Source organism: Neofelis nebulosa, chromosome 11 (assembly GCF_028018385.1).
Source record: "Neofelis nebulosa isolate mNeoNeb1 chromosome 11, mNeoNeb1.pri, whole genome shotgun sequence".
NCBI classification, from domain to species: domain Eukaryota; kingdom Metazoa; phylum Chordata; class Mammalia; order Carnivora; family Felidae; genus Neofelis; species Neofelis nebulosa.
This window is the reverse complement of record NC_080792.1, coordinates 25,299,135-25,875,850: the sequence shown is the minus strand read 5'-3', so window position 1 is coordinate 25,875,850 and position 576,716 is coordinate 25,299,135. Positions and strand designations below refer to the sequence as shown.

The following is a 576,716-nucleotide window of genomic DNA, read 5'->3' as shown; positions in this document are numbered from 1 at the left end:
TCCGACTCCAGCTCAGGCCATGATCTCACAGTCTGTGGGTTCGAGCCCCGCGTCAGGCTCTGTGCTGACAGCTCAGAGCCTGGAACCCGCTTCGGATTCTGTGTCTCCCTCTCTCTCTGCGCCTCCCCCGCTTATGCTCTGTCTCTCTCTGTCTCTCGAAAATGAATACACATTAAAAAAAATAATAATAATAAAATAAAACAAGAGGATATCCTGGGAATGCTACCTGAGGATTCAAATCACTGTGTTCAGTTGAGCCTGGGCTCTGCTCTGGAACTCTCTCTCTCTCTCCTTGGCTGAGTGAAGAAGCCCAGGAGGGCACTGGTCTCGGCTGGGTCTAAGCTGGCAGCAACCTAGGCTGGACCGCTGTGGGTAGCTTGCTCCTGTGGAGACGGGAAGGGCTGCGAGCGGCTTGTAGGAGGTGAGGAGCAGGCCAGGGGGCACTTTGATGAGTAGTGGGGAGACTCAGAGGGCACCCCAGCCATCCTCAGAAAGCACGCTGGAGCTCGGTTCATGTCAACTATAGCGGGCATTAACTGTGCACCTACTATAAGCCCAGAGCTGGGTTCGTGCTCTGAAAGATTCGAATCAGCACGAGAGCGGGTGCCTGACCTCAAGGAGCCCCAGTCACGCTGCAGGTACGAGACCAGTCTTCATAAAGACAAAGAAGGCACGACAGACTGGGTGAGCACCTGCGTGCGTGGGGCAGGCCACCGATTCATCTGGACGGGCAAAGTGCCCAATCTCAGCCCGGTGACACACAAAAAGTGACATTTACACGCAGTCGGCTTCCCGGAGCAGTGTTTCAGGTCTTCTTCTCCAATGGGGCTCTGCGGAGGCCGCCGTCCCGCATCAGGAGCGGAATGCGTGTGCAAGGGCTCTCTGCACTGCTGAGAACTAACGTGAGATCAGTCTCTACGAATTAACCGGTATTTTCTTTCGGGTTCAGTGCAGCCCCAAGAGAGACGTCCCATTTCTACCTCCAGGGCCTGCATATCCAAGGCGCAGACAGACTCCATCTCATACTTTTCCACCAAAGTGCCCACGCTGGCCTGGGACCACACTGAGAGCAGCACCAGGAGCAAAGCATCTTGGTTTTGTTTTTGTTTTTGTCTTTTTTCCCAACAATTCATGTCACGTTTGCAAACTACTACGTCACAGACAGGGGCTTGTCTTAGGATCAAAACAATTCTAGTCTTTTTTCCCCCCGAAGATCCTACTAAAATGGCAGCGCCAGAAAGGTGCCCCGGGGTTTATGTACCAGCTTAGCCTGGCCCAGGGCACATGTGTCCATGGGACCACCTCAGGGCTGGGGCTGAGATCCTGTGGCTCTTAAATCTTCATCACATAGACTCTCTAGAAAGAGGCTCCCAGCTCTCCTAGTCTCTGCGGCTCCGACGGGCACCAAACGGTGAGTCCACCCCGGCCCGCCCCCAGCTCTCACCCAGCCTTCATCCCGGGTCTCCCACCTCCCCACCCCCACTAGCCAGTAAATCGTCCCTGATTTAATCAAAGTGCTTGCACTGGTCCGAACCCACCAGGGGCCGCCTCCAGCGGCCACTTTGTGTTCGGTAGATTAATTGCAGCGGGGGGAGGGGAGGGAATCCATTTTTAGAAAATCATTACTTTCAGAAAGAGAGGGGGGCACTTCTGGTTGGAGAAAACTGCTGAGCTGGCAGCTCAGGCCTGCTGCTGAAGCACCAGGAAACCCGGGGCTGTGCAGGCTGCTCGTGGCTCAGCGGGCACCGCTGGGGGGCCCACGCCCCTTCCCCAAGGCCAGGGCACCCCAGCCCTCCTGGCTGCCTCCTGCCGGCATTCACCTCCTGCTCTCACCTGGGCTCAGCGGTTTGCTGGCCGTTCTGAGCAGGAAGGGGTCACCCCAGTATTGACCATCCCCCACTGCCGATGGCCTTAGTTGTGCGGCCAGCCAGCTTGCACTACAGCACACAGAGGTCACCGTCAGCCCCTGCCGGCAGCTCCACAGCCAAAAGAAGGTTGGGGACCCCTAACCGCCGCTGCCTTGAATCGAGCATCTAGCAGATGAAGCGATATGAAATTGCCATCTTCGTAGGTCACAACGGTCAGATATTAGCAGTCCCGCGTGGTTCAGCCTAATTACCATACGGCCAGCTCTTCAGATGTATTTTCTCACTAATCCCCCTCTTGGCCCCATGAGGCAGGTATAATGTCCATTTTGTTTCAGAAATTGAGGTTCAGAGAGGTTAAGTGACTTGCCCAAGTAAGTACTCAAACCCCGGTCGATGTGACTCCAAAACCCAGGACCGTGAGTCACATCCTCTTTTATGTCAGATCCCCGTCCCACCTGCCCCCCGCACTCACTCATTCATGAGCTGTGCTTCGAGCCGTTGCCCCGGCCAACAAGCACACTGGACAGAAAGCAGGCTGAGTGTGGGACCTCGCTGGCCCGCCAGGAGGTCTGTTCGTGCTGGCGTCGGGTGCCCCACCAGCCTCCCTCACCCACTGGAGCGCTGGCTCCCATGGCCTAACTAAGGCCCGCCTGCCTCGCTGCTGCGGCGCGGGGCCACGGGGGGCACGACACTGGCGAGGCCTTGGTGCCTACAACCGGGCACAGACGTCAGGTGTCGCTTCTGTTGTTTGGCCGTTGGATCAGCTTGGTCCTTTCAAACCAGAACTTGTTTTAGGGGGAAAAAACGTGCCCAACACGGTCACCCCCTGATACAGGCGTGCCCCTAGAGATTAGACAGCAGAGAGATGATGAAATTTGACACCGCCACTTACCAGCTGGGGGACTTGGGCAACTCTTTGAACCTCGGTTTCTTCATCTGTAGAATGGGGCTAATAATGGCATCTATTTTTAGGGTGGTTTGTAAGGATTATATGGGATAATCCCAGTGTGCTTGGAATGCTTGGAACACTGCCTAGCGCACAGGTCACAAGCAACTCTGCCTGTTTTTATTCCCAGGCCAAACTAAGCCTGCAATTCTGCCTCCCTCTTCCTAGTTCAGGGGACAAGCCCTGTCTGAGCACTGTGCTAGGAAATGTTAGGATAGCAGATCCTAAGTGGGGCCGCAGCTGATGCTTCGGAGCACCAAGAGTTTATGATTCAGTAGGGGAGACAGAATCCTACACCACCGATGTCTCTTCAGGGCAGATATTTTTAAAGGGGGAAAGAGGCTTCCTGGAGGAGGTGTGGCCTGAGTTACAGCCTGAAGGATAAGAAGAGAGCCAATCGAAGAGGATGGAAAGCACTTGCTTGGAAGCCCAGAAGCAAGGTGTGTTTGAGGAACTACAAATGCCTGGGGCCAAGGGTCTGGGGTGAGGAGGTTAAAAGGTGAGCGCTGCCGAGAGGCGCTACAAGGCCCCGAAAGGAATCATACTAAGTGGAGTCCGAGAAGGGAAAGTAGGAGAGAGGTTTGCATTTTATAATTACAGATTGAATGAGGCAGGGAGGACAGGATTTGGTTGTTTTATTGCATGATGGCAGACAGGGCTAGGGAGATGAGAAAACCCAGGTTCCTGGTGGGGGCTGAGATATCTACAGGTGAGAGGGATAAGGCCACCAGAGTGATGTCGCTTCCCAGGGAGGGGGCAGTACGCTGTAAGACACCCCAAAATTTGAGGGGTGAACTGAGACAAAAGAGAGTAGAACCAGGCAGGGACACCTTCACTTCCCTCCACTAATCCAAACCCCAGCTGGTCTGGGAGCCCCGCCTCTGGGAGCCCGGGGCTGGGCTCTCCTGTGGGTTGGCGTGTGGTCCTCCAGTGGCACTTGGAAGGCCTGTGGGTGATGACCACTCTGGCCAGGGGAGGCAGGTGGGCTACCAGGAAAACCTGGCTTCCCCTATGCACCCCTCTTTCTCTGCCTGCCCACAGAAGGCCAGGCTGCCGGGGTCCACACGCCCCCACCCCAATTCCAGCCTCCTGGGGCTGAAAGTCAAGTCCAGGTAACACAGGAGGGCACACAGGTGCTGCTGCCACAGCAGCTCCTGCCTCCCGCAGCCGAGGTCCTGCCCAAACAGCGGGGCCAGGCCACAGTGTGGTGGCCCACCTTCTGATTGTGAGTTTCGGGGCTGTCACCATACAGGATTCTATCAAATAAACATCTCAGCTGGGACCAAGGACTAAGCCCAGATCCTCCTGATCTAAGCACTTCCTCCCTAAGCGACCTTGGGCAAGTCTCTTAACCTCTCAAAGCCTGCATTTTTGCAGAAGGTCCCAGTGAGGATTAATTCCCTTGAATGCTTAGCATCATGCCCGGCACCTGGTTACGGCACCTGGTTACGCATCCAATAAATGACAGCTATTACTATTATTAAAGTGCTTCCTGCGGGTTGATGCAAGTTAGAGCAAACCAAAATGGCTTTGCCGGCTCCCTAATGTAACACCTCCCAATCCCACCCCTCCTCCACACTACCACCCCAGGAGTTAATTAAAGCCCTCCTTGGGTGTTTTCCAGACACGGGATTTTATCCTCATTCTGGGCTGCAGAACTAGAATGGGGGCAGGTTTCACTTCAGCTGATAAAAAGCAAAACGCTGCTTTGAGAGGTAGTGAGCTCCCCGTCAGCTCACGTGAATAAGCTGACCCAGAGGACCATTTGGCACTAACGCTCCAGCATAAATGAACATGTATTAGCATTTCTCAAGAGGCCTTGGAGTCCAAACCGTGGTTTAGATCAAACAGCAGAAATCCACCCACCTTTGCAACTTGGGGCTCCCCGAGAGTGACAAATTCAGGATGCCTGGCCAGCTACACCCTAAAGTCACTGCATACCAACAGGAAGAGGGGTCCTTGTAACATGCTGGAAGAGCAGGTGTCCTGCAGGTCCCTTTGGTGCCTCACCTCCCCGTCCCCAATCGAGCACTGGGCCGAAGAGACCCCATGTCCTGATTCCAAAGGATGCCCCTCCCTACTCCCCTCCCAGCAGAAGAAAAAGGAGCTAGAGGACATGGAATCAAGTATACATTTTAAAAATTGTTTAATGGAACATAAACTCCTTTAGAAAAACATTCAGCCAGGTGATAACACCCATAGAAAAAAACACCAATCTCGTGTTTATCTTTTTTTAATTTGGCATTTGTTATTTGCATTTATATTAAAGCAAAGTGCATCTTTTCTTTATTTTTCTTGTTTATACACATTGCACAATACATAAATAATGATGCTTATAAAACGTCTTTATATTTACAAGTAATAATATATTTATATATAACATAAAATACATTTTTTCTTTAATAAATCTCAGGGTTTTTTTTTTTCCAGGAGTCCTTTCTCTCTCAAAGCACTACAATGCTAAATTTCCAATGAGAATGCTTCTCTTGTTCATTTAAACCTTTGTAGTTAGAAAAATAGCTTATGTTAAAGTCTAAACATGCTCATTGAGCTAAGAGCAGTGTCAACGTATCATACGAGTGTATGAGTTTGTAGAAGAAATGAAAGAGTTAGGTGACAGCCCAGGGTGGTACCTTGGGTTATGATGGACCGAATCCTTCTTGGTGGGAAGGGGGGCTGCTGAGAAGTCTCCCTCCCAGGGCGGCTCCCCTCGCTGGTCTAACAGCAGAGCTCAACACCCAGGCGGCAGAGGGGAGGAAAGTGCTGAGCTGGTTTTCGGAGTTGGAGGTGGGGATGGGGGGGTGCGCACCTGATATGACCAGGGCAGGGCAGAGGCTGAGGGGTTTGGGAGGATGCTGGGTGGGCAATACTGTGCCAGGGTGGCCCCCGGCAGCCCTCGGGAAGCCCATCTCAAGAGATATCCAGGAGCAGATGGCCAAAAAAGAAAGAGGTGACAAGGACAGCAGGGTGGCTGGAGGGGAGTTAGGACAAGCAGGAAACAACTGGTTTCTGGTTCAGCCTCTTTGCAGGGTTGCTTCTAAGAAGCCTGCAGACAGGCCGGTGTCCTAGGAGGGGAGAGGTGGGGCAGGGAGGCTTCCCCGGGGGCGGGGAGGAGGGGCAGAGCCTGGCTTCTGGCAGCTGTCCAAACCCCAGCTGCCAGCTTGCCCAGGTACGGCCTCTGCCCCACTGAGCATATGTCCAAAGGGCAGGCGACACACAGCTTGGGGGCGCAGGCCTCTCAGCAGTCACCGTAAGACACGCGCGCGCACGGACGCACACTCACTCACACATGCGCCCTGACGAGGGAAAACGAGGACCCCAAAGTCAGGGCCTGCTCCCCATTCTTCCACTGTGTTTTGCTGGGTGCTCACTGTTGCTTCCCCTTTTCATCCTGGGGTGTGCTCGGCCAGCCATACCCCGCCCTCCCCCCAAAACCCCAACAACTCTTTTCATAAGCTATTTCTCAAAGAACAAAACAAAACAGAACAGAAACAAGGACCAGAACGGTGGGGGGCGGGGGGCGGGGGCCGGGGACACACGACGACGAAAGAGTCTGCGTGAAAAGCAAGCACTCGGGAGGGAAGTATTAGCAGCAAAGTAGTTTGGACTGGGCCCGCTCGGCTCCCGCTCCGTCCTCTCCCCACGCGGCTACCGGCTGTTGAAAATGACCTCCAGCCAGCACGGGCAGCTGCTGATGAACTGGCGGGTGTAGCACTGGCCCCAGCCCTTCACAAAGCTAATCTGCACAGTGAAGCCAGTCCACGGCTGCTGCATGAATTCATGGTCGTTGGGCCGCTGCAGGCTGTACGCTTTCTCGTAGTCAAAAGCCTTGATGGAGAAACCGGGGAACACTTTGTGCACCAACAGCGTCCTGGAGTCCGGGTTGTCCAGTGTGGCTGACTTGATGAAGATGGGGTAACTGCTGCGGTTGTACACCCACACGCCATCCACTTCCCGCGTGAGCTGGATGCCACAGCCGATTTTGCTCCGCACTTTCTGCACCAGCTGACTCTTGTTGTCCGAATTGAGCTGTCCGAGGCAAAAGCCATTCCCCTGAGGTAGATCATAGAAGATGTCCAGGGAGGGCTCCTGGACACAGTAGAGCCTCCCCACTCTCGTCTTCTCCTCCCAGTATGCCACCACGCACCAGTGTGACCGATCCCCAGGCTCCAGAAGAAGTTGGGAATCTACAAAACAAAATGGCAAACGCGGTTGGTGGTGATGGGGATTGGCGTTTTCCTCCTCAAGGATCGAGGCACACACACGCAGTTCGTTACCACCCTCGAGCTCTCCTAAGATAGAGGCGGTGCTGGTGCTTGGATAGGCTGCCGGCTCTGCAGTCCTACTGTGGCTCAGAAATCTTGACCCAGTGATGCAAGAACCCACCTTTAAACACGGGGCTCTCTGGGGCACCTCCTTCCTCCACTCCCCCAACCCAGGACGCCATCACGTTGACCCGTGGGGCCAATGGAAGCCCCATCCCTGCCGAGCCCAGAAGCTAGGGAACCCTTAGGAACTTCACTGGTCCTGTTTTAGGGCAAGAAAAGGGCTTCCAGATGGCCTAGAGTTGTTCTTTCAACTGGATGGACCCCAGAAGGCTAGCTGCTCTAGCCCCTGGTCATCCTCAGGAGAAAAACCAGGACCCAGAAAGCTTGCTGGCTTGGGCCCCACGGACCACACAGCCACACCTAGAACCCAGGTCTGCAGACTGCAGTCACGTGCTATGCGGTGTCTGTGTCGCCCAGCGCTTAGGTCAGTGCCTCAAGTCATAAAGGAGCACCGTCTGGTAAAAAAGGAAAGTGGAGTTGCTTTGGGGCCGAAACACCTTCCTAACAGAAAACCATCTCTCAGTGTGTGTGTCAGCAGCAGCTCTGTACACAAAGGGTGAATTTGGTCAAAATGTCAAATCACAACACACCGACTGGTGTTAACCAAGACTACCTTGATGAAGCTGCCTTCAGCCCAGACAGAAGATTATGTGTCTGAAATGGGTTGACCTTCCTTGAAGTGCCCTTCTCTGCCTGTACCCCCTCTCTCCCCTCCCTCCCTAGAAGCATGCAGACACCTTGCCCTAGCCCCCTTTCCCCACTACCCTTGCCCCCTCCCCCAGAGGCCCCACCCCAACTTTCCTAGACTTGGTTCTTCCTACAGGCAGCCGGGGGGGGGGGGGGGGGGGGGGGGGCAGGGATCCTGGGAAGGTGACTTTCCTGAACAGACGCTAGGAGGTCTTTAAAGGGGGGATCACAGGGAGGGAAAGGGGGCCCCAGCGGCTGGCATTCCAACTCCTCCTTAAGCTGGAGCCAGCGGGGCAGGCCTCAGACTGGGAACCATAAATCTCCCCAGCCGGGCCGGGCTGCAGGAACGCTGTGGTTTGTGGGGCAGGGCGGAGACCGGAAGTCTTGTATTTGTTAACAAAAATGGGGAAAGGCAGGCAGCAGAGACCTCCTCCTGCCTTCCCCTGTAGCCCTTACTGCTCACTCACTGGGGTTTGGGGCCTGAAGGCGGGGGGTTGGCTGCGAGACGATTTTTGGTTTGTTTGGGCCTTTTTGATTTTGGAACAACGGAGGGCCAGTGCTGATAGAGTCTATAGCATGGCAGCTAGGGGTGGAGGAGGGCTCAGGGACCCATGTCCTGCTGCCCCAGCAGGCTGGATATATAACTAACCCCAAGACAGCTCAACACATAACTGCTTCCAACCTTTACAGGCATGTTAGGACCTGGGAACCAGTCGGTTCCATTATTTTATTTATTTATTTTTTTTAAAGCAGCAGTCTTGCATGGAGGTGTTCTGTGAATCAGTCCGTGCAAATGCGCACCGTGACCCACGGAGGCAGCCACGAACACACATCCTGAGTGGCTGTCTCCTCCGGACACCCCCACCGACCTTCCCAAATGCCTACTCAGACAGCCACACAAAATGGGGAAGCTGAGGGCTCACTCCTCTCCCTCAACCCCCACCCCCCTGAAAATCAGCCCCAGAAAACTGGCCTGCCCCCCAAAACGCATGCACCTATAAAGCACAAGTGCATGTGAGAGACATTGGGTGTCCATGAGTGTGAACACACGTGCGAGTGTTATGTGTGCATGCGCGTGCTTGCGTGCACACACGCTGGAACATATGGAAAAACAAGAGAGGGACAAGGGCTCCAAGCAGAGGTGACTCATCAGGCATTAACTTGTTTCTGCAAAGTATCCATCAACTGCTAATAAATTCGTGAGTGCTGGCAATCTTTGAACTTTCTTGTTGAGGGAGTTCAGCTCTAAAGGCTACACCAAAGACCCATAATATCCATGTAAATAAGAATACTCTGGCGTGCAAGTTTGCTGGGAAGGAGAAAACCCTCTTCTGGAAGGCACTGTTTTGGGGAGGAGGGAGTTTTGAAATGTAGGAAGCTCTCGCTTATTATTATATCCCAACTCAGGACGACAAATGTGGTCTGGGAAGAAGACTGGGGGAGTCACTGGGAGGGAGGTGCAGGAGACCCTCCGGGAGCCTCCCGATACTTTGTTTCATGGATCTTGCCCCCCCCCCCGAAACCTGGCACCGGCTAGCAGGGAAAAGAGGGGCAGGGGGAGGAGGTGCAGGGTGGGGTGGGGTGGGGGCCTGGGATCAAGTTGCCTATGCCAGGCCCACCAGTAAAGGGTGGGGGGCCCTGCCTGCCCAGCAGCCTCCGGAGGCGGGGGAAGCCGGGCTGGACTGGGCTGGACTGGCCCAGAGCCCTGGGGGTGGGGGGTGGGGGGAGGAGAGGGGGAGGGGGGTAGTGTTCTGGCGGGTTTCTCTTTCATCTGTACAGCCCGCCAGTCCACCCAGCAATTTGCCGCCAGACATCCCTGGAAAAAGCCTTTTTCTGTTGAGGTTAATGGCCCAACCCAGATAAACAGAGGGGAATGGGTGTCCCTGTGTGTGAACAAGGCCCTTGAAAGCCCACTAGGACCCTCGCCGGCTCCTCCCCTGCCCTGACCCTCCAGCCCGCCCCGCTGTCACCCCCCAGCCTCCCAGCACCCTGATGCCCCTTTTCTCCTCACTGCTCTTGGGCTATCTCTGGGCACAAAAACACGCTCTCCAGCGAAACCGTCACCCCCGCGAAGGCCCCTTGTAACACATCATACTACTGGGGGCCCATGACAACAGCCCGTGTTGCCAACTCAGAGACCTGCCCCCAAGATCTGCACCATGTGGGCCCATTTCTGGGAAACATTCAGCATCCTCTTCAGAGAAGCACATTCCCCTGAATTGGGCCCACAGCCCACAAGAGTCTCCCCACAAAGGTCTGTGCAGATGCTTCGCCCCCAGAGGGGCTTCCCAGGCCTCACGGCGAGGGGCTTCCCAGGCCTCACGGCGAGGGGCTGGGAGGCTCTCACATAGAGGAGTCCCCCTCATTCCCAAGGACTAAGGAAGAGTCTCAGAAGCCCAACTTGGCTTCTCCTCACGGTCGCTGATACTTAACCTCCAAAGGCAAGACTCGCAGGCCCTTGTTAACTTCCCTCAGCTTTACAACCCTTTTCCGGTATTTTCAGCAACTTCTCTCCCTCCTCAGAAAACTATACAGGGGCTTGTTTTAAAACTGTATTTGTGCATTTTTAAAGCATCCAAAAAGAAAAGCTGTGTTGTAAAAAGCCAACTAATCAGATGCCTGCTCACAATTTTTTCTTTTTATTACAGTTTAGGGAATTTTTGGAGCAACCCCAGAAAAATGCTGAATCCGCCTAAAATTCCTTTAAGGTTGTTTTTCCCCCCCTCCCCTTCCTCATTTCCCTTAAAGCATAAAATCTACCCTTGAAAGGGAAGGGGGTGGGTGGGTGTTGAGAAGGGAAAGGATTTTGCTTGTGTTTGCACTTGCATTAGGGAAGACCACTTAACAAGGAGCTCCCTGCCTCTTACAAAGAGTTATTTAATTACCCTGGTCATGAATGAACAGACCTGACCCTTCTAGAAGACTGGAGGCTCATGAATGACTCTCACGCCCAAGGTTCTCAATGGCACAGGGTGACCAGAGCTCAGGATTTTAAATTAAAAAAAAAAAAAAAAATTATGTTTATTTTTGAGAGCATGGGCGGGGGAGGGGCAGAAAGAGAGGGAGACACAGAATCTGAAGCAGGCTCCAGGCTCTGAGCCATCTGCACAGAGCCCGATGAGGGGCTCGAACACACGAGCTGTGAGATCATGACCTGAGCTGAAGTTGGATCCTTAACCAACTAAGCCCCGCAGGTGCCCCAAGGGCCCGACTCTTGATTTCAGTTCAGGTCACGATCTCATGGTTGATGAGTTTGAGCCCCGCATTGGGCTCTGCACTGATAGTTCGGAAACTGCTTGGGATTTTCTCTCTCCCTCTCTCTCTCTCTCTCTCTCTCTCTCTCTCTCTGCCACTCCCCTGCTCACGCTCTTTCTCTCAAAATAAAAACATAAAACTTATAAAAATAGAAAATTTTTTTAAGAAGATCTCTCTAGGGGCGCCTGGGTGGCTCAGTCGGTTGAGCGTCTGGCTTCAGCTCAGGTCATGACCTCACGGTTCATGGGTTCGAGCCCCGCGTGGGGCTCTGTGCTGACAGCTCAGAGCCCGGAGCCTGCTTCGGATTCTGGGTCTCCCTCGCTCTCTGCCCCTCCCCCGCTCATGCTTTGTCTCTTTCAAAAGTAAGTAAACATTTAAAAAAAATGTTTTTCAAGGACATCTCTCTGCCAAAATCCAACCGTGGGCAAAGGCCTGTGTGCCCCCTCCCCAGTGGTCCCGCAGGGCCAGAAGGCTGAAGATGGAGAAGCCAGGGGAGACAGGGCAGAAGTGGGTGCCTGACACAAGTGGGTGAGGGCAAGCAAAGGGCACAAAGGGAGACAGAGAAGTTAAACCTGGCGATCCTGGAACGCAAACACTGCCACGCCTCGCCTGCTGTAGGTCCAGGGTCCTCCCTCCTCGGGACTCAGGCGCCACCAAGGGTTGCCTCATCCTGTCCTTCCCCCACCTCAGACATCTCAAAGGTTAACAGCACCCGTCAGCCCTGCTCCCCACCCCGGTCAGGAAACTGGCTGTTCCGAGAGCAAACCAGCCCACTTCAGGGACAAGGGCTGAGATAATGAGGACGCAGGGCCAATCCGCCCCATCTGTCCTCAACCCAAACACTCTCAATTCACAAGGAACCTTGCTGGTCTCTTGTCTGAGAGGCAAATGACCAGAAACCAAAGCAGACGCTTGCTGAGGTGTCTGGGCTCACCGTTGAGTTCCAGAGTGAGCTCTGATCGGCCATATGTACAACCTCATCCAGATCCTGACAGATTCTGCCAGGGCACCCTCAGATTCCTAAGAGAGCAGGGACAACCCCGGGGTTTGGAACAAGTTACCCAAAGGGAGTGAAACAAACTCGAAACATTTCAGGTTCACCCTCAGTTACCCAGAAAACGCTCAGACTCAACCCATCACCACTAACCCCAAGCTCCTCCACCAAAGAGATCTGGACTCTGGCTGGTAGACGGCAAGACTGAGAAAAGGCTGGGTTGTTTTCAGCACTCTGCAACAAGCTATCTCCACTGAGGTGGCTGGACTGGGTACCATGGTGGGCAGCGGGTACCACGGGGTCTCCTTCAAAGGCCAGGGTGCTTGCTCAGGTCCCTGTGCCCAGCCAGCTCCTGCCCCCCCCCCCCAAGGAAACTCCAGTGTTGTGCAGTATCCTCCCACCCCCCAGTTATGGAGTCAGACACCCTGCTGAGACCTACTTCCCATGGGACCTTGGCGGTGACTTAAGCTCTTCCCCTAAAACAGCTCCCAGTGCCAGCCTCATAGGGCTGTTGTGACAATCTGATACAAAGTGGCCAGCGGCCAGGACCTAGCTCGCGGCTTCACATGCTGGTCTCATCTCTCAGACCTCTCGTCTTGGGTTCTCCAACCGCTTAGAAAATGCTACCCACCCACTCCCCACCCCTCCCCAGGGGACAGAACAGTTCTGGGCCATGCCGGCCCCTAATAATGTACAGGCCCTGTTGGAAGGGGCTGGTGACAACCTCGTGAGGTCGCATCCTATTACTGTCTTTATGTTAAAGAAGGGGGAAATGAGACACAGGTCACTTGCCAAACAGGCAAGTGGGCAGCCACCCCAGACCTCTAAGGCCACCGGAGCTCTCCAAATGCTAGAGGGGAAAAAGACGTGTCCTTCCAAAACATTCTGGAAACGTGATTCCTACTTTAGGGCTGAGTGTGGGGTCCAGCTGCCTCGTACCAAGCAGGGAATGAACCGGTTTCTTTGCCAGCATGCTGCTCTTCGATCCTGGCCAAATGGCTTGCCCTCGAAGAGTCTCAGTCTGACCCACCCATCCACAACTCATATGAAGGAGGCTGGGGCACAGCAGGCCACCTTGGGGCTCTGACAGTCCCCTGGCTACACTCTGAATCACAGAAATGCCCCATCCCTATGAACGCTCCTTCCATTTATTTTTATTATGTTCAGGAGAATAAGAAAATCACTTTGGGGAGCAGGGCACATTTTTGCATTCAATTTGCAACGATAAAAACAAAATCAAAAGGAAAAGGAAATATGAGGCAGACTTTGCTGTGTCCACCTGTAAACCAATTTTTCTCTAAGAACTTCAAGTTACAAACTTGTGTCCCTTCTGTCTTGTCTTTCGTGGCCCTCGGGAAAAGGTGGATCCCCAGGGGAGGAGGGTCTGCCCAGGCTTGGTGCCCTTAAGTTCCTCACCCATCATCACCCTCCTCCTCCTTCAAGGGCTCTCGAGCTTACAAATTTGGCAGATCCTGCTGGTCTGGAAGACTGATTCGTGACTCTGCCTTACAGACTAATGATGATGAGTAATCAGTTACTAAAGCTACAACGTACTCCCCCCCCCCCCGCTCCCCCAACTGGCCCCAGCCCCGTCTCCCAAGGCCCCTCAAACGTTCAAGTCTAAAGCCCCCATCCTGGGGGTCCCTCCTAAGAAGTTATTTGGCCAGCGGAGAATATAATTGAGGGTAGTGCCGGGCAGGGGAGGGAAGCCACACAAATCAAAAGCTCTCGTCTGTCTCGCCAGCCGGGCTGACACGGCTTCCTGTGCTCCAGTCTTCAGCCATGCAAATTATAGCGTGTACCCGGCTGCCTGCCTTCTGAGGAGGCCAGCTCTGCCCGGCTCGGAGAGGACTCAGAGGAAGGGTGGGGACTCCCAGCCTGGCCAACTCCATTCATAATATTTACAGTAAATGGGCCTCTCTGGCTGTTGTTGGTATGCACCCAGCCTCATCATTTCTCGAGTTTGAATTTCAAGACTCTTCCCCTCCCTCATGTACCACAAAGCTCCCACCATTACCCCCCTAAATAACTAAGCCACTCTTTTCAGAAAGGGGGTTCACACACCTGCACACATACAGCGCCCCCCCACCCCGACCCGCATGGCATTATCTGTTCACCTGCCTGTCCACGGGGTATGACCCCGGTCAGTCCCAGGAAGACACAAGATGTCCAAGTCAAATCTCTAAGCTGACCCACCCGCCTCCCTCCTGGAGAGAGCCCAGAGCTAGCCCTCCCCCCAGGCCCCCCCAACAAATTCCACACGTGGATTCCCAAGTGGGAATGCGTACATGAATCCAACAAAAGGATCTTCTCTTAAACCACCAAAAAGTCCCGCATTTTCTTCTTTGTGTTGACCCCTTCTAAGTACATAGGATACACGCTAAAGCCCAGTGAGGATCTTGATAAAAATGGATGCATATGTCAACTGTTTTAAAGGACACACCCCCAGAGGTACAGAACAGTTCTGGCCTGCCTTTGCTGTGGGCCTCATTTTAATAAAGCCCCATGCACACTGACCTCCGGGGCCCCAAAAGGCAGTACAGTGTTACAGGACCCAGTCGCAGGCCCTGCCCTGCCCCTCCCATCCCCCCACACAGCTCCAGCTTTTCTAGGGGGTAGAAAAACCATCGAAGACGTGGAAAAACACAGGGAGGAACAAAAGTCCTTTTCATCCCTCCCCTCCCCCAGCTCCCCTTGTTCCATAACAATTATGAAAACTGTTGGATGGGATGGCATTTTGAACATTTACTGCATTCCGGCCAATAAATTCCAACGCGGGATCTGATGGAAAAGGCTCCCTTCTCCGGCCAGCTCCTGGCTCCCCCCACCCAGCTCGCGAGAGCCGTCATTCCTTCTTTCTTTACAACCCAACACCAGGGCCTGGCCAGGCCAGGCCCGCACTGTGCTCACAGGGAAAAACAACAGTAGGCAGACTGGAAAAGTTAATCATTACTTCTGTCTGCCTCTGTAATCTAATCTCTCTGGCTTTGACACACTCACTGTTCAGCCATCCCAGCCCTTTCACCCCCAAAGCACCAGGGCCTCCAGGCCCTCCCCGTGAAAGACGGATGAAGCCTCCCCCAGCCTGGACTTGCCATGGCAAGGCCCCCTGGAGTCCACCATAAATCGCTATGGCTGCTCTGTGCTGTCTGCCCCATATTTCAGAGGACTCCGGGCCAGACACTCTTTTTGGGTTCCAACGTGGCTTGTATTACTTTGCAGAGAGCCAGGCTGCCCCCCCACTCCCACGCAAGGACACTCAGCACCCCCACTGCCACCCCTACCCTTCTCTCACTCCCCCTGCACCAGGGCTCACCCAGAAACCCACCCAGCTGCATCCAGGAGTGATGGCTGGTCTGACTTTGCCCACCCTACGCGATCGATCCACACAGAGACACAAGTCACGATGGCCCTGCCCTATGACGGTGCCTCAAAAACTAAACATGGAGTCACCACATGACCCAGAAACTCCATTTCTGGGTATATGTCCAGAAAAGTTTTGAAGAGATTATGCACACACCCATGGTCATAGCAGCATTATTCACAACAGCCAAAGAGTGGGAGCAACCCAAGTGTGTCCAATGAAGGATGAATGAATAAAGACAGACAGACAGACACACACACACACACACACACACACACACACACACTAAAAAAGAAAGGCAATTCTGACACAGGTTACAACCCGGATGAACCTTGAAGACATACTGAAGCATACTGAAGACAGTATGCTGAGTGAAATAAGCCAGAGGCAAAAGGTCAAATATGGTACGATTCCACTCATATGTGGTACCCAAAGGAGTCAAATTCACACAGACTGAAAGCAAAATGGCGGCTGCCAGGGGAGAGACGGACTGGGCGGGGGCGGGGGGTGGGGGGTTGGGTTTAGTGGAGACAGTCTCAGTCTGGGCAAGTGAAAAGGTTCTGGAGATGGACGGTGGGTGCACGGGGATGTGACAGACTTAACACCACCGAGCTGTGCACTCAGAAATGGTCAGGATGGATGGAGCTCCTGGGTGGCTCAGTCGGTGAAGTGTCTTCAGACTCTTGATCTCAGCTCAGGTCATGATCTCAGTTTCATGAGCTCGGGGCCCTCTGTTGGGCTCTGCCATGGCACAGCCTGCTTGGGATTCTCTCTCTCTCTCTTTCTCTCTCTCTCTCTCTCCCCCCCTCCCCTGCTCACGCTCTCTCAAAATAAACTTAAAAAAAAATGGTCAGGATAGTAAATGTTGGGTATATTTTGCCCAAAAAGAAGGGAAGGGGAAGGAGAAAGGGAAGGGGAAGAGAAGAAGGCCCTACCTCTTCTAATGCTTTCTCGTGCTCCCCCATTAACCTGCCTGCCTTAAGTACAGGGGATTCACTGGTGGGCTTCCGCCCATCACAAGGATAAAGGCCCCCTGGAAATGTATGCAAATGCTGATATGCAGACGCATGTTTATGGGGAAAGAAAGATTCCTCAACTTTCACTCATTCTCCGGAGGTTTGCAAGCCAAGAAATGTGAAGAACTATAATCTTTTTATTCAGTAGGCAAGAGGCCATTAGCTACCCACCACCTCAGCAACAGGGGGTCTCATTCCCACAAACCCTCAAATCCAAGAACCAGAGACCACACAGATCACGGGAGGTCTTGCAAGATTCTGGCATGGGGACTTGGAGAGACCAGGTCCAATCTCTTACTTTGCAGATGAGGGGGGGGAAAAAAAAAAAAAAAACAACGGAGGCCCCAGGACAGGCGTGGCCCTGGAGGCTGAAATCCCCACCTTCAATCACGGAAGCAGGCCAGCCTCTAGGGACAGGCACCTGGAGGGGGCTCTCCCTCCCACTGTCATTCTCCAGGTGCCCTCCCAGGACTCAGAGACCGAAGTTGGGGGTGGGGGTTGCTTCTGAATCTTTGCATGCCCCTCACCCCAGGCCTCTCCCCCCAGGAAACCCCTCTCGGCGGGGTTTGAACTGTGACCCCACTAAGCTGGAGATGGGCCTATTTCTAAGAGCTGTACAACGCACCCAGCTTCTCCCTCTGGGTTACTCATTAATGAGGGGGAGGGGCTGTGCTGGCTAAGAGGCTGCCCTGGGGCGGGCGAGGTCCCCAAGCACTTTCTGGGCTGAGCAGCTCTTCAAGACCCTTTGGTGGCCTCAGAAGTTCATTCAGCCTACTGGGCAAAGCGACTTTCCCAGCTTCTTGTTAGGTGCCTGGAAGCAGTGGAAGCCAGGATAGGGTGATGGGGACAACTATTTAACCTCCGAGTGGCAAATGCAGAAAGGTGAGTCCACAGAGAGCACAGCCTGGCATCTTACTGTTTCTGTTCCTGTTGAGCGACCAGCCCCAAGTTAAAAGTAAAAAGGCGACTCTCAAATGAACAAACCCGAGGGCCGCGAACAGTCCCTGGCCAGTTAACTGAGCTGTCTTCGGACAGAAACTCCCAATGTTGACAAGATGAAACTGGGGTTGAGATCAGTTCTTCCCTTTCTGCCCTGATCAAACCCCAAGCCAAACCAGCTCTGATTTGTTTCTGGCCAGTGGGGTTCCACAGCACAGTAGTAGATAAACTAGATAAATTAAATGAGGGACCTCCACGAACAGAGCCATCGGGTCAGCCTGGGGGAAACAGGCGGGGACAGGATGAGCGCGGAAATGAAAACACTTTGGTCACTGCATATTCGACCACCCTGTACAAAACCACCGCCAGGGGCCTCCTACATGGGGCCGGCATCTCAGAAATGGGCTTGACCATCAGACTGAAAATTCAAAAGCAAGAGTTGCATCCGCAAAAGCCCACAAGAGTTCTAAAGGGAAAGTCAAGCTCCAGGGCTTTGAAGATAGCCCACCTGCCCTGTGGCTGTCAAGACATTAAATACTATCTCTCCAGACATCTGTGTCTGGTTCCCCCCGCCCCCCTCCCGGGGCTAAGCCAGTGCAAGGCTGGTCACCTCTGCTCCACACAGCACTCCCAGGTACTATACCAGGGTCTGGATTATAACTGTACCTCCTAAGGTTACTGCTTGTTATCTTACAATCGGGGGGGGGGGGGGGGGGGGGAGAGTGATGGAGCCCGAGGAGACAGACCTCTGTTTATCCACAAGCTTTGTTTTATCTCAACTCTCAACAGACCACACAACCAAAGCAGAGGCAAAAGCCGATGACAGAAAAGCTCTTGCCAACCCCGGCGTGCTCAGACAATCACCCCAGGGGCCCTGCACCTCTACCGCGTCTCACAACACCTACGGCCCGGCTCCGAGCCCAAGCTCCTTCTGTCCTGTAGAAACTGCCTGAGAAGCCGCCCTCTGTCTGTACTCCAGACAGAGCCAAATCCCGTGCAAAAGCCTCCACCTCGCTGACCCCAAAAGCCCTCCAGACAAACCACTGCATGCTGCTCTTCGTTTTGACTCTGGCAGCCCCAAAACTGCAGAGGCTGGCACATAGTAGATGCTCAATAAATAATCACTATATGAATGAGCCAGAGACAGGCTGGCTTCTCCCGGAACAGGTGGCCCACCCAGCCTGACACCTGCCAGAGGGAGGTACGAGGGAACCGGGCTGGGAGGGGAGCATGCCTTCCAGGCAGGGGTCAGCCAGAAAGGCCCAGGCCGTGTCCCAGTTCCCAGGGGAGACGGGCAGAGAGAAGCCCCTGTCCTCACCTACTTCCCAGCCAGCTGCGGCAGATCCGGAGGTGTTTCCAAGCCAGGCGCCGGCCCGGCAACCTCTGTGGGCACACCACCTGCCCACAGCATTCTGCCTTGGCGTCCTGCTCTGTTTGGACAAGTTACCCTCACCGAGTGTTCAACAATGCTCTTACACACCCCAGGGCTCTTGTTGTGTTATGAAAACAAAACAACGCACGCTAAGGAAAAAAAGCTGGGGTGGGGGACCGGAGTGAGTGGGGAGCAAGCAAGCCACACACAAATCTCTTTCTGACCTCCAGCCTAAAGAGGGCCCCTTAGCAGCATGGGTCAGGGCACTAGCCCCTGTCACCAGAACGATGAATGACATCGTCCAAGAGGGGACTCAGAAACCCAGACATGAGTAAATGGAAACCACTTTTACACCCAGGACAATATACCACCTACTTCTCCACACCACATGAGGCTGTGGCAAGCCCTCTTTCTGGGGGAAGCTTCTGGATGACTGGGTGCAGTCCCCCCAGGGCAGAGCAGAGCTGTACAGGAGAGCTCTGAAGCCTGTTTCCCTCCACTCCTCACTAGCACCCAGGAAACAGATAGTCTCAGAAGGTAAGGAATTCCTGGGGGCTGCTGGGGTGGACACAGGACTGGCCTCGAGGCAGCCCTGACTTCTAATCTGCCCCAGGCCAGGCACCCACGTTAGGGGAAGGCACCGCTGGGGTGGAACACTGCGGGCGCGAACGAATTCTTACCCACCCCCTACCAAAAAGAGGTTTTTTTTCTTTTGCAAGTTAAAACCGAGCTAATGACCCTGGGTGGGGCTCAGTGTCGAGGACCTCGAGCAGCCAAACCAAAATTCGCTTCCAGCCAAGAGCTGCTTGGCCTCACCATTTGGGGAAGGAAGCAGAAAAAAATCATGAAAGATTCTTTAGTGAACCAGGAAATAAGGCTGCAGTTAACATTTCAACTGAAGGTGACCCTTCTGGTAAAATATTTTTTTAAATAATAAAAGTAACATAAAGTTCTCAAACAGCCTCTTTCTTAAACAAAATGGCCTAAAAGTTCTCGTGGGAGTGGAAAGGAAGAAGGGGGGAGAAACCACCCCCCACCGCAAGAAAAAAAAGGAAAAAAAAAAAAAGGCTGGCCTCATCTTAGCCGCTACCTTTCATGAACGACTTTTTTCTGGAGTTCTTCTTATAGAAGGAAAGATGCAATTTCCTGTCTTATTCCCAGTATTTCCTGTTCGCTTACAAGGTGAAAGTTATCACTCTGTTTTAAATGATGGTCCTCAACTCCACAGAAAGTTCCTTTTTCCTTCTGGGGTCCCCATTCCCAACACAGAATCTCCCCACCTCAGGGTATAAACACACACTACCACATCCTACACCTTTAAACGATTGGCTCAATTAAAACGGTTCGATCTCTTGGTGGCAGACGGGATCTCCGATGGTACCTTCCCCGCCCCAGATCCCCAAGGACACCCCACGGGGAGCCGGGGAAGGGGCTGGGAGCAGCCCGGCGTGTTTGCGTAGAGCTGCCGCTGACAGAGTGTTGCTTTCTTGGTGTGTTAGCCACTAAATTGAGAACTGTGCCTCAGCAGTTAATAATATCTTCCCGCTGAAAATAGCCCAGAGAGGAAGCCTCTCTGTGACAGTAGGCACACAGCCAGCCTCTGGGCTGGCCCCTCAGTACTGAGCGAGGAAGATGGTAGGTAGGACCGGTGGTGACCCTCCCGGCGGCCGCAGCGCACGGGATCCTTTCACGAGCCTCCTGCAAAGGGAGGGCTCCGGGGAAGTCACCTGCCCACCTCTGCAGCCCTATAACCTCAGTGGGGAGGTCACATGGACCAGGGGCCTTGGGAGCAGAGCCGGGGAAAGGGTCTGGATCGCGGGGGAGGGGCAAGGGGTCAGGAGGCCCGGGACTTTGAGGGACAGCCCCTGTGTCACCCTCGGTCTCCAATCCCTGGGCTGGCGAGGGTGCAGGGAACCGGGCTGGGCAGACCAGGGGGAAATGGCATCTGGGGCAGAGCGGGCAAAAGTGCACTCACTTCCCCTGCAGAAAGGTCAGGCTCGGAAAGAACCACAGGGAACTTTCCTGCCTCTCATTTCTGCAACCCGCATGGAAAAGGGAAGGTCAAAAAAAAAAAAAAAAAAAAAATCAACACAGAGATGCGCCCGCTTCTCCCTGCTTCTTCAGGTAATAAGAGTCAGAGAGACAGGCTCCCAGCCCATCAAAGGGCCCCCACGCCCACCCCCACCCCAGGAGACCTCAGAAGTCCTTTGGCAACACGACTGTCTGTCAACGGTGGATCCCAGGCACCAAACACAAGTCTCTCCACTTTTAGTCTCTGGAATCACCGTTCTTGATTATCTAAAATATATTTAAAAGCCACCACAGGTCACTACTTTTAAAAACCGTGGTAAAATACACATAACATAAAATTTACCATTAGTGACACTGAGTGCCTTCACGGAGCTGTGTGTAACCATCACCACTATCTAGTTCCAGAACACTGTTATCACCCCAAAAGGAAACTCTGTCCCACGGGTCGCTTTTACAAGGTCATTAACAACAGCAAAGTCAACTGGAGGAAGGTGCAAAGTCAACGCACCTTGTCAAGTCCTTACAATGCAGCAAAAATCTTACTTGAGAAGAGGCTCATTGAGCCAGACGCTCACATTCTTCACTACGGGAGCAGACAGGGAATCACAGAAAACCTGCCGGGCCACCAAGAGAAGCCGCCAGAGATCCCCCACGGGGACACCGTCCCCTCCTTCCCCTTCCATGAGGGGTTCCTCGACTTGTCGGCACACTGCCATCACCCGGGGAGCTTCACAACATACCGATCCTGGGTCCCCACCCGCGGGGACTGTGATTCAGAAGATCCCAGGGTCTCCTGATGTTGGAGGCACATCCATCTGGCACTCCCACCCTGGGCCTGGTTTTCTCTCGCCAGGGTTGCTCGCACCTGCTTTGAAGTTGCCACTGCAGCGAAGGCAATCACAGCACTGGTGGGACCAATATTTTGGTGTAGTAACAGCAACAATAAAGATGCAGAGGAAGTCAAACTTGAGCATGACTTTGGCATGTCTTCCTTGTTCACTGCCCTACTGGCTCGGAGCTTGCCAGAGAGGTCCTATAGGTCTAGAAGGCCACCAGGCTACAGCCCGGCTAAGGGAAGGTCCAAGGCGAACGGTGAGATTTAATGTGCTGGACTTTACCCAGAAGCGACTCCGGACAGAACCTGGCCCTTACCCGGCCCCCTGCCCCTTTGCTGGGAGGCCCTGTTCTGCCTCAGTGACAGGATGCATGAGGCGGAAGCCCGTCCAGTCTGGCCAGGAGAGCAGCCCAGATTTGCTCCAGAGACTTTAAATGCTGTCTCCCTGCATTTAACCCCTGCCTGACTACCTCATTCTTTCCAGGACAAAGGGGGTTTCATCAGTGAGCCCTGATCCAGGGCCGGGAGCATGACCTCGAGCATTGCAAAGACCTGAGCTGCTGTCCAGGACCGGTCCTTCACTGGGGAGTAGGTGTGCAGCAGGTGAGCCGACAGAGGCCCGAGTCGTTACACTGGCATTTAGGGAGATATGGGCTGAGTCCCTAGAGATCCAGACTGTCTGGATCTGGGGTGTAAGGGAGTGGGCAGGTAAGGAAGCTCACTCACAGTCACATGTGCTGGTCCATCTGACTCCCCCCAACATTAGAGACCTCAGCAAAAACCACAAGCTGCTCGTTCCCAGGCAGAGGAAGGAGACACAAAAACACGGCAACAGCCACCCGGGTCCCAAATTCCCAGTGTCCCATCGCCACTCCAAGCCAGACAATAAGGACTTGTTCACAGGTATCTGATGAACAAGATGAAGCAAACTTTCCTAAGCTCCTTGCTTTGAGCCTGAACTTACTACTTGGACGGAGCCGGAACCACATTTTCTGATCAGACAGATATTTTTGAAGACTCTTGTCTCTCTGAGGCAATCCAAGACGCCTGCAGGGACCAAAGAGAAGGAAGAGACAAGTTCCAGGAGTGGCCACTGACCTCCCGTCACCCAGAAGTGGCAACCAGAAGCTAAACAAAGGAGAGCCTGCAAAGGAGTTGGCCTCCCTTAGGCTGGTGGGACGGCGTCTCTCCAATAAGCATGACTCTACGCAGCCAAGAGCTGGGCCTCCCTCAACTCCCCCCAACAAGCCCCGCAAGACACGTCAGTACCTATGTCACCACTGCCTCCCAGCTCCTTCCTTGAAATCCACGGTGGCGTCTCTCTTGAAGTTTAAAGAAGTACAAAGTGTTGGCCTCCAATCCGTGTCCCAACCCAAGGAAGCACTGATGGCGGAGGCCCAGCCAGCTCCAGACATTAATATACACAGGAGGAGGCTGAAGGATGGGTCTACAGCTGAACAACCCAGAATTTGCAGGCGAGACGGTGCTCCTCCATCCTGCCCAAACCAGGACAGCAGACGAGCTAAACGAGAGCCCCACCGGGGACTCCAGATGGAGGCTGCAAAGATGGCGACTTCTAGCACATGCTTTTGATCACCAGGGAGACAGTGAAAGCTCCGGGAGCAAATCCTTCCCGCTCCCACCACCACTGAGCCGAACGAAGAAGCTTCCCCTCAACAGCAGCCCTCTCCAAAGGTGGGTCTTCCTGGGCCAGGACACGGACACTCCAGCAGCAAGGGCTTATTCTGGAGATGCACGCCTTTGAAAAGGCACTGTCCGCCCAGAGCTTAACTAAGCGCTGCCAGATCCCAGTTCAGACCCAATGCACCAACACTCCACTCCGCCCCCGACCCCCAGAGTGCATACCCTGCCGTCCGCCTACCCCTTGGCCCATCCCACAGCCTGCCTGCGGGCACCTGCCTGCTCGTGTGTTCTGTGCACGGGATCGGCTATCTGTACGTCTGCAGCACACGCGTGTGCACACACGCACACACAAAACCATGCACCAAGCAATCCATCTGTCTCAGAGAGCCGGCTGTCAGAAATGAAAGTACAATCTCCTGGAACCGAGTCACAGCCTTCTAAAAATGTGCCGTTTTTCCCAGACTGAGGAAACTTGCAGGGGTGGGGTATGTTTCCCTGCAAGTCCCGGAGGCCTGGGCCTGTCGCCTCCCCGGCCAGACCCAAGCTGCAAGGCTGGAACTTCAAGTGCAGCCAGCGGGCCTGCTCCCAGGGCTCCCACCCGCCCACTCCCCTTCCTCGCACGAGAGGGAAGGGCCAGCCTTGGAGTCACCCCGGCAGTTCAGGAGGGGAATGCCTTTGAGCACACCCCCACCCCCACCTCCGAGGCACCACATTTTCACATTTGGCTGTTTTTTCTTTCCCTTCTTCCCTTGCCAAGAGAATCAAGCCCTGGCTCCCGCTCCCGACCTTCCTCCCACCCTAAACTGAGCCCCATTCATTAAGCCCGCTCTCAGCCAGGGCAGGACAGGAAGGAAAACAGCACACAGGGCCTGTGAAAGAGACACTCAGAGAGGTTATTTCAAGGGGGAGGAGGGGGCAAATCCTTGTGGGCGCGTTCACCGCTCCCCACCTTGATGCCCAGTGCCCCCCACTTCCTGAAGCAGGCTCCCACCTTCCAGCCTCTGCTAACCCCTTCCCCCACGCAGCCCTGTCCCACTCGGCTAGGTCTCCGCAGCCCCCACCAGCCTCACCCTCCAAGGTGGACACACCCAAGCCAACCCCCCCATGGAAAGATCAACTTGGGAAGGACGAGGTCTGGGCTCTCTCCATCTGCAAAACCCTCATCCTGGACCCGGGCCATTAAACCATCTTTTCGGGGGCACTCTCGCCACAAAGGGTGTAGTCCTGGGTTTCTCTGTGCCCATCGCCTCCCCTGACACCCCCCAAACCACTGGGCGCCAACCCAAAACTCAAGTTCCTTCAATTTCCCCCCACAGCACATTATTAATAAGCTGTTCCAACTCCGAACGGAAAGAAGAAAGAGCTCAAACTTTGAAGCCTTGGGAATTAGTAAATTAAGAGCTAAAATTCAAAACAAATGCTCTTTCATGTGGAGGCCCCCTGGTCTTTTTCTTTTTTGCAGTTTTGTTAAACCATTCGATCCCTTCAGAGACAACCACTCCTCCTCCCAAGCAGCGCCTCAGTAATCTAAATGGTTGCAATTACCTTGGGGAGGTGGGGAGAGCAGTTAATAATTGTTTTACTCACCTCCCCCCCCCCCCCCGGTCCCGGTTTCTTTCTAGGACTGGAATGGCTTTGGGAACAGAAAGCCCACCTAACTCAGATAGGGCTGAACGGGGCCGAGGAAGGAGATGCTCGGCTTGGTGTCGTCATTTCCTCCAGCAGACAAGACAGACAAGATGTTATCAATAAGACAACCCTTCCGAAAAGCCCCCTTTCAAAAGCTACCACTTCCCTTGCTTATTTCATGTGGTTCAAAAGGGCTGGGGCTCCTCCCTGCACATTCAGGATTTAAAAAATAAACCCATCGAACAACATCCTGAGTGTGTTATTTTGCCCAGACCCTCTCCTCTTCTTGGCCTTCTTTCTTTCAGGAACTTTCTCAGCCTTAGAAAGCAGAAAAGACGCAGTTCACCCGTTCCAGCATGTTCTCCCTCCTCCACCGCCGCGGTCCCCCCGCCCCTCGCCGGGTCCCTCTTCTTCCTGCCCACTTCTCATTAGGAGCTTTGTGTAAACAATACCCTCCGAGGCAGATAAGTCAAGAGTATATATTGCCCTGAAATAAAAACAAACAAGGGTCTTCCTAAAGGCGTCCTCAGCAAGCTCCGTTCCTGGACAGGAGAGCCTGGGAGGGGCTGGCCAGGATGAGCGTGACCATGGCCTAGAGGCAGCATCCAGCCAATTAGAGGTCACCTCACAAAAGAGGGCACACCACAGCAGCCCCCCCAGACGGTTCCATCTCAGCCGCCATGCTCCTCTGCCAACGTCCCAAAGGCAAGCAACAAATGCACGGAACCCTGGAATTTCTCCCCTACCCCTACCCACCCCCCTCCACCGGGTGACTCTCCCTCTTGTTTTAGCTGGCTCTTGGAAAATCCAGAAACGGCACACCGGGTGGGAAAATCAGGTAGAAATAGGATGTCTTTTGAAAAAGAGGAAAATGCTTCCTACTTACGTTGCTAATGAGCTCCTACAAGTTTATGACTCTCTTCTCATGCCCCTCAGGGGCAGTGATGCTCAGGCTACCTCCCTCATTCCCATAACCCTCCAGCACTGGCATTCCAGACCTTCCCTCCCGGGTAGCACTGCCAAGTCTCTACTGTCCTCAGTGTCTCCATCCTGTGGCTCCCGTCTCCGGATACGCGCTACAGAATCCTGCACTAAAGCTAGACTGGGAATTAAAACCTGCACAGAAGCATCAAGGACATCTGCGTTGAACTCCCACCCTACGCCTGGGATCTGCCTTCAACGGGTTCCCAAAAGGTGGATCGATGCCCTTTTAAGGCACTCCATGCACTAAGGGCAAGTGCAAGAAAGAGCTTAAGCTTAAACCCATGAATTAATGCCAAAGTCACCGAGCGGAAGCCCCCAGAGCCAGTAGCTGTTTTAACAATAACCATGAAACACAGCATCATGCCAGTCCCCGGCTGGCCCCCACTTCCTCAACAGAGCAGGCCCAGGGTCCTGATGCGTAAGGGACTGCAGAATGGCGAGCTCAAGGGCCAGAGTCGCTACGGATGCATCCAGTTCAAGCACATAAAAGTGAGAATTAATTCCAGACCAGCTGGGGTGGCAGAAGGCCACCCCGATTCCTCTGGTCTCCAGTCATTTCAAGAGGTCTTGAAACTGCCAGGGAAATAAGAGAAAATGTCTCACCTGAAAGCCCCCCAGGGGCCAGATAATTCGTTCCCCCTGTTTCAGCGGAGGAAGGCACAGCATCTGGACAGTCTGCTGTGGATGTGAAAAGGAGAGGGAGAAATAAATACACAAACAAATAAATAAAAACACCAAGATTAATTTTTAAGCACATTCTAAACAGCATTAAAGAGAAACCACACATTCCAAACAGCTGACTCCCCACCGCGATGCTGATTATTAATGGTCTGCTCAGGCTTCGCTGCCCATCAGAAGACAGACCACAGCACCTTGTCACCGGTCTGGGCTCTGGGCAGCCAGTTAATCATTAGTCAAGTCAGGCTCGGTCACAGACTGGCTGGAATTTCTCTTTTATTGCAAGTCCCCCATTGAGGAAACCAGGTAGCTCCCAAGGTCAAAGGAAGCCTGGGCTCTGCTCTCAACCCCCAAGGTGAAGCCTTCCTGTAGATCCAGGGGCCTCTCTGCCACTCCCTAGTGTCTCCCTCATTTGTTAGACTTCCCAGTTCTTCAGGACTTTCTCAAGACTGCCCTTGGGCTGAAGGGACTTTTTTCTCTTTTAACTAATGTATCAGAAGTATAATGAGGCATACAAATCTCAAGGACAACCCCATGGCGGGCGCCTGGGTGACTCGGCCGGTTAAGCGTCCGGCACTAGATCTGGGCTCAGGTCGTGATCTCGAGATTGATGGGATCAATCCCGGTGTCGGGCTCTGCCCTGGCAGCACAGAGCCTGCTTGGGATTCTCTCTCTCTGTTTCTGTCTGTCTGTCTGTCTGTCTCTCCCCCTCTCTGCCCCTTCCCTGCTGGTGCTCTGTCTCCCTCTCAAAATAAATAAACATGAAAAAAAATTTTGAATTACAATAAAATAAAAAGAACCCAATGAATCTTACTCATGTGCACATCTGTATAAAGCCACCAGCACATCAGGACCGAGAACAAGGCTCCCAGCTGAAGGGGAAACGTTCTACCTCCTTCTAGGCCTGGTCCAAACTCCTCTCTGGAAACCTTCCCGGGCAGCCCCAGACCTGCAAGGCTCCCTTGCCCTTGGTTCCTATAAAATTTTTCTGGCATCCAGCACTTGGAATTCCCTTCTGCCGACTTTGCTCATCTTTTACCTTCAGATCCTGTAAGCCCTAACCAGCCTATAAGCTTCTCTTCAATGTCTCTGTCACCCTCAGGTGCTTAGCATGGTGACCTAAACGCTAACGAGGCTAATGACAATTCTAGCTGAGAAACAGACTCCACAACCTCCCTCCGAGCAATTAAACCAAAACCTAATGCCCACGAAACACAACTAATTAGCCCCATGAAACAAAAGTACACAAGACCCTGAAAGCTCATCATGCATCACTGCCAAGGCCAAACTGAGGGCCATAGTGAGAGGCCGGCTCGGGAAAGGGGCTTCACCGCTCCACCGCAAGCACACTGGGTTGGATGGTTCAATTCCCGTCCCCCAACCACCTCAGGTCACCAGCAGGATGAACCTGGGGTGTGTTCTACCAGTTTCCCATTGGAACCACTTGGCCACGCTGGCAAACAGGAAGCCAATGGAAAGAGAAGCCCGGAGGCAAGTAAGCCCATTTGGAGTCCTTTATTTAGTAGCCCAGCAGCAGCCTTCATTCCCCAATAAAAGGGGGGGAGGGACTGAGCATGGCCTACCCAGGGCCCCCAAACCACGTCTGGATTTCTGCTGCCTACCCCTCCAACTCTGAGATTCTCTCTCTAATCCCAGAACCTTCCGTCTCCCGCATTCTCTCTCAGGCTGGAAGAACAACTTTTCAAGAATTCTCAACAGGGGCGTGGGGGGGGGGGGGGGGAGAGCAGAGGGGAGGGGTGGGGGCCACAGGCAGAGCAAGAGAGAAAAGACTGTGTGCGTAATCTCATTTTATCAGGATAAAGTGTAATTCCTAACAGGAATATACAGTTTTACAGGAGACACTTAATCAAATGGAAAACAATAGGGGAGCAGAAAATGGAAGCTGCTTGTTAAATGGTGTATACCCTGCACTTTTTAAACTACTTGGATGGCCTTCACCATGTTCGAGAGATAGGTTTTACCTACCCACAAGCGGAAGACACTCCCACATTAAACAGGAGGACGTATCCACAGCCACTGCCCCCTGCCTTCCTCCGGCTTTGGCTGGCTGAATCCCAGGGGCAAAGTGGGTTTCAAAGGAAGAGCCTGGCATCTCAGGGCAGAGCTGGGACCACATTCAAGGTGTCAGCCTGTCTCAGATCAAAGGTAAGCCAGCTCCGGCAACCACAAGCGTTTTTATGAAATGGTGCTCTGCCCTTCTGCAGAGCCTTTGATCTCAAGAGGGATTTACAAACATTAATTAGGCCTCCCCGCCACCTCTGTGAAGTATTAAAGTATACCTGTTGGACCCGCACCTTGGTAAACTGAGGCGTCACTGACTAGCCCAGGGGGCCACCCAGTGAGCTGGGCTGTGAGCAAGAGTTGAGCGCTCATCCAGCCCATCCCACAGCTCTCCCTCCCCAGGGGCCCAAGTCCTCACTCTTCCCTGCAGGTAGTTAGGCCCAGGCGGCCTCAGCATCCAGACTGGCCTCCTCAAGCTACTTCAGGGCTCGTAAAGGTCCAAGAGGCCACACCCCCAGCCCTCACCCAGAGACAGGGGTCCAAAGCCAGTGTCTCAGCCTCTGCCTGTGTCCCAGCTCTCCAGGGCCCAGGATGCACACACTCTAGGCTCTAGGCCATTCCTGGCTCTTATCCACCGTTAAACATTACCAAGCACCCAGTAAGTGCTGGGTTCTCTGGGAGAAAGACAGTCCTTGAAGACGCAAGCCTGGGGACCAGCCAAGGAATGAGCTGTACAAGGGGCACAAGGTGAAGGGGCTGGGGATTCTATTCCTCTCACCAAGAAAATGGTTCCAGAAGAGCTCAGGTATTCTCGTCAGCATAGTTCTGAGCTTCCCAAGAGTCACCGGGGCCCAAGGAGCCCCAGCCCCGCTCCCCCAACCACACGGTCAATGTCCCAGCTCTGCCCCAATCCACAGCTCCCATGAACCCTGGTTAGAGCACAATCCACTGCATGGGAATCATCCACATTTTCAGGCAGGCACATCATCAGGCCTGTAGAATGAATGAACGAACCAATAAATGAGCAAATGAATGAATCATCTAACTCTTAACTCTTTGATGAACTAGATTTACAGAGGCCCAGAAAAATTAAGAGACGTTGAGTTAAGAGGTAAGAGCAGGCCTAGATTCCAGACTTCTCAACTACCCTTTGGAGGCTTGATCTACCAAATGGGTGCTGGTCACCTGGGACCCGGGCCTAAGCAAATACAGTGTCCCCAGCAACATCCTCAACTCCAGCCATTCTGGGAAGTCTTGCACACCATCAGATGCAGAGGACACAGGGAGCAGGGCCCACATAGCAACCCCTCAGCATCCCCCCCGCCCTCCACAACTTAAGTTCTACTTTCGAACAGCACGTTCCTATCCCTTGCGGGAGAGGAAGGAACCTTCTTGACTTCAGATAGTCACAAGTCACAGCCACCTTGCCCTTTGGTTCAGGCATGTCTAACCCTTCCCGGAAGATCCTACTGGTTTGGGACCACCTAGCACCCAGGTCCCTTCCCCAGTTCCCTTCCCACCACCTCTTCCAAGCTGGAGACTTCACAGAAGGGATTCCCTTCGTTGTGTAACCAGTTAAGATTTTAACAGCTGTCCATTATAAAACCTGGCTCCTGGTTCTCACCTAGTCACCCCAGACCAGAACTTCAACCTGGGGCTCACACACTCAAGAAAGCAAGCAGCTGATCTGAATTTCCCAGCCCAGTACTCTCCTCCCATGTACAAGGTGAAGACGAAAAGCGGGGGCAGCATCCCATCTGTGTGTGTGACCTCAACGGCCCTGGCCCTGGCCACAGCAGCCGGCAAAACCGGCCCCAGACCTGTCCCTAGCCCCACGGTTCCCAGACTTGGCTGCCCTCCAGCAAGTCGGGACAGTTCCTTCCACAGGGGCATGGCCTGTACCACCTCACGTCCTTCCACGACAGGGCCTTTTTTCATTCCCTTTCTTGTTTTGTTTTAAACAAAACGTTTTGGGTGAGTAACCAGCTGTTTGAGTTTCCGATTGGCAGGTTAATCACTTCCTATTGGCTGATCTGGAAAACTTTTTCTCCCCCTTGGAAATGGCACATTCCTGTCTTTGTGGCTTCTCTGTTTACACACATTTTGCTACCTAATGTCAACACTTGCTAATGAATAAATATATCACTCCACTCACTGCAAATGAGGTCCTGGCCTGGCAGAAGGACCGCCTGAATCCTGCGAACAGATTTATCCTGATATCTCTGCAGGAAACCCGGGAGAATTGTGGCCCTTCTGTTCTACAGTTTTAGGAGGTTTCTGGGAGCATTTATTCACCCCTAGCAATCTTTACTCCTGGGGCCAAGGTGACTGGTCTTTCTCTCTTGCAAGGAATCCCTCCAGATTGGAAGGCTACAGAAGGAGAAACAAAAATGGGGCAGGCGGGGATGGCCCCTTACAGAGCAAACCTCATGAAAGAATTCTGGGTCCTGATGCCAAAAGCCCAGTCAAGTTACATTCTTTGAGAAAACAGAGCTTGGGAATTTCAGTTAACATTTGTTACAAATACAGAGAGCCGGTTATCTCCTCATTAATGACCATTTATCTGGTGTTTTGTAAATCGAAAGCAAAATATCACATGCTTTGCAGGCCACTTATTAGACAGGCACCGGGCAGGCAGCAACGCCTCCCGACTTCAGGGAGCGGCGGAGTCCCGGGGGGGCTGGCTGCAGAACATGGGCTTTGGTTACACCGTTCATTAAAGTATTTAATTTATGACAACGCCCCAGCAAAACTTTTAATTAGTGGGGGGAAAGGCCCAACAGCCAAAACTCATGAGGCGGAAGGACTTGTGAATTCCAAGACAGAAATGGGGCCCAACCCTTCACTTCTCCTTCTCCCAGAACCTTGGCAAAAGAAAGATGTCACAAGGGTTGCATTTTTCAGGCATCAGTATACAGGCCTGAAGACCGAAGTTAACAATCCGTACTCCTCAGCTAGGGCATCTCCCGCTGCTTTAAGAAGGCGCTCTGGGACAGTGGGGCCCATCCCTGGAGGCACTCCTAAAGCCCCGTTCTGCTGACCCCTGTGCCCCGTGGCACTGTTACCTCCACAGGATGAGCCCCTGCACTGCCAGCTAGAAGCTGAATACAGACAACCGCAACAGGGCTGGTGCCAGTCTCAAAAGGGCTTTTGCTCTGGCCCTGGGCCATCTAGGGACAAAGCAACAGGCAGGCAGAGTTATGCTAAAAACCTGCATGGTCCCGAGCTCGAATTCTGAGAAAACGCGGGCCAGAGCTGACTAGCAGGTGTCAGAAGCACAAAACACCCAGCAGGACGTGTTGCCTTTACTTCTCAGATTTTCTAAGCTCTTACTTCAAACCAAGACCTGCTCTGCACCTTTGAAACGGTCTTCCCTCTGTCATCAAATTATCCACTCTTCTCACTGATTCTTCTGGCACTCACAAAACTCTCCGGATTCTCCCATCAACCTGTCCTATTTGGCTCTCAAGACACTTCTTCGTGGATCAAATTCCACATGTTAAAGCTGAGCCAATTTGGTTACAGAGTGAAAATACACAAAAAAGGAACAAAAACATCTTTGCAAAAAAGAAAATCATAGTAGATAGATAGATCTACACACACACACACACCCTCTCCAGCCACAACAAAAACAGAAAAATCCACCAAATTTCCAACAGAGGAAACCCAGAACCACCTCGGGGCAAGCCCAGCGCCTCCCCAGAGCCGCTGCCTAGACATAAAAATCCGCGTTCTAGAGGCTCCATTTCTAACTTGAGATAGGAAGGGTATTTTTAAAATCATCTACTCACCAGTTGGTTTGAGAAAATCCATCGGGTATCTGGAGTAAGGAGGAGGGGGAGACTCTGGAATTAAAAAAGTAAGAGAAAATAAAGGCCGAGCCATGAGAAAGAGAGATAGAAACTTATGATAACAGAGACATTCTTTTAGCCCAACTGTTTGTCTTAGCTGTGGGGGTTGGAGGCAGGGCCGCGAGGCGGTGATTGCCTTGATATTTAGCTGTCAGATAAACAAAAGAGGCCGCCTGGCGCCAGCCTCGGCGCTCAGCTCCTCCACGTCTGCAGCCGCCGCCGCCGCCGCCGCGCTCCGCCGGCCCGGCTGGAAACCACCGGCTCGGGCCGCGCACTTCACAGTTCACGGGGCGGGGAGCGACAAAGCCCCCTCCCCGCCCCCGCCCCCCAGGGGTGCAATTCACCCCGCCCGCCCCCCTCCCGCCGCACCGCTGCACGCCCGCGCAGAAACTCGGGGATCCCCATTCCCAGCCCACCCGGGAGACGCGCCCCAAGTGCGCTGGTGAACTTGGGAGGATCTGTGGGCGCCCGAGGTACATCCCCCGCTGTGCACAGAGACGTGGAGAAACGGGAAGCAACAGAGAAGGCTGGGAGGAAAAAGAGAGGGAGGCTGGGGTCTCAGAGGCGAAGCCCAGGCCCTGGCGCAATAAAAGGGCAGCAAAGGCACAGAGGCGCTGGGGGCAGACCATCCTATAGTCCACTGTGTGCTTTACTGAAAGAAAGGAAAAAGTTGGGGACACCCAACTTCTGATCGCTTGCTCTTTTCCATCCTGGCTGGCTGGCTTGAGAGCGGGTATCCAGTCCTGCCTCCCATCCTAACCTTCTTTGCCCCAAGACCCCAGAGCTGCGGGGCCGGGGAGTATCCCGACCTGACTGTCCTTATTTACTAAAGGAGCAGAGACTTTCCAGCCTCTACAACTCGCTGCTCCCAACCTTCCTCGGCGGGCCTGGCCCGAATCCAACTCGGCCACACACCTCAGTGCTTTTCCGGGTGCAGGGGAGGCGTGACCCCCACTTCTCTCTGCACCGCCTAGCTGCTGTGGAAATGAAGGCCTTTAAATTTTGAGCCGCGTGTCTGTGGAGTGCGTGCACAAGCTGTGCCCACAGCCCACCTCGGGGCAGCAGAGGAGAAAAAACTGGAAGGGAACCCCCAGGGAATGCCCTTGCAGATTCCCCTTGTCCTTTCTCTACTTTTGTCCCTAAAGGCTCTTCCCAGGAGGGGATGTACACACACCCCGCCCCCCTCCGGAGAGGTGGCGGCTGCACACACATACACACACAGCCCGGGAGAGTGGGGGTTCTTCTACCACTTGCGCGCCAGGGGGAGGAGGCAAGAGGGTGGGCGCAGAATAACCTCTTACCTAGTTCGCAGAGTCGGCTAAGGTGATGGGGGTTGCAGCACACCAGCTCGGGGTTGATCTTCCCGTAAGATTCACAGCAACACAGCCTCTTGACTTCCGAGGAATGCCTGAGATCCGGCCACCTGAACACTTTGCACAGCAGGAGGGGGAGCGAGTAGGACGAGGGCGGCTGCGCGGGCTGCGAGCCGGCGGGCGCCCCCAGGCCCAGCCTGCAGTCCAGGCGACCGGGCAGCAGGAGGCACGCGGTGCGCGTACCGCCGCGGGACTCCACGGCCTGGAGCAGCAGCTCCAACTGCCGTTCCTTCAGTTTCTTGAGCACCGAGTGCGTGAGCGCCTTCAGATCCGCCTCGGCGCCCCCGGCCGCGCCGGCGCCCGTGGCTGGGGGGTGGGGATGGTGGTGACCTTTGGCACCTCTGACCGCCTTGCCCAGGCAGCAGCCAGCCCTGCCCGCGCCGCCGCCACCGGCCCCATGCGCCCGGCCGTCCGTCGCCCCTTCTCCCCGCAGCTCGCCTCCTCCTCCGCCTCCCCCCGCGCCCTCCTCCTCGTCCTCGCCGCCGGGCGCACGGCTCCTCCAGAGACGCCGGACGAGCGCAGATCGTTTGGTCCTGAACATGCGGGGCGAGGAGGCGAGGAGAAAAGTCGTTTGCCGGCTAAGGAGCGAACATGACCTCCGCACACCATGAAGAAGTCGGGCGCCGAGTTGGGGCAGCAGGCGCAGGCGACAGCAGCAGCAGCAGGGGCCCGGGCAGGAGCGGCGGCGGCCCGAGGGGCGCTCCGTGGCATGCGCCAGTCTCCCGGAGGCCGGGGCGCGCGCGGGGGCCCGGGGGCGCCCGCCGGGGCTCGGGGGCCTGCGCTCTGGCTGCCCCACCCCGCGCGGCCCGCGCCGAGCGCGGCTCTCGGGCCCCGGCGCACCCCGGAGGAACGCTGCCGCCGCTTCCCTGGGGGCGGCGAAGCCTGCCCCGGTCGGCGCCTCCCAAAAAAGAGGCCCCCCCGCAGCGGCTCCCGAGTGTCGGGCTCGCCAGCCTCGGCTTCCTACATGGAAGATCCGCGGGGGCAAAAAACGAAAAGGCTTTCGGCTGGGCTGCTGGAGGGAGGAAAAAGCCTCTCTCCCCCTTGCTAAGCAACTTAATTTGGGGGTGGGGAGAAACAGGCAATTAAAAAAAAAAAAAAAGCAGGCACGCGATTTATTTTTTTCCTCTATATCCTTAGTAACCGGATCTCCTCGAATTCCGTGCACACGAAGACTCGGAGGAGGGGGCCGAGTGGACTTCACCCCACATGAGATGTCTGGCGAAATGAGAAGGCTCTCAAAAAATCTAAGAACCAAATATGCAAAGCCCAAAATGAAAAACACCACCTCCTCGCACCCCCGAAGGTCTGGGGGCGTCCGGCTGGAGCTGGGGTTTAAAAAAAGAAAATGTTTACAAAGTAGAACAAGACATTTGAGGGGTGGAAAAAAAAACGTATCCACGAGTTACATCCCCTTTTTTCCTTGCAGAGCCCCGCTGGTCTTCCTTTCCTTTTCTTCTGCCAAGGGAAAAAAAAAAAAATCGTATTTTTTTTAATCCACAGAAAGCTCTGGCTAGGCTGCTTCAATCCTCGGCATCTGCGTGTTTGGGGGGAGTCTGGTCTTTCCTCCTGCGCTCCCGGGGGCCCCGGTCCTCGGCGGGGACTTCCTCGGGGCTGGCGGGGGCGCAGGGGCAGAAGATGCTGCGGCGGCGGCTGCGCCCGGTGGGGCTGACAGCGCGGGGGAGGGCGGCGCGGCGGCGGCGGCGGCGGCGGCGGGCCCCTGGCGGGTCGCGCGCTCTCGCCCTCCTGGGCGCAAGCTGCTCACTAATGCGGGGGCCGCCGGCGCCCCCTCCCCTGGCCGCGGCTGGCCGCCTGGACCCCCCGTAGGAGCTGCTCGCCCCGACCCGGCTGCGGCGGCAAGGAGGCCCGGGTGTCCTCACGCCGCCTCCTCCACCGAGACTCTTCCTCGTCGCGCCCGGGAGCCTCCTTGTCCCCCGTCCGCCCTCTCCTGGCGCTCGGGTCCTTCTGCCGCCGCCGGGGGCTCGCCGCGCCGCACTCAGGGTCTCCGGGGCCGGACGCTCGGCAGCTCGGCGCCGGCGGGCTGGCTCTGTCTCGGGCAGCTCTCTCCCGCGCGGCGAGCGGACCGAGCACGGCGCCCGGCTGGCTCGGCTGGCGCGGCTCGGGGACAGGCTGCTCCGTGCGCCGAGCGAGTGAGCGAGTGTGCCCGCGGCTCGCCGCCTCCCGCAAGGCCTCCCGCCCCCGCCCCCTTCCCTCCCCCTTCCTCCCCCTTCGCTCCCCCGCCCCCAGCCGCCGCCGCCACCGCCTCCTCCCCGCCCCCCGCTCCCCCCCCTCGGGCCCTCTGCTCTGCTGGTTCCACTGCGCAGTGGCGCGCCCGGCTCCGGCCTCGTCACGTGGCCGTCTAGACACCCTGTCGCTTTAAAAAAAAAAAAAAAAGCGATTGTGTTTCGCAAACAACAGATCGGGTTTCTAAAAGCTATTTCTCCCCCCCACACACACCCCCGCCACCGCCACCCCCTCCCCGGTCTGCAGAAGGGGTACCACTCGGGGCGTGGGGGTGCGGGTAAAGGTGGGGAGCTGAGGAGCTCCCAGAATCGACGGAGACCTGGCCGGATCAGAGGAGAAATGGGAAAACCCAAAAGCACCGAGCGGGCTTCGCCGGAGGGTTTTCAAGCGGAACGAACCGGTCGGCGGCCCGATTTAGACGCAGCCGGGGGAGCTTCGCAGCGGCTGTCCCGCGCGCGCTCGTCCTAGCGCTTCATTCATTCGTTTTGTTTTAAAGGCCCTGGCGGCGGATCCCCTGGCCGCGCTGGAGGGAAGGGGGAGGAGAGCGCTGTCTCCGTTTTAAAAGACATTTACACCGGACTGGACCGCGGCCCTGGGAAGTGTGCGCTGGAGGGAACAGCCGGGCCGCCGAGGGCGGGGAGGCGGCGCGAATGTGACCTCAGCGGCGGCCGCGCGCTCCCTCCCGCCCTCTCCCGCTCCGGGCTCGGGTTTCTAGGACTGCCTGGAGATGTGTGTCTTGTGCACAGCTCTGGAATGCATTTGGCCGGCTGACGAGCTGTGAGGGGCAGCATCCAGGCGGGAGAAGGGGCGGGGGCGAGGTGGGGGGTGGCTCTCCGGCCCCGCCGCCGGCAGGTTTCCTCCGGAGCCCGGAAGACCTCCGGCACCCCGCCTCCCGGCGCGGGAAGGTTACCTTTCCGAGCAGACCTGCCTAGGGCATGCATATGCATGCACGGCCTGTTTCTGCGCCCTTCTCGGCTCCGTAGCGTTCAAGGTGCTCAGGGTCATAGAGTTTAGCCCCTGACCCCAGGTTCGGGAGAAGCAGAGACCCAGCTAGCAGATTACGGCAAGGAAATGGGGTAAGGCCTTGGCAGGGCACACGACCAAAATGCGTTTATTTCGTGAAAACTAATGGTACCGAGAAAAGAAATGATTTAAATATATACGCATCACTATTGACGAGGCCACTAGTTGGCATGGTGATCTAACCTCACAGATCATTCAGTGAAATAAAAAAGATTTTTTTAAGGGATTAACAATTGTGATATCAGGACAACAGTGAACCTCATTGGGGATGGGATGAACGAGGAATCTTCAGGAAAGGTGCGATGTACTATTTTCATTATCCCAGTTAAATTATACCTTCTTAGAAGGAAATGGGACAGATTAATTTTAGCTTTACAGTTCAGCCCCCTCCCCTCCAGCAATTTAAGAGGCGCCTGACAGGCAGTAGATGCTTAATAAACATTGAGGAACTAACATAGGATGCAAAGGGGCCATTTGGACTGCTCCCCCCAGATCTAACAAAAGCACCTTTGGAGATAAAAATGTGAGAGAAAATCAGCAATGTTGCTTACACCATCAGCTCCAGGCAAGAGACCCCTGAAGCTTGTTGACTTGTAAGACACAGGGGTGCCGAGCAGTGTAGAAATGTATGTAGGACAGGGCAGAAGCTGGCATTCTAAACGTTTACTTTGTAAGGCCACATAGCTGCAATTGTGTAAGGTCATAATTTTATTGTAAATAAAAATGTTGCCTAATGAAAAGGGCATTGAGACCGCGCGTGCGTGTGTGTGCGTGTGTGTGTGTGTGTGTGTGTGTGTGTGAAACTTTGTAAAGAAGCACCTTGCAAACTTGCAAACAGCAGCAAGAAAGCCCCAGGAAGAAATGGATGAGTGGCTCTGGGTGATCCCATCATCATAGGCAGGAAAGACAAAAGAGACAGAAATAAGATTTCTGGGAAATACACAACATACTCCCCTTAGAAAGGCTTATTAAGAATCCCAGGCTAGACGTCAGAAAACCTGATTCCAGGCTGGGGCTCTGCCCTCACTGGTTAACTAACTTGCACCAGTGGTTATCCTCACGTTTGGCCTCGGCCGTATACTTGGCAGGGATTAAAAAGCTTTCTGGGCAAGTTTCCTACCCTCACAGGGTCCCATTCCCTCTCTCTGCTCTGGGCCTCCCTACACGATCTTTGCTTTTCAAGAGAGGCTAGGCTAGGCTGCAAAGTGACAAGGACATAAATAAGGGAAAGCAAATGTCATAATTCTAATTAAGCATCTTGGCTAAATGGAGAAGCTGAAGACTCTTTTAGAAATCTGGCCAATGGTGCTAATAGTCTGTGATGAGAGGCCAGAGCACACACAGGGCAGGTAGATTTAGTGGGTGTTTCAGGAGCTGAATCTGACATCACAGCTTGTCTGAGTACAGCATGCATATACTTGCAGAGATATGTTCCCATAGAGTGTAATTGTGGGTGTTTTAATTCAGGCGTCACCTCTCTCTTACCCTCTGTCCACAGCTTTCCTCCATTTTACTACCCGACGTAGATGATGGCTGGGATGCTGGGCAAGTAGCAGCAGTGATTGGTGCTGCCTTATGGCTCCCTGACATCCCCTGAATCAGTTAACATCCCAAGCCTTCCTGAGAGCCAGCCCCGCCCCACTGCATTCTTGTCCCTTTCCTTTCCAAGAAAGAAGCCAGCCCAGGGAGGAACTCCTGGCTGGCTGGTGTGCCTAGAAAGGGAGTTCCTTTCATCTCCACAGGCACAAGCGAGACTGACAAGCACCCCGTTTCAAGCTATTCTGATCCTTAAAAAAAAAAAAAAAGAAAGAAAGAAAAAGTTTAGAGTTCACCAAACTATTGTGAATGAGTTTGATTCTAATCATTTGCTGGCAGGGAATATGGAATAAAATATCTCATTTGCAGTGGTTTATTTCCTGTTGTGGCTTCTATTTTCATCTTTTAGTCACTTTGGTGATAGTAATCAAACCCTAATCATGGTGCAGCCACCAGTCACAGAGACCAAAATAACTTGCAGCAGCGTTATGACAAACAAAGATGGACTCAGCTAAAGACCCGGCTACTTAATCACTGGCCACTGGCACCGGGAGGACGGCGGGGGCTGCCACTCGACCGACCGTGGGCGAAGCATCTAGTTGAGGGAGGAAGCCGGAGGGAGGTTGCTCCCCAGCAGGCAGGGCCCCAGAGTACATGAGGAAGGGGAGCTATACTAGCCTGGAGGAAGCAGAGGACAAGCAGGTGAACTCCCCACAACTGTCAGGGGACAGAAAAAGGGAGCAAAAGAGTATCTGCAAAGGCCACACCTACCAGCGACCCTCAGCAAAAGCCAAAAACACAAACAAACAAACAAACAAAACCCTCCTGCCTGAGGAAGCCAGGCTTCTTCCTTGCAGTACTTTCCTCATTTCCAATGGTTCTGGGAAGAGAGGGGCAGAGAGGCCCCGAGCACATGTGGGTGTGTGTATGCAGGCAGGGCTGAGGACAGGGGTGAGGCAGGGCTGAGGATTTGCTCTTGCAGAAGCCAAAAGAAGAAACCATTGAAGGGGCCAAAAAAGTGCTGGAAAATATCGACATTTCTTGCACAACCGTCCCCTGAAAAATGTGTGAGTGAGCTCTAAACCATCCTGGGCTGGCAGCATTACAAATGGAAGCAATGGTTCATGAACGGAAGATGGCCTGAGTGAGGCCGATGTGGCCATCAGCACTTCTTGGCTTATCTTAGAAGAACAGGAAAGTAAGTGAATGAAAATGCATCTAATTCACAATCGAATAAAGATGCTCATCAAATATTCTTGTAGTACAGACATGCTGTCAGCTGATCCGTAACATTTGCCAGGTGGCTGTGCAGGGAGGGCCCTCAACTCAGGACAGGGTGCTGGGGGAAGGGGCAGGATGAAAAGAACATTGTTCTGGAGGAACGAGAGGAACATCCAGAAAAAGTCAAGATCGAGGACAACAGAGACATTCAACTATACAATCACATACAGATATGGTTCCCTCCAGGGACACCCACTGGATGGCCGACGACCAGAGCAGGGTGGGAAACTTAACTTTTTGTGCCTTTACAAATTTTGCACCATGTGAACGTGTTACTTATTCAACAATAGACAGATTTCAAGATTTGAAAGCGACAAAAAACTCTGCCTGCTTTTCTCGTTTCCTGAAATTTGCTGTTCTGATGTCCTTGTAGAAAAGGATGAGTTGGCAAGGTCCCACGTGGAAGGGAGGCCGTAGACAGCTTCTCTCTCTGTGGGGCAGTTACTACAGGAAGGCCGATGACAACAGAGGCCAATGTGTCATCCCAGACGGCAAGGGTGGAGGCTGCCTCGTCATGACCCTGGCGGGAGTCAGTGAGGAAACACGCCAGTCCTAATCAAAAGTCATTCTAGATATCAGTCAGGTGCAAGTCCTAACATGGGCCGGCCGGCCTCATAAATACTCATGTCGCGACGACCAGAGACACAGGAAGGAGCCTGCCCGATCTGAGAAAATGAGAGCCTCGCATTTTGGAACAGAAATGTGTTCACATGATTCTCGATCCATTCAGCCAGCATCGATTCAAGATGTGGTGCCAACCACCGGGGGAGATGGCTCAGGGATGTGAAGCCAATACTAAGTAGTGTCTGCCCTCAAGAGGCGCATCATCTAGAAGGGAGTTAAAATAGGAAAACAGTCAGGGCGCCTGGGTGGCTCAGTCGGTTAGGCGTCTGACTTCTGCTGAGGTCGTGATCTCCTGGTTAGTGAGTTCGAGCCCCGCATTGGGCTCTGAGCTGGCAGCCCAGAGCCTGGAGCCTGCTTCGGACTCTGTGTCTCCCTCTCTCTCTGCCCCTCCCCGGCTCGTGCTGTTTCTCTCTCCTTCAAAAATAAAAATAAAATATGAAAATAATAAATCCTTGCAAAATGTGACCAAAGCCACCCTAGCAGGAAGAATGGAGGCGCATGTTTTCTTGAGAACGAAAATTCAAGCAGCTTATTCTATCTGGGAGGGGTCTTGAAAGGTTTCTCAAAACAAAGATTTCACACTAGTTGGCTGAGTTGACTAACCAGGCAGAGAGGTGTTCAAGGTACCAATGGTCACACGCAGAAGAAAAACACGAAAAAAACAAATCGTTGTTTTCTGTCAGCTTGGAGGTAACTCTTCAAAACCCCCACCATGCTTGTCATTTTAAGTATCTGACTTTATCCCCAAACACTCCTGAGCCTCAGGAAGTCCACGATGGACGTGAAGCTTCCGCAGTAGGTTGTCGGGGTATCGTCTCCCTCAGCATAAAGTTTTCTTCGTAGAGAGGATTTGCGGGACGGACACTAGTCGGTCTATAGTTACAGAAAAAGTTTCTCCTCAAATAACTGGGGGAATTTCCATGATCTCCCCTTCTCGAATCAACAGCCGGGCCTCACTTGTGTCAGACTGGTTCACGTCAGGAAATGATGCCAGTTTCAACACAAGTGCAAGGGAAGTGCCTTCAACAGTGGAGTAGGCCTGTGACAGTTCAGTAACAGGAGTGCTTAGACAGTCCTCTCAAATACCAACAAAAATTATTATTCCCCACCGCAGTACAGACAGACAATTTGGGGGATTGCCACAGGCACTACAAAATAAGTACATAAATAGAAAAGGAAAAAAAAATATTTTAAAGACAGCAAGGCAAGGAAATCGATGTTGAAACTAACCAACAGGACACACCCTCAGGAACCCTGACCTTTCTCGCCACCGTCCATGCCTGGGGGGCGGGCAGGGGGCCTCCATTCTGAACCTCAAGCAGACTCCATTGTGACCTCAAGCTTTCTAGCTGGGTTCTTTCCAGCTTGTCTCTAGGCTCAGGCAGCACACCCTGAGAGCAGAGCCTCCCCTGAAGGGAGCCGAAACTACATCCCCCCCAAGCAATGAGGACCGCCCTGAGCCAGCACGACCCCGCCCATGATTGACTCCTCGAGGCCCAGACCATGATGGACTTGACCTTCATTGCCCCCTCTCCCCGACCTTTGCCGTACATTTGCCGGATATAAACCTGGAAGTATTGTAAGCACTTGGGAGCCCGTCTTTAAGAAGCTAGTCCGCTATCTTCAGGTGTTGGCTTCACGGAAATAAATTCTTTTCTTCTACCACCACTCCTTTCTATGCCTTTGGATTTTGACAGTGGGCAGTGATGGAACGTGATCTGTTTAGGACTCCCCCACCCCCACCCAGCCAGGTGCTCTCGCATTTCTGTGCCCCCTGGCTACAAAGCCACACCCAAGGGGCACCTGGGTGGCTCAGTCGGTTAAGCGTCTGACTTTGGTTCAGGTCCTGATCTCACGGTCTGAGAGTTTGAGCCCCACATTGGGCTCTGTGCTGACAGCTCAGAGCCTGGACCCTGCTTTGGATTCTGTGTCTCCTTCTCTCTCTGCCCCTCCCCCACTTGTGCTCTGTCTCTCGCTCTCAAAAATAAAATAAATGTAAAAAACAAAAACCAAGAACAAAACAAAGCCACACTCAAAATAGATTCCCCCTCCTACCAAAAAAAAAGAAAAAGAAGAAAAAGAAGAAGAATCCGAATCGGATTACCAAATTAACCTTAGCTGTTTTCTGATTCCCTCCCCACCCCCCCTGCCATTTTTATCTTTCCCATTCCAGAAGTCATTAGGAGATGAATTCGGTGCTCAGTTCTGCCTAGTATGTGCTGGGTAGGATCCAAGTAACGAGACATCTGGTAATGGTGAATCAGTACCGGCAGCATGCAGAAGGGGTGAATGATGTCTGTAGCAGAGCTTTAGAGTCATGGTGACCACACACACTGGTCCTGGCACGTTCTGGGACCCACCAAAGGAGCCAGGCCTCATGAGTGATGGCAAAGGCATTTCTCCTGGTGAGGACCTAAGGAAACAGAAGGGACCCTCAGCCCAGGTTTACAATGAAATCTACTTTCCTGCCATTACTAGCTTCGCGGTCTTGGAAAAGCCTGTTTCCACAGTCTGTCTGCTTTCCTCCTGCGACAAACACCGACTTAACATCTTGTGTGTGCCAGACCTGCTGGGAGGTTGCAAGCACAAAGCCCTCACCCCGGGGTTGCGGGACGAGGCGTGGACACACACCCCCAGCACAAGCGCTATGTAAACGAAGTGGCATACAGATGCTAATTGTCATGATTATCATGGATTCGGAGGTCGGGGCCGCCCTGTAAGCTCATTTTGTTTAACCTTCCAAGTAGGAAATGAAGTTTTCCAGGAGAGAAGTGTCCTAGGGATGGGGTGTTGAAGAAGGGAGCCAATTCCCTCGTGTCTGGGACGTTGTGTGGGTTTCCCTAGGACCAGTCGGGACGCTGTCAAAGAAGTAAGGCCAACATCAGAGTTTAAAAGCAAGCCACCAAACAAGCCTGGGAAATCGTTTGCCTAGAACGACACAGGGAGAACACAATAAAAAGTGTTTCTTGTTCTTTTCTGGCATGACTACGAGTCAGAAATATTTTCCTGTGTCCTGGGAATAACTTTGTTGGTGATTGTGACAGGCGAGGAGGAAGTAACAAGAGGTCCGCCTTCACGGGGACAGAGACACCCAGCGGGCAGAATGCCGCCCTGCTGAGTTCAGTCCCGATCCCCCACGAGAAACCCCGTAAACATTTGTTTTGAAGGCTTTCAAGGTCGGGGAAATACGCTGTTACTCTGCAGTGCTCAAGTCTGGCCTTTCAATAAGAAACGGTAAGAAAAGTGCAGTGACATGAGGTTGGAGCCGGCAGCGACTTTCAGGGTCCCATTCCCCGACCTGTCATACACGGGAACTCGTCTTCCCGAATCAAGTTTGCAACGTGGGGTGCGTTTTCTCAGGTGCTTCGTTATTCGACATTTTTAGTTCTCTTTTTATACCTTTTTGACCTTTGAACAGATAACATATGCATAAAGGTACACAATTCAAAGGGTACAAAAGGGCACAAAGAAAAGCAAGGCTTCCTTCTGCCCCGGCCCCGGCCACACAGGCCTCCCTCCCCTCAAGAAGCAGCCCTCATTACAGCCAAAGGTGCCGAAACTGAGTCAAATTACAGGGCTCACTTGTGCTTTGAACAGGTGGGTGGCCCCACGTGGCCACCAGCATATCTGACGTCTCCCCTTGGGTGCCTCAAAGAGGAGCTCAAGGTTTTGTTCCAGACAAGGCATCTTCTTCCAGAACCTGCTTCTCCGCCGGAGCTCTGCCCTCAGAGAGCCCACCCACCGGCCTCCACCGGGTGGTGGGCGTTGTCCTTTCTTCCCCCTTTCACATCCAAACCAGCCTTCAACGTCTTGTCAATTTTACCTTCAAAGGCACCTCTCAACCCAGCCGCTTTTCCCCAGGCCCTCCCACCGCGCCCCGCCCCAACGGAAGCCATCGTCACACTCAGGTGACTGACGACAGAGCTTTCCTCATTTCTGCTCTTCCCTCGCTCTGATGCACTGCTGACGTGTCTCGATGCTGGCCTGACTACACCATCACTCAGCAGTCATCCTACGACCCTTGGAACAAAGACAAATTCTTTTCCTTGGCCTCCAAGCCCTGAGCGACCTGGTGCCCCTCCTTCCCCTGGCCGTCACCTCAGAGTCTTCTTTCCGCCCCCGGGGCCTCTGCACCTGCTGTCGCTCAGCCTGAAATGCTTTCCTCTGCTCTCCCACGCCTCTTCCAGGCTCCCAGTCTTTGAGATCAGGTCACCCAGCCACTTCTTTATGCGCCTTCAGAGCCCCAGGCGTCTCTCTTTTGTAGCATTTACAGCACCTGCCATTCTAATCCCTCCTTTAGTGCTGGTCCTCTACCCCCCAGTGGTAAGCTCCGTGAGGGCAGGGACTCTGCACAACAGTACCTCTAGAGTAAGCCATCCGAACTCAACCCGTGCCGGCTGAATAAATGACCAATAACAGAGGAATCCATCATTTTATCTGAGATGCTGTCCTTCCTGGATCAGGGATTAATGTGCCCTATCCTTTAGGAAACGGCTGGTCATAGACGGTGTTCATTTACGGATTTATTTAGCAACATCAAATGCTGGCAATCGAGTCAAAAGAGTCCCTCAGTTCAAAGCCTTAAAGTTGATGAATTGTTGCCCGAGCCCAAGGAAGGAATCTCAGACCTGGAGCGACCCTGGAGGACTCTTAAATACTTGACTGAGGGATAAGGTGGCCCCAAGGTTGAGAGGTAATGAAAACTCTCGATGACTTCGGAGTCAGTGCCCTCTGCTCCATGCCTCCCTTTTCTGTCTGGGGGCTTCACGTGCATTGTCATGTGGACCCCCAGGAAGATGGACAGCAAACTCTCCAAGATCCCCCAGCTGGTTAGAAGCACCTTCAGGTCCAGAACGCAACCCATCCCCCAGGTTCTCTACTCCCATGTTTCCCATATATCTAAAAGACAACACAGCAGATGTACAGGTAAAAAGAAACAGGAAAAAAGAAACCAGCCTGTCCGTCCCCGGCTGGCAGACCCTAGCTGTTTTGCACAGAGTAGGTGCTCTGTGAGTGAATGAAAGAATGTGATTGCTACCCTGGCCTCCCTTCCGGGGACTCTCATGGCACTCCTGATCTGTATCTCATCGTTCACAGGATTACATTTCACAGTCCCCAGAGCCCTATTGCCCTGGCTGCACCGTGGGCCAGGGGAGCAGGGACGGCTCCCCAGTTCTGTACCCCAACCGTGCGCTGAGTACTGCTCCGGGCACACAGTCTGTCCTCAGGGAGTTGACATTCCTTGGGGAGACAAGTAAATGAATACATAGAAAACGTAATCTCACACAGAAGAGCTCTGGAAAACATGAAGCCGACCAAGGGACCAGGGCTATTTCGGAGCCGAGCGTGGCCGTTTCAGACCTGTGTTTGGGTGGGAGTAAAGATCAGGTAAGGTGCTTCCAGAACAGGGCGATGGGCTGGGCCCAGACCCTGAGACAGGTAAGCCAACATGTTACAGGAACAGTTTGAAAGGCCCGTGTGGCTGGGGGCGGGGGTGACAGCATGGGAAGAGTGACTGGGTTTGCAGAAAAGAGAGATCTGGAGAGGCTAGTTCATGCAGAGCCACCCAGGCATTTATGCTTCTTAAGCGGAATGTTCTGGCAAACCCAAGATAATGGAGACAATTACCATTCGAGGGGAAGCGCAAAGCACCCCAGCATTGGAACCAGAAGTGCTGTGTTCAAGCATCAAGCCTGTCACCGTTGGCTGTGTCACCTGAGACCTCAGTTTCTCCATGGAGAAAATGGGGATAATAATACCCACATGGATTTGTCTTGAGATCAAATGAGTCAACCAATGTCCAAGAACACCGTAGAGATAGGGCTACAGAATCACGATGCAAGAAGAAACTCCAGGGGCGCCTGGGTGGCGCAGTCGGTTAAGCGGCCGGCTTCAGCCAGGTCACGATCTCGCGTCTGTGAGTTCGAGCCCCGCGTCGGGCTCTGTGCTGACAGCTCGGAGCCTGTTTCCAATTCTGTGTCTCCCTCTCTCTCTGCCCCTCCCCCGTTCATGCTCTGTGCCTCTCTGTCCCAAAAATAAATAAAAAACATTGAAAAAAAAATTTAAAAAAAAAAAAAAAGAAGAAACTCCAATCAGGCATTGCTGAGCCCGTCACTGAATAGTGTTGAACACTAACGCACTAATACTGATTGACCAGCAAACGCTCCGTTTGTGGAATCACTGCTAGATCGTTTGCGTAGTAAATTTGTTATTATTTCATGGCTATATATGCAAATATACAGCTCAGGTCCCTTCCTCTTTCTCTCCTTGAACTAACAAGAGCAATTAAGTACAATTCCATGGTGATGATGGTGAAGAAACTGACACCAAAATGATCTGGCATTGACGTTTGTTTCAAATTGCATAAACGCACTAATCTTACTTTGTAAGAAACGAACAAAAGAAAAACTGCCAAAAGAGGCCTAGGAACACAGATACAGGCTCACTTGTAAAGGCCCCAGGGTCCTAAACCGTTGCCTGGGTTCTGGCCTTTCAGGGGAGCCCCAGGTTCCTTGCACATGCTCTGGCATCTATTAGATCCTGATGCAAAGAGAGGATGGTCTCAGGCAGTGGGTGGGGTTTGAGATAACCATCTCCTCTTCTGGCCTCCTCAGGCTGGGGTTGGGGGGTCCCGCCTCCTGGCACATCAGTCTGCTGGACAGCAGCCCTCCTGACCAGTGGCTGTGCAAGTGTTCCTTGCCCAGGCCCTCTGCCTCATCCCTCTGCTCTGCTCCCAGCGTGACTTTGTTCTCTCCTGTGATCCTGGGCTCCAGGGAACACCAGCTCTGTCTTCTGGGAGCCACTGTGGAGCCGGACCAGGGGAGAGACTCCAACAATTGCCTGTGTGCCCAGAACTGCTTACCCATGTAGACTTCTGCTGGTTCTCTGTCCAGCCAGAGACACTTAACAGGCACCTACTGTACGAGTACTAAATCCTTCAGGATGCCAGAGGAGGGTGGGTACACGCATTCCATTTCCCACCCACCTCCCTCCACTCCGCAACAAACCACACTCACCCTTAACCCCAGCCAGCTATCTCCCAGTGTCCTCCACTGGCTTGAGAAATACAGAAGTACGCGAGCTCAGCTGGAAAATCCAGGCCCCAGAAGACACTCGACAAATGTGTGTTCTCTTCCTCCTTCTCTCCAGGTGATGGATAGGGCCCCCCCACCCGGGGGGCTATTTTCACCTTCCAAGAGAATACACTCCAATACTCCAGAACTTCGCTGTTTCCTCTGCCTCCACACGGCCTTGCAGCCCAACACTCAATCTCTCATGGAATATTCTTGACACTTTAAAGGATCTGGCCAGCCGTGAGCCAGTGTGGCTGCATTCTTTAATTAATATTTATTGAGTGTCCCTATTAGGTGCCTGGCAAGCACAGTGTGTAGCTAAAATATCTATTTCCTTTCCTCTCCAAGAAAGTACATTCCTGGACAACCCAGGGACGTTGGCATGCCAAGTAAAGGAGCAGCACTCCGGCAATAGCAAAAGTGAGTTGGGAGTCAGTGAAGGGACAAAAGCAGTACACAGGGGTCAGGAGATAGGAGCTTGAGTCTTCAGGTCCTGAAACACCAACTATACGACACTCAGGAAGTAGTGTCCCTTCTTGGAATCTGTGTCTACACGCGCGTGATTGATAGTATCACCCTGTCTGCCTCCTAGGGATCTTACAGAAACTAGGTGATATCATGTAAGCCATGCTTCTTGAAAACTTTAACACGCTACACGAATTCCCCATGTTTTCTCGCAAATAAAATCTTTGGTGCCTTTCTTGGTAGACACAAAAATGGAATCAGGCTTAAAAGAATGGAACCTGGGGAGGTCAAAATCTGACAAATGCCGGTTTGGGCATCAGTTTAGATTCCGAGGCTCTGATCCAAACTATGGAAGAGCTCCTTTATTCTTTGACAAATACTAAATGTGTTTATCTTCAGCTATACGTATGTATACGTATATGCATATGTGTATATGTATATGTATACACCCCCCCCCCCACACACACACACACACATTTGGAGGGAGTCCTTTTGGAAGTCCCTTTGCAGAAGCCAGGTGCTACATATCTGTGAACGCAGAAAATTCTATGTAGATACGATACGAATAAATTAGGCCACAAGTTACTATCATACAGAGTTAGGTGTGCAAACTTTAGAATTTTTATTTCATGCAATCCTGGCAGACATATAAATTGGTTGATCTTTCTGGACAGCGGTAGATAATTTGAATCCAGAGCCTTAAACATGCTCCTGTCAACAAACAAAAGGCTCTGTACACACAATGGAGGGAGGAAATTTTCTGACACAGGCTACACCATGGATGAATCTTGAACACATTATTACTCTGTGAAATAAGCCAGTCACAAAAGTACAAATACTCTGTGACTTCATTTATCTGAGGTATTAGAGTAGCCAAGTTCATAAACAGAAAGTAGAACCAAAGTGTCAGGGGCCCGGGAGAGAAGAGTATAAGAGTTCGAGTTTAATGGGTACAGAGTTTCAGTTTTGCAAGCTGAGAAAAGTTCTGGAGGTCGAGCGTGGTGATGGTTGCACAACAGTGTGAATGTGCCTAATGCCACTGAACCATAATACACTTAAAAATGGCCAAGATGGTAAATTTTATGTTATGTATATTTTACCGCAATTTAGAAAAATATTCCTAATTTATGACTCAGTAATCCATCTAGGAATGTATCCAAAGGACATAATCAGAAAAGACAGCAAAGATGTTTGTACAAGACTGTTGACTTAAGTCTTTTGTTTCTTTTTTTAAACTGGAAACAACCTAAGAGGAAAATAATGGTAGAATGAGTAAAGAGATTACAGAATATCTGTTAGGAAACACCATGTAGCCATTTAAAAGCCTGCTTTTGAAAGAGATAGAATGACATGGCAAAAGACTCATAAGAAAGAAGATTCAAAACCATCTATCCAGGGCGATCTCAATTTTGGAATATGTTTACGGGTATAATTGGAAGGAAAGAGGGTCGTAAGGAAATAAACCGGTGGTTATCTCTGGGTGGTAGGGTTTATAGATGCGTTTTTATGTTTGTCTTTATTTATTTTATTTACTTTTAACTGTATTTATTTTTGCTAGAGAGAGGGAGAGTGCGAGCCAGGGAGGGCAGAGAGAGAAGGGGACACAGAATCCGAAGCAGGCTCCAGGCTCTGAGCTGTCACCACAGAGCCCAATGAGGGGCTCGAACCCGTGAACCATGAGATCATGACCTGAGCCAAAGTCAGATGCTTAACCGACGGAGCCACCCAGGTGCCCCTTTATATTCGTCCTTATATGTTTCCTAATACTCTATGATGAGTATGCATTAATTACTTTTTATGGGGAAAATGATAAATGAATATGATAAAAGACTTTAGAGCCTGCAGGAGTGTCTCTGGATCCCTGCTGGATCTGGGAATGGTCAGGAGGTGGTTTGCACAGGCATAACGTATGATTCCAACAAGTTCTCCTGCAGATGCATCAGACCTGCAATGTACATGGTCTGCCTGCAAAGTACCAGGGCACAATGCGGATATTTGAGATAAACGTTTGTGATTAGGTAACTGTGGCCCCACATGCTTTATACTGCCTTGGGGCATCTGCAGGCGTTTTGTTGAAAACTTTGGGATACTTATATCAGCAGTTGCCTGAAGATTATTTGCCAGAAGTAGGAAAGAAACATAAGGTCGGATGTGTATTTCATGCTTAAAGAGGATGTGATTGACAAGTATGATCCATATGAGTTTAGCTAAAATGTCTAAAACACAGTCTTCCTTACATGGTAAACAGAGGTATTGGAAATTGACCAACTGAAACTACAAAATATATTTGAAGAAAAGCTCCCATTTTCGATGGCAACCCAAAAGATAAAATACTCAGGGAAAGCCTTCCAAATATATGCACACTCTATCTGAAGAAAATTTTCAAACACGAAAGTAGACTCGAATAAATGAAAAGACATACTGTGTTCTTGGATAGGCAGACTCAGTGTTACAAAGTTGTGAATCCTTCTCAAATTAATGTATAATTTAACTTGATCCTAATAGAAATGCCAGTAGGATTTAAGCAAGGGATATGCAGGGGAACTGACAAGGTGGATAGACTAAGCCTCACGTTTAAATAAAAGCAAATGCCAGGTAAAAATTGAAAAAGCAGAGTGAGAGACAAGGCCAAGGCCAACCAAGTATTAAAAAACACTATAAAGCTTTAGTAATTAAAGGAGTGTGTTACTTACACCTGCATTGAGAGATCACGGAACAGAATTGAGAGGCCAGAAATTTGTTTATAAATATATGGTTTTTGTCAATTATTTCTCGATAAAATTTTTGAAAAACATATTATACAGGTTTTTTTTTCAACCAACTCACTTATGGTTTTGATACTTTTCTATGTTATATGTTTATTTTCTATTTTGTTCATTTTCACTGTTCTTTAAGTCATTTTCTTTCTTTCTTCTTTGCACTTAACATGCTCCTTTTCCCTCACTAATTGAAATAGACACTGTGATCACTGAGTTTTAGCTTTGTTCTTTTATAATATATGCATAAGACTATGCGTGTCTTGCGGTATGATTTTAGCTACAGTCCACAAGTTTTGACAGATTATGTTTTCTTTTTTTTTTTTTTTTTTTTCTCAACGTTTTTTATTTATTTTGGGGACAGAGAGAGACAGAGCATGAACGGGGGAGGGGCAGAGAGAGAGGGAGACACAGAATCGGAAACAGGCTCCAGGCTCTGAGCCATCAGCCCAGAGCCCGACGCGGGGCTCGAACTCACGGACCGTGAGATCGTGACCTGGCTGAAGTCGGACGCTTAACCGACTGCGCCACCCAGGCGCCCCCAGATTATGTTTTCATCATAACGTCGTTAAAAATATTTTCTACTTTCCCAAAAAAATTGTTTTCCTCCTTTCCCTTTGACCCACGGGTTATTTTATTTAATTAAAAAAATAATTTTTTTATGTTTATTAATTTTTCTTATTAGTAATCTCTACACCCAACATGGAGCTGGAGCTCACAACTCAGACAGACATCAAGAGTTGCACATTCATAGGGGCGCCTGGGTGGCTCAGTCGATTAAGCGTCTTACTTTGGCTCAAGTCATGGTCTCATGGTTCGTGAGTTCAAGCCCCACGTCGGCTCTGTGCCGACAGCTCAGAGCTTGGAGCCTGATTCTGCGTCTCCCTCTCTGCTCCTCCCCCCACTCACACTCTGTCTTTCTCTCTCTCTCTCTCTCTTTCAAAAATAAACATTAAAAACATTTGTTTTAATTAAATATATGTTAAGCATTTAGGAAACTACCTGACACATCATAAGTGCCTCTGTGAGTGTTAGCTGTAGGGTAACAATCATCTATTTCAGTTTTGGGGTTTTTTTTTTAGTTTTTTTTTTTTTTTAAGTTTATTTCTTTATTTATTTTGAGAAAGAGAGAGCAAGCAGGGGAGGCTCCTTGCTGCCAGCGCAGAGACCAACGCGGGCCTTGAACCCACAAACCGCGAGATCATGACCCGAGCCTAAACCAAGAGTCTGTCGCATAACTGACTGAACCATCCAGGCGCCCCTATTTTGTTGTTATTTAAATTGAACTGTATTTGAAGAAGACCACCTCTTATGCTAAGAGGTAGATGACTTCATTTGTAGTTAAAGATGAAACTTTAGATCCTGAAATAAGAAATGCTGGAAATTTTTTTCCTTGGGCATCATGGACTAAGAATTGGGCAGAGCTTCAGAAATAATCAATAAGAGAGGTCATCCAGCCTGTTTGGGGACTTTCAGGGACTGTGAATTCCCTGCTTTCAAGGAAGACTGTGCTCTTGGTGGACTCTCTAGTTAAAAGGCCGCTCCCGAAGTGACGTTTGCCTGCTTATAACTTCCATCCATTCATCCACCTCTGTCTTCAGCAGCCACCTAGCAGACAACCTACGTCCGCCTGCCGGCTCTCGAACACTTCTGCGACGTCCTCCTTCACCTCCTCTCCTTATGAACCAAACATGCCCTGTCCGGGCAGGCAATTGCCCCAGGACAAGATTTCCAGATCCTTCACCATCATGATCACCCTGCTCTGGGGATCCTCGGTTGGTTAGTACCCCTGCTGGGTATGGTCCCTGGGTCACAGTAGTTTGGGGCTAGAATATCCTAGGTATGAATGTTGAATGAATGAATGAGCAGAGTAGTCCAGTTAGCAACATAATATACCAGAAGTATCATCTCCCTTGTATTACCACAGCCTCAGATTATATTAACATTTTCACGAGAAGCTTCCGGATCATTGGCTTGGGGACGTAGGCGTGCCTCCCCAGCCTCTCTCTCCCTGGGGACAGAAGGCTGTAGGACCCACTGACAGATGCCCACCCCTCTGGGAGACTGCCAAAGAAGGCAGCACAGCAACAAAGAAATGCGAAAACAGAAGAGGAGCAGTCTGATCGCGCAAAGAAAGAAGCTCGCCAGTGACCAACTCAAAAAGCCTGTCTCTCCTGAGAGCCATTCATTGGAGCTACTCAACAAATATTTCTGGTTCCATTCACAGGCAAAGATTGAAGCCCGCTTCCTTGCCCCCTTGAGGTGGGTGTGGCCACATATCTTGAGAGTAAAATGCAAGTGGAAGAACGGGGCCCCATCACCGTGTTCCCATTTTCCCACCATTTTCCCACGGAGGTGACACCCCTCTCAGACGGAACCATGAAGAGCTCCCCTCCCCCAACCAACCCGCGACGGACACGGAATACAGGTGAAGAACCTTTGTTGCTTTTCCACCGGGGAAGAATAAAACCCAAGGGGGCGTCTACTTCCACCTGCCAAACTAGCCTGATCCCAGGCATTTTGCAGCACAGAAAATGAAACCCCATGTACACAAAGCCACGGAACCCAGCCGGAGAAGGTCTGGAGCCTCCCTTTCCCAGCTGTGAGCCTGGGAAAGTCACTTACCTACCCAGGCCTCCGTTTGCCTTTCTCTCTCTCTCTCTCTCTCTTTTTAAAATAAAGTTTATTTATTTTGAGGGGAGTGGGAATCACAAGCAGGGGAGGGGCAGAGAGAGAGGGAAAGAGAATCCCAAGCAGGCTCCAGGCTGACAGCACAGAGCCTGACATTGGGTGGGCTCGATCTCATGAACTGTGAGATCAGGACCTGAGCTGAAATCAAGAGTCATTCACTTAACCAACTGAGCCACCCAGGCGCCCCAGGGCTCAGTTTTCTTGCCAAGAAGAGGATTTATCTTGATGATCTTTAACTACATTTCTTAAGTCCATCAGATCATGCAAAAAGTCTTTTTTTTTAAAACGTTTTGTTTTTAAGTAAATTCTACACCCCACGTAGGGTTTGAACTCACAACCCTGAGATCAAGAGCCGCTGCTCTACCAACTGAGCCAGTCGGGAACCTCCAAAACACAGTCTTAATGCAGGATGTTCTCATTGAGGGAAACTGACTGAAGGGTCTACAGGATCTCTCCATAGTGTTTTGCACAGCTGCAGGTGAAATCTACAGTGCTCTGAAAAACAATAGTCAAAAAACATCATAACCCGACCTTGGGGCACCTGGCTGGCTCAGTCAGTGGAGCATGTGACTCTTGATCTTGGGGTGATAAATTCAAGCCCTATGCTGGGGTAACTTAGATAAATAGGGATACCTGGCTGGCTCAGTCCATTAAGCGTTTGATGCTTGGTTTTGGCTCAGGTCGTGATCTCGAAGTTTGTTTGAGCCTCGCATCACGCTCCGTGCTGACAGCGAGAAGCCTGCTTGGGATTCTCTCTCTGCCCCTCCCCTGCTCACTTGCTCTCTCTCTCAAAATAAATAACAAACTTAAAGATAAATAAATAAATAAATAAATAAATAAAAATACTTAAAGAAAATAAAAGACAACCCAACCTAAAAGCTGAATTCAGTTCTCAAAGGTCTCATTTGTGAGTTTGATGGTATAATTTGTTAAGAGAGAAACCCCTCGAGAAGCCTCCATGGGATGTCCTGGGTACAGGGCAATTTGGCCATGTGCCCTGTTCCTCCCCTCTGAGCATGACTCTACTCCACCCATCTCCAGACCTCCGGAGAAATCTCCAGAGACCTATTCAACTCCCAACAATGGCAAACCAAGAATTCCCATTCTCCTGCTTAACTTAGCCACAAAGGTTACATATTTAAAAAATACAAAGATGTGATGCCATGATAGGTGTTCTTTCACAATGCAAAGACTTTCAGACAGTTGCATCTTTGAATGCTGGAATGACAAGTAAATTCTGGTGGTTATGCTTTCCACTTTTCTATATTTTCTAGATTTTACTCAATAAAAGAAATTATGAAAGCAAAAAACATTGAAGGAAACAATAAAACTCAAGGTCACAGTGGCAGCCTGGTTAGCCAGACTGTTGGAGGACATTATTGACATAAGAACCTTTAGGAAGTATTAGCCTGGTATCCTGGGTAAGTTGCTTTATCCCCGTGGGGCTCAGCATCCCCTTCGCTGGACCACAGGTCAGTCCTCTGATGGTCCTTGGAGGTCAGAGTTTGAGACAGAGCTACAGGAAGACTCTGTCATTCCAGCAGCCTTTACAGTCACCAATATCACCCCCCACCTTCGATTTTCCAGGCATAAAACCTCAGGGATCTAAGCACACAGTAGAATCTGAAGAATCTGACAGACCAGGACTAGCCAGACTAATGACAGAGTGACATTTTTGGTGATCTACAGACACAGTATAGCGGTTGAAGATCCTCTTTAACAGTGAGTAAACTGAGGCACAGATGAAGAAAAGTTTGGTGTAAGGTCACCCCGGGTTGGTGCTGGTACTGCCCTTCCCTGTGGTTCCCTCCTCAAAGATGTGTCTGTACCCAGATCTGTCAGTTGATTAAAGAGTTCTTAACTGTTCCATAGAGCTGTCCAGTGGAAAACCCTGGTTATGCAGGGATGGGCTCAACTATTGGGCCACTCTAGATTTTGCCTCCTGGGGGGAAGAGAGAGGCATAGTGGTCTTTCCAAGATCTAAAGTTTAATGTTTGAAATAAATTGATCATGTATATTTTATTGGTGGATAACTTACACACAGAAAAGCGCACGGATCAAAAGCATACATCTTGGTGAATTTTCACAAACCGAATGTATCCATATAATCAGGTCCCAGGTCAAAACCCAGAACATCAGTAGTGCCTCAAAGCTCCCTCATTCATTTCCTCCCAGCCACCCCCCAACACTGATAACCACTTTTCTGACTCCTCACACCTGATATTACTTCTGCCTGCTTTTGAACTTTATATAAATGGGATCACCACATTTTTTAATTTAAGATTTTATTTTTAAGTAATCTCTACATCCAATGTGGAGCTTGAACTCACAACCCTGAGATCAAGAGTTGCTCACTCTTCTGATGAGGCCAGCCAGACACCCCACCACGTTAGTTTTAAATGTTCTTTCTTTTTAAAAATTTTTTATTTGAGAGAGAGAGAGCGCTCATGAGCAGGGAACAGAGACAGAGGAAGAGAGAGAATCTTAAGCAGGCTCAATGCTCAGCACAGAGCCCAGGGTGGGGCTTGATCCCACGACCCTGGGATCATGATCTCAGCCGAAATTAAGAATCGGACACTCAACCGACTGAGCCACTCAGGCACCGCTAAATGGTCTTTCTTTTTAAGCAGTTAAAAATTTAAGTTTACATGTAGAGGAATTTCAAGATGGCAATGTTTTTGGTTTGGGCATCAGGCAGCAAGCTGCTTTAAAATCACCCTGTATAGACCATGAAACAATTTAAAAACCAACTTATTTTACTCTGCCTGATCAACTCACCAACTGAGTCGCAGCAGTCTCTCTTACGGTCCCTGGGCTCCATTGTTAGTGGGTCCCCTTCTCTTTAGGGGACCTAATCCTGTAATATTAAAAGCCAAGCCAGATCAGTTTGTTTGTTTCAGCCTTTTCTTTAGAACAGTTTTAGATTTACCAAAATGTTGCAGAGAGAGTGAAGATAGTTCCCATATACCCTGTGCTCAATACTAATTTTTCTCTATTGTTAACATCTGTTACTATGGTGCCGTTTGTCACAACCCAGAAACTGCATCGGTATACTATTAACTCCATACCTCATTCTTTTTTTCTTTTTAACAGAAAATTTTAAAAAAAACTGTTTTTTTAATGTTTATTTATTTTTGAGAGAGAGAGAGAGAGAGAGAGAGAGAGAGAGAGAGCATGAGCGGGGGGAGGGGCAGAGAGCGAGGGAGACACAGAATCCAAAACAGGCTCCAGGCTCTGAGCTGTCAGCACAGAGCCTGACGCTGGGCTCGAACTCACAAACCATGTGATCATGACCTGAGCCCAAGTGGAACCCTAACCGACTGAGCCACCCAGGTGCCCCTTAACAGAAATTTGTTTAGTGTTTATTTATTTATTTTGAAAGACAGAGAGAGAGAGAGAGAGAGAAACAGAGAGTAAGAGAGAATCCCAGGCAGGCTCTGCACTGTCAGCACATAGTCCAATGTGGGGCTTGAACTCTCAAACTGTGAGATCATGACCTGAGTCAAAACTAAGAGTTGGATGCTTAATTGGTTGAGTCACCCAGGCACCCCTCCATACTTCATTCTGATTTCTACCAGTTTTCCCTAACATCCTTTTCTCTTCCAGGATCCCAGCTTTGATTTGCTCCTTGTGTCTCCTTGGGCTCCTCTGGGCTGTGATAGCTTCTCAAGATTTTCCTTGTTTTTAATGATCTTGACAGTTTTGAGAAGTACTGGCCAGGTCTTTTAGAGGATGTTCCTCAGTTGGGTCTGTCTGATGTTTTCCTCATGGTGAGGCTAGGGTTTGGAGAAGAGGTACAGTGCTGTTCTCATCAGGTCACATCAGGGATGCGTGCTAGTAACATGACTTACCACTAATGATGTTGATCACCCAGCTGAGCTAGCGCTCGCCAGGCTTCTCGGCTGCAAAGTTGTTCTCTCCTGCCACCCTTTCTATACTGTACCCTTTGGAAGCAGGTCCTTAAGTGCAGACCACACTCAATGAGAGGAGGGATTGAGCTCCACTTCCTTGGGAGAATATCTACATAGATTATTTGGCATTTCCCATATGGGAGATTTGACTCTTCTCTCCCATTTATTTATTGACGCATCAGTCATTTCTTCACATCAGTCTGAATTCCTTCATGGGTATTTATTTTATGCTTTCGATCAAAATCCAATATGACATTACGTATTAAGTTTTTTGCTCAAATTGATCCAGCCTTGGCTATCAGGAGCTGTTCCAGGTTGGTTCCTTTAATATACCCCCCCATCCGTTTGATCTTTCAGCCCTGCCTTACTTTCTAGCCCTACAAGATGCTCTCCGCTCATCTTGAGTATGTCCTGTCTCAGCCCTAGAATCAGCCATTTGTTCAAAGGGCGGATTGGCAGGGTTTCACCCATCTTTTCCTCTCAGGATGCAAGCAGTCCCCATGGTGGGAAATAGCCTGGCCTTATTACCCGGTGCAAACCAGCCACTTGTAAACAACTTTAAATGTAGTTTGGTGTTTCGTGGGGGCTCCCCCCGATTTTGATTTGTTCCTGTGGTTTGAGTAGCTATGTGTCTCCCTGCATGCCTACTGTCCCTTCTCCCAAATGGTTTTCAGTTTGCTTGAAGCCACTTTCCTCATTCACTGTACTTGGACTGTGATGGAGACCCGCCCCAAGTGAGTCAGGCTGCGGAGCTGGGAGAATAAATTAGAGAGGTCCTCCTCTGGCAAGGCTTCTGATCTGCCAGCCTGGAAAACTGCTGTATAAAGATAGATAAGTAGTCAGCTAGCTACACACACACACACACACACACCCCAAAAGGGAGAAGGCACCAGAAGGAGGGCAACAGAGGCACTTGCTGTGAGAGCTAGTGTTCAAAGGGGAAAAACAGGGAGGCACTTGGGCAATCCAGAACTACAGGTCTGAGCTGGCCTGGGGTTTTAGCACAGGAGGAGTGAGTTCTTCAGAACATGACCAATTAAAACCTTTTAAAGTAATTGTTCCCCTGCCTTCTTTCAAAGTTGGGCACTAATCACCTTCCCTTCATTCTTCCCACCATTCTACCATTTTAACATTTGAAATTAAACCCTTTGCTTCTCTCCCACCTCTGGCCCGTCACAGAAATGCTCTCCATGTTTGCGGCTGGGGGAGCCATGGGAGGGGACCCTGACACTTGTTTTACTTAACCCCAGAATCCCCGTGGGCTCTGTCCCACTCCACCTGCAGAGCAGAGGGGAGGAGGCCAGGGGCCGGACAAGTCAGCAACCAGGTAAAGCTTCATGGCTGCTTCACCCAGGTGTCCACATCACTCAGCCTCTCCCAGCATTGGTGGTAGGGTGGACAGGGCCTCCCCCGGGGTCAGGGCCATAAACCTGTTATGGCTCCCTGAAATGTGACACATCAAGTTGACATCACCTGTCCACCTTTATTCTCTCCCTCTATCAAAAGTCCCTCCTGTCAGGCGCGTAGCACCCCTCCCTACATGTCCTTTTGCAGGATTGTACAAAGGTCTGAAGGTTCTGAAGTGATATCGAAAATAAAGTGGATGTTTCCCCATGGTGATAGGATAACATATAATTAATGGAACTGCACAGATCAGCGAAGGTTACCTTGACCTTGACTGAGCATAAATATAATTGGAGTCAGGCAGAGAGGACACCGTTTAGATGGGCAAACCGCTTTCATTCACCTCTTTTCTTTTTAATCTCATTTCCACGTTGCCTCTCTTGTAGTATGAGAACATTTCCAGGAAGGAAAACCCAGTCTCTGAATGGTTCAGCCAGCTCCCTGGTCTCTCCTTTCTGGGTGGGGGGGCGTCCCCTTTCCTCACACGGGCCGGGAGGGGCGGCGACTGCCTCAGTGGCTCAGCCAGTTGGTGGCAGGGCTGTGACGGGAACCTAGGCCTCCAGACGCCTCTCGCGTCTAGGCTCTTCCCATAATGGAAGGCTTCGCTCCATTAAAAGTTATTTTAGGGATTCCACAAGCCCACCACCATCCCCCCCAAGGTGGAAAATTTATGTAAACGAATCAAAATAAAGCAACAGTTTCTTAAGAAGTATGTTTGGAGTCTCACTCCGGACTCAGGCGAGAGGATGAGGACTTAAAGGTTCCAGTGTTCTTGTCTATACAGCGAGACTATTTTTAAAAATTTCAGGACGCATTCAAGTCCACATCAAGTCCAGCAGTGCACACCCCCCATTCCACCCCTCAGGTTAGGCGGGGCGCTGGTTCCGCCTGGCCCCTCTCCGACGCGTCCCCTCCGGGTGACCCCGGCCCCACCACCCACCCCCGCTGCCCGCAACCCCACGACACAGGGTGCTAGGCGGGGCCGCGGCCTAGGCCCGGGTCCCCTCCGTAACTGGATCCTTCTCCCTCTCCCCCGCCCAATCCCACTCGGCGGCGAGGGGGCCAGGCATCGGGGTAGGGGCAGAGGGACCCGGCCCTGGGGTCCCGCCGCTGCCGGGGGTGGCCAGGGGCCGGGCTAGGAGGCCAGAGGGAGAGGGGAAGCGGGGGGGGGGGGGGCGGGTAAGGGAGGGAAAGCATTACTCCGCTCGGGGTGCAGAAAAGGCGAAGGGGTGGGGGTGGGGAGGCTCGCGGAGGACTGAGGGGCGGGGGACCCGGGTGCTCGCTGCTCCTCCGAAAGCCGCCGGGAACGGCCCGGCTCCGCCCGCTTCCGGGCCGCGGGGGTCCGAGGCCGGAGGCGTTGGTGCCCGGTCGCCCGCGGTGAAGGGCGGTGCGCGCGCCCGGGCCGGCTCAGGGGGCGCCCGGGGGGGGGGGGGGGTGGCGGGAGCGCGCGCGGCGGCGCCGGGCGGAGACCGGGCCCGGCCGTGCGCCGTCTGCCCGGCGCCGCGCTACCAGTGCCCGCGCCGCCTCCCGGGGCGCCGCGCGGGTGGCGCAGGTAGAAGCTCGGGCGGGGGCGGGGGCCACCCCAGGGCTCAGGTTCCAGCCGCTGGCCTGGCCCGAAGCTGCGCGCCGCCAGCGGGCGGGCCGAGGAGGCGGAGCTGCGGCGCGGGCCCGGCCCCGGCCGACCCCGCCCCCGGCCCTCCGCCGGCGCAGCGGGAGCCGGTGGGGGCGCCCCCGCCGGGCGCCGAGGCGTGGTGGCCGAGCGGGGCGCGGGGACCCGGGCGGGGCGCGGGCCGCACAGCCGCGGTGGCGGCGGCCGACCTGTAAACCTTAATGACAGCGATCTCGCCCGTCTGCGCCGCTGACTCACGCGGTGACCCAGCCTCCAGTCACCCGGCGGCCTCCCTCCCGCCCTCTGGCCTCAGTTTCCCCGGCCGCCGAACAATGAGGCCACTGTGTCGTTATTCATTCCTCTGAGCCCATTCACTCCGGGAGCACCGCCGCCTCCCCGGGGAAGGGACCGAGGCGTCGAGCTTTTAATTATCCCTGATGGGGGCGGGGGCGGGGAAGGCCGGCTGGTCTGCATCGTGAACGCGGGGACTATTCCCGAGCCGGCTTAGATTCTTTATTTTAAACCGTCTTTCCCAGTTCATCCTATTTAAGTTTTACCCCCTTCCTCTCCACTCTGGTGGGGCTGCTTAAAAAGCAATGAAATGACTCACCACCTGAGCTGGTGGTTTTTGCCTTTCGCAAATATTGCATGGTTAATCAATTTAGTCGCTTACAAACTTGAGCGCCTACTACGGGCCAGGCCCTGTGTGGTTAGCACTGAAGATCCGGCGGCGGAGCAAGAGAGCGGTCAGTTCCTGGGCCCAGGCTGTCACAAGAGCCACACTACCTGTTAAGTCCTTGTGGAGAATCTAATGACTGATACAAGCAACAGCGGGTGAATCTAAGCCAGACACAAAAGAATACGTACGGTAGGACTCCCTTGTGAAAACCCTGGAAAAGGCAAATCTATAATCCACAGAAAGCCCATCATTGGTTGCCTGGGAGAAGGGCCAGGGGAGGTGACGGGCATGAGACAAGGAACTCTGGGAGGACGGAAATGTCCCATGTCTTGATTGAAGTGGCTATGTGGGTGTATACAGTTGTCAAAAGTCACCATCCTCTGAGAGGGATGCATTTTATTGTACATACGTCGTACCCCAATAAATTGAGGACGCTAGTCTCAGAAGTGTGGAAGCTTTGTTAAGGTCATATGGCTAATCAGCGTTTGCATCACCCTTAGCATTTAAGAATGCTTTGAGAGAAATAACTGAAAATATTATACCTGTGTCGCTTTGGGGAGGGAAAGGGATTGAGGAAGGAATAATCAGGGCTCCAAAAAGAAGCCTTCACTTGTGTTATTTACCGAAATCCCGAAATCCTACAAGCCCTGAATATTACTGTTAGAATTATCATCCCCACTTAACAGTGAAGGAAACGAACTCAGATAAAATGACTTGTCAGCCTCACTACACGCTATTGGAAGAGACTGTCTGCAGTTCTCAGTGGGGGACGCTGAGGTTCGGGGTTTGGAGTCACCAGCAAGGGCTTGGAGGCAGAGGGGACCCTGTTAGAGTCCTCTGCCTAGAGGTGTGAGCTGGGGCCAGTTAGCCTCCCCCAGTGTCTGTGAAGTGCGGCTTGCACCTCCCAGGTCTGGTGGGATGCCGGCGAGGGCCCAGTCGGATGCCTGTTAGCTGCTACCATTGTGACCTTTCCCTCTCAGGGCCACAGCGTCCTCATCTGTAATATGGGGGCGGGGCGCCGAAGTCCCCTCCACATCCTGACACCTGGAACACTTGGAGGGTGGAGGGTGGGAGGGAACAAGGGTGAAGTGGTTTCCAGGGACTGGGGGCAAGGACAGTGCCTGGGAGGAAGGCGTCCCAGGAGCCCTGCGCCCTTCACAGCACCTCCTCCGAATGGGAAGGGTGTGGGGTGTTCCCCAATCTGTGCTCTGCAGCACGGGGGGTTCCTCCTGAACTTTTGGGGGGGGGTAGGCCGCAGCTCCTGTGGGAACCTTCGTGCGGGGGCTCGTTCCTGCGTGTGGACCCTCAGCCATTCCCTGCCGCACCACCGGCTGGACCCCATACCGTCCTTGAATCAGGGTGTCTGCTGTCCCCCCTCAGTGTCCAGCCCCCCATGCCTTCTCCCCCGAGGTGGCGCATCAGAGCTGTGAGGACAGGTGCGTCCCCCCCCTGCCACCGCCACACATTCTCAGGCAGCACCCGGAGCTCCTGCAGCCTCTCCTTGCTCACGGAGCACCTGCTCCCCTCACCTTCCCGGCCTGCTGACCATCCTTGGCCAGGGGCCTCATGACATTGAGTTCCCAAAGGGGAGCCCCATATCCCTGGGGCAGCTTCAGCAGGGAAAGCCGAGCAAGCCGTCTGTCCCCTCCAGACCCGATTCTGGTTTTAGCACAGCTCTTCTGGGGGGCGTCTTCTCCCCAGCAAGGGTCAGGTAGGGACCCCTGCTCACGTCAGGCATCGAGAGCCACGGATGGTCTCCCGGACGGACCCCACGAGCCCAGCTGTGTCTCAAGGTGAGGGTCAGAAACCTGGAAGCGCAGCTTCCCTGTCCCTGTGGCCCAGTCTTAGCATCACTGGGAGAGGTGAAGACACAAGTCCTGCAGAGTCCTCTCTGAGAGTGCAGTTTCCACGATGTTCCCATCCTAGCAGCTGACTGGGCAAGCGGGGGGTGGGGACGGGGAGTGCGACTCATGGGAGGAAGCCCGCTGCCCAGGTGGCTGGGTCTGATTGACCGGGACCGCAGAGCATTCTGGAATGGCAGCCGAGTCTTCCCTCGGTGGTCCTGTGCAGCCCCTGCCCTGACGAGTCAGGCCTCTGCAAGGGCAGCCCCTCCTGCGGTCACGGCCAGAGGCCCTCCTGGGTGTCTGGCTGAGCCACGGGCTTCTGTGACCGGGCACCCCCAGCCGCCTGGGGCCGTTTGCCTTCCCAGATTCCTCTTTCCAGTCTGCCCACACCTTTCCCCTCCCCAGCTAAGCAGTCCCCTGAGGGAGGGGGGCCTCACCTGAGCAGAAGGCCAGCGTGTGGCCTCCCCAACTGGGGACCATCAGCTCGTTCGTGGCATGTGGCGGGCCTCCCATCAGCCCCGTTCCCAGGTGGCAGGGCGAGAACCCTGTCACCTCCTCGGGAAGACACCCCGTTTCTAGTTCTGGGACTCGGGACCCTCATGCCTCTGCTTCCCAGCCCTCGTTGCTCAGAGGCCAAGCGGCCCGGGGACTCGGAAACTGCAGCACAAAACACACAAGTCACGTACACACACCTGCCCCCCGCGTGCACCTCGCACATGCAGACACACGCCCCCACGCCCCAGAAAATCTCACGCGCGGTGCGCAGGTTGTGTCCTACCCGCGGGCCCAGCTGAGGGGGTGTGTGGCAGCTCACGAGTCCCGGCCAGGACCCGTGACCCTCGGGGGGGAAGGGCATCTTCTCCTTCACACAAAGACCCCGGCTCTGCTCGCCGTGGCTCTGGCCACAACACAGGAGAGTCCCCCACCCCCGGGCTCCTCTGGACTGTTAGACCTCAGGATCCCAAGGCCAGCCCCAGCCCTCCGCACTGGACGTCCCCGTCCCACGTGGGGTCCCCTTACCCCTCTCCTGCTCTGGTAGCTTAGCCCTTCCGTCCCCAAGCCCTTCTGTCACTTACTGCCTGGACCTCACTGTTAACAGCTCACCCACTTGTCCCCCCACATGCCTGCTTGGACCTGCTTGGGCCAGGCCCTGGGCTGAGTGCTTGAGATAGATGCACAGGGGATGAGGTCAAGCTCATGGTCAGTGCGCACCGGCCATCTACACGCCAGTGGTCACACGTAGTGAATGAAGCCATGGAAGGAGCATCCCTCGAAGCTGCTGGAGCCCAGATCGGGGACCTGTAGCCCCCTTGGGGGTGCAGTCAGGAAAAACTTCCTGGAAGAGGCAGCACTGCAGGAAGGTGCACACCTCCACCTCCAACTGCGGTAAGTCACTGCGTGTTAGCTCTGTCTTCTGTCATCATACAGGGAGGCCTTGGTGTCGGCCAGAGACCAGTCCCGAGTCTCTGGCCTTGGGAAAGGGAATCTGACTCAGCCTCAGTGTCCTTGGCTCTGAAATGAGAATGTCAGTTTTGTCCTTGTGAAAGAATGATCGAGGTGACGTGGAGAGGTGGGCGCTGGGACCAGACAGGCTGCTTTGGAATCCCAGCCTCATCACTATGAGCTATTCAACCTTGGGAAAGTGAACTCATCCCTGATTCTGTGTCCTCATCCGATGCCAGGCTGGGGCACAGATGTGTTTGCTGTGCTCCCTTGAGACTCACGGCCAGCCTGGGCCCTTGTTTGTGGAGTGGGACCGCGGTGACAAGGAAGTGCCTTCGGTCACCAGGTGGGTGGCCGCAGAGGCTGGCTCTGAACCTGTCTCCTCCAAGCTGGCACTGTGACTGGGAACGTGGCAGTGCCACTCGTGGTAATCTGATTGCTTTCCTAACCCCTCTCTTCCCTGAACACGGGCTCACCTTGGCCTTGGCATTATTATGCCATCTCCTCATTCATTTCCGTCTTCTCAGAATGAACATCTAAATACCAAACAGTCTGACCGTTCCGCAAACAGTTAGACTTACCCTATGATCCAGCAATTCTACTCCTAGGTACATATCCTAGTTACGTATGTAACATGGGAGTCATAACAGGGATGATTTAGTAGGGAAGCTCCTGGCAGCACAAAAGTCACAGAGTAGAAACAAGCCAAATGTCCATCAACGGACAAATGGATAAGCAAAAAGTGGCGTATCCGTACAGTGGAATATTATTTGGCCACAAAAAGGAATGAAGTGTTGGTACCTGCTAGAACACGACGGCCCCGGAAAACGTTATATTAAGTGAAGAAGCCAGATGCAGAGAGCCACATATTGTCTGATTTCAGTTACTTGGAATGTCCAGAATAAGGAAATCCGCAGCAATAGAAAGTAGGGTTGGTGTGTGAGTAGGAGTCTTGGTGGTGGCGGGTGGAGAGGAGAGTGTTAGCTAAGGGGTATGGAATTTCTTCTCGAGGTGAGGAAGATGCTCCGAAATTGACGGTGGGGCTGTCTGCACATGCCTGCGAGTACTCTCTAAACCATTCAGTTGTATACTTTGAATGAATGAATTGCGTGACAGTAAATTAGATTCAATAAAGCTATTAGGCAAACAGATATGTCCATACATACAAGGCCTTTCCTTCTGCTCAGGGAATGTTTTGTACTGATGGAGATCCACACGGTGCGTGCGGATAGTCTTGGGTACAGGGGCCCCGCCTTGGGTCCTCTTGTGGCCTCCAAATACCTCCCCAAGCCCATGAGTACCCTTCAGCCAAACTACCCCCTTCCCTTCTTTCTATGGCTCTGTGTACCTCCCAGCTTCTCTCATCCTCCAGTTTGCCTTTCTCCTCATCCCCTGCCTAGGAATCCCCTCCTCATTCACTGTTCAGTGAATGGATTGTGCCCAATCCACACATCACCCCTCCAAGGCCAGGCTCACCGGGAACTTGGTGGTCTCTGTCATCGTTCCTGGGTGTGTTACTCCTGGGGAGTAAGGTTGTTTAGTTGTCTCCTTCCCCAGATGAGCAGAAGAATGTCCTTGAAACTGTCCCATCCCCATTCCTGGAGCAAACTAGGTGCTAAGTAAATGCTCCATTGAGTTCCTTTGAACAACAGGGACTTGAACTGAACCAACGATCAAAACCTTCCACCTGAAGTGCTCAACCCTGAATTCAGATTTTAATTTTACTAACAATTCATTTTTTTTTTAACTCAAAAAGTACCCAGTGGACCAGTTTGAGTTGAAATCAAATCTATGCCTTTTCTAAGTGCATTCGGGTTGAACGGGAAGACAATTAGAACATAATGTTTTCCAAGCTGAAAATTTCCCAGCGTGAAGGAAGGCCTGCGGGTCCTTTGATTTGGGTGTCTCCCTTCGTTGCCCCCTCTTGCAGGTTGAAACCCCAGCTAGCCCTGAGGGTCCCTAGAACCTCAAGGTTGTCACCTCTCCTGGAAGCTTGGTGACATTGAAGTTAAGGATGATTATCCCTGTTTTACAGATGGGGGCCAGAATGGGAGAGGGGAAGGCCTCTGTGAAGGCCACGAAAGCAGGACTGGAGGCTAGATCTTTCCCTGTAGCCATTCGTCTTCATGGTAGGAAAAACATCTGGCCAACGAATTCCCTTAAGATGTCACTGTAAAAAGGCTCACGGTATTAGTTCTCTCTGGGGGATTCGCAGACAGTTCTTGGGGAGTAGCTGTTTGTTAAAATGAGCTCACTACTTATGGGCCTGGTTTTTTTCAAACACGTCTTCCGAATGATAAACTCTTGGTAGAAAAGAACCCACTCTTGGCTTCGGATTCTTTGTGGCAAGCCTCAGATGCAGGACCCAGGATGCAGGAGATTCTGATTCAGCAGATCTAATAATGGGTAGGGAGGGGAGTTCTGCATACTCAACGAGTGTCCTCCGTGGTTCTGCTGCTCCCATGGTTTGAGAACAGCCACCAGGCAGGACCCAGCCCTTGGTTGCACATGCGTCAAGATTTGCTCATGAAAGCAGGGAAAAGCAGAGAAAAAGAGAGGGACTGACAACTCACCAGACTATTTTACATGACGATCCTTTTCTGAGGGGTACACAGTAGGTGCTTAATAATTGTCACATACACAGTGAATGAATGCCTGTCCAGGCCAATGGGGCAGTAAGCAGCTCTTCCGTGCGACCTGAGAGGACCCTGTGGAACCCCTCAAGGGTCACTGTGCTGTCCAGAAATGGCAGCCACTAGCCACTTGTGGCTATTTAAACTAGAGGCTACCTTCCTCAGGTGTGTGAGCTACCTTTGGAGCACTCAGGAGCTCCAGAGTCTGAGTGCTGATGGGTCACAATCCGGGGTGGCTCACTGATGCAGGTGCCAGGGCCCGGTTCTCTTCTTGCCTCTAGCTGTGCTTCGGGGGAACCGAAGAGCTTGCTGGAACCAGAACTTCCTGCAGTGAAACCTCTACTCCCTGCTCAGCTGGAGAAGAAACTCCAGATGCTCTCTGATACATGAGTATTTATTCCATTAAGAGATAGAGCCCTGTTCATTGTTCAGTTTTGAGTAGGAATCTTTCTTAAATCCGTCACACACTCCCCGGAGAAGAATTGAATGCTTTCTTGGTGACTTGTGGTCCCCGATGTGACGCTTGTGTTTTCCTTGGGCCATGACCTCAGAGCGCTCTGAAGGTGAGCCCCTCATCACGTTCCAAACTGACCAGTCAGCCGAGTTTGGATCCACTCTCCCCCTCCCCTTTTAACAGTACTTTCCCCTCCTTTCTCCATTCCTTCAACCTTGGATTGAGGTATCAGCTCATGCAGACAGCTAATTGTATATAAAGTATGAGTTCGAGGGTTTGTTTTTTTTTTAGTGTTTATTTATTTTTGAGAGAGAGAGAGAGAGAGAGACAGAGCATGAGCAGGAGAGGGGCAGAGAGGGACAGAGACACAGAATCGGAAGCAGGCTCCAGGCTCTGAGCTGTCAGCACAGAGTCCGACGCGGGGCTCGAACCCACGGACTGTGAGATCATGACCTGAGCCAACATCAAGAATCAGAAGCTTAACCGAATGAGCCACCCAGGCGCCCCAGTTCAAAGGTTTCGACTAACCGTCTCACCAACAAATAAAGAGCTTGTCTTTCAAAGCATGGGTTTTTGCCATCTTTTCTGGCTGCTAAGAAGTCTTTTCTGTTTCAATCCTGCTCCTGTGGGAATATTTTAGAGCTTGGATTTTTGACTAGTTGACATGCCGCGACTCGTAAGTACAATTATTGTACCAAAAGATTAAGTCGCTCCTGCCCCCGAAGCTTGTTTTAAGCTACCCGTGACTACTCGGTGTTTGACGGTGGGGACAAGACCCAAGACAGTCTTGAAGACTCTAGTCATCCTTTTCTTCTTTTTCCTTCCAAAACACTGGACTTGGAGCTTGTTTATGCAAAGGAGCCACCACATCCTGACATTGAGGCCACGGGGAGAGCTTCGGGGAGCAGTTGGCTCTGCCAGAAGAGGGAACCGAGGGAACAGCTAACCCACACCCCCTGGGGTCAGGTCAGGGTACTCCCATCCATCAGTTCCTGAGTTTCGTCAGTGGTGCATTCTCGGAATCAGCCCTCTCAAGAGTATTTGCATTTTCAAATAAGAACTCGGGGGGAGAACAGTGTTTAACTTACTAGAGTCGCTCTCCGCGGGCGGAATGTCATGTCCGGGGAATGTATTTATAGGCCGAGTCTGTGGCCCCCGGCAGCCCCACCAGGCCCTCAGAAGTGGCAGTGGCCGAAAGCAGAGGACACGGCTCTCCGGGCTCAGGCTGCCCCAGAGCCCAGGCCCAGAGCCCTCCAGCCTTCTGTTTTGTCATTGCCTTGGAAGACCAGAGCAGCCCCGTTGTTTTCTTCCTAGACGTGGCGTGGAGGGAGTGAGGGGGAAGAGCGTAGGTTCACTCCCCACCACCAGACCCACCCTCTGGAGCCTACCAGGCACCCCTCGGAGGGAGGATCTCGACAATGAGTAGGAAAGAGGTCACATTCTTGCAGCCTATCGCTGGGATTAGTTAGGACTTTTCATACCCCAAGATGGCTGTCCAAATGTTTTGACCTGTAACCTCGTAAAAAGTTGGGGAGTTTTGGTCTCCAGGCCCCTGGGGCGTTTAGCGGTGCTCTCCTGCCATCATTCTGTTTCTATTGGACCACCCGCCCATCTACTGTAGCTGGGGCACAGGGGTGCAAGGGACCTGGCTCCGGGGGTCCCAAACAGACCAGGTCTGGCCACTGGCCAACTGACCAAATCCAAAGGCAGAGGGATGAGTGGAGGTGAAACAAGAAAGGAATATATTTCCGTGAGGCCCCCGCCCGGAAGATAGCAGACTAACATCTCAAAGACTGTCCCCCGAGTCCCGAAAGCACCTTCCTTTTCCTTTCCTGCCTGTTCCTGGAAAAGCCCCCTGCCGCACAGCATCAAATTCTGTACTTTCCCTGTTGATAAAAGTCTGTTCCATTTTGACCGGGGAGGCCCAGTTCGGCTCTTCACCGTCTGCGGCCCTGAATGTTTTTCTATCTTGAGTTTCCCAGTCGCCACGGAGCTGGGCCCGGTCAGCCGCGAAGCAGAGCCCCCAGGGCAGGAGGCACCCAGAGAGCCCACAACAGGGGCGTTCTGAGAGAACCAGGCTTTCCTTCCGCAGACACGAGAATTTGTTTAAGGAGATGGGAGGTGAAAGTGTGATGGCTCAGGGAGGGCCCTAACCCCAAATGCGATTTTACACAAACAAGACAGTCCAACGGCTTCTGGCTCGGACTGAAAATAAACTGGCTTTTCTGCTGTTCTTTTTTTCCTTCTTTCGACCAAATTGTGCTCTCTTCTGTTTTCCCCCCTCCACACCGGAAACTCTACTTATGATTTTTAAATGGTCCTAACTGGGGAGAGGAAGTTGAGTGGCTGCGGAGAAAATTCCACACTCGGTCCATATCCCACTGGGCCGAGAGTCAATACAACAGCCCTCCGGGCTCCAGGCGGCAGGACACCGGACAAGCCACGAAGTATTTATTTTCTGTGGCTTTGCTCAGGCTTCTGCAGACAGAGTTTTTATTGAATCTGGCCCCAAAACTGCTGGGATTAGGCCTTGCTTGGCTACTCAGAGAGAAGTAAGTGTTCTCCAGAAAAAAAAAAAAAAAAGTTGCCCTCTCCTGCCCTCTCCTGCCCTTCCCTTCTTCCCCCCTTTTCCACTCTCCCCACGTGGTTTCTTTGTTTAAAAGTTTTCCAAAATGTGCTTGTACTGAGGAAGAGAGTCATGTTTTTCTGAAAAGCCCAGCGTGGCTCCTCTGGACCTGTGGTTGGCATTGGTTAAAGCGGTTCCTGCCCTCTCTGAGCCGAGCTCCAGGAGAAGGGTCTCCAGGAAGGCCTGGCCTCACTGAGGCCTATGCCATTGAGGCCCACCAGGGGGGCAGCGGGGTCACGCCTAGGCCTTTCCCGATAGCTCAGAGCTTGGAGCCGACCCCAGGCCCCAGCAAGCCTCAGTTACAGCAAACGTAGCCTCGCGGAGGTGACAGCTAAGGGGACACGCTGAAGGCCCCGTGGGCAGCAGACTCTCCTGTGGTCACAGGCCTGGCAGGGCCAAGATCAGAATCAGGCAGAACTGAGCTCCCCAGCCAGGGGTCTGGGAGTTCCTGTTGGGCCCTGGGAAGTAGGCTGCTGAGTGCTTTTTGAGGCTCACGAGCTGGCACCGAAAACATGCTCTGCGGCTGTGCCCTGAAGGCTCTGGTCCGGTGTCCCGAGGAGGCCTCTGGTGGCCAGCCGGGGCCACCCGGGGGCTATGAGAGGGTGCGTTCCATCTAGGAACTGCTGTCACCCTGCTGGGAGGATGCCGGCTCCCGAAGGAGCCACTGAGGTGCCAGGGCAAGAGGCACCCTAGCTCCTGGCTGTGCCCCTGGCCATTTGCTCGGCTTTCACAAACTTGGCTGCAGTGTGATTTTTCTGAAGGCCACATCAAGCAACCAGGGGGGCTCATTTCTGTGACTCACTCATTCATTTATGTACTCGAGGAACAACTGCAAATACATAAAACAGCTCTAAGAAGATGGTGTTTGGGGGCCTCAGAGGGGAGTGGCCTGGCCGCTGCTCCCCTGGGGGACGGGAGACACCGGGGGGGGGGTGGGGAGGGGAAGAATTAGACCGCCACCCAAAGGCATGCCTCTGCCTCTGTGAGAAGACAGCCTGTGGGGCGCAGAGACCCTCACAGGGGGCTGGGATGGGGTCTGGCTGGCCGGCTGGCCTGGACTTAGCTTTGGGTTGGCAGGGAGAGGGGCAGACCTCTGGAGGAAGAAGCAGGGTGGGATGAACACTGCATCTGCCGAACTAAGAGACACTCCTGGCACGTTGGGGGGACCAACGAATGGAGCCCTCTTGGGCACAGGCTGTGGCATTAAGCCACGGGAACTGTTACGTGGACCAAGCCCAGCCATGCTGGGTCTGGCAGTTTGTTCATCTGGTTCCTCGTTCCAAACTTGAGGGCTATCTGTGTCGCGGGAGGTGGAGGGGGCTTATCACTGGAGTCTGTTGTGTGGCTATTAATATTGAGCACTCTCCTGCTCCAGGGTGGGGGGAGATCGCGGCCAGCCAGCCGGGTCCCTGGAGCCCCTTCCTCCCTCCCTGCCAAATTCCTCAGAGCCCAGCGGATAAGATAAGCGGTTTGTACTTCCCAAAGGCAGAGCCGGTCCTTGGGGGCTTGGAGCTGGAAAACCCCAGGAAGGGGCCAGGCCAGGGCACGGGAGGAGCCCCCCTTTGGAAGTGACTTGAGTTGGGAATCCTAGGGGGCCATTCTGCAGAGCCTTCTGCTGCTCTCCCCACTTCCAGGCCTCTACTACTCTCTAGAGTCACAACCCTAAAGACAATTCCACAAGAGGGTAAGTGCTGGGTGCTCACATAGCAATGGGCAGGAAGGAGAAAGGGGCAGGGAAGCCAAGGCCGGGCACAGCCCCAGAGGCCCCGCTTGCTCTGGGTCCTTGTTCCTTTCCTGGCTCCCTCCAGCACCGTCTCAACAGCTGCCCTTGCTCAGGACTGGCCTCCTCCCTGCCCATCCATCCCCGTGGCTGGTGCCCCTAGTTCCCCCTTCTACACCTTCTGCCCGCCAGCTGCTCACCCAGACCCTACCTGCCTTTCTCCAAGGCTAGTCAGAGCAGAAACACTGCTAAATTTGCAAAGGTTCTCCCCCACCCCACCTCCAACCCCTGTGAGCTCATTCAAGCACCCCTGGGTGCCACATTTGGGCCTGCCTCAAGGCATTTGGTTGTTTTTGTGTGTGGAAGAGGGGTCTCCACCATTCAGCCGCTGGCTCCTGGGACCATTCAGCTTCTGGCTTCTGGGACACACACACACACACACACACAGTCCCTCCCTTAAGTGAGCTTCTAAGAGGGGGGCAAGCACAGAACTGATGCTGGGTATTTACCTGACAGTGAAATGATCCATGGGGTGCATTTAAAATTCCCTGTTGGCAGCCATCAGGAGCCCTGGACTCTAGAACTGATTCTACTGCCTTGTGCTGTGGGATCTCGGGAAAGTCACCTAACCTCTCTGTAATGTTCTCATTTCCTCCTCTGGGAGAAGATTAGATTAGCCGATCTCTGCAGAACCTGCTAGGAATGAGGCCAGGAAGAGGTCACAAGTCACAGTGGGGTCAAGTTGTTCCCAAGTTCCTCTTGGGAGGGGTGCTAGGGCCACCCTGCCCTAAGGCTAGACAGGATCCTGGTCCTGCCTGCAGTTTCCTGATTCCCAGCAGATGAATGTCTTCCCTGACTTCCTAAATCTCTCCTCCAGGAGGGAGGGCCAGCGCGTCAACTGAGACCATCCTCACTTTCCCCTGAGTCCTCACCTGCCCAGCCTGTTGGCCTCCTACTTGGTGCAGAGCCCGGCTCTGAACTCAGTGACCCCAGTGGGCTGGCCCGTAACTATGCTCTGATTTCATCCAAGGGCAAGTGTAGGCTAAGGAGCCTTCAGATGTCCTCTACCTTCCTGATGCTGGAGAGAGGTTTGATTGGTGGGCCAGCCAGCCCTCACAGAAGCCCAAACAGGGTGGTTTTCTAGAAGCTCAAGCGTTGCCTAGAGGCCTCCCCACTGGCAAGGGGAGGGAGAGGCCTGAGTGGATTTTGCCTGTCATGTGTCTGTCGGCTGCTGTTCGCCCGCCTGGCACTGGCCGGCCAGCGCCCTGCACCCTCCACTATGCAGACAACCACCTCCCTGGCAGAAGGCAGCGTGGGTGGTGGTGAGTTACAGCTACAGGCCTGGCCGGCCTGGGGTGTCCGCGTCCCCACTGCCCAGCCTCTCTGTGGTCTCCAGTCACACCTTGTCGTTATGCAGTTCCCACTTCTCGGGTGTGCCATCAGGGAATTCTCGGTGATGAGGATGCCATGGACCGTCTTCTCCTCTGGCTCCGGCCTTGGCTTCGAGAACGCCCCCTGCACCGATTGTCCTCTGGAGGGAGGCCTCAGTCTCCCCTGCCTCTTGCCCCCCGTACAGGGTCCCCTGGGGCCTGTCGTCAGCCCTGTCCTCACTTCAGCTCTCCCAGGAGTGACTCATTCTAAACCAAGTGCTCAAATGCTCCGTGTGCTCCGATTCATCTCCAACCCGGACCTCTCTTCAAAGTTGCAGACCCCCGCATCCAGCCGCTTCCCGGATCTCCCCTTGATGTCCTACAGACACGTCCAACCTGTCTCAAAACCTGGTTCCATCCGGCGAACTGTCTTCACCTCGTCCTGGGACTCTCTTAACTGAATTTCCCGCTTCCCTTCTGGTTCGCCCTTCAAACCTTCCCCCACATGGCAACCACTGGGAAGTTTGAAACATGGGGGCCGAGACAGGCCACTTCTCTCCCTGACACCTCCCCAGGGCTCGTCACTGCTTGTAGGACAAGGTCCTCTCTAAGGAGCTTGGACCTTCCTTCATCCCAGGCCCTGTCTGCCCTCCTTTCCTCCTCCCAACCCTCTGCTCCCATGCATCCACCCACATTCCAGCTAGTCTGCCTCCTTGGAGTTCTCCAAAGTACTGTTGTTGACGCCCCTGAGACATCACACCTGTTCCGGAATGCCCTTTCTCCCTGTGTCCGGCACACTCCTCTTCATTCCTCAAAACCCCGCTCAAGTGCCACTTCCCCTCAGCAGCCGTCCAGGACCTCCCGGTCCGTGGGCAGGAATGCCTCAGGCTGTGAGGTGGTGTTTTACGTTGTGAAGCACATCTAATACTCTGGCTTTCAAGGTGGCACTCTTCCTGTTGCCATGATCCATGGAGAATTTGGAGCCCCGCGAGGGAACCACAGAGCGTTCAGAGAGGACAGAGATCGTCACACGGCTTCGTACGGGGTGGGGTGGGGGGGCTTATTAGTTTTTCGCAGGATTGCAGCTGGCAGAGCCCGCGGCGTGAGCCTTGCCTACGTGTGTCAGGTGACAACTTTGTAAGGAGACTTCTCGAGTAAGAAGCTGAGGCCCACCCCGAGGGAGCTCTCTGGGGATGATGTCCGTGTTCTGTATCCTGCTGGCGTTTGCCTTACCCAGTGTATTCACTTGTTGAAATCCAACAAATACACACTTCAGACTTCTGCATCTCATTGTATGTATACTTTATATCAAAAGAAAAAACACTGTAAATAAATATGGAATTCTGGGGCATGGCATGCTCACTGAAGCGTTTAGGGGGGCGATGAACCGAAGTCTGCGATTTATTTTGAAATGTGTCCTGAAAGTGTGCCGGATGAAGAGAGAGAGGTTGATGGACAGATGAGCAAGCAAGCGTTCACAGTAGAGCCCAGGTAGTGGATGAGCACGTATTCTCCGTAAAATTCTTTTAACGTTGCTGTAGGTTGGAAGTTCTAAAACAGGTTTTACTTATTTATTATTATTTAAAAAAATTGTTTTAAATGCTTATTTATTTTGAGGGAGAGAAAGACCGTGTGCGAGCAGGGGAGGGGCAGAGAGAGAGGGAGATACAGAATCCGAAGCAGCCTCCAAGCTGTCAGCACAGAGTCCGATGCGGGGCTCGAACTCACAAACTGCGAGATCATGACCTGAGTCAGACGCTCAACCGACGGAACCACCCAGACGCCCTCTAAAACAAGTTTTAAAATAAGATGTTGGGCATTGGGGCGCCTGGGTAGCTCCGTCGATGAAGTGGCCGGCTTCAGCTCAAGTCACGATCTTGTGGTCCGTGAGTTCCAGCCCTGTGTCGGGCTCTGTGCTGACAGCTCAGAGCCTGGAACCTGCTTCTGACTTTGTGTCTCCCTCTGCCCCTCCCCCGCTTGTTCTCTCTCTCTCTCTCTCTCTCTCTCTGTCTCTCTCAAAAATGAATAGACATTTAAAAAATCTTAAAAAAAAAAAAAATGCTGGACAGAAAAAGCAGAGGTCCAGGGCCACAGATGGTGTGGGGCTGGAGGAGCACTTCTTCCCGCTCCTGAAAGATGCAGCCCAGGCTTCCGGCGGGAATCGCTGCAGCTCCTGTCTGAGGGGCCAGAGACTATCGGATGTATAGTTTTTATTTACATGGACTACATAAACCGGATATGCTTTATCACCGAGTAGGTGCCCTGCCACTTCCAACAAATCCCTCCCTCGTCCTCACAAACTCCCAGGGAGGAGAGCTGGGAGGACTCTCCTGCCATTGCAATCAAGACCAGGTAAGCATTGCCTCCATGCTCCCCCAGTCCCAGCGGAAGGCTCTGTTGTAGTGACTCCTTTCTGCTCAGGGTTGACCGGTAACCCAGCAGGATTCTCAGTGTCCTCCAGGGCCCCTTGCAGGTGCACCCCCTGGGGCAGGGGCCACCGCTCGTTTTCCTTCGCGTCCCCCAGCACTTGGTCCGGTGCCCGGCATGTGGTGGGAGCTTGGAACTGTTTGCCGGGTGAGGGAATGTTCTGGGCTATTTCTTGTCACCGTCAGTTTCTGGCCGGCCTGGGTGCTCTGACGGTGCTTGGAGCTGAAGGTGACACCAGCCCCCAACAGTTGCCAGTAGAGACAGCTTAAAATCGCTTCGCTAGTGAGTATGGGGTGTGGTTGGACCTCAGGATCCCTGAGTCCTGTGTCAGGAGGGAGCGACCTAGTCTGGGGCTCTGAGGGCTCCAGATTTTCCCTGCCTCTCTGGTATTATTCCCGCTTCCAACGGGCTCATCTGCCCTGGCCGCTCAGCTCTAGTCTTGCCCGCCTACCTCCACCTGACCTTTTTCAGCCTCTGGGCCTTTGCTCACCAGGTGACCCCAGCCTGGAATACCTTCTCCCCCTCCCCCGCCTATCTGAACCAGCACCAGCCTCCACTGCCCTCTGGCTCCCAGGCCAGGTCAGCGACTTTCCTTTGACTAGTGCATCACCACTGGCCTCTTCTGCCCGCCTAGCACCAAACGGTATTAATTAATTACCAAGCACTTCTGGTGACTTCTTTCTGTGTGTCCTGCTGATCTCCCAAGCTCTACCTGTTATCCACACCCCTATCCCTCCCCAGGGCTTGGCATAGTGACCAAGAGGGACAGGCACCCCGGGGAGCTGGTTGACAGAGAGAGCCAACCTTTGGGGCCAGGGTTTTGGTCCCAGGTCCAGAACAGGAGCCATTTTTATGAATGAAGCATCTGAAATTGAAACCCGCCAACGCGAAGACAGAAGCAAGGTCGAAGCGTGGCTTACTGGCCCTCCAGCTGGAGAGGTACGGACAGTTGAAGCCCCGTCTCCCGGTTCCCACTTCTCCAGAGCCTCATCTTCACCTCCCCCCTTGACCTAGAAGGGGTCTCACACTTGCCGGTTCCCCCATCTCCTCCTGTGCTGCCTTCTGTAAAGTGATCTTTCTATATTTACCTAAACTTCTATTTAAAGAGGAATTCTTCATAATTACTCAGCCGTGGAGAGCTGACACTGTTTGGTTCTGTTTATTTAGTTTCTCCTAGTGATTGGCAAAATGTCCTTGGTGGCTTTAAAGAGCAGATATAGACGAATGACCTGTCGGTCATAAAATAAAGTATGATGTTCTTTTCTGTCCTCGTGGGATATGGCATGTGAAGGGGACGCGCCCCGCCGTCCCATCCCGTAAAAATGCTGAATCCAGTCATTTCCGGGGTTGGATTCATAAAACAGCTTTATGATTTTTGAAAGGCACGTATTAGCTGGATGTGAATATGTATCCCGCAAGGTGCGTGTTCGGTATGCATGCTATAAAACATTTCTCGTGCACACACACGGTCATTCACACCCACGCACAGCCTCACAAAGAGCAGAGGGCAGACGTGCCCACGAAGGGATGAAGGGGGGATTAATACAGCTATTTCTTTCTCCCCCCCCCAAAAAAATTAATTGATATTTGGCTTTTAGTCTAGTAGGGAGACTAAAATAGTAAGTTATTTATGTAGAAATATTCCCAAGGCACTTCCCTCTCTTCTCCCGACCCGCTTCTCTCCCCTTCCACCCCCACCCTCCACACAGTGACCTTACAGAACGTTCGGGGAAAGTCCTGCTCCGACAAACCCTCAGAGATGGCGGTGGTCTGGGGCGGGGGGGGGGCTTTGCGGGGGAGGGTATTGTCCTGGGTGCTCTCCAGTTATTCCTGATGAGCCTGGAAGCATCTGGGCAGCAGATACGATGGTGACACCTCCCCAAACGTGACCTGTCTCACCTCACCCGCCGCAGCTGCCCCGCTCTGCTTTTCACGAGTCCTGCTCACCGCTCAGTGCCACCACACCACAGACACCCCCCCTGCCCGACACCGCCGCGTCAGCCCTGCCTTCGTGGGGAACTTCCTGCCACCACCCCCCTTACCCATCCCTTCTTGACGTTTCCACCAGCCAGTCCTTGAGTTGACCCCTCTGTACTGGGGCAGCCCTGGGAGGCCCCACTGCCTTTTCAGCGCCTGCTTTTCAGACAGCTTTGTGTGGCTGCTATGTGCTGTCTTTGAGTCAGTGTCCCCACATCACCCGGTACACAGGGTGGGGACCAGCATGGCGTAGGTGGGGCCGCACGTACGTGTTGCCTTAACACGGCACAGCGCGGGAGCCCGGCGATGTCTGCTGTTGACCGAGGGCCCTTTCTGGAAACCCCCTTTCTGTGGGCACGCACGGAGACCGGCCAGAAAGAGAGCACAAGGCAGGCAGAGACACAGGCCCAGAGCTGGACTGTGGGCCAGACGAGGAGTAAATGACACGTTCACCATGGCTCTTCTGTTTCCAAAACTTGTTGACGAGGCACCCCCGAGTCCTGAGCTAGTTTCCAGTTTGTGATGATCCACTTGTCCCTTCCTGTTCTTTCACGGGTCTTGCTTCCCCTAAAACCGAGGACCGTTTCGGTAAAAGAGATCGGGTGAATCGTGCCGGCACGAGAAGGGAGGGCCTCCTCACGTCTCCTCTATCCTGGGAGCTCCCCTCAAGTGTCCGTGAACAAAGCAGAGGGATCGCTGCTTTCACGGGCTTGCAGTCTAGCAAATGTGGGGTGCCTCAGCATCACCTTGGGAGGCGGCTGAGTTACAGAAGGTTGGGCCCCAGCTCCAGAGTTTCAGATTTAGTAGGTGTCTCGGGTGGGACCTGAGAATTTGCTTGTCTAGAAAGTTCCCATGTGATGCTGATGCTGTTGGTCTAGGGACCACACTCTGAAAACCACGGGGTGTAGCACATCTCCCAAGGAAAAGGACTCAGAGCGGTGGTTTTTAAGGAGAGAAGAGTGGCGGTCTCGAGAAACAAAGCGGGTGCCTGAGAAGCCAGCAGCACGTGGCCTACAGACTCCCAGCATGCCAGAGCCTTGAGATCTCATCGGAAAAGCCATTGGACTCACCACCTGGAGGATGTGTGAACCGGCATGAGGGAGGGGGTAGGCGGTGAGCAAGGGTGGGCAGGCCGGGGCCAAGGGTTCTGGAAACCACTGAGGTTGGGCGAGGGTTGAAGAGAAGGCTCTGAGCCTTCCTCTGCCTCCCCAGTTTGTCTTGGCTGCAGCCCTCCTCCCAGGCACCACCCTGCCCCCCAGGCCCCCAGACACGGCCGTGGCCCAGCCCAGGCCAGCGAGACCTGGGAGCCCTCGCTGCCCACGACACCTACGGTTTTAGAATCTGGAGAGCAGATGCTTCTCCTTGCTAAGCAACTCATGAAACAAACAGTTTGCTTCAGGGCTTTCTTTTTTGAAGCTGACTTTGTTGTTGGGGTGGGGAGATGTGTGTACGGATAAGCTTCTCCAAGTGATGACATCACAAGAATAATAAAATCGCCACTTTGCACCCGGTGTCTTTCACCTCTGAGGCACGTTCTGCAAATAATCACAGATCCATTCGCCTTATTACCAGTTCCAGGGCCCTGGGGTGCAAGCAGGGAAAGGTTGCCCCCTGACGTACAGCGGGGGCTTTGTGGCCGCTCTCTGAGGGGCTTGGGGCGAGCTGCCTTACCTCTCAGAGCCTCAGTTTGCCCATCTTAAAAGTGGGCTGAGCCAGGTGGTTTGTAAGGTCCTTACCTGTTCCCATTACATACCCAGAATTGATTTTTAACTGGGAAGCCATTTTATCGATGGAACGTTCGCTGCAGTGATGTTTATTGTAAATGAATTTGACCTGGGTACGCGGAAGTAAACTTTGTTGTTGTCGTTCTTACGGTATGGTCACAGGTTGCTCCAGATTCTGGGGGGCCCTGAAGCTTATGCAGTTTGTGAGGGCGTCTCCTTAAGAAAAGTAATGCAGAACCACCAGTCAAAATTAGGTGCGGGGCCCTGGCAGGGGCTCAGCCTAGGAGGTGCCCTGAGGCCCAAGCGTCTTAGCTCCACGGACTATCTTCTCTGTGTGCCGTTAAAGGCTCACTGTGAATTCTGGCCAACCGTCGGGGTCTGGAATATTGGAGACCCTTGGCACTTTGCAAACCTGAGCGTCTCCCGCGCCCATCCTGTCCTGGCCCATGTTTTGGCCTTGACATTGCGGTTGCCAGGCAACTGTCTATCCTATAGGAATTCACACTCGTTCTTCCAGGCAGACACACATTTAATTTCAGACCCAGAGCGCTCAGTGACACGGGATGTCACCAGCCTGCGCCCTCACAGAAATAACCTGGAGCACCGAGTCAAAAGTAGCTGGGGGAACTGATACCCACATTTGATCTTATTGCCCTAAAATAGCTTGGTCCTGTTTGTGGGGCCTCTGTGTGAGAGGGGACGTGGGAGCCTGGCTGTGCTGTGGCTCCCTCCCTCCCCCTGGGCACTCGCCTCTCTGTGCCCATTGCCAGAGACACTTGCAGTGACTCATGGCTCTGAACATGATGTAACACCCTTGGCTCCTACGCAGGATGGTGGGGAACGTGTGACAGCCTTGGAATCCTAGGCAGGACCCTTGGTGCCTGCCTGCCAGTTCTTGACCAAGGTCAGGTGCAGCTAAGAGCTGGCCTCTTGAGCCTCGTGGGGACTGGGTAGGAGCTCCCACTGCGGACAGGATCAGGCCTTGGTGCCACGGGAATACACGTCTGTCCATTCTCGACAGCAGCGGTCCTCAACCTCGGCCCCACGCCGGAATCACCCGGGGAGCTTTAAACGATCTGACGTAATGCTGAAATTCCAGTGCGCAGCCTAGGTTGAGAGCCAGTGGCTCTTGACTGGCATCACCTCTCTGACCAGCTGCTGGGCCCTTCCCCTCGGGCAAGTGTGTCTGGGGCCTGGGCGCCCCCGGGTTCTGCCATCCCGGAGCCCTCGTCTGCCAGGGGTAGACCTGCCCGTCCCGTCTGAAGCCCACATTCCTTAGGCTCCCGGGCTGTCAGCCAGGCACGGGGGCTCAGCTGCCGGCATACCGTGTGCCTGTCTGGGGCCAGGCTCCCCTGTGTGGGTGCACCCGGCCCTCTAGGGTGCTAGGCCCGGACTGGGGTGGCAGGAGGCGGGGCCTTCTCGGGGTGCTGGCTGCTGGGTTTGGAGAACAGAATCACGGCGGTGGGCGCATGGGAACAGCGAAGCGCTGAGCTCACCAACGAGGAAGCAGAGGCTGCCCGCTAAAAGAAAACTGTAGAATCTGTTCATCGGTCGGTTTATGCGTTGATTTTTCCGTGTGGTACACAGCCCATAAAACGTACCCTCTCAGCCATGTGTAAGTGAATGGTGCGGTCGCGTCACCTCTATTCGCGTTGCTGTGTCTCAGGTCCCCGGAACGTTTTCGTCTTGCAGGACCGAGGCTCTCTGCCTCTGGGACAGCATCTGCCCCTTCTCCCTGCCCTGTGACCACCCTTCCAACTTCTGTTTCCATGAGGTTGACTGGCTATTTCATGGAAGCGGAATCATACACTACCTGTCGTTGGGGGACAAGCTCGTTTCGCTCAGCCAAATGTCCCCAAGGTTTATCCATGTTGTTGGCATACGTGACATGGTTTCCTTCTTTTTAAAGGCTGAATAATATTCCCTATTGTCTTCATTCATTCATCTGTCAGTGGACATTTGCGTTATTTCTGCCTCTTGCCTATTGTGAATAAGGCTGGAATGACCGCGCATGTGCACGTAACTCAAGACCCTGCGTTCAGCTTTTTTGGACGTATGACCAGACGTGGGGGTGCTGGATCAGATGATAGTTCTATTTTTAGTTTTTGGAGGCATTTCCGTGCTGTTTTTCCACAGTGGCTGCACCATTTCACATTCCCACTAAAATGGTACAAGGGTTCCCATTTCTCCGCATCCTCACCAACACTTTTCTTTCTTTCTTTCTTTCTTTCTTTCTTTCTTTCTTTCTTTCTTTCTTTCTTTCTTTCTTTTTCTTTCTTTCTATTGTGGCCATCCTGACAGGTGTGAGGTGATACTTCAATGCGGTTTTGACTTACATTTCTGTAATGATTGAGCATCTTTTCATATGCTTGTTGGACATTCATATATCTTCTTCAGACAGATGTCTAGTAAGGTCCTTCTCTCATGTTTAAAAATCGGGTTACTTGGTTTTCTGTTGTTGAGTTGGAGGCGTTCTTTATATATTCAGGATATTAACCCTTTATCTGATATGTGATTTGCAAATATTTTTTTCATTTTATTGATTGTTCCTTCTCACTGTACTGACTGTTCCCTTTAATGTACAGAACATTGACCAATTTTTTGTTTTCTTTTTAAGATTTTTTTCTTTTAACGTTTATTTATTTGACAGACAGCGTAAGCGGGGGAGGGGCAGAGAGAGAGGGAGGCATAGAATCCGAGGCAGGCTTCAGGCTCCCAGCTGTCAGCACAGAGCCCCATGCAGGGCTCGGACTCACGAACCATGAGATCATGCTCTGAGCCAAAGTTGGCTGCGTAACAGGCTGAGCCACCCAGACACTCCAAGATTTTTTTTTAAGTAAGCTCTACACCCAGTGTGGGGTTGGAACTCACATCCCCGAGATCGAGAGTTGCACGCTCTACCAATTGAGCTAGACAGGCACCCCGACTGGTCAGTTTTGAAGTATAATATTGAGCTGGCCAAATAATTTAAGAGCATAAAATAATCGATTACATTTCCTGAAATACAGTTCAGATGTCAAAACTGAGGTAAAAATCAAATCAACGTCACACCTACCTATTCATTCTAGCAACAAGTACACAAGAAATTGGTACTTAATTTGTACGCCCTGCCATCCAGAGAAGCATGCCCCTGGCTGAGGGTCTGTCCCTTACGGAGGAAGGATCTAGATCTTGGGTCCTGGGAGGAGGAAAGTGCTTGTTACAGCTAACCACCCGGCATCTGCCACCACATGGGTAGCGGCAGAGGGCCCAGGGCCCTGGGGGAGCCTGGCCCACCGCTCAAAGTTGAAGTGGAGTGATGGCTAATTTTACTTGTGGACCTGGCTAAAGGGTGCCCAGAGAGCTGGTAAAACATTATTTCTGGGCATATCTGTAAGGATGTTTCTGGAAGAGCCTGGCATTTGAATCTGGAGACAGAGTAAAAAAGAGGCCCTCCCCGATGTGAGTGGGCACCATCCAATCCACTGAGAGCCTGAAGAGAACAAAAAGGTGTGGGGAAGGGTGATGTTGTCTTTGCTTGAGCTGAGACGTCCAGCTTCGGCCCTTGGCCATGGCGTGCCTGCCTCCCAGGACTTTGGACTCGGAACCCTGATTCCTGGGCCTTTGGACTCATACCATCAGCCCTGTTTCTCTAGAGAGCACTAATACAGGGGAGGGGAGAACGTTCACGGCAGCCCCTCTGCCCTCAGGGCACACGGGCTCCCCTAGGGGCACTGGGCGAACATAGACACCTCACTCTCTCTGCCCCTCCTCAGGCCTCTGCCCCGGAACCTTCTTTGCCTCACCTGTGCCAGGCCCCCGAGTCCTCAGCCTGCCGGAAGTCACACTGGGAGACTTAAACCTGCCTGAGATCCTCCCCGGCTCTCCTGGTCCCCTCTCCCCTTTGCCTCACATCTCCCTGAGCCCGTGCAGGCCCAGTCAACTGGGCCAGCTTCGATCATAACGATGGCAGGGACCGCCCATGTCCCCAGTGGATATGGGAAGGTGTGAGCACCAGGCAGACAGTGTGAGACCCCGGCAAGTCACGTAGCCCCTCTGGGCCTGCTTCTTCTTCTGTAGAATGGGAGTGAGTTCTCTGCCCTGCCAGGTGCCAAAGGCAGCCACGGGGCCCTGTGCCAGGTGCTGCCGGTGACAGAGAACCAAGCCCTGGGCCAGCACTCAGCTCACAAATGGTCCTGTGGTCGTCACATTCGAGGCTCCGATGAGCCAAGCCCCAGGCATGTTCCTAAGGTGCCTCTCCCAGCGATGTCCAGGAGAGGTGCTCTGGGAAGGGGGCCTGGAATCCTAGGCCTAGTGCTTTCTTGATCATTAGCTTGATCAACTTCTTTCCTTTCTCTCTCCCTCCTCCTTCCCTCCCCCTTCCTTCCTTCCTTCCTTCCTTCCTTCCTTCCTTCCTTCCTTCCTCTCTCTCTCTTTCTTATAAGCTCCACACCCAATGTGGGGCTTGAACTCACTACCTGAGATCAAGAGTCAGATGCTCCACCGACTGAGCCAGCCCTCTGTCCCACTGATCACCTTTCTTCATCAACTCCCTTGGGCCTCAGTTTTCTTCATCTACAAAGTGGGAGCAATGACGTTCATTTCATCTCACTCACCACTTAGATGTGAACAGTTCTCTGGTCTACTTTTTTTAACGTTTTTTAATTTTTTTAATTTTTGAGAGGGAGAATGAGTGGGGGAGGGGCAGAGAGAGAGAGAGGGAGACAGAGGGTCCAAAGCAGGCTCCAGGCTCTGAGCTGTCAGCACAGAGCCCGATTCAGGACTCGAACTGATGAACTGTGAGATCATGACCTGAGCTGAAGTAAGACGCTCAACTGACTGAGCCACCCGAGCATCCCCCTTTGGTCTATTAGAAAATTACTCACATACTGCATGATAAATGCTGGCCATAAAAACTTCCACCGTCGTGTGCCCTCTTGTCCCCTTTCCTGGGCCGGCAGCAAGCACCCCTTCCTTGTGTCTGCGGGCACCGTCGCACCCACATCCTGTTCGTGCGTATCTGTTTTGTTGCTGTTTCTTTAGTCTGTTCTGTGACTTTCCTTCCTAGCATGATACGGTATCTTGGAGGGCTTTCTGGGGCCGTTCACAGCGGTCTCCTTGTGCTTCCCAATGACAAAGTGTCAGTCCAGAGCTTGCAAGGACCACAACTTATTCTGCCAGTCTTTGTTTGAAAAGGACCCTAGAAAGGCAAAGCTCAGGCAACAAGGGATCCTGGGATGGGTGAAGGGAAGGGAAGGTGGAGGTGGGGGCAGGAGGGAGGTATTTGGTCCTTTCCGTGCAATTCTGGTTCATGTAAGGGCTCTTGTCACAAATAATTAGATCTCCTGTCCCGCCTAGGTCCAGTAGCAAAGGGGCAGGGCGGGGGTGGTGGGGCTTGTGGAGCAGGGGTACCTGTGGTCGAGGCCCTTCGTAGTCTCCAGAGCCCCCAGATCCAGGGTCCAGCCTGGAGTTCTTCTCCCTTGCACCCACAGGTTTTGACTCCTGTGACAAGCCCAATGGCAAGATGCCCTTTGGCCAGACCCAGGACACGGGCTGTCAGGCGGTGCGGGAAAGAACAGGCTCAGGGCAGAGCTTTCTCAAGACCTAGGCCCCAGGGTGGAGATGAACTTGGCTGTTTCTCCCCAAGGGCTTGAAATGTGTGTGTTTTACTGGAACTGGAGCCTGCCCCAGTTGGGACCCGAGGCCTGACTCCCACCCTGGCTTCTGGAGCAGCTGCTCCCTGGCAGGGTGGGTGGCCTGGAGGTGGGCCTGAGAGAAAGGCAGGGAAGGAGAAGGGAGGGGGGGGTCAGTCAGGCAGTGTGGGGAGAGGTCAGGGGAAGAACCCACATGCCCCCACCCAGTGCACTTCTGGCTCCATACGCCCTGCAGCCAGCATGTATGAAGCACGGGAAACAAGTTTATCATAGGGGGTTAGTCAATAAGTTCCATTAGTGACATGTGAGTGACAGGGCTCTGGGCTATAGAACGGAGCTAACTAATTTCCTCTTCCTCCAACGTGCCTTTGTGAAGAACGAGAATGGAGAGTTTCTGCAGAAGCACCTTGCAGTGGCTAAGAGCTTTCTATGCCGTGGGGCGCCCCCAAATCTGCCTCAAGGGAGGAAGAGGGCTGTCGTTTCTCCGTGGCCCTGCCAGGCACCAGCTATGCAGCCGAGCCCAGGGCTGGTGCTCAACACGTGCCCGAATGAACGCGTGCCTGGGTCAGTTATGAGCCTGAAAGGAGAGTATTAAGCAAAGCAACCTCCGTGTTACTGGGCCTCATGGTCTGCTCCCGGCCCTCACCTTGCTCGATCTATTAGCAGCATTCAAGGAGGGTCAGCCCCCTCCCCTTGACTCGCCAGTCACAGCACTCTGGCTCCTTGCCCCCCCATCTCCTCTTCCTCCTCCTCCCCTTCCTCCTGCCCAGCTGCCCTTATCTCTTCTCTGCCCATTTTGGTCAGATGACCAGACCTCTTCCTGGGCTCTACCCTCTGGCTACAGGAGGGAGATCCTGGTGGCCTCGTCAATCTCTGCTGTCCGTAGAGGACTCCCATGTCATCGTCCAGCCCTGCCTTCTCCCCTGCACTCCAGGCTCCCACATACACCAGCTTCTTTGACCTCTTCAAGGACGTCCAGTAACCTTATCAAACTCAGCAGGACAAACCTCAACTCCTGAACTCCCCCGCCAGACTGCCCCCCTGTGAGCGTTCCCTATCTTGGTCAATGGCAACTTTAGATGACAGCTAAAACCCTTGCTGTCATCCTTGACCTCATTTCCCTCATGTCTAATCGGCCAGGAAATCCCACTGACTCTGCCTTCGGAGTATTAGCCAGAATCCTACCACTTCTCACCGCGGTAATCACATCTGAAAGTTTCCATTACCCACTTGTGTCCCTGTGCCCGTCCTTGTCCCCCTGCAGTCTAAGCTCTCAGAGTAGCCAGACGGTCGTTTTCAAGTGCAAGCCATATCATGCCTGGGCCCCAAACCCGAAACCCTCCAATGGCTCCTCATCGCACCGGGAGGAAAACCCAAAGACTTGACAGTCAGTCACCTGTTATGGTGATTGTCAAAGGAGTGTCATCGGACCAGCTGTATCCACACCTGGGGACCTATTAGAAATGCACATTCTCAGGCTCTGTCCCAGACCCACTGAGCCCCAGACTTTGGCGGCAGAGGAGCAACAGTCTATTCATAAACCCCTCCTGGTGATTTGGATGCACACTCAAGTTTGAGACCTCCTGGTCTACTGCTGACCTGCTCCACCTGGCCCCACTGCCTACCCTGCCTACCCGACCTCATTGCCTCTCTGCCCCCATCAATGATTCCATTCCGGCCAAACAGGCCTCCTTGTTGACCCCCAAACACTGCAGACACCCCCTTGCCCCAGGGCCTTTGTCCTGGCTGTCTCGACTGCTCACTCTCTCACCCCCATCAAGTCTTGGCTCAATGTCATTTTCTCAGCCGGGTCCTCCCTTCCCACCTTATTTAAAACGTCCACTCTGGGGGCGCCTGGGTGGCTCAGTCGGTTAAGCGTCCGACTTCAGCTCAGGTCATGATCTCGCGGTCTGTGGATTCGAGCCCCGCGTCGGGCTCTGTGCTGACAGCTCAGAGCCTGGAGCCTGTTTCGGATTCTGTGTCTCCCTCTCTCTCTGACCCTCCCCCATTCATGCTCCATCTCTCTCTGTCTCAGAAATAAATAAACGTTAAAAAAAAATTAAAAAGAAAAAGTCCACTCTGTTTTTCATTATGGCTCTGATGACCTCCTTGTGCTTCATACAGTTTACTTACTTATGGATACATTCATTCAACAAAGACATGCCGGGCCCAGCACATTTATGGCATTCAGGGTCATCAGAACACAAAAGGCAAGCCTCTGCCTGAGTGAAGTTGGCATTCTAGTGGGAGAAGTTAGCCAACAGCAAGAAGCTTCATGAACGAACGAATGAATGAATGAATGAGTGAATGAATGAATGTCCCCATAACCCCGAAAAGCAAGAAACTCTCATTTATTGAGGATATACTGTGTTCTGACCTTTTTTTCAGACATTGGTTCTAATTCTCTCAAACTCCCTGTAGGCGTGCGACACAATCTCCATTTTATGGAGAACTCAGAGTGGTTAAGCATTTTGCAAAAAGTCGCCCAGCTAGAGGGGTTGGATCTTGGTGTCTTTCTGATTTTGAAGCTCTGTTATTTCCCTGATACTAAGGAAGCTTCTCCCAACTGCCCTTGACCCATCCTCCCCAAAGGCCACGGCAGCCCCCAGGCTCAGGATGCTGCGGCATGGGTATGGAAAAGGTGGCACAGGTCCCCCCACCATGGGATCTGTGCGTAAGAGCACCAAGAAGGGAGAGCCCGCCCCCCACCCCCACCCCCACCCCCACCCCGAGTCAGCCCATGGCACAGGAGGGGGCTGGGGAGTGCAGCGGGCTGGAGTGGCAGTCTGTGGCCTTCCAGCTTTCTCTAGATTCTCATGCACCCCTACAGAGAATGTGCCCCTTCACCCAGTCTCTAAGCAACCGCCTTCTGCAGCCGGCGGGAAACGATCCATTAATGATACGTTAGGAAACCCTTACGGAAAATAATTACACCCTCCCCTGAGCGCGACGTGTCAAAACACACTTGGAGGATCCTTGGTTCAGGCAGAGCCCGAAGGCCAGCCCGTCCTCAGCCCTCTCCTTCCCACTCGCTCTTCTCAGCCTGGCATTTCTTCTGCTCACAGACCCACTCTCTCTTCTTCCCGAACTTGGCAAAGGGGAGGGGGCACCAACAAATCCACATCCCATCTCTCTCTCTCCCTCTCCCTCTTAAGTTTATTTATGTTTCTGTTTAAGGAATCTCTATGCCCAACACGGGGCTCAAACTCACGAACCTGAGATCAAGAGTCGCGTGCTCTACCGACTGAGCCAGCCAGGCGTCCCCGGGCCGTATGACACCCCATCTCTTGTATAAACCGCACCACTTAGCTGTCACAGGGCTCAGAGGATGGGCATCACGTTTCCAGAAGGGTTGAAATCAGGGCTGCCTTGGGAAACCCAGGACATTGGTAGCTGTGGGACCCGATATGCAATTCCTGTAGTGGGGTTTGCTTAGGGGTCAGGCAGGATGACCTCGAGCCAGTCATTTGACCTCTCTGTGCCTCAGTTTCATCATACGTAAAACGGCCGAAACAACTCTGCAGGGTTTCGGTCGTTACCTGCCCTTTGACCAATGGGCCTTACTCTGTGGGACGGAAGCCGGGCACACTGTGGGGGTTCGCGGAGGTGCTTGGCTTCTTCATTGGACAAATGTGGCTTCACAGGGAACAGCAACATACAGAGCGCAGCTTGGTAGCAAAAGAAATCTGGAAGAGAAGACAGATCTGGATGGGCCGGGGTGATTCGGGAGAGCCGGCTTACAGGATGAGGCGGATTTGCAAAGTCAGAGGGCCAGGTGCAGAGACAGCCAGCGCGCGTCCCGCTGGGGGCTGAAACAGCCACATCCAAGCACATCTTCTCTTCTGGAGCATCTCCCCCACCAGAGCTCAGGATCCCTGGGACGGCAGTCTGTCTGGTTGTCCGTCCTCTCACTGCCTGCCCAACGGCAGACGCTCCGTAGGTAGCTGTTGAGCGAAGAAAGAAGGTGCCAGGCAAGACCCACCACTCAGGATCCCAGACCCCAGGCAGGAGCGCTGACTTTGGACGCAGGAGGAAGTGGGAAGGATTTTGGTTATGATGGGTATGCGTATGCAAACTGCTTCCCTTGGGGCACCTGGGTGGCTCGGTCGGTTAAGCGTCTGACTTGCGCTCAGGTCATGATCTCACACGGTTCGTGGGTTCAAGCCCCGCACCGGGCTCTGCGCTGACAGCTCGCTCAGAGCCTGGGGCCCGATTCTGCGTCTCCTTCTCTCTCCGCCTCTCCCCTGCGCACACTCTGTCTCACTCTTTCAAAAATAAATAAATGTTTATAAATAAATAAAGATTTTTTTTTTTTTAAACTGCTTTTCTTTACAATCCCTCCAGGGGAGAAGTCTGGAAGGATTCACTCTGAAATGTTAAGAGGGGTCATCGCTAAAGAGTTGGAGGAAGAGTGAGGGTCTTTTAGCTTTTACTTTACTTTATACCCTTCCCACTGTTTGAGTTTTATTTATCTTATTTTTTAAAATTTTATTCATTTTTATTTCGTTTTAATGTTTTTAAATTCCTTGATGTGGCACAAACATGCTATGTTCTTTGTTTAATGTTTATTTATTTTTGAGAGAAAGACAAATTGTGAGCAGGGGAGAGGCAGAGAGAGAGGGAGACACAGAATCCGAAGTGGGCTCCAGGCTCTGAGCTGTCGGCACAGAGCCCGACGCGGGGCTCAAAATAACAAGTATGTATGTGATTTTTTTTTTTTTTCTTGAAGGCAACAAATTTTAAGAAAATTGGGAACTGCTGGAGCAGGGGAGCAAGGAGGGGAATTGGTCTCTTGTGGGGAGGCTCCTTGGGGGAGGTCAGCGTTGGTTGCTGTGCAGGGAGAGTTAGGTGCCCCTCGCGCTCCTGCAGTAGAGGTGGGGGCTGCGGGTCCTGGTGGCCAGTGGGTTTTGGCAAGAAGCTCAGGCTGGGCAGGAAAGGAGGGCTGGAGAGAGTCAGGGCTGAAGAGCCAGGACCCCACTCAGGGTCCCGACGGGAGGCAGGGGCCCTGAGGACTCTGCGTTTCAGAACGATGCGGCCTGGCAGGCGGCTGCTTCCCCAGGAAGACCACTCCCCAGGGAAAGGACTGTGTCACTCCCCCGCACAAGGGGCCAGAAGTGGCTCCGCGGGGACAGCAAGATCGAGGCACTGCCTCATTGCTGCCAGCTATCCTCCACCTTCGCTCGGCTTCCCGCCCTTCCTCCCAGACACCAACAAAATTACCCACAGTTGACCGCTTGGCTGGCTCTCTCATGATCGTGTCTTTTTCTTTTTAGTTTTTCTCTGTGAATGTTTAGAATATCAAAGAACACCTTTTTGCTGAAAAATATTAAAGCAACACAAAAGTATCTAAATACGAAGTGAATATGCACCCCATCTCCAGCTGCCTCTTTTTTCAATTCCATTTCCCAGAAGCTAATACTTTGTCTCTCTCTCTCTGCCTCCCTCCCTTTCTCTCACGGTGTTTTATCTTTTATTATTGTTCAGCTTTGCTTTGTCCCATCTCCACAAATTCGGACTCCCCTTACATATATTTCGCTATGACTTGCTTTTTTCACCCTGAGCACAAAATCGTGGAAATTCCTTGAAGCGAGCGGAATGCCTGAGATTCACCGTGTGAAATACCACGATTAACTGGAGCCCCCTGGTATGGACGGGCGCTCAGGTTGTCGCTACTTTTTTGCTAATCCGGATAAAGCTGCACAGACCTCTCCCCAAAGCACCCTTGTGGGCTTGTGAGAGTGCTAGTGTGCGCCCTGCTCCCGGACTCGCTCGCCGGGTTGAAAGTCGGGTGCGTGGCGGCACTGCATAGCTGTTGCAAAATTAACACTGCACGAGGTGGCCTCGATTTCCTTTCAAAGCGACGGCGCGTGCTGTTTTCTACACCCCTCCCAGCACAGTATGTCGGCAATCTTCTTCCTCCCAAACGAATAGAGGAAAACTACTATCTCATTGGTGTGGATTTGTATTTCCATTTTCATGGGTTTACGGACCATTTTATTTCGGGGGGTGGGGGATTTCTTCTCCCCATCGTTTGCTTCTATTTCTATTGGGTTCTCTTTCTTCCTCGTTTACAGATTCAGGATACAAATCCTTTATGTTTCACTTACGACGCAAATATATACTTTCTCCTGCCGTGTCATTTGTCTTTGAACTTTGTTTATGACCTCTTTTTTCCCTCTCTTTCATTTTCTAAGTATCCAAAGTGTTCCTTTCTGTCCCCAGGCCTCTGGCTGCCCCTGGGCACAGCCCCTCCTGCCTTCAGAAGCCTTCCCCAAGATTGCAGATGGACCCTGGACTCCATGGCCCGTCACTGCCCCGGGAAAGCAGGGGCCTTGGGACAGGATTGCCCTGCACCCTCCAATGGAGATCCTTCTGGGAAAAGAGAGAGCAGGGCAGCGCTGACTCCGAGGCACTCAGAGAGGAGAGATTTGTTAAAGGACTTTTCTGGAAGGGATAGGGCTCTGGCTCCAGTGGACAGACCAACCGACCACAGCACAAGTCCAGTGGAGACACCTGGGTGATGTCCTGGGCCTCTGGAGGGCGTCTCCGGAAAATGGGTCAGCAGCGTTGGTCTCTGGATCACAGCCTCCCCACCTTGAGGCCAGACCCTCAGTGGTAGTGACCACAGCCCTTTCTTTGCTAAATGTTTGGGTTCTTTTCCGGATAAACCTATTATACATAAACCATTAGCGTACCCATACCCCGTGTACAAAAATTGCAACCCTCACAGAAGTGAACCGCTTGGGAAGTCCCTGCCGGCTGTTTGGAGCCCACCCCAGGCCTCGAGTCTGTCCAGAGCTACTCAGAGTTTCTAGAACTTCCTGAGGCTCTTTCCCCAGCAATTCCAAACGAGCATCGTCCACGTGATCTCGATTTTCAGATGTTATGGCGTGCCATGATGTATATCACTTCCTAACAACCTGAAAGTCTCATGCTTAGGGGCGCCTGGGTGGCTTGGTCGGTTAAGCGTCCGACTTCGGCTCAGGTCATGATCTCACGGTCCGTGGGTTCGAGCCCCGCGTCGGGCTCTGTGCTGACAGCTCAGAGCCTGGAGCCTGTTTCGGATTCTGTGTCTCCCTCTCTCTCTGCCCCTCCCCTGTTCATGCTCTGTCTCTCTCTGTCTCAAAAATAAATAAACGTTAAAAAATTAAAAAAATAAATAAATTAAAGTCTCATGCTTATCTCCGGTCAGGATCCCTTTCCCTGGTTCTATCGTTGTGGGTTTTTCCACCCCCCTCTATTTTTTCAAGTTTATTTAATTATTTTGAGGTGGGGGGAGAGAGAGAGAGAGGGAGAGAGAGAGAGAGGGAGAGAGAGAGAGAGGGAGAGAGAGTGAACGAGCAAGGGAGGGGCAGAGAGAGAGGGAGAGAGAGAGAATCCCAAGCAGGTTCTAGGCTGTCAGTGCGGAGACCAACTCGGGGGTCCATCCCATAACCGAGACTGAGTCGGAGGCTCATCTGACTGAGCCGCGCAGGCGACCCCCCAAAAGCCTTTCTTATCATGAAATAGGCGTAGAGACAAGTGTGTTTAAGACAAACGTACAGCTGAATGAAGGGTTATAAAGGAACCACCCACAACCACCACACGGACTCTGGGAATGTTTCCGGCACCCAGAAGCTGCCCCCCATCCCAAGGTCCCTCCTAATCTCAGCCTCTTTCTGGTACCCCGCCCCCCCCCCCCAAGATGGCTGCCATCCTGACTTCACAGTGATGGCTTCCTTGGTTTTGTTGGCATCTGGGCCACCGCGGTTTGGTTTTGCCTGTTTGCACCTCTCTTTTATTCCCTGGGTCAAGGAATTGATCGGGCAAGGTCAATTGCCCTGTGTTTCCAAAAATGGTCTCCCGGGCCCTGGCTCAGACCCCCTGTCCACACCCTCCTCTTCCCCTCCCAAGTTGCTCTGCCCACACTTCACCCCGCGGGCAGAGCTCCCTGGCTTCTGGGCTCATGGTTCACCTCACGGTGGGAATTCTTTCTGTGCTCCTCCCCGGTGTCTTTCCTATAAAGTGAGCTGTCGGAAGGACTGAGGTGTTGGTGCCCGGCAAGGGTTTGGCCCAGTTTCTGGCACTTAGTTAAGCAGGACACAAATGCTGGCTTTTATTCTCAGAACTTCCCACCTCCCCGACTTGGCTGCTCCTATTCCCAGCTCTTGGTGTGCTTTTTCATTCCTTCCCGGTCACGGTCTGGTGCAAAGGCCTCAGCGTTTGGGACACCCTCTGTCCAGTGACTTGTTGCTCACACATCCGTTTCTCGCACTGGACTCCTACGTTCCGAACGGCAAATCACATCCCTGTCACACGTTGGGCAACTACCCCACGCAAGCTCTTTCCACGTGTGGTCTGTCATTGTCGCATTAACCAGAAGTAGATTATGGCTCTGTTTTATAGATGAGCAATTTGAGGCTCACGGAGTTGAGGGATTTTGCCCAAGGTCACGGAGTTGGGAGTCAAATCGGGGAGGGAGGCTCCACCCAGCAGTACCTCTAGCCCATGCAGCAGCATTGACCAAGGATCCCGACGGCTTTGGAAGTGAATCCTAGCTCTGCCGGGAGGCCGGGCCCTGGGCCACATCCCTGAGTGCACATCACTCTGTGTCCCAAGCCTTCCCTAGGCCTGGGCCTCTCCCAGGGGCATAAAGAGAGGAGAGAGGACATATGCAGGAAGCTAACCTTGGCTGAGCACCTTGTGTGCTGGACCATGGGGAGGGTGCTTTGCAAACCTTTGTTTTATTTGTTTTTCACAACCTTGTGAGATAGGCGGGATTAACCTCTATCTTGTGTGAAAGAGGCTCAGAGAGGTTAAGTAACATGTCTAAGGTTACACAGCACTGGGATTCATTCCAGACCTATCTGGCTTAAGTCTGGGCTTTCTTTCTACAACTAACTTTTTGCCTTAAAGTGGGCAGTCTTCTGGGGTCAGCTGTGGATGGTCCTGAGGGAATGACTAAGGTAAGACCCCTACTAGAAGGTCCCATCCCTGATTCACAGAAATAGACATTTCAGAGACTTAAGATACAGGGATTACACTGATTCTGTAGGTCAATTTGGGGATGACTGTCATCTTAACAATATTAAGCTTTTCTTTCTTTTTTTTTTTTAATTTTTTTTTTTAACGTTTATTTATTTTTGAGACAGAGAGAGACAGAGCATGAGCAGGGGAGGAGCAGAGAGAGAGGGAGACACAGAATGTGAAGCAGGCTCCAGGCTCTGAGCTGTCAGCACAGAGCCCGACGCGGGGCTCGAACTCACGGACCGTGAGATCATGACCTGAGCCGAAGTCAGATGCTTAACCGACCGAGCCACCCAGGCGCCCCAAGCTTTTCTTTTTTTAAAAATTTTTTATTTTTAAGTAATCTCTACACTTAATGTGGGGCTCAAACTTATAACCCTGAGATTAAGAGTCACTCGCTCTACTGACTGAGCCAGCCAGGCACCCCAAGCCTTTCAATCCATGAGTATGAGATGTCTTTTCTTTTCTTTTTTTATTTTAGAGAGATTGAGAAAGCTTGAGTGGGGGAGAGGGCAGAGGGAGAGAGAGAAAAAATCCAAAGCCGACTCCATGCTGAGCACAGAGCCTGATGCAGGGCTTGATCCCACAACCCTGGGATCACGACCTACACCGAAACCAAGAGTTGGACGCTCAACCAACTGAGCCACCCAAATGCCCCTGGGATGTCTCTGCGTTTATTCCCATCTTTTAAAATTTCTTTCAACAATATTTTGTAGTTTTCAGAGTGTAAGACCCAACATTTGTTCTCTTAAATTTACTTCTGAGTCTTTTATTCTTTTTGATGCTATTGTAGACGGAATCGTTTTCTTAATTTCATTTTGGATTGCTCGTTGCCAGTATACAGAAACAAAGTGGATTTGGGGGTATTGATTTTGTATCCTGCAAATGTGCTGAATTGTTTACCAGTTCGAATAGCTTTTTAGTGGATTCTTCAGGATTTCCTTTCTCTTTTTTTTAAATATAAGCATTTTTAAAAATATTTATTTTTGAGAGAGAGAGAGAGGGAGAGAGCACATGCATGAGTGGGGGAGGGGCACACAGAGAGGGAGACAAAGAGAATCCCAAGCAGGCTCTGCACTGACAGTGCAATGTGGGACTTGAACCCACAAACCATGAGATCACGACCTGAGCTGAAGCCGGACACTCAACTGGCTGAGCCACCCAGGCGCCCCAGGATTTTCTATGTACGAGATCCTGTCTTCTGCAGACAGAGGCAGTTGTATGCCTTCCTTCCATGCCTCTTCTTGCCTGGTCACCCTGGCTGGAGCCTCCAGCACAAGAAAGGAAGTCGTGGCGGCCGAGATCCCTGTCTTGTTCCTGATCTTAGTGGGAGAGGCTTCAATCTTTCACCAGAAAGCAATCTGTCCATCGTGGGTTTTTCATAGGAATCTTCTATCAGGTTGAGGAAGTTCCCCTCTATTTTCTTGTTCGTTGAGTGTTTTTATCGTAAGAGGTTTTAAGATACAGTATAAGAATGTTCAAGAAACGGCAAGAGAACCACCTCCTGCTTGGGTTTGTTGGCCAAAACTCAGTGCTCCTTGCCTCATCCTTTGCCTCCTTCCCCCTCCCCCCCCCTTGAGGGGAGCACTCTGGGTCCTCAGATCCCCATTCAGCTCTCAGGATGGGAGGCCCCACCTACCCAAACAGAAAACATCCCGGCTCTGAGGCTCTGGGCCAGGACAGGGCCCTCCTCCTCCTTCCCTGTGATTGGACACAAGCTGAAACCCCGTTCTCCCGCTTCCCTGGTCCCCAGCAGAGGCCCCATTCTTCTGGGGCGACTCATGCTCCCCGCCCACTCAGCTGTCACGCCTGGGCTCCCGGGCCCTAATGAAGATAATGAGACCAAAGAGGTATTTATGGCGCGTCTTCCTGGAGGAACCTCACAGCTTCCCAGTCATGACCTCAGTGCTCACGGGAACGGCCTCGGGTGCACCAGGCGGGTATGGACTCGCAGGAGGAGGAAACTGAGGCCCAGGAGGGAGAGGGTTCGCCTGGAGATGCTGGCCTGAGGGCCAGTGGGTTTCTGGAACCAGAAGCCTCCCTCCTCTCCCTTCACCAAACCCACAGAAATCAGGGCAGTGAGAACACAAAGGCCCCGTTCGGCCTATCCACTCCTGGTACGAATCCGGGTGCATCTGGTCTCCACCTTTCCCCGCCCACACGTCGGTCCCCATCTTCAGACACATCCAGGGCGGCCCCTCGGGGTGAAGCCACTGCTGTGCATCATGGAGGAAACTAAGGCCAAGGCTTTGCCCTCATCCTCAGGGAGCCCAGAGAGGGGACAGGGTGGGTGGGTTGTGCACTGGGCTAGTGGGAGCCACTGAGCTGAAGCCCTGAGGGGCGTTGATCTGGGGCTTTGAAGGAGGGGCAGGCATTCCCCCTTCATGTCCAGGGTCACCATCCACCCAGCTCTGGGTGGCTTTGCAGTCGGGAGCTGGTAGCCCCGGGGAAGCCCCCCGTCTCCCCGGCCTCTCTCTGGGCCTCTGAGCCCCAGGCAGACCCCGCCCCTCACACCCTGCACAGATCAGCAGCTCAGGTCCCGGGGTACCTGCTGGCTGGGCTGGCTCTCGGGCAGTGAGGCCTCTCCCTCCTTGGGACCCTGACCTGGCCCATCCTCGCTCCCCCACTGAGCTTAGCCAGCTGCCTCTTCGGGCTGGCTGGTGCTGCCTGGACCCCGGAGGAATGACTTCGATCTGCTGAGTCCCCGCTGTGCTCTACATGCGTTATCACAATTACCCCCGCTCCCCCACAGAAGCCTTCTGAGGTGGATGCCGTGTCACAGACGGGAGAGTGAGATCTAGGGAGGGCACGTCCTTGCCCAAGGTCACAGACTTGGAAATGACAGAGCAGGAAACTGCCCCCTCAGTACGTGCTTGCTGCGTCCCAGGACTCCGCCAGCTCCCTCCCTCGCCCCTGCGCGTCCTGGCCCAGCTGAGGGGAAGCTGGTATGGCCGCTTCTGTGGCCCCATCATCCGATTCTTCTCCTTACTCTTCAGGTCATAGGGATGGGGCACAGCTCTGGCCATGGTAAGTGGGGGCTAAGTGGGAAGGAAACCCTACCTGCCAAGGAGCTGGTGCTCTGGGTGCGAATTGGAGAAGCCGGCCCCTGGGGTGGGGTCCTTGCGAAGGGACCACTGCAGGGCACACGGTACCACACCGGGCATCAGGCACCGGCCTGCAGGGGAGCAGACGCCCAGGGCACAGCAGGGGAAGCGAGCCGGGAGTCCCGGGCAGAGGCTGGAGGCGTCTGCTGCTTAGCCATCGTGGGCCCTGACAGGCTGGGTGACCTTGGACAAACCCTTCCCTCTCAGGGCCACATCTACAAAGTATGAACTTCCCTTGAGTTCACCCGGCCAGGGTTCCCCCGACTCAGCCTCCTGGGGACGTCCCCGGGCCCTACGACATGAGCCTACATCTTGGCTGCAGGTGTGTGTGTGTGTGTGTGTGTGCGTGTGAACACGTGTGATGTGTATGAGAGAGAGAGAGAGTGTGTATGTGGGTGTGTAGCTTGGGAGTGAGCTTGGGAGTAAAGACAGCTGTCCCCAGGAGTCCCCAAACCAACCACTGTGCCCTTCCTGTAATTGCTAAGGGTGACAGAGTTGGTCCCCAGGCAGCACGAGGGCGGGACCAACATGCTGTGCCCGCCATATGAGGAGGCACGTCAGACAGGAGGCTGGCAGGGCTCCCGAAGTCGCTCTCTGGCTCTAAATCTTCACCCCCAGCCCCTCGAGCATCTTCCCCACCCCCCACCCCCCCCACCAGACCAGCCATCAGGGTTGGGGCCTCACAGAGGATCCCCGGAAAGCCACCCCTCGCACCCTGTGCCTCCTTTGCCCTCATCCACAGCCATAGGTTGTCCCAGCTCCAAACACAGCGTCTCTGGGGGTTTGGCTTGAAGTCTGACAACGCGCAGGCCCCCAGGATGACACCTCACCCATCCCACCTTAGGTCCTGGGTAGCTCTGCTTCCGAATCCTCTGAATACCTGAGGGCCTCGCTGGTTTGGGGTCATCCTTCCTGCCTCTGGGGAGATGGCTTCGGAAGCCCTGACCCTGGCCTGTCCCTACTCCACACCTTCCAGTAGTTTTTCCACATGTGCGTGGATGCTCCTTCCCCACTCACAGGTCTGAAAACAGTCCCTCCATCGTCTCTGCTCACCCCCAACAGCCCGCCGCCCTCACTGTCGGCTGCTCCTGTCCTGGTCCAGCCACGTGGGGCCGAGTCCCACCATTTCTGAAAGAAGGGGCACGGCTCTGGGGTTGGGGGCGGCGCTGGATCAAGCCCCTGCGGCCCCCCGGTGACCCTCTCGAAGCCTTGGCTTGCCCATCTGGAAACTGGAGCCAGCCGGTCTGTGTCAGCACTGGGGGAAGATACAGGACTCCTACAGAGACGGTGAGCGGAGCTCTGCCCATCCCTGCTCTCCCGTTCTTGGTGGAGCCCTGGTGGCTGCCAGTGCCCAGCTGTACCTGCCTTCACGAGGGCCCCCGCAACCCTGGGGACAGGCCACACGCCCTCACCTGCGCCCAAACACGCCTCTGCTCAGATCCCTCAAGGGTGGATTTATCCCCTGTACCAGTCTAGGGCCACCATCAGTCAGACCCTGACTTCCTTCCACCCCACCCCAGAGTTTCCCCAAGACACCCCCACGCCCCCGGGGTGGGGGGAAGACAGCCCTTGACCTTCCCCGTCTCTGTCCTGACGCACAGAGTCCCCCTCTGGCTACTTCCTCCCCAGCCCCTCCCGGGGCGTCCCTCCAGGCTCCTGGCTTCTCTTTCGAGTGGAAGGGACAGAAAGATGAAAGGGACGTGAAGCCCAGCAGGAGACACGGTATCTACAGGGCCCCTCCCACCTGCTCCAGGCTCCCGGGTCAAGGCGAGTAAGCTCCCGGAAACATGAGCTCAGCTGCCCCAGCACAGGGAGGGGCGGGGACTGTGGTGGACACGACCCATGACCTCACCTCTTCTGGCTCCAGGCAGCAGCCCTGCCCACCTCCGGAGAATTCCATGACTCAGGTAAGAGGGGTGGGGCCTTGCCAAAGTCTCAGAGCCAAGGTCACGCGCCCTGCCACCCTACTATCCCTGTTGTGTCTACAGGAGGTACGTAACAGGACCAGAGGGCACTGCTTTCCCCACCTGGCCAGGGGAGCAGCCTCCCCGGCTTAGTCAGGGAGACCAAGTGGGGAAGCCATGAGGGGCCCAGAGGGGAATTTGGGTGGTTTGGGAGACCAGGGAGTTGAAAGCCACAAGCTCCTACCTGACTCATCCTGCAGGCTGGGGAGTCTAGGGAGCAGCCGGGAAGGCAGAGGGTGGGGAGCAGGGCCTGGGCCTCTAGGGCTTTCCCTAGCGGGGAGACTCCGGGCAGGGCAGGCAAGGAAGTTTGCATGGGTCGTGCACTGCTTAACTCCAGAGGGCGCCCCCCACATAGACTTTGACGTGATGGTAGGCAAGTGCGAGGTGATGGCTCCATCCTCTCTCTTTTTCACACACACACACACACACACACACGCGCGCGCGCACGCGCACGCGCACGCTGCATTCACATGGCATCTGGAAAGTGACTTCACATCAGTGTCCTTACGTGCACTCTGCCCTGTTTAAAGATGGCAGCAGCATGGTAAAGGTGCGATTGTGGCATGGGCTCCACTGGAGGAATAGGTTTAGAATGGAAGAACTGAATCGCCCTTCTTCTGAAACTGCTTTCCTTGCCCTGCTCCATGATCCCAGAGTCAACATTACCATCACCCCCATGACTGGGACCGACCGGGGCCAGGCCTGGGGCCACGGCCCTCCTTTGGCCCAGAAGCTGCTCTCTCTTCCCAGGACTTGTCTCTTGCTTTTGTGCTGGCAGGGCCCTTCCTCACAGGGTCCCCCGCCCAGACTCTGAGGCACAGCCAGAATGTGACCTTGCGTGTGGTGACTTCCCTGGGCCTTGAAAGGTCTCACGCCAGCCATTCCCCTCGACCTCACCTGAGACTACAGTCTCGCTCTTTCCCCAGCTCCTTCCCCTAAAATGTAAACACAGAGCCCCTGTTCCCTGTTACTCTCCCCACCCCTCACCTGCATTAGCTCTGACTCTGAGTGTGTGGACAGCGGCTGCGAGCCATTCTGCAGCAGAGGGTGGAAACGTCCTCGAGCACGTCCCTGGGGTCTGGTGCTGCCCCCACAGAGCACCCCATTGGATGGGCAGACAGTCCGCAGTCACCAAATTAACGAGGAACATACACAAGGGATAGAACGAGGGTGTTAAGGAAATGAATAAGGCAGATGAGGAACCAACAGGAGGGTCCGGTTGGGCGAACCTCTTCGGGCAGGGACTGTGGACCCCTTAGAGGCGGAGGGCCAGGGGGGAGGTGGCCGTCCGAGGACCAGGGGGAGAGACCAGACCCGGCAGGGGACCTGATGTGGGGAGCGACGTTGGCAGCCCGGGGAGGTAGCAAGGAGGCCATTGTGGCTGCTGCTGTGTCTGAGGGTCGTTCCGGGGAAAGAGGGGGTCCAGCTTCTCAGGCCAGAGCTGGAGGATGGTAGGGCTCTGTCCCAGGTGGGAGCGTGTCCATGTGAGCGTTGGTGCAAGGGTGTGGGCGCGTGTGGGCGGGAGCGGGGGCATTGCCTGGGATGCCCAGCAGAGGAGGGAAGCAAGGAGTTGGAGTTAAAAATGGAAGGGATGAGGGGCGCCTGGGTGGCACGGTCGGTTAAGCGTCCGACTCCGGCTCAGGTCACGATCTCACGGTCCGTGAGTTCGAGCCCCGCGTCGGGCTCTGGGCTGATGGCTCGGAGCCTGGAGCCTGCTTCCGATGCTGTGTCTCCCTCTCTCTCTGCCCCTCCCCCATTCATGCTCTGTCTCTCCCTGTCTCAAAAATAAATAAACATTTAAAAAAAAAAAATGGAAGGGTTGAAGTGGGACCACGCCGGGAGCAAACTCACAGAGGGCGTCTGGTGTTCCAGGCTGGGTTCTGTCTCTCCAAAATCCGTATGTGAAGGCCCTAACCCCCAGCGCCCCAGACTGTGACTACGCTGACCCTTGAACAACGCAGGGGTTAAGAGCACTGACCCCCATGCAGTCGCAGATCTGCCTGTAACTTTGGACTCCGTCAAGACTTAACTACTTTATAGCCTACTGTTGACTAGAAGCTTTGCTGATAACATAAACTAATACATAGTTTGTATGTGATATATATCTTTATTGTATTCAAATGTTTATTTTGAGAGAGTGAGAGAGAGCATGGGCTCATGAGGAGGGGAGGGTCAGAGACGGAGGGAGAGAGAGAATCCCAAGCAGATTCCATGCTGTCAGGGCAGAGCCCGACGCAGGACTAAACCCACGTACTGTGAGATCATGACTAAGCAGAAGTCAAGAGTCGGATGCTGAACCCACTGAGCCACCCAGATGCCCTTATATATGTATTATATAGTGTATTCTCACAATGGAATAAGCTGGAGGAAAGAAAATGTTAAGGAAATCACGAGGAAGAGGAAATACATTTATAGTAGCACACTGCAAAAATCAGTGTATAAACCTGGGAGGCTCAAACCTGTGCTGTTCCAGGGTCCACTGTATTTGGAGATAGGGTCTTTGAAGAGGTAACTGGGGTAAAATGAGGGTGGGCCCCAAGCCAATATGACTGGTATCCTTGTAAGAAGAGCTTAGGACATAAACATGAGCACACGGGGAAGACCGTGTGAGGACAGGGCAAGAAAGCGGCCGTTTGCAAGCCAAGGAGAGAGGCCTCAGGAGAAGCCAGACCTGTGAACACCTTGATCTTGCACTTCCAGCCTCCAGAACCGTGAGAAACCTAAACGTCTGTGGTTTAAGCCCCCCTTGTCTGTGATATTTATTACGGAAGCCCGAGCAGACCAATGATACGTCTGGGTTCAACGCTGAGACAGGAGAAGGGGCACACGGAAGTGTTGGGGGCTGCATGGCAGTGATTTCCCATCAGGCTGTGCTCCCCTCCCCCACCCTAGGTGGGGAGACCTCTGGGGGCTGCGGTGCCCTTTCTTAGCTTGCTCCGAAGCACTGCCCCCCGCCCCCCAGTTCATAAAGGCTCAGCTCTTCTGCAACACACTGTGAACCTGGAAGTGAACGGGGTGGCCCTTTAGGAAACTCCCCCCACCCCACCCATCTCCCAGGACACTGTGGCGGCAATAGCCGCCAAAGGGGCCCAGACATGCGTGCTCACGAACACATACACGCACACATACACGCCAATATGTCACCTATTAAAATTCCAGTTTTACAAACTTGTTTAAAAATTGCCCAAAGGACATGGAAAGTAGCCCTGCTTTGAAGATGTGTGCGTTTTGGAATGGCCGCCTCAGCTGACATCTGGTCTCCTGGTCTCTGGACGAGGGGGGAGGCTGAGTCTGGGCTTCCCGCTCTCTGGCGGGGGGTTGGGCTGGTCTAAAGACGTTTGCACCCACCTGGCCGCCCCTTGCTCTGCCAGCACCTGTTCCGGCTGGGGGCTTGCACCGGCATGCGGCTGGGGGGTGCGCATGGTCCTTGGTCCAGGCCTGGGAGGGCCTAGCGGGGGGACAGGGCTGGGGGCAGCCAGGGGCTGGGTGGAAATGTCCCCGCGTGGGACTCTCCTTCCAGGCTGTCCTCCACCCCCGGGTGCTCAGGAGCACTGCTGGTTGGCTGGCTTTGGCAAAGAAACACCTTTCCCAGCGGAGAGCAGCCCCCCAGGCTTCTCCCTCGCCAGCAACCCCCTCCCCGGCGGCCCCCTCCCGAGGCCAGTTCTCCCCACTCTCTGTGGGGCAGCAGAGGTTGCAGACGATGTTCCTGCCACCCTGCTCCCCAGGGGCTTGTCATCCCATCCCAATCCAGACCGGGGACTGAGGCCGGGGAGATCTGGAGACGGGCCCATGCTGCAGGGATGCGCACTAGGTAGCCAGGCGGGCCTCTGTGAGGCCGGATTCTCTCTAGAACAGCCAGGGGACGGCACTGATCTCTGCCTCAGAAACAGCGGCCCTCGTGGGAGCTGTGTGTGTGGGTGTCAGCCTCTGCCTGTGGAACCCGCGTGCCCCAGTCCCTGCCGGGCACCCTTGGTCCCAGGTACAATGAATCCCTTCTGCTGCCCCGTGTTCACTGGGGCCGTACGGATGCTAGCGTGGCCCCAACAGCGACTCTGGGGGCACCAGGGGAGACCCGTGTCATCTAACCAGCTGGGGCCGGGCTGCCTGGCCCAAACTACTTCTGAGCCTGGCCTCGAAGGGGGACAGGACCTGGCAGGGACACAAGGAGGGGAAGGGTAGTCCGGGCAGAGAGTGGGGGCAGAGACAAGGAGATGGGTAAGGGACGGCCCTGGGGACTGAAGCTTCGGCCATCCGAGGGGCATCCCCCTGTGAGGCCCTGGCCCCCCATGGAAACAAAGCCAAATGTAGCCCAGGGCTCCTGTGGGACCAGCAGCCCTAGATCCCCCCATGGCCTGGGGTGGGCGCAGTGTCGAGGCCAGCAGGATGAAGCTAGGAGCCCGTGAGGCTCTGGGGGCCTGGAGACCCTCCCAGGCTCCGGGCTCCTTTATGTTATTTATTCCCTAGAAGGTTCTTGAGTTCCCCAGCCAGGCCCGGCGGGCCCCCTCGGGAGCCGGGCTGGGCTGGGCTGGGGAGGGGGTGCCGCGGCAAGGACAGATGTTTCCAGTTTGAGGGCTGGGGTTGTCATACATTGTTTGTTCCCCACCAAGTCCTGTTTCCTATTAAGCGGACTCTGGGAGATGGGGAAGCCGCCATTCGTTCACGCAGCCTGCGTGTGGGAACCCCGATGAGGATGGGGCTGTGGATGCCGTGGGCGCATCCAGCCGGCACACCTCCTGTTCTTCCACAGGCCCTTGTCCTGGGCATGGTCCCTGGGCCCTTGAGCAGCCTCATCCGTCTGTAGGGTCTGAGAGCTGGGACTCAGGAGCCCTGGCTCTGGCCTTCCCCACCGCCCTGTTCATGGCTTACAGTGTCTGTTACTTGTCTATCCTGCCTCCCACTTCCTACTTCCTAAAGGAGGCTGATTTTTATTCACTCTCTCCACACAGCTGGTCCAACCTGGCTCCAGAGCCTGATTAGTTTTCTCTGATGGTGGATCCCTCTCCTTGCCAACGATGGTTTAGGAATGGGTATGGGAAGCAGGCCTGGGCATGGAAATGTTAGGGGACTTCTGGGAGAGGAGCTCCACCAGCAAGCTGTGCCCTAGAGGAGATCATGCCTTGATGCAACATCAGGAACTGGGCAGCTCCTTTGTGACTATGAGGGGAGCCAGCCACAGGGTGCCAGAGCTGCAGATAGGCAGAGTTGGTGTCCTTAAGATGGGTTGGGTTGCTGCATTAGCTTTCTCTGGGACTTCCTGTCATGTTGAACTAATACTAGCTATTATTTATTAGTGCTTATTTATTAGCACTAATAAATAATAACAATAATATAAACAACAAATAAAATCATTTGTTATATGATCTGGTATCCAGAAACCTTGCTAATTCTATGAGTTCATTGGTGGATTCTTTTAGATTATCTACATACTTAATCATGTCTTCTGCAAATAATAACAGTTTATTTTCTTCCCACCCAATCCAATCATATATATATACATATATATATATATATATGTATATATATATGTATATATATGTATGTGTGTATATATATATATATATATATATATATATATATATATACATATATAATGTTTATTCATTTTTGAGAGACAGAGTACAAGCAGGAGAGGGGCAGAGAGAGAGGGAGACACAGAATCCACAGCAGGTTTCCTGCTCTGAGCTGTTAGCACAGAGCTTGATGCGGGGCTCAAATCATGAGCCATGAGATCACGACCTGAGCCAAAGTCGGACGCTTAACCAACTGAGCCACCCAGGCACCCCCACCCCCCGCCCCCTTTTTAAAAACATCGTCGCACTGGGTTGAGGCCTTAGGTACTGTTTTTCTCCAACATACAATGAAGCTGAAAGAATTTTACAGTGGACACCCACACACTATCGCGATTCTACCATTCTAGATTTTACCAAGATTACCATACTTATTCTTCCATCCATCCCTCCATCCTTTTTCTTCATCCTTTTTCTGTTTTGTTGGTGGTGGTGTGTGTGTGTGAGTGATGCATTTCAAAGTGGTTTCAGGAATCAGTACTCCCCCTAAATACTATGCCCTGCCTATTGTCGCCCAGTATCATTTTGAATAGAAGATATGTTCAGGGACCTCTCCCAATCTTAGGAGGAAAGTTTTTGAGATTTTAAGTAGGATGTGTTCACTCTACGTTTTTTGTGGATATCTTTATCAGGCTGACATTTCCTTATCTTTCTAGTTTATTAACATTTATATCACCCAATGATTGTTGAATTTCATAAAAAGTGTTGTCCACATCTGTTATCATTGACTTCTCCCCCTTCATTCTATTAATGTGAATGGCTCTGATTTTTTAATGATAATCCAATTTAATCATGATGTATTTTTACACATTGCTTTTTATCCCTTGCTGGTTTCTGTTTGCTAACATTTTGTTTAGACCTTTTGCATCTACAATGATGAGAGAAACTGGCACGCAATTTTCATTTTCTATACTGTTCTTGTCAAATTTTTGATATATAAGGATATACTGGTCTCTTAAGATGAATTTGGAAAATTTTCTATCACCTAGAAGAGTCTGTGTAAGATTGGCATTATTTTTCTCTAGAAAATTCACAGGCAATCCTGTCTGGGCCTATAGATTGCTTTGTGAGATTTTTTTTTTTTAATTTTTTTTTTAACGTTTATTTATTTTTGAGACAGAGAGAGACAGAGCATGAACAGGGGAGGAGCAGAGAGAGAGGGAGACACAGAATCGGAAGCAGGCTCCAGGCTCCGAGCTGTCAGCACAGAGCCTGACGCGGGGCTCGAACTCACGGACCGTGAGATCGTGACCTGAGCCGATGTCGGACGCTTAACCGACCGAGCCACCCAGGTGCCCCTGCCTTGTGAGATTTTTAAATTATGGATTCAAATGTAGGATGATTCCAATTTTCAAGATTTTCTGATGTCGGTTTTGAAAAACCACCTTTAAAAAAATTGTCCATTTTTCCCAAAGTTTAAAAATGTCTTAATTATATAATTAAAATGTATAATTGACATTATGAAAACAGCACGAGTAAAGTGGACAGTTTGATTAGTTTTACATATGTGTATACTCCTGAAACATCACTACAATCAAGACTGTACCATCTATGGGGTGCCTAGATGGCTCGGTTGGTGGCGCATGAGACTCCTGATCTCGGGGTTGTGGGTTCAAGCCCCACATTAGGTATAGAGATTACTTTTAAAAAAAGATTGTTCAATTTAAATTTAAAAATTATTAGTATTCATAACATCCTCTTAAATATTTTTAACATCTGTATGATTTGAAGTAATTTGCCCATCTTCACTCTGATACTGACTATTCCTCTGGCCCCCCTCCCTCCCTCCCACTCTTTCTCCTTCCTTCTTGACCAGTCTCGTTACACAGTTACCAAACTCTTAGTCCTTTTAGAAAGCCAATTTTTAATTTTCTTGATTCCCTTTATTTCCTTATTGCATATTTGTGTTCTATATTTTGGCTTTTGTTTTGGGGTTTCACTTTTTTTTTTTTTTAATTTTGAGGTCATTGTTTTTCAGCCTTATTTTCTAACATATGCATTTAAAGATATAAATTTATAAGCACAGTTCTAATTGCAACTCAAGTTTGTTAATAGGCTTTTTAAGTATTAAAAAAAATTTTTTTTTAACATTTATTTATTTATGAGAGACAGAGAGCACAAGCAGGGTAGGGGCAGAGAGAGAGGGAGACACAGAATTGAAGCAGGCTCCAGGCTCCGAGCTGTCAACACGAGCCACGAGATCATGACCTGAGCCAAAGTTGGATGCTTAACCAACTGAGCCACCCTGGTGCCCCAATTTTTTAAAGTATTTTTAATGTATATTTGACAGAGAGAGTGAGCAGGGGAGGGGTAGAGAGAGGACAGAGGATCCAAAGTGGGCTCTGTGCTGACAGCAGAGAGCCCATTGTGGGGCTTGAACTCACGAACCATGAGATCATGACTGTGCCGAAATTGACCCCTTAACTGACTGAACCATCCGGGTGTCCCTGTCCATAGGTTTTGATATACAATAATTTTATTACTCAGTTCAAAATATTTTAGGTGCACCTGGGTGGCTCAGTCAGTTAAGCTTCCAATTCTGGATTTTGGCTCAGGTCATGATCTCACGGTTTGTGAGACTGAGCCCTGAGTTGGGCTCTGTGCTGACAGCATGGAGCTTGCTTGGGATTCTCTCTCTCCCTCTCTCTCTGCTGAATTGTTACCTCTTTCTGATAATTGAATTGACTCTTTTTATTTCTAATAATGCTTTTTTTTTTTTTTTTTGCCTTAAAGTTTACTTCAATATTAATATATCTACGCCAGTTTCCTATGGCTACTGTTTGCTGGGTATATGTTTCTCCATTCTTTTCTTTCAAAATTTCACAATTTATGTTTTAAAAAGTGTCTCTTGTAAAACAGCATATGATTTTTATTGTTTAAATTTATTTTTAAAGTAAACTCCATGTCATACATGGGGTTTGAATTCAAGGTCCTGAGATCAAGAGTTGCATGCTTTACTAACCGAGCCAGCCAGGCAACCCTATGATTGTTATTTTTAAAGCTAGCCTGACAATCTTTGTCAACAATGGAGCATTGGCCCATTTACATTTAATGTAATAATGGATTTATCACATATATCTTGCAACTTGCTTTCTATGTGTTCCACTGTTTTTCTTCTTATCCCTTTTGTATCTCTTCAACCTGCCACTAAATTGGTTATTCCATCTTCTCCAATTAGTTTCAAAGTCACACACTCTTTTACTAATACTTTTTATGACATGCATTCTTGATTTATCAAAGTGTAATATTAAGTGGGATTTTTCTTAACCCTCTTCTTGGATGATGCAGGGGGCTTAGAACACTTAAACTGTATGTAAGCCCTCTCCATTTATATACCTTTGCTTTCATGCATTTTAATTTGAAATATATTTGGAACTCCACAACACCATTACTGTTTTACATCATCGGTACTTACGTTGACCTGTACTTTTCTCATTTTCAGTGCTCTTCAATCCTTCCTGAAACTGTCCCTATAATTGGTATCATTTTCTTTTCTGCCCTTAAAACACTCTTAATTTTCCTTTAGGATATGTGTGCTGATGAATTCTTCCAGTTGTTTGTCTAAAAGTGTCGTTTCTTCTTCTTCATTCTTGTAGGATATTTTGCCAACTAGAAGCGTCTAGGTTGGCAGTCATTCTCTCTTGGCACCTTAAAGGCATGATTTCACTGTCTTCTGCTGTTTCTGCTGAGAGGTAATCCCACCACTACCACTACTGGTGGCTTTAACATTTCTTTTTCTCTGGTTTTCGGCAGTTTTACTATGATGTGTCCAGGTGTGGATTGTCTGTTTTAGTTATTTATGCCCCAGGACTGAGATGATTTAGAAGCTGGGTCACAGTACCCTTGAAGGACGGTCTACTGATAGGAATGGAGGACTAGGTAATCTAAACCAACCCTCCAGCTAAGAACTTGGAAATCTGGCCACAAATTTAAAATTTTGCTTGAAGGTATGTGAGAGCCAACAGGATGGTGAGGTATTACCTGGTCAGTCATATGGGACTGTTTTTCCTCTGGGGTGGGGGTGGGGTGTCTTTGCTAATTCCAGAGGCTGTTGTCTGAGTAGCTGGCACTTTCAATACCCTTGTAGGGGCACCTGGATGGCTCAGTCAGTTAAGCATTCGACTCCTGATCATGGCTCAGGTCATAATCTCACGGTACATGGGTTCAGTCCCGCGTCGGGCTCTGCACTGATAGCGTGGAGTCTGCTTGGGATTCTTTCTTTCTCCCTCTCTCTCTGCTTGTGTTGGCCTCTGTGCTGACAGCTTGGAGCCTGGAGCCTGTTCTGGATTCTCTCCCTCTCTCTCTAACCCTCCCCTGCTTGAGCTGTCTCTCAAATACAAACAAACATTTAAAAAAATTTAAAAATACACACAAAAAAAATAGCCTTGTAAAGTCAGGAGAGTCATGACCTGACCAAGGGGAGGGGGTGGGGCAGGTCCTGATGAATCTCCCTTGCTTTGTCCCCATACAGGGGATATCCCCCCAATGGACACACCCTAGTGCAATTAAATTGTATGCTGTATTAAAGTTCTTAAAAGATAAAAAATGTATTATTTGCTATGAATTGGGTGCTATAATCCATTCCTCAGCTTTTCATATTCATATGAGGCTTGGAGCTTCATCAGAGACTAGAAACCCTGATCTCCTTAACTCCTGAAGGCAATGTAGGGCACTGGAATAGCCCTGAATTTAACATCAGAAAGCCCAAGGATCAGTCCCTAGTATCAGCTGGCAACTACTGAAATTGCAGGCAGGGTGCCTGGGAGGGAATTAAGAGACCCAAAGGGTTGACCTTACAAACCCAAGCCTATAAAGTGTGAGAAAGTAGCACAATTCTACTTTATGACTCTGGAAAGGAGCACAGAGTGACTCAGTTACACAGAGAGATTTAATGCCTAAGGCAAAACCCTGGCTCACCAGAACCTAAGGGCCAGTATGTTGCCTAAAGAGATTCAGAAATTCAGTGGAAGTATCCCCCACTCCACTGAACTTCTCTCTCTTTACCTCAGCAAGCTTCAGGAAGTTGCTGAGTGTTCGGACTGATGCTGGTCCTATGTTCTTTCCTCTCTCCACCTTCCTCCTCCCCAGCTCCTGTGATTTCCTTCCAGAGCAGTGTCCTTCCTGTGCTTCACCTCGGGGACCTTCTCAGTCTTTCCTTTCTTGGTCTTTGTCCTTGAGATCTTTCACACCCCTGCTCCTGTCTGCAGGTGAATGATGGCCGCCCTGTGGGGCCAACACTACAAGGCTGTTGTTCACAGATCTTCCAGCACCAGGCTGGATGGGTGACTATGGGAATCAGAGGCACCATTTTGAAGCTTTTTTGCACATGGCCTTCAGCTCTTGAGAGGGAAGGTGATATTGAGAGGGTCCCGTGCTTTCCAGAAGAAGCATCGTGGCAGAACTCTTGGTTTATGACACAGTGTAGTTAACAGTTCCGTATCTTGGGTAAAATCAGAGGCTAACTCTCATCCAAACACGCGACGGTCCTCTGCTGCCTCATTCTACACAGTTTTACTTAGTGGAAAACAGATTTCTGAGCAAATTAATGCAAGCGTTAACTCAAGGTTATCAGTTAAATTTATTGTCGTAGTAAATCTTTGACAAAAATCGGGAAGAGACTCCTGGTGGGTTTCCAGAGCTGAGGCAGGGCTGCACTGGTAGCTGGGAGCATGTGCTCATGTACGGCGTGAGGCCGTAGCCAGGGCTGGGTTTTGAGACCAGTGAGCACTCCCACTGTTTGGTTAATTAAGGGGCGGTGGGGGAGAGGAACCTGCTGAGAATGGGGCTTTGGAGGCACCTCGGTGAGCCAGGCGGCCCTCAGGAGGGGGCACTGCCGGATCCCCTCAATCAAGGGCTCCCTGACTGACTTTTGGGGGACGCTATTTCCTCCTGCCACAAGAACGGATGGTCCTGCAGTCTGGTGACAACCCCACGGCACTGCCCAGCCCTCGGCCTCCAAGGACAGGTCCACGGTCCCACCAGAGGTTCACTTGCTCCCCGGGACCCTTTTAAAATTCTGTGTTTTGGTTTAAAGGAAAAGGAGGCAAATCAACATGCTTTGGAAACAAATTCCAGCTGGGTCTCACTTCCCTGTGGGCGGGGGGGGGGTGGGAAATGTTGCTACCTAAAACGATAATTGTTCAGAATGTGAGGGTTGATCCTTCCACCTTCAAACCACCTCTCCCACTGGGCTGGACTGAGCAGGAGCTGTTAACGTGCCTCATCTGCTGGGCTGAGGCCCTGTCCGCGGGATGGTAAGTGAGATCCTCGAGGGTCTCCTGCCGTTTGTGGAGACAGTTAAGAGGCCTGAACGGAGCAAGGCCTGAGGAGACAACGGGCAAACTGCACCTGCCTCCTGGGTCTAGCCACGAGTGACGGCCCTTCGTCGGTCAGTCAGCCTCAGGGAGCTTCGGCTCCAGCATCGTCCTGACGACAAGGAAACGGCCTGGTGGGCCGCAAAGCCCCTGAAGGGAGGGAGCAGCCCAAGCTTCTCACGGGTGGAAGCCACACAGGTGTGCACTGATGTGCTGGTGTGTTTCTGACCTTTCCAGAGCTTCGTGTGACTGGAGATGGCTCCTCTCAGACCCTCTCACATCGTGACGGACCAAAATGACTCTGGTCTCCAGCCCGGGGAACAGAGGGACAGGAGAGGATCTCGTTCCTCATACGGACTAGGCAACAGCAGATTGAAACTGGGTGCTTGGTCTCATCTGGGACCGTGTGCTTTCTATGGAGAAAAGCAAATTCTTTTCGTGTCTCTGAGAATGGAAATGAGGCTCCTCATTCCAGAACTGAAATTTCCGCCTCACGGAACTGCCACGCTCTGTGAGAGGGTGGTCGTGGGCTCAGACCGGGCCTCACAAGGACCATCCCACTCCGCCCTCAGTGCCTGCGGCTAGAAGCTTCTTCCTCCAACTCAGGGTCCAAAAGGGTTTAAGCAAAGTCAGAAATGAAGAGAAAAACATGTTTTTCATCTCATGTAGAGTACTGTATTAATCAAATTGGTCTCCTTTTCTCCTATTAGTCTGGTTGAAGAAAAAAGATTGCTTTCAAAATGAAACTTTTCTTTTCCCAATGATTAATACGGAGTAGATTAACTTAATTTGTGCTAGACTCCAATTTAATTCAGCTACAGCTCAGAGGCCAAATCCACAGAAAAGCTAATCTGAACTTCATGAGAAGGAGCCATTTCTTTCTTTGAGAAAGATGCAGGGGATCTGATCTAAAGGCTTCTATCCAACTGCCCGGCCATAGTGTTTATTAAATCATGGGCCTTCTGAAAGGCAACCCCTCACACATGTGACTTCATGTCCTCATTAATTCCTGTCTTGTCATCTTTTCAGGTATTTCTTAATGTTGAAAGAAGCACGCACGCGTGCGCACCCACACACGCAAACACACACACCCAAAACAAAAATCTTGAACATGCGAAAAAAAAAAACAACAACCCGAAACAGAAAGCCCACAGTATATACTGGTGAAGTGTTATATGCCTAAGGCATCAGGTTCCTGGAAAAGCTCTAGATTTTTGGTTTAGAAATAAAATTGCGTGTGGAATAGCAGGTTTTTGCATTTATTATTGTCGGGTACCCCCCTCCCCATTTTTCTGCACTACAATCTAAGCTGAGTGATCTATTGCCAACTGGGCACCAATTCTCCAAATCCAAGTGTGAAAGGGAAACATGCTCGGGTGATCCTCTTTGACGGAAGATACACCGGGCAATCTGTCTACTTCCGTTCCCCAGAGAGAAAATAGTTAGAAGGGCTGCTTGGCTGGAGGGAGGCGAGGGTGGGACGTGGTGTCCTGCCCTCAGTCGGAGTCCATTGTGAAGAGCTGGATGTCCTGTGGGTTCCAATAGAGGCCTACCGCTGAGTTGTAGACCAGAGACCAGACGTAGGGGATAAAAAACTCCTCGGGCTGCTCCTCTTCCACATACTTGAATTTCAGTTCTGGAAATTTCTGCAACAAAAACGAGACGATTTTATAATGTTCCAGTTCCGTGCAAAAGCAGCGGCAGTGTCTCAGTGGTACTGTGCCTCCCTAACTGGTCACGGGCCCCGAGAGCTCTAGGGGCTTTACGGGCCAGTTTCCAGATGACTCCTGAGAAGACGCGAATTACCCACAGGAAAGACACGTCACCCTGTCAGTACCTGTCCGCTAACGTCAGTCTGCCGAGCGGAGCAGGGACCCGAACAGGGGGAGAGGCGGGAGGACAAAAGTCAGACTGGGCTGACAGAGGGCTCAAGGAGAGACCAGCTGCCGCACAGGCTGAGGGCTGGCTCTTCTTGAGAGACTTTGCTTTCAGGGCTGAGTCGCCTTGTCAGCTTTCAGTCAGCTTTCAGGGCTGAGCGCTCTCCCTCGTGACTCCTGAGCCCTGACCTGTGGGGGCAGGCACATGTCCACAGTGGCAGGCCGGGCCGGTTCCGGGGCGGCAGCTGCTCTGAACAGCTTGGCCTTGGCCTTCTCCTGGGGCCCATGGTGAGGGCTGCGGCCTCATGGAGGGAGGCTGGGGGATTCCTCACTGAGGCTCCGGAATCGCCCAGGTCTGACTCTGTGCACGTAGCCAGGGGACCCGGCTGGTAAGCAAGCACTCGGCCTGTATCGCCTCACCAGGATTTGGCCTTTAGGTTCTCTAATTCTACGCGTGCCAGGGCAGAGGGAGTGGTTCTCATTCCAGCAGCCTGAGGGGCTGCTGGTCTCGAGGCCCCCGGGTGTCCTGGAAGCCTCTGATGGGTCTGAGAAGGGGGCTTGGCGAGAAGGCCTCTGTGCAGGGGTGCCTCCGATCACCGTGTGGAGAATGGAGGGCACCTGGCAGAGGCGGAGATAGGCCTGGCCCAGGGCGGGGGCGGGGGGAGAGAGGCAAAGAGGCCTAAACTAAGATGGAGGAGGGGGGGCGGGCAGGATAACCACCCAGGCACCCACCCATCCACCTACCGAGTTGTAGGGATTTGAAAGCAGCATTTGCAATAACTGAGACTCAACACCTAAGTGCCGGATCCTCGGCCTTCCAGCAAGATGAGAGAAGGGCAGAGTAAGCAGGAAATGCTTCTGGCAAGGTCAGTTCTGAGTTAAGTCTTGAAAACGTGTATGGGAATTCCTGAAAGGGGGTCACCCTGGTCACGGATGTTACTTCAACACACCACACAGAGCCCAGTCCCATCTGTTACAGCTTTAATGAAAACCAACTCTACTCCACGGCTCCAAAGGCGTTATGTAAATACAGAATATACACAAATGGGATTTGTCAGCGGCCCGAACTCTAGCACCAGCATACCTACCCCTACAGCCTCCCTCACGCTCGACGTACCCCATACTTGAGAGGCCTTTGCAGAACTACTGTGGTTTAATGAGAACCCCAGCCTTTTCAGACCGGGAGTGTTGCGAATCAGTTCTTCGTTACCGTCAGTGGAGGCTGAAAGTCTCGGAGTGTGCCGACGGCAATGCTGGTGACTGTGACGCCGTAGGCGACAGTTCCTCCTCCCACCCTGGCTCCCCCGGGCAGTCTGGCTGACGAAGTCTGGTCAGCTAAGGGAAGTGGATGAATGCCAGCACTTCCTGAGGTGACTGGCATTCAGCGGGGCCCCCTGGTGTGCCATCCCCTTGCTGTCTGCTCCCGAAGTCCCCCTGAGCCTCTCCCACTCTGGGCCCGCATTCTCTGGGTGCACCAAAACCGCTCAGCAGCTGGGGGGCCTGGGCCCTTGGCACCCTTGCTGAAGTTCCTCACACGCTCTGTGCTGCTTCCGGCCTGGCCCAGGGTTCTCAGGTCGGAGGGAACAGAGTCCTCGGAGGTGGCAATAAGTCTCTGTCACGGAAGCAGGTGTCTTATAGGCTGCAACACAGTGCTGTTCTTTCTCGTGAAAAACCTGCATTTGTGCGACCGAGCGCATGCTGTGGTCGCCACGAGGCCTTGATGGAGCCGACCCAGACAACCCCACTAATGGAAGCCCAAGTGGGGCCTGGAGGCTAAGCCGGTTCTGAGTCACCCAGCCCGTGGGGCGGTATAGGTCTGACTGGGTGGGAAAGTCTGTGTGAAAACGGACACAGAGTTGAGGCCACCCTAGTGCTTTGTCCCGGAATTCAACTCTCCGAGGCTCCGCAGAACCCCTCAGCGGTAGTTCCGTGCTCTTTCACTGCATGGAACAGAACCCGGCACACTACTGGTCCTTCGAAAATTACCAAACCACAGTGATGTCCTAATCAAGAAAGAATGAGGGGTTGTGTTTGAAGAGGAAATTTACCCCCTAACAATAAGGATGAAAATCCTAGTTCTCAGAATGGCCTCAAACTTGAGAAAACCTCTCCCACTGACCCGGAGAGAAGCGAGGGGCCAGGGAGGGGCGGGTACAGGGTGGTGGTCTGGAAAGCTCAGAGCCCCCACATTCCCTCTTCCCGCTGGAAATAACAACATCCTACGTTTCTAAGTAGTAATGTCACCAATACGATGCACTTGTTGTTGTTAGAAACAGAAGTGACTAAAAGATGTGAAACCTTTTCTCCATCCGGGGACATACTGGGGTTTTTCCTATGAAGGCGTCAGGAAGGGATGTGAGGCCATTTGCGTGAGGCTGCTCTCTGCATCTCTGAGGGTAAAATGGGAAAGAAAACCAGAAAACCAAATGCTTTTCTAAGAACTCCTTCCAGCTTAATTAAAGACACTTAGGCAAGAGTCGCTGAGTGGCTGGCACTAGGTTCACCTGCCCTCATGATTTTGGGGGATTCTGATGACTCTTCAGTTAGAAACAGTGATGAGTCCAAGCCTGTCCTTCGATCATGCGGCGGCCCCGCGACTATCCTTCCCACCACCTGATCAAACAGAGCTGAAAATGCCTGGTTTTCACTGTGGCTCAAGTTTATGTCGAAACAACAACCCATCTCGTTCTGGAGTAGATGGGAGTACACAGAGTCTCAACAAGGGAGGATACCCAGAGTGGCAAGAACATCTAAAATATAGTACATAATAACATACGGAAGACAGTATATAAAATGGTGTCAAGTTTATCTGTCAATACCAGGCATGTATTTTATTACGAAGTTTTTCTTCAAGCTGACCGATGGTTATTTCTATAGAAGTTCTCCGTAAAAGCATCATCAGTTCTGAGGCTACGGCTAACATAACTGATCACCTATTGTAGGGCGGGCCCATTCTAACACTTCACGTTGAGCCACTCATTAAATCTTGGAAGTACCCAGAAAAAGCACCTGAAAGGCGCTGATTCTTTCATTCAGCAAATATGTACCGAGAGCCTACTGCGTCATGAGCACAGTACTAAAAGTCTAGCTGAGCAAGACGTGCATAATCCTGGCAACTCAGAGCTCAAAGTCCAGCCGCAGTAGCTGGGTGGCCTGGGACAAATCTCACATCCTCACCCAGACTCTTACAACATAAAAGTTTACCGTGAGATTTTGATTTCGACCATCTTGTCTCCTTCACAGGGCTGGGACAAATCTGATGAGCTGGTGGCGGTCTTGGGGACGGGCTAAATATCTAACGGTCCCGGGCTGTTCTGTGGGTTGACAATAGAGGGCTTTAAAGGCTAAGCCTCCCAAATGCTTAACACAAAGACAAGCACGAGGCTGTGGCCGAGCTGCTCTTGTGGCTTCAGAGCTTGTGGCTCAGCGGGTGGAGGTTCAGGCACAGCCCCTGCCTGTGCTGGCTCGTGAAGGCCACGGACCGGACGCCTAAGTCATCGTCGCCCGAGGGTGTGCTACTGGACACAGGAGAGGTGAAGAGCAAGCACAGACAGAACAGCATGAACGCACTTCTATTACCGGCAGACCCTGAACACCGTGGGCAGCACCCACGCTCGCCCCCGAACGGACACTACAGGCTCCTCTCTCCTCGAAGGGACACGTGGGCCGTGAGGTGCTATTTTGGGGGTTCTTTGCTCAGAACTTTTCCCCGGCACTTTTTTAAAAAGGTTCAGAACGGAGGATAAATCATAATAGCAGGAAAAAAAAAAAAAAAAAAAGAGCATGTTCCCTAAAACTGGCTACACACATTTGAAAGCACGAGGTAAAGAGCTACCTTTTTTTTTTTTTTTTTTTTTTTTTTTTGCAACGAGTTGTTTTTAAGGCCGTGTACTGGGAACATTTTAAAGGGGTGAAATAATAGACAGAAATTATAACAGAGTTTTGGAAACACTATTCAGTCAACCTGATTGAATGTGAATGCAGCCTCTGTATAACAAGCCGTGCGCAAGCTGCATTTAATTTGATCCCCTCTCAAATTTACCTGTCTCGCTACAGAGAGCCAACATGGTTGGAGATTTAAATAGACATTCTCAAAAATATGTGCTCCTCTAGTGTGTCTTAGAAGTCTTGAGAGCTAAGGAAAAGAAAGACAAAAGGTTTTTATTTAGCACTAATGACACCGGGGACACATTTTGTCAGGATTCAGTCCAAGAAATGTCATAGTCTGAATGTCAGATCAACAACCTAGAAAAAAATCATTCTTTACGTTCCTTTTCAAGCTTGTGGAGAACAATAATGCCATCCTGTGATGGCTGAGGGAAGTCCAACTTCCTCACTCGAGTGTCTTCATTCTGACTGGGCTTCTTGGGCCCTGCCAGGCCTTCCCAGCTCTGACGTCTGTCCACATGCTCTCTAACCGCATCTCCTCTTGGACTTCTCAGGCCCCCCCCCCCCCCCCCCCCCCCCCGCCAGGCTCTAGCCAGAGGCTGCCGGGTGGATGTGCCTGAGGACTGCTAAAACTCTGGGAAAGCACAGGAGGCATTCTGGGGACACGGGGGCTTTGACTTGATAGTTATGGCAAGAACCTTCTGGAACAGGCTAGCAGAGGGCAGGGTGCTGTTCACCTTGGGCCTAGGCTCTTGCCCCGTTCTTTCTGAGACAGTTGTCCTGTGATTCAGCTCAATAAGGAGAGAAAACCCATCTCTCAAAAAGCTTGGAGCTTGGTCTCAATCCAAAGCTACTTACAACAATCCGGTTGTTTTGATTTTTGGAGCCAGAGGTAATGCTAGACTCTCAAGTTTGGCTGGAATGTTTTTATCAGCTCCAGTGAATCAACCCACCACAGTGGGACATCCGGACGCCCAGCCCAGAGACAAAGCAAAGGTCTGATTTGGTGATTGAGACTTGCGTATAACAAGCAGACCGAAAGCTTTAAAGACCAAAAGCCTTTTTGCTGTCAGTCATGTGATTTGGTGAAAACCCACAGGAAGTTCAGTGAGCAGACACAGGGCTCAAATACAATAATTTTTATTACCACGAAAGTTCAATGGAGTTTTCCCCCTTCCCCCTACAGATTATATAGATAGCACCAGAAACTCTAGCAAGCACCTGGCACGGCTCCAGAAATTTAGTACAGCTTAAACTCAAATAGCTACACAGCACGTTAAAGAGAGTTCTTGGAAAGCCCACATTTAGCCTCTGAAGAGACGAGTGAAAGGTGGTGGTCAGTCGCAAGGCACCCATCACTGCTGGCGGGGGGGGGGGGTGGGGGTTAGGAGGGAGGAGGTGGGTTCCCGTTAGCGCCACACGTAAGTGTCTGCGGCGGGCAGGTTCTGTGCACGTGGAAAGCAAACTGGTTTCAAGATCCTGTTGCAAGACAGCAAGGTAAAAGCATTCACAGACAACGTTTTTGTCTGGGGGTGCGTTTGGGAAGGGTTATCCAGCTTCCCTCCCCTTCTTACCCTCATATGCTATGGCTGTGCAACATTGCCACCTTCAGCGACGGGGCCTTAAGTTAAATGCTGGTTAAGCACCAGCTGCACACAATGTGCTGTGCTTGAGGTTGTCGAGGAAGGAAAGAGAAATAATGGATGTTCCGCTAACAGAGGGTATAATTCGAGAGGGATAAGAACAGAGGGCAGCACGGAATATGGAAGGACAGTGCCCCAGGAGGGTTCCCTTCTTGGTCCGTCTGGCTAACACTGGGGTCGGAAGATGTTAGATGGGCTCAGAAAGCAAACTCCAGGAGAAATAAGGAACAGACACTTGAAGCATCTGTATTCAGCTAAATTACCATCTGCACAAGCCTGGACTGCAGTCTCTTATGTGGGTAGTAGAATGAGTTACAAACGTTATCAACCAGTATTGTTACTTAACTGACAAAAAGACGGGCCCTGGTCTATGAATGACAGCAACACTGAACGTGGAGTTCTAGCTTGTGTGAATTGCAAAATCGATGAAAAACTGAATTCAAAACATAGAAAATTATAAAGGGCTACTTCTTAAAAGTTAGAAATTATGAAATACAAAGCTGAAATTAAGAAGTCCATGATGAGGGTGGTTCAGAAGACAGTCACAATACATTGCATAGGTGGGAGCAGTCTGGCTGGCCAGGAGGGGAGACTCTCTGGGAAGTTAAGTTACGACCTAGGAAGAGGGCTATGGGTGAGTAGGCACCTGTCCTGGCAGCTTGGGCAGGGTGACCAGCCACCCCTCGCTCAGGACAATGTCTTGTCTTGTTACCTGTGCAAGTGACACAGCTTCTGTGACCAATGAGTGGTCAAAAAACTTTAGGAAACATAGATGGAGAGTAGAAAGTTGAACCCAACCTGGTGATGAGCTCCCCATAAACTTACCATCACGTCATCGGCCAGAATCTGAAACTCGCTTGAGTGCGAAGCCTGAGCAAATATCCCTGGTTAGACTCTTCTCTTACAGACCCAGGTTAAGGGGATCACAGAAAGAAAGGTATCTTTAGTTTTGAATTTCTCCCTCTCTGAGGGCTAGTGCAGTGGCACAAAGGAGAAGGATGGATGGACAGGCTCTCCTGTTGTTGCAAAAGTTGGACAAAGGCCCCGACAGATGGGTTCTAACCTGCAGGGACAGGGCTGGGGACAGGGAACCGGCACTGCACGTGGAGAGACCCTCATGAGCCAAGAGCACACCCCTGGGCCTGGCAAGCAGCGTGGGGCCAGCGCACGGGCCCTGAGGCCAGCCGCCATGGTGTTGGGAAGACGGGGGGTGGAGACAGGGAGGCTGGCCTTGAGGGCCGGGATGACGAGTCCATTCATTTGGTGAGAGAACAGGTTGGGGACTGATATTTGTAATTTAACGGTCATTAGCTTTGAGGCAGCGGTCTGGATTGCTAAATGTATAAACTAGTCAAGAAGACTGACCTGCATTATTGAGTCAGTGCACCTGTTTCTAAGGCAGATCAATTCCAGTTCAGGAGGCTGGGAGGAGGAGGACGTTTTGATTCCAGGGTGGGCGACAGAGGGCCAAAGGGGAGCACTTACTGGCACAACTCCTTTTGTTGGAAGCAGGCTTTTGGGCGAGTGGGTGGTGGCAGGAATTATCCCCCTGCAGGGGCTCCTCAGTTTGGATAGGGCCCGGCTAGCTGGCCAGGAGAGTGAGATCCCAGAAAATAAATGTACTACCATTAGATGCAATTTTAAGTAGAATACGAGCTCCAGGAGGGCAGAGATTCTTATTTGTCCACTGCTGTGTCCCCCAGTGCTGAGAATACTGCCAGGGCTCTAAGAGCTGTTTGCTGAATAAATGAAGGAAGGAATAAATGAACAGATGTGTACAAACTGCTGTTTGCGGAAAAACCCAGAGTTCTCGGTTGGGGAGCGGGGGCGGGGGAGAGTTTGGAAGATTGAGTATGGCACACTAGGTGAGTTAGTGGAATAAGTGTCTCAATTTATTGGGAGCCACGTGAGCCAGATTAAGCCCGTGTCACTTTGAGAAGCCAATGAGCTGACTCACTGGGGTCTGGGGGGCAATACTTCAAAGCTAACAGATTCATTTACTTCTCAGATTGCCACACTCCTTGCCTGCCACCATTCTGCCGCGTCCGATTCTTGCCGGTAGAAAAATCCAGCTCGTGGATAATGGATACTGTTGACATACACGATTAATGCCCTATTTTATATTTCAGAATCTATCTAATTATGGAAAATGGGGAACTCTTTGTATATCAGTTATAGTCATGGGCTAGACTGGTGCATAATATGTAAATGGAGACAAATTCTATTTTTAATCAGTCCTTTACTGTTTACTCTTGTCCAGATTATGGTATGGCCAGATGCCCTCAAATTAACACTTAAGCCCTAAGTGCTATATCAGTGATAACCTTTCTTTACACTGTTTTCTTTTTTTGAGATTAATATGTGAACTAGGGGAGTGAGAGATACAGATCTGGAGAAAGATTCTGAATCATGTTTAGACAAATTCTGGCAAAACAAGAATCCTCGTAGAGTCTGAAAGGTCCACGCTGGGAGTTACGTGTGGATGACATGTGGAATACATGGGACAAAGGCAGGCAGGAGGCTTCCCAGGCACACTTCAGCCCAGATTGGTGTGCCACTGGTGAGGGGGAGTGCGGGCGATCATGTCAGGTGAGAACACAGACTTTGCTACAATATGTCAAAGAGCTATCTGGAAAGACAATTCCACTTGAGACACCTTGGAAGAGTTATCTCTAATTTCTTAAGAGTTAATTTCTTTGAACATTCTTAGGATTGAAGTTATAAGCAAATGTGCTAGTTTTCCAAGGCTGTAAGGGACATCACCCATTCTTAGAAAAGTCATGCCTTTGGGGTGCTTGGGTGGCTCAGTCGGTTAAGCGTCTGACTTTGGCTCAAGTCATGATCTCCTGGTTCGTGAGTTTGAGTCACGCATCGGGCTGTCTGCTCTTAGCACAGAGCCCGTTTTGGATCCTCTGTTCCACTCTCTCACTGCCCCTCCCCTGCTCACATTCTCCCTCATGCTCTCTCTCTCTCAAAAATAAATAAAACATTTAAAAAAGTCACGCCTTCATTATTCTTTAGCAAGAAGTTAAAACTAGCCTCTGATAATCTACATTCCCATGCACCCATTATAGGTAGGAGGATTTTCCCCCTCTGCTTATGGAAAGAACAATCTATTCCAAGTGTTATGTGAGAAGCCTGTGGTTGCTAAACCAATGATGTTTTCCTCAATCCGGTCGGAGAAAACCCTACTTAAAAGCCATGGTTCTAATGGCAAGCATTTTAGAACCTAAAATTCAGTTTCAGTCCTTCTTATGGCCGTACTGCCCAGTGACCCAAGCGTGATCCTTGGGTGGGTGAGCCACACCTGTGACTTCCTGTCAATGGTCTTGGCCCCACGGTTATTCCAACATGTGCTGTGAGTGAATGAAAAACACAAAATGAGATTTGTTTACTTCTGCACAGTCATTAGGACTAACAAAGGGTATCAGGAAATCTAGAGAAAGGAAACAGAAGCAGAGAGCTGTAAATGATTCCTAATACTACTATGTGCCAAAAAGCAGAATTTGGTATGAAGTTGAGTCTCAGATTTCATTCAAGGACCATTATGTCTGTGAAGTTCCAAAATCAGGTAAATGTGAGGTAAAGCTATCTAGAAGATGGGGGGGGGTCCCCTAGCTTAAAAAGAAAACAGGTCTAGGTCAGTTAGAAAAATCCATATTACATTCCTGAGCCTTAATGCTAAGAACTCATGGAATCGTGGAATGTCACCACCAGAAGGGACTGAACACCCCCCTCCCACATACTCTTACCCTTTTATAATATTTTTAAATGTTTATTTACTTTTGAGAGAGAGAGAGAGAGAGAGAGAGAGAGAGAGACAGAGTGTGAGCAGGAGCAGGGGAGGGGCAGAGAGAGAGGGAGAGACACAGAACTCAAGTAGGCTCCAGGCTCCACGCTGTCAGCACAGAGCCCGATGAGGGCTCGAACTCACGAACCGTGAGATCATGACTGGAACCGAAGTCGGATGCTTAACCAAGGAGCGACCCAGGCACCCTTCTCCTACCCTTTTAAAAAGAAGGTACAAATAAAACAACAGAAATCCTTAATAGTCATAAGGTACACCACGTCAACTGGAATTCACATTAAGTGGCTACTGGATTGATCTAATAAACCTAATATACTAATAACATTACTTCAGCCCCAAATGCCTTCAAACTCAGGCTTCTCTTTGGGAAAGGAGCTGATACTTCCCCAAAATTAAAAAAAAAAAAAAAGCTACTGATAAATTAGTTGTGTTTTTATCTCCTTGAAGTCAGTAAACATACTATTAAGTGAGCCAAAAACCTGATTTGGTGTTATGTATCACACTGTAAGATATCACCTTAGTGTGTCCTTCCCATTTGTCAAATGGCTATCAGTTGTGACTGTTCAATTGGTTGAACACCTCAAGACAGGAGATAAGCAATGAATGCTTCAGAAAGAACTAATCAAGGGGCGCCTGGGTGGCTCCGTCTGTTAAGCGTCTGACTTTGGCTCAGGTCATGGTTTCAAGGTCCATGAGTTCGAGCCCCGCATCGGGCTCTGTGCCGACAGCTCGGAGCCTGGAGCCTGCTTCGGATTCTGTCTCCCTCTCTCTCTGCCCCTCCCCCGCTCATGCTCTCTGTCTCTCTCTCTCTCTCTCAAAAATCAACAAACATTAAAAAAAAAAATCTTACTAAAAAAAAAGAACTAATCAAAGCCGTTCATTAACTTTTCTCTAGGGAAACCTGAACGGGAAGAAGCGAAGACAGAGCGAAGTGGGAAGTCGGGCAGGTCGGGGAGGAAGGGGGAATAAGAAGAACCCTAGCTAGAGCTGTGATTGAGAACTGGGACCAAGAAGAGAAAAATAAAGGCGGAACCTACCCTACCCTATACTCAACTGTACAGCTGAGAGAACTGAATGGTGGAACAGCTCTCCTTCCAATCTGGACCATCACAGATGCATATAATTTAGAATTTATACCTGTTACGTTATCATCACAGGAGAACTAACCCAAAGGCCTGTACAAAATATCCAGGGAATATAGGATACATCTTATTTTATAGTTCAAAAACGTGGTTAAGGGTCAAGCTTTCAAGAGTTTGAATTTTGAAAATTTCAGGTGTAAAGATTTCAAACGATACACCAGCACGTGAAAGAACCAAAGCCCGTATTTCCGTCACGTGCTGCGTTGTACGAAGGACGCCGTGGCTCCGGGAGCCACCACACTTCTTCCTCCCCTCGTCCTCACTGCATCCTCATCAACTAAGCAGCCTCTTCCGTGGGAAACCCTGTGAGGCATGGTGAGTATAAAGCAGAGTTCCTGTTCTGGAGGGCCCGGTAACCTAGTAAGGGGACGAAGTATAAACGCGCAAACCGAGCACTGAAACAGCACTTCATTGCTAAATACCAAGAAGAATGATACGGAAAGTGAGCTACTGAAGAGTTTCCAGCAGGGAGAGGTCAGTTAAGCCTGTCACGTGTGGGACAGTCTTCATGGAGGCGGTGAGACCCCGGCTGCAAGAACACGTGGAGAAGAGGCGAGGAGGCCGCCGGAGGCAGGGACGAGCAGGGCAGGAATGAAGAGTGGGTTCAGGGGCTGGGGGGGGGGGGCAAAGAAGCATGGGGGTAGGTGGTGGGGGGCGGGGCGCTAACGGTGGACAGGGTCGGAGTCTGAATTGTATGTTATTTTTCCTGGATTCTTCAGGCACTGGGGAGGGCTGGTGACGGAGGTAAGAGACACAGTGAAGTTCATTAAGATGACTAGTAGGGGCGGCAGTGATGATGGTGGTGTGTACGTGTGTGTAACATTCTCCCAACGAACTACAGGGACCCAGCCCGTGTCCCCCGCCAAAAGTCCCGGTCGGGAAATGAGAGCCACAGAGCAGCAGCACCAGTCCCACCTGGGTAGGCACTTGTTCAAATGCAAATTCTTGGGCGCCAAATATCACTTGATTCGGGGAGGCTGAAGGGAAAGAGTGACCGGAGCTACGAGAATTTCAGTTTGGGAGGAGGAGCAGTATGTGGGAGTACAGGGTCTCAGGACCTGGGGGGACTGAGACCACAGACTGCTAAGGCGCCCCTGAGTGCTGGAGTTGGAAAGATATAGACACAGTCCACACAGCTCCTTCATTCAGAACACGGGGAAACTGAGGCCTTACAACAACAGTGATCCTCAGGGCTAAAATGTGGCAGAGATCTAACAAGAAATCAGTATTTGGGGGCACTGGCTAGGCTGGGCCCCAGACACAGAGGCTTGGAACCAATGGCATGGAGCCTGAGAACAAAGGTAAGGCGACTGGCAATAAAAAATATGGGAGAGGCTGGTGGAAAATGGTGCTTCAAGACAATCCAGTGGGTCTAAATTTCGCTAGGAGCTGCCTAGCTTCACTAGCATGCAATCATTTCACAAATATTTAACTGCTTTTATGCTATTGCTGTTTATCTGCAAAGATGACCATGTTAATGGGGCACAGATTCGGAATACTAAGTGTCTGGAGCTCTGGCCAATCCACACTCTTCTTGGTTTGATGTTCCAAACAGATTGTGTGTGCAGGATCCTGCTCACAGCTAGCCTCTTAACAGCTCAGGGCCAAGATGCACAGCCCCCCCCCCCCCCCCAAAGTGTGCATAATTTTAATTCCCCTCCTTGGACAAAGGTGTCCCTGCAGTGAGAATGGGAAGGCAAAGGGTATGATGAGCTGAAGAACAGAAAGGCTGAATGAAGAAAGGGTTCCTTCCAGGGTTCCAAGAAATACTTGCGAGGGCACACGCGAAATGAACAAACCGGCCATGGGCGGCAGACGACTCTGGTTAACAGTGGCCCCGGTGCCAGGCCAGGGGTCGTGCCGGTGCTGGCCCTGCTACAGGCAAGTACGCAGCCACCCCTCACCCCGGTCCCCAATCCCCAGACCGGCCAGGGCGTGAGTGATGGGGAGGGAGGAACAAGGCCAAAGCAGACTTTAGCATTTTTTAAGTCATTCTGGTCACGTTCCCACTTCCTCCGCCATCACCCTGTTCCTGCTTTCCTGAAACAGGCAGGCCGTTTACGACAATTCAGAGACTTGAGAGCCACAGAACATCTCGGAGTCCTTCTTTATCTCAGCACCACGACTAACCAGAACAACTGGACAGAGAGCATTTTTATTGTCAATATTACGGCAGGAAAGAAAAAATACTCCAGGCTCTCAGCTTTCCAAAGCCAGCATAGAGACAGGGTGATAAGAGGCAGGTGATTTGATCACAGATCGAATATGACTTGTGGATCTCGGACCGCATGGCACCGAGAAGATACTCACGGAAAGCTAATGAAGGGGAAGATAGCAATACTTGTAAGCGGAAACAAAGATCAAATCTTCCATTTATGAAAGTCTGTTCTTTGCCATTCATGAATCCCGCGTGTACCCTTTCCTGTACAAAAAGGCACAGGTTTTGTTTCATTCCTTAGTGTGTCAGAGGATTAAAAATCAGCCTACCCCATCTAAATTGGAGTCCTGTACTGGTCCCGGGGCAGGTCAGAAACTCAACTGCACTGACAGAAGTTCACGTGATTTCAATTTTCTCCCCATCATTTTTTAATGAAGGGAACACTTTACAACTTCATCCACGGGCAACAGCACCACAGGCGGGTCAGAGGTACGTTCCGAGGTGGCAAAGCAGTGGTACTGAGTGCCAAGGCCAGGACGGCCCAGAAGGGTGAGTGGACACGTGGTGAAGGGGCCTGCTCCTGGAGCCCCAGGTCTCACGGACACCGTTCACGTACGGGGTCAGGCAGGGCCACAAACCTGGGCCACGGCAGTCAGGAAGAGCAAGGCAAGGAGTGTGGGAGTCATCCTTGTTTCTATTTGCTCCGTGTGCTGCAAATATGGGCAGAGAAGGTGTCCCTGCAAACATCAAGAAAGGGAGCCGGGCCGGGAGCCACTGCTGGGGCCGAGGCTGGGCCAGGCCAGCGCTTTGCCTCCTGTCCCTTCTGATTTCCTAGCTGACACGGACTGCAAGCTGTAAGAGGCAGGCAGTTGGTACTTAATGCTGCTCTGGCAATGGTCACACTTACCGATTACTTGAAATGGAAATAAGCCCTGTGATAAGGAAGCATAAACTTTTAAGCTTAATAGCGTATCTCTGCCATCGAAGCTCTGACTGGTATAATGGAGGGGAACTTCGGGATGTCTGAATTTTAGACCTGGCTCTGGCACTAATAAATAATAAACTCCGGCAAATCACGTCACCTCTCTGACACTTAGCACCCCATCTGTGGAGCGTTACTGCTGATGATGCTGGAGACAGGGCTGTGGTGCTTAAGTGACTCACGTGGGGCCGGGGGCCAGGCCAGGCCAGAACCTCGCTCTGCCTTATTCGAGTCGTGCCACAGAGGGGCTCCTGCCCTGTGACAAAGGTCATGGGCACAGGAAAACTGGGAAATAGAGGGACTCCTCCCTTCTCCATTGTGGTCCCCAAAGTTACTCATTTTTTTTTTAAACCGATGCCCCAGAAGGAAGTAAAACTTCTGTAGGTGAAGCATTTGAAGATCTAAAGTCATTTCCAAAACATGACAGTGGCTTAACAGGAAGGAGTCTTGTGTTTTACAACATAGGCTCTTAATTATTCCACATTTACGTATTCAAATAAAGAAAGATACATTGCTTATCTGTCCATTTATTTCCAGGGACTAACCATGTATAACTCAATTTGTTACATATTGCAAGCATGAAAATAAGGCTGGAATTTATCGGGAAAATATTCAAAAACCGTTTTAAAGGCTCTTTCTAAGAGCAATAGTCAACATATTATATTTTAAACAAATAATAAAATGCTCTTTTATACTTGGAGCATATTTAGAAGAGAGAATACAGACATGTTTTATTTTTTTGTAAATCAAAATTTGGGATAAATAGGAAAACAAGGTGAAAACCATAAACTTCCCCAGAGAAATACTATGAGCTCAGCAATGACCTTCTGAATTCTGGAGTTTTTAAAATGTTAGAGCGTTATTGGGGCGACTGGCTCAGTCAGTTAAGTGTCCAACTCTTGGTTTCAGCTCAGGTCATGATCTCATGGTTCGTGAGGTCAAGGCCTGCACTGGGCTCTGAGCTGATGGTGTGGAGCCTGCCTGGGATTCTCTCTCTCCCCCTCTCTCTCTACCCCTCCCCTGCTCACACTGTCTCTGTCTCTCTCAGAATAAATAAAAAAATAGAGCTTTGCTTTTAAAAAAAATAAAATTTACTTATTTATTTTGAGAGAGCACGTGTGTGCAAGCGGGCATGAGCAGGGGAGGGACATAAAGAGAGAAAGAGAGAGAATCCTTAGCAGGCTTCACTGTCAATGCAGAACCCTACATGGGGTTTGATCCCAAGAACGATGAAATGATCTGAGCCAAAACCAAGAGTCAGACACTTAAGTGACTGGGCCACCCAGGTGCCCGTAGAGCTTTGCTTTTAAAAGCAGCAGATTAAGGGAAAACGCTGGGCTTATTACAAGAGTAACTGACATTGCTAATAGTCTTTCCAAGGTTTCCCCATCCTAGTGAACATACAAACACCTCTGATGAAGGAAGATGGGTTGAGATAAAACTTCTGATTAAAACCCCTCTTGCAAGGTGACCTATTCATCCATGCATCCTCCCTTACTTTGTTTTAATACTTAAATTAAAAAAAAATGAATGCTTAATTTTGAGAGACAGAGAGAGAGAGAGAGAGAGAGAACGAGCGAGGGAGGGTCAGAGAGAGAGGGGGAGAACACAGAATCCAAAGCGGGCTCCAGTCTCTGAGATGTCAGCACAGAGCCCCACATGGGGCCCAAACCCATGAACGGTGAGAACAGACCTGAGCTGAAGTCACACGCTTAACCAAATGAGCCACCAAGGAGCCCTAATACTTACATTTGAATTATAGCCACTGATGCTTCAACAATTATGGTATTTTAACACAATGGTGGATACAAAATAATGGTCTTCTTTGCCCTCTGGCTGATGAGTTTTGCATCATTTGTTGTGACTATCCCAGGACCCCTGGCTGACTCTTGGCTGCTTTCCTGGCTGTTCCGGTGGTCAGGGCCGTGGCAACGCTGTGGGAGGCACAGGTGGCTGCCACACGGTGCTGCAGTGTGAAGGCGGCAGGCGGGGAGCCCAAGTTGGAGGCTTACTCAGGACCACCGAAGGCTCACCACTCCCCTCATGTTTTATCGGGGACAAGAGCCCATGACACAAAAGCAGAGACAACAGTGTGCCCATCAATCAGCTACAAGTTACCGACTCAAGGTCACTCCTGTTTCATTGACCTCAAACATCCCCCCTCTGAATTATTTCAGTACTGAGCCCAGACACAGAATTTCATCCCTTAAATATTGACCTACATGTTGGGAAACAGGTAAGATTTTTTTGCTCTTCTTTTAAGATACATGATAGGAGAACAGACTAAGTTATAGAGTGATACTTTGTATCATAAACGTATCTTTTCAAAACATGAAATATGGCCCCTGCCCTTAAAGTAATCTTAATTACTTAGAGAGCTAAGATAAATGCAAATGGAAAAAAGAATCAGTAAAAAGCAATTCTTCAATGTAACCTGTTGTCAGAAGACACAACGGACTAATTGCCGGCTCTGATTCAGACCGAGCCTGCGATGTACACAAACAGATCCACATGACCTCCTAGCTTCCTGCCTCCTCTCTTTCACACAAACCATCAAAGCGAACTCCCGAGGTTCCATCTGGAGTCAGGGGTGGGGTGGGGAAGCAGGCCCTAGAAACAGAGGGGCTAGAAGATGAGGGCAGGGATCCAGGTGACAGGCCCCGGAGTGGGAACCGAGCGGTGGTGGCCATGCCACCAGAGTGGGAGGGAGGGGACAGCTTGTCACAGAGGCCTCTCCCCAGAAAGGGAAATCAGGGCTCGCGAGTGACAGGTCCAGAAATAAGCCCAAGGGTCTCCTCTGTTGATGGTTCTATGTTTTGAGTCCAATGACTTTTGTTACTTATTTCACTGGAAACAAAGGAGCAGACAAAACTCGGTCTGCATCCTCTGTCTGGCTCCATACTAATGAGTCTTTATCTTGTGATATGGTTTCTTTGAGCCTATCTGCCTCTGGGAAAGGGCCTCAGCAGTGGACCTCACCATGATTTTGTGTTTAGCTCAGCAGCAGCTGCTACACAAGGCCCCGTCCTGACAGCCTCGTGGCCCAGGTTAAATGAACTGTCTGGAAGGGCCATCAAAACTCTGCCTCTGCTTTAAAAGTTAGAAAAGGTGGGGGGGGGGAGGGGGTGCGCGCCTGGGTGGCTCAGTCAATTAAGCATCCGACTTCGGCTCAGGTCATGATCTTGTGATCCATGAGTTCGAGCCCCGCGTCAGGCTCTGTGCTGACAGCTCAGAGCCTGGAGCCTGTTTCAGATTCTGTGTCTCCCTCTCTGACCCTCCCCCATTCACGCTCTGTCTCTCTCTGTCTCAAAAATAAACATTAAAAAAAATAATAATAATAAAATAAAAGTTAGAAAAGGGGGAAAGACAGCCTGGGAGAAGGTCCCAATGCCTATTTCTGAAGAGAAATGTTCTGCTCAATTTTGTCCATGTCCCTCTTGATCAGAGAGCAGTGACAATGGCGAGGAACAAGGGCAGACTGGTCGTCCTCAACGGACTTTTCCACTGGAGTCCAGGAAGTGCACCCTTCTCCAGCTTAAGTTCAGGACCTGTTGACGAATGCCCTGGTCAGTCCCCAGGCCTTGACTCTGGGATCTCCAAGGCCTGCAAAGACACAGAGACGGATGGATAGTCCTCCTAAGCCAGGAAGCTGCTTCCCACATGTTTGTGGAAAAACAGCAGGACCTTAAGGATTCCAGGAAGAAAAGTTAAAACGGACTGGACTCCAGGTGCCTCACGGGGCCCTTCCCGTCTCTCATGCACGGAGCATGCCCGAATGGTCCTGCTGTTTGCCAAGTGGCTTCCCTACGACTCAACTCCTGAATTAGCCGGAGAGGAAACAGGAGCCTTTGGGACACATCAGGGTAAGGGTTCCCGCTTAGAAAACCTGACTCCTTTTCAGAAATGTGCTTGTAAACTTCATTCCCAGGATTCTTCCCCATTTTCTTCCCGGTTTCACTTCTGGAAATCAGGGATGGGGACGGAGTGGGTAATGGGACGGAGATCATAACGGTATCGGAAAGCCACTTAGGTAACCTGACTTCATGTAAGCGTAGACGGCAACAGTATTCCCAAGCGGGAGCTTTCTGCATCTGGAATAGTCTGTCATCACCCTTTTTTTTTTTTTTATTCATTTCTCAACTTCCTCTTCTCCAGTGTGGCAAAGACTTGATTTAACTAGAACCCGACTAACTGGAACTTTCACTAGAGCACACTTTATTTTTAGAACAAGGGGACAAATAAGAGACCAAACACATATTCAGTAAGTGAAGAAAAATACAACAGACTTCCAAGGAACCCTCCCACGGAGATTCGTGTGCGCTCTGCGTGGTTTTCCACACCTGGCAAGGGCCTGGACTAGGAGAACTCACAGGAGAAGGCTAATGGAAACCCAGCAGAATTGTGAATCATTCGTAAGAGATAAAAAAAGCATCATGTTATCATGTTCCTCATCTATGCCTAAAGAATTTCTCTCTTACCATAAGAAACCCGAGGAGCAAGTTATATTGAAATTGTAGTTTGTCAGCAAATGCCTATACAGCCAGAGCTAAAGAAATATGTAAGTGAAAGACACTGTATCCTAGAGCTAGGGGGTTGAATGCGGTTTAGGGCGGTCCTGACCCGGAGGCGCTTCCTGGCTAGGGGACAGCGCTGGCTGCAGGACACGCTGGTCATTCAAAGTGTGAAGTGCTCTCAGGGCCGGGCTGACAAAGCGGGAGGGAAGGTGGTGCTGAAGCGGTGACAATTTCCAAATCCTGAGAGAAGGGGGCAGTTTGGGTAGGGAGGGAACACCTGAAACACCGGGGAAAGATGTGAACGGAGTCACGCGTGCACAAACAATGGTGACTTCATCTTTTAGAAGGGAGACAGTAAAGGTGCGCCTGAGTGGCTCAGTCGGTTGAGCATCTGCCTCTTGGTTTTGGCTCAGGTCACGATCCCAGGGTTTGGGGGTAGAGCCCTGTGTCGGGCTCTGCACTGAGCATGGAGCCTGGTTAAGATTCTCTCTCTCTCTCTCTCTCTCTCTCTCTCTCTCTCTCTGCCCCTCTCCCCTGCTTGCTCACTGTCTAAAATAAATAACATGAAAAAAAAAAATAGAAGAGAGAGTAAAACTAGTCACTCCCCAAAGGACTAGATGTTTTAATGTTTTACTTCTTACAAACTGGCAGTTTATAATTTACAAGCCTATGGAGAACTCTATCAAAAAACCGTATACAGCACAAAAATGTCTATCAGAACAAACGTAATGCCTAGAAAAGCAGCATTTTGAGGTAGACTCTGGCTTGGAAATACAAATTCTCTGATGTCAAAATAAGGGGCTTCATAAACTTATTCACTGGTCAGTAAAAATTAACTTCTAAGATTTCAGTTGTTTTAAACTACTCTTTTTTAAATTTCAGTCTCCCAAAAGTCACTTGTCACTTATAAAGAAAATGCTTTTGAAAATAAACATGCAAACATTTATATTAAATACATCATTCTTAAAATAGATGAACTTCTGTGAAGCTCTCCAGAGCAAACTCTATTTCACACTCTCTAAAGAAACTGTTAAGGGTAAGAAATTTTACAGTCACTTCCTGAAGGCCATTCTGAATTTTCAGCTATGATCTATTTGATTAAATCCTACTTGAAAATTAAAAATAACGCAAAACTCCACCAGACTGATACAAGGGAATTTTTGGCCTTTGTACCTGTGCACAGAGAAGCTAACGTGAATTTGAGATCTCCAGCAAGAGTGTATTAAGTTCTATTAATAAATCTTCTGGGATACTGTGTTCCAAATATACAGTTTTCCTTTTTAGACTTCTAAATCTATAATTGAAATAAATCTAGTTTTAATTTTTCCCATGTTCAAAGTTGTAGTTTCTTTACTTTCAAAGGCTGCTTTGCAATTCAATTCCTTGGTTATTATACATCTAGTATTAATCTGTAGTCATAACTAAGTATTGACTCTTAACAGCACAGATGCCCAATCCCTATGGGTTGCTAAGCTATAAACACCTTATTTTCTCAAAATTTTTACTTACTTGTAGAATTTAAATTAGCTACATTCTTATTTCTGAAGGTACTGAACTATTTAAGGTGTGCTTAAAACTACTCGTTTAGCAAATCCATCGCCAGAGCTGAGAGAATAACTCAAGAGTATAAACTCTCTGAAAGCACTCACTCAAATCTCAAAGCCCTGGCTCAGGTTCTTTGCACGGCATTGTCGCTAAAATATCTCAGAGGTGGCTTGAGCCTTTATTTGAGAGAAAGCAGGGCTATAACCCATTTTCCCCTTCCCATTTGCATTAAAACCATCACCTCTGTTAACCCCGAAGTCCACACATTCATCAGCATAACCCCCTCTACCTCATACTGCCTCGATCGTCTTTCTTTCCCTTCTTTATAAGAGTCATAAAAAACATACCACTTACCATCCTGTCCAATTTTAAATGTACAACGCAGCAGTGTTTCAGATATTCACATTGTCGCGAAAGAGCTGAAGAACTCCTTCCGTGTTGCCAAACTGGAACTCGGTACCATTTAAAGTCTTCCCTTTTCCCCCTTCCCCTCACCCTTGGCAACTACCATTCTCTATTTCTTCGAATCTGACTACTTCAGGTATCTCGCATAAATGAAATCATTTTGGGCACTGGCTTCTTTCACTGTGCATGAGGACCTCAAAGTTCATCTATGTTGTAACATGTGACAGGATTTCCTTCCTTTTTAAGGCTGAATAATATTCCACGGCATGTATGTACCACATTCTGTCCATCCATCCATCCATCCATCCATCCATCCATCCATCCATCCATCCACCTTTTGGTTTCCATGAATAGTGCTGCCAGGCACGAGGGTGCAAAGATCTCTTTAAGACCCCGGATCCCAGTTCTTTTGGATATATCCACACAGGTGGGACTGCTAGATCGTGGATAGGGCAGTTCTATTTTTAATTTTTTGAGGAGCCTCTAAACTGTTTTCCATAGTGGTCGGACCATTTTACAATCCTACCAACAGCGCACGAGGGTTCCCATTTCTTCACATTCTCACCAACACTTTCTAAAAAATAGTCGCAATGACAAGGGGTGTGTTTTAATTAAAAGTAAAAAAAAAATTCTATTACGTACCTCATATTAAATAAAATCTACTACTATTAACTGGGGAAAAATTTTATAACAGGGATTTAAAAATTATCATTAGTTCCACAATGCAAATAATGACTATTAAACAGTTTTGATAATACATTCCTCTAGTATATTTTGATAATATATTCCTTTTGGGGGGGCATAGATCACATTTTAAAGGGGAAAAAATGGGTAAAATAATTTGATTTTCATGTGCAGATAGAAACAGAGATGAATCTTACATACTAATAAAAACATTTTTACCTTCATTGAAATCTCCTTAACATTTCCATCACTAATTACATATACTTCATTCATTGTTTAAATAAAGGGGTCTTCACGGACTCCCTCACTTTTTTAGACTTTTCTTTTGTGAAGGACAACACACATACAGAAAAGTTCACAAAGACAAATATACGACAACGAAATCAGTGTAAGGCGAGCATTGCCATTACCACCACGGGGTCTACAAGAACACTTTGTATCCCCAGATACCACTGTTCTGACTTTTACAGTAAAAGTAAAACCTTGCTCTTTCTTACAATTTTTACCAACTACATTTGAATTTAACACTACAGTTGAGTTTTACCTTTCCTTGGATTTCATATTAATGGAATTACACAATCTTAAATTTTTTTTTTTTTAACGTTTATTTATTTTTGAGACAGAGAGAGACAAAGCATGAACGGGGGAGGGTCAGAGAAAGGGAGACACAGAATCTGAAACAGGCTCCAGGCTCTGAGCTGTCAGCACAGAGCCCGACGCAGGGCTCGAACTCACGGACCGCGAGATCATGACTTGAGCCGAAGTCGGCCGCTTAACCGACTGAGCCACCCAGGCGCCCCGGAATTACACAATCTTATACTGCACCTGGATTCTTCCCTTTAGCATTGTACCTGTGGGTTTCATTCATATTGGGGGTTCACTTATCTGCATGGTTACACAGGACTCTATTGCCTGAATATACCACAATTTATTAATCAATTCTGCTGCTGGACTGGGTTCTGTCCAGGGTTTCATTGTCATGAACAATGATCCTATGGACATCCCTGTATGTACTTCCTGGTACACCAGGCCATGCGCTCGTGTTACGTGTGCACGGAAGAGTGGAACACACTGTGCGCATGTTCAACTTTAGCAGACAGGCCAAACTTTTCTACTGTTTGAACAACTTGGATTTTTTTTTTTTTTAAAAGGACCTCCAACAAACACACCACCCCTGGTCTGTTGCTTTTCTTATCCCTGATCCTGCCCTTCTGTCAAGCCGTCACTGGAAACTGTTAAAGCCTACTTGGTGGCCATCACACTCGCATGTTGGCCAATGTGGCCTCCTGTACTTTGGTCAGCCTCGCACCTTCCCATCACAACGAAGAAATGAACGTGCAGTGCGTACCTACTGTGTGTAGGGTTGCAGGCTGAGGGCCAGGGATATAAAAAGGAAGACGGCAGGACCTTGACATCACGTGTTAAAACTGAGCTGGGGAAGGGGGCACACAGGAAAGAAGGGGAGTCTCACCAGAGGCAGGATGCACCAAGCAGCTAGTAACTGGGGTAGATCATGAATGCTGCGGAAGTAGAGAAGACGAAGGGGTAAGGCTGATATGTGAGTATCTTGGGAAGGAGAGCTGATCTTGGCTGAGCCTCGAGGGAAACACAGGGCCAAGAAGAGCAAAGGCCACGGCTGGGAGCGTGCATGCTATGTTTAGAGAACAGGGAAGGATGAATGTTATCCTGGAACAATGATCTGTGTCCCCTATAGCTGCACAGGGGCAGCATCTGTCTCCTGAATGGCCAGTTGAAGAGGAAACTTGCAGCCAAATAAGATACGCAAAACAATAAAAAAAAAAAAAATAGTCTGCCAGTTAAAAAACATTATGCTTAGTCACAAGTGTGCGTTCAAATACTACCTCAAAATACAGTTCTAAAAATACATATGGTACTAGGAAGGACACTGAGAATGTGACCCTTCCAAGGCATAGAAAAATCTGTAATATTACTGACACAGGAGTCCAGAAGTGGCCCTCACATTCTGTTGGTCATAAAGGCGCAGGACAGGGAAAGAGTATTTGAATGAACACAAATACACCATCAATAGTCAGCAAAAACGGGGCGCCTGGGTGGCGCAGTCGGTTAAGCGTCCGACTTCAGCCAGGTCACGATCTCGCGGTCCGTGAGTTCGAGCCCCGCGTCAGGCTCTGGGCTGATGGCTCGGAGCCTGGAGCCTGTTTCCGATTCTGTGTCTCCCTCTCTCTCTGCCCCTCCCCCGTTCATGCTCTGTCTCTCTCTGTCCCAAAAATAAAAAATGTTGAAAAAAAAAAAATTTTAAATAGTCAGCAAAAACTCATGACATCATCCATACGAACAATAGCAAAGGGCCAATTACTAGTAATAGTAATAGTAACTTTTTGGGGGCTTCACTGCTGGGTGGGTTAGCCTAATACTAGGGGTTACAGCACCCCCTGAATGCAGACGTGCAAAGTGGTACAAATGGAGTCAGGAAACCTGGATCTGGGCCTCCATGTACCCGTCAGCTTTGTGACCAGGGGTGAGGGGTTGATTCTGTCCATTTTCTCTGTTCATAAAATGAAAGGTTGAAACGGGGTTTTCTAAAATCTCTCTTATCTCTCTATTCTAGCGACTGATGCTGAGACAAGGGATTTTTTCTTTTTTTTTTTTTTTTTTGGCTCACTTCCTTACAAACGAGAGAGCTCACGCCTGGCTCCTCTCTATCTTTCTTTAAACAACAAAATTTCCCACAAACCCGGAGACCGAAATGCTTGATGCTATGGGGCACCTGGGTGGTTCCGTTGGTTGGGTGTCCAACTCAGGCTCAGGTCGCCATCTCGTAAGTTCGTGAGTTTGAGCCCCACGTTGGGTTTTGTGCTGTCAGCACAGAGCCCGCTGCAGATTCTCTGTCTCCCTCTCTCTCTCCCCCTTCCCCCCTCACGCGTACTCTTTTTCTCTCTCAAAAATAAACAAACATTAAAAAAATTAAAAAAAAAAAAAAACGAGTGGAAATTACAACAAGGAAGCGGCTTCTCCTATCTCCTCTCCAGGAGTAACTGCAGTCCAAACCATCTCTTCTATTTGACTGGAAAGTGGTACGTACACTTGTGCAGTGAGTCAGGTCAACTCTCATGATGAGTGTGAACACCTCTGCATGGAATTGACAGATCTTTTCGTAAATACATAAAGCGTCTTTTGAAAACCCTGGAGTCACGGAAAAATCTGTAATACCAAGTTTTACTTGTTCTGTATACTGAGAACAGCAGGTATACTGAGGAAACACAAGCAAGACAAAAGTAGTAGTAAAATAAGTTGGTTATGGAAAGACCAGAGCTTCAGGACCAGATAGCCTGGCTCAGCCTGACTCTGACACAGAACTTTCTAGATGGAGTGATGCGTGAATTAAAGGAGATAACTTAGTTCTGCCAGAGCTACTGATGTGGCCACAAACAACAGTGCATAAATTGTATATTATTATAAACCAAATCGTATTTTAAAGTTACTATTTAAAAAGAATCTTGCTATGATTCCTTCCAAACTGAAATATCAAACCGACCGAATGAACTAGAATTACTCTGGAAGCGATCTGTTTTGAGAGTTCAGACTAGTGACTTGAGCCTTGGGATTAGGTCATTCACTCACTGTTTGGAAAGACAAGGCCTTATGTCTCTAAAGGACAGAGATGGGATCAGCTCAGTGTCCTATGATGGCCCTGACTTTTCTTCAGGGTCACACCCTCCGCAGATGTGCCGCCTCTCCTGATACCTTTTCATGAACAGTGCATAAAATTTCTTATAAGACACAAAAAGTAAGATTCACACATGTTGTTTTGTGTTCCTTCCTTCGTTGCACCGGAATAAGTGGTACAAACAGACTTGCCTGTGGCGGTCCTAGCAAGCTGTGGCCTTGGATCTGTTACAAACCTGGGAACCAGAGAGCTGAGCCTGTAAAGAGCAAGGGGCTCCCAGCTGTCTCCTAGTGATAAAGAGCATGGCAAGGACTTGAAGGCACCTCTTCTGGGTGTTTAAATCTTCAGCCCCAGTTCCTGGTTTTGTTCTAGAGAAGTGAGGTTGATGGTTAAGTGGGAAAAGAACACTGGCTAAATGATTACTGAGCGCTTACTAGGAACTGTGCATTTATTGTCTCTTCAATTTCCCCAGCTACTTCAGGAAGTAGGCAAAGTTCTAAGATAGACCCATCCTACAGGTGAGGAACTGATGTACAGTGAGGGTTAAGTGACCTGCCCGAGACAGCACAGGTCGCGGAAACAGGATTTGCTCTGAAGGCCTGGAGTATCCTACCTGTCTCTCCATTTATGTGTTCCAGGGCATTGGTTTTGGGCTCTGTATTCGGTCCATAGCCATTTATCATTTCTACACTCAGGGAAATCAAAGTATCCCCCAATCCTGCAGGGCTGGAGCCTTCCTTTGCCATTGGCATCCCCTAATTTACTTACGATTCCTCATTTACAAAGGAACAGAACAGAGGAAGTTGTTTCTTTGAATGCTGCTTTAGAAACTGTGCCCTCCTATACAGGAAGCCTCTTTAAGGGCCACCCTCTAGCGGGGTGCAGTGCAGGCAGGAACTGCTCAATCAATACTAGGTGAACAAACAAATGAGAGGCAAGAAAATCCTCATTGCAAACAGTAGCTTTGTAAAAAGAGGAAAGCTAGCCACTGGGTGCTGGAGATATTTATTCAAGGACTCAGAGGTCCAAGGACTGTAGGAGCCATAAATAAATATAATGATCAAGAGCCCACACGGCTCCTTGTATCCCACTGTATCCTGGTATGAAAAACCCTCAATGTTGGATTTGGTGGTTATCTTCAATAGGGACTGTTAACAAGGAGAGGCTATGTGAGGGAACGGAGACAACATGTGCAAAGAACTAAAATACTCACTGATTTTTCATTTTCAGATCCTATAGCTTAGGGCTGGGACACAGGTGGCCGGAGATGAAGGCAAATCTTTTATGGTGCCTACCTGGCATTATTTCTTATCTTTGTATCAATAGGAAAAATGCTGAATACCCACATTAAAAAAAAAAAAAACAAACCAGAAACATTTTACTTATTTATTTTGAGAGACAGAGAGAGCACGCCAGTGGGGAGGATGCAGAGAGAGAGAGAGAGAGAGAGAGAGAGAGAGAGAGAGAGAACCCCAAGCAAGCTCCATGCTCTTGGTGTGGAGCCTGATGCGGGGCTTGATCTCACAAACCATGAGATCATGACCTGAGCCAAAATCAAGAGTCGGACACAACCGACTGAGCCGCCTAGGCGCCCTGAATGCACAAATTTGATAAGACTGATACTTAATGGCAGGAATCATTAGAAACAAAGAAAGAACTAGACACTCCATTTGAATGTTCTCTTAGGTGAAATTCCTCTAATGCACGTTTTTAAAGATAGACTGCTTTCGTTCCCTCAAATACAGTCTTTTGTTATAAACATGCCAAAACTGAATGGAGATCACTCTTGACTAAATGTAATCACCCACTTCAGACTATGTAATATTCTGGGATACAACGGAAACCATGGACACAACGCTCTAAATGCAACTCAAATTCACAAAAGCTTATCTCTAAGTGATGAACAGAGAAAATGAGTCATTCGTTTACCCTTTATGAAACCAGGGTCTCTCTCTGGGGTTCAGATTATGAGCACAGCCACCAGCCATCAGAGGCCACGGGGCGGCTTTGTGACTTTCAATATATTTTTAGCAAATAGGAGCTACGCCAGTCAAGGGGAAAGGTGCTCACAGATAGTAAGGTTTTACTAACTTGGGAGCTAAAAGTTAAGATGAAGAGTATCTCCAAAGAGCGGGGAAGAGTCTGAGGAATTTACTCCTAAATACTACCCAGTGTATATGTGTTAAACATCGCATATTTAATGACAGAGAGAGAAAGGATAATAATGGTAAGACTACAAAGGGTCTCATTTATAGCATCTTGTCATAGGAACTATTGAAAATTAAATAAGGCTGTTTCTAGCTGCTACTGCTCTCAATTAGCCAGCAGCCACTTCCCTAGCCATAATAACTGCCACATGCACTTTGTGTGTTACCTCTGGCCTGCTAATTCCAAACACAGGAGGTCGCAGCCATAGACTGCGCTCCCCAGACTGGCCCACAACCGAACGCCCTGCTGGTCAGATTCCGTTGCACAAAATGGAATGATTCAGTACGTCAGAATATTTCAGATAATTTAGCCTAGTTCCGCTCCTTCAACATACGAACTAGATTATATACTTTGTGATAATTTAACCTTCACTTGCCCAAACATTTTCTGTGCCATAGAACTACATGCTTCTCTTTATTTTTGTTCCTTACAGTTTCACAAAATTTAAACAGTGGTCTCTGCTCTAAGTTACCAGGTTGTGCTGCCAATAAGGTGACTCACGTCATGTGTAAGGGCCTTCATTTTTGAAAATGGAAAAAATCAGTCCTGTGAAACTGACACTTTGGTTTGGTTTGAAAGGCGAGGATAACGTGCAAAATATAACGATCCCATCCCCAAAGGTCATCTTTTTATGTCTATGGAAGTAGCTACCCACCCCCGCCCCTCGACGGTCCGGGGGCTATACCTCCACAGACGTACGTGCCCCCCACCCCCACCCCGCCACTCCAGCAGCCCCTCCCTTGGGGGGCTCCTCGGACCCTTGTACTGATAGGAGGCCCCAGGGCCCGAGCCACTAACAAAGAGTTAAAGCTCCTCCTGAACTCTGGAAGAAATCGGATTTCGTCAGTGAGGTTTGGCAATGTGAGAAGCCCAGTAACCAATTTCATTTCCTGATAAATGAATGGTCCACAGGGGAAAGTCGGCCAGTGAGTTTCGGAACTGTTGAGAGCTCAGCCTTTACTGAAAGACTCCTTGAAGGAGCCAGCCTGTCTATTGCTTATCACTGCTGAGCCAGCCGGCCCCATGCAAACAGGGCAGCTGCCAGACTCCACTCCCAGCTGACTGGAGCGTGAGGCGGAGGCCGGCACAAACGTGTGGTATCCCTTTAAGAAATGATATTGCTATCGTATGCACCCCCCTCCCATTATCCTGGCCCTTTTAACCTGTGGGTCTGGAAACACATGCCTATTAAAATTATTTTAGAGCAGCGGGTTTAATGGTCTTCATCACTTAAACGTAACCCCTCCTCTCCCCCCCGCCCCCCGCAGCCCACCCGATACAAACTCTAAAATATCCTCGGTATCCAGCTTAGATTCAGATTTGGGGGAATGTAATGTCTAAAAACAGATAAATGCTCAGATAAAGAAGAGCCACGTGTAGAAAGCCGATCTGAGGGCAGTTCTGAAAGACAGAAAGTACTTCAAAGTACTGAAACAAGTTTACCTGAAATGTAAGCAGCCCAATTAATCACAAGACCCTTTACCTTTTAAGCTTGAAATGAAATAAATACCTGTATGGCCAAGTAAACCCAAAGGCCATTCTCATAAATACAACCCTATATGCTGTATTTATACTTACAAATTTTTAAGATCTTGAACATTTCTTCACATTAATTCGGAATTGGGGTCAAAGCATATACTTTCAAATATGTATGCCGGATTCAAGTGAATTTTTGTGAAAGGTTAGCTTGACATTTAAAAAAGCTAATTTGGCCTTGCTTAGAAAACACACAAAATTACCCTATATAAAATAGTCAAATGAACACTTGAAGGCAGGGGAAGGGAAAAAATCCTAAAAAAAAATGGCTCCGGGCCCTTAATTATAAAAAATAAAGCAAACAAAATCTGAAACTAGGGAGCTTTCAAGAGGCTTGCAGGCCTGGACCGGCGGCAGGGAAACCTGGAGCTGATTAGCCCCACCCTTGCAAAGGCATTCTCGTGCCAGTGGTGATGGTGACGAGGGCACATGCTGGGGCTTTACAGCGAGGGGGAGCACGGATTCCACCCACCAAGAACAACGCAGAGAATGAGGAAAAAGGGAAAGCCAGTGGGCCCTTTAGCTTCTTCTCTAACCATTCAATACATCAGTTGTTGTTGTTTTTTTTTCTCTTTTTCCATGGTTTTGGGACCACAAGATACATTCTTCCTTTGACTTCAATTTTAGATTCTTGGTGACACTGAGCTGGGCCGTCTCCAGGCCCAGGCTATGGAGAGAAGTCTGTGCATTCGTTTGGAGAGAACCAGTACTAAGTTGGCTTGAGCTAGGTCACATAATTTGATAACAGAAAGGGGAGAATGAAGGGCACGGGAGTTTCCTAGGCTATTTAAAAACTGTCTAAGTTGTGACCCTCATTGGTCACGTGAACTGAAAAAGAAGGCCACTTTAACACCGGGGCTCTTTTGGTCTCTATGGCTTCTAAACCAAGAGCAAAAAATAAATTTCTAAGTACTGGGTTTCTGAACCACTTCAAATTTTAATTATCTATGCATATAATAACTGTACATGGTACTTCCAAGTTCAGAAAATAAGCAAAACTGATAAAACTCAAAGGTTTAATTCAAAAATAGGGCTCATTACCTGTGGTAGGAGCGTTAGGTCTGGTTCTTAACATGAACAGAGCTATTTAAAGGTTAATCGCCAGTGCTTTGCAGAACGGAGCTACGAATGACTACTGTATTTAATAAGCCAAAAGCACATCTGAGGCCTTTAATTAATCTGAAGAACTGTTTCTTGTAAGGATTCTGCAAAGCACATGGGTTTCTTATACAGTGCGTTCCAAAAGAATGAAAATGTTTTTCTGTTGTTTTCTTCTGAATGCGGCTGCTTTGAGCCGCCCTCAGGTTTAGAAGCTGGATGGGGTGGGAGCGGGGGAGGGGGGAAGGCTTCCAGAGAGGGGGTGTACCGACAGACGGCCGTGTGACCAGACTCCCGGGGTTCTGAGAGGAGAAGCTGCTGCCAAGCAGGGCAGATGGGACAGGATTTCCCTCAGATGCTCCCCAACTAAAACTCTGAGAGGTCAAGAACCTCGCTTCAACTTTTGCCTCCTTGCTGGTGAAGGACGGCCAGCATGATTTTTACAAGCCAGACAATGAGTGAGGACCCAAGATCCCAGGGTCTGGCCAGTTAGGAATCTGAGGTTCTCATGAGGAGGAGGGGCCGGGGCAACCCCCTCTTTCAGCGTGCTTTTCCTTCCTTCAGGTTCTTTTCAGTCCACGTGAGTCTGGACTTTCCCCTCTGAGAGCTGAGTGTGTCGGGGGCAGACCCAGCCTGAACGTGGGGTTCTCTCCCACTCCCACTATTCCTTAGGCCTCTCCTCAGACTTTCATCCAAGGATCCGAGTCACTCAGCAATGTTAGTCTAGCCAAAGCGAACAAATATGATCATCATAGAGCTGAGGACTTGTAGGCACAGAGAGGTTCAGTAAAGGAGAAACAGGGAGTTGACGACAGGGTCACAAAGAAAATACACATTTCTGGATCCTTACTTGGGAAACTGGCAAAAGGTCTGATGAGCTGTAAACTATAGATGCGCAATTTCATCCACGTTTTGACGACGGGGGCAGTGGGTAATGGCTGTAAAATGTCAGGATTTTTCCAACACTGAGAATTCAAAACATTTACTACTCTGAGTCCTGGAAAGAAGGAATGGTAGTTTAAGTTTTGAGGTGGGGAAGCAGAGGGATCAAAAGAATGTTTACTCTGTTTTATAGGAAAAAAAAAAAGTTTTATGAAGTGCTCTTTCCAGTGGAAGACATAATTATTATTTTCTGCTGGGAAACATTCTGGCTAGTTTACAGTAAGGACCTGATATAACATGGGAAGAGTTTAAACCCCACACGTTTAAGAGCTTGCTAACACATATTTTCCTATGTTGAGGCTGTGGTGATGTTTATCCTTCCTTTCGATAGAGCAGTGTTGGAAAAGCGTTAGCACCAGCACCCTGTGACTGCAGAAGCAGGGCCACGTTCAAATGAATTATAAGCAGGCAGGCAAACAAATAACCCCAACCCACACTTAATCTTACTACTCAAAGTGAGTAAATGTTTTCTCTTTGGGGAGTGATCGTCCTGTGTGTGTGTGTGTGTGTGTGTGTGTCTACAGTTGGATGGGTGAATACACAAACACATACACACAAGTGCGTATGTATAAACACAAATATGAATATAGCTGTAATCGTGTAAAAAGTGTTATGATGTTTCTGAGTCTGGAAGACATTAAGAAAAGCTGCCACGCCTTTCTCGTTCTAGATGACACCATAAATTATTTCCTACTTTTGGTTTACTCTCCACACTATAGAGAAGTAAACTACTGTCATGTGTTCTGGTAAAACATTACATTGTAATTGTTCAAGTAATTTACCACTCCAATGTGATAATGAGCCCTGTGTTGTCTACGCTCTGGGACTATGGGCCACACAGAATGATTTTTGCGGGGCCCGTTGACTTTTTCTATGAAGACTTATCATATAAGAATGTAGGAACAACATAAAGGGTAGAATGTTCGCATCCTGAAGAAACCTGGAAAGGAGTGAGTTGTATATTCCACTCTGAGACAATCTCTGGAGGTAGTGAACAAACGTGGTTTCAGTTACTCCCAGGAATCTCCCGGGGAGTGGCACGGCCAGGCTATGGATGCCACAGAACACACCCCTGCTGCCAGTCCCGGTAACTTTTTGGCAGATAAGACGCTTAGATGGAAAATCTTTCTCTCGTTCCACCTAGAGGAGCTCAGTATTGGAGGGCAGGTGTTAAAGAGCTTTTATTCTGGCACAAGGGCGAGCCCTGGGCTGTGTGAGAAGGAACACGGGGAAAGAATGCTCGAGTCCCCTGTAGGACCATAGCCCAGAAAGCTCCTTTTTCTAAGATCTGAACTCTTGAAATGATCGAACCATTAATTAGCTCTTCTCTCCAGTGGTGAAACACACGGTGCCTTGCACGACAAGGGAGTGTCACAAAAGTACTTTTTCTCTTTTTCCTTTTGGCAATGTTTTCCTGGTCTCCAGTTAAAAAAATTTTTCTTTAAAGATTTTATTTTTGGTGCCTGGGTGGCTCAGTCCGTTAAGTACCCGACTCTTGGTTTTGGCTCGGGTCATGATCTCAGTTTGTAAGTTCGAGCCCTACGTTGGGGCTTGTTGCTGGCACAGAGTCTGCTTGGGATCCCTTCTCTCTCTTTCTCTCTGTCTGCCCCTCTCTTGCTGTCTCTTTCTTTCTCAAAATAAATAAATAATCTAAAAACAAGATTTTATTTTAAAATAATCTCTACATCCAACGTGAGGCTCGAATTTACAATCTGGGGATCAAGAGCTGGGTGCTCCACTGACAAGCCAGCCAGGTGCCCCCTTCAGTTACATTTTTGAGTTGAACTCTGGCATCTGTTAGGTGAAAATGACCAAACTGATTGCTTCCTTCTTGTTTGTTTGTTGAGATTATCATACAATAACATTGAGTAATTTCAGTGTTCAATTCGCCAAGTTTTGCTGTTTGGATGCACTCAACGCATCGCCACAATGAAGATACTGCCTGGTTCCATCACACTAAGAAGCCCCTCCTGCCCCTTTGCACTTACCCTGCTCCCCTTGGCCCAAGGCAGCCACTGATCTGCTTTTGGTCACAATTTTGTCTTTTTAAGCATTTTGTTAATTTCTTTAATTCTAATTGTTTGTTTTTAGTTTATTTATTTATTTTGAGAGACAGAGCGTGAGTAGGGGAGAGGCAGAGACGGAGAGACAGAATCCCAAACAGGCTCCAAACATCACTGCAGAGCCTGACATGGAGCTTGAACCCATGAAATCATGGGATCCTGACCTGAGCCAAAACCAAGAGTTGGACACTTAACCAGCTGAGCCACCCAGGCACCCTGGCATTTTATTAATTTCTAATCATCACATTTAACTTTGATGATTCTAGTCTTCTTACAATTATTGAGGCTTGCTCTGGGGCTCAGAATATGGTCAATCTTGGTCTAAATGTGCCATGTGCATTCAAAAAGAACCTGGATTCTGCCACTGTTAGGTGAAATGTTCCATGAATATCAATCAAGTCAAAGTGACTGATAGTATTTTCCAGATCTCCCGTGTCTTTGTTGATTCTGTTTTGTCTGGTTGTTCTACCAACTACTGAGATTGGGATGTTAAAATCCCTATGACAGTGGAAATGTCTCATGTTCCCTTTAATTCTGCCAATTTTCTGCTTCATGATTTTGATGCTCTGTTTTTGGTCCCTATACATTTACACTTGCTTATATCCTCCTACTGAATTGTCCTTTGGACCATTATGACATATTCCTCCCTTTTGTCCTAGGTTTTCATGTGAAATCTGTATTCTCTCATATTAACATAGGCACTTAAACCTTATGCTTACTGTTTGCATGGTACCTCTTTGTCATTTCGTCATTTGCTTTCAGCCTCTCTGTTACCTTTAAATCTTTTTTTTCAATGTTTATTCATTTTGAGAGAGAGAGAGAGAGAGAGAGAGAGAGAGAGAGAGAGTGAACACGGGAGGAGGGGCAGAGAGGGAGATACAGAATCTGAAGCAGGCTCCCAGCTCTGAGCTGTCAGCACAGAGCCTGACGCAGGGCTTCAACTTGTGAACCATGAGATCATGACCTGAGAGGAAGTTGGACGCTTAACCAACTGAGCCACCCAGGCTCCCCATCCCCAGCCTATCTGTATCTTTAAATTTAAAGCACTTCCTTTGCAGACTGTATATATTTAGGTCTTATTTTCTCCATTCTGGCAATCCCTGCCTTTTAATGAGTGTTTAGCGAATGAGTATTTTATATAATTTTTGATGTGACTGGGTGTGGGGTCTGCCACCTTCTTTTCCGTTTTCTATTTGTTCCTTTGTTCTTCCTTTCCTGCCTGATGGGGGAGGGGAGAAACATTTGAATATTTTTTACATTTCTGTTTTCCTGCTGGCTTTCTGGCTATTCATTTTTGTATTTTTTTTTATAGTGGCTGCCCTCGAGATTACAATAAACATGTCTACCTTTTCACAGTCAACTTACAGACAACAATTTACTACTTCATGTAAAATACAGAACACACAGGAGGGCCATTCCATCCTCTCCTAACCTTTATGCTATCACTGGCATTTACCCAGATATATTGCCCCTTCCGGTAAATACTCATTCTTTCCCCCAAATCTGAGTTTCCGTCTGGGATCATTTCTATTCAGCCTAAAGAACTTCCTTAGCACTTTTTATAATGCAAGTGTGCCGGCAGCGAGTTCTGTTGGTTTTCTTTTACTTGATGATGTCTTTATTTCATTTCCATTCCTAAATGATCTTGTCACTGGATATAGCATTCTGAGCTGACAATTGTTTTTTCTTTCATACTTTGGAAATCTTGTTCTGTTCTTTTTTTTTTTTTTTTTTTTTAACGTTTTATTTTTGAGACAGAGAGACACAGAGCATGAACAGGGGAAGGTCAGCGAGAGGGAGACACAGAATCTGAAACAGGCTCCAGGCTCTGAGCTGTCAGCACAGAGCCCGACGTGGGGCTCGAACTCACGGACCGTGAGATCATGACCTGAGCCGAAGTCGGCCGCCCAACCGACTGAGCCACCCAGGCACCCCTTGTTCTGTTCTCTTTAAGATGATATGGTTTCTAACAGGAACTGATACATTAACTGGACTGTTGTGCTCCTGCACGTACTATGACATTTTTCTCTTGTTCTTTATCACTGTCTTTCGGTACTTCTGACAATAGTATGCCTTGATGTGGCATTCTGTGTTTATTCTGCTTGGTGCTAGCATCTGGCATTTGCACATTTCTGTCTTTTCCCCCCTTGGTTCTTTTTTTTTGTTTTTTTAAATGTTTATTTAGTTTTGGGACAGAGAGAGACTGAGCATGAGCAAGGGAGGGGCAGAGGGAGAGGGAGACACAGAATCCGAAGCAGCCTCCAGGCTTCGAGCTGTCAGCACCGGGCCCAACGCGGGGCTTGAACGCACAAACCGTGGGATCATGAGCCGAAGTCGGATGCTCAACTGACTGAGCCGCCCAGGTGCCCCTGCCCCTTGATTCTTTTTTATTGTTTCTATTTCTCAGCTGAGACTTTTCATTTTTCTGCTGAGATTTTCATGCATTGAAAGCATGTTTTATGCAATAAAAACACTGAGGAGAGTTATAGTAACTGCTTTAAAATCCTTATCTGCTAGTTCCGACATCTGGTTCATCTTGGGGTTGAATTCGATTGATTTTCTTTTGTTTAGAGAATGTGTTCCATTTTCTTGGTTCCTTGGATGTTGGGGTATTTTGGATTGCATCCTGAATAATATTAAGTTGTGCAGATTCTTGTCTGGCCTTGAGCTGTGAACCTTGGATTTGGTGTCGCACTCTGGTCTCTTGTTCAGATCTTTTGCCTTTGGCTGAGCTGCTTAAAGTCTGGTCCTTAGACGTGTAGTTCACACGTATTTCAGAGGTGTGGGGAGACACATTTTAGGATCCCCTTTTCTCCTGGGATTCCTTCACGATTTTCAGACTTCATAGATTCTCTGCCTCTCTTTTCTGGTTCTCTAGGCCAGAAAGGTTACAACTCTCCCCTCACGCCCCGCCCTGTTTCTGCTAGGTGTGTGCCCGCCACTGCAGTTAGCCCCAGGCTAAAAGCCTCAGGGGGACAAGGAGGTCAGTTTGTTATCCCCCAACCTCCAAGTGAAAGTACTCTCCGCCAGGGTCTTCTGATCTGTGCACTCATCTCTTTCTTCAGGGTGGCAAATCTGGTCTTCCCTCAGACTTCTGGTCTTTGGCTGAAGTGCTGGGAGCCTCTTTCCCACATACGGTTCAGGGATCACTCACCGATGGGGACAGACACACTTTGGGAATTGCCCCTCAGGCTCCTTCCCTTCTGGGGTTCCTCTAGTCTCCTCAGCACTCAGGCTTTCCCAGCTTCACTTCTGTGGTTCCTCAGGCCAGGAAAACCAAGTATTTCCATGTGAACCTCTCACCACCGGGGAGTAAACTACGTGGGCAGTGCTTATTAGCCCCAGGCTATAAAAGCCAAGGACACAAAACTTCTCTACCTTCCAATCTCCCTCCTCTAAATAAGCAAGGACTCCTGTTGGAATCTGTTTGCTTCTATTCACTCTCTAGTGCCTAAAATACAGCTGTATGTTGTGTTATTTGTCCAGGCTTTCTAGCTATTTCTGTAGGGGGTGTCATGTGGGGTCTTAGTCTATGACACCTAGAAGCAGGTGTTCTCAAGCTGATTTTCAACCGAGCTATCTTAATTCATTCAGCCACATTTGATGAGTGGCTGTTCTGTGCAAGGCAGTGTATTATGCTAGATGCCATCGGGAGACATAACCATAGACAGCATGGCAAAGGACTAAGAATGAAAAGAGAGATGAAAATATATATACATATTTGTATACGAGATAGCATAGGAACTTTTTTTGGTAGCTTAAAATTGGAAATCATCTGCATGTCTACCAGCGGTAGAATGGATAAACCATGGACTATTTACACAATGCAATATTAAGACATCAGTGGAAAGGAACAAACTTCATGTAGCAACAAAAACGTCTCTCATTAACAATGCTGAGCGAAAGAAGGAAGGTGCAAAGAAAAATAAACTGCGTGATTCCGTCTGCGAAAAGTTCAGAAACGGAAAACCAGGTCGTTTGGGCATATACACATGGATGGTAAAATTATGAGGAAGAATCAGTCACCTCCAAAGTCAGGACAGCGTTTATTTCTAGGCATTTCTGGGCTGTTGGCAATGCTCCATGTCTCGATCTGAACAGTGAATGCATGGATAGTCACTTTATAATTATTCTTTTATAGCACACATCTATAGCTTATGTAGTCATCTATATAAGGATGCTGTTCACAGTTTAAAAAGAAGGGGGGCGGCTTTATTAGGAAATGGAACCTTGACTACATTTGCACATGAGGCATGACCACGAACCAGTTATTATTCTTATGACTCAAAATTCTTCTGAAAATGGGTATAAAACATGTTCCTTCCAATCTCACTAAGACTAGTGAGCAATAATATAATTTGATAGCAAACAAAGGTTTAACTTAATACCAAAGAAAAGCCAACTTTAAGTGTTTTTTTAAAAACTGTGTCCCAATTTTAATTCTTTTTTTTTTTTTTTTTTTACGTTTATTTATTTTTGAGACAGAGAGAGACAGAGCATGAACGGGGGAGGGTCAGAGAGAGGGAGACACAGAATCCGAAACAGGCTCCAGGCTCTGAGCTGTCAGCACAGAGCCCGACGCGGGGCTCGAACTCACGGACCGCGAGATCATGACCTGAGCCGAAGTCGGCCGCTTAACCGACTGAGCCAACCAGGCGCCCCTGTGTCCCAATTTTAAACATCACAAGGTCATTTCTGTTTGAAAGAGCACGGGAAAAATCTTTTTGATGAGCACAGGTCCTTTCTGGACACAAATAACCAGCCGATATTTTATCATTTTTTTAAAATGTTGGAGTCTCTGTATATCTGATTCTTTTAAGAGGGGCATACTGGTAGTGATCTTCGTAGTCTAGTAATCGGCACTATATTGGTCAGAGATTAGGAACCCCCTGAAATATCTGTCCAAGTTCGTAAATTTAGCTGTGCTTGCTATGAAGACCTTTTAAGTTTTCAAAATGGACTCAGTTGCTTGCAATTATCATGCAGTGCCTGAGGTACTTCCTGCTGCCCTCAGAGCTCTCAGGCGAGAATCCTGTAAGGAACCTGGATGTGGGGAATTGCCAGGAAAACAAATTGTTTCATCAGTTCCTTAGTTATCCCCAGTCGCTGATCGGCATTGACAGTATTCACGTTCTTCACAGAACCAGGCTTTCGTGGCCTTGAGCCCTCTAAAGCTAACGGATGCGGCACAAATAAACTTTAGCGAGTATGGCCAGATGCTTACCAGCGTCCTCAGTGTGATCACTTATGGACCAATCACTGCTCTTTCCAGCGTGCCCCAGAAATGAAAGCCACCGCGAAGAAAGTAGTTTTGGTCCTCCAAACAAACCAATTTTGCTACACGTAAGGGATTACAGTTAGTGGACTTTGCTTTCTTTAAAAAGTCTTTTCTCACCTTGAAATTTTCAGAAACTTTTGGGATGTGTATGCTCAAGTAAGAACATCTCTTTAAGAAATCACCAGAACCAAACACAATGATTTAGTGTTCTTATTCTTTCACTTAACAACATTCTATTTTTTCTCTGGCTTGAGAGTACTAATAAGGAGAACCCACAGAACAAATTACTATAATTCGTTAGTCATCCTTTTTTTCAGAAACAATTCATTCTTTCACTTATTATCCAATAAAAAGAAATAATTTTGTAACGATCAGGGAGCTTTTCTTTTTGGTCATAAATTACATTACAAAACACTTTGTAAGGATTAGAGCGAATGACTTGAACAGTAGCTCTAAAGGCAATGGAACAATCTCAGTAATTATGGTCAACCTAACGGAAAAGTCAAGACTGGGACAGATGAACAATAATAACTGGGTCAATTTTTTTAACCACCAGAGTCGAATCTCTCCTTAAGACATGTTAGTCTGTGAATCACACATTTCTGCCTCTACCAAAGAAAGTAATTCTATCAAAACCAATAGCAGAGATTTAAAGATAAAACCATACACATTCACGTTTCCTTTTCAGTGGAAGAGTATCAGCATTTTCCACCGCTGCCCTTGCATGGCAAACGTGTGTGTCCCTTCCTTGGTCACTAGAAATCGTGGTTTAGAGAAGTGGGCAAAAATTCTCTGCCTACAGAAAAATCAGATTTTTATCACTTTTCAATTATGTGTTCTAGTTTTCATGACTATATGTGAGATGTAATGAAAACAAAGACTAAAGTTTTATACTCTGGGATCACAGAGTAAAAACTAGGTTTGATTTCTTTCTCGTTCATCACAAGGAAGGGAAAAAAATCCTATCAACTGCTTACAAATCTACCATATGTTTAATGAAACAAAAATAATGTAAGACATTAAATATCATGAGTTAGACTATGGATCAAGAATGGCTATTCTAAAAGTTAGTATGACATGAAGTTTTTGCATGTTTAGTGCAATTCCAATACTATGTATGAGAAACCACTCCACGTACGTTTGAGTACTCTATAAAGTAGCAATAAGTCTAATTTCAAACATTTTAAGGTCATTCTACAACCCTGAGTAAGATACTGTTGAAGCCAAGAACTTAACTAGGTGTATTATGCATGCTTTAGGTTAAACAAACTGATCTAATAGGCAAACAGGGTTGTGAATTAGGAGACAAAAATTTAAGGTTTAAAACAAAGAAGAACGGAAATTCATGGCTCAAAGAGAAGATGAACTGAAATGAATGTGGACAAAGCATTAGATTCTCTTTAGCCTGTTTCCTCACTTGCAAAATGTAAATTACCTTCGTATTTCTTACAGTTGTCAGGAAGACTAAATAAAAACGCCTATACAAAAATACCTCGCTGAGGACCTGGCACAGAGCAAGTGTTCAATAAACGGAACCAGATAATAAACAACAAAGGAAAAAGAGCCAAAAGAGGGATATTTATGTCAGACCGAGGAACAGATATGCAACATTTTAAAAGACACGGACTTTAATTTTTGGCGACTGTTTGTCTAGTTTGTAAAGTAACTGTGGTATCTTCTATCGGGGTTACATGTAAGACAAATCTTCTATTTTACGGTTTATCATGGAAGAGTTCTCAGTGTTTTGTTTTTTTTTTTTAATTTTTTTTTCAACGTTTTTTATTTATTTTTGGGACAGAGAGAGACAGAGCATGAACGGGGGAGGGGCAGAGAGAGAGGGAGAGACAGAATCGGAAGCAGGCTCCAGGCTCCGAGCCGTCAGCCCAGAGCCCGACGCGGGGCTTGAACTCACGGACCGAGAGATCGTGACCTGGCTGAAGTCGGACGCTTAACCAACTGCGCCACCCAGGCGCCCCAAGAGTTCTCAGTGTTTTATAGGAGAGGAAGATAAAACTGCTCTGATCCCACCAAGGCTACCTGGTAACCCTCACCATCATGGCCTTAGTCTTCGTGCAGGATGGGATTTGGAGGAAACCAGGCCATATGATGGTGGTTCTTCAATCTAGTAAATCATCTGGACCACTCAGGGAACCATTTAAAGTGACAGGTTCCCAAATTCATCACCAAACCACGGAGTCAGAATTTGAGGTGAGACCCAGAAATCTGCATTTGGAAACAGTGCTCTATGTGACTGTGTGCACTCCTGGAATCCTCAAGTTGATGGCAGGAGAGACAGATGTATTATGGAGCTGTAATCATTAAGATAGTATGGTAACTGGCACAAAAACAGACACACGGAACAATGCAACGGCAGATTTGTTCTTACATAACACCTATACAGACAGGCTTCTAACAGCCACAGTTAGAAGTTCTTGCCCTGAAAAACTGCTCTGAGGGATTCTACTGAGGGGATGGCTCTCCTTGGCTAAGACTTTCCATTTGCAGACTGGTGACTTGAAAAGCTAGAACAACATCCTGCACGTGTGTGTGTTGGGGGAGTGTGTGCGTGCATGTGCACTTGAGACCGTGTATTTCCTAAGACAGTCCTCACGCGGGGATTGAAGGGTCCTAAGAATCAGCTGCCAGCATTATCCAGAGGTCTCCTGAACCACTAATGATCTTGTGTTTATTGTTCCATGAGAGACAAAAGTAACTTATGAGTAAGACTTGATGCTTGTCTTTACTGGGCAGGAAACTCAAGGAGCTTAGAACAGGAGGGAGAGCCACTCTGACTTTTAAACTTCTGCAGAGATCATTCTGGGTTTAGGGAAACTTCGGTAGGAATGTAGCCAGTGTTCCTTTTTTTAGGATGGAAGTCCAGCCCAGACCTGTACCTTTTACACTTAGTGCTTCCTAGAATCCACCCAAAAGTGAAAAGGGATTGATAATATTCCAAAAGAAGAGAGAACAAAGTCCAAAAAAAAAAACAAAAAAATTAAGTCAAAAAGTCAAACGTGGCCGCTGGAACAATTAAAGTAGTTACAAGCTAGTAGCAGACTGAATCTCAGGAAAAGGCTAACTGTTGGCCGGTGGGACGGTGCTGGGCACAGGAGCTCAAATTTCCCTGTCCGAACGCGAGTGACTTATTCTCGGTGTTTGTCAGAACCTGAGAACGTGCATGCTCTGCACATCCTGAGGAAGAGAAAAATCAGGCAGAAAGAAGCAGACACTGGCTCCGTATTTTTCACATGAGCCCAGTAGCTCCATCACGCTCTTCCCTTTCCAAGAAAGATTCAGAAATAGAATGAGGTCGCTTATCTGAATAGTTTCCTCTGCTTGAACGATAATGAAATCAGTGCAAGCCAAGAGGCAAGAAGAGATACTATTAAAAATTTAGGGAGGTCAATCTGCACAGGCAGTATCCTGTTGAGGGGTGCACTCAAGTGGAGGTCAGATCAGGGTTTTGTAGCTCTCAGAATACACAGTGTGGAATAATATTATAGGCTTAAAAAATGGAACTATTCCAACAAGGTGACCAGGACTTCTGCTTTGACCTTTGCTCTGCGATGGTGTTTTGGCACGAAAGTGGACCCTGCAAGAAGTCTACGGAGAGCTGTTCTCCAAAGCAGCATCTTAATCGGAAGCAGAATCTCAGATCACCATCCCGTGGTCAACAGACCTCCTTTTCTGCCTGCCTCCCTTCCATTCGGCAAATATGGAAGTGCCCTGATGTGCCAATAGAGTTTCAGACTCTTCAAATTAACAAAACGTGAAGGTCCCTGACCTTCTGGAGCTTCCATTACCTGGGAGAAGAATAATAAATAGGCACACCGTATGTTACATGATAAATAATGTGAAGGAAGAAAAAAATACAGAATTGGGGGACAGGGAGTGTGAACATTGAAACCAGAGGTCAGGGCAGGCCTCAGGGAGTCAGGCATCAGGTGCTTGGGCGAGCGAATACACCAAGGGGGTATGCAGACATCGGGGACAGCAGTTGAAGCAGGCAAGAGAAACCAGTACAAAGGCCCTAAGAGTGGAGAGCTGCTGGTGTGCTGGGGGGAATTAGCCATTGCTGTGCTTTTCAAACTTGAACTAACATCAGACACCACCTTTGGGGCTTGTTAAAACGCAGACAGCTGGGTCCCAGCCCCGGAGCTTCGACTTCAGGAGTTCTGGGGGCCCGAGAATGTGCATTTCTAACAAGTTCCTATGGGATGCGGATGCTGCTGGCACAAGGGCTATGCCTCGAACATTCTAGGGGCACCTGGGTGGTTCAGTCGGTTAAGCACTGAACTCGACTTCGGCTCAGGTCATGATCTTGTGGGAAGTAACGAGAATTCACAGAACTGGTGGCACTTTTGAGTTAGAGAGGATGTCGGCTGGTCACATTTCCACGGGAAGAAATCCACAAGGACACAGGGGAGCGTGGCTGCGGACCCGCTGACGAGAGTTTCTATGGGACCTGGAGGCAGGCCACCAACAGCAGGTGGGTACGCCAGGGTGGCACTCAGGAATCAGCTCTGGGGACACAGAGCTGACAGACACTTGGGGTGGGGATGGGGAGAGACTCCCGGTAGGAGAGAGGGGGAAGTTTTCAAGCAAGTCAGGATTAAGAAGCTATGAAAAAATTCTTGAAATTTCAGTTAACTAGATTTCTCTTTACATGACTAACAACAGAGTATTCTAAAAAGTGAATATAAAATAAAGGCTTTAAAAATAATTTAGTGTGCAACTGGCTAACCGCCTTTAATTCCTATGCTTTATCAAGTGAATGAGAGGAGACGTCTAGTTAATTGTCAGTGACTTGTATTATTCCGTAGCTTCCTCTTTATCCTAAAAGGGACGCTATCTTCTGGTTAATTCCCCCTGAAAATCAGGGCCTAATTTTCAAACGCTAGATATGGTATCTTAGTTTTCAAATTACAGATAATTCACGGGATCAAAGAAAAGAGGGAACCTGGGGGACTTTATGCAGTTGAATATGAGGTGGTGTGGTAGTGGTAGGAGAATCCGCACAGGCCTGGATGCGTTCTGACCCATTGTCATGACGCTCGGATCGCTCTTGGGAGTCCGAACGGTCCCTGTTGCAGACGCAGACAGTGCGAACTTTGAGCTGTGGCTTCGAACTCAGCTCCTGGAGGACACACTAACTTTATTTATTTCCTTCCAACCCCTAAAGGAGAAATAAGCAACTTAGAATTTCAGAGCCTGTTCTTTAGGTCTCTGTTTATGCAGGAGAGTCTGAAAAAACTAATTACCTGGTATTGCCTTTCCCAGACTTCACGGAATACCAGTAAGAAGAGGATGTTTAGAATGACATTAATACTATTTACTCTGAACAGCCAAGTTGTTTAACTATATAGACAGATTTATCCAAAGAGTATATGTTCCCACACAGGATATTACACAAATATTTTAGAAGGCTATGTCAAATAACATTTGATTGAAAAATATTTTATTTGGTTGAAAGTCAATTACTATGCCATGGGCTTCCAGATCTTAATGTTTACTTGCCCAAAATTGGAAGAATAACTCCTCTACAAATTTGGCTTCAGTCCTATAATGCAAGGAAAACTTCAAAACCTTTTGGCTCATCTTCAGCTGACACTAGCTGATTATTTCTCAGGAGCAAGGAGCCTTGTGTTGCTCTTAACAACCCAAAGGGTCGTTGGAAAGAACTCCGAATTTTCTTGATGTTTAATTTATATTTTAGGAAAAGAACAAATCAATAACTGCACACTATCCCACACTTTCAGAAAGACCTTATTACAACAGCATTTCCAATTTAAAACAACCTCTTTTACATCAATCTTGCACACAAAGCTATTATTACGGGCCCGACAATTATTTTATCAGTATATAGTAGTAAACCAGCCAAAAGGCAATAATGTGCTGTCATGTGGTATAATACAAATATTATTCAACACACAGCTTGAATTTTCAATCAACTCTAGATACAGCAGTGTTCTATGAATTAAACTCTAGAGGTTTTAAGTGATTCGTTTTATTATAAACACTCAATCCAAAAAGATGATTAAAATAATTGAGATAAGGCTTGATTATAAAGATAAACAGCCTTTTTTTCTGGTAACATCTGTGGTAATAATGTGCTATCATTTAAACCAACTGAGGATGACTCACCATCTGTGAATAAATATAACTTTAGTTTCTTTTCTAGTACCGGGGATGGCTTGCTTTCTTGTCTTTTTTTTTTTTTTTTTTTAAACTAAATCATCCCTCCTCCCTCATCTGTCCCTCTTGCAACCACAGAGTGAGATGGAAATCTGGTGTCAGGAGTATAGTTTCTTGCTATGTTTTGGAAAAAAATGAACCGGAATCTAAGGGATTTATCCACGATCTTGGTCTCCATAGGATCTTGCTCTAAGCAAGAGTTAAATGGCTTGGGACCTCCTACAGATTAATTAATCTCTCTTTAACCATAATCCTGAAAAACAAAGAGTCATATTTTCAGTTATATGTTACTGCCTCAAATATAGAGAACACTTTCTTTCTGAACACAGTATAATGAATGCACAACATATTAACATTCAAACATACAGCCTGTATACTGCAATTCATTTTGCTTTAAGTTCAGTACTAGAGTGAACGAATTAGTTTTCAGTATCTGCTACGGTCCATGGAGGGGCTCTTGGGCCAGGGGCATTCACCAAAGGAATTAAAAAATAAAATCTGGGATTGGAATGGGTAGGAAAAAAATGGACTAAAGACACAATTGCTGAGCAATAATCTGAAAGAAAGGAGCTAAGGTTTATCGCAAGGGAGGGATATAAAAGAAGAAAAATATCTGGTATGATAGCAGAGTGAGGAAGTACTGGCTGTCCACAGAACAGAAAGGAGATGGGGAAAGGTGGAACGAGTAGAAGGGTACATAAAGTTCTAAGAAGAAGGTTGCCTAGTGCTGAGGTCTTGTTTCCTGAATACCATTTATTTTTTTGAATTTTAAATTTTTTTTAACATTTGTTTATTATTGAGAGACAGAGAGACACAGAGCATGAGCACGGGATGGGGAGAGAGGCGGGGAGACACAGAATCTGAAGTAGGCTCCAGGCTCTGAGCTGTCAGCACAGAGCCCGACGCAGGGCTCGAACTCACAAACTGTGAGATCATGACCTGAGCCAAAGTCGGTCGGTTAGCCAACTGAGCCACCCAGGTGCCCCTCCTGAATACCATTTATTTAAAAAAAAAAAAAAAAAAAAGAAAGGAACCAGAGCTCATTGGAGAAGTGGTTGATTCCAGGACTGGTGTAGGAAAAACATGAGATGAGTCTTGGGTATCTTGCACCCCAGAAAAGTAAAGGTGTGCTCAAAACAAGATAGGGGCATGTCAGAGGATGCAGGAACCAACCCGGAGGAGCTCCCACTGGCCAAAGCTAGAACAATTTGAGCAACAAAATAAGTGATAGTACTGAATTATACTCTATAACAAAATACAAAATGATCATTAGGTAAACACCACAGTAATAACTGTGCAGGTAAGATCCACTGACGGACGATAAATTCAGTGGGCAAAAGTTGTGAGGAGAAACAGGATATTAGCAAAGTCTCACTCCTAAGAGAGTCATCAGTTATAAAGGGAAAAACAGTGACTTTTTCCAGGAGAAATCTGGTAGACACCACATTAACCAAATGATCAAGGAGAACCATCATCAGTAGTGAGACATGGTAACATCAGGTACCTCCTGATTCTATGCACTGAGAAGGACACAACATCACTTCTATGCGTAGGTTGGTAGAATATGTGTTAATTTCAATGTAATCATGAGAAAAACCCAAACTGAGGGACATTCTGCAAAACAACTGAGCAGCACTATCCATACTGTCAAGGTCATGAAAGGTAAGGGAAAACTGAGGAACGCTTACAGACTGGAGGAGAGTAAGGAAACATGACAGCAAAATGCAAAGTGGGATCTGAATAGGACTGGGGAGCAGCATAAAGACACTAGGAGGAAAAAAACAGTAATATTCACATAAGCTCTGTAGTTCAGGTAATAGTATTATACTCATGTTAATTTTGTGGGTTTTTTTTAATTAAAATTTTTTTAAAAATGTTATTATTTTTTTTTTTTTAATTTTTTTTTTCAACGTTTTTTATTTATTTTTGGGACAGAGAGAGACATAGCATGAACGGGGGAGGGGCAGAGAGAGAGGGAGACACAGAATCCGAAACAGGCTCCAGGCTCCGAGCCATCAGCCCAGAGCCCGACGCGGGGCTCGAACTCACGGACCGAGAGATCGTGACCTGGCTGAAGTCGGACGCTTAACCGACTGCGCCACCCAGGCGCCCCTAAAAATGTTATTTTTGAGAGAGAGAGAGAGAGAGAGAGAGAGACAGAGGACGAGTGGGGGAGGGGCAGAGAGAGAGGGAGATGCAGAATCTGAAGAGGCTCCAGGCTCTGAGCTGTCAGCACAGAGCCCAATTCAGGGCTTCAACCCACGGAACATGGGATCACGACCCGAGCCAAAGTCAGACACTTAACCGACTGAACCATCTAGCGCTCCAATTTTCTGGTTTTGATATCGTACTTGAGTTATATGTGTTGTTAACATTAGGGGAACCTGGATGAAGGGCTTATATGAACTATACCTACTGTTTTTTGCAACTTTTCTGGTAAGTCTAAAATTATTTTAAAAGAAAATGTAAAACAAAAAACAGCAAAGCAGCTCTGATTCAACAATATTCTGCCCATGCCATCCAAAACTGCTTTCTTCCCAATGCTGTGTATTCTCCTCCTCCTCTATATTTTCCCTCCCATTTACTGCTACCTAGAATAGCAAACATTTTACTTATTTATCTGGTTGTCCATTTCCCCCACCAAAAAATAAACTCTATGAGGGCAGCCATTTTTATCTGTTTTGTCCAAGGCTGTATCTACCTACAGTCTAGTACGGTGCCTGACACATACACGGAGAAAGAGTTAAATGAATTAAAATTGTGAAGAGGAAGGTAGAATAAAAATACGAAAAGCAGGTCTGGAGATAAAAAAATGTTACTCCTGAACCTTTGAATTCCAACGAGTCCCTGTTTCCTCTTTAGAGCATGTAAAGTGGGAATTTCACTCATCTTCTCATCAGATTTATTGGGTAGCTACTATGTATAAGGCACTGAAGCACGCATCAAGGGGACACAGATGAGCAAGACACGACTCCTCAAGGAAGTTGGAGTCGAGTGGGAAAGAGAAAACATTTGAACAACTACGTACAGGGTGGAAGAGACCAGGAGTCTCAGCAAATGCTGCGGGCATTTAGAGGACGGAAGCATATGTAGGAGGAGAAGTAAAAGGAAAGGTTTCACAACAGTTCACAAACTCAGCAAGGCCTTAAAATGCTTAGGAGGGATAAGCAAAAAGCAAAGGGGTGAGGGGCCGGTGCACTGGGAAGAGAGAACTGCGTAAGCAAATCTGAACGTGCAGGAAGGAAGACGCAGGAGGCACAGAGATCATTCTGGTTGGCTGGATCACTGCTCAGGGAAAGGGGAGTATGGAGAACAGCGGCTGGGGGCTAGATGTGCGCGGTGTCGGGTTCCTGTCCCAGGACTCCAGACTTTATCTGGCAGCAGCAGGGTGCTCACCTCTAAGTCATTTTCAAGAGGAGGAGGATGTTACTAGGGCACCGCTCTACAGAAACTCTTCACGGAATTTTGGAAGATAGAAGTCCAGACCGTTAACTGCAAATCTTTGGGATCATCCTTTGTAACTTAAAAACATTTTTTTTTAAGTTTATTTATTTATTTATTTATTTATTTATTTAGAGAGAGCAAGCAAGAGTGTGAGTGGGGGAGGGGCAGAGGAGGAGAGGGAGGGAGGGAGGGAGGGAGGGAGGGAGAGAGAGAGAGAGAGAGAGAGAGAGAGAGAGAGAGAGAGAGAGAGAGAATCCCAAGCAGGCTCCACAATGTCAGTGCAGAGCCCAACGCGGGGCTCCAACTCCTGAACCGTGAGATCGGGACCTGAGCCCAAATCAAGAGTTGGACGCTTAACCGACTGAGCCACCCAGGCGCACCTGTAACTTTCAGCCATTTTTCTTATGTTATGGATTGAGTGCCCCTGCCATCCGGTACTCCCCTTATGCTTACCATCCAGACTTAGTTGTGAGTACTTCGCGATTTCCTGGAGCCACGTCTGGACCGCTGAACAACTTAAGTTGTCAGCAAACATTTTCTTACGTTGAACTAACACCTGTCTTGGTTCAGTTTCTACCCGCTGTCCTAGGGCCGACAGTGAACTGCTCAGCTCCTCTTCTACAGAATAATCCCGAAAGCATACGCACGCGTGTGTGCCCTTTTCCTCAAGTCTTCTCTCCTCCAGGTTACACATCCTCTATTCCTCACCTTACGTGGTTTACAGGTTCCCTACTGTAACTTCACCTGTGTCTGCACCCCACCTGGGTCACTAATGTGATACTCGGACACATTGCTCCCATACCCCACAGTGCTCTTGGGAGCCCCTATTTCATGGTTGTTAAGTATCACTACATCCTCAGTCCCTGCATGGAATCTTGCCTCCTTACTCCCCCCTCCTTTTTAAAAAATGTTTATTTATTTTGGGGAGAGAAATAAATGTTTGTTTATTTTGGGGAGAGAGACTCAGCGCTAGTGGGAGAGGGGTAGAAAGAGAGGGAGACACAGAATCTGAAGCAGGCTCCAGGCTCGGAGCTGTCGGCACAGAGCCCGATGTGGGGTTTGAACTCGTGAACCACAAGATCGTGACCTGAGCTGAAGTCGGACGGTTACCCGACTGAGCCATCCAGGTGCCCTCCTTACTTCTTCTTTACCTGAAACTCAGCTCTCTCCCCTTGGGACTCCGATTCCCCTGGAGCCTTTGGAAGTTAGAGGCTGCTCCTTCTTTCACATTCCAGACTTCAGGGTCTGGAGGTGGGGCTGGTCCCCTCTTTGTTTCCATTGCTGTCTCCTGGCTATTATTCCTCTACCCTTAAGCAGAAGGGTCTGCCCATAGGAGGCCGGCACCAGCTTCGTGTCGTCTGTGCACTGCCACCTACTGCCATCGACTGACCGCGGCCTCTGGCTCACAGTCCTTCTCTCCACCCACGGCTCATCGTCCTGAGGGACTAGGAAGCTTATGCGAATGACCAGCCCATCCCTGGCTTCCAGTTCACTAACTGGCTCAACCGCACTCACTTCCATTCGCAGGCACAGCACTTCAGTCCCTCACTCGTGGCCAGAGCCAGACCACGCTGTCACCAAGACGTGCTCCCCTTCTGCCGTCTTCATTTAGCCCCATTTCCACTACTTCTACGCACCCCGTCTTTGATCTCATTCAAATCCCCCTCCAGATACCTCTGTGACCCTTTCCCTCCAGCCTCCTGACGGCTCCGCTTCTCTATTGACTTAGCCGAGACACCAAGGTCCACCATGCCCTGTGGGCAGCCACTCCCATCTTCGTGGGTTTTCGTACCGGTTCACGTGGTGTAGTGCGGGTAAACTGGAAACAGCACGTGCGCACGCACACACACACGCACACACACACATACATGCACGCGCGCACCCTCGAAAAACAACAAACCTCCAAAGTCTTACTTTATGTAAGAATGGAAACGAGATGAGTTCCTTACATTTAAAGAACTGTCAGGAAGAGAGTCAAGTCAAAGCTGGAGGGACCGGTGACCTGGAATCAGTTTCTATGTTATTGCCACATGGTGGTGCCATTTTAGCTGATAAACAGAAACCTCGCTGCTGTTTACTTTCGGTGGAACTTGTGCAAGTGGTTATGATGACTAATGCGCTATTATTTTACAAACTCTGTTGTTATAACTGAAAATGTTTTCATATCCTACAACAACCTCTCTCGAGCATTCAGAAGCAGTGGTTCTGTGATAGTGTTAAAAACACAGCCCCCCAAACAGTAACTCTGGAACAGAAGTTGGTTGTGATAAAACACTATGATGAAGGCGGCCAAGCATCTACTATGATGCCCTGTGTTGTTAATTTAGGAACGAGCGCTCTAGAAAAATTAGAGGTAATGAGGCAAACCCTGAAAAGAAGCATTAAAGCTAAAATGTGTTACAATGCTGTACGTTCACAAAATACTCCCTTTATATCCTTTTTTTTTTTTTTTAAGGAGAAAATTAGTCTTAGGGTATGAGTTTCACATCATGAGATCACTTTGGAAACACGCCGAACACGCAAACGTTAAGTGCCTTCGTAAGATACCCTATTTCCCCTACCTCTTCCAAGAGACGCTTCTCTTTCCAGAGCTATGTGCAGGCAAACAGTGAATGGCGTGGGGATTCTGAGCGTGGACTTTGGAGCCACACTGCGTGAGTATGAACCTCCCAGTTCCACAGTGTTCTGGCTGCATGGTTTTGGGTAAGTCGTGTAACCTCTCTGTGCCTCAGTTTCTCCATCTGAAAAGTTCGGGCGAAACACTACCCACCTCCAAGGGTTCTGAGGATCGAAGCAGTTAACGGCACAAGACACTCAAAACGTCACAGGGCACTGAGTGAACACTACGTGTGGCCCAGTGCTGAGTCACCACCACCAGCAGTGCCTTCCCTTCAACCCTCGACACTTGTAAGACTGAATCATTTCACTGGGTTAAAAAAGTAAGGGGCTTCTTTATTCACAGTGCATGGCATGGTATGAAGGTGTTAGTCCTTCTTTGGCGGTTTTCTTTTAAAAACCTGTTGGAATCCCTCTACGTACGAGTATGGAGTAGAGAAGGCAGTAAAGAGCCTTTTCCAGCCAAGCGCTGGCAAGTGGTAGGACTCTGAGTAGGGCCTTCCCAGACACTAATGTTTACACCGAGTGATACAAAAGTGCCCGTGTCCTTCGGCAGTCTTACCTTCAGCCTGTCTTTGGGCAGTGCGACGGCCCCCTGCTTGATGATTTCCAGGACCCGTTCCACGGAGAGCTCAGCTCCCGCTTGCAGCAACCTTGAGCTGAAGAAGGTGATCACCTGGAAGGTAAAGTGTTATTTCTTAAACAAGGAGATGCACAAGCTGCCTTCCTCACGTGGTAGGTCCATTTCCTAAAGGCGACCCAGCCTTACGCCTCTACTTCTCCTGCACACGGTCCTCTCTGAAAGCGTTTGATGGCTGAGTCAGAGCCAGTGTCTGAATATTCCGGGCTGATGACCCATGCTGTGGCTTAAGCAAGCCTCCGGAGTTCTGCTCTTTCAGTGTGCAGCCTCACCTTGCATTTATTTATATTTCATTTAGAGGGTGGCACCCATCAGAAGGTGGGGAGAGAGAGCTAAAGCTTAAAATCTGTCAATTTTGAGGCTTAATGACCGGGAACTCTCAAAAAAAAAAAAAAAAAAAAAAAAAAAAAAAAAAAAAAAAAAAGGCCCGATGAGAAAGCAATCCGAAGCTAACAGCTAAAATGACGTATGGGGGATCATTTATTAACGGAATGTAATCACCATACTCTAATCCCTGATCAACGAGGCTAATCAACAGCAAGCTAGAACTGTTTTTGTTTCGTGTGACAGCACAGTTGGAACTATGCAGCAAGATGCTAATAACAGAGGTGCTCTGAAAATAACACTGTCCTTTAATATTGGTCACTAAAGGGGCTCAGTTAAGTGTCCAACTTGGGCTCAGGTCGGGATGTCCACTCTGTGAGTTCAAGCCCCGTGTCTGGCTCTGTGCTGACAGCTCAGAGCCTGGAGCCTGCTTCGGATTCTGTGTTTCCTTCTCTCTCTCTCTCTCTCTGACCCTCCCCAACTCGTGCTCTGTCTGTCTCTCAATAATAAATAAATGTTAAAAAAAACAAAACACACCTTAATATTGGTCACTAAAAACTAAAAGAATGCCAGTATTATTTTAGGAAATCATTTTAAGATCAAGATGTTAATAAATTAAGAAGATTATAGGTCATTTTTTTATTCAAGAGAATAGCCTAAGTATTTACAGTCAGACACGTAAAAATATAAAAATTTGCTAGAAAATTGAGTATCTCCATTTATAGGCTATTTTATATGTGAAAGAGAAAAGCTAGTTTAAATTTTTTTTTTTTTCAACGTTTTTTATTTATTTTTGGGACAGAGAGAGACAGAGCATGAACGGGGGAGGGGCAGAGAGAGAGGGAGACACAGAATCGGAAACAGGCTCCAGGCTCCGAGCCATCAGCCCAGAGCCTGACGCGGGGCTCGAACTCACGGACCGCGAGATCATGACCTGGCTGAAGTCGGAAGCTTAACCGACTGCGCCACCCAGGCGCCCCAAGAGAAAAGCTAGTTTAAAACGTTACCTAACTACAGACACAAAACACCTTTTTATACTCATTAAAATATGATCCTTAGAATGAATCTGGATGATTAACTGTCCTGGATCTCACGCGTCACAGAGGCTTCACATTATCAACAGCAAATACGGTATCGGTCACAGTAAGAGCACTGCTTATCACAGTAAATACAAACCCGTAATGCAAACACCCTGCTTGGCAATTTTTGTGCAACCGTCTCTTGCGAGATGAGAAGGGTTCGTTAGTGTTTTCACCCCGTGATTTAGCATCTGCTCCAGGTTGAGGGGGACCTCGGCTCTGCCATTTCCTTTGTGTCACGTGTACTTCTACTGGACCGCCTTTGATTTATGGCTCCTTTGCAGGACTCTTCCCAATACTCCATCTTAGAGGCTTTACTCAGTTAAACTCAGATTTATAACCATGAATACCATACATCACCAGGAACTATAGGTGAATGAAAGGTGAGAGTGCCCACCATGCCCTCCAAGCCGAGACCGCCCCTCTCCTCCCCGGGAGACCCGGAGTCTTGCAGCCGACACGGAGAGCCTGGCGGGCGGTCCGTGCAATGCTATGAGTTGGGAAAACTCAATCTCTTTTTTTTAGATGAAAAGAAAGCTCTGATACAGTCCTCCCACGCTGCTATGGACGGTGGGTACCCGTCCACTTTGGAGACTGCCGACGGGGAGACCAAAACGTACAGAATCAAAGCAAAGCAGACTGTGCGGTGCTCAAATACACATACCACAGCCCACAAGGGAGAGCATGGACGTGCCACATGGTCACAGAGGGAAGGAACGCAACGGTGATCCACTCTTGTTCACCCTGTACCATGTGCGGACTTGCCTCCGGGCCTCAAGGGACGGCCGTTCTCAACCAGGAGAGCTGCGGGGTAGGAAGGAGACTCAGTTTCTAACTAAATTCCCTTTTTCAAACTGGCTCCCATTCGTCTGTTTTAAGCTGATATTCTCTTGTCGCATTCAAACTCACGCTACTTAAAAAATGATAAACCTACCACTTCCAGAAGGGAAGTATAAGTTATGTATCAAAAATGAAGGGAACGGACATCTACTGCATGTTTACTATGGACCATGTGCTCTACTGTTAATTAATTCTCACAACAATCCAGGGAGCTGATAAAGCTCTGTCCTACGGATGACTCAACAGGATTAGAGAGAGAGAGGCTTGTCCCAAGTTAGCCGGTCAGTGTCCGGAGGGAGACCAGTACTTGGATGTTCTTTACTTTATCATGTTGTCTCCAGCAGTTCTTACTAACAAAAGCCTTACTTTTCTTAATGGAAAATATTTGGGGTGAAAGGTGTAATTTGTTTCGTCCCCAGTTTCATTTGGAGTCAGGCTGCCACAGCAGCCAAGAACGTGAAACAATTTACTCAAAGGTATAGACTTGGGGGCGCCCGGTGGCTCAGTGGGTTGAGTATCTGAGTCTTGATTTTGGCTCAGGTCATGATCTTACGGTTCGGGGGTTCAAGCCCCGCATTAGGCTCTGTGCTTACAGCGCAGATCCTGCTTGGGATTCTCTCTCTCTCTCTCTCTCTCTCTCTCATTCAAAACAAATAAACTTAAAAAAAAAAAAAAGAGATACGCTTGTATTTCCTACCACTGCATTAGAATTTTGCAGACAACAGTAAATTTAGTGATGATGATTTTAACAGTTAGGTGGCTTTTATCAACTTTCAGAGCAACCATTAAAACTGTTAAAAAATGATCAACTATTTCCCCTCTGATAATGTCTGCAGAAGATAAAATATTTAAGGTGAAAATGGGAATGAATGATATGTCAGTGCAACTCAAAGGCAACTTTTCAAAGGGAGGGATTTTTCCCTGGGCGTGTACAGTTTTCCTCCGCCCACCACGTTTGGCTACAATTCCTGAAATCTAAGTACAGCATGTTACCTTCAATTATGTTATTAGTTGTGAACAGTAATTATCCAAGGTCACGTTCTGATTAATCGGCTGCACCCTTTGAGTAACGTCACAATCACATTTAACCACTTATTATGAAACCAGTGAGTGATCACTAGAACACAGATTTATAGAAATGAGAAGCTCTGGTGGGGTAGATGGGGGTAAAAAAGAAGTAAGTATGTATTAGTGAGGCATTCTTGCTTGCTAAATGGCCATTCTTCCAAGAGGTAAAAGTAGAGAGCTAAGCCTTTTTTTTCTTTTTCTTAAGACAATAATAAACACATTTTGAAAAGTAAAATACATGTATTTCCCCACTGATTCTCAGTTTTTCCTCAAGTTTTTGTGCTTTAATCAATACATGTGTTAACAGCCTATTCAGCGGGAGAGATCTCCAGAGGATTTACAAAGAAAATAGATGATATTTTCAAGAAAGACGCGATGTAACTGGAGGACATGATGAAGACTGAACATGTGTCATTACATAGATTAGACCTCGTGGTAATGTGGGCTGTGAAGTGCTCAGAGTCAGAAGATGTAGTTTGGGTCCTGCCTCGGATACTTACCAGCTACCGGACTTGTAAGATACTCAGCTTCCTCTCTGTGCAGCATCACGCAGTAGCTGAGAGCACCTACCAGGTGTCAGATGCTTGGGCTTAATTCTTAGCTCTGCTTGTAAATGTAGACAGGTTATTTAACTTCTCTATGCCTCAGTTTCCTGATCTATAAATGAGGAAAAACACAGTGCTTGCCTCATGGGGGTGTTGTTAAAATGAAATAGGTTAATACCTTCAAAGTGCAAAGAGCAACGCCTGGCACATGGTAAGTGCTCATGAAGTGTCAGTTTCCGTCATTATTATTAAGTGTATCTGAGTATCTCCATTTATAAAGTGACAACGGTGCCCTACCTACCATGTAGGAAACAACTGCAAGACATGTGAAACTTACGGATCAACCAAACCAGACAGGAGTAGCGAGCGCAATCTACTGAAAATTCCAGGAAAGCCTGCTGTTTAAAGTCCAACGTGATCATCTTAATACGTTACTGAGGGTCAATTTAAAACTCTTCTATTTTTACTTGATGAATTTATGCATGACCTTTCTCTTTCAAAGAAATTTACATTTTATTATTTTCAGAAAATGTAAACAGTACAACGCTGAGAAAGTTTTACTGCGTCTTTTTTAAATCATGAAAAAATGCTGAATTTTGACAAATTTTTTTTTTTTTTTGCATGTATTGAGATGACTGGTTTCTCTTCCTTAGTCTGCTAATGTGAATTACATTGGCCTTGAACTCCTGGGTTACATGATAATTGAGCATGCTGCATTATTCTTTTGATACATTGCTAGATTCAATTTGCTAATATTTTGAGGATTTTTATGTCTGTGTCTATGAGTGATACTGACTTGTACTTTTCTTTTCTTGTAAGATCTTTGTCTAGTAGTGGCATTAGGGTAATAATGTCCTTAATAAAATGAGTTGGGAAGTATCCTCTCCTTGTATTATCTGGAGGAGTTTGTACTGAGATAGTAATAGTTCTTTCTTAAAAGTTTGGCAGAATTAATTCAAGGTGAAGCCTTCTAGGCCTGGAGTTTTCTTTGTTGGTAAATTTTTAAGTATTAATTCAGTATCTATTAAAGATACAGAACTATTCAGATGATCTATGTCTTCATGAGTGAGCTTTGAAAGTTTGGGCCTTTCAAGGAATTTGTCCATTTCATCTAAGTCATCAAATTTACTGGCAGAGATTTCTTATGGTATCACCAATTTTCTTTTCTTTCTTTTTCAACTGTACTGATTTTTTTGTTCTCATCTTTATTATTTCCTTTTTCTCGTTTTGGGTTTAATGTACTCTTTTTAACTTCTTAATGTGTAATCTTATAATTTATTCAAGACCTTTCTTCTTTTCTAATAGAAGTATTTAATACCATAAATTTCCCTTTAGCTGTATCCCACAAATTCTGATATTACATTTTCATTTTTGCTAACTCTAAAATAGGTTCTTTTATGGATCCAAAAATCCTCAACAAGATACTAGCCAACCGGATCCAACAATACATTAAAAGAATCATTCGCCACGACCAAGTGGGATTTATACCTGGGATACAGGGCTGTTCAATACCCACAAAACAATTAACATGACTCATCACATCAATAAAAGAAAGGACAAGAACCACATGATCCTCTCAACAGGAGAGAAAGCATTTGACAAAACATAGCACCCTTTCTTGATAAAAACTCTCAAGCAAGTAGGGATAAAACGATCATACCTCAAGATCATAAAAGCCATATAAGAAAGACCCAACGCTAACATCATCCTCAATGGGGAAAAACTGAAAGCTTTCCCCCTAAGGTCAGGAACGCAACAGGGATGTCCACTCTCGCCACTGTTATTCAACACAATGTTGGAAGTCCTAGCCTCAGCAATCAAACAACGCAAAGGAATAAAACGCATCCAAATAGGCCAGGAGGAAGTCAAACTTTCACTCTTCCCAGATGACACGATACTTTATATGGAAAACCCAAAAGATTCCACCAAAAAACTGCTAGAACTAATCCACGAATTCAGCAAAGTCGCAGGATACAAAATCAATGCACAGAAATTCGTTACATTTCTATACATCAGTAATGAAGCAGCAGAAAGAGAAATCAAGGAATTGATCCCACTGATAACTGTACCAAAAACCATAAAATACTTAAGAATAAACCTAACCAAAGAGATGAAAAATCTCTACATTGAAAACTATAGAAAGCTTATGAAAGAAATTGAAGACACAAAAAAATGGAAAAAGATTCCATGCTCCTGGATAGGAAGAACAAATATTGTTAAAATGTCGATACTACCCAAAGCACTCTACATATTCAATGCAATCCCTATCAAAATAACACCAGCATTCTTCACAGAGCTAGAACAAACAATCCTAAAATTTGTATGGAACCAGAAAAGTCCCCGAATAGCCAAAGTAATCTTGAAAAAGAAAACTGAAGCTGGAGGTATCACAATCCTGGACTTCAAGAAATATCAAAAAGCTGTAATCATCAAGATAGTATGGTCCTGGCACAAGAACAGACATTCATATCAATAGAACAGACTAGAGAACTCAGAAATGGACCCACAAACGTATGGCCAACTAATCTTTGACAAAGCAGGAAAGAATATCCAATGGAATAAAGACAGTCTCTTCAGCAAATGGTGCTGGGAAAACTGGACAGCGACATGCAGAAAAATGAACCTGGACCACTTTCTTACACCATACACAAAAATGAACTCAAAATGGATGAAAGACCTAAGACAGGAAGCCATCAAAATCCTCGAGGAGAAAGCAGGCAAAAACCTCTTTGACCTTGGCCACAGCAACTTCTTACTCAACATGTCTCCGGAGACAAGGGAAACAAAAGCAAAAATGAACTACTGGGACCTCCTCAAAATAAAAAGCTCTGCACAGCAATCAGCAAAACTAAAGGGCAACCGACGGAATGGGAGAAGATATTTGCAAATGACATATCAGGTAAAGGGTTAGTATCCAAAATCTATAAAGAACTTACCAAACTCAACACCCCAAAACCAAATAATCCAGTGAAGAAATGGGCAAAAGACATGAATAGACACTTCTCCAAAGAAGACATCCAGATGGCCAGTCGACACATGAAAAAACGCTCAACATCACTCATCAAGGAAATACAAATCAAAACAATGAGATACCACCTCACACCCGTCAGAATGGCTAACATGAACAACTCAGGCAACGACAGATGTTGGCGAGGATGCGGAGAAAGAGGAACCCTTTTGCACTGCTGGTGGGAATGCAAACTGGTGCAGCCACTCTGGAAAATAGTCTGGAGTTTCCTCAAAAAATTAAAAATAGAACTACCCTACGACCCAGCAATTGCACAACTAGGCATTTATCCAAGGGATACAGGTGTGCTGTTTCGGAGGGGCACATGCACCCCAATGTTTATAGCAGTGCTATTGACAATAGCCAAAGTATGGAAAGAGGCCAAATGTCCACTGACGGATGAATGGATAAAGAAAATATGGTATATATATAAACTGGAATGTTACTCGACAATCAAAAAGAATAAAATCTTGCCATCTGCAACTATGTGGATGGAACTGGAGGGTATTATGCTAAGCAAAATTAGTCAGAGAAAGACAAATTTCATATGACTTCACTCATGTGAGGACTTTAAGACACAGAACAGATGAACACAAGGGAAGGGAAGCAAAAATAATATAAAAACAGGGAGCTTAGCATAATATAATTATGCTAAGCAAAATTAGTCAGAGAAAGACAAATTTCATATGACTTCACTCATATGAGGACTTTAAGACACAGAACAGATGAACACAAGGGAAGGGAAGCAAAAATAATATAAAAACAGGGAGGGGGACAAAAACATAAGAGACTCTTAAATATGGAGAACAAACAGAGGGTTGCTGGAGGGGTTGTGGGAGGGGGGATGGGCTAAATGGGGAAGGGGCACTAAGGAATCTACTCCTGAAATCATTGTTGCACTAGATGCTAACTAACTTGCATGTAAATTAAACAATAAATTAATTAAAAAAAAATAGGTTCTTTTTACTTTTGACCTCCTCTTTGTGATGCATAAGTGCACTGTTACTTTCTGAATATGTGGGGGTATTTTCCAGATGTCTTTCTTACTGATTTCTGGTTTAATTTCCTTGTGGTCAAAGAACATATTCTATATGATTTCAAGTCTTTAAAGTTTGTTGAGGTTTGTTTTATTTCCGGTCTGTGCTCTATCTCAGTGACTGTTCCAGATGCACTGATGACGGGTGGGATGTTCTATAATTGTCAGTGAAATCAAGTTGGTAGTATTGCTTGGGTCTTCCGTATCATTACTCATTTTCTATTTACTGTATTAGCTATTGAGACAGAAATGTTGAATTCTCTAATTATAATTATGGATGTGCTTATTTTTTCTTGCAAGTCTATCAGTTTTTGCTTCGTGTATTTTGAAAGCCCTGTTGTTAGGTGCGTCCACATCTGGGATTGTTATGTCTCCTTGGTAAATTGACCTCTTTATTGTTACATGGTGTCCTCTTTATCTCTGGTAATGTTCTTTTTTCCGAAGTCCACTTTGCTGATAACACAGTCACTCCAGCTTTCTTTTAATTAGTGCTTGCATGATCAAACTTCTTTCAGTCTTTTACTTTTAACCTGTCTAGCTCTTTCTACTTACAGTGAGTTTCTTATCGACGGCACAGAGTTAGAGTCTACCTTTTATCCAGTCTGAAAACTCTCTTTTAATTGAGGCACTAAATGCGGTTATTGACAGGGCTGGATTTAAATTTATCGCATTGCCTGTTTTCTCACTGTGCCACTATTATTATCATTGCGACTTTTTAAAAGTTTATTTTGAGAGAGAGTGTGTATGCACGAGTGAGCGCACATGCAGGGGAGGGGCAGAGAGGGACAGGGAGACAGCAAATCCCAAGCAGGATCCTTGCCGTCAGCGCGGAGCCGGATGCAGGGCTCAATTTAGTGAACTGTGAGAATCGTGACCTGAGCAGAAATCGAGTGGGACGATTAACTGACGGAGCCACCCAGGCACCCCTTTCTACTATTATTTGTTTTGCTTTAAACTTGCCTTTGGATTAAATATAATCTTATGATTTTATTTCATCTCCATCTTTGGCTGACCAGTTCTCTCTTCCTCAATTTTTGTGGTTGGCCTAGAGTTTATAATAGACATCTTGCACTTATCAGTCTACCTTTGAAATACCCTTTCCCACGTGAAGACCTGAAGAATTTGGCCCCACCTGCAAGTTACCATTTTGCGGATCTTGGAAGGATATGGAGATTTCTGGGTCAGTGATGAAGGACAGTTATTAGTCAAGCAACAGCAGCAACCAGAGCACTGGCCTTTTTTCACGGGTTCTGCAAGCCCCAGTTTGCACAAAGGTGGTTTGAAGAAGCTGGATGACCCCCCCTCCCCACCCCCATGCAGGAGCTTATATTATAGGAAGAGAACCGTGAGCTCAGGGAGCCCAAATCTTTTATAATGGTCAGTAAGCAGGCCTACCTTTTGCTCCTGAGGGAGACACAGACATACCCTGATCCCACCCCTATGTTCTCTTTGCCTGGGACACTCTAACCCCAGATATCTGCCTGGCTTACTCTCTACCTCCTTCAAGTCCTAGCTCAGATGCACCTACTCAGAGACAGGCCTTGTCTGACTGTGCTCTTTTGGTTTGCAATTTCCCACCCTTATTCCAACCAGCACTCATTCTTCCTCCCCCCTTTTTTTTTCCCCTTAAGCAATTGGTAGATATTGATGTCATTTACTGAGATCAGGAAAACTGCAGAAGAAAGAGTTGATTCATTCTGTTTCATTTTTTGTAGAAAACAAAAGAATTCTGATTTAACCTTGTTCAAAATTTGTGGGATTGTTTTTTTTTTTTTAATTTTTTTTAAACGTTTATTTATTTTTGAGACAGAGAGAGACAGAGCATGAACGGGGGAGGGGCAGAGAGAGAGGGAGACACAGAATCTGAAACAGGCTCCAGGCTCTGAGCTGTCAGCACAGAGCCCGACGCGGGGCTCGAACTCACAGACCACGATCATGACCTGAGCCGAAGTCGGACGCTCAACCGACTGAGCCACCCAGGTGCCCCTACGTGGGACTGTTAGGTAGACAACAGAATGCACTAGTCTGGAGCTCAGCGAGGATGGTCAGGTTTGGAAATACACAGGATCTAACATGAATTTTACACTGTCCAGAGATAAAAATAGTTCTTGCCTTTACCACACTATATGACTTGACTGTTCATTGCCTCTGCTCCTTACTTACATGCAGCCATGAAATTTCTTTCACGTCTTCTCTCATTTGGTGCGGTCATTTGATCGCCCTGCTACTTAATTCAGCCAGATCATATCACTTTATGGGTTAGATGGGAAGGATATGTGGCAGTGGCTAATAGAAATTTGGCCACTTGAAACACATGTCGATGTCCTTCCATGGAAGTTGAAAGTGCTCCAAGGTTAGTCTCTCCTGTCTTAGATATTCAACATTGCTGACTGTCTCAATGAAAAATATCAACTCTGAACTGCCTGTCAGCTAAAAATGACAGCAATTCATAGTCTACCAACACTTTTCAAGGTTAACTCCACGAAAAAAGATAGAGCAACGGCTTGCTTGAGCCAAATTTCAGGGGCATTTAGGGCAGCGGAGGGGAAGGCAAAGTGCTGAGAGAGACAAAAAGTAGGGATGTTATTTTTATCTCTATCGTGGGATTCTTTCCAAAATATGTAAAAGAGTTTAAAATGCTTTTTGAATGATCTTCCATTGTGCCCTGCACTATTTTGGACGGCAGCATTCAACAAAAAGTTGTTGGAAAACCTGCTCGTTTGAAATCTTACGTCAGGTTTATTCAAGTGAATGCTGCAAGCATAGAGAGTCTCTGGTAAGAACACCTGGATTCGAGGCCTGGCTGAGTGACCTACCGGCTAAGTGACCTTGGGCCGACCATTTTGCCCCTCAAGCTCAGGAGAGCGAGCGCTGGGTGGATGTCCAGTTAACACGCTGCTTCATTTCCACGTGGTCACGCACCGTGTGAAAGCACAGCAAGGTCCCTTCTGTTTCCTCACCTTCACTCTGGTTCTTACATCTTTCCAAGGAAACGAAGTTTCCTGCATGGTTCTCTCTGCATGGTTCTCGTGTGTCTCTTCAAAAACCAATATGGCCCTTCTGAGATATTTTTTTAAGGATGTCATCTGCCTGGTTACTGAGAAGGATCCTCAGTTCTAACACTGGTGGAATAAAGACCGATCGGACATCATTAGACGTGATCCTGAGAGAGAAAGGAAATGGTGAAATCTCTGTGGATAGGAGTAGATGTTTTTAGGCAGTGTACGAGGAACTGTGGGAGCATTTAGTCAAGGGGTTCGGTAGGTGGGCATGGTGATTTCACACATGGACATGGGCTTTGTCATCAAACTGCCTGGTCTGAGTCCTGCCTCTATGACTTTAAGAATATGTGACTGTGAGCAAGGTAAAATCTCTCTAAGCTGGTTTTATCTATAAATTGAAGGTTAAAATGAAATATACTTCATGTACACCCTTTTCCCAGAAAGCTACTACGTAGTATACACTCTTGCCAACGTGACGCGGTCAGCCGAGAAAGAGGAAGACACAGGAGCCAAAGTCAGCCGAAGGAGACAGGGGAAGGAAATTCCCAGGAAGATGTTGCAACCGGACAGGAGAACCAGAGCACCGTGTAACTGGGGCAGAAAGCAGGTCTCCAAGAAGAGAATGGAAACAAAAACTTGATCTGATCTGCTTGACCATTTTGCGAGGAGTTTTAGAGTTATGGCTGAAAGTCTGTCGCTGTGTCCATGACTGGATGCGTGTAACACATCATCAAGAAAGGCCTAGAATCCAGAACACATCAAGTATCTGCACAAAGATAAACAACAGAAAACCTGGCAAAGGATTTGAATGGAAACTCATAAAAGCGGAAACCCGTAAGAGGTGGGGGAAGAAATGCTCATCCTCGGTGGTCATCAAGAAATTGCAAATTAAAACTATAATGAGGTGCTATCACAAAACTGACAAAACTAAGCGCATGTGAAGTAACAGAACCTCTCATACACCACTGGTCAGAGAGTCAACAGTAGCCCCCCACGGAAAGCACTCTGGCATAATACACGTTACCTACTAAGCAATTCCACTTCTGGGCATACGTCTCAGAAAAGGGTATGTGCCTGTGCTTACTTATGACCAAACTCACATACTTTAACCGTGTAAGAATTTAACTATCGAGGAGCACCTGGGTGGCTCAGTTCGTTGAGCGTCTGACTTCAGCTCAGGTCATGATCTCATGGTTCATGAGTTCAAGCCCTGCATTGGGCTCACTGCTATGAGCGCAGAGCCCGCTTGGATCCTCTGTTCTCTCTCTCTCTCTGCCCCTCCCTTGCTCATGTTCACTCACTCTCTCTCTCTCAAAAATAAACAAACAACAACAAAAAGAATTTAATTATTGAATGTTTTTCTGAATGTAAGTAATATAAGGACAAGGATGTTGGCTCTTCAGTTTACTCTGGTGCTTGGTATTGTGAATCAGATTAATTACTCAAGAAACGGTGGTGGAATCACAAAAACACTAATTAGAAAAGAAATATGCACCCCTGTGTTCACTGCAGCATTATTAACAACAAATTATGGAAACAACTCAAGTGTCCATCACAGATGAATGGATAAAGAAGATGTGGAGTATATATACATAATGAAATATTATTCAGCCACAAAAAAGAGTGAAATCTTGCCATTTGCAACGGCATGGATGGATTCAGAGGGTATCATGCTAATGAAATAAGTCACAAAAAGACAAAAACTGTATCGTTTCACTCATATGTGGAATATAAGAAACAAAGCAAATGAAGAAAGGAAAAAAGAGACAAACCAAAAAACAGACTCTTATCTAGAGAAAACAGATGATCGCCAGGGTGGCGGTAGGTGGGGGCATGGGTGAACTGTGTGAAGGGATTAAGAGTACACTTACCATGATGAACACTGAGTAATGTACCGAATTGTTGAATCACTACATTGTATACCTCAAAATAACAGAACACTGTATTTTAGTTATACTGATATTATAAAATAAAAAAATCAAAAAAAGAAATATCCTATTCACAGTTTCCTCAGAAGTGTTTGTTCTCATACAATATCTTTAGCATTTGATAAGATGATCCTGTTATATATGGATGATATTTTTCCCTCTCATTTGCTCTACTACAATAAATAAATTACCAATAGGAAAGGCTGGTTGCTTTCCAGGGTCGAATGCTACCTGCTCATGGTATTTGGTTTGCTTGATAAACTACTGAACATATTTTCTGGCTACTTTCTTTAAGCTTTTCCCTAGTATGTTAAGTTAATTAGTAGGAGATTAATCTGTGAGAAAAAAAGGAAATAGTTGTGGAACCAAACTGAACTGGAAAACACTAATACAGCAATAGAAATTACAGCAAAAACATTTTTAGAAAGGACAGAAAGGTTATAAACCTGGGAAGAGTGTTCAGCCATACTTACCAGAGAAATTCACATAAAAATGATAATGAAATACCACTTCTGATATAAAAAGACAAATATTAAAATAATTATACTACTCAAAGCTGCAAGAAGAGTGTAGTGAGACAAATCCTCTCGTAGATCACTCGTGGAAATAAGATGATTTACAGGTGTTGCTGGATTTACAGGTGTTTCTGCCCAGTGTTTCTGGAGAGTAGTATGGCAGCGTGTGTTGAGTTTTAAAAATAGTGATATCCTCCAAAAATAAAAACTAGTACAATTCCAGTTCTAAGACCATACCAAAAATATAACTGAATACAGGGGAAATACGATTTATTTATAAACTGTTCATTAATTATGAAATAATATAAAATATGTGAAACACCCAAAATGAGCACAAATGGAATAATGGTTAAATATTCTTTTGGGACATCCGTTATCTTATACATCACACAGATACTAAAACGTGAGATTTTCAAAGAATTGATGATACCACAGAAAAATGTTGATGATCTAAATGCTAAGTAAATACGGCAGAATATATTCTGTATAAAGTATGATCTCGATTCTATTAAATAGTGTGTGTGTAATGCACACAGAATACAATAATTGTTATGGCAGAACAGACTACAAATCTAGTTTATGTTCAAAGAAGGGATTCTAACTTATGTAGTTTTTTTTTTTATCAAAGTTTGTTCAACTTTTTTAACACTCAAAAAAGAATCGTGGGATCTCCATTTACACTTACCAGATCGATATTTTGCATTATATCCTGAAATGAAGGATGAGTTCGAAACTGTTCAAAGAGATCTCGCTTGTAAAGCAGTGCGTACACCAAGTTTGGATTGTGGTGAAGAGAATTTGTCAGGCAGGAATTGATGATCTCTAACATCATTCGAATCACTTCTTCAATGACATTTAGGTCTTGTGCCTGACAAAGAAAGAAAACACACACAGTGTTCTTCTCGTTAACACAGAATTAATCAGACCAAGAGTAACTGCTTTAAAATTATAACGACATTGAAAAGATAATGCAAAAGAGATCATTTGTCAAGAATCTTTAGATTATTTTTCTGATTATTTTTGTCAAGAATCTTTAGAATCAGGTTGATCACTTACTACAGTATTTGAGTAAAAATCTTTTGAACTCAGATAGTCACAATTAGAAACTGAAATAATAAATCATAGACTCACCAATCTAGGAGGAAATGTGGTGCTTACTGAGGCCCTTACTTACTAACCTCTTGTTGGTATTCCCATATGGCATCACCCTAAATCATTAGACTTCCACAGTTTAAGGTGGTGGTTGGGTCTTACCAATTCCAAGAAAAGTGCCTCATTCAGAACATGACCTCACTTCTCTACACTGTCATGTCGATCTTTCTGTTTACAGATAAATAGCCTACTGTTTTGTCTCTTTTTCCCCAGTCAATAGTCTTTGGGAATCTAAACATGAAATAGTTACAAGACAGCAAAAACAATCAACAAATCTCTTGGAAGAAAGGACAACGGAAAGAGCAAAAATATAGGTAAATACAACACTTTCCTTTCCCTCTTGAGTTTCCTAAATTATGTCTGAAAGTTACAGCAAAAAATTATAACATTGTCTGATGTGGTTCTTGATGTTTATAAGCGAATATCTAAGACAATTATACTATAAACCAGGGAGGGCAAAGGGATGTAAAGACAGAAAAGGTTTCTACTTCTCTCTTGAACTGTTAAATGTCAACAATACTAGATTGTGACAAGTTATGTATGTATACTGTTTAGAGCAAATCTACACAGAGATCCACACAAAAACAGTATATACATACATCAAAATGGAATTCTAAAAAAGTGTTCAAGTATCTACAGGAAGGCAGAAAAATAAGACAGGCATACGAAAAATAGGGAACAAACAGAAAACAGAAAGTAAAATGGCAGACTTAAGCTCTAAAATATCTATCAGTAATGACATTAATTGCAAATTGTGTAAATAATTAAAACTCAAAGTTTTACAGAGTGGATAAGAACACAAGACTCAACTATATGCCAGCCCCAAGAAATCTCAAATAGAACTCACTTCAAAATATAGTTAGGTCAAAAGCAAAAGGATGAGAAAAAGATATAGCATGCAAATATTAATTGAAAGAAATGATCTGATCTATTAGTGGTCAGATAAAGTATACCTCAAAGACGGTATGGCCTGCAAAGTAAAAAATATTCACTATCTGGTCCAGCAGACAAAAAGGTATGCTTATTTGCACACAACTTATCTCCACTTGTACAATGTATACAAAGTATAATGTCCAGCATTCAATCGAAATGTGCAAGACAAAGAAACAAAAACCAAGTAAAAACAACTCACATCCAAGAATCAAAGTAACCAGCATTATCAGACTGACAGAAAGATATTAAGAATATCTAACAAGAAATTTTAAAGAACTATAATTTACAAAATCTATCATGATTGATAGGGAATTTTAGTAGAGCTGAAAACTGTAAGAAAGTGACAAATGTAAATGCTAGAATTTTAAAAAATATAGGGGTCCCTGGGTGGCTCAGTTGGTTAAGTGTCCAACATAACTCATCAGGTTATGATCTCACAGTTCATGAGTTCAAGCCCCACATTGGCTGTCAGCGCAGGGCCCACTTCAGATCCTCTGTCCCCTTCTCTCCCCACCCTGCTCGCTCTCTCTCTCTCTCTCTCTCTCTCTCTCTCTCTATATATATATATATATATATATATATATTTACTGCTAATATATATAATATATATAATATATATTCCTATATATATATTTACTGCTAATATATATATAATATTATATATATTCTATATAATATATTCCTATATATATAGGATATATATATATTATAGATATATATAAAATATATAATATATATATAATATATATTATATATATATATATATATATCAGCAGTAAAGAACACCTAGGTGGGTTCCATAGCGGACTTCACAGAGTCTTGAAGAGATAATGGCTAAGCATTAAAATAATGAAAGAATCAAACAATGATCTTCTAAGAAGCTCAGAGAATATCCCCCCACAAATGCACCCAAAACAAAACAAAACAAAACAAAACACACATCCAGATACACCATATTCAACTTTGAAAGCCAAAGACAAAAACACATTAAGTACAAGACACAAGGATAGGAATTATACGAGGGGGCTTGGAGAAACGACACAAGCTGATCTAAACGGAGGGGCATGGATACAGTGCTGAAGAAGAGTCAAAGAAGAATTCTATAGCTAGCAAAAATATCTTTCAAATGTGAAGGTGAAATAGGGATTTCTTTCACACTAAAATAAGCTGAGATAATGTAGGAGGCACCTGTACTGTGAGAAATGTACAACAATTTCTTCGGGCATTAGAATGAGTATAAAACCAGACTGGATGGTAGACCTACACAAGGAAATAAGGACAGTTTTATTTTTTAATCATTCTAGAAGAAAACTGGTCTCAAAAGTAAAATAGGAACAATGTATTATCAGTTTATTGCATATGTAAAATACATCACAACATTCTCTTACTAATGGCCATCCAATCAATTCCTGTCTCCTCGTTTCTACCAGCAATGATACAGTAAGTGTATTGGTAGATCTGCCCTTATGTCTGTCTTCTGTCTGTCCTTGGAGCTTATATCTGTCCTTCCACCTCTCTGGGACAGGTTCCAGGAAAGGGACTGCTGAAAATATTGGATTTGTATTGTGAATAGATGTTGCCAGATTGTTGCTTAAAGAGCATCGCTTAAAGAGCAATGACAACACATGTACACTGTCATGTAGGAAGGCTTATGCCTGAGTTTCTCATCCACATATATAATCATCTCATTTAATAGTCACTGTCTGAAAGATTCATCACTTCTGGACAGTTATGTCAAAATTTCCCCAAATAAGAAAGGGTTTATCTATTCCTCCAAGCGATTCACATATTCAGAGTGACTCTAGGTCCATGATTGTCATCTTTAAAAAACCAACAACACATTTTTATCACTATCTACTGTTTCTCTCAATCCATATTGTTTATTTTATGTGTTTTACTGATATTAACGTTGTTGTACTATCTTCTTTCTTTTTTTTTTTAACATTTGCCAGGTTTATCTTTAACTTTCAAGCCTTTAATTTTCAAACTGTCTGTGTTACTAGAAACATATATACTTAAAAGCAACTATATAGCTAGGTTTCAGAGTTTGTAAATCTAATCTGTGGGGCGCCTGGGTGGCTCAGTCTGTTGAGCATCTGACTTAGGCTCAGGTCATGATCTCGCGGCTCACGGATTCAAGCCCCGCGTCGGGCTCTGTGCTGACAGCTCGGAACCTGGAGCCTGCTTTGGATTCTGTGTCTCCCTCCCTCTCTGTCCCTCTCCTGCTCACACACTCTCTCTCTCTCTCAAAAATAAATAAACATTAAAAAAAAATCTGATAGTTTCTGAATTTTCAGTGAGTTTAATTCACTTACATTTGTTGTCATTGCTGGCACCTTTGCATTTATTCCTTCCATCGTGTTTTGTGACTTTTAAATCAGTTAGCTATTGCCGTGTGACAAACTACTCCACAGCTTAGCAGTGAAGAATAGCAATAATCATTTGGTTTGCTAATGATCTGGGCTGGCCTTGATGGGGACAGCAGGTCTCTGCTCCATGTGGCTTCCCATGGGGATGCCTGACTGCAGGTTAGAGGCTCTCCTGGTATGACAGCTCACACGGCTGGCAGATTGGTGTGGCTTGTGAGAAAAAGGGTGGGAGGTGTAGCTGGGGAGTGGGGGCAGGGTCTTTGGTTCTCTGCACATGGTCTCTTCTGGGTGGCAAGAACTTCCTCACAGAATGATGGTTCCAAGAGATCTAATTATCTATTCTCAAACTTTTATTTAATTCTAATTCCCACAGAAAACGATCCTGACAATGGTAATTTACAAGTTATTTGCTACTATGACTGGATTCTGGTGCAGGTACCTACTATGCATGGCAATAAGCAAATGGAATCCTTCCTGCTTCATTTTTAAAAGGCATTGTTGGGCAATAATCACTACTTGTACAAAGATGAAAAATAAGAGTAAGAGTTTCTTTACAATTTCAGAATTGTCCAAATCTCAATATTTAAACAGACCTAAATGTTATCTAATCACATCACCATTCGGGTGTCAGAATTTCAAATGGTATTTAGAGAAGATTGCTATTTGATTTTTTTTTTTCCATGACAATGAAATGAAATAGCACTTGTAAAGCCCTTAACATAGTGTGTAACACACAGTAAGGACCGCACCATGTGACTGTTTTTTTAAAAAAAAATAATAACGTATTTGAAAGATGAAAAATCATGGTAATTTCAGCCATTATATAAAAAGAAAAAGATAAATGCCTTTCCAAAGTTGATACATTAATTCAATTACTGTAACTATAAAGAATTAGAAATCACATTTCTTAGTCTTAAATATAAGCCCTGAATTCCACTTCTATTAATTTATAAAACTGGTCCATTACAGGGCACGTATAGAAAAACTGACGTTTATGGAATTATGTAAGGTTTTTATAAAAAGATGTGTCTTAAAAAACCAATCATGTTTCCCGTGTATTGTGTCAAAATCAGCTCTCTCAGGGAAAACCTGATGGCTCACTGGGAGAACAGCAAAGTATGTGGAGAATATCATGTCTTTTTCATTCATGGGACTTTGTTTTTAGCACATACAGTTTCCATTCTAGAAACGGATCCCAGATCAGACTTTCTTCTCCAAAAAACCCCCCCAGAGTCCCCCCAAAAACAAAAAACCAAGAACACATACTTATTTAGTTGTGCAAAGTCTCAAATGTAAAAAAGGGACCCCGAAAAATGGTCCCATGTTCAGATGTTTCTGACGGTTTCTGTACATGTTGGTAATGAACACTGAACAGGTTCTGTGCGAAGCTGTGATTTCACATCTAACAAACAGGCTGGCAGTTGTGGGAGGATCTGACCCTGTCAACAGTCCTCAGGGTTGCCTCATTGTATAAACTTCCTTTTCCTTTTAAGAGGGAATTTATACAGTTAAATAGTTTCAAATCATTTATTTTTAGTTTCCTTAAGAGAAGCATATGTATCTTGTTTGTATTAGTTTTGGGGGGATTCCAAGAGAGTTGTCTAAATTTCCTGCATTTTCAGCAGAAAATAAAACCTTCAACAAAATTAATGGGACTTTGCCAAAGTGGGGATGAAGGGGGAGGAAATGCACAGGCAACGCTCTTTTTAAAGTTAATGTGCAAATGGCCTTCAAAGCCAATCATTTGGTGATAGACTCTTGTTATCTTTATGTTGTTAATTTACTGGCACACACACTAAAATGCTTTGTGACCATGTAAGTTCTAGCCAGAACTGGACTCGCCCCCAAATATCAAGCTTCTGATAGCAAGAACTAGCTTTATATTACATGGAAAACCGCAGCTGAAGAATAAATCCTGTGACCAGAGGAGACAATGTGTAACCTTAATAACGCGGGAGTAGGGGAGTGGTGGGGGGAGGCAGAGGAAAGGCACCACCGGCCTCGTGTGGGAATGTAAAACGATGTGGTCTTTTTCTTCATTCTTTGGACAGGGTTTGAACGTGGCCCACAAGCCTAAACTAGAAGCCTGGGAAGTCTGTTATTTAAAACATGCTTACTGGTGGCAGGAAGGCAAGATAATGGTGGCTGCTAGGGGACATTGGCTAACTTTACATGTTTTTCCATACCTGGAAAAGAGCCAGAGAACTCGCACAAAAAAGGAATGTTCTGATGGAAATCCAACTAAGTTGCAGCCCCCCACAATCCCATTACCTTAGCAGGCTCCTCACACGGGACGTAAAGTGGGGTGTGGGGCAGGCAGTGCTGTTCTGATTTCCTCAGGCCCTTGTACGGGCAGACAGCAAGCGGACATCCAAGCCTGGAGTTTTTTTGTTCTGTTTTTAAAAATGTATCGTTTTGCCTTAAGAATTAGTGTTCATGGGGTGCCTGGGTGGCTCAGTCGGTTGAGCATCTGACTTCGGCTCAGGTCATGATCTCACGGTTCGGGAGTTCCAGCCCCGCGTCAGGCTCTGTGCTGACAGCTCGGGGCCTGGAGCCTGCTTCGGATTCTGTGTCTCCCTCTCTCTCTGCTCCTCCCCTGCTCACACTCTCTCTCTCAAAAATAAATAAAGATTAAAAAAAAATTTTTTTTTTAAAGAATTAGTGTTCATTTCCACTCTTCTTCAAACTGTATTGGTGTTTTATCATAAAAAGAAAGATTCTGGGGCGCCTGGGTGGCTCAGCTGGTTGAGCGTCAGGCTCTTGATTTCAGCTTGGGTCACAATCCCAGGGTCGTGGGATCAGGATCAAGATCAAGCCCCACGTGGGGCTCGGCGCCGAGCCTGGAGCCTGCTTGGGATTCTCTCTCCCTCTGTCCCTCCTCCCTCCCTCTCTAAAACAAAAACAAAACAAAACAAAACAAAACAAAACAAAAGAATTTAAAAAGGAATATTCTTTGACATCCTATAAAGTAAAATCTGAGTAAAATAACTCCCTAGTAAGATGTATCTTTTCTTTATAACGGCTTTGATGTTCCACTGTGTGGCTCCCTCATCCCAATCAGAAAGAGAAGAGCCCCGTTCTAGTCTTAGCTCTGCCTACAACGAGCTGTATGACCTTTGTTAAGTCACTTCACCCAGGTTGTAGTTTTTCATCTGCAAAAACAAGTGCTTATAAGATTAAAAAAAAAAAAATCCCTTGCTGGGGCGCCTGGGTGGCTCAGTTGGTTAAGTGTCCGACTTCGGCTCATGGGTCATCTCGCAGTTCATGAGTGTGAGACCCACGTCAGACTCTGTGCTGACAGCTCAGAGTCTGGAGCCTGCTTTGGATTCTGTGTCTCCCTCTCTCTCTCTGTCCCTCCCCCACTCGTGTTCATTCGCGCTCTGTCTCTGTCTCTCTCAAAAATAAATAAACATTAAAAAATTTTCTTAAAAATCCCTTGCTACTTGGGAGTCTCAGCTTCCACAGAGAATGCAGAAAACACTGATTTTTAGAAAACAAATTTTATTAGAGTAACCAAACACATAATTAATGTAGAAAAATCTTTAGGATGACCTCAAACTTCAGTAAAATTCAGAATTTACGTCAGATTACCCCAGCACCTTGAATAGAGCCACTGTTAGTTTAGAAGGGAAAACCACTCAACAACCTTTGAGAGTAAAAATGTGTAAGTCTGAGTTTGAAAATAATCATTCTCTAAACCCTGTGGCTTTTATCATGCATTAAATGTCAAGGTTTATTATCTTTGATATTGTTAATGCACAAAAGGGAAATCATTCCTTTATTTTTTACTTAAAAAATTTTTTTTTAACTTTCTTTATTCCTGAGATAGAAAGAGAGAGAGAGAGAGAGAGAGAGAGAGAGAGAGAGCGCGCGCGCATGGGAGGAGGACTAGAGAGAGGCAGACACAGAATCCAAAGCAGGCTCCAGGTTCTGAGCTGTCAGCACAGAGCCCGACGTGTGGCTTGAACTCGCGACCTGAGCCGAAGTTGGACGCTTAACCAATTGAGCCACCCAGGTGGCCCTAGGGGAATCACTTCTAAACGTGGGTGCCCTTTTTTCATTCTTTCTCCCTAAGAAGAGTCAGTGGTGCTAAGAATCACATATAGGAGAGTTACAGCCCAGTTAAAAAAAAAATAAAAAATGGAAAAAGGAAGACCAGAAGTAGCTGCCACTCAGTGGAGAGAGGCTCTAGACTGGGTTCTAGCCCCAGTTTTGCCATAGACGGGACAAGTTACCATCCGGGCCTCGGCTCCTTCAAATGTGAAATAAGTGGGCACTCTGGGGCGAGGCAGGGAAGCACGATAAGGGACCCACATTGGCTTGTGCTTAGGATGTGTGAAGATCACCTCTCTCACTCTACCAGTGAGAAAAAGCCAGATAATTTAGTAAATCCTAAGTCTTCTTGAGGCCATCAGAGAGTAATTTTGGAAACCCATCAAGCGACATGAACTCCCCAGAGGGACAAGCCCCTCTAAAGAGAGAAGGAGCACACACACTCTCTTGTTTTTGGCAAGCACAGGGGGAAGACATGGTCTCCACAGAAGCTGGTAGAAAGAAATCAGACACTATTTCAATACATTCTTAAAGGCTAAGTGTGGTCTAATGTGTCAGTCTGGAAAGCTGGAGCCCCAGATACAGTGGAGTCTGCACTCACTTGAAAGCTCTTTTCTCCCAGCCGTCACCAGGTGCTCAGGAGAAAGGCTGGGTGTGGAGAAGGAGACGGAAAAGAACCCTCTATCTGACCCTGCTTTCCACACCCTCCTCTCATGCTAAGCAGAAGCTTGAAGCTACTGGGGCAGCAAACTCTACTGGCCCAGAACACACGGAAATTTCCACTGTTTCTGGGGAGAAGTAGAAATATAACCCATCTGCCTCTGAATGAGAAGCAGGAAACTCATCTCCAGGACCTAGGCAGGGATCTGTTTCTGCTGGTGGGTGAACCAAACAAACACCCTCTAACACTGGGGATTAGGGTAGGAAACCATGTGGGGTGCAGAATCCTATACCTGGATCTCATGCTACCACTGGAATGGGGCAGGGAACTGTCGCTTAAGGCCAACCGCAGACACAGAGCTGACAAGATGAGGAGGGACAGAGGCGTCGAGAAAGCCCCACCTCTAAGACCCAGGCACGCACACAGGCTCCCCAAGAAAGAGTCTGGGCCAGGACAACAGAAACAGCCCTTCTCTGACTCGGCCGCAGGGACTGCTGAGAGCAACACGGAACAGAACCCAGGCCCGCCCTTCAGGCACAGGCAACAGCTACTGGGGAATGCCAGGCTGGCAAGCACTGAAGACGAAAGCTAAACCCAGCTCCAGTCCCAACCAGAATGAGTCAACTCTCACATCAGCAGAGGTGTGTCCGTTTTTAGGTACGCTTTTTACTCCAGACTCCACTCTCCTATACACAGTGTCTGGCACTGAATAGAAAACTAAGGCACATAAATCATATGGCTCGTGAGTCACATAGAGTATATGACGCGGTAGGTGCTGGGGACAGAGTAGTGAAACGCACATGCCCGCACCTTCCCACAGGTAATCATTTAGAGGAGACACCCGCTGGGAGGTACAGGGTGCCATGGGAACACTTGAGGGTCTTGGGGAGAAAGGGGAGAGGCGGTACAACAGTGTAGTTAGGACATAAGCTCTGGAGATACGCCTGGATGTGAACCCCAGCTTTAGCATTTACTAGCTATGTGTCCTATGAACCTCACTCAGCCTTCTCATCTCAAAAATTAGAACATTATCTATTTCATAGGATATGATTAAATACTATATTTTAAAACATTTGCTGTCTTGCCTGGTGCTCATTACATGGTAGGTCCCATGACTACTTATTACGAGCAGGCAGAGACCTGTCTAAGTTGGCGGGGAGGTCAAAGGCAGAAAAGTGCATGCACAGAAAGCCTGACGGCGACACGGACCATGCTACGGGGAGGAAATCCAGTTTGGCTAGAACGTCAAACGTGAGAGAGGGTGACAAGAGGTGGAACCAGATCAAACGGGTCTCCCTGGCCAAGTCAGACGACTTCAGGACTTCCCCTAGTGTAAAGAGGAACTCTGGGGGCCCTCCTACTTCTGAAACACCCCAAAAGAAGAAAACCCCACTTCTGGCTACAAAGCGGCCCTGGAGACGGGTAGGCGAGACAATTCTGGAGAGGTCCGGAGAGCGCATTTTGAAAAGCTACAGAGGCAGACATTCGGGTGTTATGGCTTGCTACCCACAGTGCAAAGGGCATGAAAAACGGGAAAGAGGGCAGAAACTGAAACTCAAGGATGAACTTTGGAACTACCATCCAAAACTCTGAAAAAGAACACCGAGCTGACATTTTCTACCGAACAATATGCGGTGCAATGCTATACTAGGTAGTATGTTAGATAGGACACCATACACGGAAAGATAAGACAGTGGACGCGAAAGAACCCAGAAACACATCCAAGTACATGCGGGAATTCAGTAAATTATACAGACTGGATTTTATACCAGAGGAGACAAATAATCAAATCAATGCTACTGGGCTGAGTAATAATTAAATATAAAAAAATGTAAAGGCTAGATCTCTAATTAATTCCTTCAACAAAAAGAATTCTAGAAGATTAAAAAGTCAAACATAAAGTTTAAAGGTTTAGAAAAAAAATACAGGTAAATATTTTTATAATCTTGACCCAGGGATGGGGTAAGAGAGGCTGGGAGGCTTTTTGACATTTTAGAAAAGAATCCAGAGTCTCTGAGGGAAAAAACACATAGTTTTGGATACATGAAAAATGTAAATCTTTTGAAATGAGAAAAGGAGCCTTAAAAATGGAGAAAAGACTAATAGCAACTAAGAAAAATATTAGCAACATATTCATAAAGAGCAAAAACACATGAAGAAATTTTACAGATCAGTAAGAAAAACAAATAGCCAATGGCAAAATGCTAATCAGTAATGGATGCAACCAAAGTTGTTCTTAACAGAAAAATGCACGGCCTCCCAGTCACTCAGAAGTGAACAAGTAAAATTGAGAAAGTAAACAAAGTATGTCCAAAGAAAGCAGGATAGAAGAAATGACCAAAAAAAAAAAAAAAAAAAAAAAAACCCAAAAAACCAAAAAACCTAAAGAAATAAATTAGAAAATGCAGTAAAACCACAAGAGAGAGGTAAATAAATACATTGGTTTACCTTAAAAGCAAACGAAAAGCAGACAACATGTTAATGAGGAACAAAAGGAAAACATATAAAACATTAGGGAAAGGAAAAGGAACAGAACTATGGATTTGGAAAACATTCCAATGAAGATTCTCTGTATCATTCTCTAAAAAAATTGACAATCTGTGGTAAAAATGGAAAACACGAATGATATACTCTATTAGTGAGGCCGCAGGAAAACAGTAACTCTCAAAAGAGATCAGTGGGAATGCAAAGTGGTACAGTCTCAGTGGAGGAACATTTGGCAACATATAAAAAAATTACACGTGCACATGCGCCCTGACTCAGGAATCCCACCTTTAGGAGGTGAATACGAAGGCATGTTTGCCCGATTATGAAACAGCGTACGCACGAGGTTAGTCATTATGGCATTCGTAAATAACGAAAGAAAACAAAGTGTCCATCCATCAGCTATGGTATCTCCACATAGCCTAATACTACGCAGTTGGGACAAGCAAAGATGTGTCTACACTAACATGGAGTGACCTCTGGGCTATACCGTGAATACAGCGAGTTGTACAACAAACGCACCGTGTGTTATCTTTTGGGTAAGAAAGGACCTGGGGAAGACTGGGTCTGTGTGCATGCAAAGAGAAACTGGAAGGATAAAAAAATAAAAAATAAAAAATAATAAATAAATAAATAAATATATAAATTAAATAAAATAGTTACCTACAAAGGAAGGGAGGGAACAAGGAAGAGGGACCAGGAACCAAAGCAAGAGCTTTCTGCGTATATCCTGTTACACAGTTTTGACTTTGGCAACAAATGTTTTACATATTCCAAAATAAAATCAAATTGAGAATTAAAAAGAATTCTCTAAAACTTGACAATATGGGGTGCCTGGGTGGCTCAGTTGGTTAAGTGTCCAACTCTTCATTTCGGCTCAGGTCACGATCTCAGGGTCCTGGGATCGAGCCCTGCATTGCGCTCTGTGCTGTCGGCATGAAGCCTGCTTGGAATTCTCTCTCTCTCCTCTCTTTCTACCCTTCCCCTACTTGTGTGGGTGTGCGCTCTCTCTCTCAAAATAAATAAACAAACTTAAAAAAAAAAAAACTTGACAATAAACTGTAACAATTTATCAGAACTGTAACATGATGATACTGACAAAAGTTCTTACCTCGAGTATCTTTGAAATCCTATTGACTGTACATAAATATTTTCCTAGCAGAATACTAAGTAGACTGTACTCTAAAAACAGAAATGAAATCTCAAACTTAGTTCAATAGTCTAATGTTTAGTAGTCACATTGGTGACACTGTTTTGAAGCTACAGATTACTTAATTCAAGTAAATAGGTTAAGGTTTTTAAGAATCAAGGTTTTCAGAATAAGAGAGGAATTCAAAACATAAAACCAAATAAAAAAGGAAGGCTAAAAAAACTTGTAATGCTGAATGTGAATTTGAAATCATAAACATGATTTTTTGTTGTTGTTCGAAAAATATGCACATTCTAATACAGTCCACTGCAAAGGTCTAGTAATGACAACCAAACAGCAATGAGAGCACCAGCTGTTAGATGATGTTCTCTAAACACCATGCAGGACCAAAAACCAAACAAACAAAACAACCCAAGCCCCCTTGAAAGGATGACCGGTACCAGGCCTGTGCCTGAACACACAGAGTACTACTTGAGACACCTGCACTAGACAGATATCCAGGAGGCTTGTCATGGCCAGTGGATTGCGTTAAAAGGACACAGAAGTCAACGTGATGTGATATCCAGTGACCAAAGACGAAACTTCGAAGAGCTAAACTTCACATATAATGAGATTTCTGGCAGGTGATCAGATGTTTCAGACCAACTCTCCCACCTGAGAACAGCTATAAAAGCTACACATGTACATATGTGTGTGTATACACACATGCACGTACATATACCGTATAATGGCCTCAGAAAGCCATCAAGGTAGTGCAAAATTGTAGATGCAAGATTTGGGAAAACAGAAAGATCTAGAGAGGTAAGTCTGGCATTTAGGACCGCTTTTTCCTTAAAGATGTTTGCTCAAGTACAGCTGAGGGCCTCAGAAGCCGAGTAGGTGGGGAAGCTTAGCAAAAGGTTTGACTGGCTCACAGTAGTTACAGGTGGAAAGGGTAAATATTGGAATTTAGGATCTGTCGAAGAAGAGGGATCCAGGTAATTGCTTCAGGCTTTTATCTGGAAGTCTAAGAGCTATACCTGAATTGTACAAGTGAAAAACAAACAGACCATCCCTCAGAAAGACTCAAGTCTAGCTTTGAAGCATCTCAATCAGATCGGATGAAGTCAATCTGGGTGTAATAGCATTCCTAGCCTCACCAGTTGCCATAAGCAAAAATCCTCTCTGGAAGGAGATAACATCATCAAGGGCCTCAAATTATCTCCACTATTTTTCATATAAAATGTCTGGCACTCAATAAAACCAGGTGCAGTAAAACCAGGTCCCTAACTGAAAGACAAGAGGAACAAGACAGTAGAAACAGGTCCACAGGAAAACCTCAAATGCATGCTTTAAAATGATTATGCCTAACAAATCTGAGGATGAGACAGAATTTGGGGAAAGAACTGTAAGCTACAAAAAAGAACTACATGAAAAATCTAGATATTAAAAATGCGTTAATAACTCATGAAGAACTTAATGGATGGCTTAAATAGCAAGTGAGACACAACTGCAGAGAAAATTAGTGAAGCAGAAAATAGTTGAGCCTGGGTGGCTCAGTCAGTTAAGGGTCTAACATCGGCTCGGGTCATGATATCATGGTTCGTGGGTTCGAGCCCCGTGTCGGGCTCTGTGCTGCCAGCTCAGAGAGCCTGGAGCCTGCCTCAGAATTTGGGTCTCCCTCTCTCTCTCTGTTCCTTCCCCACTTGCACTCTCTCTCTCTCTCTCTCTCTCTCTCTCTCAAAAATAAAGATTAAAAAAAGGAAAGAAAACAGCTGATAAGAAAAGATCCAGAATAAAGAGCAAGGAACTGAATCAGTATTTTAGAGATAGATATTAGTTGAGAAATACATCAAGCAACAAATTTAAGAAACGTTATGAATTCCAAACAGGATAAATCTGACAAAAACTGATCTTAGTACATAACAGTAAAACTACTGAAAACCAAAGACAAAGAGAGTAATCTTCAAAGCAACCAAAGAGGGACAATCTATGATAATCCTTCTATCAACTTATGTTTTGCACACTTTTCTGTATGTGTGCAATACTTCGCTAATAAGTTTTTTTTAAAAGAATGCAATGAATTCAAACATATTCAACATATAAAACTCCGTGAGTTTAATAATGTAACCCTTCAAAAAATGAGAGCAAAATCTCTCACCTCCCAAACCCACCAATTCATTAGACAACATTGTCAGTATACAGGCCACTAGCTTCTTATTTTGAAAACTTGAGATTAAAAGGGAATAATTAAGCCTTTCCTTTATGAATTGCATTTCAACTAACCTTGTCTGATAAAGAATCGTTCTTTCTAGAAAAACTACAGCTAATGAACGTAGAAAGAAAAATAAATTTTGAAAACAAAAGTGCTGTATTCTTTTTTTTTTTTTTTTTTTATTTATTTTTGGGACAGAGAGAGACAGAGCATGAACGGGGGAGGGGCAAAGAGAGAGGGAGACACAGAATCGGAAACAGGCTCCAGGCTCCGAGCCGTCAGCCCAGAGCCCGACGCGGGGCTCGAACTCACGGACCGCGAGATCGTGACCTGGCTGAAGTCGGACGCTTAACCGACTGCGCCACCCAGGCGCCCCAAAAGTGCTGTATTCTTAACTAATCGACTTATTTGGGCAACACTCACCAATGTGAAGAGAATAACATGAAAAGAGTAAAAGACCTATCAGAGATACACTGTTGAAAAGGGGGGCTGTACTTATGTAGTTTTATGAATAGCTCCTTGATTCTATCTTCAGGGAATATGTAATTCCTATGCCCTTTAAGCTTTTATTTTATTCATTTTTTTTAAAAGGTTTTAATCTTTAAGTAATCTCTACACCCAACGTGGGGCTCGAACTCCCAGCCCCAAGATCAAGAGTCAGAAGCTCTACTGGCTGAGCCAGCCAGGCGCCACACCGTTTAAGCTTTTAAGGTCAGAAAAAAAGATAGTTTCTCATTTTTCCTTAAATGAGGGTAGCGTAACTGATTTCAAAATATGGTAAAGTTAGCTCAAAAGTGAAAACAAAAGCCGGTGTCATTAAAAGACTCAAAACATATACATATCAAAGTCAACATTACTAAAAAATTCTATAACCCAAGTAGTTTCAGGAATTCTAGAATCGTGCAATACTAAGAGATCACAGTAAATATTCAAAGGAGAAAAAAGTTATGGTCATCCTAGCGGATTTTTTAAAGGAACTTGAGAAGAGTCCATTTAAAAAGTTGTTTGGTAAAGAAACAGAAAGAGCCTTCATTTGAAAAAAAATGCACCATGGACACAAACACGTAATTCACAAAAGATAAAAACATTAAGATATGTTCACTTTTGCCAGTTTAAAAATACCCAGTAAAATTACAAGGCTCTACCTTTTTTTTTTTGACATACTGATACAGATAACAAATCTAAGTCCCAGTGTGGTCAAGAAGAAACGAAATGGGCCTTCTCAGCAGAGTCCAGATGGAAGCATGATCTAACACAACTCTTCCCAGGTGCCAACTTATCAATATGTACTAAGAAAGTCTTTAAAAGTGCCCAGACATTTTTGTGCCTGCAATTCTAATGTTAGAAATTTATTCTAAGGAAATAAGACTGTGCTCAAGGATTTTGCCTTGTGGATGTTTACGATATAATAATGAAAAATTCTCATCATCCCTCAATTAGTTTTCTATTGCTGCCACAGCAAACTATCACAAGTTGTGCAGCTTAAAACAATGCAAACGTATTATTTCACAGTTCTGAAGACATTCGGGTGGGTTTGGCTGGTTCCTCTGCCCAGGGTCTCACGAGGCCAAATTCAAGGCGTCAGCTGGGCGAGGCTCTTATCTGGAGGCGCTGGGGGAGAATCTATTTCCAAGTTCACTCAGGTTGTTGGCAGAATTCAGTTCCTCCTGGCTGCAGGGCTGAGTTTCCTATTTTCTTGCTGGCTGTCAGCTGGAAGTCTCTGTTAGCAGCTTTATGCGCCTGCATCGCCCGGCTTCTTCCATCTTCGAACCAGCAACCGCGTGTCAAATCCCTCTCAGCTTTGAATCTCTCCAGCCTCCCCTTTGGGCCTATCTCTTCTACTTGAGCTGGAGAAAGTTCTCTGCTTTTAAGGGCTCGTATGCTTTGATTGGGTCCACCTGAAGAAGCCACACTAATCTCCCTATCTTAAAGTCCATAGCCTTACTTACATCTGCTAAGTCCCTTTGGCTGTGTAACTTAATGTATCCACAGGTTCTGGGGATTAGGACCTGGACACTTTTCAGAGGTCATTACCACAATTACTCAAGGGTCATTACACCTACCGCAATCCTAAATGTCCAACAGCAGATGATTAGTTAAATAAATTATAGTACATCAGGACAACGGAATACCATGTAGTTATTCAAATGACAGGTACTGGGCAACTGAGAATGGACTGATAGAAGGACAGGGGTAAGTAGGTAGGTAATAAAGCAAGTTCAGTAAAATGTTAACTGTAGAATTTAGGTGGTAGGTTTATGGCTATTCACTATAAAAATTTCTCAACTTTTTTTGGACATTTGAAAATTTTCATAGTAAGATGTTGGGGAAAAAACAATTAGCCCAATGGTCTTCTAAGCCCTACTTCAACGATCTTCAAACTGCATTGGGTGAAAATCTAGGTGTCTAGGAGACTTCTAGCAAAGCAGCGGCAAATAAGCTTCTGCTTAAGGTTTACAAGGAGACTAAGTCTCAAACAGCATTAAATATCACTCCACTTGATTCTTCAGATAATTAGCAAGTTAAAATAGAAAAACAATAATACAGGATGCATTTTTTGAATTGTTAATTTGAAAACCAAATTATATCTCATGCTTGAGGCATTTTTATTTTCAAAAAGGAAGTTCCCCCTAAAATAATTAACACATAAAACAAATACTGTCTCAATTATTTCTCAGTGGGCATAAACAAACCTACCCCCACAGTTCAACAAAATTTGACAAAGCAGGTTCTCAGTTGTGACAGACAAACAAAATACCAAATAACCACAGAAGACAATGATTTTGCAAACAGTAACTGAGCGCCAACATCATGACCTGTAGCATTGTCTAAAGCACAGAGAACAGGTACTGAGGATATAAAATAAGATGCGGTCCTTGACCTTTATTTCACCTTGGGAGTTATAAAATCCCGTCTAGCTGTGTAAGGCAGAAATTTCTCAAAAACGCTTCTTTCAACATACGTATGCAACCTTACAGAAAAACCTAACTTCATGTCTTCACTTGGAAATAGTACTGCAAATATAATTGAGGGATCCTGAACCTCAATCTAGACACCAAAAGCTGTTTTCATGGACTCAAATCAGAAGCAATTACTCGGCATCTTGAAGACTTCCCAGTTTTATGGAAATGAGGCCAGAGCGGCAAAAGAGGAATACTGTCACAGGAGTTAACAGCCCCGGCTCTGGGGTCACCCTGACTGGCCTTTGAATCCCTGTTCTCCAATTTACCGCTCATGTGACTTTGGGCAAGATTCTAAACCTGGATTTCTTTATCAGCAGAACTGTTAACAGTGGAGTGGAAACAAGAAAATGAATAAAAACACCTACCCCAATGCCTAACATGCAGCAGTTCAAAACTTGTTGTTCTTACTAGTAAAAGCAACAGTACTAATGAAAGTTTCTTAGTAGAGACCGAGGTATTTCAGAGGGAAGTGAACTCTATCAGGCACTAAGACAAACAACTGTAATGTTTCTGACTTACACTTTCATGTCTATTTAAAGAGAAAGGCCTCCAGGATGTTGAAATTTGAATTGTAGAACATTTGAGTGCCTTGCAGTGAAAGGCACCGAGCTAACTGTGAATCTGAGATCTTTAAGAACCTAAATGCTGTTGTTATATTAAATGGCTAATTCCTTTAGGAAATACCGTGTTCAAAAATACTCCAATTCTAATGCTGAAATACACATGGCCCCTGATTGAAGACAGTTTAAACTGAAACCCACTGCACTGTAACTATATTCCATATAATGTCCAAAGTTGTATTTATGGTTGTCTAATGACTGGGATCAATGTTTGCCCAAACAACTGCCAATGCTCACAATTCAGTCAAGGTCAATAGCCATGAGGCTGACTCAGTCTTCTGTTACAATTAGAGCAAAGAATCACTGAAAAAGTTGCCATGGAAACCACCTATGGCCCAGCAATTACCATTCAAAAACTTTGGGAGGCAATTCTGTATTAAATTTGCGATTTATTTCTTGGGCAGAAACTAATTTTAAAAGCAGTTTGACGGTCCTTAGAGTAATGAAGAATGCTTACTACAAGAAGAGTTGCTAAAAATGAGATGTCTTTAGTCTGTCAATGGACTTACATTTTCAAAAAGCCTCAAAGGCACCCAAAAGTATATAGAAGCCCAATTTATATCTTGCTATTGTTTGTGATACAGTGTTATAAAATACAAATTTTACATTCATTTTCATCTATTTTTGTGTTTGTATAATATGAAATTACTTTTGGGGAATGGAACTTAACCTGTAACGCTGACATGGAGGTGACTTTAAATGGCTCACCTCTGGATCAGGCCTAGCAGTCGGTGAAGCCATGAGTTGGGGCTGCCTGCCATTTTGCTACACGGTGCGGACTTCTTTGTAAGAAGAAGATGCCTAATTTTATTTTCTGGATATTTTTCCTGGAAAGGAGTTTGCAGCAACAACTACCAATATGTAAAAGATAAAATCAAAATAGGATGGGAAAAACCCTAATGTAGCATAAAGGAAATCTTTTTTTAGAGGCAAAGAAAAAGTTGATACTAATATAGAAACATAGAAAAAGAGCTATTAAATGAGTCTCTTCGGTCAAAAATCTACTTGGCAAGAAGGAATGTGATTCCCCCCTTGCTCATCTCCTATTACACTTCTTTAGTCTACTTGTACCAATTTGGGAATAAGGAAAGGATTTTGTTATGAGGAAGATACGAAATGCAAGCAAAAGACATTTTAGGGTAACAAGTAGTGTAACAAGAGAACTTTCAAGTACACGTGTTAGTTTCAACGGCAACAAAGCTAAAATTCACTTGGTGGAATTTCTCCTAAGAGCATAGTCACAGATGAGGCGCCTGGGTGGCTCAGTTGGTTAAGGGGCCGACTTAAGTGTTAAGTGGTTCAGGTCATGATCTCATGGTTCATGAGTTCAAGCCCCACACTGGGCTCTACACTGACAGTGCAGAGCTTGCTTGGGATTCTTGCGCGCACGCTCTCTCTCTCTCTCTCTCTCTCTCTCTCTTTCTCTCTCTCTCTCCCCCCCCCAACTTGTGCTCTCTCAAAATAAATAAATAAACTTAAAAAAAAATCTCAAAAAAAAAAGCACAGTTATAGGCAGTACAAGGACATAATATGAAGAAGATGCAGTCTTTTCTACAGTTTGTAGACCACTAAGTGGCAATTTAATGATAATCCCCTTCGGCCAGCTGTCTTGTAAGTTTGTAAACAGGACACAGGCAGCTTCAGTCCAAAGTCAGAGGTGTTATTAGACAGGCACCAGCACAAGTGCTGCCTCACCACATGGGCACCCATCACAGATCTGGGCTGCAACACAACGTCTCTTGGAACAGACGCCATTTGCTTAACTTTGGCAAGGACCTGAATGTGCACAGCAGCAATTACAGACAAATCTCCACCTCATTTCATCAATAAAGCCAATGTTCACTTAAAATGTTCCTGAAAATCATTTGGTTTTACCAGGAGATCACACCGGGAGCTAGGCGAACAAGGACTCTCAAATATCCAAAGAACCGGAAAATGTCAGTATAAAATCAATTTTAGCAATTTTGTTATTACTTTTTTAATAAAAGTGCCTCTCCAAGCAAAATTTTTAGGAGGCAGTTTTTTTCCCTTGTAGGTGTTTGATTTATAGTGAGGAAATATGTTGTGACATTATTTGAACTAATTTACTGGGTTTTATTTATTCAACAGTCAAGTTAACTCTAACTTGGGGTGCCAACAAGCCCAACAGAGGAATGACAATAACCTTCTTAAAAACCTCAACTTTATGTCAATTAAAATGTAAGGAGACTGGATGGGGAATCAAACATGTCGAGCCAAAAGGGTACAGAAGCTGTAAGACAGACAAACAGAGACACGGAGGGAGATACTAACAATGAATTAACCGCATATACAAAATTCCAGTTACAAGCTGCCTTTTTTATAAAAGATCTCGGAACAGTTGCTATCTGAATATTCCTTACACCTCCTAAGAGCTTTGCTAACAGCAAGGAACTGAACACCTGCCCAGGCTTCTGGGCTCCCCTGTAATTTACCGGCCACGGTAGGTCTGGTTCAATGTACTCTAGGCAGCTGGGAAGTTTTATTAACTCCTTCAGGTTACTGGGCTAATTGATGCAATTTAATCAATCCTCCCAGTAGCTACCCATTAGCCCACACAATATTCCCAGGTGAAATCTGTCATTCGTTTAACAAATACCGATTGATGGCTGTGCTGAAAATGTACCCAGCGAGGAGCGGTACTGAAGCAGTGACCAACGATGTAACCCCTGCCTGTACTGCGTGTCGAGTCCGGTGGGAGAGCTTGTGAATTGTGGGAAACTCGGTGAAGGCAGAGAAAAGGGAGAAACAGGAGGATAAGTGGATACAATTTAGACAAAGACCTGAAGAAAGCAGCAGAGGAAGGGTCCCATTTAAGACATCGCATCATCATGCTTTCAGAAGTGTCCCTCGGTGTCATTAGAGATTTCCAATCAAATAAGACTTCCAGAAGTAGGAGGAAACACCTAATTGTGGGCTGCATAATGTATTAGCAGTTTTCGCCAATCTCCCTTGAATTACCAACAATCCAACTAAGGTTCACAGTGTGGGGGTGCTGATGAGTCTGTTACTTTACGGGCTAAGACAGGCAATCACGCATTAAACTCTGTTTTGAAAACGATCTCAAATACTGCACGTGGGGGCTTGGTTTCCTGTTCTTATTTTTCTTCTCCCTAAACTTTTATCAAATTAACAAATGAGCCTAGTTTAAAAGCCAAGGCTACTACCAGATTTGGGCCACCCTTTGCCTCTCTCTAACCCCCACCTCCCCAGAGGCAAGGATTTTGAACCATTTTATCTGTTTCCTCTAACATCTGTAGTCTTAATTCTGAAAGAACGCGTGCTATGTCTCAATTTTTAATTTTATAATTTTCAATTGTCTATTGATTTCTTACCCTTGAAAACTGAGGCTTTTCCTCTTCCAAATTAATTTCAAAATCAGCTTAAATTTTTCTAATTTACTAAACTATGAAAATATCCATTTTTTAAAACCACTATATGAAGGAGACCACTAAAAAGAGATGTCTCTCTAAAATGCTGAAAAGAATTGAAAGCAAGATCTAACTGGGAATCTGAGAAAAAGATCATGCTTCAAATGTTATGACCCTGCTTTGAGACAACAGCAGTTAACCACAGGGCCTTGTATGTGAAGGTCTTATCTGTAAAATGAGGGACAGGAACAATAATTTCTCATGCTCTTTTTACTAGAGTCGAATCTGAGACTGTGAGACTCAGAGCATTTTCTAAATTCAGTTGGGCCTCTCCTAACTGTACCCCATGGTCACTCCCTTTGACAGACAAATGTATTTTGTAACTCTCAGAACAAGACAAATCCTAGGTGGTGGTTTTATTCCCTCTCTTTTGTTTTCTCCTCTTTTCTTTCTTAAGTCTGGCATTCCCAACAGGCTCAAAAGTGATCCTGCCGGCTTCCTCTCTTGCTCCTGTGCTATTAGATTTAATTTGTGTGCTTTTATAACTTTGTACTTACGCCCACAGGCTTTTGAACAATGGGCACCTATTCAATAAATCCAAGAAATAAATGACTTGATGATTGTAAGTGCTTTGAACTCAATGGACAGAAGGCTCTACACAAGTAACATAATAGTAAGGACACAAGAATGTAAGACTGAAAAGAAAAAAACAATAAAGCTTTTGGGGAAGGCTAGTGCCTGCAAGTGTGTGTGTGTGTGTGTGTGTGTGTGTGTGTGTGTGTGTGCATGTGCACACCCCCCCATCCTTTGTTACACAGCACGCATTTTGCTCATTTGTACTCAGTTCTCAAAATCTTTTCCTCTACAATTTTTAGAAAGGAAAATGACAAACGTTTATAAAGCAAAAAAAATGCTTTAAGGAGTATTTCCTCTGAACCGTGGATGTGATGGTGACTGCAAGGCTTACTACATAATGTAAGAGATGCTTAAATATGTCCTACGATCTCATGGAAGTAATCCCAGGACTTTTATGGGGCTACCTGGAGCTTCCTATAATCTGACTTGTGAAAACACACTTTAACGTTAGTGCTTTCCACTTGGTTGATTAAGCGTAACTTAATTTAAATTCTGACATACAGATTTCAATGAATCGGGATATTTAGCTACTATGAGGTTTATTATAAATTATTATTAAAGTACTAACTTGCTTTTTAAACAAGCTTAACTCTCACCATCCATCCACACAAGAATTTCATAAAGTTGGCTATGTTAAGAAATAGGAATAGGGGTATAGACATATTCTAAGGTAAGAAAGGCTGAATAGGAGATTGAAAAGTTAGTTTTGTATTTTCTTTCCTTCCTAGACTTCAATTTAAAAATGTAATCTCTAAAGAATCTTCTCATCATTAATCTAGCTACCTATCAGCTTCTACTAGTCACAATAATTCCCACTTTTACATGCCCAGATCCCATCTATGTTTTGCCAGATCCAGTGGCTATGTTCTAACCTTCACGGCATCCTCAATCTTCAATCCACACTTGGCTCGCCATTTCTTCCCCTCTAAGACACACCTACCTGACACCATGCACCTGGGGTTTCCCTAATTCCCCCTGTTATAAGCACTTCCTCTTTTATCCAACTTCTGAAGGTTGGAGGCCCCTCAGCCCTCAGAGCTCTGCACTGATCCCTCTTTTCCTTCTCCTGCCTCTCTCTCTTTCTCGCTCATTGTGCTCTCATCAATTGCCATGGCTTTGAATACCTTATTCGGGTAGACGACACCTATGTTTCCATCTCTGGTTGAGACTTCTCGGATTCCAAGCCAGCGTACTCTCATCTTTCACCGGATTGAGTTAACGGGCCTCAACTCTGACCTCTTTAAATCACCTCTCAAAATCACTTTTTCAAAGGTACATCAGACCAGTTACTCCATTGTTCAAAACCCTTCAGTGACTTAATGCCCCAACTATGGGTAACATCCCAACTCCTGACAAGGAATAGCCCACCAGGCCTGGCATGGCCTGACACCGATCTATACCTCCAGGCTTACTTAATGCCACTCTTCAAGACATTCTGGCTTGCTTACACTTTGCTGAATAAACAGAACTCAGTCCCCCTTCAGGACCTTACTCATCTATCAGGTCTCAGTTTAATTCTCACAGAGCAAATACCCCATTTCCCCAACCCCCACCCCCACCCCCATTTAAACTGAGATTCTCAAAATTCTCTCGCATCATGTCACAGTTATTTTCCCTAGCCCTATTTATAATGTCGCATTTATTTACTTGCTAAATGACTGTGGCTCTTTCCCCTCCATCAGCTCCTGAGGTGCAGCAGGGTCCATTTCTGTTCATTCATCACTGTGTACTCAATGTCTGGGGCAAAACAGGACACAAATAAAATCATGTGTTTTAGATGGATGATGCCCTCCTTGAATACATGCTGTTTCACTTTGGTATTTACTGTACTTAATCCTATGTAAAAACTAATAAGAAGTAATTCATAACAGGACCGTTGTGCTTATTTTCAAATACGGAAACTGAAACTCAAAAAAATTAAGTAACTTCTTTACTATCACATAGCTACTAAGAGACAGAAGGATTCAAATCCAGGTATGTCTGAGGTGAAAGTCTTGACAAATCTCGTTTCTTTTCTGTTCTTTCCCACTAGTGTCTTTTTGAAAAATTCTTTACAATTTTTTTTTTTTTTAAATTTTAGAGAGAGAGCACAAGTCGGGGAGAAGAGCAGAGGGAGAGAGAGAACCTGAAGTAGACTCCGTGCTCAGCTCAGAGCCTGATACGGGGCTCAATCCCACGACCCCGGGACCATGACCTGAGCTGAAATCAAGAGTCGGACACTTAACTGACTGGGCCACCCAGGCACCCCTGAAAAATTCTTTATTTTTTAAAATTTGCATACCGGTCCCGTTTCTTTATATTCCATTTCCTCCCCGTCAAGTGTTATTTTGAAGCAGATTCCAGACATCTCTTTCAGTCATCAGCATACTGTTAAGTACCTCCACAGGGTAAACATTTTTCTTTTTAAAACTATAACCGTGATGCCATTCTCACACACAGACAAGTTAACAGCAATCTCTGAAAATTATCAAATACCCAGTCAATCTAATCCAATTAGGTCAAAAAAACTTTCTGTTCTGTTTTAAAAAACAGAATGAGGATCCAAATAAAGTTTTTATAGTGCAATTGGTCTTTATTAAAGTGGTTCTCTCCTTTTTTCACCGCAATTGATTAGTTGCATAAACCAGCTTATTTGTCCTATGTGTAGTTCCTTGAGATCTGGATTGTGGTGATGGTGGTGAAGGTTTCTCTGTTCTGGATGTTTCCAGCATATGGGCAGCTGAGTCTAAAGGCTTGATCAGATCAGGTTTGACTCTTTTTCCCTTTTGAAACAAAACTACTTCATGAACGGTGGTGTGTCCCACATTGGAGGGCACATGAGGTCTGGCTGTCTGTTTTTGTAAGTTCAGCATCACTCATGCTCAGGGCTCAGATCCATTAATTTATGAAGGTCGGCAAAATGATCATATTCTCTCTTTTCAGTTGTTAGCTGGACTACTTCTCCAAAGAGGAACTTTCCCCTCTCTGCTGTTTTCTTACCATCTCGTATAAAAGGCAGGATAAATTCTTCGCTCCTTTGAGTGGAAACCTGGTTGCTAGCGGCGCTCGGTACTACGTAACTGGGTGGGTCACTGTTTCCATGAGTTCAAAAGGCAGGAGGAGGACAACTAACCACAGCCAGAGGTATTAAACAAACAAGAACAGGAGTCCGTACAGGTACTTCCTATTCAAACTAAGATCAAAGGGGTGTTACTCAATCTCTCCTATTTTACATCTGCATATGCTGCTTCCCTGCCAAGAATCCAGGTTCCCAAGGCAACGAGCGAAGCGAAATTAGAATACTGTACAATTGTTCATTGGCTTTATCTCATGTTACACACACATTTCTTGAAATAACAATGACAAGCCTTCTACACACATAAGATTAGTGAAACAGTTTAATTTTGTTTTCAATTATGTCTTTAAGGTATAGCCTACCAGGTATGAAGAGTCACTTGGTTCGTTGGATATGCCACCAACTGGTTATATATTTAGGTTTATTTATTCCAGTGTATTTAAAAAAAAGGTTTTTTTTAATGTTTATTTACTTTTGAGAGAGAGAGAGAGAGAGCAGGGGAGGGGCAGAGAGAGAGAGAGAGAGAGAGAGAGAGAGAGGGAGACACAGAATACAAAGCAGGCTCCAGGCTCTGAGCTGTCAACACAGAGCCTGACGCGGGGCTCCAACTCACAAACCGCGAGATCGTGACCTGAGCCAAAGTTGGAAGCTTAACCAACTGAGCCACGCAGGCGTCCCTTATTCCAATGTATTTACACGTTAGAGGCTTGCTCTTGTATCATCACTAGTATTCAGTTCAACTCTATATGGGAGGAACTACATAGATAGTTCTTCAGTTCTTCAGAGGCTTGCCTTATCCCTCTCTATCACTTTCCTTCACTCTCCTTATAGGTGACTGTTCAAAAAAACAGTTTTTACAGTTTACAGTTTATCCTTCCATTGTTGTTGCTGTTGTTTAAAGCAAACTCTACCCCCAATGTGATGCTCAAACAGATGGCCAAGATCAAGGGTCAATACTCTACCGACTGAATCAGCCAGGTGCCCCCACTGTTTGTTTGTTTGTTTTTTTCCTCCCCAAAATAGACGTGTCTAGGTGACTCAGCTGGTTGAGCTTCCAACTTCGGCTCAGGTCATGATCTCATGGTTTGTGGGTTTGAGCCCCACATCGGGTTCTGTGCTGACAGCCCAGAGCCTGGAGCCTGCTTCGGATTCTGTGTCTCCCTCTCCCTCTGCCCCTCCCCTGCTCGCACTCTGTCTCTCTCTCTCAAAAATAAATAAACGGAAAAAAAAAGATACAAGTGGATATCACCAACCTATCCTGAGGATGATGATGTGGTGGCACGCAGAGCTTCATATAGAAGTATTTATTTGTTCTTATAGCTGCACAGGACACTGCTGTGTGAATGCACTGAAGGTTACCCAACCAGTTCTCACAGAGGGAGCCTTAAAGATCAGCTTGGTTGGTGCCAACGCTCTCATATAATTTTATGTTCTACTCATACGTATCTAAGTCTTTTCAATAAAGAGACTTTTGATATGTGGTCTATTTTGTTCGCTGTCTTTTTATATTTTGCCTTTTAGTATATTTTTTTGGTATTTACGAAGTCTGTGTTTTTATTCTAATGGTCATCTTTATTTGAATAATGTATCATTTCTCTCATCTTCTCATTCTTCGTCATTTTCTGTTGGTTCACTACTATAAGCGATACTGAAATTAGCTAACTGCCTCTCTTACGTTCCACTTCTCTCCCACAATCCGACCTGAAATAATAATCCTGGAACACCTAGTTACCTCTAATCAGCAAGCTTATTCTGCTTCTCACATGTTCTCCCCACGGTCCTCTCCGTATTTTAAGACTTGTCAGAAATACAGCCTTCACTCACTACACTTGCTCCTTTCTGCCTATCACTTAACCTTCTACTGAGCAAAATGTAGCACCAGTCTATGTGTGTGGTCTGTCCAATCGCCGTGGTTGTACAAAGCTCCTTCTCTAGCATGGAGGTTGGCAAACGAACCATGGGCCAAATCGTGTTTGTGGACTATTTTAATACGACCTTTTGAGCTAAGAATGGTTCTTACATTTTTAAAGGGCTACATAAACCAATCAAAACAAAAACTAAACACCCCGTACAAAGACAGGCAATGGAGACTAGCCATGTGGCCTACAAACTCTAAAACATTTACTACCTGGCTCTTTCTGGAAAACCTTTGCTGGTCACTACTCAGAGACAGGAGTAGGAGACAGTCCTGAGGAAGGAAACAATACTGAGTTCCTACATTTCGTAAGATTGTCTGTGCCTGACTTACTTGCAAGTCAGTTTGGTGGGGTATAAAATCCCTGCTTATATGTGCTTTCTTTGAGTATCTTCAATATGTAATTCCATTTTCTTCCAGCATAAAACACTGCTGTCAAAAAGTCTGTTGATAGTTCGATTTTCTTCCCTTAAAAGTGCCCTGGTCTTTTTTGCCTGGCTACCCCTCAATTTCTTTCTCTTTATCTCTGTGTTGGTACCGACTGTCCTTCCACATGCAGTTTCGAATCTGTTTTCTTCTCTATTTTCGGAAAGTTTTCTTGAAGTATAGCTTTTAGTATTTCTCTTTTTTTTGGGGGGGGGGGGAGATTCGTATTTTATATTCTTTAGCTTCTCTCAAATCCTTTTTCTTTCTTTCATTCCTTTTTGCCTTCAAGTTTTTCATCCTTTTCACCTTCTACTAAGGCATTGTATTTATTTATTTACTAGATACCTGTGTATAGATGACATTTCTGAAATGATTCTTTTATTAAGAAAAAAAATTACCCATTTCAGTTTTTATATTTCTGATTTATGTTTTTGTTTTACTTATTTTTTTTTTACTTTTTAAAAAAAGTTTATTTATTTAAAAAAATTTTTAAAAATCTTTATTTTTTTAACTTAATTTTTATTTTTTAAAATTTACATCCAAATTAGTTAGTATATAGTGAAGCAATGATTTCAGTAGATTCCTTAATGCCCCTTACCCATTTAGCCCATCCCCCCCCCCACAATCCCTCCAGAAACCCTCAGTTTGTTCTCCATATTTATGAGTCTCTTTTTTTGTCCCCCTCCCTGTTTTTATATTATTTTTGTTTCCCTTCCCTTATGTTCATCTGTTTTGTCTCTTAAAGTCCTCATATGAGTGAAGTCATACGATTTTTGTCTTTCTCTGGTTAATTTCGCTTAGCATAATACCCTCCAGTTCCATCCATGTGGTTGCAAATGGCAAGATTTCATTCTTTCTGATTGTTGAGTAATACTCCATTGTATATATATACCACATTTTCTTGATCCATTCATCCACTGATGGACATTTGGGCTCTTTCCATACTTTGGCTATTGTTGATAGTGCTGCTATAAACATGGGGGTGCCGTGTCCCTTCAAAACAGCACACCTCTCTCCCGTGGACAGATGCCTAGTAGTGCAATTGCTGGGTTGTAGGGTAGTTCTATTTTTAGTTTTATGAGAAACCTCCATACTGTTTTCCAGTACTTATTTTTTTAAGTAAGCTTTACATTCAATGTGGGGTATGAACTCACGACCCCGAGATCAAGGGTCATATGCTCCACTGACCGAGCCAACCAGAAGCCCCATTCTGTTTTAACTTGTATCATTTTCTTAGTTTCTTTTAGTTGTTTTGAAAAGTTATGTAAGAGTTTTCATTTGTTTTATGGGTGCATCTCATGCTTTCATTATCACTACAGATATTCTCTTCATTTTCTTTTATCTTCTATCTTTGCACTCGATTTGACTGACCTTTCTCTTGTGCTCATTTCTAATAAAGTTAGTTTTCCTAACATTTTAGGAGGGAGGGGTGGGTGTAGCACTTTCTAGTCTCAGGACACTAGGGCAAACTTTTCTTAGTTTTTGAGAAGTGCTCCTAAATACCGCCACATTCTTTTTGGGATCTTCTGGCTCTCTTCTCTAGCCCGACATTTATCTGAACTTTTTATTAGTTTGCTTAGTATTATCCTTGACCTTCTCTGTGGGCTGTATTTCTAGTAGCTTCACGTCAGTGTGGGGTTTGGTTCTAGAAGAAAGCTTCAGCTGTTTAGTTTTAAAAGTTCATAGGGCCCAAAGTCTAGAACTCCTTCAGATCTTACAGCAGACGCCTTATATTCGACTGTGAATTAGAGTATGCAAAACCCCTAAGAGTTTCAGGCGCTTTTCTCAAACTGGCCTCTCCAGTATGCTTTCCAGTGAGTCCCTTCTGCCTACTTTGGGGTCCTCCTGTTCTCAGATCTCTTTGCTTCCTTCTAGTTCCTTCCACACAGACACTACAGGAACCTTGTAGTTCTCGGTAGTTTGTATCCACTCTCTCGGATTCTGGGTTTCCGGTGGTTATTTTGCCACCTCGTTTGTTGCACATGTTAGTGTGAATGAGTGCGGGTGCATTTTCTTTGTTGCCTCCACAGGGAAATTTCAGGAAACTAAAAAAAATATAAGGCTGGGTCCATCTTCTAAGAATTCTTCTCACAAAGGCGACACTCTCAACCACTCTATACACTGATGTAGTTAAAGGCCCTTCTACTATAGGAGACTTGAATGAAAACCACCCCAAATTTTTACTATGCCTTCTCAGGGAAGCCTTTTTATTTATAGCATTCTATAAAACATAGGCTGACATTTAGTTTATCTACAAATATGTCCGTCATTTTGTGACATCTAAAAATGTCTGTCTCAAATCCTTAAAGAAAGGATCTGCACCATGATTCTGTATTTCCTATTAAGCCTCTTCCTACACCTGGGCCCACTACCGCCGTGTAACTCCAGGGCACAATATTCATACCATATTCTAGGCCGTGTTTCAGGGGACATCGTTCACACCGAATACAAGGCGAGTGGAGTCTCCTCCAATTGTGCATTCCAACAATCATCCAGACAAACCCCTTTCTGTCTACCCAGTGCATCCTGGCAGAAATAAGGGAACCAGCAAATGCTAATGTTAAGGAAATTACACACAAAAAAGCTACTTCAAGATACATTTTAAAGGCAAGGAAATCAAGCGTCAGAATGGCAAAGTAAGTCGCCAAAGCTCACAGCAAGTTAAAGGTAAGAAAAAGACTGAGCACAGGTCTTCTGCTTCTCAGGCTGTTGCTCTATCTCAGACTTTTCTGAATTACTCCTCCACCCCGCAGTTGTTCAAGGTGATTATCCACAGCAGCCAGATCATCTCTTTCCCAGCCTCAACACCCTGCCAGGCTCATGGCCGCTCCTGCCCGAAGCCCTGTGCATGCCTTGTTCCATCTCACCAGCACACGTCTTTGGCACAGCCCCCTGACTTGTCTTTGCTCAAATGTTGCCTTCTCAATGAGGAAGGCACTTCACTGGCCGCCCACTGACACCACTAACTTCCCGTTGCCAGCGCTTTCCATCCCTGTCTATCCTCCATTTTCCCACGGGATCTTCTAACAGGCCATTCATTTGTTCATTCATTCACCCGGGCTTGCAATCGTTACAGAGCTCTCCCCATGAGAAGGTAGGCTTCAAGGGGGCAGAGAGTTTTATCTTTACTGGTGTCCTCCCAGGGAAGAGAAAGGTACCTGAAAAAAATGGTAGCAGCTAACAACATGTGGGAGGAAAGAATAAGGAATTTCAAGTGCCATATGGAGCGTGTTTATGCATGCATAGCTCCTTTGGAACCGTTATCACTAACTGTTCACCAGGCAAGTATGAGTGATGATACGATGGAGCGTTCCCAATGGGTACGGGGAATTTAGTACTTGGAATTGGTTAATAAGCAAAAGCGCGACGCACAGTGAAACAAAAGTTACTCTTACTCTTATCTGAATTAGTGACCAGTATGAAACAACTTCGTAAGAGAGAGCGTACCTAATTATTAAAGGCTCAGTACTTTGTAGCCTTAGAATATGATCCAAACAAGGATGGCATTAATTCAGTCACTAACATGGTCAGCTAGCATTGCACATTCAAGGAAAATAGACGTGTTTCACAACAACACAATACTCTCCTGGTGACCTCAATCAAAATGCAAAGTTGAGATCACAGAGGGTACCAGGTGAGAGATCACAAGGGGCCTCAAATGCATGAAAATAATTAACCGTGCGCTATTCGTTATTAAACAAACATGCTAAGTAATTTCATTTCCCTGGCAGCAAGTACATTTAAGGACTGAATTTAGTTCTTATATGTCAATTATCCAAAAACAACTGCTTTGTTGTATTAACAAAAGAAGAAAACCAATATACTCCAACCATGAAAACGCCTCTAACAAATGTCAAATCACAAATGAACTTGCCTTTCTACTTCCCTCCACATACCGCTTCTCATGACAGAGGCCTCCAAACTCACATCTCAAAAACTCAAATAATCTATGAGTAAATTAATAAACAATTTAGGCTTAACTTTCTCTGGTGTTGATCGAATCTTCTAATACCCGAAGTCTGGATAAAACTCTGATGCTTTCACGTTCGTTTTTGCATTTGTAAGGTGTTCCTCAAATGTTCTTGTAAGGATTCTTTTTTTTTTTTTTTTTAATTTTTTTTTTCAACGTTTTTTATTTATTTTTGGGACAGAGAGAGACAGAGCATGAACGGGGGAGGGGCAGAGAGAGAGGAAGACACAGAATCGGAAACAGGTTCCAGGCTCCGAGCCATCAGCCCAGAGCCTGACGCGGGGCTCGAACTCGCGGATCGCGAGATCGTGACCTGGCTGAAGTCGGACGCTTAACCGACTGCGCCACCCAGGCGCCCCAAGGATTCTTAAGAATTTTTCAGAAATCCATGAAACTTCCAGAAAAACAGGGAGAGCTGAATTCTCAAATATAATTTGTTTCGTAAATTAAATCAGCTAAGGAAAGAGTTGAACTTCCACTCCTACAATGAATAAGATTACTGGTTTTTGGGGGTCTTTTTGGAGAAACAAAAATAAAGTGCCATTTATAAAACATTTGCAGCTTTGACTATAATCAACTGTAATAATAAGATACCAGCTCAAAAAAATTCTTTTCATTTAAACCTCTTTTGTAATACTGCTTTTTAATAACCCTCATAATAGCCGAATTAAAGGACCCTAACAGAAATCATTCATCCCACATAAAACAAACATTGCCTTTTCTTCTTAGCTTTGTTTTACAAGCTACATTATTTCCAGATGACGCTTGAGGGGACTATGGTTTCAAGAATTAGATGCTTAAATAGACAGCTGCTTTCTATTTGCCATGTAAATCAAGGATATATCAAAGAAAATTCCAAATAGAAGACTTCTTTTCTTCCTATTAGGAACTACAAACTCAGTCAGAAAGGGAGAAATAGAGAAAAACATTCAAAATTTGAGGAAATAAAAAATTTAAATTAAGATTTCTTAAATAAATAAAACTTGGAGACTGACAGGAAAAGGCATTTTCATATTAGCTCTGCACAGCAGCAGGTAAGAATTTTTTCAGCACAATGGGAAAGGGAAAAAAAAACCCCATTATCACTAGTTTTTATAAATATATTCACATACTGCTACTGAATTTAATACGCATGGGTTATTTTCTGTACTCTTTAAACTTTGCTTCGAAAGTTAATTAATCATTGCCAGACTTCAATGCAAATGCATCCTATTTTCCTTTTACAAGCCAGAGGAAAGAACATAAGAGTTATTTAAGTATTTTTAATGATAATTGTTCTTTAAAAGTCCTTAAAAAGAATATTCTACCACACTCCTTAAGAACAGACAGGACAAACATCGTTTCCAGGAATAAGGAAAGGACAATATTCTTTCCCTCAATGGAGGTGTGCTTTTTAAGAATGAAGAATTTTGTTTGTTTTTTTTTTTTTTAATAAGAGGAGGGTCTTCCAACTAAATATTGCCCTTAGAATTCTCAGCGCATTTCTGAAACATCTAGTTCAGAAGTGTGTCCAAAGCCAAGTTACAATAGAACCAAGAAAATCGGTTTGATTACGTTAAAGTCAGGCCTGGTTTGTAATTAAAGTGGTAGTGGAAGGGGGGAGGTTTGCTTACTTGCTAGAGGGTTTATTTATTTGAATTTGAAAATCAATTGTACTAAAGAAGAAACTTCCTGGGACCTAATCAATGTGGGGCTTGAGATCTATTTGAGATCAAAGCAGTTGTTTCTTTAGAGATGTTTACCAACGTTATTTAGAAGATTTCCTTTTCCGGTTTTTTTAAGAGCAGTTTCTTCATTATGAAAGCAGCTATAAAGATCTTGATTCTTTATAGAATCTGGTGGATTCCAGAGCTGGAGCAGGGGAAACACCTGATGAGCTAGAACATCTTGAATATCTCAAAAAAAAAAAAAAAAAAAAGAAAGAAAGAAAGAAAAAGGTCTGAGCATATTCAAAGGGCACAGGAGGCACCCCCAAAGGGCTCCTAATGGCCAAAGTTGGAATAACCTGAACAACAAAATAGCAATAGCCCTGGATTAGAAGACAAAGAAAGAATAAAATTAGGATCTATGAGTCCACACTGATATACATACGTAACTGCATAAATGAATACATTGAGGACAGGTGACAAATCTTCCTTGCAGAACTGTTCAATAGATGTAAAAGGAATGAGACAAATAGAAAATCACTAATAAATCAGTAATATAAGATGCAGATGAGATCACTGGATGCTAAAATTTGTGGGATAACGTTTAAGCAGAAACAGGATACTGGCACAGTCGCAAAGAATCCCCCCCAAATACAGAGTAATTACAAAGGGAAGAATCAGCAAGCGCACAGTCAAGAATCCTAGCAGATATCACTATAGTGAACCGATCAAGGCAAATGCAGGTAAACGTCACCAGCAATATACACTAACGTCATGCGTTCCCTGACATGAGGCACCGAGAAGGGCATGTCACCTCTGCAGTACCCTTCTCAGTGATGCATAACGTCAATTTAATCGTGATAAAATGCCAGACACACCCAAACTGAGGGACATCCTACCAACTAACTGACCAGTACTTTTCAAAAATGTTAAGGTCAAGAAGGACAAGGAAAGACTAAGGAGACGTGACGCAAAACGCAATGTGGGATTCTGGCTTGAATCCTAGAAAAGGGTAAGGGCATCAGTGATAGAACTGGTAAAGCATGCATGAGATCTGGATTTGAGTCAGTACGGACCAAGGTTAATTTCTTAGTTTTGATAAATGGTCTGTGGTCATGTAAGATATTAACAAAAGGGAAAGCTGGGTGAAGGGTATATGCAAGTTCCTTAAAACTCTTCTGTAAGTCAAAAGTTATCTTAAAATGGTAAAGGAAGGAAGAAAGGAAAGGAGGAAGGAGGGAAGGAAGGGAAAAGTAAGTCCCGGGTGTCCTTGGCAAAAATTTCAGTAACTGAGCCTGTAAAGAAAGGTAAATGGTAAAAAGTACAAGTTCTCTGCCCTTGACTCCCCACTACTAGTTATTTATTAGTGACTACTATTTATTAGTTTCTTATGCATCTTCCAGAAAAACTAAAGGCGTATTTTTAAATGTACGTATAGCCTACATACTACAAAGTTCTCTGTTTTCTGGGGTTTTTTTCTTTTCTTTTTGTTGTTGTTTGGTTACTTAAGTGTTACATTTCACACAAACCCATATGGCCTGGATTTGGTTTTTATAAAAATGGCTGCAGAATATCGCACTGGATGAATTTATACTTTTTCTAATCAGTTCCCCGTTAACAGATACTTTGCTGGTCTGCACTTTTTTGTTCGCAAGTCAGGCTGAAAAACAAACACACCTTTGTGCAGCTGCAGATCTGACTGACTTTAACAGTTTCTCAAGTCAAATCACTGCTCAAGACACAGTTTCCCTCCCTGAATATACGAACTTTTTCAAAGTATGAGCTTTATTCTCCGACATTCATCCTTATGCCATAATGCCAGTCAAGCTGGTATCTATCCAGCCCATGCAACAAATAGTTCTTTTTTCCTAGTGCTCCAAGCACTACTTTTTTTTTTTTTTAATGTATGAAATTTACTGTCAAATTGGTTTCCATACAACACCCAGTGCTCATCCCAAAAGGTGCCCTCCTCAATACCCATCACCCACCCTGCCCTCCCTCCCACCCCCCATCAACCCTCAGTTTGTTCTCAGTTTTTAACAGTCTCTTATGCTTTGGCTCTCTCCCACTCTAACCTCTTTTTTTTTTTTTTTTTCCTTCCCCTCCCCCATGGGTTTCTGTTACGTTTCTCAGGATCCACATAAGAGTGAAATCATATGGTATCTGTCTTTCTCTGTATGGCTTATTTCACTTAGCATCACACTCTCCAGTTCCATCCACGTTGCTACAAAGGGCCATATTTCATTTTTCTCATTGCCACGTAGTATTCCATTGTGTATATAAACCACAATTTTTTTATCCATTCATCAATTGATGGACATTTAGGCTCTTTCCATAATTTGGCTATTGTTGAGAGTGCTGCTATAAACATTGGGGTACAAGTGCCCCTATGCATCAGTACTCCTGTATCCTCCAAGCACTACTTTTTAAAAATGGCTTCATCAAGATAAAATTCATACACCATATACCTCACTGATTTGAAGTGTACAATTCAGTGGCTTTTAGTATATTCACAGAGTTGTGCATCATCACCACCATCTCATTTTAAAACATTTTCATCATTTGCAAAAGAAATCTGTACTCCTCAGCAGTCACTCCTCATTCTGCTTCACATCCCCAGTCTGATGCATCCACTATCTAACTCTGTAAGATGTGGACCTGTTGTGGCCATTTCCTATGAATGACATGTGGCCTTTTGTTACTGACTTCTTTAACTTAGTACAACGTTTCCAGGGTTCATCCATGTTGAAGCTCCTATCAGTATTTCATTCTTTTTTAACTATCCAATAATATTCCATTGTATGGATATACCACACTTCTTGGCTAGTTGATAGGTATTTGGATTGTTACTATTTTTTGCCTATTAGGAATAAAGGTGCTATGACCACTCACGTTTCGCCTGGACTTCTGTTTTCAATTCTTTGAGAGTATCATCGTATGCTGGGTCATATGATTGATTATTCCATGTTCAGCTTTTTGAGGCACTGCAGATTGTTTTCCGAACCAGCTGCACAATTTTACGTTCTCACCATGAGTTGAATGAGGGTACTAATTTCTCCACACCCTCACCAACACTTGTGATTTTCTGTCTTTTGAGAAGTCATCTTGGTGGTGGAAACTTCACTGTGGTTGAAATTTGCACTTTCTTTTTTCTTTTTTTAAATTAAAAAAAATTTTTTTTCAGTGTTTATTTTTGAGAGAGAGACAGACAGAGCATGAGCAGGGGAGGAGCAGAGAGAGAGACACAGAATCTGAAGCAGGCTCCAGGCTCTGAGCTGTCGGCACAGAGCCCGACACGGGGCTCGAACTCACAAACCGTGAGGTCGTGACCTGAGCCGAAGCCGGACGCTGAACCGACTGAGCCACTCAGGCACCCCTAAATTTATTTTTGAGAGAGAGAGCGCGCGAGAGAGAGCGCGCACGAGTGGGGGAGGGGCAGAGAGAAGGAGACACAGAATCTGAGACAGGCTCCAGGCCCAATGTGGGGCTTGAACTCACGAACCGTGAGATCATGACCTGAGCTGAAGTCAGATGCCTAACTGACTGAGCCACCCAGGTGTCCCAAAATTTGCACTTTCTGACAATGATGTTGAGCATCTTTCAAAGCGCTTACCGGTCACCTGTATATCTGCTTTGGAGACATGACTATTCAGATTCTTTGTGCCCATTTTCTTTTGTAATGTAGTAAAAGCATTATTGCTCTCTTGCATCACAGTCCAACAGGATACCCAACCGGCTTTCAGTAAGATGATTCGGGGTTCCATGCACTTGCCATACCGTGGACCCTGGAATCTCTTAATAGATTTCCTGCATCCAAGCTAGCACATGATGAGAGAGGTAGGGGGAGGTGGACACGCCCCCCTTCGCGTGCAAGACGCAAGCACGATGGAAAAAAGTGCTTAGTTGTATATCCAGGGATCGGTGAGCATCCAGCCCCTCCTGCCTCACCCAGGGCCTAGTGGAGTGTCTGGCATTCAGGAAAAGTGGCTGATGGACTCGAAAAATGCCAACACAAGACACTCCTTTTGCTTTTGGTGGTCACTCTGGTTTGGTTCATCTTAGGAACTCTGGGACACACTCAGCCCTGGTATATTTCTAACGTCAGGGAGCATGCTGAGTGAAGGCCCCTCTGTGGGGCTGAGATTCACCCTTTGGTGCCAAATACCTCCTGAGATATTTCAAGACAGATTAAAGATGCTTCCTGATGGTACCACTCAACTGTGGTCAGTGCATGGTGGCTCCCGTTATCTCTCCCCCTCCATCTGCTGGGGTCACACGCAGCCTGCAGGAATTTTCCCTGTCACTAGAGGGTGTAGAGCCATCTCCATCCTCCGAACCAACTCCTGTTGCCCCAGAATATCTTTCCCAAACATGAACTGCACAGCACATCTGTAAGAGCTAACACTTACTAAACACTTGGCTGTGCCAAGGATCCTACCTGGACTCTCATTTTTTGTTTCAACGTTTTTTTTTTATTTTTGGGACAGAGAGAGACAGAGCATGACCGGGGGAGGGGCAGAGAGAGAGGGAGACACAGAATGGGAAGCAGGCTCCAGGCTCCGAGCCGTCGGCCCAGAGCCCGACGCGGGGCTCGAACTCACGGACCGCGAGATCGTGACCTGGCCGAAGTCGGACGCTTAACCGACGGCGCCACCCAGGCGCCCCACCTGGACTCTCATTTAATCCTGACAACAATCTTGCGTAGTGGATTCTACTGTTACTCCGATTTTCAGACGAAGCAACGGAGGCCTAGAGAGGCAAAATGACCTGTCCAAGGCCAGATAGCTATGCGTAAGATATACACGTTACAGAACCAGCTTACAAAAGATTCACCCGTTTTTAAAATTCGGACTGTTTGCCTTTTTTGTGATTGAGCTGTTAAGAGTTCCTTACATATTCCAAATCCTGGTCCCTTATCAGATATAAGATTTGCAAGTATCTTCCCCTACTCGGTGGGCTGTCTTTTCACTCTCTTGATGGGATATCCTTTGAAGCACAAGAGCTTTACATTTTGATGAAGTCTAATTTACCTGTTTTTCTTTTGTCACCTAAAGTTTAGTCCTGCATTTTCTTCTGAGGATATCACAGTCTTAGCTCTTACATTTAAGGTCTCTGCTAGATTTTGAGCTAATTTTTGGGTATGGTGTGAGCCGCTCTTACACGCCAGACACCCTGTCACACACGAGAAACCCTATGGCGACGACGTGCCGTTTTCACTTCTATGCCCTCGTTCAAGAAGCAGAACTCCTGGATTATTTTCCCAATTTAATCTCTCTTCTTAAAAGTACTACCCAGCTTAAATTGCAACTCCTTTCCATGAAAACCGGCCCAATTCCTTTCCTAGTCCCCCCAAATTGTTCTCTTCCTCTTCTGAAACCCCCCAGGTTTGGTTATAGCCACCTTATAAAATATGTCACATGGAATTGTAATTTAGTTGTGCACTTGTTTTCATTAGCCTCTCAGATTCCCTGTGTACAGGTGCTATGCTTACTTCATTTTTACCTCTCACAACATGCTAAAGTAATTCCCAGATAGAAGTTTGATCAAGATCTTTCTTAATGTCACCATCACTGGAATAAACACCCAAAAGTAATTCCTTGTCATATAGAATCAGTTCAGAATACCTCGTAGCCTCTTTCTGAAGAAATGAAATGTCTAAAAGCAAAAATAAACAAGAGCCAGGAGAGTATTGGTTCAAAAGGTAAGTCAAATGACACTATTCCAGGGTTAGCAATATTTTTGGGTTCCATGTAGAATGATAATGATAAGCAGTCAAGACTTGATCAGAAGAAAGCTCAAATACATGGCTTTTGCTCTTTAGGAAGCTACAATTTAAGACAGCAAATTATTAGATCGAGTTGATGTTGAACAACCTGTTTTATGTGTACTGAACTAAAAGGAAAAAACGCTACAACTACCCTTTGAATAGGAAAGAGACAATTCTTTTTTTTTTTTTTTTTTTTAAGATTTAATTTTTATAAGTAATCTCTATACTCAACATGGGGCTTGAACTCATGACCCCGAGATCAAGAGTCACAAACTCCAGCCATTTGCAACTACGTAGATGGAACTAGAGGGTATTATGCTAAGTGAAATTAGTCACTCAAAGACAAATATCATACAATTTCACTCATACGAGGACTTTAAGACACAGAACAGATGAACACAAGGGAAGGGAAGCAAAAATAATATAAAACAGGGAGGGGGACAGAACCATAAGAGACCCTTAAATACGGAGAACAAACAGAGGGTTACTGAAAGGGTTGTGGGAGGGGGGATGGGCTAAATGGGGAAGGGGCATTAAGGAATCTACTCCTGAAATCACTGTTGCACTATATACTAACGTGGATGCAAATTAAAAAAATTAAAAAATTAAAAAAAAAAAAAAAGAAGAGTCACATACTCCACTGAGGAAGCCAGCCAGGCACCCCAGGAAAGAAGCAACTGTGATATAAAGATCATGTACAAATTAATGAGAAAATATGTAATTTAGCTTAAAAAATTACACACATCCATGACATGTGTTGGAAACTAATCTTCTTTGACTAAGAAAATGACCAAACCATTCAAATTAAATGTCATACAGATATAATTTAGGCCTGAGACTCCTTTTCAGTTCTGGACACCGGCAAGAGCGTGCAGGCGTGCGGAGACAGAGCTTCATCCCCGTCAATTAACCAGTTAATATTTAGCCTCCTTTTTTCAGCCTAAGACACAAGAGACTCATGCGCACTTCAAAGTGCACTCAATCCTACTAGGAGAGAAGATATTACAAATGAAACAATTACAGGCTAGAAAAGAGCATATATTTAGTTGCTCCTTCTTTGTGTGTGTGCAACAGATCATGTATACCACTGGTCCTCTCATCTCAAGAGCCTTTTATCTTCTTAAAAATCTCTGATGCTCTTAAGAAACTGTTTTTATGCGGATTATATGTAGTGGTATTTATTACATTACAAATTAAAGCCAAGAACAATTTAAAACACAAGAACACAACGCATTCTGTGAGCTGCCAGAGCAACGAAATGATCATTGGCCATGTAGCTTCTGGACAGCTCTACCCTATGGTGGTACAGGAGAAGGAGGATAAAAATGAGACTTTGAAAACCACTGGGATGTGTGTGCATGTACGTGTGTGTACGCAGACACAGAGATGTAAGTTAGTAGCATTATACTTGCTTAGCATTCAATGATAAACTCTTAGCTGCTGTTTATACCTCAGCTGTTTTTTTCTGATTCTGTCTCCTTAATCTTTTTGGCTGGGTCTTTTTGGCTTACGTCCTTGAATTCACCGTTTAAAATTACATGGTAGAGGGGCACCTGGGTGGCTCAGTCGGTCGAGTGTCCAACTCTGGCTCAGGTCATGATCTCGCGGCTCATGAGTTCCAGCCCCCATCAGGCTCTGGGCTGACAGCTCAGAGCCTGGAGCCTGCTTTCGATTCTGTGTCTCCCTGTCTCTCTGCTCCTCCCCTGCTCATGCTCTCTCTGTCTCTCAAAATCAAGAAACATTAAAAAAAAAAATTTTTTTTAATTAGATGGTAGAGTCAGTCCTACAGAAAGTTTCCCAAGTTTGTTGATGATCAAAGGACAATATAATTTGGTTCCTTATGGTTCCACCTAAAATAAAGTTAGTCTTCTCATCTCAAATAGTTGCTAAGAAGATTGTTAGAAATTAGGGAAATAAAGCTTACATGACATTGTAATAATATTCATAATTGAAAAACCACGGTTATAGTTTAAAAAGCAACTAAACTCATTTGTTATTTTTGTTTCACTTTCTAGATTCAGGTTTGTTGTATATGACCAAAGTTGTTTTAGAGGCTTATTCTTATTTACTTTTTTTTTTTTTGAAATCTTTATTATGGGGGGGGGGGGGAGGGAGAGCACACACAAGCAAGCAGAGGAGGGGCAGAGAGAAAGAGAGGGAGAGAGAGAATCCCAAGCAGGCTCTGCACTGTCAGCACAGAGCCAGGCGCGGGGCTCAATCTCGTGACCTGAGCCGAAATCAAGAGTCGGACACGTAACCCACTGAGCCACCCGGGCGCCCTGAGACTTATTCTTAATTTTAAAAAATCTTGAAAGATTCTAACAATTCTCTCCTGTCCCTTTGGTCATTGAATTAACTTTTAGGAAATCCTGATATAAAGATACCAAAGTGCGGCCACATTGTCAACTGAACTTCATGTGCTCCATGAAACATGTACATTGCCCCTGTACAAAGACCGCAGAACCAGCTATGACTCTTTGCACTATGTGTTCTCTCTCCCCAAAGAGGACTTGAGTGCAATTTTTTTTCACTGAAATTTTATTTCCCGTCAAGCAGCTGGACCAGTACCCTCATTATCTGGAACTTGGTGGAAGGCTTCAGGTTTCCCTTGAGATGTTTTGACAAACAAGGTTGTACTAAAGAATTAATACTGATGTTTTGGTAGCTTGCTATTGTTTTCTGTGGTGTTACTCAATTGGCTTGTGAATTACACACTATAATGAGAATAAATATTTTCTTAATATACTCAGAAACCTCTAGGTAGACTCAAAGCACTCTGTGTATTACAGTGAGAAGAAAAACACATTCCTGATTTTAAGCACTTATTTAAACTCATTCAATCTCCACTGCTGGATGTAGACCCTTTCCTTTTCCTTTTCCATCTTTTTCAAATACGTGGTCGAAAGCATCAGTCTAGGACACAGAGCTTTATGTGGCTGGTGACAGAGACATTTAATTAAAATTTCTAGGGAGGGAAAAAGGAAACACATTTTATTTTCCCAGTTAATGACCAATTTATTTATTTTTAATTTTTTTTTTTTTTTTAACGTTTATTTGTTTTTGAGACAGAGAGAGACAGAGCATGAACGGGGGAGGGACAGAGAGAGAGGGAGACACAGAATCGGAAGCAGGCTCCAGGCTCTGAGCCATCAGCCCAGAGCCCGACGCGGGGCTCGAACTCACGGACCTGAGATCGTGACCTGAGCTGAAGTCGGAGGCTTAACCGACTGAGCCACCCAGGCGCCCCTCCCAGTTAATGACCAATTTAAAAGAGAGTGACAGTGAGGACGTGGTTTCAAATATGCACCTCGCTCATGGTGTTTTGAACACTGGGAATGACGAGTGAAAACAGCCGGTTACCTCAGAAGAAGAACATGTACTTACTTTTACGACTGCCATCGTGTTCCTCAATTGCCTTGCAGTGATTCCGTTACTGTCACTACCACTGAATCAGGGCCACCCACCCTCTTCAATTAACTCTAAGGAAAGGCAGCAAAATTCAAGTTCATAAATGCACTTGGAGTATGTTGTGGCATGGCTGCTAAAATGAGGACTGTCAATGACAGATTCCAAATGGAATTTTCCCAGCATTTCTATGGAGCAGATACTTTAGGAAATTCACTGTTACTTAGTGAAAGTCTCATGCAAGAAGAAGTCAGCAACTCTAAAAACTGTCAAGTTCAACAGTAGAGGTCATATGTCCGTTGGGAGTTCAACCTGTCCCGTCACTGCATAATCACCATGATTGGCGAATACATTAAACACGACCCATTTTCTCAAAGACATTGTCATTTTTCTGGTCTCTGATTACAGGAGGATGCTGCTGGCACAATGTCAAGACTAAATTCATTCAACACATTGTTGTGAAAGAAATGACACAGGAGTACTACATAAGCAAATGACAGTTGTATAAGAAATCACAAAACATTTACAGATGCATTGACTTCAAGCTCTCAATAAACACAATCTCCACTGCCACTGTGAGGCCCCAACTGAGGTTTCCAAGAAGTGATTAGGAAGAAATATTTTTCCCATAACAAGTCATGGCTCGGATAGAAGTGAGCTATTATGCTATTTTTTTTTTTTTAAGTTGAGAATATTCAATTAGGAAAAGATATATATATTTTTTTGTTAAGAGAGAAATACTTTGGAATTACAAACTTAATACCTTAATGGGAATGACAGATCACAGCATCACACACACGCACACAATAAACACAAAACAAGACAAACAGCACGGGTCGGGTTGTGAACGCTCACGGCTATCTCTTGTTTGTCAGCGACTGCTACCCGGACCGGGTGCTGTTCCCACAGTCTCCTATCAGCACAGCCATTTAGAAATGAAACAAACCACAGGAAACAAAACAACTCTCCGGCTGTCTGGCATGCATCACCACTTCAAACCCAGAGCTTCAAAATTCGCTCGTGAAGTTTCTGAACATCAACCCACTGAGTTGTCGTCGGGGGATGCAGGGAGGTCCTTATTAGACTTGATGGACAAGTTCTGAGGTTTATGACATGAGGATTTTTAGCATCATCATCTAAGCCATGTTCCAACAAAATATAAGAACTGTTGCAGTTAGTGACACTGCCCTAAGGGAACTCTGAATGTTCTCTCCTTCCTGTTATAATGCTCATCCCCGAGCTGCTCCCATTCTATTCTGTCATCATCCTCTGAAGTTAGGTGGTAATAAGCTCTTTATCTTTGAAGTGGGTGAAATCAAGGGAGTACATTAGTGCTGCTGTCCCCTGACCATGGCTTACAGGACCAGGGTAGCATCCTGATCTGAACAGAGCCAACTGGATTCTCTCTCCCAGGTGAAGTGAGAATGAGGACTTCATGACTCTGGTCAGGTGGCTGAAGACACGACCCTCACAGGACATGTTACAGCTTGGGAGGGAGGAAGCTGGAGTGGCTGTTCTAGGTCCCAGTCAACGAATGGGGAAATCTGGCCGATAGCAGCACAAGAATAATACCGAAGCAAAAGGAAGCAGAACCTGGAAACTAAACTAAACTAAAGCCTCAGAAAGACAAAATATTCTTGAATCCAAAAGGCTTTTCAATTTCAGGTTCTGGTTCTCTGATATCTAGGTGTACCTGTCCCCCTTGAGCTCAGTGAGAAACCTTTGCATAGTTTCTATAAAACTGCTCCTTGTGCTTTTATGTAATTAGTTTGAGTGGGTTTCTTGCCTAAGGTAACAAGTCCTATTTTTTTTTTCTAAGTAGGCTTCACGCCCGGCGTAGAGCACGAGGCTTGAACTCACAATGCTGAGACCAACGCCTGAGCTGAGACAGAGTTGGATGCTTACCCGACTGAGTCACCCGAGCGCCCTGCAAGAGTCCAAATTATTAACAATCACTGGCTTAGGTTTGACTTCTTTAACCACTTGATAATAATCATTTAAAGTTCTTCCTTGATTTGCGACATCACTCCTTTCTCTGCACAGTAGAGGCGTCATGGCCATAGACAGACACTGAGAAGAGAGGAGTACTGTTTCTTACGAACCTAACCATGAAAGGAAAACCTCTTGCCGACAAAGTGAGGTAACTACTTACGTAATCTGGTAGAGGAACATCATTGGAACTCAGTGAACCTCTCAAGGACTGTGTGGCTTGTTCCAGAACTTTGTTGTGTTTTTTAGATAGCAAGGAAAACAAACTGAAAAAAAAAAAAAAAAAAAAAGAATGAGTATCTCCTTTTCTAGGTTTTGTACAGAATTATAGAGTTCCACAAGACGTCAATTATTCTAAAATATACACGTAATGACTTTTTTCATGCCTGTGTTTATAGCAGGATTAGTAATACTACCAATAAGACAAAAAATGAAGTGAGGAGAATGTTTAAATTATAAGGAGTCTAAAGCATAAAAAAAGTTTGACAGCTTAAAGACCGTATTTCAAACACGGGATAATTTTCTTTCCACAGTAGTGGACAGAGATTCACACAGTCTGGGATATGAACTAACTTTATGAGTAACTTGGAACGTAATCTATTACTAGTCACTTGAACTTGTATCTCAATGTTCTCATCTTTCAAATAAGTGTGTTGGGTCAGATTATTTTTCTAATGTAATACAGTCTATCGCTTATCACAGCTTTACATTCTTCTCAAAAACAAGGACTTTAAATACATTTATTAGAAGATTTCCACTTCTGGCCATGATGGGTTAACTGGTACCGAACAGCCTTCCTGCTATTAACACCTAGGAAAACTGGACGAGATACACGAGACAACATTTTCCAGATGTCGTACAACACCCGCAGGGCAGGACTGTGGTCCCTATGAGAGAGTGTGCGCCTAGACAAGCCTTCCGGACTGTGGTACGGAAAGCTGGCACCCGGCAGCATGCAGCAGCGTCGTGCTGCGCTGAAATCACAGAGGGAAGGACTGGCGGCTGCGTGGCAGGTGGAATTTGCAGGCAGATCATTAGACTGGAGAGAAACGCAAGAGGGAGGTCCAGAAACCTGCCCAAGGTTCTTCTCCATTTGAGGTTTGGTTTTCTTTGTTTGTCCTTTTGAGGTTGAAAGCAAACCCCATGCTTGCCGTTCACACCCATTTGCCACGACGCGCTGGTAGCCAGTACGGAGCAGCACTACGTTATCTGTGATTCCAGAAATGTTATATGCGACAAGGCATGTATATGAATGAATACTGTACACACACATCTATCTTTCTTATTCCACCACCAAATGCATACAGTTTTGCACCTCATACTTTTTTGCATTTCTTGATCCATTCAATAAACATCGAGTGCCGTAACTTGGTTATCTAAACATCCGGGTATATCATAATTTAACTAGTCTATTATTAATCATTGCGACGTCTCCACTTTCATTTAGTTATTTTTCTATCAACGGCACTGTGCTGAACACCCTTCTGTATAATTTTTAGCATACTGAGGTGCGACTATCTACCGGATAAATTCCTTGAAGTGAAACTACCGAGTAAAAGAATAATGGAAAAGAATAGAACAGTGAACTGTGTAGCAGTATACATTTTTAAAATATACAAGTTATTCTGTAAATAATGAAAATAAAAGGCAAAAATATGTTGGGATAGTGTGTAAAGTATATCCCCACGGAAATGCACAAAGAGAAAAATTGGTAAGATTCTTTTGCTCGCAGTGCATTTCAGGAACAAATGGAATTTTAGAGGAGTTTTCTGAGACTGAAAGAATTTGCATGGTTAGTTCTAGCATAGAGAATGGCAAGACTCATAGGCCTGAACCGAATGCCCACACAAGAAGGGAAAGCAATAAATGCTTCTGGAAGAAGGGAGCTTCCCGGTGTGAGGAGAAGGGGGGGCCGCTGAAGAAGACAGCACACTCTACTGAGTTCACAAAAAACCAGAACTCGGGAGCTGCTTAATGGGTTCAACAAACTGGGGGTTCTGTCCATGCCCTGAGCTCACCTTCAGAGGACAACAGAGGTAATCTAGGGTAACTTCCATCAAACCTGAAGAAACTCATTAAACGAGCGGTAGGAATCAAAGCAGAAAGGATTTGAAATGGTTTCCTTTGGAGAAGAAAGGCTAGTTTGTTTACTTTAAAAGTGAATACCAACAACCCGCTCTCCTTGTTAGAAGAAGACAAAACCAGGAAGTGAGCTTCAATGCAAACACAAACTCTTTCCGCTGGGCATGATGGGAAATCTGAGTAGTAAGGGCAGAAAATGTTGCAATGGTCCACCTCAAGGAGCTGTGGCCACCATTCCTGGCTGCTCTTAAGAAAGCTGCTTTGGGAACAGAGGAGTTGAGGTCACTCCCAGCTTTCTATCGTGAAGGAGAAGCCGAGAAGTCACGCTTACTTCAAGTTGTTATTCTTCTACAATATCACAGGCTTTCCCCTCAGGTCTTAACCGCCACAGAGCTTTCAATTTCTTTTTTTGTTTTTTTAAACATTCTATTTCTGGCTCGCATTTAACATTTTTAAGGCAAAATGACCTAAATTTGTATGAGACGTGGCTTGCAGATTGCTGAGAAAAGTAATGTCTGCTGAAAGCTTTGCAACCAAAGTACCAGCCCTGGATTAATGCTGGTCAGAGTACGCGGTAAAGACGTAGGGTGTTTGCACGTAAAGGGGTAATTGCTGGCTTTCAACTGTACTATTCACTCAGGATATGGCTGCCACAGTGCTTGTTTTTAAAAGATGAGACTTTTCTTTTTATACAAGAATGTTCACTACAAACTGGTTCAACACTGAAAAACTGGGAACAACCAGAACACTGAGGAGGAACGGAATGGGTAAATAAACTGTGGGATATTCATACAATGAAAAACTATGTAGTAATTTAAAGTTTTCTAAAGGTACACGCAATAATATGGATACATCTCAAAAACAATGTTGTTTGCTGGGCCCTTAGAGAAGAATGTGACCAAAAGAATATTATTTAAATAGTGTATTAAAAATGCAAAAATGATACTACCTGTCTTCTATGGATAAAACATTTGAATAAAACATATGGAAGTGATAAATACTACATTTAAGATAGCCATTATTCTCTGAGAAAGAAGAGAAGGAAATGGAATCAGACAGGGGAAAAAATAAGGGATTTAGCTCTCTCTGAATCTTTCTCTCTCTTGCTTTCTCTCTCTCTCTCTATATATGTAAAATGTCGTTTTTATTACGCTAGATACATACATAAGGGATTGCTATATTTATCTCTTTGACGTATGCTTGAAATACTATATACATTTTAAAAACTGGAATAAAAAGAATACACTACCCTGAAGACAAGAGAGTTCCTGCTAACAGCCAACATTTTTTTTTTTTTTAAGTTTATTTATTTATTTTGAGAGAGAGAGAGAGCTCAAGAGGGGTAGGGTCAGAAAGAGAGGGGGAGAGAGAGAGTCCCAAGCAGGCTCCACAGTGCTAGCACAGAGCCTGACGCAGGGCTCGAACTCTTGAATCACGAGATCATGACCCGAGCCAAAGTCAGGCACTTAACTAACTGAGCCCCCCCAGGTGCCCCGACAGCCAACAATTTCAGCAAAGAAAGCAGCATGTGGATAGAATATGTACGGTGAGTCCAACATGACACAAGCTAAAAAAACCACCAGCTGCTGAAAAGGCTGCAGTTGAAGGTGCACCGTCAGTGACAGGAGATGAGACCAGAATGGAGATGTCTGAGACAGAATGTGAAGGATCAAAAGTCCGGGGCTTGATTCTACGCGGAGAAGAAGCTAATGGAACATCTGTCTTCCAAAATGATGAAAGAGACATGTTCCTTGTTCCCAAGGAGCTCAAATCTAAGGTGATAAGAAACAACAACAACAAAAAGCCTGCAATTCTGAAATTGGAGAACACCATGGGTCTTAAGAGTAGGCTGTGGGAACACAGAGGAAGGCTGGGTACATTTTGGAGGAAACCTACTTTCTGTGGCCTTGACGTTTAGGGGGTTGCTAGCTGGGAGACGTACAGGGGGAGGAAGAGGAACTCAGAAGGGGAAACAGCGCCCACAGAGGCACAGAGAGACTCGAGGGAAGTACCCAGGCCAGAACGACGCAAGTCCATGGGGTGAGCGGGGGCAAGAGAGAAGTTTAGCAAGACAGGGATGGGCTGTCAAAGAAAACATGCTAAGGGGTTTGCAGTTCATCTTGTCGAAGTCACTGAGGCAGGCAGGAAGTCAAATATTTACCAAGAACCTTCTATGTGCCGGGCAATGCGCAAGTTGCCTGGGATACAGTGACATGCAAAAGCAATGTGGTCTTTGTCCTGCCCTCCTGGAGGAGGTGGTTGCGTTGGGGACAAACCTACACAGAAGGTTCTATCGTCAGTGCAGCGATGGAGATGGGCGCGGAGAGCTATGGGGACACAGATGAGGCTGCCCAGCTGCACCTGAAGGCAGGAACGGGAGGTCAGCCCTGGAGGTGATGCCTGAGCGGAATCTGAAGGAACACTTGGGAGTCGGCCAAGGAAATGGGGCAAAAGGGTAAAGGTCATCTGGACAGAGAAAAGAGCACGAGGGAAAGCAGACATCCAAGTGCAGGCAACGGGAGGGCACACACGCTCACCGAGTGTCACACGCACGGCAGAGCACGGGGTTAAGGCTGAGCTGCCAGTGGGGATGGTTTACGAAGCGTCTCTCGTGTCTCACTTAGACCTTGGGCTTCATCCTGAACGCCAGAGTTTTATGACAGCAAGGCTACAACGGGAGAGGCAAAAGCGAAGCTGTTGTGTCTGGTGTTCAGGTGGGGAGTATGGGGCAAGGGATGGGCAGGAAGTGATTATTCCTCGTTCGTCTATGTCCTCAATCTCTCCCCAGTGCACTCTCATCCCACGGTGGCCAGGCAGTCCCCGCCACAGAACCCCAGGGGTCCAGGAAGCAAAGTCTGAAAACTAGAGCCCGAGGAGTGAGGCACAAGTACATAACTGTGTGCTTGCTGTAGAAAGATTCCTCCACCCCCAGAGGGAAGGACAGACAAGGGCTGCCAAGAGAACGGTCTAGAAGCAGATCCTTTAGGTAACTTCTACGCTGCTCAAGAGCGGAGGAGGTAACCGAGCTAAAGCAGTCTGAGCCACCAGGAAGGCAAAGAGACAACAGAGAGAGTGACAGAAAGGAAGTCATGGACGACTCCGAGGTTCCCAACTTGGGAAACAGCAGCTGGCTGAGAACGTGGATGTATGTGCTAGGAACGGAAGAGCAGAAGAGCAGGGAGAGGGCCCAGGAGGACCAGGGCTCTGCCTTAAAGAAAAGAGCAGCAGCAGTAGCTACGAGGACGCACATAGGGCTCGCTGTGTGTCAGACACTGCTCGACAATAATCGCATGAGGTGCACGTTATCACTATCCATCCTTTCTAGGGAGGATGAAATCGAGGCAAAGATTGAGTACTTTGCTTAAGGCACACAGCTACTTAGCGGTGGAGTCAGGAGTCAAATTCAGGCAGGCAAACTCCAGAATCTGTGTTTTTTAAATGTTTATTTATTTTTGAGAGGGAGAAAGAGAGCACGTGTGCACGTGCGTGAGCAGGTGGGGGAGGAGCAGAGAGAGGGAGACACAGAATCTGAAGCAGGCTCCAAGGCCCCGAGCTGTCAGCACAGAGCCCAGTGTGGGGCCCGAACTCATGAACCGCGAAATCATGACCTGAGCTGAAGTCAGTCACTGAACCAACTAAGCCACGCAAGTGCCCAGAATCTGTGCCCTTAATGATTCTGCCCCAAAACCCAGAGATGCTCAGGAATATCCGGATGGAGACGGTCAGGGATACCCAAGTGGGCAGTTCAGAAACACGAAGCTGGTGCTTGGGAGAGAGGTGAGACCTTTTGGGGTTATCGGCATCCGCTGACATCACACAACTACAGGTGATCACCCAAGGATAATGCGGCAAGTAAGAAAAGAAGATCAAGGTCAAAATTCTGGGCGACACCATGACTAAAAGGGGAAACAGCAAAGGGCCCCCCAGAGACATAGAAGGGGAAGAACAAGAAGAGAAAAGACATTCTGGAAGCCAAGAGAATGATCTCAAGGGAAGAGTGGCCATCACTGTCAAAAGGTAAAGGCTAGAGTAATACCCTAAAGGGGAGGCAACACTGGGAGGTCACTTTCAGGAGGTGGCATGGGGCTCCCTCCTTGAATAGTGCAGACTTTTCCCACAACAATCTTCCCCCTCACAACTTCTAGGCACCTTCTCTCCACACCCCAGTCCCTCCTTCCTAAGAGCAGTCCCCTGAGAAACGAGGACTACCTTAACTCCGCAAAAGAATGGGAGCAGGTAAAGAAACTTAGGTGTACAATCGGTAGTTCGTCCAAGGTTAAAGTCACAGTGTAGTGAACACACAAGCTCTCTTACAAACCCTAAAGAGCCATTTTAAAATGCAAGGAAATACAAAATATTATTCAGGATGTTAAAAGCAGAGCTATGGACAGAAACCGAATCTCCTTACGCCAAGCTTCGTGTTTTCCCTGTAGACAGTGACTCCTTCCACACGCAGGAATCCCCCTCTCTCCTCTCTGCCCATCTAAATGCTGCCTGGCCTTCGAGGCACAGCCGCATGCTGTCGATTCCATACCCTCTGTGACGGATTCCTCTAACCTGTGCTCACCCTGCCTCCGAACCACACTAACTTCTAACTTCTCCACACCTCAGCTGACGCTTAAATACAGTCTCACATGGCTGGTCACCTTATTTTTAATCAGCTTTACTGAGGAATCAGCAGCACAGACTACAATTAACCAATTTTAAGTATACAATTCGAGTAGTTTTGAAAAATAGAAACATGCATGTGACTCATCACCATAATCATGACCTAGCTCGGGTCCATTACCCCAGGACAGTCCCCGGCCCCTTGGTAGACAATCCCCTCCTCCACCCCCCCACCCCCCTCTCCTGTCCTCCACCTCCCTCCCCCCTCCTCCACCCCCCTCCACCCCCGCTCCGCCCTGGCCCCAAGCAACCACTGATCTGTTTCCTGTGGCTGCGGTACCAGACCTACTCTTTGGCGTCTGGTTTCTACCACTTAGCACTTCATCCACGGGGTTTGGTATCAGCAGTTCATTCCTTTTTATCACTGAGTACTTTTCCATTGTAGGAACAAACCTCGTTTTTTTTTTTAATTTTTATTTATTTATGTAATTTATTTATTAATTAGCTGATGGACACTTGGGCCGTTTCCCCTTCTGGACCCTTATGAATAAAGCTGCTATAAACATTCTCACAAAAGTTTCTTCGTGAACCCAAGTCTTCATTTCTCTTGAATAAATCCCTGGAAGTGGGACTGCTAGGTTCTGTGCCCTACGTTCTTGCTGGCACTTGCTATTTCAGTCTCTTTAGCATTGGCCCTTCCAGTGGCTGTGAAATCTGGCTGTGGTTTTCACCTGCGTCCCCTGAGGAATGTTCCTGTGCTCCTGGGTGTTGTTTGCTGAAGTGTGTATTCAGATCTTTTTTGCCCTTTTAAACAATGGGTTGTTTTCCTTCTTCTTCCTGAGTCTGTAAGAGTTCTTCATATATTCTAGACGTATGTCCTTTATCGGGTATTTCTTTGTAAATTATCTCCTAGACCAGCGGTGGTGGTGATGGTGGGGGGTTCTTTTCCTGTTCTTAACAGTGTCTTTTGAAGGGGAAAATTTCAGAATTTGATCGAGTCCAATTCATCAAAATTTAAAATGCAAGTGGTGTTTTTTGTGTACTAAAAAACTTTTGCCTAACCCAAAAACTTTTGCCTTGGGTTATGGTTTCTTATATATGGTTTGTAGTTTTACCTCTCCTATTTACGGTTTGTGCTCCATTCAGATGTATGTATGGCATAAAGCAAGAGTCAGGGTTTATGTAATTGGTTTGGTTTTTTGCATGTGAATGTTTAACTGTTCCTGCGCCATTAGTTGATAAGACTATTCCTTCCTCCTTAAACTACCTTGACAGGCTTGTCAAAATTTCATATATGAGCATATATGAATGGGTCTCCTTCTGGATTCTATTCCATTCCATTGGTCTATAACTCTATTGCACACCAACAATACTACACTGCCTTGACTATGTTAGTTGTAATCTATAGTATACCTTGAAATCAGGTAGTGTGAGTTCTCCAATTTGAGTTTTGTCAAAATTGCTTTTGGGTCCTTTGTATATCCACATAAATTAAACAAAAACCTTTTTTAATGTTTATTTATTTTTGAGAGACAGAGCGTGAGCAAGGAAGGGGCAGAGAGAGACACACACACACACACAGAATCTGAAGCAGGCTCCAGGCTCTGAGCTGTCAGCACAGAGCCCGACACGGGGCTCAACCTCACGGAACTGTGAGATCATGACCTGAGCCGAAGTCGGATGCTTAACCAACTGAGCCACTCAGGCTAAATTTTAGAATCAACTTGTCAATTTCTACCAAAAAGCCTGGTGGGATTTTGATTAGGACTGTGTTAAATGTATAGATAAATTTCAGGATCTCAACAATACTAAGTCTCTGATCCATGAACATGGGATCACCCAGTTTATTTAAGTCTTCTTTAATTTCTTTTTAAAAAATGTTTAAAAAATTAAAAAAATTGTATTATTGAAGTACAGTTGACATGCAGTGTTATATTCATTTCAGGTGCACAACACCATGATTTGACTGATCTTTTCAAATTTCTTTCCACAATGCTTTACAGTTTTCGGTATTCACATCTTGCATGTATTTGAGTTATGTTTATTCCTAAGTTACTGCATATTTTTAGGATACCATAGACAGTATTGCTTTCAAATTTCAATTTCTGACTGTCACACGAATAGCAAAATACAATTATTGTTATATACTGACCTTATATCCTTTGACTTTGTTAAACTCATCTCTTCCTATTTTTTTGTAGATTAGGATTTTTAAATATCTGACCCTGTTTTATGTGAATCAAGCCAGTTTTAAGTGTTCTTTTCCAATCTGAGTTTTTAAGATTTCTTTTTGTTGACTCACTGCACTGCCTAGGACCTTTAGTATAATGCTGAATAAATGTGAGAATGAATATCCTAGTCATTTTCTTGATCCTAGGAAAGAATACATTCAGTATTTTACCATTAAGTATGATTTTAGCTATAAATGTTCCATAGATGCCCTTTATCAGGTTGAGGAAATCCCTTCTATTCCTTGTTAACTGATTTTTTTTTTTTAAATCATGAATAGACAATGAATTTTGTCAAATGCTTTTTCTGTACCTAAGAAGATCACGTGGTTTTCTTTTTAAGTCTATTAAATATAGTGGGTTGTACTGATAAAGCATGGAATGTTGAGGCAACCTTATGTTCCTAGGATGTATCTCACTCGTTATCCATCCTTTCATATGCTGAGAAGAAATAATGATGGCAGGTGTCACTTACTGAGAACATCCTCTGTGCCCAGCACCTTACTCAACTGTTATAATTGTTAACTAAATTCATACACAACAGGCTTAAGAGGGCACTACCAGTATCATCACATTATACAAAGGAAACTAAGGCATTAGAGAGGTAAATTAATTTGTCGAGGATTATACTGCTCATAAGTGGAAGAGCTAGAATTTATATCCTGGTAAGCTGACTTTCAATTTTGCACTCGTAACCACCGTACGATCTTTTATCAGGAGATTTGTTTTACTGATTATAGTGAATTCCCCCCCCCTTCCTTCATGATTCACTCCTACTCCCTTCTTTTAAGAACAGAAGTGACTACTCTCCTGAAAAATGTCTAACGACTCTCCTGACACAAGGCTGAGTTAATTATCATACCGTTTTCCTGGATCACAAAGACAAACATACGTTCTAAGTTGGGCCAGACGGAAACTTTCCCTAAGATTTCAGGATCTCAACAATACTAAGTCTCTGATCCATGAATGGGAACGGTGAGAAAGACTGCTGTTCCCCTTGGTTAGAAGACTGTAGAGATGTCAATCTGGAGGTGCCCATGGTCATGATTTAGTTTCACAGAGAAAACCCAGATGCAAGAAAAGGGAATCCGCCTAAGCTGAAACAGTGACAAGAAAGGCACAAAGCAAGAGGCAGAGAGATACTCTGGAGGTACTAACTCCTCAATTCAAGTCTCTGGAACCTCACCTGTCGAGCCCCAACATCTGCATTGTTTTCTTTCTTTCTTTCTTTCTTTCTTTCTTTCTTTCTTTCTTTCTTTTAATTTATTTTGAGAGAGAGAGAGAGAGAGAGAGAGAGAGAAAGAGGGAGGGAGGGAGGGAGGGAGGGAGGGAGGGAGAAGGAGAGGGAGGGAGAAGGAGAGGGAGAGTACGGGGCAGAGAGAGGGAGGGAGAGAGAGAGGAAGAAGGAGAGGGAGAGTATGGGGCAGAGAGAGAGAGGGAGAGAGAGAATCCCAAGCAGGCTCTGCACTGTCAGCACGGAGTCCAACGCGGGGCTGGAACTCACGAACCATGAGATCAAGACCTGAACTGAAATCAGAAGTCGGACACTTAACCGACTGAGCCATCGAGGTGCCCCTTCTACATTTCTTTTGTCAGCTCTTCCCCACTAAGAATCTCTTAAGACAAACCTCCTTTTTTACACAGGCTAGGGTCTGGTAGGGCTTTACTCCTTCATCTTGAAGTATTTGTTCAAACTTCATCTGTTCTTTGGGGGCTACCACAACCACTCTAGTCAAAACTGCAACCCAATCCTGGCACATCCTATTTTCTCTCTGTTGCTTTATTTTTTCTCCACACTACATACCATTTTCTAAAATACTATATGCTCTTCTTATGTTTTTATTGTTTCCATCCACTAGAACAAAAGTAGGCAGAATACAGCTTGAAGACCAAATCTGGTCCACCATCTGTTTTTGCAAATAAAGTTTTATTGGAACACAGCCACATCCATTCATTCGTGTATTGTTTATGGCTGCTTTCATGGTACAATGGCAAAGTTGAGTAGTTATGACAGAGACCATCTGGCAGGCAAAGGCTGAGATATTTGCTATCTAGTCCTTCGGAGAAAGTTTCCTCACTCCTGCACTAGAATGTAAGCTCCATGCTGTCAGCGATTTCCACCTGTTTTGTTCACTGTTATATTCCCAGTGCCTAGAACAATGGCTGGTGCACAGCAGGTATCTGCTGTTGGTCCACTAAATAAAACACAAAGGGAAAACATCCCCTGAAAAGAATGTACCTTCGTTAAGTTTAAAATTTCAAAGTTTATCTGGTTTCCGACTTGAGCCAAACAGCTAATTCTTTACAGCCAGGACAGTATCTTTTTTCCATTATTTTACTACCTTAGAAAAACAAGTATTCTCTCCCATTTACCTAGAAATACGATTGACTCACATTTCTCAGTTTTTCCTGAGAGTAATCCTCCAATATTTTTCCTGTGTGTACAAAACTAATTGATGGCAGAGCTGCCTGCGGTTGCTGCCAGACCGGATTTGGGATAGAGAGGAGGAGAGTCAAGGAGATCATCAAAGTTTTTTAACCCCGAGCAAACGGAATGAGCACATCACTTACTCACTTGCTTGCATCACAAAAGTGAGCACATCACTTACTGAGACAGGAAAAACTATCTGGGGAACAGGTTCCAAGGAGAGCCTCAGAGGTCCCCTCTTGGAAACGGGTAAGTTTGAGATGCCTGTTTGCTATCCAAGTGAAAGTTTCAGGCAGATACTCCGGCTTTAGGAAAGAGATTCCAGTTAAAGACATGTATTTGGGAACTGAAAACACACAACCGGAATTCAAAGCCATGGCAATGGATGAGAAAACTCAGTATTTAGCCTAGAGAGAAAAAAAAGAGAGGCCAGCAAGGGCTGAAACCTAAGCCAGGAATGAAGGAAGACCAGACGCTAGGTGCTTATACTCTGGGACTCTGACAAGGTTCGGTTAAGTAGAAGTGCCAGGTATTCGAAGGTGGGGCACAGAGGAGGCCACAGGCAGGAAGGCAGACTGAGGATCTGTATTGAAAAAATCAGACTTTCGGCTCCCCTCTCCTCCCCAATGAGTGCCTTCCTGCGTGTTGGCAGAAGGAGAGGTGTTCACTCTTGAAAGGCTGAAGCAGACAGTGGGTTTCGAGGTGGAAGGCACCACCAAGGATGGGCGTGCTATCCCGAAAGAGGGTGATTATGTAACAGCCTAGAGGCTGAACACCGAGATCTCTGCTGTCGGCCCCCTGCTCCCCCGCCCCCCATCAGCTCAGAGAATGCTGTCAGCTACGCTTGTACATTCGGGAGAAATACTGAGGAGGACTGTCTCGGGAACAGAGGAGAAGTGTAAGAAAAGGTTATCCATAGATACTGACACTTCGGGGGGGGGGGTTCTCAAGAAACCCAGCCCAGGGGAACGTTTTTTTTTTTTTTTTTTAATGTTTATTTATTTTTAGAGAGAGAGAGACAGTATGAGTGGGGGAGGGGCTCCGAAGCAGGCTCCAGGCTCTGAGCTGTCAGCACAGAGCCCGACACAGGGCTCAAACCCATGACCCATAAGATCATGACCTGAACGAAGTGGTACCCTTAACCGACTGAGCCACCCAGGCACCGCCCCCCCCCCGCCCCCCCGCCACCTGCCCAGCTAGAACAGTTTTAAGGAAGCGACCAATCAGCAAAGTCCAACCTGAGCACCCAGAACTTCCAGTCAGTTCTTTGATGTCTCACTGTTAAATATGAGCTCTGCCAAAGATCACCAGAGAGCCACTAAAATGACAAGCAAAAAAGAAAAAAGGAGCCCAAATGAAACAGAGATAACGTAGGGAGAAAATGAAAACTCTGACAATGCTACAATTATTAAGCTAAGGAATAGAAGCAAACATGTCAGCTGGGATACAAGAAGGAGGTATAAAAAGACAACAAAAAGGAACTCTTGGAAAGTGCAATATGATAGCAGAAATGAAAAATTCAATGAAAGGGTTGGAAAACAAATTTGAAGAACATTCCCAGAAAGCGGAACAGAAATGACAAAGAGATGTAAAACAATAGCAAAATGGCAGAGAAATGGTCCACACAGTCTAACAGAGAATGTTTTAAGAGAAAAAAGAAAATGGAAGGGGGAAAAGTGGACATTACTAAAAATTATTTTAAGGAAAGTTCCCAAAACTGGAAAACATGCATCTCCTGAATGAAAGAGCCCACCAAGAATGCAGAAAATAGATAAAAACAAAGAAATCCCCCCACATAATAGCACATATGACTGGAAGTTCAAAACACTGGAGACAAAAGGAAGGTCTTAGTAACAGAGAGAGAGCGCGAGTGAGCGCCATATACAAATTGTCAAGAATTACTATGACATTAGACAGCTCGACAGTTACAAAGCAATGAACAATGCCTTCTAAACGCAGAGTGAAAATAACTCAAGTTCTGAACCCTGACAGGTTTTTATTCTAAAGGTTAAAATAAAGATATTTTCAGACAAATTGTCTAAGAAAGTAAACAGATCACATTATAGTATATGGACCACTGGTGAATAATATCTCACAGCCAACGTAAGCACTGGTCACTGATGTAAAAAGTATGTACACCTGTACTGGGAAAATGGGGAACAGGCCCCCAGAGCGTGCGTGCGTGCGTGCGTGTGTGTGTGTGTGTGTGTATGTGTGTGTGTGTGTGTCCAGCTGCAGGGGAGCCTAAAGTGATGACTACTACTTCTGAAATATTAGTCTGTTCACATAAAATGTTTTTCTTTCTCATTCCACTTCTTTGCTTCTCATGAAGAATCCTTCTATCTATTCAGAGAAAGTTGAGCAGACCAATGATTGCCAAGAACGAGAGTCAGGCAGCCTCTGTCAAAGACCAAACCAAAGGTGAGGGAACAGCTGTTGGATGGATGGGTCTAATAAACGTGGGGGAAAATCCGAGAATCTTGAACATCTTTGAGAACATAAAAACTCATCAAAGTCTATGAAGATTATTACTCATCTTATGAAATATGTCCCCTTATACTTGTGGAATATGCTAGAATTAGTAACTTTCCAGGCTTGTCCTCTCAACCAAACTATATATGTATTTGTTTCAATATGCTGTTTTATGCTCTTAAATTGCTATATGCCTATATGTATGTTTCATAATACATATAATGCATTATATGTATGGTAAACATGGGGTTTTCTCCCCAAATGCTAAGTTCATTTAGGCCTTGATTCTACATTTTTACAGTGTTCTGCACACAAGAGGGTCTAAAATATGCTTACTACTAATGATTTGTCTTTCTTTTTTTTCCTCTTCTCCCTTTCTCCAGTAAAAGAAACTGCGAAGACATCAGTATTCCTTCCTTGTAAAACTGGAAACACGAGGACTTTGTTTTCTTAGAAAAAAAAAATCTTATTTTTAAGGATCTAAAATTGAAATGAAGAAGATGGCTAACTGCATAATTATCTTTACTAAGAACACTGACATTTACACAAAGAAGTAAGGTTAGAGGAGAAGAAACTGTCCATTCACATTTAATTGACTTAATAACCATAAATATTACTTTAGACATATCATAAATAGCTTAAAATTCATTTCCATCCAGGACAAGTGCTAAAATGGCACTGATTTCGTGGCACGTAAGGCAGAGCACAAAATAGGAGACCTCACCACCAATAAATAGCCTGCCGACTGTTGAGTCAGGCTTGTTAAAATGCAAATGTTTAGCAGATCAGCAGTCTACACAGCAACGCACAGAAACATGTGTCCATCGTCACGCTGGATCAGCTAGAATCTACACTGCTCCCTGGTTCAACACTCGAAGAAAAATTCAGTAACTCACCTTCTTGAAAAACGCTGAAGGTAAAAAGCAAAAGCTATAAAGAGATGCATTTATAAAATCTACTAAGGACAGTTCCCACCAAAAGGGCACGCTTGGAACTGCAGCTGGAGAATCCAATCGTATTGCCGTAACAACACGCAAGGTATCTCAGTGAGAACTTGAAATTATGGTTACGACGTCCAGAATGATTTTCAGTGTACGACTATATATCCAAAAATGACACATGGATGCAAAAATAACTGGTTACGTGACCAGAGCAAGATCATCAACGAAATGAGGGGTCTTTTTAAAAAAATGCTGAAAACTCAGGAATTGAATTTCCACGGTTAAAGGTAACAAAATAAGGAAGCCATTGAAAGAAAACTGGAAGGTAACTAACAACGTTAAAAATAATGTTACATGATGGGGCGCCTGGGTGGCGCAGTCGGTTAAGTGTCCGACTTCAGCCAGGTCACGATCTCGCGGTCCGTGAGTTCGAGCCCCGCGTCGGGCTCTGGGCTGACGGCTCGGAGCCTGGAGCCTGTTTCCGATTCTGTGTCTCCCTCTCTCTCTGCCCCTCCCCCGTTCATGCTCTGTCTCTCTCTGTCCCAAAAATAAAAATAAATAAATAAATAAAAATAATGTTACATGAATTATTACAAGTAAAAATGTTTTGGAAATAATAGATAAAATACATGATCTGCCAGTACACAATCCGGTAACTATACATTACAAAAAAATGTAAGCGCGAAATAAGAGATTCCATCTTTAGGTTAAAAGATGATTTTATTTTTCACAAATAAAATTTTTAGATTAGATTTTTAGATTAGATTAGATTTTTAGATTAGAACAGATTCGTGTTCGTGCAGATTTGTGTGTTTTTAGCTTCAAAGTCATTCCGTGGAGAAATGTGTAGTGAGTGGACACAATGCAAAAGGTTTGTTTTCTTAAGCAGATTTTTCCAATCCTGACTAACCTCGGTCAGAAACGCTATTTAATAAGAATGACGTAAGTAAATGAAAAATTTTGTAATTTGATTTGTCTCAAAGGAAAAGCTCTATCCCTAATTTTAACTTACTTTTATACCTCTTTCATAGAGACTATACTTAAAAATGATATTCTTATGCAAACTCAGGTGCAATGAAAGACCCAAAGTATTTTCTAGTTAGTACGCAATTTGAAAGAAACCAAAACGGTATTTTCAAGTATATTATGTAACAAACAGAAACAGATTTCCTGCCTGGAAAGAACTTAGGTTGTCTTTCTCTGGTTCTCTTTCTTAGTCCCTTGAGAAAACTAAATGCCAAGCAGACAGCAAACCCATCCGCTTAAAAACAACAACAACAACAACAACAACAACAACAACAACAAATTCTGTAGCACAATGTCACAATGTTACGGCAACGATTATGACTGAAATAATATTTAATGACAAAATTCATCTGGAAAGTGGGATTTCCCCCCAGTGAATGCAAGAGGAGTCAGGTCAGACAGTTTAGAAGTTACTGTCACAAGTTAAAAGGCACTTCCTAAGTATAAAGAAATTTCCTCTCAGGGGAAGCCTACCAAATGAAGTATGTTTGCTACATGTCAGATTTTACAAAGATAGTCACAGGAAATGTGACACTAATCACTGTTATTTAGAAAATGCTGCAGAATACCTACCTTTATATTATAACACAATTTACCAGGAAGATATTTTCCTTATTTGTTGATCCTTAATTGGGGGATCCCAACTAGAATTTTGAGATTTCTTTTGTTTAGCTCTTAATCTTAATTTAGCGAATATAATTAGTCTTTGGGAGGGCTATAGGAACAGGAAGTCTTAATTGGAATTATAGGTCTTTACTAGTAAATGCCTTTTTTCAACTTCTGCCAGACTCATTACTATGAAAAATCTTAGATTTATAAAAACTATCTTTTTATTTCAACTTCCTTTCAACCTTTGTATACTTAATTACTAATTTATACTTGCTCTATATGCTTTTAACATGTATCTTCCTTTATCTTTTGCTTGTATATTTATCCCATTTCTTCTAAGAACATAATTTTAAGGGCACAGATGTCCATTATTCTTCTTTCAAGTTTTCTGCAAAGGTTACTGTGTATGCATAGCGAGTTACTTGCTCCCCTTCCCCATGTTCTTTTTAAACAATTACATCCTGGTCAGCGGATAAATTCTTAAGATATGATTGATTATTGGTGGGAAAATTTACTTTTGAGTTGGAGCCAAGAAATACTTTTTAGAAAAACCAAGAATCCAAATATAGAGACATCTAGATATCTAGATATATACAGATATCTAGATATCTATATATATCTATAGTAACTTCATAGTCAACCCACCTCTACCATGACTCATTCTCAAATACGGGAGCAGCCCCCATTCCTCCCCTGAAGACATAAACCCAAACCACAAATAAAGAGAGGAAGATTTCCATGTATGAATCAGTGCCCAATGGAAAGCTATGAACTTTAACTCAAAGTCTTATTAATCCGATTTAACATAATTCTCAACAAGCTAAGTTATTAGCTTCCTCAGCTAAAACTTTAAAAAAAAAAAAAAAGCAATGAAAAAGGAAAAGCTTAAGTGTAGCATAACCAAAAACACACAAAAGAGTTCTGACATTAAAGTAAGAGCAAATTCAGAATTCGGTTGCAGTTCAGCACAACAGTCCATGTTTAAGCGACAACCCTGCAATACCAAGAAGGTTCAATTGTGCACAAGGTCTTGCATTCAAACACTCCAGACAGAATGCAATAGCAACGTCTCTTATCCAAAATACTTTTCAGCCATTTTAAGGTAGGGCTTTCATGAAACATACTTTTGTCACCCGGAGTATGTAGAACTCTGTAATTCCCAGGGATGCTAGATAAATAGGGTGTCACTTAAAGAGAACTTCAAAATCCTGTAATACTTGAAGGAACAGTCCCTATTAGTTCTGGGTTAAAGCTCAAACAGCAGTTATTAGAGTATCAATCAGATTATTTGATATAAAATTACAATGTTTTAAAATTAAAATATATTTGACAATACAGGATACAAACCATAGTGATCCTCACAAATAATCACTATGAAATGTCCCTGTAGAACACAGCTCTTTCTTACAACTACCAATAATTTATAAAGGTGGAATTCTAGAGGTAGCTGCAAAAATATCACCACTTCTGAACAAAATTCAAGCTCAAATGAAGGTGAGCATAACCTGATAAGGAATAACCTTCCGTTTGAAGAGCTGTGCTTAATATTTAACCACATAAACCCCCCCAAGTTTCCTAAGACCCAGACATAAATTCATGCTTTGTGCTCCCTCTGCTGGCTCTGTAGCTATAATCTTGAGAGATTTTTTTGTTGTACAAGATAATTGCAATACAACACGGAATAGCACTGGCACGTTATGTTTGGGATGTCAGAGATATAAGCCAGCTCCCTCTTTCGAGCACTGAGGAAAAACAAGAGGGGAAAAACAACTGACCAAGGTCACACAGGGTGCTGAGAGACAGAACAATCCTGGTCTTTTTACTTCCAATCCTGGGCTCCTCCTAGTCCATGATGATCTCAATGTCTTCACGTACAAGATTTACTGACCTATACTTTCCTGCAACTTACCTAGAACAGGATATCTCTGAGCCACACACAGACTTTTCACTCGACTGTAATTACAACTGATTAAGGCATCTGACAGTATTCAGTAGAGATGGAGTAGGCTCAAAGACCTCCCACGATTCTAGTTTTCTTGGACAGTGACCTATTATAAAGTTTCCTAACACACCGAATACTTACATTTCTCCCATGTGCTTCTACTATTTACTTCCAATAAGTCACATGTCACAATATTTGCCTTAGAAGACATCGTCATCATACAGTATGCTTTCATGTTAGTAAAAACCGTAAGGTCATTTCGTTGATGTTGGGGAGGGATAGTACCATCTATCGAGTGCCTGTCACATACCAAGTACAGGGTTGGGCCTTTACAGAAATCTGTGCCAGGGACAATCTATAAGGAGGGCACTGCTGTCCCTGTTTTACAGAGAGGAAGCCGAGGGAGATTAGCCTGCCCAAGGTCTGTGTCATAGCCAAGTCTCTGCCACATCCTCTGCACCGAACTCTTTATAGATATTTTGTTCATTCTTTAATCAACAGAGACAATAACAGTAGAAGATGCTCCCTTACCACCAGCACCCCACCTCCTGCAAAAAAGAAAGCTTTGGGCAAAAGATACTTTATTAAGAACACGACACTGTGTAATTTATTTTAAAATTTAAGCTAAAGTGGGGAGGGTTAATACTTTATTTTTAGCAAAGTACATGGCCCATACCATAAATGTTCATTAACTCATATCATACGTTAGTATTTATTTCCAATGGACTTTTGTATAATTGATGTATTTAATTATTTGTCAAGTAGTCAGTGTGTGGAAAACTGAAAACACGAGCCCTAGTCTGATAACAATACTATTTACACAGACACAAACAGTCTGGGATTAAAGAATTTAATCTGTTCAGACAAAAAGTAAATATTTATTAAGCTAAAATATACAAGTCTGTCTTTGTGGGGAAGAGACATTTGTTTCTTGATGAAAGATACAAATTGTTATCTAAATCACAGACAATTTTTATTCAAAGCAAAGTTTAAATTCTGTGTTCCTCTTGAAAACAGAAAACTAAAGACATCAGCGCCCACCTATCCTTGTTCTCTGGGAGTGGTTGGTTATTTTCACAGGAGGGAATCCTGTTAAAGTTTTAACGTTTTTTGTTTTTTTTTTTTTTTTTTTATTTTTGGGACAGAGAGAGACAGAGCATGAACGGGGGAGGGGCAGAGAGAGAGAGGGAGACACAGAATCGGAAACAGGCTCCAGGCTCCGAGCCATCGGCCCAGAGCCTGACGCGGGGCTCGAACTCACGGACCGCGAGATCGTGACCTGGCTGAAGTCGGACGCTTAACCGACTGCGCCATCCAGGCGCCCCTCCTGTTAAAGTTTTAAAATAGGCAAATGGTGTTATAATGAACATATTTCTCAATAAGTTACCAGTAACTTATTTGGACAATATAAGACAACAAATGTCAAAATTTTAGAAATGAGAAAGTAGGGGTGCCTGGCTGGCTCAGTTAGTAAAGCGTGTGACTCTTGATCTCGGGGTCATGGGTTCAAGCCCCACGGTGGGCACAGAGATTACTTTTAAAAAATTAAAGTAAAAATATTTTTTAAAAATCCCTCTTTCAAAAAATTAAAACAACAACAAGAAATGAGATAGCAGCCTAGGTTAAATCCAGACCTAAGGAATTTAGGGGAAATGACACATGAATGTCAATTTTAACCTTGCATAATTTATTTATTTATTTATTTATTTATTTTTTTTTTCAACGTTTTCTATTTATTTTTGGGACAGAGAGAGACAGAGCATGAACGGGGGAGGGGCAGAGAGAGAGGGAGACACAGAATCGGAAACAGGCTCCAGGCTCCGAGCCATCGGCCCAGAGCCTGACGCGGGGCTCGAACTCACGGACCGCGAGATCGTGACCTGGCTGAAGTTGGACGCTTAACCGACTGCGCCACCCAGGCGCCCCTAACCTTGCATAATTTAAATAACGTGATAACCTTGTTACTCGAGGCTCTATAGGTAGCAGGATAGAATATTTACAGATACCGACTGTTCGACTGAAATAACAGATAAAAATAGCCTTGTCTTTGATGTTCCAAAGAAAGGAATTCAAACCAATTCAGACACACTTCGGTTTAAACAGCAGTCGTCCACTTACTAGCTGTGTGAACTTGGGCACTTCACTTTCCAGAGACTCAAGCTTCTTTCCAAAATGCAGTGATGAGGACAGTGACAGCTACTAAGACTTGCTGTGATGGCAGGTTGACGGAAAAGCAAAAAGCCCCACGGGGAGCATAAGGAAAAGGCCACCAGTCAGTTCCCCTTGATTCTCAGCATGGAGGAACGTGGGCTCTCGGTTACCAGCTGTGTCAACTCTTAATTGCTGTTATGGTGGCAGCAAATTCTAACTTCTGAAAAACACCGTGCAAACCAACCACAGCAGCTCTCTGGGCTGAGTCTGGACCACCAGCCACCAATACGTAGTTTCTGTTTTGGAGAATTGCTGGAAGTGCCACATGTCATCCAGGAGAGCAAAGCGTCCGGACTCAAGGGTGTCCCGGGGTTACAGGGATGTTAAAACAAAGAGATACGCTCTGGCAGGAAAAGTCAAGGGTGGAGGTGAAGATGATTTTATGGGAGAAATTCAAAGCAAAAAGCCTGTCTCCCTGGCACAGCATGGTTTTGAAATAACTCGGAACTATCGTTACATTCCAGTTTAAAATCTTTTTCTATATAAATGTACTTCAAAAAAGTGGTTATTTGGGGCGCCTGGGTGGCTCAGTCGGTTAAGCATCCGACTTCGGCTCAGGTCATGATCTCGCGGTTTCATGAGTTTGAGCCCCGTGTCGGGCCCTGCGCTGGGAGCCACCCAGGTGCTCCTATATAAATATACCTTAATTTAATCTCTGATTCCCCACTTAGTAAAGAGAATGTTACTCCCTGTTCTCTGAACCTCTACAATATAAATCCAAATTTACTCAACAGACTTTTATTGATCTTCTCGAGAAATGAACTTCTGTTTATTGATTTGCTCTACGGCTTTTCCATTTTCTGTATCACTGAGCTCTGCTCTTTGTCTTTGGTCTCATTTTTTTTTTTTTTAATTTTTTAACGTTTATTTATTTTTGAGAGAGAAAGACAGAGTGTGAGTGGTGGGGGGAGGTGCAGACAGAGAGGGAGACACAGAATCCAAAGTAGGCTCCGGGCTCCAAGCTGTCAGCACGGGGCCTGACGTGGGGCTTGAACTCACGACCACGAGATCATGCCCTGAGCCGAAGTCAGACGCGTAACCAACTGAGCCACCCAGGTGCCCCCAGTCTCCTCATTTTGGTTTAATTTGCTCTTCTAGTTTCTCAAGGTGGAAGCTGAGGTCACTGATAGACACCTTTCGTCTTTTCCAACATTGTTACAGGCATTTCAGGCTATAAATTTCCCTCTAAATACTGCTTTAGTAGCATTTTGATCTGTTGTATTTTCTTTAGCCAAAATAAAGAAATAAACATTAAAGCTCCGTGCTGTCAAAGCAGAGGTTCGATCCCATGAACCGCAAGATCATGACCCGGGCTGAAATCAGGAGTCTGACACTTAACCAACTCAACCACCCAGGTGCCCCTGAACCGAAATAACTTTTTAAAGTTATTAAACTTTAAACCATTTCTTGGGGCACCTGAGTGGCTCAGTTGGTTAAGCCAACTGATTCCAGCTCAGGGCATGATCTCGTGGTTCTTGAGTTTGAGCCCCGCAAGTGGCTCTGCAATGACAGCACGGAGCCTGCTTGGGATTCTCTCCCTCCCCTCCCTCTTTGCCACTACCCTGCCCGCATGCTCACTCTCTCAAAACACATAAATAAATGTTAAAAAAAAAGTTTTTAAAAATTCCATTCATTTTTTTTCTTTGATCTATGGGTTATTCAGAAGAATGTTATTTGATTTCTTTGGAGGGTTTTCCAGAGAGCTTTTTATTATTGATTTCTGTTGTAATTCCTCTGTGATCAGAGGACATGCTTTCCATGAGTGGAATCCTTTTTGCACTTATCAAGACTTGCTTGATGGCACAGAATGTGATCTTTCTTGATAAATGTTCCCATGTGCAAATGAGAAGAAAGTGTATTTGGCTGTTACTGGTTGGAGTGTTGTATAAATGTCGGTTAGGCCAAATTGGTTGATAGCACTGTCTGAATCTCCAATATTCAGACTCATTTTCTGTCTACTTGTTCTATCAATTATGGAGAAAGAAGTATTTAAATCTCTAGCTATAATCGTGGAATCTTCTATTTCTCTTTGCTTATTTATTTATTTACTTTTTATCTTGAAGCTCTGTTATTTGTTTGGTACATACATTTAGGATTCTAATAGTTCTCTTGAGGAAGTGACTCCTTTATCACTATAATTTCTTTATTCCTGGGAATATCTTGTGCTCTGAAGTCACTCCCACTTTCTTTTGACCACTGCTATGGATGGCTAAGGTTATAGCTATCATTTCGCTGTTAGTTTTCTATTTGTCCCAAACATTCTTTTCCCCCATTTGCTTTTTTTTCTGCCTTCTTTTGGATTGAGTATTTTTATGGTTTGATCAGTTGGCTTTTTAGCTGTTTAATTCCAAGCAGGGGTCTGGAAATTCTATTAGAACCGTAAGCTGTGATACTCACAGGGCTCACTCCCATCTTTTCCCAGCCATTAGGTATTAGTTTCTTATGTTGCCTGATGCCCAGTATTTTGAAAACCAATGTTTCTTATGTCTTGAATGTTCTTGGTGTTGTTTCAGGCAGTAGGGTAAGCAAAAAGTGGTTTTTAAGCATCCATATGAAAAAAAAAAAAGTTTTAGAAATTTTCTGTAGAAACTTCAGGAACGATGGAGAAAACCAAAGATTTTTACTCTTTTCCCTCACTTGAAGTTGTGCTGCATAATTTTTCCCAACTTCTCATAATCACAGTATTTTAAATTTCGCCCTGATTTCTCAAATATGACACTAAGTATACATTTACTTTATCTTGTATGGAGAATTTACTCCCTTAAAATAATGCCACTAATTACGTGCTTTGCACCACTATCTTTTATTTGCATAATTAGTCTCCTGTTGTAGATTATAAATGCCAATCATTCTAGGCTTTTAAAACCTATTTTTTTTCACTGCAGAAATCACCATACTAGGTACTCCCCACTTTTTCAGGTAACGTTGTTATCACCATGAGGGAAGACCACAGAGCAGTTCTGCATCTCCGGTTGAAGGCCACCCTGCCTACTTCATTTCATACGCCACCGTGTTGACCAGCTCGTTCCTGAACATGCCGTGCCTTTGCTCAGGCCAACCTCAGGGTGTATCCTTCCCTTTCCTACATCAATCTGTCTGGCCAATTTTCCACTCACCCTTCAAACTTAGAAAAAACACTGATCACAATTTCTAATTAGCTGTGTCCCTGTTTATCTCCTTCATTAAATATTAAGTGCTTGAGCATGGACCAATTCACTTTGGCCTCCTTAGTGCCCAGTACGGTACCTATATATGTAAAACGTTCTCAGAAAATGTTTAATTGAACTAAACCCAGAAATAATATGGGATGCAGCATGTTATAGACTGAGTGTATGTGTTCCTCCAAAATTCATATCTTGAAGCCCTAACTCCCCAGCGTAGCTGTATTTGGAGTAAGAAAGTAGTTAAGGCTAAACAAGGTCATACGGGTGGGGCCCTGATTCAACAGGATTACTGTTCTTATGAGAATCCACGCTGAAGAGTGGTCTCCCTGCCCTTCTCCCTCCGGGCACATACAAAGAACAGATCACACGAGTACCCAGCAGGAAGGCAGTCATCTGCAACCCAAGGGGAGAGAGAGCCTTCACCAGACATCAATCCTGTTAGTACTCGATCTTGCACTTCCAGCCTCCAGAACCATGAGAAAATAAATGCACGGTGTTTCAGCCTCCCAGCCTATGGCATTTTGTTACAGCAGGCTCAGCTAACACATACAGGGATGTGGTTAAGATGAGGCTGTTCCTCTCCCCCAACTAGGAGGCAGGCAGGGTTCTTGGGTCTCCAGGACCAGCAGTACAAACTCTTCAGCTGAAAAAATATTATTTCTGCCTTCTCTCCAGAGGGCTATATTTGAAACAGTGCCACTATTTCGTTCTTGGTCAACTCTGCGGCACGACTCACTCCAAACCAAGATCAGGTTGGCCTAACCCTGTTTACATGCAAATCAATACTAAAAGAAAGCTCGCTCCCGTAAGGACTGGGTTACTGAGGTATGAGACAAGCTCACATTTTTATTCCATCACAGAGTTTTAGTTACGCCAGCACTATACATCTCGGAGGTATGAAGAACGATCACAGCGCTTCTAAAATGACTGTCATTTATGGGCCGTCTGGGTGGCTCAGCCAGTTAAGCATTCAGCTCCTGATTTCGGTTCAGGTCATGATCTCATGGTCATGAGACTGAGCCCCGAGTCGGGCTCTGAGCGGAGTGTGGAGCCTGATTGGGAGTCTCTCTCTCCCTCTCTCTCTGCCCCTCCCCTGCTCACATTCTCTTCCCCTCTCTCTCAAAATAAAAAAAAATTTAAGAAATGTTTTAAAGGTCTTAAATACATAAACAAACAAACAAACAAATAAATAAATAGAACATCATTTATGACAATAAGGCTGAAGAAAGAATGAAGTGTGGACATGGGCTCTGGTTTTGGATGGGGCAGCCAGAGAGGGCTTCACTGAGGAGGTGACATTTAAGCAAAGATGTAAGGAAAGTGAGTGTGTGAGCTGTGTGGCCATCTGGAGAAAGACATTCTAGGGAAAAGGAGTTAGAAATGCAAGTGAATGGAAGAAGGGCACGTTCAAGTGGAATTAATGGTAAACATCTCATGAATCTCTTTTAAATGATTGTCTAAAGCTTAAAAAATTCTAAAACACATCACTATTTTTGTTTGCCAAGATCACCCCATCCCACCCCTAGCAAAATTAAGTTACTTCTTTCCTACTTAAAACAGAAAGTTAAATGCTTACTCTTTAGCCATCAACCCCCTGTAGAACAGGAAACTGGATTTGAAACACACAATGTTGCTGAAACCATCTTTAAGATTTACTTGAGCGCAAAAGGGAATCACTACATTCAATAATTCAGTAACGACTGTGAAAAGTCTGTTTACTTCTGAAAAGAACTGGCAGGCAGATAGTGAGGTGTGAGCTGTATTATGTTACAGCTGGAATGAAAAATATTTTTCCAAACTTATTTTTCGTTAATTACTGAGGTGTCATTATAAATAAAAGGCAGACACTAGCAGCGACACCAGAAAGCTGAAAGCACATAGTACTTTAATTTAAATGGAAAACCGGCTAACCACCACTATAGAAATAGGAGTAGTTGTTGTGGTAAGTGCGGAAAAATAATAATAATGGTGTTTGATATGTGACATTAGCATTAGCTAAGTGTTCTGCATACAGTATCTCATTGAAACCTAACCTCAACCCAGGGTGGGGCGGGTTTCCCTATCATCCCCACGTGACCTGGTGAAGACTGCCAGCTACTCAGTGGCAGACCCGGCACAAGCCTAGGCAGCCTGACCCAACACCTAAGCACCATGCTACACAGCCACGAAAACACTAACACCTGCAAACGGGCCTCGGTGATGGGTCTGCTGATCCTGGCCAGAATCTGATTCTTAACTAGTTACCATTTTTTTTTTTTTTAAGGAATATTATGATGTACCACTTTCAAAAGTCAGATTTTTAATTTTTCCTGTCTTTGTGATCTGTTCATGAGTTACGTGTCCCAATTTGCCCAGGACAGTCCCAGTTTATGAACTCGGTCCCAGTGGGAGGATTAGAGTCCCCTTTTATTCTCTTCAAGGGTCCTAATTTGAATGATGAATTCTATGGGCACCCACTTGATAATCACTTCAGTTTTCGCTCTGCCCACTCACTGCCTCTCTTATTAAGCAATGAAACATGATAATCTGCTGTCGTTCCTTCTTCTGGGGTGTGAGCTCCGTACGGGTCTCCTCTCTCTCATCAGTGGGGTTCTCTGAACATTCAAGGCACATGTTTCCTCATCTCCAGATGGCCCCACCAAACTTTCATCGAATGTTCGGTCTCCTCTCCTCCCACACCTAGTCCCCGTCCCTGCTCCTTCCTAATAAGCGAACACTTTGTCTCACTCGCCCACTCCTCCCTCTATCTTCTTGCAGGACGCCCCCCCCCCCGCCCCCTTCGCTGGGAACAACCTACGAATCTACCAAACACCTATCCTCAAATCACTTTAAAAGTCACTTTAGTCAGTGAAGTCTACCTGAGATCACCCATCCACCCACCTATCCTATTTATGGACCAAATCTGTCAGACTAACCTCTTGGAGGCTCAAATTTGAAATGTTTCTGCTATTACATCATTATGAGGTTTTGACCATATTCACTCACGCCAAAAACAAACGTGACTCCTGCCAAACTTTACAATTTCAAAGTAGGGCTTTTAGGTACGTCGATAGCTTTTAACCAAAGAGAATATACAATCCAGAGGGATCTTACTAAAACTCATAAATCCCACCACTGCTTTCAGACGATCCAGGGACAAACAGATGTGGTTATCTGATTGTCAAGAGGAAGACCACACTCGTTGGTAGTGCACGATCCAAAGAGACTCTCTCCTTGACCAGACTCAGGTAGGCTCAGGTAGGCTCCTGAGTATGAACTGGTTCCATTCTTGGACATGTCTTCTAGAAGCCCAGCTTTAGTAAGAATCCTGTCAAGCTGGCTTGGCCAGAGTCCCCCCACCCTTGATATCTGATCAAATATTCACCCTCCGATATCCCCCAGGTAATATCTGATCTAGCCTGCTTTCAGTAAGAATCCTCTTACGTCAGTTTAGTGAAGAATTACCCTACCTTCTTAGTAATCTTCCAGTCACTGACACCTACCTCCCCCAAATCTGCTGCTTGGCTGTAAGCCCGTTTTCCTTTTTCAGATTCAGTGTTGAGAGCCTAATCTCTTTCCCCTATTGCAAAACCCCACCGTGGCAGTCTCCCTGAATAAAGTCTGCTTTACCTTCTTCAACAACACCCGGGGGGGCGGGGGGTGTATACGGAAGGTGGGTGTTCTTGATATATCGTCTTTGTCAGTGAGTACTTTGTGGCACAAACATTGACAATGGAAGAGAAAAGTGAGTCTTGAAGACGTGGTTGTTCATAACTGAGAAATTCCCCTCAAGAATATGGGTACAAGGGCGTCTTGCTGGCTCGGTTGGAAAAGCATGCAACTCTTGATCTCAGGGTCGTGAGTTCCGGCCCCATGTTGGGTGCAGAGATTACTTAACTGAATAACTAAATAAAAACTTAAAAAAAAAAAAAAAAAAAAAAGAATATCGGTACAGCTGCTGTGCCTTCTCTGGGGCTAAAAACACTCTGCCTTTACAGTTCTGATCAAACTTCTAAATGGCATATGGAGTACTGTGAAGCAACAGATGATACACTGTTACCATATTCTGTCTCCAACATAGTTGAAAAACGAAAAAAAAAAAAAAAAAGCAATCTATATGTACTATCTGCCAAACAATGGGCTAAGCCCAGAAATGACTTAATAACAAGAATGTAGGCCAACAGAGCAAAAGTAGAATAAGAACAAATTACCCAAGAATCATGGACATAAATGAGTTAAGTCTGTAATCAGTGGCTCTTAGTTTCTATCATGACTCCAGCTCATGTGGACCATCTTTCAGTGGGACCAAAAGTCATGAATGTACGTACATTTTGATGCAGAAACGGTACAATTGTCATCCTTACATTCACAAGAGGAAGGGAGGGACTAGAAAACCAGACAGTGAGAATGAAATAAAACGTCTCAAAACCGTGGTAACAGGAAATGCCACAGACTCTTGTAACAGTCACACCAAGTGTCACGCAAACTTCTGTAGCCTGGACGCCTCTTGCAATTTAGTGCCTGGGCAAAGATTTCCAGAGATAGTGATTCTTCAGAAGGAATATTAAAAAACTGATGAAAATCAAAGCTCTCTCTTTCCTTTAAACTAGAGAGTCGCAACACATTGCTACAATACTTTGCTTGCTACAGTAATGTATCGCTATACTGGACAAGACAGCAAGGAGGAAAAAAAAAAAAACATAGATGATTGCCCATTGTGTTTTACTGACCAGTATTCAGTCCACAATGAGGCTCTCCAACCTAACCATTTAAGGACAGTAAAAGAAATCCAGACACTATTGTACAACCAGCTAAACTATGAAAAGTATTCCCCAGACCTGGTTTTCTTACTGAACATGAAATAAATACACCTGCAGCTATTTATTCCCTGGTTTTAGACTGATTTGTTAACATCTCTGTTACTATCTAACATTTTACAGAGAAGATACTAAAGTATCATTATAGGTAGTTCCACTGCTACCTTTAAATGTTTAGGAAGTTTAGGACTGAAGGATGGGACATGAATCCTAAAAGGTGGACCTACCTTAACAAGACACAAATTGCTCTCTCTGCCAGATTCCCAATGCTGTCACGAGCCCCGTGTGCCAGGATGCAGACTACAATAAACTCTTAAAATTTCTACTGTCAAGAGTAACAGGGACTTGAATTTACTACCTGGCTTATACTGTGTGCTACTTGAAAATAAAGGCACATAAGAAAAGAAATTATTCGTGTCAATGAGAGGTACAACAAGAACAAACTTAATACTTCAAAACTCTATACAAATGTTATCTATTCTAGTGCGCGCGCGCGCACACACACACACACACACACACACACACACAAACACACACACACGTCTATATGTAACTCTACTTCTAAATCCCCAGGAAAGCTTCTGCTTATTTGCCTTTTTAATGTTAGAAGAGCAGCACAATTGTTAGTCATTAAACAGAAGAATGACAAAGAAGCTGTAAGACTTTTAGTCACTATCAGAAATTATATTCGGTTGATAATTGCTCTTAATTTTCCCAGTGGCAAGTAAAATGCACAACGTATCCTTTGGGTTACTTTGAAAATCTGCCTATACATGTTTGCTTTGTGAAATCTGGTTAAAGACCTTTTGAGAACAGCTTGTATCTATTATCACTTTGAGAAGGAAAAAGAAAAAAAACCAAATCCATATCAAAATTAACACCAAACTTAGACATCTGAGATGTCTAAGGGTTTTTGTAAGGATTAGTAGCTTTGGAAACTAAGAGACACTACATGTTTAGAGAGTAGCAACCAGACTAAATGGTACATACACAGAACTTAAAGAACCAAGAAATACAGTTTTGAATTTCTGTATCTATAGTCTACACTTCAATTTTAAATTTTAGCCAGTTTTATAAAGTACCTCAAGTGAAACTGTTGAGTGTATAGAGAACAGAAGTTCAAGAACTTAAACACAATTAGCTGAAAATATATAATCATCACAGAATATCAGATTTGTAGTAGGTCCTAAGACAGGTCAAAATAATTTCAAAGGCAAAGTTACTTAATAAAATCATACTGTTGTTAAAAGGCTTGATGGGAGGCAGTAAAAGATTAGAAGTGGGGCTTTCAGGGGTGCCTGGGGGGCTCAGTTGGTTAAGCATCCAGCTTCAGCTCAGGTCATGATCTCACGGTTCATGGGTTCGAGCCCCACGTCGGGCTCTGTGCTGACAGCCTGGAGCCTGCTTCACATTCTGTGTCTCCCTCTCTCTCTGTCCCTCCCCCGACTTGCACTCTGAATCTCTCTCAAAAATTAAAAAAAAAAAAAAAAAAGTTAGAGCCAGTATATTTGGGTTTCAATACTGGCTTTACCATCTTCTAGCAAGAATTAAATCGCTCCATGCATCATTTCCCTTGTGTATCAAATGGGGATAATAATATTAACTATCTCATAGAGCTGCCTTGAGGATTAAAATAAAAATAGTTAATAATTAGAACAGTGTCTGTTACAGAGCAAGAGCTCAATAAATATTAGCTACTATTAGCACTACTGGGCAAGGAAAATATTTTATATGCATGCTCCAATATGCAGCCTTTAGAAAATCTATACCATACATCTCAAGTTCATTTAAAAATTAATTTTTAATGAACTGCCTCTTATAGACAGCTACTTCGTAGAACTATTGTACAAAACAAGTGGCCTGTTGGAACACATCTGATTCTAGTTTAAATCAATGTAAGAATGCACGTGGAAAAATGCCTGGGAAAATTAGGGACTCTTCAGTTCCCACTGCAGCTCAAAGACATAGGGTGGAGTTCGAAAATGTAACAGGAGTGAATGAAGGATATTTAAAAAATAGAAGGAGCTATCTACTGACAGTAATTCGTTCCGCGCATGTATGGTGAGATGGGTTTATGTCACTTTCTCATGCTGTGTTATCCAGTAAAGACGAAACTCTGATCCTAGCAGAGACCCTTAAAGACACTTAGATTCTACTTCCGCTTTGTTGTGTGATCTCTGCCAAACCATGTAACTTCTCTACAGTCTTCTCCGCTTCCTCGTCTTTTATAAGATAGAAAGAAATCCTTTTGTTGTCGATCTAACTGAGAGGGATGAGCTTAGAATAAGTGCCCCTCCCACTGTGCAGCCACATTGAAAAGCACATCACGATGACTGGGTTACTCAGTGTCAGTAGGTAAAACATGAACTCTGATTTACATCACCACCTATTTAAATTCTAGAAGTCAAATAAATGTAAGGGTTGGCATCGTGACATGCCAGGGCATGGAGAGTGGGTGGAAATCACTTTTCTTCCATATATGGGAAGCCCTGTAAGTTTAAGTCTGTTGGACATTTAGTGACCAAGAATATTTCTATAATAAGCAGTTATGCAAGTCTGCCTGTCTGAATATGCACATGGAATCCCCTGCAAATGGTGGCCCCAGGGGAAGAGCATCCAGCTAGGGGAATTCTGTACCCACTCCATACACAGTCTAACCTGCACGAGAAATTGTAATTTGTTATCTAACGCGTTCACCTTCAGGAACTCTGGTTACACCTATACACCACAAATACATGGCTATGATCTGGGTGCCTCCTCTACCAATGCTCTCTATACCTGAGAGCATTGGGCGGGGAAAAAAAGATGACCACTTTTTTGAATCAAGTATGAATCTCATATTGTTTTTCCCTAGGATCCTATTATTTCTTTCTAAGTTTGGTTTCATATGCCCAAATTCTCATTGCATCCATCTCCCAGAATAAGTATCTTTTATGTTTTAATGATTGATTTCATCTAAATTTCTTCCCTCTGGGGGCGCCTGGGTGGCTCAGCCGGTTGAGTGTCCGACTTCAGCTCGGGTCATGGTCTCACAGCTCATGGGTTCAAGCCCCACGTCGGGCTCTGGTGCTGACAGCTCGGAGCCTGGAGCCTGCCTCAGGTTCCGTGTCTCCCTCTCTCTCTGCCCCTAACCCACTCGCATTCTGTCTCTGTCTCTCTCAAAAATAAATAAACGTGAAAAAAAAAAATTAAAAATAAATAAATTTCTTCCCTCTGGACAATAAATTGTACAACTAAGTGATGGTTCAGGGCAGATGACCATGGCAGGCTAGTGTAGCATCTGTTTTGAATGGGGTTTTAATGCTACTGTTGGTCTATCAATAAATACTACCAATATTCATAGGTGGAACACACCAAAAACATTTTTTAAAAACATTTCTGATTAGGTATAGTGTAACAAATTTGCTTGCTTGCCTACCAAATAGTTTTGAATTAAAAAGGAAGTTAAATAGAATTTTTAATACTTACTGGGATATACTTTATTTCTTATCCACATTTCTGAATCTTCATTCTATTACTATTACTGTAGCCACTAGCTTCCATAATTTACTGTATCAAAGGAAAACTTCTGGGGTGGAGGGTGGTGATAGAGCTTGTTCAAACTACCCGATTTTCCAGTTATCTTATAGCATTGTGTTTCAATTTTAAGAGGCAAAATTTCACGTAAACTAATTTTACTGTGCCCTCGGAGTTTCTTCTGCTCAGCCAGAGCCACCAGAGAAAATATTATTTTTGCATTTTTATGAGGCATCTTTCAAAGCATGTTGATAGTGCTTGGATGGTCGTGGCTTACTATGTAAGTCCAAAGAGTAGAAAGCTTATAAGATGTTTAAGGAAAAGAGAGCGGAAAGCAATGCAATCCCATACACGCCAGGCAGTTTTACTATAGAACTAGGGAAACTATAACCAGAATGCTTCATTATCTAATGATGCTACCCTGAATGCTTTTTTGAAGAGATAGTGGCATTTTAATAGGACTGCCACCTTACTGCTTCTCCCAAGTAATCTCTGAAAACGGAGCCGTTATTAGACTGGGCAAGTCTGCAAAAAGTTCATTATAATAAACTAAAATCATCCCTTCCAGGTAAATACGAAGCACCTATTGTGGACTAAGCATCACATGAGGCGCTAGTGGTAAGTGGATTCAAAAAAGCACACATTTGGGGCGCCTGGGTGGCGCAGTCGTTTAAGCGGCCGACTTCAGCCAGGTCACGATCTCGCGGTCCGTGAGTTCGAGCCCCGCGTCAGGCTCTGGGCTGATGGCTCGGAGCCTGGAGCCTGTTTCCGATTCTGTGTCTCCCTCTCTCTCTGCCCCTCCCCCGTTCATGCTCTGTCTCTCTCTCTGTCCCAAAAATAAATTTAAAAAGTTGAAAAAAAAAAATTTTAAAAAGCACACATTTTCTGTCCTCCTGAAGCTTACAGTCTACTCTAAGAGAGAAAAAGACAGAGCACGTATGTGAGGGGAAACATAATATTAAATATAACAATGGATTTGGGGTTAAGGGACAGACCTCTGTAAGGAAGTAACAAGCATAGGAAATACAGAGTAGGGAACTATTCTGAACAGGAAAGAACATGTAAAAAGCCCTAAGACGGAAAAGGGGCCAGCGAATCCTGGAAAAGAAAGGCAGTTGGTGTGGCTAGGGAACGTGCCACCCTGAGGGCAGAGGGAAGGCGCCACAGGGATCTGAACAAGCAAGAGCTGGAATCTGGCTTTGGGTCTCTGCAGGCGCTTGCTCGGGGCGGGGGGGGGGGGGCTGGGGGGCCGGGGGGCTGTGTAGTGAGACTCGCGGAAACCAGGTGGCAGGTTCTCGCCATCTGCGTGGGAGGTGAGGGTGGTGTGAGCTGGCACGGCTGGCAGCAGGCACAGAGGAAGAGAGGACACGTTCCGTGTACATTCTGGATACAGAACTGAAGTGGACAGAGTGAGGATGGACGCGGGGGGCGAGAGAACGAAAATGCTGAGGATTCTCATGAGACGAGCTTGACGGCTAGAGACACCACTTGCCGAGACGGAGGAGACAAAAGACAAGGTTTGTGGAGAAAGGCTAAGAGTTGGCCTGGGAGACGGGGCAGGAGAGGTGTGAGTGCAGTGATGTTAACACTAAGGCAGCTGACAGTGTGGGGCTGGAGCTCACAACTGCAGCTGGAGTTACCAGCTTGGGACGTACTGACACAGGGATGGCGTGTAAAGTCATAAAAGGAGATGGAAATGCCTGAGGTGAGAGGTTTTTAAAATTTCTTTTAATGTTTACTTTTTATGTTTGAGACAGAGACAGAGCGTGAGCAAGGGAGGGACAGAGAGAGACGGAGACACAGAATCCGAAGCAGGCTCCAGGCTCTGAGCTGTCAGCACAGACCCTGACGCGGGGCTCAAACTCACGAACTGTGAGATCAGGACCTGAGCCCAAGTCGGATGCTTAACTGACTGAGCCAGCCAGGTGCCCTGTGAGGTGAGAGTTTAAACGAAAAGAGAGTAGGGCCTCAGGAGCAAGCCTTAAGGAATTCCAACATTTACAACAAAGGCCTACTGAGAAATGGCAAACCGGTGGGAAGAAAGCCAGGACTCTGCTGTCCCAGAAGCCAAGAGAAGGCGGTAGGCAAAGCTGTCTACCTCAGCTCTGAGACCAAGCAGAGACGGTAGCTGCTATGTCAAGCCTTGCCCTCCTCTCCGCTCCAGAATGCACAGCCATGATTCACTCCTATAATTCCTGAGAAGAAAAAAAGACAATCCCAAGGGCCCAAACAAGGAAACATGCTCCATTAAAGGAGTGACTCTAAAAAAAATTTAACGACATATTGTTTATTCGTTCCAGCTTTTCTGATCTGAATTTACCTGCCTGGTTTTGCCTTACATAGCACTGAGCACTAAAGAAGTACATCTCAAGACCAAACACCACATTACAGAAAAGAGAATAAGCTTGATGACAGGATCAAGCAGTGAATACGTAATTCAAAAGGAAACCATAATGGTTTAAGTGGAACAATGCATTTCATTTCGTGCCACAGAAGTGGCACGGAAATCAATAAAGCACATAGCCGCAACAAAATTATTAAGACAGTATCATATGCATGAAAAATTATTACTCTGGCTGCAAATATTTATTCATGACAGATTTAGAGAGTGGTATACGATATGACAAGACTGTTCTAGTAATTAAAAAAAAAAACAAAAAACCTCTTTTGAGGAAACTCATTAGGACATTGTCCCAGATTCAGACTGAGGACGCAGTTCTTTCAAAGCAATCAAATGGCACCAGATGTCATTTTTCTAAACCACAGTATGAAAGACATACCAAATGGGTGAAAACACTGCTAAATTTGAAAGTGCTATAGTTTAGAGACATGATTTAATGTTGTGCTTACTTAGAATATAAACCAATTCCGTTAAGAAAAGCATCCCTTCCCCCCCCCCCCAAAACTATAAAAATGCTAAAATAAGCTATGGGAGAAATTTTCTGTGATCACACTTGAAGGAACTCCTATCTATTCCCATAAACCACTGCAGTTCTTTGCCAATTAATAAAATGACATTATGTTATGGTGGTGAGGGAAAAAACAAAAACAAAAAAACAGCCAGAGATATACGTTTAACTTGGGACAGTGGACGGAAGGCTGAGGAAAAAACAAAGAAACTTGTAATGTCAATTTGCATAACTTTTAAATGCTAAAAAAATAAATTTAAAATTCTTTTAAATGTCATGTATATTGGGGCGCCTGGGTGGCGCAGTCGTTAAGCGTCCGACTTCAGCCAGGTCACGATCTCGCGGTCCGTGAGTTCGAGCCCCGCATCAGGCTCTGGGCCGATGGCTCGGAGCCTGGAGCCTGTTTCAGATTCTGTGTCTCCCTCTCTCTCTGCCCCTCCCCCGTTCATGCTCTGTCTCTCTCTGTCCCAAAAATAAATAAAAAACGTTGAAAAAAAAAATTAAAAAAAAAAAAAATGTCATGTATATTTCACTAATGTTCAGCAAGTATTTGTATGTTATCTAGTTTTTGTCCGCACGCATATAACAGTTTTAATATCAGTATATAACTTTATATTCTTTTTTCAACATTATCTCGAATGTTTTCCATGTTTTTTTTTTAAATGTTTATTATTTTGAGAGAGAGAGAGAGAGCACAAGTAGGGGAGGAGCAGAGAGAGGGAGAAAGAGAAGCCTAAGCAGGCTCCGCACTGTCAGCACAGAGCCCAACACGGGGCTCGATCTTACAAACTGTGATATTACGACCTGAGCCGAAGTCAAGAGTCGCAGGCTTAACCAACTGAGCCTCTCAGGCGCCCCTCTTTATTTTTCTTTATTTTTTAATGCTTATTTACTTTTGATAGACAGAACACAAGATGGGGAGGGGGAGAGGGAGACACAGAATCCAAAACAGGCTCCAGGCTCTGAGCTGTCAGCACAGAGCCCAACACAGGGCTCGAACCCACAGACCATGATATCATGACCTGAGCCGAAGTCGGTCCCCCAACAGACAGCCACCCAGGAGCCCCTATTTTTCTTTATGATATTTTTAATGGCTACATGATTTCCCATTGAGTTGACAAAATACGGTTTACTTGACTAATCCCTTATTTTGTTCTTAAATATCATTCTTACCTTGGGTTATTTCCCTAGGATAATAATAAATTCAAGATATTAGCATTTTAATAACTTTTGGTAGATATTTCTTTATAGAAATCCACTATTTTCTACCATTTTTTATGTTACATTTGCAACTTATGGCTGCAAAATAATCCAGGATTACACCACATCTTTAGTATATTAAAACAAATTTTAAAATGGTTGAAGGTTATTGGCAGGTGGACTCAACCTGACCCTCTAACAGTGAAACAGTAAGAACCCTGCTGCCTCCCGACATGGGAAGCACCCAGAAGCACTCTCTCAGGGAGGCTATGGAAATAATTCTTACACCGGGAAGAAGTTTGCAGCACAGTGACTGAGATTTCTACCTAGAGCAGTAGTTCATGTTAGACTGAGGTCAAGTTCTTTAAGGATAAACTAATGTTTCTCTCCAGAGACTGATTGGCGTGAGGATCACACTACGTAACCAAAAGCTACTTGAGACTGTGAAGTGAGTCTGAGATGGCTCCATTCAGGCATTCGGCTTGGTCTGTCCTGCTAAGTAACACAGGTCTCTTGAAAGAAAAATGTGTCAACTGCAGAGACTACATTACACTTGACCACGTGTCACTGTGGATGCAGGATGTTAGTCACTTGCGCATGAACGTGGCACAAAGGGGACCAGGTATCTCCCTTTGTGAAAATCAAGCTCACTCTGAGGTCCGTCCAGAATGCAAGCTTTTCACGCTCCCTGCCCCAGACAGCAAAGGGGTGGAGCTGGGATGCAAAGCCGGTGGAGGAGGGGGCGTGGCCTTCCCTCCAGTGCCCACCCTAATCGCTGAATTTCCTCTCTGCCATTCAGAGAAGGTGGTCAGGGCCTGGCAGAGTCTGGAGGCCAGGAGACAGTGCACCTGGTTTAACAGCTCTGGAATAAGGTGAGAGAAGAGGGCCGGCAGTCGGAGAGAGGCCAGGACTGCAAAGGGACAGCGTTTCAAAAATGCCATAGAGTTCTCCTGGCCTCAGACTATTTCCTCAACCCATCTACCTGGGTCTACCACAGCCTGATTTTCCTTCTAGAGGCAGCCTAAAGGCTTTTCAGTCCCGAGGAGGGCTATGCACTGAACACATGCCCTTCGGAGGGTTACTTACTACCTTCGACCCTAGATGCGAGTACCGAACAACCTCCTGAGAATGAGGAAGGGGCCCCAGGAGGGGTGCTAAAAGAGGAAACAAAACACATGAAAGAAAATGCTGTTCCAAGAAACAGAGGGTACTTCAGCTCTGCCAGGAATCGGGTGAAGGCACACAGGAATCCCATGCTGCTCTGGCCTTTACGTTTCCCCTCTCGACTTTCTTCACGTCTCCCGACTCTGTCTTCCTGGTCCTTTCCCTTCTGTTCCCTTTTACCTTCCCACTTCCCTTTGTATCCCTCTCTCCCGTGTGTCCCCGTGAGGGGAGGGGTGTGACCCAGAGGCAAGCGGATAGCGGCCTCGGGTACAAACAGCAGATGGTGAAACCCTGCAGCAACTAACACAGGTGACCAGCGCGCAGGTGTGAGGTGCTGCCAGGCCCACAACTAGGGGTCAGATGGCACGTCTACTGCACGAGGCTCGGAGTCTGGTCGGATAGACATGTCGTACGTGAAGACACACGGAGAAAAAACACAAGTACGGTGTGGTGGTGGCCTTAACGTGCCCACTTAGCTGGGCTATGGGGCCAGTAGAGTGGGCGAACACTCACCTACACGGTGCTGTGAAGGTTAATCAGCTAATTTTAAGGCAAGCAAATTACCAGGGCATCTGGGTGGCTTGGTCGGTTAAGTGTCCGACTTTTCATTTCGGTCCAGGTCATGATCTCACGGTTCGTGGGATAAAGCCCCTTACTGGGCTCTGTGCTGACGGTGTGGAGCCTGCTTGGGATTCTCTCTCTCCCTCTCTCACTCTGCCCCTCCCCTGCTCGCATAGGTGCGCACGCCCTCTCTCTCCCAAAATAAACAAACAAACATTAAAAAAAAAAAAGAAAAGAAAATTACTCTAATGAGGGTGGGCCCCATCCAATTAACAAAAGGCCTTAAGAGCAGAGACTGAGGTTTCCTGAGGAAGAAGAATTCTTTTTCACAACTATATCACAAAAACCCTGCCTGAGTTTCCGGCCTCCTGCCCAGCACCTGTGGATTTAAGATTTAAGACTGTAACATTAACACTCACCAAAATTTCCAACCTGCCCCCATAGATTTCCGACTTGCCGGTCCCTACAGTCACAAGAGCCAATTCCCTAAAGTAACTCTCAATCTCTCGTTCTCTCTGCACGTACACACGCACACGTGCACGTGCGTCGGGCTGGTTCTGTTTCTCTGGAGGAATCTTCGGTGGGTCCACTAGGAAATCAGGGCAGGAATAGCTACGCTGCCCACTCAAGAGGCTCAGTGATGAGCAACGGCTCTCTCTGTTGCCTGCAACTGGATACATTCTGTCCCCGACTCCTAACACCATCACTTACCCGATACTCGCTCGTTTTCCCGGAGTCGGCGGAAAGTAAATGGCTTTCCTCTGATAAATTCTCCCATATTATATGCACGAGGGCTTATTCCATTATTTTCACTTAACATTTCTGTCTCTGATTTTCTTTATGTCTCAAAATGTCTCTACGGGCTTAATTATGAGTCTGACCGACATCATTATGAGTCTGTAAATATTTCTGCCACCAAAAACAGGCCGGCAGCTTAGATGTCACACTACCTTCTAGTCTTAATAATCAAAATGTATTCAAAATAATAATCAAATTTCACTTATGCTGTGTAAAGCTTCTGCATGTTTCTTCACCTGAAGAGATCTATTTTAATTCCAAAGCTTGCTCTTTTCTAGAAGGTGGTCACGGAAGTTTTCTTCTTTCTTCCTCGAAGTCATTCTGCACTGAAGACACTGCCTCAAACATCATACCTAGCTAACAGTATAGGGCTGGTGCGCAAGTCATTCCTGACTTACAGAAAATGTGTGTTTAAAATGCCACCTACAAAATACAAAGCAGTCGTGTCAAACTACGTCTCTCCTTTGGCGTGTGATATACACTACACAGCAGGTACGGATTTTCTCTGATACTTGACATCGGTGGCTTGTCTCTTTCTTATGACTCCCACTTATGACTCCCACCGTTGCTCTGTTTAATCTACATTCACCCATGACACACTGGAACTTACTGATTTTGTAACTATTCTATATACAAATGAGTGAGAAATGCAAAACCCCAGAGGACAATTTCTACCTTCTTATAAAATCAAACCTGCTCAGCTGAATGTGCTTCTATCCAAACATGGGTGAAATGCCACGGTCAGCTCTCGGGGGTGCTTGCAGAGCGAGGAAGAGAACCGAAAATTCATAGGTAATTAACAGTAACGGTAGAGTCTGTTCATACAGAAACCAGACAGAGCACCTCCCAACTATTACACATAAATCAAAAGATTTCCAAATGGAGCAAAGTATAGAAAAGTTCTGTCAGGTTTACGTGCCAACTGTGTGGTTGAAAGCTTCTCTCTCTCCCATGAAACATAAAGTACTTAAGAGGACGTTTGTAAGGCAACAAATCCCAGCCATTATTTTAAGGAATCATTTAGCACCATTTCAAATAGAAATCTCCTCGGCAATCATTTCACCGACATGTATCCCGTTCAAACATGCAATTATCAGTCACATACAGCATGCAGCATGCAGTAAACAGACAGCAGAGGTTAATAACCTGGAAGCATAGGATCTGAGAATGTGAGAGCAAGTTAAAGACAAGAGTTCCTCTCCATTGTCACTGAGGGTCGAGAAGCAATGCTGAAGCGTAGAACAGTGATAGTGGGGGAAATACAGTTTGTCCAACACATAAACATATCTCCGCAAGTGGCGGCAGGTATAACTGAAAGACAAAGGTAAAAGGAGAAAAACAGAAAGAGAGGAGTTTTCCTTTGAAAAAATAAACCATTCTCAATGTCCTCAAAGCTTTCTGTGTATTTTCACTAGATGCTGCCCAAGGGACAAAAAAAACACAAAAACCAAAAAACAAGTGTTAAAAGTGAATATTAAAAACATAAAAAAGAAAACAAACAACGTGATTTAAAAAGGGGCAGAAGATCTAAACAGACACCTCACCCAAGAAGCTATACGGATGGCAAATAATGCGTATGGAAAGATGCCCCACCTCCTGTGGCATGAAGCAAATGCAAATCAAAGCCACAACATACCACTCCAAACCCACGAGAAAGGCCAAAGTCCAGAACGCTGACCACACCAACTGCAGGTGAGGGCACGGAGCAACGAGAACCGCCCTTCACTGCTGGTGAGAAGGCAAAAATCACACAGCCGTGTCAGAAGACAGGTTCTGTTTCCTCACAAAACTAAACATACTCTTACCACACGGTCCAGCAAGCACATTCCTTGGTATTCGCCCAAATGCGCTGGCGGTTTCTGTCCGCATAAACACCTGCACATGGACGTTTCTATCAGTTTTCGTAACTGCCCAAACTTGGAAGCAATCAAGATGTCATTTGGTAGGTAAACGGACCAACCGTGGTACATCCAGAAAATGAAGTGCTGTCATCAGTGGTAAAAAGAAAGGAGCAAGCCAGCCATGAAAAGATATGGAGGAGTCTTCAAACGTGTGTCGCTAAGTGAGAGAAGCCTCTCTGAAAAGGCGACCAACTGTAGGATTCCAACTCCATGACATTCCAGGAAAGGCGGCAAAATTCTGCAGACAGTAAGAAGCCCAGTGGCCGCCAGGAGTTAGTGGGGAGAGAGGGATCAACAGGCCAGAGCACAGAGGATTTTTAGGGCAGCGCAACTACTCTTTAGAATTCCTTACCGGTGGATGCATGCCATTGTACATCTGTCAAAACCCACAGGAAGTACACCCCCAAGAGTGAGCCTTGACATGAACTATGGTCTCTGGGTGAGAATGATGTCAAGGAAGGTTCATCAACGGTAACACTTCTAGTGCAGAATGATGACAGCAGGGGAGGCTGTGGGTATAGGGAGGCAGGGTGCATACATGGCAATTCTCTGTACTTTCTGCTCATTTTTGCTGTGAATTTAGAGCTGCTCTTAAAGAAAAAGGCTATTTAAAAGTGGGGGGAGATCTACTGACAAGGGGAACATTTTCAAAATATGATGGTGTCATTAGTTAACCATAGGAAAATTGCCCTGATAGAGCAAAGTGGTGTGAGAGACTTTCCTCTCTACAATACTACAAATACATTCCTGGAAGACAGGCAATTAATAGTACAGCGATACAGAAGATACCCTGGTAGAGGGAACACTGAATTAGGAGTCAGAAAACTTCGAAATCTGGACCTGATCCAGCCACTGGAAGCTTTGTAACAGTGGGTATTTGATCTCTCCAAGCCTCAATCCCACAAATTGCAACACAGAAGTATGTTAAATTATTCCAAAATTTTGAAGTGATACTTAAAAAAATAAAAGAATTATTATTGTCAGAGTAACTTCACTTGTGCCACATTTCAGACTGCTCGAAAATAACAAGTTTGAAAGAGGAAAATACCCAATCAATCTGACAAAAATGAATCAGCAAAACCATGAACACATTAACCGATATGCTTAAACCATTCGTCTTTGAGAACCTTTTCTAAAAATCCACATGGGGTGCCTGGGCGGCTGAGTCAGTTAAGCATCTGACTAATTTCGGCTCAGGTCATGATCTCACAGTTGTGAGATCGAGCCCTGCATAGGGCTCTGCACGAAGCTTGGAGCCTGCTTGGGATTCTCTCTCTCCCTTTCCTTCTACCCCTCCCTTTCCCCTGCTCACTTGCATTTGCATGCTCTCTCTCTCTCCAAATAAATACATCAACATTTTTTAAAAATAAAAATTAAAAAAATAAAAAATAAAAATCTACACCCCACGTACATCAAGTTCCCAAGGGGCAACGTGTGACTTTTAAAGTGTGCTGAATTCGAAATAAAGCTAACAGATTGAAAGATTAGAAATAGGCAAATTTCCAAAAACTGGACAATCCAATCATCCATTCAACCTATTAACCAGCCTGTCTACTCATCAGCCAAGCAGTATCTACTATGTAGCACGTGGGAACTATGCACTGAGCTGAGGACAGGGTGAGGAAGAAAACAGACACAATTCTTTCCCCGGCAGCTTGCAAGACAGAAGAAAGACACGTCCGACAATAACAAAATCCCATGTAAACTGTGTAAGTTCTAACTGTGGAAGCCCTTTGAAGGAAACAGTATAGGGTTCCCTAAGCGAAGTAATATGGAGCTCTCTCCCTGAGACATGGAAGTTAGGAAAGGGCTCCTGCAAAGTGAACTTTAAGCTGACATCTTAAGGAAGAATGGAAGGTGGCTAAATAGATTATGGACCGGGGAAGAGGAGCTGTGAATGAGCTAAAAATCGATTACAAACAATACATGAATAGTGTAAGGAGAGTGGGTTCAAAATTAACAACGCTTCTCTGTTCAAAAAACAGGTTGTTGTTTTTTTATTTGAAGGACAGTTGAGACACAATGTTACACTAGTTACGGGTGCACAGGGTAGCGATTCAACAACTCTTGACATTATGCTGTGCTCACAAGTGTAGCTACCATCTGTTACCATACCCAGGCTATTAAAATACCACTGACTATATTCCCTATTCTGTGCCTTTCATCCCGTGACTTATCCATCCACCCTGTAACTGGAAGCCTGTATTTCCACTCGCCTTCACCCATTCTGGTCATTTCCCCACCTCCCTCCCCTCTGGCAACCATTAGTTTTTTCTCTTCTGGGTCAGTTTCTGCTTTTTGTTTGTTTTTAAAAAACAATCACTTTTGAAAAATATAGTGGTTCTATTACACTGACAAGAAGATAAGATGAAATATCCAAGTATGATGTATAAATATCTATGAAGAAATCTTTAAAATGGTGGTAACAAAAGCCCTGAGTCAATGAAATGGGAAAAAAAAAAAACATTTTTAGACAGGAAATTATAGGATTGTAAAGTCATCCAATATTCAGGTAGTAATCTAAAAATTCATATTCTCAAAAAATATCAATAAGATTTAAAAAAAACTAGCCCTATTAATTCCGAATTCCATTTAGTAAACTAAACATTTAAGAAAAGCCAGAATATTCTGGAAAACTATAGTTGATGGGACTAACTTTAAAAAAAAAAATACCATAGGGACGCCTGGGTGGCTCAGTTGGTTAAGCATCCGACTTCGGTTCAGGTCATGATCTTGCAGTTTGTGAGTTTAAGCCCAGGTAAGGCTCTGTGCTGACAGCTCAGAGCCTAGAGCCTGCTACAGAATTTTATGTCTGTCTCTCTCAGCCCCTTTCTCTCTTTCTCTCTCTCTCTCAAAAATAAACATTAAAAAATTTTAAAAAAAGATACCATACAGTGACATTAATAGAAACAGTTTGGCATGGTACATGAGCACACGGGACACTAGAAGAGACTAAAATAAGATGAGAACATAATATAAGGTAAAGGTGGCACTTTAAAACAGAAAATCAGATGAAATATTCAATAAATGGTACTGGGATAACTGAGTAGATAACTAGGAAAAAAAAAAAAACAGAGCTCTTTACCTTACCTCTTAAAATAAATTCCAGGTTGATCAAAGATTGGAAGGTAAAAATAAAACTATAGAAGTTCACAAATAAACCATATACCTGAGAGCCATTAAAAAATATGACTCATAAATCTGATCCCATAAAAATGGAAAATATAAATAGCCACTTTGCACGATGCATCTTTCATACTGTGTGCACTTTCTGCCGTTTTCATGTATCAGACATAAATTAATGGCTAAGTAATTTTTAAAAATGGAAAGGGGCACAGGAGCAATTATTTCAGAGGGAATATGATGAAGTGGGGAGATCCAGGCAGGTTCAAGGATCCAAAGGAAGTTCAGCATGGTTGGTGTATACCTGAAAACGGTGAAAGGTAAGGTCGGCTCATGTGGTGCCTTGTGAGTTATCGCATCATGAAAAGCTAATTAAGGGTCTGAGCAGGGGAGCAGCTAGATAGGACTGACTTTTTTTTTTTTTTTTTTAGTATTCATTTTGAGAGTGTGTGTGTGTGTGTGTGTGTGTGTTTGCGTTAGCAGAGGAGAGGCAGAGAGAGAATGAGGGAAAGAATCCCAAGCAGGCTCTGCGTTGCAGTGCAGAACTTACAAACCGTGAGAGCATGACCTGAACCGAAATCAAGGGTTGGATGCTTCACTGACTGAGCCACCCAGACGCCCCGATATGATCGACTGTTTTAAAGGTGCATTTCTGCAATACAATGATAAAACTGGGGAGGAGCAAAAGTTGAAAGATAACACTAGAAGCACCAAGAGTAGAAAAGCAAAGACCAGTAAGCAGTTACTGCAAGAGTTTATGCAAGTACTGCTGATGGCTTAGAGCAGGGGTACAGCAGATTCAAAACTATCCTGGCGCTAAAACCGATGGACTTGCTAATTGGTTGGAATGGGGGATGGGATCGGTAGAGGAAGATATCAAGAGTAATTCCCTGATTTCTCATATTAGGAACCGAATGAAAGTACGTCTTCTGAGGAAGGAGAAACCAGAGGAGGGATAGGTTTTATGCAGAAGATCACGAGTTTTGTTTTGCACATGCTCAGTTTCAGATACCGCAGCTGTGAGATGTCAGCAAATGCTGGTATACACGTAAGCTTAAAGCTAAGAGAGGGTGTAGATTAACCCAAAGGTATAGATGGATTATAGACAGACACACAGAAGAAGGTCAAAGCTCGGAGAACATATACAAGGTCAGAGGAAAAAGGACCCGGACCAAGAAATTCCAGGATTTCCAAGTTAAAGACAGAGAGGTGCGGTAAAGAATACTAAGTGGTAGCTGAGAAGTAAGAAGAAAATCTACAGATGTTGTCAGAAGGTGTTTTAAGAAGGTCATGGTAATGATACACCTTGAAGATAATTTCCATATATGCTGCACAAGCCGTATGACTGAAACGGTTAACATTTTCTTATAAAAGGAAAAGGAGCTCCTGTCCAATTTAGAGATGTTCCTTCCTCGTAATTTAATAATCTTGAAATATTCTTTATTATTATTATTTAATAGAGATCGAATGGAAATAGCCCTGCTGATTAGCAGACACATGAGAGATGTATTCTCATTATGAGAAAAATCCTTTGGTCCCATTACTCTCAGTTTAAAAAAAAAAAAAACCCACCAAGAAATGAACAAAAAATAATACTTGTTTTTAACAATTATCTTTTAATCACTTACAATTCTATCATGAAGCCTGTCTTAACACTTTCACAGCAACTATAATAATGGTAAAAAGTGAGTTCGAAAACTTAGTCAACTCTACACTTAGACTCTGTTATTTTGAATTCAGCACAATTAATCTGTATTCTTTAAATATAAATCAAGGCACAGGAAATTGGCTTTTAATTATATTAACCTGTCAATATTATCTATGAGCATCCACTGGGTAAATAATTATTGGTTGCTGAACTAGATTTTAATTATGAAATTATTTTAAAAGCCTGTGGTCTACATAAAATGTTTCAAAAGAAAGGCAGAGATGTGAAAATGGATTTAAAAATACAATGTTGCATTTACATCAGCACTTCACAGCTATGCCCGACAAAGGAATCTCTTCTAATCATTCTTTTTTTTTAAATTAAAAAAAAAATGTTTATTTATTTCTGAGATAGAGAGAGACAGAGCATGAGTGGGGGAGGGGGAGAGAGACAGGGAGACACAGAATCTGAAACAGGCTCCAGGCTCTGAGCTGTCAGCACAGAACCCGACGCGGGGCTCGAACTCACCGACCATGAGATCATGACCTGAGCCGAAGTCAGACGCTCAACCAACTGAGCCACCCAGGAGCCCCTAATCATTCTTAAATAGAGTTAGGAACCTCTGTTTATAACCTCTATAGGACCCACCTAGTCCAGAAACTGCAAATCCTGGCCTTGCCCACTTCTCTCCAAGTCAAGTCTCAAGAAGCTGGTAATGTCTAAGATAAGACAGAGTGAAAAAGATTTTTTTTTTTTTTAATGGGCTTATCATTAGACATTTCAGGACTCAATCCACCAAAGGAAAGCAAAACTTGAGAAAACATAGAAACTGTGTTAAGGCAGTGGTGATTCACATTTTTAAGCAAGTGATTGCAATAAATATTAACAGTAAAGAGACATCATGTAACTCCTGATACGATCACAGCAGAGTCTAAATCTAATCTTGAGAAATCAAAAGACCAATAGAAATTAAAGAGTATTTTATAAAACCCAAAAACAAAAAAAAAGTTCTACAATCTTCAAATTTTGAAATACCAAGAAAGGCAGAGGGACTGTTCCAGATTAAAGGAGGTGAAAGAGAATAAAATGCAACATGATTCTGGGATTGGAGCCCATACTACAGAGGGTTAAAAAGCATTTTTTTTCCTCTAGAAAGGAAATTAGTGGGGTAAATGACAAAATTTGAGTGTCTGTAGATTTGACAATGTTAATTTCTTGATTCTGATAAATGTTCTTGTTTTTAAGAAATAGCCACTTTAGTTCCTGGTGGTAAAAGGTACATCATGTCTATAAATTCATTCTCAAATGTTTAAAAAAAAAAAAAATACAATGATTAAGCAAAGGTTGTAAAATTTTACCATTTCAAGACTCTAAGTGAAAGGTGAATGAAAAATCTTTACGTATTTTTTGCAAATCTGCAATTTCAAGATAAAAGATTTTTAAAAATTGATATTAAAATATAAAAAATTCATTTATTGTTAATATCAGAAAGAAAAACAGAACTAGGCTTTTTGATACACTGAATAATACCCATTTTAAGATTATGAGATTCCAATCAAGAGCATGAAAATGTCATTCTGACCTCTATACTTAAAGCTTTGGACATCAGAAAAACTAGAGCGTGGGAAGTAAGCAAATGTGGTCTGGAGTTGGCCCATAAAAAACAGTCACTGTTAAGTAAGAGCTGCATTTTCATAAAAAATAAAATCTCATTAGTGCCTTCTTATATGACAATGTCCAAGATTATGCAATGTATAGTTCTGAAATGTTATTTGATATGGTTATGCTTCACCCGAGTAAAGTATCAAAATGTTCTCTCCTAGAACAACACTTAAATCTGGAAAAGATGCCCAAAACCACAAGCAAAAGAATAATGCTTTGAAAAGACCCCCGAGTCAGGCTTTCTAATAATGTATTTTACAGCACCTTGGCAATAAAAGTACATTTTCGTAACAACTCTTTATTAATTTATTTTCTTAATCATTTAACAAGCTTTCAAGAAAAAAATATCGAGCTCACCAGGAGCAGGTTAAACTTTATCAACTCTCTAGACTATGATGTGTATCCCTTTCCAACGTCCATTTAAAAAATTGTTTTAGGGGCGCCTGGGTGGCGCAGTCGGTTAAGCGTCCGACTTCAGCCAGGTCACGATCTCGCGGTCCGTGAGTTCGAGCCCCGCGTCAGGCTCTGGGCTGATGGCTCGGAGCCTGGAGCCTGTTTCCGATTCTGTGTCTCCCTCTCTCTCTGCCCCTCCCCCGTTCATGCTCTGTCTCTCTCTGTCCCAAAAAAAAAAAAAAATTAAAAAAAAATTGTTTTAGAAAAAGCCTGTTGATAGATTCACTAGTAGATATGAAATACCAGGAAATCAAATTAATAATAAGTGTTTAGGACCTACATGAAGAATATTACAAAAATTTACCACTGGGCAGAAAAGAGGCCTTGATTCTCGATGGGAAGATAAAATATATAAAAAAGGATGCCATGATCCTCCACAGACTCAAAATCTCACTAGTAATGTTAAGTTAAATTTCTAGGGGCGCCTGGGTGGCGCAGTCGGTTAAGCGTCCGACTTCAGCCAGGTCGTGATCTTGCGGTCCGTGAGTTCGAGCCCCGCGTCAGGCTCTGGGCTGATGGCTCGGAGCCTGGAGCCTGTTTCCGATTCTGTGTCTCCCTCTCTCTGCCCCTCCCCCATTCATGCTCTGTCTCTCTCTGTCCCAAAAATAAATAAAAAACGTTGAAAAAAAAAAAAAATTTAAAAAAAAAAAATAAATTTCTACCCAGTTATGTCATTTGGAATTAGAAAGAAAAGTGTTAACTTTTTTCTCTACATGATAGCCTTCAAATATATACAGAAACTGTAAACCTTTAAAATTTTTCTGCTCTGATTGATATTAAACATCTGTTCTTTCATTGTTCATGGGCTACAGTTTCTAGATTCATCATCAATTATATTACTCTCCTTTGGATATTCACATTGATTGATTACCTCCTCAGCAACGTAACAAGAGCAGAGAGGAGTATTTTCTCACTGATAGTATTTAGAATTGCTGATACATGGTGATAATAAAAAAAGCAGACCAACTTTTAGTCAGTTTTGTCATAGTTTTAAAACGGTTTACAGACCCAAGACAATGCATTGCCAGAACCACTGGTATCATCCCAGCCTTGGTATGCCACTTACCAAAAATTTATTCCTAAAATACGGCAGGAGAAGTGAACACATTATTCTAGATGTGTTGTGTTTGGGCAATGATGAGAAAATTATATTCTATTGCTACAGCTTTAAATTATGTATGTTCAAAGACTAAAATCAGGGCATTGGGGTGGCTCAGTCAGTTAAGCATCTGACTCTTGTTTTTGATTCAGGTCATGATCTCATGGTTCATGAGTCTGAGTCCTGCACTGGGCTTTGCACTGACAGTGTGGAGCCTGTTTGGAATTATCTCTCTCTCCCTCTCTCTCTGCCCCTCCCCTCCTCTCTCTTTCTCTCTCTCTCAAAATAAATAAACTTAAAAAAAAAAACTAAACTAAAATCAAGATGAAAAAATTCCCTCAAATTAAAAACTAAAACAAATGAATTTAACTATCAGGAGATGAAGCAACACAAAGAATTATTTTAAAATTATAAAAAATTATTTTAAAATATAGGATTGATCATACATACTCAGTGGGATACCTAAGGTCAGAGACAACAAAAAAAAATCCTAAACTTTGTTCACTTATAGTAGTAACATTACTATTATTTTAAAACAATTACATGTACATATAAAGACATAGAGAGAGAGAGAGAGAGAGAGAGAGAGAGAGAGAGAGAGGAATAAAGAGAATATATTAATGCAGTTCAAAGAATCAAATAAGAATTTATATTAAATAACCTTAAATCTGAATCAAAACTAACAGTATGAACTATTTTTTTCCTTTCAAGAATTTATATTTTACTAGTTTTGTCCACTGAAGAGATGTCAAAAAAAAGACACACTCCTTACCAATTAGCACCCCTATCACCCACAACCAGATTGTGGTCTCTAAGTATCACTTCCACTAAAAGAAACCAGAGCTCTGGGAAGGAATGGTGTTTGCTAGGTCTGAGACAGGAAATGTGCAAGATGAGCCTGAGACATTCTACTAGTGGCCTCAGAGTGGGGAAGCAGGGAAACTATCAATAACAAAGAGGGTTCCATCAAAAGGCAACATTAGAGTCTCCCACTGGCCGAAGATGGCACAGTTAGAAACCAGAAAAGATAATTTCTGCAAGTGACTGAAACACATGGTATATATATAAAAATCAAAGAGTTCATAATAACACACATGAAAAACCAAAAAGCAAAATGCTTTGTTTACTACTGAAGGTAACAAGGACATCAATCTCTCTTTCTGAAAATTAAATACTAAAGGAAAAGAATAAGCATTAAATCCTGTCTTTCCAGGGTGCCTGGGTGGCTCAGTCAGTTAAGCGTCCAACTCTTGTTTTCGGCTCGGGTCATGATCTCGCGGTTTGTGTGTTCAAGCCCCACATCAGACTCCGTGCTGACAGTGCAAAGCCTACTTGGGATTCTCTCTCTCCCTCTCTCTCTTCCCCTCCCCCACTCGATCTCTCTGTCTCTCTCTCAAAATAAATATATAAACTTAAAAAACATTTTTTAATAAAAAAAAATAAGAGTTAAAAAAAACCCTGTTTTTCCAGGCAAACTTACTTGGGAAGAAAGAATTGTATCTAAAAAAATAGGCATGTGATATTATAATTTTACAATTTCATTTTGGGGGTGCCTGGCTGGTTCAGTCAGTAGAGCATGAGACTCTTGATCTCAGGGTTGTGAGTTTGAGCCCCATGTTAGGTGTAGAGATTACTTAAAAATAAAATCTTAACAAAAAAAATTCCTTTTGGCAGCCTGTGGTAAGACAACTAATCCAGTAAAAGATCATCAATGAATGAAACCATCATGTGAAGGAACAATAGTGTAATTCAGAAGGAAGGGATTAGGCTATCACCAACTGAACCCACTGATCAATTTTAGTATCTCTGGGATAGATATCATGTATCTCCTTATACTACACAATACGAAATATACAGGAACGCTTAATGAAGAACTTTTGCCAAAAAGGTTGAATCTCAACGATCTATACCCCAGTTTACAGAAGAAATCGATGACAGGAAGAACAAATTAAAGGACACAGAAAAAAGCAAACAGATAAACCAAGAATGTGGGATATTCTGTAAAACAACTAACCTGTTGATCAACTAATCAAAGTTGTGAGTTAAAAAACAAAAATAAAAACAAAACAAACAAATCAGAAAGAAAACAAAAAGGAAAGAAAAGCAAAGGAGGGGGTACTGCTCTAGGTCAGGGATCAGCAACCTTTTTCTAAAGAGCCAGGTAATAAATGTTTTAGACCTGTGAGTCATTACTGTCTCTCTTACAACTAACTGAACTCTGTAATTAGTATGATGAAGCAGATATAGACAAGACGTAAATAAATGATCACTGTCGTGTTCTAATAAAACTTTATTTTGAAAATCCTGATCCTGCTCTAGATTGAAATAATCCTAAGAGACACGACTGTTTAATGTGTGTGAAGACCTCATTTGGACTCTGATTTGAACTAAGCAAAATAAACGTATTTTTCAATCAGGCACAACAGGAGTATTGCTTTGCTATGAGATTAAGGAATTGTTAGTTTTCTTGTGTGGAAAAACTAATCAAACTGATGCAAACAGGTAATAGGTGCTACAAATGAAAACTAAAAATAAGGAGACTTCACCTGATCAGATAGGTAAGGAAAGTTTTCCCTATAAAAGTAATAATTCAGCCAAGATTTAAAGGATGAATAAAGATGAACAGGAAAAGAATACAAGCAGAAGGAACAACACAGACTAAGGATCTGCGCTGACCTGGAGGGAGGGAGGGAGCGGTGAAAGAGGCCAGATTACAGAGGAGTTTGGTCTTCACCCTAAGAACAATGAGAACTATAGAAAGCTACATAAGCAGTTTCAGGACAAGATCTGCGTTTTGAAAGGATCAGTCTAGCTTCAGACTGATGAGCCGAGAGTTGATAACAAACCTAAGGGAAGTTACTGCAGTAGAGCAGGGAACTAAGGTAATGGGTCGAAGGAAAGAAGCAGCAGATATGACAAAGTTATTCACAAGACTCGGTGATGAATTGGATATGGTAGATGAGAGGAAAGGGGCATCAAAAATACTCCCAGGCTTCTGGCTTGCATAAAAGGTGATGCCATTCATTGAGGCAGGGGACAGGAAAGAGGATCGGGAAGGGCAGGAAAAAGGGAAGATTTCCAGTTTGAAAACACTGAGGTTTGCAGTAACCCTGAAAAACCAGGAAGATGACATCAGGTATCTGAAAGGACAAAAAAGGTTTCAAAGGCCAAGAATAGGTCTACTCTGGAGATGTATTTCGGGAGTCATCAGTATATAGGTGGGAGTGGCCAAGACCTAGCTAGGTAAGGAGAGAACAGAAAGGGGTCTAGGCGTGACCTTGAGAAGTGCCAAATTTAACAGCGTCATAAGATCACAATCTAGACAGAGGAAGATAAATCTTCACAGAATTTTGAGGAGTGGCAAAAACAAAACAAAACAAAACAAAACAAAAACCACAACACCACAAAAACTTTACAAAGGAAAGAAAAAGAAGAAAGAACCAAGAGGAGACTATCCTAGGAAGGAGTGGTTAACAGTGTCAAACCCAACTGAGAGGGCAAATAAAACAGATGATGCCCGCTGGATTTAGCGATATAAAGTCACTGACGACAACCGACAGGGCTGATGCTGGAAATGTCAAAAAATACCATTCATTAAAACCCAACCCTGAGTATAAGACCTCTTATCTTTAATCCCATTGATTAGCTCATTCACATGCATTAAGTATCATTAAGTTTCCAGGGGAGATTTTTGCAAACCAAAACATTTGTAAAATAACACACACGCAATTTTACACAGCATAAAACTTCCAATACAATGTGGATATCTAAGGACATCCAAGAAAATAAGCAAAGGAAAATCTGGGACGAATGTCAGGAAAGTACACAACAGTGGTGGGAGCACAGCCCTTGAATCGTTTAACTCCTTGGCAGCAGAAGCCATTTTTCCTGGAGCTAATCTACTGCCAGCAATGAAGATCCTGGGAATCTCTAGTATGAAGGATTAACATACTGGCCCAACCACTGGAAAATACATGGAAAGGAACAATCTAGTGCTAGCTCAGAAGGGATGAAGTGACCTAATATCTCGCTGCCAGATCTAGAAAGTAATAAAGATTGTAATAACAATAAAAAAGGGCCTCTTTAACAATATAACATTATAATATAAACTTCTTCCTATGATTTATTATTTCAGTTGCTAAAGAAATCGAAATAAGAAAATTCCCTAGATTTGTCTAACAAAACATTTTTTTTTTTTTTCAACGTTTTTTATTTATTTTTGGGACAGAGAGAGACATAGCATGAACGGGGGAGGGGCAGAGAGAGAGGGAGACACAGAACCGGAAACAGGCTCCAGGCTCCGAGCCATCAGCCCAGAGCCTGACGCGGGGCTCGAACTCACGGACCGCGAGATCGTGACCTGGCTGAAGTCGGACGCTTAACCGACTGCGCCACCCAGGCGCCCCAACAAAACATTTTAATCAATTAGAATGCACACTATCATTGATACTTGCAGTCTAATCAATCTAATCAAACTCTCTGCTGATTTAAAAATCTTCCAATAAGATCTTTCACCCTCAACTAGCTACTTATTTTGGGATATACACCCATCGATAGAGACCTAAAATGTAAACATGTATAGGAGCTTAAAAGACAGCCAAATATTTGAGACAGCAATTTCACAATGTTTTTGTCAAATTACTTGTTTCCTGTAACTAAAATAATATCTGTTATAATCAAATATAAATTTGGCAGTATCGATAGAATTAATCATACTTTCCTTTCGGGACAAACTGCATATCCAAGAACGTTTCTGAAAACTTCAACTTGTCTTTGAAGACTTGATCACAGTTCATTTAATAGAATCTCCCTCTCCTCTTTATAGAAAACGAAGTAAAGGCATTGATCTTCATACTACTGAAGTAAAGGAGACAAGGCACTTGAAAAAAATTTTAAGCTTTGTAAACAGTAAAAGGCCCTACATACCAGATATTTACATATTCGTTAGACTAAGTAGATGGAAACTTACATGGTACTCACTCGTTAAATATACCACTGTCCCTTGTTTTAAAGATGGTGTGACCATCTATATTTACAGGTGTCGATAAACAGATCGGCTTATTACCAGCATTCCTTTCTACACGGCATATGTAGATGAAAAACGTCTTTTGACTTTGGACAAAGCAACTATTTAAAAAGAATGTTGTTGTGGTTCTCCACTACAGACATTTGCTCTGCAAATGCCCAATAAGGCCATGCAGCAATGTAGAGCTGGCTGGGTTCCCAGCAATGCACAGTTATGCTATATGGCTTGAAGTTGTATTTCCATGTGTTAATAGCATATTGCTGTCTGCTCTGCTTAGGGTCTAATGAGCAGGTCTAAAAAATCTACAAACACATTCATTCATCCCAAGCTCCCTGCTAACATTTTCTTTTCATGACCTTAGAGTTAGGAGGAGGGGGACACTGATGGACATTTCATAAGGAAGGGAAATTCACTTGAAAAGAATTTCTTGATTGGATTTGTTTACGATTTGTATTTTAACAGAAGCATCTCAATAAGTTACTATTTTCCTGCTTGTGCCAAGGGAAGTGGTGGACTGACAGAGCACCCATTACAATGATGACTCCCACAGAAGCCAAGCTGGTTCCAGTGGGGGTGGAGCTGATTGAAGGAAGAAAAGGAAAAAGCATGCGCTCATTACAGAATTGGCTATCAAAGACCCAGAACTCAGCCTGAAAGCTAAAAATTATCTTTACACATGATCTGGCAAAATTAAGAGATGTGTTTTTAAAGAAATCTGGACCTTAGGGGACATTAATGATGACTATATACTAGATTCAAAAGTGTTCCTCAGTCCACACACATCTGTCTACACTGAGTAATTTGAGGTATGAACACTACGAATGTAATGGAAAGACTGGGTTCACAAACAAACAGCTAAAAGACAGCATATTTAGCACGTTTTATGACCATCAGGCTCACTTCTAAAGTCACTATATTTTACAAACTCCCTCTTGACAAAAAGGCACGGAAGGATTTATAATCATTGTAAAATCCTCCTGAACGATCTGAGTTCTGAGTCTTGATTCTTCAAGATACATGCCACAAGTATTAGATCAGCGAAGTTAGATAATCTGGAGCCATGAAAAAAGGCCAATTCTGCTGAGACTGATTAAATATTTATGTCACATCCTTTCTATAGCAGAGCAGGAAAAAATACACACAAGATAAAGTGCTCTATAATCAGAAGAGTTGGAAATCTATTAAGGTCATTAAAAATCAGGACAAGTCTTCATATATAGAAGTTATGCTAATGACTCACCATCGGGAGACCATCTCGGAGTCATTCTTTGGCTGTGGTCATGGATGTACGCTGAAACACCCACACTCCCCCACCCTTTCACCCACGTGGGTGTGGTGACACACCCTAAACCCACGTCTGTGAGCTGGCAGCAAGGATTATGGGTGCCGTCTGTTACAGGAATGTGGTAATCATGAGATTGAAGCTCCCTGGTATAGGTGGGCGGAGATGAAAAGTCTGGTGTCGGGCTCGCTAGCTCGACGCTCTCGTCAGCCTAACTGCAGTACTAGCCTGAGCGCCACAGTAACTCACGGACACACCACACCAGGACACCTTCTCCTGGGGGAAAGGACAGGCCACGCCTTCTCTTGCCCCTAGGTCTTTGCGCCTGCCGCCAACTATGTGGAGATGCTCGTCCGTCTCCTTGTCCTTCTGGCAACCCCCGCCTCCTCCATTCTTCACGTGCGACTCTTCTGACGCTCTCCCTGATTGTTGCAGAACCCTCTAGGTTCTGATTGTGCCTTGTGCTTCCTGCCAATGCACGACAAAAATGCATTCATAACTGTCTTTATACCTCTCTCCCCTCTCAACCATAACCTCTCTGAGGGAAGATTCTGAATTGTTAGTTTTCTTTCCCTAGCACCCAGCACATGCCTGGTATTAAGAAAGCACCATATTTTTTAAGTCACTAGAGAAAAACTGACGAAAATTAATGTCCCATATCGAATGATCCACAAGTTACCTTGTTTGGGGAAGTTTTTATGCATTTATGCTACACTGACAATCACACTTCAGGCTGGGCTGGGAGAGTCATAACCATAAATGTAAAATTACATCCTTCCTTAAGAGTGAGCAAAGGCCTATAAATCATCGGGAATAGGAACTTACACGGTAATTTTTCTCTAAGGCCTTAATTGCTAACTTTTTAAATTCCTAAACGAAATCCATGATTTGTCCACTTTTTCAGAAGTGCAAAAGAGTCAATCGTCGTAATCACCTCTACCCTGCGACCAAACAAAAACTTACTTTCTTTCCATGGAATAGAGAAAACAGAGAGCATGATTAACCTCAGAGCTGGCCGTCGGGCAATAGCTTGGAAGACCTTATTAGCTACCACTTTATTCATTATAAAATTACACTTTTTTGGAGCAAAATGAGCAATGATCTGTCAACCTTGAGAACCAGATGCCTTAGAAAGGCTTCATATCTTTTTGAAGACAAAAGGTGTAACTGTTGGATACAGGAAATGGGCAAGATGGGATAAAAGAAATCAAGAAAGAAAAGGGGGAAAAAGTTTACTGTAAAAAAAAAAAAACCCACAAAACCCCAAAACAACAGACCAAAGTGTGTTTTTGGTGACCATTCAGAGGAGAGAACAGGGTACAAATACAAAGAAGACTTATTTCATGTGGAAGGGACACCAGGGCTTATTATTTATCTAGCATCTGAATCAACAATTCACTCTCTCTTCTCATCTCTATTTGATACCTAATCTATAAGAAAATTAATCAATGTCATCCATCAAGCAGTTTATAATCTAGCTGAAGATTCAAGATATGAGCATACTAAAAACTAAAGGACAAAAAACCACCTAAGACACATCACAACGATAAATCTAGGGCAATGAGAGGTGTAAGAAGAGGAACAGAAAAGAGTACTATGAACTATAAAGGATTAAGTATGAGGAGACAAATATTAGTAGGTATTACGCGTTGAATTGTATCATACCAAAAGATGTGGAAGCCTGACCCCCGGTACTTTTTTTTTTTTTTCTACAGAAAGACACATGAAAAGCAAGATAAACATAAGAACTTCCCCAGGTAAGAAAGATAACCACAAACACCCCCCAACATCCCCGGTTCACACAAACCAGAGCAGAATAGACATTTACACAATATCACAGTCTGAAGAGCATGGAGAGTTAACTAAATTTAAACAATCCTGTCTATGACATCACTTAAAATACATTTTATCAGACATGAGGGGAATGTAGATGTTAGGAGCAAGGGGGAAAGGAGCAACTCAGAAATGGGGTTGTCAGACATGCTTAGCTAAGCGGAGGTTATTCTGGAGCAGGGTGGGCGCCTGGTCCAATATGGCTGGTGTCCTTTTTTTTTTTTTTTTTTTTTTAATTTTTATTTTTTCAACGTTTTTTATTTATTTTTGGGACAGAGAGAGACAGAGCATGAACGGAGGAGGGGCAGAGAGAGAGGGAGACACAGAATCGGAAACAGGCTCCAGGCTCTGAGCCATCAGCCCAGAGCCCGAGCCCGACGCGGGGCTCGAACTCACGGACCGCGAGATCGTGACCTGGCTGAAGTCGGACGCTTAACCGACTGCGCCACCCAGGCGCCCCTGGCTGGTGTCCTTTTAAGAAGAAACAGAAACACACGGGGAGAAGATGGCCACGTGACAAAGGAGGCAGACACTGGAGCATCTACAAGCCAGGGAGGGCCCGGGACTGCCAGCAGACGCCAGAAACTAGGCGAGGCAAGGAAGGATCCTTCCCTACACGTTGCAGGGGAAGCACGGCCCTCCTGCCATCCTGATCTCGGACGTCTACCTTCCACAACTGTGAGACAAGCAATCTGTGTTGTTTTAAGCTCCCAGTTTGTGGTAATTTGCTACGGCAGCCGCAGGAAACGAACACAGTGGGAAAGATGGTCACCACAACCCCTTCCCTGCAGGCTGAGGGGAGTGGAGCAGGTGACAAGGAGACACTGGGTTAACAGCTGAGGTGAGAACGGCAGCGGCGGGTGGGCCCCTTCGGCCCCGCTTCAATGTCGTCATCACTTAAAATGGAGGACTCAAAACAGGAAGAAAACTGAAAGCTCGTCTAGCTGCCCTCAGGCATTTCCTGCTACCAGAACACTGACCGAGGCGTTGCCCTCTCGACACACTCCTGTGTTCAGCTTCCGAAGATTGGGCTTCACCTGCTCTCTTTTTCTCCCCCCTCTGGAAAGCACACAGGCAAGCGGGACCATTAAAAGGATGTTTCAGGGTTAACTGTGAATCCACTCTGAATTACAGTACAAAAGACACAATTACCTCACCATCAGAAACAAACTACCTGAAGGAGGGCTTCTCCTGACCCACCAGCCGATTAAAGAAGTTCTGCGTACACTTCACCTCACCCAGCCTTCACTTTCACTCATCTCAAATCCCCCAGTACATGTGTTTACTTGCCTAGCACCTGCGTCCCTACTCAGCAGCCCCCCAAAGGTCTAGCCTACAGGGAAGAGGAGGAGAAGGAGAGTCAATTACAGCACAGCGTAATATGAAAAATGCCATGAATGGGAGGCGGTGGGTGGGGTGAATGGCAGTGGGGAGGGGGAGACCCAAACCCCAGTGGGGAGACAGGAAAAATGGATCTCAGAGGACGTGACACCTACACCAAGACCTGAAAGACGAACAGGAGGAATAAACAGATGGCCTCTGACCTGGTGGTAGAGAACATGAAGAGCAGGATTAGAACCGAGCAGAAGCAGAAGCAGGCTTTTCGGAAAGGTTCCTCCAAACTCCTGCCTTCAAATTCAAGCCACAGATTTTAGGTCTTCTTCATGTCTCCTTAAAATACTTCAGTATTTTCCAAGAACATGTAATGTAACTTAGAACAATATAAACAAAGGAACAAAGGGCCCTAATCTTTTCTAAAATGGCCAGAATTACACTTGAGGTATGTCAAAATCTGCTGCACAAATTCTATCCTCCAGAAAAGAGAGCAATTTTTCCTTCACACTTCAATTGTGTATAGGTGCTGACTTATTCTAAATCCGAGGGATGCTGGCTGCTTTCGGGGTAATTCTTCACTTCAAAAATGCTTTGATGCTTCTAATCTATCACTTCAACATTAAATTGATTTATAAAGGTAAAAATGTGGCTTTAATAATTTGCAGTTGCGGCTTCTGTGTTTCAGATGGTAATCATCTCAAGACAGACCACCACCAGAGCAGAAATCTGGAGGGGAATGGGAGGGGGAAGGGACAGGATGCTCGCGTCTCCTTCAACTTAGGAGGCTGAAGCTCAGAGGTACAAGCGAAGACGGGAATGTTCCACAACGCCCCCGTACAAGTGGTGATTAGGTCAACTTCTCAAAAAAGGGGGCATGGGGTTCAAATGTTTGACAATTTTCTTGTTTTTTTAATTAAATTTCTCTTTACCAATTATTAATTCTTACAGGTTGGAAGTAAGAATGACATGGTTGGTGAGAGATGTATCTCCCTAAATTCCTTTAAAAAAAAAAAAAGTCAACTGCTGGAGACAGGGAGAAAAAAAAAATCAACTGTTAGCATGATGCCAAATACAAAGGAGAAAGGATAATCTTTTTGACACATTTTGCTGGAATAATTCTATATCGGAGTTCAAAAAAATGAACATTAATTCATACTTTGTGCCATATACAAAAATTAACTCAAAATGAATTACAGACTTAATGGTAACATCCGAAACCATAACACTTCTAGAAGAAAACACAGGAGAAAATTTTTGTAGCCCTGGGTTAGACAGAAGAGACCTTACTTAAGTGGATACCAGAAGCGTAATTTGTAAAAGAAAAAACTGATGAACTGAACTTCATCAACAACAATAAATAAAATCCCTAGCCTTTAAAGATGTCGTTAAGAGAACAGACAAGTTGCTAACTGGTAAATATGTCTTTATAAAATACACACCTGTAAAAGGACTTGCATTCAAAATAGATAAAAGAATTCTCACGTAGGCGGATGGGCGGACTGGGTGATGGGGATTCAAGAGTACACTTGTCCTGGGGCGCCTGGGTGGCTCAGTCGGTTAAGTGTCCGACTCTTAGTTTCAGCTCAGGTCATGATCTCACAGCTTTGTGTGTTCGAGCCCCTTGGCAGACTGCGCAGGCAGCGTGAAGCCTGCTTGGGATTCTCTCTCTCCAGCTCTCACTGCCCCTCCCCCACTCATGCTGTCTCTGTCTCTCTCAAAATAAATAAATAAACTTAAAAAAAAAAGGGCACACTTGTCTTGATGAGCACTGAGCTATCTGTGGAATTGTTGAATCCCTATCCTGTACACCTGAAATTAATATAACATGTTAACTATACTGGAATTAAAATTACAAACTTAATTTAAATAAATAAATAAATAAAACACACCCCCCCCAAAAAAAGAAAAAGAAACAAAAAAGAACTCTCAAAAGCGTCAACAGAAGAAACCCAAACAACCCGATATAAAAAGGACAAAAAGTGTGAAGAGGTATTTCATGGATGGCAAAAAGAGCACAGGAAAATATGCTCAACATGATTAGTCACTAGGGAAATGCAAATTAAAAGTTTAAGGAGCTACAATTACATATCTGTTAGGATGACTTTTACAAAAGGACAATACTAATTGTTGATGAGGCCATGGAGTAACTGGAACTTTCATGCCTTGCCAGTAGGAATGCAAAATGGGACAGTCACTTTGGAAGAGTTTGGCAGTTTCTTATAAACTTAACCATGCACGTACCATGAAGCCCAAAACACCATTCCTAGGCATTTATCCAGCAGAAATGAAAACTTACATTGACACAAAATTCTCTATACAAATATTTACAGCAGCTTCATCATAACTGCCTCAAAAGGAAAACAGCCCAAATGTCCTTCAATTGACAATGGATAGACCGTGGTATCCTTACAGTGGCATGCTACTCAGTAATAAAACAGAACCAGGGGCACCTGGGTGGCTCAGTCGGTGAAGCGTCCAACTTCGGCTCAGGTTCACAAGTTGGAGCCCCGTGTCAGGCTCTGTGCTGACAGCTCAGAGCCTGGAGCCTGCCTCAGATTCTGTGTTTCCCTCTCTCTCTGACTCTCCCCTGCTCATACTCTGTCTCTCTCAAAAATAAAAATCATTAAAAAAAATCAATAAAACAGGAACCATACAACAACACGCGTAAGTCTCCAGATTCAAAAGACTGCATACCGTACGATTTCATATCTATGACAATCTAGAAGAGAAAGAACTACAGGAACAGAACGGGGCTCAGGTGGCTGGAAGGGTGTGACTACAGAGCTACATAGGGAATCTTCAGGGAGAGGAACCTTTTCCTTATCATGATCGTGGTGGCAGATACACGACCCTGTGTGTCTGTCAATTCAAAGAACTGTACGCTAAAAAGGGGAGATTTTCTGTGTATAATAGAACGTATTATTTAACTGTCTTAAAGAAATAATAACAATCACCTATGATGAAACATTAGCCTGTGCTAGTCAAATATACCAACTGCATTCAAGGAAAGAAGAAAATTAGGTTCTAGATTCCAAGCTCAGCTCTATAATACCCTGATCAAACAGACCATGCATTTTAGTAAAAATGTTTAATACTAAGCCCTTTATTATCTCTGTACACTTTTAAAGTTTCTTATTCCATGCCATCATCAAAAGTTTCTTTCTATTCTCAAAACAGTACCACTATAAGACATCTGGGAACACAACCAAGTGTTTCCTGCTATGACAGAAACTTAACATCTCACCAAAGATGAACTCTACTAAAGTTAGACAGGTGACAGAGAAAAGCTTAACCACACCCTAAGTACTACAACAATGGCTCTTTCCACATCAATCTGCGTATTGGCCCAAAACAAACAAAAGGCTTATGAGAGAAGAATTATTTCTAGAGGTCTTAATGGAAGTCAGAGGAAATAGTCAATGAAACACTAAATATTTAATTCAAAACACTCAGTATACTTGGTTGGTAGCCTAAGACATATGCCTTATAATTAATAAAACAGACTTTCTCCATAAGAATCTACATTCTATCTGTTCATAAAAATCTACAGAAGGCAGAGACCAAGAGAGAATAAATAATAGAACCAAGTAGAAAAACTCAATCTATATGTAGAAATAAATAAAAGAAGACAGAAAGTGTTTCTACATTACAAATATATAAGAAAATGCACAGCATTTAGATAATCAAATGGACCCATTATTTATTGTTTTTTAAAAACGACTTCACTAATGTTTATTCTACTGTACAATGTCCATCTTTCAGATGGATATAATACCTTAGAATAATGCACCACCTTTTGAGAAGTCTGAAAAACCTTAAGATCAACCTCATTATTCCATCACTTAAAGAAGTGTCTTCTAATTTTCCCAAGCTATTTACACATGTTGGTAAAGACGTACACACGTATTTAAAGTAATGGTGCCCTTTCTTCACATGCATCTGATGTGGAAGTGTAGTATGTAAAACAGATAACTAGCAGAGGAAAGCTACTCTGGGAGGGTAGGGGCCCTGGGAGCCCTGGCTGCTCATGTTGCCATTACCAAGGATGACAAGAGGTCTACAGGAGAACCACACACAAAGCACAAAGCCAGAATCCCACCATCTTGGATGCTGAGAGGGACCTTACTTAATTTTTCATCAGCCTCTTCTGTGGCGCCTTCAAAACTGTGCAGCCTGTGTTAAATGGCCTCAGTCATGTTAGTCCTTTCCCTGGTGAGAGCTATACTGTTCCATGTTCACATTTCCATACTGAAACGTATGAATCACCTGTGCTCCCCTCCTGGTTATTAGCATTCACATGCCCTCCGTGGTACAACAGAGCGGGGCGTGGCGGACCTCTTTGTGTCTGGTTCCTCTAAACCAAGTAGCCTCTCTAATGACACACGCAGCCCCTCAACTGCCTCACACTGTATTAGCACACCTAGAGCTGAAAGATTACTAGAAAAACCTTACTCAAAGTCTACAGACTGCAGCACTAACCAGTCTGCCTTGAAGAGAGCCACCTTCACCAAAAATTGATAGTGCCTGTATCTGATCTTATTTCCGCTAACTCGAAAAGTAAGAAAGGCTGCAGACCAGAAAACTTCAGAAGCAAACATTCACTGATATAAAAACTTCTTCTATAGTAACAGGCAGTTCTATATTCTTTCCAAAATTCTTCCTCCTTGCCGGCCCATTGATGTATTTTAGTCACACGTGTGATTTTGCTTTCCCCTGTACCTTTACCTGTTGAAATGTTATTTACCCTTCTAAGGTCTCAGTTAAATGCTGTGTATTTCATGAAGTATTCCATTTTATACTAGGTTAGAATTACTCCCCCCTTTCTTCTATGTACCTAACAGCATTTTATAAAACTTTTCACTTGCTGTCTTATATTATAGTTGGCCATGTAGAAATTCTACTGAATTGAAACTGCATTTCTTATTCCTATACTGTATTTTCACATTTCCTTTCAGGAGAAAAGACACTTAGATGCTATATAGGAATGAAGGACCTATATTATGCAAAAATGGATGGGCTGGTTATATACTGTGTTTCTAGTTGGAATTCAAGACAATACCCAAAAATGTACTTTTAAGAAAACAGCTGGATTAAAAAAAACATCCACCGTAGCTTTACAAAATTGCTTACCTTATTCCAAGTGTCACATGAGTAGCAACATTTTTATTCATTCCAAAAATATTTACTAAAACCCACTCTGTAAAAACACTGCGCCAGGCACACAAGAGTAGAAAGATAAGCCAAGGCTAGATGCTCTTTGAGTCAAGCTACACTTATTCAAGAATTTCTCTTCCATCTGCTCCTAAGGGCCTTTAACTTGCCAGAAAGCCCTGTCGTCCCGCTCCCGTGGCCCGGTGGCTGTGCTCCTGAAATCCTCTCTAGTTTCTTGTTTCCCAGGGATTAGAAAAATGCACTTGGGAAGAGATGGGGTGCTCCCTGCCCTCCAGTGACCCACTCCCCTCCTGACAGACTCTCAGCGAGCACGTGCTGCCACTTCTACTGCTGCGAAGTGGGGTCACACGACTAAGTTCTGGCTTTACCAGCTGTAAGTATTTCGTGGCGGCTTCTGGGAACCTTTCTTAAGAGTCACCTGGTGCCTTGTCTTGCTTTTTGCTCTTTGTCTCCTCTTCTTATCCTGTGGCTTGAACTCGGATGCTGACTGGGACCATAACAACAAAGATCAGACCCTAGGGGTGGTGGAGGTACACCAAAAGGAATTTACCCAAAGATGTCCATGCCCTAATCCCTGGAATCAGTGAATGTGACAAGTCAAGAGGGGACTGGCAGATGTAACTAGGATTACAGATCTCAAAATAGGGAGATAATCCTGAACTATCCAGATGTGCACAAACTAATCATATGAACCCTTTAAAGCACAGAACTCTCTCTGGCTAGGGTCAGAAAGGTGTGGGAAAAGGATAAATCAGAGTGATTCGAAGCATGAAAATCATCTAATGTGCCACTGGCTTTTAAGATGTAGGAACCCATGGGCAAGGACCAGAGAGAGGCTTCTAGAAGCAAAGGGAAGGCCCCAGCTGAGTGCCAGAAAGGTATAAAGAACCTCAAAGAACTGAATTTTCCCAACAACAGGGAATCTCGAAGGAGATTCTTCCCGGAGCCTTCTGGTAATATCTCTGCAGGCCAAAAACTGGGTTTCAGCCTTGTGAAGCCTGGAGCAGACCCCAGCTGAGCCATGTCAGACTTCTGATCCACAGAACTATGGGATAATACATTTGTGTTAGTTTAGGCAGTTGAGTGGATGGTCATTTGTTTTAGCAGCTAAAGGAAACAACAGACCTTGAAGGCGTGCTCTGGACTTCTACTGGGAGAAAAATAAAATTCTTCTTTAAACTAGCAGGATTGTCAGTTTTTTCAGTTACTCACACTTGAACCTAAATCTGACTGATACACTTGATGAAATCCTTTCAACACAGCACGGTATCATTACCAACATCTGAAGAACAGCGGAGGCAAGTAAAATATTAGTTCCCCCAATTTTAAGAAAGTCTTTTAAAAATGGCTTAAGTTTGCATCACTGCCAGTGTCCGGACCAGTCAGGGTTAGGAATTACTTACTGGCTACAATAACGTCAGTATACATCAGCAAAATAGGTACAAATGGTTTGGCAGGAAAGAAAAGCACAATTTTAAGTAAGTACTACATGTCACTGGGAACGAAAAAAATAGTTACCTTAAAAAAAGCCTAAAATTTTCCAAATATATGGAAATAATCCATCTCATAATGGCAATATAAAGACATAATACTATCAAATCCTCATGCTACCCTTTTTTCTTCATAAGGAATAAAAGACTTCTGCAAACAAAATTTGCTTAAGCTATTCAATCTTCATTTTAACATGAAACACTTGACTTCTAGACATGTAAGGTATAATAACACGTGTGTCCAATATTTGATAATTTAGTTAAACATTTTGTTTTGTTCTAGAATGTTTTATTCACCTTTCAGGTGTCACTTTTGAATAATCTAAAAATTAAAACCTTTTAACAACTATCAGAAAGCACTTCTAGTTCTCCCTTTAAGTGAGGGTGGTCCGTGAAATATCTGTTAACACGTAAATGAAAATACACAGCTACTCTCAGTCATGTTATTTGTATTTCAGAACTGCTTCAATTTGATCAAGTATGCCCTACTTTAAGAAAATATGTGGAAAAAAGAAATTGCTTTCTAAACGATAAGACTCAGGAAGGGAAACAAATGAATTCTAAGAGCTAATTAACAATGAATAAGAAATGAAAATTTAAAAAAAAGTAATGACATAAGTAGGTGGGGAAATGTGAATTGACTACCCCAAAGGGCAACTACTAAGGGCCACTCCCTGCCACTGAGGCAGTGGGTGAACACAGCTATAAATCCATGTACACCCAGTAGGGTCAGATCAGTCCAATCAGGTCTTCTCTTTGTGAATATCACTTAGCAAGGTGAACAGAGGAATGGTCAGCCCTTTGACTTTGCTCTGCCCAGGAAGACTCAGACGAGATCAGGTGCATTCAGGGTGGTGTAGCTGTAGACCCCCCAAGAAGACTCGGAAACAATTTTCCCTGCTACCTAATGAAACACAAGACACACCTGAGATTTGGGACCAGTAGCAAGGGATTCGCCTCCTTGAAGAGAATTCTCCTGTGGCGGCTCACTCAGGATATCCTCATCCTAAATTTTATCCAGCAAATTATCCATAAGAGTCTTCTGCTTGTAACCCCAGAGATCACTCTGGAGGACAGTACCAAAAGGTACTTAAAGGTACTTAAAGGACAGTACCAAAAGGTACATAAGCTACAAACAAATGCTTATGAGGGATTTTGAGGCTCATGAACAATGAACAGTAATGGTCACTCAGAACCAAGTCTACTCTTTTTTCCCCATGCTCTATATTTGGAGAAAAGGAGTGTTGGCTAATACTTAAGTATGCTGAACACTGTTCTAAACGGTTTTCATATTTTTACTGACTCCTCACAATAACCCTACAGAACAGGAACTATTATTATCCACATTTTATTTCACTTGCCCAAGGTCACACAGCTAGCAAGAGGCAGAGGTGGGTCTCACTCCAGTGTATACTTACCACTGACTTTCACATACTGACTCTCATGCATGCACAAGAATTTTCTTTCCAGAGCTGTATGTGTAATAATGTGCAAACAACTTAAATGTCCAAATACATGACACGTATTTTATTGGATAAATCAAATGATATTATAAAACTCTCCCAACACAGGTGAGGCGAACATACACAAAAGCGCTTACAAAACTATGTATGCTATAGTCTGTTTTTTGGAAAACATGTACATGTATATGAATAAAAAATGATCTGGAGTATTATGTACTAAGGCATTACTCTAAGGATTACTCACAAGTGGGAACTATGGCTGTCTTCAGACTTGTCTATATTTTTGTAATGAGTCTGTGTTGCTTTTGGTTTTTAACTGTACTATTTTTGCATAATCATCTATTGTGCAAATATTATTTATGTGCCAGGCATTGTTATAGGTACTTGAGAGACTTTCGTGAGTACAAAGACCCCCGTTTCTCTGGTGCTTGTGTAGTAAGAGAAGAGAAACACAGAGCAGTGAAAAGTCTTGCTCTGCAGACTCCATTTTAATCAGTTTATTATGTACCCTTCCACATTTTTTCCAAGTAAATAAGAACAAACACAAATATATATTATTTATCCCGCTTACAATAATCATATTCTCCACATTATTGTTTTGTGCCTGGCTTTCTTCACATATCTCAGAGAGCCTTCTATCAGTAACTTTACTTTTTCTTGTAGCTACCCATTGTCTACTGTATCAGTGTATTATATTTATTTAAATAAGCCTCTATTGATGGGTCCTTGAGGCGCTCCTAACCTTTTGCTAATATATAAAAAATACTGCCAAAATAAATTAGTACATTGCCATTTTGCACAGATACGGGCATGACTGTTGGGTCAAGGAATAATGTATTTGGAATTTAGATAGAAATTGCCACACTGTTCTTCAAAGGGGTTGAACCAATGTATACTCCCACGGGCAAAGTTTGAGAGTGTCTGTTTGTATATAACTACACAGGCAGCCTTTTCTGATCTGAAAGGTAAATATGTAATCTCAGGTAAGTTTTAAATTGCACTTTTCTCACTAAATGGAGCATTTTTAAATCTATTTAAGGGCTATATGATTCCCTCTGGAGTAACTTCAAAAATCCTAAATTTTGTGAATATGTGATCTTTAGGCAAATTGGTTATACCTTTAGGGTGTCTAGAGGCAGCTATGGGCCTGGCTTGAATTCACTTAGGTATTATTTTTCCTCTTTTGAGAAAGTGTCAGGAAAGTGAACAGGCAGGATTAGGCTACGAGGATAATGACTGTGTCTTATTAGTTCCTCTAAGCCTAGCACAGGGCCTGGTACACCCTAGGTGTCCAATTTGCTAAGGAAAAAAAAAAAAGGAAGAGAAGAGAAGAGAAGAGAAGAGAAGAGAAGAGAAGAGAAGAGAAGAGAGAAAAGAAAAGAAAAGTAAAGAAAAGAAAAGAAAAGAAAAAAGAAAAGAAAAGAAAAGAAAAGAAAAGAAAAGGCACCAAGAAAATGTTTTCTTTGGAAGTTTATAGCACAACAGCACCACCAAGGGGAGCTTTAGCTAAAGCATCCCCCCCCCACCCCCTCACATCAAATTTCCAGATCTCTAAGCCACAGCAAACACATGATAGAATTGCAGACAGTATGACTGCTGTATAAATGCTACTTCCAAAGTGTCTCTGAGTTCCACCCTCCAGATATAATGCTCCCCTTTAACCTCCCTTTACAGAACTTCTGCGGCTGCCATTGTCAGTCACACTGCCCCAGGATAACATAGCTCTACATTTTCTCAGCCCAAAGGTAAGATCAGGCCAATATCAACTGCTCAGTGACTAGATCAAGTGCAGTAACATGAGCATTCAGAGGACAGGAACTCTGCCCACTTGTTCTAAGTAGAGAAGACACCGTTGCTAGAAAGTGGGCATTTCCTTCTCAACAAATGAAACTGAATACAGGCAGAAGTCAGGGGAGAGAACTTCTACGTCAAATGTAGATTAAACAAACAAACAAAATACAAAGATGGCATCTGAATGGATTCAGCTGAATTTTCTTTCAACGTTTTTTATTTATTTTTGGGACAGAGAGAGACAGAGCATGAACGGGGGAGGGGCAGAGAGAGAGGGAGACACAGAATCGGAAACAGGCTCCAGGCTCCGAGCCATCAGCCCAGAGCCTGACGCAGGGCTCGAACTCACGGACCGTGAGATCATGACCTGGCTGAAGTCGGACGCTTAACCGACTGCGCCACCCAGGCGCCCCTGAATTTTCTATTTTGAAAAGAAATCCAGACATTTATCTTAAGCCTAGAATTGAAGGATGGAAGTAGCCATTCATTTTCGCAGCTACACTGGGAATAATTTCTAACAGTCCTGTGACAGGCAGTGTCCAAAGATGGCTACAAAGGAACCAAGACCCCCAGTGTTTATGTCCTGTGGTCCCCTCATTTTGAATCTGGGCTGGTCCTGTGACCTGCTTTTGATAGATAAAATGTGGTAAGAGTGATGTTCTGGGATAGATGAGCTAGGTCCGCTTCTGTTACTCTTGGGACCCTTCCCCCGCCCCCCCCCCCCACCTTTTTAAAATTTATAGTCGACATAAATATTCCGTTAGTTCCAGAGGTACAACACAGTGCTTTGATCTCTACGTCGCGGTTTGTCTTGGGCACTTGTGAGAAGACCAAGCTTCATGGACAGGCCACATGGAAAAGAATGAGATGTTCTAGTCCACATTTCAACAGCCCTCCCAGCTAACAGCTGACATCGACCACCAGTCACGAGACTGGGCCACACTAGACATCTAACCCAGATGCTGTCTGACTCCAAGCACATAAGAGACTTCACGTGAGTATCACTCAGCTAAGCAATCAATCCACAGCACTGCGAGAGATAATTAGTAACCAGTGTTTTAAGCAACTAAGTTTTGGGGTGGATTTGTTACACAGGAATAAATAACCAGAACTATTTTCTAGCCACACCCAGGCAAGGGGAGCAACAAACTTACAGGACAATTTAGCACAGTAACATTCCCAGTTTCTGACTTTTAAAGACAGAGACCATGCGCTCTTACAGGGAATAAACATGATTTATGTATTCTGTGTTATCCCCCTTCCCTTCCAACCCCTTGATAACTATGTTCTCAATAAATATTTATTAAATGGAAGCATGAATAATACAAACATAGCTAACTATCGATTATATTGATGGAAGGAAGTAAGGGTATAATTAATTCAGAAATGGTAGATATTTCAAAGTATATACAAGGAACTCTGCAATACAGACATGTACAGATGCACTATCTCTACCCCATCCTCTGAAAGGGCATTAAAACAATGGCTTTCAACTTATCTCAGGGCCCCTTTAGACTTCCAAAAAATTACTGAAGACCCCAAAAAACTTTTTGTATGCGGATTATACATATAAACATTAACTACAATGAAAATAAAAATGAGAAAAATAAAAATTCATTTAAATATAATAACACATTACACGTTAATATAAACAAAAAATAACCCCTTTTGAAAACAAAATGTCTGAAGAGTAACTTTATTTTCTATTTCTGAAAAATCCTTTTACTGTCCGGTATAACAGAAAACAGATCCTCACTCCTACTTCTTAAGTCAATCCTGTTTTAGTTGAAGCATATTAAAATGCAGCTTCCTAATATATGTACTTAGAAAAGAGAGGACCATCTTGGGGCGCCGTGGGTGGCTTAGTTGGTTAAGTGTCCAACTTTGGCTCAGGTCATGATCTCACGGTTTGTGAGTTTGAGCCCCACGTCGGGCTCTGTGCTAACAGCTCGGAGCCTGGAGCCTGCTTCGGATTCTGTGTCTCCCTCTCTCTGCCCCTCCCCTGCTCACACTTTGTCTCTATCTCAAAAATAAATAAAAACATTAAAAAAAAATTTTTTTTTAAAGGGAGGACCATTTTAATGCCCTTTCCAGAAGATTGTAGACACTGTAGTGTACTTTGACACTACAATAAAATTCAAATGGTAGTTTCTTAAAAGATTAGTTAAAGTATGGGATCGGAAGCAATAATGAAAAATTTTTTGAGTCTTTTGCATTAAGATCCATTGGTTTATTTTGTACTTTCAATGAATCTTTTTACCGATGCTTAATTTTGTAACTGCATGCTTTGGTCACTTGAAAAATATCGGTTTGCTGAGTCATACAGATCTTCCAAATGTTGATACATTTCATCACACAATAGCCCAAATTCCCAAACTTACCATCATCTTCGATCGCATCACGAAAGTCTTTAATTATTGGGAAGCTGTTGAACTCATGGTGCCAACAGGAGTTTTTTACAATTCTAATTTTTGCTTCTAAGTTCCAATTTTATGGTTGGCAACCAACACTAGAGGCTGTTTTCTTTGAAGTGATGGGCTCGTTTTATTCATCTCTGCAAAAATGTCTGCCAAGTCTAAACAATCAGATTGTCACTCATTCTTTACCAGAGAAGTGGTATCGCCATCAAAAAAGTGGCTAGTTTAGTTCACAGCTCAATCCTCCGTGTGCCTTCCACAAGACTGCGGCTCAGTACGTAGAAGTGCTCGTGTGAGCCGGTTTCATCACACACGGTGCTTCACAGACATGTATCCAGAGGTCAAAATGTATTGCAACTGATCGTTTTTACTGGCTCACCAAGGACATTCTGAAGTAAAAGTGGCTGTCCCCCACCCCTCACTCCAAGTGCGTGCTTGTAGAAAACACAGTGAGTACTACGACAACCCAGCACCACTGCCTTGACTTCTGTTTTACCCCAATTTGCTTCTGTAATTTTGGTTCAAAGGACAGCACAGAGGAAACGCCAAATGACATTCGAAAAGCAGCTCCCACTGCAGGGAACCCATGCGGTCTGTGGGCCGCACTTTGGGAACCTTTGCGTTGGTGTGATCCCAAAACTCTACACGGTGGACACCACTCACTCACAACACAGAGTCTGACGGTAATGTGGTTGACACCTGTCTGTCCTTCCCAGTACTTATCAACGTCAGGTCTGCCACAAAGAGAAGAACCAACACTTCTGGGCTCAGGTCACACCTGGATTCCAATCTCAGCTCCGCCACGCTGGGCAGGAGGAAAGGTACATCGCATCCATCTCCGACGATGGGCAGTATCTGACACGTGGCAGACATATAGAAAATACTTGATAAATGAGGACATGATCCCTAAGTACCTACCGTTGTTCTAAAACAATTTAAATATTGTGAAGAAAACATTATTAGAAGCAGTTACTCTCATTTCTCAGAAGGTATGTTTAGAATCCCAGCGACTGAGTGATTCTAAATGGGAAATTTACGATGACGTGAAGGTCTGAAGGTCTTTTATCATCTTATCTGTTAAGGTACCATTATTACGCTCACATCAGGGAGTAAATACAGAGCTGTGTACACTTCTGAACGCAGGACTGAGATCACGAAAGTTTATTAAGTAAATAATGTATAATACTGTAATATATATTAATGTGTAATATTCTATGATCTGCATGTTTGACTAATAAAGGTTAAGAAAACAGGCACATTTTAGATGGGAAAACAGCACTAATAGCAATGTCATATCGGGTTCCTTACAGAGGTTTGTCTTAGGTCTGTGGTCCTCAAACCCAGAACACCCCTCAGATCTTTTTCAAAAAGGGTTCCTGAAAAAGTGTAATTCTGTCATCAATTAACTCCTCTCCTACGTGTTTAGAAAGGTTTTGGCTACGTGCCATCCTTGGGGAAAATGGCCACTCATCCTGTTCTCCACAGGGAGGCTCGCTCATGGGACCCCAAATGACAAAGCGCGTTAGGGGACTCAAGGTGTCTGAGACCCCACAATTCCCCCTCAAATCTCAGTCAGCAACTACTAAACGGCTGTCAATGGTTTTGTTTTTTTTTTTTTTAAAAACAAGGGGATCACGTGCTTAAAAAGGTTGAAAACAACTTGCCCAAGGCAGGATATAGTATTAAATGTCTCGTACGCCAATTATTCACACGTTTTTAGTTTCAAACTTCAATTTTTTTTTCCCCAACGTTTTTAAATTTATTTTTGGGACAGAGAGAGACAGAGCATGAACGGGGGAGGGGCAGAGAGAGAGGGAGACACAGAATCGGAAACAGGCTCCAGGCTCCGAGCCATCAGCCCAGAGCCCGACGCGGGGCTCGAACTCACGGACCGCGAGATCGTGACCTGGCTGAAGTCGGACGCTTAACCGACTGCGCCACCCAGGCGCCCCTCAAACTTCATTTTTAAGAAGCACTTGGCAGTGGAATGTGGTACAGTATGGTGGATGGAGGACAGATGAAGGTTTCAATCCCAACATTGTCACTGTCTGGCAATGGGACCTTAGATAAATTACTCCTCTGAGATTTCGTTTCTTCACTGTAAACTGGAAATAGCGACACCCGTATCATCAGATAACACAAAGAGCCCTGCAGAGGGCCCAGTGTGTAGCGTATGGCAGATACCGGCTGTACAAAAACCCCAAGACGGTAGTCCATATGGCACGCTGTTTCTACCTCACCTATCGCCAGTAGATTTTAACTTTATTTAATCCAACTAAGCCGTAAGAATTTCACTGAGCCACCAGGAACACGACATAGTGCTGTCTGTCCTCTAACCAGGAAGATTTTTCCCTCTGAGAAGTACATGGTGGCCATTCCAAGTGTTTTACATATAATAACTCACTTATTCCTCCCAATAGCACTGGGAGGAATATCCCCACTTGTAAGTGAGGAAACTGAGGCATATGAGACAAATGAACAATGGTGACTGCTCCGAGTACTGGTGAATGTCTGCGACAGGGAGTGCCTTCCTACCTTTCCAGCGGCTACCATTTCTCATCTGCATTTTCCCTCCACACCCACCCACCTCCCACCCCCCCCACCCCCCCCACCCCCCCCCCCCCCGCCACCTCCCCACCGGAAGCGGTCTCTCCTCCCTTGCACGGCCTCATTTGGGCTCCATCCGATTCTACATGCACGGACACTGGCCACGAGAGTCATTTTCAATCACTGAGCCTTCTGTATACTCCTATTTCTCCTGTTACCACCACCCTTGTCTATCTTGGCTGGAAAAGGTGCTTTTTTACAAAGTCTGTGAAGTGTATGCAATTCATCAAAAGAAAAATGCTTTCTAAGTCACTTTATTTCTCTTACCTGACCTTAGCATTTTATAACATATCAGGTATCACAGTTATGTTTAAAAAAAAAGAAGAAGAAGAAGAAGAAGAAGAAGAAGAAGAAGAAGAAGAAGAAGAAGAAGAAGAAGAAAAGAGAGAGAGAGAGAATACATGCACATAAATGCATGCCTTTTTTCTCTCTTTTGTTCTGGGAAGAACACAAGGCAAGGAGCTGGGAGATGTGCTTTCTACGTCGACCTCTGTAGCAATGTCCACTTGGACTAGTCACATAACAAATCTAGGTCTCAATATTTCCAGGTGTAAAACGTGCAAACTAGTCTCAGATGCTCTTTAAAGGTCCTTCCAAACCTAAAATTTCGTAATTTGTGTTTAAAACCAAGATATTCTTGCTTATATCAAAGCCACTCAGAAACAAGGCTTTAAGGGTTGTGCCAACGACACTGACACGTGAGTGGGAAATTCATTATAACACATGACAAAGCCGAGACTAGTGAGGCCATTCAATCCTTTCGTACTTTTTCTAAGATACATAAATCCAACACATTAGCAAGTGACACACGAAACCCAGAGTAGCAGCGACTAGCTACCTTAATGACACAATGACAGGTTTTCCCAATTGGCAACAGAAACATGTAACTCAGTAAAGACTGCAGGGACACAATTTCCCATGGGTCTCTCGAGTTTTTGCACATCGTGAAAGCAGAGGCAGTGATGGTCTCATGCTCTGGACTATCTTTCCATGGGCATCTGCAGAGTGAACAGACGTGGAAGGTAAAGATGGCGTCTCCCTCTAGAGTAGAGGGCAGTTTGTTAGCTATCAAATACATTAAAGAGGCCTCCATGCAAAGGCTGGGCAGGTTGCTTGAATCCTACAGGAAAAGATCGGAGTTTTCTAAGCTCAGGGTTCCTCTTCTGCAATGCAGCCCACGGCGTGTACAGATGCCCCCTGTTGTGTCGTGCTCTGGACACATGAGGAACCACACACAAAAATGATATTCTGGCCCCTCCCGCTGGTGTGGTTAAGAGACTGTCCTTTGTCTCTGACCCAAGAATACTGAGTCTCTACCGAGACCCATGAAACTGTGGAATCTAATCTGTCAGCTTGAAAGTTGGGTAAAAATCTCAGATCCTTTATAGTAGACAGGAATAGGGGCTTAATAATTCATGGCTAAAGGACAAAGTGTGAACCCTCTCCATTACCTCTACAATATGACTAGAACATTCTATAAAGTTCCATGCACGTTATTTTAAGGCTTAATGTCCCATGTGACAATTCTGCTTAGAAAAATCTGTACTTATAAGAAATAAAAATTCAGGTAAGTGTGTCCCATGCTACTTTAAAAGTTGGTATTTTGAGTGGGCGAGCAATCTAAACTAAAATCAAACCAATTGTGAAGTTTTCACATGTCCCATCAAATCTACACAGATACACTTATTGTTAAAAACTAGCAGTCTCTGAATGGTTAGAAATTTTCTATTGAAAACACAGGTTTTCAACTGGGAGCTAAGTACTCTCAATGTAACTTAAGAAAGGGCTAAACTAAAAAGCAAACCATGTCTGATTTTCCCGCAAAATTTAGTTACCTTCAAAGTACCATTAACTGTAGGAAGTGCAGGAAGCCAGATTTTATGGCAAAATATTTTTCCTTCCTTTCTTGGTTGTTATGCCAAGATCAGACAAGGATCGGCAAAGTCCAAAGCAACTGGGAAGCTGCGAGTACTGCACTGCCTAGGCATCAGGCAAAAACAAGTTAATTCTCTCCTCTAAAATAAACCATGTAAATCTAACAGAAGTATTTATTTTTATTTATTTATTTATTTATTTTTGTTTTTTCGCCTTTGGTTGTTTTATTACTCAAAAAAGCTTCATTTCTTTATTTAGCTTTCTGACTCTGTGCTTGTGCCTTCAACACTTTCACAACGATTTTCTGCTCCTCAATAAGGAATGCACGTTTGATCCTGTCACGAACACACTTAGCACACATGGAACCACCGTAGGCCCTGCTGACGTGTTTTTTCGTTTTGGACAGCCTCATAAGAACTTTAGGTCTCACAGCACGAACTCCTCGAAGTCGGCCTGGGCACACGCCACACGCAGATTTTGGTGCTTTCCCAACCTTCTTGGTATAAAGGTAAACGATTCTATTACCCGGGGTTTGGGACAGCCTAGTTTTGTTAGAGGCTGTATTGTAGGACAGCCTACGACGGTATGTCAAACGCTGGACCATTCTGAATGCCTACAGACGCTGTCCCCGGAAGAGGAAAAAGCTAACAGAAGTATTTAAACTGCAAAACCATTGCTCAGACCTTCTACCAATCTAAAATAAGACATATTATTTAAAACTATATTCAATGACGTTTTCATTTGGTGACATATTTGGGATATATGGGCAATTTGATGATCCTTTGGGCAAGGAAATCAGAATCCAGGAGTATTAACAGAGAGCAAGAAATTTTTTTGTAGGGATGTTATCTAGATTTATTTTTAGATTAAAATTATTTCAAAAATGTCACAAAACTGTTAAGAGAAAAGAGACAGCTGCTAAAGACTTGGCAAGCCATTAATGACTCTCACAACACTTGCACGAGGCATACATACGTCATCAGAAAACACATCTTACCAGGATTTCAGAAACAGAGTTGAACTTTGTTATAATCCTTAATGTCACAGAATTCCTTCCCTAAAGAAATACTTTCCTGAATACAGTGATATTCAGGTAACGATACAGATTGCAACTGAATTATTAGAGATTTAAAAAATAAAACCAACATGAGTATAACACTGAATTTCTAGATACAAGGAATGGCCTTCATCTGAAATTAAAATGTGAAATATCTAAAATTAAAGAGAATTTCAGTAGTAGCAGGTCTACAGCAAAAGCCTGATAAGTACTTACTGAATTAAAAATAAATTCTAATGTCAAGGATTAAGTGGAATACATAAAAAATATTAGAATTGTAGGCTGAATGATGCACAGTTCTTGTCCTCATTCCGAAGGTCATCTTGCAGGATAATATCCACACACCATGTACAGCAGGGCCTCAACACATCCATACCTTTCTCAACTAGCAAGTTTAAGAACAAAAGAAAAGACCTTCCAGTCTTTGCAACTGTAATTCTAGGTACTTAGCTATATTATCGGGAGAAAGCTGAAATGAGGGGGGAATGGAATGATCAATTAGAGCTTGGTCACCTTCCATGGCAGAGAACCATCTGTTCAAGAAAACCTCCATAGCTTGGATATGTGAATTACCCTCAGAAATAATGCTTTCCCCCCGCCCCCTCTCTGCCAGTGCAGTGGAATGAACCTGGGCTTTTAATCTGGACACACTTACCAGCTGCGTAGCATCAATACCCTAAGCCTCCACACTTTTACTAGTCTTAAATGCAACAAAAAGGAAACTAGCAGAGAGATATTGAAGGTGATAGGTGTAAATTTATCATCGAATGGGCCTTATTTTAAAAATAAGGCAGTATTGCTGAAATACCATAACCAAGAGAAATAACCAGATATATCCCTATATATGAGTATATTTGAGTGTTTTATGTTGCATAATATAAATTCATCCCAACGACAGACCGTTTTGCTTCTTAATATTTCCTTGTAGGCTTTCAGTTCAATGTATTGCTTGGCTCAGAAAAAAAAAAAAAAATGAAAACTTAATTCATTGGGGACAGAAGTGAGGAAACCTGATGTGGTAAGTTAATACCAGATAATATTATTAAAAGCAAACTGTCTGTCTTTGATTCCATGAACCATCCTGAATGACCTAGTTTTGTCCAAAATACAGGAGCTAACCACTCAACCTGGTTTATGCAGTCTTCAGAAAAATGCTGGATGACTGCAATGTCTACTGTTACATATGCGGAGCGGAACAAGGAAGCTTACATACCTGCCAGTCTGGGCTGGTTAGACAGAGAGAAGGAGAATGTGCAAGAGTCTACGTTCATTACTGCTGGCTGTTAACGGTAAGAAAAGGTAAGAGCAAAAATCATGGGCTGAAGCATTTTTAAATTCTTAGATTACTGATTAGATTTTACCAAAAAAACCTCCTTTGTACTACTATTAAATAGCTGTAATTAGGAGCGCCTAGGTGGTTCGGTTGGTGAAACATCCAACTTGGTCTCATGTCATAATCTGACAGTTCATGGGTTCAAGTCCTGTATTGGGCTCTGTGCTGACGGCTCAGGGCCTGGAGCCTGCTTCGGATTCTGTGTCTCCCTCTCTCTCTGCCCCTCCCCTGCTCGTGCTCTGTCTCTGTCTCAAAATAGCAACACTTTCAACAATAGCCACATTATGGAAAGAGCCTAAATGTCCATCAACTGACGAATGGATAAAGAAATTGTGGTTTGTATACACAATGGAATACTACATGGCAATGAGAAAGAATGAAATCTGGCCTTTTGTAGCAACATGGATGGAACTGGAGAGTGTGATGCTAAGTGAAATAAGTCAGGCAGAGAAAGACAGATACCATATGTTTTCACTCTTATGTGGATCCTGAGAAACTTAACAGAAGACCATGGGGGAGGGGAAGGGGGAAAAAAGTTACAGAGAGGGAAGGAGGCAAAACATAAGAGACTCTTAAAAACTGAGAATAAACTGAGGGTTGGTGGGGGGTGGGAGGGAGGGGAAAGTGGGTGACAGGCATGGAGGAGGGCACCTGTTGGGATGAGCACTGGGTGTTGTATGGAAACCAATTTGACAATAAATGTCATATTAAAAAATAAATAAATAAAACTTCACTTATTAATTCTAAAAAAAGTAAATAAACACTAAAAAAATAGTTGTAAATAAAAATCTAACCTACGTTTCATATTATTTTATTGTCAAGAGGTTTGGAAGACCAGAAAGCTTCCAACAAAACTCTGCACTGTCATCAACTTCCCTGGCTCCAAGCAGCAGCAGGTATGTGCAAAATGCAGCCAGAGACAAATCAATTTACATAAAGTTTCAGAAAGACGGCTGCCAGAACTAAGCTTAAAATGTCAGATGTCAGTCCACCTTCTAAGAATCGGTCAGTAAGTACTTATTAAAAGTCTACAGTGTGCTTCATGAGAGCGACTTTCTGTAAACTAATGCAAAGAAATATAGCACAAGTCTTTTATTTCCAGTAATTACTACTCTGCTTAGGCAACAAGACTTGCAACCTCAGGTCAGGCCCATGTGTCACAAGTACCTATAATGGTCATATCTCTCTCCCACACCCGCCTCTGGGAGAAGCCACATTTTCCAACAGGTAACCTTCTCCTTTTCTGGCCCATTGGCCCCGCTCCTGGCCCGGTAAGTAGCTACTGGGCCAGAAACTGATGGTGACCTGGGACTTCTACGAAGCAATGAATAGGGCCAGCTGGGTTCTTCCTCATTGTAATCTGAACAGGGAAACACGAATTGACTGTGTTAGCAGCAGCTAGGTCTAAAGTAAAAAGACCCAAGAGCTATAGGGGGTGGGGGGAGGCGGGGGGGGGGGGGGGAGGCGGGCCGGGAGGTCTGGCCATTGCAGGAGCAAGGTAAAATGCAACAGAGGGGTAGGAAGCTGGTGGAAAAGGCTCTGCAGAAGGAAGAGGTGATAAAAAGTGAAAAAGCCTCAACTTTTTTCCAGGGCTAGACACAGAAGTGCAGCTGTGAAAGAGCAAGGAACTGCAATGATTCAGCGAAGTCAGAGCAGCAGGCACCTGCCAATATATCACAGGTTGTAACAGAAGACAGAGGGCAAATGGCAGGACCCCGATTATTTCCCATAAGGCAAAGTTCCTCAGCCTCGGCACCACTGAGATTCTGGGCGGGACAATTCTTTGTTGTACTGTGTATTATAGGATATTTAGCAATATCGCTGGTCTCTACCCACTAGATGTCAGTAGCCACCTCCTCCCCAGTTGCAACAACCAAAAAAAAAAAAAAAAAAAAAAAAAAAAACCAAATAAAACAACAACAACAAAAACCCCCCCACAAAAACAATGAGAAAACAAAACCTTATTCCAGACACTGCCAAAATCACCCAAAGCTGAGAGCCACCGATTTGAGGAAGTTGAACTGTAACCTCCTGGCAAAGGGAAGCTACTGACTAACTTGAAGCCTAAGAAGCAGTGTGTTGAGATACGCCTTCAAACGGAAGCAGCAGAGTCACAGCCTATGGGCAGGGCAGGTGAGGAGGCAAAGGATCAGGCAGGCTAATGACACCGTGTGGGTTCAAGATGGTGAACCTGTGAACCAAGGCAGTACTGGCGGAGACAGGACACGGGGCAGGAGTGTGAGCTTCAGCGGCAGAGTAAGACAGAACTCCAGGGCCCAAATGGATATAGCATTTAAAGAAAAGGGAAAAATGATGGAGAATTACTTGGCAACTTAGGCGGTTAGGGTGAGGGTGATTACCTGGTACAGGGAATTTACAAGGAAGAACGGGTTTGAAAGAGCGGGAGTTCGGCTCCAACTGAGCTTAAGGTGAGCTTTTATTAAGTTTTAAACTTAATAAAAGTTTGAGGTGACTGTGGGATACATCCAGGGAGTGACATTAGTAGAGTAAGTGTTCGGCCAGTCAACACTTATAGAGAGTGCATGTTATGTGCCAGGCCTTTTGCAAATATGAACTCACTTAACCCTCACCACATCCCCTGAAATAACAGCTACTGTCACCCATCTTACAATGGGGAAGCTGTTACATAGAGAAGTTAAGTAACTTCTCCACGGTTCCAGAACTAGTATGTTTCAGAGTGGGGATCCCAAACTCAGAGTCTATGCTCTTACCCACTATACTGTACTGCCTGCCTCAGAAAAAATGGAGCGATCAGAACCGTGAATTTGGATGGTTTTCCGTACACAAGTGCATGGTAGGTGAAGTCACAGGCATGTCTGTGAACTCCTAGGGACAATGAGCAAAGAGAGAAGAAAAAAATAACGTAGCATGAAATACTGGAGAAAAGTATGTATTAAGCCAAAGGTGAAGGCAAAGCCAGAGGAAGGAGCCAGTGGGGGGTGGGGGCAAGTTGGGAAGGTCTTAAGGGCAGGAAGTAACTAATGATGCCTTTGTAACCCACAATTCCCTGCATATATTCTATTCTTTTCTGGGTCTATAGTCTACTCTTTATAAATGTTTTTTAAGTGTTTATTTATTTTTGAGAGAGAGTGCACATATGCACAAGCAGGGGAGGGGCAGAGAGAGAAGGAGAGAGAGAATCCCAAGCAGGCTGCACTGCCAGCACAAGCCCGACACAGGGTTCAAACTCAAATCATGAGATCACGGCCTGACCCCAAATCAAAGATGCTTAACCGACCAAGCCACTCAGGTGCCCCCCTCTTTATAAATGTTTCTAATTGAGTGGTCATGACCATGTCATAATCTCACGGTTCGTGAGTTCGAGCCCCATGTTGGGCTCGTGCTGGCAGTGCAGAGCCTGCTTGAGATTCTCTTTTTGCTCCTCCCCTGCTCTCTCTCTCTTGCTCTCTCTCGCTCTCTCAAATAAAGAAACTTTAAAAATTGGGGCGCCTGGGTGGCGTAGTCGGTTAAGCGTCCGACTTCAGCCAGGTCACGATCTCGCGGTCCGTGAGTTCGAGCCCCGCGTCAGGCTCTGGGCTGATGGCTCGGAGCCTGGAGCCTGTTTCCGATTCTGTGCCTCCCTCTCTCTTTGCCCCTCCCCGTTCATGCTCTGTCTCTCTCTGTCCCAAAAATAAATAAAAAAAAAAAAAAAAAAAAAAAACCAAAAAAAAAAAAAAATAAAAATAAATAAATGTTTTTGACTGAGCTAAGTATAATCCCAAATAATGATCATATCAAATGCCCATGCTTATAGAATATTCAAAAGATTTTATAGTTGAACAAAACTCAAATCATATATGCTTATGAGATTTTTCTAGAATACCAAGAGAGTTTGTGGAAGATACACTGTCATTAAACATGAAACAACAGCACAGACACCATAAGAAATCATTCCTTACACTTATGTCCAGCTAAAAAGGCTTTTAAAAGCTTTACTCACAGCCTACGTCACAGCAATGTAACATGTTACTCTATTTTGCATTTTGTTGAAGATGGCATGAAATATTGGCTCTCCTACGTTTTGCAACTGATAGATACTGTGTGGTCTCTTCCTAAAGCAGGATTTAGAAAATGTGTATATGAAACTGATTACTTCTCACTTGAAGGAGTTACTGAAGCATCTGGTGAATCTTGAGTTGTACTGCTATAATAAATCTGTGTATCTATTATATATAGATCTGCTATAATAAATCTGTGTATTTTGTTATGCATTCCTTATCATACTTGACAATTCCATACCCCGAACACAAACATTTAGTCGAAAAACGAGTTTCCTCAAGATTAAAAAGTTGGCCCCCATTTCCATCTGAAAGTGAGTGTTTTCTACAGGAATAAATTTTGATTTCCAGGTCCAAGCTCAAAGTGCTTTCCAAATGCGAGTGTGCATACAAATCTTTGGGGATCTTGTTAGGATGAAGACTTTGATTCAGCAGGTCTAAAGCTGGGCTGACACTCACATTTCTAACGGGCTCACTCCTCTCCTGGATGACGACGTCCCGGTCTATACTGGTGACTCACATGTGGCCCTTGAACCTGAAGTGCTGGCAGCATCTGGGAACTTGTCAGAACTGCCCAGGGCCCTCGGTGTGACAAACAAAGTATACCAATATCATCTGCTGAAACTGAGGACTCCAGAAACTTCTATTCAATTATTTTTTTAAAAATCCACTTACAGCTCATTCATTCACAGTCTCTTTTTTGTTACTGAAGATCAGACCTTCTCCTCTCTCAATTCCTTCCATTATTCCAAACTATGCATCTAAGACCTAAGCACCCTCCAAGGCGGCCCCAGCTATTTCTTCCAGGCTTTCCTCCTATAATCCCTATACAGGTCCACAACATGCCATCTGAATGGGACTGGTTATTTTCTAAATATAATGCTGTTTATCACAGCCCCTCTCGGTCTGCGTTGTTGTGGTTGGTGCTTTTCCTTATCAGGCCGATCTCTAGAGCCACCTCTCTCGAATCACCTTGCCTGGTTTCTCAGTAAGATGTAATTTTCCCATTCTCTGAACCAACCAGTCACCCTCACCATAGGGATTTGTCTCTCATTCTAAGACATTCTGCTGTACATACGCTGGTCCTCGTCTTATCTCAGCTACTGAAGGACAAGCAGGAACCTTCACAACTGATTTGGATATATGTACTTTGCAGTGTGTAACACAGTTCCTCGCTAACAAAATGCTAAACAGAACTCCATTAAAATACAGCAGTATTCCTTATTGGTGATAAATTTGATCTAGATATTCCCAAATCACAAATCTCAATTATGTTTCTTATTTCTCCAAATCTAATCACTTTTCTGCTTTATTCATCATAGATAGAAAACTGGGCACAGTGCTTTATCTGCTTTTCCAACTCTTATACTTAGAAACTGTTTATTTCATCTCACTTGACACCTGTTATCAGAACTCGAAATGTGAACCAGTTCACTTGCCAATTTCATTTTGAACGGGTCAAATGTTGGTGTATCCATTAAGGAAAATGAATCTTGTACTGAAACCTTCATCAAGCCACTATGAAGCTACATACACACACACACACACACACACACACACACAGACCTCAAAGCGGCACAACATCATTAAATCTGCCATGCTGAGCTAAAGCATAGTAACAAAAAATTACTATTTAGAAACTAAAGAATCTTCAGAACACCTGGAAGAACCTGAGGTATGAGGAGATGCTATGTGAGCTTTAAGTCATCAAGTCAGTGTTAGTACAAGGTCAGTCAAACAGACAACCACCTAAGTACAAACCCCCAAATAAGCCAATATAATGTATTAGGACCGGACCTCAACTAACCAGTGAGTCACTGGAAATATCCTTGCTAAATTCTGAGGATAAATATGTAATGCTGAGTGACTATTAAAAATGAGGCCAGCTCAGTAAGCGTCTCCAACCAATGGATGGAAAGTAAGATCAGAGTTTAAAAGTGATACGGACTTGTGATTACCACCAATGCCTGGAACACAAGAACTCATCATTAGAATTGCACTGCTCCAAAGGCAAGGTCTAGAGGAAACCATCTGACTTCACTGACTTACATAACAAATGCTCTACTTCAGAGCCTCGAGGACAATCTTGTGCATTCCACCCCAAAGACCAAAAGTACCCACATATATTAAAAATCTCTGCAAATGAGGGACACCTGGGTGGCTCAGTCAGTTAAGCATCTGACTCTTGGTTTCGGCTCTGGTCAAGATCTCATGGTTCATGAGTTTGAGCCCTGCACTATTAGTGCAAGACTTGCTTGGGATTCTCTCTTTCCCTCTCTCTCTCTCTGCCCCTCCTGTTCTCCCTCTCTCTCTCTCAGAATAAATAAATAAACTTAAAATCCATTCATCATTTGTTAATTAGCTTTCCTGCCCTTAAAGACAATGTCTTTGGCAAAGGGTGGAGAGAGGACAGAAAGGACCTTCTGGTGACGTTGTGGCAGGCAGAATAATGGTCACTCCCAAAATGTCCACCTGCCGATCCCCCAACCTGTGAATGTGCAAAGGGCACTCTGCAGTTGTGATTCAGCCACGGACCTTGAGATGGGTACGTCACCCTGGGTTACCCGGATAGGGCCAAGGCGATCACAAGAATCCTCCGAGTGGAAAAGGGAGGAGGTCAGAGGGATGAGACATAAGAATGACTCAACAACCTAATGCAGCTGGCGCGGACAGTGGAGGAAGGGGCCACGAGCCAAGGAAGTCTGGCAGCTTCTAGCAGCTGCAAGAGCCAAGGAAACAGACTTCCTCCTCTAGAGCTGCTGGAGAGGAACGCCACCCGGTAGCATCTTGACTGCAGCCTAGTGAGACCTGTGTTGAGCTTTTAACCTACAGATTAATAAATCTGTGTTGTTTTAAGACATTAATTTGGGGTCATCTGTTACAACAGTCTCCAATAGGAAAGTGATGCAACAGTAAAGTGCTACTGGAGGAATTCTCTAAAACAAACACAGCTACCCTCCCTTAAAAGCGTAATGCGATGCTCTGCAAAATGCTCAGCAAATATGGCTGTGGTCTGCGTTACTAAGAAATATACCTGCTCCTCTGTAAAAAGCTAACATGCAAAGTGTACAACTAAATTTTATAAAAAGACAGAAAAGTAAATACAATTAACTCTGACCAAAAAGTTGGGTAGGAAGACAGCACAGGACGAGGTATTTTCAACGAAACAAGAAGGTGATAAATACTAGGCAGGAAAGTTTGATATCCCTCGTGGATAACATTAAAAAGGGACCACCATGGTACCCGTTCCGCTGGGTCAGCCAAAAGGCACACCTCAGTATTTCTCGTAAAGCTCATATTTACCTGATGATCCTCTGGGCAGCGTACTGGTGGAGGGAACGAAATTGTGCCGACATGTTTGCCAAGGCGGCCAGACAGTTGGTGTGAAGGTACTTGTCCTGCGAGAAAATAGCAAGGTGAAAACAGACATGGAGTCGTCTCTACATCTGAAGCAAGGTCAACCAGAAGGAAATGTCGACTCAACTGTCACTGATTCTAGAAAGTTCGGGTCCACGATCCCTTTTCTCTAATTCTAAAATCCTTAATAAAGCATTGAAAATTCAAAGCCTTGGGGCGCCCGGGTGGCTCAGTCGGTTGAGCGTCTGACTTCAGCTCAGGTCGTGTTCTCACGGTCCGTGAGTTCGAGCCCCGCATCGGGCTATGGGCTGACAGCTCAGAGCCTGGAGCCTGTTTCAGATCCTGTGTCTCCCTTTTCCTCTCTCCTCTCCCGCTCATGCTCAGTCTCTCTCTTCTCAAAAATAAGTAAACATTAAAAAAAAAAATTCAAAGTTTTTTCATACTGGTACAAAAGATTACGATGCTACTTACGGTCTTCGTTATCCCTCTCTTGGCAGATACTGAATTATTCCGCTGCAGAAATACTAATGTTTAATTACAGGAACCTAATGGTTCCATACACTGCAGCACTGTAATGTAAGTACTGTAATTAGCTTTCTAAAATCAAAAAATTCTCCATTCTTAACCATACCCGGCTCCTAGAGTTTCACATAAAAGATTATGGACAAGCATCTACATTAGCCTCATTGAGGGAAATAACTGAACACAGTGCAGTAAACCTGACCATTTCTCTGAGCTTTGAATTCTGTATATTTCCTCTCTATAGACCAGAACAGAAACTTGCTCCCAGGCGCTGCAAATACAATCCAGTTGAAGTTTTCCTTTTACTCTTGAAAGTATTCTTTCTACTTTTCTTTCCCATCTGAATTCATAATTCTCTCACACTTTGTATCTTCACACAGTCTGTTGTTGCTTTTATTTTTTTAAGTTTCATTTATTTATTTGAGAGAGACAGAGACAGTTTGAGTGGGAGAGGGCAGAGACGGGAGGCGGGGTGGTGGAGAGAGAATCCCAAGCCAGCTCCGAGCTGCCAGTGCAGGGCCCGACGTGGGGATCGAACTCACGAAACCGTGAGATCATGACTTGAGCCAACACCAAGAGTCGGACGCTCAACCGACTGAGCCACCCAGGTGCCCCTGTTGTGGCTGCTTTTAAAGGGAAAATCGGTTTTACTGGTTCAGCAAAGGTAAACGTTTTTTATCGAAATATGCCCACTGCTCCTTTTGTTTCATGTAAAATATCTCTGTGCAATCTATTAAATATTAAAACACAGACACTATACATGTTATTTCAGGATCATGTAATTCAGCGACTATACGCAGATCTGTATTTTCTGACCATATTTCATGAAAATGTTAGTACTCGAAATATTGAGATCGCTTTAAACTACAGGCCTAATTGTACTATATGCATAACAATTAAAAAAAAATAGCCACGGAATACTTACTCTTGTCCTTGTCATGTTGTACTGGATGGTTCTTATTACGACCAGTATCAGGAGACTCCCCAGTGAAATTTCAGTTAAAACCCGTTCTGAATACCAAGTGATATTTTTTAATATCTGTAGTGGGGAAGAGAAGTTTAAGTGAACAGGATTGCTTCCAGAAAAGAGGGATTATCCATGTCTCCAATTTCTGACAAGCCCTGACTTTGCTCTGAACGTGAGTTAGACAGTATATAAAAGTGAACTGTGAGACTTTCAGTTCAAGGTAGTGAAGCAGTGCTGAGGTGCTTACTTCTTCCTTCTTAAACAGAAAAGGAAAGAAAATAGATCTGGAAAACAGAGGATATCGTTACTAGACGAAAAGGAGGTATGTTTGGAAGACGATGGCACAAAGTCGAGAGAGAAAACCCAATCAGAGCTCAGCAGTTTGAAAGCGAAAATAAGAAAACTGAGGAGTCTCTTGAAAAGTAGAGCTGTCCCAACCACCACAGAAAAGCTTCAGACTTGTGTTCAGGAAAGGCCAAGAAACGCAGATAAGCCCAGCTCCGGAAGAGACGTGCCGTGTCCTGCTCCGGCTCCTCAGAGCAGGCAACGGTGGCGCTCACCGCCACACCTCAGAAAGCAAGAACTGTTTTCCAGCTCAAGATGGCGCGGTTCCACCGTAGATACATGACATGGCGTCAGAGAGAGAGGCAAAAACTGGGCAGTGCAGCAGGTTGGTGATTTGAAAGAAAAAAATTGAAAAAGTTCTCTGAGACAACAGCAATAAAAGGCAAAAAGACAAAAATAAAGTATGAGAGCAAACTGGAGACCTAATATCTACTTAATAGAAGTTCCAAAGGGTACAAGACTAGAAGGAGAACAGAATAATTAGTGACAGGAGAAAATTTTTCTGAGGAAAAAGAAAAAAAAAAAAAACTTTCAACATTCCGAGCAGAAATACTGAAAGAAAGCGAAATTTATTCTGGGAAGACTTCTGAATTTACAGTATGTAATAAAATCCTATTGGCTTCCAGACAGAAGAAACAGGTTATCAGCAAAAGAAAGACAAGCAAACTAACATTAGATTTCTCATCTTCAACACCACCCATCTGTGTAACAACAGAACGATGTCCATAAATTTTTGAGGAATGGATTATGATTCTAAAATTCTATACCTAGAGAAACCACCACACAAGTATACAGACAAATAAAGACTTATAATTATGCAAAGAATCAACATGAGCCACCCATGCATCATTTCTGGGGAAAAACCCAAACCACCACACATGTAACTACTTAGCTGCTCATCCTCTCCACCGTGACAACACAAAGTGACTTCAAGAGAAGGACAATAACGACTACCAAACAAAACTCAAGCAATAACAAACCACAATTATAATCCATGGAATCAGGACAATGTGATTGAGACCAAATAATACAGCTGTACTTCAGTTCTTCTAAAGAATCATTAAAATAGGGGCGCCTGGGTGGCTCAGTGAATTAAGCATCCGACTTTGGCTCAGGTCATGATCCCATGGTTAATGAGTTCGAGCCCTGCTTCGGCTCTGTGCTGATAGCTCAGAACCTGGAGCCTGCTACAGATTCTGGGTCTCCCTCTCTTTCTACCCCTCCCCTGGTCACTCTCGGTCTCTCTCTCTCTCTCTCTCTCAAAAATGAATACACATTAAAAAAATCATTAAAATAGGTATTTCTCTGGTAAATCTGCCCCTCAGAAAGTCCAAAAACTATTAGAAATGTAAAAAGGGGGGATAGAAACAGACCAGTTGAACCTTTATAAAGGAACAGTGAAGTGCTCAGTCCTTCTGACTTACTCTCTAATGCAGCAGTTCTCAAAACGTGGTCCCGGAATGCTCCAGGGGTCCCGGAGACATTTCTGGAGCATTCTCAAGGTCAAAACTATTTTCATGATAACACCAAGACATTAGTTTCCACGCTCATTGTCTCATGAGTATGTAGTTGAGTTTTCCAGACACTACACAACGTGGCTGATAGTCATGTTAAACAAGTTTAACACAGAAGCAGACGAGAGAATCTATCAGTCTTCTGTTAACGCAATTCATTAAAAAGATTTGCAAAAACATAAAACAATGCCATTCTTCTTGCTAAATTTTTGTTTGGGAAAAACAGTTATTTTTCATAAAAATGGATTATTGATGCTAACATGTAATGGGCTCATTATAATGACCAGTATTTCTAAATGACCTAATATTTTTAAAAATATTTCAGTTTTAATTTCTAATAAGATAGATGTACAAAACTATAACCCACAGAAAAAAGCTATTTGGTGGCCTCAATTATTTTCAAGTGTAAAGACCAAAAAGTTTTAGAACCAGTGCTCTTAAGTCTGCAAGGGAACTAACACATAACACACGATACTCATTAAGCAACTTTACTAGAGACAGCAGCTTCTGTCTTTTTAAAGGTCACACCTTTGAGTAGAGCTCAGTTTCTCTTCTCTCGGCTCCTTGATTTAGAAATAAATTATCCTAAGGCATCCTTATTTGAAACAGAGGCCATTAGTTCTTATCATCTGCCTGTGTGTGTGCGTTATATAACTGGATGGAAGGAGTGTTTGGAATAAAAGCAGTCTTCTTCATTTAACATTCTACAAATATTTAAATAGTAGCCACACAGTACACTTACAATGTTACTATAAAAATCAGAAATCCAATTTAGTGTTTACGTAAATTTCTTTCTTTTCTTCCTGTGAAAAATGATCATTGTTTAGAAATTCTGGTAGTGCTTAAGAAGAATTATAAATAACTCCTTACAAAGCTCACACAGCTTTCCATGGGACATCAATGCAGAATGGGTAACATATGGAAAATTTTCTTGGTAACCTAGCTGTAGTTGTTGACTTCTTTAACTGGTTCTTACAAAAACAATTCCCCATCTCTCATATTCAATACTCGTACAGACAGTTTAATAATCATAGACTGCTATCCTGATTGTGCAATATATATATTTATCATTTCATGGTAAACTAACTCAAATAACATGCAGAAGGAAACCCCTCAAGGATCTGAAAATGTCTTCCTTCTCAAAAAGTACCTGAGAGAATTGCTTGTCCTAGGTCTTTTCCTGAGCTTTTCCCCCCTATACAAATTTGGCTTTATTGAATATATCTCTTCAAAATGTTTAGAAGCTAGAGTAGTATACATTAACATATTATATAATATCAACTCTTTAAAAAATCAAATATGCATAGAAAAACCAAGAATAATTAACCTCCATACTCCCACAATTGACATTAACTGTTAAGATTTCATTTTTTAAATATATAAATCCCATTTTATTCCCCCACTATCAACCACTAATCAACTACTATCTTGAGTTTAGTATGTATCTTTCCAGTCGCTTTCAAATGCTTTATGTGTGCACACACTCCCCCTAAAACCCAGGATTCCTGTGTATATTTGCTAGTTTACAAAAACAGTATCACTGTGTCTTAGACTGAATAGCGTTCTCCAAAATTCATGTCACCCCAAACCTGTGAATGTGACCTTATTTGAAAACAGGGTCTTTATAGATATAACTAAAATGAGATTATACTGGGTTAGGAAAGACCCTAAGTCCAATATGGCCGGTGTCCCCATAAGAAAAGGAGAGACACAGAAACAGACATTCACGGGAGGGAAGGTCACGAGACAAAAGACACACTGAAACTACATGCCAAGGACACGCGTGGACTGGCCACCAGAAGCTAAGAAGAGGCAAGATCTCTTCCCTAGATCCTTCAGAGAAAACACGGCCCTGCTGACACCTTGCTTTTGAACTTCTAATCACCAGAACTGTGACCATAAATTTCTGTTGTGTTTAGCCACCCAGACTGCAGCAGGATTGCAGCCCAGGACACTAACACACATAGGTATTTATTTGCATCTTATTTTTTCACTCAGTATGTTCTTGGAAGCCCCCTATGTTGATGCATCTAAGAACATTAATACTTACCACATATGCCAAATTCCCACAGTGCCGATCACTTTTTAAAATGAATACTTCTATGGCAGTTAGTAAGAGCTGTTACGCCAAGCCACTCCCCCAGGACCTCCTGAGGGTTCAGCAACTAACATACAGCAGACAACGAAAGACCATGGTTGACACCCATTCTTACTGGCTGGTTTTGGTACCATACTTGTTAAGTATCTGAATATCGCCTCTACTTCCTTCCATCTAAGCACTGAAGAGTACTGCACTCATAGGCCACATTTCTTTTGGTCCACTCTTCTACTAATGGAAATTAGGCTATTTCCAGGTTTTCCCCTAGTAAAAACAATGTTACGATATAGATCCTTACCCTTGACTATCCAAAATCTCACTCTATGAAACTCAGAAACCAGAGATTCCTTACTCTACCTTTATTGCCTGAGCATTCATTATCCGAAGTCAGGAATCACGAAAATTTTTTAAAGAAAAATAATCTATCCAACACCTGTTTTAAGCCACCCATTTTTCAGTACTTCCTGACTTCATAAACAAATAGCCAAGATTTTGCTAGGATGCAAAATTGCAAAGTCACTGAATAGCTCTTTTTTTTAAAATAAATGCAGGTTTGGGTCCCTGTTAACTAAAAAGCACAGAGCAGTACTGTTCATCACAGTAGCACTAGCCGTAGGTGGGTCCTTAAGTTAAACTTAGATTGTAATAAAACTGAAAATTCAATTCCTTGGTCACACCAGCCACACTACAAGTGCTACCGTATCAGAGAGTACAGTTAGAGATTTCTGTCATCACGTTTCAAAGTTCACAGAAGTTAAATAGCCAGCTATGAAGAACACCACTGTATCTTCACCGTTTTATCAAATGTTAATATCTTTGCTTCTGAACTCCTCCTCCCTGATCCTATTCTCTAACCTCTGGCAGCCTGAACTGGATACCTGATTACCATGCAGATTTTTGAGATTTGCTATTATCAATACATGTGGCTCTATTTCATTCGATCTGGATGCTGCACAGTATCTCATTGATGTTATCAGCTGTTTGCCATCTTTGAACACTACAAACGATGCTACCATGAACATTCTTTCAAGTGCATTCTTGTGAAAATCTGAAAAAGGTTTTCTGAGGACGCAAACCAGAAAACGGAATTGCTGGGAGGCAGAGTATTTATTTACTTCTGCAGTTTTTGAGGAATGTGAAAGGCCAGATTCCTCTCGAAAGTTGGTCTGCTCGTTTATACAGTCCTCTCAGGGGCGCCTGGGTGGCGCAGTCGGTTGAGCGTCCGACTTCAGCCAGGTCACGATCTCGCGGTCCGTGAGTTCGAGCCCCGCGTCAGGCTCTGGGCCGACGGCTCGGAGCCTGGAGCCTGTTTCCGATTCTGTGTCTCCCTCTCTCTCTCTGCCCCTCCCCCGTTCATGCTCTGTCTCTCTCTGTCCCAAAAATAAATTTAAAAAGTTGAAAAAAAAAATTTAAAAAAAAAAAATAAAAAATAAAAAAAAAAAAAAAAAAAAAATATACAGTCCTCTCAAAGAGGACTAGGAGAGTCGTCTTTCTCTATATCCTTTCCGGTTCTTAACAGGGCTTGTAATTTCTGCCCAACTGACAAGGACAAAACACTGCAGTTATTTTAGTCAGCAGGATCCTAATGAATCACTAGGTTGAACATCTTTTTAAAATGCCTATTAGTCATTCAGGTTTTATATTCTGTTTTTCTATTACTTTGCCCATTTTTCTACTGAATACTTTGTTTTTCTGATTATGCCAATCCTAAAAAATGCTAATCCATCTTGTAGTCTATGGCTTGTTCTCATCTTACCATGAAAATTTTTTATTTTAATGTAGTCAAATTTATTAATGTTTGCACTCATGGTTTATACATTGTATAACATAAAATGTAAGAAATCCCTGTCTCTAGTTGGTAACAAATATTAGCTTTCATTTCTCTTTGGAGGTTTTAAAGGTCAGCTTTTCACATCCAAGTCTTGTTGACACAAGTGGAATTTGTCTTTGTATGTGGGGCAAGGATCATATAATTGTACTTTTTCTACTTAGATAAGCCAAGCTCTCAGTCTCAGCACAATTTACCTACTATTTCTGTCATACTTTGTGTTTCCATGTGTGAGTAATTTCTGTACTCTCTATTTTCTTTTGCATTTCTCTATTGTTTTTATTCCATTATTAATGAAACACATCTTAATTACTAATGTTTTGTAACTAGTTTTATCTGGTAGGGTAAGTCCACATTGCTTTTCTCCAAAAACTCTCTGGGCAAAATACTCCTCCATATAATTTCAGATATCGTAGTTGACCCTTGAACAATGTGGAACAAGTTGACCCCCTCCACGGTCAAAAATCCATCTATAACAAAATTTTGACTCCTGAAAAACTTAGTGATAAGCACTACTGTATTTATTGAAAACGTCCAAGTACAGCTACATAGTTCAAATCCATGTTGTTCAAACTGTATTTTATCAAGTCTCCCCCAAAAAACTGTTACAATTCTGGTAAGAACTGCATTGAACATAGTGATTAATTCGAAAGCAAAATTAACAACTCAGTCACTGAACAGAGTTGTCCATAAACACAAGATAGTATCCTCTCTCCATTTATTATGTCACATTTAGTACCTTTCATTTACGTACTTTTGCTGATTATTGCCATTTTAAATAGCATCTCTAGGAGCGCCTGGGTGGCTCCTTTGGTTAACTGTCTGACTCTTGATTTCAGCTCAGGTCATGATCTCAAGTCGTGAGATCGAGCCCGGCATTGGGCTCTGCACTGATAGTGCGGAGCCTGCTTGGAATTCTCTCTCTCCCTTTCTCTCTCTGCTCCTCCCCTGCTCGCGCATGCTCAATATTTCCAGATAGGTAGGTAGGTAGGTAGGTAGGTAGATAGATAGAACATCTAGGTCACATTTTTGAAGCACTTTGTTACTGTACAAACTGTATTGGTTTTTGTATACAACCTTTAGAACCGGAAAATTCACTCAACTTTCCTAACAGTTCTAATTTTAGAGTTTCTTGAATTATACATGTAGTCAATCACAAGTTCTGTAAACATGGACATTTTGATTTCCTCTCTTCAATTTTTAAACCATTTACACCTTGTTCTAGTTCAAATGACCTGCTCAGAATTCTGATACAATGCTGAAGAGGAGGGGTAACACAGAGCATCCTCTTTGTTCTGACTTTCAAGAGATTATTTCTAAAATTCTCCAATCAACTATAATGCTTTTTTTTTTTTTTTTTGAACGTTTAGAGAGTGAGCATGCATGAGCAGGGGAGGGGCAGAGAGCGAGGGAGAGAGAGAATCCCAAGCAGGCTCTGTGCTATAAGCACAGAGCCAGATTCGGGTCTCAATCTCATGAACCGGGAGATCACGACCTGAGCCGAGATCAAGAGCCAGACGCTTAACCGACTAAAGCCACTCAGGCACCCCTCAAGTGTAATGCTTTAACTGTAGGTTTTTGTAGATACACTTTACTAAAAGACAACGAATTTCTCTTCTACCCCTATTTTGTGAGAATTTTGCCTTGTTTACCATGAATAGGTGCTGAACTTGATCAAATCCTTTGCTGTTATCTATTGACATGATTTATGGTTTTTCTAATAAATTACATTAAGAGATTTTCTAATACTAAACCACCTGTGCATTCCTGGAATACTGTTATTGACATATGTTCTTTTTACTACCTTGCTTTACTCCATTTTACAATATTAGACTTACAAGCTTTCTGATTATATTTGTGCCACTTAATAAATTTTTGCCTCTCAACTCAAAATCCACCTGTAATTTTCCTTTATCAAATTTTGATAAATTTGGTATCCGGATTATGCTGTACTCATAAAATGAGCTGGAAAGATTTCCCTTTTTTCTAGTCTTTAGATGAGGTTTAGAAGACTGGTGTTACCTCTTCCTCCAATTTTCAGAAGAATTCAGAGGTAAAGATCAGTTGGGCTGATAATTTTCTGTTTAGGATTTTACATTACAAAGTCAGTTCCCTTGATAGAAACAGGACTATTTGTATTTTGTTTCTTTTGTGAGCTTTGGTTACTTTTTTTCTGGGAGTGGAGGAAATCTGTCCATTTCATTTAATGCTTAAAGTTTGCAGCATAAAATACTCATAGTACCCTTTGAACATTTTTTAAATATCTCTGGGGTATGTGCCCTAATCTCCTATACACTCCCAGTAATATATATTTGTAACTTTTTCTCTTCTTGATCATCTTTCTAGGGGGTTATCAATTTTATGAGTTTTCATATATTTTGCTTATAGGAAAAAAAGTAGAAAGATTTAAAATCAAAGATCTAAGCTTCTATCTAAAAAATCTTAAAAACAAAAAGCAAGTTCGTGGCTAGCAAGCTATGGCTAGTACAGATATAAAAAGGTAAGTGGATGGGGCGCCTCGGTGGCTCAGTCGGTTGAGCGTCCGACTTCGGCTCAGGTCATGATCTCACGGTCTGTGGGTTCGAGCCCTGTGTCGGGCTCTGTGCTGACAGCTCGGAGCCTGGAGCCTGCCTCGGATTCTGTATGTCCCGTTCTCTCTGCCCCTCCCCCACTCATACTCTGTGTCTCTCTCAAAAATAAACATTAAAGAAGAATTTTTTTTAAATAAAAAGATTGTCTGGGGGCACCTGGGTGGCTCAGTCAGTTAAGGCCCAACTCTTGATCTCAGCCTGTGTCATGATCTCATGGTTCGTGCATTCGAGTCCCACGTCCGGCTCCGTGCTGACAGCTCAGAGCCTGGAGCCTGCTTCGGATTCTGTGCCTCCCTCTCTCTCTGCCCCAACCCGCTCGCATTCTGTCTCTCTCTCTCCCTCAAAAATAAATAAACATTAAAAAAAAAATCTTTTAAAAGGTAAGTGGAAAAAACAGTAATAAGAAAAAAGCAATAATAAGTAAAAAAAAAAAATTATGAACAACTTTACAGGAATAAAATCAATCCCTTAGAAGAAATGTATAAATTCCTTGAAAGACACAAATAACCAGAGCTCAAAATTTAACCAAATACACTATATATAAAAACAGAGAATATATTATGGCCAAGTTTATCCAAGGAATGTAAGATTGATTTAATATTCAAAACTTAATCAGTATAATAAACTACATTAACAGACTAGAAAAAAATCCATGTGATTCAGAATATATAAAGAAAGCTTACAACTCAGTAATATGACAAAAAAAATTTTTATTTTTTTAAATGTTTATTTGTGAGAGGGAGGGGGGGGAGAGAGAGAGAGAGAGAGAGAGAGAGCGAGAGAGAGCAAGCATGCAAGGGCAGAGAGAGAAGAAGACAGAGGATCTGAAGCAGACTCTGTGCTATCAGTGCAGAGCTCAACGCGGGGCTCAAACCCACAAACCGTGAGATTATGACCTGAGACAAAGTTGGACGTTTAACAGACTGAGCCACCCAGGTGCCCCCCCAAACCCAATTTTTTCAAAGGAAGTATCATTGGGGTACCTGCGTGGCTCAGTCGGTGGAGCATGTGACTCCCCATCTCAGGGTTGGGAGTTCGAGCCCCATGTTGGGTGCAGAGATTATTTAAAAACACAATCTTTAAAAAAACAAACAGGGCACCTGGATGGCTCAGTGGGTTAAGCCTCGGACTTTGGCTCAGGTCATGATCTCGTGGTTCGTGGGTTCGAGCCCCACGTCGGGCTCTGTGCTCACAGCTCAGAGCCTGGAGCCTGCTTCGGATTCTGTGTCTCCCTCTATCTCTCTGTCCTTCCCCCCACTCACACTGTCTCTCTCTCCCTCAAGAATAAACGAACATTAAAAAAATTTTTTTTTAATATGAAACAATTTCTCAGTCTTCTTTTTGTTCCTTATTCTTTTTTTCTTTTTCTTTTTTTTTAATTTACATCCTAATTAGTTAGCATATAGTGCAACAAGGATTTCAGGAGGAGATTCCTTAGTGCCCCTTACCCACTTACCCCATCCCCCCTCCCACAACTCCTCCGGTAACCCTGTTTGTTCTCCATATTTAAGAGTCTCTTGTGTTTTGTCCCCCTCCCTGTTTTTATATTATTTTTGTTTCCCTTCCCTTATGCTCATTTGTTTTGTCTCTTAAAGTCCTCATATGAGTGAAGTCATATGATATTTGTCTTTCTCTGATTGATCCCTATTCTTTCACTTACTGTGTATACAAGGGGCTGACCTGTTTGACAATTTCTGTCACAACTAAAAATGGGAAATGAAACACAGAGGAAAAACGAACTCAGTGACAGCAAAAACACTGACTTCAATTACTAAAGAAACTGTTTTGAGAATTTTTTCTCCCTCAAACGTTTATTTTGAGGGAGAGAGAACACGACCAGAGGAGGGGCAGAGAGAAAAAGGGAGACAGAGGATCCCAAGCAGGCTACACACTGTCAGTGCAGAGCCTGATGCAGGGCTCAATACCACGGATCGTGAAATCATGACCTGAGCTGAAATCGAGAGTCGGACACTTAACCAACTGAGCCACACAGGCGTCCCAAGAAACCATTTTGAGAATTAAAATAAATTTTTTAAATATTTATTTTTGAAAGAAAGAGTCACACACATAGAGACAGACACAAAGCACAAGTGGGGGAGGGGCAGCGAGAGAAGGAGACACAGAATCTGAAACAGGTTCCAAGCTCTGAGCTGTCAACAAAGAGCCTGCCATGGGGCTTAAACCCACAAATCTTGAGATAATGACCTGGGCTGAAGTCGGACGCTTAACCGACTGAGCTACCCAGGAGCCCCTTAATTTTTGTTTTTAATGTTTATTTGTTTTTTTTTGAGAGAGAGAAAGACAGATTGCAAGCTGGGGGAGGGACAGAGAGAGGGAGAGACACGGAATCCGAAGCAGGCTCCAGGCTCAGAGCTGTCAGCACGGAGCCCAGTGTGGGGCTGGAACCCACAAACCACACAAGATCATGACCTGAGCCAAAGTCAGATGCCCAACTGAGCCACCCACATGCCCCAATTTTGAGAATTTTTAACAGGCTACTAGTCATTCATAAAAAAAGCACTTCATAAATCTGAAAAAAGACACACCATTTCTGAGGTTCTTGTGGAAACATCTACCAGAAGGAAAAGGAAGAAATGCTAAAGCCGTAGCATAAATCATGTGGAGGGACAGGCCTATTCTGTAACTCTGACACCCTTAAGTAATGATAACTTACCACTTCGTGAATGGATCTATTAAAGCCATCATCTTCTGTAAGGATCAGTAATATTATAAGGGCCATGTACACATGGTGTGAATTTCTTTCTTCAACATGATACAGAATCTCAAGAATTGGTAAAACCTGTCAAATAACAAATTTTAATTTACTATTCCAATTACTTTATTAGGAGACCAATGTTTTCAACCTTTATGCTTTTATTATATACTGTTTCATAGCTATAGGTTTCTTTAAAGGAAAAAGAAAACCACACAAACCAGCTTATGACTGAAAGTACTTTCTCCGTGTATACAGCTCAGATAGCAGGAGAGAAAACCTTCACCCTGCCACCACATAAAGACTGGGTCTGCAGACACCATCTGGGCCAACATGTGGCACTGAGTACAGGGAGATCTGCCTCCAGCCTAGCAGGAGCTTATACACAGTAAGGTATTCTTAGAAACACTAATGTGTCAAACACTGTCTTCTTCATAGGAAAGATTGTAGAATAAAAGAACGGTTAACAACAAAATCAAATCAGCACAGTAAATTTCCTACCAATAACACATTTTCTAATCATAGCCTCAATAAATATTATTGACGAAAGGCAAAGGACAGGTAAGGACATCAGTTGAGACATTATCAAAATAATCTATACAAGAAATTAAAAACAAAAGTAAATATATAACCCTCCACCCCCACTCCAAAAAAACCCAAAACAAAACCTTTTAAGTTTTTACTGGTGTTATGTCATCATATACAGATGAGTATTCTTATGTACTAACATCCTTACCATGAACTTTCTAGAACAGATGGTGTCATGGGCTTTCTGCTTATTGCCATCATTTCACTTAGGATACATCATGCTCAGAATTGTCTCCGCTTATTCCCACTCACCCATCAGTAAACAGGCCTTCGCTCCAAGTTTTTATTCCCATGAGCAGAACACTGTTACATCCAATTTTACTATGTAAAATAACCAATGTTTTCCACATACAGTGGATGTGCAGACAGGTCTGTTCATCATGTGTTTGGTCTTTACCGTCACTTTGACACAGAACATACTCTTCAAATGAATTCTAATATTCCATGTTCTGCAGTATTTTCACGTTAACTCTGAAAAAATGGCCACCAAATCCCTGGTGAATCCTGTTACCAACTTGTAAAAACTGGTACAGGGGGAACATTCCTGTTGCCACCAGCAAGCTGCTGGCTCTTGCAGGAATGTTCACAACTTTATTAATGAATAAATAGCCCACAGGTATCTCTATAGTACGCATTTCGAATATAATATTAACACCTTGGTGAGATAAGGTTTACTTGTCCAGTCATGGAAGCATTTTTGTTTACACGTTAGTTACAAACAGAAATCACTGATTCACTACAAGAGTTCTGCAGCCCCATTTCAGTGCTCTCTGGCACAGGTACTTTAAACTCTACCCCTCTAGGAATTGAGTTCAGGCAGACCTCAAGTCTAAGCCTCATGAAGGGTCAGGACACGTGGGAAACCAATCCAGATCCTAGCCATGTCCACCAGGAACTTGCTGCAAACAGGACTAGCTACATGACCTCGGTAGGTGGACACTTAGCATTGGAAAGAACCACCAGGGTACAAATGTCTTGAGAATGGGAGGCGGTGCTTCTTGGAAGACCTGATGGGGCTGGATCCTGGGCAACGGGCAGCTGTGAAGGCCTGAAGTTCAGAGAAGCTGGGTGCGCTGCGGGGTCCTCGGGCGCTGTGAGCACACTGCCACGTGCACTGTCTCCTACACCGTAAAACTCCTACCCCCGCCTGTGTCTGCTGGCAGCTCCCCGTCAACCTGTCAACCCTCAGCTTTGCAATGAGGCAAACGTATCTACCCTCCCGGGAAAAGAATCTGCTCTTCAAAAGATTATACAATACAAAAAGGATGACGAGGGTAGCGTGATACTTACAAGATTTTCCACGTCTGTGCGAGCCAACATGTATGTTCTAACGTTACTATTCTGATGCAGCAATGTGTACAAGAGGAGAGTTGCTTGGTCGGACGTCTGCTGTTCACACAGAGCTGTGTACAAACTGTTGAAGTTAATCTGGAAAGCGTGTGGAATTGACGAGGGGAAAGGACTGCTATCTGGAATATAGAAATCACAAAATTATTGGAATATTACGCTGGTATTTTCTGGACCATGCCTTATATAACTAATAAAAGCACTGTTAATGTACACAATTTGATTCCCATTAATTTTGTACGTTGCCACATTTCAGGTTCAAAATTTCTATTTCTATTTTAAATTGTATTTAAAGAACTAATTAAAGCATGGTGACTGTGGTTGGTAACATCACTGCGTAATTGAAATTTGCTAAGAGAATAGGACTGAAATGTTCTCACCAGGGTGGGGAAAAACTGGGACAGTTTATTTCTCTGTACTATCCAAACCACAGCCTTCGAATGATTATAAATACATGTGCAAATACCACTTAAGAGAGTGACAGTTTATATTTTAACAAGCCAAATATAAAAAAAAAAAAAAACAACTAAGTCACATACTTTGACTTCATTTACTATTTTTGTATTAATATAGCTAAATTAAACTGGCTATAAGAACATAAGCTTAAATAAACAGAGCTACGGGCCCAGCCCAAAGGCCCTTTAATAAATACAATTTAACCATGACATCTGAAATGTTCTGTTACCAAAATTAAATGACCACCAGTCCTAAATAAAGAATACCAAGACAAAGAAGATAAAAGTTTCTATATAAAGCAGAAAATCCTCTTGTAAGGGCTAAAAAGAAAAAAGGACTTCAAGCTAATCTTTTTCCAATGAATAACTACAGCTCAAGTACTCACCAATGTCACTAATCCATTTATGAAAAAAACAGCTAGGATAGCAACATATAATTTAATTACTTTTATTTTTTAATTGTTTTTTTTAAATTTATTTATTAAGCAAATAGTACGCCCAACATGGGGCTTGAACACAGGACCCAAGATCAAGAGCTGTGGGCTCCACCAGCCAGGTTCCCCTAGCCAGTTTTAAAGTACTATCAGCAAGTTCAGCACTAGCTTCTTAGAATATACTGAACCTCAGACAACTATCAGAACATGTACGTGATTTTGTAAATCCTTTTTTTCAAGTTTATTTATTTATTTTGAGAGAGAGAGAGCGAGAGAGCGTGTGAGTGCACACACGTGAGCAGATGAGGGGCAGAGAGAGGAGAGCAAATCCCAAGCAGGCTCCACACTCTCACCACAAAGCCCTACGTGGGACTCGAAACCCATGAACCGTGAGATCATGACCTGGGCTGAAACCAAGAGTTGGACGCTTAACTGACTGAGCCACCCAGGCGCCCCTGTAGATCTTTTTTTAGAGTCACTAGCATGATGAAAGCCATAAATCCCAGCCCATGTGGGAAAATTCCTGACTCTGTAAACTGAGAGAGCAGAGCCCCCTTCCTACATGCGCTGGACTCTTGCTTAAACACTGAAGCCAGCAAAGTTAGCAAGTCAAAAAGGAGGTAGAGACGGGTCAACTGACCTAGAGAAAAGTATGATCCTATCAGATAAGAACACTGGAACATGACAGCACAACAAGGTGATTATTTTAATAATATCTTAGAAAGAACCAAGATGTTTTTTAAAGACACAAAAAATAAATAAAAGTAAAAATTTTTAAATTCATGCGTCAGAATCTCCACAAGCTTCACTCTTATGGAAAAGAAAGGTGTACTAACACAACTTTGATAGCACAGTCCTGTACCTCTTGGAGCCTCCTTTCTTTTTTTTTTTTTTTTTTTTAACGTTTATTTATTTTTGAGACAGAGAGAGACACAGCATGAACGGGGGAGGGGCAGAGAGAGAGGGAGACACAGAATTGGAAGCAGGCTCCAGGCTCTGAGCCATCAGCCCAGAGCCCGACGCTGGGCTCGAACTCACGGACCGTGAGATCGTGACCTGAGCTGAAGTCGGACGCTTAACCGACTGTGCCACCCAGGCGCCCCGGAGCCTCCTTTCTAACCTGTACGTTGTGAGAATTATCTAAAGTGTCTGTAACTTTACTACAAAGTGCCCTCACTTTTCCTCCCACATTTAGCATATAGGTTAGTTTTCCAATCCTAACACTGTATTTTGGTCAGCTATGAAAATCACTGTTTTGTGTGACTTGTTTTTGCAAAGGATGGCAAAAGGAAGCGTTGCATATCATCTATGAGTATGCAAATGACTACAGCATCTACAGAACACTCAATGGAGGAAGATTCTAGACACACTATGCCTCTCTACAATGAAGCAAAGTAACATGTTTGCCAGGCTGATTTATACCTGACTGCAAATGGAGTATGTGTGATGTGTGTGTATCCATAACATTTATATATTACTAGCTAATAAGTGCTATGACCTAGCTATTATTTACAGATTTACATGTATTATCCCTTATTTAATGCATACAAGGATCATGTCATTATTCTGACCAACTTCACAAAGGATGAAATAGAGGCCTGGGGAGATGAACTTTTCCTAGAGCAGGCCCAAGTAAAACACGGATCACCCTCTGTTGTCACCACTGCATTATCCTGCTTCTTATAATTACAGCAATAATAGAATGACCCTGTACTATGATAAATACTTAATTTTTATAAAAACGCTGTGAGGTAGAAATTATAACCCCTGCTTTACAGATTAAAGACACTGGTATTTAAAGAATAAAAACTGGGGGCACTTGGGTGGCTCAGTCGGTTAAGCTTCTGACTCTTGATTTCAGCTCAGGTCATGATCTCGTGGTTCGTGGGTATGAGCCCCATGTCGGGCTCTACGCGGGTGGCATGGAGCCTGCTTAGGATTCTCTATTTCCCCCTCTCTCTGCCCCTCCCTCTTTCTCTCTCTCAGAACAAATAAATAAACTTAAATCATTAAAAAAGAGGGGAGCCTGGGTGGCTCAGTCAGCTGAGCATCCGACTTCGGCACAGGTCATGATCTCACAGTTTGTGGGTTGGAGCCCCGCATCCGGCTCTGTGCTGACCGCTTGCTCGGAGCCTGGAGCCTGCTTCAGATTCTGTGTCTCCTCTCTCTGCCCCCTGCCCCCCCACTCACGCTTTGTCTCACTCTGTTTCTGAAAAATAAATAAATGTAAAAAAAATTAAAAAGAAAAAAAAGAAAAAGAATAAAAACTGGGATATGAACCCAAGGCAGTTTAACCCTAAAGTCATTGCTCAGAATCCCTGCACCCAACTGTCCACCAAAAAAGATGGCTACCCCAGAAAGGTTCAGCCTTCAATAGCAACATCTGGCCTCAGCATCAAAAGTGACAATATAGGGGCGCCTGGGTGGCTCACTCGGTTGAGCGTCCGACTTCAGCTCAGGTCACAATCTCGCGGTCCGCGAGCTCGAGCCCCGCGTCGGGCTCTGCACTGATGGCTCAGAGCCTGGATCTTGCTTCCGATTCTGTGTCTCCCTCTCTCTCTGCCCCTCCCCCGTTCATGCTGTGTCTCTCTCTGTCTCAAAAATAAATAAACGTTAAAAAAAATAATAATAAAAAAAAAAGTGACAATATATACTATAAACTGAGTATCTGGCTATGTTGCAAAAACTGAGCTAATCATTTTAAAACCTTACCTTGCTTGGTGCTTATACAAATATTAGGGGACATTATTCCCATTTTAAAGACAAAGCCAGGGAGGCTTGAGGTTAAGCAAACTGTGAGAAGCTTCACAGCTCTGAAGTGACACAGTGTGGCATAAACTCTGTCTGCTTGACTCCAAAACTTGCTTGCTTTTGTTTTCTTTTCAAATTTTTGTTTAATTATTTTTTAAATTTATTTTATTTATTTAAGCAATAGTGGCTTCAGGAGTAGAATTCTGTGATTCATCATTTACATATGCCCTCCTTAATGCCTGGGACCCATCTGGCCCATCCCCCCACCGACCTTCCTCCATCAACCCTCAGTTTGTTCTCTATCTTTAAGAATCTCTTATGGGGGCGCCTGGGTGGCGCAGTCGGTTAAGCGTCCGACTTCAGCCAGGTCACAATCTCGCGGTCCGTGAGTTCGAGCCCCGCGTCAGGCTCTGGGCTGATGGCTCGGAGCCTGGAGCCTGTTTCCGATTCTGTGTCTCCCTCTCTCTCTGCCCCTCCCCCGTTCATGCTCTGTCTCTCTCTGTCCCAAAAATAAATAAAAAACGTTGGGGGAAAAAAAAAAAAAAAAAAAAAAAGAATCTCTTATGATTTGTTTCCCTCTCTCTTTTTTCTCCCCCCGTCCCCCCCAACCAATATGTTCATCTGCTTTGCAAAACTTGTTTTCTTAACCAGTAAGCCACAATGTAATAGTAATGGAAACAGAAAAGTACTATCAGATACATGAGTTTTCACATTTTATCTATCAAATTGTTAGAGGTTACCTATCATTATTTCCCCCTACAAACAGTAATACCAGAGTTGGCAAAGGTACACCCAACTGGCACACTCATACACTGTCTATTAAGAAACGTGTATTAGAGGAGCCTGCATGGCTCAGTTGGTTAAGCCTCTGATTCTTGATTTCGGCTCAGGTCATGATCTCACAGGTTCATGAGATTGAGCCCCGTGTCAGGCTTCGTGCTGTCAGCATGGAGCCTGCTTGGGATTCTCTCTCTCCACTCTCTTTCTCTCTCTCAAAATAAATAAATAAACTTAAGAGAGAAAGAAGAAACGTGTATTAGAACTCTGGAAAGGAACATGGCAAAGCATGTCAGAAGCTTTAAAAATGTTCCCATCCAATAATTTCACTTCTTACCCATGTTAATTATACTAATGTCCAATACATCTTGAAAATCTAGCTACTGTATTAACCTGGCTTACAGAGTGTAATCTTTTGATTGGAGATTACTTTTTCAACACGGAACTATCTACCCATGCTCTACAGGGCAAGTTACAGACCACAGGCAAGCTCACCACCTATTTTGGAAATAAAGTTTTAATAGAAACCAGCGATGCTCACTTCCTTATTATCTATGCCTGCTTTTTGTGCTACCACAGCAGAGTTAAGAGATGGTAACAGACACCGCATAACCCTACAAAGGGGTCTGCATCTTTCCAGAAGAAGTTTATTAAGCTCTAATTTTTAGTTTTATAAAACTCTAACTGGAATACAGACTTCAAATGAAAACCTTCAAGCAATCTATCACTCAGAGTTTTCCAGGTTAATTCCTATCCCTAACAGGTGGGACAGGAGGATCTAAATGAAGCATATTGCTGGCTTGGTTATTTCTGGACCAAAAAAAAAAAAAAAAAAAAAAAATAGTTTTAAGTGGCTCTAAAGAACTACAGCTTTTATCTAAGATTTATTTGACCTTCCTAAGAATACAGATAGAAAAATCTAACTCTTTCTCATCTTTAACCAATATGAAAATATACAAATATTCATCTCCACAACTATAAAATGATAACATGGGTAAGCAAAACCCTCATTTGTCATTAGAAAGAATACTCAGAGAACAAAGTACCACAAACCTTGCGTATTCTTAAAGGACATAATGGCCTGTCTGTAGGGGTTTGGTGTATCTGCAGCGTCGGTCAGGTTGGCCAGCACCAGCAGAAGCAGGAGACTCTGGTTGGCCAGAGGAGAAGAAAGTTCTGGAGTGGCAGCTGCTTTGCTGCCCACACCGCCCAGTGTGAAGACCGTCCAGAGGCCAGCTTGAGAAAAAAAAACACATAGTTAAGAAGTGCTGGGACTAGTGAGATGGAAATGTGTACTTCTGTATGATATTGTACACTTTTTCATATTTCAAACTTTGAAGAAACACTCTTTTCAGTTATTAAAGTAAAACAAGTCTGGTACGTGAAAAGTCTCATATTGCCCAACGATATAAAATTCCTTAAGACCATCATTCCCCACTCCTATAACCTACTTTTACTTCCCAGAGATAACCACCGCTGAACTTCTTAGGTCTTTCGAGATTTTCTTTACATATCAAAACATCTACAAAATTATAAGAAAACTTCAGGTGCAACTTTATACCAACAGATTTGAAAACCTAAGCAAAATGCTAAAATATCTAGGAAGATACAAAATACCAAAATTGGCCAAAGACAAAAGCCTGAATGAACAAACAATCAATCTTAGAAGAGCAGAAAATGGAGTCCAAGAGCTAGCCCTAAAAACCAAATCCAGTCCAAAGCTCACAAATAAGTCCACCAAGCCCTCCCAGCACAGACAATTCCCGTGTTACATAAGCAGCTCTGAAGTACACACTAAGAGTCATATATACACAACTCAAGTGACAAGACCAGAAAAATCTCCCTACTACAGAAACTGGACAATGACAGCGTTTAAAACAAGAGGGAGAAATGAAAAGAGAGGTTTACAGACAGACTCAATCAAACAAAAGCAGATGAAATCTTACACAAAAATTCGTTAAAAGAACAAATGCAGCATGATCATGAAAGTTTTGTCTCTGAAATGCAAGAATTGTTCATCATTTTAGAAGTCTGTTAATTTGTAGGCAGGCACACTTCAGAGATACTGCAGGTTTGGTTCCGACTAGTATTGTGGTGAAGTGAATCAAATGAAGTTTTTGGTTTCCCACTGCATAGAAGAGTTATGTTTACAGGGGCGCCTGGGTGGCTCAGTCAGTTAAGCGTCCGACTTCGGCTCAGGTCATGATCTCAAGGTCCGTGAGTTCGAGCCCCGTGTCGGGCTCTGTGCTGACAGCTCAGAGCCTGGAGCCTGTTTCGGATTCTGTGTCTCCCTCTCTCTCTGCCCCTCCCCTGTTCATGCTCTGTCTCTGTCTCAAAAATAAATAAACGTTAAAAAAAAATTTTTTTAAAAAGGAGTTATGTTTACACTATACTGTAGTGGATGAAGTGTGCAATACCATTATGTCTAAGAAAACCAACATACATACCTTAATTAAAAAATACTTTATTACTAAAAAATGCTAACCATCATCTGAGCTTTCTGCTAGCTGTAATCTCTGATCGCATTATCACTATGACAAATATATTAATGAAAAAGTTTGAAGACTTGTGAGAATTATCAAAATGTGACACAGAGACACAAAGTGAGCAAATGTGGCTGCAAAAATGGTGCTGACAGACTTGCTCAATGCAAGGTTGCCACAAACCCTAAAACAAACAAATAATAAAAACTGCTGTATCTGCAAAGCACAGTAAAACACAGCACAATAAAATGAAGTATGCTTGTTACTCACTGTAAAAAGACGGAGGAAAAGATAATCTCACCAATTTTTAAAATTAAATTTAAAACCTATTAAGAATTCTTACAAATCTGGGGCGCCTGGGTGGCTCAGTCAGTTCCGCATCCAACTTGGGCTCAGGTCATGATCTCACAGTTAGCGAGTTCGAGCCCCACACTGGGCTCTGTGCTGGCAGCTCAGAGCCTGGAGCCTGCTTCAGATTTTCTCTCTCTCTCTCTCTCTCTCTCTCTCTCTCTCGCTCTCGCTCTCGCTCTCTCTGTCCCCCTCCCCCCACTCACGCTCTGTCTCTCAAAAATGAATAAAAGTTAAAAAAAAATTTTTTTTTAATTTGAAGAATTCTTACAAGCTAGAAAAGAAAAGTAACCTCTTTGGATTCTAAAGTCCATCTAATCAGAAATCCACGGTGATCAAACATTAGAAGAACACCCCTATGGATATCACCAACATCACCAATGAACTACAGGTGCTCCGGGCAAAAGTGTTAAGGCAAGGCAGGGGGCGGGGGGCGGGGGGCAGGGGGCGGGGCGAGATAAGTCAGTCAGAAAAAGACCTATCATATGATTTTACTCATATGTGGAATTTGAGAAACTTAACAGATGATCGTGGGGGAAGGGAGGGAAAAATAAGAAAGAAACAGAAAGGGATGCAAACCATGACAGACTTGTAAACACACACACAAAATTATTTGCAAGCAACCTGACTGTGCACTGTCCAATGGAGTAGCCACCAACCACTGTGGGCACCGGGCACTTGAAATGTGGTTCGTCCCAAACGCATCATGCTGTAAGCATAAAATACTCAATTCTGAAGACTTAATACAAAAGTAAAAATTTTTTTGCCAATTTTTAAATATTGATTACATGTTGAAATTATAATACTTTGGACATATTATATTAAAGTGTATTGTTAAGATAAGCTTCACCTGTTTGTTTTTACTTTTTCAATATGACTACCAGAAATTTTTAAATCATATATGTGGTTTGCATCTATGGCTCACATTTGTATCAGACACAGCTGCTCTAGAACATCAAGAGGATCAACTGACACACTATCAGCACGAACAGATTTTGGTACAGTCTAGAACTAAAAGAGTGACATAAAAAATCAAACACCTGCCTATACGTGAGCAACAAACAATTACAAAGTCCAATCACCACAGCAACAAACAATCATCAAGAATCAATAAAATCTTCAAACATCAACACAAAAGAGGGGCACCTGGGTGGCTCAGTTGATGAAGTGTCCAACTCTGATTCTAGTCATGATCTCCCGGTTCAAAAGTTAGAGCCCCACATCAGTCTCTGTGCCTGCTTCAGATTCTGTGTCTCCCTCTCTCTCTCTCTCTCTGCCCCTCCCCTGCTCGTGCTCTCTCAAAACTAAATAAACATTTAAAAAAATTTTTTAAAAGAATCAACAGAAATGTGTAATACCTTCGGGCAGATAACCACAGACCTTGAGACTGAAGGCTGTATAAGATCTAAATTAATACAGAGGTACAGTAGATTTCTAGATTAAAAGGCAATACTGCAAAACTACCCGTAAATTAATCTAAACTTCAGGATAATCACTATCAAAATACCAAGAGGAATTTGTGTAATATTTTGTAATACAGTGCAAAAGAAATATTGCTGAGGAGGAATGTTCCTGGTTAAACAGCAAAATTTTTATAAAGCTAAGGTCATTTAAAAGTGTGACACTGGCAGTAGACAAATTAGCTGGATGGACCAGAAATGAGTTCAAGTTCAGCAACAGAACCACATATCTTTGAGAATTAACTTTATGATACAGGTAGTATTCCAAATGAGTAAAGACAAAATTCTAGAAATGTCTTTGGGACAACAGAATTTAATCATTTTCCCAGTATTTAATTATAAAAGTACCTGTCTGAACCTTGAGTTCAGAAAGCCTTTCTGTTATGCAAGAAACAAAATTCAAAAAGATACAAAGAACAGCAGCGCCTGGGTGGCTCAGTAGGTTAAGCATCCAACTCTTCCAGTATGTGAGGTAGAGCCCCGTGTGTCAGGCTCTGCACTTACAAAAATGCTGATTCGAAGGGGCACGTGCACCCCAATATTTATAGCAGTGCTATTAACAATACCCAAATCACAGAACGAGCCCAAATGTCCATCAACTGATGAATGGATTAAGAAGATGTAGTATATGTGTGTGTGTACACGTACGTACACACACACACACACACACACACACACACACACACACACTGGAATACTACTTGGTGATGAAAAAGAATGAAATCTCGCTATTTGCAACAACATGGATGGAACTGGAGGGTATTATATTAAGCGAAATAAGTCAGTCAGAAAAAGACCTATCATATGATTTTACTCATATGTGGAATTTGAGAAACTTAACAGATGATCGTGGAGGAAGGGAAGGAAAATTAAGATAAAAACAGAAAGGGAGGCAAACCATAAGAGACTCTTAAACACAAAGAACTGAGGGTTGATGAGGGTGGGGAGTAGGGTAAACGGGTGATGGGCATTGAGGAGGGCACTTGTTGGGATGAGCACTGGGTGTTACATGTAAGTGATGAATCACTGGGTTTTACTCCTGAAGCCAAAACTACACTGCATGTTAAATACCTTGAGAAATAAATAAATAAATGTGCTGATGGCTCAGAGCCTGGAGCCTGCTTCAGACTTTGTGTCTCCTTCTCGCTCTGTTCCTCCCCTGCTCGTGCTCTCTCTCTCTCAAAAATAAAGATTAAAAAAAATTTGTTTTAAAAGCAAACAAAACAGACCACCAGAGACCTCACAGGCATACGATTACGTAGAATATAGAAAAACCTTATCAATACATCATTAAGTGGAAATGCAAATCACAAAACAGAATATATATACACAACATGCCCCACTTGTGTTTAAAACATCATAAATGTACATCTTTCTGCATGTAAAAGCACCTACAGGTGCCTGGCAGGGTGCCCTTTTGACAGAAGTTATCTCTGATCATAGAGGAGCGTAGGAGTGAAGGTGGCCTGAAGGAGTTTCTTATTTCGTTCAGTTTATTCCCGACTCTTGTACGACGTGGACATATCAATATTCAAGCATAACTTTCAATTAAAAACATTATGAAAGAAGTGAAGGAAGGGAGAAAATTCCCGGTCACCAACCCCACAAGATATGAGGCAATATGCACCTGGGCTAGGGGATACAGCCTGATGATCTTTATTTTTAAAAAGCACCTCCTGAAAGTTTTAGAGGGATAAACGCCAACACGTTAACACTGATCACGTCTAGGATGGGGGCAATGGTCGTGATATTTTAGTCTTTGTACTCATCTAGGTTTTTATTTTGATTACCTGTTATAACGAGATGACATTTTTAACGAACACCTCTGTTAAAGAAATTAAATGCTTTGGTAAAGAAATTTTAAATGGAAGGCAAATAAACAAAACTGGGAAATGTCATTTTCCCAGAACTAACACAGGTAGATACTTTTCACTTCCTTTTTATACACCGTCTGTTCATTTCTAATATTTTACATTTTTGAGTAAACACACGATATAAAACTACCACATGGATCCCTATCAGTATATCACTTCTTACATAATTGTGGTCCTGCAAATCTCAAACATTTTCTATGATTCACTGGAATGGCTTTTCTATTCCAGTGGGGGTATTCCTGCCCACGTTTTGGAGGTCCCCGAAGGAACATGCAGGGATGCTCAGCATGCACAGAACGCCCAGTACGAACCCCCAGTGCAGGCACAAGCAAACTTGAGGCCCAGGAAGAGAAATTATCCAAAGGATGTTTTTTTTAACGTAGGAAAGATCTTAAGATGACTGACAAAGACCGTAAAATTTCTGTTTAGCACTGTGCTCCCTGCTTTGCATTAGGAAAACTTAGATATTTGAATAAAAATTATCAACTAATAATTCATCATTACACATCACAAACTTAAACTGATTCAAAGCAATGTTCATGTGAACAGTTGCGGAATGTGAAACATTTCATAAGAGATTCAGAATCGTTTAAGAAAGCGCAACCAGCAGCCAAATATTATTTGCTTTGGGACTGATTTGTTGTTTATCTTAACATTATAAAAAGCTTCCAGTCACTTCCTTCCACTCAGAGTATGCCCCGGGACCGTGTACCCCTGCCTCCACTGCTGTGTGTTCCAGGATCGCAAGCAAAGAAAAACACAATCAGGAAGTTCAATCTGCAAGAAAAATAATCACCGAGTGCTCTCCCAGGTAAAAGATAAGTGGGGTTTTTTGTTTCGTTTTGTTTTTCTGTTTGTTTGTTTTGCAGATTCTCTTCACAGCTGCGCATCTTTGTGACTAGAAGAAGTAAGAGCTGACCGCCCCTGGAACAAATTTCACAAACGTCTCACGGCACAACTTCACTCTCATTTTTTTTGCCCCTTTCGGGTTTTCCCAAAGGGGGCTGAGAAGCTGCGTGCAACGTCAGACACACTAAGTTTTTATTAAGAAGCTAGTGCAGCCCCGCCTGCCCACACCACACACATCCCTCCTCCCTGCCCTGGCAAATATCACTGCAGGGCGGCCTTTCCTTATAGGGAGAAGGGAGGCCGCCTGCCACTGCCTACATTGTAGTTTAAACTGGCCCATGATGTTGGACCAGAATTCTTCCAAAAGTTCATTGCTTTTTGCTGATCCAAGTCTCTGATCTGTGACCCAAGAATCTTAGTGGAATTGCATTTTCCTGTTGGCAAACAAAATCTCTCTCCACCAGAAAAATAAGGGAAAGTTACAGTATGTTTCCTTCTGTTCTAAAAAAGCAAATTAAGGATGGTCTCCCAAGTTTTTTAATTGTATCCCTCACTCAGGTCTTCCAAAGAAACTCTTAAAATAAGATGTATCTAACTAAAACTAGTAAGCACGGAAATAAACTAAAAGAACAAATCTGGTGTTGATGATTCAATCTTTTAAAAGTATGGACTCAAGATTATTTATCTGTTAACAATAAAAATGTGAGGGAGGGGACAGGTCTCATTACCAGTATAACTGGTAGGACAAAATTGTTGACTTTTTAAAGCTGAACTGAGTGTAAAAAATTAGATGTATGCCTCAGGTGTTATCGATGCTAAGAGAGCATCACTGCGTCCTGCTCGGTGAGAGCCATTCTCTCCCACCGGGCACACAAACTAAAGTGGTTTCCCATAAGCCCTTCCACACTGAGCCCTTGGTTTTGCTAAAGTGTTACACAGAGAGGCAAAAGTTGAAAATGCGTTAAAATTCTGGCAAAGGGAGCAAAATGACTAGAATGGAAGAGATGTTACTATTCACAAAACACCTGTTCACTTGCGATCATTACTTGATCAGGAAGCCATGTTTTAAGCATTTCATATTTAAAAAAAAAAAACCCACTAGTTTCTTTCTTAGACACAGGCGTTCGGTGTGCCTTAAAAAAATGGCTGAGTAGGGGTGCCTGGGTGGCTCAGTCAGTTGAGCATCCAGCTCTCGATTTTGGCTCAGGTCATGATCTCACAGTTCGTGGGATTGAGCCCCTCTGCGCTCCATGCTGACACAGTGGAGCCTGCTTGGAATTCTCTCTCCTTCTCTCTCTGCTCCTCCCCTGCTCGTGCTCTGTCTCTCTCTCAAAAATAAACAAACATGAAAAAAAAATTTTTTTTTAACTGGCTGAGTATGTTGGGTCATTATCACATTATAATTTTTTAAATTTAAAATAATGGTAAATAGGCTCCAGATTAGCACTTTCGGCAGAATGTCTGATTTTCATGAACGGATTATGGATGCAAAGTGGTGGGGGTCTGCCTCACAGAACTATAGTGGAGGGCCAGTTGTTGGGGGTCCAACTACAAAGTCTCGACCTTGATGGAAATGCTCAATATCTTAATGACGGTGGTTTTGGCATAACTGCACATAATTGCCAAAACGAAACTAGACACAGCAAAAGCAACTTTTACTGTGTATAAATTATATCTCAATAAACTTGACTCCACCTTACCCTCTCCAAAGACATGTTGGCACGGATGCGGAGCAAGCAGAACTCTCATTTACTCTAGTGAGACTGCAGACTGGTGCAAATAATTTGGAAAACAGTTTACTTGTAACCAATATAAGTGAATGAGGCACAACTAGAACCCAGCGATTCCACTAATTATTTTATTAGCGGGCCAACAAAATGTCTACATGTGGGCACAGACAGGTACACGAATGTACACAGCGTTGTCTTAATGGCCAAAAGTTGGAAATATCAAATACATATTACAGGAGAATGGGTAAATGTGAGATAGTCTTAAAATGGAATACTACATAATAAAAACGAACAAACTATGCGTCATGCAAAACCACAGATCAATTTTACAAATAAGCAAAAGAAGGAAGACACAGAAGAATACATAGCACGTGATCCCATTTATATACATTTCAAAGCCAGACGAAAAACTACAGCCCTAGATGTTGGGATAGTGGTTTCCCTTGCAGTTGGGAGGGGAGAGAGGTCAGGTGAGTGTGTGAGAGGAGTTTTGGGGGGCTAGAATTACTTGATCTGACTGACCAGCAGTTACATACATGTCCATTCACTCTATCATAATGAATTGAACGACACTTCATCTGTGTATTTTTCTGTATGTTACCACTAAGATACAAAATGTTAACTACTACAAAACAAAACAAAACAAAACAAAACAAAGTATGCATCCTTTTTTGTAAGATGATGATGATAAGTATATCCCACAGTGCTCAAAGTGGTTGTCTTTGTTTACTGGAACTGAAAGTGATTTGTTTTCCTCATTAGAATGCTTTGATTTCTAAACTGAGCATGTAGTGAAAGAAATCCTAAAATCCGCAAAAAGTTCATGGGGTATCCTTAAAACAATATTTCTTAAAAGAAATATATTAAAATATTGGATTAATGACGAAAAAATCATACTTGATGTTCTATCTTTATTAAAGGGCATAGTCGTCAAGCGTCTATCTCTGTAACCAAATTTATGTTAAGAAAACATGATCCCTAGCAATTATTTTTTCATTTTCAAATGAACATAAAAGAGCAACATACTCAATCTTGAACTACATCCAGTCATACTATAATACTAGGTGATGGGGAGGGGGGTCACTAATAGCTTCGTTTTTTTACATGTGTTTACATTTAAAGCCCTCTTAAAATATCTGGTGACTGCTAGTTCCTAAAACAATTTTGAGTCAAATTCAGCTTTCCTAAGACAAAACAACATGATATTACTACCCCATCCTGTATCCCAGAAGGAATACTTTGACCATCACAAAAAGAAAGAGAGAGAGAGAGAGAGAGACAGGGAGAGAGGGAGAGAGAGAGAGAGAGAGAGAGAGAGAGAGAGAGAGAGAGAGAGAGAGAAACAGAGGCAGGCTCTGTGCTGTCAGCGCAAAGCCCAATGTAGGGCTCGATCCCATCAGCCACGAGATCATGACCTGAGCCGAAATCAAGAGTCAGACACCTAACTGACCGAGCCACCCAAGCACCTCAAATTTACTTTTTATGTAAAAATATTCATATGAAATTCTTTACCTTCTCCAAATAAAAATCAAGGTTAAAGTCTGAATTATGCATGAGATTTTGTCAGAAACTACCTAGATTAACTGTAGGATCAATCCTCAAAAAACACAGGAAATAAACAATATCAGTAACCAAAGCGAATCCATTTGGAATCTACCAATAAGTTTCTACCCAGTAAAATCTTAGACTGATTACCCACATTAGCATTCAACTTCCACTTGTGAAGGAGTAAATATAAATCAAATAAGTGCAGAGGTAATAAACAATATAGATTTATTCCTACCTTCGGTAGCCACCATTTTTTCCATGTAGGTCTCCAAGTGGTACTTTTCTGGGAATTATAAACTGAGAATCTGTTACTACTCCCTGGTTGAAAATGACATTGATGGAAAGACGGAAGGAGTTTCTTCTCAAAACTCTGATCATTTCAATTTTAAAATGAATTTTTAGGGGCGCCTGGGTGGCTCAGTCGGTTAGATGCCTGACTTCGGCTCAGGTCATGATCTCACGGTTCAGGAGTTTGAGGACTGCATCAGGCTCTGTGCTGACAGCTCAGAGCCTGGAGCCTGCTTCACATGCTGTGTGTCCCCCTCTCTCTGCCCATCTCCCGCTCACAATCTCTCTCTCTCCCTGTTTCTCATATAAAAACATTTAAAAATTTTAAAAACTGAAATGAATTTTTAAACGCCTTAAAGACATCTACCATCAAAGAATAGGATGGGAACTTGGAAGGCACTAGGAAACTAGAATCTTTAAAATGAGGACATCCATCCATAAATATTTGGAATATTAAATTCATTTAATTAACGAATCCAATAGGTTCCCAAGATGTAAATGCTCAGCAAGGGGCATCTGGGTGGCTCAGTCGGTTAAGCATTCAACTTCGGCTCAGGTCGTAATCTTGCAGTTCGTGGGTTTGAGCCCCATGTCGGGCTCTGTGCTGACAGCTTGGAGCCTGGAGCCTGCTTCGGATTCTGTGTCTCCCTCTCTCTCTGCCCCTCCCCCATTCGCGCTCTGTCTCTCTCTTTCAAAAATGAATAAATGTTAAAAAAAACAAATTAAAAAGTGAAATGGCTATAAATATCTACGGTTCCTTGAGATATTATATAATGACACTGTGAAACCATCGCGATTAGCAAGACATTGAAACACTCATCAGGATGATTATTAATAATAATTTCTGTAATATCAAAAAGATTTTCTTCTTAATAAACACAATTTTAAATATGTTAAAAAAATTTTAATTGTATTCTTTGGAAGATGTCAATTTATAGATGTCTTATAATGTACATGACACATTAGTTTAACAATGCACTATATAATTTATGAATCGATTCACTTAAATTAGGGGGCTGCTATAAAAGGTTATATCAATGGGGTGGATGATCAATAATGTTTGAAGACTACCACACCCCAGAAAGTGTTGAAGGCGGGGGATAACAGAAGACAAGGAATCTAAAGAGGAAGAAAAAAGCAGTTTCTGCCATTTAATGACGATCTCTACTAATTACCACATTAAAACCAAACCAAGCATGATTATCATTCACCCAATTTTACAGGCAGATTAAACTCAGAGAGCCTCAGTTCCTTAGCACCCAAGTTGCTCTCGGTCTAAAGCAAATACTCTCACCCACTGCCCTCACTGCGTCTCTGGCTCCCAAACAATAAAGGCGGCCCCTGGTCTTAGCCGTGAATTACAAATTGAAATCCTACGGTAGATCAGGTCTCCCGTACCTGGGATATAACAGGCCTGAATTCGATCGATTTGCTACCAGGAACAGCATTCTGTGCTTCACAAATGAGTCTGTACCCCAATTATCTCGCCCGACTTCTCTCTCACTTTTCAACCTCATCCAGAGAACCCTATATTTTCATTTCTTGTTTTTGCATGGATTGGTTTTTTGTTTTTTTTTTTTGTTCTTCAACCTTCTGCTTCTGTTCATCTTGGTAATGTATGTGTATTTTCTTGATTTCCCCCTAAGGAACCATCATCTCTCCTAGGCATTTTGCCCCTTTCTTATGGTGAATAAACATTTACCAAATTATCCTTTTTTTTTTTTTTTAACATTTATTTTTGAGAGAAAGAGAGAGAGGGAGAGAGCACAAGCAGGGGAGGGGCAGAGAGAGAGGGAGACACAGAATCCGAAGCAGGCTCCAGGCTCCGAGCTGTCAGCCCAGAGCCTGACGCGGGGCTCGAACTCGAGAACAGCGAGATCATGACCTGAGTCGAAGTCGGATGCTCAGCTGACCGAGCCACCCAGGCGCCCCTTTCCAAATTCTCTCTCTAGCAAGTGTGCCCAGCTCCTTCAATGAATAAATTGATGGCACTACACTCAGGGTGCCCGCAACCCTGAGAGAGGAGACGGGAAGGAATGTCATTCTAACACCGTGTAGTGAGAGTGTTACACAGTCGCGTGGGAAGAAAGCGCTCACTCTGCCAGCGCGTTCCCAGGAGAGCCTCCCAAAGCTGCTTCCTGTGACCTGGGGCGTGCAGGTGAGTGACAGATCTGCATGCAGGTGGAGAGCAGGAAGGCATCTTCAGTGCACGGAACGCTATCACACAAAGCTGGTCAAGCACGGCCCTTCTGTGTTCCTAGCGCTTCAGTCGGCAATGAGGAGTGAGATAAGGCTGGAAAGAGAGGACAGGCTAGGAGGGCGGGGGCCGCAGGACAGCGCTTCTCCAGGAATGCTCAACCCACTGCCAGATTCTGAAGGGCCCCAGGCAGGCCAAGAATTCAAGTCTTTTCTGATGTTCACACAAAAGAATGACAATTATCCCATATTCATTTTCAGGTGTACCTACAGTTAATACTGACCCATTACGAATGTACTAAATCAGTTATGGGATCCGTAATTGGCTTTCATAAACTAGAAAAAAGGATCACCAGAGCTTACAGGAAATCCTAAGTCTTCTTTCCAGTAGCTGCTATGCAATGCCTGTTTGTGCTACCAAGCTCCTTATGCCCGGACAAGCGATGTGCACCCAGGCATGCACGACAGGCGTTTGGCATTCCTGCGCTCCCCGTTTTGTTTTGAATTGGTCATGGTCTTAAGTGATGCACTTTAACCTTTCTGAGTTATAAATTTGTTACATTGGCTTCCAAATGACCAATTAAGATGGTTGTGGGCTCTCTGGTTAACCCTCCAGAGCACAGTGACGCACAACTGGGAAGACCACCCCGCCACCAAGGCATGCTTCCCCGCGCCGGGCCACAGCCACCCAGCGGGACGCAACGGAGGCTCACGGAGCTCTGAGTCCCTCAGATAAGACACTTCCTTCCGGGGCCGTGAGGCCAAAGCCTCACCAGGACAAACCGTCAAAAGCCACAACTGGAACTGACCACCCACCTTCCCCTAAAAGCTCGTCAGGATGAACTGCATTATGCCCTGCGTCCCTGTTTACCCAGAGCAGCAAAAAGGTCTGAAGCTCTATCACACCTGGGCTCCTCGCCATATGGTTCGGCGCGTCACTTAAATAGCTCTCGCCATCCAGATCCTTCTACTAGCCCTCTGGAACCCAGGTCTTTTGGTGGGGGACGGGGGGAAACCCTCTACGCTTTCAAGTTCAATCTCTCTGAATGCCTCAGATATCACAGAAACCTGGGTGTCCCCTGAGGACAGTTCTTTCTCAGAAGACGTTTCAAGCGATGACTCACTTTTTCTCTCTCCACAGAGAGAGAGCCCATGTACCACAGACTCATTACCGCTTCCCAACTACCTCTCTCCACACATTCCCGCGACCTTCAGACATCCCATCGGTCCTCCTTGCTATAGTCGTCTACAGACATCATTGTCACTTCTGCTCATCTTCCAGTAATGTGAGCACTGACCCCGTCTCTCTCTCAACACTACTCCGGTCCTCATCTTAAAAATTTCAACCTACTCTCAGTCGAGCCACCCAACAGTAAGCCTCAGAGGCCCTGATCTGCTGATTCACTTCCTCTATCCTACCTCAATGAGCCACTCCCAAGGCCGCACCCCGCCTACATGTTCTAACTGCGCCACCACTACAGTTCTGAATTCCTGCATTGCACGCTCTGGTTACTATCTCCCAGCTTCCCAGGTCACCTCCTCCGTGGAATACCAGACTCAAACCGTTTTGGACCCGATCGGGTCTCCATCGCTTTTTCAACGTCCGTCACCACCCCCATGCCCTCGCTTCCCTCCTCACCCAGCTAGGTACTTTATTGTACCTATGTTATAACTCACACATTAGAAAACTTCCGTGAAAGAATCTCACAGAAGATTAAGTACAGCAGGAAAATTAGTGAACTAAAACACAAATCGGAAATTAGCCGAATGCAAAGAAGTAGAATTCTCAGAGAGACAGAGATTGGAAGAACAGAACAAGAAGGTCCAATATGTGAGTGACAGGCATTTCCGAAGAGAACCGCAGAGACATAACGCAACACAATAAAACTGCCGATCACGCAAGCTACCAGAAAGGAGAGGTTTAAGGATCTCCATAACCACCTCTAGGTCAGATAACTAACAAGGTTAAATCCAGGTTTCAGGCTTTTTGCAGTGTATCATATCACTAAAAGAGGAGACAGAGCGCTAAGAGATCCCATGAGGCTCAAATCACACATATGCTACTTCTCCAACTGGGATGCATGAACTCCTAGAGATGGTCCATGATGTGCTAGGAATAAGCACATCAGAAAGGTCAACAAATAAGGTCAGAAAACAGACATGCTACTTTTTCCTGAACTATTAATTTTACACAAAAGATTCCAAGGAAGTTAATTAAGCCCATGAACTGGCAAATAATTCCATCTTAACAGAAATGAAACAAGCACGGATATGCTCACTGAAGGAGTACTTATACGTGCATTAATTTAGAAGATAAAATATAAAACCTGAGCGTGGGCCAAGCGGCTTCTGACAAACTCCTCCATCCTTAAGGTTATGTACTCACTTGCCTCAGCTATTGTAACTAGGCTAAAAAAAGCACTATTAATAGCTCTGGTTGCTATCTCATCAATGCGTGAATTACTACGATTGGCAGAATTCAAGATCTGCTTAACAACAACAAAAGATTCTTTCTGTAACTGTTTTTGTTCTTTGGTTCTGCACTTACACGCAGCAGTTTGTGTAGAATATAGCAAAAATGCTGGGAGACTGAGGACAAAAAGTGGTACGCAGAGAGGGAGAGATACAGGGCTCTGCCTCATCCCACGGTTTTCTGGTCACTGTGAAGTTCTGATGAGAAACCCTACAAACCACCCATCCTAGAAGCCTAATTTATTATACTACTGCCTTGTCTGCATCCACTATGTATCACCACCCAGGGGTAAGTCAGGATCGTAACCAGGGGTAACTTACCAGGGGTAAGTTACAAGTAACAGACCCGTGTAATAATGGCTTCAATAAAAGTCCCAGAGTAGTTGCACTTTGCTCTGTGATGTTCTCTTGTGGCTCTACTTCGTATAGTCTGCATTCCTAAGTGTCACGCATGGTCCAATATGGCTACACCAGCCCCAGCCATCACATTTTCATTCAAGTCAGCAGGACAGAGGTAAGTACACGCATTCCCTTTAAGAACTCTACCTGTTGGGGCGCCTGGGTAGCTCGGTCGCTTAAGTGTCCCACCCTTGACTTGGGCTCACAGGCTCACGGTTCGTGAGTTCGAGCCCCACATCGGGCTCCATGCTGATGGTACCGAGCCTGCTGGGGATTCTCTCTCTCTCCTCTCTGCCTCTCTCTCTCTCAAAATAAATAAATACACTTAAAAAAAAAAAAAAAAAAAAAGAACTCTACCTGCAAGTTTGCCCATATCGCTTCTGCTTACATTCCCTTGGCCAGAATGCAGACTATATATGGTTGCAAAAGGTTCTGAGAAATGTGATCTATTCTCGGCATCCGTGTAGTCCGCTAATATGGGGGAAGAGACAAACTAGCAGTCAGTGTCATACCATATTCGAATAAATCCTTTGCAATGCCCCCTAAACATGCCCCTTCCATCTGAGATGATGGAACAGCTAGTGTGCTGAACATACCCTGCCTTTCTGAGCCCTTTCTGTAACTCAGCTCAGGGGAAACAAGTGTGTCCAGATAACCAGTGAGCTTTATGGACAACTTGAGAACTGGCAGGAACACTGGTACACTTAACCAAGACATCCTTTTTGTGGTTGTTGTTAATATAAGCAACAGGAAGCCTCAAAGCACGTGCTATTAATCATACCACAAAAGAAAGGGGTTAATAACTTCAGCTACTACACAGCAAGAATTTGCCTGCTTCCTGATTTGACCAAGTCAGCTATGAAATTAACGAAAGTAACAGCTTGGATTTAAGCCACGCCTTTCCTCACTGGAAATCAAACTTTGCAAGTATATAGTAATGCTATTTTATTTTCATAATGTACCCTAACGACAAAATAAAACCTGGTATTTATTGGCACATCTTAAATCTCTCCTGCTTTAACATTTAATTTGCTATATACAAATATATACATACACAAGGATAAGAACTGAAAAAGAATGAGAAAAAATGGCAACAGCTGATTTGTTACACCGTGGTAGAATTATAGCTTATCTGTTTAAATATTCATTACTTCTAACGCTCTTTGTGCTGTAATGTTTTAAACATTTTTATAAACACACACAGGAATATATATATTACACACATACAGCATAGAGTATGGACAACAATAGATGGTATCACGAAAACATCACTGGTTTTGAAGCTACACGTAATCTTAAAGTCCAGTCTTCCCACCTACCAGCTGTGTGACTTAATGAAAATTACATAACGTCTGTAAAATAAGGATCACACTAGTACCATTTAATGTCTGTTGCTCTCATTGCCACCCTGCTCTCACCTACGATCAGTAGTGTAGGGGGCCAAAACCCGCAAACTCTTATTTTCCGAACTCCTTTGCCTGCTGGCTTCAGATTAGAGCAGACAATGAGACTGGAAGTGGACAAGAAGAGAGAAGGCATTTTTCTTTCTGCTTCCGGTCGGCTCTCTAGCAGATGAAACCATGGTTCCACAGGCTTCCTGCTCGTGTAGGAAGGCTCCAAGGGTAGTGGAGCAAACTGGGGCCGTCTCAAAATCAAACAGATCTCAAAACATCAACAATAGATAGACCCACAAACTGCTATTTACTCAGACAGCACCGTCTCTTAAGCGGTATAAATATGTAAATGGGCAGAATTGTTTTTACTTTTAGAAATATTCCTGGAAAGCTTTATACTTCAGAATAACTACTATTGAAAAGACCTCCTCTCTTAAAATTGGTATCTGTCAGTCTCTCTATACTTTCTAAGATAAACAAGCTGGGGGGTAAGAATTGACTAATATTACCAAGGCACAGAAATATTATTAGGAAGAGTTTTAAAAAGACGAATTTAAAATGTTCCAACCCTTACCCTCAATCCATAGCATCAGGAGCCACTGGAAGTATAATATGTCAGACTATGAAAATATGTGACTCAGCAGCTTATGAAATTTTTAATTGCAAAATGATCTCAACTTGGCTTGCTTTTGCACCAAATGGCCTGAAAAACAGTACTGATAGCTAGCCAGGCTTCCAATTTGACGAAGTTATGGCCAGGGATGCTAAGGAGGTTGCTGCTGGATCTGCTTATCATCCTTTCCAATCATCTAGAAAAGGGGAGGCAATAGCCTTAATTTTGTCAGCAGAAAGGCTGAGGGAACACGAAACACGAAAGACAAAAATAAACGGTGTTTGGAAAAGTGGAGAAAGTGACACAGATGGGAGGGGGGAAAGATGAGGACGATAAAGGGTAAATGGCATTTGCTTTTAGCGCTTATCATGTTCTAAACACTTACTCACTACTTGTCATATATATGTTATTTAAATGTAACGGAAGCCCACAGGGTAAATGATATTCTAGCTTCTATTTTTAAACTGAGGGAATTAGGGTTCGATGAAGTTTAAGTAACTTAATCAAAGTGACACAACTAGCAGAAGGCAGGGCCCAGTTTCTAGCTCAGATCTGATGCCAAAAGCTTCCAACTCACCATCCCGCTGGGGAAGATTTCTAGCTGCCTCTCTCCCTCCCTTTCTTTTGCCTGGCCTCTGTCAAGTATGGGACCTCTATGGCCTTGTGGAAGTGAATCTGGAGACTCCCAAGCACCAATGAATTATACCTCCCCTTCTCGCTCCACTATTCATCCAACTGGATTCAATAAGCCTTTGAGGACCAGGGTCTGGCTCACAAAAGCAGAAAAACGAAAGATACTTACCATAATTCCGCAAGGAATCATCGTTCCATTTTTATAGACAGGGAAAGGCTTAGAGAGATACAAAACTTTCACAGGTTATAGAGATAATTAGATTACTTACGGTAAAGGGTTTAAACCCAGGTCTGGTCTACTTCCACATTCTTCAGAATCTTACCTAACAATTCTGAAAGGCTCAGGAGCAAAGATACAGCTTGTTAATGCACAAGCTGAAATTTACAACACTAACTCATCCTCACAGTGATTCTGTTCTTTTTACAACATTAAAAAAAAATTTTTTTTTAATGTTTGTTTATTTTTGAGAGAGAGACAGAGTGTGAGCGAGGGAGGGGCAGAGAGAGAGAGAGAGAGGGAGACACAGAAGCTGAAGCAGGCTCCAGGCTCCGAGCTGTCAGCACAGAGCCCCTGACACGGGGCTCGAACTCACAAACTGTGAGATCATGACCTGAGTCAAAGTTGGACGCTTAACTGACTGAGCCACCCAGGCATCCCCCAACATTTTATTATGAAATCTGTCAAACATACAGGAAAATTGAAAGAATTATATAGTGAATACCCATATACCCACCACCTCCATGTTACATGAACATTTTGCTACATTTGTGATAACATCCCTACCCATCTATGCATCCCTACCTTCACCCATCAGTGTAGCTTATTTTGTTAATGTATTTCAAAGCAAAGCTCCAGATACATTTTATTTTTAAAAAAAAAAAATTTTTTTAACGTTTATTTATTTTTGAGACAGAGAGAGACAGAGCATGAACGGGGGAGGGGCAGAGAGAGAGGGAGACACAGAATCGGAAGCAGGCTCCAGGCTCTGAGCCATCAGCCCAGAGCCCGACGCGGGGCTCGAACTCACGGACTGTGAGATCGTGACCTGAGCTGAAGTCGGACGCTTAACTGACTGAGCCACCCAGGCGCCCCTCCAGATACATTTTAAATGGGAGTCGTGAATAACTCAAAACACTAAATTTTGGAATATTATTTACTCATGTAAAAGGTGGTCCCAAACTATATCAACTATCCTTTAAGAACGTTTTTACTACCATTCACAAATTCTGTCAGCAAATCGCCTTTGAATTTACTCCAATAGCCATGTTGAAATTAACATAAGTTAAAACAGCTGCTTCATAAAAGTTACACTCACTTGACTGTGATAGAATTTAACAGTTTTAAAGCAAATCCATTTTAACTGCTTCATATTTCAAATAAGATTTGCCTTCCCAAAAAATGGAAATTCCCTAGCTTTAATATTCTTATTTTTTTTTAACTCTTTAATATTTTAAAATTTCACAGTACTATAAATTCTGTCACAGAAGTCTTAGAAGCAGATCAAATCACTTCTAGCAAGCCTTGGAACCTTGTGAGTCAGGATCTCATTTGAAACTGACTGCTTTGGTACGGGAGCGGCTGCCACCAAGTCCGGACCCAACACCACATGCTGCCGACGCCCGCCTGCCCGAGGTGCACTCCCGATTCCTTCTGCTTCTAAGTCTAAGGTTATAGAGATAATTAGATATGGCAACTCTCAAGGATCAACTGATTCAGAATCTTCTTAAGGAAGACCATACCCCCTGGAATAAAATTACAGTTGTTGGGGTTGGTGCTGTTGGCATGGCTTGTGCCGTCAGTATCTTAATGAAGGACTTGGCAGGTGAACTTGCTCTTGTTGACGTCATGGAAGACAAACTGAAGGGAGAGATGATGGATCTCCAGCACGGCAGCCTATTCCTCAGAACATCAAAAACTGTCTCTGGCAAAGACTATAATGTGACTGCAAACTCCAAGCTGGTTATTATCACAGCTGGGGCACGTCAGCAGGAGGGAGAGAGCCGTCTTAATTTGGTCCAGCGTAATGTGACCAGCTTTAAGTTCATCATTCCTAATATTGTAAAATACAGCCCAAACTGCAAGTTGCTTGTTGTTTCCAATCCAGTGGATGTCTTGACCTATGCGGCTTGGAAGATAAGCGGCTTTCGCAAAAACCGTGTTATTGGAAGTGGTTGCAATCTGGATTCACCGGCCCCGTTACCTAATGGGGGAAAGGCTGGGAGTTCACCCGGTAAGCTGCCATGGGTGGGTCCTTGGAGAGCATGGAGACTCCAGTGTGCCTGTATGGAGTGGAGTAAATGTTGCTGGTGTCTCCTTGAAGAATCTGCACCCTGACTCAGGCACTGATGCAGAAAAGGAACAGTGGAAAGAGGTTGACAAACAGGTGGCTGACAGTGCCTATGAGGTGATCAAACTGAAAGGCTACACTTCCTGGGCCACTGGAATGTCTGGGGCAGATTTGGCAGAAAGTATAATGAAGAATCTTAGGCGGGTGCATCCGATTTCCACCATGATTAAGGGTCTCTATGGAACAAAAGATGATGTCTTCCTTAGTGTTCCTTGCATCTTGGGACAGAATGGAATCTCAGACGCTGTGAAGGTGACCCTGACTCCTGAGGAAGTGGCCCATTTGAAGAAGAGTGCAGATACACTCTGGGGGATCCAAAAAGAGCCGCAGTTTTAGAGTCTTCTAATGTTGTACCACATCACCGTCTAGACTACAACGGGATTTTTAGTTGGAGGTTGTGTATATCGTGTTCTGTTATTCAAGTAATAACGTGAAAAATGGCCTAGGAAAAACGTCAGTTTCCTAAGTTACAAATAGGAATGGTTCACAAAGCCTTGCGGCTACATCCTGATGCTGGATGGTACCCATCTTGCGTCGTTCTAAGTCAGTTAACGTGAAACAGTTCCACTGCCTCAGAGACACCACCGCCCATAATGAATATGCTGCAGTTCGCTATTCAAACCAGATGTGTATTTACTGTGTGTTGTATGACTTACTTCTGGATACTTCACCCAACATGCCTCGTGCAACTTTTGTTTTCTCCAGCCAATCACATCCTGGGATCCAATGTTTAAATTCAGCATTGCATGTATTGTGCATAACTGCTCTAAAGGATCTTATTTTGTGTACTGTGTAAGTCAGAACATAGTGAACGTTGCCATATGATGTAAAAAGAAAGATCTACCTATAAGCGATGCAACCAACTATCTTAAGTGTCACACCAAGCAACTAAAATATCAAATAACCTTCGAACAGTGAAAAAAAAAAAAAAAAAGAAAGAAAGAAAAGAAACTGACTGCTTTATTCTATAACCTTCCTGGTGAATACGAATGAATTTGCTTCCCAACTCTCTGTGACAGGAAAGAGGCCGCGATCTTCCCTTCACAACTATTAAGAAGGAAACGAGCACAGAGGGCTGGCACACTGACTTTCACGGCCATTTCAGGCACGGTGGTCAGCAAATTACAAGGATAATACGAGAGAAGCCAAAACTGTAGTTTGACACCATACTACTTCCAATGAATATCATTTAGGAAACACCTTTTAGAAAGTCTAAAACCGGAAATACTTTTTTGCAGAGAGCAATTAAAAGTGAAATCGCTCCTGTTCCCACCCTACAACTGCACACAGGCATTTGGATTGCGGATATTGACCTATATACTCCATGTATCCCTGCAAGGAGCCACCACAAGGAACCAGCAAAATGAAATTAACTCTACTTTATAAGCCACACAATTAGTTTCAGTCCTGAAAATAAAGGAGGGTGAAAAAAAAAAAGGCATTCTTTCACCTGGTATATAAAATCTACCATATCATTCCAAGTAAAAATGAACTGAGAATGTAATTATTGTTTATTTACAAAGCACTTCCTTTTCTTGAAAGTTCAAAGCGCTTTCATTAGAAATGTTTTCACAACTATGCCTGTTTCTGAGGGCCACATACTTTTTCTCTTACGGTAGTTTTTCTTTCCCGCAATGAGTCAGCCCAGAAAAAGCCAAAACTGAAGAGAAAAATAACCATCACATAAAATAAATTACAACCACTGCATAGCATACCTGTCGTAACGGATTCAATAACTTTCTCAATAAAAGTAACCGGGAGAAATAGGAGTTTTAATCTTCAAATTCTACTTTATTAATTTCTCTACGACAGCATCCGCCTAAACAAACAATCACAACTTTGGCCTTGCAATTTGGCTGGGACACCCACCACCGCAAGCAAAGGAAAAAAAAACATTTTTGATGGCTCATTCAAATGGAAAAGCCATATATCAGAAGTTATTGTGTAAAACCTCAGTACTTTGACGGAAAGCGCAGTGTGGGAGAACACATTTAATTAGGGTTGGCTCTTCAAAACATTAAATACTCGGTTATAATCACATTACAGCTTTGTCTTATAAAGAGAAAACACAAGAAAGTTCAAGGTCAGCCCTTCCTTGCTTCAACTCTTGTTTTAGGCATCAGAGGCAAGTAAAAAGCTTGAAAATATAAGAAAAGACAAGGTCAAAGAAGTTAAGGATAGAACCAAAAGAAAACTAAATAACTGTTATGTTTTTCTTTCTCCCAATATCAAATATTCAGCGTAATTAGTAATTCTTCCAGTGACTATCTGAAATCTCTATTATAAATGTGTATACTGGGGGCACCTAGGTGGCTCAATTGGTTAAGCGGCTGACTTCAGCCCAGGTCATGAGCTCACGGTTCGGGAGTTCGAGCCCCGCGTCGGGCTCTGGGCTGACAGCTCGGAGCCTGGAGCCTGCTTCACTTTCTGTGTCTCCCTTTCTCTCTGTCCTTCCCCTGCTCCCACTCTCTTTCTCTCTCAAAAATAAATTAACATTAAAAAAAATTTTTTTTTTTGGGGCGCCTGGGTGGCGCAGTCGGTTAAGCGTCCGACTTCAGCCAGGTCACGATCTCGCAGTCCGTGAGTTCGAGCCCCGCGTCAGGCTCTGGGCTGATGGCTCGGAGCCTGGAGCCTGTTTCCAATTCTGTGTCTCCCTCTCTCTCTGCCCCTCCCCCGTTCATGCTCTGTCTCTCTCTGTCCCAAAAATAAATAAAAAAAAAAAAAACGTTGAAAAAAAAAAAAAATTTTTTTTAACGTGTATACCAAAGAGCAGATATTTTCATAATTTAGTTACATTAGAAATCTGAGTAAACTTGTAAATCACTATATGGTCACTGGCCTTTTTCAAAGAAAATTTTTAAACAAAAGTTATCTTTTAAATATTACTATGTAATATCCATTACTAATAGTGACCACTTTTGTGTACCTGCTAGGTGCCTGGCTCTTTCCTACGCTTTTGCTCATTTGATCACCTCGGCAGTCCTACAAAGGGAGGTACTATCCTCATTTTACCCTGACTGATCTGAGTCACTACTGAGAGGTTAACAGCGAACACCTAGTCGGTTGACAGCAGGACTGGCATTGAGTTCCAGGTGCCTGACACCAACAGCCAATCTCACACTTGCATCCCTTACACAATTCCGATTATCAAAATCTAGAGCCAATCCCTCCGAAGGACGATGTAAATGGTGGCCTCCAAAATCAGAAAAGAAAACAATCTGTTTCAATCACAGAATTATTTCTGGAGGGACTCCTTACACCTTCTGGAATGTCCTTTTTAAAAAAACAAAAAACACATTTGTGAGGTCGGGAGAGGCTGCGACTGGCCTGCTCTGGCCCCACCACAAGCAGGGCTGTGGTTTAAAACAAAGAATGACCGGCACTTAGAGATGCCTTAGCTGTCAACAAACGACCTAACCCCCAATGCGATGGTAACAACACGGGAGGCCTTTGGGGGTGATCAGGTGTAGAGGAGGTCACGAAGGTGGAAACCCTACATCGGGATTAACGCCCTTACAAGAAGAGGAAGACACACCAGAGCTTTCTCTCTCCACCGTGTGAAAACAGAGCTCGCCAGAGAGACGGCCAGGGAGAGGGCCCTCACCAAGAATTAAATCTGCTAGCACCTGGATCTTAGACCTCCCAGCCTCTGGTACTGAAAGAAGCAAGTGTTTGTTGTTCCAACCATCCAGGCTACGGTATTTTATTATAGCTGTGTGAGCTATGTGTCATCACCATATACCCTGCTCCGTCGCATTACAATCAGAGAGGTTCAGTGTCTTCGATCGCTGGCTTTGCAGAACGTCTTTATCAGGGGAGGGTGAAATGCTTACAGCGTAAAGTAAGAACTAAGTATCAACTGCCTTACTAACTGTAACTAAGGCTACCAATACTACTGATACCTTTGATGAGCTGAACATCTGAAGTATTTATTACGATACGGGTTAGGTCGGCATCAAATCTTTTTGTACTAAAGTCTTTGGCTAGTTTCACAAACTATCGAAAGGAAATTATATATTTTTCAGATAAATCAGTGAATAAGAAGTGGTACCAGAGCAATTGTTGTCAAGGCAAGTTCATTTAGGAAGCAAGGAGAACTCTCTTGTGGGCAATATCTATTTAACAATCAGATTTTCCTTTCTGACTGTCATTGGCCAAATTTTGCACCACATAAAATGGAAAGCCAGTTGGAGAAAGAGCAAAAACACGGCTGGTGTTTCAAAACATTGTTTACATAAATTTTGAAGTCTGACGAACAGACCAAAAAGACAAAATATTCTCTGAAATTTTAGACTCACATAAGTTTATCAGAGATTTTCTGATCACTCACATCATCTAATTAAATGTATCTTCTTTTAAATTATTTTGACTTCAACAAAAAGCAGAGGAGCTTCGATGCAGGTTAAAAAAAAGTTATTCGGTGAGGAGAGATGCTGTATAGTTTCAGAAGTTATTTTACATACAATACCTCATTTATTCTTCACAATAACCTGGTACAAAATGTCTTGTTTGTTTATCAGGCTTATGTGGTAGGATAATGAGATTCAAAGAGGTAAAGAACTTGTCTAAGATCATGCTGACCTGGGACTCCATTCCAAATCATCTGATTCTCAATATCAAGCTCTGGCAATGTATCCTTATCCACAAGGACTTCCAGGAATGAGAGAAAAGTCAGCTGAGAGCTCCCTGTGGTATAATCTAGAGTGGAGATATGAGGCGAGGGGAAGGCGCTGGTGTGAACTCCCAAGAGGCCTGGCCAGCACCTCTTGCCACTAAGGGACGACGAGCTCTAGCTTCATGAAGAACCTTGTGGGTAAGTCCTAAAACTCAGGAGAAATTGTGGGAATCCTCATCAACTCTGAGGTCTGCTCTCTGGGAAAACCAGGCTCTTGTCCCCCACCTCCACCCCAGCTAATCCTCGCTGGGATTCCAGGAAATGAAACTGAGTCTATGTAGAAAAGTCACAAGAGCCCTCAATACATTAATTTTCTTTGTTATTTAACAGGTGCCACCTACAGAAACACCTTGCTTTCCACAAAGGAATTAGAATGAGTAAATCTGGGGGCACCTGGGTGGCTCAGTCGGTTAAGCTTCCCACTTAGGCTCAGGTCATGATCTTGTAGTAAACGAGTTCGAGCCCTGCATTGGGCTCTGTGCTGACTGCTGAGAGCCCGGAGCCTGCTTCGGATTCTGGGTCTCCCTCTCTCTCTGCCCCTCCCCACTCGTGCTCTGTCTCTCTCTGCCTCTCAAAAATAAAGAAACGTCATAGAATGAGTAAATCTGTTTTCAATATGGTGCCAAGGACAGAGCCATGAATAAAGGAGGAAGCCCCAAAATATCTGTTTAAGGATAATGTAGGGCTGAAAATAAGCGCAAATATTACCGTTAGTTAAAATTGTGGATCATACCATACCTCAGAAAACTATATTTGAGACACACTGAACATTGCATGTATAAAACCTGGAGGGGAAAGACAGGACGTAAAGTTGCAGGTACAGAAAAGACTGAGATGATCAAACTAACAAAAACTCATTAATAACTGAATAGTACCTGCCAAAAGAGTTAATGAGCACTTAGTCTAGATTAATAAAAAAAAAATGCCATGTCCAGAATCAGGGAGTTTAGACTCCAATCTATTTCATGCTGGAGTACTGTACCAATGGTCACACTTCAGGATAAACTGATACAATGAACCTCATCAGCAACAGAAAACAATGAAGAGAACAACAAGAAGAGCAACCAAGATAACACAAGAGCAGAAGGTCAGTTAAAACCATCAGAGCTGCCTGACAACAATATATTCCTCAGTAGGTAATAGTACCACTCAACTGTGTAATGATGGGCCCACAGCAAAATAGATCCAAGCACGGGAAAGGGACCCAGACCAAGTGAGTGGTACTGAAATGGACCAGCTATATTAGAATGCTTCTTGAAAATGTCTATGACAGGGCCCAAGCACATGTGTAATGACTTAGAAATTAAAGGGTGTAAGCGCATGTGCGTGCACTTTTTTTAATTATGCCAGATGGACTGCTAATGTTGAGAAGTCACCTGCTGCCCTTTAGCCTCACTTCTCCTAATCTTGGAATTCTACGATTCATTAAAGGATACGTTAATTAAAATTCTAGCATTCTTTTGGAAACGGTAAAGTGATGTATCATTTGGTTCTTCTTCCATTTTGTCAGCATTTTAGAGAAACATCTACACTAAAAAGCTATAAAGAGGAAGGAAACCATGATTTCTTGTACTGCAAAATTATGAAGAGGCTTGTTGGCATGTATCACAGTTGCTGCCCGGTAAAGTATTTTATTAATGTACGACTGATCCTAACCACTTCCAGGGAAAGACAGAAACCACACTTGACACGTGTGAAAACAACTTTTTTAAAAAAGAACAAAATCCATACAAGTAATTTTCATTGCTCTCATTAACTATGGAAAAAACTTACTAGTGGTCATTAAAAGATAATAACAATTCCTCCATTTATTTATTGCCTTCTATTCAAACATCATCCAAACACTCACTGCATACTGCAGGACCAATAATAAACAGAAAGAAGAAAGGTGTGGGGGCTGCATCATGGAGCAGTTAGTCTGAGATAGATAAGTTGTTAGCAGCATGATGACAAGAACACCTAATTGTAAAAATTCAATTTAGGTGCAACCCAAATGATACTGTATTAATAAAGCAAATTTCAGAATACAGAGGAAATCTCTATTTCTTAAGTTTTACTGACAAAGAAATAAACATTTGTTTTTAAGGGTGGCTGAATACTGAATTTACTGAAGTTGGTAAGTGTACTGAGGTTGTGTAAGAGATATCCCCTTTCAGGAAATACACATTCAAATATTTAGAGATAAAGGGTCACAATGCATGTAACTTACCCTCAAATGGTTAAAAAAAAAAACAAACCCTGTGTGTGTGTGTGTGTGTGTGTGTGTGTGTGTGTGTGTGTAGAATGGGAGAGAAGCAGGGAGAGAATAGAGATACAAAACTAATAGGATCTGGATACTATATCATTTTTTATAATACCTTTAGTTTTTGAACTTTTATACATGTATGAACTTATTTCCAAATAAAGCTTTTTAAAAAGAACAAGAAGCAGATAAATGAGGAAAAAATAGCAAAATGTTGATAATTCTTAAAGATGGGTTATGGATAGATGGGGATTCATTCTACCAATCTCCCTACTTTTATCCATCTTTGAAATTTTCCACAATAAAATGTTACAAAATAAAGAGGAGGTGAGTCAGCTACTGTAACTGTACATAAGTTAGCCACTAAAGTAACTGGAAATGAATGGATAAATACACGTACGCGCGCGCGCACGCACACACACACACACACACACACACACAGGAATATTATTCAGCCTTCAAAAAGAATGAAAGCTTGCCACATGCAATGACGTGGACAGAGCTAGAGTGTATTATGCTGAGTGAAATAAGTCAATCAGAGAAAGACTATATGATTGCACTATATGTCTTATTTAAGAAACAAAACAGATGAACATATGGGATGGGGGATAAAAAGATAAAAGAGAGAGGGAAACAAACCATTGGAGAGTCTTAAAGATAGAGAACAAACTGAGGATTGATGGTGGGAGGTGGGTGGGGGATGGGCTAGATGAGTGATGGGTACTTAGGAGGGCATTTGTTGTGATGAGCACTGGGTGTTGTATGTAAGTGATGAATCACTGAATTCTACTCCCGAAGCCAATATTGCAGTATATGTTAGGTAACTAGAATTTAAATAAAAATTGGAGAAGAAAAAGATAATAATAAAGTGACTGCAAAACAGAAGGCATTCAATAAACGATAGACATGTTATTATAAACTGAATTCACATCTATCTTGAATGTAGACAAGGTATTAGCTGTTGGTCTTTAATTACAAACAAGAATCTATTGACAATCCACAAACGTAAGGTGCTCTGCTGGAGACTGCAGTGAACATGCTCGTGTAAGTCAAGCACCAGCTGACGTACTCAGGACTCAAGTGCTGATCAGAAACGACCAGAAAGCAAAGGTCAGGAGTCAAAGAAACTGAGCTCAAGTGCAAACCAACATCACCTCCCATGTGATCTTAGATAATAACCCGGAACATCTCTTCATCAATCACATTAAAAAGGTGAACTCATGTGTTTGACAAGGTTGCTACAAGAATAAAGTGAAATACACAAGAAGTTGTTCTATGACCTCTCAAGTGTTATATACATGTTAGTTCTCATTGTATTGCGTGTAGAGCCCAGGTGCGGAGGTGATGTCTACACACAGTAATCGTAACACAAAGCAGAGTGCTAAGTACGCCACAGGAAAAGATCCCCCCTGGCTAGGAGAGAACAGGAAATCTTCGTGGAGGAAGTGGTACCTGAGACAGCGCTTAACGGATGGACGGGCAGAAAAAAGTCAGAGAGGAGGAAACAGGATCGTAGGTGGAAGGAGATAATCCAAGAAAGGACATGAAAGGGAGAAAGCGTAAGGCATGTAAAGAGTAACAGAGTTTTGGCTAGAGTCTGAGAAACAAACACAGCAGTAGAATAACTAAAAATAAATCTGAAAAAGTGAGGATAAACCGGAGAAGGCCTTGCCTAACTCCTGTGAGGGTCCAGATGTGTGGTTCACTGCTCACCTAGCACGAGCAAGCTCCTCTTCCCTGCTAGTGCCAACAAAACTTCACCATCCAAAGCTATAAACTTTTCCAAAATAAGGCGCTCGGTTTCAAAGGAAATTAATCAAGTCAAACCTACCATACGTACACTGCTGCGACAGGAAATGGCTTTCTATAATCAGGAAAAACTCAATCCCGGTGAAGATAAATGTCACCCAAAAGAGTTTATATTTGGCTTTGGAGTATTTGTTTTTTCAGGCAGGAGCTTCCAAGTCATATTTTTCTTAAGCCGATGCTAAAGTAAGAAGATTCCCAGGGCACCTGGGTGGCTCAGTCGGTTAAACACCCCACCTTCAGCTCAGATCATGATCTCACAGTTTGGGAGTTCGGGCCCTGCATCAGGCTCTGCGCTGCTGGTGCAGAGCCTGCTTAGCATTCTCTCTCTCCCCCTCTCTCTCGACCCCTCCCCTACTTTCTCTCTCTGGGTCCCTCTCTCAAAATAAATAAATAAACTTTAAAAAAAAAAAAGTAAGAAAATTCCTTAACTACCCACCAAAAGATCTTCAAAAGTGGTCATACAACTGAAGTCAAATGTTCTTGTAAACCTGACTGACTTTCACAGAATGTGGCTTAATTCAAAATTACGTGACTATTTTTCCTTTCTTATCCTTTTTGCAATAAATAATAAATAGCTGTACTTTTTAGGAAGAGAACATCCTTTGGCTGTTTTTTTGTAATCCTTTGAGTCACCTACTGTGAAATAATGAATAATCACTCCATCATGATTTATACCTTTATATGACTAATCTTACGAAGACGTAAGAAGGTACGTAAAATGTCTTGTGACTATAGCACACTAAAAATCTTAAGTCCATTTTAATGCCCTTAACTGAATATTAAATTTTTTTCACTGCCACCTCTCCCCCTGACTCTGAATGTTAAATTTTTTACTGGTGAGAAGAAAGGCCATAGAACCATTGCAAGTTATAGGGAAATAAGCTCAGAGATCATCTATTCCGACCTTCTCCTTCAACAGACAAAAAAACCGGAAGCTAGGGAAATTAAGGGACTTCCTTCTGATACACTGCTAACTAGGTAGAAACAGCTCTGAAGTTTAAAAGGTTTCTGGCACCTGGTACTGATGACACCACATTCCCATACTGGACATTCTTCTGACGACACATAACTCCAAGAAAAACTAAACATTACACACAAATCTATGTTTGCCCTTAAAAAACAAACAAAAACCAGAAAAGTGCGAAGAATGGGCATTGTTTCGAAGAAAGCAGTTAATGAACTTATACTATCTCCCCACCCCCGCCCCAAATCCCCAACCATACCGAAGTACTGGAAAATACTCAGCTTTTACAACCTCATACCAGTTTAATGATCGAAAAAAGAAAACACGAGAAGCCAGTGCTATGCTGCGTTCGGAAGCCATGAATGCCTCCCCATCAGAAACGAGGGCAGCGGGTAGGAGCAAAGCAGAGAATGGACTTTGGCGGGTCTGGCATGCTAGGGAGCCTGCTCAGCACGGAGGACAGAGCTAGGAGGGAGCACAAACGTAATTCAACCCACAGTGTTAAAAGAAATCAAAGGAAGGCAAATCTGGAAAGCCTGCCCAGAGACCAATTCCAGAAGTCAACAGAGGTCTTTAAAAAAAAAATGTTTTTAATGTTTTATTTATTTTTGAGAGAGAGAGAGACAGAGTATGAGCAGGGGAGGGGCGGAGAGAGAAGGAGACACAGAATCAGAAGTAGGCTCCAGGGCTCGAACTTGTGAACCGCGAGATCATGACCTGAGCTGAAGTCGGATGCGCAACTGACTGAGCCAGCCAGGTGCCCAACAGAGGTCTTTCAACCCAAAGACGTTCCCAAGACTCATTACCTAGTACATTACCAAGCGGGACTACACTTCCACATCAAACTGCTATCCCTCGCGGTGTGGAGGGCACGCTGCAGCCAGGATTCGGCCGTGGGACTGGGCTCGACGTAGAGTTCCTTCAAAGAGCCGAGCCCTGCACTACGCAAGGACGGCCTATGCGGCTGCTTTAGTAAGAGGCGCCTGCAGACCCTACAGCTGCCGCGATGCCAGCCTGGTTTCTGATTCTCCTTCAGAATAAAGCAGGAGGTTGGGTTCCGTGACTTCACACGACACGGGCCCGCCACGCTAACTAGAGAAAGGACCAGAGCTCCTGCTGCCACTCCCAGGGTCTTCACGCCCGACACCGTGAACCGGAAATGAGGCTTCACTGTCTGGGAGGGAAAGGTTTCCCTCAGTTAATGAAATCTGCTTCCCATCTGATAAAACCCGTGTTTGTGCCACTCCAGAATTCAATACAAAATTCTTCAAAACGTGCTCATTTGTCACTGAATGAACAAAACACAGAGTCTAACAAGAAAACTACACCTAATTAGTCACGTAAGATCCTGACCAATAACGCCTCTAAAACAGCAGTGTCTCCTCATACAGCACAGCAGTAAAAGGTTTCCAAGACCTTAACTGTATAATACTGTGCCGCTAAAGCACACGCATTATGCATATTTATAAACATTATTCTTGGAAAGTGGTGTTTTACAGGTAAACAATCTATTCGTTATTTGCATATATTTCACCGCATTAATCGCTGCACTAAATGGACAAAATATGTTCAGTTACTTCCGGTATTTCGCATTCAGCCAGCTGCACAGGGCCGACGTAACCATCAGTAGTGGCAGCCAAGCAAACGCAGTTTCTTATGCTGATTAGACAAACTCTATCTACGCCAGAGAACTGACAAAACCTGATCAGACTTACTTGCTACTCCGGATGCCAGTCCATACAGCAGTCCGCCCCCATCGGATTGCTGTGGGAGAACGTGTGCTCCTGGAGGGGGCGGCTTCTCTTGTCTGATAAAGTTATACAATAGGGTTTTCACAAGTTTGCTGGTGTATGGAAGACTACACAAAAAGAAAAAAAAGAAGAAAATCAAACCCGTGGAAGTCGCCTGACTTTGTATAACAATAAACAGAATCTACAGACTCTATTAGTATTAAAGGGATTAACACTTCGAAGGAACCTAGCACTGTCACATAACGGTGAAGATCGTGGGCTTTGAGATCAGACTTGAGGCTGAATTCTGGCTTTCCTGTTTCTATGCCACAGTTGTTGCTCAAATCACTTCAACTCTTGAGCTTCAGTTACCTTACTGGTAATCCCGTATAACAGGTGAGATATTATTAATTCAGGGTATTATACGGTACCTGGTGCTTGAAGGGAGATAGTACCATAGAATCAGTAGGGAAACACAAGAATTAAGAAAGCATTAATACAAAAGACTACACATTTTAAGTATGAAATCATTCAATTTATGCATGCACACACAAGACACATATGCATACAAGTGGTTTAGATGTTAACACTCTTTGCTTTAAAGTAATGGAATGAGAGGAGAAGGGAGAGAACGCAGGTGAAAAGGGATATGTGTCCACAAATTAAGGTGATAAATCAATTCCTGCCATCTAGAGAAAACTCTGTAATAGAATCCTGAGCCAAAGCCCAGGCTCCTTCTCTATTATCAGCGGTTTTCAAATATGTTCCAAAGAGCCTTAAGGGATTCTATGGCTGTGCCACAGGATACTCAAGGAGAGAGGTGACACACAGACAACCAAGGCAGCAAGGACGAGATGACAAAGACAGAGCTCCCACTCTCTGAGAACTTCCATCAAAGCTACTTGATTTGTATCTGTTTTACAATCTCAAGTTCTGTGAAGACTGTGTCAATAGAAGATGTGTGTGTGTGTGTGTGTGTGTGTGTGTGTGTGTGTGTGTATTTTCTATCTACTCCCAGCCCCCCATTAGGAGACTCTAAGTTTCTGCTCAAGAGCAGAGCCCCCCATCCTAACACATGTCTGGCACATGGTCGCCACACAATAAGTATCTGTGACCACGTGAAAGTAGGAACCATCAGCTAAGAGGCTGCTGGAGTAGTCCAGACACAGGGTGACAGGGCAGAGATGATGGTCATTTCAACGGGACTAGTGAGAGGGGGAGACTGAAAACAACTTCAGCGGACAGACATGACTGATGGATGCTTACACATAGAGAATGATGCAGAAGGAAGAAGGAGGAGGACTTCAACGTTTCACTTCTACAAAGAAACCACTTGAGAAGGTAAGAAGCTGGGGGATGAAAGGGATGGGGAGGACCGGCAGTTTAAACAGGAAAGCAGAAGTGGGTTACTTATGCGTGGGGTTTGAAGTGTGGACAGAATGACCGAAGGAAACGTTCGGCGGGACATCTGGGACAACGTTAAGGTTAGAGGACAAGACCCAAGACAGAGATCTGTACAATAAAAAAAAAAAAAAAAAAGAAGGTAGAAAAATGTAAAATAGAAACATACCATCGACCTCGCATCAAATACTTGTGACTGATGCTCTGTCGCAAAACCTCCTTGTGGAAGAGTTGGCAAGAAAGGAAAACCACCATTGTCGATACAGCTTCTACTGAGATTTCATATGTAATATCTCTGCAGAAACAGGAAGCAAACAGAATAATGATCACTTTGGAAGATTAGGACTGCTCTTTTCTAAATAAACTATACATTTAAAAACTCAATCTAAATATTCAATACGTTTCTAGGTTACAAAGAACTAATGTGTTCTACCTAAAAATTAAGTCAGGCAAAAATAGGAAAGCTTTTCCCAACCATTAGCTTTTGTACTCGGGTCAGGCATCCCATTACTTTCCTATTTTCCAGTTCCAATCTCCTGCTGAATGACAAGTCTATTACTGTAGAATGGAAACAGTTAGCAGCAACGTTCTGCTTTGAAGATAAACCCTAAAACCTTAGGTTCGTCCCTGTTTGGTTATAATGCAGAAACCCAATATTCAGATTGTCAAATTTAAGAGTAAGTCACAGTGCAGGGAAGAAAACCATGCCTTTTCGTGTTGATAATCACTTAACAATCAGAACAATGTATACCTTACATCCCCCCATCTCTAGTGTCTGCTTCCATAAGGCCACCTGTGTATGTTCAGCAAAATATGGACAGTGAACAAATTATTCCTGTTTTATTAAGCATATTTCTATTATGAAGGACTACTCCTGTCCTCCCAAGATCATTAACTCTCTTTAGAAATAAGTCTTAGGTCAAAGAAAAAGGAAACAAGGTTTTGGCTGAGGAGGAAGCACAAAAAAGAATAAACGCATTAAGTAATCTTCAGTTACTGCAAAAGTTGAAACATGATGATCACGGGGAACAGGAACAGATCAGGGAAGTGGAGATTTCAACAACACAACAAAAAGAGTAACAGCTCCGAAAGAATATCAAAATATTCTGACAGAACTAAAATATGCATGGAAATCCAAAAAAAAAAACCAAAAAAACCAAAAACAAACACAAAACAAAAACAAAACCCACTTAACATCTACTTAAGTGAGGCTCATTAAACAAATTAAATATGACCTGATTCTAGAATTGGGCACGCTTAAATTCTACCAGATATTTTAAGGGGTTATTGCTGACAGAAATCTCTTTTAAAAGCAAAGTATACAAAACAACACAAGAGGTCCATGCAATTTACATTATTACATAATGGATAAATCTCAGTTCTAATCAGAAATCTTACTTTTAAAGTACTATAGAAAAATTCTCTTTCCTGACATTTCTTTAACTGTCATAAATATTAACCACGTAAAATGCAATCCTATTTGTTCTTATTCCTTCAACTGAATGAAAGACAAGCCTGACATTGAAATCCAAAGAGGCACAGAGAACTCCCTTCAGACATAACTTGAATCGATCTTCTGCATGACATATCACAATGAAACTGGCAAAATACAAGGATAAAGAGATAATTCTGAAAGCAGCTAGGGATAAGCAGGACTTAACATACAAAGGTAGATACATAAGGGTAGTAGCAGACCTATCTACTGAAACTTGGCAGGCCAGATAGGAATGGCAGGAAATCTTCAATGTGATGAACAGAAAAAATATGCAGCCGAGAATCCTGTATGCAGCAAGTCTGTCATTCAGAATAGAAGGGGACATAAAGGTCTTCCCAAACAAACAAAATGGACGGAATTCATCACCACTAAACAGCCCTACAAGAGATCCTAAGGGGGATTCTGTGAGTAAAATGTTGCAAGGACCACAAAGTACCAGAGACACCAGCACAAGCATGAAACCTACAGACATCACAATGACGCTAAACCCGTATCTTTCAATAACACTGAATGTAAATGGACTAAATGTTCCAACCAAAAGACGCAGGGTATCAGAATGGATAAAAAAAACAAGATCCATCTATTTGTTGTCTACAAGAGACTCATTTTAGACCTGAGGACACCTTCAGCTTGAAAGTGAGGGGATGGAGAACTATCTATCATGCTACTGGAAGTCAAAAGAAAGCTGGAGTACCTGTACTTATATCAGACAAACTAGACTTTAAATTAAAGGTTGTAACAAGAGATGAAGAAGAGCATTATATAATAATTACAGGGTCTATCCATCAGGAAGACCTAACAATTATAAATGTCTATGCACCAAATTCGGGAGCCCCCAAATATATAAAACAATTAATCACAAACATAAGCAAACTTATTGATAAGAATGTGGTAATTGCAGCAGACTTTAATACTCCTCTTATAGCAATGGATAGATCATCTAGACAGAGAATCAATAAAGAAACAAGGGCCCTGAATGATACATTGGACTAGATGGACTTGAAAGATATATTTAGAATTCTGCATCCCAAAGCAACAGAATATTCTTTCTTCTCGAGTGCACATGGAACATTCTCCAAAATAGACCACATACTGGGTCACAAAACAGCCCTTAATAAATATAAAAGAATTGAGATCATACCATGCACACTTTCAGATCACAATGCTATGAAACATGAAATCAACCACAGGAAAAAAAGTCCAGAAAACCTCCAAAAGCATGGAGGTTAAAGAACAGCCCACTAAAGAATGAATGGGTCAACCAGGCAATTAGAGAAGAAATTAAAAAATATATGGAAACAAATGAAAATGAAAATACAACAGTCCAAACACTATGATATACAACGAGGGCAGTCCTGAGAGGAAAATACATTGCAATCCAGGCCTATCTCAAGAAAGAAGGAACATCCCAAATACAAAATCTAACAGCACACCTAAAGGAAATAGAAGCAGAACAGCAAAGACACCCCAAACCCAGCAGAAGAGAAATAATACAGATCAGAGCAGAAATAAACAATATAGAATCTAAAAAAACAGTAGAGCAGGTCAATGAAACCAAGAGTTGGTTTCTTGAAAAAATAAACAAAATTGATAAACCTCCAGCAAGGCTTCTCAAAAATAAAAGGGAGAGGACCCAAACAGATAACATCACAAATGAAAATGGAATTATTACAACCCATCCCTCAGAAATACAAGCAATTATCAGGGAATACTATGAAAAATTATATGCCAACAAACTGGACAACATGGAAGAAATGGACAAATTCCTAAACACCCACATACTTCCAAAACTCAAACGGGAAGGAACAGAAAACTTGAACAGACCCATAACCAGCGAAGAAATTGAATCAGTTATCAAAAATCTCCCAAAAAATAAGAATCCAGGACCAGATGGCTTCCCTGGGGAATTCTACCAGACATTTAAAGCAGAGATAATACCTATCCTTCTCAAGCTGTTCCAAAAAATAGAAAGGGAAGGAAAAACTTCCAGACTCATTCTATGAAGCCAGCATTACTTTGATTCCCAAACCAGACAGAGACCCAGCAAAAAAAAGAGAACTACAGGCCAATATCGCTGATGAATATGGATGCAGAAATTCTCAACAAGATACTAGCAAGTCGAATTCAACAGCGTATAAAAAGAATTATTCACCATGATCAAGTGGGATTCATTCCTGGGCTACAGGGCTGGTTCAATATTTGCAAATCAATCAATGTGATACATCACATTAATAAAAGAAAAGACAAGAACCATATGATCCTGTCAGTCGATGCAGTAAAAGCATTTGACAAAATACAGCATCCTTTCTTAATAAAGACCCTCGAGAGAGTCGGGATAGAAGGAACATACTTAAACATCATAAAAGCCATTTATGAAAAGCCCACAGCTAACATCATCCTCAATGGGGAAAAACAGAGCTTTCCCCCTGAGATCAGGAACATGACAGGGATGTCCACTCTCACTGCTGTTGTTTAACATACTGTTGGAAGGTCTAGCATCAGCAATCAGACAACAAAAGGAAATCAAAGGCATCGAAATTGGCAAAGATGAAGTCAAGCTTTCACTTTTTGTAGATGACATGACACTCTACATGGAAAACCCAACAGACTCCACCAAAAGTCGGCCAGAACTGATACGTGAATTCAGCAAAGTCGCAGGATACAAAATTAACGTACAGAAATCAGTTGCATTCTTATACACTAAGAATGAAGCAACAGAAAGACAAATAAAGAAACTGATCCCATTCATAATTGCACCAAGAATCATAAAATACCTAGGAATAAACCTAACCAAAGATGTAAAAGATCTGTATGCTGAAAACTATAGGAAGCTTATGAAGGAAATTGAAGAAGATACAAAGAAATGGAAAAACATTCCATGCTCATGGATTGGAAGAATAAATATTTTTAAAATGTCAATACTACCCAAAGCTATCTACACATTCAATGCAATCCCAATCAAAATTGCACTAGCATTCTTCTCGAAGCTAGAACAAGCAATCCTAAAATTCATATGGAACCACAAAAGGCCCCGAATAGCCAAAGTAATTTTGAAGAAGACCAAAGCAGGAAGCATCACAACCCCAGACTTGAGCCTCCACTACAAAGCTGTAATCATCAAGACAGCATGGTATTGGCACAAAAACAGACACACAGACCAATGGAATAGAATAGAGACTCCAGAACTGGACCCACAAATGGTATGGCCAACTAATCTTTGACAAAAGAGGAAAGAATATCCAATGGAAAAAAGACAGTCTCTTTAAAAAATGGTGCTGGGAGAACTGGACAGCAACATGCAGAAGAATGAAACTAGACCACTTTCTTACACCATTCACAAAAATAAACTCAAAATGGGTGAAGGACCTGAATATGAGACAGGAAACCATCAAAACCCTACAGGAGAAAGCAGGAAAAAACCTCTCTGACCTCAGCCACAGCAATTTCTTACTTGACACATCTCCAAAAGCAAAGGAATTAAAATCAAAAATGAACTAATGGGACCTCATCAAGAGAAAAACCTTCTGAACTGCAAAGTAATCAATCAACAAAACTAAAAGGCAACCAATGGAATGGGAAAAGATATCTGCAAATGCCATATCAGACAAAGAGCTAGTATCCAAAATCTATAAAGAACTCACCAAACTCTACACCCGAAAAACAAATAATCCAGTGAAGAAATGGGCCGAAGACATGAATAGACACTTTCCTAAAGAAGACACCCAGATGGCCAACAGGCACATGAAAAGATGCTCAACGTCATTCCTCATCAGGGAATGCAAATCAAAACCACACTGAGATATCACCTTATGCAGGTCAGAGTGGCTAAAATGAACAAATCAGGAGACTATAGATGCTGGAGAGGATGTGGAGAAACGGGAACCCTCTTGCACTGTTGGTGGGAATGCAAACTGGTGCAGCCACTCTGAAAAAGTGTGGAGGTTCCTCAAAAAATTAAAAATAGATCTACGCTGTGACCCAGCAATAGCACTCCTAGGAATTTACCCAAGGGATACAGGAGCGCTGATGCATAGGGGCACTTGTACTCCAATGTTTATGGCAGCACTTTCAACAATAGCCACATTATGGAAAGAGCCTAAATGTCCATCAACTGACGAATGGATAAAGAAATTGTGGTTTATATATACAATGGAATACTACTTGGCAATAAGAAAGAATGAAATATGGCCTTTTGTAGCAACGTGGATAGAACTGGAGAGTGTTATGCTAAGTGAAATAAGTCAGGCAGAGAAAGACAGATACCATATGTTTTCACTCTTATGTGGATCCTGAGAAACTTAACAGAAGACCAGGGGGGAGGAGAAGGGGGGGGGGGGAAGTTACAGAGAGGGAAGGAGGCAAACCATAAGAGACTCTTAAATACTGAGAACAAACTGAGGGTTGATGGGGGGGCAGGGTAAAGGGGAAAATGGGTGATGGGCATTGAGGAGGGCACTTGTTGGGATGAGCACTGGGTGTTGTATGGAAACCAATTTGACAATAAATTATATATAAAAAATAAAATAAATGAAATAAACTTTTTGTGGAAGAGTAAACATGGCCAAGTCAACCTTGAAAATGAAGAGTGATGAGAGGGCCTTTCACTACCAGGTATCAAGCCATGCTATGCAGCTGTAACAATAAAAACAGCATGGTATTTGCACACATGAAGAAACAGACAAACAAAAGAAATCCACCTACAAACCAAATGTATGGCTCACACCTGCGGTGTAGACATAAACAATATACAGTAAAGATGGATCCACAAATCAATGAGGACAGAAGAGATTGTACAGAAGCCTGGCTCATTTCACAAAGAAAACAATGATGGATCCCTATCAAAGACCGACTACAGACAGATTAAAGACCTGGAGGTGAATGGTAAAGCTAAAGTTAACACAAGAAAATGTACGCTAAGTTTCTAACAGAAGGACAAAAAAAGGACTTCTTAAATAAAAGCCTAAGAGCACAAACCACAAAGCCAAAAAATACATTTAATCACACCAAAATTCAGGATTACTGCTCAACAAATGAAACCTTGGACAAAGGTAACAGGCAGATGATACAGAGAAGAACAACAAGAAACTAATATCTAGAATATTGCCAGCAACTCCTGCAAATGGCCAAGAAAAAGGTGAGAACTCCACTAGGAAATAAGAACAAAATATATAAACAGTTTAAGACAGTGTGATATCCCTTTATGCTGTAGAAAGCAAAGTACCGGCAGGCATATGATGATATATAAACCCTCATGTACTGCTGATAAAAATATTAACCAGAGAAGTCATCTTTAGAGAGCAACCCATGACCCAAATATGTATATATGCCAAAGAAAAATTCACAGCAACTGGCTGAGGACTGTGCTAGGCAAACTCTAAAACAACCCCCAGTAACCCCTGCATCCTGCTATTCATATGCTCTTATGTACTGCCTCCCCTTGAGTATAGGCTGAATCTAATAACTCACTTTTAACCACTTTCAAGGGGCAATTATCTTACAAAGCAACTATAGCTTGTGCTGGGTACCCTCTCTTGCTCTTTTTTTTTTCCTTTCTGTGGGAGAAGCTAACCACCCTGTTGTGAGCTGACATATGCAGACGTCTACCTGGCAAAGAACTAAGGGAGGCCTCCAGTCAACAGCCAGTGAAGATCTGAGGCCCTCAGTCCAATTTCCCTAGAGGAACAGAATCCTGCCAACATCAAGAAAGCAGGTCTCTCCCTCCCTAGCTGAGGCTTCTGACGAGACCACAGCCCCACCAATAAGCTCAACTACAACCTCAAGAGGTATCTGAGTCAAGAGGCACCACGCCAGCTGTGCCCGCACTCCTGATCCTAACAAACTATGAAACAATTCGTTACTTGTGGCGTTGCAAAGTTGGAGAAAGCCCCGGTGTCCATCACTGAGGAACTGGGTAAGTAAAATGTGGTGGATACACACAATGAAGTTTTAACAGCAGCAGACTAGATGTTCATTTAGTGTCAAGGGTAACATTTAAGAACAGTTCCGAGAGGAATAAGTAAACAGAATGAGTTCTGTAACAATTCTATTTATGTACATTAAAAATATATGTACATGTAACATTTAGTTGAGCATATACATATAAAAATAATGCATTAAACACACTTAAAATGGCTGTTTACGGGAAAGAAGAGCAGCACGGAATGGGAATAAATGAACAGATGAATATCAAATGGAGGGAGAGACGGACCTCACATGAAGCAGGGATGACAGCCTTGAACTGAAGAATGTGATCTATTCAACCCTATGCCTCATGTGTCCAAAATCAGGGACAGTGGGACAAAGGGGGGCATCAGAGGTTGGGAGACATATTGACATGGAGAAATGCTTTGACCAACCCAGGAAACAAAGAACATGCAATAAATTATCTAGCTAGAACATTATGAGGACCGCGATGAAAACACTGACAACAGGAATGGAAAAGAGCAACCAGACTTGAATGATACGGAACAAAATAAAACTAATAGCACTCAGTGACAGACGGTATGCTTAATGTGGGCAAAAAAGGCTAAGACTAATCAAAGAAGACAGGCTTATAGATTTAGAAATCATGGTGTATCAACCTAAATCAAGAACACTGCAAACGGACAATCACTTTACACATATTTACGTGTATTGAAAACGTTCCCTTCTATTCCTAGTTTTCTAAGTTTTTTTTTTTTTTTCATGAATGGATGTTGAATTTAGTCAAATGCTTTTTCCACACTTACTGAGACACTCATATGGCTTTTCTAATTTATTCTGCCAATATGGCATATTATGTTGATGGATTTTCAAGTCTTAACAATATCACATTCGTCCGATAAGCCCCACTTGTTTATGATGCTATGCCCTTTATCATATATTACTGGGTGCAATTTACTAATTTTTTTAAAAAATATGTTTCTCCTACATTGATAAGACATACCAGTCTGTAACTTTCTTTTTATGTAATGTTCGTTAGGTTTTAGTATCAGGGTTATGGTAGCCTTACAAAACACATTACTCATCTGCTTCTGGGACGTACTTTACTGAAATATTTGCCTTGCGACATAATATTGAGCAAAGATAGTAGAACATTATGTATTATATGAATGAATATACATGCAGGTGCTAACAGGCAAAAAATAAAAAAAGCAATCTTGAGAGATGAGATTACAGGTGACTATTTTTATTATTTTTAATTTAAGCTTTTTAAATAGGAAGAGCATGAAGAAAATGAATATAAGAAATGTTTGCTCCCAAATGGCTGTGCCTACTGGGAAATTTCCTTGAGAAACAAAATCATAGTGATGATGGTCTGAGGATAATGTCTAACCTCATTTTAACCATAGGTCTTCTTAATGATACCCCTCTTACTTCACTGTGAGCAATCAAAGTAACAAAGCTTTGTAACTAGGGAAAAACAATTTAGCAGGAGAGTGCCTTAGTGCTTGTAGATTGTAATTGACAAACTAACAGACTGGGTGCTTCACAAAGCACAGAAATGTATTTCTCACAGTTCCAAAGGCCCAAATCAAGGCACCTGCAAATTCAGTGTCTGATAAGAGCTGGCTTTCTGGGTTCACAAACAGTGAGCTTTTTTTTTTTTTTTTTGAAATTTTTTTATTCGTGTTTTTTAAGTAAGTTCCACGCCCAGCGTGGAGCCCAATATGGGGATTGAACTCATGACCCTGAGATCAAGACCCGAGTTGAGATCAAGAGTCGGATGCTCAACTGACTGAGCCACCCAGGTGCCCCTGACAGTGAACATCATTTTGCTGTGTCATCACACAGTGGAAGGGGGACAAGGAAGCTTTCTTGGGTATCTTTTACATGGGCACTAATCCCATTCATGAGGGCTCTGTCCGCATGACCTAATCATCCCCCCCCCAAATACCATCACCTTGTAGGTTAGGTTTCAACATAAGAATTTTGGAAGGACACAAGCACTCAGGACACAAGCACTCAGGTCACAACAATGAGTCAGCCACACTTGTATTACTTAGGGCTCTGCAGAGAAAGAGAATCAATAGTATAGGAATAGATATAGACAAAAAGAGATTTACTATGAAGGACTGACTCACACAATTATGGAAGTTGAGGGGTCCATTACTTGCCATCTGCAAGGTGGACGCCCAGGAAAAGCCTGGTACAGTTCCAGTCCAAACCCAAAGGCCTGAGAACCAGAAAAACCCCAGGCTAAGTCAGAAGGCCCAAGAATCAGGAGGCCCAATGTCTAAGGACATGAGAAGATGGACGTCTCGGCTAAAGCAAGAGAGTAAATTTATCTCTTTCCTCCCCCTTTGTGCTTTATCCATCCCTCAAAGGACTGGATGACACCAGCATGGGTGAGTATGATCTTCTTCACTAAGTCTACTGATTCTAATGCTAACTACTTCTGGAAACACACTCACGGATACACCCAGAAATAATGAAACCATGTCTGACCTCTAGGCGCCCCTCAGCTCAGTTAAGCTGTCACACAAAATTAACCATCACACTTGCCAATCAAAGATGTAAGTTACACTTTTAAATACTGGCTGAGGGCACAGAGTCACAGATTCAGTCTCATTGAAAGCATATATATTTTGTTGTTGTTGAAAGCGTATTTGAAAGACTTTATACGTAGAAATTTTGTTCCTTCATAAGAAACAAACAGCATTCTAACACAGACACCTAGTTTTTAGTGACTATCCAAAGCAAATACACATTTCAGTAAAAACTTTTTACTCAAGATAAAGCTAGCACATACAGTATTTGCTATTCTGATTTCCAAAATAGCCTATAACTATGAGCCAAAACCAAGACTTCCCATATGTCAATACACCATTTACTATGAATAAAAATGTAAGATTTAGAGAACCAAAAAGAACTAATGCCTGAAAAGAAGGGCATCTAGCGTCTCTTTGTTTGCATAGACTAAAAAGCAGTTCAAATACATTGTAGTCACTCAGATTTGATCATGATGGAGACCACAATGATCTCTCTTGTGAAGCATCTACTGAAGAGCTGAGCAGCCACTTCTTATTTGTAAATCATTGTTATACAAGTTAAGAATGGGACTTCATCAGTACAATACCAAACACACAGTGGTACACGTACTGTCCAGACAACTGCGCGGTCTGCTTTCAGAAGGAAAAAAACACCTGAATCTACACCTCAGACCCTACACACTAAAAGAAATCCCAAATCGGTCAGAAGATTAAATCTTAAAAAAAAAGAAAAGAAAATCCTAGGGGCCAAGACGGAAGATTCTCTTAAAACATGCTTTAAAGAAGGCCTTTTGGTGCTTCTATTTTAGAGGGACAGACAAAAATGCTGTGCAGTAAATGAAAAGGTTGTGAGTGCCATGAAGAAAATCACACATGAAGGTTGGATAAGGAGTACATGGTTAGGGTGGTTAGGAATAGTGAGGCTAAGCTGCTACTATAGAAGTCCAAAATGAGGTTTTAAACCAGATCAAAGCTCATTTCTCTGCCACTTAGCAGTCAGATCAAGCAGGATCTACTTAGTAAGATCACTCAAAGGCTCTGCCGGGAAGGAAGCTCTGTCACCCTTTGCATGTGCTTCCAAGTTTGTTCTGGTTACCATTTCCCACCAGAGAGAAGGGAGAAAAGTGCACTCCAAGGAGAGTCATTTCTTTTTAAATAACGTAAGAGCTGTATATATCGATTCCTCCGGTACACCCGTAGCTAGCTGGCAAGCGAGCCTGAGAAACGTCATCTCTGCCTGGACAACCACTGCCCAGCCAAATGCTAATAAAGAGAAGAATGAATTTGAGGGACCACTGACAATCTATCACAGATGTGTTACAATTTTAAGTAAGAAGACTCAACACGAAGCTGACTTTTGAGCAAAGACTTAAAAGCAAGGAGCAAGGAGGCACAGGAAGAGTCTACCAGGGAGAGGGATAAGCGCATGCAAAGGCCCAGAGATAGGAACATGCCTAGCATATTTAAGGAACGCCAAAAAAGCCAGTGGGGCTACAATGAAATGTGCAAGAAGGCAAGTAGAAAGAGAAAGGGTCAAAAATGTTAACAATGAGCCAGTTTATACATCCGAAGGCCTAGAAGCTATCAACGATGGATGAATTAAGACTCTTAAAAGTCGTTTTTGAAAATTTACCACGTCAAAACAAAAGCGTGCTATAAGCAAATAAGTCAAGTCAAAAGGCAAATCTAGAGGGGCGCCTGGCTGGTTTGGTTGGTAGAACTTGCAAACTCTTGACCTCAAGGCTGTGGGTTCGAGCCCCACATAGGTGTAGAGATTACTTAAAAGATTCAAATCTTTAAAAAAAAGAAAGGCAAGTTTAGAAAAAAGAATACTTTAAATTCATATCACAAAGGGGCAATAGGAGTCCTATAATTAGATGGTAATGACAGTTTCACAACTTGTGTGAATTCACTAACGACCACCTAATAATACACTTTCGAGGGGTAAATCTGGGGGTATCTGAATATCCTCATAACAATAATGAGAAAGCTCTTTAAACGCCTGTGTACAAAAGCTGCCTGGATAAGGTGCTGACTGGAAAAAGAAGAAAGTTCAAAAGAGTATGTATAATTTCCCATCTTTTGTGTGACTGCAGGGAGATATAAGAATCTGTGCTCATAACTGCATATGCATCGCATGAACATCTTCGGGAAGGATACAGAAGAGACTAAGAACAGTGGTTACTTATGGAAGCAAACAGAACAGCTGGAGGGATGCGGAACCAGAAGAGGCAGTAGACTGTTCACTTAGGTATTTGGATATTTTAAAAATATGCTCTAAAATTAAATTAATCAAGAACTAAAAACAGAGGACTGTCATAAATGTTAAAATTAAACTTTCATTGATTCACGTCTGCTGACATATTGAAATGAGAGCAAACAAAAACTTAAAACACATTGTGCTATGATGTAGAAGTCAGTGGTCCAAAATTAGGAGACTCAGGGTCTGCCTCTAAGCTCTCTAGTAAACTCATTCTGTTAGCACCAGGTGTTGTATGGAAACCAATTTGACAATAAATTTCATTAAAAACAAACAAACAAACCAAAAAAAAACACCTCATTCTGTTAATTTTAACAAATAATTCCTCTGGGTCTCAGCTTTCCTATTTTTAAATTTGTTTTTAATGTTCATTTCTTTTTGAGAGAAGCAGAGACAGAGTGTGAGCAGGGGAGGGGCAGAGAGAAAGGGACACAGAATCCGGAGCAGCCTCCAGGCTCTGAGCAAGCTGTCAGCACAGAGCCTGACACGGGGCTTGAACTCACAAAATGCAAGATCATGACGTGAGCTGAAGTCGGACGCTTAACCAACTGAGCCACCCAAGCACCCCTCAGCTTTCCTATTTTTAAATAAGTACTTTGGGCAAAATGATCTCTACTGTCATTTCTTGCTGTAACTTTCTATAATGCTCAAAAAAAGGAACTCAGGGTAATGTTAGATTTCTGTGAAAACAAAATTTTAAATGTATTAATTGGCCTATCCTAAGTGCCAAATAATCAGGGAAAAGAGCCAGACAGGCCAATAGTACTTAAAAGAAACCAAAATGGTACCATGCTGAGTGTGGTGGTTTTTCAAAGATGAAAAATGTTTTAAGCTAACAGATCTTTCTTGTTTTAATGTCCTTGTATGATCTTCAGAAGATCTGCATCACACAATCGCCAAAACAAAGTCAACTTTAAAAAGCCAAAGTGTTGCTCTGGCTGCCATATTATCCCAAGAACTTTCCACCATCTGGGCTGGAAACGTCCTAAAACAAGCTACTGTTGGAGCAAGTTATTAATTTCATGTGAAGAAAAAAAGGACAGGCGCCTTGACCTTGCACTGCTCTGCTAGGGCAGAGTGGAACACTTGGATAAAGACAAAAGCCTTCATGAAATGGGTGTTAGTGTTGGCTAAGGACAAAGTCAACGAACACGGAGGAGAAAAACATCCTCCTTTTTTACTTACTATTGGATAAGAAAACGGACAGTACTGTAAATGGAACATATGTTTAACAAAAACAACTGACAAATTCAAAGGATTGAGACCAAAATTTAGAATTGTCACTGTCATGCCACCAAGGATACTGTGAAAGTAAAATACGAGGAAAGACTAAGAAGGAGTGCAGTGTATCACAGATGCTGTCAGTAGTGGTGGGGCTGGTTTTAAAAGTTAACAAAATCAAAGACCTGGTAATACCTTTTGTTTATACAAATCTTAATAGTGGAACAGAAAGTGCCTGGAGACTAGGAGTCAAAAAAATCTGGATTCTAGTCTCAGAACTGTCACTCATTACCTTCATAAGCCACCTCACCTGTCGACTTCATCTTATGTAAAAATCAAGGGGGCAGATCAAATAAACTCAAATATCCATTCCGCCTTTTCGTGGTTTCTTAAAGAGCCAGTGCTCTACATATAACAATGCATCAAACGCATCAATAAAATATAGCCACATAACTTCTTGAAATGGTTATATGGATGTCCAGACTCCAATTATGCCAACTGAAAATGTTGCATTCATAAAACAAGAATCAGAGGAAAAAGAGTTCTCAGGAATTGAAAATGACTGCTAAACCATCTTGTAATGAGAAAATACATGTAAGAATCACACTATGATTTCCATTTTTAACTTACAAAAAAGTTTATGCAATATTGGCGAGGCTCTGGTAAATGATTTTGGTGAGACTATAATTGGTATAATCTAGGGTGCCTGGGTGGCTCAGTTGAGCGTCCAACTTCAGTTCAGGTCATTTTCTTGCAGTTGATGGGTTCGAGCCCCACACCAGGCTCTGTGCTGACAGCGTGGAGCCTGCTTGGGATTCTCTCTCTCTCCTCTCTCTCTCTCTGCCGCTCCCCCATGCTCTCCCTCTCTCTCTCAAAATAAATAAATAAATTTCAAAAAATAATAATTGATATCATCTCTTTAAGGGACAGTTTGGGTTTTTTAACCAAATTTATATTCTTATCAAATTTTAAAATGTACACACTTAATACCAACTCTAAAACTTATATGATGGCTATATCTGTACACACGCATGAAGTTAATTTATGTACATGTAGTATATCACAACAATGGAATATTATTTGGTGCTAAAAACGAATGAGCTATAAAGCCATGAACATGGAAGAACCTGAGATGAATACTGCTAACAAAGCTAACTGGAAAAGGCTACATACTGTACGGTTCCAACTGTATGACATTGTAGAAAAGGCACAACTAAGGAGACAGCAGAAGGATCAGTGGTGGCTACAGGATGAACAGGCAGAGCACAGAGGACTTTCAGGGTAGTGAGTCTACTCTTATCATACTATTAATGGTGGATCCAGGTCATTTCCCGTTTGGTAAAACCCATTCTACGTATGATGCATGAAGAGTGAACCCTAATATGAACTGTGACTTTGGGTGATAATGATGTGTCAATGTAGGTTCCTCGACTGCAGCAAATGTCCCGCTCCGGGGTGGGATGTTGTAGGGGGGTAGGAGTGCTACACAAGTGCGGGGACAAGGATTAGATGGGAATTCCCTGTATTTTCTGCTCAATTTTGCCGTGAACCAAAAACTGCTCAGAAAACTAAAGCCTACTAATTCAAAGAAAAAGAAATAGCATTATTTAGAAATATATATACATAAAGGTATAATAACGGTAAAGATTTCTATAAACCACCCAAACAGTTAAACATCAAAAATGACTGTCTCTGGGGAGGAAAGAAATCAAAGGGATAGGACAAACAGCATTTGTTCTCATCATAAGCCCTCTGTGCTATCTGTTTGTTTCCAAAGCCATGAGCACACATGGATTACCATTAAAATAATTCCATCAGGGGCGCCTGCGTGGTTCAGTTGGTTAAGCGTCTGACTCTCGATTTCAGTTTAGGTCATGATCTCTCTCTCATTCGTGTGTTCAAGCCCTGTGTTGGGCTGGCTCTGTGATGCCAGTGTGGAGCCTGCTTGGGATTCCTCTCTCTCTCCCTTTCTCTCTGCCCCTACCCTGCATGCATGCACACCCTCCCTCTCTCTCAAAATAAATAAATTAAAAAATAAAATAAATAAAATAATTGCATCAGTATCAATGGCTAGTATTAAATATCCACGTGTAATGTAATCTGGATTATACCTGAAAAGAAATTACTCTGTCAAGAATTAACTTATATAAGTGACACAAAATTAAAAAGAAAAAAAAAATCAATTTTTTGCTTGAAGAATTAAACTTTGCAATTATTACTATCGAACTTCCTCATTCATACTTTGCTATCCGTGTACTAATAACAGCAAGAGGAATTAACAAATGTATTCCGTGCCAGTCTTGGTTTTATGACAGTAAAAATTCTTTGAAGGCAGAGAGTCAGTGTTTTCAGGGCCACCTAAGAATCCTGCAAACTGACCTTAGGAAACGCATATCCCTTCTACTCCAGGGACATCATATAGAAGATGAAAGGGCTAGGCTAAAGAAAAGCTGAATTCTCGTTCTAAAAATCCAACGATTATCTGGCTCACAACCTGCAAGGAAAATATGCAAACAGGCAAAATGATAGCCAGGATTCAGGACCCCACTTCTGCTGCTGCTAATCTTTCCCACCAAAGGCCAGGTTGGCACCAGTCCTCCCGGGCAGCCAAACATGACAGAAACTCCCTTCAGTTCCCATATGATTCAGCCTTGTTCTCTGCAATCTCAGACATCATGTGCCCTCTGCCCACTATACTTGTTGGTGACCCAGTGCTGCTCCTTTTCACTGAGAAGTCTAAAATAGGAAAATTAACTCAGAGAGCAAATGTATTCAGTGTTTTTCTTGAGTACTCAGGATGCGTAAGACAATACACTTTTATAATCCTAAAGCATTTTAAAATGTACAAAAGCATCTTCCGGTGCACTGCTCTGGCAACACAGTAGGCAGTGAGAACACCAGGCAGACCTCATCCCAGGTTCAGGGGCTCCCTCTCAGCCGCTGGCCACTCCACTGCATCTAAGCACATGATGTACGGCTTGGCTGTTCCTCCAACAGCCACAGGAGTTGATCGCCAAACTCATGCACTTCAATTTCCGTATCTAAAATGCTGAACAGCTGAACTAGATGTCTTCAAATGTCTTTTCCAAGTATCAATTTCTGGTCTGATCTATCACCCCTACCTTTAAAATGAGAAAACTGAGACGTGGAGGACATCGCCTGTTAGCCGAAGAGTTGGGATTCAAGCCCGATCTTCTGGATTCAGAATTAGTAATGTCTTTCCCTTACCACACAGTATGTCCTATACTTCTCAACAATCAGTTGTGCAATTATGAGCAATCTGAGCACATAACTCATAAAATCAACATGATTTGTGGTACTGGAGGTGTTTTAGTCAGGCTTCCATCAACATGGTAGACCTCTACATATTTTTTAAAAATTTAGCTGAGAACCCCCCTCCTCGCCACACCCAGACTTCAGTAAACATGGTCACGGTTTGGATATTTTTTAAGAACTTAACTGAGATCCCCCCCCTCCTCACCACACCAGAAATCAATTTTCAAACTAAAAAGCTGTTGTGAACTTAATATATAATACTGTCTTGGCATATGAAAATGCTATCACCTTTAATTCGGAGCACGTAATGACAAAAATCCCTAATTCAATCAGAAAGCCATACTAGGCATTTCCCTACAGCACCTACAACTTAAACGCGGACTTGCTCTTTCAGCTACCTGGTCTGCTGAGGCTGGATTTGGAGAAGGGTTTAGGTGTTAACATGCGGGGCTTCTACAGAGAGGCATTTTGTCGATAGTCTAGCCCTTCACTGCCAGCAATGGGTCCTCTAGTTCCCTCACTGTCCCCATCAACTGTAGACTTCATAAAGTAACTGTTCATGGTTTTTCACACTCTCAAACCTTCTCAATGGTAGCATCAAAGTTTTCGAATTTTCAGATTTTCCACAGTATAACATCTAAGCCAATATCATTAGTTTATGGGTCAAATAAATATGCATTTCATATCATTTTATTACATTTCGGAAACCCTATGGATAAAGTGATTTAACAAATAAGATTCTTATTCAGTTTCATCCCTTCCCAAACACTTCCAGAATGGATTTTAGAAAAACAGCTCTAAAAGTACCTTCTTTTACATCTTAAGAAACAGAGAACTCTAAACATAGTCAAATCGTCAGTCTTTCTAAAATTCAAGTCTTTGCCCCATCAAACAACACAGTCCATCCCTAATCTCCCACAAACCCTCTGCTCTAATCAAGCTAGTGGACTTATGAGGACGCCTGGGTGGCTCGGTAGGTTGGATGTCCAACTCTTGATCTCAGCTCAGGTCATGACCCCAGGGTCGTGGGATTGAGCCCCATGTTGGGCTCCACACTGAGCATGGAGCCCCCTTGGGAGTCAGTCTCTCTCTCTCTCTCTGCCCCCTCCCCCACTTGAGCTCTCTCTTGCTCTCTTTAAAAACAAAACAAAACAAAACAAAACAAAACAAAACAAAACAAAACAAAAAACTAATGCAAATTCATTATTTACACTCAAGAGGCCCTGGGCCGGCTCCTCTCTGGCTCTTCGATGGCCGAGCCACTGCTAATCACGACAGTCCCAATGACTATAGCACTCAGCACTGCGCCTCCTCCTGGGCTCTCTTTCTACGTACTTATCCATCTCCAAGCTCTTCAGAAACCACACCTTTCTTTGTCCAGGGCCTAGTAAAGTATAGACACACGGCATATTCCCAATACGGGTTTTTGAGAATGAACTTAATGAAAGAGAGATTATTATACTGTAAAGGGATAATCTGAGGACTACTGAGATATAAAGTTGACTGTCCCTAAACTCAATGGTCTCAGACCACTCAGCATTTATAACTAATCTACCATTTCCTTAAATACTGTCAGACGTTATTTCTCCGTGTTTCTGTTTCTATAGCCCCCTTCTACTACTAACGTCTATAGGACACCTAGTTTCTATAATACAACGTACCATCTGCAAAGGGCTTTGAGCCACTGCATTTGCCATGGAATGTGCCTTAGCACAATACTGTCTGCATACAGACTAGATGAGGACAGACAAAATGCTTTCAGCACACTGGACAGGTTGTGCCCCTACTCTCTCAGCCATTTGACAAATATTTGCCGAGAGCCTACCATGTGCCGGCTGGCCTGAACACTACTGGTAACAGCACTGAGCAAAGCAAATGCAGGCACAGGAACGGTCCTGGTTTTCACGGAGCGTTCCTCCTAATCTTATTTGAGGGAAACAAGCAAGAAGAGTAATAGCTAATATGGAAAGTAGTGGTAAGTGTCGAGTAGAGACAAAAAAACAAAGCATGACGACAAAACAGAGAATGAGAGAGGTCCTATTTCAGGGTGGTCAGAGCAGCTGCTTCTAAGAAGCAGGCCTCCTCGGAGCAGAAGGAAGCATGATGGTGAGGACACGAGCCACGCGGGTACCTGAGGGGGGATGTTCAAGGCAGAAGAAGAAAAGAGGGCAAAGGTCCTGGAGACAGGGAGTGGGCTGGCACGTCCTAAATTAGCAAGGACACCTGTGTGGCTGAAACTGAATGAGTGACACGGATGAGGTCAGCGGAGAGCGTCAGCACCCCCCGTACTCGAGTGGTAGGCAAAGTCACACTGCACGAGTAGAGACACCCAGAAAAAGGCAATCGATTAGGGGTATCTCATCTAAAAGAAGAATGTTCTTAGATTAAATCATAACTGGAAAATCTGCAAATCGGGGTCAGGCTGAGAATTAAACAGCCCTAATCCTCAGCGAGTTCACAGGTTGATAAAGAGAACACAGAAATGGATCTCAGAAGAAGAGGCTGTACATCCGACCTGGGGCCGGTGGGATGGCCCACTTGGAGCCAACCTCACCGGGACCTGTATGGAGTGGTAGCCGTAGAGAAGGGTAGGACCCATGGTTGACAAGAGCATCATCATATACAGCTAAGAGGGATGGCTTTCACAAAAACAACACCAAAGACAGACAAAAAGACAGACAAGTTAAGAAATCCAATTCAAGGGGTGCCTGGGTGGCTATGTCAGCTAAGAATCGGACTCCTGATTTCAGGTCAGGATCGCACGAGGAGCCCCGCGTCCGGCTCTGCATTGCCAGATTCTTGGGATTCTCTCTCTCCCTCTCTCTCTCTCCCCTGCACGCGCACTCTCTCAAAATAAATAAATAAACCTTAAAAAGAAGAAACCCACTTCAAATTCTCAAAATAACTTCTATTTCATAATAAGATAGCCTCAAGAGCAAACCTAAGTATTGGGCCCATCCTGTATCAGATGTTACGTTACTGCTCTGCTGCTGGGGCCCTTCCAAAGCTCAACCACTGGGCTGTGTCACCCGGGTCTCATTCAACCCCCAACAGAAACACCGCGAGGACCGATTCACAAACTCTAAGTGTTACACGTTCAACTCTGTCATGCCAAACCATTTCTTGTATTACACCCTCTATTCATGTATTGAGGAAAATACCTTCCTCTTACTTAAGTTATTCCTTCCCAGTCACTTCGAGATCACAGAGAAGGCAGAGCAAAGCACAGGCTTTTACTGAATTCTAGTGGGATCTACCCAATATACACTGAAAAATGCCAAGTCATGACCCTGGAACGACTTAGTCTTTATTTGAAATATATAAATGCTGGGAGGTATGGAGTAAAGAACGGATTCCTGGAAGATGTGCTATTTTAATCAGGCTTTGAAGATTAGCATCTCATACAATTATTATTTTACCAAAATATCCAACTATCAGAGAAGCAGTTTCCACTAACTCCTTACAAGTCAATCTTTATTACAAGTGAATTCCCACAAACTCTGGGAGTTTATCTAAACTACTCCAGTTGATCCTGATCTCTTAATAATAAATAACCAGTTATTTTTTTTTTTAAATTTTCTGATTATTTCTTTTGAAGGAGAGCGAGACAGAGCATGAGCAGGGGAGGAGCAGAGAGAAAGGGAGACACAGAGCCCCAGTTGTAAGTTGCCCTCGGTGGTTGCTAACACACTGCATTCCTCATGGGGCACCTGGGTGGCTCCGTCGGTTAAGGATCCGACAGCTCAGGTCTTGATCTCACAGTTCCTGAATTCGAGTCCCACATCGAGTGAGCTCGAGCCCTGCTTTGGGTGAACTTGAGCCCTGCTTCAGGTAAAACATGAGCTGGGTGAGCCCACTTCTCTCTCTCGCTCTTTCTCTCGCTGTCTCTCTCTCTCTGCCCCTTGTGGGATTCTCTCCCTCTCTCTCTCTCTCTCTCTGCCCGTCGCTTACACCCTCTCTCTCTCTCTCTCTCTCTCTCTCTCTCTCTCAACAAACCAACCAACAAACAAAACACTGCCTTCCTCCTGCTCTCACCTGCTGGCACCGCACTGGCGTGTTAAACATGACAAGTTACATTGAGGCTGGGGATGGTCAGGTGTGAGAGCATCCCCCTTAAGTCAGAAGTGGATCCACCACACTGCACTACGGTTATAGTAGTTGAACCATTTAAAATAGTAGTTTGGTTTCACATGGAAACCGTTACTAAGACAAACCTTCTTGTAGAATGGAGTTCCAAGAACATTAAATCATCAGAAATTGTTTCAGCAGCTGGTTAAAGCTGAGTGTACATAATATAAGACATCTGGTTGTCTGTGCATTTTCAGTTCATTTAAAAAAGTATAAACACATTAAGACACCGAAATGTTTGATATATTGCAACACTGTCTGCTTGCTCCTCAAGGGTGTTTAAGTGGCTGGTCTATTCATTGCATTCAAGGCTTATTTACCAGCTAAAGAGATTTATTTGTATTTCCATCCACCCTAACTTCACCAAGACATTTTATTAACAAAGGAGAAAAAAAAAAAAAGAATGTACTCACTGAGGATATATCTTAAATTGCTGGTATTCGATAATGACATATGCATAACAGAGATGAAACTTTTAAAAATTAAGTCAAGGGGCACCTGGGTGGCTCAGTCGGTTAAGCATCCGACTCTTGGTTTCGGCCCATGTCATGATCTGATAGTTCATGAGATCGAGCCCCGCATAGGGCTCTGTGCTGACAGTGAGAAGCCTGCTTAAGATTCTCTCTCTCCCTCTCTCTCTGCCCCTCCCCTGCTCATGCTCGCTTGCTCTCTCTCTCTCTGTCTCCCTCTCTCAAAATACATTTAAAAAAAATATTAAAAAAAATTAAGTCAAGAACACACGAAATATCGCACGTACTATGACAAGTAGATAGTAGATGATATAGGGGTTCCCCTTCCCACATTTGACCATATGTAACAGAAACCTGACCACGGTGGCTTAACCAAAATAAGTGTTTATTTTTGTCACTTAAGAAGAAATCCTAAGATAAGCCACCTAGGGCTGGTGTAATAGTTCCATAGTAACATTCATATCCCGGGCTCCTGGGACACTATTCTTCGCAGGTGGCACTCACCATAATGGTTTCAAGACGACCCAAGCACCGCCTCCGCATCCCAGGGAGGAAGAGATGCGTAACGGACAAGCTGAAGGCCTGCCCCCCTCCCCCCCCAAACAATACTGGCCATCTGTTAGAAAAAGGGCAAGAAGGGCCATCAGAAGTGCAAGGAACTGTGTCGCTCACAGAGTTCAACTTCCACAGGACCTTGTCCTCTGTACCCTTCCCCACCCGGTGATTCCTCAGTTGCCTCAGCCCCACCTTCCAAGCTGCACATCATCAGACCAAGTCCCGACAGGGTTTGGTAGTTGTCGTTTCTAAATCCAGATTACAATTCTGGATGCTGGACCTGTGCACAACAGAGGCCGGGAGCCCGTTTTCTCACAAACACCTGGTCCTTCCTGTTTGGGCCACAGGCAAGCAGCACACAGGTCCAGTGATATCACCACATTAACTGAGATTCTGTCCTCATCAATCTCAAAATCTTTATCTTTATTTAAAAAATAATTCCTGGGGGGCGCCTGGGTGGCTCAGTCGGTTAAGCGTCCGACTTCGGCTCAGGTCATGATCTCACGGTTCATGGGTTCGAGCCCCGCGTCAGGCTCTGTGCTGACAGCTCAGAGCCTGGAGCCTGTTTCAGATTCTGTGTCTCCTTCTCTCTGTGACCCTCCCCCGTTCATGCTCTGTCTCTCTCTGTCTCAAAAATAAATAAACATTAAAAAAAAAAAATTTAAAAAAAAAAAAAATAATAATAATTCCTGGGGCGCACCTGGGTGGCTCAGTTGGTTAAGTGTCTGACTCTTGATTTGGGCTCAGGTCATGATCTCACAGTTGTGAGATTGAGCCCTGTATAGGGCTCTGCACTGGGCATAGAGCCTGCTTAAGATTTTCCCTGTCTCTCCCTCTGCCCCTCCCCTATTTGAGCGGTCTCTCTCTCTCTCTCTCTCTCTCTCTGTAAGTAAATAAATAAATAAATCCTTTAAGTGCGCCTGGCTGGCTTGTTTAGTAGAGCATGCAACTCTTGATCTCAGAGTTGTTAAGTCTGAGCTCCATGTTGCATATAGAGATTACTTTAAAATCTTTAGGGGCACCTGGGTGGTTAAGTGTCTGGTTCTTGATTTCAGTTCAGGTCTTGATCTCAGGGTGGTGAGTTCAAGCCCCACACTGGGTTCCATGCTGGGCATGAAGCATACTTAAAAAAATTTTTAAATAAAAAATAAAAATAAAAATAAAATTTTTTTCAATAATAATTCTTTTAAAATATGCATTCTTGGGGCACCTGGGTAGCTCATATTGAGCTTTGGACTTCAGCTCAGGTCATGATCTCGCGGTTTGCAAGTTCAAGCCCCGCATCAGGCTCTGTGCTGACAGTGTGGAGCCTGCTTGGGATTCTCTCTCTGTCTCTCTCCCTCCCTCTCTGTCTCAAAAAAAAAAAAAAAAAAAAAAAAATTTAATGAAAAAGACTGCATTCTCAATGGGGTGATATTACCCGTAAGAGAGTGAAAACTGATTCTTCAGGGGTGAAAAAACTGCATAGATATTATAATGGTTTGTGGCCCTCCAAAGGGCCACAGTACATAAAGATACATTCAGTCTATCTGGGGTATTCAAATTTCATTTGTGGGGAGAGGCAATTTAAAAAATGTCTAAAAAGGCTTTAGAGAGACAATTTTTTTTAAACAAAAGTTGAGAGTAACTGCTTCAAAAGTAACATTTTATAGCATGCAAGAATTGCATTCGGCTGTAGTGACAGAAATCCAGTTACAATAAACAAGTATTTTTCTCACATGAGAAGGGGGTGAAAGTGGCAAGGGGGCACTGGTAGTTGATGACTTTGGTTCAGCAGCTCAATGACGTCAAAGCAGAATTTTCTGTGGGTCTCCTGACTCATGCAAAGATGGCCACAAAGGGGCGCCTGGGTGGCGCAGTCGGTTAAGCGTCCGACTTCAGCCAGGTCACGATCTCGCGGTCCGTGAGTTCGAGCCCCGCGTCAGGCTCTGGGCTGATGGCTCGGAGCCTGGAGCCTGTTTCCGATTCTGTGTCTCCCTCTCTCTCTCTGCCCCTCCCCCGTTCATGCTCTGTCTCTCTCTGTCCCAAAAATAAAAAAAAAAAAAAAAAAAAAAAAAAAAACGTTGGAAAAAAAAAAAGATGGCCACACAATTCAAATTACCTGGTCCCACATTCCAGATAGCAGGAAAAAAGAGCTGTCAAGAAAAAGATACATCTCCTAGCTGAGGCAGGTGCCCTTTAAAAAGCTTTACCCAGAAGTTCTTTGGGTTTTTTTTTTTAATTTTTTTTTTTAACATTTATTCATTTTTGAGAGCGAGACAGCACATGAGCAGGGGACAGGTAGAGAGAGAGAGGGAGACACAGAATCCGAGGCAGGCTCCAGGCTCTGAGCTGTCAGCACAGAGCCCGACGCGGGGCTCGAACCCACGTACCGTGAGATCCTGACCTGAGCCAAAGTTGGACGCTCAACCGACTGAGCCATCCAGGTGCCCCTACCCAGAAGTTTTATTGGAAGATGTCCCCTTACATCTCAGGGATCACACCTATCTTCAAAAAAGGCTAGAAATGGAAATCCAACCTCTCCAAAAGAGGTCAGGAAGTAAGGAAGAAGGGGAGGATGCTGGGTGGCTAACTAGCTGCCTCTACCACATACGGATTAGAGTCTCTCTTACATCCTACTTACAGAGCTCTGTAAGATATCGCTAGGGAGATTAATTCTGTGCCTACCATTTGCTCAGTATTCCTAAAGATCAGTTTATTTTCCCCTTAACATAAAATTCTTATTTTGATAATGCATAGTGAGAGTATAAATATTAGGCAAAAGATACAGATGAACTCCATGGATGTACACAGAGACATACATGAAACGCATACATAACAATACTACACCAGAGGGGCACCTGGGTGGCTCGGTCAGTTAAGTGACCAACTTTTGACTCGGCTCAGGTAAGATCTCATAGTTGTGAGATCGAGCCCTGATTCGGGCTCCTCACTGGGCGTGAAGCCTGCTTAAGATTCTCCCTCTTCTTATGCATCCCTGTCCCACTCGCTAGTGTGCACAGGCGTGCTCTCTCAAACAAAAACAAAACCACACCCACACCAGGACCCACAAACTCTTTGACGTGATCAATTACCATCTTCAATATACAAAAGAAGATAAAACAAATCCCGGCTGAGCCAGAACTTACAAGAGTGGAATATCAGTGATTAACTGCATCAAACAACAGAGCAATTCTTCCAAAAGATCTTCAGCGTCAGAACCTGGTAAGACACATAAATGGTTTTTTAACAAAGCGTAAAACAGAATTGAGCTTTTAGTCCAGTCTTCATTTCTAATAAGAATAACAACAGTTATGATTACATAAAGTCAGATGCTGTATGTTGACCTCTAATAAAATCCGAACCATGAGCAAGTTAGCACATACTACGATCTTCATCTAGTATAGGAATTTTGAACGTTAGCTATTAAGTATGTAACTTTTAACACATCAAAGTCTCTTATGGTTCTGTAGGGCGGCAGTTTTCAAATCTCTTATTTTACACCATGTTGTTTCATATAAAATCTTACACTAAAGTGAAATATATAAAATAGGCCAAAAAATCAACCTGCTCTAGCTACTCTGTTTGCATCATGAGTAGAATACCTATACTTCTTCCCCCCAATAAACACGTGACCAAACGCTGGATCTCCTTGATGGGCCCCAGAGCACCTTTCTGAACCCGTGGGGCTCCACAGATCACAGACCGAAACCGACCAAGAGGCCAACCACCCCTCTACAAGTAAAGAGCCAAAGGTAAAATGTTATTCCTGAGTCACAGAGGAAGTGGCAATGGTAGGATGCAAAAGAAGCATCCAGAAGAAATGCTCCTCTGTCCCAAACTGCTCTAAGTGACCATCTCATTTCCAAAGTCAATCAAATCAGCAGCTCACGTGACTTCTGGCTGGGGATGCTACTGACACCTACTCCTTCACAGAATTCTTTCTCCCCTCAGGTCCTACGACACCTGATTTCCAATCTACTTCTTTTTCTATTCGTTCTCAGGATCCACTTCCTTAGCATTTCTGTCGACTACTGCGGTGTTACTGGCTTCCTCTCTTCCTGCTCCCTATGTCCTCCTTCATCAACCATCACTTACACATGGGTGATTCCTACACCTGCACTTCTCCTCTTGGCCTCACCACTGAACTGCTTATCTCTATATCCAATGGCCTACTGGCCATCTCCACCTAGATGCTTCGGTAGTACCCCAACTCCGTGTGTTCAAACCTGACCCCATCTTTCCCAATGCTTGAAATCCAACTATTCTTTCTACTTTCTTCTGGTGACTGCATCAAGAAGCCAGGGCCAAACCCAGACTATGGTCCCGTAGCTTTCTTAACCAATCTCTAGGTCCACTCTAGGCAGGCACAGCCTACCTCTCTCACGGTTCCTCTTTTCTGCACTCCTCGTCAGGCTTCTGTTACTTCATCACCTCAGCTCAGTTAAACCAGCTCACTAAACTCAAACTCACTCCTGATCTTCTTTCAACTCCCACCTTCAATTTTCCTCCTCTCCAACCCAGACTCCAGCCTGCTGCCAGACAGAGCTAACCCAACTCCTTCCTTTCCCTCTCCTGGCTTACTTCCTTTCAACTACTTTAAGCTGAATACGAGGCATCAGAAAAAACTCCACGTCGGGGCGCCTGGGTGGCGCAGTCGGTTAAGCGTCCGACTTCAGCCAGGTCACGATCTCGCGGTCCGTGAGTTCGAGCCCCGCGTCGGGCTCTGGGCTGATGGCTCGGAGCCTGGAGCCTGTTTCCGATTCTGTGTCTCCCTCTCTCTCTGCCCCTCCCCCGTTCATGCTCTGTCTCTCTCTGTCCCAAAAATAAATAAAAAACGTTGAAAAAAAAAAATTTAAAAAAAGAAAAAACTCCACGTGCAAAAGTACCGCAGGCCAGACGCTTCAAGACACAGGCCCTGTACTCCTTTCTACCATGACCCTTCCCCATTATTCACAATTTATACTCCAACAACACAACTTATATTCAGACCAAATCGGCTACCTGCAACACGCCATTTCATGCCTCCTCAACAACATTCCCTCTGCCGAGCCTGCCCTCCGACGATAAAAACCTGACTTTTTTAAGGGCCAATTTTTATCCATCTGAATCCTCACAGCCTTCCTCTCCTCCATAAAACCCAACTCTCCTGCCTCACTCTGAGTAAAAATAATCATCTACAAAGCACCTTGCCTTATGCATGGGCCTTTCACTGCATGTGTTGGTTACATTATGCCCTGATTCCTGTCTCTATGTGGGAAGGCTCCTCCTGGACTCTGTACTTCTCGAGGATGAGGACTGACAAAGAGCTTCACACACACACCATATACACTAAAGACATGTCTGCTGAACTAAATTAACCCAGGCGTCTAGGAGAAATCTAGTGGTTATTCTGAGGCATCAGCGCACTTGGAGCTTCAAAGTTTAGCAATTCTTTTTTCTAGACCACCATACGACCCGGTACTCAGAAATTATGAAGAAATTCCTTCCTGCCTTGCTACAAACACAACTGGAACAGTAACCCTCTGAGAGGTAAACGCAGAACTTGAAGAAAATACTAAATCACACTGACCACAACGATCAGTGCTAGAAAGAACACACAGCAAGAATCAAGTTCAATAACTACCTTAAATCTATTCGAGCAGTGCCAGGCTTAGCTCAACTAGTGAAGAAAGTAAAATCTGGAGATATGTAACACTGGTCTCTGAGGCTGCACCACAAAAAGTACACATAACTAAAATCCTTCTCATTGCAAAAGCCGTCCAACATAACCCAAGTGAGCCAATAACCTACTCCAAGTTGATTTGCTGGCATACAATCTATACCCAATTCAAGCTTGCTGCAATGTCATTCACTGGCTCATCCTACAGAACAGAGTGACACAGACCCAAGTAAGGACATTTAAAATCAATCATTGATTCCCTGAAGAACATTTCAGACCAAATCAGCAGGCCACTTGAACGGTGTCCCCTGTTCAGCCAAGTAGTCAGCAGTCTGTTAATTACAGAATGTGAGGGAACAAATGCTGAGGACCCACACATAGTTGGATTTTTTCCTTTCAGGGGTATAAACACATCTCATTCTCAACTCTTAACACCCTGAGGAGGACTTTGTATTCTATGTCACATGCCATCCAAATCCTGACTTCGGCCAAGATTACAGCGTAGGTCAATTAAGGAGTCTATTCACAGCTTTGTCATCAACCTACCAATGAAAATGACGATAAATACATTTCATGCAAGTGAAAGGTACCATTTCAAGGCCAAAACTCTAACAGAAGACAAGAATAAGCAATTTTCAGTTGAAATCTCAGACAACTTCCACTTCCTAAAACAAAATATCCCTACAGAATACCATATTCTTATGTCTGGGACTAATCTAGAAGCAGATAATTGTGTATCAAGTGAAGATGGACAAGATCCGACTGCTTACCAGATCTGATGTCCAAGCAGTGTTTCTATCACTCAGCTTTCATTTGAGGCCAAATATCTTCCTTAGTGCCAATAAAAACAAGTAGATATAAACTCACCTGCCAAAAATTATAGTACCACTCATGCCTTTCTCACAGGAAAGAGAATCTAGAAAGTCCTTGAAATCTTCAAGTCAGTGGCAAAGTAAATTGAAGTTCTATGAGCGAAGGACTTTGAAGAGATTCAGTGTGTTTACTATATTGTGAAGTTTTATACCCAGAGTTTTTCTCTCTTAAAGAGTTTTAAATTGCTTCTTATAGCTTCAGTCAAATAGGCTCATATTTTCAATGTTAGCTTCTCTGAGATAACATTCATAGCTAATATTTACTGAGTACTCTACCCTTTGAGAGGCACTGTGCCAAGCATTTCATTCCTTATTCCACATTAATCATGACAATAGCTTTTTCTGTTTTTTAAGATTTTATTTTTATGTAATCTCTGCACCCAACATGGGGCTTGAACTCACAACCTTCAGGTCAAGAGTTGTACAGCCCACCAACTGAGCCAGCCAGGCATCCCGCCTGACAATAACTCTTCAGAAGTAGATATGATCATCACCATTGTATTACAGACAAAGAAACCAAGGGTCAGAGAGGTCAGTTTACTTACAGTAAGTGGTAGAGACTAGATTTGAACCCAAATCCAGACGGACTCATAGAAAGAAAACAAAAACAAAAACAAAAACAAAGAAACAAACAAAAACATTATGAATGATTTTTAAAGACCTGTTTCTACACAAAGTTGGAAAAAACCTGGTCCAACAACCCATGATTCACTGAAGACCCTAAATACAAACCCCTGGTAAATGAATGAGGGGAGAGATATGAAATACCCTATGTTAGGTACACATGAAGGTGACATGTTACACATTCATGAATGCATACTGGAAGTCTTTGATTTAAATATCCCATTTAGAAGGGCACCTGGGTGGCTCAGTTGGTTGAGTGACCGACTCATGATCCCAGAGTCGTGGGATCAGGCCCCGCGACAGGCTCCACACTGTGGAGTGTGCATAAGATTCTCTATCTCTCTCAGCTCCTCTCCCCTGCTTGTGCTCACTCTCTCTAAAAAAAAAAAGAAGAAGAAGAAGAAGAAGAAGAAGAAAGAAAGAAAGAAAGAAAGAAAGAAAGAAAGAAAGAAAGAAAGAAAGAAAGAAAGAAAGAAAAAATAGGGAATGCCAACTGGTGCAGCCACTCTGGAAAACAGTATGGAGGTTCCTCAAAAAATTAAAAATATTAGACACAGCAATTGCACTACTAGGTATTTATCCAAAGGATACAAAAATGCTGATTTGAAGGGGGCACATGCACCCCAATGTTTATAGCAGCACTGTCACCAATAGTCAAATTGTGGAAAGAGCCCAAATGTCCACTGACAAATGGGTAAAGAAAACATGATGTGTATATATCTACATACAATGGAATATTACTCAGCAATCAAAAAGAATGAAATCTTGTCATTTGCAACAACATGGATGGAACTAGAGGGTACTATGCTAAGGGAAATAAGCCAGTCAGGGAAAAACAAATATATGATTTCAAGAAACAACACAGATGAAAATAGGGGAAGGGAAGGAAAAATAAGACAAAAACAGAGGGAGGCAAACCATAAGAGCCTCTTAAATACAGAGAACAAATTGAAGGTTGCTGGGGGGGTGTTGGGTAGGGCGGTGGGCTAAATGGATGATGGGCATTAAAGAAGGCACTCGCTGGGCTGAGCACTAGGTGTTGTATGTAAGTGATGAATCACTAAATTCTACTCCTGAAACCATTATTATACTACATGTTACTAACTTGGGTTTAAATAAAGTTAAAAATTAAAATTAAAATTAAAAAGAGAAAACTACCTAAGTTAGAAATAACCTCAAACAATGAATAAATAGAAACTGTTATTGTGAGTATTATGCAGAACAAGGCCACTGAAATCCTACTTCTATACCAGGGGTTCCCCGTTTTGAAGCCCTAACCCTGCTTCTCTGGTCGCTATGAGTGACGCCAGGGGAAGGAGCAAAGACCAGATGACAGCCACGGTCCCTTCCAACTCCAGGCATCTCCACTTGAAACTGAGCTGTTCAGTCCCCATGCAGTACGTGCTAAAACACCACACTCTCCTTAGGGAGGGAACCAGAGGAGAGCAAGATACTGTTAAAATCAAATACCTTCCACCAAAGTAGGAGGGGAAAGGGAGAGGGAGAAAATCATGAAAAAAGCACTCACTCGAGGAAGAGGGAAAGAAACATCACTAAAGGAAAACAAAGCAGCAGCCAGAGAAAAACCTATGGGTCATTTAAATCAGGTAGCATGGAAATATTAAAACACAGAGAGCTCACTGCTGTTTCCTTTTGCATGTAGAAAGCTGCCAGTTTCTAAATGCTGCTTAAAGCCACACTGTGCCAAACACAAGCATTAAAAATATAATCAAGAACTAACAGAGCCATATGCCACAAACAGGTTCCCAAAGTGCCTCAAAAGCTTAGAGCAAAACTGACTTCCTTAAGGTAGAGGACACATAAGCTGGACTGTATTTACTATAAACTTATATTCAGAAAACCATGGTAAAGTCTGTAATTGGCAGTTTTATTTGTGAAACTAATATTGGAATTATTCCAAATTTTTTTTAAATTTTTTATTTATTTTTGATAGAGAGAGACAGAGCACAAGTGGGGGAGGGGCAGAGAGAGGCGGAGACACAGAATCCGAAGCCGGCTCCAGGCTCCAAGCTGTCAGCACAGAGCCTGACGTGGGGCTCGAACTCACCGACCGCGAGATCATTACCTGGGCTGAAGTCGGACACCCAACCGACTGAGCCACCCAGGGGCTCCTGGAATTATTCTAAAATATTAAAAATCATATTGAAACTTCTAATGAGCAAAATCGAACATGCTTCTATAAAATAATCATAAGTTAAGGGAAAGCAGATGGACTCACTCATTTCTAAAATGAAAACTGATCTACATTTTAATGTATTACACTATTTGTAAGCCTGTGCCCCACACATTCCAATAAAATCTGCAATCATTCCGGCTGCCTGCTATTACTACAATCAAATGGAAATGTTTCTAATCATACTCAAGGATAATGTAGTCTTCCAGGTTTAATAAAAATACGCCTTTTTTATTTCTCAGTTGAGTAGAGTATAAACACTGCTGATAACAGAAAAGAGTAGAAAACAGTTTCGTGGTACATTGTAAAAAGTTCAGAAACAGATTTTAGTGAGTAACCACGAGCTAAATAGAATATATATGCGACAAGGTATTGTACTGCATAATACGTACTTAGATTCTAGGCCAATTGAAAGTTCTATCCTCTTAAATTCTACCTTTGTTATTTTTTTGCATTCAATTTATACCAAAAAAATAAATAAATGTCCCTACTTCTACCACCCCCAATCCCCCAATCTGTTCTTTCCATCTATGAGCCTGATATATGTATAATATTATTTAGCTTCCACATATAAGAGAGATCATATGGTATTTGTCTCTGACTTATTTCACATAGCCTAATGCCCTCAAGGCTCATACACATTGTCGGTAAATGACAGGATTTCGTTTTTTATAGCTGAATAATATCCCGTTGTGTATATATACTACATCATCTTTGTCCACTCATCCATCAATGGACACGTAGGCTATTTCCATATCTTGGGTAATGCAAATAATGCTGAAATGAACATGCAGGTACATACATTTTTTTTTTTTAATTAGTGTTTTCCTTTTTTTCAAATACCCAGAAATGGAACTGCTGGGTCATAGGGTAGTTCTGTTTTTAATTTTTTTGAGTAATCTCCGTACTGTTTTCCATAGTGGTTACACCAACAGTGTGCTGCATTCCCATCAACAGTACACAAGGGCTCACCTTTTCTCCACATTCTTGCCAACACTTGCTATTTCTAGCCTTTTTTGACCAGAGGCATTCCAACAGGTGTGAGGTGATATCTCACCAAGGTTTTGATTTGCATCTCCCAGATAATTAGTGATGTTGAGCATCTTTTCATGTACCTCTTTGCCATTTGTCTTCTTCGGTAAAATGTCTATTCAGATCGTCTGCCCATTTGTAATCAGATTATTTTTCCCTATTGAGTTGTAATATATAATACATAATACATATGTGTATATATATATTATATATAGTGTGTATATATGTACATATATGTATATATGTATATAATATATATTATATATTTATGATAGCACTATGGTTTATTAAGCTGTGCCTTAGTACAGATGTTGGGGCCCCATGGCACTCCTGAAGTAGAAAGCCCAGAATTCCTGCCAATTGTTCTTGAGCAATGACACCAGGAAACTGACAGCTGTTGTATGCAAGCTTATCATCTATAACGTTCATGCCAGACACAGCACCTTCTTCATCTGGACTTTGATCGTGGACTTCACTTCATCCATTCTGGCCACCATGTTCTCACTGTGGGTCAGCAAGGAAGGGAACTTGCCAGCCTTATTAAGTCCTGGGCCCAGGATTCACAGGATCTGCTCGATCAAAGATTATGAAGCCAAAAAGGCATCATACTTCTTGGCCAGCTTCTTGCCTAGTTTTTTATTCCTGTTGAGTTCTTCAGCACATCAATGTCCATGTGGGGAATATCCACAGCCTTGGCCTCACCAAGTGTTGCTGGTCCCCCAAAACACATACAGAGACTTCAGGCAGGGAGTGGACTTAAGCCCAATGGTGCCTAAGAAGCATTTGTCCTTCTGAGAGCCACAGATATTCAAGGTGATATGCAGCTCCACCATCTCCCAAAACTTCCAGGACCCACGCTGGTTCCCGGGCAGGACTTCCCGCACCGCCTCGTATAGGGTGTTATGGGAGGCTTTGCAGCTTGTGGTGCCATGCCCTGCAAGAACCCGAAAAGAGGTCAAAACTGTTGAATCCTTAGGCTTTTTTGTCGTTGTTATTGTTAAGTAAGCTTTATGCCCAACTTGGGCTTGAACTCATGACCCTGAGATCAAGAGTCTATGTTCCACCAACTGAGCCAGCCAGGCGCTGAGTCCTTTTATATTTTGGATATTAGCCCCTTATCAGATATATGACTTGCAAGTAACTTCTCCCATTCAGTAAGTTGCTTTTTCATTTTCTTGATGGTTTCCTTTGCTGGGTAGAAACTGGTTAGTTTGATGTGGTCCCACCTGTTTATTTTCACTTTTGGGGTCAGATTCAAAAAAGTCATCTCTAAGACCTATATCAAGGGGCTTACCACCTATATCTTCTTCTAGGAATTCTATGGTTTCAGGTCCTACATTCAAGCCTTTAATCCACTTTGAATTAATTTTTGTGTTTAGTATGAGATAGGGGTCCAGTTTCATTCTATCTATTTATTTATGTTTTTAAGTTTACATCAAAGTTAGTTAGCATATAGTGCAACAATATTTTTTTCAGGAATAGATTAATGACCCTTACCTTTAGCCTATCCCCCCTCCTACAACCCCTCCAGCAAACCTCTTGTTTGTTCTCTATATTTCAGAATCCCTTATGTTTTGTTCCCCTCCCTGTTTTTATATTATTTTTGCTTCACTTGCCTTATGTTCATCTGTTTTGTATCCTAAAGTCCTCATATGAGTGAAGTCATATGAAATTTGTCTTTCTCTAATTTCACTTAGCCTAATACCCTCTAGTTCCATCCACATAGTTGCAAATGGCAAGATTTCATTCTTTTTGATGGCCGAGTAATACTCCATTGTGTGTCTGTGTGTGTGTGTGTGTGTGTGTACACATACCACATCTTTATCCATTCATCCATCGATGGACATATGGGCTCTTTCCATACTTTGGCTATTGTCGATAGCGCTGCTATAAACATTGGGGTGCATGTGCCCCTTCGAAACAGCACATCTGTATCCCTTGGATAAACACCTAGTAGTGCAACTGCTGGGTCGTAGGGTAGTTCTATTTTTAATTTTTTGAGGAACCTCCAGACTGTTTTCCAGAGTAGCTGCACCAGTTTGCATCCCCACCAGCAGTGCAAAAGAGATCCCCCTTTTCTACATCCTGGCCAACATCTGTCGTTGCCTGAGTTGTTCATGTTAGCTATTCTGGCAGGTGTGAGGTAGTATCTCATGGTGGTTTTAATTTGTATTACCCGGATGATGAGTGATGTGGAGCATTTTTTCATGTGTTGTTTGGCCATCTGGATGTTTTCTTTGGAGAAGTGTCTATTCATGTCTTTTGCCCATTTCTTCACCAGATTGTTTTTTGGGTGTTGAGTTTGATAAGTTCTTTATAGATTTTGGATGCTAACCCTTTATCTCATACGTCGTTTGCAAATATCTTCTCCCATTCCTTTGGCTGCCTCTTAGTTTTGCTGATTATTTCCTTTGTGTGCAGAAGCTTTTCATTTTGATGAGGTCCCAATAATTCATTTTTGCTTTTGTTTCCCTTTCTTCCAGAGACGTGTTGAATAAGAAGTTGTTGCAGCTGAGGTCAAAGAGGTTTCTGCCTGCATTCTCCTCGAGGATTTTGATGGCCTCCTGTCTTAGGTCTTTCATCCATTTTGAGTTTGCTTTTGTATATGGTGTAAGAAAGTGGTCCAGGTTCATTTTTCTGCATGTCACTGTCCAGTTTTCCCAGCACCCCTTGCTGAAGAGACTGTCTTTATTTATTCCACTGGATACTCTGTCTTGCTTTGTCAAGTATTAGTTGGCCATACGTTTGTGGGTCCATTTCTGGGTTCTCTATGCTGTTCCATTGATCTGAGTGTCTGCTTTTGTGCATTTTCCGTACTGTCTTGATGATTACAGCTTTGTCATACAGCTTGAAGTCCGGGATTGTGATGCCTCCAGCATCAGTTTTCTTTTTCAAGATTACTTTGGCTATTCTTTTCTGGCTCCATACAAATTTTAGGATTGTTTGTTCTAGCTCTGTGAAGAATGCTGGTGGTATTTTTATAGGGATTGCCAGTTTCATTCTTTTGCATGTGTCTGTCCAACTTTCCCATCACTATTTACTGAAAAGACTGTCCTTTCTCTATTGTATATTTCTGGCACCTTTGTCACAAATTAAGTGACCACATATGCGTGGGTTTATTTTTGGGCTCTCTATTCTATTCCATTGATCTGTATCTGCTTTAATGCCAATACCACACTGTTTCGATCACTATAGCTTTGTGATATAGTTTGAAATCAGAAAGCAAATTATTAGTAAAGTTTAATGATTCTATTCCACTGATAACAGAAAAGAAAGAAAGAAAAAAGAAATATCACAAAACAGTATTACCTAATGTAAGGCCAAGAACAATTCAGGAGGTCCTAGAAGCACTTTTATTTTTCTGCAAAGACAGATTACAAATCTTATATGCTAAATATTTCAAAATAATAAATCCATGTTTTCTTGCGTTCTTTTTCCGGCAACTGTTTTATTTGCTTTTTACATTACTCAACTAATGAAATTAAACTGTTAAGTTTTATACTAAGACAAAAATAAACCAGACAGAAACAACGCCCCTACCCACTACACAATTTCAGGTTTACCTCTTGAGCTACAGCCTGTTCCAGGCCCTAGAGGGTAGCTCAAGCAAAGAGAAGAGAACAGTGAAATCCTGCTGCCATGGGAGCCAAAGCACCTCAGCCATCTGAAAAAATTCAAAACTAGTTTCAAAGGAGGGAGATTTACCTTTACTGCATTTAGTTAAATGAATTCATCATGGATTCTGAAGGTACTTCCAAAGAGTTTCAAAAAGGTTTTCAGCCAGAGGAGAATGAAAAGGAGAGTAGTTACATTAGAGAGGTATGATTATGGATTATTTTTTTAAATTTCCACAAATATTCTATCCTTGATCGTCTTTCCCTTGCTTTGGTCTCTCACAAGTTGGAAGTTTTTTTCAACTGCTCAGGACCCTTGGTTCCCCATTTGCTTGCCAGAAGGAAGCCAATGTTCATGGAACTTCTGCGTGCACAGGCACAGCCTGCCTCCAGGGGGAGCTTCCAGAGCTGTTCCATTGAGGGACACCCAAACAACAGCATCTCCACGTCTTTTCCGTTTGGGGTTCATTTTCTCCAGAAGAGTATGCATCAACCTTCGAGATAGTGGGTACAACCCCAGTGCCCACATTCCTGGAAGCCAAGTCAAGATGCCTCACTTTTCCATTTGTAGTGTTTGCTCTTAGCCCTGTTCTCAGTAGACCACCCCTCCACTGGGCCAGGGAGCCCCTGTATCTCGGTTCAGCCTCTTGGAGAAGAGATTCTAGTGGTTTTTTTTTTCTAAATAGGCTTCCTGCCCAGCACAGAGGCCAATGCGAGGCTTGAACTTATTATGACCCTGAGATCAAGACCTAAGAGTTGGACACTTAACTGACTGAGCTCCCCAGGTGGCCCGAAGGAGGGGGGTGGTCTTGGGTGGTCTCCTGACTGCGCAGAGCTTGGGACAGGAGCTGGGCGACCCACTGTTTCTTTCCATCACTCCTCCTGGGTGTCTGCCTTCGGAGACAGTTCCAATTCCTCAGCCCTTCCAGGGTTCTATGGCAAGAGCTGGCTGTTTCCTGGAGTTCTCCAACCCTGAAGGCATGTAGCCTTCTTCGGCTTTCACCGATCAGTTGAGTTCACCATTACGCCACTTTCCAACTTGCGAAACGTTAACACTGTGTTCCCCCTGCCTCCTCTTTAATAAGAAAATCATGACTTTCTAACAGTGCTTTTACTGATGTTTTATTGGGGCTTCAGAAGAACGCAAAGATAAACATGTAGTTTCAATCCACTATGCTTGAGGGCAGTATGATTTTTTAGAATAAATTTATATCGAACTAGTTTATGCCAAGGAAACGTGGTTAAGTGAGCCTTTGCATGGACCCGACAACCTCCAGCGTCTTTTCTACCTACTCTCTGCACAGCCATAACTGACCACCACGCTCCACATTCTGCTGTCCCCAGCTCTTGGCACATGACCCATGTCCTTCATGCCCTCAACGCCCACCCACACCACCACCTGCTCACAGGCACACATGGTATGCTCCTTCAAAGCACCCCGCTCTGTGCTCTCGATCCTAGCATCCCCCACTTCCCTGGGCTTTCGTTTCAGCTCGTTCCCCCTCTTTTTTTTTCTTCTCTCTTCAGTCTCTCAATCTTCAAAGCTTCTTTCCTCATTTATTTTTTTTTATTTTTTTAATGTTTATTTATTTTTGAGAGAGAGAGAGAGAGAGAGAGAGAGAGAGAGAGACAGAGCATGAGTGGGAGAGGGGCAGAGAGAGAGGAAGACATAGAATTCGAAACAGGCTCCAGGCTCTGAGCCGTCAGCGCAGAGTCTGACGCGGGACTCGAACTCATGGACTGTGAGATCATGACCTGAGCCAAAGTCGGACATTTAACTGACTGAGCCACCCAGGCACCCCACTTCTTCCCCCATTTAAAAAAAATGTAAAAATGTTTGTAAATAAACTGTAATTGCCTTCCACTGGGGGCAATATTAGTGGAGTAGTTACTCCAAAGAGGCCTCCTATACAAAACAAGTAGTTCTTGGCTAAAATAACTCTTTTTAGTGCATTGATGGGCTTCCAGAAAGTAAAGGAAATCTCTAAGGACCCCTGCACCATAACCAAAAAGCACAACCACAGGCGAACAAACTGGCTTGAATCCAGAGTAAAACACTGGGCAGTAAACAAACTCTAAGGGTAGGGTGACCCTGATGATGAACAATGGTACAAGGCCGTATGGGTTGCCACTGGGAAGCTGAACCTGAGATGGCACATTAGGCCCAGAACCTCTGGAGGAGACTTAATGGCCTCAGGTGATGCAGCCCTAGAACCCTCCAGCAGCAAATGCAAATCCCTCCCTGATTTGGGGCCTCAGATTAAGATCCAACCAGCAAAAGCTCACAACCAACATCCTCAAATACATAAGGAAACAAAGTGTTCGCAAAAACAAACTATACACGCAAACCCCTAAGGACTTCAAATATCGGATTTAGGAGATGCAAAATGTAAAATAAGTATCAGAGGTGATGGAAGATGATACCGAGAACCGCAGGACACTAGGAGGAACAGAACTCACACCGAAGGCAAAGGGGAAACAGAAACCGTTTTGTCGCGCTTCCTGGTTTCCCCTAGGGCTAGCTTTGTCCCCTCTGACTATTCTCAAAGACAGGGAAGAGCACCAAGAGTTATAGGTACAAGAGGATACAAATTCTGCGCAGCGAACCATCTATTACCACATCATCCACAGCCCGTGGGGAAATGTTCACCGAGGACATCCTCACAAATTTCTGTTACAAACTGGGAGCTTACTGGCAGTCACATTAGCCTCGGAAAGAAGGCTTCCCTGAACATGCCAGCAATATCCATCTCGCCGCAGCAGTTTGACAAGGAATTGGAACAAAAATCCTGTAGGGTGTGGTAACCTAAAATCCATCCTAAATCCTAAAATCCGACAATCCTAAAATCCCACAGCTGACTGCGCTCAATTGTTTGTAGATGGTCCTGTACTTCCGTCAATTCAACCTTCAAACAACCAAACTGCATACTATCTACACCTGCAGCCTTCTGCATACCTGATGCGGATATGCACATACAAGCTGATAAGTGGATGTTTTTAGGTACTGCATAATGACGTCTTTTTTTTTTTTTTTACCATTTAACAGTATGTATGCAATCATTTAATTTTATTACTTTTATAAACTGTAAAAAGACATTGATAGAAAATGTAAAAAGGACTTAGATCGCTGATAAGTAGAAATGTCAAGGGGTGCCTGAGTGGCTCAGTTGGTTAAGTGTCTGACTTCGGCTCAGGCTATGATCTTGTGGTTCATGAGTTCGAGCCCCGCATCGGGATCTGTAATGACAGCTCAGAGTCTGAAGCCTGCTTTGGATTCTGTGTCTCCCTCTCTCTCTGCCCTTCCCCTGCTTGCACTCTGTCTCTCTCTCGCTCTCTCTCTCAAAAATAAATAAAACATTAAATTTTTTTTTAAATTTTTTAAGTAAATAAAGTACAATATATGCATAATTGCTTTGTTGGGTTTGTAGGTTCTTGGCTGGCTTAGCTCTCAGGCCCCATGAAGCAAACACGCACTCCATTCCTGCTGCTACCCCTTTGGTGGAAAGGTTTGCACCTCCCTGCCTAGGGCTGCTTTGGCACTTTCGGTACCACAAAAACGAAGCCTAGCATTAACAAAATTAACACATGCCAGACAGAATTCTGATTAAAAGCTCTGTTTAAGCATCCGTGTATGTTTAACAAATACAGATTATCACAGTAGTAAACTGAACATATTTCTCTCTTGAAACTCAGAATCAACATATAAAGCTCTAGGTAGGGGGCGCCTGGGTGGTTCAGTCAGTTGAGTGTCCGACTCCTGATTTCAACTCAGGTCATGATCTCCTAGTTCATGAGTTCGAGCCCCACGCTGTCAGCACAGAGCCCGCCTGGGATTCTCTCTCTCCATCTCTGCCTCTCCCCAACTTGTGCTGTCTCTGTCTCTCTCAAAATAAATAAATAAATAAACATTTAAAAAAAAAAAAAAACCCTAGGTAGACAATAAGTCTAATGAGAACAGAGACATGGTTTTTTAAGTTTGTTTAATTATTTTGAGAGGGCGCGCACACACACACACACACACACACACACATACATACACAAGGGTGGGGGAGACAGGCAGTCCAGAGAGAGAGGGAGAGAGAATCCCAAGTCGGCTCCCTCAGGGCTGTCAGCGCAGAGCCGTGTGCAGGGCTCAAATGCACAAACCCGTGAGCTCATGACCTGAGCTGAAATCAAGAGCTGGATGCTTAACCAAATAAGCCACCCAGGCACCCCTAGAGACATACTTTGAAAAATGAGTCCAGGATAAGCATCTGACTTTGGCCCAGGTCATAATCTCACAGTTCATGAGTTCGAGTCCCATATCAGGTGATCTCGAGCCGCGCTTCAGGTAAACATAAGTCCCACTTTGGGTGAGCCCCACTTCTCTCTCTCTCTCTCTCTCTCTCTGCCCCTCACTCACTTGCACCCTCTCTCTCTCTCTCTTAAAGAAAGAAAAATGAACCCAGAACCAGGAGCAACACTGCCTTTGCAAACCTCAGAGAGAAGTCAGCGGGAAGGGTAGATACAAAATCCTATACTCCCTGTATTTCACATAACAATCCCTTTCCGCCCTTCTACCTTCCAGGCTGTAAGTTTTCATGCTAAGACATAAAACACCATCTTGAAAACTACAGGCCCTCCTAACCACTGCCCCCCCCCAAAAAAAAAGTAACACAAAAAACCCAGCAATATCAGGAGAAAACGGCAACATTTCGCTGTGTCTTCGGAACAAGACCGCACATTTCGGCATCGTAAAACTGCCCTTAAATGTTATTTCTGATCAAGTAGACCCACAGAGCCAGAGACTGCTGCGTCCTATGAAAGTAACCTTCAATATGTCTAAAATCCGTACTTCTGATTGGTTGTCTCCTTTAATAATGTATTCCCCTAGTAATGATACTTAAGTTGACAACCCTGTTTTCTGAAAGGTGTATTTGTGGTTTTTAATTTTATTTTCCATTTGCGTCAGAGTCAAAGTAAGTAAAAGCTTCGCTGCTACCGGCTTCCTTATTTCAAAAGAAAAAGGAAAAAAAAAAAGAACTTTGAGAGCTCTGGCTCATTTAAATATAGGAGAAAAGGGAGTGACAGCGTGCCAGGTCGTTTAAAAATGAAAAGGGAAGACAGAGAGAATTTTCAACACTACGCTTTGATTCCTCAGGTTTCATCCTTCCGTGTTACACGTGCTCTCCCTGGAACATCTTCAAAGGCCATACTTACTGTAACTGCCAGGAGATTTTTCTTCGTACGTGAAATGAAGTTGCAATTCCTCCTCTGACATCTCACAGATGAACACTTTCAGCAGACAGCAAATAATAAACAAAGCGTTGTGTGTCTGCCAAATGAAGATGTGGCTACAAAGGAAAGACCAAACCACACGGGAATCAGCACTTCATCAGGAGCACGGGCACCATGCCGTTCATGATTTCTCGGCCGTTTTGCCCATTCCGTTTGTAATATAAACACAGCGTCCCTATCTTTTCATGGCTAGTGATATATTACTCTATGCCAATCCACTTCATGTTTCATGCTGTACATTTTACTTAGTGAGTCAACCTAACAAAAATATTTTCATTAGGTATGGCCGCTCTTTGTTCTTAACTTCGTACTTGTCCCACACGTGGGCAGGGCAAAGAAAAGCGAAAAAAAAAAATGTTTTTAAATATAGTAACATAAAGAGATTATATGCAAACACACGACCCAAATTTTAAATGGGGCACTGCCAGCAGCCCAGGACAATAGTCGCTATTTGTATTAGTAACCAGGAACTCAACAAGAAAAATTTAAATTAGATTCAATATAATTTGTTTGGAAGCAAAACTGGTTTTAAAAAATGCTTGAGGGCATCAAAGATTAACCTTCCAAGGCATCAAATATAAAATTTTAATATCTACATTAGCTATACTGGAATTCAAATAAAAATAAAATTATAATATCTAATCAGAACTTTCTTTCATCTACTAGGAAAGGAAGAAAGGAAACAGATGTGGAATGAAATACTCAAACTTAGTCATAATTTAAACTAGGTATGAACAGCAATAATAATGGGGGCGGGGAAACTATCTTTTTTAATAATAATTACATTGCTATTAACCTTCTTAAGGAATATATTTCTGAAGATTGTCTGAAATGCTGAAATCAAACAGATTCCAGAATTCATAACCTCACCACAATGACTTGGACAGTAAATTATAACCTCTCTTTTACTTTTTAATAATGAGAGTTCCTTTATAGCTTTCAAAAAGACCATAATCCATTTCCACCAAAAAATGAAAAATACTCATATTGCTAAATATAAAGAGAACATGATTTAATCAGCCAGCTTACTTCTGACATTCTGCCGAAAGTTTTAGTTCTTTGGTTCTAGAAAGGAAGACCTTAATTAGCGCACCAAGGTTTCCTGTTCGAGGATTGTTTACAACTGCAAGAGAAGATAAGGTTTTAAAAAGTTAAAATTAAAAACTGAAATCAAAGTGAACATATTAAAACACATAAAACCAAGCTGTCAAGCTGAAGTTGCTCACAGACAAACCTTATGACCAACTTCACATCTAATTAGGAAAATAAACAATGAGAGAAATTGCTGGTCTTAATTTTGAACAAAAAGTGATTTGCAAGGGGCATCTGGGTGGCTCAGTCAGTTAAGCGTCTGACTTAGGCTCAGGTCATGAACTCTCGGTCCATGAGTTCGAGCCCTGCATTGGGCTCTCTGCTGTCGGCGCAGAGCCTGCTTTGGATCCTCTGTCCCTCCCCCTTCTCCCCAACGTGCTTGCGCGCTCTCTCTCTCTGTCTCAAACGCAGATAAAAAACATTTTAGAAAATTTTTTAAAAAACGATTTGCAAACTGAAAATGATGGAAACAATAGGACAAAGTAGCCAATTCATATCAGAATTCAAAACTGTAAAGAAAAGAGAGAATAGTTGATACATACTCAATTTACAAACACACACACACACACACACACACAATTATTTCTCTTTAGAAAAGCAAATGTTAAAAAAAAAACTCAAAAAATGATTCCCAGTATACAGAATACAATCAACTGTAAAGGCAAAAACTCTGTTCGGATGATCGTAAATCATTCTAACGAAAAACAGACACATAAAGCACTATGGCCAGGGGGAGCTATTTTGATCAAATACAATTTTAAAGAATTTGCTCAAAAAGTTGTTTAAGTTCAAAGGGGGGCATTTCAACAAGTATAGCCCAAAGAATTGAGCGGATACAGTAATGAGAATCAGAAGACCTGGTTTCTAGATCCAAGGCTATAATTAACAGAATATTAAACCTCAGACAAATTACTTTTCTTCTCCAGCCTGTTTTCTCATCAAGCAACAGGAAACACACACTGACCAATATACAGTAAGTGCTCTACACATATCACCTCACCAAATCCTCAAAACCAACTACGGGATAAGCACCAATATCACCTCCATTTCACAGATCCTCACGTCTCTGTTGTTACCGCTCAAGGACACATCCTTGTCTGCTGGTTACAATCCCTGGCTCTAAGATGCTGTGCTACACCAACCCCTCTAATCAAGGAATCAGACTTAATGAAGATACAAAGCTCTATCAGGCTGCCCAGTAAGACACACGTGATGATTAATTTTACAAGTCAACTTAACTGAGCCACAGGATGCCCAGATATCCGGTTAAACTTATTTCTGGGTGTATCTGTGAGGGTGTCTCTGCATGTTAATTTTCAGCTGAGTAAAACAGCCTGGCCTCTCCAAAGTGGGCGCACATCATCCAACACATTAAGGGCATGAACGGGACCGATGTCGGAGGAAGACTGAATCCTCCTCTGGCTGACTGTTGAACTAAAACGTCAGCCTTCTGCCCTTGGACAGGGACTTACAACACTGGCTCTTACGGTTTTCAGGCCTTTGGACTTGAATGGGAATTCACACCATTGGTTTCACTGGGTCTGTGGACAACCTTAATACATCACAGAAGCACAGAAGTTAAGAACCCGTCAGAGCTAAAGAGTACTATGCTAAGTGAAGTAAGTCAGAGAAAGACAATTACCATCCGATTTCACACATCCTATGTGGAATTTAAGAAACAAATGAGCAAAGGGGGGGAAAAGAGAGAGAGAGGCAAACCAAGAAACCGGCTCTTAACTACAGAGAACAAACTGATGGTTACTGGCGGTGGGGGGGGGGGGGGGGGGGGGATAAGTGATGGGGATTAAAGAGGGCACTTGTGATACAGACAGGCTGAATCACTGTATTGTACGCCTGAAACTAATACTACACTGTACGTTATTTAAATACACTGTATGAATCTAAATACAAACTTAAAAAAAAAAAAACTCATCAGAAGGAAGAGACCATTTAGCCAAAAACTTTAATTTTATTGATGAAAAAGAGACCCAGAAAGGTTAAGTGTTGGGCCCAAAGTCAACAATGTTAGTGACAAATGTCCAGTCTTTTTGCTTTACGGTTTTCAAACTGTGAGATTCCAGAGTTCTGAATATTTGTTTCTCTTTCGAAATGTTATTTTTAACTATTTTGAAAAACAGAAATGCAAACGCTCAAACACACTGGCCTCTGCTGCCTGAAAAATTCATTCAAAAAAAATTTTTTTAATGTTTATTTTATTTTTAGAGAGAGAGAGAGAGAGAGACAGAGCACGAGCAGGAGAGGGGCACAGAGAGAGGGGGAGACAGAATCCGAAGCGGGCTCCAGGCTCTGAGCTGTCAGTACAGAGCCGGACAATAGACTTGAACCTACGAACCGTGAGATCATGACCTGAGCCGAAGTCAGTGCTTAACTGAGCCACACAGACGCCCCAGAAAAATTCAGACCTGACACTTATCTTTTGCTGCATCTCTATGAATATATTTGAACTTGTTGAAAATGTGTCAAAGATTTGAAAGAACGAAGTTCTCCAGAACTGTTAAAAATCCAGGTATGCACATACATGCATAAAAAAAAATCACACATGGGAATAAGTACACCATTACAGCATACCTGCTCGGTGCTCAATAACTGTCAAGTTAATTCAGGTCAACCTGCTGGGTAGCTGTTCTTGTCACAGCTTGAGTCAATGCAAGTTACAGTGTAACTTTCTCTCTGCGATAAAGCGTTGCGGCACCTTGCTATTCCAAGCGTGGTGCAGGGACTGGTGGCAACAGCGTTATGTGGGAGCCTGCCGGACACACAGAACCCCAGGGCCACCCCCCTGCACCTGCTGAAGTTAACAGCACTTCTCAAGGCTTAACGTGCCTTTAAATCACAAGGCACTCTTAAAGTTCCAGTTCTGATCTCACAGGTGTCGAGGGTGACCTGAGAGTCTACAACACTGTCTCCCAGGTGGTGCTCCTTGCCGCTGAACGGAGAACCCCACTGTGGGCAGCAAGGTGCGACACGTGCGGTAAGTCAGGGCGGGTTTTGTCCGGCTGTTATAATCAAGAATAGATATGTGATTAGATGTTAAATCTTGTCAGTTACACTTTGAAATAAAAATTTCCTGCTTCTCTTTCAAGCTTTGGGGCTTAATGAAAGAATATCCTGAGATTTCAGGATACACTGTGTAAAAACAAACAAAAAAAACCCCACAAAAACAAAAAGTTAATGTTTGCAAGTGCATCCCTGTGTGAATTATTGTTACCTAGCTACTGTAAACCGAAACAAAATACCGAAACAGGGGCACCTGGGTTGTTCAGTTGGTTAAGTGTCTGACTTCGGCTCAGGTCAGGATCTCACGGTTCGTGGGGTTCAAGCTCCACGTCGGGCTCTGTGCTGACAGCTCAGAGCCCGGACCCTGCTTCGGATTCTGTGTCTCCCTGTCTCTGTGCCCCTCCCCCGCTCACGCTCTCTCAAAAATGAATAAACGTTAAAAATAAATTTAAAATTAAAAAAAATACTGAAACAAAGAGGATATGACTACAAGCATTATTCAGAACCCCAGCTTCACAATCTTGTGTTCATTCAACAGGTCCTTTATTACTGAATGACTTCATAAGTAATTGTTTGAATTTATAAATGGTTAGCTATTTAAAAACGAACAACAACCAAAAAAAACAACACTGTGTTGTTGGGAACAGCAACCAGCTACTACCACTGTGGATACCTTTTCTTTTCATTCATTCATTCAGCATGTATTTATTGAGCTAATTCTACGTACGTACCCAGTACTCTTTCAGGTACTAAGGAGATACTCAGGACGCACAGTCTTTTTTTTATTTTTTTAACGTTTTTTTAATTTATTTTTGAGACAGAGAGAGACAGAGCATGAACGGGGGAGGGGCAGAGAGAGAGGGAGACACAGAATCAGAAGCAGGCTCCAGGCTCCGAGCCGTCAGCCCAGAGCCCGACGCGGGGCTCGAACTCATGGACCGCGAGATCGTGACCCGAGCTGAAGTCGGTCGCTTAACCGACTGAGCCACCCAGGCGCCCCACAGGACGCACAGTCTTAATGCAGCTGACATTCTAAAACATTTCAGTTTTTACACTACTCTTACACAAGATGCAGACGGGGAAATAGACTAATAAAACAAAGTACAAAGTACCAAAGTACAAAGTACTTTAATGGAATCAAAGTTAATTGGTAAAAATCAAATATGATGTTCAAGCTGAATAAGCTAGAGCAGGAACAGGGGATAACTGACAGGAAGGCAGAAAAGCATAACAGAATTAGACCACAGAGTCTGAGTAGGTTCGAATCCCAGCTGCACCACTGACTAGCTGTGACACCTGGCAACTTACTTTCAGCCCCCACCCCATGCTTCAGTTTCCTCAACTGTAAAATTAAATAACAATGGCACTTAAATTAAAAACTAACTCATTTCACTCTAGAGTTTGAACTTGTAGCAATCCGTTCATAGCTTTTGTGTAAAGAAGAGACTTCCCTATCTCTACAGGAGTTCAAGCAAAGTCTGAGTAACATTCAGGTAAAGGTATTATAAAGAAAATTTCCATCTGGGGTAAGAAAGTTGGACTTGCTTCCAGACCCTGAAACAACCTTTCCCAATATTTCACTAAAATACCCAAGTCCCCAATCCAATAAATATACAGAAGCTAGGACAGAGACAGGTTAGCAATCCATGGGGATGCACTCAACAAAATTTATATTGTGGGAAACTCTACTGCCCACTTTCTTCAATAAATAAATAAATAAATAACTAGGGAAAAAAAGAAGAGATAGACAATAGCAGAAGGAACCTAGCTATGAAAAGAATCATAAAAACGTATCAGCCAATAACAACTTATAGGCTCTATTTTGGTTCCTGAGTCACATAAACTAAGACAATCAGAAATTTGAACACTCAGTGGTTATTTTATAATGTTAAAAATGATTTTCTAGGGGTGCCTGGGTGGCTCATTCAGCTGAACATCTGACTTCAGCTCAGGTCATGATCTCACAGTCTGTGAGTCTGAGCCCTGCATCAGGCTCTGTGCTGACAGCTCAGAGCCTGGGGCCTGTTTCGGATTCTGTGTCTCCCTCTCTCTCTGCCCCTCCACTGCTCACACTCTGTCTCTCCCTCTCACTCAAAAATACATAAACATTAAAAAAAATGTTTTTAATTGCTTTCTAGTAAGATAGTGGTATTGTTTTCCTTAAAACAAAACAAAACAAAACAAAAAACTCCTCTTAGGGGACCTATGCCAAAATATTTATGGATGAAATGACATGCCTGAGGTTGGTGTCTAATATGCGAGGACGTGCTCTCTGTTTGTCAGCTTTTCTGTACATGTTTCATACTTCTGTGAATGGTTGAGAGAGAGATAGATGAAGCCTGCCCACTAGCTGAAAATGAGTGAAGTCAGAAGAGGAACTTATGGGAGTTTACTACATTATTTGGCCTGCATTTCTAGAAGCGTGAAACCTAAATATCAAACACCCTTGAAAATACACAACAAGACACAAGTTCACACAAATGCTAATTCCAGGCAGTCCTTCTCCCCACCAAAACAGAGAACACTTGAACTACAGAGTTTATAGAACCGATGAGTATTTACTTGGTAATCAATGGACGGTTAGCAAGGCTAACTACTTGAAAGTAACTTTAAGGACAAAATCTCCCCCCTCTGTCTACTCCAACAAGAAAACTTACGTTACTCATCCCACTTCCTACACTTCCCTCCTACTTCCTACACCAACTCTGAGGCTCCCCCTCCCTACCCCCGCTGAAAACAACTGGGGAGAAATAAACACGCCAGACACAGAGCAACATGCACTAGAGGGTACATGTACAAAAAATGTTGACCCAGATGTTCCTTCAGGGAATTTTATAATTCTCTCCAAAGCCAGGGAGTAAGGGTAAGAGAAGGTCCCATTTAAACCAAGCAAAACCTACACAAAATAAAACCTTCCTGGATTCTAAAGTTAGGTTAGAAAACAGCAGCAGCCTGCCTTCAAGCTTAAATAATAGCAGATTCAACAAGCACCTACAGGATCCACACAAGGAACAAGGTTAATAACAAGGTGTATTTACACCCTCTCTGACAGCAAACAACATACCTACATGGATACTCTCCATGTGTCTACCCTGCTTTAGTTTTCTGAAGAGACACAGCATGTGAAAGTAGGTCTGTTTATTTCTGGTCTGATTCCCCTAATGAGACAGAGCCATGAGGTCAGGAATCTAGGTCAGTCTTTTGCGCCAGAATATGGAATATATTATGCAATATATAGCACAGCATACAGAATAGAGCCTATAATATAGTAGGTGCTCAATAAACATTTGCTAGTTTCATGAATAAGGAAAAACAAAACAGTAACAACAGAGTAAGGAACAGGCTATGGTAAACCTTCAGAGGAAGAACTGAATCAAAACTATCAAACTAGGGGGCGCCTGGGTGACTCAGTCAGCTGAGTGTCCGAATTAGGCTCAGGTCATCATCTCATGGTTCACGAGTTCAAGTCCCACTTCAGGCTCTGTGCTGAAGCTCAGAGCCTGGAGCCTGCTTCGGATTCTGTGTCTCCCTCTCTCTCTCTGCTCCTCCCCCACTTGTGCTCAGTCTCTCTTAAAAACAAATAAACCTTAAAAAAATAAACTATCAAACAAATTTGAGTAACAAGCATCATCAGTGGAAGAAGAGAAAATCGACTATTTTTTTTTATGTTTATTTATTTTGAGAGAGAGACAGAGTGGGCAGGGGAATGGTAGGGGCAGGGAGAGGGAGGGAAGGGCAGAGAGAATCCCAAGCAGGCTCCACACTCAGCACAGAGTCCAACATGGGACTCAATCTCACGACCCTGAGATCATGACCTGAGCTGAAATCAAAAGTCACTTAACCAACTGAGCCACCCAGGTGCCCCTCAAACGTCTATTCAAAAAACAAAAGAAAGAAAGAAAGAAAGAAAGAAAGAAAGAAAGAAAGAAAGAAAGAAAGAAAGAAAGAAAGAAAGAAAGAAAGAAAGAAGGGACCCTGGGTGGCTCAGTTGGTTAGGCACCTGGCTTCAGTTAAGGTCATGATCTCGCGGTACGTGGGTTCGAGCCCCATGTCAGGCTCTGTGCTGACAGTTCAGGGACGGAAGCCTGCGTCAGATTCTGTGTCTCCCTCTCTCTCTGCCCCTCCCCTGCTTGTGCTCCCTCTCTGTCTCTCAAAAATAAATAAATGTTAAAAAACTTTATAAAAAAATTAAAAAGAAAGAAAGAAAGAAAGAAAGAACGAAAGGAAGGAAGGAAGGAAGGAAGGAAGGAAGGAAGGAAGGAAGGAAGGAAGGAAGAAGAAAAAAAAACCCAGAAAGCCCCTGGGAAAAATAAGTATAATGAAAAGAGAGTAGTCTGACATCCAGAAAAAACAAAGAATGATTAAAAACAAACTAAAAATGAAATAAAAGATGCACTAGAATCTTTACAAAACTGTAATGTATAGAAACACTGAATCAAAGACATAAAGGAGGAAACTCAAGAAAAGAAAGATGATGAAGAAAAAAGAAGATACAGGGACACCTGGGTGGCTCAGTCAGTTAAACTTCTGACTTCAAGTCAGGTCATGATCTCACAGTTTTTGAGTTTGAGCCCCACATTGGTTGAGCTCGAGCCCCACTTCAAGCTCCACACTGACAGTGCAGAGCATGTGTAGGATTCTCTCTCACCCTCTCTCTCTGCCCCTCACTCGCTTGTGCCCCCTCTCTCTCTGAAAAATAAATTAATTTGAAAAAGAAATTATAGGGGCGCCTGGGTGGCTCAGTCGGTTAAGCGTCCGACTTCGGCTCAGGTCATGATCTCACGGTCTGTGGGTTCGAGCCCTGCGTCGGGCTCTGTGCTGACAGCTCAGAGCCTGGAGCCTGCTTCAGATTCTGTATCTCCCTCTCTCTCTGACCCTCCCCCCATTCATGCTCTGTCTCTCTCTGTCTCAAAAATAAATAAACATTAACAAAAATTTTTTTAAAGAAATTATATTAATAAAATTATATTAATTATGATAAAATTACATTTAAAAAAAGGAAAATGAAAGATACAGAAAGCAAAAACAGTCCAAGCTGACTGTTAACAGGTGATCCTAAGTTGGGGGAGAAGAAACCCAAACACAAGGAAAATCAAAACCATAACTAAAGAAAACTTTGGAACTGAAAAGACTTTAATAAGCCAATAAAAAAAAAACCTCATCAAATTTCAGGCAAAATCAAAAAGAAAAAAGTATAATGAGAAACAATCATAATGGTTAATGAAAAAAGTGTAATAAACAAAGAAGCAAAAAAAAAAAAAAATTACGATCTTCAGACTTCCTCTCCAGTAACCACTTTCTTAAACCATATACAAAAATAAATTTGAAATGGATTAAAGACCTACATGTAAGACCTGAAACCATAAAACTCTTAAAAAATACATAGGCAGTAAATTTGGAATTCAGTCTTAGCAATATTTTTTGGATCTGTCTCCTCAGGCAAGGGCAACAAAAGCAAAAATAAACAAGTGGGACTACATCAAACTAAAAAGCTTCTGCACAGCAAAGGAAACCATGAACAAAATGAGAAGGCAACCTAATGAATGGCAGAAGAGATCTGCAAATGACATATTCCATAAGAAGTTAATATTCAAGGGGTGTCTGGCTGGCTCAGCTGGTGTACCACGTGACTCTTGACCTCAAGGTTGTAAGTTCGAGCCCCATGTTGGGTGTAGAGATTACTTGAAAATAAAATCTTTTTTTAAAAAAAAGTTCATATTCAAAATATGTAAAGAATTCATACAACTCAACACCAAAAAATCCCACATCTGATTAAAAAATAGGCTGAGGGGGGCACCTGGGTGGCTCAGTCGCTTAAGTGTTTGACTTCGGCTCGGGCCATGACCTCACGATTCATGAGTTTGAGCCCCACATCGGGCTCTGTGCTGACAGCTCAGAGCCTGGAGCCTGTTTCAGATTCTGTGTCTCCCTCTCTCTCTGGCCCTCCCCTGCTCACACTGTCTCTCTCCCTCTCAAAAATAAACAAACATTAAAAAAAATTAAAGAAAAATAGGCTGAGGACTTGAACAGACATTTTCCCAAAGAAGACATACAGATGGCCAACAGACACATGAGAGGATGCTCAGTATCACTCATCATCAGGGAAATGCAAATCCAAACGACAATCAGGTATCACCTCACACCTTTCAGAGTGACTAAAATCAAAAAGACAAGAAATAACAAGTGTGGGTGAAGATGGGGAGAAACGGGAACCCTCTTGCACTGTTGGTGGGAATGCAAACTGGGGCAGGCACTGTGGAAAACAGTATGGAGGTTCCTCAATAGATGAAAAATAGAACTACCCTATGACGCAACTCTTTCTAGCCTTTATCTGAAGAAAATGAAAACACTAACTTCAAGAGACCTACGTGGCCCCAGGCTCACGGCAGCATCATCTACAATAGTGAAGGCATGGAAACAACCCAGGTGTCCGTCGATAGATGAATGGATAAAGTAGAGGTGGTATATACATACAAGGGAATATTACTCCACCATAAGTAAGAATGAAGTCTTGCCATTGGTGGCAACATGGATAGACCCAGAGGGTACTGTGCTAAGTGAAAAGTCTGAGAAACACCAATACTGTGTTATTTCACTTATATGTGGAATCAAAAAAAAAAAAAGAAAAAGAAAAAAGAAAAAACAAACAAAACAGACTCATAAATATAGAGAACAAAGTGGTAGCTGACAGGTGGGGTGGGGGGTGGAATGGGTGAAACAGGTAAAGGGGATTAAGACGTACAAACTTCCAATTATAAAAGAAGTCGCAGAGATGATCAAGTCCAGCATAAGAAATACAGTCAGTAATACTATTATGACTGTGTATGATGACAGATGGTAACTAGACTTATTACGATGAGCATTTTGTAATATATACAAATGTCAAATCAAGATCAAATCACTATGTTATACACCTGAAGCCAATGTAACACTGTCCAACTATTCCTCAATTAAACACCAAACAAAACAAGCTAAAACAGTCCGTGGTTTAGGAGAGTCCATTACCACCATTGCAAGTGAGCAAGCACGTGTCTTACTGCTCTTGACCAAATGGTACCTTCTAGCAGCCCCAATGAGCACCATGAACAGGAGTAAATATTACTAAATATAATCATCCAGAATATATCACTTCATTAATTTAATTCATATTACACTACCAAAACTTGTAACAGAAATTTTTAAATAAATGCCACCCATACACACACACACACACACACACACACACACACTCACTCACTCACTCACTCACTCACTTATTTTGCCCCTTACCTAAAGACCTGCAGACTGAAACAGTTGCTTCCTCCAAGAGCTTCAGCTCGGTGCTGGAGGGAGAGAAGAAAAGGTAATTAATAACTACAATGCTAAATAGGTACACACTGACCAGTTAAAGGAATAAATAAAATAAAGAGGAGAAAAACAATTTAGAAGGAAAATAGGATGTACCATGATAAACAATAAAATCACAAATTTTATTGGGTGGCTCAGTTGGTTAAATATCTGACTCCAGCTCAGGTCATGATCTCATTTTGTGGGTTCAAGCCCCAAGTCGGGCTCTATGCTGACAGCTCAGAGCCTGGAGCCTGCTTCAGATTCTGTGTCTCCCTCTCTCTCTGCCCCTCCCCCGCTTGCACTTGGTCTCTCAAAATAAATAAAAACATTAAAAAAAAAACAATAAAAAGACAAAATGAAGTTTAGCTTCTGTTTTCGACATAATTAGAAAATGTACTCGGAGAGTACCAATCATGGGGTTAGAGTTATTTGAAAAAAATGCCATTATTTTTAGGAGAAACATGAAGTCTCATGATACCTGCAATACCTTTAAATAGATCAACAACAAATAAAGGAAGAAACAAGGCAAGAGAAGCACGAGAACACATACATAAGCTTCAATAATATATAAACAAAGAAAAACAGAAACACACAGAGATAGATATGACACAGAGACAGGAGGCACAGACAGAAACAGACATAAAACTCGGAAAAAAACACAGGGGAAAGTTTTACGACACTGGATTAGGCAATGATTTCTTGGATATGACACCAAAAACACAGACATTAAAAGAAAAAAATATGTAAGTTTGACTTTATCAAAATGAAAAGCTTTTGCGTATCAAAGGATACTATCTCAGGGTGAAAAGCCAACACAGCAGAATGGGAGAAAATGTTTGCAAATCATCTATCTGATAAGAGACTGATACCCAGAATATACCAAAACAAAAACAAAAACCTCTGACTCAACAAAAAACCAAACAACTCAATTTAAAAATGGGCAAAAATTTAAAGAGACATTTCTCCAAAGAAGACATACAAAAGGCAATAGGTATATAAAAACATGTGCAAAAACACGATTCATCAGGGAAATGCAAATCAAAACCACAATGAGATACTGCTTTCACACCTATTAAAATGGCTATTTAAAAAAAAAAAAGGAGAGAGAGAAGGGAAGTGTCGGAGGAGATATAGAGAAATGGGGACCTTCGTGCATTATGTAAAATGGTGCTGGTGCTTTGAAACAGAGTATGGCAATTCAGCAAAAAGTTAAATATAAAATTACTGTGTGATCCAGCAATTCCATTTCTGGGTATACAAATACCCAAAAAGGACTGAAAGCAGGGACTCAACCTGATATCTGTACATCACATTCACCATCACTCATAACAGCCAAAAGTAGAAACAATCAAAATGTCCATCAATGGGTGAATCACGGTACAAAATGTGGTACATTCATACAGTGTAACATCATTCAGCCTTAAAAAGGAAAGAAATTCTAACACGTGCTACAACACAGATGAACCTTGAAGACATTACGCTGAGTGACACAAACCAGCCACAAAAAAAGAAATACTGTATGATTCCACTTATAGAAGGCCCCTGGAGTAGTTAGATTCAGAGAGACAGAAAGAACGGCAGTTAGTGGAGTTGAAGGCGGGGGAATGGGGAGTTAGTGTTTAATGAGTCGGGTTTCAATCTGGGAAGATGAAAAGTTCTGGAGACAGATGGTGGGTCAAACAACAATGCGAGTGTATTTAATGTCATAGAAGCATACATTTAAAAATGGTTAAGGTGATCAATTTTATGTTGTGTTTTGCCACAATTGAAAAAAAAAAAAAAGTGCATTCCAATTCCAGCTCAACTACTTACCAGCTACGTGACTTTGGACTAATTTCTTAACCCTTTATGTCTTAGTTTCCTTCTATATAAAACAGAGATGATAAATAATTGTACCTGCTCCAAAAGACGGCGTTATCATTAAATTACATAACATGTTGTGAAGTGCTTGGAACAGTATCTGGCACAGAGTAAAACCTAATAAATGATCGTTACTTTTGATTCCAAAATGTAGTGGGTTCCTCCCTCCCCCGGTTAATTAAAATAATGCTTTATGTTATATTTTTCAAAGCACTTTAAAATGTATTAGTACATTTAAATCCCATGACAACCTCTTCTTTTTTTTTTTTTTTTTAAATATTTATTTCGAGAGCATGAGAGGGAGTGAGTGGGGAAGGGGCGGAGAGAGAGAGGGAGAGAAAGAATCCCAAGCAGGCTACACGCTGTCAGCACAGAGCCTGACATAGGGCTCAATCTCAGGGACCGTGAGATCCTGACCTGAGCCGAAATCCAGAGTCGGTCGTTTAACCCGCTGAGCCACCCAGGCGCCCCATGACAACCTCTTCTGATACGCAGAAGCTATAAACCCTCTTTTTATGTACACATAGATATATACGAAATGTATTATTAAGACTGATTTCGGGGCGCCTGGGTGGCGCAGTCGGTTAAGCGTCCGACTTCAGCCAGGTCACGATCTCGCGGTCCGTGAGTTCAAGCCCCGCGTCAGGCTCTGGGCTGATGGCTCGGAGCCTGGAGCCTGTTTCCGATTCTGTGTCTCCCTCTCTCTCTCTGCCCCTCCCCCGTTCATGCTCTGTCTCTCTCTGTCCCAAAAATAAATAAAAAATGTTGAAAAAAAAATTAAAAAAAAAAAAAGACTGATTTCGCCTGCTTCACTTCTCTAATGTGGCTGTTGGAAAACTTTAAATGACCTGTGTCTCACCTTGTATTTGCAGGAGAGCTGCTCCGGAACCTGTCTCCTGACAACGGAAGGCAGTGTCGTGTCTAAGAATTATAAGTATTATACACACACACAAAGCTGGAACCCACTTGCTACTTCAGCGAACAGGCCATTACCTTAAGATTCTCAAGTTATAGGGGCGCCTGGGTGGCTCGGTCGGTTGGGCGTCCGACTTTGGCTCAGGTCATGATCTCACGGCTCATGGGTTTGAGCCCCATGTCAGGCTCTGTGCTGACAGCTCGGAGCCTGGAGCCTGCTTCGGATTCTGTGCCTCCCTCTCTCTCTCTCTGCGCCCCCCACCCCCCGCCTTCACTCACGACCTCCCTACCTCCACTCATGCTCTCTTTCTCCAAAAACTAAATAAACATTAAAAAAAATATTTTTTTAAAGAATCTCAAGTTATACTCACATTCAAAAAGATAAATATCTTGTCAAAGTTAAATCTCTAAGTTTCTCATTGAAGTTTTTTTTAGCCAAAATAACCTAGAAATAATGCTATAATAAAGCATTTGTGGGTCTCTGGGCTTTATCACTGTATTTTTATTCACAAAAATAGTTTTAGGGTCTGCCCACCTCACAGTGTCTGTCAGCCTGATGTCCCCATCCCTTTCTTCCATCTTCCCCCCTACCCCCAGGGGTGAGGAGAGCCAGACAGGCTTGTTCAGCAAGACCCCACTCCCTGGCCACTGCTGACTCAATCAGAGACAGACATTTGAAATGTCTGGGGAATTTGGAACTGGAACGGAAAGAAAGGTTTTCCATACAACTAGAATATGGCTGCAAAGCTGAGAGTTATGGGAAACCATCCTCTATGCACTGAGAAGCAGAGAAAGCAAGTTAGTAAGAAAATAGAGAAAATGAATAAAAGAGATTTGAGGAAAGAAGCAGAGATGAACAGAGCAATTAAAGGATTCCTGCTGGCCTTCCAATTCTTGGGGCCAGCTCTTCCCAAAGCCTGTCTGGGTTCTTGATCTTGGATTCAATGAGACATCCCTGTCTCTTCATCACATATGCCCCTCTTTCTGCCATATGCCAAATCAAATTGATTCTTGTTAATAACCAAAAGAGTTCTTATTAATAAATCACTGTGGTCAGATTTAATAATATACACTTGTTGGCAAGTAGTAGAAACTATGAATTACTCAGTTTATTGGTTACTCAGGCAAAAAAATAAAAGTAAAGAGGTATAAATGCAAAAGACTGTAAATAGCTTTATGAGGTTAATAACTAGACCACACGCATAAAATCTGTTTTGGTGGTGTTTCGACTTTCCTCAGTCAATAACACTCTCTTAAAACTGGATGGAACCAAGAACTTCAATTATATACATGTGGCTACAGCCTTCAAGACCTTCTAAGCTTGTTCATTCAGCAAACACTGCCTGGGCGCTCAGGACATGCTGGGTTCCGTGAAAGATGCTGTCTCAGCCCCCAGGTTACACGGAGGAATAAAGAAGCAGCTAGACTATTTGGTGGGGTGGGGGGTTGGGGGGGAAACACCAAGATCAAGCCCAGCCCTGTATGTAAGGTCCTAAGAGGTGCACCCAACCTACCCTAGGAGCGGTCAAGGAAGGCATCCTGGAGGAAGTAACCGCAAGAGAACTCAGTCTGGCAGACATCAGGAGAGGGCTTTCCAGACACAACTGACAGCGCATGCAAATCATCACAGAGTGCCTGGCACGTTCTGGAAAGCAGAGGTTCGTCTACACTGGAGAATGGCAAACTACAAGACTAGAAAAGTAGATACTAGATGGCTGGAGCATAGAGTTCAGTTCTTTAACCTGTTCTCAACAGAAGGGTATTGGATGTTCCCAAAACTGGGTTCTGATTTTATTTTTAATACAATATTAGCCTGAAAAAAGGATCAATTCAACATCTGTTAGCGAGGCTGGTTTGGACATCACTTCCTCCGGGAAATCTTTGATCGTCTAAGACCAGGTGAGAAGCCTGGTTTCAGCCCCCAAAGCACCCACTTACAAAACCGAGTACTCGGTAGCAACACTGCCCAATTCTTTGTCTGTGCCCCGCTCCACTCCAGGATTGTGGACTCCTTGCTCATCACGGCGTTCCCAGCCAGGTACAAAGCAGGCACATAATAAAAATGTACTGAGTGAATGAATGCCATCGTCAGATACTTCATCAGAGGACAAAATTAATTACTTCCCCTTGTTCCTCAAGAAACACTTCACACTCTCCAGCCCTCAAGGCAAGGCCTGCCCCGAAGTTTAAATTTTATTGAACTATTTTTAAATACTTATTTAATTCCAGGTGTGGCAAAATGTATCCTTTCGAAGCAGTCTGATTTCTTGGATGAAGAGATAAGAAAAGCTGGGAATTACCCCACCCCCACATCTCTTGGAAAGCTCCCTCTGGTGGTTAAGCCAGCCAGCACCTGCCATCCTGTGATCAGGCCCATCAGGCCTGGGTCCCCCCCCCACACGGAACGACCTGGAAGAGTCCCGTTTCACTGCCACCACCTCAACAATCGCCACCTCGGGTCGGAAGCGTCTCCAGCGCCCAGAGTATGAGCAACAAGAGAAGAGGGAACGTGTCTCATTCACCCGCCGCGCCTGGTGCCGTGGTTCGGCCGGAACACTTGAGTAATGACCTAGTAAATCAAAGATCCAGAGCTCTGTTGTAGTGCACACGCTGTGGTCTCCGCACCCTGAAGCGTTACTTTCTTCCGCAAAGAAAACCAGCCAGGCACACCCCTGCCAAAAGCAACACACCGACTGTCCTACTAGAATCCCCCGTCCTCTCATCCCTCCACCCTCCCCATTTTCTAAACTTCTTGGAACATTTTAGGAATGATCTTCTTTCTCACTTGCTAGATTCAGAGCCAAAATGAGGTGGTAAGCAACGGGGGTGGCTGGTAACTGTTGCTGTGCGTTATAGGCATCGATGCACAGGGCTGTTTTAGTTAAACAAATGAACTCAGATGTTCTGGCACCAGGCAACTGACAAATCATCATTTGCAGTAAATAAAAGTAAAACGGTGCTGCAAAACATGCCGATGTTTCCAAGACAATTACAATTAGAAACTGAATGTCGTTTCTGAAGGCAAATTTGGGGCACTGGGAGCGTGCAAAAAGGGGGCGAAAGGGCAGCAAATACTTACACCAGTACAGGTTCAATACATTAGTACCACACAGAGTATCTTAAACTCCACAACGCCCAGGTCGATATTTTCAATGTCAATGACAGGAGATTAAGGAGAAATACTTAACACCAGTCATCAAACTTTCGCTAAATGAAGTAAACTCTAGACAAACAACCATATGGATCCGATGATCAAGTGCGGCTCTGTCTGCAGCCATCCTTCTATGTGATAAGGTATCACACTCCTCATGCTTGGGGCTGGGCCACTACTCCAGCAGCAACACGTGGGAGCCACGGGAGTCCCCAGGTTGCCGGTGACACGCTAAACAATGAGGCCTAAGGCCGTGGAGAGACAGTCCCAAGAATTACACTCACGCATCACAAGAAAATGTGAAACTGCTCCAGGGATTTTCCCAGTTTTAAGAACCTTCACTGGACTTCGCTGAAGATAATTCAGCAATGAAGCACTTCCTAAAATTTTCACAACCACAGGCAAGTTCTTAAACATTACAACTGCCCTTTCTGCTCCCTTTCTTCCTTCCTTTGATTCTCACGAAGAGAATTTCCCTAAAGAGAACCCTTACCGACTTCAACCTCACACTGTCCACACGCTTGTGGGAGAGCTTCTGAGACAAAATTCCCCAGTGAGTACCGGTAACACAGCTCAATGACTGCCAAGTTACGTCTCAGATCACCCACACGCTCTATGCCGCCTCTGCGGAATGTACTAACATACAGCAAAACCAAGTGAAATAGCTACGAAGTGTAGGCAGCACCGAAGAGTGGCACGGCAGAGAAGAAGACTGAAGAACCTCCACGTCGCGTTAGGGAGTTTGGATTTCATCCTGAATTCAATGGGAAGCTACTGAGCACAGAATCAAAAACACAGCGAACTCTTAGAGCAGCAGCCAAGGTAGCCAAGTGTACAACAGTGAAATGTCTGGCCTTGACTACAACCATCTTGAGATTTTTAGACAAAAAAAAAAAAAAGAATAACACTAATGCCTCTGGTGACGCGTGTGAAGCCTAATCGTGCACTTACAACAACACTGCAATTAGCCAATGAGACCAAGTGTTGGGCCAGCAAATGTAGATAAATCACTAGCTTAACTGTGACTAAAGGAGAACACAGTCAAGTGCATAACGCTTAAAAATTTTAGTTTAATTCTGCTAAAACGATACACCAAATTGGAGCGCTGGGAAGGAACACCAACAGGAATAACACAGAAGGCCTCTGTCGCCACTAGATTCACAGGCCGGTCATTTTCAATACTTTTGCATCAGGTATACCACCTCTCAACTTAAGTGTTCCCATCAATTACCAAACTCACACACACCGGATTCGAATTTCCAATCATGTGGCCTGTTAATGAAAGCAATGTACATGCATAATGGGAAGAGTACATATTTTGAAGCCACGTATTTAAGTGCCAGCTTCCTTGTTTCCTATTGGTATAAGCTTATACCAAAGTCACTTGGTATATATATGCAATATCAAAGTTACTTTGAGAGAGTCTTGGTTTCCTCGTCTGTAGAACAGAGAGAAAGATACCACCATCTCGCAGGATAGTTGTAAGGAATAAATGGCAAGGTATGGCAAGTGCTCAGCACAGAGCTCAATGGAAGTCTCCTAACCCACCATGACAACAAAACCATGTGTATTAAAATATCAAATTTGCATATATTATTCTTTACCACGCCTTACAAGTAATTTGCCAGTCTTCCCCGCCATGGCACAGAAGGGAAGTATAAAACAAAATTCAGCAATTTCTGAAGTAGTTTTATACTTTTTGTGTCAAACAAGGGTAGGTGATTGGCTTTGATTTTATTTACATTAGTGTTCTACCATAGAAGAACAACCCCAGTGGAGTGCCAAGGAAATCAACAGTCCTTATTCACCTAGGAAACTTCTCAGTCAATATTAAGCAACTTCTAATAAGTGGCAGAACAGGCTTACCTAGGTAGTTTTTCTTTTTTTCTTAACATTTATTTATTTTTGAGAGAGAGAGAGAGAGAGAGGAAGGGAGGGAGGGAGAGGGAGGGAGAGGGAGAGAGCACAAACAGGGGAGGGGCAGAGAGAGAGGGAGACACAGAACCTGAAGCAGGGTCTGGGCTCTGAGCTGTCAGCTCAGAGCCCGACACCCAACTTGAAGTCACAGACCGCGAGATCATGACCTGAGCCAAAGTCAGATGCTTAACCGACTGAGCCACCCAGGCACCCCAATTTTTCTTTTTTTAAGAGAATGGTTTTTATTTTTTTTATTGCAAAACTGAACCATTCTAAAGACATGCACACCTATCAGTGCTGCTTAAAAAAACAAAAAACAAAAAACAAGTGACAACACCAAAGGCCAGCAAAGATGAAGAGAAACAAAGATCATATATAAAATGATGTAGCCATGAGAAAACAGTTTGGCAGTTTTGTACAAAACCAAATATGCACCCGGTAACCGCACTTACCATGGTGAGTATTTTGTTTATCACCTCACTATGCTGTATACCTAAAACCAACAATATGATATCAACTGTACTTCAATGAAAAATAAATGCTGAGGCACCTGAGTGGCTCAGTCGGTTAAGCGTCTGACTTTGCCTCAGGTCATGATCTCGCAGTTCATGGGTTCAAGCCCCACATCGGGCTCACTGCTGTCAGCACAGATCCCGCTTCAGATCCTCTGTCTCCCTCTCTCTCTGCCCCTCCCCCATGTGCACTATCTTTCTCTCAAAAATAAATAAAAACATTAAAAAATAAATTTAAAATAATGATAATACATTTTTTAAAAAAGAAACCTCAACTTGCAAAAAACTGGAAACAATCCAAATGTCCTCCAATGGGTCATTGTTTAAACAAACTATGGTACATACACAACATAGGCTACTACTCAGCAATAAAAAGCAATAAAATGAACTAGTGATATACAGACTAACTTGAATGGGTCTCAAGACTATCCTGAGTGAAAAGAGTCAATCTCAAAATGTTTAATATTGTATTATGCCATTTACATAACTTTCTTGAAATAACAAAATAACAGAGATTGAAAACTGATCAGTGGCTACCAGGAGTTAGCGATGAGGGGGCAGGGTGATGAGTGTGGCTATAAAGGCAAAGCACAGGGAGCCCTGTTGGGATGAAAGAGGTGAGCATCTTGACTGTGGCAGTGGTAACACGAGTCTACACATGTGATAAAAACTGTATAGAGCTATAGATACACACACAAGTGAGTGCATATATAGAACTGCTGAAATCCCGAGAACCTTTGTGGATTGTACCAATGTCAGTTTCCCGGCTTTGGCACTGAACCGTAGTTATGTGAATTGTTACCGCTGGTGGAGGTGAGTGAAGAATGCAAGAGACCTCCCTGCACATTTTTAGCAACCTCTTATGCATCTGTAATTATTTTAAAATAACAAATTTTAAAAACTGGATCATAAAAATAAAGCTACACAAACCTATACAAGAATTATACAAATACACACATTTTTAAAATACACACTTATACACAACTTTGCTTGAATAGATTACACTATATATGAGCTTTTTTTATAACTGGCTTTAACCACTTAATATGCTGTGAATCTCCTCCCCTTTCTATAAACATATGATCATTTTTAAGGACTGTAATGTTACAGTGTGCAGATGCATTATTTTTATTTTTTTTATCTAATTTCCTTACTCATGAACATTTAGATTGTTAGCAATTTTCTTTCATAAACATTGCTATGAATGTCTTTATACATGTATCTTTCTACACATTCTTCTGAACATGTCCAATTATCTCCTTAACATAAACTCCAGAAGTGCAGTTGGTAGGCCAATGAACCCTTCTGTTCTGATGAATTTTGCATATTACACTGTAGAAAGATTTCACCAATTACCACCCACCAAAAACGCATAACTGTGGCTTATAAACTCACACATATTCCTAAATTTGCAAAATTACTAGCCCAGATCTTTTAACACCAAATCCAGTGATCCTAATACTCAGATAAGCATATGTTGACCAAAAGCAAGCTAAGAGCCTTTATCACATTGAATTTTTTCCCCTCTAAAATGGTCTACTGGGAGGAATTCATTAAGGATGTGATGTCTGGCAAATTATTATCATGCCACTGTAAATTCAAAGCAAATTCTATTCAACACCACCTAAGTTCTTTCATCATACCAGGAAGTCAATTTTTGTATTAAATAACATGGGGGTACATCAAGAACTGCTGTATAGAGAGTTTACGACTTCTTTGGATTTAAACTCTGAAGTTACAATCCTCTGACAAAGAACTCTGGCTGTAACTTCAAAATGGTACAGTGAAAGGGATACGGAAATGTTCAGATGTGGGGCGTCTGTCTGGCTGGCTCAGTTAGTAGAGCATGCAACTCTTGACCTCGAGGTTTAAGTTCAAGCCCCACACTGGGTGTAGAGATTGCTTAAAAATAAAAATCTTTAAAAAAAGAAGGAGGAGAAGGAGAAGGAGAACAGGAAGGAGAAGAAATGTTCAGTTGTGATAGAAAAAGAAAAATATTAGCAAATATTAAGTAAAAAACTGTGGACATTTTGGGGGCACCTGGGTGGCTCAGTCGGTTGAGCATCTGACTTCTGCTCAGGTCACGATCTCGCGGTTTGTGAGTTTGAGCCCCGCGACGGGCTCTGTGCCGACAGCTCGGAGGCTGGAGCCCGCTTCGGGTTCTGTGTCTCCCTCTCTCTCTGTCCCTCCCCTGCTCTCACTCTGTCCCTCTCTCTCAAAAATAAATAAACATTAAACAACAACAACAAAAAACTGTGGCCATTTTTTTCATTATAAAAATAATCAACCATATCAGCCACTTATACAGAAAATATCTCCAAATATCTTCAGCCGCAATTCACGAGGTGACAGGAGAGACGGGAAACAACCTTGTCCCTGGTGGTTAGGTGTCTGCTCTCCACAACCACCTCACCGAGATCCCGACATTAGCTGGTAAATGAAAGAACAAAAGGGCCAAAGCTCGGTGTGAGGGCACACGTCCCTGCATTCACCAACACAGTGCCACTGCGAGACGGAGAGCGGTTTCCACAACTGACCAATAAACAAGAAAGAACATTGGTTGGCAGGGGGAAAAAAAGCCAATTTCAAATGAGGCCTGTAGTTCAAGAATTCAAGGTTCTGCAACCAAAATAAATATATAAAAAGGGTCATCTAATAAACCAAATACCTCTTCCTGTTAATTGTCACACATGAAAATATGGAAGAGTTATTTACCACCATATTTTAGTCAGCTGGTGTACGAGGTCAGCCAGGCTGTGGCTGCCAAGCAAAACACTCACCACTGCAGCTCCCAGGGGCAGCGCATTTAGGCTGATGACTGAGCTGACCTGTGACCTGTGTCATGGGGCCAAGAACACCCACCAGAAGGACCTGTCTGTGGCCCTCAAGTGGTTTCTACGATCCAATGTGGCTCCCCACCCAATGCCCCCGACTCTTCCTTCTCTTTTCTACCAACCCATCTGTGTCATCCTTCATCCGGCCACACTCTGGAATTTGAGTAACATAAGAGGTACCAATGGATGCTGCCAGGCCATGGTGCTGGCCCTCAGGGATTAAAGCAAGAAAAAAAAGGTTGAATAAACACGATCTTAGAAAAGAGATTACCAGTTGGCTGTAAAACAACACTGCAGCCTAAACACAGTCTTACCATCCTCTCAAATACAGAAGTATGTGGGTTCCCACATAAAAGCAAGGGTGTTTGTTTTTTTTTTAAGTTTTTACACTACAGAGAAAAACATTTTTATAACTAAAAATGTGACTTCATTAATTTGAACTCCACTAATTTAGAATTTCGGCTGTTTGGCTAAAATGGAGGTTAAACGGACTTTCGTGTTGTATTTTAATTCTTTTTTTTTTAACGTTTATTTATTTTTGAGACAGAGAGAGACAGAGCATGAACGGGGGAGGGGCAGAGAGAGAGGGAGACAGAATCGGAAGCAGGCTCCAGGCTCTGAGCCATCAGCGCAGAGCCCGACACGGGGCTCGAACTCACGGACCGTGAGATCGTGACCCGGGCTGAAGTCGGACACTTAACCGACTGAGCCACCCAGGCGCCCCTCATGTTGTATTTTAAACAAAGTACTTCAACGAGGGAGAAGCTTTAGGACAAGTGTTGTTTAATGTCTACAAAAAAGGGGTGCCTGGGTGGCTCAGTCAGTTAAGCGTCCACCTCTTGATTTCGGCTCAGGTCATGATCTCACGGTTCCTGGGTTTGGGCCCCCCATCGGGCTCTGTGCTGACAGTGTGGAGCCTGCTTGGGATTCTCTCTCCCTCCCTCCCTCCCTCCCCCTTTCTGCCCCTCCCCTGCTTGTGCCCTCTTTGTCTCTCAAAATAAATAAATAAACTTAAAAAAAAAAAAAAAGAAGGAAAGTAATATTTAAAAAAAAAACTTCTACAAAAGAAGCATATTTAAGGACTTTAGCATATTAATTGTTGATATGCAAATAAATTTGCTGATTAGAATTTGCAATGTGTATAGACCTAGAAACTATTCAAAGTTGTCTCACCATGGTCATTTCACTTGATTGCTTTCCAAAACCCCAAGAAGCTGCCTGACAAAACAGGAGTATTCTCATTTTAGAGGCACCAGAAACAGAGAAGCCAAGTAGCTTGCCCAAGATCACAATGTAGGAATAAACACATCTTATATCTAATATCCTTACAATATGAATAATATTTAGCTTTTTTATTACAGTAAACCCACAGGACATCAATCTAAAACACTCCCACTAACTACTTGGAATTTCTATACATACCTAAAACAACTTGTGCCACACACGTATTATCCAGCACAAAAATTGTATGTTATGATTAAAATCATGTAAAGCTTATGTGAATGGTAAGAAACTAAAGGAAACAGAAAGTTTTAAGCCTAATAAGGAAAGTGGAAGGATGTCAGATGGGACTTTTTTGTAACTGTTAGAAATCATAAACTATACTTTGGTCAGGAAGCTAAATTTTTAAATTATATATTCCCTAATTCACAGCTTTCAGCAATTTAGACTGGTTTTATTTCACTTTCAAGCACACCCATCTCACATATGAATCTCAATAATGACAGATGACAAATTCATAGTTCAAATCATATTTAATGAAAAGCTGATGGACAGAAAGCTGTTGGGGTAAATTATACATAGATTTCTCAACAATCAAACTATAATCATGAGGTTCAAAAAAGAAACTGAAAATGCTTATGTCCCTTTCACTGAGGATTTTGCCATAAAATGATTTCAAAATTGACATATTGATACTATCTCTTTCAGCCCACAAAACACACACTCTGACAAATATGTAATGTTTTGCCAGTTTAAAACACAACCTGAGTAAATAAACAAGTAACCATTCAGCAAAGTATGGAAGCATTCCTAGAGACTTTTCTTTCCCTTAGCAAAGAGAAAATTGCAGAAATCATTCACAAAACTAACTAGAATCAGCCCATTCACTGGTTCAACTATGGGAAAGGGAATGTTTCAAAAGGGCCTATTCATAGGAAAAAGCCAAAGGCTAAAAACTGCATATAAATTTATGATAGCAATTTTGAATGCGCCAAGCAGGACCTAAAAGGTGTTTAGATTCATGGGACTCACAGAGAATCCTATATGTTGCCATTCAACTGCCAGAGTGAAAGGAAGCATAACTATTAAAATGTCACAGTTTCAGCAGCCACCATGCAAGATAATACTGTCTTTATTTTCTCAAGAAACTGATAGAAAAAATGACTTGAAAATCCAGATGCTACCCAACACAGCGGGGAAAGGAAGGAAGGGAGTCCTCGCAGTAAAATGCACTTGCCCCTCATTTTCATGTTTTAAACAAGGCTAGTTCTACTGCCCCCATTTCAACTTTCAGTCTGAGGGAGAAATCATCAACCCCGGGCAAACTCACGCATCTTCTAAAGTGATCTTGCAAAAGGGGATAAATGAAAGAACAGGAAATAAAGGTTTTGACTCAAGATGTGAAAACTGACCTTCTTTCGGCCCCTCGATTGGAGAAAATAAGGTGCCAAAAAAAGTCTCAAGTTATTTATTCCCTTCGCGAAACACCGAGTACGTGACCCTGGTCACCATTCAACTACACCAACAGCAGAGCAGACGGCTTCAACTTGAAACAGCTAATGAAACTGAACAGCAAGCATGCCAAAGGGAATAAAGGCACAGCAGCGGACACAGGCATCAAAAATTCAAAGAAAAAAAAAAAAAATGTTGCAATCACTGAATTGTTTCTGTCAGTTAAAACCATGTGACCTAATTCAAACAAAAGACTCTCTTCCTGTTTCTCAGCTGAGGGAACATCAAGAAACTCCGAGGAAGGATCATTCATTCAGGCAGCTCACTGCAAACAGGAGGAAGTCACACTCCACTCAAGGCCAGGCTAGATGGGGGACAGCCTACCCATGCTGTAAACAATGTAATCCTCACAATTACATTGTATATAACGGCCCTCAGACATAAAGTACCTGTTATTGTGACCTACTGTGCTTTGAAAGTGCTCCAAAATGTGAACAGATGATCTGGCGATTCTGTGTTCCAAGATCGTCATACAATTTGGTGTCGTAGCTCTTTAACCATTGTGTGAATTCGTCTGCGATTCTGCTTCCAAACGGAGACTGTGTACCATGAGGGCCCACAGAATCCAGCTCTGGAGCTACAGAAACTGGGTGTAAACCTGGTTCCCGTCAGCCTCGAGCCACGTGAGCCTGGACAACCCCCGAGGTCTCAGTGTCTCACGTGCAGACCCAACCTCACAGACCTGACAAGCGATCTACACATGGACAGGCACCTAAGGCAACAAGCCCAGCACCTGGCCACGCAGTACGTGTGCAATAAACCACTGCTAAATGAATGATGACGTGTACGTTAGCCGAGTCTCTTGGCTGAATGCACGTAGTTTCTTATAATGTAAGAGGGATCCCTGGAAAAACAAAAAACAAAAAAACCATCACAGTGGTGACTGGAACCTAACAATGCTGAACAGAAATGGAAAACATTTATTTTTATGTTTTTTAATTTTTTTTTTTTTTTTTTTTTTTTTTGAGAGAGAGGGAGAGAGAGAGAGAGAGAGAATGAGAGCATGCACGCCTGAGCGGGTAAGGGGCAGAGAGAGAAGGAGACAGAGAATTCAAAGCAGGCTCCACACTGTCAGTGCAGGGCCCGACGTGGGGCTTGAACCCACAAACTGTGAGATCATGATCCGAGCCGAAGTCAGACACTCAACCAACTCAGCCATCCAGGTGCCCCCAAAATAATGACCTTTTTAAAAAGAATATGTAAGTACAACAAACTGAAGTTCAAATAAACATGATGTGATGGGGCACCTGGGTGGCTCAGTCAGGCGAGCATCTGACTCTTGGTTTCGGCTCAGGTCACGATCTCAGGGTTGTGGGATCAGGCCCCACATCGGGCTCTGCATTGAGCGTGGGCTTGGGATTCTCTCTCTCTCTCTCTCTCTGCCCCTCTCCCCTGCTTGTGTTCTCTCTAAAATAAAAAAGTTAATTAATTAAGAAAATATGATATGGTATGTACATAAAATGGACATTATTCAAGCTAAAAAGGAAATTCTGACACGTGCCACGTGGATGGAAGTGAAAGAAGCCAGACATGAAATGACAAATGTTATATGGTTCCACTTATAAGAAGTACCTCAAAGAGGCAAATTCACAGAGACAGAAAGTACAACAGAAGTTACCAGGGGCTGGGAAAGGGGCAATGGGGGGTTAGGATTTAATTGGTACCTAGTTTCCACCTGAGATGATGAAAGAGTTCTGGAAACATACGCTGGTGGTGACCATACAACACGGGGAATGTACTTGACTGAATCACACACTCAGAAACAACCGCAATAGTAAATTTCACGTTATGTAAATTTTACCATAAGAAATCAGACTATGTGAGTAAAATCTTTCCGTAGTATAGAAGAGCTAGTAAGTCGTAACAGACTAGACTCCCCTCTCAAATGCCAGCAGTAAAACGTGCTCGTCTCTGGAATACCATGCAACATAAAAAGTCTCGAACGTGGCCAAAGTCCCATGCTTCCCTGCTAACTGTTCTGCCTCCTGACATTCCACTGCCGTGTAGGACTTCCTCCTGCGGCAGGTGCATGCCGGTACCTACCGTTCCCTCTACCTGGAATATTCTTTCATTTGCATGGCTCAGTCCCTGGTTTCGCTACTGTCTCTACTTAAATGCTGCTTCCCCAGAGACCCTCTATCTAAAGAAATCTCTTGCTTGTATTTGCTCCCATTCTGTCACTCTCCGCAACTTTGCTCTGCTTTATTTTTCTTCACTGCACTTGGCATTTTCAGAAATGATTTTATGTATTTATTTCTTTATGTATTGCCCATCTCCTCCACTAAAATACAAACTATAAGAGGGCAGGGACTTCATTCCTCATGTTCACAGAAAGATTTCCAGCCTTTAAAACAGTGTCTCATGAAGACGGGGCACTCAGTAACTATTTTTTTGATAAATAAACTTTAAAAATGCACAATTACTGAAAAGGAAATATGTCATATAGAATATATTAATTTGGGGCATCTGGCTGGCTCAGTCAGTGTAGCATACGACTCTTGATCTCAGGGTTGTGAGTTCAAGCCCCACACTGGGTGTAGAGATTACTTAAAAATAAAATTAAAAAAATATATATATACAGGGGCACCTGGGTGGCTTGGTCAGTTAAGCGTCCAACGCTTGGTTTCACCTCAGGCCATGGACTCACAATTCCTAAGATCGAGCCCCAGGTCAGGCTCTGCACTGATAACATGGAGCCTGTGTGGAATTCTTTCTCTCCCTCTCTCTCTGCCCCTCCCCAACTCGCTCACTCTCTTAAAGTAAATAAATAACCTTAAAAAAAAAAAGAATACATTAATTTTTTGGTCGCATAACAGTAATACAGTATAATCCCATATTTGTAGGAGAAAAAAAGACAGATATAAATACACATGTCTATCTACAGGCATGTGCATTAGAAAAAGTAGGGAAGAATATATACCAAATATCAACAGTGGCTTTCTTTATGTGAAGAAAATACATGACTGTTTTCCCTCTTGTTTTCATATTTTCTAACTTCTCTACAATGAAAGATTTGTGTGATTAAAAAAAAAAAAGACAATTTTACCAGCAAATCAACTAAGAGCTCACTCCACTTATATAATTACAGATATGTAAAAAGACTTGACTACAAGAAGTTCATCATAGTTTTACACATAATGACAAAAACCAGACAACCAGGGGCGCCTGGGTGGCTCAGTCGGTTAAGCGTCAGACTTCGCCTCAGGTCATGATCTCGGGGTTGGTGAGTTCGAGCCCCACATCGGGCTCTGTGCTGACAGCTCCGAGCTTGAAGCCTGCTTTGGATTCTGTCTTCCTCTCTCTCTGCCCCTCCCCTGCTCATGCTCTCTCTCTCTCTCTCTCTCTCTCTCTCAAAAATACATAAACGTTAAAAAATAAAAAAATTTTTAAAAAGACAACCAAAATGTTCAATGTTAGTTAAATTACTGACATACTGACATCCATAAGACAGAATACCATACATCCATTTATAAGCTTATGCTGTAGGAAAACACTGACATGAGGAAAATGTAAGTTGGGGCGCTTGGGTGGCTCAGCCAATTAAGTTTCTGACTCTCTGATTTTGGCTCAGGTTATGATCTCACGGTTGTGAGATCGAGCCCCATGTGGGGTTCTGCGCTGACAGCACAGAGCCTGCTTGGGATCCTCTCTCTCCCTCTCTCTGTGTCCCTCCCCCGCTCCCTCTCTCTCTCTCACTCTCCAAAATATACAAGTAAACATTTAAAAAACGTAAGTTAAAGAAAGAACATGTAGAATATGACACATTTTTAAACAAGAGAATTGATGGCATATACACCAAAATGTTAATGATAGTTACTTCTGATTGCTATTATTTTTACTTTTTTTTTTCCTTCTTTGTGCTTCGCTGTATACAAAGGTACCAAAAGTAAATATGCATTATCTGGTATTCAAAAAAATGAGCTTATACTTGACACATCCCCAAAGGCAAGGGAATTAAAAGCAAAAATGAACTATTGGGACCTCATGAAGATAAAAAGCTTCTGCACAGCAAAGGAAACAACCAACAAAACTAAAAGGCAACCAACGGAATGGGAAAAGATATTTGCAAATGACATATCAGACAAAGGGCTAGTATCCAAAATCTATAAAGAGCTAACCAAACTCCACACCCAAAAAACAAATAACCCAGTGAAGAAATGGGCAGAAAACATGAATAGACACTTCTCTAAAGAAGACAACCAGATGGCCAACAGGCACATGAAAAGATGCTCAACGTCGCTCCTCATCAGGGAAATACAAATCAAAACCACACTCAGATATCACCTCACGCCAGTCAGAGTGGCCAAAATGAACAAATCAGGAGACTATGGATGCTGGAAAGGATGTGGAGAAACGGAAACCCTCTTGCACTGCTGGTGGGAATGCAAATTGGGGCAGCTGCTCTGGAAAGCAGTGTGGAGGTTCCTCAGAAAATTAAAAATAGACCTACCCTATGACCCAGCAATAGCACTGCTAGGAATTTACCCAAGGGATACAGGAGTACTGATGCAGAGGGGCACTTGTACCCCAATGTTTATAGCAGCACTCTCAACAATAGCCAAATTATGGAAAGAGCCTAAATGTCCATCAACTGATGAATGGATAAAGAAATTGTGGTTTATATACACGATGGAGTACTACGTGGCAATGAGAAAGAACGAAACATGGCCCTTTGTAGCAACGTGGATGGAACTGGAGAGTGTGATGCTAAGTGAAATAAGCCATACAGAGAAAGACAGATACCAGATGTGTTCACTCTTATGTGGATCCTGAGAAACTTAACAGAAACCCACGGGAGAGGGGAAGGAAAAAAAAAAAAAAAAAGAGGTTAGAGTGGGAGAGAGCCAAAGCATAAGAGACTGTTAAAAACTGAGAACAAACTGAGGGTTGATGGGGGGTGGGAGGGAGGGGAGGGTGGGTGATGGGTACTGAGGAGGGCACCTTTTGGGATGAGCACTGGGTGTTGTATGGAAACCAATTTGACAATAAATCTCACATATTAAAAATAAAATAAAATAAATAAAGTAAAATAAAATAATAAAATAAAATAAAAATAAAATAGAATAAAATAAAATAAAGTAAAAATGAGCTTAAGTTAACTGTGTGTGCCAAAAGCCGCCTTCTTGCCTTGTTTGAGCGCCATCTAGTGGTTGGAAAACATAAGACAATTTTCACAATGCAGTAAAGGTTTCTAAAGGTGATCTTTATCAAAGGACATTATGCAAGCACAAAGACAAGTATTACTATACTACGTGGCTGATCTAATTTTCTGAAACAACTGAACAATTAATTCAAAAGAGTCAGAGTATTCTCAAACTTTAGGAAATAGCAGTTATCGGAGAAACTGGTAATTCCTGTTGCTTTTTTTTTCAGCCCTCAAATATTTTAGACTGTCCCAAGACAGAGCCTTTCCTCTTTTTTAAACTGATTGATATTTAATCCTTGAAAGAAGCAGAAAGTCAAACACTTTTACATGCTTTATGGTGTTTTATACCCCCCCCCCCATACACACACACCAAAAAATCTAGAGGGCAGGTGTTACTGTTTCCATTTTACAGAAGCTTCAAAAGTCCCAGTGAGATTAAGCAGCTTGCCTAAATTCACAAAACTAGTCAGCAGTGGAGCTGAGACAGTGGAACCAGACAAAGTTGGTCTGGCTCCAAAATCTCTGCTCCCCCTATCATGCTTCACTGCCTCCATTCCTTACAGGTCACTCAAAAAGTCAGTGCACCTTTTCGGTAAAATGATTCTCATTCTTAATAAGTATACAAAAGCATGTGGACTCTTAAAACAAATAAATAAACAAACAAACAAACTAACTAAAAACAGAAACAGAATCATAAACACAAAGAACAGGGGTACCTGGGTGATTCGGTCAGTTAAGCATCCACCCGAGTCTTGATTTCAGCTCAGGTCATAATATCATGGTTCATGAGTTCAAGCCCCAAGAGGGGCTCTGCACTAACAGCAAGGAGCCTGCTTGGAACTCTCTGTCTCCCTCTCTCTCTCTGCCCTCCCCTGATCGTGCTTGCCTGCACTCTCTCTCTCAAAAATAAACATTTGAAAGGAAGGGGAGGGGAGGAGGGGGAAGGAAGGAAGGAGGGAAGGAAGAAAGGAAAGGAAAGGAAAGGAAAGGAAAGGAAAGGAAAGGAAAGGAAAGGAAAGGAAAGGAAAGGAAAGAAACCCGGTGGTTGCTAGGAGAGGGAGGTGGAAGAATGGAGGAAATAAGTGGAGGGGATTGAGAGGTTTAAACTTCTAGTCATAAAATAAGTCATGGGATGAAAAGTACAACAGAGAACACAATCAATAATGCTGTAATGACGTTGTATGGCGACTACACATTGTGGGGAGCGCTGCACAATGCAGAAGAAGAACTGTTGAATCACTAGGTTGTCCACCTAAAACTAATAGAACCCTGCATGTCAACCGTAATTCAATGAAAGTTAAAATTAAAAAATAAGTGCGCAAGCTGTCACTACATGGCTGAGCATTGCTCTCAAATCTAGAGCTGTAAGCTCATTAAGTATTTATGTTCAAATCAAGCATCAATTGAAAACAAAAGAACTTTTAAAATATATCATTCTTTTTTATTTTAAAAAAATGGTTTTCTTAATGTTTATTTACTTTTGAGAGGGAGACAGACAGACAGACAGCAGGAGTGGGGAAGGATACAGAGGAGTAGACAAAGAATCTGAAGCAGGCTCCAGGCTCTGAGGTGTCCACACAAAGCCCGGTGTGGGGCTCGAACTCACAAACCGTGAGATCATGACCTGAGCTGAAGTCAGACGCTTAACAGGCTGAGCCACCCAGGCGCCCCTAAAATACATCATTCTATGCACGGTTCTGTTAGCTGGCTATGCCAGTTCCAGGAGGATGCAGTACTTTCCATTTCCCGCGTCGGCACAGACACTCAGACCTTCATCACGCGGTGGATCCATTCCCGCAGCTCCTGGCATGTGGGTTTCCTGCCCTACTTTCTCTTCTTTCCTGCTCCTTCCAATCTACCATTCACCCTCCCCAACAAGTGATCTCCCTAAAACAATACTTTAACCAAACCCACTCAACAAGAACCTACAACGCTAATCCTCAGCTTTTCAACAGGTGTGGCCCAAAACAAGCACCCTTCTCCAGGCCACGAGACCCGGGCCGGCTTATGACTCTGCCCTGCAACACCATGAATCACGTTGGGAAGCATTTTTAGTGATCCGTAAAATCTGGTCCCCACCTATCACACTTGTGTCTCGCGCCCTGCCAACACAAACTAGAAGAATTAATGGAAGTCCTTCAGTCATGCTTTACTCACAGCACAAGAATCGCTTTCATCCACACGTACATGGCTATTCATTGTGGCACTCGCTTGCAATGTAGTAACAAAACATTGGAAGCAATCCAAATGGTTAATGTATTTGGCTATATTAATTTTGGTATATTCAGGGTATATGCTATGCCCTCATCAAAAAAGAATGAGGAAGCTAATATAGAGAAGGCTCTCCAAAACACAATCCAAAACCCCACATACAGAAGTGCATGTAACATACGTTAGTGTCTAAAACGAGGGAGATGTACGTGCATGCGTTTATAAATGCATGTGCTACGGTCTGAATGTTTGGATCCCCCTCCCATAATGCATATGTTGAAATCCTAACCCCAAAAGGTGATGGGATTAGCAGGTGGGCCTTTGGGGGAGGGGTGAGACCTTCAGGCATGGGATCAGTTCCCATTATTAGAAAGGCCCCCACAGAGCCTGCTCACCCCTTCTACCACGTGACGGCCAGAGAAGGTCCTGGCTACGCACCAGGAAGAGGGCCCTCACCCAGTCATGCTGGTGTCACAGCCGCAGACTCCTGGCCTCTAGAACCATGAGCAGTAAACTCCGCTTGTTCATGAGCTCCCAGTCGGGGGTGGGGTGGGGTGGGGTGGGGGGTTCTGTTACAGGGGCCTAAACGGACTAAGACAGCATGAGACGTCCTCTGAAAGCACATCTAAGAACACTTGGCAACATCGGCTGCCTCTGGGGAAGGGAACTGGACACACGACAGGATGGAGGAAGGGAGACTTACGCTTTGTAACTTTTTGTGTCTTTTGAATTTGGGACCTCAAGAATGTATTATCTTTTCAGACAAAAATAAATGATAATTTTTAAAATTCCAGCTACAGGGGCGCCCGGGTGGCACATTCCAACCCCTCTAAAACACTTTCCAGAGTCCTGTAATTCTGACTATTCTACACAGCATCCATATACCTTCTAACATTGCACCTACCTGAAACATACATAACTGATCCTGTAACCGAATTATTTAAAAAACAAAACAAAACAAAACAAAGACACTGAAGAAGTAATACAGTGGACCCTGAACAATGCAGGGGGGTTAGGAGCACCGACCCCTGCACCGTGGAAAATCCACATATTACTTTTTTCTCAAAATTTATTTATTTTGAGAGAGAGAGGGAGGGACAGGCAGAGAGAGAGAGAGAGAGAGAGAGAGAGAGAGAGAGAGTGAAATCCGAGCAGGCTCTACACTGGTACAGAGCCAGACACGGGGTTCAATTTCACAACCATGAGATCATGACCTGAGCTGAAATCAAGAGTTGGACGCTTAACCAACTGAACCACCCAGGTGCCCCTGGCATGGGAACCACCACATATAACTTCTGACCCAAACTTAACCCCTAAGGGCCTACTATTGACCAGAAGCCTTACCAATAACACACAGTCTATTCACATGTATTTGTATGCTATATGTATTATATCCTATAGAACGTCAGCCAGAGAAAACACTATGCCATTAAAGAAAATCGTAAGAAAGAGAAAACAGATTTACAGTACAGGGCTACATTTATTAGAAAAAAAATCCACATACACGTGGGCCCGCAGAGTTCAAATCTGTGCTGTTCAAGGGTCAACCGTAATTTCTGCTGAAGGACACAGTGACAGTCACAAGGTGATGCAGTCAGAGTATCTAATAAAATGAAAGTCTGATCCTGGCCTTTATGATAAAAATCTTTCAATCACATTAGGACAAAATCGAAACTGCTTTCTTTTTTACAAGACCCCTCAAATCTGCCAAGCCCCCGCCCCTCACCTCCAATTCCACACACCAGGCCTCCCCTCTGCCCCTCCCCTACTGGGGCCAGCCCCTCCTCTTCCCTAGGGCTCAGGAGGCCACTTAAGCATCTCTCCTTCTTCGGTTGCCTCCAGAAAGGGCTACTGGCTGAGGGCCACAGGGGTGGGAAGGAGACTTCCATGACATAGCCTTTGGTACCTTCTGGGATTTGAACCATGAGAATGAATTCCCTTTCAAAACATAAGTGCCACTTCTTCCCAGGAAATCTGTGACTCACCCTGTCCCGCTCTACCTCAGACCCTGAGACGCCTGCTGCTGTGTTCATGCTCCACTGAACTCATGCGTTGGTTTACAGACAGATTATAAGCTCTTCGAGGGCAAGAGACGTTATCTAGTTCTTCATTATATCCTGAGATGTAAATGGATAAATTTAGCTTACAGGGGCGCCTGGGTGGCTCAGTCGGTCAAGCTCAGACTTCAGCTCAGGTCACGATCTCACGGTTGGTGGGTTCGAGCCCCGCGTCGGGCTCTGTGCTGACAGCTCGGAGCCTGGAGCCTGCTTCGGATTCTGTGTCTCCCCCTCTACCCCTCCCCCGCTCATGCTCTGTCTCTCTCTCTTTCAAAAAACTAAAAAATAAACATTTACAAAATTAATAATAGCTTATAAATAACGAAAGGTCATCTGTTCCAGTCACAAGCACGACACATATTACAAATGTGTTCCCATATACCATACCCTCACGGGGGGATACTCGGATGCCCACAAACCAAAAAATAATAAGCACGGTTTTGTTTCTTGTTTTTGCTGCTATTATTTAGTATTTAGAAATATATAAAATCGGTCATGCAAGTCATTTTAAATATTTTATTAAGAAAAAATAAACAGCATATTATTTAAACTCTACTCTTAAATTAATCTTGATTTTATTTCAGACTTTTGCTTCACAAGTAATTTTAATACAGTGAAAAGTTAAAAACTATTGAAGAATCTTAATAGGATTTTGCAACCATGCCTGGAAACTCGAACAAAATCTGATTACTCTAGTGCCAAAAATAATTTATAGTAAGCAAGAATTAGATTAGTCCTAAAGGCCTTACAGTGTCTTAAAAAAAAGGCAGACATCAATTTTTGGCTGCAAAAAATGGGCTGCACTTGAAAACCGCACATATGGATCCAAGAAATTCCAGGAGTGAGCAATCTAAAAACCATCTAAATTCAGAGTCTTCTCTACAGAGATTCATCGTAGTGCTGAATAATTCATACACTAGGTAATCCCATCTCTGACTCTGCCAATGAGGCGGCACCTGCTAGCTCAGGGCCTGCTCAATGTCAAGGCTCTACAGGTCACACATCAAACACCAGCACCGAGGGGCAGGGACAATACCAGCACAAAGGGGCAGACGTACAATGCCACAAACGAAGCCTCCAGGACCATCCCACACACACACCTGCACGATGCCGCTTATTCACTTTACAACTTTTCACACTTTCTAAGATTCCTATATGCTTTTTCATATAAACTAGGGTGAATTAAGAAAACGGAATGACATCAAAGAGAATAAGTACGTGAGGACAGCAAAGGATCTTCGAGAAAGAGCAGTGATTAACAAAACTAACTATGAAGCCACAGTAATTCAAACCACGAAGCACCAGCAAAAATATGGCAAACTTTAGAGGGTACGAAATAGACAAAAAGAACTAACGAATTCTTCCCATCACTATTCCTTAAGAAGTTCATCCTTCCCCCAGTGCTCCAAGGTGCCAGTTCTGCATAAATCAAATACATGTCCGCATACGCACCCTTCTTCTTCTTTATTAGCATTTGCTCTGTGCCGTTTAAGTTTTAGAATCAGTTCATCAAAATCTCTCCACCTTATCCCGTCAGCCCCCATAAAAAGCTGTTGTGATTTTTAACTGGAATCACCTTCTCTGTAGGTCCATTTGGGAAGAACTGACATTTTTACGGCAGTCTTCTTCATCTCTAAACATGGTATCTCTCTCCATTTAGTTAAGTCTTTTTCAATGCCTTTCAGAAGACACTAAAAACTGTGCTGTACCGTAGCTTACACAAGTGAAAAGAAAATGTGTGTGACAGCAAATGACGAAGTCTCTCTATGCCCTTTTTCCTCTAAGTCTTATTTCAACACGAGCAGTGGCACTCAGTGAGAAACTCCTCACGGAGTAAGGAAACAGATTCATTTTCTTTTTTTTTAATTCAAGTTAGATAACATACAGTGTAGTCTTGGCTTCAGGAGTAGAACCCAGTGATTCAACTCTTACAAAGGACACCCAGTGCTCATCCCAACAAGTGCCCGCCTTAATGCCCGTCACCCCTTTAACCCATCCTCCCACCCACCCCCACGAACCCCCAGTTTGTTCTCTGTAGTTACGAGTCTCTTATGGTTTGCCTCCCTCTCTGTTTTTATCTTATTTTTCTTTCCCTTCCGCTATGTCATCTGTTGTGTTTTTCAAATTCCACATATGAGTGAAATCACAGGATATCTGCCCTCCTCTGACTGACTTATTTCGCTCACATAATACGCTCTAATTCCATCTACGTTGTTGTAAATGGCAAGAGTTCATTCTTTTTGACTACCAAGGAGTGTTCCGTTGTATAGATATACCACATCTTCTTTATCCACCCACCAGTTGATGGACATTTGGGCTCTTTCCATACTTCAACTATTGTCAATAGTGCTGTTATAAATACTGGAGTGCATGTGCCCCTTCAAATCAGCACTCCTGTGTTCTTTGGATAAATATCTAGTAGTGCCACTGCTGGGTCAGAGGGTAGTTTTATTTTCAATTTTTTGAGGAACCGCCATACTGTTCTCCGGAGTGGCTGTACTAGTTTGCACCCCACCAGCAGTGCAAAAGGGTTCCTCTTTCTCCTCATCCTCGCCAACATCTGTTGCTTCCTGAGTCATTAATTTTAGCCATCCTGACAGGTGTGAGGTGATATTCCATTGTGGTTTTGATCTGTATTTGTTTCCCTGATGATGAGTGATGCTGAGCATCTTTACATGTGTCTGTTGGCCATCCGGATGTCGTCTTTGGAAAAGTGTCTATTCGTGTCTTCTGCCAATCTCTTCACTACATTATTTGGTTTTTGGGTGTTGAGTTTGGTAATTTCTTTATCGATTTTGGATACTAACCCTCGACCCGATAGGTCATTTGCAAATATCTTCTCCCATTCTGTCGGTTGCCTGTTAGTTTTGTTGATTGTGAAGGAAAACGGTTTCGTACTCTGCTGATGCTATAATTGTCTTCAGTTTGACGTCTCCCACCAAGCCACAGCTTCTTTAACTTTCTAAGGATCTCAGAAGCAGTAGTAAGTACCCACTTCCTATAACATGCAACTAATCCATGCTATCACATGAAACCGTAAACTAAGTGAAACTTCCAAGGCCCAATCCAACTGTATCCAGAAACTAGAAACTGAACATTATTGCCAAACTATATAAATAGTTCACAAAAAGGAAATAGCAATAATCCTTACTCTTTAAACACATAAAAATACACATACGCTTGATCATTAAAGAAAGGCAGATTGGGGGTGCCTGGGAGGCTCGGTCGGTTAAGCAACCCTTGACCTCGGCTCAGATCATGATCTCATGGTTTGTGAGATCAAACCAAGCGTCAGGCTCTGCTGACAGAGTGGAGACTGGTTGGGATTCTTGCTCTCCCTCTCTCTCTCTGCCCCTCTCCCACTCGTGCCCACACTCTCTCGCAAAATAAATAAATAAACTTAAAAAAAAAAAAAGGCAAATTAAAACCATAAGGACCACAACATACATCCATAGATTTTTTTTTCTTTTTAATTCACCATCCAAAGGCAGAGAGACAGGCCTCCCAAGCCTGGGGTTGAGGGAGAGGGGAAATACTTATTTGTCACCGTTATCCTATTTTCATACTGAAAATTGGTGAAGGAAAGGAATTAAGTGTTCACCCTTATTTAATCATAGAGTAAAAACTGCATATAACTTAAAAGATGAAGGAGAGTTCTTCTTTACAGAAAAATTCCAGTTAACAAATACAAAAGAAAGGATCAAATTAAAAATATCACCACTTTGTAATTTCTTATGAAACAGGTGATTCAGACCAAAGTCATCAATGGAGGCTAAAACACACTCAAACCTCAAATCAATCTTAGCACAGTAACTGATACAAAACCACAGTTTCTGTATCCTGATGTAGCACAATATCAAGTATATGGAATCACTTACATAGTACCCTTACCAAAACTGTTTAAGTTGCATCAAGCCTTTAAATCTGACTTCCAGTTTACAAAACACACACACACACACACACACACACACACACACACACAGAGTTACAAGATATGAGAAGCAATCAGGTAAATCCAGAAGGTGGAACATTCTACAGAAAAACACACCCAGTTTGTTGAAAAATTTAATAGCACAGGGGAAAAAAAATGTGGCAGGGGCTGGAGAGTGAATATGTCTATCATAAAGACATTTAAAGGGCATCTGGGTGGGTCAGTAGGTTAAGCATCTGACTCTTGGTTTCGCTCGGGTCATGATCTCACAGCTCGTGAGATCCAGCTGTCAGTGCAGAGCCTGCTTGGGATTCCCTCTCTCTCCACCCTTGCCCCGCTCATGCTCTCTCTCCCCCTCTCTCTAAAAATAAATAAATAAAGACATTTAAGAAATGTAACTGGGGTGCTGGAGTGGCTCAATGGGTTGAGCATAGGACTCTTGATTTCGGCTCAGGTCATGATCTCGCAGTTTTTGTGAGTTCAAGCACAGAGCCTGCTTGGGATTCTCTGCCTCCCCCTCTATCTGCCCCTCCCCCATTCAAGCTGTCTCTGTCTCTTAAAAGAAATAAACTTAAAAAAAAGTTTTTTTCTCTCTGTCAAAAATAAAAAAATTTTTTTAAATTTTAATGGCTGCAGGGTATCTACAGAAAATATTTAATCAGTTTTCTATTTGTGGATGTTGTTTTTAGACTTCTCTCATAACAAATAATGCTGCATACATCATTTCCCCTGTGCCCAAATACATCTCTAGTATAAATTCTGCAAAGTAGCATTGCTGGGTCAGAGTGTTCGTGTTTATAATTTTGACAGATCTTGCCAAACTGTTCCATGAACTTGTGTCAATTTATACTCCTACAAGCAGGGCAAGAAGGTCTGTTTCCCCACCCTTTTGTCAATTTAATGCAATTCGAGACTCTTTGACCTGTGCCAATTTGACAGATGAAAACCAAAATCTCCTTTTTAACTTTATTATAAAAACTGATAGGCATATAATAATGTAGAAGTGACTAGAATACTGAATACCCACATAGTCAATACCTACACAGGTTTAGTGTGACAGGCAGAACAGCAGCCCCCTAAAGATGTTCTAGTCCCTGGGATCTGTGAATGTTATGTCACAGCATATATCAATACCTCATTCCTTTTCATTTCTCAGTGATAGTCCGTTGCATGAATGTACCATATTTGGCTTATCCATTCATAATTAATACCATTCTGACTGTTTCCATATTTGCTTCACCTACTTTTTTCAAAGTATTTTAAAGTAAAATAAGGACATTTTCTTCTATAACCATAATACCATTATCAGACCCAACAAAATTAACAATAAATCCTCCTACCGAGTCCATATTGACATTTCTACAGTTGCTTTATAATGTCTGTTAGAATTAGGAACTAAATAAGTTGCATTCGTTGCTTCTGGTAGTTACATTTCTTTCTTTCTTTTTAATTTTTTTTTAATGTTTATTTTTGAGAGAGAGGGATATAGAGTGCGTGCTCACGCACAGCAGGGGAGGGACAGAGAGAAAGGGACACACAGATCTGAAGCAGGCTCCAGGCTCTGAGCTGTCAGCACAGAGCCCAACGAGGGGCTCAAACCCACAAACCGTGAGATCATGACCTGAGCTGAGGTCGATGCTTAACCAACTGAGCCACCCAGGTGCCCCCCTCAAACCACTTTATTTAAAAAAAAAAAAATATTTTAATGTTTATTTATTTTTGAGAGAGAAAGAGAGAGAGAGACACAAGAGAGTGAGCAGGGGAGGGGCAGAGAGAGGGTCGTTGGGGTTTTTTTTCATTTTCTTCATTGTTTTTTTCAAGTTTATTTTCTGTAGCCATTTGAATGAATAAGACAGTTGCATATAAGCACACGTTTACAAAATACATTTTACTTAACTGTAGGGAAAAAAAAGCAAGGGATAGAAGCAAAAACAGAAAAAGCAAGACATGTACAGGATGCTGGCACTTGTGTTTAAACAATTTTGTAAAACTACATGAGACATATATGCTTAAAGGAAAGAGAAAAACTTCTTTCCAACTTTCCATACCTTTTGGATTTTCTACGGGTACATGTATGACAGAGGATGGACAGAAAGAACGTTAAAAACTTTCTTTTTTGAATCGGCACACCACACAAGTTTACATGAATTTTCAATCTCCGAATAACCTCTTACCTGCTGGTTGGTGCAGGGAAAGAAAACGAGAGGAGCTGATTCCAGAACGGGTCATTCTCAGAGATGGATTCTGTGCCCGATAACTTTTTTAAGTACTCATTTTTAGGAAGATCACCGATTCTGCTGCTGTTTGATCCCATCTTCCAATCTGGTAGATAACTTGTCCTTAAGCCTTCATTTCCGCAAGACAATCTACAAAGAATGAAAAGAAATTTCAAACTTGCTCAACATTAATCATACTTTTCCCATCCTTGACCTAAATGAAAAAAAAAAAAACCCAACCCAGAAAATTACTTAAGGAAATCACACTTCTCTTTATTTTTAAATATATTAGACACCAGATACAAAGTCACAAAGGAGAGAAAGGGGCTAAAATTAAAATCTGTCTTAGCTAACACACACACAAAAGTCCAACTCCATGCTTTAGATCTTCAAATGAGCATAGCTCTGCCTAGGAAACGTCTCAAAGCAAATCCCTAACAATGGTAACTTCTTACCAACTGTCTGAAAATGAAGCTACTTTTATTTTTTAATGTTCATTTATATTTGAGAGGGAGAGAGAGGGAGAGAGCACAAGGGAGGCGCAGAGAGAGAGGGAGACACAGAATCCGAAGCAAGCTCCAGGTTCTGAGCTGTCAGCACAGAGCCCGACACGGGGCTCGAACCCATGAGCTCCATGAAATCATGACCCCAACTGAAGTCGGACGCTTAAGTGACTGTGTCACCCAGACGCCCCTGAAAATGAAGGCCTTTTACAACAAATGATGGTGATAAAGAGATAGAGAGTGCATACCTTGAACGTGCTCAGAAGGGGGGCAAGTAGCCAAAGGGACGGCCATCAGCTACCTACACTCAGGGGAGAAGGAACCTGAAGTGAGTTATGTGCTGAAAGAGAATGGGCTCCCCGTTCCAAAGCTGACACTTAGTGTCCCTCTCGTTGTGCTGTCATGCATATCAGCATTAGCTGACAGGCTTCTTCCCCTAAACCATGAGGCACTTGGTTTCTCTGACAATAAAAACTATCTGATTCACCTTCCTCTCCCCAGTGTCTAGACTAGCAAGTAACAGGTATGCCCTGAGCAGCACGCTGAAGGAAAGCTTAGGCGAATAAATGATCAGCATCTGCAACATCTGTTGTGCTTGAGGTTTTTTTGTTTGTTTTTCTTTTTGTTCTTTTAACAGTGCAAACCATTTATTCTGGCTTCTTCTGGTGGTCCTCAGGGTCATCAGGGCACACTGAGCCCCACACAGCACCGCGGCAGACCTGGGACACAGCAAGGCACAGAGGTGAGTCCAGCATCAGGTGACACTGACGGCCAGGGACGTCTGAGCACCAGGAGGCGGCCAGGCACTGGCCAGGGGCGTGGGGACCCCCGAGGGACAAGCAGTTCCAGTGTGTACTGAGGGGGAACAAACTGACCCCAACGTGGGCCTTACGGCAGTTCCTCGGGACATTCACAGCACAGGGGTGAAAACGCCCCTCAGCGCATCCATGAGCAGCAGGCCAGCCTCACGGCCCCACGGCAGCCCCCCATTCCTCATACGCCTGTCAAAGGGGCTCCCCCAGGGCAAGTGTCCGCCAACCACACTAGGGTCCAGCCCCCTTGTTCTGGGAAAGGCCGGAAGCTGGTAATGGCCTCAGGGCCCAGCTGTTGCCGAGGCCACCCCAGGCCCCGGGGGGGGGGGGGGGGGGGGGGGGGGATGTGCAGACAGGGTGGGTGCAGAGATGGGGCCAGGGAGGGGACTTCTGCAGGAAAGGGCTCTTCTCTTCCCAAAGCCCCACCCCTCCAGCCAGGTGTGGACAAGTGACGATGGTGCTGTAGGGCCCAGCTGTTCCCCAGGCAGCCCAGGGAAACCACGGTGAAGGCAGAAGGTTTAGTTAAAGCATGAATTGCTGTCTTCATCAAACCACACTTGACATAGTTCTAGATCATGCTCTATCTCAATTTGTTCAGGAAAGCCTCTTACTGACAATATCAAATGGTGGTAAGATGAATAATAATTACACTATGCTAAAATTACCATCGCGATGAAAGGAAACCATGTCCAAAGGGAAAACTCCGGTTGGATGAGAACCTCCACTGGTAGCGACTTACTTACTTACGTCTGTCCCTCCTTACTCCACAGAGACACTGAAGCCAACATCAGAATTTGGAAGCATGCCTTCCACATTCTCTTTGGAACTTTGCGACTGGACTAAGTTAAATTACCTAAATGGATGAGGCTCCCCCAGTGCACACGGACAGCCGGTCTTCCGAACAGGAGGGAGAAATACTAATCTGGCTTCCTGTCACCTGGCCCTGAATTCAACACCACCTAGCATTTTCCTCTTCCCTACCCAGGGGACAGGGACCCCAAAGCCTCCATATCAAGCCAGCTAATCATACGTCTAGATTGTGGTTTAATTTTTTATTTTTAAAAAATCTGGAAGCTTCACGAATCTACATGTCACCCTTGCACAGGGGCCACGCTAATCTTCTCCGTATCGTTCCAATTTTAGTATGCGCGCTGCCCAAGCCAGCGCTGTGGTTTAATTTCTTAAATGAGGAATTAGTAAGCCCAATAGAAAATGCTATCAAAATATTCTGAAATATATAAATGCCTTACTTGTCACACCCAATTCCAAAGCTATTTTAGACATTTTAAGTCATTTAAAATGAAATGTTTTAATATAATCTTACAATGGGTACATTACACTAATGAAAATGAGGGGCGCCTGGGTGGCGCAGTCGGTTAAGCGTCCGACTTCAGCCAGGTCACGATCTCACGGTCCGTGAGTTCGAGCCCCGCGTCAGGCTCTGGGCTGACGGCTCGGAGCCTGGAGCCTGTTTCCGATTCTGTGTCTCCCTCTCTCTCTGCCCCTCCCCCGTTCATGCTCTGTCTCTCTCTGTCCAAAAATAAATAAAAAACGTTGAAAAAAAAAAAAAAAAGAAAATGAATTAACTAGAGCTACAATTACCAACACGGACAAAATACACACTAAAGAAAATGCTACAGAATAACAGACATGGTGTGATTTCATTTATATGATTTTAAAACATGCGAACAGGGGCGCCTGGGTGGCGCAGTCGGTTAAGCGTCCGACTTCAGCCAGGTCACGATCTCGCGGTCCGTGAGTTCGAGCCCCGCGTCAGGCTCTGGGCTGATGGCTCGGAGCCTGGAGCCTGTTTCCGATTCTGTGTCTCCCTCTCTCTCTGCCCCTCCCCCGTTCATGCTCTGTCTCTGTCTGTCCCAAAAATAAATAAAAAACATTAAAAAAAAAAATTAAAAAAAAAAAAAAACATGCGAACAATATCATGGATATGTTCATACCTACTACAACTTATTAAAATATACATGGGAAAAATACACAGCAAATTCAGAAGAATGCTTTTACAGAATGTTATCAGGAGAGGAACAGAGGAGCTTTAGTGGTATCAATAAACACTTTCTTCAAACAGAAAAGGGGAAAGGAACAGAGGGAAAGGGATGGGGGTGCCTAGTTGGCTCGGTCAGTTAAGCGTCCGACTTTGGCTCAGGTCATGATCTCACGGTTCGTGGGTTCGAGCCCCGCATCAGGCTCCGTGCTGACAGCTCAGAGCCTGGACCCTGCTTCAGATTCTGTCTCTCTCTCTCTCTCTCTCTCTCTGCCCCTCCCCCGCTCACGTTCTGTCTCTCAAAAACAAATAAAAGTTAAAAAAAATAATAAAAAATAAAATTATAGGAAGGGGATGAAGCACATGTGCCAAATATTTAGACTTGCTGAAAATGGACAGTATGTACAGGGGTCTGGCCTATTACCCTCTGTTCCTGCCATAAATATAGAGTGAGAGTTGTTTTAAAAGAATGGTTTCTCAATCACTCAGCAGCAATACTGGAAGGTAAATGATGGGGAAGCAATGTCTCTAAAATATTAATAAAAAATAATTTTAGGGGTGCCTGGGTGGATCAGTTGGTTAAGCATCCAACCTGGCTCAGGTCATGATCTCACGATTTGTGAGTTCAAGCCCCACATGAACCTTGCTGTAGTCAGCACAGAGGTGGCTTCAGATCCTCTGTCCTCTCTGCCCCTCCCTTGTTCATGCTCTCTCAAAAATAAATAAAAACACTTAAGAAAATAATAATAACAATTTTAACTATAATTCTTTGGCTAGCCAAGCTACCAGTTAAGTATAAAGGTAGAATAAAGGCATTTTTAGACTTGCTGCAACTCAAAAAAGCCTCCCATGGCTCCATCTTCTGGAAGGTACTGGAAGATGTACCCTTTCAAGGTGAGTGAATAAACCAAGAAAAATGAAGACAAGGAATTCAAGAAACAAAGGCTGCAACACAAGACAGGAGTAAGAGACGCCCAGGAGAAGACACGTGCAGCAGGCTGGGACACGAGTCGAGACAGCCCCATAACCTCTGGGGGGAAGCAAGCCAGAGAGCGACAGGTCACCTGACATGTCTGACCTTATACTGTGGTGCGTTACCAATATTGTAGGAGAATCTGGTAGGAACGAAGGACAGCTACCCAGAAAACAAATGATTTTTTAATTACGCACTTTGGAAAAAACAAAAATTGTTTAAGGGTCATGTAATCATAGTACATGACTCAATTCTACAGTTATCAATATTTATATAATCATCACAATAGAAAAAGTAAACATTTAACCAAAAATTGCGAGGGAACCATATTGGGAAGATGCTTAAAAAAGAAACAGTAGTGGTGGTTTAAGAGTGTGAAATTCTCGGGGCGCCTGGGTGGCGCAGTCGGTTAAGCATCCGACTTCAGCCAGGTCACGATCTCGCGGTCCGTGAGTTCGAGCCCCGCGTCAGGCTCTGGGCTGATGGCTCGGAGCCTGGAGCCTGTTTCCGATTCTGTGTCTCCCTCTCTCTCTGCCCCTCCCCCGTTCATGCTCTGTCTCTCTCTGTCCCAAAAATAAATTAAAAAAAAAAAAAAAAAAAAAAAAAAAAAAAGAGTGTGAAATTCTCATCTTCCATAATAGGCAGGAAGTCAACAGAAAATACCTAATTACTAAATCGGCAAATAACAGTGAAAGTATATTAGTTATAAATCAGGAAATAAATAACCAGAAACAACAGCTAAGAGACTGGAGTATGGCCCTCTCTGGAGTGGAGAGGGTGGTCATGCAGTCCTTTTGTTTTATGTCCATCAGATTATCTGAGTTTTTTTAACTATGTCTATACATTACTTTGATTTTAAAAATTAAATATGTTTAAGCTCCTTCACCTATTCATAGTTAAGTTTTTAACATATATGGGAATCACAAAGTTACCATCATAACTAAATTCGTAGTGACCAAAACCGTAAATTATTCTTTACGGAAGCAAACAATTAGCAAACTTTAAGAAATCTATTTGTCTGATATAGTTTAATTTAATGTCATTATATTATTAAAGTTATCTCCCAAAATCTAAATTTCAGATTTCCACCATTATGTGTTTACTGACAAGCAGTAGTCACAGCTTGGTCAGAAAAGAGGAACTGAATTCAAACCCACAGTAGGGATAAACACATAGATCAATGAAACAAAACAGAAAATCCAGAAAGGGACTCACTAGAATACAACCAGCTGATTTTTGTCAACAATGCAAAAGCAATTCAATAGAGCAAAGACCGTTCTTTGAACAAATGGTGCTGGAATCCAGAGGCCACTAACAAAAAACCTTGCATCTTACAAGTTAACTCAAAATAGGGGCACCTGGCTGGCTCAGTCAGTAGAGCCTGTGACTCTTGATCTCAGCGTCATGAGTTCAAACCCCACACTGGACACAGAGCTCATTTAAAAAATAAATAAATAAATAAATAAATAAATAAATAAATAAATAACTCAAAATAAATCACAGATCTAAACATAAAACAAAAGTCTATAAAACCCTTTTTAGGAGAGAACAAGGGAGAAAATCTTTGTGACCTGGGGTTAGGAGGGGCTTATTAGACATAACACAAAAGCACAGCCCATAAAAAAAAAAAGATGACAAATTAAGCTTCACAAAAATTAAAAACTTTTGGTCAGTGCAAGACCCTGTAAAGAGAATAAAAAAAAAAAAAAAAGCCATAGACTTAGAGAAAATATTTATAAGTCACAGAGCCAACAAAGGACTTGTACCCAGAACACAGAAGGAACTCTCTAAACTCTACAATGAGAAAACAGTCCAATTAGAAAATATGCAGAAGATTTTAACACATCACCAAAGAAGATAGGCAAATGACAAACACAGGAAAAGATATTCCATCATTATTCGCCAGTAAGGAACTACAAATTAAGAGCACAATGATATACTGCTATTACACATCTACCGGAATCGCTAAGATAAAAAACAAACAAACACTGAGAGTACCAAAGCTCCCAAGGATGCAGAGAAAGTGGCACTCTCATACAGTGCCGGTCGGAACGTAACATGGAACAGCAACTCTGGCAAACGGTTACGCGGTTTCTTATCAAGTTAAACACAGACATACCATTTGACCCGGCAGTTGCATTCCGGGACTACGTATGATCCCAGAGAAATGAAAACTTAAGTTCACACAAAAAAACTACCCAAATGTTCTTTCAACACGTGAATGAATAAACGAACTGAGGTCCCTCCATATAGTGGAATAAAAAGAAGGAACCCTTTGATATATCCAATAACTTGCACAGGTCTCCAGGGCATTGTGATAAGGGAGCAAAGCCCATCCCCAAAAGTTACAGACTCAAAATAAGAAGAGCCACACTGTGTTTAGTGATTCTAGTTTATATAAAAGTGAATGAACAACAGGGATGATAAAAGGAACAGAAGAGAGGAATGAGGATGATGTACTTTGTTATCGCAAGGTACTAGCGCTACCTGTGAAATGGTAGGGTATGGTCTGAAAGTGCCCTCGGGTTAGCTGTGTGTATTGCAAACACAAGGGCAACCACTAAACAAAAGTTTTAAAAAGTGCAATGGACATGCTAAGAAAGGAGAGAGAAGGGATTCACGTAAGTACTCCATCAGCACCACAAAAGGCAGAGAAAGAGAGGACCAAAAAAGGAACAAAAATATGGGCAGTGAATAGAAAAGAGGAACAAACACTGGTAGACATTAATCCAACTTTATCAATAATCACCCTGAACATCAATGGCCTACATCTGCCAATTAAAAGAGACTGTCAAAGTGGATCAAAAAATAAGACCCAACCAAATGTGTCTACAAGAAACACTTTATATTTTGTTTAATATTTTGTTGTTGTTGTTTTAGGGGGGAGAGAAGGTGTGCACGCACATGAACGGGGGAGGGGCAGAGAGAAGGGGGGACAGAGGACCCAGAGCAGACTCTGCGCTGAGCCACCAGGCACCCCAAGAAACCCACTTTAAATATAAGAGACACGGGGCGCCTGGGTGGCGCAGTCGGTTAAGCGTCCGACTTCAGCCAGGTCACGATCTCGCGGTCCGTGAGTTCGAGCCCCGCGTCAGGCTCTGGGCTGATGGCTCGGAGCCTGGAGCCTGTTTCCGATTCTGTGTCTCCCTCTCTCTCTGCCCCTTCCCCGTTCATGCTCTGTCTCTCTCTGTCCCAAAAATAAATAAAAAACGTTGAAAAAAATTAAAAAAAAAAAATAAATATAAGAGACACATACAGATTAAAAGTAAAGAGATGGAGAGTGATACACCATTTAACACTAATCAAAAGAAAGCAGGAGAAGCTGTATTAATCTTAGACACAGTCGACTTCAGAGCCAGGAAACTTATCACAGATTTAAAAAAAACAAAACAGCATTACATAATGATAAAGGAGTCAACTGTCCAAGAAGACCTAATCTTTTTTTTTTAATTTTTTTTTAATGTTTATTTATTTTTGAGACAGAGAGAGACACAGCATGAGCAGGGAAGGGGCAGAGAGAGAGGGAGACACAGAATGTGAAGCAGGCTCCAGGCTCTGAGCTGTCAGCACAGAGCCCGACGTGGGGCTCGAACTCACGAACTGTGAGATCGTGACCTGAGCCGAAGTCGGACGCTCAACTGACTGAGCCACCCAGGCGCCCCTCAAAGAAGACCTAATCTTAATGTGTACCGCCTAACACAACAGCGTCAGAATACGGAGGCAAAAACTACCAGAACTGCAAGGAGAGGTAAACCACGATTATGAACGAAGACCTGAGCACACCTCTCTCGGAAATGTTCAGACCCAGCGGGGAATAAAATCAGTAAGGACCTGATGGATCTATACACCACCATCAATCAACCGGATCTGACATCTACGGCCTACTTCATCCAACAACAGCGGAATACACATTGCCCTCCAGTTCACACTGAATAGTCACCAAAACAGACCACATTCTGGGCCTTAAAACATCCTAACAAATTTAAAAGAAGCGCTTTTGGGCACTCAAAACCAAGAAGCTTGAGAATAAAGAAACGACTGAGATGACCACATGCGGCAATATTCTGACAAATGCAGAATACATGACATTCGTTGTAGAGAACCACCACCCTGTGCATGGGGTTGGGGGCTTCTCTCAACTGGAGGAGACTGAAGGGATATTGTAACAACCAAATGTATACATGAATCTTCAACGAACCCAGATTGGTAAAGAGAAAAAACCATTATAAAAGACAATCTTGAGACCCAACTGGATATGGACTGAACAGAAGATATCATATGGACATAAGTGAGATAATGAGAGTGTAAGCAGAAAAATGACCTAATTCTCAGGAGATGTGTGCTTGAACATTTAGTGGTAAAGAGTAATCTTTTCTGCAACTTAACTTTCAAACGGTTTCAGAACAAAATACAGACAAAGCAAACATGGCAAGCTATTAACAATTATTAAATCCGGACGGAAGGAACAGGCGTTTATATTGTGTTGTACTGTTCTCTCTACTTTTCTGTATGCTTGTAATTTGTTATTGAAAAAGAGTTTTGGCAAACAAAGAGGTTACGCACCGTGACTCTATTTATGTAACTCTCAAGATGACAAAATAGTGGGGAAGCACAGATCGTTGGCCTGCCAGGGCGTGGAGGGGGCAGAAGGTGACCATAAAAGGGCAGCCTGAGGAAGTTCATTTGTGTGAATGGAAAAATTCTGTATCTTGACTGCGGCGGTGGTGGTGATGGCTGCACGAATCTATGCATGTGATAAAATTTCACAGAGCTACACACACACAAGGGAAAAAGAACATAAAGCCTGAAGAACCCAGGTGCAGTCCACCATCTATTATTTTGGGCCAATATGAACTTCCTGGAATGGATAATGTACAATCCTTATATTAACACTGAGGAAAGCTGAGGGAAAGGTACTTGGGATTTCTCCACATTATTTTTGCAACTTATGAGTCTATAATCATTACAAAATAAAGGGCTTTTAGGGGCGCCTGGGTGGCTCAGTCGGTTGGGCGTCCGACTTCAGCTCAGGTCACGATCTCGCGGTCGCGTCGGGCTCTGGGCTGATGGCCCAGAGCCTGGAGTCTGCTTCCGATTCTGTGTCTCCCTCTCTCTCTGCCCCTCCCCCGTTCATGCTCTGTCTCTCTCTGTCTCAAAAATAAATAAAACGTTAAAAAAAAAATTTTTTTTTAATAAATAAATAAATAAATAAAGGGCTTTTTTTTTTTTTAATCGGGTAAAAAAAAAAAAAAGCCAAACCCTTTCAAAGTCTAACCCACGTGCCCAAGAAAGGTGCCAGCAAGTCTTACAGGTACTTTCTATCACAACCACTAGGTTTATTTTTACATATTACGTTACTTCATCACCTATAACATCACATGATGAGATATTAAGAGCTCACAATTATTTTACTTGGTGGCTTGGAACACTCTTTTATTACACAGACTACTTTCCCCAGATAAATTATTTCAAGTCTTACTCAAAACCAAACTTTTTCAATAAAAGCAAAAGAAGTCATGCATTTGGGTCCATCAGGGAGTTCCTGTTAACTGTATAATTCTGAGGAATACACAGCAGATTTCATCCTCAACTACCTACTTCTTTTTTATCAAAGCTTTCCAATTCTAATAACAGAATTATAATACTCTAATAATCATCCCTGAGACTCCTGAATATGTCTCAATGAAATATTTAAAAATGCCACTTTGGCATTTTGATGATTTTGAGCCACAGGCATGTGAAAACTAACAAATGCAGGACGAAGCTGTCTATCTGCCTAAGGACCGTTCCTCCAAAAGAACTTCATTATTATAAATCCCTCCCCTGAGAGTTTCACCAACCGGGTAACTCATCACAGGGAAGACCAGAACTCACCACACCAGACACACTGTCCCAAACTAACGCACCTCTCATCCGTTCTTCTAAGGGCTCATTCCTCTTTCCTAGAAACCATTTACGAGCCCCTAAGAGACCCACACCTCCCCTCCCCTGTCCCCCCTAAGACGGTATTTGAGTCTGAAATCTACGCTACCTCAGAGAAGTGCTCATTTTTCCCTCGGTATCTCCCATGTATACATGAGGTACACACGTTAATAAACTTCTACTTGTTTTCTCCTGCTAACCTGTCTTCCGTGACAAGGGTCTATGAACGCAGATGGGTGGAGGGGGGACTTCTTTTCCTCCCGTGTACCGCTTAGCTGCCCTCTTCAGAGGTTGCCAGCCTGCACCCCGCTCACCTCCGCACCTGTTCTCCACAGCACGGCCACCACCGTCTCATCAAACTTTCTGATCCCTGCCAACGGCTGAGACAGAAAAGTTTTTCAGTATGATTTTAGTTTGCATTTCTTTTGCTGTGAAAGAGGCCATCGCCTGTTCTTCTCCTTTGCCTATTTTTTATTGATTTATAGCAAATAAATTTTATTTTCAAAGCTGCGAGGATAGGCCACAAAGTATTAAAGTCAGTTCAATCCAGGACCACTATGAAACCCTTCTAAAACAACAATATGAATCAAGCCTATAAACTTCTCAGGAGAGACTGAACAGAATATTCAAAAAAAAAAAAAGCTGAATTGTCAGTAATGCCACGGCCATACTCAGAATGTCACAGGAGACCAGAAGTTGTGAGGCATCCCCGGAAACTGGAAAACAGCCGGAGATGGACTAAGAAGGAAAGCAGCATCCCAAGGCAGGCAGAAGAGCCTCTGATCAAGGGCAGCAAGAGTATAAACAGCAACTCCAGTCCGGAAGCAGAAGGCCAGAAAAATGCCGGAGCCCGGGGAGCCCGGGGACAACTGACCGGGATGACTGGGACACCCAGCCTGTCACCTTTGCCCTCACTCCCCCAGGGAGCAACAGTAAGTACTATCTGCCGAGAACAGTGAAGGCGGCGCCCAAGGCCAGGCCTCAGGCAGCTGGAAGGCCCAGGAGGAACAAGGGCAGCCAAGCAAGACAACTAGCCACTGGAGATTCTTGCCAGAAAGTTCCACCTGCTCCCAACCCTCACAGAAAGCAAAGTAGAAAACTGAGGCCCAATGGTCTCTCCTCTGCAACGATTCATGCCAAGAATTCCAAACACAAACACATACACACACGCCACCTGAACTGAACACAATTTATTTGGAACTTTATCAGTGAGACCCTTATCAGTGAAACCCAGAATAAAACGGAACTTGAAAAACCCACTATCCAATCACCTCAGCTCCTAAGGGCCCTGTTGCTTTTCCCTCTGGCTGGGCACCAGGCTTCCTGGGCTTTCGGCCCTGCCTTCTCTCAATCTGTCAGGAACGGAGCCTATCTCCTGGTTTCACTCATAGCTTCTACTCCCAACCTCTGACCCGAGTGCCAGTTCTGTCTGTATCCCTAAAATACTTAGTTGTTTTTAATTCAAGAATATATAACTGTATATATAATCAGTAATTTTGTGGATAACCATGCTCCTTACCTAAGTCTAGACTAGAAATGAAATGTGTGCTGGGGCACCTGGGTGGTTAAGTGTCCGACTTCGGCCCAGGTCCCGATCTCGTGGTAAGTGAGTTTGAACCTCACATCAGGATCCATGCTGACAGCTCAGAGCCTGGAGCCTGCTTCAGATTCTGTGTCTCCCTCTCCCTCTGCCCCTCCCCCGCTTGTGCTCTGTCTTGCTCTGTCTCTCAAAAATAAATAAATGTTGGGGTGCCTGGGTGGCTCAGTCGGTTAAGCGGCCAACTTCGGCTCAGGTCATGATCTCGCGGTCTGTGAGTTTGAGCCCTGCGTCGGGCTCTGTGCTGACAGCTCAGAGCCTGGAGCCTGTTTCAGATTCTGTGTCTCCCTCTCTCTGACCCTCCCCCGTTCATGCTCTGTCTCTCTATGTCTCAAAAATAAATAAACATTAAAAAAAAATTTTTTTTAATAAATAAATAAATGTGAAAAATAAATAAATAAAGTGTGCTATCACTAATGCTTCCAGTAATAAACCTTTTAAAGGACCCGTCGTTAATGCCGTGTAGTCAAGAACTTGAGCTTCACACATAAAAACGGATGCCATCCTCCCTCCCCAGATCAGTTTCCCCTCTCAACTTCCCACTACCCCCATAAAGTTCCCACTATGTAAAAACTATCTTGAAACTTTCTGTAGTATCTATGACCTGTCTCCTGAGGTCGATTACTTCTGAGAGGCATGAATCAGGCTTTACCTTTCTTCCCCATTTCCAATCAATCTGCAGCACACTGCTGAAGAGAAATTACTCAAATAAAAACATAAACCCCAACACCAAAAAACAACCTGTTGAAACAGCCAAGGCCCCACAAACAATAAATATATAAAAACATCTTCAGTATAAATTAGTAATAAAATATGCTAATTATAACAACATGGTATTATCTCGACCCATCGTATTAGTAAAGGTTAAAAAAAAAAACAAGGGGCGCCTGGGTGGCTTGGTCGGTTAAGCGTCCGACTTCGGCTCAGGTCATGATCTCACGGTCCGTGAGTTCGAGCCCCGCGTCGGGCTCTGTGCTGACAGCTCAGAGCCTGGAGCCCGTTTCAGATTCTGTGTCTCCCTCTCTCTCTGCCCCGCCCCTGTTCATGCTCTGTCTCTCTCTGTCTCAAAAATAAATAAACGTTAAAAAAAAAAAAAAAAAAACCTTGGGGCGCCTGGGTGGCGCAGTCGGTTAAGCGTCCGACTTCGGCTCAGGTCATGATCTCACGGTCCGTGAGTTCGAGCCCCGCGTCGGGCTCTGTGCTGACAGCTCAGAGCCTGGAGCCCGTTTCAGATTCTGTGTCTCCCTCTCTCTCTGCCCCGCCCCTGTTCATGCTCTGTCTCTCTCTGTCTCAAAAATAAATAAACGTTAAAAAAAAAAAAAAAAAAACCTTGGGGCGCCTGGGTGGCGCAGTCGGTTAAGCGTCCGACTTCAGCCGGGTCACGATCACGGTCCGTGAGTTTGAGCCCCGCATCAGGCTCTGGGCTGATGGCTCGGAGTCTGGAGCCTGTTTCCGATTCTGTGTCTCCCTCTCTCTCTGCCCCTCCCCCGTTCATGCTCTGTCTCTCTCTGTCCCAAAAATAAATAAAAAACGTTGAAAAAAAAAATTAAAAAAAAAAAAACAAAAAAAAAACCAAACCTTGATAGCAGCACAAGGCAATAGGAAACAGGCACCCTTTTAGTGTGTAGATATCTGGCAGTATCTATCAAAATTTTAAGGGCATATACTCTCTGTGAAAACGATTTCATGAGTTTCACACCTGAAACTCATGGATTGTATGCCAACTATACTTCAATAAAAATAAAAATTAAAAAAACTCCTGCGGCATCCACAATTCTACGTACCATCTTTTCATTTCATTTCATTTTATTTTATTTTATTTTTGCGAGAGAGTCCAAGCAGGGAAAGGGCAGAGGGAGTGAGACAGAAGATCCCAAGCAGGCTCTGCGCGGACAACAACGAGCCCAACGTGGGGCTCGAATTCCCCAACAGTGAGATCGCGACCTGAGCTGAAGTCGGACGCTCAACCGACTGAGCCACCCAGGTGCCCCAACATCATCTTTTTCCAGGTAAGCTTCACACTTAGCATGGAGCCCGACACAGGGCTCGATCCCACAACCCTGGGATCATGACCTGAGCCGAAATCAACACTTGGATGTGCAACCTACTGAGCCACCCAGGCGCCCCGCCTGTACTTTGTTATGACACTTATCTATAGGCTGAGGTTACAGACTACTTATATCCAAATTAGTATGAACGCTTTTTTGAAAATGCAGATGCCTGGGCCCTCCTCTGACACTGTGAACCTGGGGGGGGCGGGGGGGGGGCAGGCATTTGCATTTTAATCACATGCTCCTCGGGTGTTTGATGTACTTAAGTAAGTTTGGGAATCACTGGTTTGGAGGGTACTTGGAAATAAAGTTGGAACGCGAGCTTTCCGACTGTGGAGGGTCTGGAATGCCAGTACCGTACTCTGTGTTTCAGGTAATGAAGAATCACTGAATGTTATTGGGCTGGTGCGTGAAGTGACGGGAGTGGTAATTTCACTCACATTAAAGATCTATTACATCTCACCTTTTTTTTTGGCTAGGCACGCTCCCCCAGGTCCCTTCCTGAGTGCTTTGCATGCTGCTTCATCCTGCTTCGTCCTCAAAAAACTTTATGAGTTGGAAGTACTGTTTTTCCCATTATGCGGTGGTGTAAAATGGAGATTCACCCTCGCTCAGCACAGACTTAGTAAGGGTCTGTCTCATACTAGAACCTTTGGTTTTAATCGCAGTCCTGGCTTGAATGACCTGTTGAGGATTAATACGGTGGTGGCCTGTGCAGGGTGAATCCAGGCGAAGAGGTGGGAAGCAAACAAATTTGGATACTGTTACACTCAATCATGTGGGATTACAGAAGCTGACCTAGCATGGGGGGGGGGGGGGGGGGCAGCAGGAGCTGCTTCGTAAAATTTTATGATTTTATGAGCCTGGGTGGCTCAGCTGGTTGAGCATCTGACTCTTGATTTTGGCCCAGGTCATGATCCCAGGGTTGTGGGATCAAGCCCCACGTTGGGTTCAGAGCTAAGCATGGAGCCTGCTTGGGATTCTCTCTCCCCCTCTGCCCCTCTCCCCACTCATGCGCTCTCCTAGCTAAAAAAAAAAAAAAAGGTGGGGTGGGGGGGTGGGGGGGGCGGTGCGGAGCAGGGTGCCTGGATGGCTCAGTCGGTAAGCTTCTAGTTTTTGGTTTCAGCTCAGGTCACGATCTCATGGTTGGTTTGTGAGTTCGAGCCCTGAGTCAGGCTCCGCGCCGACAGTACAAAACCTGCTTGGGATTCTCTCTCTCCCTTCTCTCTGCGCCTCCCTCTGCTCAGGCCGGCATGTGTAAGCACACACACTCTCTCTCTCAAAATAGGGAAATAAACTTAAAAAAAACACAAACAAACCAAAGTAGAGGCAAGTGTTCTTGTCAATAGCTAGCATGCCCATCTACACCTCTGTTCATGCCATTCACGCCTGCCTTCGACCACCACCCCCGATCCCCAGCCCCTTTGACCCTAACCACAGAATGAGCCCTCTCTTTCCTCTGTAATCCTAAAACACACTATCTTCACTATCGTTTGGAATTTAACTATCCTTCCGGTAATACCTGGTTTTGCTGTCTGACTCTCATACTGCTATTTAACTTCTCGGGCCAATTATTTCCCCGAGTCAATTTTACCACCATGGTCAAAAATGATACTCTGAACAAGAAATGATATGCTCAATATTCTGTTTTTAATTCATGAAATATTTGATATACACGTAAAATTATGTCTCCTCTTTTATGCGTACTGACTCGCGGTCTCCTGATTTAATGTGCCTTAAATGGAAAATAAACGTTAGTGGATCTGAAAAATCCATAACCAAATTCTGTCCTAACACCCTCAAAATATGTAAATGACACCACAGTGTACTTTATCCCAACTTAAGCTGAAAATCCATTAATCATAAGCTATATTCCAGAATCACCTGCTTCCTGAGAAAGAAAAAAAAAAATACACATGCCCCCTCATTTGTATGAGAGTTTTTAAGAGAAACATGTTTTGTTTTGTTTTGTTTTGTTTTTGAGAGAGAGGGAGCAGAGAAGAGGAGGAGAGGAAGAGAGAGAATCTTCAGCAGGCTCTGTGCTAGCTCAGCATGGAGCCCAACTCACGGCTTGATCTCACACCCCATAATCTAGGCAGAAATCAAGAGTCGGACGCTTAACGGACTAAGCTATCCAGGCGCCCCTGTACTCAAGACTTTAAGACAAAACCTCACGGTTGAAACAGGAGACGAGAGAAATAGTGGACAACAGTCACTGGCCAAAGGACATGTTAAACACACAGATGCCTTTGGTCCACCAAGTAATGGAACATTCTCCAAAAGGTCACTATGTTCCAAGTGCTATATTAAGTACAGTGGGGTATTCCACTCCTGTGAAATGAGAGTAACGAAAATAAAAAGATTAAGCTCACAAAGATCAGAAGAGGTATGGAAGATGGAAAGGTGACAGAGGGGTACTAACTGAACCAGCAGAGCTGAGGAAGCCCCAGTGTAAAATGATTAGACTCATGAGGAATGCCTCCGACACAAAATAAAGAAACCAAAATCAACCAAAGAAAAGGAATTGGAACACAGATGATTCTAAGAAAAAATTAAAAACTAAAATAGCCTCAGAGAGAGTAAACAGTAACAATAATGAATGCAAATATTTACTTAGCACCTGCTATATCCCCAGGCACTATTCAGTTTTTTTAAGCTTATTTGGAGAGAGTGAATGAGTGAACAGAGGAGGAGCAGAGAGAGAGGGAGAGACAGAACCCCAAGCAGACTCCGTGCCGTCAGCACAGAGCCCAACGTGGGGCTCGAACTCACGAACCATGAGAATATGCCCTGAGCTGAAATCAAGACTATGAGGCTTAACCAACCGAGCCACCCAGGTGTTTCCCCCCCCCCTCCGCCCCCCGGGCACTATTCAAAGTGCTTTCTACATATTAACTCACCTGTTCCTCACCACAGCCTAAGGTGGTATTTCTACCTTCTCGTCACATAGATCATGGGTTAGCAAATTACGACCCAAGGAGCCAGGTCCAGCCTGCTGCCTGAAGAATGATTTTTACATTTTTAAACGAATGAAAAAAAAAACAAAAGAATATGTTGTGACATGTGGACGTTATGAGAGTTCTAGTGGAACACTGCAACACTCACTTGTCCACATGTTGCCTGTAGCTGTTTTTGTGACAACAGCAGAACTGCATAGTTACTACCCAGACCGCATGTGACGACGCCTTCATCCCCTTATACCGCTGCTGCCCACACTACAAATCTCAATAACACAGTTAGAAGTCAGCACTGCAAGTACCCTGCATATTGTGACACTCACTACCACTGGATATACGTCATGTCAAAACAAGAAAAGAAGAAAGCAGACTTTGACGTCATGCTTTTACAGCAGAGCACAGATCGTTTTTTTAAACCTGATGAGATGGGGAAGCATCACGTCTGTTGGGTAACAGCATCACGCTTGCACTGGAACGCCACGTAGGAAGACATTACCAGCTACGCACAGCCTCACATGCCCTACCACGGAGCGCTCCCGGTTCACGAAAGCAACGATCAGGAGAGTCAGCAAATTTAAAACACAACATTTCAGGGGTGCCCGGATGGCTCAGCTGGTTAAGCGTCCAACTCTTGATTTCAGCCCGGGGTCATTCTCATGGTTCATGAGATGAGCCCCACGTCTGGCTCTGTGCTCACAGTGCAGAGCCTGCTTGGGATTTTTTCTCTCCCTCTCTTTCTGCCCCGCCCCCACTTGCGCAAGCATGTGACCTTGTGCACACTCTCCTCTCTCAAAATAAACTTAAAAAAAAAACAAATAAAAATACAAAACGCGGCATTTCATCACAGCAGGGTGCTTTCCCAACAATAAAGAATGAAAACGAGGCTGCAACCAAAGTCTCTGGATGGTTCATGTATTAACCAAACAAGAAAAGTCACTGACCAATCATGAGATGAACTAAATCGTGTGTGAGTGCAGCAGCCAAAGAAACCAGGAAAAATAAATATCTTTCAGACCCTCCATTGAAAATAACTGTTCAGAGAACAGTCTGAATGGAACAACTACACCTATGATTATTTTCCAAAAAAGTGGAGGAAAATACTAATTCGGTACAACTGAAGTGGGATCTGCTAACATGCATAATAACTGATGGTGGTAAAAATACACGTAGAGCAGAAAAGGCTTAGATGGACAAATTTACAAACCTTGTAAAAATGCAAGGTGTTTATAACCTATTCAGTACTTACACACACACACACACACACACACACACACACACACACACACACAACACACACACACACACAATGGGGCGCCTGGGTGGCTCAGTTGGTTAAGGACCTGACTCTTGGTTTTGGCTCAGGTCATGATCTCATGGTTTGCGAGTCTGAGACCCGCATCGGGCTCTGCGCTGGCAGCACGCAGCCTACTTGGGATCCTCTCTCTCCCTCTGCTCTGCCCCACTGCTCGCACACTCACACACTCTCGCTCTCTCAAAACAACTTTAAAAAAAAAAAACAATAGCAACAACCTACTCATTAGTCATTGTATGATCAATGAGCAGGAGCACTGCATAAAATATTTGAATCTAACATGTGTTATTAAACTAGTTACGACCGTTAACTTCATTACCTTCATGAACTTAACCACCATCGTTTCCATAAAAATTGTGTCTGAAACAGAAGCTGAATATCCTGATGTGTCCTACCACACAGTACCATGACTTAGCAGGGGTATGTTTTTATGGAAATTTCTCGAGCTCAGAACTGAGAATGAAATTTTTCTGAAGAACCATCCCCCTGAGCCACTGTTACTGAACACTGAATGGCTTTGAAAATTCATTTTTGCTGATTTGCTAATATTTCTCAATGAATTCAATCTAAAATTAGGAGGCCAATAGCACTTCCATGCAAAACCTATACTGAGGTAGTCATTTCAAGGACAACTGACACTGAATCTTAAGTGATGTCAAGCTGCTTTACACACTTTCTAGGCTGTAAAAAAATTAAAATGAGATGGGATCTCCAATCCCAAACAAATATGCAGTAGATATACTTTCCAAAATAAAACTACAGTTCCAGCATTTTTCAGACCTCAATACAAGTATAAAAGTACTTTCCAGGGACACCTGGGTGGCTCGCTCAGTGGAGCATGCAACCCTTGATCTTGGGGTTGTGAGTTCAAGCCCCACGTTGGGTGTAGAGACTGCTTAAAAATAAAATCTTAACAAAAAAAAAAAAGAAAAAAGAAAAAAAAAGTCCTTTCCACATTTCAAAAACCATTTAACTATGCAACAAGAAGCTTCTACCTAACCTTCCATCATAAGTGGTTAGCGGGCAATGCGATGATTTGCTAAAAGGTAAGTATCAAGCAAACAATCTAGCAGAATTCAACAGATGCCTTCCAAGCAATAAATACACTCCACTAAAATCATACGTTCATGGGCTGATATCTGTATTTGGAGGCACCATGGAAAAAGATACTTTCAGGGGCACCTGGGTGGCTCAGTCAGTTAAGCGTCCAACTCTTGATTTCACCTCAGGTCATGATCTCATGGTTCGGTTCGTGAGAAATGAGCCCTGCTTCAGGGCTCTGCGCTGACAGGCTCAGAGCCTGCCTGGAATTCTCTCCCTCTCTCTCTGCCCCTACCCCCACTCGCTCGCTCTCTCTCTCTCAAAATAAACTTTACACGAAATACTTTCAAAGAGGAAATACAAAAAAATCTCATTAAAAACCCATGTTAGGGGGGCACCTGGGTGGCTCACTCTGTTAAGTGTTTGACTTCAGCTCAGGTCATGATCTCACAGTTTGTGGGTTCAAGCCCCGGATCAGGCTCTGTGCTGACAGCGCAGAGCCTGGAGCCTGCTTTGGATCCCGTGTCTCCCTCTCTCTCTGCCTCTCTCCCACTTACACTCTGTGTCTCTTTCTCTCCCAAAAATAAATAAACATTAAAAAAAAAAAAAACCCACGTTAGGGACACCTGGGTGGCTCAGTCAGTTGAGCATCCGACTTAGGCTCAGGTCATGATCTCGCAGTTGGTGAGTTCAAGCCCCGTGTCAGGCTCTGTGCTGACGGCTCAGAGCCTGGAACCTGCTTCGGATTCTGTGTCTCCCCTCCTCTCTGCCCCTCCCCAACTTGTGCATGAGCGCTCACTCGCGCTCTCAAAAATAAACATTAAAAAAAAATTTAAGGGGCTCCTGGGTGGCTCAGTTGGTTAAGCGTCCAACTTCGGCTCAGGTCATGATCTCGCGGTCCGTGGGTTCGAGCCCCGCATCGGGCTCTGTGCTGATGGCTCAGAGCCTGGAGCCTGTTTCAGATTCTGTGTCTCCCTCTCTCTCTGACTCTCCCCTGTTCATCCTCTGTCTCTCCCTGTCTCAAAAATAAATTATAAAAAAAAAACGTTAAAAAAAAAAAAAGAAAACCTTTATTACAAAAAACCTATTCTCAGCCATTATTAGTATTGTATTTTCAATTTCCTCAGTAAAAAACTTATGGAAATTTCTCCTCTCTCATCACATAAGTGCCCGTATAACAGGGGCACCTGAGTGGCCCAGTCAGTTAAACGTCCAACTTTGGCTCAGGTCATGATCTCATGGTTGTGGAGTTCAAGTCCCACACTGGGCTCTCCGCTCTCAGCACAGAGCCCTCTTCGGATCCTCTGTCTCCCTCTCTCTCTCTCTCTCTCCCTCTCTCTCTCAAAAATAAACATTAAAAAAAAAAAGTACCTGTATAGTAATATCCTTCATTTTGCTTCTTGGCCCACAATGCCTAAATTATTTACAATCTGGCCCTTTACACAAATGTCTGGCAACTCTTGGCCTAGAAGAAGGAACGAAGGTGAAAAAAGATTAAGTGACTTCCCCAAGACTGTAGAGTTAGAAAATGATGAACCGGGGTTTCAGACCAAGGCAGGCTAGGTGCAGAAACCATGCTCTTAACCACTATACCACACAGTTTCCATGACCCAAGAACAAGATGTCATTTAAAAAAAAGGAAACAATCGAAGAACAAGAAAAGATGCCTGAAATTAAAAACTGATTAAAAAATTCACTAGAGAGGGGCGCCTGGGTGCCTCTGTGGGTTAACTGTCCAACTCTTGATTTCAGCTCAGGTTATGACCTCACAATTCGGTTAGTGAGATTAAGCCCCACACTGGGTTCTGCACTGACAGCGTGGAGCTCGCTCAGGATACTTTCTCCCTCTCTCTCTGCTTCCCTCTCCCTCTCAAAAATAAATGAATAGGAGCGCCTGGGTGGCTCAGTCGGTTAAGCGTCCAACTTCGGCTCAGGTCATGATCTCATGGTCCGTGAGTTTGAGCCCCGTGTCAGGCTTTGTGCTGACCGCTCAGAGCCTGGAACCTGCTTCCGATTCTGTGTCTCCCTCTCTCTCTGACCCTCCCCTGTTCATGCTCTGTCTCTCTCTGTCTCAAAAATAAATAAACATTAAAAATAAATAATAATAAAATAAATGAATAAACCTGAAAAAAAAGTTTTTTTAATTCACTAAAGAGAAGATAAGGTCAAGGAAACTCCCATAATAAAGGACAGGAAGACAGATGGCAAACAGGAAATGGAAACTTAGAAGGCACCACGAAGACAGAAGTAACAGGAGCGCCAAGAAGAAAGCAGGAACAAAACAGAGGGGTGTTAGGTGTAGACACTGCTGGGCTGGGTGTGAAGTGTCTGAGATTTTATCTTACCCGAATACTAACAAAGCCACGAAGCCTCTGGGACAGGGACCAAAATGATTCAGTGCTCACAGCAACAGCGGTCGCCAGAGTAACATCTTGCGTCAGTTTCCCAGGCCCCAATCCCCACGGGCCTTTCAAAGTATTTGGTAAAAATTAGTAATACGTCCGTGAAAAAAGCAGCAAATGGGGGTGGGGAGCAGGGAAACCAGGTAAATTACTCAGCTCAGCAGCGAGCAATATCTCTTAGCAATGTAAATGCTGAACGCTCAATGAGCCAAGAATTCTTACCTATGGAAGGGCTGGAAGACAGGGGAGGAGGAGGAAGAGCACCTCGTGTACCATAACAAGGAGTCAATAGGTAGCACCCACAGTTGATAAACCAAAAAATGGCCATTTAGTTATATTAGTCATAAATACAGTTCAAGTAGCTGTCTCCGGGAACCCGACCCCAAAGGATAGAGAAGGCAAGGCACTGCCCATTTTGTATAATGTACCTTCTTCTACTATTATTCTTCTCTTTTCTAAAATAAAAGCACTACTTTAAATAGAAAAATTAACTTTTAAATAAAGTAGAGAAGGGGCACCAGGGTGGCTCAGTTGGTTAATCCCACTCTTGACTTCGGCTCAAGTCGTGATCTCACAGTTGGTGAGTTCAAGCCCCGCTTCTGGGTCTGCGTTGACAGCGCAAAGCCTGCTTGGGATTCTCTCTCTGCCCCTCCCTCCCCAAATAAATAAAGAAACTTTAAAAATAAATAAATAAAATTAGAGAGAACGTGCTTTACTACTCACCATCACAATCACTGATTCATATAAACAACTCAATGTGCAAATACCAAAGAAGAGTGCCAGGGTGAAAACACAAACTAGCAGTACCCAAGCACCATCACATTATGCTTAGGCAAACACAGGGGGTCTGCCGATATTTCCCAAGTGCCCACTAGTGACCAGAACAATGCTAAGCACCAAGACTGAAATTGTGAAGAATGGAATTGACTTACAGTCGAGTAAGAGATATAGGTAAATCAACAGGAAATTATAATATGGCAACTATTCAAGACTCAGTGAAAGCTTCCCAAAGGTCATACCATCAAAGCTAGGGCCTGAAGGATAAGAAGGACTGGCCTAGCTGGGTGTAGGGTTCGGAAAGTTGTCAAAGCAAAGGGAACACCACACATGAAGGCTTAGAGTGAAGACAAACACAGGCAAGGGCCCATTCCAGGAACTGAGAGAAGTTCAACACGGCTGGAGCAGGGCTGGAGCAGGGAGGGAATCAGAGTGGAAGCAAAAAAGGGCCAGAGAGCAGGCTGATGCCTGATGCTTTACAACAGGACGACTTACTAACGGGTTTGTACTTTGTCCACTGGAACCAGAAGATAGCACACATCCCTGGGTCTTCTAAGAGATCAGTGAACCCTTCCCCATACACTGATGATTTCAAAATACCTACGTCCAGTCCAGAACTCTTTGTGGGTGCCAGACCATTTATCTAACTGCATGCCGTGCAGCACCATCGGGACCCAGAAAGCAAGCCACACCCCGGGGATGACAGAGTAAGAAACTGGGTAACTAATGACAGTGGAGTCACCATGCCAGCCCTGAGCTGTCTACCTCTGGACTTTTACACGGGAAACAAACAAGACGTTTAAGCTATTATTCAATCAAGTCTGCTCTGCACAGCTAAACCGAATCTTAACTGATGCAGGAGGCTTCAAAAGCATTCAAGGGGCGCCTGGGTGGCTCAGTCGGTTAAGCGTCCGACTTCGGCTCAGGTCATGATCCCGCGGTCCGTGAGTTCGAGCCCCGTGTCAGGCTCTGTGCTGACAGCTCCGAGCCTGGAGCTGCTTCAGATTCTGTGTCTCCCTCTCTCTCTGCCCCTCCCACTCACGCTTTGTCTCTGTCTGTCTCTCAAAACTGAATAAGTGTTAAAAAAAAAAAAAAACAAAAACATTTTTTTTAAAGTATTCTAAAGGGAAGGGTTGCAAGAGATATTCTGAAGGGACTGTTATGATTTGGTGACTGACTCCATCTAAAAAAGAAACTAACAATCACATCACATACAGAATATGTATTGTTTAATTCTTCCAGTGTTATTGGAGAGTTAACAGCTACTTTTAGTGCCTGCATTGTTTTTACACTGAGATATAATTGACATGAAGCATTATGTCAGTTTCAGGTGTACCACAGAGTATTCTATGCGTGTATATATTGCAAAAATATCACCACAGTAAGTCTAGTTGACATCCATCACCGTACGTCATTACAATTTTTTCTTGTGATGAGAACTTAAAAGATCTACTGTTAGCAACTTTCAAATATACAATAGAGCCTTATTAACTGTAGTCGCCATGCTGCACATCACACCCCCATGACTTATAACTAGAGTCTGTACCTTTTGACCACCTTTACCCATTTTGTCCACACACCCAGCCCCACTCCCACCCCGTAACCCCAGCCTGGTGTCCGCATATGTAACGAATGGGATCAAACTTACAGAAGAAATCGGAGGGCCTGGGTGGTTCAGTCGGTGGAGCGGCCGACTCTCGATTCCAGCTCAGGCCATGATCTCACGGTTCATGGAATCGAGCCCAGCACTGGGCTCTGCACTCACAGCGCAGAGCCTGCTTAAGATTCTCCCTCTCTCTCAAAATAAATAAATAGACATCTTAAAAAATATTAGAGATCAGAAAGTACCAACCAAACTTCCCGAAAGGAATGAAAAGAAACAGAACATTTTAGTAAGTGAGACCTATTTATAAAGTTGTTCTCAACGCTGCTGGTTTAGATTATTTGGACTACAAAGAAATATCAGGCAGATAACTTACACGCTGTTTACACGCAGGTTTTAAGCAGAAGTTCAGGGCATTAAGCGCCACTACGAAGCTCCCAAGGGGAAACGAGGTAAAGAGCAGGAGCAGGTACTGAACAGGCTCTTCCTGAGACGCGGTAACCGGAAACGCACCACCACCAGAGCCAGCACCTTCACGCCCCGACACGGTCCCGACCTCGGGAGCTGAGGACGGAAGCAGGACACCAAACTAGAGGCCTTCCCGAAGCCCTCTCTACCTCCAACATTCACTCTTCTCCTGGTCCTGGGAAAGGCTCAAAGCCCTTTTCAACCAACCAGGTCACAGAAGGACAAGTCGGGAAGGGGCCTCAAGCCCAGGTCTGTCAAGAGCTCACTCTTCCTGAATGTTTTCGCACTTTAAGAGCTTCCCGTCGAACTGGGGGTGCCGTGCCTTGATCACCCACTGAGTCGGAGAGCCTTCTCCCTCACTGCCCCAGCCTGCCCTGTGACTTCAAGCAGCTGCTGGGTGTTACACACACTCTGATTACAAGTACACAAAACTTTAGAAACATGAATATGAAGAGACCGAAACGAAATACAAAAAAACTTCGCAGGTTGTTACATCGCTTTTACGCTTAGTCACTTTTTTTTTTTTTTTTTTACATCCAAATTAGTTAGCATATGGTGAAACAATGATTTCAGGGGTAGATTCCTTAGTGCCCCTTCCCCATTTAGCCCATCCCCCCGCCCACAACCCCTCCAGTAACCCTCAGTTTGTTCTCCATATTTATGAGTCTCTTCTGTTTTGTCCCCCTCCCTGTTTTTACATTATTTTTGTTTCCCTTCCTTTATGTTCATCTGTTTTGTCTCTTAAAGTCCTCATATGAGTGGTCATATGATTTTTGTCTTTCTCTGACCAATTTCACTTAGCATAATACCCTCCAGTTCCATCCACGTCATTGCAAATGGCAAGATTTCATTCTTTTTGATGGCCGAGTAATACTCCATTGTATATATATACCACATCTTTATCCATTCATCCATCAATGGACATTTGGGCTCTTTCCATACTTTGGCTATTGTCGATAGCGCTGCTATAAACATGGGGGTGCATGTGTCCCTTCAAAACAGCACACCTGTATCCCGTGGATAAATGCCTAGTAGTGCAATTGCTAGGTCGTAGGGTAGTTCTATTTTTAGTTTTTTGAGGCACCTCCATACTGTTTTCCAGAGTGGCTGTACCAGCTTACATTCCCATACACTTAATCACTTTTAAGGGTCTCATTTTACCAAAGCCCACACTGCAAGTGCACAGGTACTTCCCGTTATGTTTGTCATGGTCACTAAAAAGGAAGATGGAGTGGTCCTCTCTAACCATTCCCATTGCCTACACAGTGAAAGATGACACTTACATTGAATTTGTAGTAGCAAAAGAAGTCACCTCACCTATTTTCCGAAGTCTCAGCGAAATGTCCCCAAACACACCATGGCAGAAAGAATAACAGCCCCCAAAGATGTCCATGTCCTAATCTATGGAACCAGTGACTGCTATCTTACCTGGAAAGGGGACTTTGCAGCTATAATTAAGTCAAGGACCTTGAGATAGGGGAGATCCTCCTGAATTATCTAGATAAGCCTGATCTAGTCACATGGGTCCTTAACCTTTCCCAACTATCACTGGAGAGATACAATACTACTCACTTTGAAGACGGAATAAGAGGGCCACAAGCCAAGGAATAGGGGGTGGCCTCTAGAAGCTGGAAGAGGTAAGGAAACACCCTCCCCTAGAAAACTCCAGAAGAGAACAGAGACTTGTTGACACACTAATTTTTTTAGCCCAGTGAGACCCATTTTGGACTTCTAAAATAGAGACCTTTAAAAATTTGTTTAAATGTTTCTTTATTTTTGAGAGAGAGAGAGAGAGAGAGCATGCACAGGGGAGAAGAAAAAGTGGGGGTGGGGGAACAGAGGATCCGAGGCTGGCTCCATGATAACAGCAGAGAGCCCAACACAGGGCCCGAACCCACGAACCGCAAGACCCAAGCCAAAGTTGGACACATCACTGACTGAGCCACCCGGGTGCCCCTAAAATACAGAACTTTAAAAATAATTTGTGTTGTTTTTAGGACACTAAATTTGTGGTACTTTGTTACAGTAGGCATAGAAAACTAATACACACACAGTAAACAACTTCTCACAATATGTGAAATTATCTAGAAAAGCATAATCAAATTGCCCCATACTTAGACATAAGTTATTTGTGAATATACATTTCACTTTTTAAAAATCTGTGCATGTGTTACATTTCACTTCTATCTTTCTCCTGCTCTTACAAAACTCCATCGATTAAAATGCCAAAGTGACAATTCTTCAAACTTTTTACAAAAGATGAACCATATTAACCAAGAAAAAGGAACAGGATACCAGGAACAACTGGAATAAAATCAGGAAACAATTATACCATATTTTTTTAGAGAGTCAAACATCAAAGCGGTTGGACTGTGTAACTTCTTTGTATCAAATGGATACCACATTTTAAAAAATAAGTCCTTCTTAATATTAAGAGTTTACCATTGATTTTTTTGGATGTGATACTTGTATGTGGGTATATTAAAAAAAAAAAGTACCTCAACCTTCCACAGATATACACTCACATATTTACAAATGAAATGGTATGCCTATGATCTGCTTTAAAACAGGGGGCCAGGCACCTGTGTGGCTCAGTCAGTTGAGTGACCCACTCTTGATTTCGCCCTGGGTCATGACCCAGAATACTGGCATTGAGCCCCCAAGTCTGGCTCCGTGCTGTGTATGAAGCCTGCTTGGGATTCTCCCTCCCTCTCCCACTGTTCCTCTCCCCAACTCACTCTCTTTCTTGCTAAAATTAAAAAAAATAATAAAATAAAATAGTCTGGGGGCGCTTGGGTGGCTCAGTTGGTTAACCATCGGACTCCTGATTTCAGCTTAGATCACAATCACAAGGTTGTAAGACTGAGCCCCACTGTCAGGCTCCACACTGGGCAAGGAGTCTGGTTAAGATTCTCTCTTTCCTTCTCTCTCTGCCTCTCTGCCCGCTGGTGTCTTTTTACTTCTTTGTCTCTCTCTTAAAAAATAAATTAAATTAAATTTAATTTAATTTAATTTAATTTAATTTAATTTAAATTAAAATAGGAAGCCTGGGTGATTCAGTCAACTGAGCGACAGACTTCGGCTCAGGTCATGATCTCACGGTTCGTGGGTTCAAGCCCCACGTTGGCTTTGCACTGCCGACACAGAGCCCACTTCGGATTCTGTCTCCCTCTCTCTCTGCCCCTCCCCCGCCCTCAAATATAAAACACTAAAATAAAATTAAATTAAAATTAAATAAAATTAAATAAAATAGTTCAGAGTGGGGATGGGAATGGATAAAGGACACAGATGAAACTAAATTAGCCTGAGTTACTAACTGTTGAAGCTGGGTAATGGGTACATGAGGGCATATTAAATTATTTCAATGTCTGAACTCTTCTGTATTTGTATTTAAAAGTTACAAAAACAAAGTCCTTGGCCCTATCAAAATAAGACTTAATACATTTAACAGAATCTCCTTCCTGTGACATCGCCCCCCTCAATTCTCTGCCACTCGAACCATCTGCAATTTAGAGTTCAATTATTCTTTAATCTCCAAGTCATTTTACCTTATTTAAAACCTTAAGAGTTTCAGCAAATCACTTAAGCTCTGAGAGACTAGTTCTTCATCTGCAGAATGGGAGTATTTCTATTTGGCTAGTCTCAGTTGCCAAGAGAATTATACCCAAGATGTAAGTTATAAAGCAGAATAATCTTTCCAAAAATCGTAAATTTCATGCTCAGCAGCAACCACTCACCTATTCCTGTAAATCTCCTCCCTTCCACCTCCAGTTTCTCTCTTGAGCTCTCAACCCATCAGACCGAAGCCTGGGTTCCTCTGTAAGATTACACTCCTCTCCCCGGCCTCCACCCTCCATGTTTCCACATCTTTGAGCAGCTCCTCCCTACACGCCTCTCCCACCAACCTCCGCTCTTCCCTTTCAGGGTCCCGCTTCATCTACCCCCCCCCCATTCTGTCCATTCTGTGTACCCCTTTGCCGGCCCTATTACAGTCACCCCATCACTCCTCTACCCCAGCTCAGTACTTTCATGCGATCAGCTTTATCACCCCGCTACTGCCACTAACTCACAAACACCTGGGCTGACTTCCCACCCTTTCACCGTTCAGCTGACACACAACTGCTAGCTGCCAGGGGGTGGGAAAGGGGGAAATACAGACCGTTAATGGGTAGGAGTTTCTCTTTTGGGTGACAAAAATGTTCTGGAATTAGAGAGTTGCACAAACCTAGTGAATATGCTAAAAACCGCGGAGTTATACTTTAATTGTACTTTTAAAGGGTGAATTTTATGGTAGGTGAATTACATCTCAATAACAATGTATATGTCAAAAAAAAACAAAACAAAACAAAACACTATTGCTCACCCTGCCCATCACACGCCCATTTGTCAGACCAACATCGCCCCATCTCCCGGAGCATCTACCTGCTCTTCGGTATCCCTCCAACTCTTACCACGACTCGGACAGACGTCCCTCTCACTCTCTTGACTAACACACTCCCTCACCCTCTGAGTGCCACTGTTCCCTGGAAGGGGGCGGGGAGAAGGGAAGATGTGGGCAGCTCTTGGGGCCCAGGCACAGCCCCTCCAGGATGGCCCAGTCCCCCACTGGCAGGAAAGGACCCTCTACCCCGCCCTGGCGGAGAAGCCCCACCGACTGGCGGGTGTCCTCAAACCCGCTCCGACAAGGGGCCGGGGGCCCCGCCGGATTTTCAGGGCCGCTCCGCTGGGGGCGGCGCCAGAGCCCACCTGTCTCAGCCGGCGGGCAGATCCGCTTCCAGCTCCGGCGACACAGGAGAGGGTGGCAGAGAGGGATCGGAAGAAGCCGCTGTCGCCGCCGCAGCCGGAGTGGCGCACGCCGGCTCAGGCCTCCATGTTTCCACGTCTCTGCGGCTCGGGCTCCGGCTCGACTCCGGCTCGGCTCCCGCCCCGGCCGCGTCCGCGCGCAGGCCGGGAGGCGGGGAGAGAAGAGGGAAGCGGCAGAGAACGCGGCTGGGGACCGAACGGCCGGGCGCGCCCCGGCCGACGGTCACGTGGCGCGCGGCCGCGCAGGCTTCTGGGAAATGTAGTCCTTCAGATGTTAGACGTTTCTCCACCCACCTAGCGCGCGTCCAGGGCAACCGCAAAGCCACGTGGCAAATTCGAGAAGCGGCCAAGCCCCCTTACAGACTGCTGGACCGCTTAGCCCGCTCCACGTGTTCTGGTGGCTTAACTTTGTTAAGGCCCCTCTTTATCCCAACTGGATAGCCAACTCACAGTCAAGCAATTCCTTGTAGGGCTCTGAAGAATTGGGAAATAGGAAAATGATTAATCTTTTGGTGTTTTTTTTTTTTTAATCTCCATCTTTATTTTTTTCAAACCCTTGTGTCGAGAGCTGACTTTTGGAAAATAACTTTTGATGGTGGCAGGTAGCAGATCTGTTACCTGCACCATTTACAGAAAGCACACGTCCCATTGGGAAAGAGTATCTATACAGCCAAAATTTGGAATTTGAAGTCAAATGAGCTGAAGTTACCAGATCAACATCCATCCTTGAACTTTTCCCGTTAGTTTCCTCTTAAACACATAAAGATGATGATGATTCTTCCCATACAGGACTATTGGCAAATCAATAACAATAATTAGCAACTCCCATTCCGGGTTGGTTTCTATGTGCTGTGCACTGCTTTCAACAAATAAAGGTGAGACAAGTATCACTAATTTCCCTTTTACAGTCAGTGTGTCAGATGTACCCCGAGAAGTACTATACAAATTTTAGATACACTTTTCTAGCATCTATTACCAATAAACTCCCTGAGCTGTCAGGACTATTACAGAAAAACATACTAAAAACACAAGGTAACTTGGAGCCTAGCTAAAATGAGATGAGCACTGCTATGCAGCCATTGTAAAGAATGCTAGGATACATGCTCATGATCTATCCAGTGGAAATAGTATATGTAATCTTGTCCAATTTTTATAAATGAATTATGTATATAGATAGATGCACACACACACATATCCCCAGGAGGGGAAAAGGCTAAAAGAATATTAATTATTAACTTTGGAGTATGAGATGGTGTGTGATTAAATTCAGTTGTTCCCTGCTTTCTATTTTTTCTGCGATGAATATGATTACATGTATAATTTTATAATTTTTATTTTATTTTATTTTATTTTATTTTTAATTTTTTTTAACGTTTATTTATTTTTGAGACAGAGAGAGACACAGCATGAACGGGGGAGGGGCCGAGAGAGAGGGAGACACAGAATCGGAAGCTGGCTCCAGGCTCTGAGCCATCAGCCCAGAGCCCGACGCGGGGCTCGAACTCGCGGACCGCAAGATCATGACCTGAGCTGAAGTCGGACACTTAACCAACTGAGCCACCCAGGCGCCCCTATAATTTTTATTTTAAAATTATAGCAAAAGAGAGGTACCAAAACCAAACTCAAAGTACTTTATATTTTTGCCTGTACCAAAAATTATACCCTCCACCTGCCCCCAAATGACCAAGCAACAAATGTGAGTCTCTCTCCAGAACTAGCGCTATAGACCAAGAAACAATTCATTCTACTTGGAGACAATCCTATTGTTAAATTTAACATTCTCCTTTTTCTTATAGTTTTGGGATGGCTTGAAATAAAAAGGGTCTTACCACTGTTCCTAGGTAAATGTCATAACGCTGCTGGGCAAACATCATAAATCAGCGCGTTAGATTAGGAATGGTTTTCCCAATATATGAAGCATGAGCTGGAGTAGCAATCCTTCACTAAATATTTATTGTGTACGTAATGTGCTAAGTATTATCCTTGGTCATCAACTCCCCATAGTGTCGGAACCACTGTCATGATAACTTTGACCTGATTACATCAGTGTCTAATTGGTGCAGAAACACTACCAGAAAGTCATGAAAACCCAGCTACTAAATGCAAGTGAGTGTCTGTGTCAGATCCTAGAACCAAAAAAGGCAATAGTGGGAAAACTTATGAAATCAGAATGAAGCCTGGAGTTGAGTTAATGGTATTGTACCAATGTTAATTTCCTAGTTTTGACAAATGTGTTACGGTTATGTAAGACATTAACATTAAAGGAAACCGGGAGAAGGATATACAGGAACTCTCTGTACCTTGCAATTCTTTTGTAAATCTGAAATTATTGCAGAGGCGCTGGGTGGCTCAGTCAATTAGGCATCCAACTGTTTATTTTGGCTCAGGTCATGATCTCATGGTTTGTGATATTGAGCCCTACGTCAGGCTCGGAGCTGACAGTGCAGAGCCTGCTTAGTATTCTCTCTCTCCCTCTCTCTCTGCCCCTTCCCCATTCGAATGCTCTCGCTCTCGCTCTCTCTCTCTCTCTCTCACACACACAATAAATAAACATTTAAAATTATTCCATGTGGTAGGCAGAATAATGATCCCACTGAAGATATCCACATCCAAATCCCCCAAACTTATGAATATGTTAGGTTATAAGGCAGAGAGTTGCAGATAGTATTAGGTTGCTAATCAGATGACCTTCAAGCAGGGAGATTATCCGGGATTATCAAGGGGGATCTAACGTAATCACGAAAATGAAAAGTGAGAGGAAGCCAAAAGAGAGTCCTAAATATGGCTCTGCAAGAAGGTCAAGTGAAGCAATGCGACGGTCGGTCACTTCTGACTTGGAAGATGGCAAGAGACTGGGATGTGCCCAGTGGCCCCTAGAAGCTGGAGAAGATGAGGAAACACATTCTCCCCTAGAGCCTCCAGAAGGGAACACAGGCTTGCCTATACCTAGACTTTAGCTTAGTGAGAATTATGTCAGACTTCTGACCTACAGAACTAGAAGATAATAATTCTGTGTTGTCTGAAGCCACTAAATTTGTGGTAACTTATTATAGCAACAACGTAAAATGAATACATTCCAAAATACAAAGTTTAAGAAAGAAAACTTTCCAAATGGCTGCCTGTTTTCCAGACACATTTTCAGTCTGAGACTGTACAAATATTCATGCTACTTAGTAACTGTAGGGGTGCCTGGGTGGCTCAGTCCATACAGCATGCAACTCTTCATCTTGGGGTTGTGAGTTCAAGCCCCATGGTGGGTGTAGAGCTTACTTAAAAATAAAGTCTTTGGGGCGCCTGGGTGGCGCAGTCGGTTAAGCGTCCGACTTCAGCCAGGTCACGATCTCGCGGCCCGTGAGTTCGAGCCCCGCGTCAGGCTCTGGGCTGATGGCTCGGAGCCTGGAGCCTGTTTCCGATTCTGTGTCTCCCTCTCTCTCTGCCCCTCCCCCGTTCATGCTCTGTCTCTCTCTGTCCCAAAAATAAATAAAAAACGTTGAAAAAAAAAAATAAATAAAAATAAAAATAAAAATAAAGTCTTTAAAAGAAGGCAGCGGGCACCTGGGTTGTTCAGTTGGTTGAGCGTCCTACTCTTGATTTCGCCTCAGTTCCTGATCTGAGTCCATGATCAGTTCCATGATCAGGTTCATGGTTTCAGGCCCTAAATCAGGGTCCATGCTGACCACCCACAAAGCCAGCTTGGGATTCTCTCTCTCTCTCCCTCTCTCTCTCTACCTCTCTCTCTCTCTGCCTCTCCCCTGCTCTGTGCTCTCTCTCTCTCTATCTCAAAATAAATAAGCAGAATACTGTAGACTGGAGAACTTAAACAATAGACAATTACTTCTCACAGTTCTGAAGGTGGGAAGTCCAAGATCAGAACCAGCGTCTGGTGACAGCCTTCGTCCTGGTTTGCAGACAGCATCTTCTCATCGTATCCTCACATGGTGGAGAAAGAGTGCCAGTTTCTTTCTTTCTTTCTTTCTTTCTTTCTTTCTTTCTTTCTTTCTTTCTTTCTTTCTTCTTTCTTTCTTTCTTTCTTTCTTTCTTTCCTTATTTCTTTTTTTTTTCTTTCTTTCTTTCTTTCTTTCTTTCTTTCCTTCTTTATTTCTTTTTTTCTTTCTTTCTTTTTTTCTTTCTTTCTTCTTTCTTTCTTTCTTTCTTTCTTTCTTTCTTTCTTTCTTTATGTTTATTCGTTTTTGAAAGAAAGAGACAGCAGGGAAGGGACAGAGAGAGAAGGAGATACAGAATCCGAAGCAGGCTCCAGGCTCCGAGCTGTCAGCACAGGGCCCGACACCGGGCTCAGATTCAAAGACCGTGAGATCATGACCTGAACCGAAGTCTGACACTTAAACAACTAAGCCACCCAGATGTCCCTAGGGCTCCAGTTTCTTCTAATGAAAACACTTAGCCATCATGGAGGCTCCACCCTCGTGACCTTATTGAAATCTACCTACAAAGGCCCCGCCTCCTACTGTCACCCCAGGTAGGGTTAGTTTAAAGATAGGACATTTAGGAGAACACAAACACACAGTGCATCACAGCTATTTGACTCCTCTGAGCCTCATTTTCTTCTCTGTAAAGAGACAGGAATACTCCCCTCACATCTCATCGTTGCGATGAGAATTAAGTAATGCAGGTAGCATGCCTTTTTTTTGTTTTTTAAATATTTATTTATTTTTGAGACAGAGAGAGACAGAGTGTGAGTGGGGCAGAGAGAGAGGGAGACACAGAATCTGAAGCAGGCTCCATGCTCTGAGCTGTCAGCACAGAGCCCGATGTGGGGCTTGAACCCACGAACTGTGAGATCATGACCTGGGCTGAAGTTGGACGCTTAACCAACTGAGCCACCCAGGCGCCCTAGCATGCCTTTTTTAATAAATGTGATTTCACCTGCGTAATCCAGATGGTTCTCAACTCACATGTTGTCGTTGCCAGTCCCCAGGCATCCCTCTGAAGAGAAGTATAGATTAACCAGAACTGGATCATCTGGACAGGGCAATCAGGACGGTGAGAGGTCTGGAAATCATGTCAGATGTAGCATGCCTGGTGGAACTGAGTATGAACAGCGAGACTAAGACTCGTTGTTATAACTGCTCTCAGGAGGCATGACCAGACTTGTTTTATGTTGTTGCAGAGTGCCAAACTGGGACCAAAGGTCTGAAGTTATAGGATGCAGATTTTAGCTCCACCAAAGAACTTTCTGACAAGAATACCAGGACTCATAATTAACAATTCACATCACGGGCTCTTTGCCGTGAGCTGTGCACTGTTATTTTATTTAACTCCCCCAACAACCCTATGAGAAAGGGTTAGTGTAGAAACTGATGACTGGGAAACAAATGACTCAGACTTCACAATAGTTTAAGTGGACGTTGGCTTACTGATAGCGAAATGGTCCGCTTGGAAGAAAAATGAGATGCCAATCCCTCTACCTGTGTTCGAGCTGGGTCTTGGGTAAACAGGTGGTCAAAAGGACAACTGGGAAGGAACATTGGCATTCAGTCAAGTCCCTTCATTTGAGAGATGAGGGACTGAGTGCCAGGGACGGATGAGGATCGGACAAGGACACACAGCCAGTAAGCTGATGATGGGACGGACCATTTTCCCAGGCCTTACTGAAGCCCCAACGATGCCAGCTGTTAGCAGTCAGCCAGACGCCTGCCACGGAGAGTGTTGAATGCCCAAAAGGCAGTGACTACGCAGTTCCAGGGAGTTGCTTGGCCAAGCGAGAGGCTATGCAATTAGCCCTCCATTCCCTCCACCCCCACTGGTAGGGGACACATCTGTGCCGTGCCTGCAGGGTTCCTGTTCATCTCTCCTTACTTATCCTGAGCTCTGAGGCTAAGCCTTGGGAGAAAGGCTTGGGCCAACCAGACCACCACAGCTCCTGCCAGCTTTCCTCCTGAGAGGAGGCGACCACCGCTCTGCTGCTGGAGAAACCCGGGGAGGGGGCACTATGCTGTCATCACAGTCTCCTTCCTGCTGGGGACAAGTCAGGAGGAATCACAATATTACTCAATGAATTAGTCTGGAAAGCAGCTACCCATGCCAGGCACTGTTCTAAAGTTTCAGGTGCATTAACTCAGTGGGCTTTATGACCCTCCAGAATAGGTACCCAGACTTCCTCACACCACAAAGCTGGCCAGTGGCGATTCGAACCCAGGCGGTCTGGCTGTAGAGCTCACACCTGCCCACGGGAAGTCTCAAGGCCGTCTCAAGGGCTCCCTTTACCGACACCACCGGTACTCGAGAAGGTCCACGCTGACTCCTTCAGGGTTATTTTGTCTTTCCAACTAAGGTGGACTACAATGCCTGGGGGTGTTAGTTAGGGCTGCTGTGACAACGTACCACAAATTGGGTGATTTAAACAATAGAGAATTTATTGTCTTGAAGTTCTTGAGGCGCCAAGTCCAAAATCAAGGTGTCGGCCCAGCTGGCTCTTTCAGAGGCCGTGAGGGAGATTCTGTTCCAGGCCTTCCAGCTAGCATCCGGTGGTTTCCTGGCAACCTTTGGAGTTCTGCGGCTTGTAGAAGGGTCACCCGATCTCTGCTTTCATCTTCTCATTGTGTTCTCTCTGCACGGGTGTGTGTGCGTGTGTCCAAATTTCCTTTTTATAAGAATACCAGTCATACTGGATTAGGATCCACCATAATGACTTCATTTGAACTAATCCCATCTGCAATGACCCTATTTGCAAATAGGGTCACATTTTGTGGTGTTGGGGGTTAGGGCTTCAACATAAAAATTGCGTGGGAGGCTGCGTGCCATAATTCAATCCATAACACTGGGTACAACCAACTAATCCAAAGAAGATTTGAAGAAATGTAACCGATTTCAGAGGACACGGTTAGAGTTTATTGGCACAAATGAACCAAACTAGGTAAGTGTTGTTTTAACACACACTAGATCATGTTTTGTAGAAAGATATAATTATACAATAATGAGACTGCTGGTCTCATTAGGCAAAGTGAATCTCCCAGAAGCTATGAGCCTAAGGGATTTAGGCCCCCGTCTGTGCTATCCTGCCATTGTATGGAGAATGGGGATCAGGATATCCAGAGGAAAGAGCACAGGAGAGCAGGGACCAAAATCTCCAAACCCTCCACTGGGTCACTACGTGTGGGAGTGGAGTGGTGGCTTAATTGTTTGATAAGGTCATTTAAAGCACCTTTTCAGGGCTTTCTAGCTTTTACTAGAAAGGCAATCTTGAAACACGATAGATAGGACTGATATTTGGGGACAAGAGAACACTGGTGTGGTATAGAACAATGGTTACCAAATCCTGTCTAAGGTAGGTGATAAGTTTTCACCAACCAACTATAAAAAGAAGAATGTAGACAAAATTAGTGTGAAGTTTCCATAAAAACATTTTTCATAAACATATTCAAACTGACGGGCTATTGTTTTCCTTTATTCTCCTGTTCTTCTTCATCCTTTTAGTGTCAAAATGTCTTTTCTGAAATAATGGTGATAAAACATTATAGCTTTTTAAAATATTCTTGGTTGGCCAAATAAAAATGTCAACTGTGTATCAGTCCCCTCAACCTTTCTTTTTTTTTTTTTTTTTTTTTTTTTTTAGCATTTATTTATTTTTGAGACAGAGAGAGAGAGACACACAGCATGGACGGGGGAGGGGCAGAGAGAGAGAGAGGGAGACACAGAATCCAAAACAGGCTCCAGGCTCTGAGCTGTCAACACAGAGCCCGATGCAGGGCTCGAACTCACAAACCGCGAGATCATGACCTGAGCCGAAGTTGGACGCTTAACTGAGCCACCCAGGCGCCCCAGTCCCCTCAACCTTTTTAAGAACGTTTTACTAGTATTTAAGACACACGACTGGGAATCAGTGCTGGAGTGTGACACTGTTAGAGGGGCAAGGGCCTCGGAAGACCAGCAATTCTTGGGAACGTGAGTTTACATGAACTGGGATGACTGGGGAGAACTTTACAAAAGTATCCATACTCAACCTCTGAGAGTATTGAATTAGAAAAAATGGTGTGTTACAGAAAAAATGAGAGACAAAAACCGAGAGAGAGGAAGATGTGGGGTGTGGGATCCAGGAGCGGTAGCAAGTTCTAAGAACTGCCCCTGGGCACCAGGCCTCGGCAACAACTAGTCAGGAAAGGAAGTGCATAGGGAGAAAAAAGGTAATTTACAACTCTAGGAAAGCCATGCTTGTTGTGAAAGGAAACACATCACGCTACCGTAGTTCCTTCTCATCTGTGGGGGATACGCCCCGAGACCCACAGTGGATGCCTGAAACAGTGGATAGCACCGAACCCCACATATACTATTTTTTCCTACACATACATACCTATGACAAAGTTTAATTTATAAATTAGACACAGTAAGAGATTAATAATGAAACAGAACAATTATACTGTGACAAGTTGTGAATGTGATTTCTCAAAATATCTTATAAAAAAAAAAACCTTTTAATATTTATTTTTGCCAGAGAGAGAGAGAGAGAGAGAGTCAGAGCGTGAGCTGGGGTGGGGCAGAGAGAGGGAGATAACAGAATCCAAAGCAGGCTCCAGGCTCTGAGCTGTCAGCACAGAGCCTGACACGGGACTTGAACTCACCAACCATGAGATCATGACCTGAGCTGAAACCGAGAGTTGGACGCTTAACCAACTGAGCCACCCAGGCGCCCCTCAAAGTATCTTACTGTCCCATACTTGCCCTTGTGATGATGTAAGTCAAACACTGAAGGCGGGGGGGGGACGACTGCAGCACACGCTACCCAGTGGTGGTTCCTGCGTGCTCGTTGTTAGTGTCCCAGAAAGCAGAAGGCACTCGAGATAATGCAGTGACCCACAGCCCGTAGTTAAGAGATGCTATCACCCCTATCAGCCCCAAAGGACAAGGTGATGGAGAAGTTAATGGAAACTGAAAACGTGCAGTTGGCCAATTTGAGGCACAGGGACTTTTGGTTGAGGGACAGAATTGACCTAAAGAGGCCCTCAAGGGAGGCAGCCAAGGGAATAAATACCCGGACCACCCTCCTTCCTTCCTTCCCCTTCCCCCTGCTATAGATCTCCACTGGCTAAACCCAGCAGAATCTTAGAGGCCAGAAGTCTGTTGATGTAGTTCATACCGTTTCTTGGGCAGCAGAGTAGGGCAAAGGCAGCAGATTTGGAGGGGCAAATGGAAGACATCTGGTGCACTCAGGATGCTATAAATACTAGTGACAACCCAAATTCAAAAAACAAATTAGGAGGATGTGCGGGAGAAGCAGTGGGACTTGCAGTGTAAGATAGCTTGAGCTCAACCATGGCAGAAAGTAAGAGTTAATAGCTCCAAAGACAGCAGCATGTATGTTATTTATTAACATGGCGATAAACAGAAGATCAACAATACCTAAATGAGTAATGCCTTTGGGGACGAAGGGAGCAGGGACATTATACGCCTTGCAATATTATGATTTTTAAAAAGTGATGTATTTAATAAAAACAAATTAAGGGGGTGCCTGGGTGGCTCCGTCAGTTGAGGGTCCGACTTTGGCTCAGGTCTTCATCTCGTGGTTCCGGAGTTTGAGCCCCGCATCGGGCTCTCTGCCTGCTTGGGATCCTCTGTCTCCCTCTCTCTGCCCCTCCCCTGCTCAAGTGAGCACTTTGTCTCTCAAAAGTAAAATAAAACATTAAAGAAAACAAGGGGTGCCTGGGAGGCTCAGTCGGTTAAGCATCTGAGTTCGGCTCAGGTCACGATCTCACGGTTTGTGAGTTTGAGCCATTCAGGCTCTATACTGACAGCTCAGAGCCTGGAGCCTGCTTCAGATTTTGTGTCTCACGCTGTCTCTCCCTCTTTCTCTAAAATAAACACTAAAAAAGTTTTTTTAAACAAAACAAAAAAATCAGGGAAGTCGCCAGAAAGCTACACAAAAAACTAACAGTGGTTACGTCTGTGGAGCTGGAATAAAGGCAGAGAAAGAACATTAACTTCTCATTTAACTTGCTCTTGAACTCTCCTACTACAAACATTTGCTGTTTTTTTTTTTTTTTTTAATATTTTAAGTAATCTCCACACCTAACGCAGGGGCTTGAACCCACAACCCCAAGATCAAGAGATGCACACTCCACTGACTGAGCCAGCCAAGCACCCCTACATCTATTTTTATAATAGTTTTTATACCTTAAAAAAAAACCCTCATTGGGGGGTCCTGTGCAAAAAACCTAATCAGCTGAACACAGTCGCTAAAGGGGATTTCTCTTATCCTTCAGGTGGGGTGGAAGAGAAAAACTGAAAGCTACTGCCTTGCATCAGATGAAGTCCAGGGTGGATCAATGACCTGACACGACACACAGCTTAACAGAGCCTCAGTGAGGACCGAGGACTTCGAGGGCAGGAGTCCCTTCTAACTTCTCCTTCTAAACTCATAGGGAATGCACACATCCAATACAAAGATATGGTCATCATCTTTGACTATTTATACATCCCGACACTAATGTGAAGAAGCCCAGGGAAGAAAGACGATGTGGGGACCCAGACCAGCAAAGGACTCTGCCCAGTCCCCTGTTAAAAACCACTCAATTTTGGAGTGTCTTATTATGCAACAGTAATGGATACAATCTACTCTTAAAAAGAAAAAAAAGATTGTTGTTTCACAACTATACAGATGCCATCGCACTGTAATTCTGCTTTTTGATGGGGTACAAACTTGCCCTTTTAAATATTTAAACTTTACCAGTACCACACTCTAACCAGCTGAGCTAACCGGCCAACCCACTAAATATTTAAACGTTAAAAGAAAAAAAAGACACCACACGCTAAACAGAATATTTAATATACTTCATAAGAATAGAAGGAATGCAACAAGGATTAGAATTAGTGTATATTAGACATTTCTGTAAAAGGTATTCCGTTTCTCAAAGGCGTCTCCCCAATTTCCCTGTCTTTTCTATTTTCTCAGAGCCATAAGCAGTAATTGCTACCCTCCTGAGTAAGCTTCTCCGTTGTATTAGACAGTAATTATATCTTTAAGTTTCAAGTCCTCATCATCCCTCCAAACACTCTTTCCTTTCACCGCACAGTCTCACTGCACTGTTTCACAGTAACATCGTGCTCTGTTCAAATTCAAAGAGTCTGAACAAAAGCTAGAGGCCCAAGGATTTATGAGTACTGATTTAGTAGCAGTGTCTACAGGCACAACCCTTTTATTTCTTCATAACTGTAATAAGAGAAATTAAAGCTACTTTAATGAAAAAGGAACTCAGGAGTGAGATCATTAAATATAACTAACTAAACACATCTTAAATACAAATATCACGTATTTCCTGATTAGTATCAGGTAAGCAGCTAAGCTATCTATCCGGAATCCTGGTCTCAGAGAAAAAGGTCAGAGACAATTACAAGCAAGGTGCTTCATATTATCAGGTCCATTTTTAAACAATGCGATCCTTTGGGACAAGCACTTTAGTCTTTCTTTTTATCAGAGATTTCCATTGGTCCTTTTGTTGGTAACCCATTCATGTCTGCACCCTAAAATAAAAAACCAGGTTAGATATTAGTACGACAGAAAGACACTCATTTTAAGAGATCTTCTCTTTAAAAACAGACAAACTTCAGAATGAAAAAACCCTGGTTCCACAAATGGGCAGGGTAGCTAAATTAGTGCAGAACACAGTTGAAGTTGAGCTTAACACGCGCCAATGCTAAACACAGAGTTGTCCAAATATTCATTTTAAAAAATAATTTTTTTTCTTTTTTAGTTTATTTGGGGAAGGGTGGCAGAGAGAGAGAGGGAGACGGAGAATCCAAAGCAGGCTTTGAGTTGTCAGCGCAGACCCCGACGCGGGGCTTGAACTCACGAACTGTGAGGTCACGACTTGAGCCAAAGTCAGATGCTCAACTGAGCCACCCAGGTGCCCCTTTTTGTGTGTGTGTGTGTGTGTGTTTTTTTTTTTTTTTTGCTTTAATTTCTATGATCCTTCCAACTAAATCTCTTACCCAAGTTATCAATCAATGAAACTGGCATATTTTAATATCATCTCTTCTCATCCATTAGCTATTTACTATTATTCTTACCAGCTAAGAAATATTGGTTACTATTATGGCTTAAAATCAAGACGTAAATGCACTGACCAGAAGTCCAGTTTAAAACCTTAGTTCAAACCAAATGTTAATTACTTAAAAAACACCCCAAACCCCTTATTTTAAACAAAGAAATTAAGACACATTAAGGAAGGGGCACCTGGGTGGCTCAGTCGGTTAAGCGGCCAACTGCTTCAGGTCATGATCTAGTGGTCCATGGGTTTGAGCCCCGCATTGGGCTCTGTGCTGACAGAGTCTGGAGCCTGCTTCAGATTCTGTGTCTCCTTCTTTGCCCCTCCCCTACTCATGCTCTGTCTGTCTCTCTCTCAAAAATAAACAAACATTTAAAAAAAAAAAAAAAAAAAGGCACATTAAGGAAGCTTCTGGTTCCAAGAGCTTGCCTTTTCAAAGCCACGTATTTTACCTTGACTGTACCACCCCCCTCACCCGCCCTTATTCAAGGTATCTTCGTGTTCCTACCTTGCAGTCTACTTGGCCTTTGTTTTTGTCGTGGGATTCTCGGAGGGCTTTACTAGGCCACATGCGACTAACAAAGGGGGAGAGCAGAGGGTATATGTACGGCTCCAGGAACTTCTTGTAGATCCAGAGCAGAACTGGAATGACGATGCAGGGGATACACACCATCCTCCCAGGCTGGGGTCCCGAAGTGCTGGCACACGTGAAAACACAAGTTAGGTTAGACATGAATGACTCAAGGAACTTACCTAGGTTAAGATACTGGACAGGACCAGTTCTACCTTAAAGGAAAAACTTAAATCATTAATTAGCGAAAAGCACAAGTCTATTCAATAAAACGCTACTTTCTGTAAAGGAGTAACAGGTGTAGACATAAAAAAAACAATAGTGAGGCTCCCGTCTCCAGGCCTCTTCAGTCACTTTTTCCCAACCATAAATGTGATAAAGGAAAGACACCAGTTAGTTGCTGGGTACCAGGCAGTTAGGCCCTTTGCATTTATCAACTATGTAATCCTCAAAAACTCCAGTGAGATGGAGTACCCTTGCCATTTCCATACAAAGAAAAGTAGGCTCAAAGACATGGAACATTAATTATGACTTCTATTCCAGTTTGGTGGGAATTAACTCCCAGGGCCTAATCATCTTCAGAAACTGACAATACTGACCAGCGAAAACTCCAAGGCTAAGGGCAAATCTTCTAACATGGAATTTGCTAAGGACTCACTTTGGAAGACCTCTGGGCTGCAAATCAGCTGGACTTTCCCAGGCAACAACTCTCCATTGATAGATTTGCTCTCTCTCTCTCTTTTTAATGTTTATTTATTTTTGAAAAAGGGAGAGAGCGCGAGTGCACGTGACCGGGGAAGGAGCAGAGAGAGACGCAGACACAGAATCTGAAGCAGGCTCCAGGCTCTGAGCTGTCAGCACAGAGCCCGATGCGGGGCTCGAACTCACGAACTGTGAGATCATGACCTGAGCTGAAGTCAGACGCTTAACTGACTGAGTCACCTAGGCTCCCCTGCCTTTTTCTTTTTAATAGCAATTAAAGTATGCTGAGAAAAAAAAAATTATGCGGTATTATTATCGTTATAAGTAAACTGTCCATTTCAAAAAAAAAAAATTAATACCTCGAATTTCCTTAATTAGAAATCTTGAGGGGCGCCTGGGTGGCTCAGTCGGTTAAGCGTCCGACTTCGGCTCAGGTCACGATCTCGCGGTCCGTGAGTTCGAGCCCCGCGTCGGGCTCTGGGCAGATGGCTCAGAGCCTGGAGCCTGTTTCTGATTCTGTGTCTCCCTCTCTCTCTGCCCCTCCCCCGTTCATGCTCTGTCTCTCTCTGTCTCAAAAATAAAAACGTTAAAAAAAAAAAAAAAAAAAAGAAATCTTGAAATTTCTCAAAACCAACACTACTTCCATAATATACTACTGAACCAAAGACTTTAAATTTACAAGAATTTTTAATCCCTTAAAGTAGGCATGAAAAACTAAGAAGCTTCAGAACAGTGCAGAAAACTAATAGTTCAGAACGCTAAAATTTCCTATTTTGGAGGCACCTGGGTGGCTCAGTTGGTTAAATGTCCCCTGATTTTGGCTCAGGTCATGATTTCAGGGTTTGCAGGCTCTGCACTAACAGCTTGGAGCCTGCTTGGGATTCTCTCTCTCTCCCTCTCTGCCTCTCCCCTACCCATGCTCACTCTCTCGCTCTCTCAAAATAAACCCCCCAAAAAACTTATTTCAAAATATTGCAAATCAGGTAGTACTTGCTGGCAAATGAATCGGCACAATGACTACACTAAGGTGATTTGAAACTATTCACAATACAAGTAAGCAGCAGTATAGACAACCCAATCTGAATGTGGCTTTGAAATGAATTACAAGAGCTATAAACAAGTTAACATAAATGTACATCAAGGAATGATCAGCTAATTTATAAAGGATTCATAGCTACATTCTTTGAGACAGTCCTCTGGTCAAATTAAAGTAACATTATAAGAATTTACCAAACTATTTTGTTCCCAAGTTTTAAAGAACATATTTTCTGACGAAAAAACCCAAACCGAGCCCTGAGCCTTTTTCAGCATTTACCAAGCAATCATTATTTTTGGCCATAGACCTTCTGAATTTGGTCTGAAGGGATGTGGTTTTTAGGTCTTGCACTCTTACACCACAGCCTACTAAGCAAAGCAGACTGGTTGGCAGCTGCCAGAATATGAGACCTGTTCTCACCACTTTCGAATTGGTGTCCTTGGGCAAATTATCCAAGGAGTCTGATCTTGATTCCTTCCAGTGGAAAATTAGGACAATAGCCTCTCTCACGGGATGCAGACGGATTAGATATGTTAATAACGAATACAAAGGACAGAAGAGTGTGTGAATGGGTTAAGTGCCTTCTAAGCGTTGTTACCACAAAAAACCCCCGGAACCTCCCCCCCGCCCCCCCCAACAAACCCAGATCCAAAACCTGCAACCTGTCCAAAGTTCACCCAAAGGCAAATAGTAACTGGAGTTGGTTAAGATCAGAATTCCCAATTCTGGTTTCCTACCTCAATACTCTTGCTTTTTCCCCTAACAAAAGTACAATGATCAAGTTATTCCCCTCCTACCAAGCCTTCAAGACCAACTTAAACCCTTTGAAACAACTGACACTCTCCTAGGACTAGGTTCAGTTAATGACCGGCAGCCCATCACAGATTCATCTTTACCTACTCCTAATTATTGTCTTAAAGAAACTCTCAAGAGCAAGTACTACCAATCGCTTATGTCACAAACATGGCTTTTATAAAACTGTTTAGCTCTCTTCATAATGAAACTACTGTATTTTATCTCTCAATCTTTATGACACTCTGAGGAAATTCATACATGTGGAAACTGTGGCTTAGGAAGGTCTAGTAATTGGCTATGACAAACTGATAAGATGATTATCATTCTACTCTCATGAAGCCAGTTCTCGGATATTACAGCAAAGCGGGCAAAACGCATTTAAACTGTCGGAGGAGAGGAATTCGCTTTCATTCGGCTTAGTCCAAGACAACGGACTACAGAGGAAAAGGCTGAGGCTCTGTTAGAAATCTGGCAGGTACCGTGTCGGAACGCCACCTCCCTTCAGGTAACCCAGTTTGGCACATCGTTCTACGGGATTCAAAGATAACGACAAAGGACAGGACAAGATACGAGCGAACGGTGGTGAAGACAAGAGAGCGAAGTGAAGCCGACAGTGCAGGCCAAGGAAGAGGATAAACGGACATATGGAAAGGGAGAGGCGGGCCGGGAGGCGGGCGGCCGCGGACGGAGGAGGTAACGGCGAGGGGAGGGCAGGAGGCAGGGGCGCGCGTCTGGAGGGCGAAGCGGGGTATCCCGGGAGAGCGCAGGCGGGCCGCGGGGTGCCCGGCGCAGGCCAACTGCAGGCGGGTGGGGCTCGCTCAGCACCACCCAGGCTGGAGCCTGCGAAGCGGACAGACGGCACCAGGGACCCCCCGCGCGCACCCCCGCCCCGAACCCGCAGGCGAAAGCCCCGGCCCACCGGGCACCGCTCACCCGCGTCCACCGGGTCCAAGTGGAAATGTCCGCACTTCCGGAGGGAGGGACGTGCTGCCGCCGAGCCAATGGGCACCGCAAAAGGGGCCGACAAAGGCGCGCCTGCGTCAGGCTGAGGACGCGCAGGACGTAGCGGTGACGCCCAGGCGGACGCGCCTGACTTCCGGCGCTGGCACTTTAAGCGCAAACCCTGCGCTCAAGGGAGTCGGGGGTCAGCTGTCCCGGACACTCGAACCAAATCCAAAACGTTGATCCGGATACGGGGGGTGCCGGTGGTTCACCGCCATAGAGAAAGTCACTCCACTTGCGTGAGGACCAGGCTGTTACCGAACGCTGTTGTGGCTAAACTTCACTGTGCTAGTTAAAAGGGTCGGAGATTCAGGCAGGGAATTAACACGAAGTTGCTTTAAGTGCTTATTGGACCCTCACAGACTGCAGTTAGGACTGTAAACAGCACGACAGGCAAAATCCAGGAAATCCACTCCTGGTACAGACCCAAGAGAAATGAGGACACGCCCACACAACCTTGTAGTTTCAGCTGCACTACCCACAATAGCTTAAAAAAGGGGTCCAAACGTTATTAGTTTATACCATGCGTACGTATTTGTCAGAAAATAGAGACTTGCTTTATCACAAACAAAATACTATGGAAAATTAAAGCCAGTGACAAAAGACCACATACTGTCCAGCCATTCGTATGAAATGTCCAAAAGAGGCAAATCTATACATCCACGTTAGTAGTTGCCCAAGGCTGGATTGGGTTAGGTAAGGTTCCTCTTGGGATAATGAAAATGTCCAAAGATTTGCCCGGTGACAGATGTGTAGCAATATAATAAAAGCCATCAACTGAATTGTGTTTGGGTGAATATGTGTTAAGTCTCAATAAAAGTGGTTGGAAAAAAATTCAGAAATATCCCCATACTCAGATCCCATTTTATGCAAGGTAGCACCAAGAAATTCAAAACAGCATGTCTCCAAATCAATATTAGTGGCACAGGGCTAACAGAATAATCAGTTTCTAATTCTAATCAGAAGAAAACCCATTTGATCCATTTTGTGAGGATACTTGTAATACGTTTAATAATACAGACAACCAGCATTCTGTTTTTACTTTTATTTGCATGTATTTCATGCAGAATTTACTCCCGGGCCATAAGTTTTTGTTTCTTCAGTTTCTTCTGGGATATCTGGGGAAAGAAAAAAAAAAAAAAAAGGCTGTTACAAGTTTCCTGGAGAAGTCTGCACTACATCTTAAAAGGAAGAGGTAAAGGGAATTCCTCTGGCATAGAGAAATGGCACGCGGGGAGCGAGAGGAGAAAATAAAGTAAGCAGGGGAGTTTGTGCTGAAGACTGGAGACAGGGAGACCATGTGATTAAGTGGCAACAAGAACGGAAGACAGTATTTAAGCAATTAAGCCGACAGAAGTTAGTTAGGCTGAAGGGGGGGGGGGATCTAGAATCACTCCCAGGTTCCTGGCTTAAAGAACTGAATGGGATCATTTACTGCAAACAAGCTTATTAGTTTGGGAAGGGCGGAGGGGACCTTCTTTTGCACACGTTGCATTTTAAGTTGCTATAAAAATTCAGGTGGGGCCATCAGCAGATAATTATACAGTGCTGATATATATATATATATACATACAAAAAGCCAGTATCATATGCAAAACCGATCAACGACTAAGTAACAGTAAGTAATTTACCTTTTTCTTCTGTGCAACCTCCTCTTCTGGTTTAGGAACAATCTGCTCTTTTTCAGTAAGGATCATCTCAATGTGGCAGGGAGAGCTCATGTATGGGTTTATCCGACCATGAGCCCTGTAAGTTCTACGCCGCATTTTGGGGGCTTTGTTCACCTGGATGTGCTCAATGACCAGAGAATCTACATCTAAACCCTGGGAAGAGACGAACAAAATCAAATTGACATCTTTAGCTCAACACCACAAACCTTATCACTGGAAAATCAAGTCCCCATCTTTGCAAGGCAAACCTTAAGACTTCAAATAGCCTGTCAAACATTTTTTTGCTTTCACCTTTATTCTAAGGGTCCTTCCTTAAATCTAAATAACTATTAAAACTCAGTGCAGGGCGCGCCTGGGTGGCTCAGTCGGTTAAGCGTCCGACTTCGGCTCAGGTCATGATCTCACGGTCGGTGAGTTTGAGCCCTGCGTCGGGCTCTGTGCTGACAGTGCAGAGCCTGGAGCCTGTTTCAGATTCTGTGTCTCCCTCTCTCTCTCTGACCCTCCCCCACTCATGCTCTGTCTCAAAAATAAATAAACATTAAAAAAAAAAAAAAAAAACCTCAGTGCTATATGCAGCTTCTAAGGGGCCTCCCTAAAAGTCATGAAGGGGAGTGGATCATGCTTCTGAAGATCTTCACACACAAAATTTTGGTCTTCTGGAAATTGGGAGGTAGATATTTAAAAAAACTAATGGGAAATTTCAGTTACTGAGAAAACAAGACAGTCAAAGAAACAAATCTGGACAATAGCGACAATAATTGAATAACCATCCAAGTTATATGCATATGAATAAAGATGTTGGGGTGCCTGGGTGGCTCAGTTGAGTGTCCAACTTTGGATCAGGTCACGATCTCGCAGTTTGTTGGAGTTCACCCCACATCGGGCTCTCTGCTGTCAGCAGAGCCCACTTCAGATCCTCTGTCCCCCTCTCTGCCCCTCCCCCACATGTGCACTCTCTGGCTCTCTAAATAAATAAAAGTCAATGGTTTAGGTACCTTAAGTTCAGCATTACTCTCTGCATTTTTAAGCATGTGCAGTAAAAATTCGGCACTCTTTTTGGGCCACCGACCCTGTGTCCAGCCCCACTGTTTGGCCTGAAAGGAATCCAAGGAACACGTTAGTCATTTCCCCTCATTTTCATCAGTGGTACAACCAATATGATTTTTAATCCAACACCAAGGTTGCTCAGAACACAGTTTTTTTTTCATGGTTAATCCAAAGGTGTCCTAAGATGGTCATCTCAGCAACCAGAAAGAACCTGATTCCAGGCAGATCCTAACCCCACCAGATCCCTCTCCATTACAAAGTCATTTCTGACAGCCACTGTGAGCTCTCACCTGGGCACACCTACCAACTCCACCATTGTAGCGTCGGAATGGCACACATTGCTTCTGCAAAGTGACATCTTTCAGATACTTGGTGGCTTTTCGGATATGCATACCCTTGATGGCCTGGGCAGTTTCCCGTGTGTTCTAAGTATAAACAGTATAAACTGTGACTTAACGATGTGAAAGAGTAACAATTTTTGAAGTAAACACGAAATTGTTTTTTAAAATGTCAACATACATCGACAAAAGATTTCCCGTTCTTTAAAGGGGAGGGAATATGAGAAGAAAAACTGTCTGTGATTAAAAGCCAGGGAGACTTGGAAGTTAGGGAAAAATAAACCCCAAACCTCTATTAAGTGTAACAGGTTTTATTTTTTAAAAATTTTAAATGTTTATTTTTGAGAGAAAAGAACATGAGATGGGAGGGGCAGAGGGAACAGAATCTGAAGCAGCCTCCAGGCTCTGAGTGGTCAGCACGAAGCCCGACCTGAGGCTTGAACCTGGGAACTGAGAGATCATGACATGACCCAAAGTCGGATGTTCACTGACTGAGCCACCCAGGTGCCCCCTAACTATAATGCTTTAACTCCATCATCTTGCAACCATGTTAAGGGTCTTGTTATCTTGATCTCTACACCAAGTTCTCCAACAGTTCTATGGTCATCTCACGCAATTCCACAAATCAAAGTGCTCATTATATGATTGATCATTACAGACTCGATGTCTCAAAGGTGACTGCTCAGAACTGATTAGTTTTCACGGTAAATCCAAAGGTGTCCTAAGAAACGCATCACTGCAGCCACCTTTTTAGAATGGTCGAAAAAAAAACAAAACAAAACACTGGAACAATGTGGCACAACCCTTTCAGAACATATATGAGGATTCACATACCTTAAAGTGAACACGAAGATTTGAACCTCTTGATTTGCATGCTGAAAAATAAAAGTTTTGGTTAATTTTGGGTATCTTAGGATTCCTCTTACCCCAAGATAAGGAATTTCAATCTCTTCCGGTTCACTTACATTTTGTCGGGTTTTCCGGGTCAAGTGAATAGCGAACCATTTTCAGAGATCACCTGGAAGGGATCAGGAGGAAATTCTGTCAACACACATTTACAGTCACCGATGCAGTTTAAATACATATTAAATGCTACCGACAGCCGCTCAGAAAGTAGTTGTTTTCACGGTTAATCCAAAGGTGTCCTAAGAAATGCCATCATCGCAGCCATCCTTTTCTCCAGAGCTTTCTTCCCCGCTGCATCTACTAGGGACTCGGACCTCATGAGCCCTTTTCCCCACTGAAGGAGAACGTGGCCTGTCTCAACCCCACTCTGGATCCCTCAGGAGTGTAAGGACTCCACGCAATGGCACCGCAGAATGCTCGTCTACAACCCTCTGCAGCTCCCTCCCCACAGAAGGTGATGCCATCTTCCCGGGTGCTTTTGGGCTATTAGGTTAAGCGCCATCGAACTTGAAACACTCGTTCAAATGCAGAAGTGACGCCTCAACCCAACTTCACTTTTACTCCGCCAAACTCTCTCGTTGCAGCCACACACGCGCCGCGTCGCGGCCAGCACTCACCGCAACACACTGGCCCTCGGGAGTCGGAAACGGCACTGACGACAGGCCGCCGGTACCCGTTCCACCCCCCATTCCCGCCCATCGCGGCCTTCTGCTCCGACACGTCCCCCCTGCACAGAGGGACATCGCCTCCAGCGAAGAATCAGTAGCCGCAGGAGGCTTCCTCCCGCGGGCATAGCCATCAGCGCCACCGAGGCCCGGATGGCGGCGATAACTGGAGGATTCAGCTCTCGGAGGGAGATAGCAAACAGTCACTCACCTCAGGCCGCTTACGGGAAGAGGAAGAGCGGTGGCTCCTGGGAGAATTCATGCGCACTCGACCTCTCGCGAGATCTCCAGCCTGAAGAGCGTGATTTGAAGATAGGCGGAGCGCTAAGAGAAAGGGAATGTGGGATGTATTTGAGAAGATCTGGAAACGAATTGCCCCCTTAGGGAGTGTCTCAAAATTCTCCTTTTTTGATATCCAGAAATAAAGTTATGGATTTTAAATATCAATCAATTAAGAACAGGTCTGTAATTCTAGCACAGGATCACGTATTATTAGGTATAGATGGCACATTTATTCATCAACATTTGTTAGATTTGATTATGTGATCACGTACCCCTAAAAGTGGTAGGTAAATGGACAATTAACAAGATGTAAAGGATGGGACGTAATTATGGTAATCAGAGAATTCTCTAGAGGGGAATACCACCCAATCAGTTCTACTGAAGAGTGCCACTTCTAGATCTTCCGGTGCAGAAAAACCCTTGGGCACTATCTTCCCTTTCTTCTTCACCCAAGTCATCTATCTGGTTATTTCCTCTCGGCCATTGGTGGTGTTAGCACTTTGGGTCTTCTATTTCTTTTTTTGTTTTGTTTTTCTTTTTAATATAATTTATTGTCAAATTGGTTAACAAAAGTGTGTACAGCGTGCTCTTGGTTTTGGGGGTAGATTCCCGTGGTTCATCGCTTACATACAATAACCAGTACTCATCCCAGCAAGTGTCCTCCTCAATGTCCATCACCCATTTTCCCCTCTCCCCCAGCAGCCCATCAACCCTCAGATTGTTCTCTGTATTTAAGAGTCTCTTATGATCTCCCTCTCTGTTTGTAACTATTTTTCCCCCTTCCCTTCCCCCATGGTCTTCTGTTACGTTTCTCAAGTTCCACCTATGAATGAAAATATATATCTGTCTTCCTCTGACTGGGTCTTCTATTTCAAAGCACTGTCACTCCAGGCAAATTTGAACTCTAAGTGAAAGAACTCTGGACAATGCTCTAAGCACTCTTGGTTTCTTGACCTCAATTCCAGAGACCTCAGTCCTAGGTCCCTCTCCTGGAGTCCACTTCCATTGCCAGATGATGGATTCCACAGTCTTTCCTCAGTAGTTCCCATCCCTCACATGGCTTCCAGCAGAGGCTGAGAACACCCAAACTAAGGTTTCCATTCCACATCTCTTGCCTTAACTAGCCCCAAGTATCAAGCAACTTTCCGGACATATTTCGCAGCAGGTCTGGGGGTCAAATACTTGAAACCTAAAGTACCCTTATCATTCAAGTTTCTTGGAATTATATCTTGAAGCTTGATTAGATTCAGTTCAATACCAGGGGCAAGAAAACTTCATAGGTGATATTGTGTAGGTGGTATTTCCCCTTGCATCCTATCAGAATGCACGTAATGTCATCTGATTGTCTCATTTGTACTGATGTTAAGATGGGTAAGTGAGTTCAGGAGTTGTAGGTCTTATCCCTTCTTTATAAAGTTCGACATCAGCTTTTCACCTAATGGCTTTAGCAGCTGTTGAAATTATTTACCTATATCCATTATTTCAGCTGGAGTTAAAAATGGTGATTTTTTTTCTCCCTAATTCTATCAGTGTTTTTTAGCTGGACTTGTGTAAAAAAGAATTTTCCCTCTTTCAATTATTTGATTATCTTGAAATATAGTTCATATAGAAAAGGCAGGATAAAACTTAATCTTCCCATTTATTTATGGACTTTCAGAAAAATGAGCTGGTTTCCTCAAAGGTTTGCCAAAGGTGACTGATTTGGATTTTTACAAATCAGCTTTATTAAGGTATACTTGATGTATAATAAAATTCCCCCAGTTTTTTGGCATAGAATTTATTGTTTTGACAGATAAATACAGTCATATAGGCACTACCATGATCATGATGTAGAACATTTCCATCTTCCCCAAAGTTCCATCCTGCCTCTTCGTAGCTAATCCCTTTCTCCCACCCATGGGACCCAACAGCTATTGATCTGCTTTCTGTCACTATAGTTTTGCCTTTTCCAGAATATCACGTAAATGGAATCATATAGTATGCAGTGTTTTGTGTCTGGCTTCTTTTGTTTAGCACAATGCTTTTGAAATTCACTTAGACTGTCTCAGTCTAAGTTGCGTGTCTCAGTCAGTCATTCTTTTTTGTTATTGAATAGAATTCCGTTATACAGCTATGTCACAATTTATCAGTTCAGCCACAGACGGACATTTGTGTTGTTTCAGGTGTTTGGCTCTGATGCACACACCAGTTGTGAACATCTGAGTGCAAATTTTCGTGTGGACACGTGTTTTCATTTATTTTCAGGCAGATACCTAGGAGTGAAATTGCTTGGTTACATGTTAAGTTTATGTTGAACTTTTTAAGAAACCCCCAAACCGTTTTCTAACGCACCTGTATCTTTTGATATTCCCACCAGCAATGTATGAGGGTTCCAGTTTCTGTCTGCCCTTGCCAAAACTTGGTATTGTCTGTCTTTTTAATTATTGTCATTGTAATGGCTATGTAGTGGCATATCATTGTGGTTTTTTTTTTTTTTAATTTTTTTTTCAACGTTTTTTATTTATTTTTGGGACAGAGAGAGACAGAGCATGAACGGGGGAGGGGCAGAGAGAGAGGGAGACACAGAATCGGAAACAGGCTCCAGGCTCCAGGCTCCGAGCCATCAGCCCAGAGCCTGACGCGGGGCTCGAACTCACAGACCGCGAGATCGTGACCTGGCTGAAGTCGGACGCTTAACCGACTGCGCCACCCAGGCGCCCCTCATTGTGGTTTTTGACTGCATTTCCCTAAAGTCTAATGACGTTGAGCATCTTTTCACATGCTTATTTGACATTCAGCTTTCTGAAGTATGTGTTCAACTCTTTTGGCCATTTAAAAATGGATTATTTGTCTCCTTACGAGTTGTAAGAGTTATTTATTCATGCTGGATACAAGTGTTTTATAAGCTTTGCAAATATGTCCTCCCTGACTCTGACTTGTCTTTTTATTTTCTTAATAATGTCTAACAAAGTGAAAAAGTTAACATTTTTTTCTCCCTTTTTAAAAAAAAATTGTTTATTTTAGAGAGGTGGGGGGCAGGGGCAAAGGGAGAGAAAGAATCCTAAGCAGGCTCCCTGCTCAGCATGGAGCCCGGTGTGGGTCTCTATCCCACGCCTCTGGGATTATGACTCGAGCTGAAATCACGAGTGGGACACTCAACTGATTGAGCCACCCAGGTGCCCCACAAAAGTTTTAAATTTTGATGAAGTTCAATGTATTGATTAAAAAAAAAATAAATTGTGATTCTGGTATTATACCTAAGAAATCTTTGCCTATCCCAAGGTAATTATTTCTTTCCCATGTTTTCTAAACTAAACTAAACTAACCTAACCTAGACTAAACTGAAACAAAAAAGTTTTAGTTCTTACATTTGGGTTGAATTAATTTTGGTAACTCAGTTTCACTTGACATAAGGTCCAAATCAATCTTTTTGCATGTGGATATTCCATTTTTTCTAGCACCATTTGCTGAGACCATGGTCTTTTCTTTATTGAACTGCTGTGGCACTTTTATTGAAAATCAATTGACCAGAAAGGGGAGGATTTATTTCTGGACTTTCACTTCTGGTCCATCGATCTATTTGATTATCTTTGTAGCAACATGTCACTGTCATGTAACTTTACAGCCAAATTTGAAATCAGCTAGCATATGTTTTCCAACTTTATTCTTTTTGAAGTTGTTTCTGCTCTCCTGGGTCCTCTATGTTTCTGTATAAATTTTAGGATCAGCTTGTTAATTTCTACAAAAAGTCTGCTGGGATTTTGATAGGGACTGCATTGAATTGAAGAGGTAATTAAAGTAAAATGAGTTTATATGGATGATCAGTACGAGGCTTCAGAAGAACCTGGACACCTTGATCTTGGACTTCTAGCCTCTAGAATTTTAAGAAAATAAATTTCTGTTTAAACCTGCTAATCGGTGGCACTTTATTATGAAAGCCCAAGCACACTGATATACCTTCTTTCTCCAATAACTTCCAGTTCCCTATTTCCAAGGCTTCTACCAATATCAGTATTATATCCTTCCAGAAAAATTCTATGAATTACAAACACTCCCAGGATAGTATACTGTATACAATCTTCTGCATCTTGCTTTCTGTTTATCTTTGTTTGTTTGTTTGTTTTTGAGAGAGAGAGAGGAGAGAGAGAGAGAGAGAGAGCACAACTGGGGGGCAGAGGTGGGTAGAGAGAGAGGGAGACACAGAATCTGAAGCAGGCTCCAGGCTCTGAGCTGTCAGCAGAGAGCCGGACATGGGGCTCGAACACATGAACTGCGAGATCATGACCTGAGCTGAAGTCAGACGCCTGACCGACGGAGCCACCCCGATTGACATCTCTTATACTGGGTGTTGTGACTGCATGCTTTACATTTGCCACTTTCTGGAAACTCCTGAATAGATGAGGTAGATGGCCCAGATTGGGCTTCCCAGAAAGCAGAGTCTGAGATAGAGATTAAGTAGTGCTCATGGATTCAGTATCGTGGAAAGGAGACAGGACTGATCAGAGGGTCAAGTTAGGGTGGGATGCGGTCCCAGTGAAGGTATCAGCCAGCACCTGCTCCTACCTAGGGGACCTCTGGAGCTGGTTGTTCCTTCTGACTTGTCCCAACCTGGGTGGGGGCTGGGCCTCTGTCCCACCCATGGATCCCTCACTGGATGGGGCTTCTCCAGGAAGATGTGAAGCAGTTGTCTTCAGGCAATTCTCAGAGACAACTGAGACGGCTGAGGACTGACAGTTCTCCTGACAGAGGGAGAAGTCCTTCATTCCTGAAGAGAGACGAGGGAGGCACATCTCAGTGGCCACGGCAGCAGGTGCTGTTGTTTCATTTTACAGATAAGATAAACAAGGTTCAAAGGGACGGGGCTGGGATTTGAACCCAGATCTCCTCTCCGCGCCTGTGTTCTTTCTCACCATCGTTGCCGCCAGTTCTCCACATTCCTGTCTTCCCGACTGCTTCCCAGTGACCTCCAGGTTTCCTGGTGACCTGTGGCTCACTGGGGCTGCCCTCACTTCAGCGTCCTGCCTTGGGACAGTCCATTTCTCGACTTCCACTCCAGCTTTTGCAAGGCTCTCCAGGCCTGGCCCACACTCCCACCTTCTCAGAATACTGTTGCTTGCATTCATAGGAGGTTGAGGAGGATTATTCTGGCTCTGAGGTGCTGGGTGGATTGGGGAGATCAGGAACCTCAGAGTGGATCGTGGCAGAGCCCCAGAAAAACAAGCAGATATTCAGGCATGAGGTCGTGAGTTTGGCAAAGGTAGAGAAGGTGGGAATCGCAAATGCCTCTGGGCTCCTCGAAACAGGACAGAAACACAACTCCCCTGAGACCTCCTATTGGCTTCTCCTTAATGATGACCTCTGGGGCTCCATTTACTACCTAGATCTCCAGGGAGCAGCAGGAAACAACAAACCTTCAGTCTTTCCAAGTGGTAGCCATTCTCCTCTCTGACCCGACAAGTCAAGATATCAAGTGGGCCCTGTGGAGGTTTGACAGTTTGTCCAAACAACTGGGTTTTTTTAGCTGAAGCTATAAATCTGTTGGGAAAAAAATCTGTCTGCTTGGCCATTCAATCAGTCAGCCAGTCTGGATTAGTCTGACCATCTTCTCAGAAAAGAATGTCTTTGGGGGATTTTCAGATGAGTGAATATTCAATGTTCTGTCTTTTAGCATTGTCCGCCACCTTCCCTGCCCCTTTGTATAATACTCTTAGAGGGTTGGCTCCTGGGCCTCCAGGAGAACCAAGGAGGATCGTCTTAATCCCCTGGCAGATACTTATTCTGCCCTCCTCATTCTAAACCTCCCCACAATGCTGTTTGAGCTTCACTTGGAAATGGGCTTTATTTGCCAGGAAAGGGGAATTCTTTTCATGACAATAAGGAAAATGTAATCCCTTCTTCAGGGGGTTGGAGGCCTTTTCTTTCCCCCTCAGTCTGACGGGCTGCTGCCCTCTCCTCCCTGTTGCCTGGTCTGTCTTTCCTGTACCTCCCAGAGCTAAGGCTGGGGTGGTGGGGATCACCCAGAGGGATACTGGCATCCAGAAACCGGGGATGGGATCCCAGTGCTTCCCTGCTGGGTGACTCAATGCAGGTGGTTTGGTTTTGCCCAGCTTTGTTCCTTCATCTGTAAAAAAGGAAGATAACAATACCAATTGCTGAGACATAGGAGATAGTGAAAAGACATTGTGAATAGCATAAAATAGGTATTTGGTAAATGTTGGGTCGTTCCTTCCCTCTTCCTTTCTCCTCAGAATTTATTCTTGGATATCACCTGATCGGATACTTGTCCCTCTGTGACACTCTGCAGTGGTTTTCCTCGGGGTGTCTCCCCCAGACCCATTCTCTGGTGTCTGTGCCCTGCTCCGTGCCCCTTGAGGTGGAGCCCACTGACTGCTACCCTGGTTGGGGATGGCCAATGGTGAGCATGGGCAGGAGTTGGGAGGTCACGGGGAGAGAAGTCGGGCTATTTCTTCCCAGCTCCCTGGCTGCCTTGGCATTGGGTTCTGGAGTGGCTCTATCCCTCCAAGACTACGCCCCCTGCCAGATTGCCCCTCCTCCCAGGCTCAGATTTCCTTGGACTCCATTACAGTTTCAACTTTCCTTGTCCCACTAGTCCTGGCATTGAAACGGCTTTGTGCTGTGAGGTTTCTGGGTGTGTTTCCGCGTCCCTTATTAGTTTGCCCACATCTCTCAATTTCCTTAAAGCCTCTTCTGGTGAACTCTCTGCATGTAATTGTTTCCTGCAGGCATATAAACAGAGGTTATCTACCCTCTATTTGAATACCTCTAGGGACCAGAGCTCAATATTTGTCTTTTTCACGCCCATTTCAAAAATAATGATGTACTTGAGGACGGAGCTCATGTTTGGGGTACATGCTCAGTGCTACGTACGCTTCGTCACACTCATTCCCCACGATGACTTTGTAAGAAGGTTGTACTGTCCACATTTTGCAGAGGACGGACCTGAAACTCAGGGAAGTTTTGCAACTTGTCCCGGATCCTGCAGCTAATAGGTGGCACAGGACACATTTGGCTTTGTTAGGTTGGCCTCACTCCAGCATTTTTTTCTTGCCATTACACCTGCCTGTCATGGGGGAAGAATTCCAAACAAGGAAAACTGGAAAATGGGAAAATTTCCCTTGCATTTCACAATTTCACCCAGGGCTAGCCTCAAGGAAACCTTAATATTGTTCACAAAAACTTCTTTTGAAGGATACAGTCTCTTGTGGGGTGGCTGGGTGACACAATGAGCCACTAGATGGCACCAGTTCAGCGTTGGGTAAAGCTTGTCTCCGTAATTTTTGTGGGCAAAGGGTGCGGGTAGCAAGTTCTTCTGTTTACTTTGACAAGTAAATATAACTTTGATTTAATGGCCTCTGTGTTTCCTCCGAACTGGGCTGCCTTAAGTTTTCAAAGATGAGGCTCCGAATGGACGGAGAGTGGGGTTGGGGTTATGGGGGGTGGTGGGAATGGGACGACACAGAATGATGAAGGCTCAGCCCCAGGGAAAGCTGGCAGGCTAGATAGAGGGAAACAGTACTGACCTACGACACCGAACCAAGAAAACTCACTCAAAGACCGTGAGACCATTAGAGCTGGAAGGGTCTGATGAGCTCTTCCAGCCCTACTCTTTCATTATGCAGATGAAGAAACATTCTGTTGTTTTCTGTGTAACAGAAAGTGATCCCCAACTTACCCGGTTGTCCTAATAAAAAATATTGTCCCAACATTTCTTGCCTTGTGGCCTTCCTGGTGGCTGGGGCCTTTTGTAAGGCAACTAGATAAAGGGTGAGGCTTTGGCTTTTGCTCCCCTCTTTGTTTCTGACGGGGATTTCTTTTTGTCCACATAACACTCTCTAGACAAAGTTTTCAAACAGTTTTCTTTCTTTCTTTTTCTTTCTTTCTTTCTTTCTTTCTTTCTTTCTTTCTTTCTAGAATGTTTGTTTGTTTGTTTATTGGGAGAGAGAGAGAACACACACGTGCGTGAGGGGGAGCAGTAGAGAGGATCCAAAGGGGGCTCTGTGCTAACAGCAGAGAGCCCCATATGGGGCTCAAACTCACAAACCATGAGATCATGACCTGAGCCTAAAAGAGGCATCAGAGCCTTAACCGACTGAGCCACCCAGGCACCCCGGTTTTTTTCTTTTTTAATTATTATTTAATTGGTTCCAAAAATCGAAACAGTATAAAAAAATATCTAATAAAAAGTCTCACTCCTATCCCTTTCCCAATCTGTCTCATTCACCCCTCCCCTCAAACCCTAGGTAATTACCATTAAAAAAAATTGTTTTATGTTTATTTTTGAGAGAGAGAGAGAGATAGATCATGAGCACGGGAGGGGCAGAGAGAGAGGGAGACACAGAATCCAAAGCAGGCTCCAGGCTCCGAGATGTCAGCACAGAGCCAGATGCAGGGCTTGAACTCACAGACTGTGATATCATGACCTGAGGTCGGCGCTCAACAGACTGAGCCACCCAGGCAGCCTGGTAACCACCATTCTTATTTTAACTTGGGTGTTCTTTAGGCAAACACAACCGAGTGTAAACATGGAAAGGTATATTTATTTCTTTGCAGGAAATGATTCTCCATTGTTGCTTCCCGCCTGCTGCTAAATTCCCTTTCATTTTCACTTGCCCTCAGCGGTGATTTCCATAATGACCGCATTTTTTTTTTTTATGGAATAAAAAGTTGAGACATAAGGCCTGATAAGTATCAGAAAACTGTGTCTGGATGATGCTCCTGTTCTGGAAAATGCGGAAGCTATTGTCGCTGCAGCTTGTCCAGAGCTCCTTATCTTTTCCCAAGTCCCCTTTCACTCCCGGAGGAAGGCTTTGTCTCCTGCTTCCTGAGCCGTGCAAGAGACCCTGCGTCTGTCTAGCCTCCTCACTTCGGAGCCTCGTCACCTCCCCCACCCTTCCCGGAGTGCTCCTCTCGCTCAGCACCTGCCGGGCTCCCCCCACCTCCAACATCCGCGGGGTTCCCACTCATTCCTTACTCAGCCGAATGCCAGGCTCCCGCTCTGCCTTTAGACACCCCCAGCTCCTCCTTCTCTTCCTCCAACTCTTCACCGTCCCTTTCTTGCCCCCTTTGCCATGAAAGTTCTCCAAAGACTAGCTACCGAGATTTCCTCACCGCAGAGCTCAGTTTGCTACAGCTTAGTTAGCACCTGCGGGGAGGAAGAGTCAAAGATAAAAAAGATGTGGTCTCTGTCCCTAAGGCTCTTAAGCTCAGACCTAATTTAGTGACATACAGGGGTTCTGTGCATGAATACAGGCGCGGTGCAACCAGGCTGAGCACAGAGTGGGGACTCGATATTTCTGGGTCCGACGGGGAGAGTCCCCACCTGTGGAGCCCTCCAGGTGCTGGAGCATGGAATATTAAAATGCAGGTGCTGCCTCCTCAGACAGGGCCCTGGGGTAGGTTTGCTCCCCTTTCTTAGTCCTCTCCCTGTGCCATGTGTTTGGAAGCTATTCCCCTAGGAAGCCCTCCCAGACAGGGCCTTTTCCAGATGTGCCCTTTCCTGGTGGTGTTCCGTGCTCCAAATGGCCCTCCCACGTCAAAAACAAAGCTGTGCCCTTTCCCTCAGAGTCCTGTGTTTGCTTCCCAGGGTGGCAGCTTGCTTGCGTGAAGATAATATATTTTCCTGAAGGGCCCTTCCCAGCTCAGTAACACAGGTACATTTTCCTGGAGGCCTGGAGGGGCGCCTGGGTGGCTCAGTCGGTTAAGCCTCCGACTTTGGCTCAGGTCATGATGTCACCGCTTGTGGGTTCGAGTCCCCCGTCCGGCTCTATGTTGACACTGTGCTGACAGCTTGGAGCCTGGACCTTGCTTGTGATTCTGTGTCTCTCTCTCTGTCTCTGCCTTGCTCATGCTCTGTCTCTCTCTCTCAAAAATAAATAAAACATTAAAAATAAAAAAAATCTTTTTTACATTTATTTATTTTTGAGAGACAGAGTAAGACAGAGCACAAGCGGGGCAGGGGCAGAGAGAGAAGAAGACACAGAACCTGAAGCAGGCTCCGGGTCTGATGCGGGGCTGTAGGCCCGAGGTGGGGCTCAGACTCAACCACCAGATCGTGACCTGAGCCAAAATCAGATGCTCAACCAGCTGAGCCACCTAGGCGCTCCATCAAACTTAGTGGTTTAAAACAACACATGTATTATCTTACAGTTTTCTGTGTTCAGGAGTCCAGGCGAGGTTGGATTCTTTGTAAGGCTAATCAAGGTCTGGGTTCTCAGCTGAAGGCTTGACTGGGAGAGGATCTGCTAAGTTCAGCTGGTAGTCGGCAAGGTTCAGGTCTTTGCCGGCTGTCAGACCGAGGGCCTCAATTTCTCACTGGTTATCACCTGGAGGCCATCATCAGTTCCTAATTAGTTGTTGGCCAGAGGCTGCCCTCAGTCCCTTGCCGTGTGGCCCTCACCAATGTGGCTGCTCAGTTCATCAAAGCCAACAAGGACAGTGTCTGTTAGCAAGATGGATGTCAGACTCTTACGTGACATAATAATGGAAGTGATATCCTGTCACCTGTGCTATATTGTATACTTTGGGAACCTGTCACATTTCCTGCCCATACTCAAGGGGAGGAGATCGTATGAGGGCATGAGACCAGGGGGTGAGTGTTGCAGGGGCCATCTTAACGTGTGTCTGCCCTAGCAGCTCTGAAGTGGGCATTTCTATCCTTTCTATTCTCATCATATAGGTGCAGAAAAGGAAGATTTGCATATTAAGTAACTTGCCCAAGGGCACTTCCGTAGAAAACAGGAGATGAGGGATTCCAAACACAGCCTGTCAGATTTGAAGTTTATAGTCATTGTGTTACAAAGGTAAATTGTGGGTGTTTCACCTGGATCGGAGAAGCTCAGATCGGGGGTGGTTTTCATATTGATAGTCTTTTGGAACTTGGGTAACCACTTAGATGAGGGTGTAGACAGAAGTTAATTCCCAGTCCTGGGAATTATCAAGAATAGATTTAACTTCTGAATAAAGGACTTCTACCATTTACAGTGACCTTCATAGAATAAGCTGGCTGCCTCCTAAAGTGGCCTGTTCCCTTCATTACTTGGGTTTGACCAGCATCCATGGAAGCATGAACATTTGTCCAGGACACCAGAGGGAATTCTACCACTCGATGGGAATCTGCTGAGTAGGAATTAAGATCTCAGCAGAAGAGAGTCTGTATCTCTTAAAGGATATATATATATATATATATATATATATATATATATATATATTTTTTTTTTTTTTTTAATTTACATCCAAATTAGTTAGCATATAGTACAACAATGATTTCAGGAGTAGATTCCTTAGTGCCCCTTCCCCATTTAGCCCATCCCCCCTCCCACCACCCCTCTAGTAACCCTCTGTTTGTTCCCCATATTTATGTCTCTTCTGTTTTGTCCCCCTCCCTGTTTTTATATTATTTTTGTTTCCCTCCTCTTATGTTCATCTGTTTTGTCTCTGAAAGTCCTCATATGAGTGAACTCATATGATATTTATCTTTCTCTAATTTCACTTAGCATAATACCCTCCAGTTCCATCCATGTAGTTGCAAATGGCAAGATTTCATTCTTTTTGATGGCCGAGTAGTACTCCATTGTATATATATATACCACATCTTCTTTATCCATTCATCCATCGATGGATATTTGGGCTCTTTCCATACTTTGGCTATTGTCGATAGCGCTGCTATAAACGTGGGGATGCATGTGTCCCTCCGAAACAGCACACCTGTATGCCTTGGATAAACACCTAGTAGTGCAATTGCTGGGTCATAGGGTAGTTCTATTTTTAGCTTTTTGAGGCACCTCCATCCTGTTTTCCAGAGTGGCTGCGCCAGCTTGCATTCCCATCTCTTAAAGGATACTAAAGGCGGACCCTGCAGAACCCAGCAGCCAGGTCGAGGAAAGAGCCCAGATGAAGTTGCACTTCACTCTGTGCATCTGTCCAAGTCGGTAGACCCCTTGACGAGGCCCCCAGCATGCTTCTCCATGTCTTCACTGATGTCTGCCTGGGAGGAAAGGTCATGATGATGGGAGCAGTTGTTCCCACGTGGATGTGCCCTCGGAGGCCTTCAAAGACACTTTTCTTAGAGTTTTATTATCCTGACTGTACAGATAAGGAAACTGGCCAACCAGGGAAGAGAAAGCAGAGGTCACTGTCCAGTATCTCTTGGCAGGTCACACTCAATTCTTTCCGCTCACATCAGCTGGGGTTGTAACAGCTCCCAGTTACACTGTATCTGTACCGGTCACCCCATGGCAAAATCTTGTCCAGTTGGAAGCCCCAGGCCAATGAGCTGAAGTGAACACCTCACCCCACTATTACTGCTCCTAGAACAAATTCCTTGTCTCACTGATAATTCTTTTGTGTGTAGCTGAAATTGTGCCAAACGTTATCAGTTCTGGAACAGTGTGCATAACTTTGCATACATAATAAAGCTCCTTTCCTTTATTTATTTATTTTGCTGAATAGCATTACTATTACTTCCTCTAGGAGTTTCCGACATAATGTTACCCCCAAGTAGAAGCTTTTGTATCATTATATTAATTGCTGAATCGGCTTGGAGCCGGATTCCTATGGGGGGCAAGGGCCTGGAGATCAAAGCTGTCCTTTCAGATCCTGATTCAGCTGATATGCGATTAATTCTTTGCTTGCTGTTCATATTCTCTCAGGCAGAGTGTAATTTGAGGAAAACAAGGAATGCGTGTATGTGTGCATGCTACAGAGACGGAGAGTGAGCCCTCTCTCCCACTGTACCAGGTGACCTGGTTTGTTCACTCTTTCCTTGTGCCCCTGGGACTTTGTGCCTTCTGATGCCCTTGCCTGGAAAGCCTTGTCTGTTTCTCTCATTTAGTGAACAGAGCCCCAACCAGGGGGTTTGGGAAATCCAGCCCCAATTCTGGCTTTGATGTGCGGGATAAACGTTGGTCAAAGCACCTGGCTTCTTTGAACACTCATTCCTGATGCGTGGCAGGAAATATTTGTTGACTCAAACTGAACCCACCCGGACAGTGGGAAGATCTCCCTGAATTATTCACCCTGCTGGGTAGCTGTAGGGATTAAATGATGTAACAGAAATTAAAGCAGGATTGTTCTTGACTCCTGGCCATCATTGGCGTCCAAACCAGAGCCTTCAGAAACACTCCAGCCCGCAGTGACTGCTCCCCTCTGATTTGTCACTTGTAGAGCCTTATACTGTTTTGCTAATTTATGATCTATTTACGTGTGTGCTTTATCTAATCTTCTTGTACATAAGCTCTTTTTCTGGTCTTTTGAATCCTTTCGGTGCCTAGAGTGATGCCTTAATCATAACTGGGTTTAGTCTTTGTGGATTGAGTGCTTAACTGAAGCTGCATCCATGGAAGGAGACTCATTTTCAAAAGACCACCCAATGCAAGGATCTTAGGTTTGAGATCATTTTATGCCCCTTTTCATGGTGGAATGAACAATGAATAACACAGTCTGAATGAATAATGCAGTGTGTCATGAGTTCGGAAGGGAGAAAAAAGCAGGGTATCTATACATGTCATTTTCAATCATCTTGACTTGAATTGCCTGGTCTTATTTGGTCAAACAAGAACAGCTGGGGGGAAAATGGTTAAACTTCTTACTTGGTTCTTTGAGACGAAGTAGCTGGCTGATTGTCCTTTCTGCTCAGTGGAATGTGCTGGCCTCAGAGGCCATGACGGGTAACTGAACTGAGGCCAACAGGATCGTACCCAGGGAGGAAACAGCAACAGGCAACATCTTCATTTTTGCTTTGTTGGTGTAACCTTGTTCACAGAGAAGACACGGAAGAGAAAGGACTTGGAGAGTGAGAGAGGAAAAAGAGAAGACAGAGCGTGAGGAAGGGCCAGAAGGACGCAGGGGAACCTATCTGTTACTGCTCCGGGAGTCTCCCAAGTGTCTGTGGGAGGGCCATTGGAGGGCTCATTCCACATGCTGACCAAGGATGGGCTACACTTGTCTTTCTCGAAGCCCTGCTCCCCAGAGTGAGGTCAGTGGCCATCCCCTGCCCTTTGCCCAGTGGGTGACAAAGGTCCCCTCACTCTGCCTGTGCACAAGCCTGGGCTCAGTGATTCCCTTAAGCCCTCAAGTCAGAGTTCTCCAAAGAAACAGAACCAATAGCATGGCATATGGTAGCTGTAGGGATTAAATGATAGAACTCAAAGCAGGATTACTTCTTGACTCTTGACTATTTCTTGACTATATATATAGCGTGTAGGAAAGAGATCTATTTAATTTGTTTTTAGGAATTAGTCCACACAATTGTGGAGGCGGGCAGGTCTAAAATTTGCAGAGTAGGCTGGCAGGCTGGAGACCCGGGAAAGAATTGCAGTTGGAGTCAAAAATTGCATCTGCTGGTCAAACTGGCTCTTCCTTGAGGGTTCTCAGCCTTTTTCCTCTCAGAGCCATCACCTGATTAGATTAGCCCCACCCAAATCACAGAGGGTAATCTACTTTGCCCAGTCTACTGATTGATTGATTGATTTTTAATGTTTATTCAGTTTTGAGAGAGAGAGAGAGAGAGAGAGAGAGAGACAGGCCATGAGTGGGGGAGGGGCAGAGAGAGAGGGAGACACAGAATTGCGAAGCAGGCTCCAGGCTCTGAGCTGTCAGCACAGAGCCCGAAACGGGGTTCGAACTCACGAGCCATGAGATCATGACCTGAGCCAAAGTTGGACACTTAACCTGCTGAGCCACCCAGGCGCACCCAGTCTACTGATTTAAATGTTAATTTCATGTAAAAAAATACCTTCCTAGAAACATCTGGAATAATGTTTGTCCAAGTATCTGGGTCCAGTTTGGGCCCAGCTGAGTTGACACATAAAACTAGCCATCAAACCTGGGAAGGGATGGCAGAACTGATTCTGGAGGAAGGGGAGTGGTGGAGAAACTTCTCCCCACCCCTTTCCTTTTTAGTCGTTATTTTTGTATGTATGTATTTATTTATGTACTTATATTTTCAAACATGAATACAGGCACATGGTAAACAATTCAAAGGGTCTAGAAAGGTATATAGTGAAAAGTGAGTCTGCACCCCACTCCTAACCTATTTCTTGGGAATTCTCTTGGAGATATTATGCGGATGTACAGGCATATTCCCATAGAGAGGAACATACACAACACACATCACACGCTACACCTTGCTTTTTTTTTCACGTAACTAGTGCACTGATGCAGCCTCCTGGCCATGTGCAATGTGAGGACAGGTTTTCTCCTCCACTCTGTTGCCGTTGACAACTGTGTTGCAGCAAACATCCTTCCCTGTGTGTCCTTGACACAGCCCCTCTCCCTACTGAGGCCCTCGACTTCCCTGATGCATCATTCAGGTGACTGCCATCAAGTTTTTTTTGACACAGTCCCCGTCCCTCCCGGTCACACCCTGCCTTCACCCCACCTTTCTGTGCAAAGCCAGTGTCTCCCCTGCAGGCTCAATCCGTCCCTCCAGTGAGAGGTTAATCTCCTTCTGGTGTCCTGAGACCCTGCTCAATTGGACGGTGTCTGCCTGGGTGTCTTTATCCCAACCCCATCGTGGTTCTTCACACTCAGCCAGGCTTGCTCTTTGTTGGAGAGAGCCTGTGCATATTTTCTAAGCTTATTTCGGAGGCAGCAGCATTGAGATTCAAATCCCTCCCGGCACTTAGCTTCAGTCAAAATGACCGAAGAGAATACATTGTAGCCGGACAGGCCACACAAGCCTCCCGCCTGCCAGAGGGTTTTGTTGGCTGAAAATCCTGTCACCAGGCAGGCAGACATCCTCATTGCTCCCCGGCAGGTCCCGTGGGAGGCTGTGATAGACAGGGAAGGTCGGGCTCCCTCCAGGCTCTTGAAATAATTTCTGGTACCCAAGGGCCTGGATGGTGGGCTAAGGGAGGGGCAGCAGGAGCCCCAGGAGATGGCCGAAATCACACAGCTCACCCCTGCCTGGTAACGGATGAGGACCCGGAGCGGGCTGGCTGAGAAGCCGGCTCTGGGCTGCACCCGTCATCCCAGGGGGCCCACATTTTTGAGGCTCTGATAAAAGCTTGGGCTCTTCTTTCCAACAAAGTGAGCACATGCAGAGACACGCAGGGGTTTGGACACGCTGTGTGTCTGGATTGGGGTGGTGGGGAAGAGGGCATTCCGGGTGAAGCGTCAGTTAAGATGCTCCCTGTTAGGGGCGCAGGCGGCTCCATCGGGTAAATGGCTGACTCTGGGTTTTGGCTCAGGTCCTGATCTCACAGTTCTGTGAGTTCAAGCCCTGCGTTGGGCTCTGGGCCGGCAGCTTGGAGCTTGCTTGGGGTTGTCTCTCTCTCCGTCCATCTCTGCCCCTCCCCGACTCACTCTGGAGCACTCAGACCAAAACATTCCTCTGCTAACCTGTCCTTAGCTGGAAATCATTGCATTTCTGGAAGGTGCTGGTTGAAATGTGAGGGAGGAACCTGGGTTTTCCCAGCTCACTGATGTGAAGGGTGGACATGCTTACATTTCCTGTAGCTACCGAAAAGCTCCTTTGTTCTCACACGGGCGGGTGGCATGTGTCCAGTGTGAGCCAGGCCCAGCGAAAGTTCTGAGCTGCCCAGTTGACAGTAGATCTGATGAAACTGGTACCAACGGACACAAGACGGGAGAGGGCCTATTTCACGTTTGTGAGAAAGAACTTTCTCGTCCCGCTGGGTTTAAAATACGTGCGTTACCTCTGCCCACTTGACCAAAGTAAAACGTGTTCATTTTAGGAAATGAAGACAAAGAGAAGAAAATAAAAATCACCAGCAATCCCAACCCTCAGAATATTAATATTTTATATTTTGAGGCGTGATCTCCCAAATGCACAGGTGCCCACACCCTACACACAGCTCAGTCGGTTGAGCGTCCGACTCCGGCTCAGGTCATGATCTCACGGTCCGTGAGTTCGAGCCCCGCGTTAGGCTCTGTGCTGATGGCTCAGAGCCTGGAGCCTGTTTCGGAGTCTGTGTCTCCCTCTCTCTGACCCTCCCCCGTTCATGCTTTGTCTCTCCCTGTCTCAAAAATAAATAAAACGTTAAAAAAATAAATAAATAAAATAAAATAAGTCAATTGTAGGGGCGCCTGGGTGGCTCAGTCGGTTTGTGAGTTCGATCTCACAGTTTGTGAGTTCGAGCCCCACGTCAGGCTCTGTGCTGACAGCTCGGAGCCTGGAGCCTGCTTCGGATTCTGTGTCTCCCTCCCCCCTGCCCACCCCGCCCCGCCCCAGCTCATGCTCTGTCTCTCTGTCAAAAATAAAGAAACATCAAAAAAAAATTTTTTTTAAACCCATAAGACTCTTCCAACAACTAAAATGGTCCAATAATATAATCAGATGCCTCAAAAACAGTGGGGCCCCAACTCTGGAAGTCTTGGGGCAGAGGTTTGACAGGGGTGCAATGGAAGAGATTGTAGGTGAGCAGTTAGATGAGAAGATTTTAAGGATTCAATGCACTTCAGGCCTGGGTGAAGTTTTCTCTGTGGGTCACTGGAACTCTTGGGCAGGTAGCCACTGGCACCCTGCCGTCCTGGCTTATGCTCCTCAATCAGTTCTGCGATTCCTCAGTCTGGCTTTCCTGGGAGGCCCGCTGAGGCCAGACAACACGAAATTCACTACTTCCCTGCCTGCATTGTTACCAGCCCCTGGGAAACAATCTTCCCTGCAAAGGCTCTCATTAGTGGAAACTTTACTTTCAAGCAATGACCTGATTCTTAATACAAAAGAGAGAATATTCTATTTCTATGCTATTGTAATCCTCCTGTGGCAATTTGTATTTTTTATTCAGCCCTCCACAACTGATTGGCGTGTGTGCGTGCATCATGTGATGTAGCGTGAGGTTTTTACTTGTCCAAATCATCCCGTTGCAATTATTTCCCCCTATTCAAATCTTCTCACACGGCCTCGTGCTTCAGGAAGCGGGCAGATGCCTGCGTTGGCAAGCTGGTATGTAGTGAGAATTTGGTTAGAATTGGTATGTGTCAGTGATCAACTTAATTTAGTGTTTAGAGTTTAAATTATAAGATATTCCAAGAATACAGAACAGTACAGAAAAATGTAATTGGCCTCCATGCATCCCATTCACTTGATTTAAGAAATGCATAATATTTTGCCGTATGTACTTCAGAATGCCCTCCTTTTGCAGGAAATAAAATATTACAGGCCAATACTCTCATTCTACCTTGTTCCCTCCCTTCAGGTTAACCACTAACCCCAAATTGCGTGTTTTCATACTTTTGCTGTGTACATGAATGAAGCTGTGGGCAATACATTATGCTCTTGCTTCGTTTTGAGATTTACGAAACAGTATCACACCGTAGATATAATTTGCTGCCTCTGTTTTACTCAACCCTGTGGTTTTGGCACTGGCCACGTTGATCAATGAAGTTCTCATGGATTTCATTCTCAATATTATATAGCATGCCATAGTTTGCAATGGTGCCATTTATTCATCCATTTTCCTAACGGGACTTTTGGGTTGTCTCTCTTCCCCCCTTCGCTGCTGCTGTTGCAAACAAAGCTGCTGGGAAATTCAGTGGACTTGCTTCCTTCCTCGTGCGCAAGCGTGAGAACATTCCCAAGGTACGAATCCCAAAAGAGAATCGATGGTTCATGGGGTATGCAGCTTCATTTTACAGTTGAGAATAAAGGGTATTTTTATTGTGGTTAGCTTGGCTGTTTTTATTGTGATAAAATATACATAACGTGAAAACTACCATTTGAGCTGTTTTGAAGCGTGCAGTTCGGTGGCATTCTGTGCATTCACACTGTTGCACCACCATCGCCACCATCCGTCTCCAGAACTCTTCCAGCTTCCCAAACTGCACCTCGGTCCCCGTTAAACACTAACCCCTCTATCAAGTCTCTCTACCGCTCCTTGTTCTTGTTTTAAACAGAGGAAGCCACCATTACTCCTTCACTCGTTCCATCAACATTTATTGCACACCTATCATATTTCAAATATACAAGTAGGTGCATACAATTTAGTATCTGCCATCAAGAAATTGCCGTCCTAAGCCTCTTCCCGAGAACCATCCACAGCTACTGTTCTCCAAGCCCAGAGGCCTCCTTTAGGTTCGCAACACTTATTTTATTTTGCTCTACTTGTGTCAATTTAGCTTTGAATAGATTATGTATTCATACAGTTCAAAATTCAAAAGGTTCCAAAAAGCTATGGAGTAAACAAGCAAACAAACAAACCCCCTCTCCCCGCTCACCCGAATGCTCTCTCCAGAGGAGACTAATGTTTCTAGTTTCTTCTAAATCCTTCCAGAAATATTCTGTGGCTGTATAAACATGTACGTATAAGTATTCTCATTTGCCTAGTTCCCTGTCCATGGACATTGTTTACAATGTGTTGCTATTTGCAATAAGTTATTCTGTGTGTGTGTGACTTTGTACACAAAGAATGAAGGACAGATTTCTTAAAGCGGGTTGGGTAATTCCAAGGTATTGGCGCGTGTGATTGTCTTGGGATGGATTCCCCAGAGAATGGACTTGAAGCAGCGTTTGGTGTGTAGGTGGTTTATTAGGGGAACATTCCCGGGGTCCTATCAGGGAGGGAACAAGGCAGCGGAAGTGGGCAGAGGAAGGTGGCGAACTGTGATGCTACAGAGGCCCCAGTCATCCAGCAGCGTCCTGTGAAGTTGAGGCAAGCAACGAAACCTAGCCTTTGCGCCACCCGGTCCGCCCCCACCCGGTCTACCGGACAGCATATGCAGGTTACAGTGGGGGATGGGAGAGTGACTTTGGGCAGGCAATTCCCTTAAACCAAGAGCACTTCCCGGGAAGAACTCTGCTATGAGTTGTCAGCAGCCCACACTTCCATCGGCCGGGAGGGCGCACGCCTTACACCTGAAGGGCATTTGGGTGAAGCACCATGGTATTCATTACAGTCTACCCTTGAGCCAGTCAGCTCCTTTCGGTTTATAAGGTAGATTTACTGCATCTCGGAACATCTCCAGAATTCTAGTTGGCCTTTTCCTGGCAAGGAAGGCTTCATGGAAGAGGTGATTTCTGACTTAGATTTTTTAAAAGTTTGTATTCAAGTTAGTTAACATGCAGTGTAGTCTGGTCTTCAGGAGTAGAACCTAGCGATTCATCTCTTACATAGGACACCCAGTGGTGATCCGCAAAAGTGCCCTCCTTAATGCCTGTCACCCATTTCACCTTCCCACTCCCCCTTCCGGCAACCCTCAGTTTCTTCTCTGTATTTAGGAATCTCTTGCTTACCTCCCTCTCTGTTTTTATCTTATTTTTCCTTCTCTTCCCCTTTGTTCATCTGTTGAGTTTTTCAAATTCCACGTATGAGTGAAATCATATGATATCTGTCTTTCTCTGACTGACTTATTTTGCTTAGCATAATACCCTTCAGTTCCATCCATGTTGTTGCAGATGGCAAGATTTCATTCATTTTCCTTGCCAAATACTATTCCGTTGTGCATATATACCACATCTTCTTAATCCATTCATCTCTTGATGGACATTTGGGATCTTTTCATAATTTGGTTATTGTTGATAGCACTGCTGTAGATACTGGGGTGCATGTGCCCCTTCAAGTCAGCATTTTTGTATCCTTTGGATAAATTCCTAGTAGTACAATTGCTGGGTTGTAGGGTCGTTAGTTCTATTTTTAATTTTTTGAGGAACCTCCACACTGTTTTCCAGAGCGGCTGCACCAGGAAGCATTCCTACCAACAGTGCAAAAGGGTTCCCCTTTCTCCACATCCTCGCCAGCATCTGTTGTTTCCTCAGTTGTTCATTTTAGCCATTCTGACCAGTGTGAGGTGGTATCTCATTGTGGTTTTTGATTTGTATTTCCCTGATGATGAGCGATGTTAAGCATCGTTTCATGTGTCTGTTGGCCATTTGGATGTCTTCTTTGGAAAAGTGTCTATTCATATCTTCTGCCCATTTCTTCCGGATTATTTGTTTTTTTAGGTGCTGAGTTTGGTAAGTTCTTTATAGATTTTGGATACTAACCCTTTATCCGATATGTCATTTGCAAATATCTTCTCCCATTCCATCGGTTGCCTTTTAGTTTTATTGATTGTTTCCTTTGCAGTGCAAAGGGCAGAAGCTTTTTATCTTGGTGAGATCCCAATAGTTCATTTTTGCTTTTATTTCTCTTGCCTCTGGAGACCTCTGACTTAGATTTTTAAGGATGAATAGAATAAACATCTTGAGGGGCTTTTCAACATAAATGTGCCTAGGCTTCTCAGGTAAGAAAGATCTGGTTTACCTCCTCATTTTACAAGTGAGGAAACGAAGGGGTTATGCTGATTGAATTAGAGCAAAACCAGGTTGGATTCTCCGGGTCACTAACCCCTCACCCCACTGTCCCTTCCTCTGCTCCCTCCAATGCCTCCGCCACCTGTGTTTTCCAAACTGTGCTCCTTCTGGTGAGTTTAAAGAAGAGATAAAAACACTCTTAACTAGAATGGAATAACTGCTTTTCCCTAATTTGCAGAAAAATATTAACATCAATAATATTCTCCCGTAGTTTTCTCCCATAACTTAAAAAAAAAATGGAGGTATTATACTCATTTCAGGAATATAGCAAAATGAGTTGATATCAGTATATATTTCAAAATAACCAGCACAGGGCGCCTGGGTGGCGCAGTCGGTTAAGCGTCCGACTTCAGCCAGGTCACGATCTCGGGGTCCGTGAGTTCGAGCCCCGCGTCAGGCTCTGGGCTGATGGCTCGGAGCCTGGAGCCTGTTTCCGATTCTGTGTCTCCCTCTCTCTCTGCCCCTCCCCCGTTCATGCTCTGTCTCTCTCTCTGTCCCAAAAATAAATAAAAAACGTTGAAAAAAAAAAATAACCAGCACAATAAGTCTGGTTCACATCCATCACCACACATAAAATGTTTTTCTCTTGTGATGAGAACTTTCAAGATCTACACAGCAATTTCAAATATGCACTACACCAACTATAGTCACTATGTTGTACATCTCCCATAATTTTTTTTAACCTTGGATTTTTTTTGTAATTTTACATCAGCGCTGTGTATTCCTATTTTGTAAAATAAAATTTTAAACTTTGTTTTGAACTAATTTTTGCCTTACAAGTTGCAGCAATCGTACAGAGAGCTCCTTCTCCCTTACCCAGCTCCCCCTAATGTTGACATAACCACTGTGGAATGGTCAAAACAAGGGCCCCGACGTGGGCACAATACTCCCAGCCTAACTGCAAACCTTATTTGGATTTTATCATGCAAAAAAAAAAAAAAAGTTTTATTTTGAACTAGTTTTAGGCTTACAGAAAAGCCATCATCTTTCTTAAACTATTTGTGCTTTCTAGTACTGTGTGCCTTTAACAGAGAAAAGAACACCAACAAGTAACAAAGGGGTAGTAACGGAAAACCCAGGACTGGCCAATAATGCCAAGACAGCTGGTGTTCCATCTGTATTTTCGCACTGCGTTTTGTAGTTTGCAAATTTCATTAAACTGACATTTTAAAACAACCCAGATGAGCTAAATAAATGGTTTATGTGAGATCATAGTTTCTGTGATAGAATGGAATATTTTAACATTTAACCCTCTTCGGCAAAAAGCATCATGACCTTTAGGAGCTCTGCCATCTACAAAGAGCTCGAACACTATTGCACTAGATAATGCCATCTGTCCGGTTTGAGATGCAACACACTGTGAGGGCGGTTGTTGATTTTGGGTTTTCCTAGGGGCAGAGTCAAGCTCTTGGCTTTCTGGACCAGGCTCTCTCAACCAGTTACTGCTGAGAGGGTGGTAGACTTCAGACCTCTGTTCACTATTAGGTACTGGGATCAATATTATGTGTCTTCCTTGGAATCATTCCTCTATCTCTAATATTTAGCTCTTCCGTGTACTAATTTAATTAATTTATATTTTCATACTTTAATTATTCATTTTCTTATGCATGCACACAGCGAAAAAATACAAGCCGTATAGAAAAGCATGAAATAAAGAGTTAAAATCTTCCTCCACCCCTTCCAACCAATCTACACCACTGGTTCTTGGTTCTCAAAGGGCGGGGTGGGGGTGGGGTGCTATTTCCTGGGGGCATTTTGGAAAAGCCTAAGAGTGTTTATGATTGCTCCAATGATTAGAGGGTATTACTGATTACTGGAATTTGGGGAGGGGGCAAGAATGCTTTTCATCCTGCAGGAAAAAAAAAAAAAAGAATTTACTGGCATCCAACGCCATGTTTTAATTTTAGTGGATGTTCATGAAAGTGAAAAATACTATTTACCATTACCTAAGTCTAGAATATAGGGGGTGTCGATGGCTGTGTGGGTTGTATACTCTCCAACCTAGGGGGTTGCTATTCACATCACAGAGATCATAGATTTCAATATTATGCCATTTTTCTGGCAGATAGCAGTGAAGTGTCTGGTCCTACAAAATTAGCATGGTGTGGTCTTTTTCAGAAAAGTGGAGGTAAAATATTTTGAGGAAGGGAGTCCTTTTTCTGATTTGCGCAAGGTGACATATTGTATTTTTTTAAAAGTTTATTTATTTATTCAACCAATCTCAGCACCCAACGTGTGGGTCAGACTCACAACCCTGAGATCAAGAGTCACATGCTTCTTCTGACTGACCCAGCCAGGCACCCCTGGATTCTTTTTTTAAAAATTCTTTCAAAATTTAGAAATGGGTTCTTATATGTAAACAAATATTATGGAACTCAGTCCAAAATTGTCTTCTAACTGCATTTAAAACTTTTAAAAAATATTTTATTCTTTTAAAATAATCTCGACACCTAACGTGGGGCTTGAACTTAACAACCCTGAGATCAAGAGTTGTGTGCTCTACCAAATAAGCCAGCCAGGTGCCCCTGAAGTGTTTTTTCCTGCAGTAAAAAAGTTTTAAAAGTTTTTGTGTAGTCAAGCTTACTATGTTTTTCATTTATCTTCTGTGTTTATATCCTTCTTAAAGATTCTTTTCCTCATATTTTACTTAAAACATTTGAAATGAGATGGCTTATAGTTTTTTTTCTTTCCTTTTTTCTTTCTGCATTTCAATCTTTGTCAGATTTTGGTATCAGTGTTATTCTGATTTTGTAGAAAGGATTTCGATGCTTTTCTTCTTTTATTTTGAAGCTCTGAAAAAGTTTAGTTACAGATTTTATTCAGGCACTTATTCAACAAGTATTTATTAAGTCCTGGTTCTGGAGATACAGCAATGACCAACATACACAAAAATCCCTTTCATCCTAGCAGGGAAAGGCAGACTGTAAACAAATAAGAAGTTAAGATACATCACATGCCAGATGGTGGTAAGTGTTGGGGAGAAAAATAAAGCAGGAGAGGGAGATAGGGAATGTCAGTGTGTGTGTGGGGGGGGGGTATTACAACTTTCAATTGGGTCATCAGGAAAGCCTCATGAAGACATGGGAGCACAGATCTGAAGGCAGGGAGGGAGTGAGCCCTGTAAATATCTGGGGAATCAGTAGAAGGAACAGCAAAGGTGAAAGCTCCAAGATGGAACATGGATGGTGTGTTCAGAGAACAATAAGAAGGCCAGAATGAGGAGGGGGTTGAGTCAGGTGGAAAGTAGGGTGAATTAATGTCAGAGAGGTACAGGGGAGGCCTTGCAGAGCCTGGCCCTTTATTAGAAGGACTCATCTTTACTACAAAGGAATTGGGGAGCCACTGGAAGGTATTTCAGATGGTTTATTTCAGGTGACAGATGATAGTGGGGGCAATGGAGGTGTTAAATGGAGGTCAGATTCTGGATGAGCATTGAAGGGGAAGCCACCAGGAACTGTTGAATGTTGGATGTGAGACGATAAAAAAAAGGGAGAAGTCAAAGTCAACTCCCATTTTTGGCTTGAGTGACTGAAAGGATTAGTTTGCCATTTATTGAAATTGGAAAGATGACTGAGGCAGGAGTAGTTTTGGGGGGAAAGATCAGGGATTCAGTTTTAAACATGGTATGTTTGAGATGGCTTTAGGACATCTAAGGTCATGAACAAGTCTAGAGTTCAGGGAAGAGGTTCAGGCTGGGGGTTATATATCTCTATCTCTGTCTTTATCTCTCTCTCTCTATCATATCTTATACATCTGTATATATCTCTATATGTTTGAGAATCACATACAGATGTCTTTGAAGGTGTGAAAATAGGTGAGATTATTGAGGGAGTGATTTTAGATAAAGGAACATAAGAGCTCCATAAATGGAGCCCTAGGGTGCTCTAGCTATGCCAACAATTAGAAGTCAGTCAGCAAAGAGACTGAGGAGGAGGGACCAATGAACAAGGAGGATTTATAAGCCAGATGAGTTTCCAAGGCTGAGGGAGTGGCCGTGATGGGGGTAAGACGAGGGCTGGGGATTGACCTGGCTGTGTGGAAGCCACTGGTGACCTTGATGAGAGAGATTGTGGAAAGGTGGTGGAGTCCGAGTGGGATGGGAGGAGAGGGATTGGAATCAGGGATTAGGGACTCTTTAAAGGAATTTTGCTGTAAAGAGCAGCTGAGAAGGTGAGTCTTGAGACAGAAGGAGGTAGAGTCAATGCAATTTTTTTAAGACGGAGACATTGTAACTCGTGTTTGTGTGCTGATGATCCATTGAAACAATCAATAGAGAGGGGGATTGTTGGGGTGATGTCCTCATGTGGGTGAGAGGGGATGGAATCCGGTGTTTAACTGGGGCTCCCCGGGCGGGGCGGGGGGTGCTTAGACAGCAGTAGAGTGTTCATCCTTAGCAACAGGAGGCGGGCTGAGGACATGGGGACAGATGTGAACAGATGGATGGGTGTGATGGTAGAGGTTTGTGGGTGTTCTCTTCTGATTGACTTTATTTTCTCAGTGAAACGGGAAGTCAGATCATCAGGATGATGGATGGGGGAGACATTGGAGGTCTGAGGGCAGAGGACAAGATGGGAGAGAGTTGTCTAAGAGAAGGAGTAGAAAGAGGAAATTGTCTAAGGGAATTTAAGTTGGTTGCTAGGCAAACTTCAAAGACCACGTGAGGTTAGTGGTGGTTAATTTAACTTAGCAAGCTCATGTGTTTTTTTTCCCAGCTATTATCTGCTATGTAGGTGTAGATATAGGAATATGTGAAAAATTGGATTTAACTGAACGTTTGGTAGTTTAAGGGAATTTATCTGGGGAACCATATACATCTGGCACTCTGGGGGTTGTAAGGATAGAATTGTTGGTCACTATCAATCTTCTCTTGTGGTTATTGGGTCTCTAGATATTCTGGGGTCAGTTCTTTGTAACAGATTTTGCTAGAAGATGGACCTTTTTGAATCAGGTTAAATTTTTTTCTTTTTACAGAGCTTTGGAAATGCCACAGCATTTCAAAATGGACTTAATTTGGTGATCTAGTCTTCCAGGCTGTCATTTGAGCCATTATCCGTGCTTCTCAGTTTGGCAACGAGCCCCTCTGCCTCAGCCTTTCCTGTTCTGTTGTGTGGACGTGATGGGCGAGAGAAAGAGTCCTCGCAGGGCCTGCACGGTTTGCTCAGCTGGGCTCCCTCTGCACGGAGTTGGGTGCTGTCTTTTTGTCCTCTCTGTGGGAGGTGTGACTCCCGGGCCTGCTCAGGACCCTGAAGTTCTTGGCTGGGATCACAGTGGTTATTGAGTTTTTATATGTAGGGCTAGTTGGAGAAGATTACTAACAGTGAATTCAATGGCACTCTGAGCCGAACCACTCTGGTTTTGTGGGGGGTAGAGGGTGTGAATGGGGCTTAATATCCTTTCCCTGGGTCTCATCCTGATAACGTAGCCCAGCACTGCATACTGTCTCTTCCCAAAGTAATGGGCCCGGCCTGACTAGTTTCTCAGGTAAATTCCTTAAGCCATCCGACCCCCTGGTTAAACCCAGTATTTGACCTGTTCAATGCCTGTATATATGCAGGAGGAAAACAACCATGTGTAAATCGCCAATACGGGTTTGCAAGAACATCTCTTTATTGAGGAGAATTACTTACCTCCCTCTAGATGTCTTCTAAGTAAAATAATCCGAGGTGCTGAGGTTGTGATTTGCAGAGGAAGGGAAACAAACAAATAAACAAATCCAGGCAAGCCTACCCATAGCTACCTTCAGCATATGGGAGAGCTGAGGTCATACTACAAATGGAGATTAAAACTGAGGCTCAGTTAATTTCCTCTGTAGTTACAATTCCTAACACAGCGCTCTCCAGACTATCTTTTTGGGGAATTCTGAGCCTTCACTAAACTTTTCATGGGGTGAGGTTTCTGTGGTCAAATCAAATTAGCAAAAGCCAGATACTCTGTCCCCCTCTTGGAAATTCATCATATACTTTATTTATGGAATTAATCATTCAACAGATATTTCACAAGTTCTTTCTATGTGCCAGGATTTATGCTGGGCTCCAGGAGAAAAAACAAAACAAAACACCAAAATCAATATAGAAGCTGCTTTCATGGGGCTTATACACTAACAGGGAGATGGACATTAATCAAATAGCCAAACAAATAATGTCTAATTACAGAGCCAGGTAAGTTCTATAAAATAAAGGTCTAAGCTTATAGAAAACGTAGGCCAGGGGCCAGGGAAAGTGTCTCTAAAAGAAGAAAACACAAATGGATATCTGAAGTTTGATAAGAGTTAACATTAACCAGGGTCAAAGGCCAAATCTTGACGCTTTAGAATATCCGATAGAAATATAATGTGAGCCACATATGTAATCAAAAATTTTCACATTATGGCAGCCATGTTACAAAAACATAAAAATATGAAATTAATTTTAATGATGTATTTTGCCTAACTCAATATATCCAAAATATTGTCATTTCAGTAATCAACATAAACAATTACGAATGCAGTATTCTTTTTTATTTTTTCATAAATTTTTTTTTTAAGGTTTATTATTTTTGAGACAGAGAGAGACAGAGCATGAGCAGGGGAGGGGCAGAGAGAGAGGGAGACACAGAATCCGAAGCGGGCTCCAGGCTCTGAGCTGTCAGCGCAGAGCCTGACGTGGGGCTCGAACCCATGCACTGTGAGATCATGACCTGAGCCGAAGTCAGATGCTTAACCGACTGAGCCACCCAGGCGCCCCTGAATGCAGTATTTTATTTGCTTTTTTGTTCTAAGTCTTTGCAATGCGGTATGTCTTCTATACTCACAGCATATCTTTGTTGAGACTTGTCCCATTTCAAGGGCTCAAAAGTCACAGATAGCTCATGGGTATTTTATTAGAGCAGACAGAGGAACTGAAGAGAAGGCCCATGGGGCAGGAAGGGAGAGAGAGAAGAGGAGGGTGGTGTGAGCTGGGGTGGTGCCATTCCCCAGGGCAGTCCATGGAGAGGGTTGTAGGCCATGTAAAGGATCTTAATTTTGAACTTGAAGCCACTGCAGGGTTAAAGCATATTGAAGGTCCTTGGAAGTTCTGCAGGGAGGATGCCTGTTATAGCTTGTTTTTTACTCAGCGTTCCCATTTTATTCCGTGTAGCACCTGTTACCATTTCTGGCCCACACACTGGGAAATGCTGTTCCAGTCTTTCCTTTTGGGAGAAACGCTGCTGTTGATTGATATGAAGTTCAGTAGCTGAAGACCTCAGGCTTTTGAGTTTGTCAAAGGGAGAGCCAGTTTACTTTAATTCCTGCTAGTCGGTCAGAAGTAAGAGACAGTAAGCAGACGGATGCTCCTCCCTTGAAGGAGGTTTGCACTCCTTTGCCAAAAATTGTAAGTAGTAAATAACTTAGAGGATCCCAGTGCCAGCCAAGAGTTGAGACATGAAGCTTTTCCATTCTTTAAGGGCTCGTCAAGTCCTGCTTCCCCCCCAATACTTTTCCCAATAGCTTGGATTCACTTATATTTTTTTCTTCTTTGAATGTATAATGTGTAGTTTGAGTAAGCTGTGCATTTAATTATAGTTTCCACTTCTTTTTTGAGTTTCTTATAGCATTAAGCGTAATGCTGGACATGTGACAGATGTTTAATAAATATTCGAAGGGGTCAAGCTTGTACTCTTTTTTTTCTTTTCTTTTCTTTCTTGGAACCAGTGATTTACCTTTATTCCAGGATTTCCACTAAGTTGGGTCCTCTCAGCTCGTTGTTTCTGTCCTCGAACAGAGAGAGGACACAAGAAAAGCACTGATTTTGGAATCAGAAACCTGGGTTTGTGTCTCATCTCTGCCTTTTTACCAGCTGTGTGATTCTGAGCACGTCGGTTATTTTGGCTGGGTCTTGCTTTCATTATTTATAAAGCGAGATAGTTCTACTGAATGATCTCTAAGATCTGTCTTAGTTTTAACACTAGATTTCTGCCGTCCAACTTGGTAGCCACCAGTTACGTGTGGTTACTGAGCACTTGAAATGTGGCTGGTCTGATTTGACATGCGTTGTAAGTATACAGTACAAGAACAAGAACGTAAGACATCTCATTAATACTCTCCTATATTGACGACATGTTGAAATACCATTTTAGACCTATTGTGTTCCACAAAATGTATTATTTTTAAAAAGTGTATTTATTTATTTTGAGAGAGGGAGAGAGAGAGAGAGAGAGAGAGAAAATCCCAAGCAGGCTCCACAGCCAGCTCAGAGCCTGACATGGGGCTTGATCTCACAACCACAAGATCCTGACCTGAGCCCAAATCAAGAGTCAGATGCTTCACCGACTGAGCCACCCAGGTGCCACAAAAATATATTATTTAAATGAATTTCACAAGTTTCTTTTTATCATTTTGTGTTGCTATTAGAAAATGCAAAATTATACATGTGGGGCTACGGAAAGAATTGTGTCCCCCCCACCCGAATTCATATGTTGGAGCCCTGACCCCCAGTATGATGGTATTTAGAGATGGGGCCTTTGAAAGATAATTAGGTTTAGATGGGGTCAGGAGGTTGGGGCCCTAACGATGGGAATTAGTGCCCTTATGAGAAGAGACCAGGGAGCTAGCTTTCTCTCTCTCTCTCTCTTTCTCTCTCTCTCTCTCTCTCTTTCTCCCTCCCATGTGAGGGCATAGTGAGAAGATGACTATCTATAAGCCAAAAAGAGAGTTTTCATCAGAACCTAACCATGCTGGCATCCTGATCTCAGACTTCTAGCTTCCAGAAGTGAGAAAATAAATTTCTGTTGTGCGAGCCATCCAGTCTACGGTATTTTGCTACCGTAACCTGAGCTGATTAAGACACGTGGCTTGTGTTATATTTCTGTCAGACAGCACTGGATGTCTGGTAACCCCTCCGCAGCAAGCTGTTGCCACTTCTAACTTTCTGCCTTGTGTTCGTGAGAGCCGGGATGGCCTCGTGAACGTTCCTTGGGGGTGCTCTGCTCAGTGCTTTACCTGTAATAGCTGCTCAATTTACATGTGGTGATTAAGCCATCTCCTCTGTTGCACAGGCAGTGCCTAAATCCCACTTCCCACTGTTGTGCCAGAGAAACAGAGCTGCCTGCCAGAGCTGCTGCCCCACTGAGAGGGGCTACCTGCTTCTAGCCTCACTGGCTCCCAGTGCAGAGTTCGACTGATGGAATTTAAAGTGAGAACTGTAACAACAAGGGAAGCAGGAGAGGTCTCCTAAGAGGGGAATTCATTCCTCTAACACGGAAAGGTGCCTTCACATGTTGGTAGCCAAAAAGAGTGACCAGAATCCTTCACTAGCATAGCCTGAAACCTTGAAATTTTGACTGCAACACACACCCAGAATTTTCCGTTGAAACTCCTCAGACAGACTTCCTCCACACAGGAGGCTCCCCAGATCTCGTGGTTCTTCTGGAAAGTATGAAGCATAACAAACAGTTGATGTTACACATTACTCTCATGCTGTGATTGTAATTTCGTTATGTCTTTTGACAGTTATCACATTATATTTTATTATAGAGACACAGGAGGGCACTCTAACCAACCAGCAATAAAACTTAAGTGCTTTAATAGCCTTGGCAGTTTAAAAAAATGGATATGGGTTTTGTTGAATCTGTTTTTTCTTCCTTCCCTTCCCTTCCCTCCCTTTTTCTTTCTTTCTTTCTTTCTTTCTTTCTTTCTTTCTTTCTTTCTTTCTTCCTTCCTTCCTTCCTTCCTTCCTTCCTTCCTTCCTTCCTTTCTTTCTTTCTTTCTTTCTTTCTTTCTTTCTCCCCCTTTCCAGGTAGGATAACTAACTTTGCAGGAATACCTAATTCCCCTAGGGGATCTACATGTAGCAAAGATTCCCAAGACACATCCTCCACACTGTCCGGTTAAAGTCCTAGGGACTATGGCTTTGAGCAACCCAGAACAGAGAAGGGGATTTTTGGCTCACAGGTTACCCACTGCCTCATCCCTGAGGCATGACAGATGGAGACAGGGTTCCCAAGAGCTCATATGTTAGAGGTCAGCCTCCCAAAAGAAACAGAGAGCAGAGGAGAGAGACCTAGTTGTCAAATGTCCTTCAAATCTGCAGCCTGCCCCCATGACTTACTGGGGGCCTGCCCTCATGTGTAAGTAATACCTGACTTATGTCTGCATTGTTCACCAACGGAGGAGAGCTGGAGGGGAACGGAAGCAACATATCTAGGGGTACCATTTACCATCCCATAAAGTGCACGGGGTTTTATACTGAAAAATAAAGCCAGTCGACTTCTTGTTAATGAATCACGGCACACGGGAAGGACAAAGCTTGCTCCGTTGGCGGCTGGAGTAACAAAAGTAACAACGATAGGCCGGAACAATACCTGCTCCTCGGGACTGGTGTCCCCACTCTGATCTCCTCGGCTGGGGCCCCAACACCAGGGAGAAAGGGGCGCGAAGCTGCCCGGGCGCTTTTCCTCCCCAGGCGGGGGTGGGACCGGTTCCCTGCGATGGTGGGGTTACTAGAGGTCAAAGGTGCAGTCTTGCCGAACCAGCTTTGGCTGGCTGGACCCGCTGGGACCGCGGAGCGCAGCCCCGCCCCGCGGCCCCTCTTGCCACCTCCTCTCGCAGCTCTGCGTCCCCAGGGGAGGTTGGTGCCGCGGGTGCCCCAGGCGCAGCTCTGCTTGCGCGCGCCAGACGCAGACTCACGGCCAAGGTCTCGGGCGCTCTCCGCTCGTAGTCCCGAGGTCGCTTCGGGCAGGGAGCCGGAGCCAGCGCAGGAGGGAGGAACAGGGACCCGGAATCAATAAAGGGAAGGACTGGAGGGAAAAAATGACGAAGGAACAAGTTGCTTAATTCCACTCAACAGGTGGTTGCGTGCGTCGGCCGAGACTTGGCAATGGCCACGTGTCTGAGAACCCCAAGTTTGACTCACTGTTCCCTTTGGAGAGTGTCGCCTGGTATCCCTCTAGCGCTGCATTCCCAAGGTAAGAGAGAGCCTACCCCGTCACTTGGCAGGCCCCGCGCTGAGCGCTGTACCCCATTATCTCTTTTTATTTCCCCGAGTGCCATAAGCTTGGGGCACTGTTAACACCCGAGTATTGCGGATGACGGAACAACCTTAGAGAAGCGGGGGGGGGGGGCGGGGGGGGGGGCTTTGCTAGAGTTTTACTGCTACTGGCGGAGCAAAGACTCCAGAAGGGACTGTGCAATCCTGAAAAGCCCAGGCCACAGCCCACAGCCCCTCAGCTCTGCCGCATTCTTGTCAAGTCACTCGGTATGCACCTGTCGCGGGCCTCGCTGGGGGTGGGGGTGGGGGCTCGAGAGGAGAAGGACCAAAAGGGTGCCCAGATGACTCTCCTCCATCCTGACCCTTGGCTCGCGGCGCGGAAAGCTCACTTAGGGCGCACTTTGGAGAGGATAACCCTCCTTCTCCGGGGATCGCGTCCCCAGCGGGCGCGGCTTTTCGGGGCAATGTCCCCCCTGGGGCGGCAGGGGCGAGGAGAATCTGGGGTCTGAGAGTGGACACTAGCAGGAAGTGGGGTGGTGGGGGCTCGGCTGCCAGCAGGGCGGGCGGGGCTGGGCGCGAGGCGCGCGTCCACGCGGTGGGTGTGTGCGGCGCTTTCATTCAAACTTTGGGGAGCCTAGGTTCCGGCGTCAGCGAAGGTGTAACCAATCAGAGTCCGGGGACGGGAATAAATTATGCAAATCACCATCTGGCGATGGGTCAGATGACTCCCATACTTTAAAAACTACCTCGCCGGGAGCTCCAGGAGTGACAGCGGCGAGTCCTGGCTTCCCCGGCGGGCGGGCGGCCCGGGTGAAGGCACCTCTAGTTCAAGCCCCTTCATACTCCCCGTCCCCTCCTCACGGCTCACTTTAGCCAAGTTTTCCCCTCCACCTTCACCTTCAGCTGGCTAAGGCCACCACTCTCTCCCTGGGCGAGAGAGGGCTGCCCACTTCGGGTCTTACCAGCGCGGACTGCTGGAAACCCCGAGAGGTCTTCTTCCTCTTCTTCTTCTTTTCAGTCCTGTTTCGGGAGAGGGGGTGTGGCGGGGAAGGATGCGAAACTCCGTTCCTCTGCTCTGCCTCTGGAGCGTCCATTGTTGCTTTGCGGCGGGAAGCCCCACACCCCCCGGTCCGGAGGGACGGCTGCAAGGTAACGTGCACTTACCCTTATTACCCGCCCCCCACCCCAGCTTCTCCATGCCCCCATGCCATGCCCCCTCTCTGTCTCGCCGACGCTTTTCCAGCCCCTCCCGGTGCCTGCGAAATCCTCTTTCCTTTCCCACTGCCCATTCGCTCTTCCTCAATCAGCCTTGCAGTTCACTTGTTTCTTGGCGCTCCGGGCGTGCACATCCCCAGCAAAGCATCCGCGAAGCCGCAGGCGAGTGTATGCGCTGGCCCGCGCTCACCCTCTCGCCCCACCCCCTTCCTTGATAAGATTCCCTGGATCGGTGCTGTCCAGCCAGCCGAGTCGGCTGCCGGCTGCTCTTTAACCGTGTCCTTTGCGAGGCGAGAAGGTTGTTAGAGCTAAGTGGCTTGGTGCCCTTCCTTCTAGTCTGGGTGTAGGTGTTGGCAAAGTTGGGCGGCAGGGGTAGTAGCTGGCTCTGGTGTGATTAGCGCTTGCGGAGAGCGTTCGGTGAGTAACTTGTGCCCAGAAGCTGCTGGGCCCATTCCCCCAGGTTGCCAGCCTCCTCCTCCCCAACACCCTTTCCCATCCCCGCTCTTCCTCTTCCTAGCTCTCTTCACCTTCCTCCTTGTAGCTGCTAGCTTTTCTTCCAAATTCCTTTCATCAGAGGAAGCCTTGCCCTGGTGGAGTGAGGGTAGGATCACCCATCCGGGTGCCAAATCTATTAGCTAAGCAGTGGAGAAGGGAGATCTCCCAAACTCCACCCCATTATTTCACCTTCTTCTAGTCTGCTGAGGTTGGGCCAACGATGCTGGTCCATGTCAGTTTATGTACTTGTGGGAGGGGTAATTTGAATGAATGGGAAAGCCTTGCTTTACTTAACATGTTCCAATGCTAACTGGAACTGAGACCTGGGGTAGGTCAGGTCTCTAGCTCCTGTCCTGTAAATCGGTAACACTCCTTCCGTGTCACGTGTTCTGTGATTCCGAATATTTGTGGGCCATTCTCTCCGTCGAGAAAGTATGCCTGCTCAGTGCCAGGCACTGTTCTAGGATCAGGGGATGTGATGTGGAACAAGACAGATGAAGACCCCTGCCTCACGGAGCTTGCATTTCAGTGGTGGGAAGACAGACGGCAGAACTAATTAAGATATGTAATGATACTCGGTGGGAGAAAAGTGAAGCAGAGGAGGAAGGAACAGGGTGCTGGGGGAGAAGGTGGCACAGTTTAAATCTGTGGTCTGGTTTCCCTCACTGAGAAGTTGACCACGGAGCAAGGAACCGAAGAAGGTGAGAGAATGAGCCATGAGAGCACATGGGTAAGAATAATCACAAAGTCCCAGAGGTTGAAGTGCCCCAGGCTGGAAGCGGTAAGAATGAAGCCGGAGAACTCTGGGGTCAGAAAAGGCCGGATGCTAAGGTGGAACTTTTATGTCAGTATGTGGGTTTATCCACAAATCTGTCCCAGGAAGCCAGCAGACTTCTCTCCTTTTCTCCTAGAATTCCCCATCTGGTCTCTGTGAGTAGCTATCTGGGTGATAACTGGGGAGAGAGACTATTTTTGTCCACGGTTCAAATTTCTGCTGGTTGGGGCTTTTGTTCATTACTTTAATGGCAGTTAACCCGAGGTCTGCTCATGTATATTTAGTTGCATTTTCTGGAACCTTACCCTTTGTACATCTGGTGTATTCTTTTCCTCCCCACTGCCCTCTTCACCACCACCTTCTCTACTGTTTTGCTGTCTCTTTCCATGATGCCATTTGCCCACCCACTCTGGGATAAATGAAGCTCCTGGTTTGGTCATTTGGTATTTTTTCCCTTGATTTCTGGGTGACAGGAGAGTTTGATTTTTCTAATTTCCCAGCCTGTTATCAAGAGGTAGTTTCCTGGATGGCTGAAAGAATGCTGGATGGGGTTCCTTTATGACTGTCCATAATAATGTGGTGATGACAGTGCTTCATGTTAAAAGGGCATAAGGGCACTGTATGCGCTGAAAGTTATGATTTTCCTGCTCTTATGAATTTCCTCATGGCTCAGTCACTTACTTAACAAACTAAAAGAACGTCTGGCCCATGTTTAGCACTGCAAGAGCCCTGATGCAGGAGGTGTTTGAAGTCAGTACTGGAATCTAGCTGGCAACGCTGGAGGAAGCCCGTTGTATGATAGCGGATGGCTTCTTACCTCTAATTCCAAAATCCAGAATCTCTCAAAATTGGAAAATTTGTTTGGTAATTTGTTTGGCAGCGAGACTTGGCCTCACCGGCCCTGAACTCATGTGGCAGCAAAAACTGATCAGAACTGACACGAGGCTATCGATAGACTTGATTTCTGCCCTTGAGCGTGAGTAGTTTCGTATTTCCCTGCAGAAATTTTAGTGTGTTTGATTACTGGGGAACGCCCCCAGACCCTACTGGGGATGTCATGTACTATGTGGCTTATGTGCCATGATGCCTTTCTAAAATCTAAAAGTGCCGAATTTTGAAACTCGGCTGGTCCCCAGCATTTCAGCAAAAGAATCGAGGACGCATCCTCTCTAAAAGTAGCCACTCGAGCGTAGGAAGGAGAACTCGTTTTGGTAAGGAAGAGGAAAGGAAGGTAAGAGAACCTATTTATTTCAGAGTCACAGTAATTAGTACTGATGGCTAACATTCTTAAATCCTGAGGTGTCCCTTTATAATATCTTTGCAACTCTTCCGGGAAATGAGGAGAAAACATTCAGCAGGTATAAAAGCTGAAACCCAGAGCATTAGGTAATGTGCTCAAGATGGGACTAGAACTAGACTCCAGATCTCTAACTACCCGAGCCTGCTAGATGCACCCACGCTCTGTTTCTTTCCCCCAGATGAGCTCCGTACGCCCAGGAATGCACAGATTGTTGCCAAACCTCTTGTGAGATTTAACCTCCGCACCTCTGGGGACTCAGAACACGAAGGATGCTACCTCTCCCTCGGCCACAACCAGCCCTTGGAAGACTGTGGCTTCAACATGACAGCCAAAACCTTTTTCATCATTCACGGATGGACGGTGAGCCCAGTGGAGGGAGCTCGGCAGCTTGACACAGATTTGGTTGCCTTTGTTTTGGTCAATTAAAAAGAAGGCTGGTGCTTCCAGATTCTACTGCCTCTCGCTCTCTCTCTTTTCTTGTGGGCTGCTTGTGTTTCAGACAGCTGTGAAGAATGTAATGGGCACTTCGCTGAGGGGGCTGTATGGACGCCAGCAGGGTGGTATTTAATGCTGGCACGCAGCGGGCTTTCAGAAAGTGGCTCTCCTGAAGGCAGCGGCCCAGTTCCACTGGCTCTTAAGGGGCCCTCTAATTACACTTAATTACATTGGTCAACCACTGCCTCGCGGGGGCCTTCCCTCCCTAAGAGCTGAGCTGAACTGCAGCAACTTGACTGGCTCCGAGAGTCTATGAAGAGCCAGCTGGCCCAGATCGCTGGCCGCCGTTGGCATGGTGCCCTCCTGTTTGCATAGAGATGGCTCCGTTTAAAGGCACTGGGGCTCTTTATGCGCCCTAGCTGAGCAATTCACATTGAAAGGCCCATGACAAACTTCAACAAAAAAGGGCTTTAACGCTCAGCTTTAGAAGCTTTTGACCAGCGAGGGGTTTATTCATTCCTATAATGATGGTCTGTAGGAAAATGACACTATTAAGTGAGCAGGTTTCTGCCTGGGCTAATTGAGGGGGGGACATTCCTTCTTTTAATGATGAGAAATTCATATCCGTTACATGCTTTCTGGGTCTTTAGGTCTATCACCAACTGCTGGGGTCAGGCCTTGTGGGTGGGGGCGCCTATCTACCTAATGTGACTGAAGAGGTGGTCAGGGGCTTGTCTATCCATCCTGATCCCACAGCCTACAATTAGAATCATGCAATTGAACCTTTTTAAGCCCCCCTGTCAAAATGCAAATACAAACTGCCTGCAACTTCCAAATGGGTTGCATTCCAGAAAGTTCTTTTGTAATCTGGAACTTGGAAGAGCTTTTTCCCATAGAAGCAGGATTGTAAATGGCGTTTGGGTTCCCAGGCCACGCACAGAAAACCTATTTATCTAATAATGTACATGTGGATAGGTTTACAACTGGACCTAGTCACTATTTATAACTTTGTTTCTGTGGGAAAATGTGTTCTGAGTTCTAATTTGGGATTCCAGGGACAGATCTTCCCTACTCTGGGGTTAAGAGGGATGGCAGAGATCGGTTGTAGGAAGGGGTCATTTGTTAACTCTGCATCCGCCTGGGAGACCGTGTCTCCTTGCGTCTCCAAGAGAAAAGCTAATTCTCCAGGGTTACCCTTTCTACCTGCCTTTGAGGCCTCTTGCTTGTCTGTGACAGGGACTCAGGCTAACCTCAGGCCAGTATCGCCACCAATGTTTATCTCGTAATGGTCCTGTTGGACAGTGGGTAGCAGCCTAAGACACCAGCTATGAAAATTCTGATGGGAAAAAAAAAAAAAAGATATAAAGAGCAATGGAAGACAAACACTCATGCAGCAGTCCTGTCTGTGGCGGGCCTTGCTCAGGTACAAATGTCTGGTGCCTGAGCAGCCATTGCGAACGTTCTGGAATTGGCTGGGGAGAGGGTCATGGAACTGAATTCCATATTCATCAGGATTCCTGAAACCGACAAGAAGAATTTTTAAAAATGTCCTTTTTTCTTTGCAGATGAGTGGCATGTTTGAAAATTGGCTATACAAGCTTGTGTCCGCCCTGCAGATGAGAGAGAAAGAAGCCAATGTTGTGGTGGTTGACTGGCTTCCCCTGGCCCACCAGCTCTACACAGACGCGGTCAATAACACGAGGGTGGTGGGACACAGTGTTGCAAGGATGCTCGATTGGCTGCAGGTAAGTGCTTTTAAGAGCGGGATCTTGAACCTGAACCTTCTTAAGAAAACACAGTTCAGACTGTGTTCCGGTGAACTTCAGGCGTCTGAGAATATCTCTGGGATGCAAATTTTTACTGAATTAAGTATTGCTTGAAATACTTGAAGGCTGGCGCTTTGGGAAAGCTTTTTAGTTATTGATATATCTCTGGATTCTTTTCTGTTCTTTTATTCGCCGGAAGAAAATCTGCCTTATGGGTTGTTACTTGCTGATGCCCTCAGGTTGGGAATGAAAAACTTCCTGGAGTCTGCTCTTGCCTCTGAAGGGTGGCTGTCCTCAGGGGTGAGGAGAGGGTTGCTTCCCACAAATGCAGCCTAATGCCACACTTAAAATATTAAGTGTGGAAAATATGTCTTGAGGTCTTAGATTTACTCTCTATAGGTTAATGATTTGCCTGAGATCACAGACTTTCCTGGGGGCAAGGGTGCGCTGGCAAAGTGACCCCATTATCTGGGCAATTCCAGCCTGACTTTCCTTTTGCCCCTGGAATCTGATGAATTCTGGCAGCATCTGGTCAGGGGTGCTCTAGCATTACCTCATTTTTCTGCCTAGGTCGTTTTGTAGAGCTTGGTGTCTGAGCTGTGGGACCAAAGTCCCACCTCGGCACCCCTGCCAGGAAGTGCCCTCTCAGGGTATGGTGCTTCAGCTCTGGGGTCCTGGGTGGGCTTGTGGTGAGCAGATCGGCAGCTCCTGGGGCCTAAGAAGCGAGGAAAGAGTAGGCTGCTGCAGGCTGTGGCTGGCACTTAGTCTCCAGTGAGTCTGGTGGCTTTGATTTCCACATGGCCACCCCCACCTCCTGCAGTGCCAGAGAGAATGGGAACGTAGCCAAAGGGTCAGGTATATGGTTTCTAGTCATAACCTCCACCCTGCCCCCAGCGCTTGGCATTTAAAGTGGCACAAAGTCCTTTTGCCTTCCCCTCACCTGGCTACGTCCCTTCCTTGTCTCACTGCCGGCAATGAGGGCCGTGCCCTGGGAAGTCTCTGTCCCTGGTTCCCGTGGCTCTTCCTCATCGCCATTGAATGGTTGGTGACCCGGTGGGCTCGGGACCACTGGCTGCGCTCACACACTTTTGTGATTTTCTGCAGGAGAAGGATGATTTTTCTCTTGGGAATGTTCACTTGATCGGCTACAGCCTCGGAGCCCACGTGGCAGGGTATGCTGGCAACTTCGTGAAAGGCACGGTGGGCAGAATCACAGGTAGGGTCTGCTTCCTGCGCTGACGGCTGACCCCCGAGCTCCCCCGGCTCCTTGGCCAAGCTGGCTTTTCTGGAGTGTTCCCAGAGAGGCAGCACGAGGGAGCCACACAGGGTTAGCTTTGGAAGGGACCCCGGGGATATGGAATCCAGAGCTTTCAAGCGTTCTTTTCAGTCGCAGAATCCCTCTTTCAAGTTGAGCTTGTGTGGGACCCTGATAAATGAAACAGACAGAAGGGATGTTCTGGTCGAAGCTGGATATATGGTGGGTAGTGTTAGCTTTGCTCTTGGGCCTTCCCCATCTCCAGAGAAATCTCAGGATCCCAGAGCACCAGGGAACCCACTTTGAAAACCGCTGGCCTGGTCTGACAGGCAAGGAAACACCGAGAGGCAAACAGCTAATAACTGAAAAGTACAGAACCGCAGCGGGTCCTGACCTATCAGCCTTTGAGGCTCACTCTTTTCTCCACCAGTGATGCTTAGGACCTCAAGGGAAATGAACGGGTGGTGGAGTCGAGTTTGAATTCTGCCTTATTTCTGTTTCATCCACCAAGAGCCTCTTTCCAGTGTTTAGCTGGCACATTTATTAGTGATAATTATCTGTTTAGAATGTGCTGCTTGAGATTCTCTCTCTTCCTCTCTTTCTGTCCCTCCCCCACTCACGGTCTCTCTCTCTCTCTCTCTCTCTCTCTCTCTCAAAATAAATAAATAAACATAAAAAAAAAAAGAGGGCTTGGGGTGCCTGGGTGGCTCAGTCGGTGAAGCATCTGACTTCGGCTCAGGTCGCGATTTCATGGTTTGTGGTTTCAAGCCCCACGATGGGCTCTGTGCCGACAGCTCAGGGCCTGGACCCTGCTTTGGATTCTGTGTCTCCCTCTCTCTCTGTCCCTCCCCTGCTCGTTTTCTGTCTCTCTCTTTCAAAAATAAATAAACGTTAAAAAAATTAAAAAAAAAAAAAGAGGGCTTTCTCATATTGGCACCCAGGTTGTCAACAAAAAATTGGGTTTCCCTTCTTGCTGAGCTTTTGATGTGTGTTTGGATTAAATCATTTAATGATTTAAAAAGTGTGAAAGATTTTCCTTCCCATTTTTATGCTTCCTCAAATCTGTAAACAGAGCTACCTCTAGGCGGAAGTTAATGGCAGATTTGTTGTCCTAAACCTTTATCTTCCTTCCAGAATTCTTTTATTTGTCTTCACTCCCAGCTTCCCTCTCACCTCCGAGGTACCAAGGCCCAGCTGTTCACCTCGAAGGAAAGATTTGATCAATTTCTTTCCTGGCAGTGTTTTTATTTTAAAACAGGACTTGGGAAGAAGGGAGTCCTTAGCTAAGAAATAACTTAGTAAAGGGAGAATTTCAGGTTTTAGCAGCAAGCAAGTGGGGTAGATTTAAATATATATGGATATTTGTAAAATTTTATTGGCTCACCTCAAATCATCCCGGGGTTTCAGTCTAAGGTACACACACACACACACACACACACGTATACACACACTCTCCTTTAGATCCAATTCCTTGATTTAGCACAGCTTGAGAGCCTCATTTTTGTTTATCAAGACTGTGGGGCCTAATCATCCCGGTGGACAGTGATCGTGTGGCCGCACACGACTGCTCGTTAACCCGTTGCTGGCACAGCGCTGTTGGGCTGTGAGCCGCTCTGGGTTCCACGGTCCGAGCGACTCCTCCTGGCCCCCAGTGAGAGGCCTGATGCTGCAGAACCAGGCCAGCCGTGTTCAGACTGCAGCTCATTCAAATCCCCAGCCACCCCTCCCCCTCCCCGCCAGCCCAGGGTCATGGGCAGCAAGGACAGGTTGCAGATCTTTCCTTATTCTCTTTCTAAAGCTGCAATGAGCTGGGGAAGAGTTTTCCAGTTCTTTCCCCCTGCCTCTTTGGGTGGCAGCTGCTGAGATGGGGGCTTTGCTGACCGAATGCTAATCAGTGCTCCGTGCTGTCTGCACGCAGCATGGGGCCTGCGTGTCCCAAGCATGGTCCTCTCCTCCAGCCCCTCTCTGCGGGCAGGGGCCTGAGTGAGCCCGGCGGGAAGAAGTACCCTCTGTCCAGTTGCCCAGCAGCACCTCAGAGGGCATGTGGCTCACCTGACGGGTGCTGTTGTGCATGTCCGGTGTGGGGGAGGGGCATGGATGTTCTTCTCGCTCTGTCCGCAGACTTCCCCTGGGTCTGGGAACCACGTGGTCCCAACTGGTAGTAGGACCAGACTGTAGCTCGCGTGGGGTCCTAAGGCCCATGATGCTGCTATGCAGAGGCCAGCAGGGAGACACCTGAACCCTAGTCTTGCTTGGGTTAGGGCTGTGGACGGGGGTTTGCCAGAGTTTTACCTTCTTAGGCTTTTGAGAGAATTCTGTGCCTCACTAGGAAAGAGGTCCTATACTTCTCTCTCTTTTTCTTAAATTTTTTAATGTTTATTTATTTCTCCAAGACACGCTGCGGTGGGGCAAAGGGAGCCTTTTGGCTTCATTTTGCGGATGGGGTAGTAGGAACCAGTGCTTAAATGACAAGTGCAACATTTTACACCCTTAGTAGCAGAGCCAGGATTCAGACCCAGGCTGTCGGGTTGCAGAGCCTGCCCTGGCCACTGTGCCACACTGCCTCTTCTTGGTTGGTGAAGATAAACCAGCAGTGGGAACCGAGCGGGACCTGCCCTGCCGGACCAGAGTGCAGAGGCTTTCCCGGGCGTGTGCGCATGTGCACCCGTGTGTGGTTTCCATTTGCTGGACGGAACATCTTGGAAGGTGTCTGACCGAATGGAAGAAGGGCTGGCTCTCCACCTTTTCTTTTTTTGGAGGGGACAAGCTCTCCCTCCCATCCCTAGTTAAAAAAAAGTAAATCGTACCACTTTTCCCCAGAGTCTGTGAGCCCTGGCTCTGTGTCAGGCTGGGTCAGTCTGGGTGGGTGAAGGCTCAGCCTGCCCCCCCAGCCATCCTTTCGAGAAGCCCTGTCAGCTGCCTGCATTCCTACAGCACAGCTTGGTTTCCATGGCACTGACCGTCTGGTGGAGACTTTTGTTCACATCAGGCAAAGAGCCCCACTCTTGTATTGGTTGCAAAGCAGAATGTTCCTCTCTCTCTCTCTCTCTCTCTCCCTCTTTTTTTTCCTTCCAGAAAACATAGCAAGAGGCAGGGGGAGGCTGCCTGTGTCAGTCCTGTAGCCCTTGGCAGCCTCTGAAATGAGTCATCGTGGGCTGTGCCGGGGGGTCACTGCTTTTGTACCATCCTTCTTGTGGGCCCTGGGCTGGGGATGAACCGCCAGGCAGCTCGAGCTTCTTTTCTGCCTTGGCCATGCATATGCATTTATCTCAACTTCTTCTGGAGCCCGCTTGCTTCCACCAGCTGCCGCAGCTCTCGTGAGTGACGGATTTCATAAGCTTACTGTCCACTCCAGCCAATAGCTTGGCCTACTGCTTGGCTTAAAATCACCCCCGTCAGGCCTCACAGGGGGCTCCCTGGTTCTATTGCGCTGGGATCTGGTGGGTTCTTTTACCCATCTCCTCCTTTAACGACTCTGTTCTCCGTCTAAACTCCTCTCCCACGTGGTGTTTCTAGATCAGGGTGCCTCGACCTCAGCACTGTTAATGCTTTGTTGTGGGAGCTGACCTGAGCATTGCTGGATGTTTATCAGCCACCCTGGCCTCTGCCCACTAGACGCTAACGGCTTCTCGTCCTCGTCCTTCTCCCCCCCCCCCCCCCCCCCCCCGCAACTGCGACAACCAAAAGTGTCTCCAGACATTGCCAAGTGTCCCCTTAGGAGCAAAATCACACCTAGCTGGGCACCCCTGTTCCAGGCTCAACAGACCCCCCCCCCCCCCCTTATAGTGCACTGTATTCTCAGCTTTTTCCAGGTCCTCTTTCTGTGTCCATAGGGCGGAAAGCCTTCTATGCGGGCATGAACTCGGCTCCCATAATTACTCGAGCTTGGCAATAGCAGCTGGTATATCTCACATGCGCTGTATGGATTACGACGTTCAGGTTTAATTTTACTGACGATGCTGAAGGTGGGAGAAGTTTTTTCCACTCTAGTTCACCTCCTTTCAGCATCACCTGGGGGTGCTTGCCAGTCAGGATCTCTATGGGGCTGGGGAATCTGCATTTCATGCTTTGCAAATTATTATTATTATTTTTTAATGGTTTTACATTCATGCAGTTCCAAAATTAAAAGATGGTGAAAGTCTTTTATTGTTGTTACCATCTGCTCGGTTCCCTTCCCTGCCGTCTCGCCCAACACACATACACACAGCTAGCCAGGGGCTTGTGTGTCCTTCCAGAGTTTTCTGTAGCTACACGGTAGAATTTGAATTTTCAACAAGCTCCCAGAGATATTTGTGCTGTTTCAAATGTGAGAACCGATTCTCTCTACGTTGCCGCTTGCCTGTCTAATGCAGAAAGTGTGCAGGCAAAAAGATTTCTCCTTCTTGCTGCAAAACAGAGGAATTTGGAGGCCTGGGATATGGATCCTCAGTGCATCTCGTGTCTGCTCTCCGCCCCCCCCCCCCCCCCCCCACGTTGCCTCAATCTCATCGATCCACCTTTGGGCCTGATTCATAACTAAAGGAAGGGGAAAAGGAAGTCCAAATGCAAATAGCTCGGTTTGGGGAAACTGAGTCCTCCCTCCAGAAGTTGCAGGTAGCTTAGTTATTCTGTAAAGGGGCTGCTACATTAAGGCTGCAGAAGGCTCCCAGTGGCAGAATAGATGGGATGGCTGGCTTAGTTCAGCCACAGCCAGCCCGAGTTCTTTCTAGGAGTGCTCCAGTTCTGACAGTCTGTGGTTCCTTGGAGCCGTATGTCATTGTGACTCAGTTGAGTTGTCAGGATAGGTGAAGGCTTCAGAAGAAAGCAAAAGTTCCTCCAACCGCAGGCATCCCACGGTTCCAGATTTACGGGGCTTGGCTCTGAGGATGGCTTCTCTGTGCACACTTAGATTTACTTTTCAATCAAGACTCCAGGACTTTGCACACCTGATGCAGCTGCTCTTGGCTTGCTCTGCTGCTGTAGGTTTGGATCCTGCCGGGCCGCTGTTTGAAGGGGTGGACATCCACAGGAGGCTGTCCCCCGACGACGCGGACTTTGTGGATGTCCTCCACACCTACACACGTTCCTTCGGCTTGAGCATCGGAATTCAGATGCCCGTGGGCCACATCGACATCTACCCCAACGGGGGTGACTTCCAGCCGGGCTGTGGACTCAATGATGTCTTGGGGTCAATTGCGTATGGAAGTGAGTTCCTTACTTTCTGCTTCATACAGTGGTTTGACTCGGTTATCGCATCTCCTCCTAAGTCAGCCACAGCACGTAGTACTCCCAACAATGTTCATTTCGCGATGCCCACTCCCCCCATGGGGGCGGCCGATCCCGTGTGCAGTTTATCTTCCTGCAAGTCTACTAACAGCCATCTGTTGGTTTCTGCTTTGCCCTCTCATGCACTGAGGTCCCAGTTGTTATTGGCTAATTTCTTTTTATAAGAAAAGGAATATATATCTGCTGGGAAAAGCACTGTAGAATCGCCTAGAGCAAACAGTAAGCCTCTTCCTCCAGCTGCCTCTTTTACTCTTTAAAGGTAGGCAGTATGAACAATTTTGTGTGTATCCTCCTGGTCTTTTTTCTTTGCAAATTCATTTGTGTGTGTGTGTATGTGTGTGTGTGTAAGATTATATATATATATTTTTTTACATTTGTTTTCAACGTTTTTAATTTATTTTTGGGACAGAGAGAGACAGAGCATGAACGGGGGAGGGTCAGAGAGAGAGGGAGACACAGAATCGGAAGCAGGCTCCAGGCTCCGAGCCATCAGCCCAGAGCCTGACGCGGGGCTCGAACTCACGGACCGCGAGATCGTGACCTGGCTGAAGTCGGACGCTTAACCGACTGCGCCACCCAGGCGCCCCAGATTATATTTTTTAAAATCACGTTGTCCTGTAATTTTCCTTTTTTGGTCACTATATATAGTATATATATATATACTTTATATATATATAAAGTCATATATAAAGACTATATATATATATAGTCACTATATATAGTGACTATTTATATATACTATATATAGTATATATATAGTATATATATACTATATATATACTATATATATAGTGAATATTCTTAAACATCAGAACACATAGATTTACTTATCTTATTCTTTTTATTTTAAAAGAAAGGTATTTTTACATTTATTTATTTATTTTGAGAGGGGGGAGGCAAGTGAGCAGGGGAGGGGCAGAGAAAGGGAGAGAGAGAATCCCAACCAGGCCCCACACTGTCTATGCAGAGCCCAGTTCGGGGCTCAAACCCACGAACCCACGAGATCATGACCCGAGCTGAAATCGAGAGTTGGATGCTTAACTGAGCCACCCAGGTGCCATCCGCCCCCCCCCCCCCCCACCGCCCTTATTCTTTTTAAAGGCTGTACAATATTCTACAGCATGGATGCTCTATAATTTAATTTTTTGTGACATTTTAAAGAATTAAAACCAAGATGAGGTCTCCATTCACTTACGATTTACCTTCTGGATGCCTGAGCCTGTTCCCAGCAGACTTGGATTGAACTGAATCTGCTGCCGAAACCCATGTGTGGCTGGAGTGACCAACCCCTTTCTGGATTTCCCATTTTCTCACTCCCTCTGGTCTCGGCTGTATTGCTAAGTCTTGGCCCCTATTGGCTCCCTCTACTCTGATGCTCCGCCCTTTGGATGTCCCGCCCTGTCATTCAGTCTTAAGACTGTAGCCCTCTCCCAATGTGATAATATTCAAGTAGCCCCTGCAAAGCTTGGAGGTCCAGCAAGGACCTCTGTCAGATGCTGGCATTCCTTAAGACTAGTAGTGTTACTGAGGAGGGGGTGGCTTTGTCAAATTTTTCCTAAGGTCCTGGGATTTACCGGGCTGTTGGCTGTAGCTTCCGGTTACAAGAGATAGGACGTACCGTGGGCATGGAAATCCCAGTTACGCTCCTAACTTCCTAACCAACCGATCATGTGACTCTGAGCAAATGGCTTCATCTCTGTGGGCTTTGAGGGCACAATGTATATTTGATGAGAGGCTCATCCTGCCCGTCCCCCCCCCCCCCCCAGCAATCACAGAAGTGGTGAAATGTGAGCACGAGCGGGCCGTACACCTCTTTGTTGACTCCCTGGTGAATCAGGACAAGCCGAGTTTTGCGTTCCAGTGCACGGACTCAAATCGCTTCAAAAAGGGGATCTGTCTCAGCTGCCGCAAGAACCGTTGTAACAGCATTGGCTACAATGCCAAGAAAACCAGGAGTAAGAGGAACAGCAAAATGTACCTCAAAACCCGGGCAGGCATGCCCTTCAGAGGTAACCCTCTGTCCCCACAGTGTCCTGAGGAGGGACCTTCGTCCTTTCCCTTTGTCTAATACCATGTTGTGGAGCAGGGCACGTCCCAGCCCAGGAGATGTGGCAGGGCACAATTAAACCAAATCATTGCAAATCAACGATGTTGTGCGTGCCCTAGGAAAGTCAATCTTCAAAAATAAATGGCGAGGACTCCTTTTGTGATGAAAACCATCGCTCCATGGTCGCAACATCAGTATCTTAAATTTGTGTTGAGACGGAAAATTGTCATTTCTTTGCAATTAACTTTTGCAAAGCTATTTCATATTTTTCTCATGATCGTCACAGCAAATCTGAGGGAGGACCGATAGGGCATCAAAATGAGGTCTTGCATTTTTACAACATGTGAGAAAACCATAGGGTTTTGCCGATGGTATTTTACATGTGAGGAGGCTGGGGCCCAAAGCGGTTAATACCTTGGTCCTTAATTCAAGGTCACACAGCTAGAAAGTTGCTAGGTTGGAATCCCCGAAAGAGTCACTGGACTCCAAGTTTGGGGCTCCTCCTATATTGAGGTGATCCCTTATGCCATTGGACTGAAGATGACAAGAGGGAGGTTGGGCTGGACCAAAGGGACATTAGCCCCTAAAAACTCAGTGTCGTGAGTGACTCAGTTTGGGTCAGCGTGTCCTGAGATGACCGGCAAAGTTCACAAATGCCTTTGTCCCACTGTCTGTGCAGTTTACCATTATCAGATGAAAATCCACATCTTCAGCTACAAGAATATGGGAGACATCGAACCCAACTTTTACGTCACCCTTTATGGCACCAACGCAGACTCCCAGATCCTGCCTTTGGAAATGTGAGTCCCGGGCTCCCTTTAATGAGTTCAGGACCGAGAACAAGTCCGGCTAAGAATGAGCGAGCGTGGGAGCGTGCGAGCCAGTGCAGGGGAGTGCAGCCTGAGTGCCTGCGGGAGGGGCTGGGTGGCTCTGTGGTCCACACTCTCCACCAAGCCCTTGACTCAGACCCTTTCTGGGAAGGATGCTCCAGGATGAATCAGCAGCATGAGAAACTGCTGGGTCAGCTGGACAGAAACTGTTGCTTCGTTTCAGGCAACGCCTCACACCTGGGGCTCTGGGAAATTTGGAACATAAATGTTATCCCTGCACCGTTTCTAACGATCTGTGGGAGGGGCACATGGCGACCGGTATATGTTTGTTAAGCGCACGCGAGGTGCAAGGCGCCATGCCAAGTCATGTTGGGACTGCAAAGTAATGTCCTCAAAGTACTCACTTCCCAGGGCTCAGGGTCTAGCTGGGGGACCAGGTATGTATGCACACACTCACCTCCATAAATGGGATGGGACAGGTCCCCCCAAGGGTCACATGATGGGGACAGGCAGGAAGGGGCTGGGAGTTCAGAGGGAGGCGAGCGTCTGTGGGCTCATTTCTCTGCAGTCACCATGTGGCAGGTGCTGCCACCATGTCACCCCACACGGTGGGGCAGTTTTCCAGGTGGCCAGGTGGTGAGACCTGCTTCTATCTCCCCTTGTAGAGTGGAGCAGATCGGGCTGAATGCCACCAACACCTTCCTGGTCTACACCGAGGAGGACCTTGGAGACCTCTTGAAGATCAAACTCACCTGGGAGGGGGCAGCTCAGTCCTGGTACAACCTGTGGAAGGAGCTTCGCAGCTACCTGTCCCAGCCCCGCAGCTCTGAGCGGCAGCTGAACATCAGGCGCATCCGGGTCAAGTCTGGGGAGACCCAGCGGAGGTAAGGGCTTCGCGACCTTTCTTTTGCCGCACCTTGTCTTGGCTTGGAGGACGGGGGGCTTCTCCTGGACGGGGCTCCCTACGAGCACAGCTGTTTGCTGTGGGGTCCACACAACCAAAGCCTTCGCTTGCCCCTGTGCCGAGCATACCAGAGTGTCAGGCCTACGGAGCCCCCGCGGCTGAAGTCTGCAAGAGGCCCTGATTTCCCCAGACCCTTTGAGCATTATATCCTTCCTTCCAAGGCTCTGAGTCAAGGGTATGGGGTGGGGCCCTGACGTCAAGTCACAGAGAATGCTCTATGCCCTGCCAGCGGGCAGTTCCCCAACGAGTTTTAACCTCAGGCTTAGAGTGAAAACTCTAGACCTTTATGTATCATCCCCTAAAATGGTGCCTTGACTCTCTGAGCAAATTTCTAAGCAGAAGCCAAGGAAGCCCGTGGGACCTTTGTCAAAAGAGGAGGGTTTCCTCAGCCATATCTTTCTGCAGACCGCTAGGAGGTCACCGCCAGCCTGGGGATGATAGGAGGCAGGCACCACCCTCCTTGTACCTCATCTGGTATTTTCCCCATCATGGTTCTTCATGTGTCCTGTTTCCATCCATCGCCTGCGGCATAGTGTGGCCTTAGGGGGAGAGAGGCGGGGGTCCCTTGTCTGAGTGATGATGGTCTAGAAGTCTGTGAACTGGGGAGAGCTGAGGCCTCTTTGCACCCTACCCCTGTCGCTGGGTTACAGTAGATGTATTCTCCAACTTGACTAGATATTATGGAATCTCCGTCCAAAGTGTTTAGACCAATACAATCTAAAAGTAAGAGCCCCCTTTTCCTTTCCTCCTCACCTACACTGGAGGGGACACTCTTGCCATTCTGTTGGGTGTGAACTGGTCCCTTACTGTTGCTTTAACGTGTTTTAACTTCCTGGTTGAGATGAGATGGCTCACCTCTTTATATGTTTATGGGCCATTTGGGCTTTCTGGTAAAGGTTCTTTTGTTTTTAAATGTCTATTTATTTATTTTGAGAAAGAGAGAGAGAGGGAGGAGACAGAGAGAGACAGAGAGAGACAGCGCCAGCACAGGCAGGGAAGGAGCAGAGAGGGGGAGGGACAATCCCAAGCAGGCTCTGCACCATCAGCACAGAGCCTGATGCGGGGCTTGAACTCATGAACCGTGAGATCATGACCTGAGCCAAAACCAAGAGCCGGACACTTAACTGAGCCACCCAGGCGCCCCTCTGGTAAACGTTCTTAAACCTGTTCTGCAGGTGGCGTTCGTCCTTCCCTTCGGCATCAGGATCAGGTATCCCGTACATCGGTCAGTCGTGGGGTCATACGAACGCCACACCACAGAGGCTGCGGTAACCCACGTGGTTTGGCTGTACGTTAGAGTTGAAATGGTTATTAGACTAGTGATTTTTTTCTGCGACCTTGGTTGAGCATTTTCTGACTCACAGCTGCATCCAGTTATCTTGTTGATGGGTGCTCATGAGCACCCCACTGGAGGTACATTGAATTCCTCCATTTGAGGAGACTGTGGTCCACCATAGATACGGGAATCCATGAACAATTCGAGGCAGTGTATGATGCGTAAAATAAGACGACACATTTATTATTAACTCCATGCCGTGCATAGGAATGACAACAGCAAAGGCAACACCTATAAAACAATATGCTTTTCTATTAAGGTCAAGGGCTTGGGCAGTCAGGGAGACTTCAGAGAGGCTATGCCTTGAAAGGCAGGCAGCCTTTTGGATGGACAGACAGGTGGAAGGTGTGATCAAAGGGCTGCATGAACCAAACCACGGGAGATGTCAGAGTGGGACATGGCAGCAGCAATGAGGGGTTCTGAAGATTCTGAGTCAAGGTGTGGCATGATGAAAGCCCTTTTCTCCTCACTTGGTCCACTTTGGATCCAGAAAGCACCATCTGGCTAAGGCACGGCAATGTGCCTCCCCCACTTGAGTTTTGGCTACATTAGTGGTTTCTTCTTCCTCCTAGGTTGACCTTTTGTGTGGAAGACCTCGACCACACCAGCATATCCCCCGGCCAAGAGCTCTGGTTTCACAAGTGTCGGGATGGCTGGAGGATGAAAAATGAAACCAGGTAACCAGGGACTTTCTCATAGGGTCATGCGGTACCTCTTAGGTCACCTAGCATGTGCTGGATATGGGTCTGGGCGCTTGGGATGTAGCAGTGAACAGACCAGATACAGATCTCCTCTTTCGTGAAGCTGACCTGTTGGGAAGAGATAGACCAATCCATGGAATATGCAGGATGTTGGAGGGCGTTTGTGTCCCTTTGCCCCTTGGTCCAACTCCCCTGCAAGATGTTCACAGACCATGGTCCTGCTGGAGTCAGGCCATCTTAGGTTGACCTTCTCCATAGTGACAGGGGCTACAGGAAGATTCCAGGGCTCCTAGCTTCCTTCTGGGTGCCAGTTTGGAGTGGGGACTCAGGTGGGAGGGAAAGGGGAAGAGCATGGTATAATCCCCATTTTTAGGTTTTCTGGAGCCCGGGTGGGTGTCAGGGATGGTGATCAGCTCTCCCCCTTTTGGAGAAGCAGGAGTGCTCATGTGTATGACACTGAACCAGACAAAAGGCACGTCTTGATTCTGTGTCCCATGGCCCCACGCCGGAGTCCCGTTATTTCAGATTTGAGGAAGGCAGATCTCATGGTGTGAGGTGGCAGGTGCGTCCAGAAGGGAAATTCATCACAGGGTCTCTGAGCCTAAACACCTGCTTCTGGAGGATGGAGATGGGCCCCTCGATGGCTTCCACCACTTGCCCCAACTGAGATGCTGTATAATAATGCAGCCTCCATACACCGAGCACACGACATGTGCCCACCTGTGTTTAGTGCCTTTTCTATGTTAGCTCATTTACTTGTATCACCAGCCCCATGACATTGGTGCTGTTAACCCTGTGTACTGTTGTGGACCCTGAGGCTCAGGGAAGTTAGGTCACTCTTTCCAGCTCCCCCAGCAGGCAATGGTAGAGTGAAGATTTGATGTTGGTTTATTTTAAAGCCCGTACTCTTTCTTTTTTTTTTTAATTAAAAATTTTTTTTCATGTTTATTTTTGAGAGAGAGACAGAGCATGAGTGGGGGGGAAGGATCAGAGAGAGAGAGAGAGAGGGAGACACAGAATCCAAAGCAGGTTCCAGGCTCTGAGCTGTCAGCACAGAGACTGACATGGGGCTCGAACATTCAGGATGTGAAATCGTGACCTGAGCTGAAGTCGGAAGCTCAACTGACTGAGCCACCCAGGTGCCCCGTCTGTACTCTTTCTTGAGCATGGAGGGTTCACTTACTCAGATAAATCACCTCATTTTGATCTGGGTATCAGTTATCAAGCAGCTGCACCCATTCGGGGGGCCCGTGTGATGAGCCCTCTGCCAACCCTGGGGACCAGGCTTCATCCTGGCTGCTCTGTGTCCTGTTCAGGATCACCAGCCTGATCACAAGCTTGGTGATCACAGGACGTGCAGGATTCTGAAAACTGCCCATCGAATGGCTCAGCCTAGTGCAGGCTCATAGGATATTCTGCTATAATAATGACTTTAGTTCTTTACGTTCGTATTCAGATTATTACCTTTCCAAAGTGCTCCCCCGTGCATCAATTTCATTGATCCTCAGAATAGCTGTGTAGATGGTACACACCCAGGAAGGATCACTGTTCTTATCATTATTGTTATGATAACATATCTTACGATAAAACATTTTCTTCTTCTTTTCCGCTCGGGAACTTTGTAACAGCTGAGGATGTTATGTTGATACTTATGTAATGTTAGTACCTCGTCCCACCTCATTGAGAAAGCCGGTCATTACCCTCAAAAGAACACAATGCGATAGAAGCCTGAGTCATGCATCGACACTAGGAAGTTGTGACAATCCCTAGACATAGGTTTATGCCTTCGGTATCCTCTCACCTGATGTGGATACGGTTCACCTGTTCACCGATAAAGAGACTGAGGTTCATGTAGCTGAGACTAGAATCCAGATCTCTGGATTCTGTCTTGCCCCCTTCCTGCCACCCTACAGTTGCTCTCGTATTTCTGGATCAAGGCAAAGAGGATCATGGATAGTTTTCCCTGCATTTGTGTGTGTGTTTGTGTGTGTGTGTGTGTGTGCGTGATAGGTGTGTAAGAAAGCTTGAACTTGTGGCAAACAGAGCACACCCTCAGTACAGGCTGCACGTTTGCCGAGCAAGCCAGGTGAAGGTGCCAAATATCTCTTACCTGGTTCCTTTCAGCCCAACTGTGGAGCTTTCCTGAGGGGCCAGCGAGGCCCACTCACACCCGCCTTCCAGACACATGGAGGAAAGTTACTGCTGAGGACCCACCTGATGGAAGGACCCCTCTTGGCCTTGACCCTCAGGCACTGGCAAGAGACTGTTTGCTGGGCCCAGGACCTTACCTCCTATGACTGTTGGGACTTCTCGCCGGAGGGGACCATATGCTGCTGTTCCTGCTGTTCCTGCCGCTCTAGGATTGCTCTAACTCCAGACCTGTGTGCAAAGGGTCGGACGCCCGGGCCTCCTGCGCACACTGCACTGGTTTCTGGGTGACTGAATGACCCTGTGCTTCGCCTGACAAGGGACACTTGTGAAAGCGCATGGAGGACTGTCAGCTGCCTGATCTGAATGGCGGGGAGAGGTCTTTCCACTGGGAGCTGACTCGTGTCAGGATGGCAGACCCATGATCTCATTTGCCCAGAGGGAGGGCAGTATAGATGTGGGGTGCTGGCGAGGCCCTCACTGTTGGGGTTCGGTGGGCTGCATTGATCAATAATCATTACATTGCAGGCATTCCGTCCTGCTCCGCAGCTTACTCTCTAAAGCACACATCACTGGGTGTCTTGGTTTTCCAGTCGCTTATTGTTTGATTGGACAGATGTTTATTAAGCACTTAAACTTGATTAGCACAAGGCAGTAGACGCATTAGTAAACCTTTCCAGACTCGGAATCCAACGGAGCTGGGATTTCTAGTCTCCCTTCCAGTTTAGATGATCCAGGAATATACATGGGATGAAGGGCACAATGGACACCGGGAGGGCTACAGGGTGTAAGCCTCGGGGATCCGAGGCTTGAAGTGGTTTCAGCTATTTCTTGTTAGTTAACGTGCACGCTCCCTGTAAGAGCGACATGTTTGATCACTTGCATGGAAACGAGCAGAGTGCCACACGTGCTGGGGATGGAACAGTGGCCCATCTCCAAATGCGATTGCTTCAGAGCAAAATCTCTTCTGCTTGGGGAGGTAGAAGTCATCATATATCTGTTATACGTATCTGTTCATACAGAAACCAGCACCTGTCAAACAGAGCTGGCGCTAAGATTCAATAGAATGCCTTTTCCTCCGTGGAATATCTTGCTCTAATAGCAGCGCCTTCTCTGTGTTGAACTTAGAAAAGCCTCCAATTGTAGATCTTGACATAAATGAATATATGCGATATCTGAGAAACTGGTTTATACTTTTCAAAAGATTTGCATGTGCATCACTTCGCTGGAGACTCACAAGAGGAGCGCAAGGCAGCTAATGTCTGTTTTACAACACGCAGGCTTAATGAGGTTCAGCCACATGCCTAGATTTATATCCCAGGTCGGTGGTGGAGCCCGGTGAGGACCCAGATTTCCTGGAGGCAAAGTCCGTGGTATGTTCATTCCTGCGACTTCCTCAAGATGTCTACAGCCTTTTCACCCCGATATGCCTCAGAGGGGACAAACAAGGAGCTGGTTTTTGGAGGCATCCATTAAACCATAAACCCTCATATTAGTATATAGCCAGGAGAATAAGAGGTTGGGCTTTTTATGGACGAGATTTATTTGGAAGGAGGTGTGATGTCAAATTGGGGAGAAGAGTGATTTTTCTTTGTACTTAGGTTTTTCGAAAGATGTTGTTTTAACCTGTGTTGTGCCAAAGTTGTGTAATTTTCAATGCCAAACTTTTGAAGACGTAACCATAGTCAAGTCTTAGTTCAAGGTGTTTTCTTAAATTGTGTGCTTCTTCTGTTGCTTCTGTGAATGCTTTCTAGCCAAAGTGGAGCTTCTGTTATTGGCCATGCCTCCTGATTACTTCTGCCTTCTGTTTTTAGGAATGGAAGCCTCGGGAATCAAATCCTCAGTGGGTCCTGTATTTATACATTTGGCTTGAAGCCTTAGTTGTATATAATGATTCCTTTTTTTTTTTTTTTTTAACACTTAGAGTACTATTTATTTCTCCAGTGTATATAATGTATAAAAACAAATATATGGTTAGTTTTTATTTTAAAATTAACCAATTTCAAGATTAAACATTTTTAATAGGAAAATAATAAAAATCTATATAACTCTTTGTGGTCTGGCCTCTCAGTTCTTAACATTTGAAAGAATTATGGCTGCCCAAGCCTAGAGTTTGACAAAAAGTGACCTACATATAAGCTATGGTCTCTATTTGGTACTAATTATTGGTAGGAAGTGGGCAACAGCTTCTTTCACTAAAGAACAAGAAGGAAAACTGTTTGAATGGCAGAAGTGCCTGAAGTATATGTTAGGAAAAAGGAGGGAGGGGTGGCTGCACGTTGGTGCACATTGCATGGGACCCAGATAATAGTAACTTATGCTGTAACTATGCAGGTAGAAACTGAATTCTCTATTTTATTAAAGTCTCAGTTGGTATTGAGGCTCGGCTCCTTAAAGCAGGGTCCAGGCTCTAAGTGTTTGCTGTTCCAACCACAGGGTGTTCGCTTCATCCCCACAATCCAAAGTGTCCCCCGTCAGGTCCCCTTCCAGCCCATGAGAAGGAAGAGGAGAAGAATATTGAAATATTCTTGAACTATTATTCTTGAACTATTTCAATATTGAAAATATTGAACTAGATGAAGTTCATATTTGTCAAACTCGACATCTCTTTCTTATGCCTCTTGCTTTCTTCACTACACAATATCAAGGGCACTTCTCTTGTTGCAATAGAGCTTAATGGTCATTTTGTAAATGGCCACAGAAATGTCCGTACAGTGAGGGGACCATCATCTTTTCCTTAGCTGTCCCTCCATGGCTGGTCATCAGGTCCACGTTCCTTCCCTGCCCCCTGCGTTCCCCTGGTGCCTCCTTTCCTACTGCACACTCTCATGTGGCTGCAAGCACTTCCCCTCCCCTGCCCCTCGGACGTTCCCTTTTCCAAATTTACTTGAGTTTCTACTCCCTCGACCCAAGCCCTTGTTTATTCGGTGTAGCTAACTCCCAAGAGGGATTGTTGGAAGCTTTCAACTCAGTCATGCTAATGTATCAATGGCTAGTAAGGTTTTAGCCAGTCCAGAGTCATTCCCATTGTCAAAATAGGGTGCTTGTTAACCCAAATTAATCTTTGATTTGCACTGAGGTGGCAGGGCAAATCAAAAGGAAGGTTTCCTGTTAGGGCAGGAAAATATTGGGTCAGGGTGGTGGTCCTGCTTGGGAATCTTTCCTCCAAAAAATATTGCTGTTTTACGCAGTTGATCCCCTGCCTTCACTCCTGACCTATAGCTCCTGGGAGCACCTGTATTTGTTTTTTCCCTCCCCCTCCTCCCCAGTAGTTTCCATGGGGGCAGTAGTTGCCATGGAGAAGTGGCGAGAGGTGTCGAAGCTATCTTTTGTAACTGCGGGTTTATCTACAAATTGGGGATGGGTTCTCCTAAAAAAAGATGAATAAGTAAAGGAATAAAGGTAAAAACAAACTAGTGTTCAAGTCACTTGTTCTAAACACCTGTGGTTAGCAATATCATTTAACCTTGACTTTCTTTGTAACGTGCCCGTGTATGTATGTGTTGTGACGGGGAAGGGCTTCTGAAACAGTCTGGAAGCTAGGACAGGTCTAAGCAGGCAAGGGCTCAGGCCCAGAGAGCAGCAAGGAGTAGTTAACTGGCCCAGCATTAGTTATGGCAGCCCAAAAGAATGCACACTCTACCTGTCTATACTTTCACGGGAGGTGGGTGGTCATGGTCAGATGCCATATGTGAACCTTGCAAGTGTTGAGGCCAGGAACAGAGGCTGGGGTTATTTCACTGGGGTGTGGAAGGTGGGAGTACACTTTATTATGATTTTTAAGTGTTGATTTATTTTTGAGAGACAGAGAGAGAGTTGGGGAGGGGCAGAAAGAGGGGGACAGAGTATCTGAAGTGGGCTCTGTGCTGATGGCAGAAAGCCCAATGAGGGGCTTGAACTCACAAATTGTGAGATCGTGACTGGAGCCGAAGGGTCTGCTTCGGTGAGCATCGGCGAGCTTAACCAACTGAGCCACTCAGTGCCCCCACCCTTTTTGGGGGAGTACCCTTTATTTTTGTATTTTTATTTTATTTTTAAAGTTTATTTGTTTATTTTGAGAGAGAGAGAGCATGGGTGCATTCAAGTGGGGGAGGGACAGAGAAAGAGGGAGAGAGAGAGAGAGAGAGAGAGAGAGAATCCTAAGCAGGTCCCGTGCTGTCAGTGCGGAGCCTGGACGCAGGGCTAGATTCTCAGAATGAGATCATGACCTGAGTTGCAACCAAGAACCGACGGCTTAACCAACTGAGCCCCCCAGGCGCCCCTGGAACACACTTTAAAAGTAAAGATATCTTGCCCGCTGCCCTGGTCAGTATCTCAAGACAACTTCAGTGCGATGGTTGTGAAGTCAAAGCCTCAGCGATTTATTGGGAGGGACACCATCGTATTGTGAGCTCAACAATTTATTTATTTATTAATTTATTTTTTGGTCAGAGATATCAGTCCTACTGTCTGTCCTGGGTCTTTTTTAAAGATAAACACAGCTTTCTTCTTTCTGACTGAGCTACCCTAAACTCTCCATGCAGGCTTCTTCTGGCCTGTCAAAAAGAGACCCTCAGAAGGGTGGCTTCATAAACCCTACAGTCATCTTCCTGGTGATCAGGCAACTCTTGTCTCTCCCTCCAAGGCAGGCTTCTTCATTAGCTGTGCCCCTGCTTCTCCCTCTCCTTTGCTTCCTCTCCCCTTCCCCTTCCCCTTCCCCTTCCTCCCCCCTTCTCCTCTTCCCTCCTCTTCCTCCCTCTCCCTTCTTCCCTCCCTCTTCTCCCCTCTCCTCCTCCTCCCCCTCCCCTTTCTCCCCATCTCCCCCTCCCTCCTCCATTCCTGTATCTTTGGTGAAGTATCTGTTCAACTCTTTTCTCCCTTTTAGGGGAAGTTGTTTGTTTTCCTATCATTGAACTCTGGAGGTTCTTTACATGTTCTGGATATAAATTATTAGACATATGACTTTCATATACTTTCTCCCAGGCTATGGTTTATCTTTTTAGTCACCTAACGGAGTCTTCTGAGGAACGATGTTTAAAATTTTGACGCACGATGTTTAAAATTTTGACGCAATACAGTTTATCAATTTGTTCTTTTATGGATGTTGCCTTTAGTATCATCTGTAAGAAAAATTGACCTAACTCAAGGGTACAAAGATTTTCTCTTCTGTCTTATCTAGGAGTTTTATAGTTTTAGGTTTTACATTTAAGTCTATGATTCATTTTAGGTTAATTGTTTTACATGGTGTGAGGTATTGATCGAAGTTCATTTTTTTTTGCATACAGATATTTGTTTCAGTACCATTTGTTGGAAATACCATATTTTCTCTAGACAACTGTGTTAGCACCTTTGTCAAACACTGTCGTCTGTGTGTGTGTGACTTTGTTTCTAGACTCTCTGTTTCACTGATCTATTCATTTGTTTTGATGTCAGCGGCACACTCTCTCCATCACTGTAGCTTTATAATAAGTCTTGAAATTGCACCCTGATAGTTTTCTCACTTTGTTCCCAAGTTGTTTTCGTTATTCTAGGTCATATGCATTTTTATATACATTTTAGAATCAGCTGCCAATTTCTACAAAAAGCCGGCTGAGATTTTAGTAAGATTGCATTGAATCTAGAGGTCTGTTTGAGAATTGATGTCTTTTTTCTTTGTATAAAACAATTTTTAATGGTTTATTTTTGAGAGAAAGAGTGAGACAGAGCGTGAGCAGGGGAGGGGCAGAGGGAGGCAGACCCAGAATGTGAAGCAGGCTCCAGGCTCTGAGCTGTCAGCACAGAGCCCCAAGTGGGGCTCGAATTCACGAATCGTGAGATCATGATCTGAGCTGAAGGACGCTTAACTGACTGAACCACCCAGGCACCTCAACGTCTTTTCAAAAAATTTATTTAAATTCAAGTTACTTAACATACAGTGTAGTCTTGGCTTCAAGAGTAGAACCCGGTGATTCATCTCTTACATATGACACCCAGTGCTCATCCAGAAAAGTATCCTCTTTTATGTCTGTCACCCATGTAACCCCCTTCCACCTCCACACGGAACACTTTTTAGAATGAATTCAGTGTTTTATAGCTTGACTATCGATGACAGACGGCATTATTTCTTCAGGGGGCTTGGCTTACTCTTTCTGAATGCACAAAAAAACTACTTTTGAGTAGAACCATGTTAAGCAATATGCAATCACTTACTTACAGTGGCATTTTTATTTTTAAAATTTAAAATTTGGCCAAAAATGTCGAGATGCCACTTTGCATGGTGTAGGGGGAACTGCCACTCTCCTTCCCAGGCTGCTGGGAGTGTTGGCAGTTGAGGGCTCTTAGATGAGCCTCTCTCCAGGAATTGGCCTCAGCCAACCAAGGAGCTCGAAGGCACAGTTCCTCCCCTGGGGGGCAGTACTTGGCCATTGACTGGTGATTAGCAACCCCCCCCCCCTCCGCAGATCTCCTGGTGGGACCAGCCCCTCCTGCTGCCCTTGAACTCCCCGCCCCCCCATCCCCTCCCCACCCCAGGTGTGATCCCCGAGAGCAGTCCCCAGCAAAAGTTTTGCATGCAGATCTCCACCTCACGCAGACAACTGTCTCCTGGGAATTCAGCTGAGGCCAGATTATTTCCTAACCAGCTTCCAATTAGTTCCGAGCTTTGAGGAGTGTAGACAGAGAAAATAAGGTCAGCCCCTGAGGCTCAGAGATGAGACTGGGCCAAATAGGAAGCCAATTATCACTGGTCTGTTATGACTGCTTATGGCCAAAGTCACTTACATCACCCAGGCATGCTTTCTCTTTCACATGGCACCCTTTGAAGCTGCCCTGATTTGGGGAGGAGGAGGAGGAAGCATCTGGCAGGGACAGGGATGATGCAGTGGGAGAGACAGGGAAAGAGGGAGGCTTTGAGTCAAGGCCAAGTGAAGCTGAAGAGAGGCTTGCTCGCGGGGAACAGGGTATCACAGAGCTGGGGCGTTCGGGGAGCACTTGTGGAAGGTGAAGACTCACTTCGTAACTTTCCTCAACTCCCTTTCAAAAGGGGCAGGCGTGTGAGATGGGAAGTCGGAGGAAATGGCACCAAAAACTACTATACGACTGTGATACTCAAACTTGTTTTTATTCACCTGCTGCTGATGCGAATGAAAACCAGAGCTATCCGAGGTGACAGGTGGGCAACCAGTATCCTAACGAATGGATTTCCTAAGTGGTCTTTGCTATTCAGGCAACATTCACCTTGACCTAAATCTTGTCCTATTCTGTCGCAATAATATGTGTGCCTCATGGAATCCCCCCACATGTTTGAAGAGTTAGAATGGGGTCTTTAAAAACAACCTTGGGCTGGCTCACGTAAGTGAGTTTTCCTTATACAACAGACTTACGTTTTTGTAAATTTAATTATATAATGACTAATAAGTCCTCTCACCTATGTTTCCTTATGTGACCCTTACAACCATCTCTGCTGTAGGTTTTGTTATGCCCATAACAATGCCTCCTCTTAGCAGAGGGGCAAACTGAAGTCCCCAGAGGTCAGCGGCTGGTACAGGGCCTCTCAGTCAGTGGATGAACTTGGATTTAACTTGGGTCCACAGATATTAAAGCCTGTGTTATTTCCTTCCCTTAAAAGCACTAGAAGACTTTACCTTTCCGAAGAGGGAGTCTGTCCTCTGTATAAATCTGGATGTTCACTTATTGCGAGGTGGGGCCACCTGCTTTCTGTGAGGGAACACCCATTCTACGATTTTCTCATAAGAAAATGGACAGTGAGGAAATAGTCTCTACAGTGCTCCAGGTGAGTGAGAGATGAGATGTCACCAAGATTTCCAAACTTGCCCAACTGGTTCGCTGTGGGATACCGGAATCACACATTCCTGAAGAATGGCCTGGAGATGTTTTACCAGCAGAACCACCTAGTGTGGTGGGAGGGGATGCTACCCAAGGGAAGGAGCAGCTACAGGAAGAGGAGAAGGGCTCCAGCTATGGCTCAGTAAGGCAGGCATGGAAAGGTCTGGAAGTAGTAGAGGACCCAGTGTGGAACTAGGCCCTTTTCAGTTCCATTCCATTTAATCTTCACTGCACTGCTATGAAATGGATTTTCCCATCCTTTATTTCAAATGTGGACCTTGAGATCTGGAGAGACTGAATCGTCAAATATCAGGGCAATAAGTGGAGGTTGGAATTAAATTTCGAGCCCAGGTCTCATTGACACCAAATCGGTTTTTTTGTTTGTTTGTTTTTTTTAAATGCTTTATTTATTCTTGAGTGAAAGAGGGACAGAGCACGAGCGAGGGAGGGGCACAGCAAGAGAGGGACACAGAATCCGAAGCCGACTCCAGGCTCTGAGCTGTCAGCACGTGGGGCTCGAACTCACGAGCCATGAGATCATGACCTGAGCCGAAGTCAGATGCTCAACTGACTGAGCGGCCCAGGTGCCCCCAAATCGGTTGTTTTTAAACACTGAGTTACACTGTGTATGAAGCAAGCGGGATAAGGAATTATATTGCGTACCTTCAGACCCCCTATTTAAAGTATTTCTTCAACATTTAGTTAGTGGAAAGATTAAGACCGAGAAGGGGAAGGGTTGATGGGGTGCGGGGGAGCAGGCAGCGTCCGGCCTCCTTCACTCAGCAGACAAAATACCGTGGTTACCACCTCCTTCCACCTTATAAGGCACATTGGGGAAACTGTGCTCGCCTGAGCTCCGCATTGAGCGGTATCTTCTTCCCCATTCTGAAGCCCATCGGAGCATCCCTTACAAGCATAAGCAGTTTAAACCCTGAGAGGTGGCCAAGGTGGTCGCGGTGCCGAAGACGGGCTCTTCAGGCACTGCCACTGTCCCCTGTGCGGTCACACCACAGACCACATCTGTGGATACTTCAAAGAAGTCTCGTACTCTGTCTTCTGACTTTGCTCAGTATGACTTCCTTCTCTGCTCTGTCCCAGGTTGGCAGCCTGCTTGGAAACGCGGGGCCCCCGTGGGGCCAAATGGCTCTACTGTGTCCCTCCTCCTCTGGGCCATGCCACACTGTTTTGTAGCAGGGTTCCGGACACTGTCGTCCCTAGTGGGAGAGCAGGAGGGGAGGGGACCTGGTGATCATTTCAGGTAATTGTCACCCGCTTGGGTGGCTTTCTCTCAAGACTACGTCCCCTGCTTCCCTTCAGAATGTCAACAGCCCCAAACAATATGGCCCCATCTAGCCACATTAATCTGAAGAAAGTTGGGCTTATAGAAAGACCGTTTTCTGGGAAGCCTGCCCCAGGATGTGCACATGGTGATAAATAACCTATTCTCTCCTTTTTATTTACTCCCTGTAATTGTCGATAGACTTTGCTGGGGTTGAAGTCCGTGGCATTCCGGTCAAAAATGAATCAAACGGAATATTGCTAAAAACGGTGATTTCGTGTAATTTAGACCTATTTTTATCAAGGAGATTGTAGTCTACCAAGAATTCAGTCCACAGTGTGGCAAATCTTTACTTTGCCCAATCCAATTTCAACACTTAGGAAAAGATAAATCTAAAAGCTTGTACACAAATAATTATGTATGAGAAGTGGGAATAAAAGAGAGGTACAGAAATGGGCAAAGATAACCAGAAGTGGCTGGCCAGGAAGGAAGACGCAAGGAAAGCCTACACCTGCTACATAATGTGCTCATCAGAATCCTGACAATTTTTAGAAGAAAATGAATATAAAAGACACATGTTATAGGGCTAGGGCTTAAGCCAGTCTAGAGGTGCCAAGAAGCCTGTCCTAATCTGTGCAAAGCCAGGAAGGGCTATCACCCGGTATTCACAAGATTAACCTGAGCTGTAAAGATGTGCAGATTATTCTATGAATGAAAGACTCTGGGAGAATACTCAGGGGGCACTTGGAAAGTTTTCGTTTCCTAGAGGATGTTCCAGGCCATGGATCACCCTGCCCTGCAGCTGTGTGCATAACTTCCCCGTGATGACTGGTGAGTTTGCCCAAATTCCATGATCGTGTATTGGCTAACACCATCCGGGAGTGTCATGAGGGCCCCGGGCAAGATCCTGGTAGAGTGGGTCTGGCCACGACAAGGACAGGCACGAAGGTTTAGAACATTTGGCAATGGATGTAACATCTGACTGATTGATACTAGGTTATTCATGATGATGTCAATTTTCCCTTCTTTTGTTCTGGAATAAGTCTCTCATGCATAACAAGTAAGTACTCCGATAATGATTTAATGCATAGTCTTCTGATTCCCTTAGGAAAGGTAGGAAGTACTTAATTAAAGAAGGAAAAAAAAAGCACAGATAAAGCAAATAGCTTAGTCAAGAGCTCACGGCTCAGGGGCACCTAACCTGAGGTTTCTGATGCCAGTAAATGGTCCAAGGAGATGTAGTCTGTTGCCTTTCCTCCTGTACTGGTTTCTTTCTGCCCAAAATATTGGGGTGACCAACAAGATCCTTGTTTTTTTCCTTCTGGTCTTTTCAGAAAGCAAAAGGTACTTTTTTTTGGGTACATGAATGTTCATAGCATTATTATTCATAATAGCCAAAAAGGAGAACCAATTAAAATGTCCATCAACTTAAGAATGATTAAACAAAATGTGGTATGTCCATACAATGAAATATCACTCAGCCACAAAAAGGAATAAAGTTCTGACACATGCTAAGATATGCTAAGATCAGGAAGCCAGTTCCCAAAGACAACGTATTGTATGATTTCATCTATGTGGAAAAGAAACCATACAGACTATAGGCAAGTCTACAGATGTAGTTGATTAATGGTTGCCTTGGGCTGAGGGACTTAGAGCAGAGAGGATGGAGTGTGGCTGCTAAACGGTATGGGGTTTCTTTTAGAGGTGATGGAAAAGTCTTAAAATTGGCTGTGATGATGGTTGTACAACTCTGTGGATATACTAGCAGCCTTTGAATAGTACGTTCCAAATAGGTGAATTGTACGATATGTTAATTATATCTCAATAAAATGGTTGAAATGGAATAAGGAGAGACCTCTACTAAGATTTGAGGTGCTGCAGATGGGAAGCCTCAACTGTGTTTGCGCCTCTTGGTGTAGTCCTGGGACCAGACCCGAGTGTCAGCACAAGCGGTGACAGAAGTTTCCTGTACTGGATAACTAGGGGCTAAAGCCGGGAGGCATTCAATAAATGACTAAATAGATACTGGAATTCCTACTTCTTTGTTAACACCCAGTTAGTGAGGAGGGAGAGAAAAAAGTTTATGTCTCAGGATGTGGATCCAGGAAGGGCTTTGGATGGTGGCCCAAAGAGATTTTGTATTAAGGCTTTCATTGAACCAACACTATGGGGGTATATTTGTATGCCTCTTATCCCTCAGAGAGCACTGTATCTGGGGTCTCATTGGGGGCCTGGGTGCTTTTAGACGGAGGGGTTGAGAGTGGGTGTCTCTTGTCCGGCACTCAGCGTGGAAACCTGGAATGGATAAGGAAACTGCATGGCTCTGAAAGATGTAGTCTCCCATTGTAGCAGGTGGCATTTAAAAGAACCATGAAGGTTTTTTCTAGCAGCAAAATTCCCAAAACAGTGCACCAAGTCACCTCTGGAAGACATGGAAACTTTCACGTATGAGGGCACCTGGGAGTAAGATGCAACTAGTTATGGGACTGGGATATGGATTATTTGACTTCTGGGAAGCCCGCAACCAGGAGAGGCTGGAATCTCACCTGTCCCAAGATCAAGTTCAGATGTAATCTGGTCGGTCGAACACAGTCAACTGTGTCATTTCAATCAAGTCTTAAACCATCTCCCGCTACACTAATTTCTTGTGTTAGGCTGGGGCAAGCCTTTTGCCTCTGTAAATCTGGTGTCAAAGTGTCCGTAGGGATGGGTTTGGAAAAAAATTGTGCGGTCACCTTTCATTTTCCCTGTCACTTCCGTCCTTCAGTTCAACTGTGCCTGGAGCCCAAGAACCAGTGTTGTTCCAGTCTGGTCTCAACTCCTGGGCCTTAGCAATATGGCTGGCAGAGGCCGCAGAAAGACAATGGCTCAGGCTAAACCATTCTGAGAAGCAAATTCATGCTGAGACATATTTGACTGTTATTTAACATGTTGCATTTGCAAAGAGCAAGTCAATTATCTTAAGGAACAATTTAATGACCCCATACCTCATTGCGGTAGAATCTTTTTGCTTTGTTTTATTTTGTTTTAGGTGGGTGGACTTTCTGAATGCTTCTTAACTGACCTAGTTAAATAGATCAACGCATCCCATACTTTAATGTACATAGGAACCCCCTGGGTATCTTGTTAAACTTGACTGTAATTCAGTGGGGCTGGCATGGGGCCCGAGATTCTGCATTTCTAACAAGCAGCCATGGGGTGCTAACACAGCTCACGGGGACTACCTTTGAGTAGAGGGCCTGCATGACCACCGATCCACAATCAGCAATGCTAATGCAGTCAGGAAGGAGCTGAGTTGCTCTTTCTTGAAGCCCCTTTGATGCACTCTACATCCCTCCATCACAGCACTTAAAACATTGGACTATAATTGTTTGCTTGGGACTCAGCCTCTCTGTTGCCCTGAGAATTCTCACACCGCAGCAGCCATGTCTTATCCACTTCGTCTTGGACTGTGCCTCTCCCCATCTTAGCGCCGTGCTTGGCACGAAGAAGGCACTTAGTGCTGGGTGATGAGCAGACATGGCTCTGGAGGTGAGTGGAGGAGGGCATAAACTCTTACACGGTGCTTTTGTTTCCACTTGGCCATGTGGTGTCATCCAGTGCTTTTCCACCCTGGATGCAGATTAGGGGAATTGAAAAAATACCGATGCCCAGGTGCCCTCCAGGTTCCGATTTCATTGAACTGTTTGGGGGCCTATGTCTGGAAGATTTTAAAAGCCTTCTGGGCCCTTAAAACTCAACAACAAAAAGACTGATACCCAACTAAAACGTGGGCAAAAGATTGGGCCAGACGTTTTTTCAAAGAAGGTATACAAATGGCCAGTAAGTGCATGAAGAGATGTGCAAACTCATTAGTCATTAGGGAAAGGCAAATCAAAGCCACAATGAGCTAGTACTTCACATCTAATAGGATAGCTATAATAAAAAATAAAGAGGGGCCCCCCGGGTGGCTCGGTCGGTTGGGCGTCCAACTTCGGCTCAGGTCATGATCCCACACTTCATGGGTTCGAACCCCATGTCAGGCTCTGTGCTGACAGCTCGGAGCCTGGATCCTGCTTCCGATTCTCTCTCTCCTTCGCTCTCTGCCCCTCCCCCCCTTGCGGTCTGCCTCTCTCTCTCTCAAAATTCAATAAACATTCAGAACACATTAAAAAAATAAAGAACAAAAGATAAGTGTTGGCGAAGATGAGGCGAAATCAGAACCCTTAAACGCTGCTGGAGAGAATGTAAAATGGTGTCGCTGCTTTGGAAAACAGCTTGGCAATTTCTCAACAAGTTAAAAACAGAGTTGTTGCATGACACAGCAATTTCATTCCTAGGAATAGGACCCAGAGAACAGAAAACGTATATTCCCACACAAACTTGTACGTGAATGTTCATAGTAGCATTATTCATTATTGCTGGAAAGTGGAAACAACCCAAATGTTCATCAACTGATGACCAGATACATCAAATGTGGTATAGCCATACAATGGAATATTGCCCAGCCATAAAAAGGAACGAAGTGCTGTTATATGTGTGGATGAACTTCAAAAACATTGTGCTAAGTGAAAGAAGCCAAAGGCCACATATTGTATGGCTCCATTTATATGAAATCTCCAGAATATGCAAATCCATATTTGTGGATTAATGGTTGCCAGGGAATGGGGGAGGGTGGAAATGAGAGTTATGGGCTTTCCTTTCAGGATGATAGTAATATTTTATTTATTTATTTATTTATTTATTTATTGAGAGCAAGCATGAGTGGGGGAGGGACAGAGGAAAAGGAAGAGAGAATCCTAAGCAGGTTCCACACCCAGTTCTGAGCCCAACTTGGGGCTCAATCTCATGAACCATGAGATCATAACCTGAGCCAAAATCAAAAGTCGGATGCTTAATGGGCTGAGCAGCCAGGTGCCCCATAACAATATTTTAGAATTAGATAGTGGTGATAGTGGTGGGACGTTGCAACTATGCTAAAAGCCACTGAATTTTCCACTTTAAAATGGTCACAATGATGGATTCTAAGTTTTGTGAATAGTATCTTAAAAAAAAAAAAACCAAACTTGAAAGCCTCCCAGGAGATTCTGATTTGCAGGCAGGTTTGAGAACTTCTGGTGTCAGATAACCTAGGGTATGTGCTCCAACATTTGCCCTTGAGACGATGACGTGGTTGACCAGAAGTTCTCAACTTCAAATGCACATTGGGAATGACTTGGGGAACTTTAAAAATGCCGATGCCTGGTTCCCCCCACCCCCCTACCAAAAGAGCCTGATTTGAATATTCTGGGTGCAGCCTGGACAGACTCCACAGGATATTCTAATGGGCAAAGTAGAGACCATGTTGTTCCTAAATATTAGGGTCCAGAGGATCACCGCGAGGGTTGTTAAATGCCCTTTTCTGAAATCTGCCCACAGAGATTCTGGTTCAGGAGGCCTGGAGTGGGGCCTGGGAGTCTTTATTATTAATAAGCTCCCCTGGTGTTACTGCTGTAGGTGGTCTGGACCACACTTTGAGAAACCCTGCTTTGGAGGAGGCCTCTCAAAATTTAATGTGCATACAAGTCACCTGGGACCTTATTAAAATGCAGCTTTTGGTTCTGCGTTTCTAAGCAGCTCTCAGATGATGCCTGGGATACTGGTCCATCGACCACCATTTGAGTCTCAAGGCTATAGAGCCATGGTTCTCAAACTGGGGTGCCTGGACAGGCATTAGCATCACCTGGGAACTTGTTAGAGATGCAAAATTCTCAGGTTCCACCTCAGATTTGCTCCACCCACCGGGGATGGGACCCAATGATCTGTTTTGTGTGTGTGTGTGTGTGTGTGTGTGAGAGAGAGAGAGAGAGAGAGAGAGAGAGAGAGAGAATTTCAAGTTGGCTCCACGCTGCCAGTGCAGGGCTTGATGTGGGGGTCCATCTCGCAAACCGTGAGATCATGACCTGAGCTGAAATCAAGAGTTGGGCACTTTACTGACCGGGCCCCCCAGGGCCCCCCCCACAGTGATCTGTTCTAACAAGCTCTCCGCACACTGGAGTTTGAGAACCATTGCTAGATATGTATCAAATGCTCTCACCCCCCCATAAATGCTTCCCCAACATGGACTAACACCTCAGTAGAGTAGCTGAGGGCTGTAAACCCGAGACGGCCTGTGGCCTTGGGAGAAGGCTGATTCTGAGGAAAGGAAGGCTTTGAAAAGGGGGTGTAGGAGAGGGATGGTGGGTGCTCCCAAGGATTCATGAGGTCCTCAGCCCCGGGTGGTGGCAGAAAGAAGGGCCGGTTCCGAAGGGGGTTGCTGGGCAATAACGGTAGGGGCTGGGGGTGCATTTGTGGCAGGACGGGGTCTGTGACCCAGGGCCTCGTGTCTTCTCTTCATTCCTGCTACAATGCAGGGCACCTGCCTTCCCAGGCCTCCAGGCCCCTTGGGAGAGCTGTACCCCCCCCCCCCCCATAAACACTGAGGTGCTAGGGACTTAATGTGTTAACTTCTTCCAGGGTCATCTGCATTTAAAAAGTGGCTTCCAGGAGAAAGCACTAATTCTAAAGTGGAATTTTAAGCTTTGGGGTTCCCGGATAGGAGACTGCCGGGTCTTCAAACCGCACTTCCTCAGTGAAAGTGTAGGGGGCTTATGAATGTGGCTCTGCGTCCAGCTTTCAGCCTGCTCGGCTGGGAGGGCCCCCTCCCTGGGTGCGGCCGGCCGGGAGAAGTGAGCCGAGGAATTCCCCATCTGCTGGGCCGCCTCCTGGAATCTCTCACAGCCCCATCCTCTGTGGGAGAGCGGCAGCAATTAGCATAGCTGGAACAGAAACGCTTTGTCTACATTCCAGACTGTGGGATTCAGGCCTCCCCCAGAGACATGTTAATTGTGTGGAAGGGACCCCGGGTGCCTCTTGGTGCCAACCCTTGCTCAAACGTTGCTGCTGCTGGAAAATAAACCAGGTGTAGGTGGATCCACGGCCCAGGCTTGTGCACTGATTAACCCCTTTCTCATCCAGGAAGACTGCTGCCCCTCCAGCCACTCGAGGTCCCTGTCCTTTGTGGTCAGGACAACCTGCTTGTTCTTGGCATGAGTGTGTCCATCCTGCAGCCTGGCAAAGTAGGACTTTGCCCAGATTGGCCTTCACTTCACCCAGATTGGCCTTCCTCCCCATCTGGGCTGCAGTTCCTTTATAGGGGACCTTGGTTTACACTTAACTCACTAATCAGCCAATCAACCAATCAATGTTTATTAAAGAAACTCTTTGCCCAGCACTGTGCCAAGATCAATAAGGCACCACCATCCGGAAGGAGGGGGATGCAGCCTGGGATAGGGGCACACAGTTGAGTGAACAGTGACATACCAGTGGTGAGCAGAGAAATGCATCGGATGCTCTGGGGACATTGAGGAAGGGGTCTGGAAATGTGCCTGGGAAGGTGTGGTGGTGTGGGGTGGGGAGGAGGTGTGGGGGAAGGCTTCCTGGAGGCGGTGACATTGGAACATTATTAAGAATGAGTATGGGGCGCCTGGGTGGCTCAGTCAGTTAAGTGTCTGACTTCGGCTCAGGTCATGATCTTGCGGTTTGTGAGTTCGAGCCCCGCCTTGGGCTCTGTGCTGACAGCTCAGAGCCTGGAGCCTACTTCCGATTCTGTGTCTCCTTCTCTCTCTGCCCCTCCCCTGTTCACGCTCTGTCTCTCAATAATACATAAATGTTAAAAAAAAAAAAAAAAAAAAAAAAAAAAAAAGAATGAGTAGCATTTTATCACATAGGTGTCCCAGACAGGGAAAGGCATCTATGAAGTCCACGGCGGGACAGAGTTTGGGCTTTCCTAGGACCATAGGCAGCTGAGGTGGCTGGACTGTGGGCCCACTGTGAGAGGGACAGGAGACAAAATGGAGAGGTGAGTGGCTGAGTCCTGGAAGATTTGATGTTCCAAGCTAAATTGTTTGGAGGTTGAGAGCACTGGGCAACCAGCAAAGGGTTTGTGTTTCAGAAAGCGAGGGCCATAGTGCGGAGGATGGACTCGGAGGGCGCCCTGGAAGTGGGGGGACCAGGAAGATATCAAAGTGCTGAGGAATGAGACCCAGGCAGGGGGAGTGGGGAGAGGAAGCAGACAGTGAGGGAGGGGGGCGTCTGGGGTGACACAGCCCAGGGTCATGTGTCTGTGATGTTGCCATGGGAATCAGGACAGGGATGAGGACAAGTTCTGTCCCGGACACAGAACGTCTGCGGTGCCCGAGGGAGGACCTGCCCCATGGGAGGGGCCTGGAGTGAAGGAGAGGGAAGGGGATGGAGAGATCTGACATCAGAGGTGGTGTCACCATCTTCGAGAAGAAAGGCAAGGAGGCTGGCTGAGTTTGCATCCTGGCTTTGCCTCTTACTAGTTGCGTAAACCGGAGGAAGACGCGATCTACAAGCCGTCTGTGCGTTGCTTTCCACTTTGGCGGAAAAGGAATCAAAGTCCTACTTTGCCAGGCTGCAGGAGGACTGCATCAGGGAATATGTGGAGGGTGCCTGGCACGGCATCTGGGCCGCCGAGACACTTGGTCGTTTTAAGTCACCAGGGAGAAGTTGAAGCCGGGTGTGGGTAAAATGGCCCTGGGGAGCATGAGCCTTGTGCAAAGGAGAGAGTCAAGAACACAATCTCCAAGGAGCCAGCAGCCGGCCAGCTAGGAGAGAGGGGTGAGGGGGACCCAGATGGGAGGAGGGAGTGTCCAAGAAGCCAGACATCACAGGGGCTTACGGAATGAAGGGGGAGACTGCAGCTCATCCGTCCCGAGGTTCCTAGTCATTTTAGAGCACTTTCAGCGGAGTGGGAAATGAGTGTGCATAATATTTGCAAAAACATTTTTGTGAAGGGTAGGAGATAATAAAACAAAGCAAAAGGGAAACAGGTCCGGGGAAGACTTCTCTCTCTCTTTAACATTTATTTTGAAAGAGAGAGAGAGAGCACATGAGCAGAGGAGGGGCAGAGAGAGAAGGGAGAGAAAACCGCGAGCAGGCTCAGCGCTCTCAGCCTGGAGCCTGACGTGCGGCTTGAACTCACGAACTGTGAGATCACCACCTGAGTCGAAACCGAGAGTCAGATGCTTAACCAATGGAGCCACCCAGGAGCCCCAAGACTTCCCTTTTAAGACAGATTTTGTACATCTCTCTTTCCTTTCACTTTCCACATTTTACCGAAATGATCTGTGCAGATGGACATCTGCCTCCCCACCCTTCTCTCAGCCTCCCCTCACCCCGAGAGGAACTGAGGTTGTTGGTTGCCTATGTGTGTTCCCATCAGACCAGGAGGAAGCGTGTGGTGTGGGTTTCCCAGCGCCCCTGCCAGTGCCTGGAACAACATAGGTGCTCCATAAATGCGTCCTGAACCAGCTTGTGGGAGCGAGATATCGGATGGAGGCTCCTGCTTCCAGACGCTGCCCGCTTCGCTTTTGCAGTTTACGATGAATTCAGTCAATCAGTAAGTATTTTAGAGGCTGAAGGGCTGTGCGTGTCTGGGGGTTGGAGCCTCAAGGCAGCTAGTGACTCTAGCGTGACCGCGAAAAATGACAAAAGAGCAAAACCTCTGAGGTTGCTCTGATCACCTACTGAGGCCAGTGCAAGCTCAAGCACGCCCATGTCGGCTGCATAGACCCAGAGTGGCTCACTCCTTTGTTCCCGGAACTGGGGTTTGTGGTGTCAAGGATGTGCTAAGTCTTGTCCTTCCTGGGTCATGAAAAGTCTTCATGGGAAGCAGGGTCCTAGCGTTGATTTCATAAATGGGTGCTGTGGAGGAAAGGCTCTGACCACTCAGTGTCCCACTCCTCACTGGTGCCTGCAGTTGTCCTGTTCTAAGTGTGGCCTGCAGGGGTAGGGACACAGAACGACGTAGTAACCTCAGCCTCCTCACCTGGGGAAGTCAGCAAGTCATTTCAGCTCCTGATGCCTCTGATTCAGTTTGAGATGCTTTCTGGAGATTGGGTTTTGGTAGGAAGAACCCGGAAGGATGGTAAGCATTTGGGAGGAAAGAAGGGTGACAGGCTGAGAGATGGGAGATTATGGCTTTGGGAGAGCAGCTGCCAACCTCCCTCATGTCACTTCCCATCCAGCTGAGGAGTCAGGATGACAGCAGCCATGAGATACCCTGACGGTCAAGGCAAGTTCTTAGTGACGGCAAGTTCGGGCAAAGTGATACACGTGGGATCCAATGGGAAACAGTAGTTTGGATCAGAGGAGGTCAGACCTGCCCTGGAAGAAACCCAAGGGTCCATGAGGTGGTCTCAGGACTCCCTGGGACCATTCTTTCTAGGGCCTTCTCATTGGATCTGCTCTGGCCTGGACAGCTTCCGGTTCTACCCAGTGCCATAATCAACCTCTCCAGGTAAGCCAGGGCCAGAGCAGACCCAGCCTGTGGGGATGGAACATCTTGGCACAGTCTTCTCCCTCAGCTACAGCGAAAGCACGCAAGGAACGTCCCTCTGCCCTTGACGATGCTAGCCCATGAAGGCCTGGTTTTGAGTCTGAGTGGATAGAGCGGAGATTCTGAGAGAGCTTTGTTCTTTCTTCTCTTTGACCTTGAGGTTTGAGGCAGGAAAAGCAGATAGGAGGATGCCTCCCAGGGCTCTGCTGTCCTTAACTTTGCACGGAGCCTGTGTTTCTGCTGTGCTTGTGGCTCTCCCCGCGCCTCGCATCGGGCTGGGCAAACAGGGGTTGCCCTGCAAATCCTTGCTGATTGACTAAATCAATTGTAAAGTGCAAAAGCGAAGCGGTTTTTCGCATTTCTGTACTTATATACGTTGAAATCTGCCATTTCAACCTCATCCCGAAGGAGGAAGTTCAAGTTAGCTGTTTGAACGGTGGGAACTTTTGTGCCCTGGGTCCTTCTCCCACAGTGGGATGTACTCCCGGATCAGCTCCACCCACTGCCCCACAGAGTGGGGACACCCCAAAGCAGCCTTGGTCACCTTCTGGTTCTGATCAGGTAGCCAGAGCGTGTTTTGTGACTTGGTCAGGCGGGGTTTGCTCTAAGAAGTGGTCTTTACAGCTTGAAGTTGAGGAGACCCTTTCTGATGCCTTGTCGTCAAGTTGCCTTGAGAGGGTGAAGTAATTCCAGCCTCTGTGGAGTCTGTTTTTCACTACACCCTGAAAAGGGGAGGCAATGAACTTGGAGTCAGAAGACTGAGTAGTGCTGCCCCTCGAGATCCATGGATACGTCACTACCTGGGCCTCAGTTTTCTCATCTGTAAAGTGGGGATAAGAATAATTATCCTTGCCCCTCCCAGGCTAGTTTTGAGGACCCGATGAGATGAAAATAGGAAGGAGCCTTAGAAGCTGCCACGTGCAATCCTGAGGAAAGAGATGGTTCTTCTGATTAGGATCCGGCTGGCTCTGCCTCCTCCAGGTATCTGCTAGATCAGACCACACGGGCCCGCAGGATGTGTGGGCTGCATGTGGCATGAGGCTCGCTCCACCCCATCCAGGGCCGTCTAACTGGCAGCACAACCTGTTGTCTTGAATCTCTTGCCCATTTTGCCCCACAAGGGAGAGCCAGTGGGGGCTTTAGAGCCAGAAATGTTTTCCTGGTTCCTGCCATGAGCAAACCGAGCCTCCCCAGGGCTGCACTCTGAGCTCCCCGAGAAGGGCATTGCTGGAAAGGATGAAAGCCTGGCCTTCATCTCTGGGACAATGATAACCTTCATGGCCAGGCAGGCCTTTTGCTGCTCCCCCCAGTGACGACACGACTGGAGCCCAGCCCACCTCTCTGTCGCACACCCCGGTGTTGAATGAATACGCGAGAAGACCAGGAATCACGCACAGGACAATGACAACTGTGCGCTTGGAATGTCAGTCCCAGAAATTCTCTTGTGGTTGAGAGGCAGCTGGGTTGAGAAGGGCTGAAGATCTGGATAACGGGCAGGTGTCGCTTATGATCCCTTCGGCAGCATCTCATTGAAACCCTCTCATGGGAAGGGCGCCTGGGGGGCTCAGTCGTTAAATGTCTGACTTCAGCTCAGGTCATGATCTCCACGCTGGCAGTGCAGAGCCTGCTTGGAATTCTCTCTCTCTCCCTTCTGCTCTCTCTCTCCCTCTCGCTTGTGCTCTCTTTCTCAAAATAAGTAAATAATCAAACTTAAAAAAAAACCCACCTCTTATGGGAAGCAAGTCAGTGCCAGAGGAGGGGGTGGTGGCTTTCTGGGGGGCTATCTCTGAGTGGTGGCTGAACCCAAACATTAGCATCAGGACTGTGGAATTTAGTTAAAAAAAAAAAAATGATCGGTTTCACACCAAGAGCAATTTTGAACAGTCATGTAAGAATCAACGACATAGGATGCTTCCTCATCAGGAATCTACAAGAAAGGGTGTTAAATACAGTCACATGTCATTATGACCCTCATCGGATTGTGACAACCGCTATGAGGGAGGTGCCAACACAGTGTGATGCGTGTTGTGTGTATGGCTCTGGTCTGAATGTTTGTGTCTCCCCCAGATTCCTATGTTGAGGCCTTATCTCCAAAGTGGCAGTGTTAGGAGCTGGGGACTTCAGGAAGTGATGAGGTCATGGGGGTGGAGCCCTCGGGGATGGGATCAGCGCTGTTGAAAAGAGATCCCACAGGGGCGCCTGGGTGGCTCAGTCGGTTGAGCGGCCGACCTCGGCTCAGGTCATGATCTCGCAGTTCGGGAGTTCGAGCCCCGCGTCGGGCTCTGGGCTGACCGCTCGGAGCCTGGAGCCTGTTTCAGATTCTGTGTCTCCCTCTCTCTCTGACCCTCCCCCGTTCATGGTCTGTCTCTCTCTGTCTCAAAAATAAATAAACGTTAAAAAAATTTTTTTTTGAAAATAAAAAAAAAGAAAAGAGATCCCACAAAGCTTCCCCTCCTTCGGCTAACTCTCTTCCCACCACCTTCAGTGCGGGTGTCATATGCACATGTAATCGCTCATGCTCACTCTCACGTGAGCATCTCTCACATCTCATTCTCATCTAAGCTCCCCTTAGGCTCTAATCCCGACTTCTCCCTTCAGGTTTTCCGTCCACTAAGCAGGTTGAACTAGATGAGTTTCACCGGGGTCCCTTTCAGCGCTGCAACTCTTGAACTTTGTGACGAGTTAGCAAGCCACTGGAGGACAGACATTCTGCCCCCCGTACATCTCTGCGCCCCTGATAGCAGCAACACGGAAACCATGGCTAAGTCGGTGTTGAGTTTGTTACTGTGACAGCCGGCCTCACTGCAAGGGCCAAAGGTCTCCTTGCTGGCATGGGTCTACAGTGTGGTGTGGATGCCCTTGTCTCTTGGACTGCGTATTACCCAACAGGATGTGTATACATATAGATTATTTTAAGGAATTGGCTTATGTCATTGTGGAGATCGGCAAGCACAAAATCCACAGGCTAGGCTGCAGGCCGAAGGCCCAGAGGAGGAGTTGCAGTTCAAGTCCAAAGGCAATCTGCTGACACAATCCCTTCTTCCTGGGGGAGGTTGTTAGTCTTTGTTTTCTATCAAGTTCTTCAACTCATTGGATGAAGCCCACCCACATTAAGAGGATAATCTGCTTTACTGGTGTCTACTGATTAAAATGTTAATCTCATCTAAAAAAATACGTTCACAGAAACAACTAACGTTTGGCCAAATATCTGGGTACTGTGGGCCAACCAAGTTAATACCTAAAATTAACCATCACAGACTGGTTATCTTGCTTTTCTATGAAGTTCCCCACTGGCCTAGATGTTTGTTCCTGGTCTTGGAGGCTGGTATGCCAAGACCCTCCCACTGAGAGCAAAACATGTATCCCAAATGAATGGAAAGAAGGTGTTGTTCTGGGAGTGCATGTGGATAACCCATTCCCGGGCAGTGGTTGACAGTGGTAGCTGGTGTCCCAGCAAAGCGTCTTCCACAACACCAGTGATCATAAGATCTGCAAGCTCATGTTGTAGGTCATGGCCTTTGTGTCTCAGTTTCCTCTTCCATTAAGAAGGTGACAATTTGTGGGACTGACTATGCTAATAAGATGTGAGTGCCTATCATATAACAGATGTCACATAAACGACACTCGATAGGTGTCAGTGTTCTTGTCTCTTTCTTCCCTGCCTCCTTCCTTCATTTCCCAGGGGAGATGATTTTCCTTGGACCCAGTGACAAGGATTGAGACAAGCTATCTTCCTTGCTTTGTGGGCAGATATTTTTCTAGTTCCCTCTTTCCACTTGCATGTAGCCCTTTGGGGATCCAGTACAGTGTCCTATTCGACTACACACCCTCGGGACAGCCTTAGGCGTTGTTCCCATATTCCCCAAATTCACAACCTTTTCCACCAATCCCCACCAGCTATCAGTACCCATTGTGTGGGGAGAGTGAGTGCTTCTATTGTCTTGCCTCACTGGCCAGAAGGTAACTCATTTATTTCAAGAATTTTTTTTTTTTCCCCTCCTCTTAACGGCCCCACTGTGTGTGACTCAGACCCAGGATAGTTCATGAGTGAGTAAGACATCACCGGTAAATTACAAGGGTTCGGCACCATCAACGTGGAAGGAGTGTTCTTTCTTCTGTGACCTTATACTTACCTTAGGAGCAAACAAAGCCCAAAGAAACAGAGGCACTGTCTCATCTGCCCAAACCGTTTCTCTCAGGGGTAGTGGTATAATCCAGACTTTCCAGATCACTTTGCAGTGGAAGGTAAAACAGATCAGGCAAACAGAAACTCTAAAGTAAATAAGATAATGGTTTAGTGACCCCAGGCTTGTCTTGAATGAGCCAGGGGCTGATAAGTTTCCACTTACCTCTGATAGGTAAGATTGGTTGACAAATATGTTAAACAGGAAGGAAGTCAACATTCAAGTTTCTATCATCAAATATTTGTAATATAGCTGACCCTTGAACAACAGAGGGGTTAGGGGCACTGACCCATAGCTCAGTCAAACTTCATACCTAACTTTTGACTCCCCCAAAACTTAACTGGTAATAGCCTACTGTTGATCAGAAGCCTTACCAATAGCATGCACAGTAGATTCACCCATATTTTATACATTAAATATATCATATACTATATTCTCACGATAAAGTAAGCTAGGGGAAAGAAAATGTTAAGAAAACCGTGAGAAAGAGAAAATACATTTGTAGCACTATGCCGTATTTACTGAAAAAGACCCACCACCAATATGTGCACCTGTGCAGTTTAAAGTCGTTCAGCTATAGTTGATTTTGTCAAAGAAAACCACGAAGTGCTAGAAAAGAGGTTCTGGAGAGTAATGGAAACCTAACCAACCTAAGGTGAGCACATGCTCAGGCTGTGCAGTGCTTCCCTGGGAGTCGACCTGGCCTGCCCATTCCACGGTCTGGGTTCAGGGTCTGTCCTTGGAGGGCTGCCTGTGGCCTTGAGTGAGAGCATCACCAATTTGCGTGGAATTTGCTCACCAATCAAACAATTCCAAACTCAGGGTTGAGGCATGTGGCATTAGAATCCCAGGGGACCTCATTGAACACACACACACACACACACACACACACACCCAAATTTCCCCACCCCATGTGGGTTTGACTTGGCAGGACAGCAGTGGGGCCAAGAACCTGCATGTTCACTGACCTTGCCAGGCGATTCTGCCGCAGGGCCCGGTATGGGAACCATAGTCTTAACTCAGTGTAGACTGATTGGAGATGGAACGTGTACTTCCATATCAGCCCCCTTTCTGTTCCCTCTCTGACTGTGCTTTTCCACTGTTTCTTGGCCTCAACACTACAATATGTGTGGGTGTGTGCTCTCAAGAATATGTAGTTATCAGGTGTTCTAGGTGTTTAACCCACCCTCCTCATAATAAAAGACATTCTCACACAACCCCTTCCTCCCCCCAGGTAATCATGGTTAGTGACTAACCATGAACAATTATTATTTAATTGTTTAATAACAATTATGATTCAATCATTCATTAAAAATCATAAAAATATTTAATAACTTGTTTAACTAATTAATAATTACAGAATTATTAGTTAATTGATTGCTTTCTTGATGTCTGTGTCTCCGGCTAGAATGGGAAAGGAAGTTTCCCTGCACACACACGTGTGTATTTGGGCTCTTTTCCTTTGTTTATTTAAGTTTATTTTTTTTAAGACGGAGGAGGGAGTGCTCTTCCCTGGGCCGCAACACCCCCCCCCCCCCCCCCCCCGCCTTAGACTTTGCCTCCTCTCTGCCTCCACTCAACAGCCCTACTTTCTATATCCTCTACATGCTCTCTGATTAGGACAGTCTAGCCTGAGTCCCTCTCCAAGACCTTATATACATGGGCACAACCGGAAGCCACATCTTCATGTGAGCGCATTCTATCACCCTGATTAGATCAAGGAGGGCAGGAAATAGGCTCCCAGTACTCACTAGTGCCCTGCACGCTGAAGGAGGTCCAGCTATTCTGGGTAACTGACTCCCGGTGAAACACGCCTGGCTTCCTGTGCTATATGAGGCATTGGCAACTGTTTCCACCGGTGGCTTAGACAATGGAAAGAACAGCTCTTTTGTTGGGAAGAATTCTGGGTGTCTAAAGAAAACATTGCTCTGACCAAAGCAATCCATTTCCTCATTCATTTGTCCTTTGATTTACTCCTTCTCAGGAGAACTACCAGGTCCAATTCCAGGTAATACACGCTCCCGGGGAACTTACCATCGTACTGGGACAATGAGGCTTAAAACAGTTAGACAACAAGGCAAATCAGCATGTGACTAGGTGCCTCACATACTTGATTCGAATCTTGAATTGAGGAGGTCAGAGAAGGGCTCCAGGACTGCAGGGCGGTGTAGGCTCTGTGGTGAGAAGTGGTTTCCCAGGCCGTGGAAGGAAGAGCAGAATTTAGACACATGGAAGAGAATGTGGGAGACCTTCCGGGCGAAGGACACAAGGCAGAAGAAAGTTGGTGTTTTGCAGCAAGCGGAAGGTGTTCTGGGGCAGTGGAGGGAGCAGAAAAAACTAAATGAGGGTTCTATGCTGCTTCCATGGACGTAGCAGGTGAATGGGCCCACTCGGGCCATTCCAGGCCTTGTCTGGGAATCGCTCTGGTAACCAAGAATGTGTGACAGTCGCCTGCTGGGGCTGTCCTCGCTTCTTCCCATGCCCCACAAGCAGGCCCAGCCGGGGCCGGAGGCCTCAGCCAGACCACTCGTGCCTCATTCCAGGCTCAGAGGTAGCAAGAAAGGCTGGAAAGGCAGAGCTGTTTGATTTCCAAGCCTTTCCAAGCCCGCCAGGTGGAAGGCAGCCAGAGAAGCAGAAGCCGGTGACAGCCTGCCCGACTGCCTTAGACAGCTACTCAAGGGAACAATTGGGCAGAAAGGGGGTGGGTGGCAGGTCAGGGAACGTGGGCCAGTGGAATTCTGAACAAGGTCAAAGTCCAATTTGGTACAGTGCTTTATTACCAATTTAAATCTCATCTCTCCTCCCAGGGTGGCTGCTGTCCCTGTAGGAGGAAGCCAGGGCTGCCCCAGGGGAAATTTGCATTTAAAGAATCTAAGTGCTTGCTTGGTACCCTGGCAGGGCAGCAGTCTGGCCTGACTGTTCATCCCAGCGTCCAGAAGTCACACACCAAGTTTGCTCGTATTTTGCCCATATCTGGACCCGCGCTTGCTTGTGGGGACAAAAAATCAATCAATCAATCAATCAATCAATCCCAAACTCTTTGTACTTCTTCCAGGATAGGGGGAAGGGTCTCTGAATGTGCAGTGTGGGCGATGGTGGGGTCTGGAAGGTGGTGATCCTGTGTTCTTCTGAACTGGAACTGGATGAAATTCCTAGGGGAACAGCCATCAGCGGCAGCAGGGGTGTTCGAGCCCCGCCTGTAATGTGGCCCATAGGTTGAGGCAAGGATCTGGGTGACCATGGAGATCTGGCGGGGGATTCTCCAGACGTGGTGGGCTGGTTTATTCCCGGCACGTGATTCCACTTGGGGCAAGGCTCTCTCTTGGGGGACACTGGTTTCTCAGTCTTTGACCTCACCTGGGGTACTTTAGGAAATATTCGTGCCTGGTTTCCAACTCCCCGGAGATTCTGATGCAGCAAATCTCTACCCCCCTCTCTTTCCCCGTCAATCCCACTGCCTCCACCGCCATGCCCACCATCCTGAGGAAAAGGGACAGACAAGTTCCAACTCACTACAGCGCCGTGGGTTGGTCTTTTTGTGACCGCTTTACCTTTTAATCAACACACATCCACTGGGAACCTGGGTGTTGGTGAAAACGTAGCCTCGTCGCTTAAAATCTACACTGCTTGGGTGTTTGGTTTCAGTTGTACTGTCCGTGAGAAGAGGGAGCATATGGTACAATGTGTTCATGACATCAAGGCTCCTGGGGACAATGACCTCACAAGGAGACTTGTTTGTCAGCACCCTCAGAGGTAAAGCCTGTCACAATCCCTTGGCTGCTTGTTGGGCTGGGACATCAGATGTGGGTTATCCAACACCCTGGACCCAGGAGCCCCGTGCGTGCCCGCACACAGACCTGCCTCAGGCACCTGAAGAAACATTCTGTGTATCCTATAGCTAAGTTTGTGGTCAGCGAGGCCTGGCTGGCCCTGACTCCATCTAAGCATTCCTGGGACTCAGGAAGTGAGCTTAGGTTCTGCTGTGGGCCTCGGGGATTCCTTATCCTCCCCTTTCAGCTAGCAATGTGGAACAGAGGTTGATGTGACAGGGACACTCTGTTGTCTCTTCCAGTCTGACTGGAAGAAACAGGGAAATCCAGAGCTGTTCAAGAACATGTGGGCCCCTCCAGGCTCTGGTGACTGCCCACAGCTGGCAGGAGCCCGGGAGAGGAGTTACTCAGAGGTCGGCACCACAAATCATCTTTACTGGGCCACGTTCCTCACATGAAAACACCGAGCCCCACTTGGGTCCATTGGCCACTCACTCTGAAAGCAGAAGGAGGTTTTGCGCATCACACACGTTCAGGACCCCACCCCACATCAGGGGTCCTCGGTAGCACCAGGCGCTCAGAGTCTGAAGCCCAGAGGTCTTTGGAACGCCATCCAGAACACTTTATCGTCAGCTTCCAACCTCTCCTGTCCTTCCAACCTTCCAGCTATCTGTCTCTTTGCTCTCACCTCAGATATTCTCAGACTGACCCACTCTGCTCACCTCACCTCCACCTCCTCTGGGACATTTCACAAGCCATTGTCCCTGTATCCATTGCACCATAGGTGTGGAATACCTACTTCCTCCTTAGATACTCATCAAAGTCTACTGGCCCATGCAGGTCCAGTTCTGGAAGATCTCCCTCAACTGGGAGTGATTTATCTGCATTTCTCCAGGATGGCGCTTTGTATTATCTGTCTCCATATCCCTAGAGTATAGCATGGTACGAAGAAGCTGAATAGGACCGGGTTGATAAGTAAGTATGGCTCGATGACCCATGTCACTAATTTGGCACTCTGCCTTGAGCGTGTAACTCCATGTACATACATCATCTAAGTTCGAAGCTCAAGAAGGCACAGGTCTTGCAATTCACTTCTCTCTGCACTCGGCAGCACACGGCCCAGAAGCTGGGACATGGAGGCGTTCAGTGACAGATGTGTTTTGATACTGAGGAAGAGAGACATTCAAAGTGGCTTCCTTCCTGCTCCCTAATTTGGACACTCTTTCCGCCAAGGCCATTTCTTCACCGTCCCTGCCACCCACTCCCTGCTCACCTGGGCTGTCACGTGTTTGCTCTTTCTGTTCTCCAGTCCCTCTCTTTGTTGCCCCAAGCCCTTCCCGTTGTTCTCAAGGTGCGCTTGAACCCCACCTCACCCATAGTAACCACCTCTAGATCTCTCATAACTGGGAAGACCCAGTTCACCAACTTTGGTCTGCAAGCAATGGCATAGTTCTTAATTTCTAAAACAGCTTGTTTCAGTTCATTTTATGGGTCAACTTGACTGGGCTAAAGGATGACCAGAGAGCTGGTAAAACATTATTTCTGAGTGTGCCTGTGAGGATGCCTCCAGACGAGGGTTGCATTTCAATCGGTAGGCTGAGGAAAATGGAGACTCTCACCAACATTGGGTAGGAATCACCCAATGTACTGAGGGCTTGAAAAGAACGAAAAGATCAGGGGAGGGAAATTCACTCTGCCTGAACTGAGATGTCCATCTTTTCCTGCCCTCAGACACCAGTGTTCCTGCTTCTCAGGCCTTCGGACTCAGCCTGGGACTTAGACCATCTACCTCGATCCTCAGGCCTTTAGCCTTGAGCTGCATTACACCATCAGCTTTGCTGGTTCTCTGGCTTACTGACAGCAGATCCTGGGACTTCTTGGCCTCCATAATTATGTGAGCCAATTCTTACAATAAATCTTCTCTCTCTCTCTCTCATATACATCCTACTGGTTCTGTTTCTCTGGAGAACCATGACTAATAACACAGTTTAATGTTGATTTCATCTCCTCAGCCTACTGGACTGTGAGACAATTCAATCCAAATATTTCTTTGGCCACTATTTGATCCCCTACTGGGTTGGATAAAGGCCCCAGGCCACTCCTGCCATGAGTCACTAGTCCATATGTCTCACAGTGGCAATGCCCCCACCCAACAGGTGCCGACTCTCTGGATCTACTGCTCTGCGTCTTTCAGATCACCTTTGGGCCATGGGTCAGTTTTATGGTATGGTTTTAAATTTTAATCTTTTTATTTCGGTAAAACATATGCCACATATTTATACATAACATAAAATTTACCTTTTTAGCCATTTTTAAGTGTATAATCTAGTGGCATTAAGTACATTTGCAATACTGTGCAACTATCCCTACCATCAATTTCCAGAACTTTGTCATTATCCCCAAACAGAAATTGTACACCTTTGAATAATAACCCTCCATCCGCCCCTCACCCCAGGCCCTGGTAACATTTCCTCTGCTTTCTGTAGACAGTGCAGGTAGAAATGTAACAATGGGGTTTTGGCAGTTTGAGAAACACGACTGTCTCAGCCATGGCCGGGCAGCATGGATCAGGGAGAATGTCTGTTTCACTTAGCATAATACTCTCTAGTTCCATCTACATTGTTGCAAATGGCAAGATTTCATTCTTTTTGATGGCCGAGTAATATTCCATTATATATCTATATCTATATCTATATCTATATCTATATCTATATCTATCTATCTCTCTATATAAATCTATCTATCTATCTACCTACCACTTCTTCTTCATCTATTCATCCACCGATGGACATTTGGGCTCTTTCCATACTTTGGCTGTTGTCGATAGTGCTGCTATAAACATGGGGGTGCATGTGTCCCTTCAAAACAGCACACCTGTATCTCATGGATAAATACCTACTAGTGCAATTTCCGGGTCGTAGGGTAGTTCTATTTTTAGTTTTTGAGGAACCTCCATACTGTTTTCCAGAGTGGCTGCACCAGCTTGCATCCCCACCAACAATGCCAAAGAGATCCTCTTTCTCTGCATCCTCACCAACATCTGTTGTTGCCTGAGTCGTTAATGTTAGGCATTCTGACAGGTGGAAGGTGGTATCTCATTGTGGTTTTGATTTGTATTTCCCTGATGATGAATGATGTTAAGCATCTCTTTCATGTGTCTATTAGCCATCTGGATGTCTTCTTTGGAGAAGTGTCTTTTCATGTCTTCTGTAGGAGGTGTCTTTTCACTCTCCCCACACCTTTTCTATAAACAGGATGGGTGGATTTGCCTTCCACCTCCCTGGGTGAAGGCAATGTGGATATTTGCCAAGGTAAAGGAAGGCACACTTTCTGGAAGCCCTGTGCTTTGTGGGCACTTCTCCTAGGCTCTAGGGAGCTCCTGGAAGCTTGGTCCTCACACTCACACAACAGAAACAGTTCCCCTGCAAGTCTGGGCACCTTGGGACCATCTTAGAAAAGCTAGGAGGACATGTGGACTGTATCTAGGCTAGGTGGCCGGTGGCCTGGGTTTCGCCTGGGTAAGTCTGGGTTTGCTTTTTTCTTCCCTGGAGATTTACTTTTCCCTTTTCTTTCTCCTCAAACCCTGAGCCAGGGGAGACCCAGGAAGAAGCAAGAAGCAAGTCCCAGACACCAAGGCTGTGGGCATGACCACCAAGGGAAATAAGGTTGCGTTTCTTTAACCAGTCAGTTGCTCACCCGATGGCACAAGCCAGACCCCTTGGCTTGGCTAATTTTGCTGTGATTAATCCCGTTTACATTGCTCCCTGCGTGGAGGCCAAAGCTGTGGTTGTGAGGCCGCTCAGCTCCCTGTGCTGGGCCTGGGCCTGGAAAACGTCAGGCTGTGGCTGCCCATACATAAACAACCAGCCACTCCTGAGCGGAGGACAGTTTTCCATTCACCTGGTTCCAGATTTCCAGGTCTACGTCTGTCTGTGTTTCTGTCTTGGTCCTGTGAATAGAGTCTCCCTCAGGGGAGGCCTGTTCTCAGGGCCCAAGAACGGTGGCCACCTATCCCCCATAAGACAAGGGGCTGGACGGTCACACCTGAGTCCCTCAGAACGTTGCAAACTTTTTGGGAAGGACAGCCTGGATCTGTCTTGGGCTAGAGCAACACTGGGTGGGGGACGATACAATGGGTTCAGTGGATAATTTCCTTGTGCTGTGATTCAAGGGGGAGTCCCCTGTTCAGATAGACCTATTCTCCCCGGGGTTACTCAAAATTCTACCTAGGGGTGACTCAGATAAAAAAGTTACAATCATAATAATGACAGCGTTTCTTGCTTGGATCACACTTTCCAGATTTCGACAGCTTGTTTGGTCTCCATGTCAGGCTCACAGTAGGTGGGCCAGGAATTATTTCCACTATGTTACAGATAGGGACCCTGGGAGCCTCAAGGAGAAGAAGCAGGTTCTGGTCAGGGGTCGGGTGGCCTGAGTCCTATCTTCATTCTCTCACAGTCGCTGTCAAAGAACCAATGACTCTCCAAACTTCGTTTCCTAATTTGAATATACAATAAAACCTTGGTTTGTGAGCATAAGTCATTCCAGCAACATGCTTGTAATCCAAAGCACCTGTATATCAAAGAGAAGTTCAAGAACCACTGGCTCACTTGTGATCACGTGCTGTTTGGCATCAGGTACCACTCGTATGGCAAGCCATTGCTCATTTATCAAGTTAAAATTTACTAGAAATGTTTGCTCATCGCACACCAACTTACTTGCCGTCCAAGGTTTTACTCTACTTTGTGATTTATAAAATTCTTTTCATTTAAATATGACATACCAGTTAAACAACTTTTTTTTTTTTAACATTTATTTATTTTTGAGAGAGAGAGAGAGACAGAGCGCAAGAGGGAGAGGGGCAGAGAGAGAGAGGGAGATACAGAATCCGAAGCAGGCTCCAGGCTCTGAGCTGAAAGCAGAGCCCAATGTGGGGCTTGAACCCACGAACTTGGAGATTATGACCTGAGCCAAACTGAACACTTAACTGACTGAGCCACCCAGGCACCCCTAAATATGACGTATGTTAGAGGTAGACCGTATACACTGATATGGAAGGGTATCCAAGATAAGGTGCTAAGTACAGAGTAATGTGGAATGTGGGTATAACCTGCTACCATTTGAGTCTAAGAAAAAAATGGCTATATATCCACCCACATACCTCGTTGGATTTGTGCATCAACATCCATGGCTGGATATACAGAGCATGTTGTTGGCAGGGGTCGGGGAAGGAGATGGGTGTGGACGGAGGGTGGTAGGAGGGAGGAAGTCATGGGTGGGTGGGAGGTTGACTTTTCTCCACATATCTTTGTACCTTTTAATTTTCTGCCATGTATAAACAAAACTTAAAAATAAATGTATTTTATATTGAAGGTTGTAAGGTTTTCTTTTGGAGCCAATGGGGTGATGTAAATGATATGAGATGCTTTATGTGCATAAAGGGATTATTACTATCTGAGGAGGTACTTTAAAGACTATTATCAACCATTAGACTTGACAACATTGTGTATTGGGAAAATTATGGCCTTAGGAGTTGAACGGACATTAGTTAAACTTGGCCTCAGGTTTTGTCATCTAAAAATCTGGGGGAGAAAGAAGTATTTTTTTTTATAAACTTTTTTTAATGTGTATTTATTTTTGAGAGAGAGACAGAGTGCGAGTAGGGGAGGAGCAGAGAGAGAGGGAGACACAGAATCCGAACTGTCAGCACAGAGCCTGACGCGGGGCTTGAATTCACAAATCAGAGATCGTGACCTGAGCTGAAGTCAGACGCTCAACCACTGAGCCACCCAGGCGCCCCAAGAAAGAAGTATTCTTATGAGTTATAAGAAATACAACGAGGGGCACCTGGGTGGCTCAGTCGGTTAAGTGTCCAACTTCGGCTTAGCTCATGATCTCACGGTTGATGAGTTTGAGCCCCACGTCAGGCTCTGTGCTGACAGCCCAGAGCCTGGAGCCTGCTTGGGATTCTGCGTCGC

At 44.8% G+C, this 576,716-nt stretch overlaps 8 protein-coding genes, 3 long non-coding RNA genes, 5 other non-coding genes and 1 pseudogene across 29 annotated transcripts; 4 read left to right on the top strand and 13 right to left on the bottom strand.

The window, feature by feature from the left end:
- Nucleotides 1-4,943: 4,943 nt before the first annotated feature.
- On the bottom strand, nucleotides 4,944-34,357 carry SMAD7 (SMAD family member 7). 2 transcript variants are annotated; one of them, XM_058692163.1, is made up of 4 exons: nucleotides 33,745-34,357; nucleotides 32,384-32,437; nucleotides 26,496-26,570; nucleotides 4,944-7,001 (listed from the first exon to the last, which is right to left on the bottom strand). In XM_058692163.1, exons 1-4 carry the CDS (start codon nucleotides 34,355-34,357, stop codon nucleotides 6,463-6,465), a joined length of 1,281 nt encoding a protein of 426 aa, XP_058548146.1. In that variant the 3' UTR covers nucleotides 4,944-6,462. The 2 variants fall into 2 exon arrangements, with proteins under 2 accessions (XP_058548146.1, XP_058548145.1); XM_058692162.1 differs by having other exon boundaries at nucleotides 26,496-26,567.
- A 25,453-nt stretch (nucleotides 34,358-59,810) lies between these two features.
- LOC131489581 (basic proline-rich protein-like) lies at nucleotides 59,811-65,896 on the bottom strand. Its single transcript, XM_058691608.1, has 4 exons — nucleotides 65,873-65,896; nucleotides 63,707-63,851; nucleotides 60,022-60,639; nucleotides 59,811-59,956 (listed from the first exon to the last, which is right to left on the bottom strand). The coding sequence occupies exons 1-4, from the start codon at nucleotides 65,894-65,896 to the stop codon at nucleotides 59,811-59,813; spliced, it is 933 nt and encodes a 310-aa protein (XP_058547591.1).
- Nucleotides 65,897-112,158: 46,262 nt separating this feature from the next.
- Nucleotides 112,159-469,820, bottom strand: DYM (dymeclin). Of its 8 annotated transcripts, none has more exons than XM_058692153.1 (18): nucleotides 469,551-469,820; nucleotides 440,346-440,537; nucleotides 410,845-410,897; nucleotides 400,495-400,588; nucleotides 399,388-399,521; nucleotides 383,340-383,412; nucleotides 358,505-358,630; nucleotides 356,920-357,062; nucleotides 325,933-326,115; nucleotides 320,406-320,584; nucleotides 318,489-318,614; nucleotides 307,397-307,510; nucleotides 305,896-305,990; nucleotides 261,153-261,317; nucleotides 221,515-221,617; nucleotides 177,260-177,442; nucleotides 163,153-163,266; nucleotides 116,733-116,927 (listed from the first exon to the last, which is right to left on the bottom strand). In XM_058692153.1, exons 2-18 carry the CDS (start codon nucleotides 440,483-440,485, stop codon nucleotides 116,748-116,750), a joined length of 2,205 nt encoding a protein of 734 aa, XP_058548136.1. In that variant the 5' UTR covers nucleotides 440,486-440,537; nucleotides 469,551-469,820; the 3' UTR covers nucleotides 116,733-116,747. The 8 variants fall into 8 exon arrangements, with proteins under 8 accessions (XP_058548135.1, XP_058548139.1, XP_058548142.1 ...); XM_058692154.1 differs by lacking the exon at nucleotides 469,551-469,820 and adding an exon at nucleotides 451,268-451,287; XM_058692152.1 differs by lacking the exons at nucleotides 116,733-116,927; nucleotides 469,551-469,820 and adding an exon at nucleotides 112,159-112,561.
- On the bottom strand, nucleotides 295,051-296,350 carry LOC131490100 (uncharacterized). The gene is made up of 2 exons (XR_009250940.1): nucleotides 296,144-296,350; nucleotides 295,051-295,428 (listed from the first exon to the last, which is right to left on the bottom strand). It is a non-coding gene; the product is annotated as an uncharacterized LOC131490100 (long non-coding RNA).
- Nucleotides 296,403-296,828, bottom strand: LOC131490099 (large ribosomal subunit protein eL34-like). Its single transcript, XM_058692161.1, has one exon. The coding sequence runs from the start codon at nucleotides 296,785-296,787 to the stop codon at nucleotides 296,434-296,436; it is 354 nt and encodes a 117-aa protein (XP_058548144.1). The 5' UTR covers nucleotides 296,788-296,828; the 3' UTR covers nucleotides 296,403-296,433.
- Nucleotides 344,791-345,967, top strand: LOC131490097 (L-lactate dehydrogenase A chain-like). Its single transcript, XM_058692160.1, is given in 2 exon segments — nucleotides 344,791-345,353; nucleotides 345,355-345,967. Coding segments are annotated over 2 exon segments (996 nt in total). The 5' UTR covers nucleotides 344,791-344,853; the 3' UTR covers nucleotides 345,851-345,967.
- Nucleotides 366,041-366,106, top strand: LOC131490673 (small nucleolar RNA SNORD69). Its single transcript, XR_009251184.1, has one exon. It is a non-coding gene; the product is annotated as a small nucleolar RNA SNORD69 (small nucleolar RNA).
- LOC131489825 (large ribosomal subunit protein uL1-like) lies at nucleotides 387,790-395,605 on the bottom strand (annotated as a pseudogene).
- Nucleotides 442,763-442,869, bottom strand: LOC131490702 (U6 spliceosomal RNA). Its single transcript, XR_009251202.1, has one exon. It is a non-coding gene; the product is annotated as a U6 spliceosomal RNA (small nuclear RNA).
- A 6,230-nt stretch (nucleotides 469,821-476,050) lies between the features above and the next one.
- Nucleotides 476,051-480,016, top strand: LOC131490094 (uncharacterized). Its single transcript, XR_009250939.1, has 2 exons — nucleotides 476,051-476,481; nucleotides 479,822-480,016. It is a non-coding gene; the product is annotated as an uncharacterized LOC131490094 (long non-coding RNA).
- Nucleotides 480,017-480,363: 347 nt separating this feature from the next.
- On the bottom strand, nucleotides 480,364-485,774 carry C11H18orf32 (chromosome 11 C18orf32 homolog). Of its 2 annotated transcripts, none has more exons than XM_058692150.1 (3): nucleotides 485,641-485,774; nucleotides 482,112-482,301; nucleotides 480,364-481,079 (listed from the first exon to the last, which is right to left on the bottom strand). In XM_058692150.1, the coding sequence occupies exons 2-3, from the start codon at nucleotides 482,274-482,276 to the stop codon at nucleotides 481,014-481,016; spliced, it is 231 nt and encodes a 76-aa protein (XP_058548133.1). In that variant the 5' UTR covers nucleotides 482,277-482,301; nucleotides 485,641-485,774; the 3' UTR covers nucleotides 480,364-481,013. The 2 variants fall into 2 exon arrangements, with proteins under 2 accessions (XP_058548133.1, XP_058548134.1); XM_058692151.1 differs by lacking the exon at nucleotides 485,641-485,774 and adding an exon at nucleotides 484,333-484,464.
- Nucleotides 485,775-486,559: 785 nt separating this feature from the next.
- Nucleotides 486,560-489,782, bottom strand: RPL17 (ribosomal protein L17). Its single transcript, XM_058692149.1, has 6 exons — nucleotides 489,730-489,782; nucleotides 489,599-489,639; nucleotides 488,717-488,851; nucleotides 488,375-488,473; nucleotides 487,341-487,532; nucleotides 486,560-486,827 (listed from the first exon to the last, which is right to left on the bottom strand). The coding sequence occupies exons 1-6, from the start codon at nucleotides 489,767-489,769 to the stop codon at nucleotides 486,780-486,782; spliced, it is 555 nt and encodes a 184-aa protein (XP_058548132.1). The 5' UTR covers nucleotides 489,770-489,782; the 3' UTR covers nucleotides 486,560-486,779.
- On the bottom strand, nucleotides 488,560-488,626 carry LOC131490662 (small nucleolar RNA SNORD58). The gene has a single exon (XR_009251175.1). It is a non-coding gene; the product is annotated as a small nucleolar RNA SNORD58 (small nucleolar RNA).
- Nucleotides 489,442-489,506, bottom strand: LOC131490663 (small nucleolar RNA SNORD58). Its single transcript, XR_009251176.1, has one exon. It is a non-coding gene; the product is annotated as a small nucleolar RNA SNORD58 (small nucleolar RNA).
- An 83-nt stretch (nucleotides 489,783-489,865) lies between the features above and the next one.
- LOC131490664 (small nucleolar RNA SNORD58) lies at nucleotides 489,866-489,931 on the bottom strand. Its single transcript, XR_009251177.1, has one exon. It is a non-coding gene; the product is annotated as a small nucleolar RNA SNORD58 (small nucleolar RNA).
- Nucleotides 489,932-522,517: 32,586 nt separating this feature from the next.
- LIPG (lipase G, endothelial type) lies at nucleotides 522,518-545,395 on the top strand. 5 transcript variants are annotated; one of them, XM_058692147.1, is made up of 10 exons: nucleotides 522,518-522,787; nucleotides 526,774-526,955; nucleotides 528,596-528,775; nucleotides 529,901-530,012; nucleotides 535,014-535,235; nucleotides 537,083-537,325; nucleotides 538,043-538,163; nucleotides 538,859-539,077; nucleotides 541,066-541,170; nucleotides 543,319-545,395. In XM_058692147.1, the coding sequence occupies exons 1-10, from the start codon at nucleotides 522,700-522,702 to the stop codon at nucleotides 543,338-543,340; spliced, it is 1,494 nt and encodes a 497-aa protein (XP_058548130.1). In that variant the 5' UTR covers nucleotides 522,518-522,699; the 3' UTR covers nucleotides 543,341-545,395. The 5 variants fall into 5 exon arrangements, with proteins under 5 accessions (XP_058548130.1, XP_058548129.1, XP_058548131.1 ...); XM_058692146.1 differs by lacking the exon at nucleotides 522,518-522,787 and adding an exon at nucleotides 523,473-523,959; XM_058692148.1 differs by lacking the exon at nucleotides 522,518-522,787 and adding an exon at nucleotides 524,052-524,442.
- A 20,501-nt stretch (nucleotides 545,396-565,896) lies between these two features.
- LOC131490089 (uncharacterized) lies at nucleotides 565,897-570,680 on the bottom strand. Its single transcript, XR_009250938.1, has 3 exons — nucleotides 570,520-570,680; nucleotides 569,079-569,278; nucleotides 565,897-567,056 (listed from the first exon to the last, which is right to left on the bottom strand). It is a non-coding gene; the product is annotated as an uncharacterized LOC131490089 (long non-coding RNA).
- Nucleotides 570,681-576,716: the final 6,036 nt, after the last annotated feature.

Bases quoted from the DNA above. Each gene is read 5' to 3' on its own strand.
- LOC131490099 (XM_058692161.1), bottom strand. From the start codon at position 296,787: ATGGTCCAGCGTTTGACATACCGTCGTAGGCTGTCCTACAATACAGCC.
- LIPG (XM_058692144.1), top strand. From the start codon at position 526,091: ATGATAGCGGATGGCTTCTTACCTCTAATTCCAAAATCCAGAATCTCT. The intron at 535,236-537,082 runs GTGAGTTCCTTA...CCCCCCCCCCAG, and splicing joins GGGGTCAATTGCGTATGGAA to CAATCACAGAAGTGGTGAAA. The intron at 541,171-543,318 runs GTAACCAGGGAC...GGTTCCTTTCAG, and splicing joins AGGATGAAAAATGAAACCAG to CCCAACTGTGGAGCTTTCCT.
- C11H18orf32 (XM_058692150.1), bottom strand. From the start codon at position 482,276: ATGGTGTGTATCCCCTGCATCGTCATTCCAGTTCTGCTCTGGATCTAC. The intron at 481,080-482,111 runs GTAGGAACACGA...TTTTTATTTTAG, and splicing joins AAGGCCAAGTAGACTGCAAG to GGTGCAGACATGAATGGGTT.
- SMAD7 (XM_058692163.1), bottom strand. From the start codon at position 34,357: ATGTTCAGGACCAAACGATCTGCGCTCGTCCGGCGTCTCTGGAGGAGC. The intron at 32,438-33,744 runs GTAAGAGGTTAT...TTTTAATTCCAG, and splicing joins TAGCCGACTCTGCGAACTAG to AGTCTCCCCCTCCTCCTTAC. The intron at 26,571-32,383 runs GTGAGTAGATGA...TCACATCCACAG, and splicing joins GGATTTTCTCAAACCAACTG to CAGACTGTCCAGATGCTGTG.
- LOC131489581 (XM_058691608.1), bottom strand. From the start codon at position 65,896: ATGACAGAGACCACCAAGTTCCCG. The intron at 60,640-63,706 runs GTGAGATTTTCT...TAAGGTTTACAG, and splicing joins ACACAACCTGCGCACCGCGC to GTCGGCCGCCGCCACCGCGG. The intron at 59,957-60,021 runs GTAATGCTTTCC...CTGGCCTCCTAG, and splicing joins TTTTCTGCACCCCGAGCGGA to CCCGGCCCCTGGCCACCCCC.
- DYM (XM_058692153.1), bottom strand. From the start codon at position 440,485: ATGGGATCAAACAGCAGCAGAATCGGTGATCTTCCTAAAAATGAGTAC. The intron at 383,413-399,387 runs GTAAGTATGGCC...GTGTCTTACCAG, and splicing joins AAAATCTCCTGGCAGTTACA to GTTCTGACGCTGAAGATCTT. The intron at 320,585-325,932 runs GTTTGTGGTACT...TCTATATTCCAG, and splicing joins GTCCTTTAAGAATACGCAAG to ATAGCAGTCCTTTCCCCTCG.
- RPL17 (XM_058692149.1), bottom strand. From the start codon at position 489,769: ATGGTTCGCTATTCACTTGACCCGGAAAACCCGACAAAAT. The intron at 488,474-488,716 runs GTGAGAGCTCAC...GATTCCTTTCAG, and splicing joins GAGTTGGTAGGTGTGCCCAG to GCCAAACAGTGGGGCTGGAC. The intron at 486,828-487,340 runs GTAAATTACTTA...TTCTTTCCCCAG, and splicing joins AGGTTGCACAGAAGAAAAAG to ATATCCCAGAAGAAACTGAA.